At 40.6% G+C, this 536,764-nt stretch overlaps 4 protein-coding genes and 1 long non-coding RNA gene across 8 annotated transcripts in view; 3 read left to right on the plus strand and 2 right to left on the minus strand.

The window, feature by feature from the left end:
• The first annotated feature begins 45,526 nt into the window (after nucleotides 1-45,526).
• Nucleotides 45,527-46,075, plus strand: Ifnb1 (interferon beta 1). Its single transcript, XM_021161657.2, has one exon. It carries the CDS (start codon nucleotides 45,527-45,529, stop codon nucleotides 46,073-46,075), a length of 549 nt encoding a protein of 182 aa, XP_021017316.1.
• Nucleotides 46,076-123,667: 77,592 nt separating this feature from the next.
• Hacd4 (3-hydroxyacyl-CoA dehydratase 4) lies at nucleotides 123,668-154,635 on the plus strand. The gene is made up of 7 exons (XM_021161343.3): nucleotides 123,668-123,750; nucleotides 125,037-125,140; nucleotides 127,548-127,675; nucleotides 135,662-135,774; nucleotides 139,207-139,313; nucleotides 142,456-142,581; nucleotides 154,445-154,635. Exons 1-7 carry the CDS (start codon nucleotides 123,713-123,715, stop codon nucleotides 154,525-154,527), a joined length of 699 nt encoding a protein of 232 aa, XP_021017002.1. The 5' UTR covers nucleotides 123,668-123,712; the 3' UTR covers nucleotides 154,528-154,635.
• LOC147004260 (uncharacterized) lies at nucleotides 137,459-156,695 on the minus strand. Its single transcript, XR_015047357.1, has 3 exons — nucleotides 156,083-156,695; nucleotides 144,342-144,492; nucleotides 137,459-138,553 (listed from the first exon to the last, which is right to left on the minus strand). It is a non-coding gene; the product is annotated as an uncharacterized LOC147004260 (long non-coding RNA).
• Nucleotides 156,696-157,784: 1,089 nt separating this feature from the next.
• Nucleotides 157,785-472,286, minus strand: Focad (focadhesin). 3 transcript variants are annotated; one of them, XM_021160670.3, is made up of 44 exons: nucleotides 472,209-472,286; nucleotides 446,693-446,781; nucleotides 443,461-443,535; nucleotides 439,044-439,198; nucleotides 410,224-410,328; nucleotides 393,980-394,081; nucleotides 388,551-388,755; nucleotides 385,316-385,522; nucleotides 380,686-380,773; nucleotides 376,683-376,885; nucleotides 359,624-359,881; nucleotides 328,476-328,580; nucleotides 327,964-328,065; nucleotides 327,317-327,447; nucleotides 324,537-324,663; nucleotides 280,844-280,978; nucleotides 276,825-276,875; nucleotides 275,797-275,880; nucleotides 265,069-265,186; nucleotides 258,611-258,796; nucleotides 251,928-252,049; nucleotides 228,758-228,850; nucleotides 224,438-224,526; nucleotides 219,188-219,232; nucleotides 216,072-216,180; nucleotides 212,964-213,080; nucleotides 210,418-210,656; nucleotides 206,372-206,461; nucleotides 199,771-199,918; nucleotides 197,700-197,819; nucleotides 196,203-196,325; nucleotides 195,674-195,751; nucleotides 194,994-195,065; nucleotides 193,434-193,536; nucleotides 191,442-191,522; nucleotides 177,115-177,243; nucleotides 175,353-175,468; nucleotides 171,809-172,069; nucleotides 171,119-171,208; nucleotides 167,866-168,043; nucleotides 166,052-166,149; nucleotides 162,070-162,321; nucleotides 159,785-159,860; nucleotides 157,785-158,167 (listed from the first exon to the last, which is right to left on the minus strand). In XM_021160670.3, the coding sequence occupies exons 2-44, from the start codon at nucleotides 446,747-446,749 to the stop codon at nucleotides 158,094-158,096; spliced, it is 5,397 nt and encodes a 1,798-aa protein (XP_021016329.1). In that variant the 5' UTR covers nucleotides 446,750-446,781; nucleotides 472,209-472,286; the 3' UTR covers nucleotides 157,785-158,093. The 3 variants fall into 3 exon arrangements, with proteins under 3 accessions (XP_021016329.1, XP_029331752.1, XP_029331754.1); XM_029475892.2 differs by lacking the exon at nucleotides 472,209-472,286 and adding an exon at nucleotides 451,950-452,516; XM_029475894.2 differs by lacking the exons at nucleotides 439,044-439,198; nucleotides 443,461-443,535; nucleotides 446,693-446,781; nucleotides 472,209-472,286 and adding an exon at nucleotides 427,493-427,662.
• Nucleotides 472,287-526,432: 54,146 nt separating this feature from the next.
• The window catches only part of Mllt3 (MLLT3 super elongation complex subunit), a 279,485-nt gene continuing 269,153 nt past the window's right edge, over nucleotides 526,433-536,764 (plus strand). Inside the window, exons 1-2 of one of the 2 annotated variants that reach the window (XM_021159575.2) lie at nucleotides 526,433-526,704; nucleotides 528,082-528,262. In XM_021159575.2, the coding sequence (XP_021015234.1) occupies nucleotides 526,693-526,704; nucleotides 528,082-528,262 (193 nt within the window). In that variant the 5' untranslated portion in view covers nucleotides 526,433-526,692. Of the gene's footprint in view, nucleotides 526,705-526,966; nucleotides 527,151-528,081; nucleotides 528,263-536,764 lie in introns of those variants that run through there. The other variant, XM_029475724.2, reaches the window with a different exon arrangement.

Here is a 536,764-nt window from a genome sequence, read left to right on the forward strand (position 1 = left end):
ATATAATTAAAATAATTGTGTGTTCAAATAAATTTGCTTTATAAAACACTTTACATGTTAATTTTGTATCTCTTCAAATTTCTCCAGTGTTCCTAACAGTATTAAACACCATTACAATTGTACAAATGGACTGTGTCCAAGGATCATGCTGCATACACATGTACACTGCACAGCATTCAGACAAACCCTAAAGCTTTGCCTCTACTTTCTCTCCAGTATATGGTATCTTCTAAATATGTGCTATGAGGTAGAAAGCTAGAGAGTATTGCTCACATCATGTTGTGTCTCAGTCCTCTTTGACCCATTATTCCCTAGAGTAATCTTCCATCTGACTTCCCTGACCTCTGGTACCCACCATCTACTCTCAACTTTGATGAGTTTAACTGTTTTGGTTCCTAAATATGAGTGAGATTATGTACAGCAATACAAAAATAGGTCAACAAAAATGACAGCATGCCTAAGTAGCACAGACAAACAAGCCAAGCAAGAAGAATGAAGGTTTAACCACATTCATAGCCCCAAGAACCAATTCTTAGAATAAATCCTACCAGGGGAGTGATATGCCCTTAAAATTAATTATTTCAAACACTACTATTCACACTGAATTTCATGGGCTTTTCTCTCTTTCTGTTCCTCCTTGTTCTCTCTTTGTCCTCATTCTTCTAGTTCTTGTCCTAGTCCTCCTCCTCTTCCTCCTCCCCTTTATCATCACCATCTTTCTCCTTTTCCTCCTGCTTCTTAGACTCCATTTGCTCCTTCTTCTTGGTCCTCTAGTTCTGCATGGTACAGTGCCATCTTCTGGATCATGGGTAGCCTCTCTCAGGGGCCCCAGCCCTGAGGATAACTAAATCTCCCTCCCCCAGTTTCTATAGTTCCTCAGCTACCAGTGGAACTGCCTCCATTTTCCAAGCCGATATTTTGTCTGACTTGGTCATGTTCACTCAGTCACAGCCACTCTCAGATCACTTGTGTCATGTTGTGTCCATAAACTCAGCTTTACTGTAGTCATCTACTGTCTCTATCTCTTTCAAATTTTCTGCTCTCTCTTCTGCAATGATCATTGAGGTCATGTAATCAGCCTTCTATTTTCTGCTCAGTGAGCAGTTGTGGGTCTCTGTGTTTATTGGAGTAGACTGCAAAATCTTTCTGTGGTAAGGGCTGGCCAGTGGAATGACTTTCTATTAGATGTAAGCTATAGTTTGAAATCAGGTATTGTTACATTATGAATACAATAATACTAGTTTCTTTGATATCCACATGGTTCCATATACATTTTAAAAGTAATACTTCTGGGAGAAATATTGTTGTTTGGATTGCATTGAACCTGAAGATCATTAGAAAACACTTTCATAACATTATTTTATTTGATTATTATAGACTTGTCCACCATACTGTATTAGCTAATACTGTTGCTACTACTTTGTTGTTTAGATGACATATCAGTCCCTTTCTTAGCTTTTATTTTCAGTGATGTCATATTTTCGGTTTAGTGCCACAAACCAACATCAGGGTTTTCTTTCTTGGAAAGTAGAAAAAGAGAAATAAGACAACATTGGAGACTTCAGCCATCAAACCAACACCTCAGAAAAGAGTAAATGAAAAATTTAAAGACATTTCATGAAAGAGCAAATGGAAAATGACAGACATTGAAGGTTTGAAAGCTCTTGCTGTCTGTCACTATTACCTGAGCATCTTGGTCACTAGACACACTGGACATTAGATATTAATCATTTAATTGAATATTCAATAAGAACTGATGGGTGATAAATACTTCATATAGGAATCTGTGTCCTAGAATGAAACTGAAAGTGGGATTACAGATAAAATTATATTTATAATTACATATATAAAGTGTGCCATCTATAATGGTAGTATGGATGATATATAACTATGTACTTATGTTGACACACAGCTTTGTCTCTGATAGACTCCCTGTATCTCCCTGCTATCCCAAACCCCATCTTTCTGCCTTTCAGCCCTTGTTTCCCCCTCCCTGATACAGAAAGCCCCAGTGTGTGCTTTTTATTTGCTCCTCATTAACTGGCTCTGCTCACTGTACAACTGCTTTCTAGTACACCTTGATTCCTGACTGGATTTTTTTCCCCCTGAAAGTGCATAACCACCAGTTGAAACAAAATAACAAAGCAGTTTAAAGTTTGCTTTTTTAAAAAATCCTTTAATAAGCGATAGTTTATTCCTACTTTTGTAACTTAGAGAATGTTCTTGTAGTGACGAAATGATGTGCCCAACAGAAAAGGAAAAAGAAAAAGAAAAGGGGAAAGAAAAAAAGGAAAGGGGGAGGGGGAACCAAATATTCAATTCTGAGAAACAAATTAGAGAAGAAGAGAAACCCCTACTGGCCTGGCTTGCAAAGAACAAATAGAACCCAGCTCTGGTAAGTTCTTGAAAGAATTTTGTTTCCTGGCAGTTTCCTCCACACTAAAACAGGCTCTTTCCTAGAAGAAACTGCTTCAGTTTGGAAAACTCCATTCCCTTCAGTTCTCAGCTGAGAAAGGGAAAGTCCTCTCAGGTCCACCAGGTCATGTCTTCTGAGCAATGGACCAATAAATGTGAACAAAAAGACACTTGGTGTCTTTTCCATCTAGGCTTCTATAAGGAAAGTTCTCTGGAGATGGGAGAGTCTGTGTGCAGTCCCCTTAGTAGCAATTTACAACAAGGCTTACATTTTTCTGATCAGTAACCAACCTGTGTATTGGACCTTTATATCCTTTATCAGTAGGTAAAGCATGTGGCATGCATCCTAAAACTGAGGAAAGTGAACCAACCAACCCTGAGTCGGAATGCTGTAAAATAGCATCTGATCCCACAGCATCTCCTCCTGTGGATGCCAGGACAATGAGTCTGGAAAATGCACTGCTTTATGACGGTCTTTTGATCTGTGACTTCAAGAATTCAGGCAACCTCTTTCAAAATAGACCATGCCACATAGAGTAACACAAACCCATGTACCAGGCCATGGTCACTATTAACTGATGCAGAAGAACCTAGTTCTTATTCCTATTGGAGTCTGTGTTTTATAGGAGGCATAGCTCAGTATCTAGGGCCTCTTGACCTTTCAGCCCCTTTGAATCAGCAGGACTTTGAAGGAAGGAAGACAATGTGCATCTGTATGTAGAGTTGCAAGGAAAATCCTAGAGTTTAATCAGCTCCTACTATGAGCTACTAAGAGTAAGCTGTTAGTTGCAAATTCCTCTCTGATTTCAGGTCCTGTCTCTTGACTCTATGGTCAGGATGAAAGTTGTCACTGTTCACATGAATGTTCCTGTGTCTGAGTCCTCAGGGGAGCACAGGAAGAGGTAAAGGACTTTTAGGTTTTATAGGGACAGACACGTGTGGTCTGTGTATTTGGGGGAAATCTAATAATAATACCAAGGAGACCTTCAGATCTTAAAACTGAAGTGGACTCTGGGAGGGGAGATGGTAATTACTTGATAAACTTGCCTCTTGGTGTGACTGCTTAACATCTTCCAGATATGACCTCCAATATACTTTCCCTGGTAATCATTTTCATGTAATTTCCATAACTTTTACAATTACATAATGGAAAACATGCTATGAAGCAGCCCCATACTATCACCTTGCCCAGAAAATATGTATGGCCATATTGTGCTTCATAACTAGATTTAATGACTTGTTTTCATACAACAGATTTTGAGAACCAAGAGACAAGATGGAAGAACTGAGACAGGAGCATGGGATGTGGGGAGTAAGTCCTGAGCTATCATTCCTGCACACAAGACCTGGAGACCTGTTCAGCACAGGTGATGGGAGAACAAGAATCTGCCCTGGCAGCTGAGCACATGCAGTGGCCTTAACGAAATACTTGCAGGGAGCACATCTCTAGCAAAAAGAAACACAGTGAGCAAGCCTAGGAGATGTCATCATGGAAATAAGGAGAGCAGAGCTGCAAGAGAGGCTGAGGATGGAGGCCTGGGCTCATCTTGAAATGATTCTTCTTGATAAATATGACATGTCACATACATCATCACCATTTGCTTTAGTAAGATCTTGCTAAAAGTGACAGCCTTAATGTTAAGTAACACTAACAAATATTCATTTGTACTTTATCTGTTATTGTGGCTTACCATATTGATAATATACAGGAGACAATTTCCTGAACAGAACACCAGTGGCTCAGGCTCTAAGATCAATGATTGATAAATGGAACCTCATGAAACTAAAAGGCAAAGGGCACTGTCAATAGGACAAAAAGGCAGCTTACAGATTAGGAAAAGATCTTCACCAACCTTATACCTGACAGAGGGCTAATATCCAAAACTTATAAAGAACTCAAGACATTAAACACCAACAACTCAAATAACCCAATTAAAAATGGGGCACAGAGCTAAAAAGTGAATTCTCAACAGAGGAATCTCAAGTGGCTGAGAAACACTTAAGGAAATGTTCAAAGTCCTTAGTCATCAGGGAAATGCAAATCCAAAGAACTCTGAAATTCCATCTTACACCTGTCAGAATGCCTAAGACCAAAAACCCAAGTGGTAGCACATGCTGGTAAGGATGTGGAGCAAGGGGAACACTCCTCCATTGCTGGTGGGAGTGCAAACTTGTACAACCTTTTTGGAATTCAATTTGGTCTTTTTTTTTTCCCAGAAAACTGCAACTAGTTCTACCTCAAGACCCAGCTACACCACTCCTGGCACATACCCAAAAGATGTTCCAACATCCCACAAAGACACTTCCTCGACTATGCTCACAGCGGCTTTATTCATAATATCCAGAAACTAGAAACAACCTAGATGTCCCTCAACTGAAGAATGGATAAAAAAAATGTGGAACAACTATGCAATGAAATAGAGACATCAAGAATTTTGCAGGCAAATGGATGGATCTTGAGAATATCATCCTGAGTGAAGATACCCAGTCCCAAAAGGACATGCATGGTATGTATTTACGTATAAGTGGGTATTAGCCATAAAATACAGGATGCCCATACCATACTCTACAGACCCAAAGAGGTTGGACAGTAAGAAGGGCACAAGCAAGGGTGCTTGAGTCTCCTTGGAAGGGGGATGGAGTGATCATGGAAGGCAAATGGAGGGAGAGACCTGGGTGGGAGAGGGGATCTGGAAAGTGGCTCCTAGAGAAGAATGTGGATTAATGTCTCCAGGAGGTTCTTTTTCTCTCTTTAGATACATTTTCTGAAAGCAAAGACCAGGCATATTAGTACGAATCCACAAACATTTAAAGCATTGAATTTAAATAATGATTTAATTTCCAAAGTATAGTTAATATGTTGATATGCTAATTAATATTACTCTACAATAAGCTTCAATAAGTATTTGCTTTTCAATTTCAGTTCTGTTTTTAAACATTACTGTTAGGCTCCTCATGAATCATTACAGACTTTGTGTTGGTCTTTTGCATAATTTATTCATGACTAATTTCTAATCCTTGCTATATACATTTTCTTTTTTTTGATTTTTAATATTTTTATTACATATTTTCCTCAATTACATTTCCAATGCTATCCCAAAAGTCCCCCATAGCGCCCCCCACTTCCCTACCCACCCATTCCCATTCTTTTGGCCCTGGCATTCCCCTATATTGGGGCATATAAAGTTTGTAAGTCCAATGGGCCTCTCTTTCCATTGATGGCCGACTAGGCCATCTTTCGATACATATGCAGCTAGAGACAAGAGCTCCGGGGTTCTGGTTAGTACATCATGTTGTTCCAACAATAGGGTTGCAGATCCCTTTAGCTCCTTGGGTACTTTCTCTAGCTTCTCCATTGGGAGCCCTGTGATACATCCAATAGCTGACTGTGAACATCCACTCCTGTGTTTGCTAGGCCCCAGCATCGTCTCACAAGAGACAGCTATATTTGGGTCCTTTCGGCAAAATCTTGCTAGTGTATGCAATGGTGTCAGCGTTTAGAAGCTGATTATGGGATGGATCCCTGGATACGGCAGTCTCTAAATGGTCCATCCTTTCATCACAGCTACGAACTTTGTCTCTGTAACTCCTTCCCTGGGTGTTTTGTTCCCAATTCTAAGTAGGTGCACAGTGTCCACACTTTGGTCTTCATTCTTCTTGAGTTTCATGCGTTTAGCAAATTGTATCTTATATCTTGGGTATCCTAAGTTTTGGGCTAATATCCACTTATCAGTGAATACATATCGTGTGAGTTCTTTTGTGATTGTGTTATTTCACTCAAGATGATGCCTTCCAGGTCCATCCATTTGGCTAGGAATTTCATAAATTCATTCTTTTTAATAGCTGAGTAGTACTCCATTGTGTAAATGTACCATAATTTCTGTATCCATTCCTCTGTTGAGGGACATCTGGGTTCTTTCCAGCTTCTGGCTATTATAAATAGGGCTGCTATGAACATAGTGGAGCATGTGTCCTTTTTACCGGTTGGGACATCTTCTGGATATATGCCCAGGAGAGGTATTGCTGGGTCCTCCGGTAGTACTATGTCCAATTTTCTGAGGAACCGCCAGACTGATTTCCAGAGTGGTTGTACAAGCTTGCAATCCCACCAACAATGGAGGAGTGTTCCTCTTTCTCCACATCCTCGCCAGCATCTGCTGTCACCTGAATTTTTGATCTTAGCCATTCTGACTGGTGTGAGGTGGAATCTCAGGGTTGTTTTGATTTGCATTTCCCTGATGATTAAGGATGTTGAACATTTTTTCAGGTGTTTCTCTGCCATTCGGTATTCCTCAGGTGAGAATTCTTTGTTCAGTTCTGAGCCCCATTTTTTAATGGGGTTATTTGACTTTCTGGAGTCCACCTTCTTTAGTTCTTTATATATATTGGATATTAGTCCCTTATCTGATTTAGGATAGGTGAAGATCCTTTCCCAATCTGTTGGTGGTTTTTTTGTCTTATTGATGGTGTCTTTAGCCTTGCATAAGCTTTGTAGTTTCATGAGGTCCCACTTGTCAATTCTCGATCTTACAGCACAAGCCATTACTGTTCTATTCAGGAATTTTTCCCCTGTGCCCATATCTTCAAGACTTTTCCCCACTTTCTCCTCTATAAGTTTCAGTGTCTCTGGTTTTATGTGAAGTTCCTTGATCCACTTAGACTTGACCTTAGTACAAGGAGATAGGAATGGATCGATTCGCATTCTTCTACATGTTAACCACCAGTTGTGCCAGCACCATTTGTTGAAAATGCTGTCTTTCTTCCACTGGATGTTTTTAGCTCCCTTGTCAAAGATCAAGTGACCATAGGTGTGTGGGTTCATTTCTGGGTCTTCAATTCTATTCCATTGGTCTATTTGTCTGTCACTATACCAGTACCATGCAGTTTTCATCACAATTGCTCTGTAGTAGAGCTTTAGGTCCGGCATGTTGATTCCACCAGAGGTTCTTTTATCCTTGAGAAGAGTTTTTGCTATCCTAGGTTTTTTGTTATTCCAGATGAATTTGCAGATTGCGCTTTCTAATTCGTTGAAGAATTGATTTGGAATTTTGATGGGGATTGCATTGAATCTGTAGATTGCTTTTGGCAAGATAGCCATTTTTACAATGTTGATCCTGCCAATCCATGAGCATGGGAGATCTTTCCATCTTCTGAGATCTTCTATAATTTCTTTCTTCAGAGACTTGAAGTTTTTATTATACAGATCTTTCACTTCCTTAGTTAGAGTCACGCCAAGATATTTTATATTATTTGTGACTATTGAGAAGGGTGTTGTTTCCCTAATTTCTTTCTCAGCCTGTTTATTCTTTGTGTAGAGAAAGGCCATTGATTTGTTTGAGTTAATTTTATATCCAGCTACTTCACCGAAGATGTTTATCAGGCTTAGGAGTTCTCTGGTGGAATTTTTAGGGTCACTTATATATACAATCATATCATCTGCAAAAAGTGATATTTTGACTTCATCTTTTCCAATTTGTATCCCTTTGATCTCCTTTTGTTGTCGAATTGCTCTGGCTAGGACTTCCAGTACAATGTTGAATAGGTATGGAGAAAGTGGACAGCCTTGTCTAGTCCCTGATTTTAGAGGGATTGCTTCAAGCTTCTCACCATTTACTTTGATGTTGGCTACTGGTTTGCTGTAGATTGCTTTTATCATGTTTAGGTATGGGCCTTGAATTCCTGATCTTTCCAAGACTTTTATCATGAATGGGTGTTGGATCTTGTCAAATGCTTTTTCTGCATCTAACGAGATGACCATGTGGTTTTTGTCTTTGAGTTTGTTTATATACTGGATTACGTTGATGGATTTCCGTATATTGAACCATCCCTGCATCCCTGGGATGAAACCTACTTGGTCAGGATGGATGATTGTTTTGATGTGTTCTTGGATTCGGTTAGCAAGAACTTTATTGAGGATTTTTGCATCAATATTCATAAGGGATATTGGTCTGAAGTTTTCTATCTTTGTTGGGTCTTTTTGTGGTTTAGGTATCAGAGTAATTGTGGCTTCATAGAATGAGTTGGGTAGAGTACCTTCTGTTTCTATTTTGTGGAATAGTTTGTGAAGAACTGGGATTAGATCTTCTTTGAAGGTCTGATAGAACTCTGCACTAAACCCATCTGGTCCTGGGCTTTTTTTGGTTGGGAGACTATTAATGACTGCTTCTATTTCTTTGGGGGATATAGGGCTGTTTAGATCATTGACCTGATCTTGATTCAACTTTGGTACCTGGTATCTGTCTAGGAACTTCTCCATTTCATCCAGGTTCTCCAGTTTTGTTGAGTATAGCCTTTGGTAGAAGGATCTGATGGTGTTTTGGATGTCTTCAGGATCTGTTGTTATGTCTCCTTTTTCATTTCTGATTTTGTTAATTAGGATGCTTTCCCTGTGCCCTCTAGTGAGTCTGGCTAAGGGTTTATCTATCTTGTTGATTTTCTCAAAGAACCAGCTCCTTGATTGGTTGATTCTTTGAATAGTTTTTCTTGTTTCCACTTGGTTGATTTCACCCCTGAGTTTGATTATTTCCTGCCGTCTACTCCTCTTGGGTGAATTTGCTTCCTTTTGTTCTAGTGCTTTTAGGTGTGTTGTCAAGCTGCTAATGTGTGCTCTCTCTAGTTTCCTTTTGGAGGCACTCAGAGCTATGAGTTTTCCTCTTAGAAATGCTTTCATTGCGTCCCATAAGTTTGGGTATGTTGTGGCTTCATTTTCATTGAACTCTAAAAAGTCCTTAATTTCTTTCTTTATTCCTTCCTTGACCAAGGTATCATTGAGAAGAGTGTTGTTCAGTTTCCACGTGAAGGTTGGCTTTCTATTATTTATTTTGTTATTGAAGATCAGCCTTAGTCCATGGTGATCTGATAGGATGCATGGGACAATTTCAATATTTTTGTATCTCTTGAGGCCTGTTTTGTGACCAATTATGTGGTCAATTTTGGAGAAGGTACCATGAGGTGCTGAGAAGAAGGTATATCCTTTTGTTTTAGGATAGAATGTTCTGTAGATATCTGCCAGATCCATTTGATTCATAATTTCTCTTAGTTTCTCTGTGTCCCTGTTTAGTTTCTGTTTCCATGATCTGTCCATTGGTGAAAGTGGTGTGTTGAAGTCTCCCACTATTATTGTATGAGGTGCAATGTGTGCTTTGAGATTTACTAAAGTTTCTTTAATGAATGTGGCTGCCTTTGTATTTGGAGCATAGATATTCAGGATTGATAGTTCCTCTTGGAGGATTTTACCTTTGATGAGTATGAAGTGTCCCTCCCTGTCTTTTTTAATGACTTTGGGTTGGAAGTCAATCTTATCAGATATTAGAATGGCTACTCCAGCTTGTTTCTTCATACCATTTGCTTGGAAAATTGTTTTCCAGCCTTTCATTCTGAGGTAGTGTCTATCCTTTTCTCTGAGATGAGTTTCCTGTAAGCATCAAAATGTTGGGTCTTGTTTGTGTAGCCAGTTTGTTAGTCTATGTGTTTTTATCGGGGAGTTAAGTCCATTGATATTAAGAGATATTAAGGAAAAGTAATTGTTGTTTCCTGTTATTTTTGTTGTTAAAGTTGGCATTTTGTTCTTGTGGCTGTCTTCTTTTAGGTTTGTTGAGGGATTACCTTCTTGTTGTTTCTAGGGCGTGGTTCCTGTCCTTGTATTGGTTTTTTTTCTGTTATTATCCTTTGAAGGGCTGGATTCGTGGAGAGATAATGTGTGAATTTGGTTTTGTTGTGGAATACTTTGGTTTCTCCATCTATGTTAATTGAGAGTTTGGCTGGGTATAGTAGCCTGGGCTGGAATTTGTGTTCTTTTAGTGTCTGTATAACATCCGTCCAGGATCTTCTGGCTTTCATAGTCTCTGGTGAAAAATCTGGTGTAATTCTGATAGGCTTGCCTTTATATGTTACTTGGCCTTTTTCTCTTACTGCTTTTAGTATTCTATCTTTATTTAGAGCATTTGTTGTTCTGATTATTATGTGTCGGGAGGTATTTCTTTTCTGGTCCAGTCTATTTGGAGTTCTGTAGGCTTCTTGTATGTTCATGGGCATCTCTTTCTTTAGATTTGGGAAGTTTTCTTCTATAATTTTGTTGAAGATGTTTGCTGGTCCTTTGAGTTGAAAATCTTCATTCTCATCCACTCCTATTATCCGTAGGTTTGGTCTTCTCATTGTGTCCTGTATTTCTTGGATGTTTTGAGTTAGGATCTTTTTGCATTTTACATTTTCCTTGATTGTTGTGCCGATGTTCTCTATGGAATCTTCTGCACCTGAGATTCTCTCTTCCATCTCTTGTATTCTGTTGCTGATGCTGGTATCTATGGTTCCAGATTTCTTTCCTAGGGTTTCTATCTCCAGTGTTGCCTCATTTTGGGTTTTCTTTATTGTGTCTACTTCCCTTTTTAGGTCTAGTATGGTTTTGTTCATTTCCATCATCTGTTTGGATGTGTTTTCCTGTTTTTCTGTAAGGACTTCTCCCTGTTTGATTATGTTATCCTGTTTTTCTTTAAGGATTTGTAACTCTTTAGCAGTGTTCTCCTGCAATTCTTTAAGGGATTTTTGTGCTTCCTCTTTAATGTCTTCTACCTGTTTAGCAGTGTTCTCCTGTATTTCTTTAAGTGTGTTATTAAAGTCCTTCTTGAAGTCCTCTACCATCATCAGGAGATATGCTTTTAGATCCGTGTCTAGCTTTTCCGGTGTGTTGGGGTGCCCTGGACTGGGCGAAGTGGGGGTGCTGGGTTCTGATGATGGTGAGTGGTCTTGGTTTCTGTTAGTAAGATTATTACGTTTACCTTTCGCCATCTGGTAATCTCTGGGGTTAGTTGTTATCGTTGTCACTGTTTAAAGATTGGAGCAGAAGCTGTGTTCCACTCACCAGCAGTCTCAAAATCCTGCGGCGGGGGTCGTGGGTAGCTGGCGGGTGTCAGGCAACCCAGTGCTCCAGCAACCCTGGTGCTGATCCGGCCAGAAGTGACCTGTGGCCCTACTCAGGCCGGTTTCTGCTTCCCTAACTAATGCAATCTCAGGTCCTGCGCGAAATTGGATTGGAGCAGATGCTGTGCTCCACTCACCAGAAGTCTTAAGATCCTGTGGCGGGTGTTGTGGGTAGCTGGGGAGTGTCAGCCGACCCTGCGCCCCAGCTGCCCCGGTGCTTTTCTGACCGGAAGAGGCTTGTGGCCCTATGTAGGCCGGATTTCTCCGCTATATACATTTTCTAAAAACTAGTGGTGTTTTGACTGATGTCTGGGTCGTCCTCATTGTTCTTGCTGTTCTTGTTTTGTTTTGTTTTGTTTTGTTTTGTTTTGTTTTGCTTTGTTTTGACTTTACCTGTGTACCAAGAGCTGTGTGGTCCTTAGTTCTGAGTTTGTTTCTTCTTTTGATGATGGAATGTTTAGATCAGAGAACCAAGCCTCTCCCTAACCTTATTTCTTTCTGACTTGAAGTACATTCAGTACAAATTTTTCAACATTCAACCCTGTGTTCTACCAGGGTTTTCCATCTAGGACAGGAAAACGTAAATTGTTTGCTGTTAGTGTCCGCCATTCCTGGAATATTTGATTTTATTTCCCCCCCATGTCTACCCTCTGGTACATCTTGCCTGCTGATAATACGGTATTTTCCACATTATCTCATTTATTAGTGTGGTTAGTAAACGTGCTCTCTGTTCACTTACTGCTCATCACCGAAAGGGTCTAATAATTCCTATGGGTTCTCTAAGAAACCATGCTGATCAGTTTGTGAGGATCAAGTCAGAAAGGAAGGCTCCACCATGGACTGCATTAGTTTCTGCCTCCAGATTCCTGCTTCTCTGAGTTCCTGCCTTAGCTCCCCTCAACAGATTCAGGATACAGTAGCCAGAGAAAGCCTTTCCTCCCCAAGGTCGTTTGGGTCACAGTGTTTCACCATAGCAATGGTTACCTGAACTAAGACACCGTTTTTTAACACTGTGACTTTAGAACTGGTGTGCAGTGGAGAGCTTTAGTTAATCATTCAATAGTACTAACTGCACCTGGCTAATTTTAAGATAAATCAAGGAGTAAGATATATGGTCAAATGGATGAAAAAAATAAGAAAGAATCTTTCACACAGAATAAAGAACAAAACAGCATATTAAGCACAGAAATACTATTATACACGCTATATAACAGCAACCATTGATAAATAAGACTGTCAAGAGAAATAACTTAATAACCATATACATTCAGACTTAAAGTAATTGGTAACAGAAACCCAGACAGGCTATGCCAGCACATGCCTTATTCCCAGCGCCCTGGAGATTGAAGCAGGCAGACAGACTATAGAGTTCAAGGCCAATCAAGGCACATAGGATGATCTCGTGGCAGTCAACGTGCCTTCTACTGAGTTCTTCAGACCACCAGAACAGTGCTTATTGATGGAGCATTGCCGTCCGTTCTGCTTGTCCAAAAGAGAAATTCCGTAGACCTTTGGGACAAGTCCTGGAAAAGGTCAAACTTCCTCTGTCACAGGAGCAGCTGGGAGCCGCACTGCAGGGCTGCTGTCCCTCCCAGTTGAGCCCCTCCAGCTTTGCAGAATCCATTTCCCGCCAAAGCCACCGTAATTCCCCTGCCTCCACTCTCTGCTTGGCCTGCAGGTGTTTCTCTTCTCTTTGTGGTTTTAGTTTTCTGTCTCTGTGAAGAATGAAAAGCAAAAGTTCTAAAAAAAAAAAAACAAAAAAACAAAAAAAAAAAAAACTGCTCTACACAGTTTTGAATTTGTGTCTCGAGGAATATTTTGGGGGTGGAGTGAATGCCCAGTCAGAGTGACGTAAAGATCAGAAAGTGAAAGGAATCTCTGGGTTTGCATCCTTGAGCAGTGCATGGGAGCGCGCCCCCTGCTGACCGCGAGTCACCTGACTGAGCCTACCTCCTAGGAGCCAGAGCTTCTTGCTTGAGTGTCAGTCCTTAAGTCAAATCAGATACTGGTTGGTTACTCTTGAGAGCTTGCTGGCGGACACCATAGATCAAAGGAGTTGTAGCTGGGTTGGTGTTTTCCTGTTTCCCTTAGCGCATTCAGAATACTTTCCTGTACCAAAGATGCTAGCACATATGGGTGAAGATGTCCATTCGGGGCCCCGTTTCCCCCATTATTTGGCGATTTCATTTAGGTTGCCTTCGTATATGTAAATATTTTAGGAAGCTTCTACTGTATTGTTCCCATACTATCAAATGGTCCTTAATTTTAACTGTCTTCTCCCCATCTCCCGTCACTCATCCCCCTATTTACCCTTCCCCAACTTGATCCTTCCATTACACACACACACACACACACACACACACACACACCATTCATCCATAGCTCTCTATTCTATTCCCCTTTCCAGGGAGATCTATATGTTTCCCCAATCCTTTGCTGTATACCTATCCTTGCAGTTCTACTGGTTATAATAGCTTGGTTAATATTATTTTAACAGCTACTATATACAAGTATATATTTGTCTTTCTGGGCCTGAGTTACCTCACTTTAAATAACTTTTCTTTAGCCCCATGGATATACACACAATTTTTATGATTTTACTTTTAATGCTAAGTAAAATAATCCATTGTGTAAGAGTACCAGAAAATTGGCATATCTCGTTTTGCATTCTTTTAATCCCTTTAATGCTGACATCAGTGGATTGAAATTCTTAAATTTTAAATATTTTTTTAAAATAACCAATTTTAGAGATACCAGCTATTGTCATTCAGTTAATGGATTTAATAATTCTTTCTTTTAGCAGTGCGGGCTTCCTTTGTGGTTGGTGACAATCTTCCTAGTGAGGCTTTGTGGTATTTTCCTTTCTCCTTGTATCTCTCTTACTGATTTATCTTTCTTCCTAGTTAGCCCAAGGCTTACATAAAATATCTAACAGTTAGGATATGCTCCCTTCATGTAACAGGTGCTTAATTTCAATTGCCTTTAACGAGGCCCTGCTTTCGCATCAAGCCCTAAACTATGCTCTTGATATCATATTTTACTTCTGTTTATACTGTGTGTGTCAACTGACTAATGATTATAGCCGTAGTTGTTTTTACTAACTTCCCTTTTACCATTTTAACTAGAGTTCGAAGTGGTGACTTTACACTCTAACGTATGATATCAGAGTACCTTCACCTTGGATATGTATTTACTCTTGCCTTTATTGGTAAGTTTTAAATATTCATATGTTGCTACATCTCAGCTTGAAAGTCACCAGTTAGAAAAGGGTCCCTGTAGGCTGTTCCCATAGGAGAGTGCTCCATCAACATTTGCTTGTATGAAATATGGTTCATTATCTCTGTTATTTATGAAAGACATCTTAACCAGGTATTGTATTATTATCTTGCTTGTTTTCCCTTTGAACCCTTGAGTATGTCCTCCTATTCTTCCAGGGATATGTGGTTTTGTTGAGAACTATACTGGCAGCCTGTGGCTCTTGCCTTATGTGAGATAAGTGTTTACTCTCAGGGAGACAAATGCTTCAAGACTTTCTTGGTCTTGTTGACAGGTTAAGTATACTGTGTCCTAGAGACATGTTTCACCTAAGCATGAGAATATGACCCAAAGGATGCATAATTTCATGACTTTGCCATTGTTACAAACGTCACAGAGTATACTTACATAAACCTAGACACTGTAACCCACTATACACGGAGGATGCAGGAAGTGGCCTCTCACTCCTAGCTATAAAGCAGGGAAAAATACTCTAAAGAATGAAGGTGACTGTCATATAATGGTTGGTACTTAGGCTGATAAGCTTAAACATACTTCAAATAAAAAATTACACTAAATATATGTATGAGATGTCAAATAGTACACTGTGTAAGGTGTTTGCCACACATGAGACATTCAGTAACACCAGTTGCTCTGAGTCAGTGACACTGTGGGTGGCTGCCAAGGCCTGGGATGTCACTGTATGGTCCTGAAGACTTTCCAACACTGCAGATGTAAGCAACTTCAAATCTGTTTTGTAATACTCAGTGTATTACACTGAATGCAATACCTCATTCAGCACCTCAGTGTACTATAACATTTTTACTTTATAAACATTTTTAAAACTTTTTACATCTTTTTAATAACACTTAGCTTAAAAGAAACACAAAATACAAAAAAAATAATTCTCTATGTATTTCCCCTGGAAGCTCTTTTTTCCAGTTTCAATATTTACATTTTTTTTACTTTTTTTTTTTTAATTAAAAACTCAGACACATGGTCAGGATGGTCACACCTCCCCCCACCCCCCCCCACACACACACTCCAATCATGGCCCACTGGAAGTTCTCAGGCAACGATCCACACAGGTAGTCAACTCCGGTGATGTAGCACTTCCTCTAGAGTCCCCCTGAAGAAGCCCCTGGAGCTCCTCTCAGGGAATTGTCACTCGGTCCAGAAGTACATGGCGGTATTTGCTTGAGGTCTTCTCTTTTTCTTCACAGATTCACTTGAAGCAGATAGGGCTCCATGAGCAATCCTCTTCATCAGAGAAACCTTGTCAGCATTGAGGTCACGATTGCAAACATTTTTGGAATTGACACATGGGATTTGCCCATGGTGTGGGGTACGAGGTGATGTCATCACATACACGTTGTACTATGTTTAAATCAGCAAAACATGCCCTGAGACAGTTAGCATTTCCTGAGAGTGACAATAGTCAAAATGTTTTTCAAGTGTGAAGTATATTATCATTGTGGTGACTTTTTCAGGAAATTGGTGGATCTCTCTTTTCTTCTCCTGCCATTTGCTTTTCATATCTCTTCTTTAGCTGTGTGTTTACTGAATTATATGAATTTTTCACCTTCATTATACCCTATGACAGCACGGTTATGTATGTGGTCTGTTATTAACCAAAACGTTCTGGGCAGCACGCCTTTGGTCTTTGTATTCTGCTCTTATCTCTCAAAACTTCTAGTGTTCTCACCCATAATTTGCATATCCACATGTTTAATATGGAACTACAGCTTTCTGTCCTTCCTGTCCTTATTTTAATGCCTTTGTTTCCTCTAATTGGTTGATTTTTGAGTTTGAGTTTGTTAATTCTTTCTCCCTCATGGTTGAAACTGCAGTTGTTAGAAGATAAAGATCATCTCTTCTTGGTCTCCCCGTTTGATGGATTGCTTCCAAAATCACCATGTGGAATTGAGACCAAATCACATGGCTGTTTCTGACTCTGTAATATGGTCTGCAGTTGGAAGGCTTCTTTCCTGGTACTTGAAGTTGGGCACAGATCTTGATGTCTTTTTAAATGGATGGGACCAGAGTCCCCTGCCATTTATCAGTAAGGCTGGCTATGGGACAGGGGACTGCTTTAAGTTCCACAGAAAAGTCACTGATAGTGGGGCTATACACAGATATAGAGATGGGGATGCATCCCACTGGGTATCCAGAAGGAATCTTGCCAGAACTGGACACGTTCCTAGATAAGCAGTAGTGCTCCCAGATCACAGGTGAATATGGCTGAGACTGAGTACAGGGCCATTTCCAGATCTGCAGTTGACCTGAGGCCAGTGCTCAAACATTCACAGGCATAGAAGAGTATCCCCTTTTCTGGACAGACAGGACTACCCTACACTACAGCTGAGGGGGTAAGATCTATGGTTGGAATACACAGGTGTGTGGATGAGTTTCTCACTTTAGAGCCCACATGAGGAAGATAACTTTCAGTCTATGACTAAGAAGAGCTAGAATGAGGTCACTTGTCAATTCAGAGTCCACAGCTGGGACTGAGTTCAGCCAGCTAGTACCCAAAGCACAAATAGCGGTGTTTCCCTCTGCATTCCTTGGAAGATTTTGTTAATGGCAGGGCAATGCCAAATGGAGCTTTAGCCAAGTTCACAGTGGTATGGGGGCAATTTCAGGGTTTATAAATAAGTCTACAGAGGTATAGGGCTCTCTCAGGGACTTTAACTAAGCCCAGAGGGTTATGTGACTGTTTCAGGGGATATAAATGGAATCACACCTTAGAATCATTCAAAGCTTATTCATGTAACTCTCCCACTTGGCTCATTCTGACCACGTCCGAGATGACACTTAACGCATCTATGCTAAATCTTTAGTTTAAAGTGGAAGGACAGAGATAGGGGAAGCAATCTACATTCCAGAAATGATGGAGGAGGTGAAATTTCCAGTTACACTCGCTGTTTTCTCAAATCCTACTGCTAGGGTGTGGTTGGTTATATCTTCACAAATATGTCCATTCTCCTTTCCTTGTTTTAAATGCTTGGGATGATTTGCTACATTGAATTTACAGCTGTGAATGGAATGGCTACACAATTGTATAATATGAAGGAAAGAAAGATCATTTACTTAAAGATTTCCTAATCATATCATAGTCTTTGCACAGTAATTTTATTTCATTTAACCTTGATAAAATAATGTTATAACAATCAGGTCTTTGCTTTAGAGATTTGGATTAATTTCCCAAATGAATCACCTTGTCAAAAGTCTTACACTTCCATCCACTATCTGTAAGTGTCTACTCTTACCTGAACACCACTATGCAAGCTTCCTTTTTGAGTTAAACATACTTTCATTTATTTAAATCTTCCATAATCCATCAAGAACGTTGCTTTCTTTGGTCTACATTTTCCATTCACCTGCACATTGTGCAGGCAGTCTCTCTCTCTCTCTCTCTCTCTCTCTCTCTCTCTCTCTCTCTCTCTCTCTCACACACACACACACACACACACACACACACACACACACACACCTCATACCATAGTTAAGCAGGTTGGTGCTATTTTCTGTTGCTGGCCCTGTATCAAGACTTCAGAAATTCTGCCTTTACACTCTTTATTCTTGAAGGATATTATATAAATACCCCACTTACTCAAATTATATATGATATAAATAAATGTTACTATTTACTAAAAGAGAGTAGGGCTACTGATTTATTGTGGATAAATATAAGGAGTGGATTTTGTTAGCTTGCTTTGTTTGGTTTGCTTTGGTACTTAGGTTAAAGCAAGCATTGGGAAGATGGCTCAGTTAGTAGAATCCAGTCAGTGCATGTAGGAGGGCCTGAATTTGGCTCCTCTGTACCCACATGAAAGCCAGACAGAGCAGAGAATGCCTGAACTCACAGCCCTGGGTGACAAAGATGGATAGATTCCTATCTTTCAAATTGGTGATCTGCAGGTTCAGAGAGAGACTCTGTCTTAAAACAAAATTGAAAACAAACAAAAAAAAAGCTAGTGAGGACCTTCATGGGCACATAATATGTGTTCAAACAATAACAATCTTTGTGAGTGGGACTTGAAAACAAGTACTATAGCTTCATTTATTTCCTGATGGTACCAGGAAAGAGGGATGCCATTCTTTAAGGCTATTGATGAGTTGAAAATATGTGTCAGACTAGTACAAGCTAAACCTCTGCAGATCTCCACCTGCTCACTGGCGTTCAGGTGTCTAAAATACATGTTCCCCCAAAGCAAATTTGGATTAATTTCCAATATTCTGGAAAAATATTCTCAAAATTTTTCTTTTTGTCCTCCTCCACTTTTGTAGAATATAAATATTTCAAAGTCTCCTCTGCATCCCCCTGCTATGACAGGCCCCACACATTTTAATGACAAGTTTCTCAAGAACCTGACCATCAGCTGCAAGTTTGGATCCTCCAGGACCCTCTATGCTGTCAAGGTTTGACACCTCTGAGCATCAAATTTTCACTTCATAAAAGCTATTCAAACACATCCATGCTGTCACTCTTACCAGTGTCTATGTAATTATTTTCTTTGGTGGTAGGGGCTTTTACCAAAACTTTAAAATGACAAGATTGGCCTTTGGGGTAAAAAGATGAATACTGAACATGTAAAGTTTGGATTTATATTTGCATGCATTTGCATATGTAGGTAACTATCATGAGTTACTTTTCCTTTACTCATCTTGTTCTTTGTTCTTAGATGCACAGGACACCAAAATGCCCTTTTGCTGACTGCTAACTTTCTACATTCTGCCCCGTTGGAACTCATGGTAGATTAATGTCTTTTCAAAGCTAGTATTTCCCTTTCTTTCCAGTAGATGGCAGTATCACACCAGGCTTACATATCTATCTGGTTACTGGCCAGTCAAAGGAAGACTACAAAAGTGGAGAGTCTGGAGGACAGAGAAAGAATGTCATCTAAAATCGTTATTCTCCCACTGTCTTAGATTGATCCAATTTGACATTAGATTTACATCACCAAAGATAGCCCATCAGATGCCTGCAGGGATAGTTGAAAAGCTGCCTAAGCTTAGCACTCAGATCCAATAGGCCTCCGGGCCTTCTTGGGTAAAGCTTGAGACAGCTTAAAGGAATAGACAGTGTGATGCACAAATACAACTTTTACTAATTTTTCTATGCATTTTGCATTCATATAAGTCTGTCTTGAAGATGCCAGAGCTACCATGACCTTCCACAGAAACAGGGTCACCACTTTTCAATGTTTTAAATACAGAATGACACTATCCTCAGAAAGAGTTTACAAGCAGGATATGAATGTCAGGCTCATAAATTTTTAGTTATGTATTGGATCTTAAAATGAAAATGGCTTCAACTTGATTACCATCCCAATGACCATACAACTACATTTGGAGTAGGGTAGCTGATTCAGAGACTGCATTCACCGTGTTCTGAAGAACTGCTAATCCAGTCTCTGTGTCTTCTGAAACCCAGCATCAATTTGTAGCCACTAATTCCTTAAAGCTCTTCATCTCCGGCTATGTGAACATGAACTCTCTGTGTACAATCTCCCCCATGCTGTCTCTCAAGCACTGCGCTGACTACAAAGCAAACCACCTTGGTGAGAATAGGAAAATCGGGAAAAGCTCGTGGAAGACATTGACACACTGAAGGTGTCCTTTACTCAAAAGTCTCTGAGAACAATCAGAGAGTAATGATGGTACTGCATATGAAAAACCATGATGGTGAAGCACTAATCTGCATCAGTCAGAGCCAAACACAAATGGTAAAAATAATTGACACACATATTTTCACACCCCCTACTAAAGAGTTCTTTATTGGATTAAAGCACACATCTTATTCTGCATAGAGAGAAGCCTAAATTTAAGCAAGAATAAAACAAACATATAGACAACCACAGAGGAAGAAGGTACAAAAAAAGGAACATTGGAGATAAGGATATCAGTGAGATGCCAATAACTAAAATCAATACTAATATCAATGAGCATCCAGTGAAGTGCATTAAATTTGGGAAAGTGAACTGGACAAATAAAATCCATAATTAAATAATAATGGGAATAACTATAAGTTAGATAATTTAAAATATTAAGGACTGGGGAGATGGCTTAGTCAGTAAAGGGCTTGCCACAAAAGCGTGAAAACTTGAGTTTGACCCCCCCCCCCCCCCGGCACTCACATTACAACTAGGGTACAGCAGTGCATGCCAAATTCTCAGCACTGAGCAGCAAAGCAGGAAACTCCCCGAGGCTTCCTGCTGAGCTGGTAACTCAAGGTTCAGGAAGAGACTTATCAAAAAATAAGATGATTCCCAGCACCCACACAGAAGCTCACAACCATCTGGCAATACAGTTCTAGGGCTTTCAATACCTTCTCCTGGTCTCTGTGAGCACCAGGTCTCTGTGAGCACCAGACACACATGTGTTGCACATACACAAATACAGGCAACACACTCGTACACGCACAAAATAAATACTAAAACAAACAAACAAAAGAAAACTTCTAGTCATTATAGTTGTGTGGAAGTCCTCATAGGCTGTCTACTGTGTCTGTGTCTGCTTTTGTGCCACACAGGGTTTGTTAGCAAGCTTCTGCAGGACAACTTGAAATCAGGTACAGCAATAGCAGCAGCATTGCCCACCTTCCCCACCCTCCTTGACCCTCCCCAGCCTGATCTTCTGTGTTTTCATAGGATTTTAGTGTTGTTTTCAAGTTCTCTGAAGAAAGTTGTGATGTTGTATCCTAGCCAAGTGGTACTACAGAGCAATAGTAATAAACACTACATGGTAAAGTGTGGATACTTTATCCCTCCTTAGAATGGGGAACAAAATACCCATGGAAGGAGTTACAGAGACAAAGTCTGGAGCTGAGACAAAAGGATACACCATCCAGAGACTACCCCACCCGGGGATCCATTCCATAATCAGCCACCAAACCCAGACACTATTGCATATGCCAGCAAGATTTTGCTGAAAGGACCTTGAAATAGCTGTCTCTTGTGAGTCTATACCAATGCCTGGCAAATACAGAAGTGTATGCTCACAATCATCTATTGGATGGAACACAGGGCCCCCAATGGAAGAGCTAGAGAAATTACCCAAGATGCTGAAAGGGTCTGCAACCCTATAGGTGGAACAACAACATAAACTAACCAGTACCCCCAGAGCTCATGTCTCTAGCTGCATATGTAGCAGAAGATGGCCTAGTTAGCCATCACTGGGAAGAGAGGCCCCTTGGTTTTGCAAACTTTATATGCCCCAGTACAGGGGAATGCCAGGGCCAAGAAGTGGGAGTGGGTGGGTAGGGGAGCAGGGTGGGGGAAGGGTATAGGGGACTTTCGGGATAGCATTTGAAATGTAAAGGAAGAAAATATCTAATAAAAGATTGGAAAAAAAAACAAACAAAATGACATGGTATTGGTACAGAGACAGACAGATTGATCAGTGGAATTGAATTGAAAACACAGAAATAAAACCACAAATGTATGGACACTTGATCTTTTATAAAGAAGCCGAAAATATGCAATGGAAAAAAAGAAAGGATCTTCAACAAATGGAGCTGGTCTAACTGGCAATCAGTATGTCGAAAAATGAAAATAGAACCATACTTGTCACTTTGCATAAAGTTCAAGTCCAAGTGGATCAAGGACCTCAACGTAAAACCAGATACACTGAATCTAATAGAAGAGAAGATGGGAAAGAGCCTTGAACTCATTGGCATGAGTGGCAGGGGTAGTTTCCTAAACAGAACTTTAATGGCTCAGGCTCTGAGATCAAGAATTGATAAATGGGACCTCATGAAACTGAAAAGCTTCTGTAAGGCAAAGGACACAGTCAATAGGAAAAATTATCAACCTACAGATTGGGAAAAAATCTTGACCAACCCCACATGTAAACTCAAGAAGCTAACCTCCAAAATCCCAAACAATCCAATACAAAAAAATGGGATATAGAGCTAAACAGAGAATTCACAACAGAAGAATCTCAATTGGCCTAGAAGCACTTAAAGAAGTGTTCAAAGTCCTCAGTGATTAGGGAAATGCAAATCAAAATGATCCTGAGATTCCACCTTATACCAATCATAACGGCTAAGATAAAAAAAAAAAAAAAAAAAAAAAAAAAAAAAAAAAAAAAAAAACCTCAGATGACAGCAGATGCTGGTAAGGATGTGGAGAAAGGAACACTTTGCTGGTGGGATTACAAACTGGTACAACCACTCTAGAAGTCAACCTGGAGGTACCTCAGAAAATTGGAAATAGATCTACCTAAAAACACAGCTATACCACTCCTGGACATATACCCAAAAGATACTTCACCATACTGCAAGGGCATGTGCTCCACTATGTTCATAGGGGCCTTATTTGTGATAGCCAGAAGCTGGAAAGACCCCAGATGTCCCACAATGGAAGAATGGATACAGATAATGTGGCTCATTTACACAATGGAATACTATTCACCCATTAAAAGCGAGGACATCATGAGTTTTGCAGGCAAATGAATGGAACTAAAAAATATCATCCTGAGTGAGGTAACTCAGACCCAAAAGGACATGCATGGTATGTACTCACTGATAAGTGGATATTAGCCAAAATAGTACAGAATACCCAGGATACAATTCACAGAACTCAAGAAGGTTAACAAACAGAAGGGCATAAATGAGGATACTTCAATCCCACTTGGGAGAGAGAAGAAAGCAATCACAGGAGGCAGAGGGAAGGAGGGACCTGGGTGGGAGAGGGAAAGGGGAGGGGAAAGAGGAACATGATTAGGTATTGGGGGTGGGGAACAGGAGAGAAGCCCCGAGGGCCAGCAAAAAGAATGGAAATATGCAACCTTGGGGCATGGGAGCTGGCGGTGGACAGGAGGAACCCTCTAGAATATACCAGAGACCTCAGAGATGAGAGAATCTCAGGACTCAAAGGGAGGGACCTTAGATGAACTGCCCAACAATGAGGAAAGGGAACCTGTAGAGTCCACCTCCAGTAGAAAGACAGGACATCAAGTGGAGAGATGGGGTTGACATCCCACAGTCAAAAACACTGACCAAAAATTGTGCCTGTCTAAAAGAACTACAGTGACAAAAATGGAGAAGAAACTGAGGGAAAGGAGATCCAGTGACCGGCCCAACTTGGGATCCATCTCTAGGGGAGGCTCCAAGGCCTGACACTATTACTGATGCTATGGTGTGCTTACAGACAGGAGCCTAGGAGCATGGATGTCCTCTGAGAACCCCAACAAACAGCTGATTGAGACAGCCACATATACTTACACCCAGAAGTTGGGGGCCTCTATGGTTGAATTAGGGAGAGGCTGAAAGGAGCTGAGGAAGGTGATCACACAGGATGACCTGCAGTCTCAACTAACCCAGACCCCTGGGATCTCTCAGACACTGAGCCACCAACCAGGCAGTGTACACTAGATGGTGCAAGGCCCCAGACACATATACAGCAGAGGACTGCCTAGTCTGGCCTCAGTGAGAGAAGATGTGCCTAACCCTTGAGAGTCTTGAAGCCCCAGGGATTGGGGAGGCCTGGCATTGTGTGTGTGTGTGTGTGTGTGTGTGTGTGTGTGTGTGTGTGTGTGTGTAAAATCCTCTTGGAGACAGGAGGAGAAATGGGATGAGGAACTGTGGGAAGGCAGACCGGGAGGGGGTTAACAACTGGACTGTAAAAAATTAAGGTAATTTAAAAAGGAAAAGAAAAGAAAGGAAAAGGTCAAGTTATAGAAGAGAAATTTGTGTAAATTACATATCTCACAAGGAATCCAGAACGCTACAGAAGGAACTAATAGAACCCAGTAATAAGGAGAAAACCCAATTTTAAAGACAGACAAATAGCAGACTTGGGCCATAGTTCAGTCTGTACGTGAATGTCTCACACGCAAGAAGAGCTGAGTTATCTGATCCCCAGAACCCACATTTTACAAAGCCTGGTGTAGCCACCTGCACGTATACTCCCGGCTCTAGGAAGATGGAGACAGACACATCCCTGGGACTCACTGACCACACTGCCTGGCACACTCAGGATGTTCTAGGTCACTGAGAGGCCTTATCTGGAAGAGAGAGAGAGAGAGAGAAAGAGAGAGAAGAAAGGAATGTGCCTGACACAGGCAAGAAAGTTTAAATTGGATGTGATTAGCATCACTAGGGAGATTCTCATCAAAATCAGAATGAGCTACCACTTCAGACCCATGTTAAAACAAACAAACAAACAAATAGAATCAGATAAGGAGATAACACATATCAATGAAAATGTGGAGAGACAGGGACCCTGCTACATTTCTGGTGGGCTGCTGTGCTAATGACAGGGAGCTCAGATGCAAATCTCAGAACAATGGATTTTCTAGCATATTCATGTATGCAAAGACCCATAGGTCCAAAGCAGAGAGTAAAATGGAGAGACGCCCGCACATAACCTTCATGTTAGAACTGATGGAAGTTTAGGAGAGAAGGTGAAGTAAGCTGAAAGAAGGGTACACAAGCAGGAGCTAAGGCAATGAGTTGACAGATGGGTGTTTTATGAATAAAGCATATGGGTTGGACTGAAATGAAAATGTCTTCCTTTAGTTAGGAGTGGCAGATGGGAAGCCCGCTAGGTATTAAATGTTCCTGTTAGACATCTAAACTAGAGGACTACATTTAGTGTCTTAACACAGGGAAAGAAGAAAGGTTGGTGTGCAACCAGTTTCCTTAGCCATAAATTTTAAATGAGTATGTGATACTAGATCATAAACTTGTGGCTCATTGTTTTGTTTAGTTGATTTGCTCAGAATGGCACCTGGCTGCGAGTGAGTGTTCCTTGTGCGTTGGATCTTCTATGTTAATAACCATTAGAACATTCTAGGTTTATGAGCTGAGGCAAAGCCATCCCAAGACAACTGGTCAGGGACTTTGTTAGGCTAACTTCACTTCTTACAAGGAAGAGAACGAGAGAACCATTTGCTAGGTGCCCGCACCAAGCTTTTGGCCAAAATTTCCAAGTTACAGCTAGTGCCATTGCTCTTGGCACAGGGCTGCCTGGTTACAGAGGTTACACTTTATTCAGCACTTTCCTATTTCTCTTTGTGTTTAGGCAGAGTAAAGTTTTCGCCAGAAAAGCATAAGGCAGGCAGAAGGAAAAAAAAAATCCCCTGTTCTGAGAAGATAGCTGGACTCCTTTCAGCCTGGCTGGAGGGGACTCCTGGCCCCGATCTTCAAATCCAGTCTGACAACTAACGTGTTTAGTTTCCCTTTCGCCTGTTGTGTCATCCTCTTTGTTATTTTTGTGCTCGTGGTTCACAGTTCATTACGCAAGCCTTGGTGAGGAAATCACTAAGTTGAGTTCTAAGTTTAGCGATGCAGAGAGTGTTGCTTTGGCTGTTTCTCTGTAGAAGGCCAGAAACTGAGACAGGAAGCAAACAGAGAATGGACAATGGCGTGTGAACACTAGCAGGGGCTGGTGGGGGCTGTGTCTTCTTCAGCTTTGCTCACCCCCGGGAGGGAAGGTGGAAAAGAGAAAGGAGGAATGGCATTTGTACGAGATCATGTGGTTATGGTAGCTGAGAGGTCACAGGACAGGCTACCAGCAAGCTGAAGGCCTCGGGATACCAGGAGCATAGCTCAGTCCAAGTTTGGAAGCCTCCGAACCAGAAAGACTGGAATATAATTCTATCCCAAGACAAAGAACAAGAACTCTAGGAGGCCATTGGAGTCAAAAGGACTGACAGACCCTGCAGTTGTGCTCAGAGGCAGAAAAAGGCACTTGTCCAAACGCAGGGCACCCACTCTTTGCCCCGTTTGTTCTACCTGGACCCCTAAGTGATTGGTGCCTCTACTGGTCCTCCCGATTCAGTTTACTACCTCACCCATCATTTCCTTCTGAAAACACATCGCAGAATACCCAGAAATGACACCTTGCCATTTAATCATCCAGTCAGGTTGGCACTTGCAAGTCCCTAAACCCATCGCTAACAATGAACGAGAAAGCAGCTGTGCACAGAGCTGTCTGTTATGCCAAAGGAAAAGCAAATCCAGGCTCTGCGCCAACGGGAGTCTGTCAGGGACAGGATGGATGGTCCTGGGTGAGCAATCCGGTGTGTCTCAGTATCCTTAACCCACGATGAGAACATTCCAACTGTGGAAGAGTGCAGGCTGGAAGATCATCTGGTCATTTTTTGTATACAGAAGGACAAAAAGGTTCTTACCAGTTACACAGTTGTCGTCAACACCCTGAAATAAGAGACTAGAAAGGAAAAATTAAGCAAAGCTTGAGCGAGTCTCTGTGACGTGGGAACCTTTAAAGTTGGAGGTTCAAGCTGGGCATGATGGCACACCTTGAATTCCAGCACTCTGGAGGCAGAGGCAAGCATATCTCTGAGTATGAGGCCAACTTGGTTACCAGAGCTAATTGCAGGGTAGCCAGGACTCCACAAAGAAACCTAACCTCAACAAAACAAAACAGACAGCAGGTTTTATGATCTAGTGAGTGGACATAGTGACCTAGTGGCAGGAAACAAGTAGGTGTGTGTGTGGGGGGGGGTGTCAGCAAAGCACCTTGTGGAGAATCCTCTTGTGTCCTTCCTGTTCTCATTCCTTTCTTCCACGGGGTAGGGGTGAGGGGACCAGTACACCTCTCACATGAGCATCTTCTTACCTCCTAATTTAAGTGAGGAAAAGTGAAAACGTCTTTGATGGGCGTCGCATACCGAAAAGAAAATAACTTTCTTCTGTAGTTTTCCAAGTTGTGATAGTTTGGCATAACACATTTTGAACCTCAACAAGAGAAGACTTGGATGGAACCCACAGTGGCCTGTGAACAGCTGGATCTAGGGATGGCCAGGGGGGAAAGCCCAAAGCTAAGTCTGGTGATAGGCTTATGACAAGACATCCCTGCTTGGGGTGTGTGTGTGTGTGTGTGTGTGTGTGCGCGCGTGTGTGTGTAACAACAGAAAGTTTCTGGAGCCGTCAACATGTGGTTGGTGGCTGCATCAGCTGCCAGGTGGAGGATGGGTGAGGATAAAGCTAGATTGTCTCCCTCTACCAGATGTTGCTTGTGGCTACAGAAAAACCCCAAGCAGGGACAGGAGCACTTTCAGGCACCCCAGAAGGGATTCCCTGGTTTCAGTCTCTCTGAGTTGCTGAACAAAGTTTTCTAATATGAGTAGGGTTTGGGGTCAAGCCATCACTGTTGGGGGTGGGGGATGGGCCCTGATTTTCAGCCATGTACTTCTCACTCTTTGTCCTTCTTGTCTCCCATCCCCCAGTGATTTTTCTTCAGTTGCAGTCTGGAGCTGCCCGGTGATTGCTACCTTTTCCAAGCAAACAAATGAAACAAAAAAAAAACTCACATTTGTTTCTCCATGTTTTGAACAAGCAGTCAGTAAAGAAAAAAAAAACAGATTAATATTATAAGCCCACAGTACTCACCTCTAATTTGCTATGACTACAGATATTTGCAAACAACAACAAAGCCAATAGTCTCAGAGCATCCCAGAATCTGTGTCTGTGAGGGCCAGGCTGGGGTTACTAGCAGCCACACTTTTGATGGCATGAAGTGGGAGGCATCCCAGTTATCTGCAAAACTTAAAAAGATTATTCCTCTGTATTTCTACATGTGTATACTTTTCACATTACAATTTAAAATTAAAATGTTTTAAATATTCATTTGAAATAAAACCTACAACGAAATGAAAAATTATTTTCATTCAAAATTAGGGTAGGTAATGAAAACATGACTTTGCTCATATGCACAATACTGAAGAATAAAAAAGGTCAGCAGAAAATGTGTTGGAATAAACCCCAGGAAGTTGGCACAGATACATGACAATCAAGCCAACAGCAAAACATTACCAGGGGAGATGTTCAGAAGAAACCCATCGAGTGTCAGGATTACTCTTTACACTGAGTATAAGCTATTAAATATTCAACCAGTATGATAGACACTTTCTTTGTGGAGTACTCAGTAAATAAATCTTAATTGATAAGTTAGTAAGTAGTAAGTACTTCTTCGATAAATCAATGTGTATTTCTCAGGGAATAAAGCAGCTGCTGCTTTGCCTTGGCCTTGCTGCCACCTCTGTCAATGTCTGATTTTTCTCAGTGATGTTCTTCTGTCACCATATCCATAAACGTCCCTCAAACACTTTAGAATATAACCGTAGTCTCCCCATGCTCCAAGGAATGAGCCACAAGCATGAACATCCAGAAAGTATTAGTTGGACATACTGGAGCACACACACACACACACACACACACACACACACGAGGACACAAAGTTGGAAAGAGGCTTCCTGGGGACCTTGCAAAAGGCAAAGGGGGGAAGGTAATAATAATGATAATGATGATGATATATATTTTATATTGCACATGTGTGAAATTCTCAAAGAATAAATAAGTGGCTTAATCCTCATTGGTTATCAAGATGGGGGACAAAACTGTACCAACTTAAAGAACAACCTAGCGGTATTCACAGCTTCTGGTCATTTGACTTTGAAATAAATCCAGGTCCTCCATACAAGCAGTGCTGGTTTCAGCACAAACTCTCCTCACTCTAGAACACTTTGCTCAGCGAGCCAGAGGGCTTCTGAACCTTGGGAACCACAAAGGAAACACTGTTCTGAAGACAGCCATGTATAGAAGAAGCTTGAAGGGTAAATGCTGAATGGATGCAAAGCAGCTCTCTTCAGTGGGTAAGGAATGAAAGGGTAGGTTAAACTTCTGCCCAAATAGAAAGACGGAAGAGAGGATGAGAACTTGATAAGCACTAGTGTGTAGAAGCCGCCACAGATCAGCACTGGGGTAGGAAGATGAGACCGTAGCTGATAAATGATTGACACAGAGATGATGAAGAATTACAATCTCACCATGGCCCACACTTTTTTCTTCTTGGTTCTTAATAGTAACCATCAGCTTCTGGTTGGAGGAGGAGAAAAGAAACCATTCTGCAGAATTCCATTTTCCTCTTAAGACCTCCCCTAGGAGAAACTAGTTGCCAGGAGACTAACACAATGGGGCTTTACTACAGCCCTAACTGACTGGGTGTGAGAAGGGGGCAACTGCTTCCATTCTGACCTTCAAAATGGCAAAGGGGAAATGCCAGCTCCAGCTTGTCCTAGTTTTCCACATGGTAAGAAGAGAATGCCCATTCACAGTCAACTCGCCATCTGTCCCCAGTGGACTCTGACCGCCCATCCCCAGTGGACTCTGACCATCCATTCTATCTAATGGGATGGAGGTGAGGCAGTTCTTGTAAGTTCAATCTTTCAGCACAGCCTCCTAGTAAAGTTAGTAAGAAGATAGAAAGAGGTCCATTGGTTCTGTGACAGCACTTATTCAGGAAGAGGTCTACAGAGGGGAGATCCCTACTCTAAAAAAAACCCAGAGATCCTGCAGCATCCATACAAGCTAGTTATACAGCAGAAAGGGAGCAAGGGGAGCGAGGAATCAAAATCTCTCTTTTGTCCCATGGTTTGCTCTAGCGTAGAATACCCAGGGAAATAAGTAGGATGGCCAGTTAAAGAATGTCAGATGATTGACACACCCCTCTGTGGCCAACCAATACTGGTCCAGGCAGGCAAGAGTTGGGACAAAATGAGTTATTTTACTCTCAGTAATCATTATTGTTTAATTAGATCAGGAACACTTTATAAAATGGTGTAGTCACAAGTAACAGTCATGAAAAGATTATAGAACTCACTCCCTGCCCAACCTACCAACACATTTTTCCAGTTTTCAAGTCCTAGGTATAGCACAAAAACTTCAAGGCATACTAAAAAGCAAAACCAAACAAAAGAAAGGCAAAGAATTTGAAGAGACAGAAAGAAACACAAATGTCTGTAATGTTGAAATTACCAGACTAGAAATTTAAACAACAAAGATTCATCATCTGTGGATAAAATAGTGTTCAAGATTAAGACTATCACTAAGTGGATCAAAGACCTCCACATAAGACCAGAGACACTGAAATTAATAGAGGATAAAGTGGGGAGGAAAAGCCTCTAAGATGTGAGCACAGGGGAAAAATTCCTGAACAGAACAGCAATGGCTTGTGCTGTAAGATCAAGAATTGATAAATGGGACCTCATAAAATCGCAAAGCTTCTGCAAGGCAAAAGACACTGTCAATAAGACAAAAAGGTCACTAACAGATTGGGAAAGGATTTTTACCAATCCTAAATCTGATAGGGGACTAATATCTAAAATATACAAAGAGCTAAAGAAGCTGGACTCCAGAAATTCAAATAATCCTATTAAAAATGGGGTACAGAGCTAAACAAAGAGTTCTCAACTGAGGAATACTGAATGACTGAAAAGCACCTGAAAAAATGTTCAACATCCTTAATCATCAGGGAAATGCAAATCAAAACAACCTTGAGATTCCACCTCACACCAGTCAGAATGGCTAAGATCAAAAACTCAGGTGACAGCAGATGCTGGCGAGGATGTGGAGAAAGAGGAACACTCCTCCATTGCTGGTGGGATTGCAAGCTTGTACAACCACTCTGGAAGTCAGTCTGGAGGTTCCTTAGAAAATTGGACATAATACTACCGGAAGATCCAGCAATACTTCTCCTGGGCATATATCCAGAAGTTCCAATTGGTAATAAGAACACATGCTCCACTGTGTTCATAGCAGCCTTATTTATAATAGCCAGAAGCTGAAAAGAACCCAGATGTCCCTCAACAGAAGAATGGATACAGAAAATGTGGTACAATTACACAATGGAGCACTACTCAGCTATTAAAAACAATGAATTTAAGAAATTCTTGGACAAATGGATGTATCTGGAGGATATCATCCTTAGTGAGGTAACCCAATCACAAAAGAAGTCATTAGATATGCACTCACTGATAAGTGGATATTAGCCCAGAAACATAGAACACCCAAGATACAATTTGCAAAACACAAGAAAATCAAGAAGAAGAAAGACCAACTGGTGGATACATCACTCCTCCTTAGAATAGGGAACAAAATACCCATGAAAGGAGTTACAGAGACAAAGTATGGCGCTAAGTCGAAAGGATGGACTCTCCAGAGACTACCCCACCTGGGGATCCATCCCATAATCAGCCACCAAACCCAGACATTATTGCATATGCCAGCAAGATTTTGCTGAAGGGACCCTGGTATAGCTGTCTCACATGAGGCCTTGCCAGTGCCTGGCAAATACAGAAGTGGATGCTCACAGTCATCTATAAGATGGAACACAAGGCCCCTAATGGAGAAGCTAGAAAAAGCACCCAAGGAGCTGAAGGTGTCTGTAACCCTATAGGTGGAACAACAATATGAACTAACCAGTACCTCCAGAGCTCGTATCTCTAGCTGCATATGTATCAGAAGATGGCCTAGTCGGCCATCACTGGAAAGAGAGGCCCCTTGGTATTGCAAACTTTATATGCCCCAGTACAGGGGAATGCCAGGGCCAAGAAGTGGGAGTGAGTGGGTAGGGGAGCAGGGCGAGGGGGGTGGGGAGGGTATAGGGGACTTTTGGGATAGCATTTGAAATGTAAATGAAGAAAATATCCAATAAAAATGATTTATTTGTGCTTCCAAAAAAAGAAAAAAAAAGGAAAAAAAAAAGAAAAAGAAAAAGAAAATATCTAATTAAAAAAAAAAAAAGATTAAGACTATCAGAAACCCAAGGGGGTTAGGGAATAGAAATAAAAACGGTGTTTGGGGAATGAAGAGTGTCTTCCCTGAAGATGTTAGGAGAATAGACAAAGCTGAAGGAAGAATTTCTGAACAGAAAGACATAAAAACAAACTTTAGTACCAAAGGACAAAGAAAACAAGACCTGGTGTCGAAGAAGCAGGCCAGACTAGACAGCAATTTACAACCAGTATAAAAGGTAAGGCGTAAAAATGGGGATACCAGAGGAAAAGACAAAGAAGGAAGAGGAAGAAGGGGAGGAGAAGGAAAGAAGAAAGAAGAAACAGAATAATGCTGACATAATTTTCTCAAATTAGTGTCAGACATCAGATCAAATCGCAAGAAGTTTAGAGAGACTCTCAAGCAGTACCAACTAGAGAAGCGACCGTAGGCATCTGAGTTTCACATTACAGAACTCCACATCATTGAGATACACCATGCTTCTGCCGTGTTGCTGAATTTGGTGGGCTGGTATTTTTTGCATTTTTGCTCATTAAGTATGTTAGTCATTGATTTTTCATTTTTATTCATATCATAGTTAGCTTTTCAGTGGTCAACTTAATACAGCCCAGAATTACCTGGAAACAGAGAACCTCAATCAAGGCATTGCCTCCATCTGACTGAGCCAGGGCCATGTCTCTGGAGCATTTTCTTAATTCTTTATCTACATAGGAAGGCTGAGACCACTATAGGTGGTACTATAAAGAGGTAGCCCTGTGCAGTATAAGAAAGGTGGATTATTCCCTAGTAAACATCATCTCCTCTATGGTCTTGGCTTCAGTGCCTGCCTCCAGGTTCCCACCTTGAGTTCCAGCCTTGGCTTTCCTCAATAATGGTTGACAAACTATAAACCCAGTAAATCTTTTCCTTCCTCAAAATCACTTTTACCACAGCAATAGAGAAGTAAACTAGGATAGTGGTTTTGGCCTCATAAAGTACATTGAAAATGATCTATCGTCTTCAGTGTTTGGAAAGACTTGAGGAGCCCTGAGTTCACTCTTTAACTATCCATGGAATTTTCTAGCAAAGCACCTCCCTTCCCTGGAGATTTTGGATTGTGATTGGGGTCTCTTTTGTCAGGATTTATCTGTTCTATGTTTCTACTTGTTCACAACTTGCCCATCACGGGTCACGTGGTGGGTACAAACAGTGTGACCCTTTCATTTTTGGTTATTTGCCATATTCCATTTTTCACAGTGGTCTCTCATAGTCCTTTGTACTTCTCTTAGCAGTTAAAATATCTCCTCTTTTATTTCTGAATTCACTTCTTCGGGGCTTTTTTCTTCTTAGACACACAACACACAGGTTGTCCTTTTCAAAATACCACCAACTGAAGGTTGGATTGTTGTGGGTTTTTGTTTTTTTTCTCTCTCTTGTTTTTGTAGTTTCTGTTACATGTGTGACATGCTGGTCCTGGTCATCTTCTGTGCTCTAACTATGGGATTAACTGGCTCTCCAGGACCAGCTCCTTGGAGTTTGAAGTTAGGTTTATTGTTTGAGATGCCCCCCCTTTCTTGTCACATTTGTCACAATAAATTTCCCCTTTAGAACCAGCTTCGCCACACTCCATGGCCTTGGTGAGTTGTTTCCATCTGTGCCTCCAGGCACATTTTTTACTTTCCTTTTTTATTTCTTTTATGACTCATTGACTGTGCAGGAGTCTGCCCTTCGATTTCCAACCTTCTTTCCTGGTTCCCTCCTGCTACTAACTTTGAGTTTTATACCATTAGAAGTGATATTTAATATTGCAATTTCAGTCTCCCTAAAATGGGGAGGGAGAGACCAGGGAGGGAAAGTGGATGGGGGGCAGGGCAAAGGGAATTTGATCTGGTATTGGGTGAGGGAAAAGGACTGAAGCCCTGAGGGCCAGCAGAAAGAATGGAAACAGGCAGCCTAGGGAGACAGGAGGTGTGGGGGAAGGCGGCTCCAGAATACACCAGAGACCTGGGAGGTGAGAAACTCTCAGGACTCAAAAGGAGGGACCTTAGATGAAATGCCTGACAGTAGGGAGAGGGAACTTATAGAGCCCCCCTGAGCAGGAAGTCAGGGCATCAAGTGAGGGATGGGTTGCCATTCCACAGTCAAAATTCTGACCCAAAATTGTTCCTGTCTGAAAGAAATGCAGGAATGGAAATGGAGAGGATCCCGAGGAAAAGAAAGTCCAGCAACAGGCCCAAAGTGGGATCCAGCTCAAGGGGTGGTCCCAAGGCCTGACAATATTACTGAGGCTATGGAATGCTCACAAAAAGGGATATATCATGACCACACTTCAGAAGACCCAACAAGCAGCTGAGTCAGATGCAGATATTTGCACCCAACCAATGGACAGAAGCTGCTGACCCCTGTGGTTGAATTAGGGAAAGGCTGGAAGAAGCTGAGGAGGAGGGTGACCAGCAGTCTCAATTAACTTGAACCTCCGAGATGTCTCAGACACTGGACCACCAACCAGCCAGCATACACCAGCTGATATGAGGCCCCCAACACACATTCAGTAGAGGACGGCCGGGTCTGGGTTCAGTCAGAGATGATGCATGTAACCCTCAAGAGACTGGAGGCCCCTGGGAGTTTAGAGGGCTGGTTGGGTGAGGGATGGGGAGTGGGGACATTCTTGTGGAGACAGGGGAGTGGGGAGGAGGTATGGGATGTGGAACAGTCAGAGGGTGGGGGTGGGGGAATAAAATCTGGAGTGTAAACAAACAAAAAGACTGACTTTGTGGCCTAAAATATACTCTTCCCAGAAGATATGCTATGTTCTTTGTTTATTCTTCTATTGTGTAACAAGATCTTTTTAAAAAATAAATGTTAATTCAGATCATCCTAAGCTCGTGTCCATCATGTTTTTTATTATTTATCAGAATTATCTTGATGTATAATTATAATTTATAATTATTATAGCTATATTTATTTTCTTCCAAACTATTATTTTCCTTAACACATTGTCTAAAATATTGTAGACCTCTGTACTGTTACTGGTATATGTGCCATCTTCCCTTCAGACCTACTGCTAGAGTCTTTACATTTTCGGTGTACTTGTGTATGGTGAATATACATTTACAATGATCAAACACTTTTGATGAATCAGTCCCTTTAACATTGTATAATGATCTTCCATGCCTCTCAGTAGAGAACTGTATTTCCTGTTGCTCTCAGTGAATATGGTTTTTATGCACTCATTTTACAAACCTTTTCCACCATGCTGGGGTTTTGTTTTATTTTGTTTTGTTTTGTTTTGTTCTGTTTTTGACCATTTAGGTCATTTCCACTTAAAATGAATATTGGTAGATAAAGAGTTTTTCTTAGCTCTTTTCGTCCTCTTATCTCATTTTTTCCAGTGATTTACATTAATGCTACATTTTACCAGTTTGTCTTTACAGTTTATGTAGGTAATGCAGATTTTTCCTGTAGTAATCAGGAGAATTGCTGCCTTTGCTATTATTTATGTTATTACATTTTAAAGGTGTGTGTATGTATATGCATATATGTATGTGTGTATATATGTGTGTATGTATATATATCTACATATGTATCTATGTGTGTATGTATGTTTCTATGTATGTATGTATACATGCATGTAATCCAAGGCATGTCTATACCACAGCAGACAAATAGATGTCAGCGGAGCATTTCCAAGAGTTGGTTCTCTCCTCTCATCATGTGGGTCCTGGGGATCAAACCCGGGTCATCGGGCTTGATGGTAGGCACCTTTACCCAGTGAGTTATCTGGGTTTTATTTTTGTTTTTGTTTTTAGACCTGTTCAGTGCTACATTGCCCAGGATAATCTTGAACTCTTGAGCTCAAATTCTCCTCCTACATCTGCTTCTCAGATGCTGGGATTAGAGGCATAAACCACCACACCAAGTTTAAATTATAGGCACGGCAAGGTACTTTAACCTGTTAATAGCATAATTCAGTCATATGTAAAAATTTGGCACTTTTGCTCCATGCTGTATTTTATTTATAATGTTACTGGTTTTTGTTCTTTTTTTAATTAGGTATTTTCCTCATTTACATTTCCAATGCTCTCCCAAAAGTCCCCCATACCCACCCCCCCCACTCCCCTACCCACCCACTCCTCCTTTTTGGCCCTGGCATTCCCCTGTACTGGGGCATATAAAGTTTGCAAGTCCAATGGGCCTCTCTTTCCAGTGATGGCCAACTAGGCCATCTTTTGATACATATGCAGCTAGAGACAAGAGCTCCAGGGTACTGGTTAGTTCATATTGTTGTTCCACCTATAGGGTTGCAGTTCCCTTTAGTTCCTTGGGTGCTTTCTCTAGCTCCTCCATTGGGGGCCCTGTGATCCATTCAATAGCTGACTGTGAGCATCCACTTCTGTGTTTGCTAGGCCCCTGCATAGTCTCACAAGAGACAGCTATACCTGGGTCCTTTCAGCAAAATCTTGCTAGTGTATGCAATGGTGTTAGTGTTTGGAAGCTGATTATGGGATGGATCCCTGGATATGGCAATCACTAGATGGTCCATCCTTTTGTCACAGCTCCAAATTTTGTCTCTGTAACTCCTTCCATGGGTGTTTTGTTCCCAATTCTAAGAAGGGGCAAAGTGTCCACACTTTTCGCTCTTCTTGGGTTTCATGCGTTTAGCAAATTGTATTTTATATCTTGGGTATCCTAAGTTTCTGGGCTAATATCCACTTATCAGTGAGTACATATTGTGTGAGTTCCTTTGTAATTGGGTTACCTCACTCAGGATGATGCCCTCCAGGACCATCCATTTGCCTAGGAATTTCATAAATTCATTCTTTTTAATAGCTGAGTAGTACTCCATTGTGTAAATGTACCACATGTTCTGTATCCATTCCTCTATTGAGGGGCATCTGTGTTCTTTCCAGATTCTGGCTATTATAAATAAGGCTGCTATGAACATAGTGGAGCGTGACTCTTCAGGATATATGCCCAGGAGAGTTATTGCGGGATCCTCCGGTAGTACTATGTCCAATTTTCTGAGGAACCGCCAGACTGATTTCCAGAGTGGTTGTACAAGCTTGCAATCCCACCAACAATGGAGGAGTGTTCCTTTTTCTCCACATCCTTGCCAGCATCTGCTGTCACCTGAATTTTTGATCTTAGCCATTCTGACTGGTGTGAGGTGGAATCTCAGGGTTGTTTTGATTTGCATTTCCCTGATGATTAAGGATGTTGAACATTTTTTCAGGTGCTTCTCTGACATTCGTTATTCCTCAGGTGAGAATCCTTTGTTCAGTTCTAAGCCCCATTTTTTAATGGGGTTATTTGATTTTCTAGAGTCCACCTTCTTGAGTTCTTTATATATATTGGATATTAGTCTCCTATCCGATTTGGGATAGGTAAAGATCCTTTCCCAATCTGTTGGTGGTCTTTTTGTCTTATTGACGGTGTCTTTTGCCTTGCAGAAGCTTTGCAATTTTATGAGGTCCCATTTGTCGATTCTCAATCTTACAGCACAAGCCATTGCTGTTCTATTCAGGAATTTTTCCCCTCTACCCATATCTTCAAGGCTTTTCCCTACTTTCTCCTCTATAAGTTTCAGTGTCTCTGGTTTTATGTGGAGTTCCTTGATCCACTTAGATTTGACCTTAGTACAAGGAGATAGGAATGGATCAATTCGCAATCTTCTACATGATAACAGCCAGTTGTGCCAGCACCATTTGTTGAAAATGCTGTCTTTTTCCACTGGATGGTTTTAGCTCCCTTGTCAAAGATCAAGTGACCATAGGTGTGTGGGTTCATCTCTGGGTCTTCAATTCTGTTCCATTGGTCTACTTATCTGTCACTATACCAGTACCATGCAGTTTTTAATCACAATTGCTCTGTAGTACAGCTTTAGGTCAGGCATGGTGATTCCACCAGAGATTCTTTTATCCTTGAGAAGAGTTTTTGCTATCCTAGTTTTTTTTGTTATTCCAGATGAATCTGCCGATTGCCCTTTCTAATTCCTTGAAGAATTGAGTTGGAATTTTGATGGGGATTGTGTTGAATCTGTAGATTGCTTTTGGCAAGATAGCCATTTTTACTATATTGATCTTGCCAATCCATGAGCATGGGAGATCTTTCCATTTTCTGAGATCTTCTTTAATTTCTTTCTTCAGAGACATGAAGTTCGTATCATACAGATCTTTCACTTCCTTAGTTAGAGTCATGCCAAGGTATTTTATATTATTTGTGACTATTGAGAAGGGTGTTGTTTCCCTAATTTCTTTCTCAGTCTGTTTATCCTTTGTGTACAGAAAGGCCATTGACTTGTTTGAGTTAATTTTATATTCAGCTACTTCATTGAAGCTGTTTATCAGGCTTAGGGTTCTCTGGTGGAATTTTTAGGGTCACTTATAAATACTATCATATCATCTGCAAAAAGTGATATTTTGACTTCATCTTTTCCAATTTGTATCCCTTTGATCTCCTTTTTTTGTCGAATTGCTCTAGCTAGGAATTCAAGTACAATGTTGAATAGGTAGGGAGAGAGTGGACAGCCTTGTCTAGTTCCTGATTTTAGTGGGATTGCTTCCAGCTTCTCACCATTTACTTTGATGTTGGCTACTGGTTTGCTGTAGATTGCTTTTTTCATGTTTTGGTATGGGCCTTGAATTCCTGATCTTTCCAAGACTTTTATCATGAATGGGTGTTGGATTTTGTCAAATGCTTTCTCAGCATCTAACGAGATGATCATGTGGTTTTTGTCTTTGAGTTTGTTTATATACTGGATTACATTGATGGATTTCCGTATATTGAACCATCCCTGCATCCCTGGGATGAAACCTACTTGGTCAGGATGGATGATTGTTTTGATGTGTTCTTGCATTCGGTTAGCAAGAACTTTATTGAGGATTTTTGCATCAATATTCATAAGGGAAATTGGTCTGAAGTTCTCTATCTTTGTTAGGTCTTTTTGTGGTTTAGGTATCAGAGTAATTGTGGCCTCATAGAATGAGTTGGGTAGAGTACCTTCTGCTTCTATTTTGTGGAATAGTTTGTGAAGAACTGGAATTAGATCTTCTTTGAAGGTCTGATAGAACTCTGCACTAAACCCATCTGGTCCTGGGCTTTTTTTGGTTGGGAGACTATTAATGACTGCTTCTATTTCTTTGGGGGATATAGGGCTGTTTAGATCATTAACCTGATCTTGATTCAACTTTGGTACCTGGAATCTGTCTAGAAACTTCTCCATTTCATCCAGGTTCTCCAGTTTTGTTGAATATCCTTTTGTAGAAGGATCTGATGGTGTTTTGGATTTCTTCAGGATCTGTTGTTATGTCTCCCTTTTCATTTCTGATTTTGTTAATTAGAATGTTTTCACTGTGCCCTCTAGTGAGTCTGGCTAAGGGTTTATCTATCTTGCTGATTTTCTCAAAGAACCAGCTCCTCGTTTGGTTGATTCCTTGAATAGTTCTTCTTGTTTTCACTTGGTTGATTTCGCCCCTGAGTTTGATTATTTCCTGCAGTCTACTCCTCTTGGGTGAATTTGCTTCCTTTCGTTCTAGAGCTTTTAGGTGTGTTGTCAAGCTGCTAATGTGTGCTCTCTCTAGTTTCTTTTTGGAGGCACTCAGAGCTATGAGTTTTCCTCTTAGAAATGCTTTCATTGTGTCCCATAAGTTTGGGTATGTTGTGGCTTCATTTTCATTGTACTCTAAAAAGTATTTAATTTTTTTCTTTATTCCTTCCTGACCAAGGTATCATTGAGAAGAGTGTTGTTCAGTTTCCACGTGAATGTTGGCTTTCTATTATTTATTTTGTTATTGAAGATCAGTCCATGGTGATCTGATAGGATGCATGGGACAATTTCAATATTTTTGTATCTGTTGAGGCTTGTTTTGTGACCAAGTATGTGGTCAATTTTGGAGAAGGTTCCATGAGGTGCTGAGAAGAAGATATATCCTTTTGTTTTAGGATAAAATGTTCTGTAGATATCTGTTAAGTCCATTTGTTTCATAACTTCTGTTAGTTTCACTGTGTCCCTGTTTAGTTTCTGTTTCCATGATGTTACTGTTTTTATAAAGACTTTTACTTTTAACTTATGTCTATGAGGATTTTACCATCACGTATGCATGTGAACCATGTGCATGCAGTAGAGGCCAGAGAAAGGTGTCACATGCCCTGGAACTGGAGATAGAGACAATTGAGAGCTGCCATGTGGCTGCTAGGAACTGTATCTGAGCTCTCCAGCCCTTGATGTTATTTCTATATATGTTTTCATTAATAGATTTTATACCTGTAGTTTTATTTTAAACACTTTCAATTTTATTCTTTTATACAGTAGCTATAAGTGATGCATATACTCCCCTTAGGGTAACCTAAATTGGACGACATAATATCTCTTGTAGAGTTTTATCCTCTCCACCCACACTGTGGTCAAACCAATATAGCTACTCCATTTTGGACATTGAATCTCAACAATCTACTAAGTCAAACATTCTCTTTGTAACCTGCCTCTGATTTTTATAGTAACATTATATGAACTATTAAATACACTCAACTATTTACTGTGAGAACTTTTCAGAGATCAGGGCACAGTAAGTGGCCCCCCAAATGGAAAGTAATGTGCCACCTTTGCCACTGCCTTTCCTTCAGTGATGCCATCAGACTCAGCACTCCTCTCCAAGTGCCACGTAGTGAGGAATGTCTGAGGCTACTGTGTGTAGGAGAGACAGGCAACCCTCTGTGATGTTACAAGTCTCTTTCTTTCTAGTAGGAGTGACTTCTGAAACTCCTTACATTAGTCCTTGTGTCATGTATATCCAGGTTCCTTCAAGGTTGGAGAAAGAGAGAGAGAGAGAGAGAGAGAGAGAGAGAGAGAGAGAGAGAGAGAGAGAGAGAGAGAGAGAGAGAGAGAGAGAGAAGGAGAACCAGCTTTAGGCTTAAGGACTCACCAATGTCACTAGATGCATACAAATGCAACAGCAGACAGCTATGCTTTTGAAAAAAAACATTATTTTAAAAATGCATCAGAGGGTAGTTTTTTCTAAGATCAGGAAGTAGCTAAGAGTTAGCATGCAAAAGCCAAAAGGCTGAAAGAGAATGCAACCAATAGGAGGGGCAGAATAAACTCAAAAGCTAAGGCTCTTTGATTTTTTTTTTTTTTTTTTTTTGCTGTACGTTAACCTATTTAAGAAAAATATATGTTCAACAGTGAAAAGGTAGGAAGCCACACAATGGTCAAAAACAGCGAAAGTCTATCCATTCTGTTTATAAGCCAAACAAAGGACTGTACCAATGTCGGTGTGCCTCCTTGTGCTCATTTCCCTCCCTGTATGGTTATATGTGATATGGCTATATCACAAGAGGTTTTTTTTTTTTATGCCCTGCTTTTCAGGATAACTGGGTATTTAGTATGAACAATATCTGTACATATTTATGGGCTAGTCTGTGGTAATTATATGTTTCCACAACGTGTAATGATTACAACAAGGTAGTTAGAATTTCATCTGTGTTAGCATTCTGTTACTGCAACACATACTTGTTAGAGTGAACCTGTAATGAGGGAAGTTTTATTTCTGCTGCTCAGCCCATGACCGGTTGGTTCTGTTGCTTTGGGCTGTGATGCAACTAATCAAGGCCGGAGGGAGCACTTTGACAAGCTTCACCTCACAACCAGAATGAATACTGAGGAATGGATATTCAAACTCCCTTCCAACACTGACCAAATGACTTGTTACTGGGCCTTGTCTCCTGAAGACTCTACCAATGGGCCCTCCATGGAGACTGAATCTTTGAGAGAATATTTAACACCCACATGATAAAACAACCTCTTGGATGTATATAATGCCTTCATTTTGGGACTCTCTTCTAGCTCTTCATATAATATAGAATAAGATGTGACCTGTGGCACCCTTCTGCAACTATAAGACATTACATCCTTGCATACTAAGTCTATTGGTACAAAATGAAGAGGGAAATTTTTTTAATATTTTCACATTATAACATCTATGATATTTGATTCTATGTACTTGCCAAAAAATCGTATTCATACACCAACATACACACATATACCTTTCTCTTAATTTACCAAATAAGCAAGACTATATTCATTAGTATGTGCATTGTTACTTTCATTAAATATTGTGACATAGTCCCATATCAGCTAATAATCCATTTGGGTGTCACTATTCCATTTGTTTGTAATATGGTATTACTTAACTAGTTCCCAAAGATAAATATTTGCTTGGTTGGTTTTTTTTTTTTTTTTTAACCTAGATGAATACTGTAATGAGAATTTGTCACTGTTGTACAAATGTAGCACACACTTCTGCAAAGACAGCCATGGTATGACATGGTAAAGGGACAATTCTATTGCTTAAAATTATTAGAGATAAATTAGCAATTTCTACATTTTTTCCTAGTGAGCTTATTTGATCTTTTTCGTTTGTCTGTTTCTTTGAAACAGTCTCCAAATATAGCCTCTGCTGGTGTCTTAGTTTGGGTTTCTATTGCTGTGATGAAACACCATGACCAAAGCCAGTTGGGAAAGAAAGGATCTACTCAGCTTATACTTCCACATCCCAGTTCATCATCAAAGGAAGTAAGGGCAGGAACTCCAGTAAAGCAGATATTGAGCCAGGAGCTGATATAGAGGCCAAGGTGGAAGGTTGCTTAATAGCTTGCTTCCCATGGATTGTTCAGCCTACTTTCTTGTAAAACCCAGACAAATGTTAGCACCACCCACAATGGGCTGGGCCCTCCTCCTTCAATTATTAAGTAAGAAAACCCTACAGTTGGGTCTTAAGGCAGTGTTTTTTTCTTTCGTTTTTTTTTTTTCATTTTATTTTTTTATTAGATAGTTTCTTTATTTATATTTCAAATGTTATCCCCTTTCCTAGTTTCCCCTCCGAAAATCCCCTATCCTCTCTCCCCTCCTTCTGCTCTCCAACCCACCCACTCCTGCTTCCTGGCCCAGGCATTCCCCTATACTGGAGCATAGAACCTTCACAGGACCAAGGGCTTCTCCTCCCATTGATGACTGACTAGGCCATCCTCAGCTACATATGCAGCTAGAGCCACAAGTCCCTCTGTGTGTTTTCTTTGATTGATGGTTTAGTCCCAGGGAGCTCTGGGGTTACTGGTTAGTTCATATTGTTGTTCCTCTTAGGGGACTGCAAACTCCTTCAGCTCCTTGGGTACTTTCTATGGCAGTGTTTTCTAAAGTGAGGTTCCTGTCTCTCAGATAGCTTATGTCAAGTTGACATGAAACTATTCTGCACAGATGGCCTCAGGCTTGCTCTGTAGCCCAGACTGACTTTGCTCTTGCAATCTTCCTGCCTCAGTCTCTCAGGAACTGAGACTATAAGTCTGTGCCTTCATGGCCAGCTTATTTGGGCTTTCTTACTCAACTTAGCTTATACTAAGTTGTTGAAAATCTCATGAGCAAGAATCCCAGAAAACAAATCAGATGTTATGTTCATCTTTCTGATCCAGCCTCCAAAATCATCATTGGTTCTTAAATATAAAATCTGCCCAGACCTAAGAGGAGACACAGACACTCCCACACACCTTACAGTGGATGAACCTAAAGTCATGCAGAATAAGAATTCTGTTCCAGCTGGTTTTGAAAAACAAAATCTTTGTACTTCAAATGTTTGAATAAATTTATGACTCGAGTTGACAGCACCCTAGAGCTTTTATTACTCTGTTCCCTTTGCAGATATGGTTAATGAAAATGGTAACCTGTGGTTCAGCAGATTTCGGGATACTACATGATCAAAGAAGACAACAGACTTCTATACGTTGTCTTCTTACCTCCTATCTGACCACTGTGGCACTCACACCCCTCATTCCTGCCCCCACCAAATAAATGTACATTTAAAATTATAAAATAAAAATGCCTACTTCATTTTTGTTTAACTTACATATTTATAAACCCACCAACAGCAGACAGGTCTCATCTCATCTTTATCAATCCCTCAAGGTTTTCTTCCTGGCGTCTGGCTAGTTTTAATTTTTCTGTGGGGAACCTCCTGGAGAGGGCAGAGAATGATGTTTTCCATTCTTCATCACCAGCATGGTTCTGACACTGCCCTTTCCCTGACTTTCTTGGTGGCTTTGCTATACTGAAATGTATAATTTGTCCACAGTCACATTATCAGTATTTCCTACTATGCCTTGGGATTCATGTATTGATACAATAGAACACCCTTCTTCCAATGTCATTTTTCACATTCCTTTATTTGGTCATTTGACCTTCTAATCCACTGCATATGTTTTATGTATCTTATAATATTGAACAAATCTCACTTTGCCCCTAATCAATATGTAATAATGTTTATGTATTGTTGGATTTTAGCTGTGATATATGTTTCAAAAGATTCAAGGTTTTTCTCCAATGGAGATTTCTCCCAAAGAACTCATTTTTGTGACTGTGTATAATTTAACAAAACCTATTGTTGTGTTTTGTTTTTTAAAGTTTCTTTTTTACTTCATTTCTAGAGTTTCCCACTCTGGTTTTTACTATTCTAGATAATTATTTAATACGCTAAGCTCTTGCATGAGAGTATTGCAGCTGTGATCTGTGTTATATGTACAAGATCCTGGAATATTTTCATTATCCTGGAGACACTGTGTTACTAATAACTCTGTATTTGGTCCTGCCAGTACTTACTCTCTCTTGTGGCCCCTCATTGTCCTTGCTCCTTTAGAAGTGGCCCAAGTTGGTTTTTCTCACTTCTCAGAGCTCCCTCTTCTGTTGCTTTGGTGAAGTGCTGGGAAACTTGGCCGTTTCTCTCTCTGTTACCCACTCACAACCCTTCCTTCCCTGGTCTCTTGTTTTGACACTGCTCAAACTGGACCCCACTTTAAGCAGTTTCTCCAGGATGTGGGGTTCTCTCCCAAAGGGAGCTATGGCCCATTGATGTGACATTTCTCTTATAGTACACTATTGTAATCCCCCTGGGAGCTCACAGAGACCCTCTCCCACCAGCCCACTATTTCAAAGGGCAGCAGCTGTGCCATCCTGAATGAGCAGCTACTCTGCCTGGCTTTTCAGTGGACACTTTGGCTGTTTGAGAGTTCTTTTATCTTCAGGGCTGTCTGCTTTCTGTTCTTCTCTCCTGGATATTTCTCTTCCTTTGCTCCAGCAATTGGTGAAACTGTACAAGGTTTTATAAATCCTTAGTTTGTATATATTTTAACCCAGTACATAGCATATAAAATAGCCAGGAGCTTGAATAAAATGAATATTAGAAGCTGTTAGAATAAGAGAAAATGACAGAGGAAAACTGAAAGGGAGAACTGAAAGTGGGAAATTCCTCTGAGGCAGAAAGGACCATCCCTTATAAATAGCACAGACCATGAAGGAAGATCATTCTCACTGCAGCCTTTGACAGCCTTTGCCTCATCTTGCAGGTAGCAGCCAACACCAGCCCAGCTTCCATCATGAACAACAGGTGGATCCTCCACGCTGCGTTCCTGCTGTGCTTCTCCACCACAGCCCTCTCCATCAACTACGAGCAGCTCCAGCTCCAACAAAGGACGAACCTTCGGAAATGTCAGAAGCTCCTGGAGCAGCTGAATGGAAAGATCAACCTCACCTACAGGACGGACTTCAAGATCCCTATGGAGATGACGGAGAAGATGCAGAAGAGTCACTCTGCCTTTGCCATCCAAGAGATGCTCCAGAATGTCTTTCTTGTCTTCAGAAACAATTTCTCCAGCACTGGGTGGAATGAGACTCTTGTTGAACGTCTCCTGGATGAACTCCACCAGCAGACAGTGTTTCTGAAGAAAATACTAGAGGAAAAGCAAGAAGAAAGATTGACGTGGGAGACGTCCTCAACTGCTCTCCACTTGAAGAGCTATTACTGGAGGGTGCAAAGGTACCTTAAACTCATGAAGTACAACAGCTACGCCTGGATGGTGGTCCGAGCAGAGATCTTCAGGAACTTTTTCATCATCCGAAGACTTACCAGAAACTTCCAAAAATGAAGACCTGTCAGTTGATGCCTCAGAATGAGTGGTGGTTGCAGGCAACCCTTAAGCATCAGAGACGGACTCTGGGACTGGTAGTGAATCTACTGCATTTGAAAGGTCAAAGGAAAACATAGAGTTTTTATTAATTTATAATTTAAATTATTTTCTACTTTTTATTTAAACTTTTTAACCTCAGAAAATAAAATATTTATAATACAAAAAGTCAACATGGCAATTTAATTTCTACTGGTTTCTATAGCCATCTATGTTAATAATTGCTGGACACTTCTTATAAAGGGTTCTTTGTAAAGTACTCCTTTAAAAAAAGTAGTATAGTTTCTGGCTCCTGCCTTTGAGGAACTTAAAATCAAAGGAAGACACATGCAATACACAAGGTAAGAGATAACAGGAAATCTAAAGCATCTAGGGAAATGACTGTGGCATCAACTGCATGGGATTGATAAAGGAAGCAGCAAGCAGGTGGCTCAAAAGCCAGAACGTGGGGTACCTTCTGCTTCTCCTCTATTGCTGGGGCTCTGTGCTTATAAAGTTACAGCCTGCCTGGGCATTTACGGTGGCCAGAGGAATGTATCACCTCTTTTATTTACCCCAAAACCTTTGCCATCAGAGAAATGATTTGCTCCAGAAGGTTTAGTAAATGTGTATGTGCTTCTGAGCCTACAGATGAGGAGCCCCTAAGCACCCCGACCCTTACTAAATGCCTTTATCTTGCTCCTCATGATTCCCTGGGAAAGCTGAGGGTGTCTGTCCCTTCTTCACTTCACATCTGCATCATCTTGTTCTTCATCCACCTCTCATCCACTTTACATCTGCATCTCTTGTTCTTCATCCACCTCTCATCCACTTCACATCTGCATCATCTTGTTCTTCATCCACCTCTCAGAATTATCTGCTCTGGCCCCTCAACTTTGTTTACACAGAATCCTGGGTTTATCCTTCTGGCTTCCATCTTTTCTGCAACTCTCAGAGCCAAATCCGAGATAGATGATCAAATTAAACCTGGTCCCTAAGTGGGAAGCAAGAAAGTATATGCAAAAGGGGCATTCAGGAGAGACAGAAAACACCAATGTCTCCAACAACTGTCCTGAGAAAAATCAAAACTTTTAAGGAATTCTTCTGGTACCTTGCCAGCATGTGCCAACTGGCTAGATTTTTGTCCCTGTACCTAATCCTTAAGAGCTTGGGTTTTTATAACTTCTACTACCACATGTGACAGCTATGACTTAAGAGATTCTAATAAAATGGACACTGTTCAGAGCAGCTCTGGACACAATTGATTTAATCCCCTTCACATATACTTCTTGGGTGGAAATAATTCTGCTACTTCATGTTCCAGGGCAGGCAGGAAACTAAGTGTCAAAAAGATCTAGTAATCACTCTAAGTTCTTATTACTAATAAGTGGAGGGTTTCCAGAGGAAGTGCAATGTGAAAAACTTCATGGAGGTTAGTACTGGGTTGAGGCATTTTCTCTGAGAGCATTACAAAACTTTGAGTGCTTCGTCTAGAAGAGTGAGTCCTTAATAGAAGAATTCTGGCAGGGGACAAGCTACTACCGCGCTGACAGCATGGGGTGAAACCAAGAAGCGCCATCACAAGGAGCCTGCACCCTTGGGCCCAAAATAATGAAGTGTCCTGGAAAACACAGTTCTCGTCTTCTTCAACTTCTTACCTCAGCCCTCGCAGGAGCTCTTTTTCAGCAGCGCTCCCTTCTGCCTGGGAGTCAAGTACAAGTTCAGCCTATAGAAATGCATAGGCTAGCAGTGTCTAGAACAGCCAAGAGAACGATGCAGACAACTCAGCAATGGGTGTATTTTTCTGTCTTCTCTGGGCCATACAGATAAAGTGGGAGGAAGCTATTTCTGCATAATTTAAAATATGGACCTGGTTGAGCTTACAAGCTATCCAGAATGCCAAAAGTGCCCATTCACCAGTGAAGAATCCCCCAAAGAGCAAAATGCTTCCCAAAAGAACCCAAACACAGAGGGTGTCATCTATGTATGCTTAAGCAGGAAACTGGGCATGGAAGCTATAGTAAGGTAATATTAGCTTAGTTGGCATCAGAAACACTCATAAGGATAATAACAACAAACACTTAATAGAGAGGGTGGACCTAGAAGTTTTAAGTACAGCACCATAAAAGACAGAAAGGCATCTGTGTGGTGCTGTTTAAGAACCAGCACATTCGTGTCTTCGTGAATGGAACTTAAATTCCTCCTCAGTGCAGCTGTGTTACCAGGCAGCACCTAGGATTTGGCTTGCAGGTCAAGTGCTCCCGTGTGTGAATTAATGGATTTCTTGAAGGCGTGAGTCAGGTATAGTGGATGTTCAGAACCATTTTCTCATGTGCCTACCAATCTTCTCTTCTGCTTCCCATTATGTGACTTAAGTGGCTGCATGATTGGGAACCAAAAGAAACCTCTTTTATTTACAAATTGCTCAATCTTGGGTATTATGTTACAAAAGCATAAAATGATTTAAGATAGCATGTTTGGAGGTGCTAATTTGTTCCAAGAAGAGAGACAGAGGAAACAACCCTACACATCGCCTGGACATGTGGTGCTCCCTGAAGTCAGTCAGAAAGTAGCCACTTCCTGGTAGAGACAAACCAGACTCTTCAGAACAGATCAACCAAGAGAACGATGCAGATGCATGTCACTGAAAACTCACCATTGTATATGCTGATAACAGGTCACTCCCTGTCATCTCCTCTGAAGCACCAGTAAAGACAGCTATTCAAGCTGGGCATGGTAGCCAGGCAGAGTGACATTATGAGATCCCATCTCGGGAAAAAAAAACCAAAACTATTCAAAGTTCTTTTGTGTACAGAATACATATTAACCACAGAAAGAGCCCAGGTCCACATGTCCAATAGTATGGAAAAAGAGCATAGTGGATGACCATACCTTTGTAATGAACTAAACTTGTGAGAAAAAAAGACTAAGCAGTAACAGAGCATTGTCTCTCCCTTCTGCTCTCTCAGGCGTCCACGTGAAGCATGAAGACATTGTATCTACAGATGTGGATTAGCAAGGGCAGCTGTCTCAAGCTCACAAGTTGTATGGAGATCCTCAAAAGCTATAGGCTGTGTGTAAATATAGAAGTGTTGCCTAGACACATGGACAGTATAGGCATGTAGATGCGGTAAAGCATAAGCACATGTTGCTATTGCCTTTCTTTTAGTTAACAAAAATTGATATTTTAGATAATCAATTGGCATTAAGCACTTCCAGGTACTCAGATAACACCTGATTGTAGATTTACTCATAAAATTCTTCAAGAAAAGGAGGAGTGTGCCATGGACTGAGAGAAAATATTTGCCAATAACTTATCTGAAAAAAATGTTCATATACATACATATTTAAAATACTCTGAAAATTCAATATTTAGAAAATAGGTCAATAAAACAGTTAGTGTATTTACATGGTGGCTCCATCAAATAAGATGTATGAGAGTCAGATAAGTACATGGAAATAGTAAAGCCACACTTGGGGACTTGGAGTGGGTCAGGCTAGAAAGGAATGTGAAGTGGTCAATTCCACCATGAGGGCCTGCTCTTGTCACTTCTCTTCTGAGGACAGCCCAACTCAGCTTGGCTGCATCTGTCTTTTCTCTCCAATTGTGAGAAGTGCAGAGGTAGCAAGCAGTTGGGAATAGGTCAGAAATATGTCCTTGTCCATCATTTGAAAATTTAAACAAGAGGGTATGGGGCTTGACTAGGCTCAGTTAATTCAATCTAAACCCCAAGAGGCACACTGCAGACTTCTTATGATGGCCGAGGTTGAAAGAATAATCAAGTATTGACAAGAATATGTAGTAACTCTCATTCACTGTTCCCCAAATAAGAACTTTAGGCTGTTTTGGAAAACCATTTGGGAGTTTCTTAAAAGGTAAAAATATATGCCAAACATCTGATTCAGCAAGTCCTCTCCCAAATAAATGCTGTATCTATACGTTTTCTCTAAATCTGTTGCAACGCCCGATGACTTACAAAACGAGGTGCTCCCTGAATCCTTTCGTTCTCCATGTTGTTTTAAAAATGCTGGTTTAATTGGCTTAAATCCCCCAGAATTAATAGTTTTAAGCAGACACCAGTGCAGGCCTAGAAGTGCCATACAGCTTTACCCTAATTAATAGGATTGAGTTAATTACTTAACTCATTCATTGATTTGATGGAGAGTACTCCAGAAATGTGTTCCCACCAAAGCACACTCGCTGTTCAGCACACTCTGCTTCAGCTCAGAATCCTGCTGTTGTACAAATCCCTGTGCAAGTGCTCTAAGAATGCCCCCAAACACAGCCTAAATCATGTTCCATCATAGTTAGTTTAAAGCAAATACAGCTCACTCAAAAATAAAAAGACAAAAATACACTGTGCAAATAGATCTTCCAGCCACATATAGCTGATAAACGATTTGCACTCCCAAAACTCAGTGGTAAGAAAACAAATATGACCCACTAAAAAAATGAGCAAGATTTTGAACCACCACTTCACCAAAGAAGACACATGGTTACTACAACAAGAGGCTGTGAGGCTTGACCAGGCTCAGTTAATTCAATCTAACCCACAAGAGGCATTCTGCAAAGTTCTTATGATGGCCAAGGTTGAAAAAAGAATCAAGTATTGACAAGAATATGTAGTAACTCTCATTCACTGTTCCCCAAATAAGAACTGCAGGCTGCTTTGGAAAGCCATTTGGGAGTTTCTTAAAAGGGCAAAGATTAGATAGATAGATAGATAGATAGATAGATAGATAGATAGATAGATAGATAGATAGATGATAGAAAGAAAACATCTTATTCAACAACTCCTCTCCCAAATAAATTATTTATCTAACAGAGAATTGCTTATAAATATTCTAGGAGCTATATAATAATCTGAAACTAGCAATAAACCAATCACATCACAAATGAACGAATAAATAGATCCATATAACGAAATTCTATTTAGCAGGGACAAAAAACCATGAATCACCAGTAGATGCAGCCACATTAATGAGTCTCTAAATAATAATGTTGAATATAAAAGGGTAGTCCAACTAGACAGTTGACCACACTCCAGGGATGCCCCCACACCCAAGAGTGAGTTTTCAAAACAGGACACAAAGTTGGGCTGGGTAGGGCAGTAGGGTCAGAGAGTAGTTAGAGAAGTCAAGATGCTCAAAGTGATTTATATAGAATTTGAAAAGACACAATATTATTTTTTAAAAAAGAAATTAATCCGAAAGTAGTAAACTCTGTATCAATCTATTTCTAGAAATAAAAACTAATCTATATGGCATAAAATGGGTTGGTGGTTACCTGGGGATTTGGGGCAGTTGTATCGAGAAGAGAAGCCATGTGAGACACTGTAAGAGCCTTGGGACATGGATGGTCATCAGCTCGATTGTGGTAATGGTCTCGGGGAGTTCATGCTTGTCAAGACTTAACAAAGTATTCCTCTTAGATGCATATAGTTCATGTGTCAGTTTTACTTTTTACTAAATTCAAGTTCTGTGGTGCAAGTACAAAACACAACACATACACCACACATACACAGCACAGACACAACACACAACATAATACACATACAACACACCACATACACATACACCCTCCACACACCACACACAAACACTATACACCACACACTCTATAGACACTATAGACCCACCACAGACACAAATAGCATACACACATCCCACATGCACACCACACATATACAACACAAATACACACCACATAAACACATACCCACACCACTGAACCACATTGTGTTTATCTTGTCAAACATCATCTCTCTGTCTCAGTCTATCTGAGCTTCTCCTCTTAGTTAATGTGAATGCTGCTACTCTGAACATGAGCATATGAACATTAGTTCAAGTCCCATCTTTTACTTCTTTGCAATACATGTTCAGAAGGAAAACTGCTGGATCACATAAGCTCATCATGATGCAAATATTACAGTGATAAATACATTTCTTAAGGAATTTCTTTCTGCAATGGATTCTGCTGAAAGATGACTTAGGGGGGTATCAGATAGATCGTTTTATATAACTTTCCTGATACCCCTTCAGGCATCTTTGTACATGGGAAGCCAAGGGAGGCTCTGTGAGGCTCAGCAGGCTGCATAGTCTGGCAAAAAGCAGAGGCATCACTGTACCAGAGGTCACACTCTGCTATTGTTGACCTCCAAGTCAACTGATATTTCATTCATCTATAAAGTACTGTCATAGTTGCAGTGATGGAGTATGAAGCCCTACTGCCCCGTGACTCACACTGCAGTATTACAGCCTCTGGCTTTGTGCCAAGAGTTACACTGACCGCTAGGGGCTCATAGGACCCATCACTGAAGGGGCTGCTTCCACCTCCGTTTAGAAGAGCAGTCCCCCCCCCCCCTAGAGATAAGAGCTAGAAATTCCCACCTCCTTCTGCTCCCCCACCTCCCAACTCTGCTTCCACCCTGAAGGTTCTGGAGGTAACTGGTTGCACTGAGTCATCATGTCCCCTGGCTCGCTGCATTTCCTTCTTTCAACCAAGCCCGTTTTATCCTGCACAAGCATGAAACCTCTGCGTGCAGTTTCCTTTTCAAGTCTGACCCACGCTGCTTTCGTTATCTCATAGGAATGTTAAAGAATGAGAATGGGCTGCGCTGTTTGTTCCATAGAGAGACACAACACATTTCTCTTTCCCTTCGAGTTTTAATTAATGGATTAGCTCATTTTAAGTTTGTAGGAAAATCCAGATGTCAGACAACTTTCAAAGCAGAAAATAACCTACCAATCTTAATGCATGAATTGGAAACTATAATTTTTAAAGGCTCAAATGTTTAAAAAAGAAAAGCTAAATATACTTTGATGACAAAAGCCTAGAGTATGGTGTAATACAAACCTGAGAACTGATGGGCTCAGCCACTTGATAAGTGGATCATATTGGAGACATTATGTAAATTAGGAATAATACTACTGGAAGCTCTTTAGGGTTGCTGTGAGAAGCCAGGAGGCTGCCTGATTCAGTCTAGCACCGATCCAAAAGAAAATGTCCAATATTTAACTTCAAAGCAAATAACAATTATGGAATTTCTTAACATCAAACTAGACGTGCTTTCCAGAGCACCCTTCCTGAGATCAAGTCCCAAATAATCAGGTTGCTGATGAAGAATTGTTGTCATAATGGAATCTACATAAATGTTAATTTACCATAATGGCAGGTGGTGGGAATGTATTAATAGATTGAACATGTATGATAACACACATGGCTAATGCTTTCCTGGAATTCCAATTGCGATTACCTGGCTACTTTAAAAAGCAAGTCCAGTTATTTCAAGTGTGTGAAATGTCTAGGCAAAGGTGGATAACAGATGCACTCAGGTGTGGGGAGACATGAGCAGGAAGGAGAACCAGTCTTCGCTGATGTCCTGTGTTAGGTATCTGAACTGGGTTTTGCACTTTCCACATGCTACTAGACACCTGTTTCTGCCAAACAGCATCAGGGCCAGCAGTTCCTCCTATGAGAGTCTGGCAGATCCCTAACTCTGTGATTGGACATTTGTCCTGCTTGAGCCCCTGTTAGTATCTCATTCCCACAAACACTAATTGGCAATAAGCATGTGTTCCCAAAATAGGGCGTAATAGAATAGGCCGATATCATGCCAGGGTGCTGGAGGAAGGAACAACTAGCAAGGAGTGCCCACTGTTAACTCTTAGGATCAGGTTGCCACTTCCAGCTTGCAGCCTGTGCTTGGTTGGCCTCTAGGTGGCGCCCTTCCTTGACGAGCCTGATTAAAGAAAACCAGCTCAAAGAACAGAAGAGGGAAAGACGCATGCATGCAACATGCATGCAAATACTCTTTAGCTGTGTCTGAAGCAAATGAAATTTCATAATATGTTTACACTGAGTCTGAAAATAGTAAAGGGAGCTGTAAATCATCTAGAAACCCATGGACCCAGGCAATGACCCACCACCTTTCAGCATAATCCAGGTTTTGTGAGGATTACTCCATAGGCCTACCCTTTACAGTATATAGAGGCATTCTGACTCACACCTGGCTGGGCCCCTCCTTGCCTCTCCTCCATGGGCTGATGCTTGTGCGATAAGCAAAGACAAGGATTTATGAAACAACCTTTAGCCCTCCCCTATTGAATGTTTTAACCCGGGTTCAGTTGGAACACCTAAAGAAAGATGACTAAGGCCTTCACTTTAACTGGCCTCTTTTATTATTATTATTATTATTATTATTATTATTATTATTATTATTATTCAGATAATATGAAGTAGAAGCACATAGCTATATCATTCAACAAAAGTCAAGCAACATTTCCTCAGTGCACGCAGTACCCGATGCTGTGTCAGCCCTGAGTTCACACAGATAAGCAGACACAAGCACTCTACTCTAGAAGCTCGTTTCCACAAGGAAACAGATGTATCGGTCTAAAGTTGATAACTGGATAAATGCCATTCTAATGATGAGCGATTTCCTGCAGAAAACCCATGGAAAGGGACTCCCTCTATCTGATAGGATCTGGATAGACTGTATAAAGGTGAGATTTGAACTAGGACTTGAAATCATACTACTGACACTTTAAATGAAAAAACGGTGGCAAAGAGCACATGCCATGTAGTACAGTGCTACAAGAAAGCAGGGGCTGGGTAAGAGCAGGGAGACGTGGAGCTGGAACTTAAAGTCAGGATGCAGGCTGAAGGCTTAGCAAGCTGGGGTTTTAAGTAGCATGGTCATACCTTCATTGTGGACAGGAGCCTTGGGTGGATGGAAGGGGTAGATGGAAAGAGGGTGAGACTGGGAAAGAGAGAAGATGCTGAGAAACTGGGGCAAAGAAACTTGGTGGCCTGAAGCAAGACTGAGGGTGATGTGTATGCAGATGTGTATCACTGGATCCGATCTTTGTAAGTCTCTCAGCTTTCCTCTGAGCTTCCCTTTTTCACACACACAGCCCACTATCACCACTCTCAGATGGCCAATGTTTGAAGAGACTGGAAGTGCAGTTCTTCATCAAATCGGAAGCAGCAGTTGATGCTACTACTCAGTAATTTCCATGTTCCCAGAACTTTCAAGAATGCTAACCAGGGTGTCTCTGCAGCAGAGGCATTCCAGAACTGGCTGGACCTAAGAAGTCACTTGAGGAGCTTACCATAGATTGCTACCTTTCCCGTAACTGTGAACTTTAGGCCATCACAGAGCATTGCTTCCATTATATTTCAATTGTTTTCCAGGCAACAGTAGAAAGCCTTCTCAGTCCATGGCGGATGTCATCGAACTTTCAACATGTGTGAAGGACATGTGTTCTTTATGCACAATAGGGCCATGGCAGTTCTGCCTAATATCCCATCTCATACCTCTACACATTCAATGCTGGTAAAATTTCCTGGCGGTATATCTGACTTCTAGGCTGCTGTAACAAAGTCCCCCAAGTTGAGTAGTATAGAAAAGCAGAACCATCCAGCCCCTTGGTCCTAGGAGATAACTATCTGAGTGCAAGGTATTGGAAGGGGTCCTCTCTAGGGGCCTCTCTCCTAATTCCTGGAGGTTTGCTGACACTCTATCTCTGCAACAATCATGCTTGTCCCTGTGTGTATTCGTCCCCTAATCTCTCCCTTTATACAAGGGTAGTACTTCTCTTGGCCCACCCTCTTCCAACACAACTCACCCTAATTTACCTTCAACAACCCTATTTCCACAGGTCAAAGTGGTGAAGTACTGGGGACTCACATTTCAGCATGTGGGTGGTGAGAAGATAATCCAACCAGTAACACAGGGAGGAGACAGCTTTGGTCTTCTCCCTGGGCATCACTTTGTGAATCTACTATTCTGTTTGGTTTTGCCCAGAGAGTCTCCTCTGGTCACTTCAGTTTCCTCCATCTGCAGCAGCAGGAAGCTAGAGCACAGACTACATTGATGCTCCTTAAAATGATGCAATAAAACAATTTAGTTTCATTTATAAAAACAAACAACTCAAGTGCCACAGAGCTCTTCAAAAGATGCTAAAATCACCCCCTTTATCATGGTTGCTATAAAGTTTGTAAATAGCTTAAAATACAAGGCTGGGGACCAACTGTCTCTGTTGGGTATTGTGAATCTTGATACCAGTTGAGGAAAGACAGGCCACACCAGGGAGGGGCCCTGCAGGGTACAACATGATCTTCACTAAACTCTGACATAGCATTGAGTTTCATAGCTTAATATTGGTCCTAAACCACACCCTTAAAATAATAAAAGTAGTCTACATGAGGGATTCATTTTCTTTCTATTTCTATTTATCTAAATTTATTTTTTGTTTTTATGGCCTAATTGGATTTACTAAACCCAGAAAGCTCAAGCTTTCTGAGCCATATTCTGGTGGTTTCTCTGATTGAGATTTTTTTTCCTTTCTTCCAGATTGCTTCATTTTAAACCTTTAGTTTCACCCCCAGTTCCTGTTTTCTGGGAAGCGTATGTAAGGAGAGTGTGGTGGGCGGCCACATGCTTCATCTTCTACTTGTGAAGTATTTTCCTATGCCTGCTGTGTAGTAGGTGCTCAGCAAATGGTAGCACTCCATCCTCTCTTTGGGAAATTATTATGTATTTTTCTCTTTATGAAATACAGCGGTGTCTATCACAAAGAACCAAATCCCTCTGCCAAAGGAGAATTCTACAAAGTCCAGGTTAGAACAAACACTTACTCTACTATATGTAGTTTAGAACAGTGATATGATAATCCCATTGTTTAGGCAATAAAATACAGTTTTCATGGTTATCAAATATATATTTATGGAATGAGACAATGACCTAGGCTTCTGTCTTTGAACTCCATGTCCAATAAGCTCATCATTTCTCATCACACAATTCCACAGATGTTGTTGCCTAAATTCAGCCTCCTGATAGAAAATTCAATAGGTTTGTGCCCCACACTGGACTTCCAGGTTGACTGCACTCCCTATATAGCCAGATGAAAATGCACATGTATGTGAACATAAACATACACACACACACACAGAGAGAGAGAGAGAGAGAGAGAGAGAGAGAGAGAGAGAGAGAGAGAGAGAGAGAGAGAGAGAGAGAGAGAGAGAGAGAGAATGATTCAGATACAGGCCTTCCTCCAACTTTAGAAGTCTTATCACATGGACTGCTACCAACCCTTTACATTCTCATTTGCCTTCTTCATATTACTTCTAGGGTCATAATGTGGGGAAAGAAAAACACAGATAACTCTTAAACTAAGTACTTCAGGAATTCCAGAGCCAAAGGCCTTCCTTCTAAAGGCTTTGAGTAAGAATATTGGACAGTCAAACTGTGATAACTGCATTATCTTATTCACCAGTGACAACATCTTCACCAAGTCTGAAGCCTATCATGATGTGCCCTCCCCCCTCTCTCCTCTTATTCAATCTCCTCTCATTTGTTTATTAGATCAGTAGTAATAATCCAAAACAAAAGTAATAGCAGAAGGACCTATGCAGAGAACAGCTCACAGTTCTGATTGGTTAGCCTGAGTGAATTGGAAGAGGCTCCCTCTGTGTACCACCCTGATGGCACATGGCCTTTTTACTCAATGACCATTCACCTGGTTGTACATAAAATGGATTTTGCCTCTGGTGAGTGACCATTAGTGATCTCCCTCACTCTCAACTAAGCCAAAATAGCAGGACTATCTCTTACAAATGACCCAAGTCATTCACACAGGAATAAGGTTCTAAGGTGATATACGAGTTCTCAGGCAGGTGTACATAACCCGTTGGCCACATGGCTAACTACACCTCTGAGTGACAACATCCTGTGAATAACAGCTTCCTCAGACCATCATCCTCTGAATGTCAGTCACAGTGCACACTAGCGATCTGTGCACTAAAGTTTGGTATTTTCTTTAAGTGTTGGGTAAGGACGAAAAGCAAGATTCACATTTATGCCGACGTTTGCTTGCTCCACCCAGGTAAGTGTTTTGTAGCTCTAGTTGGTGTGTGGAGACTGTGTGCGAAATCCCCTCACATGGATGAGATGGAGACGGCAGAGAAATCATTCACTTTCTGGGCATCTACGTACCTATCAATCTACACACCCGTACTGGACAGTTTACAGAATTCAGGACATCAGAGACACATGGCCTGTCTGCAGGGAGCCTTGACACACACACACAGAGTGGAGGAGATCACAATGATAAATGTCCTTTTATGATAATGTCTCATCTATCTAGTTCCTAAACTGGCTGACCTCAAAGTGGTTACTAGTCTTTAAGTGGCCACAGGTCTAAGTGGTTCCCTGTCTAGGTGGCTCCCAGTCTAAGCACTACATGGGGAAGAGCTAGACATGGGGCTTGTTCATGCTGTCAATTTGTCAATTTACAATAGTAAAAGGAAATGCCAGATGGACCCAAGAGACACTGACCAGATTTTCTGAAAATCTATGCCTGTGTGCCTTGAAATATAAACTGGCTTTTTTGAATAAATGAGCTATATGACAGTAAGGGAAGATACCAGAGAAAAGGGCAAGAAAGGAGAGGTGGCATTTGGGGCTAATGTTGGCCACTAATTGTCCTCTTATTTATTTGTTTGCTTGTGTGTGTGTATATATCTTTATGTGTAATCTTGCACATGCATGTAGATGCCCACAAAAACCAGAAGAGAGAATTAGATCACACAGAGCTGGGGTTACAGACAATTCCTTGTAATCTATCTTATGTGGGTGCTGGGAACTGAACACAGATACTCTGAAGGAATATGAGGAAATAGCAGCTCTCTCTCTCTCTCTCTCTCTCTCTCTCTCTCTCTCTCTCTCTCTCTCTCTCTCTTCATTTTATCTCCCCAACCCCTCATGGGGGATGACCTTGCAAACTTCTCACCAAATAACACACACACACAAACAAACAACAACAACAAAAAACAAAGCATGCAAACATCTCATTGTGGAAACTGTAATATGTCACAGTGTGTCTGTCCTACAGTATATCTCCCTGTCCACACATCTTTGTTAAGGCCTATGTAACTGTTACCTGGCTAGCCTGCCATTATAAGGAAACTTTCTCATATATTTCTGCTGTTACTAAGAAACTCTCTCATGCCCAAATTGATTACATTTTCTGTTATGTTCTGTACCCTTGTAAACCAATCATGATACAAGTCAGTAAAACTCTTTTGTATAGTTAGTCACAATAAGCTTGGAACTGAACAAACCACCTAGTCATATTTCCTGCAACTGTGTATAAGCTTTTATGATATTAGTTTATATAAGCTGCCCATGGGTGGACCCCAACATAAGAGATGTAAGAAACTATTTACAATAAGTTCCCAAGACCTCCCTGGAAACTGACATCCTTCTTGGTAGAGAGACATGTACATGGGTAACTGACATCCTGGTTGGCAAATTAAGACATGTATGTTAGACAAGTCCTATCCAGGTTGACAAGTTAAGACATGAAAGCTAAACAACACAAATCCCCTGCCACAGTTGAATACCCCAACCAATGAGAACAGGATAAGTGTACAACACAGACATGTTCCCCTTATCCCTAAATCCTGATTGGTGGAATAACTTAGCACAGATGTTTGTAGATCTAAGGCTTAAAAAGCCTTGTAGGACCTTAACTTGGGGTCACGTTTCAGCTCCCGAGCCTGGAAGGTAGCTCTAATTGGTAATCTTGGGGTATAGCATTCAATGAACCATCCCTATTTGACTGAGATTGATGTATGTGTGATTTGCACAGTGATTGCCAGACCCCCAATCTTCACTCACAAATGTTCATTGTAACAATATTGGCAAGGATGTGGAGCAAGGGGAACACTTCTTCATTGCTGGTGGAAGTGCAACCCTATACAACTACTATGGAAATCAATTTGGTGGTTTCTCAAAAATCTTGGAATAGTACTACCTCAAGACCCAGGTATACCACTCCTGAGTACATATCCAAAAGACGCTCCAGCATCCCCTAAAGACACTTGCTCAACTATGTTCATAGCTGGAAACAACTTAAATGACCCCAAATGAAGAATGAGTAAGGAAAATGTGGCACATCTACACAAAGGAATACTATTCAGTTACTAAAAGCAAAGACATCATGAATTTTGCAGGCAAATGGATTGAACTTAAAAATATTATCCTATTAAAACCCCAAATGATATGTATGGTATGTACTCACTTATAAATAGATAATAACCATAAAATACAGGTACCATATTACACGCCACAGACCCAAAGAAGCTAAACAGGAAGGAAGGCCCAAGCAAGAAAGTTTGAATCTCATTTAGAAGGTAGAATAAAATAATCGTAAGAGGCAGAAGGAGGGAGGGAAAAGAGTGAATGGGGAGTTTAGGATCTGATGTGGGGAAGGACAGGAGAGATAGCTAGATGGACATGAAAATGAGTAGAAATTTGCAACTGACAGGGGTGACGAAGTGGGAGGCATCTCCAGGATGAAACAGAGATAGGGATGCGCCCATGAACCAATGGGGGTGACCTTAGCTGTAACTTACTACATTGAGGATAGGTAACCAGAAGAGGCCACCTCCTGTAGCCAGGCAGGAATCCCAGTGGAGTGATAGAGACATCAACCCATCCACAAAACTTTCGATGCAAAATTTACCCTGTTTCTAAGAAATGCAGGCACAGGTGATGGAGCAGAGACTAAGGGAACTGCCAATCAATAACCAGGCCAATTTGAGACCCATCCCATAGGCAAGCACCAATCCCTAAAACTATTAATGATACTCTGTTATGCTTGCAGTCAGAGCAAGTTGTTCTCTGAGAGGCTTCACCCAGCAGCTGACTCAGACAGATATAAACACTCACAGCCAAAGAGTGGATGAAGTTTGGGGGCTCATGTGGAACAATAAGAGGGAGGGTTGTGAGCCCTGAAGGGTTTAGGAACTAACTCCACAGGAAGACAACTAATCTCCCTCGGGAATCGCAGAGTCTGAACCACCAACCAGAGGATGTACACAGGCTGGACCTAGGTCTCCTGCTGATGGGTAGCAGATGTGCAGCTTGGTCTACAGGTGGCTCTGGAACCACTGAAATGGAGGCTATCCCAAAAGCTGTTGACTATATGTGGGATATTTTCTTCTAGCTGGGCTGCCTTGTCTGGCCTCAATGGAAGAAGAAGCACCTAGCTTCGCAGAGATTTGAAAAGCCAGGTCAGAGAATACCCAGGGGCCCCAATTGCTCAGAGGAGAAGGGGAGTGGGAGAAGGATTGTAGGAAGGGATGATTGGGAGGGGGGCAGTGAGCAGGGTGTAAAGTGAATAAGTTAAAAAATAGTAATTTTTTAAAAAGAAACAAATATTTGGATATAAAATAATATAGATTCCAGGTTGTATTGTTTGAGATACCCAAATATTTAGCAAATGGTATGTCTGTGGAAGGGAATAGTAGGTCAAAACTGTTTATTCCTTTTGATTTGTTCTTTTTATTATTCTTGATTTTAAACTGTTTATTCCTTTTGATTCTGTACTACAATTTTCTGCTAAAGAAATTATTGGACACACTTTGAAAAGATGATAGTGATGTCTATTGGTAAGAGTTTATGATGCTCACAATTGGGGAAAAAATATAAATCTCAACCCCATGGATCAATTGAATTTTGTTTTGGTTTCAAATGGGAAATTTTTATACCCATTAAAAACAGTGAGGCTGAGGAGATAGTGCTATCATTAAAGTGCTTGCAACTGAGGACCTAAATTCGGATCCCCCACACCCACATAAAACCTGCGTGTGGAAGTACTTGTCTATAAACACAGAGCCGAAGGGTTTTCACTGGCCAGTCTGCCTACCCAACCCATTAAACTCTAGGTTAAGTGAGAATTTACCTCAAAAAATAAGATAGATGAAAAGAAAAAATTTTTAAACAACAAAATAAAAATTAGAGCTGGAGGATGATAGTAAATATCTACCTCTGGCCTCCGAACAAGTGGCAAATGCATGGCCAACAACACACCTGCACTAATGCATACATTACACACATACACACATACTCTCACGTGCACATGTACATGCATACTCATACACACACATGCACACGCACACACACACACACACACACACACACACACACACACACACACACATGTTCTATCACTATTTCTCCCGTATTTACTTGGAAATTTCTCCTAGCCAAGCCACTAAGTGCCAATGATACACTTGCAAATAATATGTATACTGTAGATCTATTTAATAAGAAATCATCTATAGATATGCATTGATTAAAGCTTAGAATTGTTACACCCAAATGGAAAAATATGAAAGAAATAGTCTCAGAGATTTAGGAAGCAGTTTATTTCTCTTTCATATGTTTGCTGAGTGGTTAACACACTCAATAGCACATAATGACTTTTGTAAACATTTAATAATAGTAAAGCTATCTCAGTTCTAAGACTGAGACATATTGACTCTAATCTTAGTCCATGAGTCCTGGTTCCTGGTGTTCCATTTATTGCTCCATGTCCCTGAGAACATGAAAATAAGCTGTAGTTGATATAAACTCCAATTTAATTTCAGAGAATCACATAATGGTAGTATTTTATACCTCCATGAAATCTTAAAACATAATTATGCACTCATAAACCTTTATCATTATTGGGAAATGGACTACACTGGGATTTAGGAAGCTTCAGTACGTTTCCCTTTTAAGTGCTAACTTGTTTGGGCAAATTGCTTACCAAGACTCCTTAGGGACTCATGGGAGTTTAGCAAAGGCTTGGTTGTACATAAATTTAACATCTCTCATTCTAAGATTTAATAACTTATCTGGCTTCTTTTCCTCTTGGAGATTATAACTGAATGTAAGAGATTTTTCTACTGTTTTGTAAAGACCCAAAACAGAAGGGATGGCTTTAAGAAAAGTGGTAAAAGTATTTATTTGAATCTTCTCTCAAACATTAATATAGCACATGGTCTTGAACAAACTTCTTGATTTTTCTAGAGCTGATCTTCATCCCTTAAACATGGGATAATAAAATGGTCTACTTTTATAATCCCCCAAAGGAGCTACTACGCTTAAATCTCATAGCACAAAGGGACATTTGTCACAGGTGAGGCTCTGACAATCAGTGGTCCCAGCCTCAACTCCAACACTAAGCCCTGATAAGAGGTAATATATAAAAATGAGACTAAGGAAACTATAGTTTTGTTAAATATAAAGAGACATGTGGGTGATAAGTGACAAGTAGTGCAATGAAGGGTAAAGAAATGGTTCTACAACATCACATTCCCTGGGTACCAGCAATGGGCTTTTCAGTATACAAAACTCAAGAGTCATCTTTTCCTTCTCACTGGAAAGAACAACTTGCTTTAAAAAGGTTGACAGTAATCACAACGTGCTGCAATGGAAGGAGCTTTTCATTTCATAATAGTCATTAAGTAGTGAATTAATGTGTTTATTTTGGTAGACCATTTTCGTTCAAAAGTATTCCTCGATAAATTGCATGTAAACAAGCTAAATGCCCAGGCTCATTCAAAGATTGCCTGAGATTTGAGATAAACACAGATTTTTTTTAAATGGTACTTGAAAGTGCTCTTGTAATTTAACCTCCAAATTCTGAATTCAGATGGAAAGTGGGGGATTTACCAAATATGAGCCGGGGACTCGTGTTTTCATGTTCTTTCATTCTGGCAGGAACTCTTGTTTCAATTGAAAACATTCCCTCACCATTTCAGAAACCCAGAGGGCAATTATGAGTTAAGACCTGGAAAATAAAACTGAGAGGAAAGACTGGAACAGCATGTGGTTGTGATTTTCAGGGCCACAGAGAGGGGAAGTGGTTTTCCACTGCAAAGGCGTGCACTCCAGGGTGTGCAAGCACTCTTGCCACAGGGACCGTGAGGGCAGGCAGTCAAAGCACAAAGAGATGGCTCACCTTCTTCATTCATGAAGGAGCAGGTGCTCATGGGCCCTGCAGTTAGACCTGCCTGATTCAGGATCTTGAAATAATACTTTTCTGTTGACATTTGTGAATTCTCACACCCAATCTCAAAGATATGATCCTCTTAGATGCTGTTTTTCATAAAGACAGGCCTCAGTGGGTTGTAGGACTTCCCTAAGACCGTGGGAGTTCATTTAGAACTCTCTACTGCTGTTGTCTGTCTTAGAAGTTGTCTGGGGTTGGTCAGGGTCAGGGGGGATGGAGAGGGACAGGGTGGTAATTTTTGTTTGACAATGCCAGGTTGTAAAAGCAGTTCGAATCTGGAAATCTCTACAGCTTGCAGTTGCCGGTTCCTGACTTCCTTTTGAATCTTCTCTTACCATCCAGTGTGAAATCCTGCTTTATTTAAACAAAACAAACAAGACTCATATCTACATATTTCATGGGGAAGCATTTCAGCTCCCCAGAATCCTTCTTAATCCAGAAGACTAATCGCATTTCATCTAGAGTGAACCTTAACTTGTCTCTCCAGGTTACAGCAGGCCTCCAGCCTTGTGGCTTCTTCCCCTGGGGACATTTTCTCTGCCAGGTGTGTGGTCTGATCATATTTGTTAACTTTTTACTATTTAGTTTCTCACCTGTAAAAAGAGGTATTCCACAATAAGTTGGTATAAAGATAATGTGTATAAACACTATGTTTGTATGGCATTGTACGAGTGCAAAATGCAAAATGATTGTCACCTTCAATAACATATAGGTCTTCTTATTGGTTTCATTTACATTTTCCTCACCAGGACCAGGTTTTTCTTTTAGAGCATTTAAGCCACGTAACCACTATGTTTACAGTAGTGTATCTTTAGTATAGCACTAGTGTGTGATTTGCTCTCAATAAGTCTGCCTAGGACTGCCCATAGGTTAGTTACACCTGGTGACGCTACCCATCTCTCTCTATGGGTGTTCATGGTACACTTCCACATCTTCCCTAGTTAAATGAAGCATAAAGCATAGACTCCTAAAGAAAAAAATAAAAACAAAATCTTGATAGGCTGCATATTACTTCACCTGTAGGTTTCTATGATGTTCTTTTCACTGAGAGAAGAAAATCCTGGGGTGGGGACAGAGGGCCCATGACAGAGGTGGCCAGGCTTTCCCTTCCATAAAAACTAAAGGTGGTGATGATGCTGATAATGGTGGTGGTGCCAGTGAAGCTCACAAACATTGAGTATGTTCTTCCTTATACCAATCATTGATTAGAAATCACTATTAACAACCAACTATAATATTTCTGTCTTAACCTCAGAGATCAGGAAATTGGCACAGAGAGTAAACAACTTTACAAGGTCATGTGACTATAACTAATTCAAATCCAAGAAATCCGGCTCTAGGGCCTACATTCTAATCCAAACACATCCCCATTTCTCTACCCTTATCTGAGAACTTGGAACCTTTCTGACAAACAGAATGGATTCTGTCTAGAACAAGTGTTCATGACATTGAGCCACAGCCTACCTTTCTTCTGGGCACATCTTTCAGCTATAGAACTGATGGTCACTAGTGTTGCTCTGTATTCGTGCCTGAGGAAGGCATATTTCAAGCCAGGGTTTAGGATTTTAAGTATGTCATGGAACTAGAGGCATATGTGAGGTTTTGAAATTGAAGGCGACATGCTCATCTTTGGTTTTGGTGTTGCTTTTAAATCCTTAGCACTTAGGACAGTGTCCTGCAAGTGGTCAAACAGCAATACATAAAGGGAGGCATGTTTTACTGTTGGAGTTTTAGTGATTCATCCACTGTGTGGAATCACCACAGCCAGCAGAGGTGTTCCCTGTGACAGTGCTTGGTGACCATCATTGAACATTGAGAGTTGTGGGGCTCTGTCTTAAATGCTTTACAGAAATTGGAAAATATTAATGACTAAGACTGAGAGGAGCCAGGAACAGACTCTACCAAAGATACAATGTAAGCCCAGGGTACCCTCAGCTTTGTGTGCAGCAAAATGACAGCTGATCTTTCTGAGGAGACAGTTAGTTTACATTTATTTTAAAAGTATATGTTTATTTATTCTTTCTGTGTGCAAACATGTGTGTGTGTGCTTAGACACACATGTAAAAGTCAGAAGACTAAACATGAGCCCTTTCTCTCTTTCCACCATGTGGGGCCCAGGGAACAAACTCAAGTTATCAAACTTGGTGCAAGTGCCTATAACTAAGTCATCTGTCCCCAAAGACAGTTTATATCTCAATCATGTTAAAGAGAAAATGTGCATATCATTGTCTAAAGGCACTTGAGATTTTTGTTAATGATAGGAAAGTGTCGGGTAAAAAGCAGGAAAGACCTTGAGAAAGGAGGGTTGGGAAATGTCACTCTAAAACAAAGCTCCCAGAGAAATGTTGATTTGGAGACTATGGGACTTACACAGGTGATGCACATTCAAACTCTGTCTCTCAGGCAGGGTCAGTCCTGGGGGGGTGGGGGTGGGGAGGTCTATAGGACGTAGTGGAACTTGTTGGGGGAGGTAGGAGGGCTTATGGGGGTGTAGGTGTGGGAGGGGGTGGGGTATGGGAGGGTGGGGGTTGGGGGGTGGGAATGGTGAAGATTTACTTCTTTCCAGGAAGTCCTGCTCCACTGTCCTTAAGGACAAAGGACAACTGGGAGAGGGTCCTCTATGAGTTCTAAAGGACGGGGGCAACTTCAGATTCCTCCAGGTTTCAAAAGCTCTGCTGTTCCCAAAGGAAGGCACCTGCATGGCCAGCCCAGAGGGCTGTAACAAACCCCCTACATATTCAGCCTGTGTACCCCAGATTCCTTGGGAGAACCACAGCATCCAGCATCACCAGGCTTCTCATGGGACTTTACCTACAAGTGGAAACCAGATAGGAAGACACACTTATGGCTAGAATCCAGCAGCAGGGTCCTGGATCCTATTGCTTCCAAGGGCTCTCTAACTACTTACAAGGACGGAAGTCTAGCAAATGTGCCAGGGAGATTGTTCATGCAGAAATGGTTTCTAGTTAATGAGCAGCTCCTGAGAAGGTTAGGATGAAGGACCCCTGGGACCAAGATAAAATTCACTGTCCCTCAAACCAGTTTGATCTGACCAAGCACTTTTCATTTATTTTTGGTGGCTTGGGATATTCCCAACTTTGTGTATTAATAAGATGACTTTTTATCACTGTTAAATACTCATATAAATTACTTTATTATTGAAACACTATTATATTTAATGACTTTTATTCACATAAAATATTTTTAAAGTTCAACATGCTTTTTACATTTTATAACCAGCACCTCTTACATTCATTATTGTTTTAGCTTTGTTCAAGAGAATTCTTTCGGCTACTTGTTTGACAAACAATATTGACTGTCTTCGAGTCATCTTTCCATCCAGAAGGAAAATGAACCAGATTTACAGGACAAACAGCCTTATAGAGAAAACTGTGGTTGTGGTAGAATAACTAGCATTTTCTGTTCTCACGGAGTCTGAAAGTTGGGCAGGGGAAGCAGGAACTGGCTCCTTTCCAAACCCGCAGTTTGCCAATCTGATAATCTGAGTGACTTATGTTGTTCCCTAAGAGAAGGGAAACAGAGGAAGGCTGGAAACAAAGATGCTGGCAGAGACGGAGAGTCGAGGGGAGCTGCTGCCTTGATAAGTCAGCTTGCACTGTATCAGCAGGGTAGCCTGGGTGATTTATAAAGAAGTCTACGGTCAAGGCATCTGCAGGTTGAGCCTGTGATCAGGACCTGCTTCCAGGCTAATGGACGGCTGCCCTTTGTTGTGTTCCCCAAAGGCTGAAAGAGCAAACAAGCTTTATCCCTCCAAGAGGGCGCTATCATCCGGACCAAATCCTCGCCATGGGTGTTAGGATTCAAACTTGTGACACACAAATTTTCAGATCATATCTAGTAAAACAATGGGGCAGGAACTCCCAAGACACTCTGCTCCCTGCTCCGCTAAACTGAGATTTGGGACAGCCCAGGTGTCCAGGTGTCCAGATCCTTCCTCGATTTCCTATCACCACAGTCCTGGCTAAATCCCCCACCCAACCCATAAGTAACGGATCATCAATCTGCACCATGTTGTTTTGGTTTGCTTTTTGATTTTATCTTTAAGCCTTCAGGTAGCCTGGGACAATATTCTCCATATCATCACAATGTTTAGGTTTTTAAAAATTATTTTTGTTTTCTAGGTACAATAGAGGGCTAACTTAAGGTTTTTTTTTAATTGGGTATTTATTTCACTTACATTTCCAATGCTATCCCAAAAGTCCCCCATACCCACTCCCCCACCCACCCACTCCCACCTCTTGGCTCTGGCGTTCCCCTGTACTGAGACATATAAAGTCTGCATGACCAATGGGCCTCTCTTTCCAATGATGGCGGACCAGGCCATCTTCTGATACATATGAAGCTAGAGACACGAGCTCTGTGTGTGTGTGTGTGTGTGTGTGTGTGTGTGTGTGTGCTGGTTTTTCAACTTAAAGAAAACTAACTTAAGTTTTAAAAACAGGATGAAAAGATTCTGTTCACTAGGGAGAGTGACTGAGTGGGAACGAGATTCCAGGACCATTTGCCTTCACTAAGGAAGCCAGTTGTTTACAATTATAGTCATTCATTTCTACGGCAGAGGCTTGAGTTGCAAATGCAGAAATAGTTTTTAAAATGTTGCTGTTCATCTCCAAGACTAACTCTGAAATTGACTAAGTCATATATTTTCTGAATGTTTGACTAAGCCATACTTCACTGTAAGTTCATTCTTGAACCTAAGTTACTGATGACTAAATGCTAAATACTTTCTCCTATGTAGACTGTCATCCAATAGCACTTTCTGAAACATTTGAAAATATTTCTGCTGCCTGTTGTGTAGGACTGTCTTCCGAGCCCAGCAACTGCCATCTTGGTGAATTCAGCTGTGCCCACCTGCAAAAATGTTAGTATCCCAACTGGGCTCCTTGACAGTTTATGTCCCTTCACAGAAGGGTGAGGAGGGCCATGAAGCCCTCCAGAGTATTCAGATGCTCCCTACCACCTGTTGTGTGGCACACTGTCTTAATTGCGTGCTCCCTTGAGCAAGGGCTAGAGAGTGGGGAGAAGAGAGGAGGGAGGTTCCATCTACCCTGCTACAGGGAAGCCATCCGTCTTGCAGCATAGAGCTTTCCTGGTGCAGCACTCCTGAAAGAAACCTAAGCTCTGCAAGGAAGCTGGATAAGCATGTTATTGTTCTCCAGAATGAGCTTAGGTTGTCCTTGGGACCTCAGGAGGATGGGTGGACCTTATTTCGGTCTCCCCAAGGGAAAGGATTTTAACTGCATTGCCTAGGCACTATAGACAGCAACCACATGATGACTGAACACTCTAAATGTGCCTAGTGTGACAAGAATCGATTTTGAAATTAACTTCTAAGTAAGTTTGATTTCAATGTTACACATACCTAGTCACTGTCACATTGGACGACCCAATTCTACAATCCCAAGAATTCCTGAATAAGAGGAAACACATGAAAGAAGACAATTTCCTGAAACTACCTGGTTCATTTTTTATATGAACACAACCTCCATAAAAACAACATTTATCTAACTACTTAGCCTAGAGAGCAGACCTTTCAGTCAGACATTTGCCAGTTATTCCCTCTGTCCAATATTCTCTCAGGTGTTGCCCCATTTATTGCTATCTGGAAAATGAGGAATTTTAGTAATCTATTTTCCACTGACTTTTCCCAATAGGCATAAGCTCTAAAAACCCAAGCATTTTGAGTGTTTTATTTAATTATACATTTATGTACATGTCTGCATAAAGACCCATGCACACATGCAAATGAATAGCAACCCATAGTAAGTACAGCCCACATCCTTGCCATGTAACAAGTACTTGAAAATTTACTGACCTGGCTATCTCATAAAGAACAGTATAGCCAGGCTTGGTCACATGTGACTTAATTTCAGCACTCAGAAGGCAGAGACAGATGGGTCTCTGTGAGTTCAAGGACAGCCTGGTCTGCACAGTAACTTCTAGGCCAGCCAGAGCTACATAATGAGAACCTGCATAACTACTATTTTTCAAAGCCTACTTTTAATAATGGTTCTTACATGCTTTATCCTCCCTTCTAGCCCACCACCCAGCAGAGGTAGTAGAAAAGAAAGGTTATTAGGATACAGAGAAAGTGGACCTGATTAGAAATGGTTCTTTGGAGCAAATCCCATCTGCATTGTCAGGAAATCAGCAGTTCAGTTCATGGGAGGCAGCAGCTCCATCTACTCAAAAACTCTTTATGGTTATACCGGCTGTCCAGTTCAGTTGTTGGCATGGCAGAAGCAGTGGCACACCCTAGCAGGAACAGCTAGGCCTCACCTAAATTGGCATGGGCTAGCAGGAGGAATTAGGACCAATAGGGACACCAGGAGAAGTTCCGTGTTGTGCCTTTCTCAATGAAGCGAAGGTCATTGAAGACACCAGATCAAGAAGCATTGCAAAGCTAGCTCTATCAGCAAGCCCCGCTCACAGTCTGTTAAGTCCTATTTATACTCCTTCCAAACATCATGCGTTCTCCATGGGTCTTGCCTCACCATGTATCTTGCCTCAGCATGTGAATCTGTCTTAGCAAAACTGTATATCAGCTGATATCACTCTGCAAATTGGCCCAAGTCCTCAGAAGCACCAAGAAGCCGCCAGCATACCACCAGAAGGTTTTTTTTTGGGGGGGGGGGTGTGTTTCTCTCTATGGAGTCACAACAAATGGAGCTCAATAACACCTGTAAGGCAAACCAATACATGCATGTAGTTAGTGAAGAATCCTTAACCACACATCCCTTCACATGCTTGCCTTAGCAAAAGATCCCTGCACTTGTGCCCAATTCAGTAAAACACTCCTTCACATGTTTGCCCCAGCAAAACACCATGCGACACAACAGACTCTCTAAAGAACTCTTAAGTTTCACTTCAATCTGTCTCAAAAAACTTTTAAATGAATAAAAGGAATAGAAAGTAAATAGGGATGAGATAGATTGACCAGTTGGATTTGCCATATTTTGAGGTTCTTTCAGGCTGAGAAAAGCATTCTTCAACTCAACTTACAATACAATTTCATAAACATAGAATTTATTTCAGAATTTATTGAAAATAACAAAAGCAGCCTTTTGGTTGCACGTAAACTTATTAAACAATTATTCCCTTGGAATATGTATAGGCAATAGGCTACAACTGAACAAATTATATTCTGTGTCGAATGGCTTTGACTTTAATCATCAATTCTATCTCTCCGAGACAAGGATTTCTAACCATAGGCAAACATGAGACTCCTCTGTGGTACTTTCTAGAACTATGTATCTGTGCCCCTCAACTCCACTCTCCCTCATTTACAGTGGGAAGGTTCGGACATGCAGAGTTCTGTAAATGCAGAAATGAAAAGCACTGTCCTAAACACAACGCTTCTCCTTTCTAATGCTAAGCAAGAGTTGCAGCTCGCTGGAAGTTCTAGGCATTCTGACACCCTTCAGATACCCTTTACCATCAGCTGTCTTCTGCCCAACAGAGTGACCCAAATTTCCTGGGCTTGAGAGAACTTCTTGTCTTTTCTGTACTGGTGTGTTTTCCTTACACTTCCTTATTTCTGAGGCCTCCCATAGCTATACCCAGCTATTCCTTCTCTTTACCATTTATTAACTACACTTCTAAAATTCTTCCTCTAAGTCCATGGTTCTTGAAGTTCACACCATCCAGAAGCTTGTGGAATCAGTTTTCTTCATCTCACCCCTAGAGGTTCTGGTTCAGTTGGTTGAATGGAACCAATACTTATTCTCATAAACTACCCAGTGAAGTCAAGGTTGTTGAGACCCATGCTTCAAAAGCCACTGGTCTCGGGTGATATTCCCTTCACTGGATAGGTGATGTAAAAGTCACCTATCTGGGGATACTGGTAAAATAAAACTTGTGATTCAGTACACACTTCAAGTGGAGCCTGAAATTCACATCGCTAATTCGGGCTCAGATAAAGTCTGTTTCTCCGGCCTGGAGACCACCCTCTAAGTGTACAGTGTATAATGTTCCCTGCCCTGTGTAATTTTTCTCCCTGTGGTCACTTAGATGAATGGAGAATTAAATAAACAGGTTGTTCATCTTTCTCCTCTATTGACAATGAATCTCTGGATTCCATTGTGTCCTGAGAAAAATATATGCTGAGGTCCTAATCCTTACTACAAATATACCCATGACTGTGACCTTGTGTCACAGTCTGAAGACAGGCTTTACACACATATAATCTAATTACAAGGAATGCACATTAGATTAGAGTGGACCCTAACCCAACAATGGATCTTTTTAGACAAGGAGTATTTATGTGCATGTGGCCGCCCAGAGAATGGCATGTGAAGACAGATACAACATCAAGAAATGCAGTTGTGATAAGCTAGATAGAGTTAAGAAAGGATTGTCCTCTAAAGCCTTTGAAAGAACTCAGACCGGCTAACATCTTGGTTCAAGACTTCTGGCCTTTAGAACTGGGTGACAATGTACCTCTGTTGTTTGAAGCCAGCTGGTTCCATGGCACTTTTTTTTTTTTAATTTTTTTTTAAAGATTTTAAAGTTTATTTTATGTATATGAGTACACCATTGCTTCCTTCAGACACATTAGAAGAGGGTATCAGACCCCATTACAGATGTTTGTGAGCCACCATGTGGTTGCTGAGAATTGAATTCAAGACCTCTGGAAGAGCAGTCTTAACCATTGAGCCATCTCTCCAGCCCCCATGGCACTTTATTATAGCAGTTTGAGGCTAATAAAGTATAACATCAACTGCATACTGGCCATACCCACCTCAGGGCCAGTGGTGGCTTCAATCAGCTCATGACCCTTCCTCACAGTCTTCTTGACTTCCATACTTTTCAAGATCAGACAAGATTGGGCATGTTCAGGGTGGTATGGCCGTAGACCCATATTGTCACAATACCCTACTTGCTAATCTCCATACTGATATATATATATATTCAACATAACACAAGCTCGAGTCATCTGGGAAGAAGAACCTCAGTTAAGAAAAGGCCTTAGTCAGATGGCCCAAAGGCAAGTCTGTGGGTCTTTTCTTGAGCAGTGATTGATGTGGGAGGGTCCACTTACTGTGAGAAGATGCGTCTGTGTTGTATGACCAAGCAGGCTGAGCAAACTAAGAGGAACCAGTGAGTAAGAGGGGTTCCTCCATGGCCTCTGCTCATTTCCTGACTCCAGGTTCCTGCCTTGGCTTTTGGACAGTGACCAGAAATATAGAAGCCAGTTAAGCCTGTTCCTTCCCAAGTTGTTTTCAGTCATGGTGTTTTATCACAGCAATAGTAAACCTAACAAAAGCATGACTTTAATTTGAGAGGTGAGGAATATAGGGTTTTTTTTGTTTGTCTAGTTGGTTTGTTTGTTTGTTTTTAAGTCTTCTATTTAGTCATTTGCATCTGAAAGAAATTAGTTGGTTGATTGGAGTTGGCGGTGGTGTGTTTGTGTGTGTGTGCCCGCACGCGCGTGCATGCGAATGTTGGGTTTTCTCTTAGTTTTTGTGTTTCTTCCTGTCTTCTTTGCTAAACAAAGACATAAAATACCTATTTCACATGAAATATACATTTCACATGAAAGGTTATTATGGCTTCAGAGAGACCTCAAGGATCTTTCAAAGTCACTGGAATCCCTGTATTTTTATCAGTACATTTAATAGAGAATGCATACTCCATGTGATTTATCGGATTTAAGAATTAGAATATGTCTTAGTTAAGGTTTTACTGCCATGAACAGACACCATGACCAAGGCAGCTCTTATAAGGATGATATTTAATTGGGGCTGGCTTACAGGTTCAGAGGTTCAGTCCATTATCATCAAGGCAGGAACATGGCAGCATCCAGGCAGGCATGGTGCCAGAAGAGCTAAGAGCTCTATATCTTCATCTGAAGGCTGCTACCAGAATACTGGCTTCCAGGCAGCTAAGATGAGGGTCTTAAAGCCCATACCCACAGTGACACACCTAGTCCAACAGGACTACACCTCCTAATAGTGTCACTCCCTGGGCTGAGAATATACAAACCATTACAGAATATAATTTTAAAAATAGAAAGGTCAAAGCATCAATAATTTTTGTCTTTTGAAAAATATCACTTCAGAAGATTTCCTTGGGTCCAGCCTATAATGACTCAGGATATTCTTTTCTGAAATAAAAAGGCACCCATAGTAAAATTTAGATATCCAGTCTTGGATACTGGATAACAAGGAAGATATGGTACACACGCGCTCTGATTTATCCTGAGAGCTGATTAAAACCTAGGTGCATGTTCCTAAACACACTCGAATTAAAAATTGAAACCAGCAACTGATTACTGCAACAAAGAGAGAAGTGAGAAGGCATGAGTGTAGCTTAGCTTAGAAAGCCCAGCTCATGTAATCACCAGCTTTGCATAGCCAGGGGTCACCTGGTTGCAAAGTCCATCCATCATAGCTTAGTTTCCAAAATTCTAAAGCTAGGGAAATAAAAGCCAACCATTCATACTCAGTAAGAATCCTGTGAAAATAATTATCAAGCAAAATATGAAGAACATCAAACTTCCTACAAAAAAATACATTGAAAGCCAATTCAAAAAAAATGTCATTCCATTATTTGCCCTTAAATTTTCTTATGGAATAAAGAAGCAATCAGCCACCACATAATTATTTAATAAGCCAATTGCCATTTGGGGTGTGTGTGTGAGAGAGAGAGAGAGAGAGAGAGAGAGAGAGAGAGACAAAGACAGAGACAGAGACAGAGAGACAGAGAGTATATGTGTGAGAGAGACAGACAGGCAGACAGAGACAGAGAGAATCAAAGACAGAGACAGAGAGTCAGAGAAAGAATATGTATGAGAGAGTGAGACAGACAGATAGATAGACAGAGACATTGTGTGTGTGTGAGAGAGAGAGAGACATATAGAGAGTATATGTGTGTGTGTGTGTGTGTGAGAGAGACAGAAACAGACAGAGATAGAGAGAAAAAGAAAGAATGTGTGTGTGTGTGTGAGAGAGAGAGAGAGAGAGTATATGTGTGTGTGTGAGAGAGAGAGACATGACAGAAATAGACAGAGATAGAGAGACAAAGAAAGAATGTGTGTGTGTGAGAGAGAGACAGAGACAGATAGACAGACAGAGACAGTGTGTGTATGTGTGTGTGAGAGAGAGAGACAGATAGACAGACAGACTGACAGAGAAAATGTGTGTATGAGAGAGAGAGAGAGAGAGAGAGAGAGAGAGAGAGAGAGAATTTGGTAGCATGTCAATCCATTGGTTAACAGCAAAACTATTTTAGCTCTAAAATCAGTTTAATGAATAATTTATTGAATTTATATTGTAAGAGTATCCCAGGCACCATACTAATATATTAATTTGCACAAATATATGTATGTATACACATACAGTGATGGTGATTTTGTGCTATCTTGACTGAAGTGACCCTGGAATGATAGAAAAACATTATCTATTCTCTACTTCCATAGATGCTGAGCCCAGTCCCTTTTTATTGAAAGAAAAACACAGGTGAAATGGCTTTGATTGGAAATCACCCAATCAGCTGGGAACCCAGATGGACCAAAAACATAGAAGGGAAATTATTGCTCTCTCTTCTGCATCTAGAATGCCCTTTTTCTTTTCTGCCCATAGCTGTCAACATATCAGATTCTTTGAACTGCCACCTCTTGGTATTGGTCTAACACTGTCCTCACATTGACTCCAGTTTGGGTCTATCCCAGTTCTACCCCCTGCCCTCCAGTTTGAGGCCTACATCCTCAATCCTGGACTTTTTAAAAATCTCAGTCTGCAGCATTGAACTAAGCAAACATCAGCTTCCCTTGTTCTTGTGTTGGCAGACAGTCAATGGCGGTACTTCTGAACCCCCATACTGAAGTAAACAAATTCCCTCTCAAAGATCTCAAAATGTCTCTACACCAGTTAGTGATAGGACCTCTTTCTGCAAAATATAACACTGTGCAATTTCAATGCTTCATGAATATAATAGAGTTTGTGTACATAAACCAAAATGTCTGCAACACCCTCTAATGATGTTCTAAAGAATCTCATCAGGACATCAGTATGCATGTGATCTGCCATGACTCTATAGCCTATTAGTCTGCCTCTCTGAAAAACACACCAATGTCTTCCTGACTACAATGCTGTGTTTGCAACTAATACTTCAGAGCTAAGGAATCCAGGCTGTAGGGATAAGCTCCTGAGCCAAGGTTTCTTAGGTGCGATCACCAACTTGACCCATAGACTCATGTTACTGTTGAAAAGATGCTTGCCGAGGCCTGGGCATTGGTTCTTTGTGGCTGAAGACTTCAGTATCCCTTTGAAGACAGTACTCTCTGTTTCATCACTATAACATTTAACATAATCTCTGACATCTGTGAGAATTGCATCCAAACACCAGCACTACATACTTTCCCTATACACACAGGAAGAGCAGGTCCATCCAGCACTGTGGTACCTGCACAGAAGCCCACTTACAGGTAAACTTTGGGGTGCTAAATTTACACAGTCTTGAATCCAAGCCTTCATGTGTGTGTGTGTGTGTGTGTGTGTGTGTGTGTGTAACTTGAGCTTGCGAAGTGATGAAATCACCACACTAGGAATGTAGCTCTCATATCCTCTAATGCCTAAACTAGAACGTGTTGTTTTGGAGGGAAACTACCAATTTCTTGTCTGAATATTTCTTATTTTCAGGATTACTTCTGAACACATTTGTTCTTTGAGTGAAAAGGAGACTCAGTTGAGGAAAACTGAGGTGAGACACTAAGTATACCTCCCCCTCTTCTGTGTTCCCCAGTGTCCTGCCTTTAATCCCAATCAAAATAGAAAGTGTTCTGTCTCTAGGATGGATACTTATGTTCCGGATCATTCTTTCCCTGGTCTTTCAACATGCTCAATGTCCCGAGGGAAGAGAAAATCATTCCTTGACAGTAATACCCATCATTTTCCTAGATTTCAGGTTCCTTGCCAAACTCAAGGAGTCAATATGACAATATTCTCAAGGACAGCTGTTTCAAATAACATTAAACACCACAGTATGGGTGGCTCTCATTTGGCACCATGCAAAGTTGATGTGGCACTGCTGAGACTCCTGGTTTTGGAAGGCCCAAGGTGTAATGAAACAAGAGATGAATGAATGAATGATCGTGGTCCAGCCCACATTAATTGTGATGGTTTGTATAAGCCTGAGCCAGGGAGTGACACTATTAGGAGGTGTGGCCCTGTTTGAGTAGGTGTGTCACTGTGGATATGGGCTTTAAGACTCTAGTTCTAGCTGCCTGAAAGTAAGTACTCTGCTGGCAGCCTTCAGATCAAGATGTAGAACTCTCAGCTTCTCTGACACCATGCCTGCCTGGATGCTGCTATGATCCTGCCATGATGATAATGGACTGAACCTCTGAACCTGTAAGCCAGCCCTAATTAAATGATGTCCTCATAAGAGTTGCTGAGGGTGGCAGTAAAACCCTAAGACAGTGACGCAAATAAGAATGAGGAGCCAGAGTGCGAAGATGGCTTAGTGGGTGACATGTTTGTTAGGCAAGCACTGGGACCTGAGCTTGATCCCCAACACTTACACAAATGCCAACTTGTGATCCTAGCTCTTCTTAGGTAGAGACCAGGGATCCCCAGAGAGAGCTGACTGGCTAGCTAGACTAGCCAATGCTGATTTCAGGTGAGAGGCTCTGTAGCAGTATATAAAGTGGAGGGTAATCAAGAAACAAGAAAGACATGTGACATCAATCTCTGGCCTACACATGCATATCCACACACATGAACACACACACACACACACGGAAGAGGGTACAGAAACCAGAACACAAGTGAATATGAGCTGAGAAGGAGAAGGAGATAGGATGGAGGCTGAGAACAGCTGTGCAGAACAGCAGGTTTAAAGAAACAGGAAGTGGTTAACAACTGGCAGAAAAAGCCAAGAAGATGAAGTCTGGAAAGTATACCAAGCCTGCCGGCAACAGCTGGAGCAAGAGGCACAGCTGGAGCAAGAGGCACAGGCATGGGAGAGGGCCCGTTAGCTGTGTCTTAACATGCCTTGAGGTGATCGTTTCAATTGCTCTAATATGAAGATTTTCTCTCTGGCTGACAGCTGCCATGGAAAATGTAATAGTGACGGATGGCTATCAGAAAAGCTTCACGTATAATTAAATTAAGTTGGAGAAGAAAACATAGTTTCTGGAACACAGCCCGGAACTGAGGATTAGTGTGAAGACTAGCCAAAACCCTGTTTGTTTAACAAACACTACTTTCTAGGGTTTTGCAGCGATTTTTGAATCTCTCTCCCTCTCTCTCTCTCTCTCTCTCTCTCACTCTCTCTCTCTTTCTCTCCTGTCTCTCTTTCAATCTCTCTGTCTTTCTCTCTGTGTGTCTCTTTCTCTCTCTGCCTCTCTTCTTCTGTCTCTCTCTTTCAATCTCTCTGTCTCTGTCTCTCTATTGGTCTCTCTCTCTCTCCCTCTCTCTCTCTCTCTCAAAACACATCTGTGTGTGTAATGGATCTGCTCAATCATTTCAGCCTGAGTCCAAGCCTTAACCTTCCCTGCTTGCTGCAGTTTCTCATACTGGATCCCCAAACCCAATCATCTGGGTCCAATTTCCTCATCAGAGAGAGGGAAATAGTAGTGGTCCCATCACAGCTAGACTCAAATGAATGCATTCCCCATCCGGTGTTTGAAATAATGGCCAGCATTAGACAATCATCAGATAAACTTAGTAGTCAACAGCACTACTGTAATTATATAATTTATAGTATAATTCTCACCATTGTGATCTTCTATTAAGCACAGTTCTATTATAAATACAAGGTAAGTGTTTGTTTTGTCTTCTTTCTTAAATCTCATTTGACAAATGAGGTGAGTTGGCTTCCTTGAACTGTGAGCCCTGCGCTGGTTGAGTCAGAGTTAGGACACAGCCTCCAATCCCTCTCACACACAGCCTAGGCTCTGAGAAAGGCCAACAATTGTTCATGTTAAGGGAATCGTCACAACTGCAAAGCAACCTGGCTTTATTCTACGTCTAACAAGCGAAGTAATTTTTTATATTGTAGGCTCAGTTCCTTCTGTTTATCATAGTGGCCCTGGGTCACATGGTATATAAATGTTATATAAAGTAAATTGAATTGTACTGAGGCAAAAACTAATAAAAGAATAAATTAACAGGAAGAAATGTTGATGTGTAGCGAACCATCCAAATGTACATAACTCACGAGCAGCCTAAAGTTTTGTAAAGCCTCGAGTGAGTTGAGTCTGGAATGAAGGAACCGCTCATGACCACTGAGGCTTTCCATAAGAAGCACGACAAATGTGGCTTTATGTTTTCCCCTTGTAGACGAATCACCAGGCTTCCAGCCACCCTCAAGACGCAGCATTTAGCACCTGGGCTGGAGCAATATTGGCGCGTCATGCATGGCGTTTTGTTGAATTTCCTGGAAGTAAGTCAAAGAACTGAGCATAATCTAAACTCCTCTTGGAATATTGACAGGCCTGTGGCATCCACCACTGTGCAGAAACAGAAGTGGAAATGTTTGGAGAGTCAAACCTGTCATGAGTGTGGGAAACTATTCTAAATCAGTAAAGCAGAGAGCACTTCTAGTAAACATTGAGATGTAGCAAGGGAGAACAACGTAGGGAATAAATTTGTTCTTCCACCATATGAATACACTGGACTAAGCCAAGAGATGGGAGGTAGGAGAACAACAATCAAGGGGAAAGGGGGGCCAAAGAGAAAGAACTAACAGCTTGTTTATTGAGAAAGGCCAAGTCTCACTTCAATAAATCTGCTTTTATTGAGGCATAATGTCTGTGCAGCACATGGGGCAGATAATGGTAATCTGATATGTTTACATAACACACATAATCAAGAGACTGTAAGAATCTCTATTTCTGCAAGCATTAAGGTTTGGTTTAATTTTTAATTCCATGTATGTGTGGGTATGTGTACAGGAGTACAGGTATTATCCATGCTGGGCCGAGGAGGATGTTGGAGCCCCTGGGGCTTGTGGATTGCAAGCCATCCTGTGGAGGCTGAGAACGGAACTTGGGTCCTCTGCAGGAGCGGTATGCATTCTTAACCACTGAGCCATCTCTCAAGCCCCATTAGTCATTTTCACGTGTTGAAAATTCATATTTTTCTAGTCATCATTGTACTGGCTAGTTTTGTGTCAACTTGACACAGCTGGACTTATCACAGAGAAAGGAGTTTCAGTTGGGGAAGTGCCTCCATGAGATCCAGCTGTGCCGTATTTTCTCAATTAGTGATCAAGAGGGAAAGGCCCCTTGTGGGTGGGACCATCTCAGTCAGGGGAAGCAAGCCAGTAAAGAACATCCCTTTATGGCTTCTGCATCAGCTCCTGCTTTCTGATCTGCTTGCGTTCCAGTCCTGACTTTCTTGGTGATGAACAGCAGTATGGAAGTGTAAGCCGAATAAACCCTTTCCTCCCCAACTTGCTTCTTGGTCACGATGTTTGTGCAAGAATAGAAACCCTGACTAAGACAATCATTAAATATATTGTACATTGTTTTCACCTGTAGTTGTCCTGCCCTATGCTGTAGAAAAAGCAGCTGATCGAGCTACCTTATGATCCCAAGATTCCACTGCTGGGTATCCTTCTAAAAAATATGAAATCATTACACCAAAACGATTCTTATGTTTCCAGTTCTGTTGGGTTTTTGATGCCACTGATTGAATGTCCTTCTGTCTCCATTTTGCTTGCCCTCCCCAGGCTGTAGTAACTGTAATTTCATTTTGTTCTAAACTATTGACTTATTAATCTTCTGAAATGAATGAGAAAGTGGTAAATGTTGTACTGGTTTTTCTCTGTCTGGCTTATTTAGCTTAACATAGTGACCTCCAATTCTACACATGTTGCTACAAATGTCAAGTGATTCTCCTTTTATGTCTGCATAGTACTCCAGTGTGTGTGTGTGTGTCTGTGTGTACATGTGTGTGTATCACATTTTCTATATCCATGCATCTGTTTATTGGCATCTAGGTTGATTCCATGTCTTAGATATTGTGAATATTGTTGTAATAAAAATGGAAAACACAGGGGCAGGGGGCTGCTCTTCATAGCTCCTACAGGAGGTCCTAATTGAAGACTTCACAAGAGACTAAGAATTGCTGATGCAGACAATGCCAGCCAACTGGGAACTGCTGTTTAGAAGAGATGCTTTCTTGGGACCAATGGGGCACTGGTGGAGGGTATTAAAGGCGATTGCAGGGGCATAGCTTGCTGCAGCATTTCTCACCTGTTTCCAGCTCACCTTCAATCCCCCAAGGGCAGGTAGGGTTGGCAGCAAGTAGTGTAGGGTATAGGCGGCATGATAAGATGTTCCCTTTAGTGCAGGACACTCACAGTCACCTCTTCTCAGCACTTGGGCCTGTTATGAGTCTCTGCACAGAATGCTGTCCACAGCAGGAAAAAGCTTTTCTGGCCAAGGTTGAGCACATTCCAGACATTCTTTTCCCCCTATCTTTGGTTTTGTTCCAGGAGCCTTAGAACGGCTGGTAGGAATGTCCTGTTTAGAGAGGAACATCTGTTATCAGTATAGTTGAGGAGCTATGCATCTCTGCATTAACCTTTCATCATGAAGAGAAGATTTTGTTTGCTTTTCTTTAAGTCTAAGAATAGCATTTGTCTATGAGAATAAATGTAAGTATTTAGAAGGCATCTTGGTGCTGTGTCAACTTAGCTAAATGGTAAGTTTCCCTGATAGGCCTAGGATGTTGTCAGCCATGAGTTTTTAAGTGGGTTTGTAGGACTAGGCATGGATTTCTTCTTGTGCAATGGGCCTCAGAGCCAATCATGGAGTGTCAGTTGCCCCTGGAACAGTCATGCCACTATCGTATGAGTGACCACATCCTGTCTGGGAGGTTGATACTGTAGTTTGTAGGGTTCTCATTAAGGCAAGGACACTGATACCTGTTTACACCTCCTTAGTCTGTATTGCTCCTTCTGACCCTATGAAAGCTGACCAGCAGAAGAAAGCTTTCAGCTCAGTTTCCATTTTTCTCTGTATCTCGTATCCAAGGTGTGTGGTGTCTTCAGCAAGACTTCGTAACTGGTTCTGGGGAGCAGCCACAGGGAATGGCAAGAGCCTGCGTTGTTTGGTGGCAGCTTCTGGAGCCCTAGTCTGCAATCCACAAGGCAGCATCCCACACTGAGATCTTGGTTTAGTAACATGGTTGATACTCAGCCGTGCAGGCTCTCACATTTCTTAGTTATGAGGTTACTTGTTTGTTCTACTTTTTAAGCAAATGTTCTTGGTGCTCGAATTTCAAAGTTCCTTGTTCTAGATACTCATCTCATGGTAGAAGAGTACTTGAAAACATTCATCCATATTTTGTAATTTTCCTCTTAATTACATTAACTGTTTCCTTTGCTACACGGAGGCATCATAGGTTGACGTAACCCAGGTTGTCTGCTTTTTCTTCCTTGCTGTGCCTTTGGAGAAAGTCCCTACCTGGGCCAATGTCTTGAAGTGTGCCCCTGTGCTCTCTTACGCTCACGTCATAGTTGCAGAGTTTGCTTTAAGGATTTAATATCGTCTTGAGCTGGTTGTTGTATACAGGGAGGAGTTTTACTTTTATTCTTCTGTATCTGTGGATCAAATTTTGTCAGCAACATTGATTGACGAGACTGTCCTCTACTATATGTCCTTTCATAGGAACCTGTAGGCTATACAAACACGGATTTACTTCTGGGTTATCTATTATGTTCTATTGATCTGTGTTGTCTGTTTCTATATGTGCACCAGGCTCTTTACATTTGTATGGCTTTGTAGTATGCTTTTTATCCAGTATTGTGATGCCTCTATAGATTTTTCTTTTATTTTTTTATTACTGTTTTTTGTTCTTTGGGACTGTTTCTGTTATTCTGGGACTTTGTGGTATCAAATGAATTTTAGGATTATTTCTATTAAGAAAAATTACTGATATTTCATGGGAATTATATTGTCTCTATAAATCTCTTTGAGTGGTATAATCACCTTAATAACACCAATTCTTCTGATCCATTAGCATAGAATGTCTTTCCATCTTTTTGTGGCCTCTGTAATATCTCTTTCCTTGTTGTTCTATAAGTCTTTAAGTTTATAAGTGGAAGAATACTTCCACTTCCCTGTTTAAATCTAGGCCTCAAGATTCTGCTGTCAGTTGCTACTATAGATGCTTTCCAACTTCCTGTTCAGTAAGTCCACCATCAGCATAGAGAATATTCCATGGTGTGCTGTTATAGCTAGGTGAGGTTGTTCATAAGTTTACATAGGTCTCTGATTATTGGTTTTATTTTTTTATGTGTGACATCATAGCACCTGCAAACATATGTGACTTCCCTTCAGCCTCTCCAATGTGGACACCCTCTCTTACTTTTTTGGTTCCTAGTCATTCTTGCTGAGGCTTTCAGAACTGTATTAAACACATGTAGTAAAAATTGGATGTCCTTTCTCGTGAGGAAATCTTAAGGTCTTCAGCTGCAGGTTTTTCAAATATAGACTTGAATATTTTGAGGTTCCGGGACTGCTTTTTCACTATATACTTAATCTGTTGAGAATTTTACCATGAAGGAGTGTTGAACCCTATCCGATATTCTTTCATTAAAATGAATATATGATTTATGTATTATTATTATCATATATCATGTGGTTGATTAGTATATGTCAAGCCATCTTTGCATTCCTAGTGTAAATGCCACTTGATTGTGATATTCAAACTTGTAGATATGCTTTTAATCCTGTTTGCCAGCATTTTATTGTGAATTCTTGTATCTCTGTGCATCATCCTCATCAGGGTAGGGGTCTACAGTGGTGGACATTAAACAGGGCCCCACTCAGGCCAAATCATACTCCGCTGAGTTATTTTACAAGCTCTCTGCCCTGCTTTTGCCTCTGAAAAACATGACCATACTATGTATCCCAGGCTAGTCTTAACTATTATTGCATTAAAATATATGCCTCCCTTTATATCCAATAATATTTATTTTAAATATTTATATGGTTTCATGTTTGGTCCATATATATATGTGTGTGTGTGTGTGTGTGTGTGTATGTGTGTGTGTGTATATATGTGTGTGTGTGTGCATATATATATATGTATATATATATGTGTGTGTGTGTGACATCTTCTTGGTGAGTTGACCCTTTTATCAATATACAATGATTTTCTTTTACTCATTTTAGAGATTTCTACTTAAAGCTTTCTTTACCTGGTAAAACTACTGTTTGCATAATGTATCCTTTTCAATCCCTTACTTTTAGTCTATGTTTATCTTTATAAGCAAAATACACTTATTTGATAGCATGTACTTGAGTCATTTTATGTTTATCCACTCAGTGTGTACCATTAGATTAGTAAATTTAACTTGTTGCATGCAGATAGTTACTGAAAGTTGTGAACGTTTTGAACTTTTGATTTGTAAGTTTGACCTTTTCTATTACTGCCCCTTTCTCTCTCACACATTATTTATTGCTAAATTGATTTTCAGTGTGCATGGGCATGTTTGTACACATGTAGGTGTGGAGGTCAGATGACAATATGAAGTGTTGTTCCTCAGGAGCTGCTCACCTTGGTGTGTGTGTGTGTGTGTGTGTGTGTGTGTGTGTGTGTGTGAGACATGTGTATGTGGAAGCCAGAGGTCAATATCGGATGTCTTATTTATTACCAGCTACCTTATTTTACAAGAGCGGGTCTCTCACTGAACAGAGTTTGGTGGTTCAGCTAAATTGGCTGACTAGCAAATTCTCAGATTCCCTATCTCATCTCCACCTCCCCAGCACTGGGAACATAGTTGCTCACTGCCACATCTGGCCCTTAGTATGAGTGCCAGAAATTGAACTCATGTCCTCAGGCGTGCATGACAAGCAGTTTATTACCATGCTGTCTCCTCAACTCCTTGCTATCTATTTCTGTGCCTTGATAGTTTCTGTAATGCTGAGGTTTGATTCTCTTCTCTTTCTCTCTCATGTATCTGTTATTCTAGTGAGCTTTATATAGACTCATGAATTTTCACGATGGCCATCGTTTTGTTTCATGTAGAAAGCCTCACAAGTCTCATGAATAAGCACAGATGGTGCTGGGGATTTGCAGTACTGACAGAATGGTCTCAGTTCATGCTCTGAGGCCTTCATTCTTCCTTCATCCTGTGGGGGCAGTAGTGTTTGATTCTGGAGCTATGGGCCTGTCAGTTGCTTGTATTCACCTGTGATAACTACATAACTCAGGCATGTCCAAAGTGACAAACATGTACAGGGCCCTGAGCCCTGGCTATTTTGCTTCCAAGGCTGTGTGCTGTGGGGGTTCCTTCCCTAGGTTCCCCAGTGCATATAAAGGAAATATTTGGGCTATGACACTACTGTTTATATTTCTGGAGTTTCAGGCATTGTAAATACCTTCCCTACTGTGACAATTAATATTTATGGTCAACTTGGCAGTTTGGAGGAAACTTGTGTGGGTCCTGATGATCCTTGGGCCACAGCAGCTGGAATGGCAGGATGCTGAAGAGACTGTTTTCTTCCCAGCAAGGTGTGTACCAGCTAGGGTCTCTGGAGGTATCCAAGGGACTAAATAACAGCCTATAAGTTCTCAACCTGTGGATCACAACCCCTTTGGGAATGAAACAACCCCATTCACAGGGGTCACATATTAGATACCCTGCATATCAGATGTTTATATTACAATTTATAACAGTAGCAAAATTGCAGTTATGAAATGGCTACAAGATAATTTTATGGTGGGGGGGTCACCACAACATGAGGAACTGTATTAAAGGGTTACAACATTAGGGCAGTTGAGAACCACTGTGCTAAGCCAAGAGGATGTCTAAAGGGGGCTGCTCTAGTAGCTTATGTTCTTGCAGTTGCAGAGACCTAAGATGATTTCCTTCTTTGTATCACAATAATTAACCTTAGATCAACCTGCTCCCTAAACTGAAGTCATAGACTGCAAGGACCATGGGATTGTCTGCAGTTAGGCTACTGTCTGTGAGTAACTGGCCCCTCCCTGTTTATGCTTTCCTGTTCCTGTGTGTCCCTCAGCCCCTTTACCCGCATCCTGGGATCTGGAGTTGAGAGTGAGAGTTACTTTGTCCTTTTTCCTTGCTGTTTTTCCATTTTCAATTCAGGAAATGTCCTGTCATTTTCTTGCTGGTTTCCAGGCTTCCTTTTCTAGCTTTTCCTTGAAATACAGCATTTTATTATTTTTCTGTTTCTGTTTTGTGTCAGATCACACACTATTCAGTCATATTAGCTCTCCTCATTTTGATGATCTCTCAATGCTCTTGGTATAGCTAGCATAACAAAACTTATTTGTAATTATGGCTAAATTCTTAATGAAGATTAAATAGTATTTATGACCTAATTTTAAATGTCAGGAAAATAAGTTCTATATTCTATAATAATTTCAGTTAAAATACTTATGTTTTGAATGAATGTTAACTGCAGAACAATCACCCATATAACTGAGGAATTGGGACCTTACTATGATTGATTTGTGAAAATTGACAAGACACAGGACCCAACTGTTTTCTATCCCAGGACAAGAGACTGTGCATGCCTGATATTGCTCAAGAGACAGGGCTAGGGTGGGCCTATGGAACTTCAGCCACATAACCATAGCAGCTCTCTGCCTGATATTTCTCAAATTGTTGTGTAAGAAGTAAATTACTGTAGAGAGCAGCTGCCTGTCTGCATAGAGAAAACAGAAGTCGGGGTTAAGGATTTCTGAGGTGAGTGGAATTGTGGTATAAGGAACTGGAAGGGAAGAAACAGCAAAGATGCACGGTTTGACAAACAGTAAAATCCCCAGGCCAAAGTTTGTTGATGTCTGACTGACAGACAGCAGCTACTGTGTCTTAAAAGCCAAGTTCCAGAGCTTTTCCCACACAGAAAGGTGGTTACATTCTAACCAGTAACAGTCAGTCTTCACTAAGGGCTTTCCTGATTTATATCAGACTCAAGCAAACAAACGAATAACATCTGCCATGGCAAGATATGAGCCGTCTGCCAGCACAAAGTCAGTGCTCTGTAAGAGCTAACAATATCAGATTCTCAACAAGTGCTAGCAGTAACACCTCACAATAAACATAGAAAACTAGGACTACATAATGCATACAAGCAGAGAGAAAAGGTCAACAGAAGTAGCTATCAGAGGCCACAGCTGTCAGAATAATTAGACTTAAAGTAAATTCAATTATATTTGAAAGGGTTAAAGGAGGCTGAATGTGGTAGCGCCACACTTCTATAATCACAGCCCTTGAGAGGTGTAGGCAGTCAAGTCTGTGAATTTGAGACCACACTGGTCTATACAGTGAATTCCATGCCAGGGCTACATAGTAAGACTGTATCTCAAGAAAATAATGCAGTCATTAGTGAACATATATATGTATCTCATTGAGAAAACAGAAAAATTTATAACTAATATATATATACATAGTATATATACTATACTACGTTATATAGTATATAATATACTAAATTATGTACTTATAATATACAGTATATGTTATATGTAATATATAATTTTATGACTAGCATATGTATACTAGTTATAAGATTTTATAAGTATATATACTGGTCATAAGATTTTCTACTTCCTTTCTCTCTCTCTCTCTCTCTGTATATATATGTATATATATATATTTATTTACATATATGTATGAATATACACATACAAATACACATACATATATGGTCTTAGTAAAGAGATGGCTGCTACCTGTCCAGATTACTTTATCCAGCAAATTTGAATAAATTCTGTTGTACAAAGACCATTACAGAAAACCACAATTGGTCAAGATAGAGAGAACTGACCCTGGAGTGTCTGGCCCAACTGGTACATCTACAACACACATCCTGCACCTAAGATTCAAGGACCATTATGGAGTGGGTGAAGAAAAGGTGAGCGTCAGAGAACCAGGAAATATGCTGTGAGATTGTGCCTTTAGAAATGACAGGGAAGTTTCACCAATAACATCTCAAAAATATGACTGCCTAAACAGGATCTGAACAAGGAAAGGGGGAATCTTATGGGCTCCCACCCTTAGACAAAGAGTTAAAGGCAACTTAGGATGCCAAGATAAGGATTAAAAAGTCTACACTAGGGACAAGCCCCTAATTAATTTTCCAATGCCAAATGATCAGTCCTAAAATTATATACATATGAGTAATACTAAACAGATCAAGAGGGTTGTATTTGTAGACCTTGGTGTGTGTGTGTGTGTGTCTGTTTTTCACATATAACAACAATTTTAAACTATTTGTCATAATTGTTGGAATAAGAAAAATCTCTAATAAAAATAAACTAAAGGAATTCATAATCAACAAACCAGCACTACTGATGATAATTGAAGGAATTCTTCAAACTCAAGTGAAAAGTAAAACACATCCAACCAACCATTCTAGAACAGTAGTCAAGGGAAGAACTGGAAGAAAATGAGCACATATTATCAACAAAAATGACAACAAGGAACATATACATTTCAATAACTTTGAAAGTTAATGGTCTACGTTTCCCCAGTTAAAACATAGAGTATCAGATTTGATTATAGAATTTCTGGGCTACAAAGACTGCTTACGTAAGATCGTTTGTTGAACAACATGAGGACTTGAGTTTGGAAACCGGTGTCCATGTGAAATACTGGGGATAGCCACACACACACACACACACACACACACACACACACAAAACTCTCCACAACCACAAAGATTAATTAATTTGTTGTATCCAAGAAGCCTCACTATTAAAGGCAAAGGTAACCTCAGAGTGAAAGGATGAAAAAGGGATTTCAAACAAGTAGGTATTACTGTCCTACTGTTTGCCAGAATAAGCAGCAAACAAAGTAAGTTAGGAGAGGTAAAGAATCTTGCTTCATACTGAGTGAAGGCAAGTTCACCAAGTTAATATTCCAGTTTTAAACATATACCCTGGATGCCGGCACACCTGATTCCATAAAAGAAACACTTTTAGATGTAAAGACAAATTAAATCCAACATTGTACTAGGTTGAATGTTGTGAGTGCTGAGTCAGATCATATCCACCTCCAAGTAGATAAACAAGTTGGCCGGGGAGTGATTGTGATCAAATACATTTTATGAGATTCTCAAAGACTCACTAATATAATGAAAATGGAAAAGCATAGGAGTTATAGAATGTTAGAGATCAATGAACCTAACAAATATCTGCAGAAGATTTTATTCAACCACCGAAGAATACGCATGCAATCAGCAGCTCATGGAGTGTTCTATGAAAGAGATCACATCATAGGACACAAACAAGTTTTAATAAACACAAGTAAGAATAATTTCTTATATTCTGTCTACCACAGCAGAATAAAACTAGGAATCAATTAACAAGAAAAACTACAAAATCCCACAAAACTTTGGAGTTAAATGACACACCGTTTAATGATAAATGTGTCATTGAAAAGATTCAGAAGGAAATTGAAAATTCCTTAAAGTCAAGGAATATGAAAACACAACGTACAAAAGCTTATGGGACACAGCGGGCAATCCCAAGAAGAAACTTGACAACTATAGGTGCTATACCGAAAAATCAAAAACAACTAACAAACAAAAAAACTCAAAAACAAAAAACAAAAAAAAAAAACAAAGAAAGCCACAATTTTTCTTTAGGTGCTTCATGGCCATTTAAGATTCCTCAGTTGTGAATTATCTGTTTAGCTCTGTATCCCATTTTTTTAAATTGGATTATTTGGTTTTCTGGAGTCTAACCTCTTGAATTCTTTGTATATTTTGGATATTAGCCCTCTATAGGATGGACAATTAGTAAGATCTTTTCCCAATCTGTAGGTTGCCTTTTGTCCTATTGACAGTGTCCTTTGTCTTACAGAGCTTTTCAGTTTCAGGAGGTTCCATTTGTCAATTGTTGATCTCAGAGCATGAGCCATTGGTGTTCTGTTCAGGAAAATTTCCTCTGTACCAATCTGTCTGAGGCTCTTCCCCACTTTCTCTTCCATGAGAGTCAGTGTATCTGGTTTTATGTGGAGGTTCTTGATCCACTTGAACTTGAGCTTTGTACAAGGAGATAAAAAAAATGGATCAATTTACATTCTTCTACATGCAGACCACTAGATACACCAACACCATTTGTTGAAGATTATTTCTTTTTATCTCCGGTCCCCACAATATATGGAACAAAGGAGTGCCTTGTCTGGCCTCAGTGGGAGGGTATGTTCTTGGTCCTGTAGAAGCTTGATGCCCCAGAGAAGGGGAATGCTAGAGGCATAAGGTAGGAGTGGGTGGGTGGATGGGGAAGCAGCCTCTTAAAGGCAAAAGGGAGAGGGAATAAGGTTCACAGCTCATGGAGGGGGAACTGGGATAAGGGATAACATTTTTTGAAATGTAAATTAATTAAAGATTTTTTTTTTTAAAAAAGCTCTTAAATATTAACTTACATTAGGACTTTCAAATAGCAAGGAAGCCAAACTCCAGATTAGTAGATGAAAAAAAAGTAGAGGCACAGACAATTCACAAAATAGAAATGAAAAATAATATAAATAATCAATGAAAAATAAGTTGGCTTTTAGAAAAAAAGACAAGTTTGACAAACTCTTACACAAACTAAAGAGAGGATACAAATTAATAAAACTAGAGATGAAAGTAGAAACATAACAGATAGTAATAAAACTTTTTGTAAAGCCAACATTATGCTCATACAAAAACTGAATAAGACACAAATATTGGCCAATCTCCCTGATAAGTATGGATTCAAATTTTTTTAAATAAAATATTCAAGGATGTATCAAAAGGTCATTCATCATGAACAAGTTGGTTTCATTCCAGCGATGCAAGTATGGCTCAACAACAAAAGTCAACAGATGTAACACTTACATGGACTCAAAATACAAATAACATGATCATCTCAATATATACAAAAATACATGATAAATAAAAGTCAAAATCCCCTTATGATAAAGAGACTAGGAGTAGAAAGAATATATCTCCACACAAAGTATGTATATGATAAAATTATAACACATTACACTAAATGGGGAGATTTTCAAAGCATTTCAATTAGTATTAGGAATAAGACAAATGTCTGCTTAATTTTGCTCTTGCTCAATATAATATTTAGAGTTTTGACCAAAGCAGTAGTCAAGAGAAGAAACCAAGAAGGATACAGATAGGAAACTGAAAATACCCTTATATGTAGATGATAATGTACAGAAGTCTTTGAATTTCATGAAATTCCAGTTGTCAGTTTGCACTATTTTCTGAGTGACTGAATTCTTTTTTAGAATTTTTCACTATTTACGTCTCGAAGTGGGTGTTTTGTTTTGTTTGTTTTACGTTTGTTGTATGTTCTAATAGTTTCAGAATCCCAAGGATTATGATAAGTTAATGGGTTATTTGTTGTTGATTTACATATAGAACTAGAAATAAAGATCTAGTTTCATTATTCTATATGTGGATATCCAACTTTCCCAGAACCATCTGTGAAAAACACATGTGGTGGTTTGAATGTGCTTGGCCCATGGGAAGTGCCACTATTAGGAGGTGTGGCCTCATTAGAGGAAGTGTGTCACAGTGGAGCAAGGACTTTGAGGTCTCATGTATATTTTCAAGACTGGCCAATGTGACATTGTTTCCCTTCTGGCTGCCTACAGATGGCAGTCTCCCCTTCTGGTCTCTGTGGATCAAGATGTAGAACTCTCAGCTCCTTCTCTAGCACCATATCTGCCCACACATTGTTGCTCCCATGCTTTCCACCATGATAAAAATGGACTAAACCTCTGATACGGTAAGCCAGTCCTAATTAAATGTTTGCCTTTATAAGAGTTCCCTTGGTCATGGTATCTCTTCACAACAATAAAATCCTAAGACAACATACATCTTTTTTAATGTATATTTTTGGCATCTTTGTAAAAACAAACAAACAAACAAACAAAAAAAACCCCAAACAGGTGACTGTAGCTACATGGATTTAATTTTTCTTCCTCCACTTCCTCTTCCTTTTTTCCCTTTAATGTAGAGTTACTGTGTATCATGCATTGTGTTACCCCTGGCTGATGTGGAACTTACAATGCAGACAAGGCTGGCCTTGAACTCACTGTCTCTGCCTCCCAAGTACTAAGATTAAAGGCATGTACCACCAGGCCTGGCTTAATTGTTGATTCTCTCTTCTGTTTCTTGATGCATGTGTCTGTTTCAGTGTTGGTATTAATGCTGTTTTTATTACTGTGGCCCAATAGTATGGCTTGATGTCAGGTAGTATGAAACTTGCAGCTTTGCTCTTTTTGCTCAGAATTGTTTTGACTCTCCAGAATTTTTATAGCTCTGTATGAATTTGAGGGTTGCTTTTTCTCTTTCTGTGAAGAATATCATTGCATTGAACCAGTATATTGCTTTTAGGAAAATGTCATCACTGTAAATTTTAATGATCCGTGAGCATAAGAGTTCTTTCCTATTTGGGTGTCTACTTTAATTTCTTTCCTTTAAATTTTTGCTTTTTTTAAATTCCTTGCTTCAAATTCTTATTGCAGAAATCTTTTGCTTTTAAAATCAGGTTTACAACCACAATTTATAGGTTTATAATTCATAATTTATACTTATACTTTATAATATATAAATATAAATTTATAACTTATACTTTATAGGTTTAAAACCACTTTAAGTAGGTTTATAATTACTTATAGCTATAAGCTTTCTCCCCTCTTAGAACTCTTTGCATTGTATCCCATAGGCTCTGGTATGCTGTATATTCATTTTTATTTGATCCAAGAAGTTATAGAATTTCTTTCCTGATCTCTCTAATGACCCATTCACCATTCAATAATGTGTTCTTCACTCTTCGTGGATCCATGAGTATACTATAACCCCTGTTATATTGATTTCCTGCCTTATTCCTATGTGATTAAATAGAATACAAGAAATCATTTCAAATTCCTTATATTTTGCTAAGATTTGCTTTATGTCCTTCAGTATGATCTATTTTAGAGGTAGTTCTATGGGCTGGCTACTGAGAATAATATTTATTATACAATATTTGGCTAGAATGTTTTATAGCTGCCTCTGAAGTCCATTTACGCTGTAATGCCACTTCGCTTTGGTGGTTCTTGGTTGATGCTCTACTATTGGTGAGCATAAGTATTGCAGGCACCCACTATTGCTGTGTTGAGCTTGGTCTCTATCTTTTCATCCATTTGAATCATGAAACTGGGTGTGCCCATGTTTGGTGCCTATGTGTTTAGAACTGTAACACCCTCTTTATGGACATTACAATAATTAATCAACATATAATGACTTGGTATATCGCTTCTGATTTTGATTTAAAGTTGGTTTTGTCAGAAGTTATCATTGCCACACCAGCTTGATTTCTATCTCCACCAGCCTTGTATCTGTTGCATCTTTTCACACTAAGGATGTGCTATTTTTTTTTGTTATTTTTTTTCAGTGAAATACATGGATAGTGTGTTTTAATTCAAGCTGCTAGTTTTCATTGATGAATTGAAAATGGTCACAGTAATTATTGAAAGGTATGGGTACAGAAAATGCGGTACATTTACACAATGGAGTACTACTCAGCTATTAAAAACAACAACTTCATGAAACTCACAAGCAAATGGGTGGAACTAGAAAATATCAACCTGAATGAGGTAACCCAGTCACAAAAGAACATACATGGTATATACTCACTGATAAGTGGATATCAGCAAAAACACTCGGAATACCCATGATACAACTTACAGACCATACAAAGCTCAAGAAGAAGGAAAACCAAAGTGTTGATGCTTTAGTCCTTCTTAGAAGAGGGATCAAAATAATCATGGGGTGTAGAGTGTGGGAAGGACTTGGGAGGAAAAGAGGAGGCGAAGAGGAAAAAAAGGGGACTGGATCAGGTGTGGGAGGAGATGAGGGAGATGTACAGAGGATGAGGAAACTGAACAGTGGTGTATTAATGGGGGATGGGGAACAGGGGTAGCCAACAGAAAGTCCCAGATGGCTCCCAGGACCCAAAGGGAATGACATTAGCTGAAATACCCAACAAAAGGGAGAGAGGACCTATAGAGACCATATGAAGAGGTGAGGGATGGGGCCACTCACCCTTCTCAAAAAATTTAACCCAGAATTGCTCCTGTCTAAAGGAAATACAGGGACATCAAGTAGAGCAGAGACTGAAGGAAAAGCCATCCAGAGATTGCCCATCTGGGTATTCATCCCATCTGCAGACACCAAATCCAGTCACTATTGCTGACGTCAATAAGTGCTTGCTGACAGGAGCCTGATACATCTGTCTCCTGAGAGGCTCTGCCAGAGCCTGACAAATACAGATGTGGATGCTTGCAGGCAACCATTGGACTGATCACGGGACCCCAATGGAGGACTTAGGGGAAGGACTAAAGGAGCCGAAGGGGTTTGTAACCCCATAGGAAGAACAAATCAACTAGCCAGACCTCCCAGAGCTCTGGAGGACTAAACCACCAATCAAAGAACACACATGGAGAAACCTATCGCTCCAGCTGCATATGTAGCAGAGGATGGCCTTATCTGCCATCAACTAGAGGGGAGGCCCTTGGTCCTGTGAACACTTGATGCTCCAGCATAGAGGAATTCTAGAGCAGGGAGGCAGGAGTGGGTTGGTGGCTGGAGGAAGGGGTGGGATATGGGGTTTACAGAGGGAAAACGGGGAAGGGGGATAACATGAGGATTTTGTAGGTTCTTTTTCTCCTGATCTAGTGCAGTTTGTTTGTTCCTGGGGCTTCTTGGGTGAATGAATCTCTTCTGTGTGTAGAATCTGGATTAGCAGTTACTGGTTTTTAGATCTTGAAACATATTACTTCATGCTCTCTTTGCTTTTTCAGTTTCTGTTGAAAAAATATGCTTTTATTCGGACAGATCTGCTTTTAAGTGTGACTTTACCTTTAATTATTCTCTCCTTGTTCTGTATATTTAGTGTTTTAACTATGATGTACTGTGGGGAAGTTCTTTTCCGGCCATGCTTGTTTGGAGTTCTGCTTGCTTCTGTACCTATTTTCTTTGTCCTTAGCATAAAATTCTACTTTTATGCTCATAGCTCATGTTGTTTGATCTTTCATAGTGTCCATAGATAGCCTATGTTCTATTTGTACTTTCATGTTAGCTTATCTTCACCATTGTCTGAGTTTTAAATCACTTGTCTCCCCTGGGACCTGATGTCGTGTCCTCCTTTGATCTGTCTTATTGTTGAGCCCTTCCACTGTTTGACTTACTGAACTTCTCAGTTCCAATATTTCATGTCTTTCAGTATCTCTCTGTATTAAATTGCACTTTCATATCCTGTGCTAACTTCCTTATTTTATTAGCTGTTTGGTTGTGTTCTCTTTGAATTCGTTTAGGAGTCAATCTGTGTCCTCTTTGATTTCTTGTAAACAGTATTAAATTCTTTATCTGAGACTTCATCTAACTCATTCATGGTGGGAGCCATTAAGCTAAGATTACTAACGGTACTTTGCTTTTTTCCAATTTTATATTTGCAATTTCACATCTGAGATTAGATCAGTGCCTTAATTTTTTAATCACTCATTTTCTTTCAATGGCAATATTTACAGCCTTCAATTGGGACTAGGTTGTAGTAAGGTTGAGGTATCATTTTCTCCTCTGGATTGGAGTTACAGCTCAGTAGAGATAATGTGGTCAACCCTGGGATCCAGCTCCAGTACTATACTGAGAGCAAAATATTGTTTTCCAAACCAATGACTATAAAACATCAGGTTCAAAATGCAGTAATATTCCATTAAAAAGCAAGCTTCCTTCAGTTCTAGTAGTTTTAGGAAGGAAAGGAACATTGGTTGTAGTGTTAACTGAGATACTTAGCCCCTGAGAGTATAAATGGAAAGGAAAAAAGCATAGGAAGACTAGCAGATGGTCTTAGGATGGTAGAGAAAAATAAGGGGGAAAGTAAGTAGAAGAAGGAACAAATGGGGGCAATGAGGTAGATACAGCTAAAGGGAGAAGAAACAGAAAAAGTGAAGACATGCAATCAGACAAACTGAACGTTCTCAGCTCTAAGGAGGTTAACCAGATCAGTTGATATTCTTTGGGAAAATCTATTTTTCAAAATGAAGGAATCAGGAGAGAAAGAGGGAGAGAGAGAGAAAGAAAGAGAGAGAGAGAGAAATTTAAACTCAGTTACTTGCATTTTCTTTTAAAATTTCATTTAATTTTTATTATTAATTATTTTATTTATTTACATTCCAAATGTGTCCCTCCTTCCGTGTCCCTCCTTCCATTTTCAAGGCATGGTTTACGGTATGAGCCATCCACTCAGGTTTCCTCTAGGTAGTCTTTCCTGAGCCAGTTATGAGTGCTTGTCCACGCCTTTGTGAAGCCTTTCAGAGGAGCAGCGATGCTTGTGTGGGTCCTTCACAAGTCAGAATGTAAATGCCGCCTCTGCTACTGTGTGATCCTTGGTGAATGGGTATGCACACAGAATTGTGTCAGTGTTCCACTGCATGCTAATGCCTAGGATCAGAGATCAGATTTCTGCCATCTGGTTCTAGTTCAATGTCTCCCCTGCTCACTGGAGGTATTCTGCAGGCTGGATTTTAGCATATAGTCCCCCATATAGAACTATTAGCTCCAGGTTCCCAGAGAGGGTGTTTCAGAGAGGGGCTAGGATCACTCCACTGCTGACTTGGAGGGGACCTCTTAAATGGCTTCTTGCCAGCGCTGTGACTGAGTGTCTCTCCTCCCACTACCAGTGCCATTGCCATGGAATGTTTTGTCCCCTTCCTGTCTCTTTTTCTGCTCTTTAAATTGCCTGTTATTGAGATTCACTTTGGACCCCGGTCTAGCTGTCTCAGTCCTCACGAAGAAGAGCGAGCTGCACAATGAACACCAATCAGCTCCTCTAGGAGCCGCCCTGACTTTCTCTCCCATTCTACTGCGGTTTCTTACTGTAATTTGCTAGTAACACTAGAAGTGTTCCGCTGTTGCCTGTCTCTTACACTAATAGCAGTTAAGAGCAGTGGCTGCTCTTCCACAGGACTCAGGTTGAATGCACACACACATGACAGCCTACAACTATCTGTAACTCTGGTTCCAGGGGATTCTATGCCTTCCTCTGACCCCCACTGGCAGCAGGCACACATGTTAAAAGTGAAACATTCATACATATAAAGTTACAATAAAATTTTAAAAATGATAGCTATTATCTAACGTGATATATTTACCAGAGATTTAAGCAAAACCATGTATCCTGATTAGTTTTTGTTTTTGTTTTTGTTTTTTTTTGTTAACATATGCCACAAGCTAGTATTATCTGGGAAGAGGAGAAACCTCAATTGAGAAATGTCTTCATAAGATCACGTGTGGGCAAGTCTATAAGGAATGTTCTTGATTAGTGACTAGTGTGAAAGGACTCAGCCCAGTGTGGGCAGTGCTATTGGTCCTGATGGTTTAAGAAAACTAGCTTAGCAAGTCATGGAGGAGCAAGCCAGTAAGCAGCAGTTCTTTGTGGTCTCTGCTTCAGCTCCTGCTTCATGGCTCCTGACATGCCTGGCTTCTTGCCTGCCTGCCTTAGTGATGGACTGTGGCAGGGACTCATAAGCCAAATTAGAGCTGTTCTCCCTCAGTTACTTTTGGTCATGATTTTTTTTTTTAATCACAGCACTAGAAAAGCAAATGAAAACACCATACCTTCATATTATCCACTACTTTCTTCACGAATCAACTTTTCAAGAAATCAGGTCTTTTATATTTTTAATTTTTTTTTATCACATTTATTTCTACCCTGATCTTCATTATCTCATTTCGTTCTTTCCTTTTACTAATATAGCCATGCTTATATTATTTTATAGTTCTCTGTAGCACTACAAAAAAATGGTGCCTAAGACCTCATTTACCCCCCACAGAGTCATGCTATGTAGCCTAAGCTGGCCTTGTACTCATGATCTACAGCCACAGTGTTTCCCTAAGCGTTGAAATGAAAAGTAGTCATCATCAGTCCTCTTTTAATTTCTCTTCTTGTTGCTATGAAAAAAAAATATCTAATAACAGTAACTTGAGGGACAGAAGGTTTGTTGTGGCTTTCAGTTTGCAATTGCAGCTTGCTACAGTGGGAAAGCCATGGCGGCAGGCTCACGAGCTGCAGATCACATTGCATCTACAGTGAGAAACAGAAAAAGATGATGCAGGTACCAGCTTGCTCTCTCCTCTTCACCCAGCGCTGCCTCCTCCTCATCCATGGAATGGCATCACTCGAATTCAGGATGGTCTTCCTTCTTAAGTCAACGCTTCCAGAGACACCCTTATAAATTCATCCAGAAGTATATTTCCATGGAGATTCTAAATCTAGTCAAGTTGATAGTAAAAATTAGCCATTATACCAACAGTCTTACTAGATTTTTGATATAGTCCTCGGTTGTTATAAACGTCCCTGTTATTAATGTTTTGTTTATGATATAACTTTTATTATGTGGTATTACTATCCCTATTTGTTTTGAGAAATGTCTTAATTCCCTTACTTGGTCTGTTAATTGCTCAGGAGTAAGTGATTGTTAATTCCTGAGGTTTTTCTTGGTTTTGATTTCTAGGTTTATCGTACCATCGCTTGTTTGGTAGCCCACATGAACTGTCCTGATTGAGAGGAATGTGTATCCTGCAGCTGTTGAGGGAGAGATCTGTAGAGGATTGTTAGGTCTGCCTGTGGCATAATTAACTACTGTTTCTTTGTTATTTTTTCAGCCTGGAGAATCTGTCCACTGAAAGAAAGTTGTTTAAGTCACTACCTATTATATATTGGACTCTAACTCTGTCCTTGGGATTTGCTTCAGATATTCCAATGTTTTGATACTGAATACACACATATCTAGGCCTGTTACTGAATTGACACTTTCAACATTACATAGTATCATTACATGATATCATTACATAGTGTCACTGCATAATATTGTTACATAGTATCATTGCATAGTATCACTATATTAGTATCATTCATTACATAGTATTCCTCTTTGTCTCCTCTCATCATGCTTTGTAAAGTTTACTTTATCTTATATGACTGACTACTCCTGTCTTTGCATTTCATCCACATAAATACTGCAATCCACCCATTCACTTTACATATGTCCTCAGAGAGAAATATAAGTTTCATATAGGCAACATGCTTTATATTTATATTTTAACATGTTCTTTTAAAGAGTTGCTAGGTCTTTAAATTGAGGAATTCAATTTATACTTGAGATGATTGCCAGTAGGTAAGGTCCATAGCCATGTGATAACTTCTTTTCTAGTTTTCTTCCCTCCTCCTTTTACAGTGTTCATTGTGATTAATTAACTTTCCTAGTTCATTTTGATTCATTTTTCTTATTATTTTGGTTTGCCCCTGGTAAGTTTTGCTTTATAATTACCAAGAAGTTTAGAAAAACAACTATGCTTGTTATAAAATTTGCTTTGAAATGAAGGTAATATAAGATGACCTAAAGATAAAAAAGGATTGAAGAAAGACATACAGAAAGAAATTAAGAAAACACCCCAAAAGAAACTCTATAATAACAGTTCAACTATTCAGTTTTCTTAAGACTGGGTTGCATGTAGCCCAGTTAGACCTTGAACTCAACTTTATGTTCCTTGTCTATCACTTTTAAAACAAAAACTTTTGTTTCAAAAACAAAAATAAAAATTCAAAATAGACAAAATACCAGTAAAACAAAAGGCATATAAACAAAGCAAAATGAGACAAAAAAAAAGTCCACAGTAATACCATTGAGTTAATTTTGTGTTGGCCAACTCTTCCTGGGCATGATGCCTACCCTGGAGTGTGGGTGATATGCCCAATGAGACTCCATTGGAGAAAAAGTGCATTTTCCCTTTACCAGTGGGCAGCAGTTGTAGTTTCATATTTAAAAGCAAGATGTTATGTTCACTTTCCCCTCTCTATGCTGACACCCCACCCAGCTTGAATCTGCGCAGGTCTTGAACATGCTGCCACATTGTCTGTGAATTCATATGTGTATCAGTTCTGTTTTGTCTGTAAGACACTTTCCTTGGAGTCATCCATCACCTCTGGATCATACAGTCTTTTTACTTACCTCCTCTTCTACATAGATACCTCAGCTTTGAGGGATGGGCTATAATGAAGGCATCACACTAAGGACTGAGTGCCTCAAAGTCTCTCCTTCTCTGTATATTGTCCAGTTGTAGTTCTCTGCATTATTTCCCATCTACTGCAAACAAAATCTTCTCTGAGGAGGCTTGAGCAAGGCACTGATCTATGGGCATAGCAGTGCCAATAGGAACAATTTTGTTTATATGTTCCTTTAGCAGAATAACAGTAGTAGGTTTTTTGCTAGGTTCATTACCCACTTATCTCAGATTTTTGGTTACATTGGCAGTGCCAAATATGGGTTTCATTTTCATTGAATGGGCCTCATGTCCAATCAAAGAGTAGCTGCTTACTTCAGTAACATTTGTACCACTGTTGAAGGCACTAATATATCTCGAAGGCACGTTACTATTGTAGGTTGCAGAGTTCATAAATGGGTGATATTGACTACCTTTCTTCTCTGGTAGCATGAAGAGTATTTTCTTGCACAATGAATGCAAGTTAGTAGGGGTGAAGCTTCTATGTAGGCACCAGCTCAACTTCCCTGTGTTCAATGGCATACATCTTCACCAATAGGGCTTTACCATCAAGTTATGGAATGTAATCAACAGCCTTGGCAGTAGCCTGGGATGTTTGAGTTTTTTTCTATGGAACCCATTTGCCAATGAATCAACAAGATGTAGTCCATTTTACTTGGTGGCCTAAGATGTTTAGTTGGGGCACTATCTCCTCTATTATTTGGTGACTGCATTTAGATTCCTTTCATATATATATATATATATATATATATATATATATATATATATATGTGTGTGTGTGTGTGTGTGTGTGTATGTGTGTGTAAATATATGTATGTATATATATATGTATATATATATATATATATATATATATATTTATATTGCAGAAAGCTTCTACATTGTAGGGTTCCATATGGTTTTTCAATAGCCTTCTCCATTTCTTCCTTAACCCTTTTCTCCCATTCCCTTCCTTATTTAATCTTTCTAGTCTAGTTGCCTTATTGTCTCTCCACAAAAATATATCATATTTCCCTTTCCTTGGGTGACCCACTTCCCTATTTCCTTGCTTGATGTCTAACTTCTGTGATTATTTGGATTGAGGTACTACAAATATCAAGAACTTAAAAGTCATTATCCAAATATAAGAGAAAACATACAATTTTTTAAAAATCTAGATTATCTCCTAGGCTTAGTTACTCTTCAGTATCTGTGAGGAGACAGCATGACTAAGTCAACTATAAACCAAAGCATTTGACTGAGGATTTGCTTCCAGTTTCTGAGGGAAAGTCCATGATCATCATGACAGGAAGCATGGAGGTAGACAGGCAAGCATAGCACTGGAGCAGGAGCTGAGAGCTTGTGAGTGATCCACAGTAAGGAGGCTGAAAGAGGGCAAGATTTGGCCTGGCCTGGCCTGGCTTTTGAAACCTCAAAGACCATCCCCAGAGATACATGCCCTCCAACTAGGCCACACCTTCTAACCTTCCTAAACAGTCTTCCAACTTAAGACCAACAATTTAAATACCTGAGCCTATGGGACAGTGGAGGGGTAGGAGCGGGCTACTCTTATTCAAATCATCACACTCAAGATGATTTTTTTTCTAGCTTCACCAATTTACTTATGAATTTCATAATTTTAGTTTTCTTAACATCCAGATAATATTCCACTGAGTATGCCACATTTTTATTATCCATTCATCAATTGGTGGACATCTAGATTCTTTCTAATTTCTGAGTGAATAGAATAGAAGCAAGCATGGATGAGCAAGTATCTCTGAAGTAGGGGGTAAAGTCCTTTGGGTATATGCACCAGAGTGGATAAAAATCTTGGATCTTGATGCAGTTCTATTCCCTGCTTCCTTAGGAACAGACCCACTGATTTCCACACTGGCTTTAGAAGTTTGGACTCCCACCAGAAACAGATGAGGTTTCCCCTTCCCTCCACATCCTTGCCAGCATGAATTGTCATTTATTTTATTGATCTTTATCATGCTGAATTGTGTAAGATGAAATAGCAAAGTGGTTTTAATTTGCTTTGCTTTGATAGCTAAGGATGTTAGACATTTCCTTTTAAATGTTCTCAGCCATTTGTGTTTCATATTTTTGAGAATTCTGCTTAGTTGTGTAACCCATTTTTAAACCATGTTATTTGTTTTCTTAAAGTCCAGGGTTGTTTTTATTTTGAATACTAACCTTCTATCAGATGTATAATTGATAAGGTTTATTTCTCGTTATGTAGCCTGCCACTTTGTTGGAATGACAGTGCCAAGCAGAAGCTTTTCGGTTTTATGATGTTCCACTCATTAACTATTGGTCTTAGTGCCTGTGCTATTAGTATACTGTTTAGAAAGTCCGTTTTTATCACAATTAATTCAAGGCTGTTTTTCACTTTTTTGTATCTTACTAAGGTTTGTATATTATTATCTGGTTTTATGTTGAGGTCCTCATTCCACTTGGAGTTGAGTTTTATGCACGAAGATAGATATGGATTTATTTTTGATCTATATGAAGCTGTTCAGTTTGGCTCACACTATTTATTGAAAATGTTGTTTTTCCTCCACTGTGTACTTTTGCTTCTTTATAAAATCTGAGATGACCACAGGAAATTGGACTTTTGTCTTGATCTTCAATTTTATTCCATTAATGAATATGTATGTATACTCGTGTGTGTGTGTATGGGTATTCTTCAGGTTATTTCTTCAATAATTTAAAGATTTTTATCATGCAAGTCTTTCACTTGTATGATTTTTAGTTTATTTTGTTTTCTTCTTTTTTTCTTTTTTTAATTAATAATTTATTTTTAATTAGGTATTTATTTCATTTACATTTCCAATGCTATCCCAAAAGTCCCCCACATGCTCCCCCACTCACTCCCCCAACCACCCACTCCCACTTCTTGGCACTGGCTTTCCCCTGTACTGAGGCAGAAAAAGGTTGCACGACCAGTGGGACTCTCTTTCCACTGATGGCCAACTAGGCCATCTTCTGATACATATGCAGCTAGAGAAACAAGCTCCAGGGGGTACTGGTTAGTTCATATTGTTGTTCCACCTATAAGGTTGCAGATCCCTTTAGCCCCTTTGTTTACTTTCTCTAGGTCATCCATGGGGGCCCTGTGATCCATCCAATGGCTGACTGTGAGCATCCACTTCTGTGTTTGTTAGGCCCCGGCATAGTCTCACAAGAGACAGCTATATCTGGGTCCTTTCAGCAAAATCTTGCTAGTGTATGCAATGGTGTCAGCATTTGGGAGCTGATTATGGGATGGATCCTGGGATATGGCAGTCTCTAGATGGTCCATCCTTTCCTCTCAGCTCCAAACTTTGTCACTGTAACTCCTTCCATGGGTGTTTTGTTCCCAATTCTAAGAAGGGGCAAAGTGTCCACACTTTGGTCTTTGTTCTTCTTGAGTTTCATGTGTTTAGCAAATTGTATCTTATATCTTGGGTATTCTAAATTTCTGGGCTAATATCCACTTATCAGTGAGTATATATTGTGTGAGTTCTTTTGTGATTGGGCTACCTCACTCAGGATGATGCCCTCCAGGTCCATCCATTTGCCTAGGAATTTCATAAATTCATTTTTTTTTAATAGCTGAGTAGTACTCCATTGAGTAAATGTACCACATTTTCTGTATCCATTCCTCTGTTGAGGGGCATCTGGGTTCTTTCCAGCTTCTGGCTATTATAAATAAGGCTGCTATGAACATAGTGGAGCATGTGCCCTTCTTACCGGTTGGGACATCTTCTGGATATATGCCCAGGAGAGGTATTGCAGGATCCTCCAGTAGTACTATGTCCAATTTTCTGAGGAACTGCCAGACAGATTTCCAGAGTGGTTGTACAAGCTTGCAATCCCACCAACAACATCATTGCCATCATGTGCTATCACCTGAATTTTTGATCTTAGCCATTCTGACTGGTGTGACGTGGAATCTCAGGGTTGTTTTGATTTGCATTTCCCTGATGATTAAAGATGTTGAACATTTTTTCAGGCGCTTCTCAGCCATTCGGTATTCCTCGGGTGAGAATTCTTTGTTTAACTCTGAGCCCCATTTTTCAATGGGGTTATTTGATTTTCTGGAGTCCATAATCTTGAGTTTTTTATATATATTGGATATTAGTCCCCTATCTGATTTAGGATAGGTAAAGATCCTTTCCCAATCTGTTGGTGGCCTTTTTTTTTTTATTGATGGTGTCTTTTGCCTTGCAGAAGCTTTGCAATTTTATGAGGTCCCATTTGTCGATTCTCAATCTTACAGCACAAGCCATTGCTGTTCTATTCGGGAATTTTTCCCCTGTAACCATATCTTCGAGGCTTTTCCCTACTTTCTCCTCTATAAGTTTCAGTGTCTCTGGTTTTATGTGGAGTTCCTTAATCCACTTATATTTGACCTTAGTACAAGGAGATAGGAATGGATCAATTCACATTCTTCTACATGATAACCACTAGTTGTGCCAGAACCATTTGTTGAAAATGTTGTCTTTTCTCCACTGGACAGTTTTTGCTCCCTTGTCAAACAACAAGTGACCATAAGTGTGTGGGTTCATTTCTGGGTCTTCAATTCTATTCCATTGGTCTACTTGTCTGTCACTATACCAGTACCATGCAGTTTTTATCACAATTGCTCTGTAGTAAAGCTTTAGGTCAGGCATGGTGATTCCACTGGAGGTTTTTTTATCCTTGAGTAGAGTTTTTGCTATCCTAGGTTTTTTGTTATTCCAGATGAATTTGCAGATTGCACTTTCTAATTCGTTGAAGAATTGAGTTGGAATTTTGATGGGGATTGCATTGCTTCTGTAGATTGCTTTTGGCAAGATAGCCATTTTTACTATATTGATCCTGACAGTCCATGAGCATGGGAGATCTTTCAATCTTCTGAGATCTTCTTTGATTTCTTTCTTCAGAGACTTGAAGTTCTTATCATACAGATCTTTCACTTCCTTAGTTAGAGTCATGCCAAGGTATTTTATATTATTTGGGACTATTGAGAAGGGTGTTGTTTCCCTAATTTCTTTCTCAGTCTGTTTATCCTTTGTGTAAAGAAAGGCCATTGACTTGTTTGAGTTAATTTTATATCCAGCTACTTCACCGAAGCTGTTTATCAGGCTTAGGAGCTCTCTGGTGGAATTCTTAGGGTCACTTATATATACTATCATATCATCTGCAAAAAGTGATATTTTGACTTCTTCCTTTCCAATTTGTATCCCCTTGATCTCCTTTTGTTGTCGAATTGCTCTGGCTAGTACTTCAAGTACTATGTTGAATAGGGAGCGAGAAAGTGGGCATCCTTGTCTAGTTCCTGATTTTAGTGGGATTGCTTCCACTTTCTCACCATTTACTTTGATATTGGCTACAGGTATGCTATAGATTGCTTTTATCATTTGCTCGAATTCCTGATCTTTCCAAGACTTTTATCATGAATGGGTGTTGGATTTTCTCAAATGCTTTCTCCGCATCTCATGAGATGATCATGTGGTTTTTGTCTTTGAGTTTGTTTATATACTGAATTACATTGATGGATTTCCATATATTAAACCATCCCTGCATCTGTGGAATGGAACCTACTTGGTCAGGATGGATGATTGTTTTGATGTGTTCTTGGATTCGGTTAGCGAGAATTTTATTGAGTATTTTTGCATAGATATTCATAAGGGAAATTGGTCTGAAGTTCTCTATCTTTGTTGGGTCTTTCTGTGGTTTAGGTAACAGAGTAATTGTGGCTTCATAGAATGAATTGAGTAGAGTATCTTCTGTTTCTATGTTGTGGAATAGTTTGTGAAGAACTGCAATTAGATCTTCTTTGAAAGTCTGATAGAACTCTGCACTAAACTCATCTGGTCCTGGGCTTTTTTTTTTTTTTTTTTTTGGTTAGGAGACTATTAATGCCTGCTTCTATTTCTTTAGGGGATATAGGACTGTTTAGATTATTAATCTGATCCTGATTTAACTTTGTTACCTGGTATCTGTCTAGAAATTTGTGCATTTCATCCAGGTTCTCCAGTTTTGTTGAGTATAGTAGCCTTTTGTATAAGCATCTGATGGTGTTTTGTATTTCAGGAACTGTTGTTATGTCTCCTTTTCATTTCTGATTTTGTTAATTAGGATGTTTTCCCTGTGCCCTCTAGTGAGTCTGGCTAGGGGTTTATCTATCTTGTTGATTTTCTCAAAGAACCAGCTCCTCGTTTGGTTGATTCTTTGAATAGTTCTTCTTGTTTCCACTTGGTTGATTTCACCCCTGAGTTTGATTATTTCCTGCTGTCTACTCCTCTTGGGTGAATTTGCTTCCTTTTGTTCTAGAGCTTTTAGGTGTGTTGTCAAGCTGGTAGTGTGTGCTCTCTCTAGTTTCTTCTTGGAGGCACTCAGAGCTATGAGTTTTCCTCTTAGAAATGCTTTCATTGTGTCCCATAAGTTTGGGTAGGTTGTGGCTTCATTTTCTGTAAATTCCCAAAAGTCTTTAATTTCTTTCTTTATTCCTTCCTTCACCAAGGTATCATCGAGTAGAGTGTTGTTCAGTTTCCAGGTTGAATGTTGGCTTTCTATTATTTATGTTGTTGTTGAAGATCAGCCTTAGTCCATGATGATCTGATAGGATGCATGGGACAATTTCAATATTTTTGTATCTGTTGAGGTCTGTTTTGTGACCAATTATATGGTCAATTTTGGAGAAGATACCATGAGGTTCAGAGAAGAAGGTATATCCTTTTGTTTTAGATTAAAATGTTCTGTAGATATTTGTTAAATCCATTTGTTTCATAACTTCTGTTCTTTTCACTGTGTCCCTGTTTAGTTTCTGTTTCTATGACTGTCCATTGATGAAAGTGGTGTGTTGAAGTCTCCCACTATTATTGTGCGAGGTGCAATGTGTGCTTTGAGCTTTGCTAAAGTTTCTTTAATGAATGTGGCTGTCCTTGCATTTGGAGCATAGATATTCAGAATTGAGAGTTCCTCTTGGAGATTTTACCTTTGATAAGTATGAATTGCCCCTCCTTGTCTTTCTTGATAACTTTGGGTTGGAAGTCGATTTTATTTGATATTAGAATGGCTACTCCAGCTCGTTTCTTCAGACCATTTGCTTGGAAAATTGCTTTCCAGCCTTTCACTCTGAAGTAGTGTCTGCCTTTTTCCCTGAGATGGATTTCCTATAAGCAGCAAAATGTTGGGTCCTGTTTGTGTAGCCAGTCTGTTAGTCTATGTCTTTTTATTGGGGAATTGAGTCCATTGATATTAAGAGATATTAAGGAAAAGTAATTGTTGCTTCCTATTATTTTTGTTGTTAGAGTTGGCATTCTGTTTTTGTGGCTCTCTTCTTTTAGGTTGGTTGAAGGATTACTTTCTTGCTTTTTCTAGGGTGTAGTTTCTGTCTTTGTATTGTTTTTTTTTTTTTTTTCTGTTATTATCCTATGAAGGGCTGGATTCCTGGAAAGATATTGTGTGAATTTGATGTTGTCATGGAATACTTTGGTTTCTCCATCTATGATAATTGAAAGTTTGGCTGGGCATAGTAGCCTGGGCTGGCATTTGTGTTTTCTTAGTGTCTGTATAACATCTGTCCAGGATCTTCTGGCTTTCATAGTCCCTGGTGAAATTCTGGTGTAATTCTAATAGGCCTGCCTTTATATGTTACTGGACCTTTTTCCCTTACTGCTTTTAATATTCTATCTTTATTTAGTGCATTTGTTGTTCTCATTATTATGTGTTGGGAGGAATTTCTTTTCTGGTCCAGTCTATTTGGAGTTCTGTAGGCTTCTTGTATGTTCATAGGCATCTCTTTCTTTAGGTTTGGGAAGTTTTCTCTATAATTTTGTTGAAGATATTTGCCGGTCCTTTGAGTTGAAAATCTTCATTCTCATCTACTCCTATTATCCGTAGGTTTGTTCTTCTCATTGTGTCCTGGATTTCCTTTATGTTTTGAGTTAGGATCTTTTTGCATTTTGCATTTTCTTTGATTGTAGTGCCCATGTTCTCTATGGAATCTTCTGCACCTCAGATTCTCTCTTCCATCTCTTGTATTCTCTTGTTGATGCTCACATCTGTGGTTCCAGATTTCTTTCCTAGGGTTTCTATATCCAGCGTTGCCTTAGTTTGGGTTTTCTTTATTGTGTCTACTTCCCTTTTTAGGTCTTGTATGGTTTTGTTCAATTCTATCACCTGTTTGGTTGTGTTTTCCTGTTTTTCTTTAAGGACTTCTACCTGTTTGGTTGTGTTGTCCTGTTTTTCTTTAAGGACATGTACCTCTTTAGCAGTGTTCTCCTGTATTTCTTTAGGTGAGTTATTAAAGTCCTCCTTGATGTCCTCTACCATCATCATGAGATATGCTTTTAACTCCGGGTCTAGCTTTTCAGGTATATTGGGGTATCCAGGACTGTCTGAGGTTGGAGTGCTGGGTTCTGATGATGGTGAGTGGTCTTGGTTTCTGTTAGTAAGATTCTTACGTTTGTCTTTAGCCATCTGGTAATCTCTGGAGTTAGTTGTTATAGTTGTCTCTGGTTAGAGCTTGTTCCTTCCGTGATTCTGTTAGCCTCTATCAGCAGACCTGGGAGACTAGCTCTCTCCTGAGTTTCAGTGGTCAGAGTACTCTCTGCAGGCAAGCTCTCCTCTCCCAGGGAAGGTGTATAGATATCTGGCATCCAGACCTGCCTCCTGGCAGAAGATGAAGGCCCAAAACTGGGACTGACCCAGAAGCTGTGTAGCTTCTGTAGTTGGCACTCTCACCTACACAGACTAGTCTCTGAGTGATCTGGGAACCAAGATGGCTCCTCCAGGTGCTCTGGCAAAGCCCTCCACATTCTCACCTCTGCAGACTAGTCTCTGAGGGGTCAGTCCCCCAGGTGCTCCGGCCTATTTTGGTTTTTCAAGTCAGGATTCTCTTACGCTGTCTTGGAACTGACTCTATAGACCATGCAGTCCTCAAATTCAGAGATCTTCCTGCTTCCACCTCCCCAGTGCTGGGAATAAAGGCATGTACCACCACTGCCTGGCCACTAATTTATGCCATTTATATTACTTAACTTCAGCTCTTCTCTGTTTTTTTTGTTTGTTTGTCTTTGTTTTTTTGTTTTTGTTTTTTCTGCATGACCTATATATTGGTAAGAGTGTGGGGTTGAAGTCACATGCTACCACTGTATGAGGCTCAATATGTAATTTTAGCTGTTGTAGTGTTTCACAAACTTGGGTACCCTTGCATTTTGTACATACTTGTTTGGAACTGCAATATATCCTCTTGGCTATTTTTCCTTTAATGAATATCCTTCCCTATCACTGTGATTAGTTTTGGTTTGGAAACTATTTAGTCAAATATTAAAATAGTTATACCTGATTGCTTCTTGGGTTCAATTTTTTTTCTATCCTTTTATCCTGAGATTGCATCTACCCTTGATGGTGAGGTGTGTGTTTTGAATGCCCCAGAAATATAGTGCCCATATTCTAATCTAATTTATTAGAGTATATCTGTTTGTTGGGGAAACTGAGACCATTTATATTGAGAATTACCAATGAGCAGGGTTTATTGATCCCTGTTATTTTATTGTGGTATGGGTTTTCTTCCCCTCTTTTGATTTGCTGTTTTGGAATTTCTATTCCTGTGTCTCTCTGTGTGTGTTTTAACCACTTCACACTGATGTTTACCTTTTTGTTCTTTTCATAGAGCTAGATTGGCAGATAGAAATTGGTTAAGCTTGGTTTTATTGTGGAATGCTTTTCTTTCTTCATCTATATGATTGATAGTTTTGCTGGGTATAGAAGTCTTGTTTGGCATCTATGGTCTCTGAAAGTTTGTAGAACATCTGTCCAGACCCTTCTGTATTTTAGAGTCTCCATTGAGAAGTCAGATGTTACTCTAATGGGCCTGCCTTTATTCATGATATGTTCTTTTCCATTGCATCTTTTAAAATCCGTTCTTTGTTCTACACATGTAGTGCTTTGCTTATTATGTGTCATGGGAAATTCCTTTTCTAGTTTTGCCTCTTTGGTATTCTGTATCCTTCTTGAACCTTGATAAGCACTTTCTTCTTTAGATTGAAAAACAATTTCTTCTTTGTTGTTAAAAATATTTTGTCTCTTTGACCTAGGTTTTTAATCCTTCTTCTATATTTATTATCTGTAGGCTTTGTTTTTTCATAGTGTCTCAGATATTCTGAATATTTTTATGGATGTTTTTATATTTAACATTTTATTTGACTGAGCTGTTTCTACCTTATCAAGACCTGAAATTCTATGTCTTGTACTTTGTTAGTAAGACTTACCTATGAGGTTTTTATTTCACTTCCTAAATTCTTCATTTCCAGTTTTATTTCAGTTTTAGGTTTCCTTTTTTAGTGATTCTATTCTTATTTTCATATCTCAAAAACATTTCCATTATTTCATTCAATTCAGTGTTTTCACAGTTTTTGTTGAGTCATTTACTCATTTCTATTTGAAGACCTTAAAATATTCATAATTGCTTTTTTAAGTCCTTGTCTCATGCTTCAGCTAAATTATATTCTTCAGGATTACTGGCTTCAGGAGAAGTCATATGACCTTTCTTGTTTGTGGTTTTGAAGTAGGATATAAACAGCTAGAGTTAATGGTGTTTGAGGTGTTTCTTGACGTCAGTGTTTTATCTTTGTTGGGTGTGGGTTCTGTTCTTTAGTTGCTATAGCCTACTCAGAATCCTAGGAAAGTGTGGTGGCTGTTTTATCCTTTGCAGAGAGTTCTTCTGAAGGCTGACAGATGACACAAAACAATGGAAATGGGCTAGGAGGAGAAGCTTATAGGACAGATCTAGTTGACTGAGATACTCACCAAGAGATAGAGTCCCTATAGAGCAGAGGAAGAAGGGGAACAAAGGGCTCCTGTAGACAGTCTGCTACAAGACTAAGAGTAAGACTGGAAAAATTGGAGCAGGGGACTGGAAAGATAATACTTGTGTCCCAGCCTAGTATGGCCATTGGGTTCCTAGTAGAAAATGCTCCTTTGGGTAGGCATCTGACAAAAAGGAATGAAGTATGGATAGAAGGGAAGGGTGAGAGGGTAAAGTAAGAAGGAAAGACAAAGACCCTGGCTTCCCAACAAGAGATGGAGCTCCCAGGGAATAGAGCTGAAAATAATTTTCCTTCATCTAACTAACTAACTAACTTCCTCCAACTAATAGCTGGTTAGTCTTTTGTCAAGTTGGCACTAGAAAACCACAATTAAAAGCACTTTTTTTTTTTTTTGAGACAGGGTTTCTCTGTATAGCCCTGGCTGTCCTGAAACTCACTTTGTAGACCAGGCTGGCCTCAAATTCAGAAATCTGCCTGGCTCTGCCTCCCAAGTGCTGGGATTAAAGGCATGTGCCACCACCGCCTTGCTAAAAGCACTTTCATACAGGCAAAAGGGAGGGGGAGGGCAAATGTGGAATGGGGGTGTTGATAGAGGGGTAACTGGGAAGTGGGATATCATTTGAGGTGTAAATGAATGGAATTGTTAATTTAAAAAATGAAAGAAAAGAAAGTGCCTTAATCTGAGTGGCCTGTAGAAATGTCTGTGGGATGTTGTTATTATTATTGTTGATGTTGTTGTTGTTTACTACTTTATATTATACAATAATAAATAATAATAACAACAATAATAAAAATAATAAATGACTGATGTGGAAGGATCCATCCCACCAGAGGCTATACTACCCCCTGACAGGTGTTTCTAGGTTGTCTAAAAAAAGTCAAACAGAGCAAGCCAGAAAGCAACAACCCTTCATGGTCTCTGCTTTAGTTCTTGTCTCTAGGTCCCTCCCTGCATTGCTTGAGTTCCTGCCTTGACTTCCATCTCCTCATCCTCTGCACCCTGTGGTTGGATCAGGAATCACTGTTATCACTATTGTGCCTCCCCAGACTCCAAGTTCATCAGGATTATATGTGATGGTACCTGAAATTCCAGAGGAAGCAGTGACATTCATCATTCTGTGAATGCCCTACTGTATTGACAGAAGTGGAGCTGTCATCCAACCAGCTGCTCTGTGCTACAGGAGCTCTGTGCTACAGGTGCTCTATACTCATAGCTGCTCAAGGTGCCTGTTCTGATCTCAGAACTCACTGCTGTGATCAGCCTATTGCCAAAACTATGGCTTTGGCTTCTGGAAACATTGCCTCAGTCATGATTTCTTCAACCCCCCTGAAACAACCCCATAAAGCTTCCCGTAATGAGGAAAACTTCCAATGGCTTTTAATGCCCCCAACAGCAAATTTATAGCTTCCACCCATCTTGCAGCTGCCTTCAGTCCCCTCAAGTAGTCAAACTTTCACATCCTGTTGTTTGCCCTAGACAGCCTCAGTAAGTCTGTGCAGACAGCTATGACTAAGCATAGAGTTTAGTGGCTAAGAGGCTGTATGGGCACCAAACAGAGGAAGTCTTACCCATGTGGTTTTGTTGCCTACATGTAGCCTTTCTCACAGGTAGAGCAGGCTCTGCGGTAGACTGAGTGCTTGCCTTGTTGAATCCTCAATATCAGAAATAAATACAATGAAGGCGAATAATAACCAAATTGTGACAGCTAATTTTGATACATGCCCCTGGGCATACCTGGGAGGGATTTTCTTGATTAGGTTAGTTGTAATGACAGAAGCTGGCCTAACTGTGGGCAGCACTTTCTGATGATGTCAGCCAGATATAAGGAAGTCAGGATGAAAGAATTTCCTTTGGTGTGCATTTCTTAGCATCTCACCTGAGACTGTATGGACCCTGTTTGAAAGTTCATCTAACCTGTTGCTGCCGCTGCCACTGCCGCTGCTGCTACATTCTTAACTGACATTGGAACGCATCCTCAGTATTCCAATATAAATGAAGAACAGCTGTTCTCCCAGGATCCTCCAGGTCTTCAGCACCAGGTTGAAACTTCCAAGATACCAAGTCTTGTGGCCCCACAGCTATCTACTGTCAGTCTCAGCAGTGTAAAGACAGCCATTGTTAAACTATGGAGACTACATTGTATAAGTCAGTCTGACAAATATTTAACATGTGTTCACTTTATAGTTTATAAACTATAAACTAACACTTTATAGTTCTCTTCTGTCAGATAACCCTGACAAATAAATTACTAAATAAGCCAATACATTTGCTGAGTCTCAGGCAGACTTTGATACATGTCTGAGATCACAGAGAAGTGAATCCTAACTTGAACTCAAGCCTTGTGATGGGAAATTTATGGCCTCCTGTAATTTCTTTACAGTACTTCTGAACATAAAAAGATATATATATTCCTGAACTTGTGAAATTTTAGACTGATTGAGAATGGAGAAAATGATTTCTCACCTTTGCATTCATTCTGGTCTAAATGTCCAGCAAGGACCCTCAGCAGGAGGTCTTGTACCAAGCTTTGGATGAACAAGTCTGTAGAAAGTGTGCTCAAGTCAGAGTGAACATGTGATCCAATACGGGAATGGAGTCAGGAAACTGACAGCATTCCCAGAGCAGCTTTTATGGAGAGAGTAAGTCTGCACCATAGAGTGACTCATAAGATTCTATTAGAGATATTCATACAGAGCTGTCTGGTCTTTTTCACAAATGTCATCACACTGAGAAAACAGTCAAGTTAGGAATGTGATATGAAAGAGGGATCTGAGAGGTGACCCACCCCTTTTTCTTGGTTTCTGGAATCTGTTACTCAAAGGAGGAATATTGCTGAGTATATTTCTTTGGAGACCAGCATTATTAATCCTCACAAAGACATGCTATGGGGCTGGAGAGAAGGCCCAGCTGTTTAACACGAGGTTTACAACCAACCAAGCAACAACCAAACAAGCAACCAAGCAACAAATAAACAACAGCAGGTGCCATGAACTATGCTCATCTGTTTAAACACCCAGGAAAAGATAGTAGCTTTTCAATAAATTAATGTGTAAATGCTTAGAATATCTAATATTGTTTAATTTTCCTTATTCAATAATATATAAAGTTTAAGTTCTATTTCTTGCTTTACAACCATAATGCCTAACATTTTTGCAGGCTAATTAATTTTAAAATGATTTCCTGTAGAATATTCAACAAACACTGTCTTAAATATGAACTACCCAGTACTCCCCAGAGCTCGTGTCTCTAGCTGCATATGTATCAGAAGATGGCCTAGTCGGCCATCAGTGGAAAGAGAGGCCCATTGGTTGTGCAAACTTTATCTGCCTCAGTACAGGGGAACGCCAGGGCCAAGAATTTGGAGTGGGTGGGTAGGGGAGTGTGTTTGTGGAGCGTGTTGGGGACTTTTAGGATAGCATTGGAAATGTAAATGAAATAAATACCTAATAAAAATTATCAGAATATAACACAAATAATTTCATGCAATCAATAATAGTTATCTCTCTTTAACACTTTATATCTAGAGCAAAAAAGCTCTCAATTTCCTATTAAATTTTTATCTTAAAAACAATATTAAGTGCTTTTTCTATGTATGACTCCCCTCAGTAATTAATAAAATGGATTGATCGGGTTCTGCTAAACACAGGCAAGTCATAGAACAAGGATATACAGAAATATAATCTTATGTAATTTAAATTGTTTAGTTTAAATAAGACCTTTTTTATATATCTGTAATAAGGATAGCAGTTTGGAAACATAGCATGAATTTCTTCTTCTATTTGTTTGTGTGTGACATTTTTTATCACTGGCCAGTTCCATCTGGACCTCGGTCTGGACATTTTGTAGTGACATAGTAAAGCAAGGTACCTGCTCCCTGCTTAGCTTTTCGCTGGCTCAGCAGGACATCCCAAGGAGAGTCCCTTTGGCAAGAAGAAAAGAAAGAAATTTCCAAATTCTAAAGACTCCTTTAATGATAGCAAGACTTGGGGCACAGTAGGCTGACTTTTAAAATAAGCCATAGAGAAAAGAAACTAAGGAGGAAGCCATAAAGGAACCACACTTGCCTAGGGAATTAAAATAGAGCATCCTAGGAGGGGTGGGAGGAGAGAGCCCCAAACAGGAGGCACGGAAGTGGAGGGTGAATGTGAGCATACAGAATGGAAGATTGGAGCCACCGCCCGGTCATTTCTCCCTTAGGTGCCACAGGCCCAGGCTAAGCCCCACCCCTCCCACCCCTCCACCCCCGCTCCCGCTCCCAGGGGGCCTGTAGGGATGGTCAGGAGATCCTTGACTGCAAACCTTGAGAGGTTCCCCCTCCTCATACTGCAAGCCCAAAAGGACGCCTTTCAAAAAGTGTGTGCCCTAGGTCCCTTACCTCCATGCAGTATGGCCTCTGTACCAAAGATGCGGTACGGTAACAACGTTTCTAAACATCTTGGAAGAACTACAAGCCAGTAGTGTCAGCTTTCTCAGCCAGGCACAAGAAAGCCCGTGAATTCTTAGAGAAACCCTATTTCCTCTATTTAGGGTAGCACCCAGGTCCAGCAGGATGTGGGAAAGACAGGAAGGTGCCTATATGTATTTATCCCAACCCCAGCTTGCTCTAGAACCTTCTACATAGCCTCCCAGGTGGCTGAGTATATCAAAGATAGGAGACTACCAAAACCAAAGGCTGGGGAATTAAAAACAGCAACCTTTCCAAGCATGGGTGGAAGCCTGGTAACGGATGGGCCCAGTTTACACTCAACAGATACATCTGATGCATCTGCCTCAAACCGGAGGCTATCCAACCACTAAATGACAAGTTATAGACTGCTGTGTTCCAGTTTTCACATCCCTGAGAGAAGGGCAGCATGAAATCGGCTGAACTGGAAGACACTGGGTGCCTTTCGCTGGCAGATTTTGTTTGGTTTTCTGTTTCCTTTAATAAATGCAGTTGTTTCATGAACAAGAATAAATGCTCAGTCAAAACAAATAATGAAAAGATATTTGCTTTTAAAACTTAGTAGGCTAAATGCTTATAGCTTCATCAAAGTCCAATGTAATCAACACAAAAATTTAACTCCATGAGTTAAATTACAATTTGATGACTTTTGGAGACAAAGTCTCGCTAAATATCCAAAGCTGCCCTAAACGTATTGATCCTCCTGGCTCAGCCTCCTGGCTACTGGGTTTGCAGGTGTGTGCTACTGTTCTGTGTGTCAAACTACTGGCACAACGTAACCATAAAACTCCCCTTCTCCCATTCCCTCCTCTCTGTGATTTCTTTCTCAGGCAGCCATTGCTCTGACTTCTATTACTGCAACTGGTTTCCATTTCCTAGAATTTTAAACAAGTGGACTCATAAAGTATGAACTGTCTCTAGTCTATATCTTTACACTCAGCAAAATTATTTTGAGTTTCACCAGTATTACTGCTTGTACAAGCAGATCATTTCCTTTTTTATCAGTGAGTAATATTCCATGAGTGGCTTTGCCACTATCTCTTTACCCAATCAGCTATTGATTGAAATTTGGGTTGTTTCCAGTTGAGTTTTTTTTATTATTATTATTATTTCATTTAAAGACAGGATCATGTGTCACATGGGGGTAGTCTTGGTCACATGTCACATGGGGTAGTATTGAGCTCACTGTGTAGCAAAGAATTCCTCTGAGCCCTGGATTTACAAGCATGGACCTTAGAATTTCACTCAGGTTTTTACGTTGTATATCAAACTTCCAGCTATCTTTGACACCACTTGAATCAGGGAGTCTTTTTAAATTTTAGAATCCTTATAAGTGCATAGAGTCATTGTGGTTAATTTGCATTTTTCCAATAGCGACTCTCAGGTTATTTCTATGTTCTTTTATGCAGCTTTGATGGAGTCTGGGTTCAGAATTTTTGTTCACTTTTTATTGGGTTACTTTCTCATTATTACCTTTTGCAAGTTCTTTGTATTTTGGCAGAGAAGTCTTTTATCTATCATGTTTTATAAAGATTTCTCTCTCATCATACCAGTTTAAATATCTTTTAAAATGGCTAGTAGCTGAGAAATATCTGAGATGAAATCTAAGGTAGGTTAAAGAAGTATAAAATCTCCACCAAACACCAAGCCACAAGATCTTTCTTTCTTCTGTTCTCTTTTTAAAATATTACACACATGGGCTTCTTTTTTATACTTTACATCTCAATCCAAGCTTTCTATCTCTTCACAGTTCTTCCTTCTCACCTCACCTCTTCCCATCCCCTCCCTTTCTCCTCATAGAAGGGGGAGTCCTCCCATAGTTATCAACTGTCCTTGGCATATCAAGTTTCAATAGAACTATGTACATCTTCTCCTACTGAGCCTAGACAAAGCAGCTCAGTTGGGAGGAAGGGTACAAAAGTAGTCAACAGAACCAGAGACAGCCCCTGCTCCAGTTGTTAGGAGTCTCACATGAAGACTAAGCTGCACATCTGCTACATATATGTAGAGGCCTATATCTGTCCCATGCATGCTCCTTGATTGGTGGTTCAGTCTCTGTGAACCCCTGTGGGCCCAAGTTAGTTGATTCTGCAGCAATTCTTGTGGTATCCTTGACCTATCTGGCTCCTTCAATCCTTCCTCCCCCCCTTCTACAAGATTCCCTGAGTTCTACTTACTATTTGGCTGTCTGTACATCTGCTTCCATCTGCTGCTGATCAACACCTATCAGATAACAGTTATACTATGTTCCTGTCTTCCAGTATAGCAGAGTATCATTAATAGTGTCAGGATGGGTTCTTTCATGGCATGGGTCTCAAGTTGGGCCAGTCACTGGTTGGCCATTCCCTCAATTTCTACTCTCTCTTTATCCTTATGTGTGTTATAGGCAGGGTAAATTGTGGGTTGAAGGTTTTGTGGGTGGGTTGCTGTTCCCATCCCTCTAGTGGGAATCTTTCCTTGTTATAGAAGGTGACCCTTTCAGGTACCATATCCCCTATCGTGAGGAGTCTTGCTTAGGGTCTCACTCATATGTTCCTGGGAGTTTCCCTTATCCTAGGTTTCTAGTTCATCCCAGAGATACCACCCGATCCCAGTTCTCTCTCCCTCTGCCTCCCCACAGTTGATCCCTCCTCCTGAGCCCCTCTCCCACCCAGTTCCCTTCCTCCATCCACCCCTCCATGTCTGTTTTATTTTCCTTTCTCAATGAGATTCACTCATCTTCCCTTGGGCCCTCCTGATTACTTGGCTTCTTCGGGTCTGTGGACTATAGCATGTTTATCCTGTACTTTATGGCTAATATCCACTTAGAAGTGAGTACCTACATGTGGGTTTTACACAGTGTTAAAATTGGACTTTGTCATATACAAGAGACAGAGAATCAGTATTTGCAAACAAATCCTGAACCACTATAGGTAACAAGCTAACGTAGCATAGTAGCTAAAAATTCACTATCTACAAGCAGACCTAGCATTTAATCTCAGCTCCAGCACTCACTCACTGTATGACCCTGACTAAACCATTTACAGATCTGACTGTGTTTCTACATTTACACAGTTATGGTAAGAAGCATTCCCCTGACTTCAGGTACTGTTGAGCATTATAGGGAGGTGGAGGAAAGCACTGTAAAACAGATACAGCGAATGGTCAGTAACTGGATAAGGAGAACAGAATGAAGATAACATCCAAGGCACAGGATCAAAAAAGAGACCACTGCTAAACTGGCATGATGCACACTTGTAATCCCGACACTCAGGAGGCTGAGATAGGAACATCATAGTGAGTCTGAGGCTAGTCTATGGTATTCCAACCTGGGCTGCAACATAAGAGCTTGTCTCAAAAACCCAACGAAATGAAGCCAAACAAATGACTGAATGACCTGGATATATTTGGCTTGGAACAGGACATTACCCAGAGAAAGATGATACAAAGCAGGCTGTTAGCCTGGTGGTTTGAGTATGTTTGGCCCAGAGAGTGGCACTGTTAGGAGGTGTGGCCTTGTCAGAGTAAGTGTGGCCTTTTTGGAGGAAATGTGTCACTGTGGGCATGATCTTTAAGACCCTCGTCCTAGCTGCTTGGAAGCTAGTCTTCTCCTAATGATCTTTAGATGAAGGTGTAGAACTCTCAGCTCCTCCTGAACCATGCTTTCTTGGATGTTGCCATGCCTTTATGATAATAGAATGAACCTCTGAACCTGTAAGCTAGCCCCAATTAAATGTTGTCCTTATAAGAGTTGCCTTGGTCATGGTGTCTGTTCACAGCAGTAAAATCCTAAGTAAGACAGAAATTGGTGCCAGGAATGGGGTACTGCTGTGATAGGTCTGACCATGATTTGGTTGGAAGAATGTGGATTTGAGGACTTGGGAAGCAGTGGAATGCCTTAAGTGGGACTTAATGTGCTATTCTAGTAGGAATATAGAAGACTTTGTTGCTGTGAGTGATTTGAACTGTGGAAGCCTGGCTATAGAGGTTTTAGAAGAGAAGAATTTTATTGTGTGGCTGAGAGACTGTTCTTATAATATTTTAGTGAAGAATATGGCTGCTTTTTGCCTTGTCTAAAGAGTCAGCCTGAGGCTAAAGTGAAAAGAGTCAAATTAATTGCAGTGACAAAGGTCTCAAACAAGCCAGTTTAGATTCTGTGCTGTGGTTTAGTCTCATGAGGAGAATTTTGATGAAGTATGGCAAGCTTAAGAAGAGAAAATACAAAATATATGGTTCAAATATTAAAGAAGCACCAAGAAGTAAAATGGAGCTGAATCCTATGTTCTAGAAGAAACTGATTAAGGGAGAAGTGATCTCAAAGCAAGTTCAGGCATGGTGGTACACAAGCTATTTCTAATTAATGTCCCAGTAACACTAAAGGATGAAGAAAATAGAGGTGAACCACCAAAAGTGCTTTGGAAAGAGAGCTCAGGGTAGCTTTAATTAGTGCCTGTGAGAAGACATGATTGACACCAGTCTGAGGTCCTGCATCATCCAAGCAGCCAATGGAGGCATTCTGTGGTGTAGGACTGGGGGGTGGCAAAGGGGTGAACCCTAAGAATTCTAGGGAGGAGAAATAAACAAGAAAACTGGATATCATCATTGTAAGACAGGAATTGGTCTTTTTAGGGGGATTTCTGGTTGAGGGAAGAAATATGGATTACAGACTTATTGGCCCAGAGCCTCTGCTCTTGCTGCCCAAGCAAGTGAAAGAGAAAAAACATGTAGGAAAGATGGGTGGATGGAGAGAGGAACAGTGGCATGAGAAAGAGGAAGAGAGGGAGGGAGATAGATGTGGGTGGGGGGATAAGTACCCAAAGCTCCATCCTTAACCGCTAGATGTAGTTTCTCTGAGGGATCTGTGGTCCCAACATGCTTTGTCAATACCTCACATTTCTGTTTTAATCTGCAGCCAGTCTCATTATCATGGACTGTTCTTCAAGAATCCCATCTTATGTTCTTTAGGGTGTGTAATGCTGTAAACATTTCCCCTAGGGAAGCACAACTAAAGTGTTTCAATCATTTAAAAATTCCTTTCAAAGACAAGATGATGTGAATTCAGAGATAACTGAGCCAACAGACCACCCATTTCTTCTATCTGAACAGGTAAGTGAAAGTTCACAGCATACATTTCAGGATGGCCACCCTCAGGAAGTACTCATTGTGTTAAAATTCTGTGATGGGGAAATGCAGGCTTCCCTGGTTGATCTGTGTCCACACAACACTTTAATAGACACCTGCTGTGCCAGCCACTGTGCTAAATGCTGTGACCCTCTTTCATCTGTACATTTTCCTGTTTAATCTTCCCAACAGCTGTGGGCTCTTCACAAAAGGGAACCATGTTTACAAAGGTTTAAGCTTGCCAGGTTCTCACTGTTAGCACAAGACATACAGCCCTCTTGGAATCTATAATCTAGAGGAGGAAGGATCTGGGTAATGATAGCCTAAGGTGTTTGTCATCTTAGACATACATTAACTCAGTGTGACTCCCACAGGAAGCTCTGGGAAAGCCTTTAAAGAATGAATAGAACTCTTTAAGGTAAATGGTGGGCTGTGAGAAGGGATGGGGAGGTAGAAGAGAAATGTCAAGTTAAAGGGAGAAGATTCACAGAGGTGCAGGGACAGAGAGTGCTTGGTGGAGTCAGAGAATACAAAGGGTGATAGACAACAAAAGACACCCATGGGTCACAGGCTAAAGATAAGATTGGACTACCAAACCAAGTCCCTCTGAGACTTCTATTCAGTGGTTAAGAACACATACTGCCCCATGCAGAGGACCTGAGTTCAGGCCAGTCTACATCCAGGGGATTGGATGCCTTTGGCTTCTACAGACGCCTGTACTCACATGCACTCACCCATACATACATACGTACATACATATGTACATGCATATACATAAATATAATTTAAAATAAAATACACGTTTAAAAAGGAAGAAAAACTTTCTGTAGCCTTGCACAAATCTCTGACTGGGCATGGGGTGGAATAAAGGTAGCTCAATATCACTGCCTGGACCTCAGGAACACATGCACTGGGTTTGTCTTCCAAGGGAAGAGAGGAATTTCACTTCTCATCTAGACAGATTTATCATAATAATTCTTGTACCTATTTCCTTGGAAAATTCTTGTACCTATTTCTGCTGGATGGGAAAGATTTCATTGCCACTGTTGTTATTTTTGTTGGTTAATTGGCCTGTTTTTCATCTGGCACTAAAATGGAATCTTTGATGCCTCCGAGAGACGTAAGCCAAGTGATGGAGAGAAGGTTCAGGAGGTGGCTGTGGAGATGGTATAGACTGGGTTGTAGGGGGCCGGCTTCAGCTCACACTGCTGCTGGAGTGTGTGAACGAATGTAGGAAGTTAGCAGTCGCTCTAACTGATAAGACAGTATTGGGTAGGGATACTTTGCAATGACGCCAGAGTTTTAAACCTAAGTAGCTCTGAGAATGGTGACTTCGCTGTAGAAAAATGGGAAGGTGGTAAGCTCATTTGAAACAGTTTGAACCGGAAATAATGAAGCTCCCACAAAGCAATACCCAGAAACGGTCCCAAGCCCAGAGCTGGTATTCAGAAGCGAGTCAGAAAGGCTTCGAAGAGATGGAGCTGTGCACGGTGATTGTCTCTGCAGAAGAGCTGACCTAGGGCCTGCCTCTGAGGAAGCAGAGGGAGGAGGCTGTCCAGAGAGGCGGGGCATGGGAGTCATAGCCATATGCAGAGTTGGAGAAGTGAAGGGCGGGCAGGGGAAGGATGAAGAAGAGTTTGCTGATAAAGGACCTCTTCTCGGGCAGACCCCCGTCCTCCCAGCTCCAGTCCATCCAGAACCCCTGGCTTCTGCTGGGTTTGGGCACAGATGGCTTTGGAACTAGCTCCTTGTCTATGTGTTGTTTGCTCTTAAGCTCACAGATTCACATCCTATAATTGAAGCCCAAGGGACAGTAGAAAGGACTTGGAGACCCTGAGAGTAGTTTCGGGAGTGTTGGGAGTCCAAACTGTAAGGTACATGGAGCAAAAGGGTGATAGGAAATGAGACAGGGCCCTGGATGTTGATGGCAGATGACAAAGGTTTGAGGAGGGTGTTTAAAAGGTGGGTTCTAAACTCTGGGGTTAGAGATCTGAAAATGCACCCCCTTCCCTCCACCCCTCCAGATAGGGTCTTCCTCTGTACTCAGGGTGCCTGAAACTCACTGTGTTGCCCAGGCTGATGCTGAAGGTGGAATCAGCTCCCTACCTCGGCTTCTAGAGTGCTGGAGTTACGGGTGTGAACGACCACGTGACATGAATTTGTTCCTACACTGCCATGAAGGCCAGTGTACAGGAGACAATGGAGACAGTTGAGAGGACAGTGCAGCCTCTGCCAAGGGGCTTGAGAAGGGACGGAGGCTACAGAGGAGCTGGCCCCTGGCGGGGGGCGGGGAGACACGGAACAGTGGGACACTCTAAGAGGCAGACTCTGTGACAGCTATGAGGAAGGAAACCATGACCCAAGAAGAAAAATTGCTGACTGTAACTTCTAACCCTGCTGTTTATCAGCTGTGTGACCTGTGGTGAGTGACAATATTTCCTAAGGCCTCAACTTCCTTTTTGGTAAGATGGAAGCACTACCTTCCAACTCCAGCAACTATATGTAATTGTTCCACTTGAGGGGTTTGTGGGAGTTTTTTTCTTTTCTTTTTTTCTTTATTTTTCCCATTTCTTCTTTTTTCTATTTGGTGGTGGCGGTGGTTTTTTTTTTTGTTTTTTTTTTTTTTTTTTTTTTTTGGGAAAATACTTTGGGGAGCTGTTTTGTTCTCTTCACCTGGTAGAACAGAATAATTGGAATCTGATCTTCACGAACCCAGGAGGTGGGTCACTCTGTGTAGGAGATGGGATGCCATTGTCCCAAGAAACCAGGAAAAGGTGTGTGGGAGTGTTGGCCATGGGCAGCGACATCAACTTAAGTGAATAACATTAACTTAATGACATTAAACATTAAATAAATGACATTAACTTAAAAGATCAAAAGCATTTATGCACACCACCGTCACCCAGGTCTCTAAGTGTCAGGGATGGATTTCTGGAGGGCTCTGGCTCATGCTTGAACAGGTGTTGGGCCATTTGTCCTTAGCTTTCCTTCCTGAACCGTTCTCCTACCTTAGGGCTTCTAAGAAAGGCCCTGGCCACCCTGAGGATCGTGCACCCTTAGAGCTAGTTATATCCAGTTAAGAGGATAGGCAGGTGAACTTAGGGGTCTCCAGCCACAGATCAGTAGCCTGGGATCAGTTTGGAAAGCCTCAGGGCGGATGTGCTTGTTCATCCCGCATACTTTCTATGCCTGGCCAGCTCTCCTAGGGCAGCATGGCAGGAATTTGACTTTCATCTCCTGCCCATCTCCTGACCTCTGCTTTTTTTCAAAACTTGCTGAGTGTGTTGAGGCCCCGCCCTTCCCGAGCCCAGCCTGAGGCGTCCCGCCCCTAGTGCCTTCCCAGCCCACTCCTGCTGCTTCCCGGAGGTGCCAGAAGAGCAGACTGTGGCCCATGGGGCCCTCGGTGCTGCCAGCCTGGCTGCAGCCCAGGTAGGGCGAGGGGCTGCGGGGAGGGAGGGGCCAGGGAGCTGGGCAGAAGCCCACCCATCGGCTTTCACTCCCGCAAAGCTCCTGACTGTTTAACACTGCTCCTCTTGCCTGGTGTTAGTGGATTGCATTTTCTCCTCCATAGCTCAGGACAGAGGCTTTGCTGTTTGTTTCCTTCGGATTTTTAGTTCTGGAGATGAGGAAATGGAAGGGCGGGCTGCATGGCCACCTCTTCTCTTTGTGCACTCCCACAAGTTCTTCTCTTCCTTGTCCTTGCTGCGCCCTAGATTTTGGCGCAGGGTGATTTTGACAGCATCCTGTCGCAGCAGCATCTGTCACAGGACAGATTCCAGAGAAACTAGGGCCTGGGGTGAGTTCTTACCTGAAGCCTCATGATGCTGATTGTCTTGGAGTTTCCCCCTTTGAACTCCTATAGCAGTTTTGGTCATCTGTTGACTGCTCCATAGAGTTTGCTTATATATCTTGTTTCTCAGAAGTTTCCAACTAAGAGAAGTCATTGTTAACACTAACATGGCCACTCTACACATCCTTGTGCACATCAGGAAGCCCTTCACCTCCTTTTCCAGCTCCTCAAACCAAGAATCACCAATCTATCTTTCTTTCTTTCTTTCTTTTTTAAATTCAGTTTACACCCTGGCTATCCTCTCCCCAGGAACCCACACACACAGCTTTACACTCAGCTTGACTTCCTTTTTTTTTTTGCTGAGCAACTAAACTTCTTTCTATGTGCATTTGATGGAGAGAACTAGTTTCCCTTGTAAAATACAACAGGGGGCAGGGGCAGGAAGAACGAGAGTGCAACCCCAATCACAAAAGTCAGGTGTGTTCAATGACTGCGTCATAATCCAATTGTGACCACTCCCCTTTGATAACTGTAAGCCAGCTCTTTCAAGTTAATTTGGCAAGCTGAGCTACTGGAGTTCAAGCTGCCCAAATTAGTCCCTTTGCATCAGTGTTTCTTCCCTGTCCCCTTCAACTTTCAAAGCTTTTCTCACAGTGGCTGAAAGTGTTAGAGAAACAAGGTTAGAATGTTATCAGAGATGAGAATGAAGTGTGGAAAAGAACGACCTTTGGTTTTAAGCAATTTCAGTCAACATACTCTTGTTAGATAAATTCATTCTATCGGACTCTCATGGGTTTGGAGGGACAACCCAGTGAAAGACCCCAATACAGAATTCTGACCTGGAACAGTTTTCTTTTGCTTGCTCAATTTTACTGGTACATTACATTAAAAGATGTGTTTAATGGCATTTTTTCTGTATTTATAGGTATAGGAAGAATGTATATCTTTTCATCTATTACTTAATTCAGTTCTGTGGCCACTCATGGATACTGGCAAATATGACAGTCAGATTCTTCTCATTTGGGAAAGGTAAACACTCCTAAATGGTTTCAATTTTTAACTATTGTCCCTGGATTCATCTGGCCTCACTGATTTTCATTTTGAACTTCTGTGCATCCTGCATCTGGCACCATTCACGTCTCTGGAGTTTGTTTTTCCATAAGTATACTTGACTATTTCAGACTTAAACCTTCTTAGAACAGGGAGAAGGTGAGACCCGGCGAGAGGGGCCTGTCTTGCCCTAGAGCTGCCAGTTTGCTCTGAAAGCAAAGACCTATCTTTGGAATGTTCCATTTTGGTTCTGCACAAAACTCATAAATTAAACGCATTTTGAAAAGTCTGTAAGTTCCAGCCTGACATTCTGTGCAGAGCAATGAGAAATTAATGAAATTCCTCCACTGCTTCTCATCCCCAGATTTAGGGTAGCTGGAGATGGCCAGTAACTGAATGACAAACTTTATGCCCCCAAGACACTGTTTGATCCCTCAAGAAGTAATACGTACATGACACACACACCGATGACTAGTCACCGACAAGGAGTTGGTATTGATGACTTGAATCATAAGCTTCCTTCAGTTTCCTAAAAAGTCAAGAATTCATGCTTTAAACTATTCACTTCAGATTGTTAAAGAGTGAATCACCAAGTGATTGTCAAAACAACCTTCTCTGAGTCCCATCCCCACATGAGTAAGTGTCATTACAGTTTACAACTGTTTGGTGACTTGACAATTTGAGCAACTGCTGGTTTAGCTAAAACCAAACACGAGTGTGGCTGGAAAAAAAAACATGCTGAACTCATCAATTGAGTCCCCTGTATCACACTCATCTGATAGACAGTAACAAACTCTCCTGTGTCTCTCAGTCTTACTGAAAATGTATACGAGCTTGCCTTTGTTACTAATCTCAAAGCCAAAGCAGAAGGCTGGAATGTCAACCATGAGAGCTGAGAGTTTTCAACCAGAGGAAGACTGAAACACAAATGGTAGGAGGCCATCAGTTCTGTAACCTTCCTTGTTAGGATAGGCTGTGTGAGCAGACTGCAGCTCATTTACACCCCAGGCCCCAGGCAAGAATTCTGATGTAGCCCTAACCCTAGAGTGGGCAAAGTGGCTTTATCCATGTGTCTTGCCACCATAATTGTAGCAGCTACTGTGATTAGATAAACAGAACTGGTCTGTTCATTGGAAATGAAGCCTGAAACAATGGAATGGGAGACCGGTTCCATTCCCTAAGCCAGTGTCTCTCAACCTTCCTAATGCTGGGACCCTTTAATACAGTTCCTCACGTTGTGGTGACACCCCTCAACCCCACCATCATAAAATTATTTCATTGCTACTTCATAACTGTAATGTTCTAGTTATGAATCCTAATGTAAATATTTGATATGTTGGATATCTGATATATGACCCCTGTGGAAGGTTGTGTGACCCTGCATGGGGGTTCTAGCTCACAGGCTGAGAAGCTGCTCTAGGCAATGATTCAAGCTGATCAAGAGCAACAGAGCCTTGAACTTGTGTGACCCCACTATCTTCTTCTGTCAGGACTGTGTAATGGTAGGTACAGGCAGAGCGTAAGAGTATGCACTACTAGTGTGTCAGCAATTGTGTCTCAGAGGGGCATGTGATGGGGCATTTACTTTAAAAAAAAAACACCAAGATAAGAATCTCCAGTGCCTGGTCAGTTATAATCATACAAACACCTGGAATCCAGTAAAAACAGAAAAATCTCCCTTCGAAGACTCTGAATGGGGCAGGATTTTATTGAAGATCTTAAAGCAACAAGTTTGTCATCAGAGGACCAACTGTTCCCTTCTATTCCAGTTCCCTCTAAAGGGAATACCTCAGTCGTGTCTTCTCACAATGCCAACTCCAAAGTTCAGTGCTCAAAACAAAGCCAGAGTCACTAGTTCTGTCTGTGTACAGGACCCAAGCACGAGCAAATGTGGTGTGTGACGTCACAGCACCACAGTGTCATTGCCATAAAATTTCTATGAAGTCAGTTTTCTCATTGCCCTTTTCTCAATGAAAAAGCTGAACATGTCAGCTTTTAGTAACTTCACCTCCAAATGATCTACATGTCAAGGGGACATGACATTCTGATGGATTATGTTTGTGTCCGAATTGCTTAAGAATCTCATATATTGGAAATAAATACAATAACTCTGGCTGTGAAGACTTTCTAAGTTTCCATTCTTTTTGGAAGAGGACCAAATACAAAGAACTATACACACATTCTGTAAGTACCTCAGTACTTCTTGTGAGTATCACAGTACTTTCTAGGGATGTATCACATTGCTACGAGTTAGTAACTTATTTAAAATAATTTTTGTACATACAATAAATGCATCCCATCTGTATTTTGCTGTACCCTGCAAATGTGTGTTCAGATGCAGTTTTGACTCACAATGTCCATATTGGTTTGTCATTCACTAACACAGATTCCATGGCCGACACGTTTTACGCTATTGGGTTAGTTATGCGGGTTTGCCAATCCATTTCCCTTTTGGAGCTTCTGCACATTTACATTGGCATTGAGTCGAATCAGCTTTTCCCACGGTTTTTGCAGGTAAGTTTAACCATGCTGTTATTGTAGAGTCTCGTTAAGTGTTTATTTTGTCCTATTTATAGCCCCGAGTGATTTTACGGTAGAATTTGTTCACAGGATTCCCTTACCTAAGCCACAACAGTTAGAATGGCCCATTGGCAGTGTTTGAGAAGTGCCACTGGCTGGTGTGCGCACGGCCTGGAACCTCTTCTGGAGAGTCCATGGCCATTTACCCTCTACATGTGCCTTTCTGAGGCAGAGCAGAAGTGGAAAGGATCAGAGTTGATGCTTTTACTGTGATGCCTGGCTCTTCTATGGACCACTCCGAGGTTATGCTACCACAACCACCGGGCTTGATGGGAAAGAATAGGGGATTAAAAACAAAAAAGTGTTTTAACAGCAGGTTGACAGAATATTGAAAATTCACTTGTATATACTCCACATAGGTAATCATTGCTAGATTAAAACTAAAAAAAAAAAAAAAAAAAAAAATTAAATGGTATTTTCCATGAAGACAAAATAAGTTTTGAGTTCCTACATGGATATACATCTTAACAACTCCAGGATATGGAATTGCCATCTAGATGAGCATAATTTTAGGTATCCTCAAAAGAAATCTGAAAACAAATGGTTTCCTAAAATATCAGAATCTTAATGTATTTAAATACCTGGCAAAATGCTTGGTATATAAACACATAACTTAAAACTGGCAGGGTGTAGTGTTATAGATCCCTGGGTTAATTTGCTTGAAGTAACATGAAAATTTAAAGGATACAAATAACGGCTTAATCTTCATGTATCTAATAAGAGCCTAGTATTATAAATATTAACAGGATCTATAGGCGGGTACGGCACGAATGGGTTGGCAAGATGTCCGGGTAAGGGCATTTGCCATTGAGTATGATGACCTGAGTTTAATTTCTGGAACTCACATTGTAGAGGGAAAAAATTAACTTCTACAGTTGTCCTCTGACCTCCATACATGCATAGCAGCAGGAGAGTGTGAGGGCATGTGCATGTGTGTGGGTGCACACACGGACACGCAGATACACAGACACAAATGTTTTAAAAGGTATGGGGTAGATTTCATTTTACTTACTAAATAAAAATAGGGAAGCCTTGTTCATTAGAAAGAAGGCATTTTATATGTTGACATAACAAGCATTTAAAAATGGAGGTCATGATGTATAATAAAGTTATATTAAAATTAACCAGCTAAGAGCTCAGAGAATCTTTTTAAAACATGTTCCTTTACAAACTAACGAGGGAAACAGATCTGTCATAGAAGCAGTGAATAATTTAGAAACAAGCTTTACTGGTGTTTCTGGCTGAATGGGCCTGCTGTACTCTGAAAATGTCAAGATGTATACACCGGGATGCCGCTTTTGGAAAGCAGAACGAAGACTCAGAGTGCAGGAAAGCAGCATCCTATCATGAGGGTTGTTCACTAGGGGCTGAATTAAGTTCATATAAAATCTGAGTCACATTATCACTTTCACTCTTCCTTAAAGGGCTCTTTTTTTTTTTTTGACTGACTTGGTTATTACTAATTTCTTGGTAACAAAGCATTTTCAGAAGAAAGGGTTGTGTTTAGCTATTGCTAATGCACACTGTGAGATTAGAGAACCTTGTCTTGTCAGGGAAAAAACCTGAGAGCTCGAATTATCCCTAGAAAATGCACACATATTGTTTGCTTGAAAGAATTAGCTATTAAGGAAAATATCTAATTTAAGAATAAATATAAAAAAGAATATTTTCTATAGAATTATGGAAAATTGTCTCTTCAGGGTACTTGAAAATAAAAAGGATAAAACCTTTAAAAAAATTAGCTAGACTTGCCTAATATGCAAAATTACTCTAGAGCTCAAACATCTGAATTTTGGGGAGGTGTACAAATTCCAGAACATTCAAATGTGGTTTCTAATCACTACTAATTAAATCCTTGAATCACTGAAATCATTAAATCATTGTAACCAAAGACACAATTCCTGATTTGGTCACTTAAAAACAATAGTAAATACACATGCAGACATATTTATTTAAAAAGTGATTTTACTAAGTCCAGTGCTAATGGAGCATGATGCTCTGTAAGTCTGGCTCTGGGGAAGGACAAGCAAGGATCAGGGTACCAGGGTCGAGGACGAGCGTCCTGCGCTATGTATATCCCAGACGATGAGCACAGCTCTTCTGACATGCCTATCCATCTTCCTCTTTTACTTGAGGTTGTAACTGCCAACTTGAGGTTGGACTGGGATTGGAAAAGCTTATAAAGGCACCATGGTAAATTCTCATATTTTGTGCCTTTCCCTGTTCAAGTTCTGCAGACAATTAGAATCCCTTCATTAGGGGATGACCCCAAGGCCTCAGCTTTAAAATAATGTAACAAAACGCTAGGTTGTGAAATCATTTGTGGTGTTCTCATTTCCCCATTTTTAAACGAAGAAATGGTACTTAGAGCAGCTGAGTTATTTACACTGATTATGGCTGACTGCATGCAATATTTTTTTTTAAGAAATGCATTGTGTCCTCCTGCTTCAAAGAAGGCTAAGGCTATGTTTGCGGAGTTGTACTGTTCCTGTGCTATTACCTCCACAGCACAGCGAAGCCACAGCAGAATGCTTTCTTTTGAGAACAGAGTTTCCAAAATGTCAAGATAAATAACTCCACCCAGCATGAACCATGGATTAGGATTAGCTAGTTGAACAACTAATGTACCATCTGGCAAGTACTGGGGCCGAGGGAATGAGGGTAGATTTGGGTTTGTTCATTGTTCCGAGTTATTACATGTTTTACACTCACATATCTGACAATAAGCAATAAACTATAATTTTAAAAATTATATGCAAGTGTTCAAACAAAAAAGCAGAGAAAACACACAGTGTAAGACAGTAGTTATTTAACAGGCATCTATATTTTATTTTTAAATTACTTATGAGGAAAATCCAAAACTATTAACACAAAAAGCTGTTTATAGACTGCCGTTGCTTATAATAATCATTTATCATCTAAATTATATGCAGAAACATAACATAGAGCTTAACACTTAAATTATACATAGAAATATAGAGATTTGCTTTCTTAGTTTCAAGCGGGAAGCTTCAAAAGACACAAAAGAAGCATGCCAAAAATGACTATACAAATGAAAGCTAAGGGTTTTCCCTTTCCTTTTCCTTCCAATCAAATTTGTATATTTCATTACATCAGTTTTTTTTTTTAAAGAAGTCAATGGGGACTAGTTGATTTTGATAGACTTCATTAAAGAAAGCCAAAACCGAGCAACCTGACCACTGTAGAATGGGGACACAGCCTCCCCCGAGGGTTGATTTGAAGCTGTGTTGAGTCTTCAGTCTTGCAGAAGCCTCAGATGCTTTCCTTGATAAAACTTAAAGACAGGGGAAAACAAGCCCAGATAAGCCTTTGTCCCACAGCGCTTGACAGGTTCACCTCGTGGGTAACTCTCAGGGGAATATAGATCAGCTGACTACAGCTACAGGTGGTTCCGAGCCATATCCCTGCCCCTCCACCAACCACCATGAATACGGCAGCAGATGCCCCTCCAATCTTAAACATGCTTATGCAACTTAAAAAAAAATCTGTAAATCAAAACACTACAAATGATTTCCTCTAAATTATCATGCCTGCATAGGTTCCACTCATGGTAGTCAAGTGCCCAGAACACTGTTGTATTAACCAACGTCACCAGCTCTGGCTCCTGTTTGTGTTGAAGGCAAGGAAGGCATCTCAAAGGAGAGTGTCCAAGTCTCTTGTGAGAGGACAGTGGTTTCCAGACTGCTTTCTCCAGGCTGCGAAGCAGCTTACTTTGCTAAACTAAGTCATCTTTGAACTTTTCACAGAGTTTTCTCCCTGTATGCCTTGGGTTCAGAACGGGCTTTTATTACTAGAGATAAAGCTGCTGTGGTATTGAGCACATACAGCTCACTAGAAGGGGAAGTTAGGGTCTTCAGGTCTTGTCATTTTGATCTATGGAGATCTTCAGTGAACAGGTACAAAGCTATGATCTTTATAGTGTGACTTTACAAATGCAGGATGGCTTTTAAAAATCCACTGAGAGTCTTCATTATCTCAGCAGAAAAATGTCCCATGAACAATACTTCCTACAGATCTGGAATCAAACTCTGGAAGTATGACTCGGATTATTATGATCTAAACACTCAGATCTTCTCATTTTTGTTATGTTGGTAGCCACTCCAAAACTGACATCCAGACAATGGTCTGTTCCTTACAAAGTAGACATTAAAACAAGAACCTCCTGGATGTTCTGAGATAAATAATAGCCAGAGAGATTGCTCAGTGAGGAAAGTGCTGTTCCAACAAATCTGGCAAACTGAGTTCAATCCCCAGGGACCCAGGTGGAGAGAGAAAGCTAATTCCCAAGCATTGTCCTCTGACCCCCACACGTGCATTATGCATTCACACTACACACTCACACCATACACTCAAGCCTCACTCCATACCCCTTTGCGCCACAGTTAATTAACATTTACAGTAAAGCATCCACCTCTAGACCCAGTGCTGGGCAGGTGGAGAAAGGAGGAGCCCCGGATTGTACTGACCAGCTGGTCTCAATGAATCCATGAGATCTGGGTTCCACAAAAAGACCTGGCTTCAAGAACAAGGTAGACAGGAACAGAAAACGACCCTGGAGATCAACTTCTGGCTCCACACATATGTTCACACATATGTACATATATCTCTTCACATTCAAACATGCATACATGCACACACAAATGCATGTTTTGTGCTTTTTTAAATGTTAGTAATATGTAAAATAGTTATAATTTTGGTAAAAATAATAATTTTGAGATTGAAACTTATTGAGTTGAGAAATTCTTCCCACAGTCAGGATAGTTTTTACCCTTCCATTTTTTCCTGTTTTTTAAATTAAAACAAGGTTGTTTATAGTTTCATACATTTCTTAATGACTTTTGGGCATTTCATGCCTCCTCCCCATCCTGCTAGAAGGCTCTTCTTAACAATCCCCACCCCTACCTTCATGCATTCTTTTGTGTATGGACACTCAGTTTATTTAGAATTTCTTGCTGGAGCCATCCATGCACAGGCAAGAAACCCTTCACTTTTATAATGTACCTTGGCACTCAACAATATAACTTGTCAGTTTTTTAAATTAAATATATACGTGCTGGCTGCACATGTAGAAGTCAGAAGACAAGGCTGAGGAGTCAGTTTCCTTTTTACAAGTCTACAAGGATTTCAGGATTGCATGTTCCGGTCACCAGGGCTGCCTGGCAAATGCCATAACCTGCAGAGCCATCTCAGCAGCTATAGAAACTCCTTTAAAGAACGGGCCATTGCCTGGATGTTAGGTTCTGGAGGCCCCACCCCCACCCCCGACATGAATGCAGGACTTATAGTCATTGTCTAGATTTTGATTCCAAACATGAAGGAAGTCATTGTCACCGAGGAAAACACATGCTTTTGGGTAAAAGCAAATAAATAGTAACAGTGCCTTTTTAGTGTTATGCTGGAGATTAAATACAAAATTATAAATTTGAAATTGGCAGAAAGTAATAAGTATCAACTTTTATCAATTTACTATCTATAACAAAATTCCTCTATTTTGTCATTATTGAATATAGTTCAATACCTATCAGATAATGAATTAGGGTGGCATTTCATGTGGCAGGAAGCTCCCTATTTCTGTATACATGCTGGCACTTGAGGGCATGTCCGCTGCTGATTTTTATGCAACTAGGGACTCCATCACCAAGGATTCACAGAGCCTTCCCTGATGTCCTAATATATTTTCATCATATAGCCCCAACTTCACTGGTAGATTTTCCTCTGTCTTTACCATTTAAAGGGCAGAGGAAAATCTACCAGTGAGGCTGCATCTCCCAAATACTTAGACACTATCTCATCTTGCATTTGGTTAATGCCTAAAACTCAGAGAACTTATGCTTTGCAAAACAAACAAACAAACAAACAAACATTTTAAAAACCAACAAAACAAAAAAGAAAACCTCGGGAAATGCACACATATGGATGCACACAGTATAGATGTCTAAGCTCATGGTTGATCACTCTAAAACTTGAAGTTGATAGGATCTTTCTATGTAGAACATTGTAATCCCAGCCCAAACCATCTCACTTGGATGAAAGCTGGAAACCAGAGAATTTAAATGCTACGATCATAGCATGGGTGACTAGGAAGTACACGTTTCCTAGCCACCAGGTCTGCAAGCCATCCATGATGAGATGGTGCCTGAATATTTGTGAGATGCTCAAGTCTTACATCCAAAAGCTGCCGTTTGTCATGTCAGCCAGGATGGGTTACTCAGTTACTTAAATTGCAGTTTAGAAGAATTTATATACGCTAAATCAAGAAACTAGATCATTATATCTTAGAGAAGGATTGATGAAAGGAAAGAGCTCTATGGATAACTCCCATAGATTGACTAAGTTTGAATCATGTCTAATTCCCCTTAGCCATGCAGGGGCCCTCTTGACTCACCTCCGTAGTCATAAACACGCTGACATAGCTTATACATGTGGATTTCTGATCATGTGGACTGCTGTTGACAAATCTTGGGTTTTTTTTTTTTTTTAACACTAAAAGCCCACGAGTCTGTTGTGGATTATCCCAGGATTTTTTTCCTTAATCAGCTAAAAAAAAAAAAAAGAAAGAAAGACGGCTATACAAAATACCCATCAACCCCTTTATGTTTTCTTTTCCTTTGGCACTAATATACTCCATCAATCTCGAGTTCATTTTTTTTTTTTTTTGACCACTGAAAGCAAAGAGAAATGCCCTTTTAAGCACAAAAATGTAGACTGTATGGGCTATGTGAATATAACACAAGGCACTTTAAACTTTTCAGGGAAAGAGGACTGTGTTTTATTTAAGTTGGTAATTGGAGCTAAGCCCAAAATATATGAGTTTTCAGTGATCTTTAAATGCTTATAACTTGGCATATATAACATATATTCCAAGAATGTGTTAAATTCTTTCTATTTTCCACTGGCTTAGGAGGGTTAGGATTATATTACTGCCCTGAGGAAAAGAAAAAGTTACACTGGCTCCTCTATTGGCTAAAATAGAAATCTGGCCTGTCATTCAAAACCCTTAATAATCCAGCCCCAAACACGTTTTCATTTACTTTCCCTATTTTTCCTTCACCCCACCCACTCCAGCCTCTCTGTGGTTCTTGATCCTCCTCAAGGCAGTGTAGATCATCACACTGCTACTTCTGCGGAGGCTGCTCTTGCCTGGGATGGCTTTCCTCATATCTACTCTACTAGGTAATTCCCATCCATCAATCAGCAGCCAGGCGAAATGCTACTTGTCCTCATGAACCTCTCTTCATCCTTCTCTCTGGCAGCAAGTATCTCCTTAACTGTGCGTCCCTCTGCAGCACATACTGTAATTACATTCCCCACCACTAACTCTGAAGGCAGGGCCATTTTTATTGTACTATCTAATCCAGTGGTTGTGAACCTTCCTAATGCTGCAACCCTTTAACATAGTTCTTCATGTCGTGGTGACCCCTAACCATAAAATTATTTCTATAGCTACTTACTAAGTGTAATTCTGCTACTGATGTGAATCGTAATGTAAATATCTGTGTTTTCTTATGGTCTTCAGTGACCCCTGTGAATGGTTGTTTGACCCCCACAAAGGGCTCATGACCTACAAATTGAGAGTTGCTGATCTAATTCATAGTGGATATTCAAGTAGGAGTTTGCCAAAATGAATAGAAATGTGCATATGTCAAGAAGAGAGAAAATATCTTGACTTAGGTAAAATGCTTCCTTTGTTTAATTATATATAACTATAAAAGTACAGGAAAACAAACAAAATTAAAGTCATTCATAACACAGCCCTTTCAGAGACAGCCACTGTTAATATGTTAGAAAACGTATTTCCAGTTAAAGCATTCTTTTAAACAAAGCCCTGTTTTTTAAAATTAGAAAATTACTTAAATGGCCTAACAGATGACCACAATTCTTCATTTGTTTTTGTTTTAGCTCACAGAGAGAGTGATCATTCTCTTTGGGGTGATCACCAGTCAAGAGGAGGTCCAAGAGAAATGTGTAGTGTGTGTTTTATTCATCCTTTGGAATCTACTGGATATGGTAAAGTAAGTAAGCAAAATTGCTGGGCACGGTGGGATAGACCTTTAATCTCAGAAGTAAAGATAGGTGAATCTCTGTCAGTTCAAGGCCAGCCTGGCCTCCATAGCTAACTCCAGGCCTGCCAGTACTACATAGTGATACCCTGTCTCAATCATCAATCAATCTTATAATACAGGGAAAATTGCTTTAGTGAAATGAGTAATAACTGCTCGTACTGGTTACTGTGAACGAGACAGATAAACCTCACTGCATATTGTTTTATATGGAAATAGAAATGTACATGTAGGACTTTCCACAGTGGGCATATGGAGAAAAATGAGAACCAATCGTTGTATTTCAAGTGCAAATCTGAGCCCTCAGGCCCCCAGTACAAGGCTTTGCCATGACACTGACCTGAAATGACCTCATAGCTATATACTAATAGAAGGGACCTTATCATTCCTCTAGAATGCATTATTTTAATAATGGACTTTCGTTACTTGTCAGAAACCACAAAGTTGGTGTCATAGTTAGCTTCAGTTGTCAACCTGACCTGGAAAAAAAGGAACCTCATCTGAAGAATTGCCTCCATCCCATAGGCCTGTGGAGGCATTTTGTTATTGTTAATTGATGGAGGATGGTCCAGCCCACTATGGGCCTGGAGGCAAGTCAGCAAGCACCTTTGCTCCTCACTGCTTCAGAGCCTGCCCTGACTTCCTTCAGTCAGGGAATATGACTTGAGAGTCTTTCTTACCCCCAAACCATTGGTTTTGGTCAATGCTTTATTATAGCAACAGAGAAGCAAACTACAACAGTTGGTTTCTGTAACTTCAAGAATATTTTATATTAGGACCTCATTTCTCTGGGGAAAAATGTACCCTCATAGCCATTTCTAGTGGGATCTAATGGCTAACTTAGTCCTTTTGTGGCATCCCTAGGAACTGCTATTGCTTCAAATATCTGGATGGGAGCAGGCCCCAAAAGAGTCTCTATTTTGTGGCTGAGATTGGGTATTTTATTCTGATATTTTTATCCTATTGTTAATAATGTGACCAAGTTAAAATATAGCCTCAGCAATAGGTTGAGTCCTAAAGATTGTATGTGTACTTAGTAAGTTATTTAATGTTTCCAACATAGCACTTTATGTTAGGACTTTTGTAGCCTGTGCCTTCCTATTTATACATGGCATTGGGTCCTCCCTAGGAACCACAACCTTCCACTATATTGGAATATGGGGCCATCTCCCTCAGTATCCATTGTCAGATAAACTCAACAGAATAAAATGCCTTTCACATTAAAAGTAGCAGTAAACTATCATGGGATGATTTGGGGACATAAGAGGATACAACAAGATGAGACCAACTTCCACTATTTATTTGATACATGATCTTGGGCAAGCCATTTGCCTTCTCATAAATGACTACTTTATTGAGATATAAGTTACCTACCACAATTTAACCTTTTAATATAAAATATGTGAGTTTCCGTATACTCAAAGAGATGTACAACCACCACTATTATTCAGTTGAAGAATCACCCATTAGAAATCTATGCCCATATGCACATATCATTCCTGATTCCTTCCTTCCCCAGGCCCTGGCAACCATATTTATACTATATGGGTTTTCCCACTTTGTGTTTCATGTAAATGGAATCATTGAATAGGTGGTCTTTTGTTACCATCCTCTTTTCCCTTGGAATAATGTTCTCAATACAGTGTTGTAGCATGTAATGGTATTTCATGGCATTTTGTGGCTGAATAATATTCCATTGTATCAACAAAGCCCTGGATCATTCTCATAGTTGATGCACATTTGCATTATTCCCACATTTTGGCAATAAGAAATATGCCATGAGTACTCACATACAAGCTTTTGTTTCCCTTATAGCCAGTAGTAAAACCTCTGGGCTCTCATTTTGATACTGTTTTTATCTCTGCACAATCATCTCAATCTACTGTGAAATAGATTAAAGAAAATAATGAGCAGGGATCCTAGTCATCTGCTAAAGGTGCCTGTGAAAAGATTACAGCTAATATGAGAGCTAATGATGAGTCAGATACTGTCTTCCTAAGAACATGATAAGGACATCCCTGCTTGCTACTCTGTTCAACATTGTATTGGAATTCCTAGCCACAGCAATTAGGGAAAACTGTAAAAGGTTTCCAGATGGTAGAAAAGTGTTAGTGACCAACAAGTTTAGTAGAGTTGCACAACACAACCCCAGGTTAAGTAAATCTGCAGTCTTTGAAAGCCCTGTTAGAATGTCAGCTGGTTTTCTTGCAGTAATTGAAATGCTGATCTTAAATTTTACATAGAAACCTGAACTTAGATGAATCAAACTTTTATAAGAACACACTTCTTCTCACTCTTTCCAATTCAGGACTTTACTACAGAGCAGCAATTATTACATGTGTGACCCTACTCCATGGACCAGTAAGGAGACTGAGCTGTCAGTTAAAAGATAACCTCCTCTAGTTTGGGTTAAGTTTTGCAAAGAGAATCAATGGGGAAAATATCATCTTCTCTACAAAAGACAATAGGGCAACTGGATACTACATGCAAAAGATTAAGTTGTATTTGACAGTGTACCCTTAGATAGAACACCAAAGCCACAAGGAACAAAAGAAAACATAGATATTGATTTGTATTAGTGAGTTACTGTGATGGCTGATACGATGAACTTGATTGGATTCCAAGGGCATTAAGGAGGCACACCCTTGGGTTTTCCTCCAAAATTCGAGTTTAGCTGAGGAAGACTTTCCTTGAATGTGATTTGTATCATCTCATGGGCTGGGATCCTGAACTGAAGAAAGAAGAAAGAAAGAAAAAGAAGTTTGTGAGTCAATAGGCCATTTGGTTAATTCTGACATGTGTTTAGGTGTAGAAGCCATTGGTTTATTTATAAAAATAAAATCACATTGAATACTTTGCACTAGCAGGTTTAAAGTTACTTACCATACCCCAAACCTGCTTCTAAGACCAGTTTCGATTGTGTAACTGGGTAAAGCTGCAGAAACAGAGGGATGGTAGATATGACTTTGTGGGTCGTGTTTTAATAACATCATCTTTTAAAATATGTGCAAATAGGCCTGTCTTTTCAAGAAGGCTAACTGTTGCTGCATAAAATGAGCTTGGCTTTTAAATAAAATTGAAGTCATTAATCATGGAAGCTTATAGCTGTAATTTCTTGGGAGGAGGTAAGAGCTACATTCTTGCTCTCTTCAGCAGTATAATTATCTATGATCCACCCCATGAGATAAGGCAGAGAGACACGGGTTTCCCCCTGCAACAATACACCATTTTAACCCCTGTCCTTACTTAAATTATAGGAAATAAAGCATGTAATTCCCACTTCCAATGTCATTCCAGTGTTTAATTTGTAGTAACGTATTTTCTTCTCTTATTTCCCAGACAGCAGCAGCAAATGATGCTTATGAACTACCTGTCTCCTTCCAGGTACACTTACAGCATGCTGTCAGTCATAGGGACATCTTATGCTGTCTTGACATGGCTCAGTCAAACACTCTGGATGCCAATTTACCCTCTGTGTGTTCTTGCCGAAGGTAAGAGACCTGTTTTATTTCTGACTGACATAAGCTATTGAGCTATAATCATTCATTCACTAATTTCTTGATAGGGAAATTGCTATTTTTTAATGGTTCTTGGCTTATTGATGCTAACTTTCCCAGTCTATTTCCTTGCTTCAAAGAAGCAAACCATTAAGAAGCAAAGTTCAGTGGGGTGTAATAGGGTATACCTATAACACTGAGGGCAGACACCAGGTCAGCCTGGTCTACACAGAGTTCCAGGCCAGCCAAGGATACATAGAGGGACCCTGTCACGAAGATTGAGAGGGGAGAGGGGAAAAAGGAATGGGAGGAAAGGAAGAAGTAAGAGTAGGGGAGAGAGAGCATTAAAGTTCAAGGTGAAGGTAGTCCTACACAGAGTACAACATACCGGACTAGAAACAAGCGTCAGGGCCCAATTCCTTGCCGTCATCAACTATGAGTATGGGACAACTCATTTCACCCCTGAGTCTGTTTACATCCCCAAATTGGGTTTAACTACTGAGAACCTACATTTTAATTTTTTAGTACTTAGAAATTTGGTCATCTCTGGCTAGAGGGTCTCTTGCCGTCTCCAAAGCATCAGATCTCTGCCAGTGACCATTTGACTACCAGTCCGTGAGTATCCACTTTCAGAGGAAAGCTAAACTAAAATAGTTCCCCAGTACAGCACCACAGATTATTACTTTATAGGGTACATCTCAGTTGCAACTAGACATCTGTATGCTTCTTGATTGAATGTCCCTTATTAGACTAGTTCCATGTGCACACACAGGTGTCTACCTTTTGCTTCCTTCCTCATGTGCACCAGTATACATGGCCAGCAAACAGGAGATCAACTATTCCCTGTACTAATAAAGCAAAAATCAAGGAACTAAAGTAAGCACTTTTCAAAGTACTTGAAGCCAAGCAAAAAACAAACACTTCCCCTCAGTAGAGGATTTGCTAGGCTGTAGGGAGATTCTTCTGAAAGTCATGATTAATGCAAAAAGCATTTAAAGAAACTACAGGAAAATACAGACATTATAAAGAGTGCTGTTGCCAATACTTGTGAGTATATAAAGACTAGTATATAAAAGAACACCATATGTTTTCAATATTTATTAATGACTAGAAACAATAAGTCAGAATTTTAAATGTTCTATTGTTTTAAAATGAATTGTTAAAAATATAATATTTTCAGAAAATCTAGAGAATAATGTTTTATAAACCATCAAAACCCAGCCACCCATTCTTTAAGAATGAAATTCTTCATGCATGGAAGATTTGCTAAGAGCACTTACTTGTCCTGTCATATGGAAATTCTATAAGGAACACAGAAGGAATAGATGTTGGAAAGAGTATAATGTTTACATTAGGAGAGATACAGTTTTAAGACATGTACAGCAGAGAGTGCAGTCGATAATTGTGTACACTTCCAAAAGAGTAAAGCCAATTATCTTATTTTAAAAAAATACGAGATGTTGAATACTAGACTTTATCATTCAGCATTATATACATATATAAAAACACCACACTGTGATCCATAAATATATACATTGTGATTTTTCAATTAAAACTATATTAACAAAATAAAGAGTTAAATTTTTCTAAAGACTGTAAAGTGAACTCTTTCCCTAAAAGTGAGGGATGAATAAGTATATAAGAAACATTTCTGTTATTGGTATTCAGTATTCTAAGTGCTTCCCTGTTGAGGGAAGCCTGTTTTCATATGGATGCCCTACAATCTTCTCTCTTTCATTATATTGTAAATCACTCTCTCAACAACTGAATATCAGCAGAAAAAAAATCAAGGCACACACATGGCACAGTGTTAATGATGCTTAACTCCAGGTAGTGGAGAAGGGGAGTCTGGGACCTTTCCTTTGCCTGTGCTGGAACTTCCAAAGTATAAAACTCTGCAGGGAAGGAAAACTACTTTTAATAAAGTTAATAACTCTTATTTAAGTTTTTTGTTTTCCTTTTTTATATAATTTTACAGCTATATTTTTCACGTCTGATAAATTCAACAAATAAACACAGCTCCTATAAATATCCAGTGATTACTCCTATGTCAGATGTTCAAAACTTGGAGGCTGCCCTTGTTAATGGCATGCTTGGTGTCCACTGGCAGCCCTGCACCAATACCACTCATCCCATATCTATCTGCCTCAGCTTCTGACTTCATCACATTGCAACACATTTTATTTTGAAATAATTAAAGAATAACTTGTAAAACCCAGTGCATCAAGGAGCTGGAGAGATGGCTCAGCGGTTAAGAGCAGTGGCTGCTTTTCTAGGGGACCTGGGTTTGGTTCTTAGCACCTATATGGCATCTAACAGCTGTCTGTAACTTCAGTCTTGGATGATTCACCACCCTTTCCAGCTTCCACAGGGACTGCAGGCATGCAGTACACTTACATACATGCAGGCAAAATACTGATACACGTAAGACAAAAATCTACCTACCTTTTACTTCACTTTCCTGATGGCAGCAGCTTAGAGAACTATAGCATGCCACTTTACTGCATGGAATGCTATTAAAAACCTATACATGTGATATAATTTCATGGATCCTCTTATGTCCCTAAAACTAAACTAGCCTCCTCCCACAGAATATTTATGTCAGCATTTCCCACAGAGTTCCTCCAAATTTGTATTAAGTACTTCTAGGGCTGAGAAGACAGCAGCTATCCTAAGGCCAGTAATGGTGACAGAATGATGGTTGAGATCCATTTCATTATTGCAAAACTGCTCAGAGTCTTCACTATGTTAAACATGTGTCATGTAACTCCAAGAAGAAAATAATATGCAGCGCTTTCCATCCTGACTCTCTCCCTATTTGTGAGCGAGGAGACAGATGTATCTTTAACTCATCATTTTAAGAAGCGCCATATAGTCTTTCCATGTAAGCATGAAATGTGTGGACTCAACCAACGGCCCAGTGCACAATGGGCAATAATTAACAAGAATGCTAGAACAGTTTAAGACACATAATCATGCCACAGATTTCTGTGTCAAGCTGAACCTTTAACTAAAGGATTCAGCAATCACCACAAAACTGTTATTGTCAATTCGAAATCTCCCTTCTTAGAAACACATGCATATACCCCTCTGTAACCCAGAAAGGGAATCTTCATGATGCTTTTTCTTTAAACAGCATTCACCATCTATCAGTCACTGCCTTACTTTGAGTCATTTGGTACAAACTCCACCATGCTTCCGTTCGACCTATCCACCTGTTTCCCTTATGTGCTGAAGCTGTACCTCATGATGCTCTTCATAGGTAAGTAGATATTTGGTTTGGCATCCTTCATGTGTGTGTTGGTTTATCCTGTCATTGTCCTACACAGACTAGTAAATGGAGAAGAACTAACGAGGAAGCCCAGTACAGTCAAACTAGATTGTCTAGTGAAGGCCCCCAGTGCTTTCTGTGGGGCGTCACGAAACCAAGTATTACACAATTTCACTTCCAACAAAAACAATGCAACTAGCAGAAAATATACTTGCCAGATTCATGGAGTACAGACATTTGGACCACCAGGACACAACTATTATATAAAATGGGAAATAGAAGGATTAGCTATTTTTTCCCATTTTGTTTTCTGTTTGGCTTTACATGCTAGCACCCCTTAGCAGGCAAATAGGAAGTTGGTGATAAAGGCTCAGGAAAAACTTTAGAACAAAAACTTACAGTTGTAGGACGTGAAGTGATGGCTCATTACTGTTCTTAAAGAGAACCTGGACACCCACATAGCAGCTCACAACCATCCATAATTTCAGTTCCAGGGGATCCATACCCTCTCTTCTGGCAGTAGGCATGTCCATAGTACACATAGACACATGTAGGTAAAACACTTATGAACACATGAAATAGATCTTTTAAAAAGTTACACTTGAGCCACACTTTGTGACACACACCTTTAATCCCAGCACTTTGGAGGCAGAGGCAGGGAGATCTCTTCAGTGAGTTGCAGGACAGGCAGGGCCACATAGAGAGACATTGTCTCCAAAAGAAAAATAAACTACACACACACACACACATACACACACACACAGAGAGAGAGAGAGAGAGAGAGAGAGAGAGAGAGAGAGAGAGAGAGAGAGAGAGAGAGAGAGAGAGAGAGAGAGAGATTCGTGTGATATTTCAAGATGGATTTATAAGATGGATAAGTAGAGACATCCAGCACTTTGTTGCACAAAGGAAACACTAAGAAATAGGTACAGAGCTACATTTTGAGATGAGTACAACAAACTACTGGGCAAAACTAATGCACTGTGATATTAAAAGGCTTGGCATAGCAATAGATACAAAATATCCAAGTCCTGCCATGCCATCTACACCACTAGGTGTGGGAGAATCTCCTTCTGGCTAAGGGTGAATGAAGAGAGTCCTAACAAGCTGTGTTGGATTCAGGGGATTGGAGAACTTGACCTCTGAGACCAAGGTAGGGCTAGTAGAGTATAGACTCACAGCAGTGTGAGGATCAACCATTTCTTCCCACAGATCCAAGCATGGGTGCCTGCCACTTACTGGGTAAGACAAGACTTACCTGTGGTCTAATGCTTCTCTGACCACAGGGGTAGACTTGCAGCAGCTTTGAGCAATGCTAAGGCTTCAGTTAGTGCTCCTGCCTACAGGGTACATGGCCCAGGGAAGTCCACAAGGAAGCTTAATCAGGTGCTGGCTACACCCTGCTTTCACTTTCTCCCACAGAGAAATAAAAGGCCACTAAGAAGTCCAAGGGAAACTTAAAAATTTCTTCAAACCAATGGAAATACAGGATCCCAAACCTGTGGTATACACACACACACACACACACACACACACACACACACACACACAACAATACAAAGAACAATGAACAAAAATATTTTAAGAAGAAGTATTTTGAATAGACAACATAATCATGCATCTCAAGGACTAAGAAAAGCAAGAATAAACCAAATCCCAAGTAACTATATGAATACAAATAAAAATCAGACCAGAACTGAACCATAAAATAACAAGTGCCAAGGCTCAGTGAAGCAAAGCTAGTTACTTACCTGAAAAGACAAAAATGGATAAACCTTCCAGTTAGGACAACCTCCAAAAATAGAAGATCCAAAAAAAATTAAGTTTAAAATGTTAAAGGAGACATTACAATCCACAGCACAGAAATACAGACGATCAGTTGAAATTATTTTGAAAAACATCCTGTTAATAAATTGGAAAATAGAGTTAGTTAGGGAAGCAGAAACCGGCCTGAGTAGGGCCACAGGCCTCATCCGGCCGGACCAGCACCGGGGTAGCCAGAGCGCAGGGTCGGGTGACACCCGCCAGCTACCCACAACACCCGCCACAGGATCTTAAGACTTCTGGTGAGTGGAACACAGCTTCTGCTCCAAACCAATTGCGCCGCGAGACCTGAGACTGCATTAGTTAGGGAAGCAGAAACCGGCCTGAGTAGGGCCACAGGCCTCATCCGGCCGGACCAGCACACGCAGGGTCGGCTGACACCCGCCAGCTACCCACGACCCCCTCGACAGGATTTTGAGACTGCTGGTGAGTGGAACACAGCTTCTGCTCCAGTCCAATCACGCGGGACCTGAGACTGCTCTGGTTGGGGAGGCAGAAATCCGGCCTACGTAGGGCCACAAGCCTCTTCCGGTCAGAAAAGCACCGGGGTAGCTAGGGTGCAGGGTCAGCTGACACTCGCCAGCTACCCACAACACCCGCCACAGGATCTTAAGACTTCTGGTGAGTGGAACACAGCTTCTGCTCCAAACCAATTGCGCCGTGAGACCTGAGACTGCATTAGTTAGGGAAGCAGAAACTGGCCTGAGTAGGGCCACAGGCCTCATCCGGCCGGACCAGCACCGGGGTAGCTAGAGCACAGGGTCGGCTGACACCCACCAGCTACCCACGACCCCCGCCACAGGATTTTGAGACTGCTGGTGAGTGGAACACAGCTTCTTCTCCAATCTTTAAACAGTGACAACGACAACAACTAACCCCAGAGATTACCAGATGGCGAAAGGTAAACGTAATAATCTTACTAACAGAAACCAAGACCACTCACCATCATCAGAACCCAGCACTCCCACTTCGCCCAGTCCAGGGCACCCCAACACACCGGAAAAGCTAGACACGGATCTAAAAGCATATCTCCTGATGATGGTAGAGGACTTCAAGAAGGACTTTAATAACACACTTAAAGAAATACAGGAGAACACTGCTAAACAGGTAGAAGACATTAAAGATGAAGCACAAAAATCCCTTAAAGAATTGCAGGAGAACACTGCTAAAGAGTTACAAATCCTTAAAGAAAAACAAGATAACCTAATCAAACAGGTAGAAGTCCTTAATGAAAAACAGGAAAACACATCCAAACAGATGATGGAAATGAACAAAACCATACTAGACCTAAAAAGGGAAGTAGACACAATAAAGAAAACCCAAAATGAGGCAACACTGGAGATAGAAACCCTAGGAAAGAAATCTGGAACCATAGATACCAGCATCAGCAACAGAATACAAGAGATGGAAGAGAGAATCTCAGGTGCAGAAGATTCCATAGAGAACATCGGCACAACAATCAAGGAAAATGTAAAATGAAAAAAGATCCTAACTCAAAACATCCAAGAAATACAGGACACAATGAGAAGACCAAACCTACGGATAATAGGAGTGGAGGAAAATGAAGATTTTCAACTCAAAGGACCAGCAAACATCTTCAACAAAATTATAGAAGAAAACTTCCCAAATCTAAAGAAAGAGATGCCCATGAACATACAAGAAGCCTACAGAACTCCAAATAGACTGGACCAGAAAAGAAATACCTCCCGACACATAATAATCAGAGCAACAAATGCTCTAAATAAAGATAGAATACTAAAAGCAGTAAGAGAAAAAGGCCAAGTAACATATAAAGGCAAGCCTATCAGAATTACACCAGATTTTCCACCAGAGACTATGAAAGCCAGAAGATCCTGGACGGATGTTATACAGACACTAAAAGAACACAAATTCCAGCCCAGGCTACTATACCCATTCAAACTCTCAATTAACATAGATGGAGAAACCAAAGTATTCCACGACAAAACCAAATTCACACATTATCTCTCCACGAATCCAGCCCTTCAAAGGATAATAACAGAAAAAAACCAATACAAGGACAGGAACCACGCCCTAGAAACAACAAGAAGGTAATCCCTCCACAAACCTAAAAGAAGACAGCCACAAGAACAGAATGCCAACTTTAACAACAAAAATAACAGGAAACAACAATTACTTTTCCTTAATATCTCTTAATATCAATGGACTCAACTCCCCGATAAAAAGACATAGACTAACAAACTGGCTACACAAACAAGACCCAACATTTTGCTGCTTACAGGAAACTCATCTCAGAGAAAAAGATAGACACTACCTCAGAATGAAAGACTGGAAAACAATTTTCCAAGCAAATGGCATGAAGAAACAAGCTGGAGTAGCCATTCTAATATCTGATAAGATTGACTTCCAACCCAAAGTCATTAAAAAAGACAGGGAGGGACACTTCATACTCATCAAAGGTAAAATCCTCCAAGAGGAACTATCAATCCTGAATATCTATGCTCCAAATACAAAGGCAGCCACATTCATTAAAGAAACTTTAGTAAATCTCAAAGCACACATTGCACCTCATACAATAATAGTGGGAGACTTCAACACACCACTTTCACCAATGGACAGATCATGGAAACAGAAACTAAACAGGGACACAGAGAAACTAAGAGAAATTATGAATCAAATGGATCTGGCAGATATCTACAGAACATTCTATCCTAAAACAAAAGGATATATCTTCTTCTCAGCACCTCATGGTACCTTCTCCAAAATTGACCACATAATTGGTCACAAAACAGGCCTCAACAGATACAAAAATATTGAAATTGTCCCATGCATCCTATCAGATCACCATGGACTAAGGCTGATCTTCAATAACAAAATAAATAATAGAAAGCCAACCTTCACGTGGAAACTGAACAACACTCTTCTCAATGATACCTTGGTCAAGGAAGGAATAAAGAAAGAAATTAAGGACTTTTTAGAGTTCAATGAAAATGAAGCCACAACATACCCAAACTTATGGGACGCAATGAAAGCATTTCTAAGAGGAAAACTCATAGCTCTGAGTGCCTCCAAAAGGAAACTAGAGAGAGCACACATTAGCAACTTGACAACATACCTAAAAGCACTAGAACAAAAGGAAGCAAATTCACCCAAGAGGAGTAGACGGCAGGAAATAATCAAACTCAGGGGCGAAATCAACCAAGTGGAAACAAGAAGAACTATTCAAAGAATCAACCAATCAAGGAGCTGGTTCTTTGAGAAAATCAACAAGATAGATAAACCCTTAGCCATACTCACTAGAGGGCACAGGGAAAGCATCCTAATTAACAAAATCAGAAATGGAAAAGGAGACATAACAACAGATCCTGAAGACATCCAAAACACCATCAGATCCTTCTACCAAAGGCTATACTCAACAAAACTGGAGAACCTGGATGAAATGGACAAGTTTATAGACAGATACCAGGTACCAAAGTTGAACCAAGATCAGGTTAATGATCTAAACAGCCCTATATCGCCCAAAGAAATAGAAGCAGTCATTAATAGTCTCCCAACCAAAAAAAGCCCAGGACCAGATGGGTTTAGTGCAGAGTTCTATCAGACCTTCAAAGAAGATCTAATCCCAGTTCTTCACAAACTATTCCACAAAATAGAAACAGAAGGTACTCTACCCAACTCATTCTATGAAGCCACAATTACTCTGATACCTAAACCACAAAAAGACCCAACAAAGATAGAAAACTTCAGACCAATATCCCTTATGAATATTGATGCAAAAATACTCAATAATGTTCTTGCTAACCGAATCCAAGAACACAGTAAAACAATCATCCATCCTGACCAAGTAGGTTTCATCCCAGGGATGCAGGGATGGTTCAATATACGGAAATCCATCAACGTAATCCAGTATATAAACAAACTCAAAGACAAAAACCACATGGTCATCTCGTTAGATGCAGAAAAAGCATTTGACAAAATCCAACACCCATTCATGATAAAAGTCTTGGAAAGATCAGGAATTCAAGGCCCATACCTAAACATGATAAAAGCAATATACAGCAAACCAGTAGCCAACATCAAAGTAAATGGTGAGAAGCTTGAAGCAATCCCTCTAAAATCAGGGACTAGACAAGGCTGTCCACTTTCTCCATACCTATTCAACATAGTACTTGAAGTCCTAGCCAGAGCAATTCGACAACAAAAGGAGATCAAAGGGTTACAAATTGGAAAAGATGAAGTCAAAATATCACTTTTTGCAGATGATATGATAGTATATATAAGTGACCCTAAAAATTCTACCAGAGAACTCCTAAACCTGATAAACAGCTTCGGTGAAGTAGCTGGATATAAAATTAACTCAAACAAATCAATGGCCTTTCTCTACACAAAGAATAAACAGGCTGAGAAAGAAATTAGGGAAACAACACCCTTCTCAATAGTCACAAATAATATAAAGTATCTTGGCGTGACTCTAACTAAGGAAGTGAAAGATCTGTATAATAAGAACTTCAAGTCTCTGAAGAAAGAAATTATAGAAGATCTCAGAAGATGGAAAGATCTCCCATGCTCATGGATTGGCAGGATCAACATTGTAAAAATGGCTATCTTGCCAAAAGCAATCTACAGATTCAATGCAATCCCCATCAAAATTCCAAATCAATTCTTCAACGAATTAGAAAGTGCAATCTGCAAATTCATCTGGAATAACAAAAAACCTAGGATAGCAAAAACTCTTCTCAAGGATAAAAGAACCTCTGGTGGAATCACCATGCCGGACCTAAAGCTTTACTACAGAGCAATTGTGATAAAAACTGCATGGTACTGGTATAGTGACAGACAAATAGACCAATGGAATAGAATTGAAGACCCAGAAATGAACCCACACACCTAAGGTCACTTGATCTTCGACAAGGGAGCTAAAAACATCCAGTGGAAGAAAGACAGCATTTTCAACAAATGGTGCTGGCACAACTGGTTGTTAACATGTAGAAGAATGCGAATCGATCCATTCCTATCTCCTTGTACTAAGGTCAAGTCTAAGTGGATCAAGGAACTACACATAAAACCAGAGACACTGAAACTTATAGAGGAGAAAGTGGGGAAAAGCCTTGAAGATATGGGCACAGGGGAAAAATTCCTGAATAGAACAGTAATGGCTTGTGCTGTAAGATCGAGAATTGACAAGTGGGACCTCATGAAACTGCAAATCTTCTGCAAGGCTAAAGACACCATCAATAAGACAAAAAAACCACGAACAGATTGGGAAAGGATCTTCACCTATCCTAAATCAGGTAAGGGACTAATATCCAATATATATAAAGAACTCAAGAAGGTGGACTCCAGAAAGTCAAATAACCCCATTAAAAATGGGGCTCAGAACTGAACAAAGAATTCTCACCTGAGGAATACCAAATGGCAGAGAAGCACCTGAAAAAATGTTCAACATCCTTAATCATCAGGGAAATGCAAATCAAAACAATCCTGAGATTCCACCTCACACCAGTCAGAATGGCTAAGATCAAAAATTCAGGTGACAGCAGATGCTGGCGAGGATGTGGAGAAAGAGGAACACTCCTCCATTGTTGGTGGGATTGCAAGCTTGTACAACCACTCTGGAAATCAGTCTGGCGGTTCCTCAGAAAATTGGACATAGTACTACCGGAGGATCCAGCAATACCTCTCCTGGGCATATATCCAGAAGATGTCCCAACCGGTAAAAAGGACACATGCTCCACTATGTTCATAGCAGCCCTATTTATAATAGCCAGAAGCTGGAAAGAACCCAGATGTCCCTCAACAGAGGAATGGATACAGAAATTATGGTACATTTACACAATGGAGTACTACTCAGCTATTAAAAAGAATGAATTTATGAAATTCCTAGCCAAATGGATGGACCTGGAGGGCATTATCTTGAGTGAAGTAACACAATCACAAAAGAACTCACACAATATGTATTCACTGATAAGTGGATATTAGCCCAAAACTTAGGATACCCAAGATATAAGATTCAATTTGCTAAACGCATGAAACTCAAGAAGAATGAAGACCAAAGTGTGGACACTGTGCCCCTTCTTAGTATTGGGAACAAAACACCCAGGGAAGGAGTTACAGAGACAAAGTTCCTAGCTGTGATGAAAGGATGGACCATTTAGAGACTGCCGTATCCAGGGATCCATCCCATAAGCAGCTTCTAAACGCTGACACCATTGCATACACTAGAAAGATTTTGCTGAAAGGACCCAAATATAGCTGTCTCTTGTGAGACGATGCAGGGGCCTAGCAAACACAGGAGTGGATGTTCACAGTCAGCTATTGGATGTATCACAGGGCTCCCAATGGAGAAGCTAGAGAAAGTACCCAAGGAGCTAAAGGGATCTGCAACCCTATTGTTGGAACAACATGATGTACTAACCAGAACCCTGGAGCTCTTGTCTCTAGCTGCATATGTATCGAAAGATGGCCTAGCCGGCCATCAATGGAAAGAGAGGCCCATTGGACTTGCAAACTTTATATGCCCCAATATAGGGGAATGCCAGGGCTAAAAGAATGGGAATGGGTGGGTAGGGAAGTGGGAGGCGCTATGGGGGACTTTTGGGATAGCATTGGAAATGTAATTGAGGAAAATATGTAATAAAAATATTAAAAATTAAAAAAAATAAATTGGAAAATATAGAAATAGATATAAATGACCTACCAAAATTTAACCAACAGGATATGGAAATTCAGTAGAATATAGAAAAGCCTGAGTAGATTACTTGGGTGTAATAACTGGTAACCAATCTCCTGGTGCAGAAAAGCCAGGATGAGATGGGTTCACTGATGAATTTTACCAGGGTTTTAGAGTAACCAGGACTACTTCTTCTTGCATTAATAGGTAATCATTTGGGCTAGCATTACCATTATCAAAACTTTACAGGAAAGAAGGAACTATAAAACAACAGCCCCAGTCAACAAAGTACTAGTGTCCCAGAAATACCATGCGCTGTAAGAAGGTAGGCTTCTTTCCCAGGTGCAAGATGGTTCAACCTCCACAAATCAATAAACTACCACATGATATAAAGTGTCATGTGAGTGGGTGTAGAAAAATCATTTGATAAAGTTCAACATCCACTCATGATAAAATGGAAACACAAGTTAAGTGTAACAAGCCCACAACTAATACCATCCTGAACGTTGAGAAACAACGTCTTTCCTTTCTTATCAGGAACAAGACAAGATGTGCACTCTCCTCGCTCTCTTTCAGTGTCATCTTCACTTTAGTCAGAGCAATCAGACAGGAGAAGCAAAAGGTAGATGAGTAGGAAAGAAGGGAGTCTAAACAACTGAGTGTGTGGGGTTGGGGGCATGAATGAAGACTTCACCAGAACTACTAGGAGGGAGAGAGATTGAGTGAGGCAGGAGGACAGTGTCAACAAGAGAAGCATTTGATGTGGGCAGTACCTAAGCTGGATGTAACCTGCTCCACATTCTTCTCTCCTTTTCTTAGATGAAGAACTCCAAGTTCATTCAAGTCAACTCTTCTTACCACTTGATGCTGCTTGGGGCTGTCTACTCAGGGTCTACTTTCTGTTCACAACTCGTCCACACATAATGAATTTGCCAATGAATGAAATCTAAGTCACAATAACCACACAACATACCTAGGAACCAACTTAGGAAGTTCCGCTACAAAAAAGTACAGAACACTGATGAGAGAAATGTCAGATAATAGAAGATGGAAAGACTGCCTATTTTTATGGATTGGCAGAAGTCATTAACTGTCCTTAGTACTCAAAGTGCTCTAGGGGTTCGATGCAATCTTCATTAAAACACTGTTGTCATTTGAGGACTGAGATCATCAGTCAGTGGGTAAGTGGCATGCTGCACAAGCACGTGGACCCGAATTTGAATCTCCAGCACCCACCAAAAAACTGGGTATGGCCACACACCTATAACTTGGGGCTGTTGGAGGAAGAATTGCTAGGCCTTGTGGGATGTTAGTCCAGCTCTGGGTTCAGTGAGAGACCCGGTTCGTCTCAGTGCTATAAGGCAGAGAGTGATATAGTCAAGAGCTGAGTCTCCTTCTAGCAACTTACATGTACACACATGGTGTGTGTACCAGCAACCACATGTGCAAGTACCATAAACACATATGCTTTTAAGAAAATAATTTTAATAAAAATGAAATAGCAAATGACATGCTGCACAGAACAGCAACAACAAAAACCAACAAAATTAGTATGCAAGCCCAGAAGCTACCGAATCAAATAGAAAGAGCAAAGTTAGAGGCATAGACACCTGGTTTCTAGACATAAGGCAGAGCTCAGTAATAAGCAGGAAGATACTGCATAAAAGGCACATTTATTAGTGAAACAGAATAGAGAATCCAGAAATAAACATGCCAACAATAACAATACACATCAGAGAAACACACAGCACTAGGAGAAAAGGACACACAAGCACACACACACAGAGAAGACTGACACATGACCCCAACCCTTACCCTACACAGAAATCAACTCAAACTATCAAATGCCTTAACATAAGACCTGAAACTCTAAGTACCAGTGGAAGACTTCACACTATGGTACAAATGATAATTCTTGAATGAGGTACCAATATCTCAGAGAACAAAAGCAAGAATTAATGAGATGACATCAAATAGCCACAAACATCAAATGACAACAGGGTTCTGATGGAGATTGCATCGAATCCCTAGAATACTTTGAGCACTAAGGACAGTTAATGACTTCTCCCAACCCATGAAAATTGGCAGTCTTTCCTTAGTTTGTTCCTTCTCCACAGCAAATAACAGAGTAAAGGAAAAAAAACCTACAGAGTGGGAGAGAACAGTTGCCAAGTCTTCAGAAGGTATAGAGACCCCAGAAATTCAATATGAAATAAGTAGTACAATTAGAATGTGTTTGTGATATGAATATACTTACAAAGTACACACACAGACACACACAAAGGACTATGAAATAGATGTTCCATTTCACTAACCACCAGGGCAACAGATTCAGGGAGATTAAGTTCAGTCAGACTGTCTGGCTATCAACCAAACAACAACAAAAACAAATGTTAGTGAGGATGTGGAGAAAAAGAAACCACTGTTCTTAGGAATGCAAATTAGTGCAGCTACTCCTGCAACAGTGTGGAAGTTCCTCAAAAAAACCTAAAAATAGAACTACCATATGATCCAACTGCCCCAAAGAGAGGACAAAAGGAAGTGAAGTTAGCAGCGTATGGAAAAGAATGCACTCTTCACAATAGAAAGATGTGGGGCCCTGGAGGTTGTCAGCATGGATGGAAACAGAAAATATGCTGCAGGCTCACACAGTGGGTCATCTAGCCACAAAGACTGAATTCCTGTTATCCCAGAACAATGAAGAGAAACAGAGATCATAATAAGCAAGGGCAGCTATAATGTTCTTGCTTATGTGTGAAGATTTAAGAACTGACATGAAAGTTGATTAGTAATTATGTGGGGCTGGAAGCCAGCAGAAGGGACGTGAGATTTGATGAATGCATCTCACATGCACGTGTGGAAATATCACATTGAACCCACTACTAGGTACAGTAACACAGAAAACCTGAAATCAAAGAGTAAAGTTATTTAAAAGTAAACTAGGGTGGGCTAATAGAAAACTATATTTGAACAAGCTCGACCAATTAAATGTTTTCCAGGAGAGTGGGGGAAAGACTTTTATTATTTACATTTTCCTGCCTCTACCCTTCACAAATTATCAAGATAATAATCATATCTGAGAGATAACAGCTCTCAAGTATAAGGATACCACATACAAATAAAGGAGGGGGGGATAGCTTAGAGGTAGTGATGAAAGCTACCAATGTGGGGGGAGGGGAACCCTGCCTTAGAGTGAGTGAGTAGGAAGAGTTTGCTTGCACTGCCTTTCTGTATAAAATCTGGACAGTTCATGTGCTCTAATTGAGTCTTCCTTGTTAACTGTGGCTGCTCCTAGAACTCAAACAGCCCTCTGTCTGTGTCCTAAAACCATGAGTCTTTTCAGAGAAATGATTAACCAACCTTACTCCTTTTGCACTATAGGTATGTATTTCACCTACAGCCATCTTTATACAGAAAGAAAAGACATCCTCCGAGTTTTTTCTGTCAAACAGAAGAACGTGTAAGGTAGCCTGTCGCACAGGTGAGAAGATGGACTGGTGGTTTAAGCTGCAGCAAATACAACACTGGGTATCTGCTAGCGAAAAAGAACATAGAACTGGACAAAAAAAAAATCTACCGTGGCCCAATATTCCAAAGCTACTGTGCTTTAAGAACAAATCCCCCAACAGGTGCAGCAGACACTGCTTCACCAGGGCTGCTGGCTTTATACAAGTTACATTTATAATGAGCTTGAAAACTCTGAATGTTTTCCTGTAATGTTAATGAGAAATAGATTCACTGGAGTAAATTCAATTGACTTGAGAAACAGATTGATTAACTTCTGCACCCGCAACTAACAGATTTATACGAAGGGGATGAGGTAAAAAAGTCCCCTTTGATTCTAAGATAACAAATTCCCCTGCCCTTAGAACCATGAACATTACATATACCCAGAAAATTAAACATCTTCCTGTATCTTAGTTCAGGTTGCTGCTGCGTCATGAAGTGCATCCCTACCTTATAAAACTTGGCTGTCAAAACTACAGAAATGTATGTTTTAGGGTTTGGGAGACTTGGATGTACAAGAGCAAGATGATAGCCAACACAGTAAAATTAGTATAGGCATGAACTGTAGACTGGATCAGCCTCTCGATTAGGAACACTGCTAATTTGAGCTGTAGCTAGTAGAGACAGAAAGATGATTTGACAGAATGCACCCTTGAGCTCTTTTGAGAGGTGATCTTGCATCACAAATGATCAGAGGTGTGTCTCTTCAAATGCATAGGGGTTACTTATCAGCTCTGATTAAGATGATGAGTTCAGCATCTTCAAACTCTTCCACCATCTACTCACTAATTTCCAAGTAGCTTCTCCACTTTTCCACTTTGCATACAGCAGTGCCTCACTTTTTGTAACTACTGCTCACTTAGTCTGGTTTATTGCAACAAAATATTACTAAATTGAGTGATTCTAGAAATGAAAAAGCTTAACATCAGGATGCCAAGTGGCAAGTGACTTTTGAGTGTGAGATGCAGATGGATGCTTCCTGGCTGTGTGGCCATGCCATAGAGAAGGTGGCCCTTTGGTTACTATGACTGTAACATGATTTTAGACAATTGCATAGGTACCCATATCTGTGCCAAATGTACACCTTTCCAGTCCAGTCTATGCTTGGATACTTCCAAGATGCATACAGTAGCTTAAACCCTACACAGGTGCATGCCCAAATACTTTGTGTCTTGGCAACTTGTGTTTTCAAAAGCTGACAGGAGAAGACTTGTAACAAAACCCTCTTTTATGTAGTTATGAACATGGTCTAAAGAAGCAGCTTCCTGTTTGTGTAAAAAAAAAAAAAGTGAAACATCTAGACCGAATAATTTACCTCTTACTTACTTACAATTTACCTCTTACTGTGTGGGTCACACAGGTAATCAGGAGGGAGGTTTTTATTATTTCAGTGGCACAGCTTTGAGTTTAGTCTTTAGTGTTACCAGTGTACCAATAGCTAGACAACCCCATGACTTGTCCCTCCATGACTGCTCAAAACAAAGAACTCGGAAAGAGAGGGCTGAGGATTACCTTATTTCCTTCTTTTTGTAAACTTCTGTTTTCCTGTGAAGAGCAGGAGGAAACACCAGGTTTGAGAAGAAACTGGACTGAAAAGACATGAAAAATCTGAAATATGAAGTCTGTGCAGATTTGTCCATTCCTTGGGCAACAGCAAATGTTTGGTTGCTGATTCACAATGAGAAAATGTCTCCAGTGCCAACTTCCTCTTCACTAATCATTGTCTCCTGTTTCCAAGGTACTCTGGAATCCAGAGCACTTTAATGCATGCAGAAAAACCTGGTCTGTTACAGTACTCTCAGGCTTCCCTGTGCCAAAGGCCTGGTGTTTTTCTTAGCAGATGTGCACCTTAAAGTGGGAGCCAAGATGTCTGATGCAGTAGAAATAGACATTTTTGCTCCATTTTAAAGCCGAAAACAATGTTCCCCATGGTACTGTTGCAAGACTTCAAACAAGCTAAGCAAAATGAAACATCTAGTGTTTTAACAATCTGGTACCCAATAGTAAATGCTAGATGACTTTCAGTCTCTAGTTGGTAGGACATACACAACAGTGCATATGGGAAGGAGAAGAAAAGCTGGTATACATTGCTTCTACCTTCTTTTTTCTCTTGGCTTCAACTATCTCCTTGTAGTCCAGTCTGTGAAGGAATTATATATTTGGAAACTAGAACCAGTAGTGCTGCTGTAACTCAGTGCCCTTTGGGACAACAAGAAGATACATGCCACCTGTGAATGTCAGCAGTTCTGTGTTTGTGAAAGGCTAGGCACTTGTCTTTGTAAGGAAGACACAAAAGTCCCTGACTTTGGTGCCATGACTTTCCATCCTAATGATCCCCTGTATGTGTATTTAGATGATTGGTTGAAGACTGGGCCCCAGTTGAAGTCACAATGATCAACAAGCATCAAAAGTATAATGCTGCCTGAGTCTCTAGCCAATGCCAGAGCTGAAATCATGATACTATCTTTAGACCACTAATACTTTAAGCTTTTAGGTCACTAATATTCTGGTGAAGAGGTCTTCAGTCTTATAAAAAGACTGATCTTCTGAGGAGATATTTATCCCTTTTTGCTGGTCTAGCATCCTATCATCTTTCTCCCAGGGAAACCCAGTTCAAGTTTGCTTGGAGCTACCTCCTCTGTGTCCAGGACTCAGGTCAACACCCGACTTAGGCCTAACCATTGAGTATATCCCACCTGTCAGGGACCCAATACTTGTTAAAAGACCTACAGGTATTCCTAGAGTCTGCCCAGTATTGATTCTGCCATGCCTGTGGGGGAAAGAACTGTTCTTTACTCTTGGTAATGGTAGCTGGTGGTCATTTTGCTAAGTAGGAGGCATGCTCTCCAGAGAAAGAGACCACAGCATCAGGATTCATCAGACCAACCATTGAGTTTCTTGGTTTGTGAACTAATAGTCTCCTTTGTGGCCACTAATGTTGTGAATTGGATAACTTCCACTTGCATTCATGACACCGAAGCATGGGAATTCCACCTATCACTGATGAGTCTAACTTGAGTACCAGTCAGTGTCATGCCTAGTGATTGGAATGTGCCTAGCAGTTCTCTTAAGTGGGTGTTTTATCAACAAGAATAAAACTCAATGACACAGTTTCATGGAAAATAGATTAGCACATCCTTGTCACCTGTATAGTTTGCTTTCACTGGTAAAATCTTCCCATACACTTAAAAATAAAAGTCACATTGCACAAAACTCATAAGATTATTTTACTAGAACTTGAGGGAGAGAAAATATACTCTAGTTTTCACAAAGAAAAGATAACTTTTACAATGAACTCTGTCCATATAGAAGTCATGTTCTATTTCAGTTTTAAATGCCCAGGTACCCAAGGAATGCACCCTTCTCCTGGCCACGCACACAGTGAGATGTCAGTATGTAGTCATCTTCTCATGACCTCCATTGGTGAGGATAACTTTTCATAGATCCTCAGATAGCAGTCCTAAAAAGCTTGTTTCTCTGGTCTGTCTCCTCCCGTGGAGAATGTTGCTGGTTCCTGTGACTGTCACCACCCATACGCTCTGGTCCATACAGCTTTCTTCTTAAACTCTGGGAGAACTCTCAGGGACAGCAGGGTGGCTAGGAGGACAAGAACACAGGCAGACTGATGCACTTGACACAGCTATGCTTTGTCTGAAAATATCATTTTGATCAAAAAGGTGTCAAAGCAGTAAATGAGAAATTTTGCAGAACCATTGATGTTTGGCATGCTAGTGATAATTATTTTCTTAATGTCATTACTATTTACAGGAGATGCTGCCTCTGTAACAATTTACCTTAAACTTGTGTTCTTTTAGACATGAACTGGTTTATCTCCATTAAGTGTTTAATTAAAGAGAAGCCCTTACACCTATAAGAAGGCTGAGCTTTTATGATCAATGAAGCAAGTGTACTCACACTAAACTTTACCTGGACATGTATCTGTAATGTATGTGTTTCCCACTGTGTTATGGGTCACAAGGAACAATTAAAAGTAGAGACATTCTGATTAACCCTGTTTGGTAACTACTATATATTTCTTATCTTACTCTAGTATATTAATATATTCAGATGTTATGTAAAATAAAAGAATGTGAAGGACTATAGGGAACCCAGGTCATTCCAGTAAGCCAATGACTATGTAATCTAGTACAGGTGTGGTTCCTTAAACCAAGTGATGGTTTTCTTTATTGATATCAGTTGGTAGCTTTGTACCTGAAGACAGCATATGTTTGCAACCATGACTGGTCCAAACTCCCTGTGCATACAAACAGGGACTCCTATCAGCAAATTCCTAGGAATGAATAGGTCACAGGCTTGACTCAAAATGAAGCTCCATGCTGCACTGGAATCACACCGAGGCCCTGGCCTTCATCTACATGCTTCCCATTTGCCTGGGGTTCCTGCCTGTTTAGTAATAAAAAATAGTATATCCCCCTTACAGTAAAATATGGGTCATGTTATGGCTCTAGGCTGGATAAAGCATCACAGGGTAGGCCAATGGGAAGGGCACTTCTCAGTACAATGTCTTACGGTATGCAAAGGGCATCAGCAGGGGCTGCTGGCTCCAAAACCTCAAGTCCCAAGACACAGGTGACAAGTATGAGCCATCTCAGGCCATGAGGCCAATGGCCAGATCACACCTCATAGCTAAGTTTAGAACTCTACAAAACTTTCAGAAAAACTTTCCACATTTGGGGTTTGCTACAGTCATACCGTGCCAGAGCTTGGAGAAGTGTGGGACTGAAAGTGCTTGATAGCTCTGTCAATACCTAGTTCCCTTCTCGAAATACTGAGCAGCAGCGACTGTTACTAGAAGTTAGTGTAGGGGTTGTAACAGCATAAAAGGTGAAATGAGAACTCTCTGTGTATTTCCTAGTTGTTTCTCATTACAGACATTTTAGAAGAGTCCTCATGCACAGGATAAAGACAAACTTACGGATATCATCAGAACTTTCTCTGGAACTCTGGAGCTCTGTTGGCCGCATTTAAACTTTTCTGAATTTTGCAAAATTTAATTATTTTATGATTATAAGGATATTTAATCCCACTTATCTAAAAGTTAATTTTAATGGTGCTGGCCCTCCTTTTTACCCCATCTTTCTGACTTAAAATACCATAGTAAGGACATTTTCTTGAGACCATGTGCCCACAGTGCTCTTCCATTTCATCACAAATAGTTTTACCTCCTGTTGGGCACAAAGCATGAAGTAATACCTTTCAAAAGGTCCTTGGACTTTGCTGCAAAGGCTTCGTTAGGGATTTCCATGATGCTCAATAGCCAGTCAATGAACTAGGGTGAAAAAGAATAGTGTCGGTGAAGAAAATCCCACCATTAACATGAGAGCAGACAGTCTCTTGGGCCTGCATACATGGGAAGAAGTGCAAAGGTCTTGAAGCATTTCCTGTAGAGGCTGGAGAAGTAGAAATGGCAGGGAAAGTGGGAATGACATGAGGGTGGAGGCAGTGCAGAGATGAGACAGAGATGAAAGATACACCTCTGATCAACATGCCTCACAACCTAGCCCACTTTCCATACAGAGATATACTAAGATTTCATGTAGAAAGCTTACTGTAAACATGGGCCCAGAAGACTTCTGCTTATCATGAACATTATCTCTAGTCACTCTGATATGCTCAGACAGGTTAAGTGACCGGATCCGAGTCAACTTCCTTTGAATAATAGCAGAGTCAAGATTTGAATGGAGCTATTCCTGGTTGCCAAGTGATTTTCTTTGCATTATACCATCTTTAAATGTTTCCATATGGATTTAGGCCAAGAATCATAGGTTCATAAATTTTCCTTCCTGTTTTATAGCTTACTAGTAAATAGTCACTACAAATACACAATGAATTTAAGATGTCTATCCTGTATCCAAGGTGAACGGTGTCCCAGTGTGGAAATAACAGAAGAGACCACGTTTATTTTGGTTACAACTAGAACATAAAATACAAATCTTGGGGTAGCCTCCTAACACTTAACCTGACTTAACGGTGAAAGGCCTTCCAGCTGAGACACTCAGCGGGGTCAGGCAAAGCTAAGCCAGGTTTATGGTTCAGAAATGTTTTTAAATTACTAGTTTAAAGCTTTCAACATCATAAAAATACAGTTTTGATTAAACAGAATTCAGAAAAGAATCTTCCTTCCCATCAGCTGTATTAGAGACAGGACAGAGCCAGGGAAAGCCAAGTGAAGGAGCCGGTGCTTCCATGTGCTCTGCTCAGAGTCTGCACACATGAGGACTGACCCATGTGCTCTGCTGAGAGTCTGCACACATGAGGACTGACCCATGTGCTCTGCTGAGAGTCTGCACACATGAGGACTGACCCATGTGCTCTGCTGAGAGTCTGCACACATGAGGACTGACCCATGTGCTCTGCTGAGAGTCTGCACACATGAGGACTGACCCATGTGCTCTGCTGAGAGTCTGCACACATGAGGACTGACCCATGTGCTCTGCTCAGAGTCTGCACACATGAGGACTGACCCATGTGCTCTGCTGAGAGTCTGCATACATGAGGACTGACCCATGTGCTCTGCTGAGAGTCTGCACACATGAGGACTGACCCATGTGCTCTGCTGAGAGTCTGCACACATGAGGACTGACCCATGTGCTCTGCTGAGAGTCTGCACACATGAGGACTGACCCATGTGCTCTGCTCAGAGTCTGCACACATGAGGACTGACCCATGTGCTCTGCTCAGAGTCTGCACACATGAGGACTGACCCATGTGCTCTGCTGAGAGTCTGCACACATGAGGACTGACCCATGTGCTCTGCTGAGAGTCTGCACACATGAGGACTGACCCATGTGCTCTGCTCAGAGTCTGCACACATGAGGACTGACCCATGTGCTCTGCTCAGAGTCTGCACACATGAGGACCGGCCCTGAAAGTGCTGCCGTATGCTTTCCTGAGGTCGGGGCTGATGACACAGGGCTTTAACAAAACCCTGTTTGGGATCTACAACAGGCCAGCTATGGCCAGTACACATAGTGAGACAGAATAAAGCAAATGGAGCCTTTGCCATGTCACAGTTCTACAGCTACTCTAGAGCCACACTTCCCCTGGAATGTTCTCTGAGCCACCCCTGCAGATGAGCCCAGACCCCTCCCTCCCTTCTCACCTCGTATCCCACGCAGCATACCACCGAGAATCTTGAGTTTGTCTGCCTCTGTGTCCTGACTTCAAGGGTTGGAGGTAGAATGTATCCTTTCCACCCAGGATCAAGAGTGCACGTGCACTCAATAAACGGATGGAGATATAGCCTTTCTCTCTAGCTGCCCCCTCACCATTAACCAGTTGTTGCTGCTGTCAGTCGTCTAGACCTTGGGCTGGCCTCTGCCTCTATCAGATGGCATGTGAGTGTGAAATTTGGGGATGAGTATGAAAGCCTCTGGTGTGATCCAAGCTTTATCTAATTCCTACTTCCATCATATAGCCAGAACTGCTAGAGACAAAAGCCCGCCTGTTCTGCTTAGCGGGTGGCTGCCACCCCTCACCTTCTGGGTCTGTTCCTTCCATGGCTCTTTTTGTAGCAGCAGTAGCATGCTCCTGGGAAGCTGAGTGAGAACCTCTTGCAGAGTGACTCTATGCATGGGACTCCTGCCAAGCAAGGCTGCTGCTGGCCCACCAGGACCATTCTCTTGTTGCCATGGTAACCAACTGGCACTAAGGCCAAGGAGAAGGGGGGCCTCATGGTCTGCCCATGCCACCACTGCAGCTGCAAATATCAGCATCAAGAAGTCCAAAGCCTGTTATGAAAACAGAAGCAACATGAGAACATATGTTTTATTCAAAGTTACACAAGTTCACAAGCACAGCCTCTATCATGATGCAAGGCCGTCTTCCCTTTCTCCCACTACTACTGCTACCCCAGAACAGGAACTGCACTGACCAGAAAACTTGGTTTCCATGCCAACTGAAGAGCTTATCTGGGCTTTGGAAGGCTCCTGGTTTTTCTTTGTGTGAGGGAGGACCCAACAGTTTCAGATTATTTCTCCAACATTTCAAGAGAAATATAATTTATTCTTAATCATATCAACATCTGAATACTCCCCCATTTTGGTGTTTTTAAATAGATAAATAAACTAAGGAAGTTATTTATTATATGAACAAAATGTTTTTTAAAAAATATGAAACATTTTATTTTAAACAATAAAAAGTTTATCTTTAGACACTAAAAAACCAAACCAAACCAAAAAAAAACAAAAACAAAAACCCAAAACAACAACAAAAACTGTCCATAATCCAACCTTCAGGCTACATTAGACAATTGTAAAAAATTTAGACATAGTAATGGGGACACTTCCAAGATGCTGAATTACTGTGATTTCAATTATACTTTTTCCAGCTAATTTGCATGCTAAATGTTTTGAGATTTTTTTTTTGGGGGGGGGAGATAAGAAAGTAGAAAGCTAATAAAAGCTCAGGAAATCAGAAAGAAAGAGCAAAGACTCTTAAAAACTATGGTTTTGTTTGTTTGTTTATTTGTTTTTGTTTTTGAAGACAGGGTTTCTTTCTCTGTGTAGCCCTGGCTGTCCTAGAACTCACTCTGTAGACCAGGCTGGCCTTGAACTCAGAAATCTGCCTGCCTCTGCCTCCCAAGTGCTGGGATTAAAGGCATACTACTCAGCCATTAAGAACGAGGACATCCTGAGTTTGGCAGGCAAATGGATGGAACTAGAAAATATCATCCTGGGTGAGGTAATTCAGACCCAAAAGGATGTAAATGATACAGCCAAGTAAAGGAGAAGGATGCTTCCATGTGCTCTGCTGAGAGTACTCTCTAATACATGGACATTAGTCAAAACAAACAAACAAACAAACAAACAACCTACAGAATACCAAAGATAAAGTCCACAGAACTCAAAAAGGTCAACAAGCTGAAGTGCCCAAGTGAAGATGCTTCAGTCCCACTTGGGAGAGAGAAGAAAGCAATCACAAGTAGGGAGGGAGGGAAGGAGGGACTTGTGAGGTGGACTGGGGTGGGGGATGGGGGATGGGGGGCAGTTGGGGGAAGAGAGGAATCTGATCTGGTATTGGGTGAGGAAAAAGGGCTGAAGCCCCAAAGGCTAGCAGAAATAATGTGAACAGGCAAGCTCAGGAAATAGAAGGTTGGGGAGAACCCCCAGAATGCACCAGAGACCTGGGAGGTTGGAGACTCTCAGGACTCAAAGGGAGGGACCAAATGAAATGCCCAACAGTAGGGAGAGGGAACTTATAGAGTCCATCTCCAGCAGGAAGACAGCACATCAAGTCAGGAATGGGATTGTCATCCCACAGTTACATCTCTGACCCATAATTGTTCCTATCTGAAAGAATTACAGGGATGGAAATGGAGAGGCACCTGAGAAAAAGAAGGTCCAGTGACAGGCTCAAAGTGGAATCCAGCTCAAGGGGAGGTCCCAAGGCCTGACACTTATTACTGAGGCTATGGAACGCTCATGAAAAGGGACCTATCATGACTGACCTCTGAAAGACCCAACAAGCAGCCGAAAGAGTCAGATGCAGATATTTGCACCCAACCAATGGACAGAAGCAGCTGACCTCTTTTGTTGAATTAGGGAAAGCTGAAAGAAGCTGAGGAGAAGGGTGATCCTTTAGGGCCAGCAGTTTCAATTAATCTGGACCCCTGAGAGCTCTCAAACACTGGACCACCAAACAGACAGCATACACCTGGTATTGGGTGAGGTGACATGAGGCCCCCAACACACATAGAGCAGAGGACTGCCGGGTCTGTGTTCATTCAGTGATGATGCACCTAACCATCAAGAGACTAGTGGCTCCAGGGAGTTTAGAGGTCAGGTGGGGTGGGGGGTGGGGTGGGGACATCCACGTGGAGACAGGGGGGTGGGGAGGAGGTATGGGATGTGAAACAGTTCTTTCACTTCCTCAGTTAGAATCACACCAAGGTATTTTATATTATTTGTGACTATTTTGAAGGGTATTGTTTTCCTAATTTCTTTCTCAGCCTCTTTATCCTTTGTGTAGAGAAAGGCCACTGATTTGTTTGAGTTAATTTTATATTCAGCTACTGAAGTTGTTTATTAGGTTTATGAGTTCTCTGGTGGAATTTTGGGGTCATTTATATACACTATCATATCATCTGCAAAGAGTGACATTGTGACTTCTTCCTTTCCATTTTGTATTCCTTTGATCTCCTTTTGTTGTCTAATTGCTCTGGCCAGGACTTCAAGTACTATATTGAATAGATAGGGAGAAAGTGGGCAGCCTTGTCTAGTCCCTGATTTTAGTAGGATTGCTTCCAGTTTCTCTCCATTTACCTCGATGTTGGCTACTGGTTTGCTGTATATTGCTTTTATTCTGTTTAGGTATGGTCCTTGAATTTCTGATCTTTCCAAGACTCTTATCATGAAGGGGTGTTGGACTTTGTCGAATGGTTTCTCAGCATCTCATCTAATGAGATGTTGAAGGGTGGTTGCAGTGGGGATAAATGTAAAAAAAATGTCTTTTAAAAAAACATGTCTCAGTCTCTTAAGATCCTAACTGATGAATTTAAACTTTAATAACTTCGAAAAGACACACAACTCTTCATATATATGGTTCAGAATTCCAAAGAACATATCAGGTTATGCAAATTTTAACTCAACTGGGAAGAATGCCTACACAGAAAATTAAAAAAGAGTGAAATAGAGCTATGCTTCTATTATTATATTGTTTGTATTGGTTTTTACAATTATACAATACTAGAGACCTTTTCTTTGGGGTGTCATAGGGCACAATGCAGATCTGATGAAAACCTTCACATGTTGCATGTTGGCGCACATAGACATTCTGCATATAATTCATCAATCTCTTCATCCTAGGCATTTTTAGTCACATGAGCCAGAGAAGCAGAGACCTGAGCCTGGCACCCTACACACACTATGAAGATCCTGGGGTTCTCTCTCTAACTGGTATTCTTTGAGTCCTTTGTATCAAAGAACATGTTTTGCTAAAAATATTTCTCAAAGACAGTCTTGGCATCTCAAGAAACATGACAATAGTCATTGTTTCCTTATGCCATCAAAGAGTTTTTCCTAGTGTTTCTTAAAATTAAAGGGAGAAAAGTTGTAAGAATGTGTTTGATTTTGGATCTTGGATGACCCCAAAGGCTATGGCTTCCAAGCTTAGTCCCGAGGTCGGTGCTATAGGAAAGCAGTAGGCCATATAAGTGGTAGTGAGTAGTGGAGCTCTTTGGGATGTGGGGAGGGATTGTGCCCTAAAAAGAACTATGGGTCTTAGATCTGGCTCAGCAATACACCCCCTTCATGATGTATTACTTCAACACATGTCCAAAGTTCAACGGACCCTGGGCTAGAACCCCAAACCGTGAGCCAGCTGAATGTTTTCCCTTTGTAAGCTGAAGGCCTCCAGTGTTGGCTACAGCAGTGAAAAGCTGAGCAACTGAGTCTTCTTTTAGGAAAAAAAAATTAGAAGTTTTCCATTTTAAGTTAAGTTCACTGCTTCTCTAGATCATACCTCTTCAGGAGCCACATTCTGTATGGGTGCTGACTGGTAAGCAATGTTTCTCACGTAACCCATCAGTTCTAAGAGCCACTCCAGTCTCTTCAACACGCCTGAAACAAAAACGAGCATTTTCTTATCACAGATTAGCAATAATTATCACAACCGAAGCAGGACACATGCTCAGAGGCCCCTGGACAACTTTAAGATGCAGTTCTGGAAATGTCACTACTCAGGCTAAAATTTACACTCCTTACATCAGGAAACTATTTTAGCCTTTTTGTTTAAGTGAATCCTCCCTCAAGTCTCTGCCCAGTAGTGTCAGAACACAACTTGCCAGGAGAAATCTGGAACGTAACTAGGCAATAAGGCTGAATCGCAGGTAGTTGGCTGTTTTAGAGTCCGCCTCTGCTTTCCTATTCTCATTTCGCAGGGGTAATCAGAACCCTGTCCTGAAGACAGAAAAACAGAAACACCAACCAGCCACCACAGGGTAACTGGAGAACAAATGTCAGCATAGAGATGGTGAAATATCAGTTTTTAAAATATGTATTTTTATTTCATGTACATTGGTATTCTAATTGCACATGTGTCTGTGGGAGGGTGTCAGATCCCCTGGACCAGGACAGTTGTGAGCTGCCAAGTAAGGGCTGGGAATTGAACCTTGTTCCCCTGGAAAAACAGCTCAGCTTAACCACTGAGCCATCAGTCCAGACCTTTTTCTTCTTCTTCTTTTTTTTTTTAATGAGGGGTTCCAGCACAGGAAAAACTACTTAAGAACATCCTAAGAATTTAATAAGAGAAAAATGAGAAGCCCCTTTTCAAGTAGGCTCATCAGAATCAAAAGTAACATTAGACATCTCTAGATCTCTAGTTTACTCGGAGTATCTTTATCAAAAACTGGAAACAGCTACTAAATTTATTGTTCCCCCCAAACATATTTTTACTTCAGAATGAAAACTTAAGATTCTTGGGCTGGTGATCCAACCTAGCAGGTGATGCCTGGCACAAGGGCCTGACCACCTGAGTTTGATATGTGGAATCCATAGTAAAGAGAGACTCACATTCCCAAAGTTGTCCTCTAATTTCTACCTATACACCATAGCACATGTGTACCCACTCTCAGACACACAGACACAAACACACACAGATACACAGACACACACACACACACTGCAATATATAAAATTTATTTATTTAAATATAAGAAAATTACATATCTCATCACAAGTCCATTTTCTTTCTTCAGTGCTAGGCACTAAGGGGGATATAAGCAAACTGCTCAATTTCAGCATATCAGGTGACCTAATAAGCATATAGCTAAGAGCAAGTTCTGTCCTCAGGGGGCTACTACAGTTCAGTGTCTAAAACGCTCTGTAAGCAAAATATGCCAGGCCTGGCTGCACATGTTTAACTTAATCCTAACACTTGGGAGGGAAAGGTAGAGAGACCTCTTTGAGTTTAACATCAGCTTGGCCTACATACCTGTCTTCCCTCTCTCCCCCAAACAAACAAACACCTGAGAAGTCTTTTCACACAGATTATTTAATTTTGTTTGTTTCCCTTTTGATCCTCAATTAAGTGGCCACCCACAAACCACTTTCTCTCTATTATCAGGAGGATCAATTTCTATCTTATGTGTTTGGAAAACTAAAGCAAAATTGACAGAAGTAACCTAGTGTTATATCCATGAGGGTCTTGATCAGTAGTTTTCACCCTTCCTAGTGCTTCGGTACAGCCAGACCTGTGTCAGCAAACAAGCTAGCTTTGAAGTTGAGGTGACACATGAAGCTGAAGAGCTACAGCAGGGCAAATGTTTCTGTGCTCACCTGTGTTGGCATGGTTGACAATGCGTGCCTGGTATAAGCTGTGCAGGATCATCCAGGCTAGAGTCTCATTCTCGGGGTGCTGCATAGCAGCAGTGAGTAGATCAGTCAGGCTCATCAACGGGAGTCGTCCTTGAGAGACTAAATACAACTTGACAAAGGCGGCCTTTTCTATGTTGTCCTGGGGGTGGGGGAGCCAGTTGTGCAGTCATTAGTAAGTTAATGAAGTGTCAACAAAACCACAAGGCAAGGGCACTCAGAAGAGTGAGCCTGACACTTTCCCCCAAACCCTCGAGCTGTTCACTTCCTGTAGCACAGAGCCTAGCTGCCTATGTTACACTGAAATGTCCCGCAACAGAGGGCTTCAGTGCCACCTTTTATTCCCATGGAAACTAGGAGTGTGTTCGGAGGTTAGGAAGTAAGCATACAGAGTAATAGCATAAGATATACTAACTATGTTCCAAAGACCAGTTGAAGGGGTCCATTCACTCCATTTGTCTCCACTCAGACACTAGGCCATAAGTTATCTGCCTTGGCAGCAGACCCCCAAAGTCCAGGAACAAGACAATAAAATCCCCCACCCGAGGAACAGCCTGAAGATAGCCACATGAATAGGAGATATCTGATCTCAGGATAGGCCATCAGTGATGGGCAGCCCATTCGGTGGTTACTCATTCATGACACAAGAATGCAGTCCATCACGGGCATCCTGGCACCCACCAATGAGGTTTTAGATTACCTAATCCTAACATAGTAGCCAATCAAAACTGTACTAATGTCAGGGTTTTGGCCCCTACCAATCACATTAGAGATGACCTAATTCTTCTAGAGAGTTCCCTGGTTACCTATAAGAAGACCTGCGTGCCTTTGTCTGAGGTCATTGCAATTTTGATGCAGCGGTGACCCCAGCATGCGGGTTGCTTCTGCAGAATAAATGTTCTTTGTTCTTGTGTACTATTTGAGTCTGGGGGCTTCCTTCAGGGATTCCTGAACCCTGACACAGTGTAAACATATTCGTTTAGTGTGGCAGTTTTCAAAATGTGACACACAGAATTTTGGGGATCCCAAGGCCCTTTGAGAGGTTCTGTGAGGTCAAGACTACGTTCTAGATCCACGAAACTATGTTGGTATCCATTGCATTTTTAACACCACTTAATTTTTAAAAATCCATTTAAGAGGAGCTAGATAGAGATAGCTCAGGGGTTAAAAGCATTTAATCACTTCCAGAGGACACTGGTTCAATTCTCAGTACCCACATGGTGGTTTATGACCATTTATAACTCCAGTTGCAGGGAATATGTTTCTCTCTCTGTCCTCCATGGATGCCAGGCATGCATGTGCTTCACAGATATGCATGCAGAGAAACACCTATATGTATTAAATAAGTAAGTAAATAAATAAATAAGCCAGTTACACTTAATGTAAATAATAAAAATATATCTAACCAATGTTCTATGTTACAATCTGGGGAAAAAGCATACAGGATTCAGTGGTATACCCCAGTGTCATGGTTGTGTCAAGGACAAACACTGGGAAGATGGAATTGAGAACTAAAATAGTTCTACACATGGAATTTTTTTTTTCTTGAAAAACTGCTGACAAACTATGGCTATTTTAACTGCCTATTAAACAGACTATTTTATTAAAAACTTAAGGAATGATCCTATTATACCAGGAAAAGTATTCCATAGTATATGTTACCAAATATTAAATTTAAATCTAATAAAAATTACGATTTTTGGAAAAAAAATGTTTACTTTTCTGAGCTTGACAATTTCCCAAAGGGTGGGGGTCCTTCGTGAAAAGATTTCTGAGGAGCATAACAAAGATGATGTTTTAGTATTATATCATAAAACATATCAGAATTTGGAAGACCTTCAGAACTTGACTAACATTTTCCAAATAAAAGTATATGATATTAGAAAATCATATTATCTATCAAGGAGCTGACATTCAAAACGAATCAAGGGATTTTAATATCAGAGTAGTCAAACTACCTTGTCATGGTTCTGAAGTCCATATTGCAAATTATTTTGAAGAAACACAGTTGTTGACTTTTGGTGCATCAAGGATGAATATGGTGATAAGTAATTACTGACTCTTGCTTTGAGCTGGTACTATTCCAGGTACTCATTGTGGACTAAGTGATCTAACTGACAAGACAACCCTAAGGGATAGGTTCTATTGTCCCCATTTTACAGACAGGGAAACTAAGAGGTTGGACAACTTAACCGAGGTTACATTGCTCATAAGTGCTGATCTGGATCTCACACAAAAGCAGTGAGACTCCAGACTCTCTTCTCTTACCTCTTCCCTGAATCCCTGCTTCTGTTTAAAATAAGCTAATTTCCAAAATGCTGAGAGCCAAGCACTCTGTTCTCAACCTTAGAATGCACCAGAATTGCCTGATAGGAGAGACTATTAACATATAGATTGCTCGGCCCCATGGTTTCAAGCAGGACTTGAGAATTCCCCTTTCTATCAGCACCAGACAATGCTGAGACACTGGCCCAGTGACTCCATGTTGAGAACCACTGCTATGTGATACAAATATTCAAGGACCCAACTGAAAAAACAAACCTAACAATGACAAGCAGACGACCAGTCACTAGGGATGAGGGTTCATTGTACCAGCTATACAAAGGGTTATACTCAAATAAGTATGCCGATTGAGATGTGTTTATGCTAAAGAATTTGGTGCTTACAACTCCAGTTTCATAAAGCATTTTGTATTTATTCACCATGTGACTGGGTCTAGGGGCTACTTGTCAATTACCTTACCAACAGTTCTTGTTTCTCAAATGACCACCTTTTTGCATACAAAAATGACAGTATCCTGTATAAGAAACTAAAGGTGTGAACAGAACTATGTATGCGTCAACACACCAGCAAGTTCTTTGTCAGAATATTCCTATTTTTGTAGTTGTTACCTTGAAGACATTGTCTTTTTCTTATTTTTGCCCATAGGCAATGCAAAAAATGTTCCTGACATAGTGTAAGAAATTGTGTTAAAAAGTTTTTCATTCACCTATTCATCTACTGCAAGTATTAAACACTGGTCACACCACCAGGCCAACTACTAGACCTGACATCTGAAGGAGAAAGGAAGTGCCCTAAAATCATCCAGTAACAAGTTAGATGTAAAGCCAGATTATGCCAAAAAGGATACTGTAAACAACTCTTCATGTGTGATTTCCACTTTAGTAATGAAATATCTTTCAATAATGAAACAATGCATAGAAGTACACATTATTACCTTAGTAATCTGGGAAACCTGATTGACACCTTCGTCCGTCATCTCTGAGAGGCACTTTGCTATACTGATGTACAGCTCGAGATCATTTCTCTGGTAAAGACAGGTCAAAATACAATTTAAGACAAATGTATCAAGTCTATTAATGTTGTGATGAATTATTAGACTTGTTTATCTCCTATAACAGTTGCTGATGAGATTCTAATGCTAACCAAAACATGGTCCGTCTTTCATAATTTAAGAATTCTTCTCCGTTGTTCTCTGTGTTTGCTTTTTTCTCCCCATCAGAATTCCATTACTCTCATCCAGATTTTTAACTTGTTGTGAAACTCCAGTGTAGAAGTCTGCTGTGGCAGGGAAAGGGCCTCCATAAGGCCATGTTATATAAAGTATATATAAATAAGACAATGCCACCGAGGTACACTGGGGACAGATGTCTGTGATTGCTAAACTTCAGCAGGCTTTTGGTACAGCACTAGTTAACTTACCCCTAAGCTTGCTCAAAACTTTGGTTCTAAACACTGAACCTCAATTTCGGTCTCGGAAACAAATCCACTCCTAGTGAAGAATGTGTCATTTTTTGCTAGTCTTCCCACCCATATTCTTAAAACATCCCCAGCCTGCCTTTGCCAAAATGACTTTAAAGAAGCCCAAGCATAAACTGTTAGGAATGTAAATGTTTTTGTTCTTTACCAGAATCCTATTTGGCAGAAGGTCAAAAATTCTCCCAGTAGCATCGCAGAGCAGGCTCCAGAGGTGGTGGGAAGGACTGGGCAGTTTCATGGCCTGGCTCAGACCCCGTAGGGCACTTAGGCACATCTCAGGATGGCACGGTTGGGAAGCTGCTTTAAAAACTTCCACCATCAGGTTTTCAACAAAACCCTGGATCTGTTCATCAGAGACGTGCTTTGCCCACAGAGGCATGGATACCAGGAGGTATTTCTTGATATTCAGCTGGAAGGGAAACAGATAAGCCAGACATAAACAAGTCTGTCTGAGTTTGTGGTGGTCAAAGCCCCTAGGTCATCACTGAGTTGGAGCAAACAGATTAAAAGCTGTGGGTTTCTTCTTTCTCCTGCATCTTCCCATGGCTTCATAGTCCAAAGGGTCACGATTAACTATTAAGAGACACTAGTAATTATAGCTGTTCCGGTTACTTCTCATCCAGCGTGACACATGTGTACCTGTAGGATCCATCAATCTGTTCAACTGAAATTGTCGAATAGCTTAAACCTGTTCAGAGATGGGAACTAAATGCCACTTCTGAAAGGATGTCACGGTTGCCATTCTGATTTTTTCTTATTGTTTTGGCTGTTTTGTGTGTGGTATATGTATGTATGTATATACATATACATATATATATATATATATATATATGCTCACATATATGGGTGTGGGTGTGCAGGTGCACAGGTGTCAACTTCAGGTGTCTTTCTCAGTCATACTCCATCTTTGTTTTTGAGACAGCGTTCCTCACTGAACACAGAGTTTACCAATTGGATAGTCTGGGTGGCCAATGAGCTCCATGGGTTGTCTGTCTTCACTTCCTCAGCAAATACACACACACACACACACACCACACCCAAGCTTTATATGAATGCTGGAGATCCAAGCATAGGTCTTAATGTCTTCACAGGAAACGTTTTCCCCATTTCCTCATCTTCTCCAGTGCAGTCTTAAAACCATACTCTCTAGCAAGAGAAGCTATCAATCTATTCAACTACTCTGCTTCACGGATACCTTGGATCTTTTCAGGGATGGGAATAAAATGTACTTCTGAAGAATGTCATAGTTGGTATTCAGATGTTTTTCATTGTTTCTGTGGTGTGAACTTTATGTATGCATCTGTGCAGGTGCACGTGCAGGTGTGTGAACATAACATGCCGAGGTCAAAGATGGGAAGCCCATCTGCTAAAAAATCAACTAATCAAAGCATCTGATATTTTAATCATCTTTTGAGGGGAAACAGGGAAGTAGTAAGAGGAACTTGCGTGCTGGGCTGCTTCTGAGCAAAGAGTCAGGCACTGAGCCTGTGGGCCTGACCATGGCACACAGTGCATGAGGGTCAAGATGAGGCGCGACTAGTGTTAACTGTTACATGGCACTTCAAACATAATACAAGTTTGATACTAATGGACAAGTCTAAACGACGTAGGCTTGGGGAAAAAAAGATAATGAAATCTTTCCAGTGAGTTTTCTAAAGAGCTCATCTTCAAGAATATTCCAGCTTAAATAATTTTAAGATTTAACAACATACACCCATTACCAAACCAGATGTGAAGAGCCACATAGGTCTAAAGCAGAAATGGAAGGCCTACAGAACTGTAGAGAAAATTCTCAGGTCAACGGAATAGGCTGCTGGACACTTGACTCAACAGGAAGAAAGAGTTCATGGTACAAAGCTTGGGAGTCCGCCACATATTGGCTTCCCACATATTTCCCTATCAAACTGTGCTTAATTCCTACAGGTCTTAGGCTTATCAATCTATAAAGAAGAAGTAACAAAGCATACTTCCTAGATACAAAGCTTCATAATACAATTCAATGCCAAAGACTTTCTAAAATTTATGTACAGTTTAAATGTATAGGGGTAGTTTCACAAGGCCTGTAGGTGTTCAAGCCAGACCAACCCAGCATGGACAACAGGGAGGGGAAACAGGCACAAAGCCCCATTCCTAGCTTAGGAGCCACGATAACTGACAACTTCTAGGAAGAAAGTCAGCTTCATTATGCATGTGGCCCCTGGTACATCTATGTCACTCCAGAGGAAGGCCACATGCCCAAGAGTATCTGGGCAGCATAAATTGGTCTTGATGGATTTAAAGAAAAAGAGAAAATGGACACAAAGTTGGGTGGGTAGGGAAGGGGGTGGGTACGAAAGGACAGTGGGATGGAGTTAATATAGTCATAGCCCACTGTACACATTTCTCAAGGAAACCATGAAAGAGTGAGAGAGGAAAAGAAGGACAGGGTCTGAAGAGATGCCTCGGTGGGTGAAATGCTGGTGTGTACAAACGTTCAATCTACAGCACCCATGTGAAAAAGCATGGCAGTGTGCCTGCAATCCCAGCGCTTCCTGTAAACCCAGTGCTGGGGAAGCACAGGAAACGGAATCTCTGGGGCATGCCCACCAGACAGTTTAGCCAAATCACGAGCTCCAGGTTCAGTGAGAGACCCTGTCTCAAAAAATAGGAGTGCACCTAAGGAAGACAGGCATCAGTGGCCTTTGACCTTCACTCCCCATACTCTACATACCCCATGCACACCACACACACACAGGAATAATTATGGACAGCACTAAAAATAGGCCCAATGTCATGTTGTGTGATATGAATATCCATGGCAATGACTAGAAACATAAATGCACTAAAACTCACTGAAGTTTACCATTAAAGTAGCCACTTTTAGGATACATAAATTACAACCCAATAAGGCTAACTTTTAAAATGAGCTGCCAGAGACATTAGACATTAAGGCTGATGTCGTCAACATGAACCAAATGCTAGCGGGTACCAAGTACATAGCATGTGCTCAGCAAGTGACAGAAAGATGTAAGTTGCTGGAGTGGACAGGTGTGAGTAATGGTGTTAGTGAGAGGGAAAAAAATGCAGATTTCAATAACACACATCTTCCACTAAAGACCACCCAAGGAATAAAAAAGACCAGAGCCAAGAGATGGAAGACATAAGAGAATCTTGTACTCCTTTAAAAACCTAATGCCAACTCATGACTAGAACTGAACATTGATGACCATGAACTGATGATCAACTTAGATCTTTAGGAAATCATGCAGAGGGACTCAACGTTTCTGGAGCCTTCCTTACTACTCGGCCTTATGTGCCTCTGCCACCTGACTCTACGGCATTCTCAAGATTCGTTGTAGCTATGCCAGGAGAGGAGGGGAAGGGATACTTCTAAGAGGTATTCAGTACAAGTGATTTGTCTCTGTTAACACCCAGTGAAGTATCCACACTGTATGACCAAAACAACCCTTGTTACAGATGTGATGGCAGTGTCTGTGACCATCATTTACCCCTTTAGTAATAAGTAGCATTTAAAACATAAAAATGGGGTGGTAGCCATGTCCTCTCTGAGGCTGCTGGCCAGCTAGATCAAGTATAAGCAAGCTTTCATTTTTCTACTCCTGACTCATAGACCACACTCCAAGTGAGTGGGGCTGTCCATCGCAGAGAAGAGCAGTCCCTGACTACACTCAGCATCTGGAACTACTACATACACTCAGACCGTGGATCAGTGGCGGCATCACCCACAAGCCCAGCAGTGAGGCCGCGCTCTGCGACGACGGTGCCTGAGTGACAGCAATCTCAAGGCACAGTTGCTGTATCTCTTCACCTGAAAGAGAGAGGAAAGGAAAAAATAGTTTCTGTAATACGGTGCTCAGTTCCCTGGCTCACGTTCAGGATTCAGCTTCTAAATCAAGCCCTCTGCTTGGGGTCACTTATGCACATAACAAAATCCATCCAACCAAATGGAATTTTGAGACATTCAAGTGAGGAGGCAAAGAACATGCCCACTAGAATCGCAGTCCTAACTCCTGTACACTACCGGGAGAAAACTCTCTTGATGTTCTAAAGAAATCTGGCCACCCGAATACTACTTAGAAATAGGAGAAGACACTAGCTACAAATCACTTAGTGTCCCCCACCCCCACCCCATCCCATTGTGCAGCATATGTTCAGCACATAGGGAAACTTCTATCTGGTGTGTCAGTTACATTTTTACCAACTTGACACAAACTCAAGTTATATGACAAGAGGAAACCCCAACTGAGAAATGGCCTATCAAGTTAGCCTATAAGTAAGTCTGTCTTTTCTCTCTCTCTCTCTCTCTTTCTTTCTTTTCTTTTCTTTCTTTCATCCCTCCCTTCCTCCCTTCCTCCCTCCCTCCCTTCTCTCTCTCTCTCTCTCTCTCTCCCTTCCTTCCTTCCTTCCTTCCTTCCTTCCTTCCTTCCTTCCTTCCTTCCTCCCTTCCTTTCATCCCCTCCCTCACTTCCTCCCTCCCTTCCTTTCATTCATTTACATATTTTAACCATTTTTTTCTTTTTACTTTTGTGCATCAGCGTTTTGCCTGCATGTATGTCTGTGTATGGGTGTGATATCTTCTGAAACTGGAGTTAGACAGTTGTAGGCTGCCATGTAAGCACTGAGCCATCTCTCCAGCACTTAAGGGGTCATTTTCTTTTTTTTTTTTTTTCCCCAGCAATGGGATTATAGTCATGTGTCATTGTACTGCTGTGATGGTTTGTATATGCTCGGCCCAGGGAGTGGCACAATTAGAAGGTGTGGCTCTGTTGGAGTAGGTGAGTCACTATAGGTGTCAGCTATAAGACCTCATCCTAGCTGCCTGGAATCCAGTCTTCCACTAGCCTTCAGATGAAGATGTAGAACTCTCAGCTCCTCCTGTACCATGCCTGCCTGGATGCTGCCATGTTCCTGACTTGATAACAGACGGAACCTCTGAACCTGTAAGCCAGCTCCAATTAAATGTTGTCCTTATAAGACTTGCCTTGGTCATGGTGTCTGTTCTAGCAGTAAAACCCTAACTAAGGCAACTGCGCTTGCTTGCTTGCTCGCTTGCTTCCTCAATTGCTTTATTTATTTACCCATTTATCTAACTATTTTTGTCATAGGTACAGGGGATTTATCTAACTAAGGTGATCATGGTTGCATAGCAAACCTTTTACTGACGGATCCATCTTCTTGGTTCCTTAAGAGTTGTTTTTGAGAACTATACAGTCTCAAGAACGATACAAACATAGACTATAATGTCTATGTCTTTAGAACTCTTCCTCCTCATCCTCCCCTATAACGACTCAGTGAAACTCAGTTATTACATGCAAGATAATCATTCACAAGATACAGTAAATCTACCAGTCACTGTCAACTGACACAAAATCTGCTTTTTAAATTTTTAAAAAAATTTTATTCAGGCCAATTCCTAAGAACATAGCCTGAAAACCCCAAAAACTTGATGTTTACCAAAGTTTAGCCTCATAAGTGGAGAGAGTAGTGCGGCCAAGTTTGCAGGAGGGTACTGGTAGCTTTCCCCAACGGTTGCTATGGGTTTCATCACTACTTTGAGAAGGGATGGAGGCACAGCTTCAGGACCTACAACAGAAAAGAAAAGAATTAGCAAAGCACCGGTGTGGCTGCTACAACTGAAAGCAGAACTGTTTTTTACTTTTGCAGCCAAAGGCTCTAAGGCCAGATCTTTAGTTACAATCAACTTTCCAATGTTACAATTTGAATCCCACTCCATTTGCTACAAACCTTGTTCCCCTGTTCTCAGATATTATCTCCAATCTTCTCCTTTGTGTTAGACATACCACACACATCTTAACTATCTTCTACATTTCCATGTCTCTTTGCCTAGTTTTTTAAAAACAATGACCTAGTCTTCATTATTATCCCACTGCTCTTGGTATGGAATTTAATACGTTTGCAGCAGGATAGACAAGGGCTGCACACTCAGCACCTTAGAGGAGCCATGGAACACCTCTACCCACTATGGCTCTAAAGCATCACACCCATCACCTACCACTTGTTTCTGTTTTAGAAACAAATAAACAAAAATAGCAAAAACCTTCTTTTGCTTCTAAGCCACAGTGCCTGCTCTAGAGTTGAGCACCTAGGGAGAAATAGCTATTCCATATGTTAATCAGCTACCTCTCGCTTTAATATTGGTCCTCATGTTGGGAGGGAGGTATTTAAAGCTGATAACCTGAGATGCTAGAGTATTAACATGTAGATGTAAAAGGCAGGAGCAAGCATGACAATGGGCAGGTAAAAGTAATGCTACATAGAACCACAGAACAATGAAGAAATACAGAAAACATAGATACAGAAAAATGTAGACAACAAGAAGAAATGGCGGCAGAATCAGCAGCAAAAGGAAAACCACCATCAGCAGAAAGAGAAGCCAGGGGAAAACTAGAAACTACATCAGCAAAAAAGCCACAGGATCAGCATCTGGGAGGGGCTGCAGAGGTGAGAGAGCTGGTATGTGGGAAAAGCTGAAAACAGAGAAGCTCAAGAAATGGGAAAAACACCATAAGTGCAGGCAGAGTCAGTGATGGTCACACTGTCCCGGAAAGGAGAAGCTCAGAAAGGGGGAGAAGCAGAGCGAGACTAACAAAAGCCAATGAGTCAGTGGGAGAGAAAGAAAGCAGAAGAGTGTGTCAGCTAGACAAAACCCCCAGCTACATAAAGGAGAAGCTGAGGAGAAAGGAGAAGCAGGGAACCAGGAGGGGAAAACCTGATCTTGTGACCACTAGCAAGGGTGAAGGCAGAGCTATATCACAACACAGAAATAAGCTGAGGGGAAGGGAGAAGCAGGGAACCAGGAGGGGAAAACCTGACCTTGTGACCACTAGCAAGGGTGAAGGCAGAGCTATATCACAATACAGAAATAAGCTGAGGGGAAAGGAGAAACAGGGAACCAGGAGGGGAAAACCAACCTTGTGACCAGCAGCAAGGGTGAAGGCAGAGCTATATCACAATACAGAAAGAAGAAGCTGAGGGGAAAGGAGAAGCAGGGAACCAGGAGGGAAAAACCAACCTTGTGACCAGCAGCAAGGGTGAAGGCAGAGCTATATCACAATACAGAAAGAAGAAGCTGAGGGGAAAGGAGAAGCAGGGAACCAGGAGGGAAAAACCAACCTTGTGACCAGCAGCAAGGGTGAAGGCAGAGCTATATCACAATACAGAAAGAAGAAGCTGAGGGGAAAGGAGAAGCAGGGAACCAGGAGGGAAAAACCAACCTTGTGACCAGCAGCAAGGGTGAAGGCAGAGCTATATCACAATACAGAAAGAAGAAACTGAGGGGAAAGGAGAAGCAGGGAACCAGGAGGGAAAACCAACCTTGTGACCAGCAGCAAGGGTGAAGGCAGAGCTATATCACAATACAGAAAGAAGAAGCTGAGGGGAAAGGAGAAGCAGGGAACCAGGACGGGAAAACTACCCTGTGACCAGTAGCAAGGGTGAAGGCAGAGCTATATCACAATACAGAAAGAAGAAGCTGAGGGAAAAGGAGAAGCAGGGAACCAGGAGGGGAAAACCAACTTGTGACCACTAGCAAGGGTGAAAGCAGAGCTATATCAAAATACAAAAAGAAGAAGCTGAGGGGAAAGGAGAAGCAGGGAACCAGGAGGGGAAAAAACCAACCTTGTGACCAGTAGCAAGGGTGAAGGCAGAGCTATATCACAACACAAAAAGGAGAAGCTGAGGGGAAAGGAGAAGCAGGGAACCAGGAGGGAAAACCAACCTTGTGACCAATAGCAAGGGTGAAAGCTGAGCTATATCACAACACAGAAAGAAGAAGCTGAGGGGAAAGGAGAAGCAGGGAACCAGGAGGGGAAAACCAGGTAGCAAGGGTGAAAGGAGAGCTACAACACAATACAGAAAGGAGAAACTTGGGTTAGAGGTGGGTGGAGAAGAAGCAGGGAACCAGGAGGGAAAAGCTGACCTTGTGAAAGGGTTTAGCAAGGGTGGAGACAGAGGTACATCACACTATAGAAAGGAGAAGCTTGGGAGAAAGGAGAATTGAGAGTAGACGGGGAGAAAAGCAGAGGGACAGGAGAAAAAGAATACAAATCACAGATATAGAGGAGAAGAAATAAGTGGAGGTAGGGGTCAAAATGTTGAGTGTGCAGAGATGGGAAAGGGAGCTAGGCTCTGTTCCAACCTAAGACAGACACAGTTTCTGTACGTTTCCCAGCCTTCCCTTTTGAAACATTTAAAAAGGGGGACCTGTTGGGAGCCAACTCCTAGCAGAAAGCAGCTATCATCTCTGCAGCCATCTTGGGTTATTTATTTACAGGTTGCTACTTTTCCACCCTGATGAGAGACTTATTTTTCTAGCATATTTTTGCAAGAAGTCCACCACAGCTGAACACACCCTGATAACATCTTGTTTTTCTGAAACACATCTTGGACTTGTGCACTCCCCAGCTTGTGCTTATATACTCATAGTTGCCTTTCAATAAATGAGACTTGAGACTTGATCAGACAGACTGTCTTGTCTCCATTCTTTGTGTCTCTTGCCCCTCTGTTCCCACTCTCTCCCTTGAAGACCCTGTTGACTGACCCATGGATCGGGTCATTGAAAAGAAGAACTAAGCTCAGAGAGCAGCATAGTTCTGGAGTCTGAAACATCTAAGAGGGTGATGCCATCATCTGGTGAAGACCATTATGCTGCATTATAACAGGATGGAGGGCATCATATGACTAGACAGCAAGCTTGCCAAGGCAGCTCAGCTGTATAACAAAGTCACTCTTTCAGTATCTCAGTGATGACTCTCCAAAATAGTTAAAAATAAGCATTCAAATAAAAACTGCAGATGTATAGCAAGTTTCGTACTCTGCCAATTACAAGTGGGGCCAGGAAGATGGCTCAATAATAAAGGCACTTGTTGCTAAGCTTGATGACTTGAGCTCAGATTCCTGCAACCCACATAAAATCAAGATGGAATAGTATGTATCTATAATCCCAGCATACCTACTGCAAAATAGGAGGTGGAATTCCCAGCTCATCGGCCAGCGAGCCTGGAGTACACAAACTTCAGAATACCAGAGATACTCTGACCCCTAAGGTTATTCTCTGATTTCTACACAGGTGCTATGGCATACACAGCCCCTCACACAAACACAGCCATCATATGCACACATAGACAAATATAGGGAGAGAGAGAGGGAGAGAGAGAGGGAGAGAGAGAGAGAGAATATGAATGTGCACCATGTTTCTATTCTTGAAATAAATGCTTATGAAAATAAGATTTTGTGTTCTTTTTTTTTTTTTTTTTTCTTTTCCTTCTGAGACAGGGTTTCTCTGTGTAGCCCTGGCTGTCCTGGAACTCACTCTGTAGACCAGGCTGGCCTAGAACTCAAATATTTGCCTGCCTCTGCCTCCCAATTCCTGGGATTAAAGGTGTGCGCCACCACTACCCAGCTGTATAAACTCTTCTAAGTTCAGAGTTTCAAATACTAATTCTAAGTTGATAATACAAATCTCTACCTACCTTCAATACAGAATTTAATTCCATGTTTCTGACTCTCATTCCCACCAAAGCAGCAATGCTTTCTAAGCCTAGCTACCCACTAAACTACCTGGCATCCAGTAACTGACGCTTGATTTCTATCCCACCTAGAGATATAATACTGGGACTCTAGCAAGTCTTATGAGGGACATAACTATTGCTGTTTCTAGAAGATTTTCTGCAAAGAAAATCAAGACATTTTATAAACATGTGCACCCAAGTGTTTACTGTGTATTAGATACTGAAGACTTCCAGCAACAGACACAGAACTGAACAAGACAAAATAGCCAAATAGGCATGATGCTTATGGAACCTATTTTCTAATAAGAGGACCAAAAAAAATGTGAATCCAGGTGTGATGAAAACTGGCTGAGACAGGTCATCTTAAAACTGGTTAGCTTTGTACATAGTCCATTCTGGTAACACACTTGTGCTAAGAATCCTTAACAGTTCTGGAGATAAATTGAAGTCTGATTTCGTGCAACAAAAAGTAATTTTCTTTTTAAGTCATTACTGTATTTTTAATTATGAGTATCTATGTGTGGGTATGTGCCTATACATGAATGCAGGTGACGTTGAAGACAGAGGTGTTGGATCCTCTTGGAGCTTGAGTTATGGGTAGTGGAGCCACCTGATGTGGGTGCTGTAAATTAAACCTGGGTTCTCCCAAGAGTACCCAGAGCTCTTACTCAGAGCTCTTAACCACTGAGCAATCTCTTTAGCCTCTAATTTGCTTTGTAAAGGTCCTTTCGTCGGTACACATTGATAGTAATATCCTGGTAAACAGGCATACATTGTAAATCTGTACTGGAAGTCCTTAATTCACAAGCAGACGTCTATTCTGGAGTCTTAGTATTTTATGTCAAATACTTTTGAAATTACATAGCTTGTATCCCGAGTCTTCCAGTAGAATGCATTATGGAAAATTTGTAGTTTCCAAAAGACTTAAGGAACCTGGAGAAAGGATTCAACTTCTTCTGTCATACAAGGACCCTATGTGGCATATGAGCACTGTTTATGTTATATTGCTGAGATAATGAGCTCAACTCTGATGGGATGAACTTCACCACTGACTAAACTTTGTTCCAACACTGACTGTATGTGCATTTGTTTCAATTAACTATTGATTACACTGTATGTGCATGTTGCCCTGGCATCAAACACACTGTATGTGTATGTTACTCTGGACTGACTGAAGCATTGTATGTAAATGTTGCTCCAGCACCGACTACACTGTATGTGTATGATGTCCTGGCACAGACGGCCCTGTATGTGCATGTTATTCCAGTCTTCATTAAGTTGACCTGAGATGCTGGCAAGTGTCAGAGACAGCCTGTGAAATGGAGTACAGGGCTGCACTTCATGCCTCTGATACAGTGCAGTAAATCTTTCAGAGTTAAAAGGGCAGGGCATCAGCACTGAGAAGCATGATGAGAATCACACGAAAATTTCCTCTGAGTTTGGAAGGAACCCATCCTGACAGGCAACGGAATGCTAGAAACATTCTCGGTAACAGTGAGGAGTGGGAGGATATTTGGTAGTTACATGCATCTGGGGAGGAGAGTAAGAAAAAGGAACAGAAGAATACAAACAATGGGGATCACCAGGTCCTTTACTTCAGTGTTTTGTCCTTCAGATAAGTGCCTTTGGTAACATGACCACTGGAATGTCCTGAACAATGAACTTGAAACTCAGAGTGCCTATGGGTACTTGTCAAAAAGATCCAGATGTTTTAAACCCTGAATGTAAAGCTGCTTCTCAGCCCTCATCCAGCTGACAGCCCCAAAGTTATGAATGGCATACCCGAGCACAATGCATTACAATAGGACCCACTATCTTTTGTACATGGGCTGCACAGAGGACTGTGCAACAGCGTAATTACTACATGAAAAGTCTGGCTACAAACGGGCTAACATATGGGGTACATAATCTCCATCTCCACAGACATTTAACTTCTCCATCTTCACTGTTGCAGGAGACGAATTAACTCAGCTTAGAATAATACAGTCTTTGGTATAAATATATCCACATGATAGAGATCAAATATTTGAATGATATTACATGTTGAGTAGTCTGTTCTAAGGCATTCTTCCTGCTCATTGAAGAAAGTATAGTCTAATGAAAAAGGCAGATGTGAAACAAAAAATTATAAATAATCACGTAAGTAATGGCACATATATAAAACACACACACATACACAAAAGGTACAGGGAGTATGATACAGGACATAAATCTAATCAGAGGACGTCAATGACGATCCAATCTTCGCTCAGCAGATTAAAAAATGTCTAGATGAATGTAGAAAGGATGGATGAAGTCCATAGAGTATTCAGGCAGACAACATTATAGGATGGCTTGTTTGTAGAAAGTACCAAATACTTTGCCTCTGACCAGAAACGACAATCAATACAGTTGTTGAAAAGAATTGATTCTGAAACACCAGATACTAAAAGCTGGTAGAGTACTCTATCTTAGGAGAAAAAGCCTCAACATCATAGATACCAAAACCAAAAATACCCTAAGCCCTTGCACCAGGAAGGCCACCAAGCAGAGTGGCTGCCAGCAAAGGTCAGAACCTGATGAGAAAGGCAACCCGATAGGGTTTGGCCCACAGTGGGTGGGGGATTGATTTCACATAGGTGGACTGATCAAATGAGCACAGAGGCTGAGAATAATGAGCAGGTTTACCACAGTCCAGAACACAGTTAGTTGTAAATATGTGGAGAGAGGCGGGGAGTATAATGGTGTTGAAGAACTGCAAATATGAGTATGAATTTGTAACACAGACAGCTTAGACACAGGTAAAGCTAAAGATATACTTTGATGTAAAAATAGGCAAAATATAAAAGAGAGAAAGAGAAAAATTCCTAATTGAAATTTCAGAAAACAGTGATAATTATCCCAGGAGAAAGGCTCTGCCCCAGACCTTGGTTTCTAAATACCTTTCTCTGAAAAACAAAACAAAACAAAAAATTAGGTTACCTGGACCTATACCCCAGACTTATAACAATAACTTTGATGAGGTACATTAATAAACACCCAAACCAGTGATTGAAAACAGAAGGAACAGTAATATATATATATGTATATATATGTATGTATATGTATATATATATACACACACAGATGTACATGTGCGTGCACACACACACACACACACAGCCTCATAGTGTCTCCATACAAATATTTAATGATGATAAAGGAAAATGAGTGACCTCTTTAGGAGGAGCCTAGGTGCCATACTCTTAACTAAGCCCTATGTTTAACCCCACAGGGGAGGAGGAAGAACAGTTCATCTCACCTGATGAGTGCAGTGAGAATAGAAATCCTTTCTATGATTCTCCTGGTAAAGGTGGCTGTCCTGACTCTAACATGGGAAACACCAGACAAACCCAAACTGAAGGATGCTCTATGAAATAACCATCTCTAGTTGTAAAACATGACCAGGTAAAGAGAGACAGGGCTGAGGACCTGCCTGGATTTAGAGAAGGCTGGAGCGAAGTAACAACCAGCACACACTACACATTTCTCCCTTCCTATGAGAGGCCTATGGATTTTAGTGAAGCACTGAATTATGGTTTCTAGGTGAGAGGGATACTGAAGATCTTTCTTACAGTTAAAGAAAAGAGACAGTTTGTAACTTTCCTGTATTTTATTTATTTATTTATTTTGTAGAATAAAATGTAAACAAATACAAACATTAAATAAAAAATTCTGAACCAAAGAGATGGTTCAGTGTGTAAAAATACTTACCACACTAACCTGACAACTTTCATTTGATCCCAGGATCCACACATATGTATGTGCCTGCACTCTCACACACACATACACATACAACAGTAAAGTTACTTTGAAAACTACTCTAAATTTTAATTTTAAAATATAGTAAGTACATGCAAAAATGTTCATACCTTCTGACACTGAAATAACCATGACAACAAATCACATTCATTGCATCATATTATACCTGATTTTTAAAAATTTTTTGTTATCATTGGTTTTTATGTATGTTGCTCTGTTTTATAATAGGATATTACAACTAAAGATTTCTAGTTACCACTATAAAGCCTAATAACCCTTCAAAAACTCTACAATGAAGAGGCAATCATTTTTTCAATTTTATACAAGGAACTAAGACTAATAAGCTTAAGCGGCTTGCCTGAATTTACATATGCTGCAAGCAGCAAAACTGGGATAGAAACCTGAGTGCTCAGACGCCTGTATGATTTCCTTCAGGGTTCATAATCCTTTTGTAGCATTGAAGGGTCATGTCAGGGTCTGGAGAGACAGCTTAGTAAGAGGGCTCCAGAAGATGTTCCAACCGGTAAGAAGGACACATGCTCCACTATGTTCATAGCAGCCTTATTTATAATAGCCAGAAGCTGGAAAGAACCCAGATGCCCCTCAACAGAGGAATGGATACAGAAAATGTGGTACATTTACACAATGGAGTACTACTCAGCTATTAAAAGGAATGAATTTATGAAATTCCTAGGCAAATGGATGCACCCGGAGGGCATCATCCTGAGTGAGGTAACATATTCACAAAGGAACTCACACAATATGTACTCACTGATAAGTGGACATTAGCCCAAAAACTTAGGATACCCAAGATATAAGATACAATTTGTTAAACGCATGAAACTCAAGAAGAACGAAGACCAAAGTGTGGACACTGTGCCCCTTCTTGGAATTGGGAACAAAACACCCATGGAAAGAGTTACAAAGATAAAAGTTTGGAGCTATGAAGAAAGGATGGACCATCTAAAGACTGCCATATCCAGGGATCCATCCCATAATCAGCTTCCAAACGCTGACACCATTGCATACACTAGCAAGATTTTGCTGAAAGGACCCAGATATAGCTGTGTCTGGTGAGACAATGCCGGGGCCTAGCAAACACAGAAGTGGATGCTCACAGTCAGCTATTGGATGGATCACAGGGCCCCCAATGGAGGAGCTAGAGAAAGTACCCAAGGAGCTAAAGGGAACTGCAACCCCATAGGTGGATCATTATTATGAACTAACCAGTACCCCAGAGCTCTTGACTCTAGCTGCATTTGTATCAAAAGATGGCCTAGTAGGCCATCACTGGAAAGAGAGGCCCATTGGACTTGCCAACTTTATATGCCCCAGTACAGGGGAATGCCAGGGCCAAGGGGTGGGGGTGGGTGGGTGGGGGACTGGGGGGGGAGTGTATTTGGGACTTTTTGGATAGCATTGGAAATGTAATTGAGGAAATTACCTAATTTAAAAAAAAAAAAAAGAGGGCTTGCTCTTCTAGAGGACCTGAGTTTTGTTCCTAACACACACACACACACACACACACACACACACACACACACACACACACACTCAGCAGCTCAGAGCTGTCCTTAACTCCAGCTTCATGGCAATTCCACACACATAATAGGCAATGACACTGACATGGACGTACAAACAGACAAACAGACAGACAGATGCATATATACACACACAAACATAAACCTTTAAAGAGGCCATGCCATCCTTCTAATTACCAAATCTTCACAAGTTGCCCACTAATAAACTGCTGTGAATTTACCATAAGAAAAACTATAGTACAAGAGAGAAATCCACCTGGATAGAGATATTCACTAAACAGATACTTTAAAATGACCCATAGAGCAATGACTAATTTTGATATATCAACTTGATGAAGTATTAATTACACTTATTTATTGTGTATAGTCAAAAAAGCACAGGCATACAAAAAAAACAGGGAACAAATTTTGAGAGTCAGTTCTCTTCTTCCGTGTGGGTTCTGGGCATCACACTTAGGCTGCCAGCCTTTGTGTCAAGCTGCTTTGAACACTAAGCCATTGTGCCTGCCCCTCGATGAGATGTGCTACAATCATATATGAGTGATAATTATGGTGATAAATGTGAAATTGAGAAATATTAATTAAAAATACAAAGTATATGATTCTAGTTACTTTCTGTTGCTTTGTGAAAGACATCATGACCAAAAGCAATTTGAGGAAGAAATGGTTCCTATCAGTTTTTAGGTCCCAGTCTATCAGCCGTCATACCCAGAGCAGGACCTTAAGGTAGGAGCTTGAAGCAGAGTCCATGCAGGAATGCTACTTACCGGCTTCCTTTTTAATGGCTCACATTCATGGAGCTATCTTATACAGTCCAGGCCTATACCTAGGGATGGTACTGCCCATAGTGAGCTGGGACTTTATACATCAAGAAAATGTTGCAAAGACATGCACACAGGCCAATCTAAGAGGCAATTCTTTAATTTAGGGTCCCTTTTTACAGGTGTGTCAAGCTGGTAAGTAAGTTTAGCCATCACACATATACAAATATTTTAAAATGTAAAATTTGTACATGAATAAAAGTAATAAGTTGACAAATATTTTTAAATACTATCTAAAGAGAATTATAGATTGATGGGTGGGTTTCCCCTTTAAGGATAGTTTAATAATGATTGAAAGAAGACATTAAGAGTTAAGGATGTAACTCAGTTGGGAGAGTACTTGCACACTATGCTGTGTGCCCCGGGCTGGAGCCCAAGCATCCCGTAAGTCAGACATGGGGACACATGCCTAATGTGCCAGGGCTTGAGGTCAGAAGTTCAAGGTCATCCTTGGCTACACAGTAAGCTCAAGGCTTATCCTTAGGCACATATGATGGTATCTAAATTAATTGATTAACTAACAAATTAAATAAATAACAAACCTACAGGAAAGTTCTGAGATCTTGACAAAGAAAGTGCTGTACTGCTGTGCTTTTCCTATGTCCTCCATGCCTCCTGTCACAGAAGATAAATGACAACTGTGCTCATTTACAGGAACAGGGGTTAGGCTACCCTCCCTTTATAGCCTTGGCCAGTCTGGAGGTCACTATATATCCCAAGATGGCCGCCAAACCCCACCTGGCTCAGCCTCTCAAGCACAGGGATTACAGGTATGAGCCCTTCTGCTCAGCTGCTATCTTCTCCCTTATTTCATTTTTAAAGTCAGTGCTATCCACAGGTGTGCATTTGTAGTAATGTTTCTGAATTGTATGGGTAAAATATTAAAAATTTAAAATATTAAAAATGGCACTCTGAGTCAGGCGGTGGTGGTTCACGCCTTTAATCCCAGCACTGGGGAGGCAGAGGCAGGCAGATTTCTGAGTATGAGGCCAACCTGGTCTACAAAGTGAGTTCCAGGACAGCCAGGGCTACACAGAGAAACCCTGTCTCGAAAAACCAAACAAAAAACAAAACAAAAAAAGCACTCTGTTTCATAACCAATTCTATAATTTCATAATAAAACCAACCTTTTAATATCATTTAGAGTATATCCAGGAATTCAGGAATTCTGCTAGATACTGCCTAAACAAGCAAATCTCACTCTAGTCCAAAATGACTAAAATTCCAAAAATGATTAAGAATATGAATTCAGATCATTTGTGTATAAGCCCAAAGCTTATCTTCATAGATCACCAACCAATGTGATATCAGAGGAAGTGCCAGTCATTATACTACAGAGATTCATATACCTTGCTCAGGTAACACTTCATGCTATTAACTTCAAAGCCTAATATAAAAAGTATGAGCTTCGAAAGCTTTGGTCATACTCTCTAATGACAACAGAAACATTCCTGTTATATAGAAATACCTGCATCAAAAAGAATGTTCTCTTAAAGAAGTGGATAAAATACTGGTGAAGTCTGAAATGGTATGGGATTGAAAAAACATAAAAGATCAAAAAACTGAAGGAGGAGTAGACAAAGGGAAATTGTAAGTCTCAAGATTAGAGCTGGGCGTGCTGGCCCACGCCTGTGCTCTCAGCACTTGGGGGTGCAGGAGAAGGATCAGAGGCTTAAGGCTAGCTTTAGCACATATTGAGTTTATTACCCGCATAGTCAGCTCAAGACCAGCCTCTGCTACGGAGTGGCCTTGTGTTTTTTGTTGTTGTTGTTGTTTTTTTTTAAAAGCTAGGACAGGAGGAATTCAATTCTAAACAAAGACACTAAGGCTGGCACCGTCAAGAAATTCCCACAGTAATTCAGAATGATGCCTTAAGGAACCACGCATCAGATAGAAGGGCCATATCAGAGAAGACAGTGCCACCTGGGAGACAAAGATACAGTCACTTTCAAAACCAGGAACTCAATCCCTTAAAAACCAGAGGTGTTCTGCCGCCTCGGTATGGCTGAGGAGTGCAATGCAGGAATGGCCGCTCTAATATCATGTGTCTATTAAGGTGCGAATACAAAACATGTAAGCCCTAAGCCTCAGAAAGCAGTCTGACGATGTCATGGGCTGTGCAGGAAACCTCTGTCACTCTTATTCTGTCGTATGTGTGCCTGTACCAAGCATGGTTTTTACTCTCAAAAGCTATCTCTTCCTCAAAAGAGTTCACTGACGTTGTCATCCTTCCTATCAGCAGCCCCACTGGGCTCTGGTGAGTGACATCCAGACAGTTAAACTCAAAAGCTCCTTCAGAAGGGAGTTATTAAAATTCAAATGAGCTGGGCATATTGAAGAAGAAAGCGCTCGTTTGCATGCACACCTCTGCTCTTGGCCATCCCATTTAGTCCCACAGAGCAGGCGCTGGTTTTGTTTTTGTAAATGGGCTTTGGAGGCTGAGGTCAGCCTCCCACGGCCCCCGCTCCTCTAGGGTCATCATTAGTAGTGTGTGGGCTGAATAGATTTTCCTCTGAATCTAGTCAGCAAACCTGACAGGAAGGCAGCCCTCTCCCACAACCTGAAAATGCCAAAAATCCAACCGGCAAGATGGCCGTTTGCAACGCTCCAGCAGGCTGCTGTACAGCAGTTTCCAGCAAGGCTGCATACCACAGCATCTCAGTACCAACTGAGCTTCCAGCCTCCGAGCAGGTCCAGGGCTTCACAAATCACAAGCAAGCATGCCACAGTAAAGCCAGAACCCCTGAAAGATTCCGAGAAAATTATTTCTGCCAAGAAATGTGGATCTGGATCTGGGAGGGCAAAATGATATTTTATTTGCTAGAAAAGGAAAAGATAAAAACTTTTCTGAAGGCTTTGATTTGACCTCAGTTTTTACTTCGTTTCTCATGTTGATTTCTCACATTATAATGATTTTTAAATTTTATAAGCTAACAAGGAACAACTTAATAAAATTACAGCAAAAATATATGGTGCTAACATTATTCAGGCTGTAGAAGAATTCAACTTCCTCACAATGAAAATATCTCTACTCTATGTACTTTAAGTTCATATAATTCATAGCAATACAATCATTAAACTAATTTACCCATTATATGTGTTTATAGAGAACAATTATTATAATGATAAATCATACGCCAACTTTTATATGGGAAAATTAAAAACAAACAGTGCTAACTCACAACCCTAAAATAAGTATACACTGTAAACTCCAGAGACTAAAGGAGACAAGCTATAAAGACAGTTCCTGGTTTGAAGCCCCAGGGATGGCTGCTTCCAGGGGCACACCAAGCAACAATACTTTCTTTTTCAATGGAAAGATTTTATTTTGCCATGTAATGTATTTATCAAATTGCTCTTTCCAGATTTCTTGCAGTTTTTATTTTAATTTACTTTAAAGCATTTTTTTTTAAAAAATTAAAATAGCAATGGTCTTGCTATCACATAGACACTGATTTGCCCAGACAGGAAAGAATAGAAGAAGTGAACATCACCATAAGACAGTCACATTTGTGAAGCTGGCACTTGAGCCAGGACGCGCACAGTTCTAACAGCCGACACCTGTTCCTCACAACTCCGAAAACGTACGTCAGTAAAGGCACTGAGCCTCTAGCTTCTAACATGGATGGCCACAACCCAGGAGCACAGCAGGATAAATGTGTGTCAAGAAACACCACAGGCTAGAAACAGGAAGTAGAGCCCATGACTTCAGCAACACGGAATGATCAGACAAGGCCAAGGACAAGGGCTACTTCCCAGCCAGGCCTGGGATACAATGGGCACCTGGATGTGCCTTCTCTACTTACACCAGTGACTTACACTGCTAGTGAGACTGACAGAAAAAGCAGTGTGTGTGCTTGATGCACTCTACGGATGACTAAATGGAAGACAGAATTTGCACAGAGCCACCCACGATGAGACTACACAGTTTGCATATTTACCTACCAATTCCTTAACTAGCTTCCTTGTCATCTAGGAAGATGGCTTGGCAGAAGACAGCAAGCGCCCCTTCGGATTTGATTGTCTGATTTTACAGAGGCGTGCTTAAGGCACACAGCTTACAGAACATGAAGAAAGAACGATAAAATCCAAGAAATGTGCTCACTTGCCTTTTTTTCCTCCCGTGATGAAGAAACCAATGGCTGCTCTAATAAAACTGCCTTCGGGCAAATAGCTGTAGTCAGTAGGAACTGTGGAGGCAGAAAACGATCAAATTAGCTAGTGAACTTGGTAAGGCTAATGAAGGAGAGGTAATGATCTCATGCTGCTGTGTCAACCTGGCGACAAGGTGGGGATGTTTATGCCATTAATCTCTGCATAATACTCTGGCTGCAATGAAGTCTATTAGATTAAGGTAATCACCTAGGCTATGCAGGAAAATTTAAAATGGTGACAAACCTAGGAGAGACTGAAAAAAAGAACAAACAAAGGAAGGCTACTCCAGTGAAGTGGTAAAAAAAAAAAAAAATCCCTGCATACTGTCACACCAACAAGCTCCAATCCCGTGGCCTCTGCAGGGTAGGCAAGGGGCCTGTTGGGTATCTAAGCTTGGGTGCTATCCTAGAAGGTTCCTCACGGGATGCTGCATTAACTATACGAACCGAAGACATTCAAGACCCAGTGTTAATTAACAGCACGATGATCTCTTACCTAAGCTAGAGACCTTCCAGTGACCAACATGTACCAAGAACCGGATGTGGCTGCTGACCTGAACCAGTGAGTCAGTGACATTTCTCCTAGCTGAGTCCTGAGAGTGCCCTACATCCTTTTCCTTCCAGTGCCCCATAATTGTTTCATGAGACAGCTTTACTGCAATGAATGGCTCAACTGGAAAATTCCACCAGGAACAAGTAGCTGTGCTTTTCCAGATACACAATTATTTTGTTCGGAAGGACCTGGGAGTAAGATGACTCACACTAAGTGAGCTGATTGATCTGAGTACATGGACCAAGTGCTCTGTAATACAACTATAAGTCTACCACTCCCCCAGCCCCCCAAACCAAACCAAACCAAACCAAAACAACCAAAACTACCAAACTCTGGTACTACCTGCTGTTTTACCAGGATACTCTAAGAGCCCTGACTTTCAAAACTAACACTAGCAAGGGTTTCTTGTATCATTTTGGTGCCTTTAAATTCCTTTTCCTATAATAATATGACAACTTCCATCTATATAAAGTTTATTATATAGTGCAGGCTGTGGACCAGAATCCTCTTCCCAAAGCTGCAGAGTGACCAAGATAAGGACAACAAAGTTACAGAGGCCCACGTTCATGGTCACGCTAGTAGACGAGGTGCCGGGAGTATGTGAAGCTAAATTTAGTGAGGGATCTTTGTTTTCTAAGCCTCTGTGGGGCAGATACAAGATGTCCACTTACCAAGACCCAGGGACAGATATATTATGGTGGTTCTTACCCCAAGAAAATCTCCAAGTAAAAACATATATTAAGTACATGGGAATTGTAATGTTTTTATTGCTTTTATCGAAAGATACAAATAGAGAGGGCTTTGCTATTTGAAGAGCTAGGATTCCAAACCCCAAGAAGGTACACATCTTTGAATGTGCTCTTTACCTTTATAAAGCCATTGGGTAGAAAAATCCCAGTCAGAAGTAAAGAAGCAGGTTTTTATGAGAAAGGGGTCTCACTATGCAGCTCTATATAAAGAGATTTTTAAAATGAAACCTGGCACTATTACTTTTAGTAAAAACAGAATGTGTGTTCCAAACTTCAAGGACCCGAATCTTTGTTTATGGACTTGTCAGGATATAAACCCTAAATATAATGCATGCAATATTTCTTAGGTGCATATTGTTCATTTGTAAAGTACAGGAATTTGTCTGATGCCCACACTATCCTCAAGGAAGGCAGAGAGAAAGTGTGAACAAACATGGAGTTTGGAGGTCAATTAATCTACATTCAAAGCACCACTTTCTGCCACGTGACCTGGAGTAAGTCTGGAAAGTCTCTCCTTACTTCATTTTGCTCAGAAACAAAAATAAAGATCCCAACACCCATCATGTGGACAATCTCTTTAAAGTAGAGAACCCAGAATCAGCCATTCCTTCTCCCAGCTCTGGTCTATTAGGACTTTCACCTTACCGGAAGTTCTGCTTTGATTTGAAGACAAAGTAGACAGATGAAGATGTCCCAGCAGCCATATGGCATTTGACTGAAGGCCAATCACTCCTGAGACACTGATAACCTGTTGTTGAAACACAGCAGTACAGTCATGGGGCAAGGTCCAAGCTCTGTTTAATAAGAGGCCACTGTAAAGTCTCATGGACTGAGCAGGAGGTAGAGACCGGGTTGGGAACGAAGAGATCTAGAACAGGATGCTCATGTGCAGCTCCTATACGAGACCTGAATCTCAGAGCCAACTGATGTGCATTTGCTGAGCGAATCAGTCCATCAAGCAAACAACCAGTCACAGCAGAAAGTACTGGCAGCATTCTTAGGTTTTACTGAGCAAGCCTGGTATAAACAAACAAACAAACAAACAAAAAACTGGTAAAAAAAAAACCTCAAAAAGTGTCTGAGGATGTAGCTCAGTTGGTAGAACATTTGCCTGGTGTACACAAGGCCATGGGTTCAGCTCCAGCACTGCATAAACCAAATGTGGTGGCTCATGCCTGTCATCCCAGCCTGTTGGGAGGCAGAAGCAAGAGGATCAAGAGTTGAGAGTCATCCTCAACTACATAGTTTAGGGCTAGTCTGGAACACATGAGATCCTGACTCAAAAGAAAAGAAAATTCAAAAAGTAGGAAGGAAGGGAGAGTAACTTAAGAATAAAGTACCTCTAAAATCGGAAGGAATATCATACTGCGTTCTTTAAATAATTTCCATCATTTCTTACTATAATCCATGAGCACTTTAAAATAACAGTTTTCTAATTCTTCCAACTTTTAACAACTTAAATTTCAGCAAAATTCCTTTTTTTTTGAGCACATTCTTATTCATATATGTAAAATATTTTTTTCTCTGTTCAGAAATGCATGCTTTTACAACATGAATTTTATGTGCTAGGTATTATAATTAGCCGTGTTTTATAAGAATGAAAACAAGTTTACTAAATGGGAGAAAAGTAAGCTGGAAAGCACTGGGTATAACAAGAACGGCAAGCACAAAAGCCCAGGCTGGGCACGAGGCTCGGGAAGAGGTGCCACCACACACTCAGAGCGGCTGCGGCACTGCTCCACTTCTTTCAGCCTGTACTTCCAAAGTTGATTCAACAACCATGACATTTTAAATGATAAAGATAATAAAAAAGATGATCTCACCTCACAAGAACAACAATTATTTACTCATCTGAACTAGTGCCACCTGACCGTTGCTTCCCTGGTGTCTGGCCTGCCCTTTGGCCATCTTCCTTTTGTTCTTGTCCCAAAAAGCTGGATAACCCTTGCATGCCATGTTTAATTTTTAAAGGTGAATCAATAAGAATGTAACTTAAAAAAAAAAAAGTCCATTTTCTTTTATTCCAGGAACAGGGCATATTTGTCAATGAACACAGGCCCGTTTACTACTCTGAAACGCCCCATGAATTCAGCAGGAGTGTTAGACTTTCCTATTTGCCAGGAAAGACACACTACAACAAACAGTAGAAAAAGGTAACAGAGGATATGTGTGTCCCACCCAGGGACTGCAAGATCCTCTTCTTACCTCAGTTAAGGTTCGAATGACTTCATTAAGTCTTGCTTGAAAGTGGGTGTTCTGGATGGCTTCTGACTTCAGCTGAAAGAATAAGCAGAAATGACCCAGGGCATGAGCAGTCATCTAGGTATGAGATGATTTACCAGCTGTCAGAATATTTCAAGCCCCTAAGCTGATCCCCGCAAAGGCAGGGCCCAGGATTTATTTACATTGATTTCTTAGCACCTATTCACAGTGGTACACAGCAGTGCCTGGAAGTTGTACTGCATGAACAAAGGCCTGCAATTCAGAACTGTGATAAACTTACACACACGTATGTCCACTGGGATAATGTTTCAGAATAAAACATTCACAAAGATTTAAGCTGGAACATTATAGGTATGAACTGTAATTCCTGTGCATGAATTTTGAAATTTCTTATGCTTCAGTCACTCTCTTGGGCAGGAAACTATGGAAGGTACTTACCTTGGAAGGTTTGATTCCTATAAACTAAGAACAAGGGACAAGTCTCTCCAGAAAGAATTCTCAGCCAAGGGTACTTTTCCACAGACGGGTACTGAAGGCCCCCAAGTAACTATTACTATGAGCATAAACGTCTTTGCTCCTTCGGTAGTGCACTAACACCACTCTATTGCTGCTATGGTTACGCCCTCATCTAAATTCCCTCCCTTCAGAGGTCCTGGCTTTACCTGCATGACATCCACATCAGAGCCTACCAGTGCCACCAGGCCATGAAGGGCAGCCAGACAGAGCATGGTGGGGGCACCCTGCAAACCAAGAATCAAAAGAGTCAGAAGCAAAATACCTCTTGGGTTTGAAATTTATGTAAGTTAGTGTTACATAGTCAAGTAAATGACTAAGATTGAAATAAATACATAGGATCAATATGACTAATAATTAATAATTGGCACCCCCCCAAATAAAAACAAAGTAAAACATTAAGACCTTTATGTCTTAGAAATGAAAAGAAGCTATCTATTTTTACAGAATATCTAACATTGTTTTAAAAATTAAGGTATAATCAAGTAGCCAGCTTTTAAAAAATAAAATAACCTACAATGGTTGACATGTTAAACTACTTACAAAAGTATACATCTCTTTCACTTGAAATTACCTACATATGCTACATAATTTAGCAGTTCCTATAAAGAATCCAATAAATCAGTCCTTTTTTCCTTTATAAAAATTTATAATAGCATACAGAAGGTGACTTCTTACCTCTGTCAGGACAACTTTAATCCAGCTGGGGCGAAGTCTGTTGCCCAAGTCTTCAGCTTTTCCATGTCCACACACAGACAAACCATAAACTAAGTTTCCTAATGCCAGTGCAAAGCCTGAAGTCTGGTACAAATAAAAATAGGGGTGAGGAAAAGCAAGCCATAGATTAGGAGTCATATAGAACATATATAATGTATACAGCAAATCAAGCATTTCTAGGACTCCTATCCCTAAGTTTGATATAGATTTTGGAAACAGAGTCTGTCTGTAAGGAGTTGCCTTGGGAGAATAATTCTTACTGTCTATCAATGAATCTAAATTCTCAGGACAGGGCACGAGTGAAAAGCTGGAGGTTTACCAACCAAGGTCAAATCACCTCCTATGCAAGAAAATGTGCAGCATAGGATTCCTCCTGACTTTGTTATTGCAAAGCATATCCTGAACACATGATAGGCCCTCAAAATAGACGTGATGTCACTATGGTCAGTGGCTCCTGATGTAACTCACAAAGGCCAACACTAAGGCATGGAGAAGACTTTCTGAAGAGTCGGATGAGGGGAACTCTGTGGCAGGTATAATTACAATTCCTTTTCATTGTCTCAGGCACAGATAGCAGTTCACAGGCAACAAGAACATCCACAGTTTTACAACCACATTCAGAGCAATTGTCATCTTGAAAAAGAAAAACTCTGCTACTAACCCTCCCAACCCCTACCCGAGAGGCTACTTCCTGCCCTGTGATGCCACTCTAAGGAGAAACTCTAAATATCTCACACAAGCGCAAATGGGCAGCATTTTCTTGTGATTAGCTCATGTCGCTTAGCATAGATCACAGCGCATGTCAAAGGCTCCTTTTTACAAGGTGATTTATTATTTAAGAGTGATCATTTTAAGCATAATTTTTAAGAATTTAAACGTCCCTTTACATCATCATTTATGAATAGAGATTATCTGTCTTGAGTTTGCCAGAGTTTGACTTAATCAGAGCCCAGTAAGCATTCATAACTTTATAAAGTTTTGTCATTACTCTTATGTATGTCTTACAAATTTAAATTTCTGTGTCCCCTCAACACAGTTTCTTGCTTTACTTGAACTTCATTCTAGCCACATATTTTAGGATTTTATGAATGTAGAGTAATGATTTGAAAAAGACAAATCAAAAACAGTACAAAGCTGGACATGGTGGCACACACCTTCAATTCCAGCACTGGGAAGGTAGAGGCAAGCAGATCTCCAATGGGGCCAGCCTGGTCTACATATTCCAGTTCTAGCTCAGCCAGAGCTACACCCAATCTGGACACCTATGCCCAATCAACATGTTCTCAGCCAAATGTCCACAGAAGCTGAGACACAAAACAAGAGAAGAGCATCTGGTGGCCACTGGCTGCTGGTACCGGTCTAGACAGAACAGGGTCCACCCCAGTAAGTGAGTCAGACAGCAGCATGCAACAGCACCAAGAAGCTAAGGAGAGAGACCATTGAGGGATACATAACAACCTGCTGGTTGTTCTCCACCAACAGCTGAAGCTTGCTCATAATATCTTCAGCCTCTGCAGCTTCAATAATGCCAGCACTGAATGCTGATGTACACACACAGCTAAGTGTGTAGGCGAGGACCTGAGAAGAAAACAGAGCAGAAAAAAAAATGTTTGCTTACAGACAAAGGAAAAAAAAAATCAAAGACCACAGCTTAGTTGCTAAGCTCATCCAAAGTTCTCCCCAGAATAACTGAATTTAGATATAGATACCCCAAACTGGGTAACAGTTTGCTGTCTGACTTATATTGTGTTTCACAACAGGCTCTAGATGGGGATCATCTTAGATAGGATTTGGAGGTTCAAGTGCACATAGCGATGAGACAAAACCAGGATTCAAATGAAGGTCTGAAGCCATTAAACTGATGGTTCTCGGCCCTGTAGGTCATGGCCCCTTTGGAAATCCTGTATCTCCAAAAATATTTACATTACAATTCAAAACAGTAGCAAAATCACTCTTATGAGGTAGCAACAAAAATAATGTTATGGCTGGGGGTCACAACTCGAGGAACTGTATTAAAGGGCTGCAGCATTGGGAAGGCTGAAGACCACTCTTCTAAACCAGAGCTGATGTGCAGTGCCATGCCACAACACAGCATATTTCAACAGCACACAGAAATAGATCTTCACTGGCTATGAAGTGCCATGTACTCCACCCACACTCCCAGGAGAGGGCGGTAAAGATGTGCAACACAGTTATGTTTCCAATCCCCTGGAGGGCCCAAGAGCATGAATGAACAGGAACTGTGTGAAACTGAGAGGGGTTTTACAGCCATCATTGTAGGGTGTGCAAACTTAGCAAGTAAATGATGAACAAGCAAATAAAGAAAACCTGATAATGGGAGCAGGGTGTTCCAACCTGACCATCCGCAGGACCCGTGAGTTTGAGAAAGTTAGTTTCTGCGAACTGCAGAACCACAGCGTATAGTGCTCTTTCTGCTCTGTCCAGGATTCACCATCAAGCCCTGCCTCATAAAGATGCAGCTTTGATTAAGGATGAAGTTCAACTCCCAGCACTGGCTGATGTATAAAAATGCAAGCAGCTTACAAGGAAGCAGCCAGATATAAAACATCTGAGGCGGGACAAGACTACTTACTGGTGGACTTATTAAACAAAAGGCCACAGCAGACAAAAGCATCTGTTAAAGTAAAATAACCTTTTTGTTGATGAATCAAATAGTTCTTTCTTTGACATAAAGATACATTTTATATATGTATATATATATATATATATATATATATATATATATATACTGATACTTTTAAATCATGCAACACACTACATAAAAAATGGAAATGCAGTGCATACCTAGAACAAAACTTGAACCCTCTGTGCCACAAAGAAATTCCCCAATTCAACAAGTCCCATTGCTGAAAACAGAGGGGCTGATCAGGGAAACAGAGCAGCCATTATGTCCCCATCAATAGCTTGTGGGCAGGCTGGGAATCTGCTCTAATGAGAGGGAGAATCTGGCCTGGCCACAAGGTCATCCCTGCCCCTCCCAACCACGGGCATTGGCAGCTCAGCTTTACCTGGCCACAACAGAGAGGACATGACCCATAGCTAAAGCATCCCAGCTCAGCGTGGGTCACACATGTCAGCAGTGTCACACCAAACTCTATGGATGCATATTTTTCTGTCACACCAGAGAAAAAAACCTTTTCACCAAATGTGGTAAAGGGAATTTCCTCCATAATTTCCATATTAGTGTGCACTTATGTGTGAGTCCTTAAGTTTGAATCTGACTTGTTTTTAAAGTTACATTTCACTTGAGGATAATGCTGAAAAGCCTTGGTTTAACCTCCAGAAGATGTGTGCATTCTCTAATGGTCCTTATCCCATCTACCACGTGTAAGTCTGAGTATGATCTGGAGAACATAGTATTGTATGGCTTGTCATTCAGCCTCTCCCCTTACTGCGACACTAAGTGGGAACTTCACCTGGAGGGCCACTAAACCATGACATGAGAAAACAGCAGTGACATAGCAGCGAAAGTCAGCAGAGCAAGGCGAGACCGGGGCCCACTGCCTACCTCCTGAAATGTCCTGCTCTGGCTCCCGCTCTCATCTAGGTAGGTAGACAACTTCCGAAGAGATGCTGCCACATGGACCCGGGACTCCGTGTGGCTGCTGTGGCTCATGAGGGACAGGGCAAGTCCAACTCCCAGAATACAGCCGGTGCTTGGATGCCAAAAGAGACAGTGTCAGGGTGACATACAACGTGAATGTTCCACACTTGCACAGGAGCTGTGGTGCTCTGAAGCTGAAGTGAAACTGAGGGTTCCACTTCTGTCTGGCTCAAGGTGCTCTCTGACTCCTGACTTCTTTTCTCAAAAGGAAAAGTTTGTACCAAAACCTATATGCAGGGTTGGGACTGTTGTCCATTAGTAATGCACTTGACTGAGGCTTAACTTTCAATCTTCAGTAGAGGGAGAGAAAAGGGGAGAGAGAGAGAGAGAGAGAGAGAGAGAGAGAGAGAGAGAGAGAGAGAGAGAGAGAGAGAGAGAGAGAAAGAGAAAGAGAAAGAGAAAGAGAAAGAGAAAGAGAAAGAGAAAGAGAGAGAGAAAGAGAGAGAGAAAGAGAGAGGGGGAGAGGGAGAGGGAGAGGGAGAGGGAGAGGGAGAGGGAGAGGGAGAGGGAGAGGGAGAGGGAGAGGGAGAGGGAGAGGGAGAGGGAGAGGGAGAGGGAGAGGGAGAGGGAGAGGGAGAAGGAGAGGGAGAGGGAGAGGGAGAGGGAGAGGGAGAGGGAGAGGGAGAGGGAGAGGGAGAGGGAGAGGGAGAGGGAGAATGAATCCATGTCAGTACCCTGGCCCACCAGACAGTAACAACACATAAAGCTTGGAGTAAACTCTGGTGAGAAACAGCTCTATTCCTGCCATCACAGAAATGCCTAGATCCTCCCCTCTGGCCCATGCTTAAGGAGAGATGGGTCAAACTGCAAGGTGGGAGCTGAGGCGCTCTGGTTATAATAGGAGCAGTGCAGAGTGCTGTGGTACTGAGGGCTCTGTGTTTCCCAGTCAACTGCAACAAGTGGAATCTCTTTCTTAAGGAAACCGTGCATTCATCTGTGCACAATGACATTAATCCTTCTTTCCCCTCTGCTCTCTGAGTACCACTGGGTCAGAAGAGAAAATGGACAAATGACAGGCTTGTCAAAAGTTACCCCTTGTGACAATTCAATTGGAATCTGGGGCTTTGTGTCCCAATCCTCTGAAAGGACACATACCATTTAAAGAAAAGAATTGCTCTCATGAAAATTCAGGTTAGCATTCTAACATAGTGCACCTGTGGCCATTTTTCCTTTTTAAAGTTTTCTTCATTACTGTTGCCTTTTAACTGGAGGTAATGCCAAGCATTTCAGAAAACATTCCATTAGTGCTGGTTTGGCAACCCCACCCCCACCCCCGTCCCCATGACATACACAGCTGAAGCACGCATTCCAGGGCTTATTCTCCAACATCCATATAGAGAGTAATTTTTCTCTTAAATGGCACTTGGCTGGCATCAAGAATCTTCCTATGAACACTCAAGTAACATGCACCCAAAGAATCCTGTGTAAACAGTTTCCATACCTGATAGCAGAGACCCGGAAAGATGTATGGGAGTCAAGATGCACTCAAGAGTGCACAGAAAGCTTTCAGGAGAGCACAACCAGAAAGAGGGACTTCAGTCCCCAGCCTCTGGCTCGACCTGCCATGCCCAAGGTCCATCTCATGCCCTGCATCAAACTGTGATGACACCCATGAGGAGGCAACTTAGTTTTTTTCTAGTTTCTGTTGCAAAACAAACAGCATAAGGGAGTCCTGTGTGCAGAAGCCAACACACCAGCATCCTTCAGTCAGTACCACAGGCTGCTCTTACAGCTCCCAAGAGCCTAACAAGTTCAATAGATAATGCATTTCCCACCAGCTAAACCAACGCCTAGGGCTGCATGCTCTAGGGCTGCATGCTTGGAGACCAGTCAAATTTCTGGAGGAAGGTTACTTTTGATTGGAAGGATTTAAAGCTTTTGTTTTAATTAGGAATCTACAGGGTAAGTTTTAAAGCTATCTTTCCATATTGGCACATGTAAAACAGACAGAATTAGACAACGGTATAATTAGACACAGTCTGATTCATATTTTGACAAATTTGACTACTGTTCTTCCTTTGACTATGTAATTGCGACTCATCCTTCATATTTAAATGGTTCTTCCTTGGGACACCATCCCAAGCCCAGGAGGGAATCTCTTTAAACTCTCACATAGACCCTGGTATAAGGTATGTCCTACAACTTTAATTATAAATTATGAAGAGAAACTCGTTGGGGAATTACTTCTTCTCTGACCTCACAGTTCTTCGACAGTAGATTCTTTCTTCTCCTCCTTCTCCTCCTCCTCCTTCTCCTTCTTTCTCCTCCTTCTTTCTTCTTCTCCTCCTTCTTTCTTCTCCTCCTTCTTCTCCTCCTCCTCCTCCTCCTCCTCCTCCTCCTTCTTCTTCTTCTTCTTCTCTATAGTGTATCAGCTTCTGGTATTTGACTTGATGCATGGAGTCACTAGTCCAGTATTTGGTGTGTGCTGAAGAATTGGCTAAGTGAGTTTTATAAGTGTTGGGTAGACAGAGTATCTATAGAGACAATGAGGGGACTACACATACATGTGCATACTCATACACATGCACAATTCCTGATGTCTATGTTTAGTTGGCAAAAGTAAATATACTATATAAGATTCTATCAGAAAAACACAATTTCTATTTCTTGCCAAACTAAATGAAGATAGACAAATGTATTTGTATGGTCAGATTATTTCTTCCAACACTCAAATAAAAATTGGGCTTTACTGTACTTAATGAACAAGGAAGTTTGTAGATTCTGCTTGTCAAGCTATCCTAAAGTTCTGCAGCACTTCAAAAGTGACAAGTAACTTTCTACACTAGAGTTCTAAGGCACAGTTCCAATTCTATCCCAGGCTGCAGTGTTAGCTGACAGCTGCATCATATGAATATACAATCTAACTCTCTGTATGCACGTGTTAATAAAAATATATTGAATGATATCTGTAATAAGTCAGATACCCTTAGTGAATATCTTGAATGTTAACCTTTCTCTTCTGACTTAAATAATCATTGACCTTTCAAATGGTTTCTTTGTTCTTCCTCCCCCACTCCAATTTTTAGTCTGCACCTAGAAAACATCTCTAAGGATTTATTTCTTTTCATTTCAAATCTTTCATGTTTTAATGTCCCAAGTCTTAAAAACTACCCCAAATGATTAGTTCGCCACTTCCACCCATTTAACCCACTCTGGGATCTTCTGGATATGTCTGCCAGTTCTATACCACAAGTCACTTGGACAGACATAGTTTTCACATGATCTGTCCACTGAAAACAAAAGGGAGTTAAGGGTTGGTGCCTCCAACCACTAAAGTGAAAACAGCCGATGATGCTGGATAGTCAACAGTGTTTTGGAGTTGCTAGTATAAATACCCAATACAAATACTGAAAATGTTAAAGGAAGTTTTAATCATAATGTTCTACACATGGGCTGGAGATGGCTCGGTGGGTAAGAGTGAATGGTGTGAAAGCAAGAGGCTCGAATCCCAGCATGCATGAAAGAGCTGGCCATGGCCATGGTGCTTGTAACTTCAGCATGAGGAGATGGAGATTTGTGACAAGCTCTCCCAGCCAAAACAGTAGGCTTCAAGAACAGTGAGAGGCCCTATCCTAAAACACACAACAGAGAACAATAATGAACCCCCCCCCAATATCCTCCTGTGTGTGCACAGACTAGGTGCGTGCATGTGCACTCAGAAAGGAAAAAAGGAAGGAAGGAAGGAAGGAAGGAAGGAAGGAAGGAAGGAAGGAAGGAGGGAGGGAGGGAAGGAGGGAGGGAGGGAGGGAAGGAAGGAAGGAAGGAAGGAAGGAAGGAAGGAAGGAAGGAAGGAAGGAAGGAAGGAAGGAAGGAAGGAAGGAAGGAAGGAAGGAACCCTCTGCCTGCTGTTAGGCCATTACTTATTTGAATGTCTTATCACAGTGTATTAAAATATTATTAGCAGAAAAACCCACAAAAGAATACCCAAATCTTATGTTTACATTGTCATATCAACTGAGATATTATGATAATACTTTTCTAAGATAATCACAGACGAGTCTTGAATTCCCTACCTTATTGTCAGCAATCCTACAGATTAAGTACAAGCCATATGATAATTAGTTCTAATAACAGTTAACATTTGTTTAGCACTTTGCCCTTTGCGAAGCACAATTTAAATGTTATTGTATTTGTAACAGCTCAATAGTAATTAACCAAAGCTCAGGTCATTGATGGATAACAGGACCAGTTAGGGCTGTCAGGACTGCAATGGCAAGCAGATGACCACTAGGTGGCAGCAAAATGTTAGCAATAGGACCGGACACTCAGCGCAGGTATTCCTCTCAGGGTCTTAACCAGTAAGTCCAGGGAATCCTGCTGTATTTGCTCTGGAGAACTCTATCTTTTGAGGTGGCACACTCCTCGTGGATCTATGAACCACCTCACAACAGTGCCCTTGCTATCTCACTGGCAGATGGAGGTTTGCCCTTTATGCTATACACTGGGCAGTCTGGCCTGGGCCAAGTCAGAAAGGGAGAAATATCTTTTTTGTTTTTTTAATTACTGAGAACAATTGAATGTCAATGATGATGATGACAATAATAATGCTGCCATACTGCCAAGTATGAAGTGCTTTCTTCCCACTGAACTGTGTTCCTCACACTGTAGTACACAAGACAAAATAAAAATGGTTTTGAATTCAGATGTCCTAGGCCCATTTCTTAATTCTGCCACTGACAAGGCAAGAGCTCAGAGGCTAGCCTCTTTATCCACACACTGATGAAGAGTCCGGCTTAGAGCTCTCTCCTGGGTATGATTAGGACTTAAGTACACAAAATGCACACGTGAAAACACAGTTTCTGGACAAGTGCGACTTGAGAACGTCACCTAGGGCTGGCAACTCAGGTCACTGATGGATGGAGTGAGGGAATACTGGCCTCCACTAATAGTAGGAACGCTGAAGTTTGGATGGGACAGGGAAAGCCTGCTTGGAAGCTTGGACCTTTAACTAGGCTCTAATGCACAAGCAGCTCTCTTCCCAGTGAGAAGGCGTTTCACACGATCCTGTTCTACATTCCCTATCCAGGCCCACTCTTAAATACTGCTCTTTACTACAAAGATGGATATCGGAGGAAAAGAATGAGGAAGTAAGAATCTTATCAATCATGAAAATAAAATTGAAGGTTAGATACACTTAGACATGTGATGCCTTTAAGACATAAACACCTATACCATAGAGAGGGATGGAAACCGTATGTGAGCTGATCTCTACAGTCCCAGTCGGTGAGCACCTTGCAGCGTTTGAATGGCAAGCGTTTCTATATCTTTCTAACATCTGGAGCTATGGCTAGGGGGAGTATCTGGGGAGGATGGACAGGAAGAAAGGAAAGGTCTGATGTGGGATTACTACCGTTCGCTAACAAGGCCATGGCAATACAAATATTAGACTCAAAATCTCAATCATGATTTGAACAATAACTGCAAGCTCTATTCCTCTCGTTGGTCATTTTTTTACATTCAGAAGACTTCAGCCCCAAACTCCCTTCCTGTATTCAGTCTGTACTCTAAAGAAGTCACAGGATTCCTGAGGATCTCTTGAGGAGCTGCCAGGTCTCTATTCAGGCTTATTCTGCATATAAAGATCTCATCAGTCCACCTACTACAGAGACCAACTGCGTTTATGATGAAATCCTCCATAAGCTTCCCTTTGCATGGCTGGGTCACTACTTTATCTTTTCTTTGTTAGTTGGAGCCCAGCAAACTAGATGCTATCTATGGATAACAGAAAAGGATAAACTGCTAGTTCTAATCTGTTTTGTTTCCTAGAAACAATGGACCCCGGAGTATTCAAATCTGAGATTCCAAAACATAGAAGTCAAAAAAAAAGTGCAAGCTATTGTTGACAATATTCCACAAAACCTAACAAAACCATATAATTTAGCCATACAACTCTCAGATTAGAGATTAAATGTATATCAGCATGTTTAACAGTTTTTATATTATTATTCTTTTATGGTTATTTTCACTTTGTTATCTTTCAATATTAGAATGAAACCATAGAATTTAAGATGTTTCATTTAAAAAGAAAATCTTTACAAAGCATAAGAACCAGATGGGGGCTGGTGGAAGACCCATTAACTGTTAAAACGATTGTGAACCTCTGATATAATAAATGGCTGTTTCCATTTGATGCCTCAGACAATGGTTTTATAGGGACATTCAAATCATCAAAGGCTCTCTTTGCCCACTCCGATTCAAATCATTTCAGCCAATCTTGAAGCAAGGTTAAGTGAGGCATTCTGGTCAGCAGGTCCAAAGCAAGACTTGGTGAAAAGAGGATTGAGCTACAAAATGGCACACATTGCTCTGCACTTAATGAACGGTCCACTGATAGCAGGGTTTAGGAAGAAAACAGTTTTGGTGCCAGATCCTTTACAATTACAACTGAGCACTCTCTGCAACTGAGCGTAAGGTCAGATCCTACAAACAATTCAACACAGACTCCAAGGTTTGCTGCAAGCATCAGGCTAACTCCAAGCATCAGTTATGAATGTAACCAACATACTTGTATTCAAGACTGGGGTCAAAACAGCAGCTTTCCAGGGCATCCAAGGACTTCATCAGAAGAAGGTTCATCTGTTGTCCAGACATGTCACTAGATAAGGAGACAGGGACCACGGATCACTAGTAATCACTCAAGTTCAAGTTCATGTTCCAAGTTCATGGGATATCTGGAGTGTGAAGCTCAATGGTAGAGTGCTTGTCCAGTATGCCTAAGACTCTGGATTTGATCCTCAGTACCACAAGACAAATAAAATGCATACTGGTCCAGAGAGATGGCTTGTCTAACACATTCAGTGAACCTGATGATCTGTGTTTGATCCCCAGAACCAACATAATGAACAGAGACAAATGATTCTTACAAAGTATCCTCTACTCTCCACATGTTCACCAAGGCACGCATGTCACAAACATGTTAACATACACACAGATAGATGCATGTTAGTACAAAAGTCAAAGTTCTTTTCCTGTCACTATGTACTGGAAATGTCAGCATCCCTTTATATGTAAAAGAAATGTAGTAACAATATTGGTGACTCACACACGCTCGTCTTGTAGACAGGTAACTGTGAAAATTATTCAGTAATCAAGGTCTGAAGGATGTAACCAATTACAAACAGTAAGTCCTAAAGCTTCGTTTGATTGTTCTCTGTGTATTTAAATCTGAAATCACTGAAGAACACAATTTCAAATATTTCTAAGAATGTGAAAGAGATGCTTTTGGAATAAATAAAAAAACCTATTGATAAAGTTGTTACTCAATCCAAATTTCCCTCTTGAGAGGAATGCAGCTTGTGACTCCATGTCTCCGTGGTATGGGTTGCCAGTTAGCCTTATTCCTTTAATTTTATAGTTTTTAAGGGGGGAAAATTCCCTAGCCCCACATTTTTGTGCCTCTATATAAGAATTGGTTTTTTATAATTGTCTTAGTGAGAATTAAGACTGGATTGTAAAAGAAACCTTAGATGGAAGCTCTCTGGCTCTTTCCTCAGGCAAAGCTGTGGACTTCCTTACTCACACTCTATTACCCAGAGTTCCTCTTCCCTTCATCCTCAGATCATATTGGATGAAACGCAGCCCAAGGATATCAAGCAGCCAGAGAACACTTTATAGCTTCTATACCAAGATTACAGCTTGTAAACATGGATTCTACTGTGGCATGAGAGAAGCCCTGACGGACAGACAGACAGGCAGACAGGGAGACAGGCAGATGAGATACACACACACACACACACACACACACACACACACACACGGGGTATAAGAGGGGCATTAAATAAATAAATTCCTTTAGAATTATTCTTAGGAATAAAGCATAATTAAATATTCTCATATTGAGATCATATGTACATCCTCTACAGGTTAGGAGCTTTGTGTAATGAACCTTCCTGAATAACCCTAGCTAGGAACTCAAATTCAGGAAAATAGAAGTCAGATTAACTGTGATGAGTCTCTTCTAGGAGGGAGAACACTCTGAGAACAACGCAGTGCTGACATCTGTTCTCTTAAGGAGTACTTCACACACCCATCTCAAGCCAATAGCTCTCTTGGTATTTAGCTTTATCTTATATTATTTATATTACTTGTAAGTATTTTACCTGCATGTTTGTTTGTGCACCATGTGTGTGCCTAGTGTCAAGGAAGTGTCAAGGAAGGCAGAAAAGGGACCAGAATCCTCTGGGGCTGGATTTACAGATGCTGTGAGCTGCTATGAGGGTGCTGGGACTCAAACTCCAGCCCTCTGAAAGGGCAGCCAGTGCTCTTAACCACTGAGCTATAGCTCCAGCCCCTATGTTTGATTATATTTTTAAGATTCGTTTTACTTTAAATTTTCTGTCTGTGCTTGGCGCCTGTGTAGGAGTGTGTGCACATGATGCCCTTAGATGCTGGAAGAGTGTATTAGAGCCCCTGGAGCTACAGTCAGTTACACTGAGCCACTCAACAAGGTACTAGGTGCCAAAGTCAGGTTGTTTGGAAAAGCAGCAAGCACTCATAACCCCTGAGTCTGCTCTACAGCCCCTAACCTTTATTTTAGGGGGAGGGGAAAGCAACAACAACAGCAAAAAGACAAGTCTGAAAAACTACAACATCTGGAAATATTGTAATTACCAAGTAAAACAACTACTGGTAGAAAGAGCAAATAGTTCTGATTTACCTGCTCTAAAAGAAATGAGCAAGTAGCAACCAGGGATTATTATATGTTGGTGTCCATACTGTCAAGACACAGGCCCCAAGAAAGGAATAGTGCTATTAGGCAAAGTTAACATCTACAGGCCAGGCATGGTGGTACACACTTTTAATTCCAGTACTCAGGACTTTGAGGCCAGCCTGGTCTGCACATCAAGTTCTAGGACAGCCAAGGCTACATAGAGTGACTCTGTCTTAAAAAACAATGAAACAAACCAATCTAGCAGTGTTCTCAGTGACTCAGCCACAGATGAGCTTCCTGTGCCCTTGCCCAGGATTCCCTGCAGGTACAAATTCAAGTAAGAGAGACAGGGGTGGAAGGCAACCTGGGAAGGATGATTACATTAAACCCCAATGCAAACCTGATAGTCATAACGCCACTGCAGCACCTTATCCCAAGTTAATGAAGAAGTGAGCCCAGCTGGGATGGGATGAAGCGAGTCGCCTACAGCTGAACTGCCAAGGGCTCCGTTTTAGATGTAGAAACATACGGCTTGAAAGCAAACCGAGGAAGAGCCTGAACACAGATGGTGAGGAGAGCACCATTTGTTGCATAGCAGCAAAGGGGAAAATCACTTTGAAGCCTTAAGCTTTTACAAAACACTTTATGTTCTATCAGACACGGGAGGAATGGAGGCGTCGATTCCCATGCAAGGGGCATATTCTTTGTTCACATCTAGAGCTGGGCCTCCATGAATATTCTGGGCATGTCTCATTTTCATTTGCAGATACTATGCCAGTCATTCCACTTGTCTGACAGATGCTTTCAGAAGCTAAAGACGTCCTCTTGAAATATACCATTCCCAAGAGCAATAGTAATCTCCCCCAAAACACGATAGTGTTTGCTCAAGGTAAGCAAATTACAAACACAAACTTAAATTGAGCACTTTAGATGCTGTGTAACATCATTCATTTTATCCACAACACAGTGTTTTCTTTGGGACCACTAAATGCTACCACCTAGGAAGAGTAATACATCTAACATCATAGCTAGATGTTTCTCCCTATATTCTATTTCCCATGTAGGAGGAAGCGGCTGAAGTCCAAGTCACTACCATCAATATTCACAGTAAAGAAATATTCATGTCAGACTGCATTACGATTAACCTGGATGCATAAAATTCTAAGGTTTAATATAAAATACAGGGAAAAGACCAATTATTAACAAAGCTAAGATAGTTTAATTGATGTGTAGGAAAACTTGCCGATTTAATGGAATTTTCCACCTGGGTTTTTCATATTCCATTTGCACCATTCACCGATAATGCTTAGCAGTCCAAAAAATGAGCAATCAAACCGAATAAAGCACCCAGCATAATATGCACAGATTAGGACTCTTTAAAGATTACTAACTGTAGTCAGGGTACAGAACAAAAGCAGCATTTTACACTGAGTACATGCTGTTCTCGGGTGATTCAGTGACTCTCAGCACCTCTCTGCTACATGGGACTCCCCAGTTGTTTCTTCCCAGTTTATGGAGATGTCAATAAAGGAGCAACAATGAGAGGGGGAGGGGAAAGTTTCTCTTTACTTACAGTCCTCTAAGACTGGTGTTCATGCCTATTAATTATACATTTGTACTACTATCTCAGCCTGAGATGGTTTTCAAGTAACCAGTCACTTGAATACTAACCCTTAAAGAATACTAATATCCATGTAATACTTTAGGCAGTCAAATTCAGCCATATATGAGAATAAGCAATAAATTCAACCATTTCAAAAAGTTTAGCAAGCACATATTGCTCAGATGCAATGTTTAGGTGCCTGCACGTATGTGTGTGTATGTGTGTGTGTATCTATAGCTATATATTCCATCACCTAAACCACAAAGAGGAAACACAGCAATACTTCAATCAACTGTACCTGAGTTTCTCTTCACACAAGCGAGAGAGAAACATCCCCAACGCAAGGCCCATGTGGATTTGCACGGCCTGAGATTCATCAGCACTTGGTTTCCCAGGTAACCTGGCAGTCAGCATGTTCAGGATTTCCTCAACCTTCTCTTTGCATGAGATAATGAAAACTGGCACTAGGAGAGACAAAGCCGTGGCGGCAGCAGAGCGCGCAATAGCGCTTGCCGTGTTCTCACCAGAATAGGACTTCTAGAGCAAGCAAAGAAAGAAATCGGGTTAACCTCTTGCTTAAAACACAAAGGGTGCACATCTGTCACATGGGTGCTGGGCTGATACAAGCTTCTCCTACATCTGCACATAAAGGAGACTCTCACTGTGATTTTTTGCACACCCAGCTTTCAGTCAATGTGCCCATCTACTACAGAGTAACCAGTAACGTGCTCTGAAATTTCAAAGATGGAATTCTAAGTGCCCATGTTTCGAGGTTGTGGATTCTTTCACTATGTAAACTCAGTTTCAGTGTTTTTAAAAGCCTGCATGCAAATAACAGGAAAGACAAATGGAAAGCTGCCTGAACATAGACGTTCCACATTACAATTGTCCAGAAAGCTAGGACTCCTCCAGAAAAGAAAAGGGAAAGGGATGTGGATAAGAGTTAAGTTTACTACAGAGGAACAGGTGAAAGTTCAGCACAAGGATCTCTTGGCTCATCTCCCAAATGTTTTCTTGTGGGAACACAATCCAAAGATGGGTTATGTTCTACAGGGGGTTAATTCCTTTTATGTAAGAGGGAAGTTGTTGAAATTCTAAAATCTTCTGGTTACAAAGCAATAACCAGCTATTCAAAAGGAAACTGGGGGCTCTACATGTGCCTTCTGATATGCAATTATGGGAAGAAAAATGAATAACAGCCCTAATAAACAGACAGAGCAGCCGAACATGAACAGCATCTGCAAGAGTCCCACGTTAGAGCCCTCTGCCACACATGCCATACGTTTCGTAAATGTGTCTCAAGTAGGGAAGAAAGCCTCTCTATCAGCCGCACTGTTATCCATTTTGGATTTCCAGACATGCCATAAAAGCAGCCTTTATTCCCAGCACTGTAAGATGTGTGTGTTTTAATTCTGTGTGTTTGCTACTTAAGCTCTAGGGCTTTAAGGATACACATCAAGGATGCGGGACATCATACTGTACACTAATATGACGTTTTCAAATGGCAATGTTTCTTAAATGGACTCAGCTACGTATGACACGGGAAATAAAGGAAGTGACTTTTGAAATATGTCCTTAAAATATGTAATAATGTAAAGAGAATTAAAGAGGTAAGCAGTAATTCTGAACTGGCCAATAAAGAGTTTTTCTTACTGGTTCATAAAGACTAAGCAGAATGCCTAGGATTCTCATGTAGTGTCTGTTCTGGTGAGTGTCTGACCCACACAGTTACTCTATGTACTTCAAAACAATGTAAGCAAATTGTTCCTTTTCTGGAGGATTCTTTCTCTGAACAAAATATAACTTCCAGTTTAGTTTTCCTTTACCTATTTTTTTGTTGTTGTTGGTTTTTTTGTTTTTTTTTTTTTTTTGTTTTTTTGTCTAAATCTGTAGTTAAAATCTAGCATTGGACCCTAGGCCCCAGATCAATACCTACCTGGTCCACCCAAGAGCAGGGTGAAAAGAAACAAGAGTATTTACAGAGAAGACCATGGGCAATGGACTTGGGACTAAAACCATAATCTTCACAACAGTTGGGGATCTGTGCTACATTTTCCTTTAAACAACTGCAATCCCCAGCAGCCTGGCTGACTGACCTGTGATCTCTTTTATTTCCTAAGCAATGGATACTTATAGGACAAAACCAAAATAATAATACACCATTGCAGGAGTAAAGTAATTCCACAACCCCAAAGGGAGCATTAGACTGCAACAAGATGCGCATTTCACATGGCTTCAGTTATCATGAAACAGAGGAAGATGTGAGTGGCAATAATTTTTCATGTGACCAACAGGATTACTTGGTATTTACAAAGAATTTTACTGTTTTGAAAATACAATGCTTTCACATAACTTAATTTCACCTTCACAGTCTTTGAGTCAGAAAGGCACAGCAGAGGAATTTTACTTTTATTTCATAAACACAGAAAACCAGAATGACAATGGTGAACTGTCAAGTCCACAGTCACAAATCTAAGAGGTGGTATGAGGCATTCATTACAGAGGATGCTGTTATTCTTTTCATTTTATAAACAATGACAAAAAAAAAAAAGACCAAATGTATTCCAAGAGCCACTTATCCTACAAATGTAGCCCTTGACCCTGACTATACAACTGAAAAAAATTCTAGAGCTTTCATATTACTGGTATGTGGCAAACATCCTAAACCAACTCAATCAAACCTGTAGCCTACACACCAGTCTTTCTACTTTCTACACACACACACACACACACACACACACACACACACACCTTCAAACCTATAGTCAGAACTTTTCATGTGAGCAATAGATGTTAGGATAGTCAACCCTTGTCTTTCTGGTCATTTATAGTTCTTGCACTCACATGATAAAAGCAGGTGAAGAGTTGTCCGCTGGGGTGGTAATGGCTATCCACAATGACCAGGAGGGTATTAAGCACCATGGAAACCCACTCTTTCACTGGAAGGAAATTAGGTTGGATCTGTAAATGAGGAACAATGTGAAATGATAGCAGAAAAAAAATTAACAAATCTAAACTTTATTTTGGCATCTGAACTTTATTTTACAACCTTTTATTTGTTGTTAAATAATGAAATGCTATCCTCACGAAGTAAACTTTATCTGCTTGGAGCACATGAGGTGAATAGAGTTGACAAAGGTGTGTCCTTACCTGTTCCTAACAAGAGTACAACTACATTTTATTCAATGATTACCAGAAGTGGGGAGACAGAAGCTACAGCAGAATATACTCAGGTTTCCTCTACCCACTGAATTGTGATAAAAATAACATACATGAGAGAAGTGCAAAAAAGAAATTGAAAATTTCCAAACTTTATGACTTACCATTTCACAAAGTGGCCAATTAGCCTGTAATAGTTAGACCAATGTCTCTAGCATTTCTGTTCCCTATTACATATGACCATGCATCAGTTATCATGACCATTCACCTAACTAACAAATTATAAAAAACTCTATTCACTAAGGAAAAAAAAAAAAAGATTTGGTTATAAAAGTCAGCCGTAGCCATAGAGTGAGAAACATTCATCCTAAGATCTTTTGTTATTGGTCACACCTGTTCAACTTTAATCAAATAATGAGATCTGGACTTTGTATTGATAAAAGCCAAAGACAAGGTCAATAAAAATGAAAGCAAAGCTCCATTCTTGGCCTGTACAGTTTCTCAGTCTGATAAGACTGGAAGTAGGGGATAAAGCCTATGAGAACTACAACATCAACTCTGAGCTAGACCCCCAGTTATGGGGCAAATTAACTTCACAACTTAATTCAATTAATTCACCATAATTATCCCCCAAGAAAAGGGATCCTATAAAGTGCATGAACTTTTGGGGTTACAGATCTAGTTAGTAGGTAGCCTTTGATAACGTGCTCTTTGAATGAAATGAAGCATTTCTTTATCTTTGTCATTATTAAAACAAAATTCTGGGTTCAGTGTTAAATATTTGAACGTTAAGTAATTCACTTTTACCACTTATCCCCTTCTCTACATGCACATTTGTAGCTCTTGTCTCACAGTGCTGATTTTCCTGCTCATTGGTGACAGTGTCACTGGATGTAATATCCAGGTTATTTGTTTCCAACAACAAATTAGGCAAGACACAGAGTAACGGTGAAAGTATATAGATTTACTAAGTGAGAAGCAGAAAAATTAGAGCAGGCCTAAGCAAAGAGCTGACTGCTCAAGAGCCTAAGGTTCATTGAGGAGGTGTTGGGTTTAGGCAGAGGGAGGGGCTGCTCCTAGGGGCAGGGGTAAAGTAGATCCTAAGCCTGTTAATATAACTTTGGAAGACCTGCACTTAGCCCGGGATGCACTTAGCATCCCGACTTCAAGGATAGCTCCCCCTCATAGGCTTTGATCCTGTAGTGGTTTGAAGAGGCCATGCTTATCTTCCCTTCTACCAGGATGTGTCTCACCAAAATTACCCACAGGAGAGAAGGCACTGGCTGTTGCTCTACAGGCAGACACATTTTCCCCCGCAAGGGTAGTTGCCTTGGTTCACAGGGCTATTCCCAAATTACATACTTCGATAACACCCTTTGGATAATTCTCTCTTCTCCATTATTTGGGGATTAATTAAATGCTCAGATGAAGCTGTGCCCATAGCCTACCCATGGGGTGGGAATACGACCCTGTGGATCTAAATTGTAAATAGTGGATACAAGCAAGACAAAAACTGACCCAAGAGGGGATGTTCTGCTAAGATATTTCATGAGCACTCTGTCAGAGGTTCCCTTTTTCCTGACCAAACCTAGCCTTTAAACTTTGTCTTCAATTCTAAGAGTTTCCAAAGTCCATGCATTTTCAGTTCTTTCTTTCTTTCTTTTTTTTTTTTTTTTTTTTTTGAATGAATGAATGGGAAACACATTTCTTTCCATCCAAAAAAGTACCATGAAAGGAGAGAACAGAGCCAGGTATGGGAATAACAGCTATAAGATGAAACAGGACAGTGAGCTGGAGGCAGCCTGGGCCATATAAGGAGACCTTACTTTAAAACCCAAACAAACTCAATGAAGACAGAACAAAAGAGAGTACAAATGGCTCATGGAACACTCTTCTATGACAGAGGTAGTAATGCTAATGATGGTTATTGTTATTGAGAGCTTACCATTTAGCTGCTATTGTGAGATTATCTCTGTGTGTGTATGTGTGTGTGTGCACACGCGCGAGTGTGCGCTTGGGCTCACACACATATGAGTGCATTCATTCAATTGTTATAATACAATTATCTGGGAAATACTGCCATTCCATATTATAGAGGGGGAAACAGTTTCCAAACATGGAAATCACTACACATAGGCTGTGTAGCTAATAAGTCAAAGTAATGAAATTTAAATATAGAACTCTGTTATTCGGAAGCCTATGTTTTGTTATATTTCTTTAACCACTCGGGCCACATCATATCTGGCTAATGACAGCTAACAGACAAAAGAACTTAAAACAAGAACAAATCCACACCTTTTTATTTTGACAGCTATGAGTTATCTGAAAAACTACATTGGAAATGAATATTGGCCAGCCTGTAAGATGTTTAATTAAGAAATAAATGCCTGGCAAAAATGAATAGGTACTTTATCATTGACATCTACAATTAAAATGCAAAGTGTAAGTTTTTCAGTGTGTAAAACAGCTTATTTATCATTGTTTGACAGTATTGTTCACTTTCAGTAAGCATGGTTAACCTTCTAAGATTGTTTACTAGAGATGTAATCACAAAAAGACAGCCTTTGTTTCATAAAATTGTCACCTTCAAAGGGAAATGGCCACTTAACTACAGTGAGGAAAACATAGCATCAAGTCAGGAAGAGAGGAGGGCTCACAGTAAGGGCTCACCACAGAGCAGAGTCTGATGATGCAGTCACAGAATTTAACCTTGCAAACCTAGGTACAGGCCACCTAAATAACGACTAAAGGGATGTAACCAAAGCCCACATGCGCTAAGTCCTCCCAACTCACCTCTAGGATGCCATCGGAGTCTGAGCAAAGGCTGGCTTCATGCTTGGACACCACAACAGCCAGGCTGCTTAAGGCCAACAGGGCATTGCCTTTGACCACCGGACTCTCTCTATGTTAAAAGATTCCAAGAGAGGACTTAGAAGACCAAGAGAGAGGCTTTATCATGGGAGAGCAGACAAGGTAGAAAAGCACTTTTGCTCCAGCACAAACAAGAAGGAAGATGTGAGGATGGAGGGCTAGAAAGATGGTTCAGTGGTTAGAGCACTTGCTCTTTCACAGGACCTAGGTTCCCAGGACCCACATGGTGGCTGTGGTGTTCTGAATGAAAATGGACCCCTCAGATTCATAGGGACTGGTATCAAATTTTGGCATTTTTCAAATTTGGGAATACTGGTATGACCTTAATCTGAAAACTCAGAATGCTAGAAAACCTGAAAAGTTTTGAACAATGTTACTCAGCCTGTATTAGAAGCAAACGATTTAGTTTTGCTTTTGTTAAATGATTTTTATGGCCCAAGTCCTAGCTTGCTTCATGGTAGTTTATTATTAGTTAAAAAGTGCTTTGCAATCTGTAACCTCAGGGGGAGCCATTTCTTCAGACCTCAAGGAGTAAAATCCCCAAATGATTGGGTCACTTTGCTCCAAATCATTTTATTTCACCCATCTTGACACTCCTGAATCTGCACTGTGGGGGAAATGAAGAAAAATGTATTTAAGGCCACTGGCAATTAGATCTTTGGATGTAGGTAAAATTTTATCTGGCCACTAATCTCCAGATAGAACACAATTGCTCCGTTCTACACAAAGCATCCATGGCTCAAGTTCCACATTTCGCAAAGGCACCAGGTCCAGCTTGCTTGTCTCAAACCTGCTCCATGCCCGGAGCAGCAGCTTATGGTTGACAGGACACACTGCATACTTAGCAAGACATGTTCGAGGAGGAGCTGGCTGGTGAAGCGTCTACAACTGAGCAGCACAAACTCACCGCCTTGTTACTCAAATAACTATCCCCTACCAGTCAAACAGCTGGGACTAATTTGCATAATAACATGTCAGCATCAGTGCAGTCTTTATCTAAGCAACACCACTGACATTTTAATTAAATTGTCCTTTGGAACAAACTGATGTCATTAACCTAATTAAAAAGCCCAAGGAAGGATGAGCTTCAGGGATGCTTTCTGAGGGACAAAGTATCACATTACATATCAGCGAAGTGACCCAATCATTTGGGGATTTTTGTCTTCGGGTTCAAATCCATTTAATTAATAACAATGAAAACAAATTACCATCAGTCACCCGGGCTTATCCGTGTTCTGCTTCTTCCTTAGTTATAACCCTGACTCTCAAAAATGCCCTCTCAAATGAGCAAGTCAGTAGCTCTGTGACTGCGGTGTAACTTGCTGCATTTAACTTGTGAGTGGACAAAACAGGCCCTGGCCTCAGGCAGCCATGGCAGCCACACTCCAAGTACAAAAAGGTAAGCAGTCAAAAATGCAGGAGTAAGAGCTCTGTCTCAGTGAGGGAAGCCACTGGAAAGAAGCAAACAGAAAGTGGTCGCCATTTCCCCTGCTCTACCAAGGTCACTCAGCCTCTGGAGCCTACATAGATCTTGTTTATTTCCTACCACAGTTTACACTTCTAAGGTTTTGATTTAAAAAAAAAAAAAGGTAGTAATCCCATAAGAACTTGAATCGTTTTACTGCACACCCCTGAGAATGTAAACACATTGACCTTGGGTACCAGTCGAAACATGATGCCTTGCCAATCTATAGAGAAAAGGCATGTTGCAATAAGCTTTAAGAACAGGAAGTATAAAGGTGACTTCAGAAGCAAAATTACAGTTTGCCTGCTGCACATAAGCTTGCTGGTCTCTTAATCATCCAAGCTTTTTTGCTCCAGATGTCCTATTTTTACTGGACATAAGAACATCTCACAAGAACAAACTATGAAATAAAAATTTCCAAGACATCCCACCTTCCCCCGTGAAGCAGAGCACGTGCGTTCCTATGGTATACTTTCTGCACTGCAGTCTCTGTTTTGTCAAAATATATTTCCCCATGTCCATCCCAGCAGTGGAGACAGGAAGACCACCAGTTTTTACCAGTGGGAGAAGGAGTAATAATGAACATGGGCTCATATCAACAATTGTGTGGCTGTTTGTTTCCACTGTCCCTAATGCCAAATCTTTTTAGCTACACAATGTCCCAGGATATGACCAGGATACATTATATTGCACTTAAATACTTCTGTAGGATATGGGCTTCAGTACTTATAAAATCCCAGGGTAAGGATGTGCCTGTGTCACTTGGAGACTAAGAAAGTGAGCCTTGCAACACAGTAGCAGAAGGTGATGGTGGAAAGGAGATATGAAAGCAACGGACTGCATCTCTGCTGCCAGGAACAATTAGTCAGCTTGTTAGCAGAAGAGCCTGAAGAGGTTGCTCCAGCAAGTAAGTTCATTAGGGTGTAATTTCTTTAGTGAGCTTTGGCTTAAGGTAAATAAAAAGCCTGGAGGAAGGAACACTCAAGTAATTTTTGTTAAAACCACCACAGGGCCATGACTGGCATTGCTGTTTACTGAATCTGCATATTAGTGTTGTATATATAGATTTCATTTTTTGAAAGTTTGTCATAGAGCTGAGGAGGATTATCCAAGGTCAGAGTAATTGCTAATTAGAGACCAATTTTTAGATACACTGGAGCCCATGGCAACCAGGAAATGTAAGAGGAGGCCCCATGTTGCCTGCTGCATTGCAACTGAGATTTAATAATCTATTTGTAGAGCCACTGTAACTCACATTCTCAAGAATTCATTTTTCCTCCTCAAACTAAATTATAATCCTTTAACTTTAAGCCAAAACACATGTCATTTTATTAAGGGTTCAGGTTGAGCATTTCGATAAAAAGCTAAGTATTTGTACCAGTCTCTCTGTGTTTGCACAAAAAGGCATGTGGCAAGAATTAATATAGTTAACAGGGGTAACAGTGGTTTTCTATAAAAATAGCCAAGAAAACACATTATAGTTCTTAACATTATGAAATGCTGCAGAAGGAGAAAGTATGTGTGCCTGTCAGGAAGTTTATTACTGTACTGGGTAGGAGAATAAACGACTTACTTTGCAGCTGTCTTGGTGATCTCATCTGTCAGCATGTCTCTGACCCTGCAATAAAGATGGAAAATAGATATGAGCTTATGTGATACAATGGAGTACACCGACAGTCTTATTCATCAGTTTATAAGAACTTCCAGAAGGCCGGTCATATGGCTCAGCAGATGAAGGCACCTGATGACCTCTGCTTGATCCCCGGGAACCACATGGTGCAAGGAAAACGGTCACGTTCCTACAAGCTCCCCCCTTACTTCCACTTGCACACTGGGGCACATGCGCGCTCATAAGCCCTGACACACAAATAAAGAATCGATACAAGAAAGTTAATTTTAAAACTTCCAGCAATGCCTCTGGATCTTAAAAGTACATGTGCAAAGCTGGGTTGGGGAAAGGACATTGGTAATGGCTTCTTCAGCGTCAGCTTGCCCTTCTGTTGTGTAGGCTCTCTTAGTGGAGACAGGTAAGGAGGAGATGTAACCCAGAAGGATACACAGGTGGTGCTGTGTCAATGCCATCCCAGTGGAGTGGTGAATGCATAGGCATCCTTTGTTTGACATCCTTGAAGGATGTTACTTTCCTCTGAGCCTATGTTGAATATACCCAACATGACACTAATTGGAGGTAGAGCCTTCACAGATAGGCTTAGTGCCCACATAGGAACAGGCATGAGGAAGTTTCCCCATGCCTTCCCCAGTGTGAGGATGCACAGGATGTTAGGACTTGCCAGACATGCTGGTTCCCAAACTACTACTATGAGAAGTTGTTGAAGCCACCCAGCCCATGGCATCTCTGTTATGCCAGCCCCAAGAGATACTGCTCTCCCCTCTTTGCAGGAGAGTTCACCAAAATACCAATTTATAGTATACAAATTTTATATACAGAAATCACTGTGCATATATATAATATACAACTTCAAATTTTGGTTGTACAATTATACCAAAGCCAAAAAATGATAATTATACCTGGGGGTAGGAAGGCAGGTATGCTTAGATTGTAACATCTTTTCCAACAAAGAAATTCTGAGGTACAGTAGACAGTGCTGTGTCAGATTTACATTTTTAAAATTCTTTAAATAATCATTTTTATTATGTATGTGTACGTGTGTGTGTGTGTGTGTGTGAGAGAGAGAGAGAGAGAGAGAGAGAGAGAGAGAGAGAGAGAGAGAGAGAGAGAGAGAAAGAGAGGGGGGAAAGAAAAGAGGGAGATGTATGTGTATGAATGTTTAAGTGTGTGTATGTGTGCCACATGTGTACAGGTGCCCACAGAGGCCAGAATAGGGTACTGGATCCCATTGAAGTAGAAGTTTAAGTGTCTGTAAGCTGGGAAGCAAACTTGGGTCCTCTGTAAGAGCAGAAAGTGCTCTGAACCACTGAGACATCTCGAGGCTCAGTCCCTCAAGCTTTATTGTTCATATAAAATTTTATATTCATAAATATTTGCATATGACATATAATAAATTCTTAGTGAGTCAGCATTCCTGAGAATAAGTCATCCTTAAGAGCCAAGCTTTTCACATTCTTGCAAATTTCTCTTATAGACCACAACCATATTTTAAGAAGTACTTCCATGACAACTTTATCTACATATTGTCTACACTTGCTGTAATCTTCTACTGTCCAGTGTGTAATAGTAACAAACGGGAGGGCTGTCTATTAACAGGCATGCATAGTCACAACAGAGCCTGGTGGTTCACCATTCTGCTGTGCTACCAGTTTTCCCTTCTTGTATCACTTGCTCTTTAGCAAGTGAAGACATTTATGTGATATCGATGCTTTTAGGAGAAGAAAAGGCCTCCAGTTGCTCCTTACACGACTACTACTCTTATGCAGCTAAACTTCTTTAAAGTAGAATTCACTGTGCCTAATTCCAGTTCATCTCCTTCCACTTCAAGTCCATCCCTAGTCTGGCTCTTATCCCACAATTTCACCCAAACAGCTCCCTTCATGGTCACAGAAGACTTTCAAGAGTCTAGACTGAACACTCAGTTCTCAATCTTTATCTTCAGTATTTGACACAATGCTGGTCCTCTTCTTGTCTCTCTGTTCTTGACTCTAGAGAAGCAACACTACCTCAGGTCTCTCCTATTAAAGAGTGCTGCTTTTCTGCCTAGTTCACGGTTCTCTCTGAATCCTCTGTTCCTTTAAATGTTGCAGCAGCCCAGGGCTCAATCCTCGGAAATGCTCTCCCTTTACAAGTTTCCTCCACCATCATGGTTTTAGCTGTCGCAAATACAACCATGATTCCAAAACTGATCCTTATGTCTCCTTAGTACTCTACACTCACATCTACCTGGAATCTTTAGTTTCAGACCTGTCTGACAGCTGTTGTGGCGGCCATTTTTCCAGTAGCAGCTTCATTTGTTCAATCAGTGTTTTACCTCTGACATCCATCTTCTATTTAAACCAATAATTCAAACCTATGCAATTATAAATCTATGAACCTGCCTTCAAAACAGATTCAATCTATTCACTTCATTCTTCCCTTGCTATTACCTTAGCCCAAGACTCTACCACTGCTTGCCTAAATTAATGCAATAGAATCCACAAAGTATGTCTTCATCTTCATAAGACTTAAGAGTTCTCCGTCCAAACCAGGAAGCAGATGTCCATATTCAGATCCACCAATGTTAGCCCCTACAGAGACCTTGTGATCTCTAGAACTCTTGTGTTGCAACTTAATCCCTTCCTTGTTCCTTCTGTGCCATCCTAGCTTCACTTTCTAGCTACACTTCTTTAAACTCACTGTCTCTTTAGGGTTTTTTCTTGGCTGTTAGACTGGCTCATTCCATCAGTTCAGGTCTCAGGATTCATCCATAGACTCTAGACTGGCTCACTCCATCACTTCAGGTCTCATCTCTAGGCCATATTATTAAACAGGCTCTCTAGAACATTCTACAGGTGAAAGTAACTTTCAGCTCCTCCCACTCACCACCAGCCATTCACTTTCTACTATTTTGCTCTAATCAAAATTTGTCCTATTCCATTTGTTTGTTTGCTTATTTAATATATGCTTCAGTTCAATGGTTTATGGCTTGGGAAACAAGAAAAAAAATGGTGTTCTTCTATACTCAGAAGAATGCCTGACGCAGAGCAGACAATAAATGCATTTGAAATAATGCAGAAATGTCTTTATTTGGATTGGGACTGTGTGTGTATGTGTGTGTGTGTGTTTAAAGGCATTGAAAAGTCTTTATTTCCTTTGAAAATTCCATGTTACAATATGCAAATTATTATATATTCATGCCTTTTTAAATATATAAGAACTTTTACTGAGCAAAAGACAAATAATTCAATACCAGTAGCAGTACATAAGTATTTGCAAGAAAATGTTTTTTTAATTCCTTTAAATGATTGCTACTATTAGGAACTAGATAACAATACTAGGGTAGACAATTCTAGAAACATTCTAGCCAGAAGTTAATAATTATCAACAATTAACATTATAATTGTGGATATTATTTTAGAAATGTCCACTATTCTAGAAGTTACCCATGACAGTGGTTATTTTATTATATAAAAATAAAAACTGACATTTATTATATATGCTTTCTTAGACAGGCACACCAACTAGAAAAAAATCTATAAAAGCAACATAGGATTAGTTATTGGATCTTATCACTTAAATTAATGATACCATTTTTAGTTTCCAGAAATAGGCATGCATATTTAAATACTCTCAAGGGACTGTGTTCTAATAAAGTTGCTGAAGAGTTCATTTCAAAATGGCCTATCAGTTGCTTATCAGGTGTATAGAAAAGTCTCCAGGTCAATACTGTGCTAAAGAAACATCCAGGACCGTTTCTAACTGATACTCACATCTCTTCAACTTGTGAGTTTCATTAGAGACGCTGTCCATAGGTCTATATCTTTGAGAATGCAGTAAATATACCATTCTTGTCAAATTAGACACATTAAACTAGATCTCAAAACAGCAAAAAGGGAGACTGGAGAGATGGCTCGGTGGCTAAGAGCATTGGCTGCTTTTCCAAAATACCTGGGTTCAGTTCCCAGCACGCATATGGTAGCGTATGGTAGCACAGCCATCTGTAACTCCAATTCTACTGACCTGATGTTATCTTCTGGTCTCTGTGGACACTGCATGCACATGATGTACAGACAAACAGGCAAAACACTCATACACATTTAAAAAAAAAGGAAGTGAAACCAATATTCTTAATTTCTAATAATAAATCCATTGGTTTTTATCAAAAGTCTATGAAATGAAAACAACAGAATCAAATAACTAAAGATTTTATTTTCTACAACCAAGTACCTTTTAATTTTGAGTAAAGAAATGTGTGGATATAGACAAAGCTCTTGAGGTTTTTGGTCCCTTGTTTGACATATCAATTAATATGACAAACTAGTCTTCTCAAATTACATAACAATTTGTGTTGCTTTAAATGTGTTAGTACTTCTACATTTCTAGGTAATACAGTAGAAGCATCCTAGGGAGCATCCACCGAGGAAACCAAAGCCCTGAGGTAGAAAGGCTGACCCAATCATGAAAATGACTTAGTGAAGAGAGGAGAAGAGGAACAACTCTAGACTCTATCTGATGTGGAATGGCAATGAATTGCGTGGGAAAATAGAATTTTTATACAAAGTGACTAAAACAATCCCTTATAAGAAACAACATGGAGGGGACCAAACCATTCCCACATTGCATTAGGAAAAAATATACAGACATATTCAATTAGCCCTCTGTGTCTGTGAGCTCCACATCCAGAGAGTTAACCGACACAGATGAATGCATTTGGGCACAATTGTATTTGGGCTCAGTATGTATGTACATTCTCTAAACAATACAGTTCAGGTATATTCCAGAATTTACCCTGTCTAAGTTGCCAAAGTAATCTAGAGGTGATTTGTATGTGGAAGGATGTGCATAGCTTATATGGAAATACTACACTGTGTATATGAGACATGAGCTTCTGCAGTTTTTACACTCCAAAGAAGATACTGGTACCAGTCCTTCATAGACACTGAGAAATGGGAATCGCCCCCTCTAACACACACACACACACACACACACACTCTCTCTCTCTTTCTCACGCACGCACACACACACACGTGCACATGTATATATTTCTGAAAACAGTGTTCCTTATCATATCTAAGAAGGAGGTGAAAATAAACCTCTGGGGTTTCTGGAGTTCCCTCCAGCTCACACCAGGTAATGTAGCCAGCATGGGGGCAGTTAAGACATTTACTGCTCACGTTCCAGGACAACAGCACACCACAGAATGCCTCTTACCAGAGCCAGGCTGTGCTTCGTTTGTACTGCACCTCCTCAGGGCCTTCCTTGCCATGCTGCAGCTGCAGCTCCAGCTCTGCTATCCTTCCCTGTAAAGCACACAGGAGGAATCAGCATGTAGACCTGTAGGATGAAAAGTCCTGTGGCCACTGGCCACAAGTGTCCTGGTGCCTCAGTAGACCTTGAACGGACATGAGTGAGGAGAACACTCGTATCACTACTCAGAGAACTTCTGTGTTCACAAGAGGCGAGTCCTAAAGAGCTCGTGAGCTTGGCTGACTCAGTGCACTGCTCTTCTAGGATGTCATTTAAAGCAGATATGGTACTCATGGGTCCCATCTTAAAGTTTCCTACATGGCAATGGTCAGTGACTGACAATTTTAGTTATACAGAGATTGAGGTCTGAGCACCACTGTTATGACAGAAGAGCAGAAAATGAATTAGATGAGAATATAATACTTAAGATGTAGGTACTATGTAAAAAGAAGAAAAGTAAAAAAGGTAATCACCAGTATGACATTTCTACTTCTTATAGAAATAGAGTTCTCAACCATGGAATAAAAATAGAGTTAATATTCTTTCTTTAAGGCCAATACCTTCAAATATTAAACGACATAAGTTTATACCATATTACTATAATCAGGTTTTCTCCCTTTACTTCACTGTCAATGATATTATTTAATGTAATATTAAATTGTAGTTTAATATTAGTTTATGAATGAATTCTAACTTGGACATGATCTCAGATTTAATAAAGATTATAGGATAATACTCAACTATTTTTTTTCATGGTTTGGGGGCTGGAGAGATGGTTCAGGGTTTAAAAGCTCTGGTGTCCTTCCTACATACCAACTTCCAGAAAGTAATATAGGATGTAAACCTTTCAGTCTTTCTCCTAAGGGTAGCCAAGAAGACAGCTCCTCGAACTGATCAAGTTTAATGCTATCAAACCTGTCCAGCACCAGATGGAAGTACCCATAGCTATTGTAACAGAAGACACCCCCAGGATATGAATTCCTATATAAACAAGGATCTCAATGTTGCTCCAAATCATTTAGGATACTTTTTAAAGTTTCAAATGCATGAATCCAATCAAGAAACTCATCAGCTAAAGAACACAAGCATTTGTCAAGTACGAATGACAAATTTATAGCACACTGCTGAATTTCCAAGTCCTTTCTTAAGAGAACCTTTCAGCTTCCCATTTCAATTCTCAATGTAACTGAATATAAAATTCAAAGGAAAGAGATCTTAAGTGAAAGGAAACAAACATACACATCACTATGCCAGCTGGAGAGAATACTAGGTCTATATTAATAAAAATAAAAGACTTCATAAATGCATGTCCCTTTTCTAGACCAGGGCAGGACGGATGGCTCAGCAGGCAAAGGAACTTGCCTCCAATCCTGCACCCACAGTAGAAGGAGAAAATCTGTTCCAATAAGCTGTTTTCTTATTTCCACATATGTACTATGGCATGCCCACACCCACTAACAGATAGATGGACACACAGACAGACAGATACACACACAGATACACACTTACACACTAAATTAATAAATGTAATAAGTAAATAAAATATTAGACCAACTTGTGTTATTTGTTATTACAATTAATGATGGTATTAGTCAATCACATGAGGCTTTGGAATCAGAAGAATCCAAATTAAATTCTATTTCTCTCATTTATCAACTGGTGGCTTTGAAGTATTTGCTTCCCTTTCCTACCCTGATTGTCCACCTATAATATCATTATACATGGGCTTAATAATATACACTTCCCTGGATATCTGTTAACATTAATTGACATAGTATATATTAAGTGTTAGCTACATACATGTAAGTATTCAATAAATAGTAGCAGTTATGGGGAAAATGGAGGCTTTTGTAAAGTCTGAATTATATCACAACCGTCTTCAACTTCACCCTTCTTCCCCTAAAGTAACATAAATTCTCAGCTGATTACAGAAATTGCTCATTTTCCTTCTCCAGGTGTTTGCAGAATTTTGTTCCTTCCTCATTAATCACAGAGGATCCTGTAGTGAAAGGGCTAGTGGGCTTGTAGCTTTCAGGCAGGGGCATTTTATTTCCCTCTGTGTCCTGCAAGTTAGTTCAGCACCCTACCCTGCCAGGAGGATCTGCAAATGACTAAGGGAAGCACAGACACAGAGAAGTCTGTGCTCTGGTTTGTACTCTCATGCCTCTTGAATAGAAACTAATTGTCTGGTGGTGTAGAGTGAGGTTATAGAAGTATACAGACATGAGAAAGTCATCCCTTCACTCAGGGTCTATTCAAAACAAGGGGTGCCCATACTGGGAAGGATAAAATAACAAGGAACCAGGAAGCAGGAATTCCAGAGGAGCAGCTTTGCAGGAGCTGATTACATGGGGACTCTAAAGCAATGCTTATCAAAGTGTGGGCTGCAGACTACGCACTTTACAAGGACCTGCCTGCTGTTGATGTGGAGACTCCGCCCCCTTCTCAGTTCTAATGGGTCAGTAGCTGGTAGACACTGTCTACCAGTTCTAGGCTAAAATGACTGCACTACTGCACTGAGGTTTGAATTGGAAATGGGAACACAAATGTCCAGACATTCAATCAGCCTCACTTTCCAACCCATCCCCTGGCTCTTGTCTCTGTGCCCTTAGAAGGCAGCCATCACTCTTACCTATAACACTATGAGTCCTTGCATTCCATGAAGCCCTCTTCTGAAACATGCTACTTAAATAATCTCAGACCATGGACATACACACCATTATTAACAATGACTTTTCAGTCAGTACCCAGTGGGGAGAGGACTTAAGTACAACACATACTTAACTAATTTAAAGAACAAGGTAAAACGGGGTGGCCATAGGGAAATGGCAACATCTGAGGCAAGACAGAACAGTATGTGTGAAAGGCAAGAGATTAGGGATACATGCTGACTTTTAGAAATAAATGTGAAAATGCAGAAAAATAAATGTCTGAGAGAATTGTCAAGGGATGGGGCTAAAGATACAGGCAGGTTCTACATAGAGACAAGATGCTGAGCTCAGTGTGTGAGGCACTCAAGACCAGATATTCTGGGCAGTCAAGTTGGGTATGCAGGAGGCCAAAACGGGCAGAAGAGAATAGAGCTTAGAAGCAGGCTCTGGATGGGACTCAGAAACATAGGAATATCCACATTTAAATATAAGTGTAACTATATGCTATGCCTTATATTTCTTTTATTTAATGTGATATTTGTATCAATTCAGTGAGACTCTCATACATTGTATTTGGATCACAGTCACTCACTGTACCTCCCCCTCCCTCCCTATTCATATCTTTCATTTTGCTTCCAGTTTGCTTCTAATAATCCAGAGTCCAGTTTGCATTCCTGATATACTCATGAGGGTGGGGTCACTGGAGCCTGACCAACCTACCAGGAGCTATACTCTTAGAGAACACTTGCTCGCCTCTCCCCAGATGCCATCAACTCTCAGCAGCTCCTCAGCAAGGAGTAGGAGAACATGCTCCTCCCGCCTCCACGTTAGAATGCCACCTAGCTCCATTTTGTGTGGGGCTTACACAGACAGCCACAGCTGCTGTGAGTTCATGGCTGCACTGGTTCTCTCAGCAGACACAGGTTTACTCCGTTCCTTCCCAATCTCTCTCTCGTCCCACTCTCTCTTCCTTAGAGTGTGTAAGAGAGAAACAGATGTCCCGGGCCTTAAATTTCTTACAAGCAAAAGGAGCCACTGCATATTTGATAGTGTTATCCTTCCCAAGAGCTCTTACACTTGTTCAGTGTGATCCTCTGGGTAGAACAATCTCCATCTCTACTGCTTGCAAAAGATAATCTAGCCTGGCTTGTTGAACACTGTCATTCCTTCACATTAGAAGCTGGGGAAGGTCACAGACCTACACCTTAGAATTCAGCCACTCCTAACCAGCTGTGTGCAATTCTGCCTTAATGGCATGGGATCTTGGGGTGTTCCAAAGAGGGAGAGGCTAGAGAAGCCTAGGGAAGGGGGATATCATCTGTGCAGGTATGAGAAAACGAGGCATACCAGGAGGAAGACTTTCCAGGGAGGCTTCTTTGGGATAACCCCCATTCCTTTCAATAAGCCTCATCCATGCTTTCAAATAAGCCCAATAAACCCACTGTTTACCCAGAGGGACATTCATGCAGTTGAACTTTGTTTTTCACTGGGACCTTAGAAGCAGAGGGTAGTAGATATTCTGCAGTCAGTCCCAGAGAGAAAATTCTTCCAACGGTTAATACACATCGTTATAAAATCAGTGATGAGGGGGAAATGGTCTCCTACAAAGCAGACCCCCTTGTGGCATCCCTACCTGTAAAATGGCATGGTAAGCTCGAGTCATGTATGCAAGCCAGGCCTGTGGAAGAAAGATTGCACGGTGCCATTCTGAAAGCTGGACATGGACCTGTGGGAAAGATGAACAAAACCACATGAGACTGTACAGAATTCAGAGAAAAATGAAAACCTCAGTTCTTCTTTCCTTTTATTTAAGTGGTTTGTTTTCTAAAACAAACCAAATTAGTACAGGACTGGAACCACAAATAATATCTTTACTGTATTCCCAGTTGAAAAGAATGTGGAATCTTGTAAAGACAAAATAAAGTAAGCCTGGAATTTTCTAAATTAAAGCAAATGAAACCCTGCAATAATAGCAAGTTAAGATGTATTCATAATATAAATTCTCCTCTGAAAACCGAGGGGAAAGGCTATAAAACCTCCTGCCAAAGATGGGGAACTGTCTAACAAACTCCCCAATAATGTTAAATAAAAACAAATATTACTCATAGCCTGGATTCCAAATATTCATTTCTGAAGTAATAAGCATAAACTGCCAACAGAAATGCTGGGTAGACATCACAGTGAGACCTGCATGTAGATGAGTGTGATACCCAGCCATCATGTGCTCTGCTAGATAGCTGCCCTCTCATGTGTGTATGCTCACAGGAGAAAAACAATACATGCCAACAGTCAGGTCTCCGGAGGAGAGCCCAGACTAAGCACCTGGCTTGCACAGTCATTTCGGTTTCCACCTATTAGTACACAGCAATCTTACAACACATTTTCCCAGCGTCTGCTCCTGTTCAAGATGCCTCAAGAGAAACAGATACAGTGCTTCACAGTTCATGCATCCCTCAGCTCAACGAGCAACACTTTCATCCATGTCCCTAAGCTTTCACCCACCTCCCAATACAGGACAGAGAGAAGTGTGTATACAATCATGACAGAATTGTGCAAGAAATGGGCACAAACCGTTTGCAAGGTGTGACTGTGAAGGCTCTACGGGGTATGGGGCAGAAGAGAACAACAGGGTTAATTCTGCCAATCCCTTATGACGCCACTGCTGGATTTTCCAAACATTGGATGCTTGAACAGCATGAGATTATAAACACTTCTTCTGACTGAGTATTCATTCAGACTGCCAGGTGGGGTGCGAAGGGCCTTGTCACTGTGTCCATCACCTGAGGGAATGAGCCCTCCAGCCCTGGTTTTTCTTGTACTATCCAGGGGCTAAACAACAACCTCGGCTACATATCCAGCTGAGAAGGAGATCCTCAGTTTCCATCCCTATTCTTTTTCCAAAGACTTCATCCTTTCCTGTGAAAAATCCATGTTCCCTGTCTACAAAATATATTATCATTAGCTCCTATTTGGGGGCTCCAATAATGCAACTTGAATTTTACCACTTACTTAAAACTACAAACTATTTTCAGATTCCCCTGCCAGAACTCCATGGATATCTTTGTACTACTAAGAATTCTTGTCAGCCTCAACACACTGACAAAAAAGAACACTGAATCACTGGGAAAGACAATAGTTTCAACCCATTCTTAATATTGACTTTGAAAAGGGAAAGGATTCTAGACAAACGTATATGGAAAGGAGCACATGGAATGTTGAGCTTCAAAAAAGAAAGCTACTCCTGCCAGGGGGCACATCTGAAAGAGGTCATCAGGAGGAGCCCCAACCAATCCTCCTGTGGATCTGGCCACGCTCGGGGTGGATGCAGGGATGCAGGGAACACTGCCTTCCAGCCTTCCAGCCTTCCAGCCTAGCCTCCCCATGCTTTATGGAATTATCCCTCAATCTTAGGGTGCCCTGAAGAAGCTGAGTGGATAGCATTCAAAGCGCTCTCCTGAGTGTCCCCTCAGCAACAGCATGATGAAAGCCAGGCCCTTCTCACTTGCATCTCAGGTTAAAAGGTTTTCCATAATCATTATTAGGAAGCCATTTCATTTCAATACAAAGTTACATACATTGCCTATCTTTGAGGTTGATGTTGCTAGTCTGAAAAATAAACTCAATTGGCATTGATAAAGTATGAAAATTTTGTCTATTTTGCTAGACCAGTAATAAGTCATCAGGAAACTAAAGTCAATGAAATAATCCCAAATCACAAGTTGTAATTCTAGTTAACCCACAGCTAATAGAGCAGGGCCAGCAATCATTGTATTGCAGTGTTTTAATAAACATGAGAAACTCAAGTCTTTCCTGTAACTAACCTTACATACTCCTATAGTGACAGCTATGTGAGGGACTGCTCGGGTACATAGGTCCTTCCTACTTCAGGAAGAATAAGAGGGAAGTCTCCATGTGTATGACATAGTAAATTTGATGAAACATCACTCATACACTTAAAAAGAAGTCCAGACAAACAGGCAATGAGAAGCGTGCTAACTAATGAAATAGGGGCAAGGGCTGGGCAGGCTCCAAGGTTAAGCAGAGTGCTCAAGGTAGGTCTCGCTGAGAGGGTTAAGTCTGAGTGAAAATCAGCTGACAGTGAGGACACATGTGTTAAAGGGAATATGCAATGGTTCAGCTACTGGAAACATTTGGTGGTTTCTCATAATAGTAAACACAGCAAACCATATGACTGAGCAGTTCCACTTCTAAATAGACTCCACAATGATTTCAAACAAGAATTTGTAAATAAATGTCCATATCAGCATGTTCACAAATGCCAAAAAAAAAAAAAAAAAGGAACTGGATGGTCTCATTTACATTCTAAATGTAAAATGTAAATGACCACTGAGGTAAATAACCACTGAGGTGAAGACTGGAAAGCACAGAGCAGGAAAACCTTGCAGGGGTGTCTACAGCCACTCAGGTTAAACAAACAAACAAACAAACACCACAGTGGCTGTACACCATGGAGTAATGTGACCCTTTGACACTATGACATTGTGGAGCAATGGCTTCAAGCACCCAGCTATCCCATCTGCCACTCCACTTCTAATACCATGTTAAACATTTGAGTCAGAAAATCAAGAGGAAGATTTGTGTGGACACAGTGAGGAAAACAGCTGACACTCAGAGCGCCTTTTTGGTCACTGTGGTTGGTCCCTGGACATTTTAAGCTGTAACTTTAGTTAGATGGAGAAAGAAAAAAGAACAAAAGTTAGGAGATTGTGAAGGTGACAGGTTTGACCATGAAGCATGAGAAGGCACTTTTTAAGATGCTGGAATAATTCTCATCTTGATGGGTGCTGCCTACAAGATATGTGCACCTGCCAAAATGCATAGAGTATGTACAATAACAGGGAAATCAATATCAAGTTATAGCTCAATAAAAACATACATAGTTTGCATGAATTAACACATTGTAGATTATATCAGATATGACTAAAGATATGAATAATTTAATATGCATAATTTTATGTGTAATGTATCAGTTAAATTTCTTTTAATTAAAAAGAAATCAAAAGTAGAGCCAGAAATATGGCTCTGTGGTTAAGCACATGTGCTGTTCTTGAAAAGGGCCTGAGTTCAATTCCCAGCACCTAGGTTTGGCAGTTTACAAAAGCCTGTAACTCCAGTTCCTGGAGGATCCAATGCTTCTGGCCTCTGTGGGCACCAGTAACCGATGTGCACTAAACCACACACACACACACACACACACACACATGATTAAAAATAATAAATCTCTTAAGAACTCAAAGGTAGTTAGAAAACCACTGCTTTGAGTACACATTTCTCAGACTTTGCCCTTCTACTACCTCTTACACTCAGTTGGCTTGTTTATCATCATTTAAAACCCACTGATTGATCTTTCCTATGTCTGTCAATATCATGTATCAATAACCCTGTTATCGAGGTTTGAAACTTCAGACTTATCTTGGAAGTTTTCCTTGACTCGACAACCAAGCCAATTTCTGAAATGCCAGATTGTATGTGCCCACTTCCTTCCTCACTGGCCTAGTCCTAGTTCTCCCCACGTGACTATGACACACCTATCAGATCTTCAGTGATCTCACCTCTCTCCTCTGCTAACCCATCACAAATGGTGCCAACTACTCAGGACTTCTGTGCAAAAGCTTTAATGGTTCATAAAGAATATCCACCAGGGCTATACAGAAAAACCCTGTCTCAGAAAAAAAAAATATCATGAAAGCATTTTATAGTACTTAACATCTTCTCAGTATCAAAACATCCTCATTCACTTAAGAGATAATTGTGCTGCTCCAAGAACCTCAATGAATTTCTCCCTAATTCTTAGACCTCTGCATCATGTAATCTTCTTCTAGAGAACTGAACTACAAACCAGCTCCACATCTGCCCTGCTCTTCATGGAACCCATGGAGCCGTTCACCTCTCCACTTTCCGTGCCCCCTCTTCCTATCATTTCATCATAGTAAGCTGATTTCTTTCACCTCTACAGTTCTACAATACTATGGATGTCTGGAACTTCACACAACTCTGAGGCACAGATTACATCCTGCTTTTTTCTGAGACCCTTCATAGTGCCTGCAACACTGTTTATGCACACCCACTGAGTTAAAATTATTTAAATATACCACATCTCCTGAACACAGAGAAATGTTTGTCGTCTTAAAATTATAAAGTGAAATTTTAAAAGTAATCATAAAACTACTATGTTCAACTTTTTATTGTAACCCTGGGAATTAGACAGGGAGCCTCAAATGTCATTCATAGTTGGGCAAGCACTCTATTACTGAGCTATATCCTAAACCTTCATTTCACTTTTTATTCTGCAGTAAGTGCTCACTAACTTAACCTACACTGGTCTTGCACTGATGATTTTTTTGCCTCAACATTTTGAGCTGTTGGGATACAGGCCTGCACCACCAGCTTGGCATTCAACGTTAAATCATTCCAGAAACACAAAGCTTTAAAAAACAAACAAACAAAACTAGAGCCAGGCATAGTGGCATATACTTTTTAAAATCCCAATACTTGGGAAGAAAAGGCAGGTGAATCTCTGTGAGTTTGGGGTCAGTGTGGTCTATACAGGAGTTCCAGGACAGCCAGGAATAGAGAGAATTTGTTTCAAGAACAAATAAACAAATAAAAAAAAACATGTCTGAGTCAGCATAACTAAAGTAAACACATAATTATTATTTAAACCTTATAGGCACACGCCCAAAATATTCTAGTCTAGAAATATTCATTTTCACATTAGTATCTTCTAAGTGAAAAGGTTACATTTTGCAGGGAGTTTTATGAACGTTATAATCTGAAATTCCATAAGCATCTAGATTATTGCTTAGTGCACCTGAAATCCTAGCTCATGGGGATATCATGCTTAGAAACACGTTTTTTTAAAAATATAATAGAATGTTGGGAGAGAGAACAAAAAATACATTTCTCTCCATATGTTTTCCTAATGGAACCACATAACCCACTCTGCTTCTTGAACAGCATTGTGCAATTAAATATATAATACTCAGGTTACAGACTTTTAGTAACTACTCTAAATCAAATAAGAAAAACTTTTGATGAGGTTACTTGTTAAACTAGAGTAGGACAGGCAGAACAGTGTGCAAACCTGACAGATAAACAAGTATTTTCTATTAATGTTATGACCCCCAACTTGATAAAGCAAGACAATTTCCCTGTTCACAGTTACCATGAAAACCACCTGCACCTCAGCCATGGCCACCACCACCATCGCAGCCTCCACCACCGCCTCCACCTCCACCTCCACCTCCACCTCCATCTCCTCGACCACCATAACAACAAACACAACAAAGGAAAAGAATAAAGGAATTTGATTTCAGTTACTACATGGAATACAAAGGAGTATCAACCCCCACACTCATTCTTCCAGAAGAAACACTGTTTTCACTCGTGAGAGGTCCTAAAAGACACTCACTGCATGGCTGTTTATAAATTTGAATAAGAGGCATCAACTTTCTGTCATTAGTAATCCAGTTCCTAGGAAATAACTTTCGGCCTTCCCTATCCACTGATAAATAGTAAGAGAAGGGAGAACTTAAGAGGATGCCTTCTTAAAGTACAAAGCCCTCATCTTCTTGTAAGTAGCTTCCAGACATTCAATCCCCCCCCCCTTCTCCCCTCCATCATTGTCTCCTCACCCCATTTCCTATCAGGATAACATTAGCTTGAAAGCTGACAATTCAATTGCATCTCAAGTAACCATTTACTCTGTTATTTAATAGAAGGGGAAACCCAGTTACCATAACAACTCACATCCACATGGTAATTATGGAGTATCTAAAACACAGCAATCCATACTTTTCACAGTATTTGCTAGGGAGAATCTGTAAAAGGCACAGATATAATTTCTTCCCACTATTATTCTCAATTTTCACGTAGTTGTTTCATATGGCATAAATGTGAACAATACTCCTGTACTTTTAAAGAAATATTTCTAAGACAAAGGAGCAATGGAAAGAAAAGGTGAGGCTGCACTTCTTATATTTCAAACAAGTGGCTACATAATATCTAACTTGAAACAACTTGGAGGAAAGAATTAAAGCAAAATTAATTTTTAATAAATAAAAATTATATAATGATCAGAACAAGAAGAAAAGGAGGAGGAGGAGGAGGAGGAGGAGGAGGAGGAGGAGGAGGAGGAGGAGGAGGAGGAGAACAACCACCACCACCCCCAATGATTTTGCTCAGAAATCATTATCCAGCTTCCAGTATGGCTGAATAAGGTTTCTCTAAAACACAAATGGAAGAGCAGCTCATTACTCAATGCTAAGCATAAACATGGCTCGGTGGCACTGACATGATCAGGAACATCATTATCACCAAGAAGGGAGAAAGTAATGAAATTTGACTGCCATTCTCATGCCAGGATAAGCCAGTGTTGCCTAATTTAGATGAGAATATCATGTTAAAGTAGGAAATGCCAAAGATGATGGGGTTAACAGCAAATTCCAGAAAAGAAAACTGACGTTGCCCTCAGCTTCCTCCCAAAGGGCAGGAGGGATCTATCAGGGAAGAGAAAGGCAATAGAGAAGCCCAGAAGATAGGATATGACCACTGGTGGGATCCAATTCAAAATATCAAAGAGAGAGGGCACATGGATTTGCCCAAACCTAAGATACTAGTCATATGGGTTAATTCTGCATCAGATATTTGTCAGCAATCCTTTCAAATGTGTAATAGCATGGTGGAACATCAGGGGTTTTGTTTGCTTGTTTGTTTGTTTTGAAAAGCAGGGAAATAAGGGGGAATTTATGAGATGATTTTATATAAATAGTTCACCATGGCATCAAAAAGTCTTAGTTTAGCCAACACATGTTTTTTGAGACGCATTAATAAAGTTATTACATATAAAATATACGTCAAGTATAAAAATGCCCGTTCCAGTCTGGCACATAAGGGGCTTACAACCCACAATTCATCCTAAGAAACACAACTGAGAAGAACACATCCTAAGACACATGCTAAGAACACAACTTGATGCCCCTGCCCTCCCCCCATGTCTCTCTGAGACCTGTGAGGGATCACAGCACAGCAAAGTGCAGCTTGAAAGAAAGCAGGCAAACACGGAGAACCACAACTTACTTGAACAGTCACCCAGAGGCAGACACCTAATGCTAACAAGAACCTCAGTATGAAATCCCAGATTGGCCAGATTCAGGGAAGAGTTGTATAATCAGAGGATCAGAAGCTTAAGTCATTAGACCACCACATACTTCTGCATGTTCCACTTAGAGCTTTACCAAATTTTCATAATGAACACAAAATAAAAGTCACCCTCTATATCTGATATCTGGGAAGGGAAAGAAACCATTCTGGGGTACACCGTCAGAGGAAGCCTAAGTTAACACAGTAAGCTATTCTTTGAGATTTACTATGTAGCCTAACTACGTTTGAACCTGCAATTCTCCTGCTCCAGCATCCTATAGGTGGTTTACAAAAAAGAGGAAGACCAAAGTGTGAATATTTCGATCCTTCTTAGAAGGGGGAACAAAATACCCATGGAAGGAGTTACAGAGACAAAGTTCAGAGCTGAGACTGAAGGAAGGACCATCCAGACATTGTCCCACCTGGGGATCCATCCCATAAACATCCACCAAACCCAGACGCTATTGTGGATGCCAACAAGAGTTTGCTGACAGGAGCCTGATAAAGCTGTCTCCTGAGAGGTTCTGCCAGTACCTTACAAATACAGAAGTGGATGCTCACAGCCATCCATTGGACAGAGCACAGGGTCCCCAATGAAGGAGCTAAAGAAAGGACTCAAGGGGCTGAAGGGGTTTGCAGCCCCATAGGAGGAACAACAATGTGAACTAACCAGTATCTCCAGAGCTCCCTGGAACTAAACCACCAACCAAAGAAACATATGGTAGGATTCATGGCTCTCTAACTGCATATGTAGCAGAGGATGGCCTAGTTGGTCATCAATGGGAGCAGAGGCCCTTAGTCCTGTGAAGGCTCTATGCCCCAGTATAGGAGACTGCCAGGGCCAGGAAGCGGGAGTGGGTGGGTTGGTGAGCAGGGGTAATGGGGAGGGAATAGGGGATTTTCAGAGGGGAAACTAGGAAAAGGGATAACATTTGAAATGTAAATAAAGAAAGTATCTAATAAAAAGAAAGAAAAAAAGAAACAGATGGGAAAAAAAAAAGAATTAGAGAATCAAGTTGTTCTGTGACCTGTATATGCTCTGGAGCACATATGCCCCACATCATTATAAAAGAATAATTGGAACAGTAGTAGTTGAAATTGAAAACTAAAAGCTGGTCCTTTGAAAAGTTAAACGAATACAATAAACCTGTAGCAAACCAAACAAGAAAAAACAATGAAATAAAGAAAAGATACAACTCTAGACCCTACAAAAATTAGAAGAGTAATGAAGAACACCATGTACAAACTCAATGCCCCAAATTAACTACCTAGAAAACAGACCACTGCCTTGAAAAGCACAAAGTTCACATGAAAAATACATTATCTGAATGGTCTACACCTTTTAAGAAAAACAAAATTTTAAACAGCTAATAGCTGTTTAGAATAGAAGTATAAGTCTCAGATGTGCTCATAGCTAACTGCTACTAAACATTTAAGGACGCAATCATTCTGATTCTCTATGCTTCTTATAGAAGACAGAAGCAGACACTTCCTCATTCTATGAAGTCAGTGTTACCCAATTTGAAACCAGACGAAGACACTGACAAGAAATCCACAGAACAATATTTCCCATAAACATAAATACAAAACTCCTCAAAAGCATGAGCAAAATGAGTCTGACAATATTTAAAAAATTTATTCACTACAATTAGTGGTCTTTATCCTGTGCGAGTGGGTCGATATTCAAGAATGTATGGTGGGGAGATCACACATCAGATCAATATTGTGGAAAAGAGCGCTTGTGGAACTCAACTTCCAACTAGTTTAACCAAGTTTTAGTCCAAGCTTGACAAGGAAAATCTATACAACACCCCAAGCCAAAAGAATCCCATAGAATACACATGGCAAAAACCTGAAAGCTATTTTTAAAAGATCAGAACAAGGCAGATATGTCAATTCTCAGCAGTTCTTTACAACATCATACCAGAAGTCCCCACTGATGTAATATGATAGAAACAAAAAGTTTAACATATACTGGAAGGAAAGAAAAATTGCCTCTGCCACAGACAACATAGGCATTTACATATAAAATTCAAACAAATTGGCCAAAAGATCCAGGAACTAGTCACCTCAGCAAGGCTAGTTTATACAAGAATACACAGAACCCAACCGCTTTCCCTTATATCTACAATGAACAAATAAATATTAAAATGTGAGACTCGGTGACAGTAATATCACCTGAAATGGAATGTGTGGGTATAAATGTACAGAAATACTTACAAAATCAACATGAGAAAAACTATATACTATGAAAAACCAATGATTTAAATAAATTGGGAGATATGCTAAGCTTATAAATAGAAGATTCAACCCTAACCATGTACTCCAGTGAGGTTCTAATCAAATCCTAGAATGTTATTTCAGAAATACCATCCAAGTGATTCTAAACAACATATGGCAAAGAAAAAGGAAGAAAGAGGGGCTAGAGATGGTTCAACAATTAAGAGCACTTACTGCTCTCTCAGAGTTCTGTTCCTACATGGTAGCTCAGTGTGGCATGTACCCCCAGTTCCACAGGACATTGTGTCCTCTTCTGTCCTCTCCTGAACACATGTAGTACACATAGATTCATATAGGCATGCACATATACATGAAAATAATAAATGAATGGATGAGCGAGTGAATGAATGAACAAATGAATTTTAATACACAAAGAAGTCAATGAAACAAAGAGGAATATGAAGTAGGTGAGATTATGGGACTTTCTGCCTTACTATTCAGCTAGAGTTGAGGTAGAAAAGCAAAATCTTGTTGTCTTTACATAGTATCAATAAGCAGAAAATCAAACAGAATGAATCCTAGTTACAAAATGTAATGGTTAGTGAATGTAACAAAAGGCCTGCAAGATTTAAAATATGCAAACAAAATGTTAACCTAACTAAATGCAAAGATTACATTGTTCATGAGTGGAGAGACTCGGTGTTCCTTATTTCAGTTTCCTGCCAAGTGGCCTACGGAACTGATATATTTATAATCTACATCAGAGCCAGCATGTGATTTCTTAAAGCTGTGTTTATGTTTATATAGAAAAGCAAAGGGCCTAGATACCACTTCAATTCAAGGCTTATTGCTAGGTAACAATAATTAAGATATATGATTTGAGTAAAAGTACAGAAATCGTAACAAATAGAAAACACACATATCCAAGAAAGAGGAAGAGACTGAGTGAGAGAGGGAGGGTGGGAAGGGAAGAAAGGAAGGGGAAGGGAGAGAAGGGAAATGCATAGGAGGGTGATTTTTTTTTTTATTTTTATTACATATTTTCCTCAATTACATTTCCAATACTATCCCAAAAGTCCCCCATAGCGCCCCCCACTTCCCTACCCACCCATTCCCATTCTTTTGGCCCTGGCATTCCCCTATATTGGGGCATATAAAGTTTGCAAGTCCAATGGGCCTCTCTTTCCATTGATGGCCGACTAGGCCATCTTTCGATACATATGCAGCTAGAGACAAGAGCTCCAGGGTTCTGGTTAGTACATCATGTTGTTCCAACAATAGGGTTGCAGATCCCTTTAGCTCCTTGGGTACTTTCTCTAGCTTCTCCATTGGGAGCCCTGTGATACATCCAATAGCTGACTGTGAACATCCACTCCTGTGTTTGCTAGGCCCCCGGCATCGTCTCACAAGAGACAGCTATATTTGGGTCCTTTCAGCAAAATCTTGCTAGTGTATGCAATGGTGTCAGCGTTTAGAAGCTGCTTATGGGATGGATCCCTGGATACGGCAGTCTCTAAATGGTCCATCCTTTCATCACAGCTACGAACTTTGTCTCTGTAACTCCTTCCCTGGGTGTTTTGTTCCCAATTCTAAGAAGGTGCACAGTGTCCACACTTTGGTCTTCATTCTTCTTGAGTTTCATGCGTTTATCAAATTGTATCTTATATCTTGGGTATCCTAAGTTTTGGGCTAATATCCACTTATCAATGAATACATATTGTGTGAGTTCTTTTGTGATTGTGTTACTTCACTCAAGATGATGCCCTCCAGGTCCATCCATTTGGCTAGGAATTTCATAAATTCATTCTTTTTAATAGCTGAGTAGTACTCCATTGTGTAAATGTACCATAATTTCTGTATCCATTCCTCTGTTGAGGGACATCTGGGTTCTTTCCAGCTTCTGGCTATTATAAATAGGGCTGCTATGAACATAGTGGAGCATGTGTCCTTTTTACCGGTTGGGACATCTTCTGGATATATGCCCAGGAGAGGTATTGCTGGATCCTCCGGTAGTACTATGTCCAATTTTCTGAGGAACCGCCAGACTGATTTCCAGAGTGGTTGTACAAGCTTGCAATCCCACCAACAATGGAGGAGTGTTCCTCTTTCTCCACATCCTCGCCAGCATCTGCTGTCACCTGAATTTTTGATCTTAGCCATTCTGACTGGTGTGAGGTGGAATCTCAGGGTTGTTTTCAGTTGCATTTCCCTGATGATTAAGGATGTTGAACATTTTTTCAGGTGCTTCTCTGCCATTCGGTATTCCTCAGGTGAGAATTCTTTGTTCAGTTCTGAGCCCCATTTTTTAATGGGGTTATTTGACTTTCTGGAGTCCACCTTCTTGAGTTCTTTATATATATTGGATATTAGTCCCTTATCTGATTTAGGATAGGTGAAGATCCTTTCCCAATCTGTTGGTGGTTTTTTTGTCTTATTGATGGTGTCTTTAGCCTTGCAGAAGCTTTGTAGTTTCATGAGGTCCCACTTGTCAATTCTCGATCTTACAGCACAAGCCATTACTGTTCTATTCAGGACTTTTTCCCCTGTGCCCATATCTTCAAGGCTTTTCCCCACTTTCTCCTCTATAAGTTTCAGTGTCTCTGGTTTTATGTGAAGTTCCTTGATCCACTTATACTTGACCTTAGTACAAGGAGATAGGAATGGATCGATTCGCATTCTTCTACATGTTAACAACCAGTTGTGCCAGCACCATTTGTTGAAAATGCTGTCTTTCTTCCACTGGATGTTTTTAGCTCCCTTCTCGAAGATCAAGTGACCGTAGGTGTGTGGGTTCATTTCTGGGTCTTCAATTCTATTCCATTGGTCTATTTGTCTGTTACTATACCAGTACCATGCAGTTTTTATCACAATTGCTCTGTAGTAGAGCTTTAGGTCCGGCATGGTGATTCCACCAGAGGTTCTTTTATCCTTGAGAAGAGTTTTTGCTATCCTAGGTTTTTTGTTATTCCAGATCAATTTGCAGATTGCACTTTCTAATTCGTTGAAGAATTGAGTTGGCATTTTGATGGGGATTGCATTGAATCTGTAGATTGCTTTTGGCAAGATAGCCATTTTTACAATGTTGATCCTGCCAATCCATGAGCATGGGAGATCTTTCCATCTTCTGAGATCTTCTAGAATTTCTTTCTTCAGAGACTTGAAGTTTTTATTATACAGATCTTTCACTTCCTTAGTTAGAGTCACGCCAAGATATTTTATATTATTTGTGACTATTGAGAAGGGTGTTGTTTCCCTAATTTCTTTCTCAGCCTGTTTATTCTTTGTGTAGAGAAAGGCCATTGATTTGTTTGAGTTAATTTTATATCCAGCTACTTCACCGAAGCTGTTTATCAGGCTTAGGAGTTCTCTGGTGGAATTTTTAGGGTCACTTATATATACTATCATATCATCTGCAAAAAGTGATATTTTGACTTCATCTTTTCCAATTTGTATCCCTTTGATCTCCTTTTGTTGTCGAATTGCTCTGGCTAGGACTTCAAGTACAATGTTGAATAGGTATGGAGAAAGTGGACAGCCTTGTCTAGTCCCTGATTTTAGAGGGATTGCTTCAAGCTTCTCACCATTTACTTTGATGTTGGCTACTGGTTTGCTGTAGATTGCTTTTATCATGTTTAGGGATGGGCCTTGAATTCCTGATCTTTCCAAGACTTTTATCATGAATGGGTGTTGGATCTTGTCAAATGCTTTTTCCGCATCTAACGAGATGACCATGTGGTTTTTGTCTTTGAGTTTGTTTATATACTGGATTACGTTGATGGATTTCCGTATATTGAACCATCCCTGCATCCCTGGGATGAAACCTACTTGGTCAGGATGGATGATTGTTTTGATGTGTTCTTGGATTCGGTTAGCAAGAACTTTATTGAGGATTTTTGCATCAATATTCATAAGGGATATTGGTCTGAAGTTTTCTATCTTTGTTGGGTCTTTTTGTGGTTTAGGTATCAGAGTAATTGTGGCTTCATAGAATGAGTTGGGTAGAGTACCTTCTGTTTCTATTTTGTGGAATAGTTTGTGAAGAACTGGGATTAGATCTTCTTTGAAGGTCTGATAGAACTCTGCACTAAACCCATCTGGTCCTGGGCTTTTTTTAGTTGGGAGACTATTAATGACTGCTTCTATTTCTTTGGGGGATATAGGGCTGTTTAGATCATTAACCTGATCTTGATTCAACTTTGGTACCTGGTATCTGTCTAGGAACTTCTCCATTTCATCCAGGTTCTCCAGTTTTGTTGAGTATAGCCTTTGGTAGAAGGATCTGATGGTGTTTTGGATGTCTTCAGGATCTGTTGTTATGTCTCCTTTTTCATTTCTGATTTTGTTAATTAGGATGCTTTCCCTGTGCCCTCTAGTGAGTCTGGCTAAGGGTTTATCTATCTTGTTGATTTTCTCAAAGAACCAGCTCCTTGATTGGTTGATTCTTTGAATAGTTCTTCTTGTTTCCACTTGGTTGATTTCGCCCCTGAGTTTGATTATTTCCTGCCGTCTACTCCTCTTGGGTGAATTTGCTTCCTTTTGTTCTAGTGCTTTTAGGTGTGTTGTCAAGCTGCTAATGTGTGCTCTCTCTAGTTTCCTTTTGGAGGCACTTAGAGCTATGAGTTTTCCTCTTAGAAATGCTTTCATTGCGTCCCATAAGTTTGGGTATGTTGTGGCTTCATTTTCATTGAACTCTAAAAAGTTTTAATTTCTTTCTTTATTCCTTCCTTGACCAAGGTATCATTGAGAAGAGTGTTGTTCAGTTTCCACGCGAAGGTTGGCTTTCTATTATTTATTTTGTTATTGAAGATCAGCCTTAGTCCATGGTGATCTGATAGGATGCATGGGACAATTTCAATATTTTTATATCTGTTGAGGCCTGCTTTGTGACCAATTATGTGGTCAATTTTGGAGAAGGTACCATGAGGTGCTGAGAAGAAGGTATATCCTTTTGTTTTAGGATAGAATGTTCTGTAGATATCTGCCAGATCCATTTGATTCATAATTTCTCTTAGTTTCACTGTGTCCCTGTTTAGTTTCTGTTTCCATGATCTGTCCATTGGTGAAAGTGGTGTGTTGAAGTCTCCCACTATTATTGTATGAGGTGCAATGTGTGCTTTGAGCTTTACTAAAGTTTCTTTAATGAATGTGGCTGCCTTTGTATTTGGAGCATAGATATTCAGGATTGATAGTTCCTCTTGGAGGATTTTACCTTTGATGAGTATGAAGTGTCCCTCCCTGTCTTTTTTAATGACTTTGGGTTGGAAGTCAATCTTATCAGATATTAGAATGGCTACTCCAGCTTGTTTCTTCATGCCATTTGCTTGGAAAATTGTTTTCCAGCCTTTCATTCTGAGGTAGTGTCTATCCTTTTCTCTGAGATGAGTTTCCTGTAAGCAGCAAAGTGTTGGGTCTTGTTTGTGTAGCCAGTTTGTTAGTCTATGTCTTTTTATCGGGGAGTTGAGTCCATTGATATTAAGAGATATTAAGGAAAAGTAATTGTTGTTTCCTGTTATTTTTGTTGTTAAAGTTGGCATTTTGTTCTTGTGGCTGTCTTCTTTTAGGTTTGTTGAGGGATTACCTTCTTGTTGTTTCTAGGGCGTGGTTCCTGTCCTTGTATTGGTTTTTTTCTGTTATTATCCTTTGAAGGGCTGGATTCGTGGAGAGATAATGTGTGAATTTGGTTTTGTCGTGGAATACTTTGGTTTCTCCATCTATGTTAATTGAGAGTTTGGCTGGGTATAGTAGCCTGGGCTGGAATTTGTGTTCTTTTAGTGTCTGTATAACATCCGTCCAGGATCTTCTGGCTTTCATAGTCTCTGGTGAAAAATCTGGTGTAATTCTGATAGGCTTGCCTTTATATGTTACTTGGCCTTTTTCTCTTACTGCTTTTAGTATTCTATCTTTATTTAGAGCATTTGTTGTTCTGATTATTATGTGTCGGGAGGTATTTCTTTTCTGGTCCAGTCTATTTGGAGTTCTGTAGGCTTCTTGTATGTTCATGGGCATCTCTTTCTTTAGATTTGGGAAGTTTTCTTCTATAATTTTGTTGAAGATGTTCGCTGGTCCTTTGAGTTGAAAATCTTCATTCTCATCCACTCCTATTATCCGTAGGTTTGGTCTTCTCATTGTGTCCTGTATTTCTTGGATGTTTTGAGTTAGGATCTTTCTGCATTTTACATTTTCCTTGATTGTTGTGCCGATGTTCTCTATGGAATCTTCTGCACCTGAGATTCTCTCTTCCATCTCTTGTATTCTGTTGCTGATGCTCGTATCTATGGTTCCAGATTTCTTTCCTAGGGTTTCTATCTCCAGTGTTGCCTCATTTTGGGTTTTCTTTATTGTGTCTACTTCCCTTTTTAGGTCTAGTATGGTTTTGTTCATTTCCATCATCTGTTTGGATGTGTTTTCCTGTTTTTCTGTAAGGACTTCTACCTGTTTGATTACGTTATCGTGTTTTTCTTTAAGGATTTGTAACTCTTTAGCAGTGTTCTCCTGCAATTCTTTAAGGGATTTTTGTGCTTCCTCTTTATTGTCTTCTGCCTGTTTAGCAGTGTTCTCCTGCATTTCTTTAAGTGTGTTATTAAAGTCCTTCTTGAAGTCCTCTATCATCATCAGGAGATATGCTTTTAAATCAGTGTCTAGCTTTTCCGGTGTGTTGGGGTGCCCTGGACTGGGCGAAGTGGGGGTGCTGGGTTCTGATGATGGTGAGTGATCTTGGTTTCTGTTTTTAAGATTATTACGTTTACCTTTCGCCATCTGGTAATCTCTGGGGTTAGTTGTTATCGTTGTCACTGTTTAAAGATTGGAGCAGAAGCTGTGTTCCACTCACCAGCAGTCTCTAAATCCTGCGGCGGGGGTCGTGGGTAGCTGACGGTACCCCGGTGCTGGTCCAGCCGGAAGAGGCCTGTGGTCCTACTCAGGCCGTTTTTTTGCTTCCCTAACTAATGCAGTCTCTGGTCCCGCGTGCAATTGGATTGGAGCAGAAGCTGTGTTCCACTCTCCAGAAGTCTTAAGATCCTGTGGTGGGTGTTGTGGGTAGCTGGTGAGTGTCAGCCGACCCTGCGCCCCGGCTGCCCAGGTGCTTTTCTGACAGGAAGAGGGTTGTGGCCCTATGTAGGCCGGATTTCTCTCTCCCCAACCAGAGCAGTCTCAGGTCCCGCGTGATTGGACTGGAGCAGAAGCTGTGTTCCACTCACCAGCAGTCCCAAAATCCTGTGGCGGGGGTCGTGGGTAGCTGGTGGGTGTCAGGCAACCCTGCGCTCCCGCTACCCCAGCGCTGATCTGGCCGGATGAGGCCTGTGGCCCTACTCAGGCCAGTTTCTGCTTCCCTAACTAATGCAGTCTCAGGTCCCGTGCAATTGGATTGGAGCAGAAGCTGTGTTCCACTCACCAGCAGTCCCAAAATCCTGTGGAGGGGGTCGTGGGTAGCTGGCGGGTGTCAGGCAACCCTGTGCTCCCGCTACCCCGGAGCTGATCCGGCCGGATGAGGCCTGTGGTCCTACTCAGGCTGGTTTCTGCTTCCCTAACTAATGCAGTCTCAGGTCCGGAGCAATTGGATTGGAGCAGAAGCTGTGCTCCACTCACCAGAAGTCTTAGGATCCTGTGGAGGGTGTTGTGGGTAGCTGGCGAGTGTCAGCAGACCCTGCGCCCCAGCTGCCCTGGTGCTTTTCTGACTGGAAGAGGGTTGTGGCCCTATGTAGGCCGGATTTCTCTCTCCCCAACCAGAGCAGTCTCAGGTCCTGCGTGATTGGACTGGAGCAGAAGCTGTGTTCCACTCACCAGCAGTCCCAAAATCCTGCTGCGGGGGTCGTGGGTAGCTGGCGGGTGTCAGGCAACCCTGCGCTCCCGCTACCCCAGCGCTGATCTGGCCGGATGAGGCCTGTGGCCCTACTCAGGCCGGTTTCTGCTTCCCTAACTAATGCAGTCTCAGGTCCCGCGCAATTGGATTGGAGCAGAAGCTGCGTTCCACTCACCAGCAGTCCCAAAATCCTGCGGAGGGGGTCGTGGGTAGCTGGCGGGTGTCAGGCAACCCTGTGCTCCCGCTACCCCGGCGCTGATCTGGCTGGATGAGGCCTGTGGTCCTACTCAGGCCGGTTTCTGCTTCCCTCAGGGGGGTGATTTTTGACAAAGGTACTTAAGTAAAAGTATAAAACTTCTCGATGAAAACATAGCATATCTACAAGCTGACTAATAAGTACACTAGATGTGTTGCACCTACTCAGTAAAAACTGACCTGCAAAGACAGCAACACAGAACCAACCTGGGCTACCACAAAGACAAAGGTCAAACACTTTACCTTGTAGCCACACCAAATTAACCCTATACTTTGAATGTATATATAAAATGGGTGGGTTTTACAATATGTGAATTATGCTTTTACTTTTAAAAAATTAATGAATAAAAGTTAAATTAAGCAGAAGAGAAAAGGAAACCTCTTGTAATCTTGCTTCAGATTTTTTTTAATCATTTATTTATTTATTTATTTATTTATTTATTTATTTTTAACTCCAGATTTTATTTCCCTCCTGGTCCACCCTCCAATTGTTCCACATCCCATACCTCCTTCCTGCCCACCTCCACTCACCCCCACCCCTGTGTCCATGAGGATGTCCCCACACCCCACTCCCATTCCACCAGACCTCTAAACTCCCTAGGGCCTCCAGTCTCTTGAGGGCTAAGTGCATCTTCTCTGACTAAACCCAGACCCGGCAGTCCTCTGCTGTATATGTGTTGGGGGCCTCATATCAGCTGGTGTATGCTGCCTGGTTAGTGGTCCAGTGTCAGAGATCTCAGAGGTCCAGGTTAATTGAGACTGCTGGTCCTCCTACAGGGTTGCCCTCCTCCTTAGCTTCTTCCAGCTTTTCCCTAATTCAACCACAGGGGTCAACAGCTTTTGTCCACTGATTGGATGCAAATATCTGCATTTGACTCTTTCAGCTGCTTTCTGGGTCTTTCGGAGGACAGTCATGATAGGTCCCTTTTTGTGAGTGCTCCAATTGCTGGTTGGATTGCAAACTGGTACAACCACTCTGGAAATCAATCTGGAGATTACTCAGAAAATTGGAAATAAATCAACCTGAAGATCCAGCAATACCACTCTTGGGAATATACCCAAAAGATGTCCCACCATGCCACAGGGGCATGTGTTCCACAATGTTCATAGTATTCTTGTTTGTGATAGTCATAAGCTGGAAACAACCCAGATGTCCCACAAGAGAAGAATGGATACAGAAAAAGTGATTCATTTACACACTGGAATACTACTCAGTTATTAACAACGAGGACATTCTGCGTTTTGCAGGCAAATGGATTGAACTAGAAAATATCATCCTGAGTGAGGTAACTCAGACTCAAAAGACAGGCATGGTATGTACTCACTAAGAAGTGGATATTAGCCCCCCCCCACAAAAAAAAGTACAGAATACCCAAGATACAGTCCACAGAACTCAAAAAGATCAACAAGCTGAAGGGCCCAAGTGAGGACACCTCAGTCCTCAATCATAGGATGGAGGAGGGAGGGAGGGGCCTGAGAGGGAAAGTGGACAGGATATGGTGCATGGAGAGAGGGGAGCCTGATTAGGTACTGGGAGAGGGAAAAGGACTGAAGCCCTGAGGGTCAGCAGAAAGAATGGAAACAGGCAGCCTCAGGAGGTAAGATGTTGGGGGGACCCTCCAGAATATACTAGAGATCAGGGAGGTGAGAGACTCTCAGGAATTAAAAGGAGGGACCTTATACAAGATGCCCTACAGTGGAGAGAGGGAACTTATAGGACCCACCTCCAGCAGGAAGACAGGACATCAAATGAGGGATGGGGTTGCCATCCCACAGTCACAACTCTGACCCATAATTGCTCCTGTCTGAAAGAACTGCAGGGATGGAAACGGAGAGGAACCTGAGGGAAAGAAGGTCCAGTGATGGGTCCAAAGTGGGGTCCAGCTCAAAGGGAGGCCCCAAAGCCTGACACTATTGTTTCAGACTTTTAATAAAAGGCATAAAAAGAAAAATATGTCAACTTAGAATCTTCAAAATTAAAATTTTCATTTTTAAAATACAGCAATTTTTAAGGAAATGACAGTACTAGGTAAAAAAAACATTGTCGAAATCCATCTCTAACATACATTTTATATCCAGAATGTGTAAAGCCCTTCCATTAGAAAACGAAATCTCAGGGGAAAAAAATTGTGAAACTATCACATGCATCGTGGAAAACTAAGGATGACAAATGGAAAAGTGAAAAGATGCCAGACACCATTCATCAGTGCATAAATGAACAACATACCCATTACTGTTACTGGCAGGGAGGCAGGCAGAGAACTCTTAAATCACAGGGTCAGCTACAAGCAGACAGCCACTGGGATACAGCCTACAATCTATGTTTAATTACCAAATACCCCAACAACCTCACTCTTGGCTATTTCTCTACTTAAGGGAAATGACATCAGAAAAAAACAAAAAAACAAAAAACAAAAACAAAAACAAAAACAAAAAAACCTGATGTCAACACAAAAATATCTTTGTAATTCAGTGAGGAATCATCATAAAAATGTTTATATGACCACCAGAAACCAGACGCAAACTAAACTAAAGGTCCACCACCCACTAAATTGATAAACAAATGAAATTCTCAGGAAAAACTTCCAGAGATACAAAGAAGAGTTCGAAGAAACTTCTAGAAAATGCAAAACAGGCTCCAGGAAGAATCAAACCAAACCAAACAGCAGCAAGGACAACAAAGGCAGAAACAAGGGGAGAGCTAAGGTAGACATAACTGATGGACCTGGACTGGGACGTGCTCATCCTGAGCTGCAGTTTCATTCTGTTACTCACAGTCAACCACGGTCTGATAAGTAACTGAAAATCCCATAAAGAAATGGTTTGCAGGCTTGAATCTACGCACTGTCCTAAACAGTCTGACAGAACATTGCACTGTCCTGCTCTGGACGTGAGGCCTTCCTTCAGCCAGTGTATCTGTACTGTATGCACTACCTGCCCTTTAATCCTAGCTCACTCAGAAACCTCATTAACTATAATGGCTCTAAACCTTAAGAATGGTGGCACTGGTCAATCAGAAATGCCAAAGCAAGCCAAGAAGAGAGTAAGTAAAAGTTGTGGACTTAATAAAGAAATTTTTAAAAAATTCACTTGATATGGTTGCTAAGCTCTACGGTAAGAAACTGAAATTGAATTCCAGGGTTCAATTTCCAGACTCTTCCACTTAGCTGCTTTATGATCTTGAACAAATTAACAGGACCTACCTCAGACCGTGCATGTGGAGATTAAATGAATGAATATGCTGTGCTCCTCTGCTTATTATTCTGAGGTCATGTCCTAATAAAACATTACAAACTGAAAATGTCCTAACTTGAAAATACATGTAATTAACCTAGCTTGCCAGGCATCCTAGCTCAGCTACACAGTAATGCACTGCAAAACGCAGCAGCTCTTCCCAGTGGTTGGGTGGCTTGCTGAGCTGCAGTTTACTGCCCTTGTGCAGGATCAGAAAGGAACATTGTTCTGTATATTGCTAGCCCAAGAGAAATGTAAATTCAAAGTATTGTTTCTACTAAAGCCATATACCTTTTGGACCATCAAAAAGTCAACATACAGATGATGTCTGGGGTGTATGTTGTATGTACAGTAGTCATCATACAGTATACAAGCTGCTTATAAGTTGCTATTATTGCAACTGTTCTTAGTCAACTTTTCAAAACCGTCGTTATTTCTGGTTAAACAGTTTAAGAAATAATGGCTCAGGGATTAAATCACCAATGAAAGAGTATTCAGGGGCTGGATCATGGTTCCCGCTACGTGGGAGGGTAGGTGCTTGGTTCTATGGAGGCTTGATGCTCCAGAGAAGGGGGATGCTAGAGGGGTGAGTGAGTGGGAGAGTGGTTGGGTGGGGGAATACCCTCTTAGAGGCAAAGGGGAGAAGGAAGGGGGATAACATTTGAAATGTTAAATAAATAAAATGATTAATAAATTAGAAAAAGAAACCAATGGATTGTTTCATCTATGTGTGTAAGTGTGTATGTGTGTAAGTGTGTATGTGTGTTCCTGCTCACATGTGTATACATGTGTATGCATGGAGGCCAGAAGCATGTTGAATCCCAGAGAGCTAGAGTTAGACAGTCATGAGTTGCATAATGTGGGTGTTTGATCTCGAACTCCAGTTGACAAGACAGTTAACCTCCACAACAACACAGTTAAGCACTAGGTCATGGGAACTCAATCTGAACTAAAATCCCATTTGGCAAAATTCTCTCACAAATAATACTGTCCTTTTTTCCTCTCTGTGATATTTTCTAGGTCCTCTATACCACAAGCTACAAGTGCCTTAATCCAGACACTTCCTCTGCTCATACATATCCCATAACGTCTGATACATTAGCTAAATTTATCATAGCTTCTACTAGCCCACACCTTTAAAAAATTTTTCTGATAACTTTTCAAATCAACTTTTCATAAAGAGTTTAAACTTGGATTTGTCCTGAAAATACCTATACGCAGGGCTTAAAATGATAAAGGTAGCAAATCTCTTTCTTCTCCATGATAACCAAGGAGATGCCTGCAAATAGCAGGTACAGAATGAGCTGTTTTCCTCTGCTTTGCTTAAGCATTTTTACCCAGGAGAACCAATACTTCTCCCACAATTCCTTCTCTTAACTGAATGATAGACACTGTTATCAAAAGAGACTTCAAGTACTCTGCAGGAGCCAGCATGATGATGGCATGGGTGACGGTACTTGCTTGCTGCCAAGCCTGACAGCCTGAGTTTCACCCTAGAATCCACAAGGTAGAAAGAAAAAAAGTACCTCTTACAAGTTACCCTCTAAATTCTATGTGTGTCACAGGCATGCACATACATAAAAAGGTAATGGAAGGGGTCAGAGGGTGCTCAACACAGGAAAGTGTTAGTCTCTGAGTATCATGACCTGGGTTCCATCCCAGAAACCACATGGTGGAAGGGAAAGCCACTTTCTGCAAGTTATCCTCTGACACCCACATGCACATGTATAGATCCCCCGTTGCCGCCCGCCCCACCCCCGCCACCATACACACAGTTTTTAAGAGAAACAAAAGGAGTACTTTTTCTTTACATAGGTTGAAATTCAATCTAAACAATGTAAACAATCTAAACATTTCTGAAATAAGTAAACAAGTAAAATCTTTCGAGGCTACTCCCTCATAACACTGCAGGGCGGTGGGGAAGTGTCAACTCTCTGTTGTAGAAACACAGGACTAATCATCCTATTTGGCCAGCTATTTTGGAAGCATTAAAAGCAACCTATGCTAACTGTAGCAAAGTAAAAAACAAAACAAAACAAAACAAAAACCATTCAAAACAAACTCCAGTTCATACACATAAAGGGAAAGGGAGACTGAAACACAAAGAGCCAATGAGGCATAGGACAGCACCTACTTCATGAATGAGAGCCAGTGTTGTCTGCTTGAAGCTTCGCCCTCTACTGGCCATCAGCCGATTCAGTGGCTTGCCATCTTTGCTCTGATACATGGCAAGATCATAGCAAAACAGCATGCCACCTTTCAAAAGAAAGAAATTCAGGATGAGCATTTTCAATGAGAGAAAATTACAAATTATATTCCCAGTAATTCACACTCAGCCAATTTGGATGCAGAAATTATCAGTGAAAATATGAATTATTGAGCAAATTATTATTTTTTAATATTAGTGTCCAAAGAATGAAAAAAGTGGATACAAAATTAACATTTAAAATATGTTATTTACAAGTCGCTTATAATTAACATTTACCAGTATAAATATTTACAAAAAAAGGAAATTTATAATTTGAATTCATTTCACATTTTACAAAACATTGGTACTATCTATTAAACTTTATCCTAAGATAAGTTTCATTAAAAAAAGTATGTGCATAGTATAATGTCAGCTCTTGATAACTTAAGGCCCTTAGCCCATGCCCACACATGAAACAAGCTGAGATTCCACGTGCATCAGCAAGCTTTTGGTTGGGCCTCTTTTCCCCGCCTTTGTAACTGTGGTTAACTGAGTTCTCAATGAACTCCCAGCACCAGGTAGGCCCCAAGTCAATCAAAAGCCCAGGAAGCCAGTAAAGTAATTTATGGTAACCCCAGGTAACCTGTGGAAACTTGGTAATTCTGAGCCAACAAAAAGACATACTGAAGGACCGAGATGGCAAAACATACGGATGACTACATTTCCAACATGTATTCTTAGTAGTGACAGAGAAAAGTGCACACTTTATAAACATGGCTCAGTAAATTGTTTTTCACTGAGAAGACATGTCTTAGCAGAATGCAGATCAAGAAGCAAGTCATTGTGTGCCTCTCAGAAGCCTTGGGGCACATCTTCCTGTCACGCCTCCAACTCGGCTGGCACCACCACCTCTAGCTGCCACTTTGCCTATCATGGCTCTTTTTATGAATGGAGTTAGAACACGAATATGTCTTCACATCTCATTTCCTACACCCACCCTCGCTGTTTTGGGAATCATCTTGTTCTCACTGGCGATGGAGTCTCCTCACTCCCTCATCATATTCCTTTACATGAATATGCAAGAGTTGTGTATTCTTTTTACTGCAAACAGGCATCAGATAGCTCCTGAGTTAAACACTGGGCAAATAGTACTGCTGTGGACTTACGTCTCTGGCAGCACCAATCGGGGTTCAAGTTCTGTAAAAATAAAATCCCAAGTAATGTGGGCATTTGTTCAGAATCAATTTTAAAAATATCAGAGGAGCTTATATTCGCAACAGCTGTCCCAGTTACTGCACCGAAAGCCTTTGCTCAGTGTCCATGGGGAACGGTTCCAAAACCCCCATGGTTAGCAAAAACCATGAATATTCAAGTCCCTTATATAAAATGACATAGGATTTGCATATAATCTAATCACTTCCTCCTGCATTTCTTATGACCTCTATATTATTTATAAAGAATACAACGCAGACATCAGATGTGGCACAAACAGTTGCTATGGTGCAGTGTTTGGGAACTAATCACAAGAAAAGGTCTGCTTATGTTCAGAACTGTAAACTTTTAGAAATACTTTTGATCTGCAGTTGGTTGAATCCTCAGATGTGGAAACCCATGGGAACATAGCAGCAACTGTACTTGGTATTTTCCACCTTTTATCCACTCCAGTGGTATGAAATGTGATCTTTTTATAGGTTCAACCCAAGTTTTTCTTGATGATAAAGTCAATTTTCTTCTTACATGTTCACCGGACATTCTAATGCCTCTTTTAATCCTATCACACTGTGGGTTTAGTCATTTCCATCTGGTCTACTTCTCTTCTCTATCTCCTCCCTCCCAACAACCAAGAAGCCCGTCCTACTTTTCTGCCTCCATTCTGCATGTGATACAATCAGTTTAGCTACAGCTCTTTGCCCAAGCGTGGGTAGGAGGTTATTCCTGGAGCAAAGGCATCTTATCAGTGGCCACACCACTGAAGAAAGTGACACCCGTCCTCCCCCATACCCTTAACGGTCAACAGTTTGTTCAAGAGCAGGGTTGGGAAGGTCACAGACCCAAGGAGGAAACTAGTGCTAGTTTTGCTGAACAGTCATGTTGTCAAAGTGCCTCTAACTACGCATGCTGTACTCACTGATTGTGCTGAGCCCATCTTTCACTGGAGGGACTTCCTACTACAGCGAGCAATGGTTAGTGTAGAAAACAAGGGATGGCAGACTATCCTCTTCTCTAAGTGTCATCTCAGGCAGTTCCTAGTATTTCTATTAAATAATTCTCATTACTTTGCATTCTTTAGGTGTCCTTCATCAGATATGTACATGATAAACATCTGCAGTATACTTGTCTTTTTTAAAACTAGAGCTTTTAGATCTGGGAAGATACTTTCATCAGTAGTGTGCTTGCCACACAAATGTGAAGGCATGAGCTCATTATATAATACTGACATCAAAGCAAGCTGTGGTGACACATGTTTGGACCCACACACTGGGTAGGCAGAGACAGGTAGATCCCTGGGAGTTATTTTTGGTTGTGAGCCTAGCCTTTAACGGCTGAGCCATCTCTCCAGCCCAGGAGTTATTAAGTCAACCTGTGTGCTGGTCCAGAGAGATGCCCACACTCAGATAATAAGGTAGAGGACCGAAGAAAACACCCATAAGGTGTTACATATGGGCATACATATGCATCCCGACACATCTGTATACATGGACCACACAGCACAGACAAACATTAAATAAAAATAAATACATTAGAGCTTTTCATAATAGAGATCATGACTTTTCTCCAAATCTCTGCTATAAATCAGTGACACATTGACTATGTGTGCATGTTTCATACTGTATTCTTTTGGTCAGCCTGTGTATCACTGCACTAACACCAAATTCCCAGTGACTGTGAGTTTATAATAGTTTTTTACATCTGATAATGTATGTTCTCGTTGCTGCTGATGTTCTTGAAGACTGCCTTCATTTAATTTTGGGTTTTTCTATTTCCACACAGTTTTTGGAATAAGGATGTTAATTGTCAAAAACGTATTGGACTGATTATGATTTACTTAAATCTATATATTAATTTTAACTTAAATTTTTACGATATGTAGCCTTCTAGCCCATAAACATCATACATAAAAACATTTATTGTTTTTTCAATATTATTTCAGTAGCTGATAAAATACAGGTTATTGATTTGTTTTGATACTCAATATATATGATGCTACTATAGGTTTTAAATTTCATTTCCTATTCATTATAGTATATAAAATATACAACTGATTTTACATATTCATTTTTGTATAGGTATATATGCAGCAACCTGCAGAACGGAAATCAACTGTTAATCATAATTATTCATGGACTATTTTGCATGGTCTATGAATATAGTGATGTCATTTGCAAGTAATGAATGTTGTGTTTCTTTAACCCTTGCAGCTTGTATTTCTTTCCCTCAGCTGACTTCACTAGCCATGACTTCTGGGACAACACTGAGTAGGAGTGGTAATAACAGCATTCATCTTTTTTTCACCTATCAGAGAGCAACGCTGTCAGTATTTCAAGATTCACTATGAGTAAGTATTGGTGGTTGTTCCTTATCATAACAAAGGTTTCTATCTATATATAACGTTTAGTAAGTCTTTCTGGCATCATGAACTTGTGCTAAATTTTTCAGATTTTTTTCTTACACACCTAAATCTATTTAAAGACTGACCAAACAAACCAGCCTTTTAAATTAACATAGTGAATTAAATTGGCTTTGAAACATTAAGTTAACTTTGTCTTCCTTTTACATGTATTGCTTAAGTTAACCTCACTCCCTATCTTTCCACCTGTGCTCACTGGAAAAGGTTGGTGCATAAGTTTCCTGTCTTGTAATGGCATGGTCAAGTTACGTGGGTCCTGTGAAGAAGAATACTTGAAAAAGAATACTTGTTTTCCTGTGGTCTTGTGTGGAGAGCCGTGAGCAATCGCCATTACAAGATGGCACCGGCTTCCGCTGTGCCTAACTGGTAAACAAGCAATGTGCGCAGGTGCATGAGTGAATTCGTGAATTCGTGCCAAGTCACTGCCGATCCCGGGGCGTAGCAATGAGGCGATGGGCAAGCAACAAATCAGGTGCTGACACGCCACTCCAAGGTGTATATAAGCAGCACCATTTTCCGGGGTTCGGGGTCTTCCTCCTAATGAAGCAATAAAGCTTTGCTGCAGAAGAATCCGGTTGTCCGAGTGTGTTCTTGCTGGCGAGAAACAAGCTTGGGACAGTCTTGCTATAGTCTGTGTAAATTTAGTCAGGAAGCCACTTGTACCCAAGTTTTCTTTGTAGGATGACTAATACGTTAAAGAATGAATTTCAAGGGTAAATATCAAATTGTTCATATAATTATATTTCTCCTATCAGTTTCATATTTGAGGGACTTCTATAACTCACTTAAATTTTGAAGATTATTGGCTAAAAGTTCTTCGTAGCACTTCTCTTTGAGAGCAGTGTCCACTGTGCAGTAGCATCTCCTCTCTTCTTACTCAGACAGGCCTTCATGGTCTTCTGTCGCTAGTGATGTTGTTGAATCTTCACTTCATGAGTACCTTTATGTCTTTAGGCACAGAGTTTTACAACATTTACTTGACTTACTATTCTTTTCTAAGCTTTTTTTAAATGGAGTTTGGTTTCCTTTCCTTGTTTCTAATATGTTTCTAATATTGAAAGTGCTCATTTCTGTGCTGACTAGTTTCTTCTTCTTCTTTTTTTTTTTTTTAAACTTGATACAAGCGGGAATTATCTGAGAAGAGATACCTCTATTGAGAAAATACTTCCACCAGACTAGCCTGTAACAAAGTCTGTAAGACATTCTTCTAATACCGATGATCAATGTGGGAGAGCCCTGCGGACTGTAGGCAGTGCTACCCCTGCACTGGTGGTCTTGGGTCTAAATAGAAAGCACACTGGGTAAGCCACAGGAAGCGAGTCAGCATACAGCACCATAGCTGCTCTCTGCCTCAGTTCCAGCTCCTAGTTTCTTCTTGAGTTCCTGCCCTGATTTCTCTTGGTCATAAACTATAAACTATACAGTGAAACAAACCTTCCCTCCCCAAGTTTGCTTCTGCTCACAGTGTTTTATCACAGCAACAGAAAGCAAAGTAAGAGAATTTCCCGCTAAAAACCTCTGTGGTAGCTCAGTGGGAAAAAGCATGAGAGCTTGAATTTGGATTCTAGCACACACACACACACACACACACACACACACACACACACGCACACACACACACACACACGGCCATTTGTATACATGTAACTCTAATACTGTAGGGATGGAAACATAGGACTAGCTACTAGCACAGACCCAGGTTCAGTGAGAAAGTGTCTTAAAGGAATTAGGAAGAAAGTAATATATAAAGACATACTGTGTCCTCTGACCTCCACAAGCATACACGCAGGTGAATACATTCATACACATACAGACACACACACAGTGCATCTTCACACATATATACCACTTACTCTTATGTATGTACATACACACAAAAACAATCAGTCAACAGAAAAACATGGTAGCTACATCCTACAAGCTATTATATGGTCTGCCTTCACTATCGCATAATTACAATTAAAATTTAAAGTACCTTTATTGATGTATAATAATTGACTCCATTGTGTCACTTCTGCACATGTACATCATGTGCTTTGACCATATTCATGCCATCATCACCTCTTAGTCCCTACCTCCTCTTAGAAGCCCTCCTCTTCCTAAATAGTCTCCTCCACTTTCATGTCCTATTTTTAAAATCTAGATTGCAAACATTCAGTATATCCTTCTGAATCTAACTTTTATGGCTCAGTATGATGACAAATACTTTTACTGCAAATGACATTATTTTTCTTCCCTTAATGGAGGGATAAAAATCCATATTTTATAAACTATGATTTATTATTATTGTTGTTGTTAATTTATCTGTTAATGGACACAGGCTGATTTGTGAACAATGTCTTAATAAGTGTTAAAGTGCAAGTATCCTACTATATTATATGCTAACTTCAAATACTTATTGTAAAATCAAAAAGCAGTACATGGGATCATGTGGTACTTCTAGTTCTTCCTGCTGGGCAACATCTATCCTGACTTCCATAGTGGCTAAGCTAATATACAGCTTCAGCAATAGTGTATGAGTATCCCTTGTTCTCTGTTTTCTATGTCTTTATCTTCATCTCTTGTTTCTTTTCTTGTAATGGCTCTTCTGACTGGACCAAGCTGGAATCTCAATGGATTCATGATTTACATTTCCCTGATAACTAAGAATATTAAAATTGTTTCCATACGTTTGTTGGCCACTTCTCCAACAAGACCTAACCTCTGGCCTGAGCCAGCTGCCAATCAAATCCACAGCTAGAATAGAACATGTTCCAAGGGGTAAAATGGTCTAAAATAGTCTCCCCATTCTGGAATTTGAAGCTATCTATTTATCTTTGCTTCTGCATTTTTTGAATTCCTTTTCAATTCGGTTGTTTGTTGTAACTGTTCCAGCTGTGTGTAAATGTGAGCAGCAGTCAAGCAATTGTCCTACCATGTAACTTATTACAATTACACATGGAAGCACAAGTTGAGACATGACACTGTAAACCTGCACTTCACCATAGTGCAGTATTCTTACCTGCCAGGCCAGGTTTCAACCCTGGTTGCTTGTTTGTTTCATACGTCTTCAATATAAAGTTCGGGATTCCTGCTACTGTCTTCCCTTGGTCTGAGCGCACGCCTCCTTTCAATGCGGAGTGATATATCCCACGGGGCATATTCACCATCTCTTGTCTCACAAGAGATGTAAAGAATTCTTCCAATGCTGGAATAAAATAACAAGAGTTCAAAACCCAAATAAATGTGATAGTCCAGAAGAGGCGTGTTCCTTCCTAACCGGTGCACAGGCATCCAGCTCTGTCTCAGGTTGAACTTCACAAAGCAAACCACTGAGCACCATCTCTGCCTTCAATGTTCCCAAATGGGAACGAAGTACTACACTGCTCAGGTATCTTTCATTCTTCTTCATTTCTTACATATCATCTACTGGCAAGTTCTTGTGGCTCCACCTTCAGAGTCCTCCTTTTACAACCATTCTCATAAAGCCTTGCCTAGTTATTATCTTTGCCTTCCTCAAATATACTAATATAAAAGCTGTATCTTTAGTCACTTCTTCCTCATGATCACCCCTATAGTGTCCTCTAGCCAGAAGCTGAAGTCGTCCTCGCCCTTTATGTTCTTAATACCACCCAATAGCTTTCACTGTACAAACAAACAAACAAACAAAAACAAACAACACTGCCAAAAAACTATACAGCCTCTGACCTCAAATAAGGCATCATCATGACTCTCCCTATGGCCTTATTTCTGCCATGTTCCCTTCTTGCCAAGTGAAAGATATCTATCCAGATAGCCTAAATATCCCCTTCTATTCTTCAAAAATATACTCTTGATGTGTTCTACAGGAACACAGGACCTGCTGGCTATCGACATGAAGCACACTATTTCTAGCTTTTTCTTGTCCTTTGGATGTTTTCAGAGAGACCTTTTAGAACTAATCCCATTCTGTAGCAATGTTAGCACACATATTAGAAATGGAAAAACTCACTCCTTACCTCCTCTGTCTACAAAGGAACCTATGCTAATGAAGTTCACTTTGCTATATGGCATTGTACGAACTACAAGACAACATAAAAATGTAGGATCAGAAGACAACAGATGTCAAAAACCAATTACCATTGGGTTCATATTTGGGTGCCATTTCCACAAGAACCACTAGAGGCTGCCCAATACAGAAACAAAAACAAAGCATGAAGGCTAAACAAACCACAGTGGGAAAACAAACAGGAAATACATGGTCCTCCAGTAGGAACACAAAAACAAGGGTCCACCCAGCCACATCCGAACTAAACTAGGAATATTTTTACTTCAAGGTCTCCTTTAAATGACCATGATTTAAAGTAAGTGCTCACTGGCACAATAATTAAGTATCCTTCTCTCTTTCTGTATAATCCCCTGGATGCAACCAAACTTACCCATACAAAGTAAGGAGAGGGACTGGGGATATAGCTCAGTTGGTAAAGAACACTGCAGAGCATGAAGACATAAATTTGATCCCCAACACCTATGCAAAAAAGGCCAAGTGAGGCAGCACACACATGGCACTCCAGCACTGGTGAGTCGAAGGCAGAGGATGCCAGCAAATTGCTAGTCAGACAATCTACCTAAATGGCAAGGCACACATACAACCAAAAAGTTCTGCCTCACATACATACACATATATAGACATGCACATACATCATGCACACACACAATGTCCATCTCTGGCCTATACACATGCACAAACATTCATAGATATGCACATACAACATGCACACACACACACACAATGTCAATCAACCTCACAGATACATAGGCATGGACAAATAACACACATATAATGTCAACTCTGGTCTATACACATGCATGCACATATATAGACATGTACACATAACACATGCATATAATCAACTGTTAGTCTACACACATGCATACACATATGTACACATGAACATATAATAAATATACACAGAATATTAACCTCTGGTCTACTGACACACATAAACATAACACATACATAAACATGCACATACAACACACACACACACACACATAAACACTCATACACACACACTCACACACACACAATTCTGAGAACATCTGTTGGGAACAGTTTCTACTGACTCTTCCGCACTTACCCCTACCATTCTCAATGCTACCCTGTAGCCTCCAGAACTAAGCTGTAAGAAATGCATCAAAAGGCTGCTCATTGTGTCAACCAATGAAAGGCCCTGGCAGGAGATCAAAGAGTGAAAACACAGTACAGTCAGGGAACTTATTCCCTAAACACTGTCCAACAGGTTACTACAGGCTGCCTGCACCCTTATTTAGAAGGCTGTCTCCCCTTAGGCAGCTATAACTGTGACATGCATGTCTTTTACCTCCCCTACACGGCCAAGGGACCTTAGCTACACAATGATGATTCATTGTGTCTAATGAATTTCCATAAACTTTGCAAACACAATTATAAAGAGAAACTTTATTTAAATTTCTTCGATTATCCCATTGAGAATGAAGCCCTTTTTGCAATGACCATCATGACTATAACGTCTAACCAAATGGATGCTATGTAATCACAGACTGTGTACTCTAGTTCCTGAATGGTGTGGTGCAGGTATGACTGCTCCAAGCTCAGTCTGAGCACAGACTTTTTGAATGTGTGTGTCATGTAACTGTGAAGACAGGAGCGTTTGGTGAGAGAGGGTGATTTCATGCTTCTTCAGGAGGAACTGTGTTCTGACAAAGAGGGCAAGCACATAAGTCAAAAGGGAAGATACACTTGCAAGTGCACTGTTCCAGCAACAGAAAGCTGCCTACTTATCTAGCTCTGTGGTCAATAAAAGCCTCTTGAGTCCCTCCTGCAGATGTGAAGGGAGGATAAGATGCAAGCATCTGAATGGAGCCACTACAGAGAACATCATCTTCCCTAAGCAACTGAGCCAATCAATAAGCAGCATTCTCCCTGCTCTCTGCAGCCTTGGCCTTGGCCTCTTCCTTACATATGACCAGGTGAGAATTTAAAAAGAAACGAAAATCTATACACAACAAGGTGAGCATGTTAACACTGCAGTTATATCTAATGGAAAATCATCTAACAACTGAAAAAAAAAGTTACCATAGGAACTAAGATAAGGATCATAAACATACTATATGAAATGAAAAGAATAAAAATCTAAGTCTAAAAGTTGACAAACTCAGAGTATCTGGAGAAATCCAAACAGGACTTTAATACAAACAATTTTAAGCTAGAACTTTAAAAGGTCAACATTAGGGGATAAAGAGATGGCTTCATGGTTACTGCTTTTGTAGAAGACCAGAAATCAATACCCAGCACCCACAGCTGACAAGCACACAACTGTATAACTCACAACATACAATATACATACATACATACATAGCTCACAACTGTACGTAACTCCAGTCTCTGGAAATTTGATGCCTTCTTCTGTCTTCCACGGACACCAGGTACACACACACACGATGAACTTATAAACATTTAGGCAAATATACCAACACAGGTAAAATTAAAAAAAAATAGTTTAATAAGAGGAAGAAGAAAGAAGAAGAGGAGAAGGAAGAGGAAGAGGAAGAAAAAGAAGAGGAGAAGGAAGAGGGAGAGAAGGAGGAAGAAGAGGAGGAGGAAGAGGAAGAGGAGGAGAAAAAGAGCAAATAATTAACATGAGAAACAGGCCATGATTCCCCCTCTTTCAGAGCAATGACTTTACCACCATCTGTAACTAGTGACTACCATGCATCATGTACCCAGAATCCTCCTAGTCTCTGTTCCCATGGCTGCAACCTATGTCCTTGTCTGTTTGTCCATGCTCCATTAATCAGAGAAAGTGAGCACAGAACAACATTGTCTATGGTGATGGTTTGCCAGACACAGTTATACCTACAAAACCAATTGACTCCAATTATCAGATTGCCTCATAAAGAAAAAACAAAAACAAAAACACAGTGGAGTACTGTAGCCATCAAGTATAAACACTAGCACAGAGGTATGAACCCTCAAAATATCTCAGTAGCAACCTTTTCCTCTTCTGCAAGCAGTCACACCCTACCTCTGGCCAGAAGGCTACAGAAATCAGCAAAGGGCACAAAGTCACTGTAAAACCCCAAGTGAGCTATTGGCAGTGGCTCTTTCAGGATACTGGGAGATTTGTATACAAGGCATTTTCCTATGCCTGCTGGCTATTAACCCTGGAGAGACTCAGGGCTCCTGGGGAGCGATGAGATGAGATAGGAAGTATGGAGAAGAAAGGAACAGTAGAGGAGATCTGAGGCTTGCAGAGGAGGGAAAACATGAAAACATGGTAGCTTTGGCTATGCTCCACTGTTCAGTTTGCTCTAATAAAAGGAGGCAGGGACAGACAGGAGCTCTGTCTATAAATTAATGATACATGCTTAGCTAAATTTCCAGAGAATCTCTAATTGTCATGAAATAAAAAAATAATATTAATGTTACAGATTACTATCATCACATATAACAATGACTATGTTGAAAAGCTATAACAACATATTTTTATTAAGCCTCATTTTCAAAACTTAAGTGTTTCCATGTATATATGCTCAAGGCAGAAGTTGAACAAAAAAGCAAAATATTGGCTAGCACTGGAGGGCTTCCAGTCACAAAGGATCGTCTATGATAATTTTAAGGAATTTTTAATAACCAGAAGATGAATTTTAAATAATATAATATTTTAATCATAACCCATAATCCATATCTCAGCTATCACAATGGATCATCTATGGAAATTTTAAGGATTTTTTAATAACCAGGAGATAAATTTTAAATAATATAAAATTTTAATCGTAGCCCACAATCCATATCTCAGCTATAATCACCTACTGTTTCTTGGGTAAGACTTAAATAGAGTTAGTGAAAGTTTTACATTTGTGAATACCACACACACTTGCACAGCATGCCTATTAAAGGCTAACAGATTAATAAACTTTATATCAAAACAAATGACCATATAATTTGATCCTTAAAACTATTAAAAAAAAAAAAAAGGTCATCATGTAGCCCAGGATGGCCTGGATCTCACTACATATACCAGTTGAGCCTCAAATACACCATGCCTGACAAAAATCTATCCCTGGCCTGTAAATCATGACCATCTGCTTCTGCCTCATCAGCACACCACACCTGTGTGCATCAGTGCACACACATTCTTCTACTGCTTAAATTATCTAATTTACCTTTGTATATTGTACAAATAATGTAGCCATTTATTTATAGCTCTGGAACTTTAATACTGCGATTCGTATACTTTATAGAAAGAACAAATTGTTCTGGAGAGATGCCTCAGCAGGTAAGAGTTCTTGTTCTTGCAGAGGACCTAAGTTCTATTCCCTACACCCATGTGGCAGCTCAAAATTGTCTGTAATACTTCCCCAAGTACCAGCTATTCATGTGGCACACAGAGATACAGGCAAGCAAAACAGCCAAACACATACAATAATAAAATAAAATATTTAAACAAAAGAATAGACAGGGGCCTAGCATAACTGTCCTTTGAGAAGCTCACTGAACTCAGCAGTCAATGGGCAGAGATGCAGACACCCATACCAAACATTAGATGGAGCTCGGGTCGTCTTATGGAAGAGCTGGGAGAAACATTGAGAAACCTGAAAAGGACAGGGACTCCATAGGAAGACCAACAGAGTCAACTAACCTAAACCCTTTGAGGCTCCCAGAGATTTAACCACCAATCAAAGACCAGGTCTCAGCTGTACCTAGGCCCTCTGAATATATGTAGCAATGAGCAGGTTGGTCTTCATGCAGGTCCTCCAAACAACTGGAGCAGGGAGTGCCCCTGAGCCTGTTACCTGCCGGCTACCTGCCTGTCCTGTGAATCCCATCCCCCTATATGGACAGCCTTGTCTGGCCTTAGTGGGAGAGATTGAGCCTAGTCCTCTGTAGCAACATGATGTGCTGAGGAGGGCTGGAGGCAGGGTGGGGGGGTAGGGGTTGTGTTTAACACTCAGTGGGGGGCTTCTCCTCAAAAGGGGAAAGAGGAGGTACTAAGAGGAGAGGAAAAGCTTAGATATTGGGTTGCAAGGGAATAAATAAATTTAATTTTAAAACAAAATTAAATTCATAATGATAAAACTACAAGTAGATCTCTTAAAAGTTGACATTTTTCACTTAGCTTATAACAAAGAGACACTAAGTAAAGAAGTGGCCTGGAGTTCCACAGTAAATCTGTTTTATACAATAACCAGCTTTTAAAATGAAATCTAGTTTTCATTGAGAACAACTATGTTCAGTTAAATGTTACTGTCATCTAATGGTTTTATGATGGTTAAAACATCATATTACCTAAGACTGCCCCTCTAGAACACACAAGTACACTTAGCATTTCATCTAGAAAGTATCTATATGAGAGTAAACAACAGCATGTGCACACCAAACAAAAAAATTCTCTCAATTTTCCACACAGGCAAAACCACTGGAAAAGTCCAGCCCTGTGGTTGTCAAGTAGGAGTCACCTGGTAAAACCGAAGGGGCGGTAATGGTCAGCAGCCTGAGATAGCACGCTCCAGGAATGGAAAGGTCCACAGACTCCTCCTCATCCAGCTCACCAGGGACAGGCATCTCTGGCCTTATCTGAAATAAGTAAAGACATGTTAGAGAGAGTGAAAATAAGACATGTAAAATATAAATGTAAAATATAAATTATCGTAGACTTAATCAATCACTCTTCAATATCAAAAGACAATTGAAATGAAATTGTAAAGGCACCTTCATGAGACAGCAGGTATGGCGGTGCACAACTTTAATCCCAGCAGCTGGGAGACAGAGGCAGGTGAATCTCCGTGTGTTCAAGGCCAGTCTAGCCTACATAGTAAGTTCTAGGACAGCCATAGAGAGACCCTGCCTCAGCCACCACCCATCCCCACAACACACACACACACACACACACACACACACACGTCAAATACTAACGGAATGGTAAATTCATTTTATTGGATATGATCTTGGTTCCATTTAATGAACTGAGAGCAATACAATAGGAACATCACCATAAGTCAGCGTAAGTAATTATTATAGAAAATGAATAAAACACCACATCACATAGTAAAGTAAGATATCAACACTGACATATTCAATGAGTTCAACTATTGTGGTTTATGGTTAAATATTTTGCTTATAGGATTTTTACTTTTCTTTGTGGTTTTAGAGGCTGGAGAGATAGATGGCTCAGGAGTCAAGAGCAATTGTTTCCCTTCCAGAGGACCTGAGTCTGGATCCTAGCACCATGCTGGGCAGCTCACCACTGTTTATGACTCTAGCTCTGGACATTCCAACATATTCTCCTGGCCTCCATGGCTGCATGCACATCTAACACACACATACACACATGTATAGCCATACAAAATTTAAATTTTTAAAAACTGTTATTCCAACTATATCTCTAAGACAAAGTTTCAAATCTTCTAGTGACAAGATTGTGACATGACAAACGCTTTACTTGACATTCTTTGGACTTAGCAATAGTTGCTACGGAAAATAACACTAAAATCGGTAATCAGTAGCTTTGCTTTACTGTGTGTAATTTGCATTTTGAAGTCTTTTTTCAGTTGCTTTGTGATTACTTAGCTTTGTGTGAACCAAAATAAGAATGTAAGATTAGTATTAACATATTTTCTATAACATAATGGTAAGGCAATTAATTAAATTTTTAATACTTTCAATGACACACCATCATAATGTCCACACGGAGATAATTAAGCATTAGGGTAGGGAATCAAAATACAGAAAAGTGGTTGCTATAACCATAAAGCGCCAGAACCTAGTCGTTGCCATTTGCCTGTCTCCGGGAGTTATTTTTAGAAATAATTAACAATTCCTGCAGACTGCCTTCTTCATGGGTCCCCAAAGCACCATTTCATTAGCAACTGCACTGAGTCAGGAATCTTCAGAAGGATAAAAGAAAACAGACAGCAAATGCTTCTCTTATGTATAATAATCTGACTCCAATGAAGCCATTTAGCCATAAGGAGAGTTATCTCCACTACTTGAAGCAACTTAACCTCTTGAGTACTCAAGACAAGACATCATTTAGATTCAACACTGAGAACTTAGCTCTAAGAGGACTAAGCCAGCCACACTTCAGAAATAACAATTGGGCAGAGTGCAGACGGGGTATGAGAAAATTAGTTTATGATACTACATTATCAGAGATACCCTGGCACAAAAAGAACCTTTAGTTCTGACAAGCAGGGTTTCCCAAGTGTCTTTGGCTTGTAGTTGCAATTTTCGAAGTCTACTGTGATTGAGAACTGTCTTTGAAATTCTAACCAGTACTAAAGCCTCCTAATTCCTGAAAACTAGATATTTAAAAGAGCTAGCTTGCTGTCACTCCAGCGTGCTTCTTGGTTTTAAGTATCAAGAATATTTGAGAAACCAGTAAATTTTCATAAAGCCCAGGGGTTCCAATACTAGGTATATAACAAAAATAGACAAAAGTCTATGCTCGTACAAATATTTATATACAAATGTTCAAGAAGCATTATTCATTATAGCTCCCAAATATAAAGGCACTCAAATATTCATCAGCTTATGGATTAATAAGCAAACTGAAGTAAATCCATGCAATGAAACATAACTCAATCATTGAAAGCAATAAAATAAAACTTCAAGTCTGGCAGTGGTGGCACACGCCTTTAATCCCAGCACTTGGGAGGCAGAAGCAAGTGGATTTCTGAATTTGAGGCCAGCCTGGTCTACAGAATTCCAGAACAGCCAGGGATACACAGAGAAACCCTGTCTCGGAAAAAAAAATACATACATACATACATACATACATACATACATACATACAATAAAGGGGTAAGGCATGGCTTAGTGGGTTAATCCACTTGCTACTGAGCCCCATGACCTGAGTTTGATCTCTGAGACCCATAAAATGGAAAAGAAAACTGACTTGTCCTGTGATATCCACGCATGTGCCACCACACATGTGCCCTTCTCTTCCAGATGAACCCGATAAATAAATGTTGGAAAAAACGATCAAGCTGGGTGTGGTGGTACACGCCTTTAATCCCAGCACTTGGGAGGCAGAGGCAGGTGAATTTCTGATTCTAGGCCAACCTGGTCTATAGAGTGAGTTCCAGGACAGCCAGGGATACATAGAGAAACCCTGTCTCAAAAAAAAAAAAATTAAAAATGAATTTGATGAAATAATGAAAATAACACAGGAAAGCTAAAAAATTGATTGAAAAAAAGAATTGGCCCTCTGAAAGGATAAACAGCAAAGACTTCACCAAGCACACCAGAAGAGACAGCAAGAAGAACTAGGAGAAGCCCAGGGAAATAAATAGATCCCACTGAAACCCGGAGGATGTCTAGAAGAAGCTTTGAAAAAATTATTCTAATAAATTAAAGAATGTGGGAGAAATACATAAATTTCTACATACATATGTCAAAGACTAACTAAAGAAGATGACAAACCTAAGCAGGTCAACTATGAGCAATGAGACAGAAGCCTCAATAAAGAATCTCCCAACAGAAAGACAAGCTCTGTCACTATTAATGATACTCTGCTCTGCTTGCAGACACGAGCCTAGCCTAACTGTCTTCTGAGAGCCTTCATCCAGCAGCTGATGGAAATGGACGCACTGAACAATAGATGGAGTTCTGAGAGTCCTGTGGAAGAGTGGGGGAAAGGATTAAGGGAGCTGGAGGGGTCATGGACACCACAAGAAGACCTACAGAGTCAACTAAATTGGGCCCATGGGGGCTCATGGAGACTGAACCACCCACCAAAGAGCATGTGTGGCCTGGACCTAGGCCCCCAACACATTTGAAGCAGGTGTATAACTTGGTCTTCACGTAGGTCCCTTACAAATTGGAGCAAAGGCTGTCTGACACTGTTGCCTGCCTTTGGATCCCTTTCCCCTAGTTGGGCAGCCTTGTCTGGCTTCAGTAGGAAAGAATGCATCTAGTCCAGCTGGAACTTGATGTTCCAGAGTGAGTTGGTAACCATGGAGTGGGGTCTCTGAGGATAAGGGGAAGGAAAAATAGGGGAAGGGTGGGAGGAGAGGAAAGAGAAGGGCTACAATCAGGCTGTGCGGTGAATTAAAAAAAAAAATCTCCCAATGAAGGTAACTCCAGGACTAGATAGATTCATTGTCTTTTAGATAACACCAATACTTAAACTATTCCATAAAACAAAAAAGATTGCTTGCAAACTCATGCTATGAAACTAGTATTAAATTGATACCAAAATGAGATAAGGAAATAAGAAAAACAATAAAAAGCCAATTTCCTTGATAACCATAGATGTAAAACACTAGCAATCTAATTCAATACACCAAAGGGATTAAACATTATGATGAAACACCATAAGCAAGCTGGATTCATAGGAGTACAGGGTGGTTCAAAATATTCAGTTCACATAACAAAATTTAACACATAAAAATATAGCAAACAGGGGCTGGAGAGCGCCCATTGCTCCAGAAGACCCAGGTTTGATCCCCAAAATACATACAGTGTCTCACAGCCATCTGTAACCCCATGTACATGGAATCCACTCAACAAGTATGCATGTGGTGCACATATGTGCAGGCAAAACATTTATACATGTAAGCTAAGACAAATAAATCTTCTAAAGATTTTTTAAAATATAGCACGTAAAAAGTCTCAGGACACATATCGCATAATTACTACATGTAGAAAAGTTTTCACAAAATTCAACACTGCTTCATGATAAACTTCCACCCTGCAGAAATCAGAGACAGAATGACACCTCGAGACAGTAAAAGTTATAGACAGAAAGCTACAGTCAACTTTATACTGAATAAGGAAAAAGAAAAGCATTTTCTCTTGACTTGGGAGGAAGACAGGGGTCTCTATGATATCATTCCGTCTAGTACTTGAAACCATAGCCAAATCAATAAGACAAGAGAAAGAAGGAAAAGGAACACATATAGGAGAGGAAGAAATAAATTATTCACATTTATACACAATACTACGTTTTAAAGACTTAAAGATTCTACCAGAAAAACATCTTAAATCTGGCTTACTTTTAGAAAACTAGCAGTATAAAAAAGGTTGTAACAGTTTTCTAAACGCAAATATAACGAGGAGTAAACCAGGGAAATAATGTCACTCACAATACCGTAACCTTTCCTAAGCAAGCTACCTAGGAATAACCTAACCAAAGAAGAAAAGATATATCAAACATAGAAGAAAATAGAAAGATAGCCAATGTTTTATAGATCATTAAAATTATCATTTTTAAAATGGCCAAGTTACCAAAAGGAACAGAGATCCCCATCAAAACTATAATCATATTCTTCACAGAAAGAGAAAATAATAATCCTAAAATTCATATTCAAGGACAAGAAACCCAATAAGCCAAAGTAACCTTAAAGAGAGGAGAGGAATAGAGAGGAAATTACCATAAAGTATTCTATAGAACTATAAAAACAAAAACAGCTTAATACTGACACAAAAAAATGAAAAAAAAAACAGATGAATAAAAAATAAAATATACCCAGTTTCAATAGAATGGCTAAAAACATGTATTAGAGAAAAGACTCCTCAACATAGAGTGCAGAAAAAAAGGACCCTGCATATCCACAGAGAACACTGAAACCATGCCAATATTTCTGGCTCACTATTTAAAATAAAATAATTAACACAAAATTGATTAAAGACCTTAAGGTAAGAATCAAGAGGCTGAAGCTAGTCTAGGGGAAATACTTGAAGGCTAGGCACAGCCAACCGCCCTTTTCCCTTGGGAGGTAGAGGATCTCTTTTTGAAAGAGAGTCTCATATAGCTCAGGCTAGCCTCCAACTTGCTATGCAGCTGAGACTGAGCTTGAGTTCCTGAAGAATCAGGAATTTCTGCTGCTTCCCAACTCTGGGTTGCAGTTGTCGGGCTGGCAATGACTTTGCAAACCAATTGTTTTTTATTTGCATGGGTTTTCTGCCTGCGTGTATGAGTGTGCCTGTAGAGGTCAGAAGGACGTAGCTGATACTCCTTAACTGGAGTGATAGACTCCAGTTGTGGACTACATGTGGGTGCTGGGAATTGACCTAGGCCCTTCGTTAGAGCAGCCAGTGCTCTCATCTGCTGAGCCTTCTCTCCAGCACCATCAATGACCTTTGGAATAGGACTCCATTGGTCCTCAAAATGACAAATGGTGATCATATCATATGAATAGTGCTTCTTAGAACAAATGGCAGAGTGGACGGGAAGCATATGCACAAGCAAAAACCATTCACCTTCTAAGTATCCAATCGGGGATAATACTCAAATATATAAGGAATTAAAAAAATTTTAACATTCAAAAAAACAATCTAAACAAAAATGAGAAAATTAACAGACACTTTTCAAATAAACAAGTACACGTGGCCAATAGATAAATGTAAGTGAGTTCAGCATTGTCAGTCATCAGGCAGACAGAAAGTAAAGCTACTTTATGAGTCAAACTCCAATCACAGTAGCAAATATAAAATATTTAAAAATATACCAAATGCTGATAATGATGTAGATGGAAAGAGCCCATAATATACTGCTAGAAATATGTCAGTATGCAAGCTCCCCAATAAAAAAAAAAGTGGGACTAGCCTATAAGCTAGCAGTCCCCTTTCTGGGTATGTACCTGAAGGAACCTAAGGTGGTTTGCTATAGAGATACCTGCATACTCATATTACTGTGCCACTGTTCACAGTAGCCAAGTCATAGTATCAGCCCTGTTGCCCAGCAACAACTGACTGACTAAAAAGAAAGTGCCATGTATACCCTGTAGCATATTATCCTACCAATAAGAGCAGTAAAGTCATGTCACTCGCAGGAAAGAGGATGAAATTAAAGACTACCACCATGTTAAATGAAATTAACAAGACCATATGTTTTCTCTCACATGTGAATATTCCTTTAAAATAACAGACATTAAAGTATATATTAGGGATTTGAGAGAGGACTGCTTGGGGCAGTGAAAATAATCAAAGTTTTTTTAAAAAAAAGAGAATAAAGTATAGCGATACATAGAGATATATGCTACACATAAAGAAGCCCTGAAAAGACTATGTAAAAGAAGTTATTCATAAGAGACCACATTAGACATGATTCTGTTTATAGAAAGGTCCAGAAAAGACAAATTCACAGAGACTGAAAGATTAATGTTTGCTTAGGATTTGGAGAGGAAGAGAGTAAAAATGACCAACAACCCAACATGGGCTCTTTTAGGGAATGGTGTTCTCACAAAGTCTTTACACGTTCTAGACATGCTGAGCTGTCAACTTTAAATGGCTGAGTCCTATGGTTTGTGAATTATATCTCAAAAAAGTTGTTTAAAACGAAAGTAAAGAGGAAGGAGATGGGATGGCAGCAGAGGATAAAAGAAACCACTGCTGTCCCTCCATGTGAGGAGACTTACCTGCTGGGCAAAGGGTGCTAAAGAACCAAATGCATCCAGAATGGCTTAGCAGACAAGAGATAGAATCATTTTGCACAGTTTCCTGTCTCTCCCTCCTGCTCCATCAAGTGACATTACTCAAAATGAGTAACAGTATTCAGGCCACTGACATCTCTAAAAGCCACTACAGTAAGCTCCAAAGTTGAAGGATAAAGAAAACCCAACCATTCATCTTAAATAGTCTAATTTCACACTGATGTGAGTGCCAGCTAATGTAGGTGCTGGGAGTCGAACTTAGGTCCCCTGGAAGAGCAGTAAGAGCTCTTAACTGTTGAGCCATCTCGCCTGCCTCTGCTCAGGTCTTAAGGAATTATTTCCTTCTATTATCTAGCATCAATCTTTCCCCTTGGTTTAAATGTAACAACGTAATAGGCTCAGACTGAGAGCACTCACTTGTAAGAGTATCTGTTGAAGTTACAAAATTTGGGCAATCGTAACACATTAGCTGCTAAAACATCCGGGAAAGCTCAGAACTTCCTTAGACGACACATAGAAAACTAAAAGTCCTCACAAGTATAGAAAAGCTGTGTTGAAAAAACTCAAAGCCAAATTAAAAAAAAAAAATGACAATTACTTTTAAAATCTCCTTTAAATTGAATCTGAGTAAACAGCCTACAATATGCCTTGCTGTTCATTCCTAACCAGATAACCTTCCAAGTGCCTCTCCGGGTGTCTAACCTATGGAAATCTGAGAGTGTGTGCGCAAGCAGAGGAGCGTAATGTAGAACGTGTCAAGTATCTGCATACATTTAGTTAAAAAGAGAAACAGCCTCTGATGAATGCAATGACATTCACTTAAATCAAAGCCAAGTGGTTACACCACAGCTCTACCAACCCTGGATACATAATGACTTCTTCCTTATCACTTCTAAAATTAACCTCAGAAATCAACAAGACTATCTTAAAAATCTTATAAGATTAATTTTAAAGTGGCTTAATATTTTTAATAAGTCTAAGCCAGAAGAATAAAACCTATGTCTTCTATCTAAAAGTTTATCCACTCCTGGTTATTTTACCAGAAAAACATGTTGTCTTAGTTGATTTATGTGTGTGTGTGGGGGGGGGGGGAAGGGGTTGTTGTTGTTGTTGGGTTTTTTTGGAGGGGTGGGAATTCCAACTTAGAAGAACGCTAAAGAAATGAGGGTAAAATAGTAAACAGAATGAAAGAACAGAATACATACAAATAATGGAAAAAACAATTTTCTATTTTTTATCGTAAAAAAGTACCTCAAATTTTTGTTACCTAATTTTGATTTTCATTTTGAGATAAACAATGGTATTATTGCAAATTCAAAAAGCGCATAAAATCATTCAACACCTTCTGCCCATAGTACAGAGCCCAACACTCAGCAAGTATCCAGTGAGTAGTTATTCAGCAGTAGCAGATATATGAAAGTCTCAAGGAAGAAGAAGAGAAAGAGGAGGAGGAAGAAGAAGAGGAGCAGGAGGAGGAAGAGGAGGAAGAGGTGCAGGAGGAAGCAGTGGCAGCAAGGTTCAGCACTGGAGCTGTGAGGCTGCACAGGCGGATAGGAGCCTGGTGACAGAAGCTGGGGGCAGAGGGGGGAAGACTCCTACACCCCATCACCTCAACCTTGGCAAGGAAGAGTCATAGTGAGCTGCTGCTACTCTGAAGCACAGGACCTATCTGAGAAGGGGATTTTAACATTAAACCTAATTTCACTATTCAACCTGAAAAGCATGCGTAGAAAAGACTATGCCTCAATGGCTCTCCTTCATCATTCTGCAGTCTGATGGCTAAGGTTAAAACACATTTGAAGCATGGACTCTAAACATATCACTACTAGTTACATTAGGAGGCATAAAAAGCCAGTCTGAGGTATTCATGAATCAGAAGGTATAGAAGAGTTTAATTAAGAAAATAGCTAAAAGGGAACTTTGTATATCACCTAACGGAGTACAATCTCTAACAAACACAGTCAGATGGTGAATATAGCCCTAAAGGCATGAAAGATAAACAGACCGATATTTTAACAGGGTAAGTTGCAAGGAGTGTTTAAGAATTGCTTAATAAAAGCTATTACCAACAGTGTGCTATTTCTGGAGTAACAGGAAAAATCAGAGGTACTTGTTATGTTATGATTTAAATGAGCAATTGTCTACCAAAAACCTAATGAAAGGTGTCCCTGCAGGTGTTTTACATCTACTGGTGGGAGCTTTCACACCAAATTCCCAGAACAGTTTTCTTTTTATTTTCTTATTGTACCTGTATGGTTTTGCCTACATGTATGTCTGTGCGCCATACTATACAGTGCCCATGGAGGCCAGTAGAGGGTATCAGATCCTTTGGAACTAGAGTTAGAGAGAGTTTTGAGCCACTATATGGATGCTAGGAACTATGCATACATTGTCTGAGGAGCAGCAAGATCTCTCACTTAATCAGTGAGCCACCTCTCACGCCCCAGATACATGTCTTAAAGGCAGACATGGATGGTTATCCAGAGTTCAGTTTGAAGCCCCATTGGCTTTCATTATAAAGACCTCAAATAAGCCTTCCCACTTGTAACCACTGCAGGATAAGCTAGCCAGTCATGTCTCAGAAGCCCACAATGGTATACAAAATCCTGGCTGGCTTAAGATTTGGCTTCACGGGAGCTTATGATCAGCTTCTCTTACCTGGCAGCTCCAATTCAATCCAATAAACATTACGTTGGCCAAGTTCCTACTAGCTTCTGATCTCTGTAAAGACTTAACACAGAACAAAAGCCAAACATGTTTTTCTGCCTGAAGATGCCAAGGAATTCACATTTGATCTCCAGGGTGCTTTCTAGGGTAATATCATATGTAACTTCATATAATACAATATAATATAATATTACCTTAAAGGCATTCATTTGTCATCTGTATTATTTGGACTTAGTGGCAATGAAAGCAAAGTCAGATCTGAACTCCTAAACATGACGTAACAGCTTTAGCTGGTTAAATTAGCTAAGGACTAGCTTCTTCTTTATTTCTATGAAGACAGGGTCTTGCTATGTAGCCCTAGGCTAGCCTGAAACTTGCTATGTAGACCAGGCAGGGCTAGAAATCATATAGTCCTGCATACCTTTATATCCCAAGAGATCTGGGAGTAAAGAAATATATTTCTATGTCCATCAGATACTAGACTTTATGTTTAGTATGCCTAACATATATGAGGTTGGAGTTCCATCCCCAACACTGCAGTAACAACAACAACATTAATAAATTACTTATTTTAAAAGCTAAGATAATGCCATATTTTTGCTGAGCCATAAGAAGTAATAACACTTTCTTCATGCCATATAAATTATTTCCACCTTACTAAAAAGGAGATTTTTTCTCTTATAGCATTTATTGTTTATGAAATATAAAGATCTTTAGCACCACAGGAGACAGAAAATATTAATTTGTGGGACCATGCTTGGAACTGAACTTCAGGATGGTACTCGAACTTGACAGAAAGTGGTTCCAAGAGTTGCTCAGAACTTCCAGATAAGCCATGGCTCCAGTCATTGAAGTCAACTCTGCTTGCACCACACTGCCTTTCACCTGCTGCCAGGAGATTCAAAGCCACCAGGTATGAAGCATAAGACCACACAGTTTCACAGAGTAAAAAGAATAAGGGGCATGTTATAGTGCATGGGAGCTACATCTACAGGTACATATTACACTCATCAGGTGAAGAGCTCCTGTGACCAGAGATAAAGTCACATAATCCAGAAAAAACAGCAAGGCATAGCGGCAAAGCAGCAGACACACGCAGCACACACGCGCAGCAGACATGACATGCGCAGCAGACATGCTTACCTTCTCTGGCAGGTGAAGAACAGTGTGCTCTCCAGCACTGAAGTGACACAGAGACTTATATGCAGCACTTGCTACAGTGGGATTCTGGATGAGGCAAACAGAAAGCAACAGCTATCAAACAGCAGATCTAGAGGAAGCAAGAAAATCTTCTCTAACCAATGCCAGGATCCCACTAAGATTCAAGTGCTACTTAGTCCAAAAGAACATTTACCAGACACTTGGGAAAAGAAATTGTTTTTCATTTCAAAGAAATACTGTTTAAAAAAAAGTAGGAGAGGGGGAACACAAAACTAAAACGTCATGACAGAAGTAAGAGTGACTGAAAGTGCCCCCAATAATAACAAAAAATAAAACCGATCCAGTGGGCTCAAAAACACTCCTAATTTGAACCTAAGAGTTATCTAATTATTCAGGTGGTCTGCATTAATATGGCTTAGAAGGACTGTGAGGATTTGGAGTCTGACAAGTCCCTGTTTAACAAGACAAGTGACCTATGTGTAGTCCAAGCTCATGCACCCACTGGGCAAGTATGTCTTCAGCAGTCCCGGCATGCTGACGCACACTTGTAACCTGATCACAGGGGAGGCAGAGACAGGCAGTTCTCAGGTCTCACTTCATAGCCAGCCTGGCCTAGTAGGTATATCCATGCCAGTGAGGGACTTGTGTCAAGAAAGATATGATTGAAGAATGACATTGGAATTTGTCCATGGGCCTCCACATACACCAATAATACATGGACCCGCATAAACACACAGACTATCCTGTGTACAAGGCCTTCTTTTGGTACACATATGTGGAAGGACCAAAGCAGAAAAGGGAAAGAAGCATAAAAAAGCAGGGGATAATGTCAACAGCCTTTCACATCTGTCATTATTAATGAGAGTAGTGGAAAACCATTTTTAAATCTGAACTTACTAATCACCACTTTTTTAAAAATGAAAACTTCAGTTGAAAAGAGCTAATTGTTTATCCTCAGTGGTTTTCCCAGCCATTCCCCCAGTTTGTCACTGATAGTCCTATAAAAATACCTTGTTTTGAGTCTGAGTCCAGAGGAAGCTGAGGACTTGAACTTTAAAATTCTGGAAAATCAGGAAGCACAAAGGAGAAAAATTAAGAAAGGGTTTAACTTAAACTGAAGAATCTGAAATAACAAATGATAGAAACTAAGCTACTATTTAAGTCATTGCATCATTAACTGACCAAACCCATTTCTCAGAAAGGAAAGCTGCTCAAATTTACCATCTACACACATACATAACTAAAAATGCCAAGGTGGCACCATCTAGAAAGCTGACCATTGTGTCTGACCCTTTAAGTCCCACTACAAATGTCACTCATCCGTGGCACTAGTCTTAGTCCCATCCCACAAGTGCCCAGGTTATCTTCCTCTAACTGGATGCATGGCAGGTGCATGGCAGCATGTGGCGTGATTAATTCCCTTTAAGTCACACATGTTATATGGCCGTCACTGTGTCGTTTTCAGTTCAAAGACTACGAACACAATTCCTAGACTGGTTCCTTTTAATGACGATTATTCAGTGTATAATTAGTCAAACTCAGAACTGCTTGCCTGCTGGTGCTCAGGCTCTTCCTTGTGTGGGACTGGGTTAAGGTTAGTGCTTGACCTCTCTGACTCATGCTCCATTCGTCTTCCCTCCTTAACTTTACAAAACCCATGCCCCCGACATCAACGGGAAGCAGCGTTACACATCTTTGACGTCAGTCTGATGACACCAATGAAATCAGCATCCAGAATGCCCCCTAACAAGACTTGTTGTTTCCTCCACTTTGGAGGACAAGGATGTGGACAATGGAGTATGACAGGGAAGTGAGGGCACCCAGCAGGAGAATTCTGAGTTAGACGCCAACTTTCATGTAGTTACTTCCCTGGCATATATCAGACATTCAATAAAAGATTATTTCTTCAGTGGACATCACTCTTAAAACCTCGGTGCTTCAATTTTAGTAAGAATTTGAAAATAGTATCTATCATTATTTATCAATACCACTATGACCTAATATGGTTTGAATTTATGTATTCTGAATCAATGAATAAATATACCATAACTAATGGAAAGCAATTTAAAAAGCATAATCCACTTTAATCATGGACTCTGTGATGCACTGCTTATAGTTTAGTGGGGAAAATTATATATCCCTGTAGTATAAAATAAAAGACATGTTCACAGAAGCACACAAAGAAGTTTGAGAGCAGCAGCTGTCTGCTGGAGGAAAATTCTCCAAGGATAGAATGAGATAATGCAATTTTACAATTCATAAAGCATATTTTTAAAATTACGGATGAAAAGAAAGGAAGTCTAGTCAGAGGGAATAGTTTGGATAAAAGAAATAGAAAGGTTTGAAGACACATGGGAGACATCCTTTGTGTCACTGGATGGCCGGGTATGGTACTATAGAGAAGTGCCATGCTGTAAAAGGCAAATTTGGTTGTCTGGGGTTCACCGCAGACAAACTTAAAGCTCTCAAGTGACTAGGGAAAAAAGTGATGTGGCAAGAGCTTCCAAGGGATAAGCTTGGGAGAGCTGGCTCCCCACTCAAACACCATGAGGTGGTTTATGCAAGGGAGAGATGTCATCCCCCTAACGCATACCTGTAGAAGGTAGGAGAGCTGGTCCTACCCCTTGCAGGCTGTGGCATTAGGTGATCTAGCTCATCGAGCTGGGGCATTGCTAGGGAGCTCTCCCTAGTGGTGCAGGTCCAAGAGGGCTGGTGGGCTTACTAACTCAGCTATCATGCAAGCCCAGACCTAGGGCATTTGGTAGGCCCACCCCAACATCTACCCTATCTATGACTTGCTGGAGCATGTGAAAGGGCCAGTCCTACAGATCCATGACAGGACTCCATGACACAAGCAACAACAGGATATCCAAAAGATGTCCCAATGAGGATCTAGAATGGATGGTATAGCAGAAGCCAGAGGCCTTGAATCAGAGCAGTGTTCATTGCAGTGAATATCTACAATCAAAGAAGTGTGAACAAAACAGTACACTGTGTTACACACTGTGATACACCACAGCTGCCACAAAAAAAGATGGGGTTTGGTTTGATTTGTTTTTTTGTTTTATTTTATGCTTTTTTACTTTTTATTTTCTTTTGGGAGGCAGGTTACAAGGGCAGAGAGCAGATATGAAGAGGCAGGGAGAAGAGTGGGATTGGGTTACATGCTGTGAAATTCAGAAAGAGTCAATAAAAAGTTAAAGAGAAAAAAAGGAACAAAAAGAAATGTTTGGGGGAAACTGAATGTAACTTTGGCTTCAATCCAAGTAACTGCTAGGCAGTTACATGAAAGCAAAGTAAACACACACATAGGAAGAGGGAGAGAGCAGGGCAGACAGGTTAGAGAGGGGACAGGGAGAGGAGAGGAGGAAGGGGGAGAAGGAAAGAGAGGGAACGTGAGAAAAGCAGATGGGTGAAAAGGTAGAGAGGAAGAGGTAGAGAGGGAAAGGAAGACACAGACGGAGGCTGGGGGGAAGGAGAGCGGCAGAGGCTCGCCTCTGTGTCTACACTGCTGCTAACCAGCAGGGCACTCTTCCTGTTCAGACCACACTGACTTAGAAGAAAGAAATGGGTTAAATGGTCTCAATGCAGTCTGCCTGAATAACAGAAAAAAAAAAAAATGCTGATTACGTAAGGACAAACCAGTCGATGTAAAATCAGGAAGATAATCTAGGTCAAAGGCATTTCTCAGCCATGAATATACAAACATCAAAACCAACACATAAAAACCACTTCACAAAGTCATCCACACCAAAATTTCAATAATGTTAAGTACAAGCAATTCAAAGCTTTTCCAACCTTGAGGACAGAAAATGAATGAGCCTAACATGCAATTGCTGGGAATTTTAGACTTAACTCTTGATCAAACACTTTGTAGGCTCTGGACAAAGTAAGACTGAGCACCCAGGTATTATAGCCAGAAACATAGACAGCTGTTGTACTATGTGACCTAAGGGTCACAACTCAAAGTTTTCCCTTAAAGTATTAAGGAATAGGTATTTTCTTTTATAGTTATAAAAGAAAAGCCCACACATAAAAATAAACTTGCAACATCCTACACTGGTTCCACAGTTCATTCAGCAACTATGGACCCAGTATGCACTTTTGTAGGCAGAGTCCTAGATCTTCAACCTCAGCAATGATGGATGGGATTTTATTCATCGTGCAGTATTTTAAATGGTGGGAAGTGGGGCTAGAGGAATAAGTCAGCAGTTAAAAGTATTTACTGCCATTCTAGAGGACATGAATTAGAGTCCCAGAACCTATGCGTGGTGGCTCACATCAATCTGTAACTTCAGCTCCCAGCAATCCAACATCATTTTCTGGTTTCTGAAGATACACAAATACATGTGGCACACGTAGTGAATGCACACACATGTGGAACACATATACATATAAATAGAATAAGTCTTTAACATGACGAGAAGTATTTTCTGATACTTCTGTCTAATCTGAAACACACCTGATCTGAAACACACACAGGACTGGTACAGAATCTTGAAGTATGATAGTTTATTAGAGGCACTAAACAGGACATTCACCAATGAAAATACTCTATAGCTCTTTGAAAGGAGAAAAAGAGACCGAAGCTTATAAAAGTAAAGACATAAATGTAATTTTTATTGTTTGACTATTTCACTCTAAGAGGAGCTAGGAAGCAATGTCAAGCAACGCCAGAGGAACCTTTACTTGTAGAGCAAAGATTCCCAGGAGTGATTCAGGCTGTTATAATGATAAACATGACCTCGTAAAAATGCAAAAATACATCCTGCCTCTATAAGTTTTAGTGATTATGCTTTTTGACTTAAAACATTTAAACTAATGGTTTTAAACGGCTAATATTATGCACTATTGTTTTAGAAACAGTACTTTTAACATAAAATGTGCTTTTAAAATCTTGATAATTCTCGTAATAAAAACATAATCTCCTTTTATAAACTAACTGTAAAAATGAAGGATTAATTGGAAAAGTAGTCATCATATCATACACTTTCCTGAACAATCAGCTTCTTGGGTTCTAAACACATACCTCATATTCAACTGTATTGACTGTTAAGGAAGGAACCAAAGAGAACAGTTCACTCAGGGTCTTCAATATGAGTGGTCTCATGTCACAGCTCAGCTTTGGAGAGAGAGCATTCCAAGTGGAGCGGATACAGACAACCTATAAAACAAATGTAAAAAGTCAACAACCACGAAAACGCAAACACTTATGAAGTCATAAGTTAGGAGTATTACAAGCTAGGCATGGTGGTTCAGTCATGTAATTCCAGTTTCTTTGGAAGTCTAGGTGGTAGGATTCCAAATCAAGTCTATCATTGCTTCAAGACAAATTCCAAGGCCAGCATGGGCAATGTAACAATACCCTGTCTAAAAACATAAATAAAAAAGAAAGAAGAAAGAAGGGGAGGGAAGAGGCAACAGAGGAGAGGAGAGGAGAGGAGAGGGGAGGGGAGGGGAGGGGAGGGGAGGGGAGGGGAGGGGAGGGGAGGGGAGGGGAGGGGAGGGGAGGGGAGGGGAGGGGAGGGGAGGGGAGGGGAGGGGAGGGGAGGGGAGGGGAGGGGAGGGGAGGGGAGGGGAGGGGAGGGGAGGGGAGGGGAGGGGAGGGGAGGGGAGGGGAGGGGAGGGGAGGGGAGGGGAGGGGAGGGGAGGGGAGGGGAGGGGAGGGGAGGGGAGGGGAGGGGAGGGGAGGGGAGGGGAGGGGAGGAGAGGAGAGGAGAGGAGAGGAGAGGAGAGGAGAGGAGAGGAGAGGAGAGGAGAGGAGAGGAGAGGAGAGGAGAGGAGAGGAGAGGAGAGGAGAGGGAAGGTCACTAGGAAGAGTTCAGTGAGAGTACTCCTTAGCAGAGAAGAGGCATGGGCTCAATCCCCAGTACTGCAAAGAGTGGCAGAAAGTACTCCATACCAGTATAAGAAGAAAGAAATAAGGACATTCCCGGGAGGAAATACAGAGACAGTGTGGAGCAGAGACTGAAGGAATGACCATCCAGAGACTGCCACACCTGGGGATCCAGCCCATATACAGACACCAAACACAGACACTATTGTGGATACCAACAAGTGCTTGCTGACAGAAGCCTGATAAATCTGTCTCCTGAGAGGCTCTGCCAGAGCCTGACAAATACAGAGGCAGATACTCACAGGCAATCATTGGATTGAGCACCGGGCCCCCAATGAAGAATTTAGAGAAAGGAATGAAGGAGCTTAAAGGGTTTTCAACCCAATAGGAAGAAGAACAGTATTAACCAACCAGAGCTCCCAAGGTCTAAACCACCAACCAAAGAGTACACCTGGAGGAACCAATGGCTCCAGCAGCATATGTAGCAGAGAATGCCCTTGTTGGACATCAGTGGGAGGAGAGGCCATTGGTCCTGTGAAGGTTCTATGCCCCAGTATAGGGGACTGCCAGGGCAGGAAGGTGGGAGTAGGTAGGTGGGTGGGCACCCTCATAGAAGCAGGGGGAAGGGGAATATGATAGGGAGTTTCGGTGGGGGGAGGTGAGGGGAACAAGGAAAGGGGACAACAGTTGAAATATAAATAAATAAAATATCCAATAAAAAAGGGAAAAAAAACATCTAGAGACTGCCATATCCAGGGATCCATCCCATAATCAGCTTCCAAACGCTGACACCATTGCATACACTAGCAAGATTTTGCTGAAAGGACCCAGATATAGCGGTCTCTTGTGACACTATGCCAGGGCCTAGCAAACACAGAAGTGAATGCTCACAGTCAGCTATTGGATGGATCACAGGGCTCCCAATGGAGGAGCTAGAGAAAGTACCCAAGGAGTTAAAGGGATCTGCAACCCTATAGGGGGAACAACATGATGAACTAACCAGTACCACGGAGCTCTTGTCTCTAGCTGCATATGTATCGAAAGATGGCCTTTTCGGCCATCACTGGAAAGAGAGGCCCACTGGACTTGCAAACTTTATATGCCCCAATACAGGGGAATGCCAGGGCCAAAAGAATGGGAATGGGTGGGTAGGGAAGTGGGGGGTGTATGGGGGACTTTTGGGATAGCATTGGAAATGTAATTCAGGAAAATACGTAATAAAAAATATTAAAAATTAAAAAAGGGAAAAAAAAGAAAATAGTAAGTATGAAAAGTTGATATTTATTGACATTCAATGTTTATGCTAATCAAGACACTTATCCAAGTGCTCCATGCATTAACTCATATGTATGCATAATTCATAAGTATGCTTCATTACCAAACAATTCCTATTATGGTTTAAATATCAGGCATCTCACCAACCACACATCAAAGCTTGATGTGCAGCTCATAAAATTCTTGGAAAGTGAAGTCCCTGAGTGTGCTAACCACATCCATGAGTTAAGCCATTCAGAGGTTCAACTGAATAGGTTTCTAGGAGGTGGCAATGTCAGAGAAAGTGGGTCACCTAGGCTATGCTCGTGAAGGTGTATCTTGTCTTTGGTGGTTTCCCTCCCCTCCCCGACTCTTGTCTACCTCCCCCTCCTCCTAAACTTCCAAGGCTACCATGAGATGATCAGGCCTTCTCTGCCATGGTACACAGCCATAGAGCCCAAAGCTACAGAAACACAACAGTGAGGTTGGAGCATCTGCAGGTAGAGGCAAAACAATGCATCTCCCTTATGGTAACCTTCTTGGGTATTTGTTACAATAATGACAATATCACACATGTTCTCTCTCTCTCTCTCTCTCTCTCTCTCTCTCTCTCACACACACACACACACACACACACACACACACATATCCTCCCTGCATACGTCAATGTACCTATTTTTTTAACATGTACTTCCAGAAATATTCCCAAAAGAAGGTAAAAAAGTAATATATATCCCATCCAGAAAATTGGGAATGGGGATAATACATATGATTCAAAACCTTCTCAACTAATCTTGCCTTAGAAAAATGTTAAGGAGATAAGATAGTTTTTTCATAAATAATTTAAGTATTTCTAAAGTACTTTTGGATTAAGAGGCTGCTAAGTGTTAACTCTGGAGGCAAACACAAATGTTACATCACTTGTCCCAATTTCTTTAAACCAGTGTTCCTAGTCATTACAATATCTGACTTTACAGTTATTCAAATGTCTTCCTAATGGCAATTTGAGCTGTAACAGATGATTATTTCCACTAATAGATATTTTATTAAAATTTTAAGACACGACAAGAAAAGTGCCAACAAAGAACCAACTAAAATTTAACCAGGATTAATTTTGCTAAAATGCCCATCTCTTCTGTTGCACTGCAATTAATATATACAACTTATCTCTACCTACAAAAATAAATTATTTAGGAAAAGCTACATGAAGTCATAATTGTAGACATGTCAAAGACACATGAATAATATATGCTTAAAGGATACAGATTAAGAAATCCCCACCCCCATCCAAGGAAAAGAAATGGCTGGAAAAATAGTAGAAAAACTCGGATTTATGGGTTTTGCTCTAATTTCTTCTTTCAATGAAACACCAGAAAGGAAGGAAGGAAGGAAGGAAGGAAGGGAGGAAGGAAGGAAGGAAGGAAGGAAGAGAGTGAGAGAGAGAGAGAGAGAGAGAGAGAGAGAGAGAGAGAGAGGAGAGAGAGAGAGAAAGAAAGAAAGAAAGAAAGAAAGAAAGAAAGAAAGAAAGAAAGAAAGAAAGAAAGAAAGAAAGAGGAAGGAAAAGGAAAGGAAAGAAAAGGAAAGGAAAGGAAAGGAAAGGAAAGGAAAGGAAAGGAAAGGAAAGGAAAGGAAAGGAAAGGAAAGGAAAGGAAAGGAAAGGAAAGAAAAGAAAAGAAAAGAAAAGAAAAGAAAAGAAAAGAAAAGAAAAGAAGAGATGTCCTCAGTTTGGAATCTACTACATGATCGGAATCTGACAAATATATACCAGAAAAGGAATGCTATGGGCAAAACATGAGAACCAGCACACCTACAAAAATACAGTGGTGGCATTGCAAATTATCAGTTTCAAAATATTAATTAATACTAATTTTAAAAGATATAAATCCTCAACAGATACCCACAAAGCCACATACACATCTCTGAAGCAGTACACAAAACCAGAAGGAAACACCACATAAAACGCAGTTCAATCTGCTGAAAAATTTATCAAGACATATCAGGAAGGAAGTAAGACACGTGATTCCAAGTTATCTGGCACAACTAGAATTACATTGGACATAAAAGAGCTGAAAGAGGAATCTAAGAAGGAAAGAATGTCAGGGGGTAGGAATTCTGTCATTGAGTGTCAAGAGATGGTGAGGCTTGACAGCCACCTGGAGAAGAAATGGGCGGAAGTCATGCAGATGCACCACAAGATAGCAAGCCAACCATGAAAAACCATGTGCTGGCACAAAAAGTATGCATGCTGGGAAAGCAGGTGGGTTACAGAATTCCTAGAACAAAGGTTTTGGACCAAAGTTTAAGAAACAAATAAATCACAGAGACTTCAGAGTTGAGGAACACACAAAAGTGTTATTCCTCAACATTACTATGTGACTCAGCTAAAGTTCATGTGGTAATCTTATAGCCCAAGGCAAGGCAGCACCCGCACTCCCTCCTTCTCTCCTGTCTATTCCTAATCACTCCCTGAGAGAAAGGGGCTGCTCAGAACACTCCCAGATTGTCCCTGTTCACCCCTTACCTTAAATGCCTACCCAACCTAACGCCAATCTTGGTTATTTCAAGATCTGTTTTAAATCACACTTCCTCAATAAGGTTTTCTCTTAAAATTCAAGTCCTCTTTCTATTCCTCCTTTTCTCCTTTCAACTTCTAACACTCAGTTTAACATTTAATTATATACTTGCTTGCTATTTCTATGGATGGAAACTATCTTTTTAACTAGATATTAAGGTGTTAAAAGACAATGACCGCATAGCCTGGTTCTTGTCCTTCACTGACCTGACACCATTGTACTTAAGATATTGGTCTTCATCAAGTACTAAAGGCAACACAACACTGAGGGGCAGAAATAAAGGTCTACGGGTGAGAACAGACTTAAAAGAAATGGAGTGACCACTTGGAGTTGGATAAGCAAGTGGTGTAGCTCTCCCTGGGGAAGACTATTTCTCCTCCTCTCAGCATTCCTCAGATGCCAGGAGTTCTTTGTGTAGGGTTGACTTTGTGCGCCATCATGTTAGCAGATATCTTGGTGTTGTCCTAGTCATTTCATGTTTAGGCAGTCAAGTTAGTGAGATTATGTAGGTGTTTTCTATGACATTCCAGGAGACACAATCTCACAGCAAACTTCTTGTTCCTCCACTTAGACTCTCACTCATCACCCTCTTCTGCAGTGATGTCTGAGTGTTAGGTGTGGGAATTATATTCTATTTCTGTATTTAGGAATACATATGTATAAAAATATACATATACGTATATAACAATGATTAATGACAAAAAGAGATGCCATGAATTTGAAAGAGCAAGAATGGGTGTATGAGAAAGTGGAGTGAACAAAAGGAAGGGTAAGTGATATAATTATATAATAATCTCAAAATATAAAATAATTAAAAATTCTAAAATCTTTAAACAAGCAAACAAGCAAATCTAAGAATGCCAAACATGGATGATTAAAGCAATCATCTCTTTAATTCATTAAAAAAAGAACTCGGGATATGAGCTGGAAACTGAGATGCCTCAGACCTCACAATCTGGGTCAAAACCAAACAACACCAAGGGAAACCGGAAAGAAGGAACATTTGTCAGGATTATGAGCTGGGTGAACTGGTAAAAATGAGATATTCTAGATGTATCTGACTAGGATTCATAAGAAGATTAACAGAGAACCATCCTACGGACAAGAGGGTAGAGTGTGTTCACATGTGAGGCTGCTTAGACAATGGCTGTCACTCAAATAGTTCTATAAACCCATACACCATGAAAAGGTAGGCCTCACACTGCAACAACATGTTGATGAGCTAGCAGGATCAGCAAAAATCTAGACATCAATTATAGAAGCAAAAAGGGAGCCTGTCCTCTCTCAGTGTGGAGGAAGAATATTAATAGCTTTGGTGAAAAAAAATTAATTTTCTCTTCTATCTAAAAAGTTTTTAAAATGATGCCTAAAAGACTACTCTATTCATGAACTATGAGCAAATGTTCTAGAATCCTGACATAAAGCAGGGCCTTGCATGTAAGCAACGTATACCCACTATAAGAGTAGGAAAGCCTCTGGCAAAGCAGCTTTCCCTAGCCTTCTGACCTTCCCAAACCTAACCGTTCTTGATTGGATATGACAGACCTAGCCTCAAGACTACTTGGCATCAGCCTAATACCTCCATGCTATATGGTGCTACTTGAACCTTGCAGATATGATCCTCTCGGTTGGCTAACCTGTCAAGCTGTTTCAGATTAGTCCGGCTCTTGCTGGTTTATTCTGTCTCTGCTATTCATTAACCCATAACTAATCTGTCTCCAATATAAACTGACTTCTTTTTGCTCTGTGTTTTGTCTTGCTTTGCTCTTGAGACAGGAACTTCCTATGTAGCCTGGGTTGTCCTGAACTCGTGGCAATCCTCCTGTCTCGGCTTCAAAAATGCTGAAATTATAGTCCTGAGTCACAGTTACTACCCAAACTGACTTCTTTTAATTTATATAATATGTAGTTGGGTTTAGAGTGGGGAAAATGTAGGAAGAGGATACCAAATGGCAGAAATAAATAGGTATATACTTGCATATGGATATATACTTTTTATGAAGTTGTCAGTTTTGTGACCTAACAACTTCTTTTTAAATATTCATATGCAAATGGGAGATATGGACTTCATCCTACTGAAGATGAGGAGTAGGAACAGAGAATCCCACTTAAAGATCTTGAAAGACCTTCCCTGGTTTAGAGGGTAAATTAGAAACCCAGAGGCCAGGGAGTGTGGCATCAGAAATGGCAGAGAGCTGGGACACCTGAAGCACTCTGGAAGAAATCTCAAATGCATACCCCAAAAATTCTTCATATAAATATAAAAACAGGCCCACCTAAAACATGAGTTCACAATGAAAACTAAATTAACCAATGATAGAGCCTATCATGAGTGTGAACTGCCCAAAGCAGAGGGTCTCATTCTAAGATCTTAGAATAATAAAACAAATGAAAGTAAAACCATTAAAAGAAATAATGATGCTGTTTACAATCCAATGGAAGACTAGGACATAATAGAAAAGAAGTGGAAATTTTTAAAAATAATAATCTAAAGGTTTTGGAGTTTAAAAACCTTTAAACCTTGAAGAATAGAGGGCCAGCTAGATGGCTGTCAGGTGCCATTTGTCCCATGGAGCCTCAAAATATTAGTTGGAGCCCTTTAACCCAATTAAAGGAGCAAAACACATCCAGGCTCCACAAATTTTCCCTCTGACCTCCACATATGCACTATGACATGCACACACACACACACACACACACCCCAATAATAATTAATAATAATTATAATAATAATAATAATAATAATAATAATAAATGTTTTCATTACAACTGATGGTCACACACACACCTGTAATCACAGAACCTAGGAGATGGAAACAGGAGGACCATAAGCTTAAGGTTATCTGTTCAGTTTTGTGGGGCATCTGATGTCAGCCTAGGCTACATGGGACCTTTTCTTTGAAAGAAAAAATATTTAAAAAGATGTGGGTTGGTAATATATCTTAGAGGGTAAAGTGCCTGCTGTCAAACTCTGACAGACTTAATTTAACATCCAAGATCCCCATGATAGAAAAAGAGAATAAACAAGCAGACATTGTCTTCTAACCTCAAAACACATGCCAGAGCATGTGCACTGACTCATATACATGCATACACACATGCATGCAAACAAAATAAATAAAATGTAATAAAATATTTACAGTAATCATGGGCATCATTAACCCTACAGTCAGTTACCCTAACTCTAGCCCAGATAAATAAATGTTATAAAGGACAAAATCAGTGCTATACTGTGACAAAATCAGTGCTATACTGTGACAAAATCAGTGCTATACTGTGACAAAATCAGTGCTATACTGTGACAAAATCAGTGCTATACTGTGACAAAATCAGTGCTATACTGTGGGCATTAGTCAGCTCCCGTGTATCCAATGTCAAAGGAACTGCCCCCAGATTAGGGCAGCTGGGAAGTTTCCAGTTAGGAATCCTGTCCTCAGAATGGGATGTGGGGGCCTGGTCTCTTCCTCCTTCACCTATTCACTCCTGTCCAACAAGATGAAAAGACTGTCTCCACCACATCATCCCCAACAAGATGTTCCTTGTCATAGACACAAAAGCAAAACAAGTCAGTCATGAACTAAATACCCCATGAGTCTGAAGAAAAATAAAACTCTTTTCTTCTTAGTTGATTATCTATAGTATGCAATACTACAACAGAAAGCTGCATCCCCACTCCTAAAAGTGCTGAACAATATTTACAAAGAGAGTTTAACCTTAGAATGACCCTGGTTGGCTGCAGGGCTAAGAGAGTGAAAATTTCAGTCTAGGATATAAAGTATACTGTTTACACCAGAAAGAGGTGCTCAACAACAGGATGAGGGCTTGTGAAGACAACAGAGTAACCAACCTGAAAATGCTCTGAATGGTCAGCACTTGAACAAGAATAAGCACCATTATCGACAATAAGATTACAATGGTTGCAATATTCATTGATATAGCAATTGAAAAAATGAATATATGGATATAGAAGGAGAATAGCCCTTCCTTATACAAGAATCCTAACTGATCAATGTAGAAGCAATAAAAACAAAACTGCCACTAGACAAATGCCACAGGACTCACTGTCGAGTAGCACCTACTGATAGGTGCCAAATTTGGTGCACAAGCTTGAGAACAAGCAAGACAACTACACAGTATCAAAATATCTCTCCCAAGAGTCATTAATTATAAATGCAATACAGTAATTACAGTAGAGAAATGTGGCATAAATCCCCTTTAACATGGGAACATTGTCTATATTAACAGTAATCAAATATACAACACATTTCCCATGGCATGGCACACTAAGACAAGAACATTAGTTCTGAAATATTCCTGCCAAATAATGAGGAGTCATGACATATGCCTAAATTAGGGAACATTTTCCCAAATAACTGGCCAGGAATCTTTTAAAAATATCAAGATCACAGAAGCCAATGGGATAGAAGCACCAAGAAAGCTTAGAGGAGAGTTAGGAAACGTGAAAGCTAAATTCCAGGTGGCCTCCTGGGATGGGAAGGGAACCAGGAAGAGAACAGGAGCGGGGAAACCTAGCGGCAGCTGTATAACACAGACAGCTGGTTACTAGCAGGGCAGCAGGGCTGGTTTGGGTACCTATAATTAAGTGACATCAGTAAGCAGTTCAGATGACAGGAGGCTGGATTGGAATTGGACAAGAATTCAACATTTTGCATTAGTTCTAATGAGACCTTTTTAAAGGATATCATCTATATACCCACATACAATTGCCCCAGGTAAGTAATTCTCAGCACACTCACAGTTCCCTGAGCACCACAGTCAGTGTGACACCATCTTGTCACCCTTCCTCCAATCACTGTTTACTCTTACGTTTGACTTTCTCTGTAAGTGGAAGCCAAGAGCATGTGCTCTTTAATAGCTGGCTTCTTTTATTTAGGATGTGGTTTTCAAGGTCTATCATGTTGCATCATGTATTAGCACTTTTAGCTGAATATCGCTGGGTTCTACTTAGTATATTTTCCATATTATCTTTTAACTTCTCCAGAGCATTTTTGACAGTAAAGGTTATAAAAAGAACAGAAAAGAAGTACCAAAGAGACAATGGCTAAGAATATCCAGAGTCAATAAAAACATAAACCTCTAGCTTTCCTCTTAAGATAAAAGGATGCTGCTGCTGCTAAAACTATGATTGTTAAAGGATGGAAGCAAAGAGACCATCTTCAAAGCTAAACAGAAGAAAACTCATACTACCTGTCAAGGAGCAGCTTAGAACAACAACACTTTTCAAAGTTAACAAAATCATAAGTGGAAAGTGCCATTCAGAAGTGCTAAACCCACCATTCAATAGTAAGGGGGAAACAAAGAAAAGGTAAGTACATAAAATCAAGCCAGGCACCATACCTATGGATCGAAAGCAGAAAGCAAGGTAATACCTAAGTACAAATGGCTCAGTGTCTCATTGAGTTTTGTCTGAGAAGTGATTCATCCCATACTAAGTGCTTTCATTATGCATATTTTATTGCTAAGGAAAAATAATACTTTTCTTGTGTTTGTCTTCTACAATTGTAGCAACACTGAGAGTAAAGATTAAGGAGACTGTGAAGAGAGATGCAGAATGAACACAGGATTAGAGGAGGGGACCCAGGCTTTCCCATTTCATAGCTATGTGAATATGGCAAAGCCATTAATCTCTCTGTCTGTTTCCCCAGCTGCAAAATGGAAACAATACTAGTAACACCTGCTCTTTGGATAGTGTGAGGGTGACAGTAAAGGCTGAACTGAGACAACTGCATACAAATGTGCTTCATGGGATGAAAAAGATGGTTATTGCTGTTATATAACCAATGGGGGGAACCAGCAAACCCCAGGAGCATGGGAGCTTTTGCTCTTAATTCCTGTGCTAAAAAATTACTTTGTTCCTGCATGGAGAACAGAGCGTTATCTCCTAATCTTACTTTCAAAAGCTATTTCTAGAAATTCCTGAGAGCAGCCTACTCCTTTTGTCCTGATTCTTTACTCCAACAGAGAGAAAGCTTTATAAAAACCTTTAGACAATGAAAAATGCCTTGTGTGCCCTTTTCATAATGAAGGTAAAAGAAACTGCCTTTACAATTAAAGGACTCAAGCCATCATCACATAGTGAAGCCCTCTTAAGCCAATTCAGCACACACAATTCATAAAACAGGATGCTTCTGTTACCAAAGTACAATAAGCAGGGATAAGAGGAAGCCAAAGACACACAATCGATGGAACAGAAACAATGGGAGGAAAGCACTCTTTCTCACCCCAATAATATGGGCCTAAAGGTTATAAATATTTTTAAGATGGCTAACAGGAGTTTATTTATGCAATTTCAGAGCTTTACTGTGAGAGACTAGGTAATCAGGAAGGCAGGGTTGTAGGAAAAGAAACACAAATGAGGACAAAGGCAGAGTGGCTTCCTAAGTCTCTCACAGTCTAAGGGCCAGTCATTCCAATGACTTCTCTCTTACATCCGCTTAACCTTTGTTCTGTTCATGGCAAAGAACGCAGACGCACATTTCTAAATCCCACTGTGACAACTGATGAAAAGTTATTTGCTTCTTCCATATTCTATTAACAAGCCCCAACACCACTGTCCCATTTCCAAAGATACTCCGAGAAACAACTCAGCATTTTGAAGTGCACCTTTAAAGCATTCTGATACCTGAAGAGGTGGGAAAGTGTGCAGGTGACACAAGCAATTGCTGAGAGTGTTTCATGGAGCAGACCATCTACTAAGCAGTCAATGCAGGGGTTCCCAGCAAAGGGGCCAGGCAGATTTCTTTTGATTTATTTATTCACTCATATATTTTACTCCTCCTTTCTCTCTGTCCCTTCTCATCCACTCTTCCTCTGTTTCCCTTCAGAAAAGGGCAGGCCTCCTAATAAATATCAACCAAACATGGCACATCAATTTGCAATAAGATCAGGCAACTCCATTCATATTAAGGCTGAATAAGGCAACTCGATAGGAGGACAAGGGTCCTTGGAGCTGGCAAAAGCATCAGAAACAGTCTCCACTCCCTGTTAGGAATCCCACGAAAACACCAACTTACACAACTATAACACAGAACTCAGCCAGGCAGATTTTAATCAGGTTTCTTTTCTATTCCTCGGAGTGAGAAACTGCAGTTTTCCTGAAACACGTTCCTGTAAGGGACAAATGCTTCTAAGATACACTCAGCTGACTTCCCTGCAGGAGCAGCAAGAGGCATAGGGAGGTACCAAGCACAGTCACACTTCAGTGGTACTAGATTCTATTGGAACTCATTATCTTGGTACATACTCTTTTGATACAAAACCCATGGTAAAAATGTGTGTGTGTGTGTGTGTGTGCTATTGAGGGTCATGCCACAGTGCACATGGAGAGGTCAGAGGATAATTTTGGGGACCTGATTCTCTCCTTCTACCTTGCTGAGTGTGGGCCTCTCCGATTGCTGCTGCTCTCTAGACTCCAGGATAGCTGGCCCTCAAGCTTCCAGAAGATTCTCCTGTCACTGCTTCCCAGCTTACTTCAGGAATTCTCGGATTACACATGCAATTCAGCACTTCTTGCTTTTTGTGGGATACAGGGATAAAGCTGTAACCTGCAAAGCCACCTCCTTATACTGATTTTTAAGGCCATCTCTTCCTTTTTCTTAAATGAAGGTAAGACTCCAAGGTGACAAAGGAAAATGGAAATTCAATCAATATAGCTTAAGAACTACCTAACCACATCCCAAAAAGAAACCAAACACAACTACAGTAAGGTTGTCCAGAAGATAAAGAATTGAACGCAGTGAATTAAGTATTTACTAACAAAAGAACAAAATACCATCCACCTAGATTTGGCCATGATGGCAGGCACATGCCTATAAATCCCAATGCTCTAGGGACTGACATGGGAAGACTATGAGTTAAAGACCAATCTAAGCTATTTTTTAAGAACATATCCACACTCCCCTGAAAAACGCCAAGCAATTTAAATATCATTCACTTCAGTTTTAAAATAGACTACAATGAACACACACCCTGAGAAGTATGGTCTGAATTTTCATATTGAAAATTGATATGCTATGTGCTGCAAATATTTGATAAGTTAAGTAGTTACTTCTGAGCCTGCAAAGATACTGTAGGAAAAAATTACATATTGAAAAGATGATGCTCTAATACATCTTCGTCTAATGGAAGTGGTTCTTCCACCCCATCTATACACACACAGACCTAATGCCAGGAGTAGCTGACTTACACAGACAGTGCTATCTATAACTCCCTAATAACAAGGAAACAAGCAATGAACCTTCCAGGAGATACAATCTCATCCTTAGGAAGATTGATTTAAGAACAGAATCTATTACCTACTAGGACAAGAGGAGGGAAATTAACAGGTTTCTTTGGGAATTGAGTTTTTCATCAATTTGAAAAATCCAAAGACTCAAAATAAAAATGTTTCCACAAGTAAAGTTTTACAAATCTAAACGTTTTTTCGATCCAGCAGAGCATTTCTTCACAAATTTGTTTAGGAATAAATGAAAGACTGACTACCCATCTATCATATGACTTTCTCTGCAAGGGAAAGAAGGTTAATATTTCATAATTAAAAGGAAGAGAACTTGAACAATATCAACAACAAAGCAAAATAAAAAAAATTAAAAATGCACTCAACCAACAAACTACTCCATATGTACAAATCCCAGCACAGAAACTGAAACAATAAGAAAAACCAAGGCAACATGTCTTCTCCACAAGGTATATACTATGTTTGCATATTGACAGGGATACTACAGTAGACGGAAGTTGTTCATGATAAAAAGTAAGATCGTACGTTTTGGCCTTACATGGGAGCATGTTCACTAACGTAAGAGAGTCATCTACATAAACTCTACATTACGTATGTAGACGGATGTATCTTTGTACATTTGGGCAAGTTTTTTTAAATTGTCTCAACTTCTCAGTGAATTGTAAAGAAAATTCACTGACTATAAAGGAAGATAAGAGGCTATCTGAAATTTGAAGAGACAAATTTCTCTTCAAGGGAGTACAAAAGAACTCCCTAAAATGGGGGGGAGGGGTGGAGGAGAACATGATAATTTAGCAGAGGGCTGCCTGATCTGGCTTCAGTGGGATAAGATGCCCCTAACACTTGAGATACTTGAGGAAGCAGGGAATGGGGAGGTCTGGCATGGGAGGGGAGTCAGGGAACATCCTCTTAGAGACAGGAAGGAAGAGGAGGAATGGGATGAGGAACTGTGGGAGGGGGAACGTAGTGGGGGCAACAGTCAGATTGTACATATGTACACATGTACATACATACATACGTACATACATACATAAGGGGGAAAAAAGAGCCACACAATGACAAAGAATTACTGTTAAGGCTACTGGACTCTGACCCTACAGCATGAAACCAGCTCAAAACACTATATACACAAATGGGCATGCCTACAATCACAAAGAATCTTATTTATCAAAACAGACAGTGGGCTGGATTGGGCCAGGTAGCCACAGTTCACCAATCCCTGGAACTCCAACATCTGATTGTGATTTAGAGACAATTTCACAGCTGAATTCGATGGATGCTCTGAAAGTACCACATGCATGACTAGAGTCTCGACTGGGGAGGGACCTTGATACAGTGCAGTGTCTGATACATTGTATGGGGTGAAAGCCTATGTGTCCTGATTTATAATCAGCTATGGGTGATAGTAATTCCTAATAAGAAAGGAAGTGTATTTCTCAGACTTTAAGATCAACTTGGTATATATACACTGAGAGTTCTGAGCTAGCAAGGGCTACCTCATAACACCTGTTTCAAAAATGCAAAAGCTAAGGAATAAGAAGGGGAAGATGGAAGGGAGAAAGAGAGGGAAGGAAGTGGGGAGAGAGGGAGGGAGGGAGGGAGGGAAGGAGGGAGGGAGGGAAGGAAGGAAGGAAGGAAGGAAGGAAGGAAGGAAGGAAGGAAGGAAGGAAGGAAGGAAGGAAGGAAGGAAGGGAGGGAGGGAGGGAGGGAGGAAGGGAGGAAGGGAGGGAGGGAGGGAGGGAGTTAAACTATATTTTGAGTTAAAAAAAATACTAAACTGCATTAATAGATTTTTCTTAGAATTTCAAAACAGGTAGGAAATTACAGGTGAGGCAATAAGCTATAGACTTTATTTAAAGAATTACAATGGTAGGAAACTCTATGGTTTCTACCCCATAAAGAAGTCAATTTGACCACAAATTCTAAAATTCAAACTTTAATTACACTCTTCCACTTACAAGAGGCATGAAGATAATGTCAAAGCTTTTATTCTCATATTGGAATTTAAAGAAGAGAATGTTATTTCTAAGCCATTTCTTATAGTCAAACTAGATGTTTAACATGTTTAATATACAAATACAATTAAAAAGTACCACTAAAAGGCTTTAAAATCCCAAAGTTGTAACAGTTCTTTATATATTACTTAGCAGTAACAACTTTTAAAATTATTCACATAGAGTAAATACTCTACGAAAAAGCTGTCACTGAAGTTGGGTGAAATTAAACCCTATGGAGTAAAAGAAGTTAAGAATAGCTAATATTTTCTTAAGACTCAAAATTCTTTGTCTATTTTTCACCAGTTTGAGGAGTACAAATGGAACCAGGGCTGTGTACCAGATACTAAGCTGGAACCCTGGTGAGAGGGATGAGAGAAAACAGTGGTTAGAATATACTTCATACCTTCCTGATACAGGAACATGCATTACAGAACTCCAGGTGGAAAGTACCTGCATTAAGTCATGCATTGGATATGGAGTAAGAAAAAAGAAGCGAGCCAATGTCAGTTGTGTGTCCATGGAGGAGATAATGTGGAAGAGCACGTATATACTCAATATTCCCAAACCTTTGTAATTTCCAATACAAGAGTATTCAACTGTACAGGAAAAGTGGTTATCACAGCGTAAGAGAGCACAGTGAGGAATTATTTATGCTCATGCAATTTCTGAGAGTCTTGAAAACTTTTCACAAGTTGGCATCTAACATCATGAATTTGAGGGTTGTGATAGACTTATTTGCTAATGTATGGCAAATATTGCTAGTTTAATATAAAACTGCTAAAACAGTCTACTATGTTTATACTGTGAGATAAAATGTCATTGCAAGATCTACAATCATCCATTTTATAAAATATATAGAAAATGCCTAGAAGTTCTTAAGACACTATATATATATGTATATATACATGTACACATATACATGTGTATACACACACACAAATATATATATATATATATATATATATATATATATATATGAGAATATATTTTTTCTCTTTTCCTTTAAGAACTTGCATTTTCATTCTTCTTCCTCACAGTTTCATCCAGAGATACATTCCTGGGTGAAAGCCTGCTATGGATAACTTATCCAATGTCCTGACCATAAAATGTGTATATAAATGAAGTCTATTTATTTTTCATTTTCTAAGACCATAAGACTCAGGTGTTTTTTAAACTGAGCTGCACAATGGTCATACAATCAAGCCATAAATCTATTGCAATATTACAAAGTAATCATTAGACAGAAAGGGTATAAATTCAGAAGTAGCAATGATGTTAGTAAAGACGGTGATTTGATTTAAAACTACTTCTTTTGTATCACAGGTTACAACAGTGAAGATCCAGAAAGCACAGAAGAAGAATAGAGATTAGCATCCTCTTATAAGGTGGAGACATAAACTGTGAAAAAGACAATGGAGAGGGAGTCAAGAATAGAGTCATATAGATTCAGACTTGTGAGGAGGACACAGTGAAATTAAAGTTCTGACAAAACAGTCCGTTTAAACTAACCATGCTGCTATCCCTTAGGAAGGCATTCAACATTGGGCTGTAGAGATGGTTCAACTGTTAAGTGCATGTTCTGCTCTTGCAGAGGTTCTGGGTTCAGTTCCCAGATCCAGGGAACTGTACACGTTCTTGCTTCCATCGATGCCTGCGTACACATTGTATACTTACACTCATGCAGGCACACATTCATACAAATGAATGAATGGATGGATGAATGAATGAATAGTTTTGAGAAGTAAGCCATTTACTCTCACGGGCACAGCGGCTTGAAGATCTCTCCTTTAATCAACTATTCACTGCAAATCATAAATGCTGACACCGTCAACCAAGTCTTTTTTTTTTCTTTTTTTTTTAATTTTTAATATTTTTATTACATATTTTCCTCAATTACATTTCCAATGCTATCCCAAAAGTCCCCCATAGCGCCCCCCACTTCCCTACCCACCCATTCCCATTCTTTTGGCCCCGGCATGGTGATTCCACCAGAGGTTCTTTTATCCTTGAGAAGAGTTTTTGCTATCCTAGGTTTTTTGTTATTTTAGATGAATTTGCAGATTGCACTTTCTAATTCGTTGAAGAATTGATTTGGAATTTTGATGGGGATTGCATTGAATCTGTAGATTGCTTTTGGCAAGATAGCCATTTTTACAATGTTGATCCTGCCAATCCATGAGCATGGGAGATCTTTCCATCTTCTGAGATCTTCTAGAATTTCTTTCTTCAGAGACTTGAAGTTTTTATTATACAGATTTTTCACTTCCTTAGTTAGAGTCACGCCAAGATATTTTATATTATTTGTGACTATTGAGAAGGGTGTTGTTTCCCTAATTCCTTTCTCAGCCTGTTTATTCTTTGTGTAGAGAAAGGCCATTGATTTGTTTGAGTTAATTTTATATCCAGCTACTTCACCGAAGCTGTTTATCAGGCTTAGGAGTTCTCTGGTGGAATTTTTAGGGTCACTTATATATACTATCATATCATCTGCAAAGAGTGATATTTTGACTTCATCTTTTCCAATTTGTATCCCTTTGATCTCCTTTTGTTGTCGAATTGCTCTGGCTAGGACTTCAAGTACAATGTTGAATAGGTATGGAGAAAGTGGACAGCCTTGTCTAGTCCCTGATTTTAGAGGGATTGCTTCAAGCTTCTCACCATTTACTTTGATGTTGGCTACTGGTTTGCTGTAGATTGCTTTTATCATGTTTAGGTATGGGCCTTGAATTCCTGATCTTTCCAAGACTTTTATCATGAATGGGTGTTGGATCTTGTCAAATGCTTTTTCCGCATCTAACGAGATGACCATGTGGTTTTTGTCTTTGAGTTTGTTTATATACTGGATTACGTTGATGGATTTCCGTATATTGAACCATCCCTGCATCCCTGGGATGAAACCTACTTGGTCAGGATGGATGATTGTTTTGATGTGTTCTTGGATTCGATTAGCAAGAACTTTATTGAGGATTTTTGCATCAATATTCATAAGGGATATTGGTCTGAAGTTTTCTATCTTTGTTGGGTCTTTTTGTGGTTTAGGTATCAGAGTAATTGAGGCTTCATAGAATGAGTTGGGTAGAGTACCTTCTGTTTCTATTTTGTGGAATAGTTTGTGAAGAACTGGAATTAGATCTTCTTTGAAGGTCTGATAGAACTCTGCACTAAACCCATCTGGTCCTGGGCTTTTTTTAGTTGGGAGACTATTAATGACTGCTTCTATTTCTTTGGGGGATATAGGGCTGTTTAGATCATTAACCTGATCTTGATTCAACTTTGGTACCTGGTATCTGTCCAGGAACTTGTCCATTTCATCCAGGTTCTCCAGTTTTGTTGAGTATAGCCTTTGGTAGAAGGATCTGATGGTGTTTTGGATGTCTTCAGGATCTGTTGTTATGTCTCCTTTTTCATTTCTGATTTTGTTAATTAGGATGCTTTCCCTGTGCCCTCTAGTGAGTCTGGCTAAGGGTTTATCTATCTTGTTGATTTTCTCAAAGAACCAGCTCCTTGATTGGTTGATTCTTTGAATAGTTTTTCTTGTTTCCACTTGGTTGATTTCGCCCCTGAGTTTGATTATTTCCTGCCGTCTACTCCTCTTGGGTGAATTTGCTTCCTTTTGTTCTAGTGCTTTTAGGTGTGTTGTCAAGCTGCTAATGTGTGCTCTCTCTAGTTTCCTTTTGGAGGCACTCAGAGCTATGAGATTTCCTCTTAGAAATGCTTTCATTGCGTCCCATAAGTTTGGGTATGTTGTGGCTTCATTTTCATTGAACTCAAAAAGTCCTTAATTTCTTTCTTTATTCCTTCCTTGACCAAGGTATCATTGAGAAGAGTGTTGTTCAGTTTCCACGTGAAGGTTGGCTTTCTATTATTTATTTTGTTATTGAAGATCAGCCTTAGTCCATGGTGATCTGATAGGATGCATGGGACAATTTCAATATTTTTATATCTGTTGAGGCCTGTTTTGTGACCAATTATGTGGTCAATTTTGGAGAAGGTACCATGAGGTGCTGAGAAGAAGGTATATCCTTTTGTTTTAGGATAGAATGTTCTGTAGATATCTGCCAGATCCATTTGATTCATAATTTCTCTTAGTTTCTCTGTGTCCCTGTTTAGTTTCTGTTTCCATGATCTGTCCATTGGTGAAAGTGGTGTGTTGAAGTCTCCCACTATTATTGTATGAGGTGCAATGTGTGCTTTGAGATTTACTAAAGTTTCTTTAATGAATGTGGCTGCCTTTGTATTTGGAGCATAGATATTCAGGATTGATAGTTCCTCTTGGAGGATTTTACCTTTGATGAGTATGAAGTGTCCCTCCCTGTCTTTTTTAATGACTTTGGGTTGGAAGTCAATCTTATCAGATATTAGAATGGCTACTCCAGCTTGTTTCTTCATACCATTTGCTTGGAAAATTGTTTTCCAGCCTTTCATTCTGAGGTAGTGTCTATCTTTTTCTCTCAGATGAGTTTCCTGTAAGCAGCAAAATGTTGGGTCTTGTTTGTGTAGCCAGTTTGTTAGTCTATGTCTTTTTATCGGGGGGAGTTGAGTCCATTGATATTAAGAGATATTAAGGAAAAGTAATTGTTGTTTCCTGTTATTTTTGTTGTTAAAGTTGGCATTCTGTTCTTGTGGCTGTCTTCTTTTAGGTTTGTTGAGGGATTACCTTCTTGCTGTTTCTAGGGCGTGGTTCCTGTCCTTGTATTGGTTTTTTTCTATTATTATCCTTTGAAGGGCTGGGTTCGTGGAGAGATAATGTGTGAATTTGGTTTTGTTGTGGAATACTTTGGTTTCTCCATCTATGTTAATTGAGAGTTTGGCTGGGTATAGTAGCCTGGGCTGGAATTTGTGTTCTTTTAGTGTCTGTATAACATCCGTCCAGGATCTTCTGGCTTTCATAGTCTCTGGTGAAAAATCTGGTGTAATTCTGATAGGCTTGCCTTTATATGTTACTTGGCCTTTTTCTCTTACTGCTTTTAGTATTCTATCTTTATTTAGAGCATTTGTTGCTCTGATTATTATGTGTCGGGAGGTATTTCTTTTCTGGTCCAGTCTATTTGGAGTTCTGTAGGCTTCTTGTATGTTCATGGGCATCTCTTTCTTTATATTTGGGAAGTTTTCTTCTATAATTTTGTTGAAGATGTTTGCTGGTCCTTTGAGTTGAAAATCTTCATTCTCATCCACTCCTATTATCCGTAGGTTTGGTCTTCTCATTGTGTCCTGTATTTCTTAGATGTTTTGAGTTAGGATCTTTTTGCATTTTACATTTTCCTTGATTGTTGTGCCGATGTTCTCTATGGAATCTTCTGCACCTGAGATTCTCTCTTCCATCTCTTGTATTCTGTTGCTGATGCTGGTATCTATGGTTCCAGATTTCTTTCGTAGGGTTTCTATCTCCAGAGTTGCCTCATTTTGGGTTTTCTTTATTGTGTCTACTTCCCTTTTTAGGTCTAGTATGGTTTTGTTCATTTCCATCATCTGTTTGGATGTGTTTTCCTGTTTTTCATTAAGGACTTCTACCTGTTTGATTATGTTATCCTGTTTTTCTTTAAGGATTTGTAACTCTTTACCAGTGTTCTCCCGCAATTCTTTAAGGGATTTTTGTGCTTCCTCTTTACTGTCTTCTACCTATTTACCAGTGTTCCTTTGTATTTCTTTAAGTGTGTTATTAAAGTCCTTCTTGAAGTCCTCTACCATCATCATGAGATATGCTTTTAGATCCGTGTCTAGCTTTTCCGGTGTGTTGGGGTGCCCTGGACTGGGCTAATTGGGAGTGCTGGGTTCTGATGATGGTGAGTGGTCTTGTTTTCTGTTAGTAAGATTATTATGTTTACCTTTCGCCATCTGGTAATCTCTGGGGTTAGTTGTTGTCGTTGTCACTGTTTAAAGATTGGAGCAGAAGCTGTGTTCCACTCACCAGCAGTCTCAAAATCCTGTGGCGGGGGTCGTGGGTAGCTGGCAGTACCCCGGTGCTGGTCCAGCCGGAAGAGGCCTGTGGTCCTACTCAAGCCGGTTTTCTGCTTCCCTAACTAATGCAGTCTCGGGTCCTGCGCGCAATTGGATTGGAGCAGAAGCTGTGTTCCACTCTCCAGAAGTCTTAAGATCCTGTGGTGGGTGTTGTGGGTAGCTGGCGAGTGTCAGCCGACCCTGTGCCCTAGCTACCCAGGTGCTTTTCTGACTGGAAGAGGCTTGTGGCCCTATGTAGGCCGGATTTCTCCCTCCCCAACCAGAGCAGTCTCAGGTCCTGCGTGATTGGACTGGAGCAGAAGCTGTGTTCCACTCACCAGCAGTCTCAAAATCCTGTGGCGGGGGTCGTGGGTAGCTGGCGGGTGTCAGCTGACCCTGTGCTCTAGCTACCCCGGTGCTGATCCGGCCGGATGAGGCCTGTGGCCCTACTCAGGCCGGTTTCTGCTTCCCTAACTCCCAAGTCTTTTAAGAGCAAAACTATACCAAGCTGCTCTTAAGCAAATTCTGAAAGTTCAAATTTTAATTTCCATAAAAATTCCACACATCTAAGTGAGCCATTAATGCCATGTGAAATTATTCTCAACAACTTTCAATACAATTGAGTATTTCAGAAAGTACCAGAAAAACATCTGTGCTACAGCAGTGATGAAGGAGCCTTCTGAGAAAACATGCAGCAGCTGCTGGTAAGCAAGGGAGAGAATGAGAGTCTATCTGCCATGGAAAGGAGCATTAAGGAAAGGATGGGAAGGGAGGGGGGCCACAAGAGTGGAGGCCAGGAACAGGAAAGAAATGAAAACAGGCCTTGGCATTCAGTGGTAAAGGGAGACAGGAGAGCTCTCCATCACTTTCCTCATTTTACTTCCAGGAAAATTCCACTAGCTTCACTATTCCTCCATCCCAACTTTAAAATAAATTGCTTGTTTATTTTTAACTAATTATTGTGTATAGAAAAATGTTTCTTCCCCACCCCAACACTTTTTAAAATAATTGTCTACTGCCACCCTCCAAGAAAGGTGAGAGGGCAAGTCATTAATAAAGGTATTTCAAAAATTAAGAAATCACTTATCTAAATGTGTTCTATAAAAGTAACAATAATAGTAACAACTAAAATAACTATCTCACAATCTTAAGTTCATTAACTATATTATATCCATGTGCTCATTCAATTAGATGCCAAAACAGATGATAAAACAATATGGTGCCCCTGACAGACTGTGACTTGAAAACAACAGGTGGATTGTGAAGAAGGCTCAGTGGGTAAAGCACTTTCCACAGAAACATGAGGACCACAATTCCAATCTACAGCATCCACTTAAACACCAGGTGGGCCCAGCAGCCCAACCCAACCCAACTGTAATCCAGACACTCCAGAAGCAGGCACAGGATCTCAAAAAAAAACAGCATAGACAGACTAGCTGAAATGGCAAGGACTCAGTTCAAGTAAGAAACCCTGACAACAGATAGGATGAAAAGTGAAAGGAAAACACCCAGTGTCAACCTTTGAACTCCATACACATGTGCCTGCAGACTTATAAAACATTTAAAGCATACATGTACAAGAGTGATCATCACATACAGTCAGGAAAAGTCACAAAAGCATGTATAGCATCCTCATATTCACACTGTGTGTGATTTCATTGTATATATAACATTATAATTTTTTTTCTGAATCTCCTGAATAATTTGATTTTTCAACTTTATAGGTTGGAATGAGAAATGTCACCAATTGTCTCAAGCATCGCAAAGTTTGGCCCTCAGTTGGTGCCATTGTTTCTGAAGATTTAGGTGGTACAGCCTTGCTGGAGGAAATACATATAGCTTGGGGGGGGGGGCTTTTGACATTAAAAATTCCCATCACTTTAATTTTACTTGGTTTGCACTCAGCTTTCGGTTCCAGGTGCGAGTTCTCAGCTCCCTCCTCTAGCTGTCACCCCATGACAAACTCACTACTCTGGAATCATAAGCCCAAATAAACTCTTTCTTCTATACACTGCCCTGGTCACAGTATCTTATCACAGCAACGGAAAAGTAGCTAAGACAGAAGTTGGTACCAGGAGGCCACAGTCTTGATGTGTACAACCTGACCATATTCATTTTTGTAGAAACGTGGAAGATCTGGAGCACTGTACTACAAAGGCAGTTGAATGCTATCAGCAGACCATGATGGGTCATCTTTTAAGAATCTTGGAAGAGAGTAATGCTAAGAGCCATACAGACTATGGAGGCACTACACAAAAAAGGGAAACAACATTTCACAGGGAACAAAGAAAGATGAGTTAGAAAGATGGCCAGAGGCTACTTGTGTGGTATTTTGGCAAAGCCTTTGGATGCTATCTACCCATACCCTAAGAATTTGACTGAGTCTAAACTTAAAGGCAATGGTCTAAGTCCTTTGACAAAGGCTATTTTAAGGCAAAATAATATTGAATCTCTGGAGCAGTTTTTATAAATGACAATTATACAGGTTTACAATTTAAAGGGTGAGTAATGCAAAAAATATAGATAAATAGAGCAAAACAGAAACAGAGATAGATGATTCATACATACATACATACATACATACATACATACATACAAACATATGTACTATACAGTTTAAAAAGGAAAAAAAGCTGCACCCTTTAAGCAAATTGCAGCCAAGCCTGTTCTGGAAGAGATAAAAAGCTCAGTCCCATTAGGGGAGGCCTTTATCTGGAATAGGCACTCTCAGAGCAGCCTTCCAACTTGGGAAAGAAAAGGCCTAAGGCCTTGTGTGCACCTAGAAAACTGAATAAGCACTACTTTTATTCAGGTTATTATATGCTCGTGGGGTCAGGAAGCCAGGGTCCATCCTACACTAGAAGCTGAACTTGTCAGTGCCATTCACATGATACTAGCCTTGGAGGCATAAAGAGTACAAGAGTAAAGGGGTCATAGAATCTGATTCCATGGCTTCTGAGAGCCAAGCTATGTGTTCCTGGCAGCAGGATTCCTGGTTGAAGACCCTGGGAAGCCATTGCCTAAAGCAATGAAAGAGAAGCCAGGGCTGTATTAGAAATGCCAAGATGTTGGACATGCCAAAGCAATGAAATATCTGCCAAGGAGGGCTTCACAAAGGGAGTAGAACCAATTTAAGAAAAAGATGTATGCTGCAGGCAACAAAGCTGGAAGGGCAGAGCCATCTGGATCCTTTAGACAGTGGACATGCAGCCATAGGATTTGGTCTTTGCGCTGCTGAGTTTCAGTCTTGCCTTTGGTCCAGTCTTTCCTCAGTATTCCTGAATTACTCTTTTGGTGGTTGTAATGTATATTCTGGGTTATTCTATGTTAGATTCATATCATTTGCTTCTTTAGGGGGTTCAATTAAGAGATTGCCTTGAGTCTCAAAAGATACTTTGAACTTAGGACTTTTAAACTTTGTTGAGACCATGGCCATGGGCACTTTTGAAGTTGGACTGAATGAATTTTGCATTATGTTATGGACATTTGACTACAGAGGCCAGGAAGTAGACTGTGGTGGCTTGAGTTATAAAAGCTGCCCATAGTCTTGAACACTTTAACACTTGGTTGCTGGCTGATGGCAGCTGACAGCACTGCCACGGTGAACTGTAATAGTCAGGAATCATTAGCCTAAATCAGCTCCTCCTTGGCCATGGTGTTTTATCACAGCAAAAGAAAGGTAAGTAATGCATCAACCATGTATATAGAATGCTTAGTACATATAATAAGTTAACAGAAATATATACTCCTTCATGGCTTTGATTCTTTTTAAATAAAATAATTTATTTGGTTTCCTATATCTTACATAAGCTTTGGATGACATCTAAAACTACTGTAACTTTTTAATTATATCTGGCACAGTGGCCACTCTTTCATAAGAACTGACATTTAGGGTTTCTCCATCCACCTACTTAAATTTTATTTTACAGGGAAACATGAAGGTTTAAAATAGTTATTCATACTTCACAAAACAGTGTTAAATGTCTTCTACCATACTTGGGAAACAAAGTTCCAAGGTTATGTACCATTTTAACCGACAAACACGTTTATTGCTCCTCCTTCCCAAAAACTCCAGCCAGGAACTAACAGCTATTCCTATGACATCAGCTAAGTATCCACTTGCAGGTGACTCCATAATCCATAAGCACACACCAGAAAAATACTAGGAGACACACAGACACTCAGACACATACACATATGAACACACTATCTTAAGGTACGTAAATGGATAAAACATTGCCCTTTTCCTATAAGACAAAAAGAGGAATAGCATCCTGGAAGAGGATGTAACCTGTAACTCCTAGAAAACATTATGCTATGTAAAAGTCATCTTTAAACACCACATACGTGTGGTTCACTTACATAAGGTGTCCCAAACTGTTAAGTCTATAGTTATAAGAAGTAGGATACTAGTTATATAAGGCTGAAAGTGGGGTACAGACAGTGGTGGAACATTCCAGGGTGACTGCTAAAGAGTACGGAGAGTCCTCTGGGGATGAAGAAACTGTTCCAAACCTAGCTGTTATGGTTGAAGACCTCTATGGACATAAAAACAGCAATCACTTTGTAAATAAACAGAGTGAATGTGTCCTTCTTACCGGTTGGGACATCTTCTGGATATATGCCCAGGAGAGGTATTGCTGGATCCTCCGGTAGTACTATGTCCAATTTTTAGAGGAACTGTGAGACTGATTTCCAGAGTGGTTGTACAAGCTTGCAATCCCACCAACAATGGAGGAGTGTTCCTCTTTCTCCATATCCTCACCAGCATCTGCTGTCACCTGAATTTTTGATCTTAGCCATTCTGACTGGTGTGAGGTGGAATCTCAGGGTTGTTTTGATTTGCATTTCCCTGATGATTAAGGATGCTGAACATTTTTTCAGGTGCTTCTCAGCCATTCGGTATTCCTCAGGTGAGAATTCTTTGTTTAGTTCTGAGCCCCATTTTTTAATGGGGTTATTTGATTTTCTGGAGTCCACCTTCTTGAGTTCTCTATATATATTGGATATTAGTCCCCTATCTGATTTAGGATAGGTAAAGATCCTTTCCCAATCTGTTGGTGGCCTTTTTCTCTTATTGACGGTGTCTTTTGCCTTACAGAAGCTTTGCAATTTCTATTCACCATTCCTATTTTCAAGTTATACTTCAGAGATATCGCAAAAAAAAATAGCATGGCACAAGAACAGAAACATTAAGTAAAATTAAGAATTCAAATGCAGGCTCATAACACCATAGGCATCTGATGTTTACAAAGATGACAGCAAAACATATTGGAAAAAGTCAGCATCTTCAACAAATGGTGCTTGCCAAACTAAAAAAGGACATGTACAAGAATGAAACCAGACCTTTCTCTTATCATGAACAAAATTCATTCTAATAGATCAAGGACCTCAAACTAAAAGCTGATATCCTAAATCTGATAGAGAAGACAGTAAAGAATATACTTACAGGCACAGAAAGAGATTCCCTCTCGAAGACTACGGAAGCACAGTAATACTGATAAAGTGGTCCATAAAACATTAAAAATATATGTACAATAAAAAAAGCCATCAATTCTGTAAGGAGGCAGCCTAAAAAAGTGGGGTAGGGAGAATATTTACCAACTATTTATCTAACAGTGGGTTAATGTCTAAAATATATAACAAACTCAAAAAACTAAGAAAACAGCAATCCAATTTTAAAATGGGATATTAAACAGAGTTCTCGAAAGAAAAAATATAAATGGTCAAGAATTTTTTTTTTAATTTTTCAACATCCTTAGCCATAAGCAAAATATAAAGGAAAACTACTTCATGGGATTTCATCTTATTCCAGTAAGAAAAATTAAGATGAATAAAATAATTGAAAACAAATACATGAATCTGGGGAAAAGAAAAGAATCTTACTCATTCTTAGTAAGATTCAGTGTGGAGGTTCCTCAAAGATCTCAACTCAACTGTACCACTCCAGAGCATATACCAAAAGGAATCTGTAACCTACTATAGAAATACTTGCTCATTCATGTTTGTTATTTTCTCATTCACAATAGATAAAAAGTGGAAACAGCTTGGATGTCTATGAACTGATGAGTGAGTCAGGAAAACATGGTTCATATATACACTGTAATACTATTAAGCTGTAAAAACTATAAAATTAGGAAGCTTACAAGTACATGGCTATAGCTGGAATTAAAATTTGTGAGTTAGGTAACCCAGATTCAGAAGAGCAAAGAACATATGCGCTCTCTAATATGTTGCCCTAACTTTGAATCTTTCAATGCATGCGTTTAAAGTAGAGTGCCTGTAGATGTCAGGAAACTAAAGAGTGATCGTGGGATAGGGTGGAGAGGGTAGTCCAAGGGGAGAGGAAGAACACAAACCACATGATAGAAAGGGGGGAGCCTAAAAGGGGAGGGAAGATTAAATGGTGAGAAGTGTAACAGTGGGTAGAGGCTGGGATAAAAAAGAAATTCTAAACCGCTTTGTAAATGCAATTTAGAAACTCAATATATTACACAATTCCTAAAATACATAGAATACATATGTAAGAAAATTTTATGGCCTGGAGGGATAAGATGGCTCAGCAGGTAAGAGCACTTGTTGTTCAGTTCCCAGAATCCACATGGTGATGCAAAACATTCTCTAACTCCAGTTCCAGTTGATTTGGCAGTCTCATCTGCGCTCCATGTATAGCAGGCATGTACATTGTGCACATACATGCAGAAAGAACATGTATACACAAAAAATAAGATAAATCTAAACCAGTATTCAAATGCAGTTCCCCTATATGAAGGATGGAGAATAATGCCTCTTTCAGGAATGTAGGTCAAAAACAAAGGTTTAGTATCAGACATGGGTTATCATGTCTTTGTGAGTTGTTGCTCACCAGGTCACAAAGACCTTCAAAACATTACAGATCATTGACATTGCTCTTGGAATTTGATGACACTGTCATAGGATATCAAGAAATCAAGCTGGTAATGACCTAAAAGCTTTATACCTACTGGGACGATTTCATATTGCTGAGAGCTGCAGGCCAGCAAGGGCTACATAGTGAGAACCTCAAACACATACAATTAAAATACAAGTGTATGTGTTTGAAGGGTGGAAAGAGTTATGAATTTGGGGGAACAAACTAGTAGGGGAGATATAAGGGGAAAATGATAAGGAGTGAGTTTGAAGAACTTGTTATGCATGTATGAAATTCTCAAACAATAATCATTTTCTATTTTTCTTTTTCTAAAAATATATTTTTTATATATTCTGATTACAGTTTTCCCTCCTCCAACTCCTCTGAGATCCCCACCTCCCCTCCCATCCAAATCTATACACTTTGTGTTTCTCCTTAGAAAACACATGGGGATCTAAAAAATAATAGTAAGATAAAACAAAGCCAAACAAGTCAGAAAAGGACAAAACAAACAAACAGAATAAAAAGAACCAAAGAAAAAGGACAAGAAACACACAGACACACAAAGACACACACATACACACACTGGACACTTGTACACTGCACACTTGCACACTGGACACCATAACATATAATCACAGGTCCTATAAAAATAAATGAAATAATTCTTAATTTTAAAATATATGAATAAATGCCGTGACTAAACACTTTTAAAAACTGCAGTGTATTCAATATGGGCTGCCTTTACACCAAAACCGTAAAGGTGATAGCCAGGGGCATCACGGAGAAATTTAGGGTAATGACCCCACACTCACAAGTGCATGTGCATGGTCTCTACTGTCCCCAGTAAGACACTCCATCACAAGGTGACAGGCCATGAAGTGGATGCACAGAGGTCCTAGGAAAGGTTTCTGCATCAGTGCAGGAGAGAAAGCAGGGCAGGGAGACAGTGGAGGGATATTCTCTTCCTGAGATCTCAGCACTGCATCAGGGGATCAATGAGGAAGATTCTGATAAGAAAATGCTAAGGACTCTGGATGGTGACACTCTCTCCTCCATGCAGGGCACTCAGTTTACATCCCATGGGTGCTGCTATAGTATTTTCAGTGAGCCTGAGGAAAACTGAAAAGAAAATCATTTACTGGGGCTGGAGAGGGGGCTCTGTGGTTAAGAACACACACTGCTCACACAGAGGCTCTAAGTTCAGTTCCCAGCACCCATGTCAAGAGGCTCACACTTGTCTGCCAGCTCTAGCTCCAGGGAAAATCCAAAGCCTCGGACCTCTGTGGACATCTGCAATCACCCACGTGCACATTCATGTGCCTTCCCCATTCACAAACAACCAACCATTAAACAGAAAGAAATCTGGGTGTTGGCAACTCTTTCTGTAGCGGGTACATTTCCAGCCCATTATTCCATGTGAGCACTACTAACAATTTCTCAGCGATGCTATTTTAACAGGAAAACATTCAATATACAAGTGGATGGGTGTGCCTGTGCTGCAATAACACTTCATTTGTAAGCAATAACAAACGGAGATTACACTCTTTTTGAGTTTTTCTACCTCCGGTTATTTCTAAGACCAGGCATTCAGCTTGTTGGATGTGTCAGCATTCGGCTTTGAAGTCCACCATCAATTTCCTACATTAATCATCACAGTGACAACCTGAAGAGCCCGGGTAGCTAGCAAGCTGGCTGCTACCTGGGTCATCCCACAGTACAGCCTCCACATTCACTGACATCAGGTGAAAGGCAGTGGCTGAAAAAGCTCATTTTCCCTTTGAGTTCTTTTATGCTTCCTCTCTGTTACAGGATTTTACCTGCTAAAACGTTTTTGGAAACTGAAGCTACTAAGGCCAGTGAAATTGAGCAGAAAGCACCAGGATGTTGGATGCTGCATTTACCTAGGTTGGCTCCGTCATTACACTTTAAGAAAGGGAGATGATGGAGATTTGGACCGTTCCTTTGACTCTATTCATCGTAACTTCAAGGGCAGGGAAAGAAGCAAAAGCAGACATCAACTTCACACAGGAAAGAAGGACAAAAACGTCTGTACTAACTTGACTTTCAGCCCTCATAAATATTGCCACAGAGGAGGAGAACAGTGCCTGGGATAAAAACACACATTATCGTAATGATTCCAACAATCTCCTTCAAGCCTGGCATCACTGAGGAACACACTGAGGAGGCTAAGTCCAGAGAAGCTCTGAGGTCTCCTCCAAGTGATACACTCCCACACTACAAGAACATAACTACAAACTTCTGCTGTTGCAAACAACAAGAAACAGGTAAGCTCTCCTGGCATGTTCTCATGCAGCTGAACCTCACTGCAGTCTAGGCAAATCATCAACAATGCCCACGGTCAGCATCGGCAGAGGAGACTCAAGTCCTAGGACTACATAACAGAAAGTATTAGGAATCCAGGTACAGGGGTCAGGCATGTTTTCCAAAAGACACTTAACAAGCATCAAGATGCTTCTGAAAAGCTGATAGACCATGCAGAATAATGGACAGGGAAATGCAGCAATCCCAAGTCATGCAGGCAGCAAGCAGGACAGAGGAAAGAAATTGCTGGGCTTGTAATTACACACCGTTGGACCAGCAACTCCTAGCTTATAGAAATATTGGAATATGTGTTAAAGTTTAACTCTATAGATGAAAACAGCAGCACTGCATACAGAGGGGGGGGGGGAAACAGCAACAAAATACCCAATCACAAACTGGTGAATGAACAATATATATATATATATACTTTGTAGCAAAGCACATATGCCTGTTAAAATACGTATATAGATACAAAGACATGAACAGTAAGCATTATAAAATTATAAATAGTACATCCTTTGAGTTACTTCTAAATAATGGCATTATGGTTTACTTTTCATTTCTAAGATTATTAATTTGTATTTTCTGATTATTTTTTAGACTTATTTATTTATTTTATGTACACACTGTAGCTGTCTTCAGACACACCAGAAGAGGGCATCAGATCCCATTTCAGATGTTTGTGAGCCACCATGTGGTTGTTGAGAATTGAACTTAGAATCTCTGTAAGAGCAGTCACTACTCTTAACTGCTGAGCCATCTCTCCAGCCCGTATTTTCTGATTTTTAAATAACAACCATGTACTATACAGCAAAAGAACATTTACAACTCAACATGCATATTCTACAGAGAAAATCACTGAAATAGTGAGCTAATATGGGATGAGGACTTTCATGGGCAATCCAGGCTGCCTTATAAATAAGTAGATGCTAGAGTTTCCTACTAAGCTAGGCCCTCTATTAAACCCATAGTCAGATATACAGAAGAGAATACACACTGAACCAGCTCACAGTTCTCAGACATGGTAACAAACATTTACTATCAATTATGATGATCACATAATGGGGTGCCATGGGGTACACTGGGAGAGACACAAAACTAAAAAGCCAGAAATTTTCACAAAGAACAACCAGGAATCCTTCAACAACCCTGTAATGGTTGATCTTCACTGTCAGCTCGACTGGATTGTAATGACTGGGGAGACACATTTGCTGTGTCTATGAGGACGAATCCGGAGAAGTTTAAGTAAGAACACCCACCCTGGGAGCTGACTGAGAACAAGGAAACGGAATAAATACCAGCTTTCCTCTTCCTCTGCCTTCTGCTCTGCCAGGATGAGCAGTCCCTGTCACACACTCCCATTGCCTCCAAGGCCAGAGTACCTTCAACCCCATGATGGACAGCACCTTTATGAACCATGACCCAGAACAATCCTGCCTGTCTCAAGTCTCATTAACAGTAAAAACGGTGATGGCCTTCTTAGACTAGTACAAATGTCCTGAATTTCCAAAGTAATCTGCATTGCTGCTTTCTAGGATCTTTTACCACTACAAATACATAAGCTCCTGAAACAGCCACTGGTTTAAGGTCTTGAACTTAGAGTAGAAGTTTCCTGGGGGGTAAAACCATGTTTGTCCTTGAGCCCTTATATCTGTAAAGTCTAGTAGCTCTTCATGCATGGTAGGCATACAAAGTTAATTCAGTAAATGAACTTGTAAATAAATGTAAATTTAAGGCTCTTGTTGACTAGATAATTATTTCAATTGTTCTACTTTGTAGCTCTTATGAATTGTGTAGTTGTAAACATTTTCTGTCTACATGCAAATGCTTCTGTTTGAACACATTTTCACTTATCTTGAGTATATTCCCAGAAATAGGATTTCGGGGTCACATAATGAGTAACTCAATGATTAAATTTTGAAATTATTAGGGACTGAGAGATGGCTTAGCAGTTAAGAGAACTTGCTGGGCTTGCAGAGAACCTGAGTAAAATTCCAGAACCCACATGGTGACTCACGGTCATCTGCAACTCCAGTTCCAGGCCAGCTGATTCACTTCTGGACTTTGAGGTCCCCAGGCACATACATGGTGCACACATGAAGACAAAACACTCATACACATAAAATAAATAACTCAAAAAACTATAAATAAATTAAAAGAAGTGTAGTTGGATGTCATGGAAAACAAGCCCTCTTGCCTATCTTTCAGTTAGTACAGTACCTTAGAATCAACTGCTCATAATACTGTTATAAACCAGGTAGATACCAACTCCAGCAAATCCCGAGTTTACTAAAACTGTATGTGGCTAAATACTGTCTCTCAAGCTCTCAACCATTCTTCAATGTTTTTTATTTATAAACTGGCAGCTACAATATATTAATAATTAATTTGGTCTCATATATATATATATATATATATATATATATATATGGAGATAGATACACACAAAAATACGCACACACACATACACACACACCTTTATAAAGTTCTTGCACATGCATCGGAAAAGAAAATACTAGACAAAATTTGAACATATGAAACAACTTCCATTACTAAAATTCAAAGTATCTTCTCATGTTCAACAATCTGTAAAGCTCTGGGTAATTCAAATGTACTTTAAGAACATAACACTCCAAATATCAGTATAAAATACTGCATATAATATATTCTGCCAGTAAGCACCTGAAAATATGTCATAACTGTAAGTCATTGGGAAGATATGAATCAAGACCACAATGAGGTTTCACTTCATATTTAGTAGAATTCATCAAATAAAAAAGACACAGTAATAAATGTTAAGAATGAAGAGATAAGTTGGGCATGGTAATCTCTCAGCTCTACAGAGATAGGTGGATTTCTGAGTTCAAGGCTAGCATGGACTACAAAGGGAATTCCAGGATCACCACAACTACACAGAGAAACCCTGTCTAGAAAACAAAAGAAAAGAAGTAAAATGGAGACAATCTCATTCATTCCTTGCAATAATGTAAAATGGCAGTCAGGGGAGATGGCTCAGCAGGTAAAGGTCTTGCCACTCAAATGTAAGGACTGGAGTTTGGATTCTTAGCATCTTAAGCAAATGCTGGGTAAACATGGTTGCTCACCTATAATCCCAGCCTTTGAGAGGCAGAGTCAACAGATCCCTGGAAAAAGCGAGCTAGCATTTGATTAGTAAAGTCTCTCAACCTCCAGGTTCCGTTGAGGAACCCTTTGTTGATATTGAAGGTATATATAGAAAAGATGGGGGCAAAGACTTAACATCAACTTACATATACACACATGTGCACACATACACACAATATACACATACATGCAAAGAAAAGAGTAGGCTGGGTATGATAGTACACAGGTTTGGTACCAGCACTCAGAGGCTAGGGAGACAGAGTTTTGAGAGTTCAAGGCCAGCCTGATATACATAGAGCTTTCCGGGCTAGCCAGGACCACAGAAAGATCCTGTCTTAGTAAATTAAAACTGGCAAACAAAATAGAATGAATGAGGAAATGAGTGAACATTCTTTCATTAAATATGAATTATTAAAATAAATATATCTTTTAAAAATAGGGGTTAGAGAGACAGCTCAGTGGCTAAGAAGGCTTGCTGCATAACCATGAAGACCCTAGTTTAGATCCTAGCACAAATATAACAAAACTGGGTAAAAACCTGTAGCACCATCAATGTAAGGGGCAGAGACAGAACTTAGCTAGGCTGGAGGACAGCAATCCTCCAGAGGAGATCCAGGACAGCAAGGATTACTCAAACTCTGTCTAGAAAACAAAGCAAAAGGAGTTAAAGAGAGGAAGTCTCACACATTCCTTGTAATAATGTAAAATAGCAGTAAGGGGAGACAGCCTAGGGATGAACAGCAGGTTCAAAGAGAGGTCCCACCTGAAGGGAAGGAGGAAAAGGATGGAGGAGAAGACCCAATACCCTACTCAAGATGTACAATGTTCTACTCAGGCCTCAATGCATAGGTGCACACTCTTTCACATATACATGTATATACACCACACACACACACACACACACACACACACACACACACACATGCAAAGCAAAGCAAAGCAAAGCAAAGCAGTACACACACTTTGAAAGACAGTTTTGTAATTCCTCAAGAAGCTATCATTCATCCCAAAAAGAAAATTCCTAGGAATATCCTTAGAAAAGGAAAAGATAAAATATCTCTATAAAAACCTACAAAGAGATGGAATAAGTATCAGTTGGTAGAGTGATGACCTAGTAAAGAAGGTCCTAAGTTCAATCCGCAGCACCACCAACACCAGGCCGCTAGCACACAGGCCTATAGTCCAGGCATTCTTCCAAAGATGGACGTACAAGGCTCAGGAGTTTAAGTTTTATCTTAGCCTCAGTCACTTCCTGGCTACTCTGACACACAAGAGACACTGTCTCAAAAAACAAAAAGAAAAAACAAACACTTTATACACTGATACCCAGAGCAGCACTAACACAAGTACTCTCACCAACTAAGCCATACCCCTGGGCGCCTATGTATCTTTTAAAAGCTATTACTCAGTCTCAGTCTATCACAGGAATGATGAAAACATTCTAGAAGTTCGAAGATGGATGTATATCTTGCTGAATATACTTTTAAGAACTGAATTCTATACTTTGAAAGTAAAGTTCATGGTGGTTAATTATGTATCAATAAAGGCTTTTTATTTTAGTACATACTTGTCAGGAAAATAGTTTTCACAAAGTTCAAAAACAAGAAGAAGTGAACAAATTATTTGTGTATAGGTACACCTACAGATAACATGAAGAGACAATAAAAATTCACAAATCAAGCTCAACAGTGCTTCAGAGAGGCACTAAGAATTTATATCTGGGATTAGCAGAGCTAATGAAATGAATGAATGAGATATAAATCTCTACATGCTCACACATACCCTATAGGTTTACTTGTATACACACATGCTCTGGAGTGGCTGTATACATACATAATCTGGAGTGGCCATATTCTAAAAAGGAGAGGTGGCATCATGACTAACCTTTATTTTGGGACAACACCTCCAAAACATCCTCTGGATATCTGATGCTCCCTGTACCTTAAGTTCTGCTCCCTTGGAAGTTTTGGTTGTCCTGCCAGTGGATACAACAGTCTATGAAATGTAAACTTAGATTCCCCAGGCTACATTAAGGTTCTGATGCCCTTAAGCAAACAGGCTCAGAAAGGTATAACACTGTTATGAGAAGTTATTGGTCCAGATTACTATGGGGAAATTGGATAGCTTCTCCACTCTGGAGGTAAGAAAGATTATGTCTGAAATGCAAGAGATTCTTTAAGATGTCTCTTTGTGCTACCATGTCCTGTTTGACTAAAGTCAACAGGAGTCTAAAACAAGCCAATCCAGGCACAAAGACAAAGGACCCAGACTTCCAGGAATGAAGATGGATCACTCCTCCAGACAAAGAGCCAAGCCCAGCCGAGGAGCTTATAGGGGATGGAGATAATACAGAATGGGTAGCCAAGGACGGGAGCTGGAGCTAAATATCAGCTAAGGTCATGTGGCCAGTTGCAAAAAGAAAAGGGCTGTAATTATCATGCATGTTTGTCATATTAACATTTGTGCAAATTGTTGTTAACTTTCCTCAATTTTTTTATCATTTGAAATAATATCAATGGTTATCATATTTAAGTCATGAGACAGTAAAAGAATGTCCCTCAAGGAACACTACTACCTTTTCTAAAATATATTATGTGTTTATGGTTATACATGGAATATATATGGTTAGGCATAATTATGACCTGGCTACTGTTTTCATTTAGAAATTAAGCACAACATAAAGAGATATGATTATGTGCCAAATAGTCAAAGATAGGTTGTAATAGCTAGTCTTGGTTGTCAACTTGACTGCATCTGGAATTAGCAACCCAAGATCTGGGTGAGGAATTTTTAGTTAATTGGATCACTTGAGATCCTAAGACCTAAGCTAAATCTAGACCACACTTTCTAGTTGTAGCCTGTGGAAAGGACATGGAAGAGGAGATTTTGTTCTTCGCCTGCTTTCCCTTATTCTCAACGGCAGGTTTATATATCCATCACTGGTGTTAGTGTCTAATTCCTCGGAATGCCAACATATATTAAAGACCAGCTGGCATCTCAGCCAGTCTTAAGACTTTCCATCAGGAGACAGACATTATTGGACTAGCTGAACAACAGTCTGTAAGTCAGTCTAATAAATCCTGTTCACACACACATACACACACACACACACACACACACACACACACACGTTCATCGGTTCTACTCCTCTGGAGGCCCCTGACTAATATACTCGATTAAACATATGTTCCTCTGATATAAGTAGAGGCAAAAAATGCACCAATCCAGAGAAATATGAATAATATTTAATTTCTCCTTTAATATAAAGGCAAAACAAGTACAGTTTTTCTTCATATTATATGGGCCATTTAGAAACCATTCTTGGTAATACTGGGAAACTGCAATACTAAACACACAAGACACTGGGGAACTAACATAGACACACTTCATCTCTGGAAGTTTTTAATCAGTAACCTCCATTTTTCAAACCCCTTTAGAGAATCTACCTGACACACAAGATATCATTGCCATTCATTTTCCTGCAGAGTCCGTAACTTAGCTTGAGTACCTGACACACAAGTCAAGGAGAAGGAAATTTACTCCAGTTCAGAGTACAAATACAACACAAATGGAGCAGGTCAATGACATTGTTACATCTGACTGTACCTCTATCATTAGAAATCAAAACCATATGACCCCGTCAACTGTTTAAGTGACTAAATTCCTCAAATGGCAATTTACATAAGTAGAGGCCCAGTGCCATAGCCCTGAAACAAGAGGGGCAGTGCGCAGGGAACACCTTACTCACTGCTTAATTCAGACCTTAGGCATAATGCATTCCATTATGCTACTTTGAGATTCTTAGGGCAAAAAAATCATGAGGCAAAAATGCAAAGCTCTCTCTCTATTACTGAAGTAGCCTAAATCATAATAACCCATGCACATGCAAAATGAAAATATAAGACTACATTTAGAAGGATACCCAATGAAGAAAGAAGCAGTTTTCTGCTGGTTAAGGAAAGTCTCTCAAACGTAAAATCCTTTAAAGAAACTGCACACACTGTACCCTGTCCAGACTTCTTTCAGGTTGACATGTGAGGAGGACTCAGAACATTCCCGTATGAAGACTTACCAATGCCTTGCCCTCTTAATTCCACATACTCCTTAAAGCAATTTAACTTCCCTCCAGCAATTACAATGAATATGATTTTAATCACAGAATCAAGGTTAATTCCAATCAGGGGTCACTAGTGTTTGTAGCAATGAGTCTCTTGGTGGTATTTTAAACTAGGCAGATAAAAGGTAAAATACTCCTGTTCTTTTAGACATTTATATAGCACAGAAATGAGTTTAAGCACATCTGAGATGACATTTTTATGAAAAGCATGATTTTATGTCATTTGAGACCAGATAAAAAGCTTTTGAAATAGCCTTGCTAATTTCTTGGAAGGAACCAAAATAATGCTTTCAATCGGATCTCAAAATGCAAAGCCTTTCAAACCATTAACATCATTTACTGTGCTGCCCTCCTTCACTGATGGCCTTTCTAGTCCCTATGTCCTCATTTACCCCCGAAAGGGAAACCTGCTCCTTGGATAAGCTTAAACCAATATATTTTATTCACTGCAACGGCAGAGGGGTACAATTAGCATCAGTTCAGTCACATCACTATTCCCAGCTCAGTGGCATTGATTCAGATGAGCACAATTTGCAGCCACTGAGTCCAACGGCTCTGATGCTAGCTGGCATCATTAAAACCCTCCCAGTGTCCAGCCCGTTTGATCTTTTAAAGAATGCTTTCCGTGTATGACTGAGAGCCGGAAACTGCCAGCTGGACACTGTGCACAGCCTTCGCGCTCACTCACAGACTACTCACGGCAGCTAATACTCCTTATACCCAGGATTCTGATTCAAGACAGAAAATTCTTCAGAAAAGAATCCATAAACATGAAATATACTCTAAAATGTATTAAAAGAGCTTCATGGAGCAAGGGAGATCCTGAAAGTTATCATTTCTAAGGATAAAGTATTGCAGAGATCCTAACAAATATTAGAAAATGGCAGAGGACTGGAAACTGCAGAGGGGAAGACAAATCAGGAAGTGGCAAAAAAAATCAAAACCTCAGTTTTTAAATTTCATACTGAAGGTTCTGATATAGAACTCAACATCCCATAATCTCTCAATGTTTCCTTTCTAAAATGTAAAAACAACCAATTAAAATGTAGTGGGAAACTAAGTTGGTGTATTTAAACACACACACACACACACACACACACATTATTTTTATTTCCACACATGGCTTGTAAGTACTGAATCGTAGCCATTGTATAAGTATAACACATCCAGTTAAAATTTTATTTCAAGAATAAGAAACTATATTTTAAAACCTGCTTGAAGAAAAGCAGAGTACATGTTATAATATCCACATATGTTTAATAAAAGGCAAGTTCCTGCTGTCCTTTTAAAGTTAAAAATACAACCAAACTACAACTTCAACTGCAAAGAGTCATTGTGTAGAATATAAAAAGCACAGCATGGAAATAGATTCAACAAATGTACAAAAAGAGTTTTCATGCCCAGAAAGAACTGAAGGCATCAAAAAATAGGCCCCACACTACAAATAACAGAGGGCAGTTCACAAAGACCAGCAAATCCACTCACTAATGCATAGCAAATTAAACTTAATCAACTCCTCTGCAAGGTTATGCAGCCAATCCACCTTTAAAAGTCTCCACAAACAAAACCAAGAAACAACAAAGAGGTCCAGAGCGCAGTAAATACCAAATCCACAGTAGGCGACAGAAGCCTTACTGTACACAGCTGAGAAAACCTGCCATGCAACAATGGATCACATTTCCATACTAAATTATATTTATCACGCTAAAAATGCTTAGACAAAATGCAAGATTTCTATTGGGCATTTTTATATCACACTAACTCTCTAAAACGTTCCAGACCTGCTGCGTCCCATTGAAAATTGTTCCTACCCCATGGGGTTGTAAAGGAGACCTTAGACAAAGGGTTAGGATGATGGGAGAGGGCAAGGACAACTACCCTCCACCATGATTTCAGAAAATAAATAAATAAAAGAGGATAGAATAGCCAAAACATACCGCTGGCGGAGGGTATCTCAGGGGAAATCACCGCTGTGACAAATGGCCTGAAATGAACTCTTCCAGCGGTCAAGAAGCCCCAGGAAAGGCCCCTCCCGTCCTTAACTACTGCTCAGTTGTACAATGCTCTGCTTTGAAAATGTAACACCCTGATGGTACTGGGCAAGATGAAAGAGCTTTTCTCAGTGATTCTGAAACGCCTATTAATTTTTGCCACAACAGACTCACAGCTGACTGAGAAAACACTGGGCTGGCGTGCCTCCTATCCCCATCTTAAGACCTTAAGAGAGAAAGTGTTCAAAGAGAATGAGACCTCTTTCTGAGTGCAGTGCACCGACTTTATTTCTGCACACACTATTTGTTTGTTTGTTTGTTTTAATCTAACCCTGGGCGACTTGTTCACACTGGAAGTTATGTTCACCCTAAAAACTTTAAGTTGACTATGTAAAATTCCAGGCATCTTGGGACTCACTCATTTGCACTTCTGTGCATTCTATGACTGAAAGAGAAAACTTCAAACTGTTCCTTCAAACTTTATCACATTTGCTAAGGCAACAGTACAGTAGGAAGAGAATAAATCAGACTGAACAATCAGATGTCCACATAGTCGAGCAATTCATAGAAATTTAGTAAATTAGAATTTCTAAGGTGTTCAGTAAATAAGATTGTTCCTTCACCATAAAATGAAATACTATAATCTATAAATTAAAAAAGGACATGATGACATTACTAGTCATCAAAGAGATATTAGCCAAGAAAAATATTATCCTAAAAGAAAAATGTGAAGTCAAAAATCAATATATTAACTGTCTTAAAGAAGAAATGAATTATCAGCTTATCTGGTCAGCTGAGATTTCCAGGAGCTTTGCTGAGGTTTTTTTGTTTGTTTATTTGTTTATTTAGCCAAGTAGAACCACAAGCCACATAATGTAAATATAGTCATTGCTCTGACCACTCAGCATTTGACCAGACTCCATCCTTTTAGAAACCTGCCCTAGGGAGACACATAAATGAGTAAGCAGCAGTAGTTTTTAAGACGACCCCGACTCCACTGAGGACTAACAAAGTTCATCATTTCGACTTTCAAAGCCAAAGACTTCCTCAGCTAGCAAGCTTACAGGGGAGAGGGACAACGTCGACACCGCACTGCTGTACTTCTTACACAGACTCAAGGTTTGGAAAGCTCTAGAAATCAATTTTAAATGTTTTTCTAGCTGATGTATTTTCTCAAAGCCAGGGTTATTCAGTTTGTGTTCTTATCTTTATTGATTTCTCCACTGTTTCAGGCTATCTTTCTGTACACATAATGATATTTGATAGTCAAAGACATGAAGAGGAATAGATGGACAAATCATGACCACATGCTTCTGGGAAACAGATTCATAACTATGTTGAATATGTCCATTCTTGAACCTGGTGATTACACCAGTATTTCACACATGTTACCAATTAGAAAACAGAATACACGGCCTCAGGGAATGAATGTTGACTTCTGAGGGTAGCACACCAACCAAAAAGAAAAAACTAGCCCCAAGATAGTAAATATTGAATATGACCTAGAAGAGATGGTGAACTGAATAAATGTCATGACTTTAGCATACATCACAGGACAGAACAGCAGCCAATTCACAGCGAAAATGCACAAACATAAAGTGTGAAAAGCCTTACACAGCACAGAAAGAAAGAAAGCTACCATCAAGGTAGAGGTTTTTCTTACTTATCTAGAAGAACATAAAGCTATCAAGTACTAGATGTCAATAAAGGACATGATTATTACCAAAACTAACAATAATAGAGTTTCAACAAATGAAACCCCTCAGGACATTTGCAGTATTATGAAGAAAACATGGCATGTAGTATATTCATCGATAAAAGTTTATACTCTAGACAAGAAATATATAGAAAATAAAGAATAACAAAATAAAAGATTTTGACACACAACTAAGAAACTAAGTTAACTGATTGATGGCTTTATTCTATGATTTCTTACTTCTCATCTTGCTGCCAAACATGATTTAGGGCCACTAACTGCTAGTGCTAGACGTTGTTTCTTTCTTAATTTCTGGTGGTTTGTTTCTTTGTGCTTGGGTTTTTCTGTTTGAAGACAGGGTTTCTCTCCGTAGCCCTGGCTCCCCTGAAATGTGCTCTAGAGACCAAGCAGCACAAACTCTACTACGAGCTCTGCCTCCTGCACTGGGATTAGAGATGTATGGCATCACAGCAAGTTTCAGTCAGAAGAGGGTTTTTCAAAGAAGAGTTTTTGATTTAAAAGTAGATGTGATATACACAATGGTAAGAGGAAGGAGACCAGATGAGAATGAATAACTCCTTTATCCTAGGAGAGAAGTAAGAGAGGAGCTTTATTTAGTGGAACACCTAGACAAGATGCCTCAATGCCGTTAGGACCATGTTCTCAGCCTGTGGGTCTCCACCCCTTGCCGAGTTGAATACCATATTTCTACATCATGATACATAACTGTAGCAAAATAACAGTTATGAAGTAGCAGTGAAATAATTTTATAGTTGGGACTCACCACAATATGAGGAACTAAAGGGTCATTGCATTGGAAATAATGAGAACCACTGCTCTAGGAAGAACACTGAGAAGCAAGGAAAGACGGTTTTCTAGTGAGCTCAAACTTATATTTGTAAGTAAGGGTTTGGGTCAGTGAACGGATTTAAGGCTAAGTATTCAGAAATCCCAAATGGTGCCATTAAGTATGCAATGAGGGAAATGAAGCTTTCGTAATGAGGGAGAAGATAGCACTGAAAAAAGAAATCACTCATATGTTATGTGAATGTCAGGGAAAAGAACAAAGAACTACTCAAAACTTCCTTGAGAGACTCTACCTAACTAGGTACCACCTAATCAGGGGCAAGTCCAACATCTGACAATACAAATATGGACAACATTAGGCAACGGTCTTTCTCAATGCATCTCCGTTTGTCTCCATCTGTAGCATAAGTATGACTAAGTGATTTGACCAAAGCACATACTCCAGTAGCTCTTAGTCCTTATGGAATACATTTTCACCTCTGCTGAAAAACAAAGATGTTCCCTATGACAGACAATGTTGTCTCTACCTTCTGTACTAACTATGACTAGTAATGATGTCTTAGATAAATGGGTTAAGAAAACCGCTTGACAAACTCAGTGCAGCCCCTAAAAGATAAGTATTAATATTCCTGAGTCTTCCACTAACAGCAGAGGATGGGTCAGGGTGAGAAAAAATGAAATTAGAGGAACAAAAAGACTAAATTACTATTTTGTTAGAAAAAAAGTTAACTGGGATAAAAATTTAAAGGAAGTACTTCAAAGGGGCAAAAAAAGAAAGGTCCTTTTGGGAGGTGGATGTATATGACACACTGTTTTCTCAGCTGTTGTTAAAAAATGTTTAACGATAGGATCTTGCTATTTATTGAGAAAAAGATATAATTAGTAAAGTAGTACATTGCAGTGCCAGATGACAAACTGAAGCTACAGAAAGTAGAAGTCAGTAAGCTCAGTGAGCTGTCATCTGCTGTATCAGTCCTGAGAAGGTCTAACACCTTTCCAACTGCAGGCCAGCAGATCTGTCTGACAGAATCATCCTGAGAACACTTCCTTTGCTGAACAGGGGCTACATTCACTGTCTGGAGAAGGGAGTGCTCACACAGCACAAACTACTCTCAAACCAAGATTCTGAGTAAATGTCTCTGAGGTCTATTCTCCTGCCAATTCCTGGACTGTAACCCTTGAAGACAGGCATAGTGTTTAACATAAGGGTAGTAACATACAAACACTGGGTGTTGTTATTGTTTATCATATAGCAAGTTTCATCAACATCATCATCATCGTCATCGTCATCATCATCAACAACAACAAAGACCATAATTAGCTACAACCCCAAGAGAGTTCTCATTCCCTTAGATCCTGCAGTGTACACACATACTTTGTCAAAAAACACTGGCTAGACGAACAGATGAACTTCGATGTGATTCTCCTATTTGTTCAAAACAGTAAAGATTCTCTTTGTCTGGGAACATCTAGATTTCAGGCAATGACTTGCAAGTCTGTTCTGCTCCTCACCCATCTGGCAGTCACCAGGAAGGCACACGCTTCCTTTGCCAGCCTTCAGGTCACTCATGATTTACTCTGAGGACACAAGGACCACTGACCTATGGCTTCTTCTTTGTCTTGACTGATTCTAAAATTCTTTAATCAAAAAATTAAGAAGTAAACGTATTCGACAGCTCCATACATAACCTCTCAACATAACAAAAACAAGTAAGACCAAAAATAGGGTCTCTGTAGAGTGTTAAGCTGATAAACCAAAATCTCTCAGAAAATAACTTACGCAGTCCTGTTCTACTCTCCCCTCGCCCCCAATAAAAACAAATCTTAGAATTAATACTGAAATGTTCACTTACTCAAATTTGATCTTACATCCTTGTAAAACAGCTGAAGAGTTAAAATGAACCATTCAGAAGTGCCTACCTCAGCCTGGCAGAGTGCATGAAGACCTTGTAACACCAAGGCGGCTGGAGTAGCTTGATCAGGCTTGGTGCATTCATTCAACACCTGAGAAATGGCTGCGAGCATGTCTGCACCATGCTGATAGGGCCTACAACAAATGACAGGCTCAAGTCAAAATTAGAGCCAGAGTCATTAATACTCCCAAATTTTGGACGATAATAAAGGCATTAATTCTTTTTTAACCCCATTAACTTCTAAAGATTCACCCTTAAATACTAAAAACACATGTTCTTGAAGATTTTTATGATTATTATCTACTGATACTACTACTACTAATTTAATGCTTATTTTTATAAGCAGTTAAAAAAAGAAGACACTTTACAAATCCATGCATATACACGTGTCCATGTGCACATGCACACGCATGTCTATGGGTACCACTTCTTCTGCAGGTTTACTTGCCTCTGACACATGGAGGTCAATCATTCTCTGCCTGATTTTTTTCAAACAAGGTCTGTCACTGGACCTAGGGCTTACTTTTTCAACTAGACTCGGTAGCCAGAAAATTCCAGGGATCCAACTCTCTCCATTCTACCACTGGGTTAAAGACAGGAATCAACATCCTCAGCTTTCGTGTGGGCATGGGGGATGCAAACTCGGGTTCTGATGCTTGCTCAGCAACACTACCCATGGAACTATCTACACAGCCCTGAAGAAGGTACTTTTCAATGAGTTTTCCTCTCTACGTCATAAATTCTGTTGTCAGAATTGGCAAATTTTCATTATTTATTTACTTTACATCTGGACTGCAGCCCTGCTCCCTCCTCTCTTCCCAGTCCAACCCTCACATTCCCTCTCCCCATTCTACCCTCTCTTTCTCCTCAGAGAAAGGAACACCCCCACCCCATGGATACCAACCCACCATAGCATATCAAGTCAGAGCAGGACTAGGCAGAGCCTCTCCATCTGAGGCCAGACAAGGCAGCCCAGCTAGGGCAAAGGGATCCCAAGACAAGCAACAAAGTCAGAGACGGCCCCTGCTCCAATGGTTAGGGGCCCACATGAAAACCAAGCTGCACATCTGGCCTAGGTCCAGCTCCCAAATGTTCTTTGGTGGCTGGTTCAGTTTCTATGAACCGCCATGGGGCCAAGTTAGTTGACTCTGTGGGTCTTCTTATGGTGTCCTTGACCCCTCCCGCTCCCTTAAACATTCCCCAATTTTTAACAATGCTAAATTAATGGAAAATCTTTATAGAAAGACAAACCTATCTCTGTCTGGTGGTGGTTCTGGAATCAGATAGTGAGTATGAAAGCAAACATTGGAAATCAGATAATTCATGGCCGTGACACTAAAAATCACCATGATGATAAACATACTAATACAAGAGATGATGGGCTGTATGTCTATCCCACACCAGGCTACTTTCATGCATGTCCTACACCCTTCTTCTCCTACCTCTTCCACATACATTGTGCCACCCCTAGAATATTAGGTTTAAACCTAACAACTGCTCACATCTACTTTCTGAAAACCTCCAGGACATAAGGTCTTTCTCTAACTAACAATCAATAAATGAAACTGCCTGACAAGATTCTTCTGTCTCATTATCCTACTAAAGAAAATGATTTTCCAAAGCTGGGGGGGGAGGGGGGAACTGATATATTTGAGAACAGAAAAGAAAAGAACATGAGTAAGTTCTCAAGACTGATCTAGTCTGATCCAGTCTTTCCTGTACCTCAACCTTCCCTGGAAAATAAGAATGTCGGCTAAAAACTTGTCTTTGTAATTTGTTCCATGCCAAGATTTTAATAACATCCAGACACACCAGTCTTGAGTTACATAAGTGTGGTTTTTTTTGTACTATATAGTCTGTGCTTGCTGTATTGTACATAGTCACAGAAAAGAGACAGAAATGCTAAGCTTTATATTCTTACACATTCTGACTCAAGATCTTACTGGACACAGGCATGATGCATGTCATGAGCAACGGTGTCTACCTCCTGCAAACCAGCAGGACACATCATTTACTCTGGGATCCTGGACAGAGTACAGTATGTTCACAGGAATCCTACATTCTTACAGTCTAGCATGCATGTAAAGCTGCTGAGCTAGAAATTATATCAAATGCACCCAATCTACTTCCCCTACTCAGCTTTACTTCCCCCCATCCAAGGGGGTGGGGAAAGGAGGAGAAACTTAAGCAAAGGTAGCTCTGCGTGTGCTATTTCAGGTTTAGTTCTTCAATTTATCCCTAATCTCTGTCATCATGTTTTCATAAAAGACTAGAGGACAAAAGGAAATTCAACATCATTTTCTTCCTTGATATATCATACTGTATGTAATACCATACAAGTCACAATTAGGCCTTTCCTACTCTAAGTGCTTAGGAAAATCTGGCCTAAGTAATATACTGTGGCACACATCTATAATCTCAGCAGTCAAAAGGCTGAAACAGGAAGATCATGAGTTCAAGTCCAGTCTGTGTGACCCAGTGAGATCACAAATCAAAAGCAAAACAAAGAACGGTTTATGACTACAGCCTACTGCTTAGTTGTCAGACATTTATATACAGAAGAAGAGGAAATGTCATATCATGACATTATAGTAACATGTATCATGCTACCATGATACTAAATTAGTACCCAGAAGAGGATATCAATATCCTACAAGACCCAATTTAAAAGGGAAAAACATTCTTGCTTTTGAAAAATAAAGCATCCGTTTGAATTACAAAAAGAAAAAAGAAGAATTAAGTGAAAAGTACCCTCTCGAGGCATGCATCCTAAAGGGGTCATCTTACCTCTGTTTACATATATCTCTGATGGACGCAGCTTTTGCAATCAGTTTTTCCCACTGGAGCTCCTTGCCCACAGAGAGGGAGGGCGCGTCAGACACGGCCATGAAACGCTGCAGTTCAGGGTACACACGATCCTAATAAAATCATTTCACACACACACAAAAATAGGTAATTTGCTAACTCGAGCTGAATAATCATTATCCTTTATGCAACATTTTCACCTCCAAATCTTTCATTTGCATCTGGAAATTATAACGTATCTCTGCTAATCAGCAGAGAATAATGCTGTTGTGATTATAGAGGCTTTCCTTGCAGACCTATGCATTGTTCATCCCAGAAAAACAAGTGGCCAGATCTCACCCTTTCTACAAAGCCTCTAATCACAACCTTATTTCTATTACTTTCCCATACAAACGGAGAGATAAATGTCAGAAGTAGTGCAATAAGATTATTCTATGTTCTCAATTTCTGAGACAAACACTAGCGCCTGTATTTACAGATCAAATACACCACAATAAATCAAAATTTGTCAAGGTAGTCATTGCTGATACCCACTGCTATTACCAAATCTGAGCAGCACTGCCACACAACCATTATTCTCCAGAGAAAAGAGCACATTTAATATGCAACAAGTGGATAGCTAAACTTACCTGCTTTTCCCACAGAGATGTCAACAGGCGCAACGTGACAGCTCTTAGTCGTGGTGTGGTCCCAAGCAGCTGAATTACCCGCAGGATCTGCCCTACACATACCTAGAAAAACATTAAACTGTCTTCATGAAGGAAGGCAACTTCAAGGTTTCAAAGGGTATTTGAAAGTCCTTGTTATAAGGAAAACCTGGCGTGCAAGCTTACTTACTTTGGACCATCTTGTGAGAACAAGAGAGATAGCTTGGGGAGGAACTAAGCAGCCATTTGGGAAGCAAAGGGCCTAACCTCAGAAAACAGCAAATGTGAAAACAGCGATTTTGAGATTTAAATGAATCCCTAAATTTATCTATAAACCTTAGCTACTATAAAACAAAAATAAAAGGGAAGAAATAATCTTGGTAAGATTAGGTCCTAAAATTTTATAATATGAAGTAGAAAGCAATACCAACCATTTAGGTTTCTACCCTCCCCAGCCAAAAAAAAAAAAAATTTCAGTCGATTGATATACTAACCTTGTGAACACCAAGTGTAGGCAAAGTATACAATATGTGATTGTATGATACTGGGTCTAAGGGTCTTCCCAACTTGAACATCAAAACTGGAATCAGATTTGGTACCTAAGACAAATTTAAAGGATATGTACATTAGGCCATGGTCTGAACTCTATGACTATGGATGAATTAGGTTTAGAAATGTCGGCTATTTGTTATTAATAGCAATTTCATACTAACACTAATATTCCACCTCTATTATAATGAACTTCAAACATGAGTTAAAGCATGTTTAAAAAACTATGACACCAAATAATAAGAAAGTTAATATATAGGCTACCCATAAGAAATTTATAGTTCAAACAGACAGTTAGCACTTAAGCTACACAAACAGTAAACAATTCCACATTAGATATATCCAATTAGGTTATTCTCATATGAAATAATTGAAATCAGGGTTCTACAAAGGAATTGAGCAACTTACCATGTCTCTATACACCCCTGTTTCTCTCTCTATGCATTATACAATAAAATGAAGAAAATCAATTTATTCATTGGTCTCAAGAATAAATGTTAAGGTAATATTTCCCACAATGATTCCATTCATTGAAATCCCAGCTAAAATTACTTGGTTGGGGTACTAATCTTAAAAGCAAAGGACGCTGAAAGCTAAAACTGTCTCAAATATCTGTACAACTCTATATATACACTGAAAGATATTGAACTATACAGTTTAAATAAGTGAACTGAATTTTATGATACTATAGCTTAAGAGGATACTTTAAAATTCAATTCGAGAACTGGGCATACATAGTTGTCTCCTAGAGATTGAAGTTAAGTCCCTATTGCTAAGGACACAGGACTCAAAGGATGTCGTAACTGATCTAAAAGCCTCTTCCCTGTGAACTAGCTTTCATAGCACCAAAAGGAGCTATGCAGGCTGCCAAAGGCAGGAAGCCGTCAATACTCCTATCTGGGGACTCTACAAATCATAACAATAGCCAGCATGGCCGGAGATCTCTGAAGGTGTAATAGTGGTACTCATGGCTTAGTGGTAACCAAAAGCTGCGAGGAGGGAAATCATGCCAGGTACTAGAAACTGACACCCCTACCCAGAGCTAGTCGAATAATGGGTCTTTGAGCACAAGCTACTATCACCTCTTGACTAGACTGACAAAATTCCCAACTGTATTCTAAATATATATCGTTCTTCCCAAAGGAAAATGGAGCCCTCATCCTTTCTCAAACAAGCTTCTCTTTGAAGTAGACAGAGACCAGGGCAAAAAGACACAACTGGTGACATGTGGAGAAGAGGTGATTGCGGTGTGCCCAGCCACACTGGATGTATCCAGACCACAACTCTGGTACCTACACCTCAGGAACATGGAGGGCGGGTGGGCAGAACTATTCTAAGAGCCAGAGAACTGGGAAATCTGCTGTAAGAGAGTGTCTTCTGGAAATGACAGAGAAGCTTCACTTAGGATCCTCCACAGTAAGGCTGCCTACACTTGCCTGAAGGACAATGTCAATATACATGTTAATGTGGAAAGGGGGACTCTCATGGGGATCTATCCTGAGAGAAGGAAATATAAGCAACTAACAGCTAATGAGAGAGAAAGTTCATTTTTCCTGGAGATGAGCCCCAACACTGTTTATCCAATAATCAGTCCTAAAATCAAATACATACTAACAACACTAAACGGACTTAGCAGGTTGTACTCATATATTTATACACATATCTATGTAGTAATAAAGAAAAACAATAAAGAAAATAAGGCACAAGTTTGAAAGCAGAGGCATGATGAAGTTGAAGGAAGGACAAAGGAGAGAAAAGATGCAATTACATTCTAGTTGTTAAAAAATTAACTTGCTTAGCTCTGAGCCCCATTTTTAATGGAGTTATTTGATTTTCTAGAGTCCACCTTCTTGAGTTCTTTATATATGTATATTGGATATTAGTCCCCTATCTGATTTAGGATAGGTAAAGATCCTTTCCCAATCTGTTGGTGGCCTTTTTGTCTTATTGACGGTGTCTTTTGCCTTACAGAAGCTTTGCAATTTTATGAGGTCCCATGTGTTGATTCTTGATCTTACAGCACAAGCCATTGCTGTTCTATTCAGGATTTTTTCCCCTGTGCCCATATCTCCAAGGCTTTTCCCCACTTTCTCCTCTATAAGTTTCACTGTCTCTGGTTTTATGTGGAGTTCCTCGATCCACTTAGACTTGAGCTTTGTACAGAGAGATAAGAATGAATCAATTCGTAATAATAATAATAATAATAATAATAAAGTTGCAAAAGGAAAAACACAAAATAAACAAAAGAGCAGGGTGCAATGTCATCCGTATCACAACCCCAGCACTGAGGATGCTGAGGAGGAGGACCACAGGTTTGCGTGCTAAGGAGGACTAGAGGTTTGGGGGCAACCAGGGTTATACAGTGACATAAAACCTGCCTGGACAAAAAAAAAAAAAAAAAAAAAAGCATGCTTTCTCAAAAGGACATGAAAAAAACTCTACTTAAAATAATGTGTGATTCTTTATATAATCCAAGCCTTTGCCTGATAGACCTAAATGAAATCAAAAACTAATCTTTCACACTCCACATTTCAAAGGCTTATACCCGGTATCTCCTTGTTTCTTCTATCTTAGAAACCCATTTTTTCTAAGCTTCTTAGAAGGCATTGACTTTAATTTCAGGAAGGAAAAATGTCCTCTTAACCCTACCACCAAAACGTGTGACAGCTAAAAAATTAATTTGCTAATGATCTTTGCCATACTGTATCACAGCAGCATATGGGCTTTGCTGGCTATAACCTCATAGTACATAGCCAGAATTCTTAAGGGTTTTCGCAGGTGATAGGGCTTCGCTGGAACAGAAACTCCATTGCTCACAGCTTGGACAAATGAAGGAAGACAATTTTTTGAACTGGCTTCTTATTTCCCACTTTAATTAAAAACAAAAGGTTATCTTAGATTGCCTTCAACGGGTCTCAATCAATTATCTCCTGTGTAACAGTTTCTACCAAGACACTCTGACAGATCCTTAGTTCTGGGAATGGCAATCAGTGCATTTAGTGGCATTTTATAAAACAGTGTATTTAATCATGTGGCTTTTAAACAAATGTTTTAATTATATTGCCAGTAGAGAAATAAAATGCGGTATTTTTGCCCTAAAAGTAGAGTTGCTTTAAGAGCTGTGGACCTCAAGAAACATCAGCCTTTTCTCTATCTGGTTCAAAAAAATATCAGAAATGTTTAAACTAAATTATCTTTGACTCTGTATCATCTATATCATTCTTAAGATATAATAGTCGACACTGTTGGTCTTCCCCCAGTACATACAAAGCAGAGAACTGCCTTGTCTGGCTTCAGTGGGAGTGAATATGCCTAATCCTATAGAGACTTGATACCCCAGGAAAAGGAGATACCCTGCCAGGGCACCCTCTCAGAGGCAAAGGGGAGGGAGGATAAGGAGAATTCTGTAAGGGGGGGGGCAACATTTGGGATGTAAAAACCAAAGTTGAAGAAATGAAAATATATAATTTGGGTGAAAAGACATAATATCCCATATTGGGTAGCCACTTAGGTTGGAGGGGGGAGGGGTGGTAAAAAGACATAGTAGCCATGTAGGTAGAAAGAATAAAGTAGAGATACACTGCACTAGAAAAGCCCAAATTAAGCACATCTATGCAAAATATTTTTCCCTGGAAGTATGGACCTCTGGTTTCCTACTGACACGTGGACATGTTATTTCTTTACCTAATGTCAGCGCCAGCTCTCATGCCTCCTGCTCTTCTACCTTCTGTTCTTCACAGAGAGAAACAACACAACATTTGGATTTACCTCTGAGTTGGAGTCTGCTGATCAATGAGCTCTGTCTACTACCTTGCTATCTGGCTTCATAAAACACAATGCTCTCTCTTTTCAGATTCAGAGTTCAAGTCTTTGATGAACAAACTTATTTAAAACATGGGATTCTGACAAAAATCCCATGACTACCAGCATATTCCTCAGCAGAACATTCATAAGCAAGAAGGAAGTAAATGCATATTCAAACTGCACTGTTACATGCATTTTATGTAACTATGTGCAATTAAATGCAATATTAAAAAGGGGGAATGTAAACCAAGAATACTGTAAGTAGCAAAACTACCAAAACACTTCAAATATCAGGAGAAAGAAAGGCATTCTCAGATATATAAAAGCTTAAATGAGATCAACACTAAACCTGTTTAAAAGGAAATGTTAAAAGAGACCTGTTGTAAATGAAAAGCAAGTACACTGGGCAGCAACACAGAACATAGGAAACTATAAAGCTTGCTGGAAAGGTAAACACATAGACAGCCAAAATCCTACAATATGGTAATGAGATATTTATCGTATAAAACACAAACAATTTCTTTTGCATTCCCTTAGTTGGAGATGGAGAGCGGGGTGCCACCATGCATGTGTAAAGGTCAGAGCTTAAACTGAAGGAGTCAGTGCTCTCACTCTACTCTGTGGGTTCTGAGGATCAAGCTCAGACCATCAGGCTTGGTGGCAAGCACCTTTAGCTACTGTGCCATTTTGCTGCCCCATATAAAAGTTTTAATTCTATTAAATGAGTTAAAAAGCAAAAACATAAATACTGTAGCTAAGAAATACATAGACACAGTAACATAAAAAGAAAAATAAAAAAGGGCAGGGTTTATATATTGATTGGCATTTATGTACACAAGTTATCAGCTGAAAAAGACTGATGCACCTAAATGATATTTTATATGACACCCATAGTAACTGTAGAGGAAATAACCATTAAAAAACACAAAAGAAAACAAAGAAGCAATGCAAGAATAAACACAAGCAAACAAACAAAAGGTAGCAAAAGAAGTGAAGCAAAGAGCTACCAGACAGACAGGAAGCAGTTAATAACTGCAAGTTCTGTCACACTACTAATTTCACTTAAGGTTAAGGGATTCAGCTCCACCCAGAAGACAACACAGCTATGGACAGCTAGATCCAGCTATGTAGATGCTGCAGAACACTTATTTGACACTCACTTGAGAGCTAAAGGCACAGGGCCAAAGGCAAAGAGATACCCTACATGAGTGGTAATCAAGAAATAGTTGGATCGCTTCTCGGCCTTTTGGCTAAGATCAAGTGAAGAAATAGTTGGAATAACCAAACCCATCAAGCAACAAAAAAAATTAGATTTTTAGATCATAAAAAAGTGAAAAAATAATAAAACTAACATGTGACCTAGTAAACTCACTTCTTAGCATTTGTCTATAACAACTGAAACGAGGGCTACAAGAAGATGTTTACAGACTCATAATCACTGCAGCATTATCTACAACCACCATTCACAATTATTCACAACAGAAACAACAGAGATGTGAACCACGGCCGTGTATGGATGGGTAGAAGAACACAGTGCTGTCTGTCCTACTCTGCTTTAAAAGAGAAGGAAAGCCTATCACATGGAACAACTCAGCTGAACTTTGAGGAACTATGCTAAGAGAAGCAAGCCAGGCACAAAGAACACTTATACAAAGAACAGAAAGAAGCCAGACTCTTCCAGCAAAAAGGAATAGCGGTTTTTAGTAGATACAGCAAGGAAATTTGATACAGGGCTGCTCTGTGGAGATAGAGCATCAGTAATCAGCAGTGAGAATACTCCTGAGATCTACTGTATAGCAACTTATAGTTTGCAATGTTACACAATATTATATATTATGTATCTACTGTATAAGAACATTCATATAGTTAGTAGTAGTATACTTAGAAATCAGTTGACATCGATTTCACGCTGTTAATTTTTATCACCCAGAAAAAGAGAATCATGGATTTGTTTGTTAAGAGTAAGAAAGGCTGGGCATCATGGTCCTGCATTTATATCCAGGACGCAGAGGCCCAGGCAGACGGATCTCTGTCAGTTTGAAGCCAGTCTGCGATATAGAGTAAGTTCCATAACAGCCATGGATACATCATTCCATGTCTCAGGAAAAAAAAAATGTCAGAAAGATTTGCAGGCTTTGTCAAGTTCATTTAACTATTTTATTTTCCATATGATAACACTGAAGCCCAGAGGCATCTTCGTTTATTTGTAGACACAGAATTATGAGCATTCATGCCTCAATGTACTCTTCCATTCTTTCTTGGCACAGTGACAAGAAACAAAGATTTTAGACTGTCTATTACAGGAATATGAAGTTATCATACAGACGTTCTACCATTAAAGAAAAAAGGCAAGTGAAACACAAGCCAGCATTTCCCTGGAACCAAGAACATTAAAACGGGGGTATAATAATTTTACTCCAAATTCCAGGAAAAATATACATGATGGCAAACCTTCAACAGGCCACACACACACAATCTCTGTCATCAAATATGAGACTATACAATGCTTACAACTAGCCCTCATTTTTAAGACATAAGGAGCACACTTATTACTAAATGAAAATATACAAATAAACACATAAGGAGAAAGATTACCAGTGAAAAGGAATGAAATCATCCAACAGAAGAGAGAAGCAGACACAACACAGCATCTGTTTCTTTTCAACTTTCTAAACTTGTGTCACCAACACTAGGCCAAAGCCCCACAGAGGTGCACTGATGATTCATATGTTACTTGAATCCTTGTGCTGAACCGCCCCGGGCCAGTGAGGCTAAGTCTCTGAGGATCAAAGGGTATCCCAAAGACCTACATGGGGAACCAGGGAACTCCTAGTACTTTAGTTCAGGAGTGGTGCAAACAAAGCAGTACTCATTTCTAGCATGAAAGCAAAAGAAACAAGAGGTGATGTTTACAGTTAACCTAAGCAAACACAAGTACAGCAAGGGAAACCTCCTGGTGCTGTCTTAGCATCTGTGCTCACGTGAGCCACATGTGAGAGAGCTACAACTCTTCCTCCCAGGTCTTTGCCTTCCCTACAGAAGTAACATGGACATGGGCATTCCCTCGTGCCCTTGCTTTCAAGTGCATTCACTCAATCACAGTCCATGCCATCATTTCTCCAAGGTCAGATGGTGAGGAGAGCGTTCTGCGCCTTGCCCCACCTGCACTCCACAGTAAGCCCACAGCTTTCTTACACAGGCTTAGACATCTTTGAATTTAACAAATGCTGGTCCAGTTTTGCCTAAAACTTGGTCCTGTGAAAAATGGACCTAATTCTATGTATGCAAATTTCTTTGCCACTTCTCAAAGACTATCAAATAATAATATGTACAAGATTATAAATAAAAAGATAAAACAAATTTTATATCACAAGAAAGGGAATGTGCTTGAATGGTGTCTATAAGCATAGGCATAAATGAATCCAAGAATTTTTAATACTTAAACGGCCTTTGAAAAAATCCTTTATTTGAGGGGTTGGAGAGATGGCTCAGTGGTTAAAACAACACTTGTTCATGCAGAGGCCCTGGGATCAGTTCCCAATGCCCACATGGCAGCTCACACTATCTGCAACTCCAGATCCAGGCTAACATCCTTGGCTACCAGGCCATGTACATGATGCATATACAAATATGCTGACAAAACATCCATACACATGAACTAAAAACTTAGTTGGATGTGTTAGTAGCATACATGTGTACTCTCAGCTACTGGAAAAATTGAGGCAATAAAATCTCTCAAATTCAGGAGCTATAAACCTGGGAGACACACACACAATCACACAATCACTCATTCATTCTACCAAAAAAGGACATGATATACAATTAGGCTTTTTAAGTTTAATTAATTCGTTCTTCCTCAATTACTTGACATTTCTAATTATAGCATCTGCTTATTGCTTAAGTAATTCATTGGAAAGTGGCCTACTGATAGGTAGTGAAAAGCTGATTATTTCCTCCACATATAAAGAATGTATAAGCACCAAAAGTAAGGTAAATGTGGTATAATTTTACTTTTCTGAGATTCAATTATAGTTACATCACAACACCATCATTAAGCAAATCGTCTGAAGCAGTGGTCCTCAACCTTCCTAATGCTGCAACCCTTTAATACAGTTCCTCATGTTGTGGTTACCCACAATCATGAAATTATTTTGTTGCTACTTCATAACAACAATTTTACTTGTTATAAATTGTAATTTGAATATCAAATATATGCAGACTATCTGAGATTCAGAATACCTGATATGAAACCCCTGTGAAAGGGTCATTCCAGCATGCCATCACCCTACTCCACACAACCCTTCCACCCTGACATGGGTAGTGACGCAGAATCTCTTGTGTACTATATGGTGACATCACTTGTAAATTAAAAAATCCTATGGCCTATAGGAAAGGGTATAATTGAAGGTGTGACATCCCATAGGCAGAAAGAATTCCAGAATAGAGCCAATCATGGCACTGGCCCAGGGAACATGGGGTAACCAACTAAATGGAAGAACTTAAATTAGAATAAATTGAATAACACATTATATTCTGTTCAGGAAATAGCCAAAGCTTATGGCCTAGGTATCTATAAAAGTACTTTAGAGTCAGAGTCAGGACGCTGGAGCTGGTAGGAAAAACTCGATTTAACATAAGGACCCACGTGTTTAGAATCAAGGGTCTAACTAAACTTGTCTACTAGACCATATACATGGTGCATATACAAAAATGCAGACAAAATACCCATACACATAAACTAAAATCTGTGCTGGTTAGCCATTGGGAGTCATAAAGTACACGGGAATAAAAAGAGAGACCAATAAACAGGCCAGACAATCATCTTTCTATGGGCTACAGCTCACTAGCCTTATTCTAATCCAGCTTGAGTGCCTGATCTGCAGTGACTTTTCCAAGAATGAGTTATGTAACACAATCCATCACCTACACACACTGTAGCATATTTGAAGTGACAAACTGAAGCTCAAATAGAGGTGAGGACTGTGTCAAAGCAATCTACCTCCAAGACCACGGTGGCTGCCACTGAGCCCTACAAGGCCAGCAATGTCATCTATTCACCTTGTCATCCTCAGTCCTACGTACAGACTGTACTTGTAACATATATAAATGATCCCAAAACTCTTCTCGAGCTGCCTGAATTCCCATCAGCAAAGTGGATCCTGTATTAATGCTGCAATCATTTTCTCTATAAATGGGCATTAAAAGCCTACCATATGCAAAGTCAAGTACTTAACAGTATGATAATCAAATTAATGTGGAACCAGAAAATTGTACCTGTCAGATAAAGGGTACAGTAATGTCAAAAGCAGACAAGCTCAGATTTGAACATATAAATTTCCCAATATATCAGAAAATAAAGTCAACAATGCAGCAGCTCCAAGAATCACTGCACACTACTGTAAGGTGAATTCAGATAGTGGATCAGTGGAGGGATTTGAGAGGTGCTGGCTATCCCCCAAAACAAATGTGACTTCCTGGGAAGTCTTCCTACCTTCTGGCTCCTGACTATCTATCTATTAGCATCAAAGGACCTACGGACACACACACACACACACACACAAATATGACAAGAAGTTTAAGCCATCAGAAAAATTGGCTGACCACATTGTGAAAATGTAACTACTGAAGAAGAAAAAGGAATATAATAAACTTTAACTCTGCCAGTTGCTAACATTTTGATAACTGAATTCCCAAAGCCATTTATTTCCATCCATGAATAAATACATCTTTTCTATTTCTACCAACTGAGCCCCTCCTCAATGGAGATCTGATTGGTAGAACTGAAGTTAAAGGCCAATAATCTCTAGGTAATGTATAGCATGAATATTTCTCCTCTCAATTACAGAAAATCAGGTACTGCTACTTGTGTATCACTGGGAAAGTGTTTCCTGTCAGAAATGGAACCAAGGGTGTAAAACTGAACCATGGGGGTATAACTATGCACACACAACTAAGTGAACAACTACATACTAAAGCCAGAGGAACTCGATATTTTTTATTTTAGTACAAAGAGAGAGAGAGAGAGAGAGAGAGAGAGAGAGAGAGAGAGAGAGAGAGAGAGAGAGATTGCTCAAGGAAACCATAAGAGTCAAGTCAACTTCCTAGGGTATAGAAATGCAGCAGAGACTAACGGTGTAACCTAACCTTACGCTAGGACTGTAAGGTGCTACTCCATACCTCAGCAGTGAAAAAAATAAGAATGGGTCAGCAGTTTGCTAATGGTTCAGTCTGACTCCAATCCTTTCTTTCCTACTTCAATGATAACGACATCAAAATGGAACTTTTGCACACCATACTGTGACTCTATAATGTCTTACCTACTACTAAGGTCCACAGGAATGATGGTAAACAAATAACCTGATGAAAATGTTACACTAACCAAAATTCATACAAAGACTCAAGTAACAGTTAACTTTTCTAAAGACGAGAAAAACCACCTGGAACCCTGGGTGTGTGGGGTGCTGATATAAATCTCTGGAAGCAAAGAGCAACAATGAAGACTGAGTGTACAGCCTGAAGTGTACACTGCAAAGCACTGCTAAGGAATGACAGGAAACAGATCTGGTATGCTCTTCTCTTGCATCATCTTCTGCTTCAGGGCAAACCATCAGACTAGAGACAAAATGAGCATTAGGAAGATGATGCTGGCATCTATGACAGGCATATGATGGGGGTGGTTGATAAATTAATCAATGGGAGGTTTAGAAAAGCCAGTTAGCAACCAGGGAAGGGTAAACCAACAGAAAAAGTAAATCCACATGATTTTAGAAATTAAACCTAATGAATTATTTTAAAGAATTTAGAAAAATGTAAGGCACATGAGCATGCTCCTGAGACAGGTAAGAACTGACTGAGCATTGACAATGAAAGCTTTCCTGGAGTATGTTAAGTTCTGCTGTGTGGCAAAATGCCTCTGTCAGTCAACTTAATGAGGAGGGGGGTATTTTGGTTCATAACTTCAGAGATTTAGTTCATAGCCACTTGGCCCTGTCACTACAGACGTACAAGGAACAGTACATGATGGCAGGAATATGTCATCAAGGAAGTCTGTTCACCTCATAGCCACCAGAAAACAAAGCCTGAAGGGATAGGGAGACTGCCAATAGCCTACTTAAACCTGCTAACTGCTCCTCTTCTGAGTTTCAACACTTCCAGTAGTGTCATAGGGGCAATCAGGCCTTGAACAAGTTGGGGAATTTGGGAGCCACTCTAGATAGAAACTATCACAATAAGAACTGATATGAATTAAGAACAGCACCCAGCAAAAAGAATAAAGCTAAGCACCTGGCCAGGAAGACGCAGATTAGACTGGCAAACTGAATTCAATCCCAGGAGCTCACATAAAGGTGAAAGGAAAGAACCTATTTCGAAAATTGGTCCCTGTCCTCTAAAAGCACACTGTGGTACATGCACCCATGTGTGTACAAATGAACAAACACACACACATTACCAGCCACTGATTTAATATTCCAAGAAAGAAATGGTATAATTTCTTAATATACAGACTCCTACCCCAGTACAAAAAGGGAAAACACATAAATCTGAAACATAAAAACAAAAAAAGGATAGTGACAAGGATGCAGGAAAATGGCCTGGTTAGTAAAGTGCTTGTCATGCAAGAAGAAGGACAAAGAACTCAGTTCAAGCCCCACCCACCATGGAAAAAATGTCAGATGGCACAGAAATACAATATCAGTGCAGGATCTGAAGGAGACCTAACGCTTATAAAAAGGCCATTCTAGCCAAATGAGTGGGCTCTGGGTTCAGTGAGAGACTTTGCTTCAATAATGGGAAGTGACACCCAAGGCTGCCCTCTGCCCTCCACATGCCCATGTGCACCTCCCCACCTATAGATATATGCACATAAAAAGTTAATAGGAACTATGAGAACGTACAATCTCATTATGGCTTATAACTGCAAATTATAAGATGACTGATTGTATTGTATATTAAAGTTTTGATGTACATTCAAATTATGCAATATAAGGATATAGTAAAATAGACACATAATTCTGGGAGAGCCTGTGAGTGCCTGTAACCCTGCCGCAAAGGTAGACAAGCAGATACCTGTCCAGCTAGCCTCGCCTACTTGGTAAGTTTCAGGTCTGTGAGAGACTCTGCCTCAGGTAGGTACATACATACATACATACATACATAAGTAGGTAGGTAGGTAGATAGGTAGGTTGGTTGGTAGATAGACACATACATACATGATACATAGATGACAGACAGACAGACAGATAGATAGATAGATAGATAGATAGACAGATGTAATGATGTGCCTACAAAATAATATCTGACGTTTTCTGCACACATGTTCACACACAAATACTCTCACACACACATACATCATTAACACATATACAAAGCCCATCTCTTGTCTAGGAAATGCTTCAAAAATAACATCTCAAACTTAGAGACTGGAGAATAGCATGGATTTCAGACCTCTCATAAGTAAGTACAGAACACTAAGTTTCTAGACTGTTTGCGCTTCTCTAAGTATGTTTGAAATCTTTCATGATCAAATGTTTTGTAAAAGCATTCTAGTCCAGGGCTCCCTAAGGAAAGTAGCTGCCTAATAGTCATGAGCCCTATAACCCATGGAGAAGTGCCTCAGAGTGCCATGCACTTATAACCCAAACACTGAGAAGAAATACAGGCAGAACCTGTGGCTCACAGTTCAGGCAGTCTGGCTGAACAGTCAAGCTCCAGTCCATTGAGAAACAGGGTTACGCTGACCTCCACACACTTGCACATGACACATTGTGTGTACATGCACACACACAAATGCATAAAATGAGTTTCTGATCTAGTATTCTCTATATATGACTGAGTATTTTTAAAGATATGAGAAATCTAAATGTAGGAGACAAAATTTCTCAAAAAGTAATACATACAACTCCATGTATTGTTTCTATGTCAGAGTATATCAAATATGTGAGACAAAATTAAAACTATCATATTAAAATATGATAGTTTTGTCATATTGCTTCTCTGTCTTCATCTTGGATTTCCAAGGTTTATCATGTTCTCTGTCCTGCATTACCTTGTATAGACTCTGTACTAGCTGGTTTTGTATGTCAACTTGACACAAGCTGGAGTTGTCACAGAGAAAAAAGCCAACCTTGAAGAAATGCCTCCATGAGATCCAGTTGTAAGGCATTTTCTCAATTAGTGTTCAAGGTGGAATGGTGGTGGTAGGGGGCGCCATCCCTGGGCTAGTAGTCCTGGATTCTATAAGAATGAAAGTTGAACAAGCCAAGGGAAGCAATCCAGTAGGCAGAATCGCTCCATGGCCTGTACATCAGGTCCTGCCTCCAGGTTCCTGCCCTGTGTAAATCCAGTCCTGACTTCTTTTGGTGATGAACAGCAATGTGAAAGTATAAGCTGAATAAACCCCTTCCTCCCCAACTTGCTTCTTGGTCATGATGTTTTGTGCAGGAATAGAAACTCCGACTAAGACATGTTCCTTCTTATAACCTGGGAGTTCAACCCATAACATTTACAGACATGGAAAATAGAGTTTAGGGAGTCCAGTTTTGATCTTTTTGGGAAGAAATCACTCTAATTACTGTATGTTATTCTAACTTTAGCCCTACGTTGATTTTGGTCTACTCTAGGACCTAGCTACTTGTTCACAACAGCTGAAAATGATGTGTATCATAGACAGGAGCTGTGTTCTTTTTCTTGTATTTGCTCAGAACTATAATATATCAAGTCCTCATAATTAGGAGCTGAAATGTACTCAAGATGAATTTAAAAAGGAAAAAGTCTTAGAAAATGTAGATCTGCCACACACAGACACACACAGACAGACAGACAGACAGACAGACAGACACACACAAACCAAAAACAAAAACAAAAACAAAGAAACCCCCCCCAAAACAAAAAAACACTTACCAGAATTCCAACCTGTTCTCTGTTACTTTCTGAACACCATACCTTGGCCATTATTATCCTGCCAGTGATGGTGCTACATGCCTATAATCCCAACACCGTTCAATATGAGGAAGAGCTTGATGTTCAGTCCACCATGGTTGTCACTTTACTTAGATCAGCAATCACCTAAGAGTCCCAGGTGTGAGCAAATCTGTTCAGCACCTCCTGGCATGATGTCCTCAGAAGACCCTCCCCCAGCAAGGGTGACACTTTCCAGGGGCAGCCAACATGGCTGCTTACCTTGATTCCTGGTGGTGAACATATCATATAACCCATTGCTCCCATTCCTTTCATTTTTTTGTTAACATCAGAACCAGGTTTCTTTGACTTTCCAACTTGAACAGAAAATGCTAGCTATGCAGGAATGCCCCAGGCCTTCAGAATCAGGCTGAGACTGCTGAAGTATCCTGTTTTGTGAACTGTGCAGATATAGGATTCTCTGCCTCTCCAGTGATTAAGCAACATCCTGGCTTATGCGCCTACTGTGAAAGCTAACCTAAATTATTTCTTTTATATAATAAATATTCATTATATTTTTTTTTTGTTCCCTTCAGAAAACCCTGACAACTACAGTTTCCAAGTTTAAGGATACCCTGGACTACATAAGAGAATCCTGCCTCAAAAGAAAAGAAAATACTTTTTTTTCAAAACACACACACACATTGGTTCTTGATCATTAAGTTTCTAGTCTCCTAGAAACTAAGAGCCTACTCCTAGACAGGGGAAATCAATATTAGAAGAGTATTTCTAAACACATATTCTACATTTACGTTGAAGAAGAGCACACGCTGGGGATTTTCAGTGGCTCTATATTGTTTGACCCAGTGGTCATCATGATATGTAACTTGTTGCTTGACACTTTCTTCCAAATGGAAACCTTCCTCTGAGAAGGAGGAGATGGCTCATAAGACACTGAGAGTAAACACATGTCACTTGTCTGGGAGAGTCACAGGGTGAATCTAAGTTACCCAGTAATCACATGACTATCAGCTGCCTACAGGCTGCATGACATCTCTGAGGTTGCAGCTTTTATGACGCATTGCCAATGTTAGAGTGGGCTGTTCAGAGATGCAGCTGATTTTGAGTCATCCAAGATTTCCAAGTAAGCCCTCACGTACACTTCTGTAACTAAGCCCAGTAGAAGTTCAGTGACTCACCACTTTGGATTTGGGTGCACTTCGGCCTGTCACGGGTTCCCTTTCTGGGGTGAGATGTATGTGTTGCGTCTCTCCAGGAAAAGTCTGACACACAACATGAGTAAACACTAAAAGCATAGTCAACTTAATTGAGATGTCTTGTAAGAGTAAAATATAAAACATCTGGAAGGGCTTATGGATACCAATCCACAAAATATTTCAGCAATTTGGGCTTTTTGGGTTTTTTTTGTTTTTTAGTTTTTTTCGAGACAGGGTTTCTCTGTGGAGCCCTGGCTGTCCTGGAACTCACTTTATAGACCAGGCTGGCCTCAAACCTCGAACTCAGAAATCCACCTGCCTCTGCCTCCCAAGTGCTGGGATTAAAGGCACGCACCACGACCGCCCAGTGAGCAATTTATTTTTTACTAAATTTTGAATATTTCAGATGTACTAGGTTATATAAAACATACTGTTCAATGCTGTTTTATCCTTTCCCCACCTTCTAAACTATGCAATCATAAAGATTTTGATGTGAGATGTATGTGTGGGTGTAAGTCAGAAATCAGTGTTGGAGATATACCTTGATCACTCTTCATCTTATTCTTCAGACAGGGTTTCTGACTGAACCTGAGGCTCACCAAGTTGTCCAGACTAACTGGCCAGCAAGCCCAGGGGTCGTCCTTGCATCTGCCCCCATTAGCACACTGGTAACAGGTGCTCATTGCCACATTTGGAGTTTACTGTGTGCTAGGGATATAAGTTCCTGTCCTCGGGGCTTTGTGACAAGCATTTTTACACGCTCCACAGTCCCACTGTTGAAAAACACCATTCTTAATCTCCTCGCTTAATCTAAAAGTACTTTAAAACAGGCACACAAAGTTGAACATAGCTCAGTGTAGGTAAAGGAGCCTTCTGCCAAGCCTGATGACCTGAATTCAATTCCTGGGATCGTCATGATAGAAGGACCAGCTTTCACAAGCTGTTTGACCTTCATACTCATGTTTCACATACATACGTACACACACACATACACAAGTATGTGAGTAAATAAATTGATGAAAAAAATCAGACACACGAACGTACATAACAGTGAGTATCTCCCTTTTGAAGGACTTGGGGAATAAAGGATGATGCTAGCTCCAGACAGACAAGGAAAAATCTCTGTTAACTAGAGCCAGGCACTGCACCTATAACACAGAACAAATAGCTGTACAATGTATAAAAAGAAAAATAACAATGTAACTTTTGCTGACCATGAGTTATGTCATTTAATTCACATGCTAAATTTAATGAGGCAAGTTCTTTTATAATTCTCATTTTAGAGAACATTATACCATTGCTATACTACTGTAGAATCTCTACTACATTTTGGATATTATAAGAATTAAGAAACTAACTTTACTGTTTATATAAAGGCATGGACATCATCTTTACATGCAACCAAATCAAAAGCCAAAGCCTTCATATCCTATAAAAATACTACCCAAACTGACTAAGATAACCACTCCAATAACACAAAGTTCTTGTTGAATGGCAAATCAGCTGGAATTCATCACAAAGAAAACAAAAACAAAAACAAAGCAAAACAAACAAAAAGAGCACTTAGCACTTGCATGGCCCATCGCAGTAATTCCTGTGTCTATCCTCACACCACTCCCAAGAGGTCACCAAAGGTTGCTACCGATTCCAAGAACTTATATTCAGTACTTAAACCAGGATCGATCAGCAGACTCTCACTCTTAACTTGTGGCCTGCTTTGTTTTGTTTAATTCTGGGGGGGGGGAGGGGGGAGACAGGACAAATGGCTAAATAGGCCACCTTAAAAATATTTCCTAGTTTCTAGATTGTTAGAGTCTTCAGAGACAATGGCATTGAGCTGAATAATGTGTGACAATAGTATGATTTCAAAAATATCTAAGCCAAGAGGAGTGTTCTAGCACTTTAAAAGGGGGAAAGGAAAATGAAATATTACAACTTAATTCTTCAGATACAACAATATAAGTAGCAGACCAAAGCAAAGTCATTTTATTGAGCTCCTTTGTGAAAATATATTTATATAGGGCTCAAACCTTACCCACCTTGAAAAATAAAGCAATATTCAGTACCCAATAAATGGTCAATTTAATTTTTAATGAGTAGATGACATGGTAAGAAAGGTTCAGTACTTATAAATGCTAAATGTCTGGGAATGTCTTCATTGGCTTTTTTTGAGCATTTTCAAAGAGCAGACACAAGGATTCATTAGCTCTTAGCACATATGAACCTGCTCCAGAGGCAGCCAAGAGAGTTGCTTAGCAACAGTGCATTTTGCATCTCTCATCATCCCCAAAGATGCTGCTGCTGCAGCAGCTAGGTCAAGCCTCTCATTAGCAACCTGACAAAGAGTTTCTATCTCCCGTTCTATAAAATTATTTTTATTTCCAGGTGAAGCTCAAATATCTATGTATTATTTCAGATGACAATATATTTCCTTTCCTCAACTCCATTTTCTTCCCTGCCCCCACTTCAACTGATATGCTTTAATGAACCCATCAAAATACCTGTAACAAAAGCAGGCACTGAGAAATCCAATAGAATTTATATCCCTATTCACACCACTCTAACTGGTCCATAGCTTTTGGGCAATAAAGTAAGAAAGCTTTAAAGGAAAGGAGGAGGGGAAAGGCATTGAGATCAGATAATAAGAAATGGAGAAAATGTCAGCTACTTGACTTCAAAATTAACAAAACACAAAATTTATTCAAATTATTTGCAATGCTATCCCTAACAACTTTATTGTTCCCATAAAAGCTAACCTGCATCATCTAGTAAAAAGGCAGAAATTTTTAGAGTGGTGATAAACTATGAATAAACAGACAAATAATACTGAATATTAGCCAAAGGAAAGAAGCTGCAGTCCCTACTCTAATGACTATCTTATGAACACCTCAGATCAATAACTGTTTATTCACTTCTGAAAAATATTTCATAACAGATTTACCAATCAACACAGTTTCCAAGCAGAACTGAGACCTGAATTTACATAATTTCTCCTATATATAATCAAAGACTCTGACAAAGAAAGCAAATAGAATAAGCAGGGAGTCATTGCACTTCATCGTATCTTAAAGTACATAACCCAGCCAGCCTGGTGTCTACGCCTGTGCTTGCATGTACCCCCTACAGAAAAGAATATAGAAAATGCATGGCATGTTACAGAAGACGGAGTGTGGCCCTAATGGACACTGACTAAAAATGGTCTAATGAGAAACACTGAAAAGCAACTGTTATCACACTACATCAAATTAGGAAAGTTTGTTAGGCAATCTGAACGGAATAACGTGATTGGCCTCCTGTGCTCCCCCACTCCCACCGTTTTTTTTCTATATACAGACAGCAGAGAATGAATCTTCAGGGGGGATTTCCCAGAAGGGTGTCATTTACCACTAAAATATTTCATTCCAGCAGTTGAAAGACCATAAAAGGGTGAATGTCCTCCAGAGTCTCTAATAACGGCAATAGATCTTGTGTTACTACTCACAAGTGACCGCTCAGTCAGGCGACTTAATTTTTTCCCCGGCAGCATGGTTGGTTTCACACACAGTGTAATAACAGTTTTTGCACAACAAGACAATTCATCCGATGAGAAGGACTGCATTAAGCCTTTCATGAACAGCATGTGCCACCACAGCTTTACCCAGAGTTTGATTTAAGACAACATAACATATGCATGTGTGGTTCTCCATTTTTTTACAGTTTCAAAAATGATTCTTGAACTTTCTTCAGGAACTTTTCAGACCACTGCCTGTGCCCTCTCCTACTTCAAAAAACAACCAGGAACTCATCGACTATTCAATGAGTGCTACAAAGATGCACTGAGAACCAGGCAACAGAAATGCACACAGGACTCCTTCTTTCTGCATGAGTGACATTCTAATGTCTCAAAAGGGAGAGAGTAAGAAAGGGGACATAGAGAACATACCTGACCATTGAATCCACCTTCACTCATCATGGTATGACACCAGTGTACCACTATTGTAACAGTACATAGCGGAGATGCTTTAACCAAAGTAAGTTTGGAGACCCTCAATTGTAAATTTCAACAAAGCACAAAATATAAACAGAGAAATCAAAGGAAAAGTGTGAAGCAGCCATCTGGTAGTGGCTGCTGCAGTAAATGTGCCAGCATCATTCAAGGCCCAGAGAAGCCGAAACCTAAGACTATCCACATGCTCACTCTCATGCTGCTGAGATTACTAAGGTTAAGCCCATATCCCCAGCAAGAGTGTAGTGACAGCTGGCAGAATTCTCCAGAGTTCCCCTAACTTTACAACCTCTAATTGATGCTGATAGGTCTGGTCATCATCTCTCCACCACCCTGCGCCAGCCCCTCAGAAACCTCTGATATCTGCATCTGGACGGGCTCTTTTGGGAAACAGGGTCAGCACATTGTCAGTACGGTGAAGGTGTCTGTACATCTCACAGCCCAAGAGGGATCCTCCTACTGTTCCATGGCCAGCAGCCAAACTTGCAGAATGAAAGTCTCATTAGACTTGGCACAGGGAAACGGTGTCTGCCTTATCCATTCAGCAACCCTTAGGAATAGTGCTGCTGTGAACAGAGCCCTGTATATTCCCCTAGAAAGCTTCATCCCACTGGATTTTTTAGTAACACCCACCTGAGTTGCCCAAATTTTATTATAAGAAATACTAACACGTGTTTTGCATTGACAAAGTCTGTGCATGGAAGCTGATCATCACAAGTGCTAGCCAGCCAGCCATCTCACACACACACACACACACACACACACACACACACACACACACTTTGTTTTTATAGCTTTGCATCAAACATATTCCTCTTCAGTGTCACTTCCTCTTGACTTCTTATGGATTGCCTAATCACAGTGGTGGCAGGCAGGTACCCAGAGACTATCATAAAGCCCCAGCCATCACTCTCTTTTAAGTTTTGAAGGGCATCATTACTAACCACTCTATCACTCATGTCCCTCAAAAGTGAGTGAGGTACTTTAATGTGGACTAGAAGGAGAGTTCAGAGGAGAACAGGAGCAGGTTCAAGTCCCATTCACTAAAGTTGAGACAAAGAGCATGAGACGCGTAAGACTCACGGCCTCCCGGTCGCTCTCTTGAGAACCATCATCCTGGCCCATCCTCTCATTTTCTAGCATCTGCACTTGAGTGACTGAGGAAAGGGCCGAGATGTCCGGCAGTTGTTGGACACCTTGGTTTGTTCCTATCATACTATGGGGTCTACGTGTTTGCTCTCTTCCTTATATAAACCAGGGTGTCCACCAAAACTGTTAACTTTTAAAATCCTATCATAAACACTTCATCTACCCCAAGTCTGATTTGCCCTGGTGGTTTAGAAAACTTCCCTCATCTTGCCCAACTGCAAGGCTTCAGGAGCTCATTTTTCTCAACAGCTATATCCACTCCAGGAACAACTTCCCTCATCCCATGTATCCAGGTTAATTCAGAATGGCTAGATGTCTATCTTGCCACCCCACTGTGACCTGATACCTAGCAGTGCCTTGGCATATGTTCTGCATTCTGTCTAAATGTTTCCTCATTCCCCTGCTTTAGAGAAACATACGGGCACTCTCCTCTGTGTTGCAAAAATGCTTATTTACTGCCACAGTGCAGAGTACTGTCTTGTATGGACAGTCATTTTTAGTGACTCTATCAATGCACTGAGCCTTATCATCCCTGAGTGCAAGACAATATCCTTCCATCTCAATGCTATCAGCACCTACCATACAGGAGGGCTGCAATAAACATATGTTGTGTGATTAAACGTGTGACCTGAAAAGGCTTAATAAATAACATGGGGCCTAATAAAAACACGACACGCACAGTATCTCAAGCTGAAGGATAACTCCATGATAATTGCACTTAGCACAGATAAAGATGCACCACTACCATGAAAGATTAAATACAATTTGCCACTAAGTACACATAAATAGTAAAATGCCACCAGCATAATTGTCATTAATAATAATCCAGAGTATGAGAAATAATGAAGATAGACAAGATTGAATTTGAAAAGTACTAAAGAAATAAAAGTCGATTGCTTTCATTATTACTGTACAAAACTAATTACCCAAGTGTTACCAACCACCAGGACCTGTTGATGGATCTTAATGAATACATAATTTGATCATTTTAAATTAGCACACTCTTCATATTAATGTAAGTGAGCAAATTTAAACAATCTAAAAACCAGTAATGTCAATACCTGCTAATATTTTAAGTCAGCCTATATCAAATTACATGAACTCTAAAATAATAAAATTCATCTAATCTGATGCCAGTGTAATCTAACCTAACCTAAATCTAACGACCGTGAACTCCACGATGTTCCATCCATTTGCCTGGATAAACATGGCAATTTCAGGAAATACTTTATTGGTTTGGGGAAAATTATTTGTAGCTAGCAATTGCTACTGGTTAACTATCAATCAAGAAATAAAGCACAGGAACCTTCTAAAGGTGCTGAGAAGCAAAAACTTTAAGACATGGCTTTCCTTGAGAAATCCTTTCATGAATACTAAATTTAAACTGTTTCTACTAAAAACTGCATTTCAACATAATTTACATTTAAGACAACTATATAGGTCACTTCAAAACATTAATTTGTCATTACTAATCTCATCAAGCTTGGCAACATGATATGCCAATGATAGCAATACCATAAATTCAAGTAAACATTTTACATGCTTATTTTCTTTGTAGAGACAGGAAAATATATAAATTGTCTTAAATTCAGAAGCAACTCATTCATACAAAAGAGTTATTAATCAAGATAGCAGAACTCATGGTCTCCCAAAGTCCAGTCAATGCAGGCCTGCCAAAGGAACCATCTCTCGTCCTTCTTTGCCAGTTCTCTGGATCACTTGCTTTAGAACTATGCATCTCCACCCACTGCAACAGACTGACTTCAGAACGCCCAAATGTTATATTATATAAACTTTTCTGAAAAAAACTCACTTAAGAGCCTATACTACCTATGATAAAATGCTCAAAACTCACACTGATGGGCTAGAAGCCTAGTGGGCTCAATAGACATGGGCAAAAATGAGACTTCGAGTGAAGGACCTAACACTCCCACCTACCTTTGAGAATTCTGGAGCTAAACTCCTCTATCAAATCAAGACCTGTAATCCCACTGACAGCTATAGGACATAATATCTAACTGGGATTCTGTGCTGGGGGCTTTGTCTCCCCCAGAAAGAAAATGAAATGGGAAGCACTGAGGAGGAGTGACCCTGGGGAAAGCAGAGCTGACACAGCACTCAAGAACCACCAGAAATGCGTTTATTCTGCTGTTTATTCGGTGAAGTTGCTCAAATATAATCCTGTGTCGTAGACAAATATTTTCCAGTCCATATGGGATGACAAGAGGCAATGTATTTCTAATTCATTTTAAGGAACTTGTATTTATCCAACAAGAGTTATTCAGGAACCACCTATTCCCAGCAGTCTTGGGTGGCCCCTCATGGGACTTACTTGTACAGTTCTGGGGTCACACAACATCTTCTCTACACTGGAGCACAACAGGGTCTTCTGCAAGTGCTCTTATTCACCGTGACCACATCTCCAACTGCCTTAGCATTCCACATCGCGACTAAAACAGATGTTGCGAAGCTGCTCTCATGAATGTATTCTGAAGAGAGATGCCTTCATGGACCTCAAGATCCCAAACTACCAGTGGACAACCTCACCCCTTTTCAACAAGTCAACCACAAAAACATGCCATTTTCTCAAGATTTCCCAAACATTACTTTCCAAACAAGTAAAATACAAAATAAGTTATTTAGTAAAATATTTTCCTAAATATAAAAACTCGCCAATCATGAACATTCTGAGAAACTATACATAAAATAGCTTTTGGCCATTTAGCAATAAACTCCAGTTGACACCTTGCCTTTGGTTTGATGAGATTGTTTGATCTCTTCCTTTTGAGTTTTAAGCAGAGGCCCAGCCTACAAACGGTGCCTCATAGCCAGAGGAAAGAAGGTAGGCTTCCTTGTTCTGAATGTAGCACTAGGCTGTTCTTCATCAAATTCCATGCCTAGTCTTCTATGTCAGTAATACTGAAACACCAAGATTTTGTTTTAGTATATTATTCACAAGCTGGTAGGATTATTGTGGGTTACAAAAATCAGAACCAACCATTCCTTAAATGGAAGCTTTAGAAAATCGCTAATCTGTAGATATATTGCCATTAACTCAATGTAGTATTACAGCTGATGCAAGAACCTAATACAAAAGACACTCCCTGGATATAAACCCTAAGCTTCATGAACACTGCCAAAAAAAACAGACTAATGGTTTAAAGCATCTTATTCTACGGATGCCTTCACAGAGCATTTAAAGAAGAAATAAACATTTTGCCACAATATATTTGCTATATCCTGACCATTGTATCTTGGCCTGTGCTCACTTTTGTCTAAATGTCTCATGCAGACAAGCTCATCCCAATTTTTCTCAAGGCCTAATTGATGAACAGGAAACAGTTCAGCATTTCTTATCTCTGAAGGTCTTTAGTCAAAGTACTGTACATTCAGGCTTCTTTCACTGGTGTGAAGAACACAGGCAGCCGACTGACTTCAGGGGGTAGCATTTCACAGAACTCACTGACAATAGAACAGAGTGGAGAGTGGTCAGAGACTCTTTGTGTACGCCCTTTTACAGAATACATCTTCTCCCTTTCTCACAGCAGTAACTCACAGACCATTAAATCTCACACATTTCCTATTCATTTTCTGGGTTAAAACATAGCTTATGACCCTGAGTACAACTATCAAGGATTCTGCCCTGAAAGTCAACTTTTACTATTTGATAATATATGACTTTGAAAAGATCAGAAAGGCCATGAACCTCACCACTTAAGTGATTTCAAATGGCTCAAGCATGTATACAGTTTCACAAATGGAAGGGGGGTGGGCTCTGAAAACATCACACCATTGTCAAAGATTACAACAGCTCTCATTAACAAGACCTAACAACCAAAACCTGAAAAGGATAAAAGGACCTCAGAGACAGAAAATGCAAGTGACAATGACAACGAAAATACACAAACATGACCTTCATCACCTTGAAACAAGAAGGTGAGAAAGTGGCTCAGACATGGAGCTCTAGGGACTACCGCTTGGTAGATGACTGCTTGGTGCAATGAGAGGAAGGTTGAAGGAAGAAGCCGGTGACTTCCTCAGGTCAACTGTGTGAGTCTTCTGCTGCCTGAAGCCATGTGTAGAATCTAAAACAACAACCTTATAGATGCTACCAGAGGCCTGAGGAGGAAGAGGCATAGATCTATGGGGGCTAAACTCAATAACAACAAAAACCATTCTGGAAGGCTTTGCACAGCAGGGAGACTGCAGGTAATAATACTGTGCATTTCTAAAACATAGAATACTAGAATAAATAAAAGCCAGAATAAACACTGAAATATTACAAGAAACCCCATTAACTTGCATAGTGTTTCTTTTATATATTGGTTAATTTTTTTAATTTAAAAGATGTTCCTCTTTATATTCAATTTAATATATCAGTAAAAATGCAATGGATACTCCTTATACACAGTATTTGAGTTATCCACCTGAAAATTAGACATCAAAATCTTCAATCTACCCAAAGCTGGTGACCTTGATGACTAATGTTTACTCAAGACACTAAGTTCTTTTCGTGTAACTGACACATAGTAATTATACATATTTATGGAGTGCATCTGATCCAGAGTCACAGCTGGCAAAGAACCAAACAGAAAATCCACAAACACAGGAAAGTCATGCAGAGTAAGGAAAAGGCACGCTTCTCACAGTGAGAAACATGACACGATCTGGAATATGAACTGTGTTGGGAGAAAGTACTGAACTAGTGCTGCCTCCTATGAAGAATGCACTCAAGGTCGACAGAGCAGAAAAGGGAGACTCAATAATGGGTTTACAGAGACAGAGGCAGCCAGCATCTGCTCTGAAAGTTAGCATCTTAGGGAAGCTATACTAGACATAGACTAGTGTTGTTGAATTGTCCACAATCACCTTACAGAGGTGGGCAACACTGGCTAACTGTTCACAATTTGCTTTGCTAATATCCTGAAAAGGGTCCTCAATTGAACTTTAGAAAGTCTTCCTGTAGGCCTGATTCACATTGTCCCTTAATGCACTCTGCAGCATCTATGCTGAACATTTCCTGCTACTCACTTCCCACGTAGCATGGCCAGATCCTAAGCAAACCTGAGGCAGAGAAGACAATGGTCAAACGAGCATTGTTTCACACAAGCCAGGGATCATGTGTTTCCAGTGTCATTTAAGCATCTCTTACAGAACTGTAATGAAATACATCAAAATAAGAAAAGTAGGAACTATTACTTAAAACTAACTGATAAGGACATGCTAGATAGAGTGTAATACTCCTATGACCAAAGCACTCTGGGAGGCTAAGGGAAGAAGAATATGATGCTGAGACCATTTAGAATGAGTTAAAGCCAACCTGGGCTACATAGGAACACTTTGCCTAAAAAAAAAAAAAGAGGTTACTTTTGCTTACTATATGCAGAAATATAACATGAAGTCTTCTCTGTAAAAAGTAAATCTATGGGGTTAAATCTTTCAAGATGTTCATGGAAACTCATCAGATGTTCATTCTTGTATGTTATTGCCTTCCAAAAAATGTAAGTCATACACTTTTTGTTGTTGTTGTTTAGGGTAATGTTTTTCCCATTCCTCTGTTTTATATGTATGGATGTTTTGCCTTCACATATGTATGTGCATGCAGTGCAGACCTGGTGCCAAGAAAGATGAGAAGAAGGTATCAGATCTCTTGGAACTAAAGTTACAAATGGTTGTGAGCCACTATGTGGGTTCTGAAAATTGAACCCAGGTCTTCTATAAAAGTAAAAAGTACTCTTAACAACTGAGCCACCTTTCCAGCCCCGAGTAGTAGTGAATTTTATTGAGCACTGCCTGACCTGAGTTTATATCTTCTGTAAATTGAGTATAGGATAAGAAAACTAAAAGAATTACTAACTATGGCTGGTATTTTCTACAAGTTATTTTGTGGCATTGTATGTTTGTTTGTTTGTTTGTTTGTTTGACATCACAGTATATATCCAGGTAACTTTTAAGTAGTATTCCCAAGGCGAAAACTCCTTCATACCACTTAGCTTCAGTTTTCCAAGACCCTACTTGCCTTAAAACTACAAGAAAAGGCAAGCCTCATCAGGAGGGAAGTGGGAGAAGCCCTAAGCAACAGTTCTGAGTGAATGTGACCTGTTGACCCAGGCATGGCCATGTCAAGGACCTTAGCCTCAGACCAGTGGGGAAATGATGGCAAAGCCTTCTCCCTGGGGTGAGGCGTGGAGGGATGGTGTCATGATTTGTATATTCTGGGACCACGGAGTGGCACCATTTGTAGGTGTGGCCTTGTTGGAAAAGGTGTGACCTGGTTGGAGTAGGTGTGTCACTGTGGGTGTGGGCTTAAGACCCTCACCCTAGTTGCTTTGAAGTCAGTATTCCACTAGCAGCCTTTGGATGAAGACGTAGAACTCTCAGCTCTGCCTGCACCATGACAGCCTGGATGCTGCCATGCTCCCAACTTGATGATAATGGACTGAACCTCTGAACCTGTAAGCCAGCCCCAATTAAATGTTGTTTTTTATAAGACTTGCCTTGGTCATGGTGTCTGTTCACAGCAGTAAAACCCTAACCAAGACAGATGGCAAAGCCTTCCTCTGATCTGTGTGTAGTTATTGACAGTGCAGAAAATGTCCCCCAGAGTTTTCTTGCTACACCTTCACTTTCCCCAGATAGTCACAGCCCAAAAAATGTTCCCTTATAGAGACTGCTCCTACCAAGATTAACTAAAACTACTTCCTTGTTCAGTGGGATATAATAACCCTGCCTCCTTAGTCAGCTATATATAGCAATAACCCTGCCTCCTTGGTATCTGTAGGCTATAACCCCACCTCTCTGTTCAACTGTATACAATACACATGCCGAGCTTTCTGAGATGCTGAAGCTTCTCCATCTGAGATACCAGACAACCTTATCTTAGCTTTTTTCTGTGTCTCTTTTCTTAAGGTTTCTCCCTGGAGCCATGCAAGGTCATGATAATACAAAGTCAGATTGAGAGACTAAGGAGTAGAACACACACTGGAGAACTACCAGTAGATACTAATAATTTATAGTATTTTTATGAATACTACCAGAAATAATCTCTATTGTCACCACTTACAATAGTAAGAAGAATGTCAGCTTATACTTCAAATATAGCTTACTTCTTTCAAATGTATAAAATATTGTCTCTCCTAAAATCTTACATCATAGTCATAGACTAAATCAAGATGTCATTGCAGCTCACCACATTTTAGGTGGTTGAATCCTCCTTGGTAATCCCCAAAAGCAGGGGCAGAAGGCAGCCTTGAAAAGGCTATACCTCCCAGGTCTACTTAGTCTCATAAGAGTTTAAAGTCTTCCTTTAGTATTAACTCTTCTATGAACTTCAGCCAACTGTCCTCCTACAGGGACAAACTCCCATGAAATACAAATATAAATATGTGTCACATAGTTTTATAACCAGAAAAAATAGAAATGACTTCACCCAGAGTGGATTTCAATGCAAATGAATACACTCATAGCATCTACTCATTACTGTAAAATTTGCTTTGTCAAAATATTTAGTTTTCCTTTCCTTTTGGCTGCCTAAACTGTAGCTAAAGACTATTAAAATAACAGGACTGATCACATTGTAATGAAAACAGAAAGAAAAAAACCTCACTGTTTCCTATTTCTAGGGTACTACCTCTGCCTGCTCCAAGAAGCTTACCTGCAAGCTCTTAGGATGGCACTGTGCGTGGCCGGGCATCCATTTGAGTAACAACACTTAAGCATTTGACTCTACCATGCTTTATTAGCATAGGAATTTTTCTGATTTGCATCAAAACTATCCAACAAATGATCAATGGATGTACAGCATGACTTAAATACATAGCACTGTTTAATGAAGTTTTAATGAATAAGTAAATGAACCCAGGTGGTCATTCTAATGATTGCCATTCCACAGAACACACACACATACAAATAATGCTTATACAGAATAAAACATCAGGTGCTAAAGGCTGCCAGACAGAACATGGAGGAATCTGAGCTGAGAAAAGCATCCAACTTCTAGGGACTAGGAGGAGACGATATCTCAGCACACTGATCTCTTCTCAGAAGTTGAGTAATTCCCTAGATACATAAGTTTGGCTCAACAGTTTTGTCTTCTTAGCAGACTTCCATGACTATTAAAAAGAAATTATCCTTCCTTTACTAAATCACGTGGTAAGGATTGGATACTAGAGGTATTCTCCGAACTCCTGTTACACTTTAGCTCTGAGAATCAAGCTGGAACTGACCTACAAGCATCTTCACTACTGGCTAGTCTCCATGGTACCAGAAGGCAGAGTGCCATCTGCTAGGAAAGAACTGTCAACAGTAGTTCCACTTAGCTGTAGGGCCTGTGTGTCACAGGATATATCCTCCAGATAAGTAAGACATGCCTACCAGTACTATGGTGGCAGGACTGTCGTAGGAGCAACCAAACACTTTCTGGTTGGAACCGAAGTCTGTTTGTGTCTGGTACTATAAATGCAGTCAAAAAGTCATTGGCTTGGATGGACGTGAGTCTTCCTAACCTAAAGTGCAAGCTATTGCTGCTATTTATCTAAACAGACATGCTAAACATTCTGTTTATACGCACAGATTAGCACTGCTGTCAGCTTTCACCAGAAAAATTCCTTTTGCAGTGAGCTGCAGTTAGTGAAAAGACTCATAAATAGTCAACATGCTGAAAATAAATGACTGTTAAATGCTCAGCCTTAAATCATCCCTCTAAGGCTCGGGGAACACTGAGGAAGAGGGGGCTGAGAGAATATAAGAGCAGGAGACAGGATATAATGTTGTTGGAATTCTTTCTTCCAGGCAAACCTATGGCCCTCTTGAATTCTCAATGGCTGTGATTAACTGCATAAGACTGGAATTGTCAGTGTTGTGTCATTGAGGGGGGGAAGGGCTCACGAGGCCTTCTCCCTCCCCAAGGCAATGTAGGCCATGCCAGTGGCTGGCAGGAGTTTGTAAAGTACGAACCTCTCCCTCAGAATCTATAGACAGTTAATGAGAGAGTAATTTTCTTCAGTAGTAAGGTAATCATGAGCCTTGCTCACTCATGTAAGTAACCTTAACTTTAATTAAGTTCATTGTTACACACACATGCACACACATGTATACACATATGCATGCACACAATATGCATGTCACAATAAAATGCCATAATGAAACCTGTTCTGTGCATAATTAATACACACTAATAAAAATGTAAAAGTAAATAATTCATCTGTTAAAAGAAAACATAAAAAATAATAATTCATCTGTTAAAAGCTTGGCTCCTCTTGATAAAACCAATCATTGAGATGCATCTGGCCCACTTCGCTTCCTATTCTGACCTATCTATGGATACACAAATTGATAGCATTATTGGAAGGTAGTAGCAAAGCTGGAAGTGGAATCTAGTTTGAGGCTCTCTATGACTGGTAGAATACCTTTATAGAGTATTCCTTACCCCAGCTGTTCTTGTTTCTCTTTGCTTTCTGGTTTCGATGACCTAGGCAATTTTACCCATCATGCTTTTCCATGTTGTTTCTACCTAGCCACAGAACTAAATACAACAGAACCAAGCAATGATGGACTGAGATCATCTCTCCTCTCTTATGCTCTTTTCAAGTATTTGCCAAAGTGACACTAAGTCTGACTAAAATATCCTTAACCTCACTAGAGTCATAAATCCTGAAAGTTCACCCCACTTCCATTCTGCCTAGAATGGCAACTAAAAATGTCTCATTATGTTATCGTTATATTTGGTATACTATGGACACATGAACAAAGGATCTAAGCATCTTCTGTTCTTCTATTCCTTTTGGACGGTAAAGATGAGGTAATAATTCTCTGTAAGTCTTCTACATAACTCACAATGGGAAATAAAAAAAAATAACTGCACCTTGAATATACTACTCAGGTCAAGATTGACCTAAATCCTAGTCTAATAAAAAAAAAAACAAAACTGTTCATAGCAACTTAAGATGAGTTACTCTTTCTGGTAGTCAAGAACTACCCTAAAACCAAAGGAACTCACTGAGTGAATAAAAGAAAACAGACAGGTGTGTGTGTGTGTGTGTGTGTGTGTGTGTGTGTGTGTGCATGTGCGAGTATACATTATGTCAGAAGTATATATAGATCAAGACAGACCATAGTATTATTTCAAGATGCTGCCTGAGCTTCAACTACTCTAAGAGTGTCCTACATGGTCTAAACAATGATGAAAACACTGGCTAAGAGTGAGGGTCTGTAAAAAATATCAGAGAACTGGACTAGAAGACAAGTATTACTTGATGAATACAATGGACTTGATAAGCTGAGAGAATGAGAAACTCCCAGGGCGGAACCTCCCACCATCAACATTTCTCACCAACAACACCGACAAAAGTTTCTTACTAGGAACACATGAGTTTGTATTGAGAGGTGAAATTTTTCTTCACAATGTATGAAAGAAAAACCTAAACACTGACACATTTAACAGAATATAAAATAATGCCATGTCTGCCGGGTTAGGAAAGCCTTCCTTCATGGAAAACATTCTAGAGACTAAGCAGTAAGAAAATAAAAGAAGACTGTGTTAAACTTATTTCTATTTTTAGAGGAAGGAGGGAAGTCTTATTTATGTCCGACTGCTTATTACACTCAAGCTCCATGCAGACAGGAAGACAACTGTTTATCCTCACAGCCTTGTCTGCAGATCAGGACCACACAGGGGAAGGACACAATGTTTTTGTTTATTAAATGACTGAGGATCAAACTGTAAGGAATCTGTCATGAATTGATTAAGCAGGGTCACATTAGATCAATATTAGAACTAAAAAGAAATGTACCGTGGAACCCGTTGTGAAGTGGAACAAAAATATGATGAATTCAGGGTTCCTCGAAAATTATAGTTTTAATTAAAGGAAAACATTTGCATTGTTAAGGGAACATCAACTCAGAGTAAGAAGAAAGGAACCACACTGGGTAGAGAGACATTTTTAAAGCCATAATTTAAAACTTCATAAATAAACTAAAAATTATCCATAATAATAAATACTGAGCATTTCTCCCATTACTTTTCCATATTCTCTGTCTTTACCTGAGAGGAATCTGCTTGAGCTAACTGTGTGGTGACCCTAAGTATCTGCTGAAGATTCTGCCCTCCATCTTCAACAAGCAGGTGAGTCAGCAGTAAGAAAACGTGTGGGGGGATCACTGTGGTGGCAGAGAGCAAGGACTCCACTGTAGCCAGCCAGTCACTAGCTGCAGACTCTTCTCCAATGACGTCAAGAATCCTCCAGGCTGTGAAGATCGAGCCATACATGCTGCTTACAGGAAAAGCAAGCCTGCAGGAGATCTGAGAAACAGACACAAGAAGGCATTTCAAAAAGGAGATGAGTATGTGTCAGAAAAAAATTCCTATTACTTACATTCACCCATTTTATAATGCATTATCAAAATCACCCCCCCACACACAACAAAAAATAGATACTTTGAGGTCCTGCCAAATGGCTCTCCACCCAAATGTGAAGCAATAGGATCAGACAAAGAGGAAAACAGTTGTTCCATAGAACCTAGGAACACTTATCACACAAATTTTTCTCTATTTACTAATTACCTCCTATTAAGACAGAGGGGAAATAGATCAATATACAAGATCCAGAGGCAACAGAGTTTAGGAAAATCTATTCCCACTTTAAAAAGCTTCAAAGTGACCAACAATGAGAAGAAAATAGACACCCCATTTAATTTGCCCAGCTCCAAGCCCTTGTAAGTGGCAGCTCGAGGCAGATGGCAGACTTGGACACAGGACAATTCACATTTGTAACAGACAGTGTGTGGATGGGAACAGAGTTGCTTCAGCTTGAGCCGGGTAATTCATTAGTAATTGTGAATAACTCCAGCAACAAATTTAGCCCCAACTCTAAGTCAAACAAGACCAAGAGATGGTGCTGCATTTCAGCTAATCAGGGAAAAGGCTCCTCGCTTAAGTGTGGCAGTGTAGTCAGGTTCAGGAAGTGCACAAAACTGAGCAGAGACACTGGAGGGGAAATAACTCAGGAAGCCACGGGCATTGCAGAAGCATTTGACACTGTCTGCCAATAGAGCCATTCACATTTCACAGAGGAGGATGGCAGACATTAAACTCTCTTAACTTCCTATTATCATACGATGGTTTAAGTATAAAAATATTCATTGAAAGGATGAGAAAGCCAAATGTTATAATACCTGCTTTTTTTTTAAGTTTACAATTTAGTAGATGTCAATAATTCATAAAATTCTGAAACCATCACCAGGGTCTACTTTTATGATATTTTCATTACTCCAAGGGGAAAAACCACAATTGTCTACTTCTATTCCCTGTGCCTGGAAACTACCCACTGGCATTGTATTTCTACTCTATTTTATATGATAGAAAGCATATAATTTTGGATATTTTATGACAGGTTTTATATAATAGACACCACTCGTTTTGTGGCTTCCTATCACTTAGCATGTTTTCAAGGATTGTTCATGTCATAGCTTGTGTCTAATAGCACTGCATCGTACATATATAGCTCCTCTTGTCAACCCATTCATGATAGATGAGTGACTGAGCCATGCCCATTCTGGGAGGCAATTATAAACAACGCTATCAGCATTTCTACCAACAATATGTACGACAATTTAAATAAATACACAATTCTTTTGAACATATGATAAAGAGTGGCTGTCAGATTTAAACATTAAATAGTACTCTAAAAACAAATGTGGAAGTTCTAGCCGTATTAATAACTAATATGAACAGAGTCACCAAGTGAAAATATAAGAGATATAAATAGTTTACATAGAATGCTATTTGCTTTTCCAAACGAGGCTGAGGAGAAAAGGATATGTTATATTGCCTTATAGGGTAGTATATTGTATTGTATTGTTGTAGAATACAATACAACTGGTAACCACTAAGCAAATCACGCTCTTTACAAGAGTAAGAACAGCACTACTAGGACTCCCATGGATAAAAAGGACTCTCAGCATATTCTACTTTATACTTTCTAAACCATGTGAATGTGTTACTACTTTAAAAATCTTACAAAATTTAGGCTTCAATAATCTAAATATATATTCCTTTATCTTATTAAAAAAAAAAAACCTGTTGACAAGAAGATAAAATTCATTAACGACTATGGCCATAATCTTTATACTAATGAAAACCAACAATGGACTTGAGACATAAAAAACTTGGTCTTCAGAAAACCCAAGTCAGCCATGAAATCTCATTGCAACCACTCTAAACATCACTTTACTCATTTATCCAATTTAAATAAAGACTAACTTCTTTCCAAGATAGGAAGAAGCTATGAAACAATCTAATATCTAACAAGCCAGTGAGATGCCTAAAGTTGCAAATATAGGAAAGCATTATCCCTGTCTTGGGGAAAGAAAATATAGTGGTTAAGAGTAGAAAAGATTAATAACTGGAAATGAACATGAACCATGAACAGCGTCCAAAGCAAGAACATGCTCCAACATAAGTAAGCAAGGAAGGGAAGGTGACCCCATGCTACTTGAGGCATTACCTCCTTCTTGCTCTGGTTTGCTGGCTTGCTGACAGGTAGAACAGCAGTAGGGAAGCAAAATGCTAAATAATATATCACAGTAAGATCCCCTTGCCCTGTTGAATGACAGCTGCTACTGGCATACTGTCAAGAGAAGGGTGTCATCAAGGATTTCCCTACCCGGAGAGGAAAAGCAGATGACAGGGTGAGTATGTTCTGCCTTTCAGAGAAAGAAGTAGAAAGTAAAAAGGACTGGTAACATGTGTATTATAGCACAGCAGAAAATAATAAAGAACCCTGAAATAAATCTAGAAATGAAATGAGGAGGGCATATGTAATACCACCATTGGCACAGTGGGGCAGTAGGTTCAAGACCAGACTTTTCTCAAAACAAAACAAAGTAAAGGGCTGGGCAAAGTGGTGTGCACTTCTAATCCCAACAGAGGAAAACAGTTCAAGGACAGCCTGGTTTTCATGGAGATGTACAGATTATCTACACTAGTGAGTTCCACCTCAAAAACAGATAATACAAAGGAAAAAATACAAGAAGTCAAAAGATTAATAAGTAAAACATACATCTGGGGGGGGCTCGAGAGATAGCCCCACAGATGGCCCTGGCTGATCTTCCAAAGGATCCAGGTCTTGAAACTGTCCATAAAACCAATTCCAGGGGTCTGATACCATCCTAGAGCTTCCGTAGACACAAATGTGATATACATACATACATACATACATACATACATACATACAGTCAAAACACCAATGCAAATAAAATTTTAAATTTTAAATATGTATTAGAAAGCTATTAAATAAATTTTATCAATTTTTATAAAAGAATTTGGAATAACTAGTTTTAAACTTTAAATTTTAATTTTATATTATTTTAATTATAATTTATTATTATTGTTAAATATATTACTATATATTCAATTTAGAGTTTAAATCTAATTTTAAAATATAAAATTGTTCCAGTGCTTTAAGTCTGAATTGTAAGTCAGACATCTGACAGTCTTTGTCCAGCTAAAGAAGTCTGTGACTACAGATGAATACAAATCAACAGTAATGAATAACATTTATCTGTAACATTTATCTACAACGCTAACTACAATAGACTTTAACAAGCAAAAGGATGGTGACATGGAAATCCAACACTCAGGAGACAGAGGCAGGGGGAGTCTCTATGACTTTGAGGTTAGCCTGGTCTATACACCAGATTTGCAGAGAGAAACTGTCTCAAAACCCAAAAACAAAAACAAAAAGTGTCTTTCTTTCCACCCTGTGTTCCCATGAGCAATGGAGATGAGAGCCGAGAAGTGTGGGAATACTTGGTTGTTGAATAACTCATGTCATCCTCAATATAAGATCAAGCTCCAGCTGCATATGTAGCACAGGCTGGCCTAGTCGGTCATCAATGAGAGGAGAGGCCCTTGGTCCTGGGAAGGCTGTAAGCCCCAGTGTGGGGGAATGCCATGTCCAGGAAGCAGGAGTGAGTGGATTGGGGATCAGGGGGAGGGGATAGGGGATTTTCTGAGGGAAAATTAGGAAAGGGGATAACATTTGAAATGTAAATAAAGAAAATATCTAATTAAAAAAAAAAGATCAGGACCATCCTTAATTTTCAACCAAAAGCTCTTAGGAAACCAGGTCATTTCAACTTAACTTCTAATTCACTATAGTCTTTTCTATAAGCCCATCCTAACACTACTATCATCTCCTCCTAAATTCCACGCAAAGATAAACTAATGGAGAGATGGAAGAGGGGAAGAAGGGAGGGAGGGAGTGAGGGAGGGAGGGAGGGAGGGAGGGAGGGAGGGAGGGAGGGAGGGAGGGAGGGAGGGGTAGATAGTAGTTATACATTATTGGATCTAGCGTTACAGAAGTAATATCTGAAACTAAAATCTATCCTTCACAGCACATGTGACTGGAACACACCCATGGCCTTTCTCACCTCAGACTCCTGACTTGGACATGAGTGTTTTAAGAACACACTGGGAACCGGGATACAGGTCAATGGTTGACCTACTAAGCATATGACAGGTAGGAGTTTCATCCTAAGCAATACACAGAGGAGAGAGAAGAAAGACAGGTAGGGGAGTGGATGGGGAGAGGCTTGCAGATAAATACCTCTTCATGATCGCCAGGATAACTAAAATCGGAAGACAAACAGTAACAGCAGTGAGCAAGATGAAGAGAAGCTGGAATCCTCGCAAACTGTGATGTAAATTCTTCAGCTATACAGCATTAGAATAAGACCCCTCTTTCAGCAAAATCTTGCTGGCATATGCAATAGTGTCTGCATTTGGTGGCTGATTATGGGAAGGACTGGGGGCGGGGGGAGGGGGGGACAGTCTCTGGATAGTCCATCCTTTTGTCTTAGCTCCAAACTTTGTCTCTGTAACTCCTTCCATGGGTATTTTATTCCCTATTCTAGGGAGGAATGAAGTATCCACACATTGGTCTTCCTTCTTCTTGATTTTCTTGTGTTTTGGAAATTGTATCTTGGGTATTCTATGTTTCTGGGCTAATATCCACTTATCAGTGAGTGCTTATCAAGTGACTTCTTTTGTGATTGGGTTACCTCACTCAGGATGATATCCTGTGAGGCTTTGCCAGTGCCTGGCAAATACAGAAGTGGATGCTCACAGTCATCTATAGGATAGAACACAGGGCCCCCAGTGGAGAAGCTAGAGAAAGTACCCAAAGAGCTGAAGGGGTCTGCAACCCTATAGGTAGAACAACAATATGAACTAATCAGTACCCCCAGAGCTCTCTAGCTTCATATGTAGCAGAAGATGGCCTAGTTGGCCATCATTGGGAAGAGAGGCCCCTTGGTCTTGCAAACTTTATATGCGCCAAGGCCAAGAAGTGGGAGTGAGTGGGTAGGGGACCAGGGCGGTGAGAGGGTAGAGGGGACTTTTGGGATAGCATTTTAAATGTAAATGAAGAATATATCTAATAAAAAAAATTTAAAAAAAAAAAGAATAAGACCCCTCAATTCTACAAATCTACCTGGGAAAAATAAAAGCAAAATACCACATAAAAAAATCGCATGTCAATGTTCATCACAACATATTCACAGTAACAGAACATGAAAATAGCCCAAAGTTCACCCCTAGAGGAAGAGAAACAAAGCGTTGTTCAGACATGCTACTAGGATGCTTTTAATCATAACACTTGGGGGGCAGTGGCACGCCTCTGAGAACTTAAAGCCAGTTTGGTCTACAGAGTGAGTTCCAGGATAGTCAGGGCTACACAAAGCAACTCTGTCGGGGCATGGGGGTAGTACAAAGGGCTACTCTTCCTAGGATCTCATCTCTGTTCAAGTTCCAAAGTAGACACCAAAGACAATTTCCCCCCCCCAGAGAGCACATTAGTGGTGGCCTAGGCTGCCACTTAGGAGGAAATTTCAGGTTATGTGAGGTGTAGCTTTTGAGATAATACTAACAGATGTTCTAAGGTTTGTAGTGGTAACTTTGAACAAACTGGAAGAGCCTGAATTGTACATCTGACCTGTATACAATACATATGTGAACTGCATTCCAATATACCATTAAAGGTTAGGTAAATGCACTCATACACATAAACTCAATCTAAAGGGGGAGGTGGTCCCAAAGCACAACCTTTGGCAAGGTATTCCCTTCTCTGTGCCTAAGTTAGCTCTTAGATAAACTATGCCATGGGTGTGGTATGACAGTACAGTTAATAGAGAATATGAAATGGAGTCTGCAACCCTATGACAGCAAGATGCTTTGCTACTCATTTTACCTTGGCTCAGAGAGATCACCCACCATTCAAAAGCCATGCAGCTGAAAACAGAAGAAAGAAAGGAAGAGAGGAAGAAAGGAAGAAAGAAAGAAAGGAAAAAAGAAAGAAAGAGGCAGTAATGACTGACAATGACGAGACCCTATTTTAGAGTCACTGTAAAAAACAGGAGTTTCTCATACTGCACATGCTCCGTAGGTCTTAACTTAGCTCTTAATAAGATAATGGCAACTCACTGAAAATTTCATGACTACTTAAATTAAGAAACAAATATCCGAGAAAAAAAGCACCGGGGTAGCTAGGACGCAGGGTCGGCTGACACTCGCCAGCTACCCACAACACCCGCCACAGGATCTTAAGACTTCTAGTGAGTGGAACACAGCTTCTGCTCCAATCCAATTACACGAGGGACCTGAGACTGCATTAGTTAGGGAAGCAGAAACCGGCCAGAATAGGGCCACAGGCCTCATCCGGCCAGATCAGCACCTGGGTAGCTAGAGCACAGGGTCGGCTGACACCCGCCAGCTACCCACGACCCCCGCCACAGGATTTTGAGACTGCTGGTGAGTGGAACACAGCTTCTGCTCCAGTCCAATCACGCGGGACCTGAGAAAGCTTTGGTTGGGGAGGGAGAAATTCGGCCTACATAGGGCCACAAGACTCTTCTGGTCAGAAAAGCACCAGGGTAGCTAGGGCACAGGGTCTGCTGACACTCGCCAGCTACCCACAACACCCGCCACAGGATCTTAAGACTTCTGGAGAGTGGAACACAGCTTCTGCTCCAATCCAATTGCGCGCGGGACCTGAGACTGCATTAGTTAGGGAAGCAGAAACAGGCCTGAGTAGGGCCACAGGCCTCATCCGGCCAGATCAGCACCAGGGGAGCTAGAGCGCAGGGTCTGCTGACACCCGCCAGCTACCCACGACCCCCGCCACAGGATTTTGAGACTGCTGGTGAGTGGAACACAGCTTCTTCTCCAATCTTTAAACAGTGACAACGACAACAACTAACCCCAGAGATTACCAGATGGCGAAAGGTAAACGTAATAATCTTACTAACAGAAACCAAGACCACTCACCATCATCAGAACCCAGCACTCCCACTTCGCCCAGTCCAGGGCACCCCAACACACCGGAAAAGCCAGACACGGATCTAAAAGCATATCTCCTGATGATGGTAGAGGACTTCAAGAAGGACTTTAATAACACACTTAAAGAAATACAAAGGAACACTGGTAAACAGGTAGAAGACAATAAAGAGGAAGCACAAAAATCCCTTAAAGAATTGCAGGAGAACACTGCTAAAGAGTTACAAATCCTTAAAGAAAAACAGGATAACATAATCAAACAGGTAGAAGTCCTTAATGAAAAACAGGAAAACACATCCAAACAGATGAGGGAAATGAACAAAACCATACTAGACCTAAAAAGGGAAGTAGACACAATAAAGAAAACCCAAAATGAGGCAACACTGGAGATAGAAACCCTAGGAAAGAAATCTGGAACCATAGATACCACCATCAGCAACAGAATACAAGAGATGGAAGAGAGAATCTCAGGTGCAGAAGATTCCATAGAGAACATCGGCACAACAATCAAGGAAAATGTAAAATGAAAAAAGATCCTAACTCAAAACATCCAAGAAATACAGGACACAATGAGAATACCAAACCTACGGATAATGGGAGTGGATGAGAATGAAGATTTTCAACTCAAAGGACCAGCAAACATCTTCAACAAAATTATAGAAGAAAACTTCCCAAATCTAAAGAAAGAGATGCCCATGAACATACAAGAAGCCTACAGAACTCCAAAAAGACTGGACCAGAAAAGAAATACCTCCCGACACATAATAATCAGAGCAACAAATGCTCTAAATAAAGATAGAATACTAAAAGCAGTAAGAGAAAAAGGCCAAGTAACATATAAAGGCAAGCCTATCAGAATTACACCAGATTTTTCACCAGAGACTATGAAAGCCAGAAGATCCTGGACGGATGTTATACAGACACTAAAAGAACACAAATTCCAGCCCAGGCTACTATACCCAGCCAAACTCTCAATTAACATAGATGGAGAAACCAAAGTATTCCACAACAAAACCAAATTCACACATTATCTCTCCACGAATCCAGCCCTTCAAAGGATAATAACAGAAAAAAAACAATACAAGGACAGGAACCACGCCCTAGAAACAACAAGAAAGTAATCCCTCAACAAACCTAAAAGAAGACAGCCACAAGAACAGAATGCCAACTTTAACAACAAAAATAACAGGAAACAACAATTACTTTTCCTTAATATCTCTTAATATCAATGGACTCAACTCCCCGATAAAAAGACATAGACTAACAAACTGGCTACACAAACAAGACCCAACATTTTGCTGCTTACAGGAAACTCATCTCAGAGAAAAAGATAGACACTACCTCAGAATGAAAGGCTGGAAAACAATTTTCCAAGCAAATGGTATGAAGAAACAAGCTGGAGTAGCCATTCTAATATCTGATAAGATTGACTTCCAACCCAAAGTCATTAAAAAAGACAGGGAGGGACACTTCATACTCATCAAAGGTAAAATCCTCCAAGAGGAACTATCAATCCTGAATATCTATGCTCCAAATACAAAGGCAGCCACATTCATTAAAGAAACTTTAGTAAATCTCAAAGCACACATTGCACCTCATACAATAATAGTGGGAGACTTCAACACACCACTTTCACCAATGGACAGATCATGGAAACAGAAACTAAACAGGGACACAGAGAAACTAAGAGAAATTATGAATCAAATGGATCTGGCAGATATCTACAGAACATTCTATCCTAAAACAAAAGGATATACCTTCTTCTCAGCACCTCATGGTACCTTCTCCAAAATTGACCACATAATTGGTCACAAAACAGGCCTCAACAGATAGAAAAATATTGAAATTGTCCCATGCATCCTATCAGATCACCATGGACTAAGGCTGATCTTCAATAACAAAATAAATAATAGAAAGCCAACCTTCACGTGGAAACTGAACAACACTCTTCTCAATGATACCTTGGTCAAGGAAGGAATAAAGAAAGAAATTAAGGACTTTTTAGAGTTCAATGAAAATGAAGCCACAACATACCCAAACTTATGGGACGCAATGAAAGCATTTCTAAGAGGAAAACTCATAGCTCTGAGTGCCTCCAAAAGGAAACTAGAGAGAGCACACATTAGCAGCTTGACAACATACCTAAAAGCACTAGAACAAAAGGAAGCAAATTCACCCAAGAGGAGTAGACAGCAGGAAATAATCAAACTCAGGGGCTAAATCAACCAAGTGGAAACAAGAAAAACTATTCAAAGAATCAACCAATCAAGGAGCTGGTTCTTTGAGAAAATCAACAAGATAGATAAACCCTTAGCCAGACTCACTAGAGGGCACAGGGAAAGCATCCTAATTAACAAAATCAGAAATGAAAAAGGAGACATAACAACAGATCCTGAAGACATCCAAAACACCATCAGATCCTTCTACCAAAGGCTATACTCAACAAAACTGGAGAACCTGGATGAAATGGAGAAGTTCCTAGACAGATAACAGGTACCAAAGTTGAATCAAGATCAGGTTAATGATCTAAACAGCCCTATATCCCCCAAAGAAATAGAAGCAGTCATTAATAGTCTCCCAACTAAAAAAAGCCCAGGACCAGATGGGTTTAGTGCAGAGTTCTATCAGACCTTCAAAGAAGATCTAATCCCAGTTCTTCACAAACTATTCCACAAAATAGAAACAGAAGGTACTCTACCCAACTCATTCTATGAAGCCACAATTACTCTGATACCTAAACCACAAAAAGACCCAACAAAGATAGAAAACTTCAGATCAATATCCCTTATGAATATTGATGCAAAAATCCTCAATAAAGTTCTTGCTAACCGAATCCAAGAACACATCAAAACAATCATCCATCCTGACTAAGTAGGTTTCATCCCAGGGATGCAGGGATGCTTCAATATACGGAAATCCATCAACGTAATCCAGTATATAAACAAACTCAAAGACAAAAACCACATGGTCATCTCGTTAGATGCGGAAAAAGCATTTGACAAGATCCAACACCCATTCATGATAAAAGTCTTGGAAAGATCAGGAATTCAAGGCCCATACCTAAACATGATAAAAGCAATCTACAGCAAACCAGTAGCCAACATCAAAGTAAATGGTGAGAAGCTTGAAGCAATCCCTCTAAAATCAGGGACTAGACAAGTCTGTCCACTTTCTCCATACCTATTCAACATTGTACTTGAAGTCCTAGCCAGAGCAATTCGACAACAAAAGGAGATCAAAGGGATACAAATTGGAAAAGATGAAGTCAAAATATCACTCTTTGCAGATGATATGACAGTATATATAAGTGACCATAAAAATTCCACCAGAGAACTCCTAAGCCTGATAAACAGCTTCGGTGAAGTAGCTGGATATAAAATTAACTCAAACAAATCAATGGCCTTTCTCTACACAAAGAATAAACAGGCTGAGAAAGAAATTAGGGAAACAACACCCTTCTCAATAGTCACAAATAATATTAAATATCTTGGCGTGACTCTAACTAAGGAAGTGAAAGATCTGTATAATAAAAACTTCAAGTCTCTGAAGAAAGAAATTCTAGAAGATCTCAGAAGATGGAAAGATCTCCCATGCTCATGGATTGGCAGGATCAACATTGTAAAAATGGCTATCTTGCCAAAAGCAATCTACAGATTCAATGCAATCCCCATCAAACTTCCAACTCAATTCTTCAACGAATTAGAAAGTGCAATCTGCAAATTCATCTGGAATAACAAAAAACCTAGGATAGCAAAAACTCTTCTCAAGGATAAAAGAACCTCTGGTGGAATCACCATGCCGGACCTAAAGCTCTACTACAGAGCAATTGTGATAAAAAACTGCATGGTACTGGTATAGTGACAGACAAATAGACCAATGGAATAGAATTGAAGACCCAGAAATGAACCCACACACCTACGGTCACTTGATCTTCGACAAGGGAGCTAAAAACATCCAGTGGAAGAAAGACAGCATTTTCAACAAATGGTGCTGGCACAACTGGTTGTTAACATGTAGAAGAATGCGAATCGATCCATTCCTATCTCCTTGTACTAAGGTCAAGTCTAAGTGGATCAAGGAACTTCACATAAAACCAGAGACACTGAAACTTATAGAGGAGAAAGTGGGGAAAAGCCTTGAAGATATGGGCACAGGGGAAAAATTCCTGAATAGAACAGTAATGGCTTGTGCTGTAAGATCGAGAATTGACAAGTGGGACCTCATGAAACTACAAAGCTTCTGCAAGGCTAAAGACACCATCAATAAGACAAAAAAACCACCAACAGATTGGGAAAGGATCTTCACCTATCCTAAATCAGATAAGGGACTAATATCCAATATATATAAAGAACTCAAGAAGGTGGACTCCAGAAAGTCAAATAACCCCATTAAAAAATGGGGCTCAGAACTGAACAAAGAATTCTCACCCGAGGAATACCGAATGGCAGAGAAGCACCTGAAAAAATGTTCAACATCCTTAATCATCAGGGAAATGCAAATCAAAACAACCCTGAGATTCCACCTCACACCAGTCAGAATGGCTAAGATCAAAAATTCAGGTGACAGCAGATGCTGGCGAGGATGTGGAGAAAGAGGAACACTCCTCCATTGTTGGTGGGATTGCAAGCTTGTACAACCACTCTGGAAATCAGTCTGGCGGTTCCTCAGAAAATTGGACATAGTACTACCGGAGGATCCAGCAATACCTCTCCTGGGCATATATCCAGAAGATGTCCCAACCGGTAAAAAGGACACATGCTCCACTATGTTCATAGCAGCCCTATTTATAATAGCCAGAAGCTGGAAAGAACCCAGATGTCCCTCAACAGAGGAATGGATACAGAAATTATGGTACATTTACACAATGGAGTACTACTCAGCTATTAAAAAGAATGAATTTATGAAATTCCTAGCCAAATGGATGGACCTGGAGGGCATCATCTTGAGTGAAGTAACACAATCACAAAAGAACTCACACAATATGTATTCACTGATAAGTGGATATTAGCCCAAAACTTAGGATACCCAAGATATAAGATACAATTTGCTAAACGCATGAAACTCAAGAAGAATGAAGACCAAAGTGTGGACACTGTGCCCCTTCTTAGAATTGGGAACAAAACACCCAGGGAAGGAGTTACAGAGACAAAGTTCGTAGCTGTGATGAAAGGATGGACCATTTAGAGACTGCTGTATCCAGGGATCCATCCCATAAGCAGCTTCTAAACCCTGACACCATTGCATACACTAGCAAGATTTTGCTGAAAGGACCCAAATATAGCTGTCTCTTGTGAGACGATGCCAGGGCCTAGCAAACACAGGAGTGGATGTTCACAGTCAGCTATTGGATGTATCACAGGGCTCCCAATGGAGAAGCTAGAGAAAGTACCCAAGGAGCTAAAGGGATCTGCAACCCTATTGTTGGAACAACATGATGTACTAACCAGAACCCCGGAGCTCTTGTCTCTAGCTGCATATGTATCGAAAGATGGCCTAGCCGGCCATCAGTGGAAAGAGAGGCCCATTGGACTTGCAAACTTTATATGCCCCAATATAGGGGAATGCCAGGGCCAAAAGAATGGGAATGGGTGGGTAGGGAAGTGGGGGGCACTATGGGGGACTTTTGGGATAGCATTGGAAATGTAATTGAGGAAAATATGTAATAAAAATATTAAAAATTAAAAAAAAAGAAACAAATATCCTATATAGTCTCTGCTCCCTACAATTCCAAATAAAGGCTATCTGTTACTACTCTATCAACAGGGCCCAGAAATACTATACTTACACACACACACACACACACACAAGCTTGCAGTAGACCCTAGGTGAGTCAAGCTATCCGAATCTTCCCACCGACTACAACAGTTTTATAGAAATGAGTTTGTCCTCTGAATGAGCACAGCAGTTCAGCCCCAAGTCTCCATTCACTGTATCTCATCAATCCACTTCATTCCCCATCCCCCAAACCTTCCCCCAAATCTGTCTTACTGTCAGGTACTCAGTGCAATCCACATCCATCCTCTGTGGGACCTGTGATAACACAGCAGTACCTGGTCAGCATTCCCTCTTTGCCCTTTTAGTGCAGTGAAGGTCACTGTCAACAGAGGGCACAAGATCCAAACTGCCTCTTTATCTGAGAGGAGTAAGAGTTCCCCATAATTACTCTCTGAGCATTCTTTAAGGAATAACTAATACCTTTACTAGTCAACAATTACTTGTAGTGGTTTGTTTTATTCAAGTTTCTCTCCTTAGTGGCTCTAATTCATGCACACCAATGTTTCTTTTATTCTCTATGTACTGGCTAGTTTTCTGTCAACTTGACACAGCTGGAGTTATCAAAGAGAAAGGAGCTTCGCCTGAGGAAATACCTCCATGAGATCCAACTGTAAGGCATTTTCTCAATTAGTGATCAAGGGGGAAAGGCCCCTTGTGGGTGGGACCATCCCTGGGTTGGTAGTCTTGGATTCTATAAGAGAGCAGGCTGAGCAAGCCAGGGGAGGCAAGCAAGTAAAGAACATCCCTCCATGGCCTCTGTATCATCTCCTGTTCCTTGCCCTGCTTGAGTTCCAGTGCTGACTTCCTCTGGTGATGAACAGCAATATGGAAGTGTACCAAATAAACCCTTTCCTCCCCAACTTGCTTCTTGGTCATGATGTTTGTGCAGTATTAGAAATCCTGACTAAGACACTGTATTATCTTGGGAGAATTTTTAAACACCTTAGAATTTATGACTACTGGCTCATAGTTCCTTAGCCTGAGATTACAAGAGATGGTTTAAAATATCACACTTAATAGCCAAATAGAAAAAGCATCTTGTTTCTCAAACACTATAAAAAAATACTTACTAGACTTTAAAGAGATGAATATCATGTTTACAATCATACATTTTTACATCTTAAGGATAAAAAGATATTAAAGCATGTTTTATTTCATGGTTCTCGGGCTTCAGGAATGGAGGAGCTCAGCGTGGCAGGGTATGTAACGTACAAACGGTACTTCTGAACAGCTCTAGTTATAATCAAACACTGAGTCCGAATCACCTAGAGAAATCACTAAACACAGCAAACCTGTGCCTTTCATAGAAAGCTTTCTGCAATAAATCTGTAGGAAAATGGGCTAGTCTTGGGAGACGTGCACATTTTCTATGAATGAAACGTGTGAAATACTGAATATCCACCATGCACTAAACAATGGATCAGGTAGTTTGGATGAGAAGATAAGTTCATATGCTATATAAGTATAAGAGAAAACACTCAGTCTAGCACTGGCTAAGATATTTTCAACTAAAGCCTTTTCCTTTTCCTACAGTCAGCTGAGAAATGTAAAGCAGAAACACTTAGCATAGAAACCACTACTGCAATTTAATGCTAACAATTTCCATTGCTGCCCTTTCCTAAAGGCCTGGTGAAAGAATCAGAATCCTCCCCCTCTCCGCCCCCCACCCAGGGAGCTCCCCATAGCGTTGAAGTTACAAACATGGAACCTCCCACATTATCACACAGTATTTTGTGCACTGAGTAAATAAAAGCTGGAAACACACAGCACAGTGAATACTGACTTGGGGGCTTGAGAACATTTGGCTGTATTTGGAGGAACGGGCAGTTCATACAGAGCACACAAAAGAGCATCGCGTGTGAAAGCAAAGATCTGGGAATAGGCTTGGTGAGTGTGAGGCAATCTGAATTAATAGTTGTGTTTGGCCCATACTGGTGCTGGAGGAAGAGAATCCCACAGTAAATGTGGCTGGAGTTTTTTTAAAAGATAATAGAGGTTCACTCTTAGCCCCAGTAAGGCAGTGTAGCATCATGAAAAGGATATTTATAGCATTGCTAGTATCCCTTCCACCTCCCTCCTGGGCAACAGCTGTTAGAGAGAAAGTGCAGCTACCATCTCTGATGAATAAGACACACACACCTGAGCAAACAGTAAGCCGAGTCCTGAGGTATTAGAGTTACGGTGAGCCTCAGTAAATAACACTTGTGACTTAAAGGTATACAATTGACAATACATCCTGCTGAAACCTTAGCACTGGCCCCAAGCCCTGGTCCCACCCAGGACCATTATGCTATATGATGAACTAGGAGGTAAGGTATAGAAAACAGAAAAAGTTATGAGATTCTTGCCAGCCTTTTTAGAACTCAGATAGAATTTCCTTCTCTTACTGTTAAGTCAGATATATATTTCAAGAATCACAATTGTATTGTAGAGATCTAGATTGAGGAAGCTATAATACAAAATTACTTTGTTCCCATACATTCTTAGGTAAACAATAATGATGACTAGACCCTAACCCTAACAATGCATGACTAAAGGGACCTCTCTTTGTGTGTTCCAGCTTGTGTTTGCAGGGACACCTCCACAGAGACTTTGCACATTGTTCACTTTATCTTACTTAACCCTCATCCCCAACACCGAGGAGAGGAGCTAAGAAGGAACACATTTCACCAAAGGCACTATGGAACAAGAGAAGAGGCCTAGGACCCAGCCATCTTATGCTCCTGTCACAGAAAATGGAAGCCAGAGAGCCAATAACAGGGCTGGGTGGGTAAAGACACTTGCTGTCAACCCTGACAATCTGGGTTCAATCTCTGGGATCCATCCACAGTGTAGAGGGAAAGAACTGAATCCTAAAAGTTGTCATCTGACTGCCACAGATGTTCAATGGTGTGTGTACATGTGCATACATGCACACATGCACACAAACACATACACACATACAATTTTAAAATAAAAAAGGAAAAAGGTGAGGCTGAGAACACAGAATAGGTGAAGAGGACAACAACCCCTGCTGCAGTACCAAAAGGCTCAGAGTCAACAGCTGCTCGGAGTCTTCATTCATGGCCATACAGCCTTGCAAGGCAATAAAAAAGCATGGGACAGACTTGTCTTCCATGTGAGGCAGGAAAACATCATCATACATAAAGACAACAAGAGCCACCAGCCAGGGAACCTAACATTACCTGCCAAATAAATCTTATACTAAGCCCGAACTACCAGGATTTGAGGACGATACCCTGTCGGGGAAGATGTGGAACATACACTAATGGTTTCTGAGAATGAAAGACTCCATGTTCAAGTATATTAAAGAAACCCTAGAGAGGGCAAGACCACGTGCTGCTCTTGCAGGGGACTGGACCCACATCGGGTGTCTCCCAACCACCTGCAAATTCCAACTCCAGGGGATCTGAAACTCTCTTCTAGCCTGTGTGGAAAGCTTCCTATATGTGCATAAAATAAATGAGTGAATGAATGAATGAATGAATGAATGAATGAATGAATGAAATAGAGACAGATAGGAAGGAAGGAAGGAAGGAAGGAAGGAAGGAAGGAAGGAAGAGAGGGAGGGAGGGAGGGAGGGAGGGAGGGAGGAAGGAAGGAAGGAAGGAAGGAAGGAAGGAAGGAAGGAAGGAAGGGGAAAGAAACAACTAGATTAAACAGATTTCATTAGATAGATAGATAGATAGATAGATAGATAGATAGATAGATAGATAGATTAAGCAGATTTCATTTCCATTTCTTAGTACTACTCAGTGACATTAGCAGCTAATATACACTGCAATCTCAGGCAGGAAGAGAGATCCTAGCACTTCTAAAACTTATTGAGCAAAGGACGACCTAACCTTGTTTCATAGTCCAGAGCAGCATAACATCTCCCACACTACTGCCCGACAAATCTGAAAAGTACAGTGAACTTACACTGAAGCAGAAATTTCATCACAATGTGACAGAAAATGCATGGATGGGGAAAAGAAATAGAGGAACTCATTACCGTGTGGCCATCGTCTCTGCGACGCTCTTTCTGTAGCACTTCCACAAGACTGAGAGCTAACTGCTGCCTGGAGGGGCCTTCCTCACCCATGGCCAGACAGTCTTCCAGGGCAGTGGAAGATAGTATCTGCAGAAGAGGCACCAGGAGCAGCAGGGATGCCTTCGGGATTTTCTGACCCTCAGTAACCGAGAGGAGCTTCAAAGCTAATCATCAAAATAAAAGTTCACAATTTCTTTTAAATTAACACCAAACAGAATATTTTCCCCATGAAATAGAGTTTTTTTCTTGCACTTTTACAACCAGCTCAAATACAACTTGGATAACAAGTCAGGGTAAAAGTTAATATCAGTAAAATAAAAGCTAGTTGCATGTTTTTTTTTTAAAGCTGTTCATAGTCATAACAGAAAAATAAAGATACTTGTAAAGAAAAAACATATCATGCATTCATATGTGATTTATATATAAATCAACTCTAGTTTTTGGTCACTGTGGATTTTTTAATATAATTAATAACTTCTCAGGTCCTACTACCAACCAACCAAGAGACCATAAGTACCTGACCAGCAAATAATGAGGGCAGCACACATGTGCCTTCAACAAATAAACCAAAAATCACATTAGCAGATGCTTAAGTTAACAGCAAGATGAAGGATCCCATGGTGGGATCACAGATTGGTCCTCAATTTAAATGAAAGATATAATTGAATACTATCCATATGAGGGACTAATAACATATGCTGGCCCTAGACCTGTCAACTAGATGGTTAAAAACTGGATCACTTAGAGACTGCCGTATCCAGGGATCCATCCCATAATCAGCTTCTAAACGCTGACACCATTGCATACACTAGCAAGATTTTGCTGAAAGGACCCAAATATAGCTGTCTCTTGTGAGACGATGCCGGGGCCTAGCAAACACAGGAGTGGATGTTCACAGTCAGCTATTGGATGTATCACAGGGCTCCCAATGGAGAAGCTAGAGAAAGTACCCAAGGAGCTAAAGGGATCTGCAACCCTATTGTTGGAACAACATGATGTACTAACCAGAACCCCGGAGCTCTTGTCTCTAGCTGCATATGTATCAAAAGATGGCCTAGTCGGCCATCAATGGAAAGAGAGGCCCATTGGACTTGCAAACTTTACATGCCCCAATATAGGGGAATGCCAGGGCCAAAAGAATGGGAATGGGTGGATAGGGAAGTGGGGGGCGCTATGGGGGACTTTTGGGATAGCATTGGAAATGTAATTGAGGAAAATATGTAATAAAAATATTAAAAATCAAAAAAAAAAAAAAAAAGAAAAGCATATCTAAAAAAAAAAAAAAAAACTGGATCACTGAAGTCCCAAAGCCACACACCCATGAAACCCTTCATGGGAACTCAGAATCAGATACAGAGGCACAGATACAGATGTGCAGTGAGTTAGCCATACACAGGCTCTCCTGGAGACTAAGAATGGATGGAGTTAGGATACAAGTACACTTTTCGTTCTTACTATATTTTTCAAGGTTGCTAAATAAACACTGATTTAAAGATATTACTCATAGGCATCAGGATCAAATTGTCAAAGTAATCAAGCAATTTCCCCACTAAACCAAAAAAAAAAATCTCTGGGCATTAAATTAAACAATGTGGTATTGTCAATATTTTGTTTTAAATTGGTTGGAAGTCAAACCTTAACTTGAGCTGAAATACAAACACATGTTACTATGAGATATTTTCCCAAAATATTGGCCTTAATCCATAGTTGTCTACAAGTCATTTAAAAATATATTACCTTTTGGCAAAAAAATAGGAAGCACATAACACAGAGACTCAATATTGTTATAAGTTATCCAGATATTCTCATAAGTTATTACTTATAATCAAGGCTAGTGTTATTAAGTATACAATATATTATATTAATGGTTGCATTTTGAACTTGAAATGAATGACATTCTCTTGATTATCTATTAACTTTGAAAACTAGTTTCCCAATATACTAAACAGCTTCAAATGACAGACTGTCTCAATAATTTTCAGTGTGGTTTATTCCCTTAACCAAGATAACCTCAAAACAGGCATTGGTTTACAAGAGAAATAAAAGTCTGTGAGCGAACAGCTGTTCAAAGCATTTGCTTGTTCCTGTGTCATTTTTCTATTGTGCATGAGCCAAAACACGTTGGCAACTTCAAAATTAGAAATGCAGTTTCTCAAGAGCTTTGGAAATTTTTATGTCAATAAAACGATTATAATCCATTTATATGAAAAGGCAAATCTCCAAGGACAAAAGACATTAAGGTCAATGAATTGGGTCAGTGGATAAAGTCCTTGTCCTGCAAATCCTGGTGATCTGAACTCCAGCACTGGAACAGTAAAGGTGGAAGGAAGAATGCGCTGTCATCTGACCTCTCCATGCATGTGATGGCACACACATACAATAATAATGATAAACAGCTTTACGGTGTTGTTGTTTTTATACATATGGGTGTTTTTGCTTGCATTTACGACTGTGAACCACATGCATTCAGTGCTCTCAAAGGTCAGAAGAGGGCACAGGATCGCCTGGACCAGAACTACAGATGGTTATTAGGCTGCCAGGTTAAGTAATGGGAATCAAGTCCAGGTCCTCTGGAAGAGCAGCCAGTGCTCTTAATACCAGCCCAAATAGATTTTTCCCCAAAACAGAGTAATATTTCTCTAGGGTTACAACTGGAAATGATGATTAATAGCATTAGATATAAGAAATTTAGGGACAGAGATTTATATTTTAGATGATAAATCTCATGATATTCAAATTATGCCATAATGAAACTTTGTAAAAGCAACAGAAGGAGCAGCCTGGAGCACACTGCTTCCAGGAGATGCCATGTGCACTGTTGGGGAAAAAAAATAATAATAAAAAAAAAAAGTCATCCAAAGAGGACCATGGAGGAGCAGACCATGAACACAGGGCAAAAGCAATCTGTAAGACCGGGTCTCCTCCACGTACTGAGACCAGTCCCAAGCAATTTGCCCTCAAGATACTGACAAATCAGTGTGCCAGAGAAAGCACAACAGAAATTTACCTAAGGCACTTTAATTTTCCCATCCTTTATTAACATGCACTTGATTTTAGTTGAAACAAAGTTAGATAACATCAAGAAAAACAGTAAAATGTAAATAAAAACATGTCTTATTTGCCCACCAGGGGTAGAAACTTGACTCATGTAGTCTTCATTGTGCTAGCGCATTGTGCTTCCCTCTGAGTGCCTTCACTCTCTTTTAAGTCAGTATGAGACAATGAAGGAACATCATCATTCATCTTCTAACCCAAGTTAGCAAAGAACATTAATTACAACGTGATCATATAAATAAGCCTGGGTTTTCTGCCGTGGGTGTATATGTGAGGGATGTGAGGTGAGGGGATATCTGGGGGGGGGGGGGGGGTTTGTGTAGGTCAGAGGCCAACTCATGGGATCAATTTTCTCCTTCCACCAAGTGCATTCTGGGTATTGAACTCAACCTGTAGGTATGACAACAAGTGTCTTTACCCACTGAGCCATCTCTTTGGAACAAAATAGAATGTTAAAACAAATACAACCTGCAAAACACTTAAGTTCTTACAAGGATCTTATATTATTCTCATTTTGGCATATAATTATGAATAAGGAAAATGCCCACATATACATTTTTAAACAGCATTGCACTATCACTTCTATTACAACTGAAAGTGCATGAAAGATACTGTGCAAATGATAGGATATGGAGATATGCACAGGCTAGCACTAGAGTAAGAAATAAGCCCTTCTTGGTAGCAATTAGGAAGAAGCCAGATCAGAAACTCAAACCACGTAGAGGAGCAGGTCCCACTGCTCTAGAACACCGGGCAAGCATGCTAAGTGGAGGAGCAGGACCCACTGCTCTAGTCTCTAGAGCACCAGGCAAGCATGCTAAGTGGAGGAACAGGACCCCCTGCTCTAGTCTCTAGAGCATCAGGCAAGCATGTGTTTACGCTGCCCTCTGCAGAGTCTATTTGGACGTACCTAGGTTTAATAGTGGCTTCTGTTGACTTGCTGGCATCTGTAGAAGTAGTAAAGCAATTCCAATAGTGACCAACTCGACAGGAAAATCCTAGAAATAGAAAAGAACAAAAAGTGTGTTAAAGAGAATCCAGGAACCATGGCTTCGCAACATGAATCCGAGAAAAATATATTTCAATAAACAATTGTAAACACTCAACAGAATGCCTAAGCCAGTCAGTACCACTGAAGAATTAGCAAATACCCCAGAGCAGGTTAAGTATGAAATCAGTGGCTGAAAAGCAGCAGAGTTACACCGAAACAATTCAAAGAACTGTATTTTGGTTCACTCCTACCTATTTTGGTTGGATGGCTGGTTTTGGTTTTGTAAAAGAAGAAAACTTTCTACCAAAAAATATTTAGAGGAATGAATCTTTGTGAGTCGCTGCAACAGCCTGAAATGCTGGATTTACGAACATTTCATTAGGAAAAAGTAGCTATTTTTTCTATTTACCTAACATTAGATATAATTCATCTACATAAGTAACAAAATAAATGACATGAACTATAGTTTAATAAACTGTATTATGAAAAAGAAGCACTGGTTTGAAGGAGGCAGGGATGGTAATTTCTTGAGCATATTTAACTGTAACACAGAAATAAGCATACAATACGAAATCATCAAGTCCAGCAATGTGTAAGGAAAGTGAAGAAGACAGGTACAGTACGTCCTAATCAAGATAACACAAGATCAAAACAAAAAAGATAAGGCCACTTCAGTCCATTCAGAAATGTTACAGAAAAGCCTGCAGAGTCAAATCATGAGGATAAAGACCGACAGAAGGGGGGGGGGTTGCTGGGGGTGTACATGTGACAGGGCCATCTGTAAGGAAAGAGATGAGGAAAACCCTCGCAATGGACCAGCTGAGGGGATACTCCACGAGACCCTTTCAATCCTGGCATAAGTCAATAACACCCTCCATCTCACCTTTACCAAGGCAAGAAGGAAACTGAGCTATAAAATCTTCTGAATCCCCACATTAGGAGCTTTAAAAACAAAACATCAAAAGAAAAGGGGTACTTAAACTTTGTAAGTAAAACGTGCCAATTTGCATCATTGTATCTTTTGTAGCTATCTACGTTTCCTGCTTTGGAGTATAGTTAAGAACAAGGTAACAGGCAAAGTGAACTCATCAGAGGATGAGTTTTATGGCTTTGAAACCAATATACTCACTAGGTACATCATCACCTCAGGCTCTGCCATATTTCCCTGAATTTCTACATGTCCATATATAAAACAGGAAGGTAGCAAAATTATTTACATTCCAAAATTGGAAACCTCCAAGAGGTTCATTGCAAAAGCATGACACAGAGTACTAACGACTTGGCTGAATGCCTCTCCCATACCAGCTATCATTGAAAAGGAAAAAAAAAATAACTTTCTCAATGGTAATCTATTTCATGGGTGGGCGCCAAACCCTGGCAGTAGTACTAATGCTAGTAGTGCTTGCAGACAGGAAACTAGCATGGCTATGCTCTGAGAGGCTTTACCAGCAGCTGATGGAGACAGATGCAGATAATTACAGCCAACCACTGGACTGAAGTCGGGGACCCTTATGGAAGAGTTAGGGTAAGTTTTGAAGAAACTGAAGGGGGTGGCAACGCCATAGGAAGACCAACAGCATCAACTAACCCAGAACATTGGGAGCTCCCAGAGACGAAGCCACCAGCCAAAAAGCATACAAGGGCTGGTCAGTGGCCTTGGCACTTATGTAGCAGAGGACTGACTGCTTTGTCTGACCTCAATGCAAAAGGATGTGCCTAATCCTGTAGAGACTTGATGCCCCAGAGATGGGGGTGACAGGCGTGGGGGGCGGGAGTAGAGGTGCCGGGGGAGAACCCTCTCAGAGCCAAAGGGAAGGGGGAATAAGGTGAAGAACTCTGAAAGGGAGTATTGAGAGGCAACATTTGGAATATAAATAAATAAAATAAGTAATTAAAAAATAAAAGTAAATAATCATAAATGAAAGCTAACTTCTCTGGCCTGTGTGAGACCAACTGTAAAGAACAGGGGGTAACAGAAAAAGGAGCGAAAGATTTGGGATATCAAAAATATAGAGTGAGTAGTGCAGGATTAAAAGGGATAAATCTTAGGTTACTTTACAAATTTCTGCTTTTGTTTGTTTGACTGATAGACACCAGAACATATTTTTTTAATATATTCTTTGAGAAGTTCATATATGTAGTCAATGAAATATGATTATATCTGTCCTCACTTTACCCCCTCTACTTCCCCACGTTCCCAAATATCAACTCCCCAGCTTTGCACCCTGTCCTCTTCTTTTTTTTTTATTTTTTTTTAATTTTTAATATTTTTATTACATATTTTCCTCAGTTACATTTCCAATGCTATCCCAAAAGTCCCCCATAGCGCCCCCCCACTTCCCTACCCACCCATTCCCATTCTTTTGGCCCTGGCATTCCCCTATATTGGGGCATATAAAGTTTGCAAGTCAAATGGGACTCTCTTTCCAGTGATGGCCGACTCCCTGTCCTCTTCTTAATCCACAAATTCCTATTAGTGCTGCGCATGTGTGCATGAGTGTAGGGCCGTCCACTGGACCAGGGGCCACACCATTGTGCTGGCATTTCTCATGCCCCTTCCACTAACTACAGCTCCTCCTGTCATAGCATACACATGTTCTGCACAAAATCTACCTGAACATTTAACCACATGGCCCCACAACACAACTCTTTGCTTTCTGTCCCCAAACTGCAAGCCCCACAAAGTTTCACAAAGTCGCAAGAGGGTCATCTGGACAGGTGGCTACTCCTTGCCCTGGACCCTTCTTAGTCTGAAACATTCCACAAGGTTTCTGGGAGGAGTCTAAAGAATGGAGCCACTGGTTGCTTATAGCAATTCCACATATTGCTGTTTCTCCCAGGGCAACCTCTTCCCAGGCTGGGATCACATTTGTAAATGAACTCCATTCTTATACCTTTTTTACTTTCGTGAGAACACAGGCTCCTCTTGGCCTGTAAAGAAAGAGTCTAACACAGAGCCTGGCTGGAGAAAGGAGGGGGAGCAAATACCATAACTAGCTACAGGTGCCACAAGATTCTTAATGATGGAAAATATCTGGGCTCACAGTTTGGTCCGTAATTCAAATGAAAGAAACAATTGAATGCTATGCATACGACGGGGACTAATAACATAGGCTGGCCCAGATATGTTACTGTTAACAGGAAAGGCCTTCTTCTCAAGAATGTTATAGTCTTAGTCATGGAAACCCCTTTCACAATAACATAAAAGCAGGTGCAATAAAGTTTACCTCCCGCAGAAGACACAAAGGGGAAGACAACTGATCACAGAGTCCCGAGAACCACAGCTATGTCAGGCCCTGTCCTGGAGAGTGGACTCCACCAGCTATGCTCACAGACCTTTCTTCCTAGGAACTCTTGAGCTGACTCATACAGAACAGGAAGGATACATGAGTCATCCATGACCATGTAAAGCTACCATGTTTAGTCTGGTCTACACCTGGAAAAATTACCCAGTACCTTCTAAATTGATATTATTGCTCAATTTTTTTTGATAGGAGTAAATCTATTTTCCTTGAAATGAAAAAGCCTAAAAGAGACATGCTTTTGAATCTACGGGTGAATGGCTTAACCAAAGCCAAGTCTACCACACCATACAGTTGGGAGAAACAAGCCTATAAAGTGTGAGGACATTCCTCCCACAGAAAGGCTGCAAGTGAACAAGGAGAAGAGAAAGAGTATGCTACTATTGAAACTGAATACCAGCAGATGAACCCAGTCTCAAAATACATGAGAAACCTAGTTTATTCTCCTTCAACTCCACATACATTGGGCACTGAAGGTTCCCAAATTAATTTTCAAAATGGTTAACCTCAGGAACACTAACATTAGAAACAAGAAACTTGATAACTATATATGTGTGTGTGTGTGTGTGTGTGTGTGTGTGCTACATACACATACAGCTGTTGGATTTGGGGTTTGTTTGTTTGTTTACATAGGATCTCACTAGGTTGCTCTGGATGCCCTGTAATCGCTGTGTAGATAGACCAGGCTAACCGCCAACTCACAGAGATCTACCTGCCTCTGCCTCTTGTGAACTAGGATTAAAGGTGTTCACCACCACACCCAGCTTCTGTTTCTGTTTTTGAGGGTTGATCCCACTGTGTTGGCCATATAGGTCTAGAACTCAGCCTGGCTCCAAAACGTACAGCAATCCCCATCCTCAGCTCTATGTGGTAGAACTGCAAGTATGAGTCATGACTTGGTTCCCATAACCTTGTAAATAAGGTCCAACGAGCACATTTGTCTTACTCTGTTACAATTGCTTATTTGCATTAATTCTTACATCTTGAGATCATAGAATGTGTAGATTCTAGAATATAACACTTGTTCAATATTTATATTCCATATTAATGGATGAAAACAAGGTAGACTTTTAAGTGATGACAGAGATTATTTAATAACTCATTTTTTAATAAATATCTGTAATAGTATAATCTAATAACATGAGATCCAATCACCTCTGACATACAATAAACTACATAAACAAAACCACCCAGTTCCTCAAAGACTTTCTAAAGTGATAATGAGCACATTAACACAGTGTCATTACCTCCCCAAGAACTTCAACACTGCGCTCTAAAAGGTGAATTAAAGATGAGCACTCCCCAGTTATCTTTAAGCTGACTTCACAGATGCACAGCAGCTGAAGAGTCAGCTGGGTAAGCTGACTTTTCCAGAAGCCAGGATGCCGCAGAAGGCTTAGATATACTTCCTCGAGGAACAGCATCATCTCTGTTGTCTGCATCAGATCTTTCATCTGTTGAAGGAAGTCATACTGGTTAAGACTATAGAATAACTTTGAGCTATACAAAAGGTTTTCAACGGAACCAAAGTGTGAAGGAGACATAGTTAAATGACTGAGTGTTCAGCTCCTCAAGGGCGCCATCTGCATTTGTCACTAGCCAAAGTACAATTTTTACTGCCTCAGCTGCTCTTGTCTCACACAAACTCCACAGCCAGATGCTCTGCCACTAAGTGATGCTCCCAAAACAAACTCTTTGTACTTTTTGGCTTCTTTGAAAGAAGATGTCTTAACACAAATATGTACAGTGCCTCCATGTTGAGGACATTGCCTCAAGGTTGATTTTGAATTCTACAATTCAACACAGACACCTTGTCATATGGCCAGCTTTTCTCACCATGCACTAAGTTCTCCCTCAACAAGCCTTACCTGATGCATTATTTAGCACACTAAAGAATGTCATAAATGGCCAAGTTTAAATGGTAGGTGTCTTATCAAGAGATTAATGCATTAGACAGAAGGACTGGGGTGTCCTTGAAAATCCTAATTCAATTTACACCCTGCAGCTCTGTTCAAAATTCTGGAGTTAAGGGTGTGGTCCTGCTCATAGCAATCATGGCATTTCCCAGGGATTATAACAGTGACCCATCTGCTCAAGCCAGGATGCCTGTGTGTGATAAGTTTATCAAGAGAAAAGCCTGCCTGTTCCACCACTGCCTACCACTTACTACAAAAGGAGAATCAATACAATTTTTACACAATTAGAGTTCCTAGAGAACCAGAAAGATTCCAAAAGACAAAGGGAAAAGAAAGACCATCAAAAAATAAACTCTAGCTGCATATGTATCAAAAGATGGCCTAGTAGGCCATCACTGGAAAGAGAGGCCCATAGGACATACAAACTTTATGTGTCCCAGTTCAGGGGAACGCCAGGGCCAAAAAGTGGGAATGGGTGGGTAGGGAAGTGGCGGGGGGGAGGGTATGGGGGACTTTTGGGATAGCATTGGAAATGTAATTGAGGAAAATACGTAATAAAAAATTTTCAAAAATAAATAAATAAATACAGTATCACGAGTCAAATAGCTAAATTATATGGTGATTTATTTCCTTGAGTATATTTCCTCTGCATACTGGAAACTTTCCATTAAAAAAATCAATTCAGATGATTAGCTATAAAAGTTCTCTGGTCTTTAACATTATCAAAATTCTTAAGAAGAAATTCAAAGTGGTGTTCTATCTCTATGTAAAAATAGATCATGCAACATGGATAATGTATGATGTGACAAGAATCATTTACAATAAAAACAAGTTGCACACACAAAATTGAGAAGCAACTGGTTGAGGAGGAAGCAATCCTGAGTCTCACTGACCACCCTCTCACCCTAAATCACATCGGGGGTTGGGGGGGGTTCTCCATCTCACAACATAGTAGTGACTTCAGTGTGCTCCCCTCCTAGTGCCCAGGACAGACAGGGCCATATCCATAGCACTACATTCAGCTCTGAGGACACTTCTGAGTTGTACAGAGTAGCTGTGATTATACTAGAACAAGGAACAATGAAAGTTCTGGAAGTCATTTCATGGGAAGAAAGTGGTTTTTCGTTGTTGTTTGTTTGTTTGTTTGTTTGTTTTTAATGATGCCCACCCAATAAACAGAAAGGAGGGAGACAAGCAAAAAAAGATAAGAAGAAAGAGAGAAAAACCCACACAAGACCAGACCCAGATAGGAGGTCTAAAGCTTGTGTCTTATCATAGGAAGAAGGAAGACTAATGCATAATAGCTTAATATGTCAATAGAAGTACTTGAAACCAGTATTACTTCTCAGGAGTATATTCATGAGTTGGGGTGTTCGCTGTTTAAGGGAGTAGATTACGCAGTCTCTAGGACTCCTCCTTCTCATTCTTTCTCTTAATAAAACAGATTTGCTGCATGACTAAGTCTGATGTTTCCCTTTTTCTCTCACCTAGCTTACTATAAAGACAGGGGGTCCCAAAACCACTCCATGGTGAGCTTCTACAAGCATCTAAGCCTCTCACGAAAAAAGCAAACATTTACCAAACCACACAGAACAAGGCAATAAAGGCATGGTTGGAAAACTGCCCCAGCTGAAGACCTTCTGCCTATATTTGCTTTATTACCCATGCAAAACAAAAGCTTTAGAAAAGCCACTGGAGAATTCATTTTAATTAACTTTTCTCTGCCTTGATTACAGGAAAGCACATTTATGAGGCACAGAGGAAAGAGTCACTCCAGTCACTCCTTGCTAATACAGACTTAAAACAGGTCATCTGTGACCCAAAGTGATCACTTTGAAATATATCCTCAGATTCCTTCCATCAGCCAAGCAGCATGGCGCTCAGATCCCCACAAATGGCCTGACCTTGATCTTGGAATGGGATAGCCTGACAAATGAACCACCACACTAGAATCACAGCACACCGGCAACTGTGTGCCTTTTAATCTGCAGCCATAATGATAATAACTAAAATTTCTCTCTCCCCCTCAACTCCCTTGGCACTTTACTCATAGCTCTGGATCCCGTGGTCCATCATCAACAGGGAATTATGAGAAGTGGCGGATTAGCTCATTTCTTACACTGTTTGTGGCTTTCCAAACAGCAAGTGCAAGGGCTGCCAGTGGTTCCTACAGGATTGGTGGAACTCAAGTAGCACTTAGCAGGCTGAGTTGTGCATCCACACAGGCACACTTTTTGTTCAGTTTGCCAGAGGTGTTTTAGTTTATTCTGTTCTGTTTTTCTTCAATTCTTAGTACCCAGCACAAAGAGATCAAAGATTCTCTTCTCTAATGATTCTTAAAAGAGTTTTCATTGCTACTAACCTCAAAGTAGACAGTATTGATTTATACTTCAGTGAACACTGTACATACCATTAAATCTGGACTTTTTTTAGTGCCACCATTTCTAAATAGTTTGCCCAGTTTCTCCAATCGATCACCTAGGATCAAGAACTACCAAGTATAAACTAACAATTAACAACACTTACTGGGCATTAAGGGAGGAAGATGAACAGTGAGGGGACTTACCTGCAAGCATGGAACCATGTTACAGCACAGCTGAAGGATACACTGCTCCAGTACTGACAGCTGTGCTTCCTCACAAACACCTCTGGGCTGAAGTAAGACTTTGAGCAGCGACATTCGAAGCTTGGCATATTCTTGTAACTGAGATGGTTCACAGTAGAGATACCACAGAAATGGCGCCATTATTTGGACACATGAAGCTTCTGACCTGCATATCATGTAATGTGTCAGTCAGTCACTGAGTTGAATATGCTAATGTCATTGGAAGAAACAGACCTTACCTCAAGGGAATAAAAGAACAGATTGACTCTGAAGCAAAATGATATAACAGTGACCAAGAAATACACATTTAGATCTTCCAAATAAACAGCTCCAAGCTCCAACAAGGAAACATTTTCACAGTTTATATAATATCAAGAAAATTAAAGCTGAAGTCATTTTTAAAATGCACTGGTACAAATATCAGAAAGGCAGTTAGCAGGACAAGGGGATCTCTCCTATAGACCTCAGATGCTGTGATGAGACTTTTAGCTTTGGAGATGGTGGAAGCTGGAGATCTGCGAAGTTAGTAAATTCCAAAAGGTTTTTATCTGTCACTGGAGGTTAGAGCCAAAACAAAAGTGAACAAGAAATGTAGAGCTCACAATAAACTGTAATTAGACTCTGAACCCATAACATTCCAACCTCTGCACAGCTCTATAGCCCTGTCTTTGCAGACATAGCTTCTTTCCAGGAATTCTCCTTCCACTATCAAGCAGTGAGTGGCACATACTGACCTACAGCCTGTGGCACATCGTAAACAGCCACAGATAGCAGCAAGTAGCTTTGGAATATGCTCTGACCTAATGGGATCTTGGCTAAACAGCCCTAATCCAGTGAAGGGGTTGACTCAGGACCAGGAGGCACTAAACCAGATTCCCAGGACTATAATGCATGTCTCTCATGTTAGAATAGTGGTAACACTCCCAAACCAGCTTATGGTGAGTAAAACCCAAACAATCATCCTATTATGGTGACAGACTACATTTATAGTATTCCATGATTTCCTTTCCCATAATTTTAATCACCATCAGTTGACAAACTGAAAATACTTAATGGAAAGTTTCAGAAATAAATAACTGATAGGTTTTAAGTTGTGCCCATGCTGAGTAGTATAAGAAAGTGGAAAACGACTTTTAAATGGCAAAATGGTATAGAATCTTAGTAGGGCATGCTTCTTCTTTTCTTTTCCTTTTCCTTTTTCCTTTCCTTTCTCCTTTCCTTTCTCCTTTCCTTTCTCCTTTCCTTTCTCCTTTCCTTTCTCCTTTCCTTTCTCCTTTCCTTTCTCCTTTCCTTTCTCCTTTCCTTTCTCCTTTCCTTTCTCCTTTCCTTTCTCCTTTCCTTTCTCCTTTCCTTTCTCCTTTCCTTTCTCCTTTCCTTTCTCCTTTCCTTTCTCCTTTCCTTTCTCCTTTCCTTTCTCCTTTCCTTTCTCCTTTCCTTTCTCCTTTCCTTTCTCCTTTCCTTTCTCCTTTCCTTTCTCCTTTCCTTTCTCCTTTCCTTTCTCCTTTCCTTTCTCCTTTCCTTTCTCCTTTCCTTTCTCCTTTCCTTTCTCCTTTCCTTTCTCCTTTCCTTTCTCCTTTCCTTTCTCCTTTCCTTTCTCCTTTCCTTTCTCCTTTCCTTTCTCCTTTCCTTTCTCCTTTCCTTTCTCCTTTCCTTTCTCCTTTCCTTTCTCCTTTCCTTTCTCCTTTCCTTTCTCCTTTCCTTTCTCCTTTCCTTTCCTTTCCTTTCCTTTCCTTTCCTTTCCTTTCCTTTCCTTTCCTTTCCTTTCCTGAGTAGTATAAAAAATGGACTCGATTCCTTCAGGACACAGACCACGCATGCTATACATGATCCTCTAGGGCAGCAGTTCTCAACCCCTTTGGGGGTCAAATGACCCTTTCACAAGGGTCACATATCAGATCATACACTATAATTCATAATAATAGCAAAATTACAGTTAAGAAATAGCAATGAGCTGGGCAGTGGTGGTGCATGCCTTTAATCCCAGCACTTGGGAGGCAGAGACAGGCGAATTTCTGCATTCAAGGCCAGCCTGGTCTACAGAGTGAGTTCCAGGACAGCGAGGGCTAAACAGAGAAACCTTTTCTCAAAAAACAAAAGAAAGAAAGAAAGAAAGAAAGAAAGAAAGAAAGAAAGAAAGAAAGAAAGAAAGAAAGAAAGAAAGAAAGAAAGAAAGAAAGAAAGAAAGAAAGGAAGGAAGGAAGAAAGAAAGGAAGAAAGGAAGAAAGAAAGAAAGAAAGAAAGAAAGAAAGAAACAAAGAAACAAACAAAGAAACAAACAAAGAAAGAAACAAACAAAGAAAGAAACAAACAAAGAAAGAAACAAACAAAGAAAGAAACAAAGAAAGAAACAATGAAATAATTTTATGGTTGGAGTACCACAACTTGAGAAACCGTAGTTAAGGGTCACAGCATTAGGAAGGTTGAGAACTGCTCCAGGCCATCCTGAATCTATTGGCAGTCATCTTGGTGTCAGGCCAACTGTATTATAATACTGTCTGTGCACAACACACTTAACACTTATTTTACTAACTGATGACACCAATGAAGGAAAATAGTGACTCTGGAAGTCCGTAAGTGCCATTGAGAAGCCATAAAGACCTTCCTTTCATGAACAAGTGGTATCCCTCAACTTAGGAAGGAAAAAAATGCTCAAGTCACTAAGATTGATGGCAAATGCTTGTTGTTAACCTTTCTCTTTTTATGCAAACAGCATCTTTATATTACACATACTTCATTTTTTTCTGTAAGTTGAGGCATCTACTGGATGACTTTAGTGACCCCCACCATGAATAAGTAGGGCTACTTTATTTTTACCTTGTTAACCTGCAGTATATATAAGTAATTCCACTTTATGGTTCGAATTTATTTGATCCTTACCAGATCCTTATAAAGACGACAGACAGACAGACAGACAGACAGACAGACAGATGATAGATAGATAGATAGACAGACAGACAGACAGACAGATGTGTGTGTGTCCACAGAAATTGAGAGATCAATGAAATAGATCTTCAAAGAAATAGATCAATGAAACCTCTTCAAAGAAACTTCCAAGTCAAGGGAGTAAGATCATGTATTGACATATCTTTAGTATCTAACTAGATTTATTATATTCCAGTAACTCCTAATCCAAGGATGCCAGCATGTCAGAATGACTGTCAAATGTAAAATATCATTAACAACTTAAACAGACTGTGCTACGACAAAATAGTGACTCAAATCCTAACACTCCATGGTTCAGCCTCTGCCTGTCTTGCCAGCCTCACTCTCCATTTAATCACGACACTCATTTCAGGTCTTCAGCCATCCCACTGGGCCCCCACTTGGAGATTCTTCTTTTTCTATGACCCTCCAGCTCTCCCCTTTGCAATGACTTACAGGGGTCCTTTCCCTTTCCTGACAGGCAGTCTGTGGTTGGATCACCATTATGTGCTTCCATCGCACAACTGTTTATTATTATGACATGTGCAGCATTTATATCCCTTGCCAAACTGTAATCCAAATGAGGACACAGATCATAGCCTTCCATTTACTGCCCTATCACCAAGACTGTGTGTACCAAGCACATCTTCTAAGAAATGTGCAATCAGTTAACATGGCTACATAAAGTTACAAATATTGAAAAGTAGCATGCATCAACAAAATATAACCTTATTCTTCTTTCATTTTAATTCTATGTTTTCATTTACTATTTATAAAAAATAATTAACTACGATATAAGCATTTTTAAATATAAGTGAAATTATATTGTTTTGCTTCCTTAATGATAAATTACAATTTAAAAATTACCCTAGCTTAATGTTTTTTCTGATTTCATACTCACACAGTCCCAGAGTTCTGTGATGACTCATTGCTATCTCAGGAAGAAAATAAAAACAAAAGGCCTAAACGCCAAGGTGAAAAAAAATATTTAAGATGTGAGACAAAGAACTTCCAGCTGCACAGATGTCTTCTATATTTGTGCTTCCCACTAAAGAAGACATGGTAAACAATAGCTAAGATGGAGACAAACAATAAGGCTGCAACATTCAGTTGGCCTGGAATAGGCCATGTTCTCTCTGGATCCTTGTTCTCAAACCCATGTGCTAGGTTAAGAACCTTAAGGTTCTCAACCGCAATTCCACAACGATGTTAATGTATAGAATTCTCAGTGAAGATAAAATCACAACACAGGCTTTCAATGAATCAAAGTAAAACTTGCTACAAATACTGCCCCAAAGACCTACCATAAAGATATATTGACAGTTCAGTATATGTCTGACTTAAGTATCTAGTTTAATCAATAATTCCTACCATGGAAAGAACAGACTGTCTTTACATTTTGCCTCTATCACACAAGTGTGAAGAACTGCTCCCGTTCTTAGTAAATGACCAACCTACCTGTATTACCTTCTAAACAACTTAAAAGTTACTGCTCCTAAGTTAGCTCTGACAGTACAACCAGAATTTTCAATTCCATCTTGCAAAGCACAACCCCATAATCCATATATTACCCTTTTCAGGGCCAGCATGAGAGCACATACATTTAATCCCAGCACTCAGGAGTCAGAGTCAAGGAGAACTGAGTTCAAGGCCAGCCTGATCTACACAATGATGTTCAAGCTAGCCAAGGCTATTTGGTACCACAGTATCTCAAATAGAGTGGGGAGGTTAGAAAGAAATCTAGAACAATGTTATAATGACTCAAAGAAATTTCATGAAGTCAATATACTTATAAATTCATTTGGGGTTTTGTTTGTTCTGGCAGAGTTGAAGAAAAGTTTATCTAGTAACCAGTAATATCATACCAGTGAAAAACCATTTAAGGTAAAGACAATTTTGGACCACCTTCTTGCAAGGGGCTGCAGTCTGAATATCTCTATGGTAAGATAATCTTCAACCCATTCCTGTGCTTTGTTCTCAAAACTTTGACGTTTTTTAAGGCACCTATAAATGTCTGAGCATTATGAAGATGACGGTGGAACAGGATCCTCCAGAAGGTTTTAAAGTGGATAGCAGGGAATAAAACCAAGAATAAGTTTAATAATGTTACAAATCAAACTGCAAGTTGTTGTGGGGACACAAAAGAGAGACACCTCAGCACCTGCAACAAGCAAGGATGAGATCAAAATGTAGAGGAAAATGTAAAACAGTAGGCTTAGTCAGAGAAGGGGAAAAAATTCAACAGAGGTAGGCTATTATTCTTTACTGATGGTTCAACAACCAATAAGCCTGGCAGATCATGTTCTCTTACTGCTAAAAAGAAAAGAGAACGTACAACCAGCTCTAGAACATTTCTTCTCCTTAAGAACTTCATAGTCACAGCAGCTAATACAAGCACAACATACGGCTCCAGCTCTAAAATTAGCACACCCCATTCTGTGTCCTTCATTTATTTTATTTTACGTTACCTTTCAGGGCATTGCTGGAAAAAAGCTGTCAGCTGCTGCAGGAGTAGTGGCCAGCAATCAGGCCTGTGCTCAAGCACGGTGATCAAAGGCTGAGGAGGATTTCTGAGAAACACAGGAAATCATATTGTTAGCTGTCATTTCAGGAGCACGCATTCTCTCTATCCAAATATAGCACCAAGAAGCCAACACCAGCTACAGACATTTCCCAGGATCTATAATGTCATAAAACTATCACTTCCTGAACTGGGGAGGTGGTTCATGAGAACTGACTTTCCCTGCATTTTATCTAATTATTCTCCTGAAAAGAAAATAGATCCAGAGTCTCAGAGATCTAAATTAGAAAATGGGTCCTGCAGTTTAATAGCTCAGACTTCAGCCCATTTCATAACTCCAGTAGCTCTCTCCAAACTACCCTTTGATGTCCTCATTCCTCCTCCTACTGCCCTTTCCCATGCAAATAAGTTGTCCTTCCCTCTCACATTAGGCTAGCTCATAAGCAAACTGTATCTTCTGCTCTTGGTTACTTTTACCTTGTTTATTTTTATTTCTTGTATGTCTGTGCATCACGAGCATCCAGTGCCTAGAAGCCCGAAAATGGCACGGAATCCCCTGGCTCTGGAATTATAGATGGTTAGCCTCAATGTGAGTGCTAGGAACTGAGTCACCAGTCCTCTGTAAGAGCCACCAGTGCTCCTAGCACTGAGGCATCTCCCCGGTTCATCCTCATTTTTTCTAGATTCTCAGTACATGCACGGTTCTGTGTCTTCCAGCATATTTAGTATAAAGGAAAAGACAATATTCCTCCCATCACAAATAAGAAAGCTTCCAAACTGAAAATGCTTTCAAACCACTGTTGTACAAGAATTTATAGTACTTGGCCTATTTCCATTAAGATATCTAAAAAGGCTTTATTAAACAGAAAATCTGAAATCTGGAGGATTCTCAGAGAATAGAGCTTTAGGAAGAATAAAAAAGCATAACAGATTCTTTTCAAGAGTTCAAAATCCTAATTATAGTTGTAAATGTACCAAGGGGTTTTGTTTTTTGTTTTTATTTTATATTTATTTATGCATTTGGGGGAGAAAGGCACCATTGAGTGAATGTGAAAATCACAGGACAGCTCTTGGGAGTCAGGTCCCCTTCCACCACGTGGGTTCAAGGGATTGAACTCAAGTCATCAGGCTTGGTAGCAAGTGGATACAGATGAATATTTCTTGGGACTTATTTGTGCAATGCCAGGGATCAGGCCGAGGGTCTCCCATGCTGGGCAAGCGAGCTCTTTACTACTGAGTCACACCTGCAGGATGCAAGCAACTTCCTAGGAACAACCCTCCTGATTCCTCTTAAATGTTTGTTTGCTTGCTTATCTGTCTGTTTATTGTACCACAGAGCATGTGTGGAAACCGCGAGAGAACTTTTGAGAGTCGACTCTTGCCTTACTCTCTTGCTCGGGCTGCAGAGTGTCCTGCTGGCTGCAGAGTATCCTGCTAACTCTGCAGTCAAGCACCTTCCAGGCAAGTCTGTCTCTAATTCCCATCTCCACATAGCAGTGTGAATACTGATGCTCTCCCACATCTGACTTTTTATGTGGGTTCCAGGAATGAACTCAGGCCATCGGGCTTGTAAGAGCTTTTACCCACTCAGCTGTCATCTCAGCAGCCTTGTAAAGGTCTAACCCAGCCTGAACTCAGAATCATAATCCTCCTGCCTCTACATATACTCTACCAGCATGTACCATGGCTCTTCCTGGTTCTTAAAGCATGGTGGGTTTTCACGCATGTCAGCATCATTACCTAGAAAGTGAGAAACACAGATCCCCGTAGCCCGTGCACATCTACTAAAGCCCTGGCATGAAGTATAGGTCAGAGTGTAGCTCACACCCAGTGCCGGAGCCTCAGTTACCTTGCGATTGCTAGGTATAGTGTTCATGCATAAGCAACTTTTAAAAACTTTCTAGGTGATTCTAATATGTTCCACACTCTGACAGCTGCTACAAAGGGAAAAAATAAAAACCTCTGAAGAAGGAAGTCAAGGGTAGGAATTATTCTGTTTATACTCTTTTACAAAGAACAAATTTTAGTAGATCTTATCTCATAGGCCAGCAGCTTGCTCATTAACACACAGGCTATTTCTGACTGCCAGATTACCGTCATTGCTAAGAAGTAGTTCCACCCAACATTTTACACTAAGCCTCAAAACTCACATCAAAATCATGTATATCAATCCCAAACTCTTTGGCAAGTAAAGCTATCCAGAATCACCTTCCATCCTGGCTGTCGGAGATACGGAGTCCAAACACTCCCAAGTCCTAAATGCCACTCAGCACATCACAGCAGGATAAGGTCTTGAACACTAACAGCGGTTACTGTTCTGATAAGCATGCTGGCGTAAGGAGTTTTGTACAGGACCAGTCACTAACCCTCCAGCTAAGGGTGGCGTTCATGACTACTTAAGAAGATAATCTGAAAAATTAACAACAAAGCTTTTATGCAAAAGCTCTGAAATGATTTCCAATTCCTCTCTTAGAAGTCAACTCTTGCAGAGATGGCTAAGTGCTTCAGAGTACCAGCTGTTCTTCAAGTGGGCCTGGGTTCAATCCCCAGCAACCCATGGCAGCTCACGACTGTCCATAACTCCAGTTCCAGGCCATCTGGCACCCACTCATGCCAAACATACAGGCAAAATACCATTGCACATAAAATAAACTCTAAAAAAGAAAAAGAAAAGAAAGAGAAACCAGCTCCTTGCCCAACCTGGCCTCTCCTCTTCCTGTTCCCCCCAAAACCCCACTGCCTCTTATTAACCCTCTCATCTTCATTCCTCTTCCTGTCTCTCCTACCCCAACAAGATAACAATGACAAGTCTCCCCTTGACAACACATTCAAATTAAACCAGGTCAACAGAAATAAAACACAGTCATCTTAAAGTAGTAGAAATAACACACATGCAACCAGCTCTCATCTGACACAGCTCTGTTACACTCAGAATAGAAGGAACTATTTACTTTGTTGCAGGGAATGAAAGGGTCTATTTCACCAGCAACTAGATTCAGCCAATTCCAGTAAGCATCTCAAAGTTAATCCCTAAAGATTAGATTGAGTAGAATATATGAGAATAAAGGTCCAAATTAATTACTGATTTAGACCTCAATAATTAATTTCTCCAGAAAATTGAATACATTCTAAGTGACAATACTGTAAAAAATAATGTATGATACTGATTACAAGAGGCTGATAACCTTGAAAGAAGTGGCATAAAAAATGCAAACATTGACTCTTGTTGATTAGGTTTTGATTATGAATATAATACTTTTTCAAACAACACAAATGACCTAAAATCAATTATAGTTGCCAAAGTTTTGTTTTTAAGCATAATAAACCAAAAAGCTAAATTCTCCCTTGTGAATCATCAAATTGATATGTGAATACACATAAAAAATAATACACAAAGGCTTATACTCACATAATAGAATGGATATATATTAATTAAACAAACTGCACCACTTCCATGCATGAGACTAACTGCCTCTTAGCACTACTGGCATGTTATATAGACAGTCTTCACAGCGGGGGCAAAGCTTGATCAACAGCAACCTAGCCTCCTCCACCAGGAGTTCTTAAACTTCCTCCAAGTACTGACAATCAAAACTGTCCTCTGACTCTACCTAATGTCCTTGTTGGGGTGAAACTGCCTCTGGTTGAAAATCACTACCTGAAGTCCACAGCAAGTGCAGGGCGAAGCACAAAGCTGACCGGGCTTTAACTTAAACAGAGCTGAAAGTAATCAATCATGACCAAAAATTTACATTTCTTATGGAAATACGCTTAACAAAAATTAGCATTGGATGCACAAGAAAACTGAAAAGGTTTAAAGTGGGGGGAAAACGTAAAATTATTCCTTTACAAAATAAATCTTATTCTAAAATAAACATCATTAGAGAATACAGATGCTAATTTGAGTATGACAGAAAATGAAGTTATTATCCTATCAAAAATATTATAATTAGAGCATGAAAAACGTCATAAGGCTGAGTATAGTTCACTCTTGATATATTCAAGATTTGATTATTAAATTTATGGATTACTCAAAATTTTTCTTTCTTCCTCTCACTTGTTGTTTGTTAGCCATTCAACTTCTTTCTTTAACATGTATTCAAATGAGAAAGTTCCAGGCATTTGAAAGGATAAACAATTTTTTTCATATTTTTTATTGGGTATTTATTTCAATTACATTTCCAATGCTATCCCAAAAGTCCCCCACACGCTCCCCCACCCACTCCCCTACCCACCCACTCCCACTTCTTGGCCCTGGCGATCCCCTGTACTGAGGCATATAAAGTTTGCACGACCAATGGGCCTCTCTTTCCACTGATGGCCGACTAGGCCATCTTCTGATTCATATGTAGCTACAGACAGGAGCTCCAGGGGGGCTATTGGTTAGTTCATATTGTTGTTCCATCTATAGGATTGCAGATCCCTTCAGCTCCTTGAATACTTTCCCTAGCTCCTCCACTGAGGGCCCTGTGCTCCATCCAATAGCTGACTGTGAGCATTCACTTCTGTTTTCCAGGCCCTGGCATAGTCTCACAATAGACAGCCATATCTGGGTCTTTTTAGCAAAATCTTGCTAGGGTATGCAATGGTGTCAGCATTTGGAAGCTGATTATGGGATGGATACCGGGATATGGCAGTTTCTAGATGGTCCATCTTTTCGTCTCAGCTCCAAACTTTGTCTCTGTAACTCCTTCCATGGGTGTTTTGTTCCCAATTCTAAGAAGGGGCAAAGTGTCCACACTTTGGTCTTCGTTCTTCTTGAGTTTCATGCGTTTAGCAGATTATATCTTATATCTTGGGTATTCTAAATTTCTGGGTTAATATCCACTTATCAGTGAGTACATATTGTGCAAGTTCTTTTGTGATTGGGTTATCTCACTCAGGATGATGCCCTCCAGGTCCATCCATTTGCCTAGGAATTTCATAAATTCATTCTTTTTAATAGCTTTTTAATAGTACTGAGTAGTACTCCAGTGTGTAAATGTACCACATTTTCTGTATCCATTCCTCTGTTGAGGGGCATCTGGGTTCTTTCCAGTTTCTGGCTATTATAAATAAGGCTGCTATGAACATAGTAGAGCATGTGTCCTTCTTACCGGTTGGAACATCTTCTGGATATATGCCCAGGAGAGGTATTGCAGGATCGATCCTCTGGTAGTACTATGTCCAGTTTTCTGAGATGGATACAGAATTTAAACTCCAAAAATTTAATTGGGAAGTACCAGAGTGAGGGGAGGGAGAGAGAGGGAGAGAGACAGAGAAGGGGAGAGGGAGGGAGGGAGACAGCAGGCGGGCAAACTAGAAGCACACTTGTGTACTTCCTGACTATGGCTGCCTTCAGATCCCTTCCTGCTCCATGAGATCTCTACCATGATGATCTGGAACTGGAACTCTAGACCAAAATAAACCCGCTTTCCTTAAATAAATCCATTCATTAATTCAATCATTCTCAAATCTGCTACTCAAGCTACAATAGTTAATTTACCCCATCCTTTGTTTAAAATGTATGGCTGACCCTCCAGCCAACCAGGTCATTTGTAACTAATGGTGGTAGCCACAAAGTAGGACATCTTGAAAATACAGCCAAGTCTGGATGCCACCATCCCTGTCATCACTGTAGTAGATTTTATACAAGCCATGAAGCATGCTTGGACTCTTTTTTTTTTTAAATAGTCATGTCCTTATATCAAATAAAACTGAAACTAGAGAGAAAGGATGTGACAGTGGGAGCAAGGAACACAGAACTAAACACACACACACACACAAAATTCGATTCTCAGGTAGCCAAGACTGGCTTCCAAGTCACTATATAACCTGCCTCTACCTCCCCAGTCCTGGGATTATAGGTGGGCACCACAATACCCCATTCACACAGATCAAACCCAATGCCTACACATACTAAGCAAGAACTCTAGCAACTGAAAAATACATCTGTCTCCAAATTCTCATTCTCCAGCAAAGCATGAGTTCTCTGGCAAGAGAATTAGTCTCTCTTGACCAATGTTCCTTCATCTTTAAAATAAGCTCAGGCTAGATAGCTAATAGCTAATAGCTAATGTTCATGTGCATAACCCACATGAACATTAAATCCCAGGCAGAGGATGCACAGGATGCAATCGAGCCCTGCAAAGGAAACAAACCACAAAGATGGCGCCCCCATCCATAATTATATGCTAAGCTTGAATGGCTCTAAGGGCAATGTCTGTGAAAGGAAGGCCTCACCTATTTTTATCTCAAAGAGAAAAACCATCCTGTATTGTCTGCTTCCTAGGAAAGTAAAGTGCTGTGTCCAGAAGGATGATTAAACTGGAATTATCTAGCTCCTGAGATAGCCTATAGATCTGCTTTCTCCTTAAAGGAGAATAACATCATTTCTAAAGAGCAAAATCAATACAAATCAGACAAGCGGGTCACCCTCCATTGGCCTCCAGCGCCTGTAAATCTCTTAGTGTGCTTTGGTTTTCTTTTGGCATGCCACATGAACCAGTATGTTGAACATTCTTTGGCACTTTCCTACTTTGTGACATGCAAGCATTTTTACTGATATTCTTAATAAAGTATATAACATAATATCTAACAAATAGAAGAGTTCCATTAACACTAGCCAGAGTGAATTATGTCAGCCTAAAATTTGGGTCTCTGCCTTAATATTTTTTCTTCCTCATTGTGGGTCAAATGCACTTCTATAATGAATATAATTACACACACACACCAAACATGTCCCTATGTATTTATGTAGTCATAAAGGAAAGAATATAGAAGATCATGAAAAATCAATTTTGTTCCAGAGTCAATACTGTTCAGAGTGTGGGGGATGGGAACGACAGAGAAGCCTACAGACTTAGATGCAAATATTTCTTTGCCCCCCACCTTTCACTAGTATCACTGACAGTGGAGAGCACTGCACGCATCTGAAATTAGGGAGCAGAGGGGAAGGAGAATGATGTATGCACGGTTCCACCAGGCGATCACCGAGGCAATGATAAAATAAGGTATGCAACGGTAGTCACCTTTACAAGAATAAGTGCATCGATCTTAATAGAAATGAGCGAATAAAAAAAATTAGCTGTGTGGCAGTTAAATCAGGAAGCAAAAGTTATCTGTAACCTTTAGGTCACCTCAACCTTTAGCTTCATCTCTGAGCATCAGAAAGCTATGATTTGATTTACATGGTGAATTCAGTGACTGGCACTGAGCGCCTTTCTCTGTGTGAAAAACAATGCCTGCAAGTCACCGTGCATTTCCATGTGTGCAGCTGTGACCCTGGAGCTTTCAGAGCAATGCACAGCACTTACTCCATCAAATATGCATTTTAAAAGCATCTCTCTACCTGCTCGGAATTTTGATTGGAAAGTGCTGGCGAGAAGCTGGGTATTTTTTTTAATCTCTGCAGATAGGTTAAAAGATGCATAATAAGAAAATGTTGTGAGGATTACAACATGGATATTACTGCAAAAGCAAAAAGTGATTCAAAAGGAGAAATTAGTAATTATCAAGCATGTGTAACATAACTTAAAAACACATGTATTTATTTGCTTTCCATAGGAGGGCCTCGGGGAAGCACCAGAGTGAATGTGCACTAGTCTGGACACTTTTGACTGATTATATATTCCCTTAGGTCTGTCAGGCAGGTAAGGAATATATAAGGTTTTTATTAAATACGCTCCTTACTAAGGTTCTGTCCTCACATGCATCCTTCCCTAGGCTCACTATTTGAGGATGAGACTTTTAATGCACAGTTATCTTTTAAGAAGAAGAAGGTGGTGCCTTGGGGTTGGGGCAGGGTGGTATAGGTGCTTCAGGATCTAAGACCTTTATTTTATTCCATTATTTGCCATGATCGTGCACAATAAATAATCTAAAAAGGAAAATGGAATGATTTTTGTGACCTGTTTTTTAAATTACCATGGCAGTTTTTATATCAGTATCTATATTTAGAAAATTTTGTACAACATTCTCTAGGGGACAACTGCTGGCTGAAGATGAATAATATGTATAAACTTATTCTTTAGGTGTGACTGTCAGTCCCAGCAGCAAATCCCACATGATTAGAATCATTAATAAAAATCATCAGCAAACACATTCATAGTACAAAGAGAGAAAAGAAGAATGAAGTCAGAAGCAAAAAACGCACACAGACAGAAAGAATCCGACTGCGAAGACTGCAGAGAGCCCTGTGGGGCATAGCTGCCTGAGCTCACCCAAGCACTGCCTGGCTTGGCCTTTTGTTTGGTTTTGGTTTTGTTTTCCTTAGTTCCAATGGGCTTGTTCAGAGGCAGCAGTGAGTGTGACTCTCTACTTCTCATCTTCCTCCACCTGGCCTTTACATAGAGACTGCCATAAGCCCTTTGAACTTAAAAAAGTCTAAAACTAGGTTCACACATTCCTAAGTCAAAGTCCAAAAACTAGAAGGGCCTCTTAAAAATCATGATGGTAAGTAAGCATCAATACATTAAGGCAGACTGTATATCTAGGGTAACTGCTACATTCAGCTTAGCTAATCAGAAGAACTATAAAAACCATTCCTTCCCCCCCCCCCCCCAAAAGGTTACCTAAGCTGTGTTCTCACCTGAAATAATGGTTCCTTGAGTATCCTCACCAGTGATAAAGACCAAGGTGGGCTTATTTTTAATGATTTTTAAAAGTAGTTGCCTTCAGAATAAACATAAAAGCAAAAACACTAAAAATTCACTTCTTAAAAAACAATAAACACGAGATAACATGTGGTATGTGCATGCACTAGATAAAGGGGAGAAGGTACTGGCACATGCTACAACATGGGTAAAATCCTGAAAAGATTATGCCAAAAAGCCTCACATACAAGGCCTCACATGTATGTTTCTGGCACATGGAATTTCTAGAATGTGCAAACTCAATAGTATTCTCTAGCGGTGGGTAGGAATAAGTGGCTGTCTTAGTTAGGGTTTTACTGCTGTGAACAGACACCATGACCAAGGCAAGTCCTATATAAAACAACATTTAATTGGGGCTAGCTTACAGGTTCAGAGGTTCAGTCCATTATCATCAAGGTAGGAACATGGCAGCATCCAGGCTGTCATGGCCAGGCAGAGCTGAGAGTTCTACATCTTCATCCAAAGGCTGCTAGAGGAAGACTGACTTCCAGGCAACTGGGGTGAGAATCTTAAGCCCACACCCACCGTGACACACCTACTCCAACCAGGTCACACCTATTCCAACAAGGCCACACTTCTAAATGGTGCCACTCCCTGGTCCAAGAATATACAAACCATCACAGTGGCCTTGTATATGAGGCTTCCTTTAGAGGTGATACAATGTTCTGAAACTAAGTAGTAGTGGAAGTTATATAATTTAATGAACTTTAATAAGACCCACTGGCTCAAACACCTTAAAAGAATTTTATGGCATATAAATTATGTCTCAATAAAAAAGGAGCACTAGAAAATACTGTAAACTTCAGCTAGGTACGATGACACATGCTTCTAGGCCCAGCACTCTGCAGCCTGAAACAAAAGGTCACAGCCCCAACCAGGCTGGGCCACAAAGCAATCTCAAAATAATCACAATGGAATTTACACATCACAACACACATACACACACACACACAAAACAAAACACTGGGTAGTGTACACTTTTAGTCCTAGCACTTGGGAGGCAGAGGCAGACAAACCTCTGAATTCAAGGCCAACTTGATCTATGTGAGGAGTCCCAGGTCAGGCAGCGTTAAATGGTAAGACCATCTCAAATAAAAATAAACAAACCAACAAAATCGCAATAAATATCAACAACTACACGTTATTTTATGTTAGCCTTTTCATTTTAGAAACACCTGTGTATCACATAAAGTACATTAATACAGTAAATGTATTAAGTTGTATTTCCCTGAAGAAAATTCCAAGTTAAGAGGTCCTTTATTCCTCCAGATAATTAGTCATTTCCACCCCTAAGGCCATTTCTGGCTCCCCTTTGCCACCAAGTACTGGTATATGCAAACCCTCGCAGTGAACAGTGAGGGTAATATGAAGCTGGGTTCTGGGTGGTCTCTGTGTCCTCCCCACATATTTCTCCTTAGTTATGACAGGAAGTTGACATTTGTGATGAATCAGAGCAGAGAGTGACTAGGTGATCAAAGCTAACACAGTGAACAACAATGTGGTGGCTATGATGGTGCCAGAGGTGTGTTCCTCAGACACATATGGCACTGTTTATGCTATTCAAAATGTCAATGCTATAAAAGACTCAGAGCAGGAGAGACGGGGTTCCGGGTCCTAAAAGAAATGACAACTAAAGATAACTTGCAACCCTAAACAATATCCTATAGATTAAAAAAGGAAAAGGAAAAATAGAAAAAATGAATGCCCACTATTTCTTTAACTGAAACTCAGAAGTCTTTGCAATGGCCACCTCTCCTAAGCCTTTGCAGGCCTCTCCTCCCTTGAACACCAAACAGCCTCTGCGTCCTTGAGCCCCTCCCCAGAGTTCTCACATGGCAGTGTCAGCAGTGGAGAAACTGAGCTAGTCAAGTCACTAGTGCCTTGTCTTTCTTCAAAACAGATAGTAAGAGAAAATGCAAAAGGGTTATGGCTTAGAAAACAGTTACCAAATTAAAAATAGGACTGTATTTTGATAACCACAACTGCAAGCCAGTCTCTGTTAGTATATTAGTATTTTCTGGATCTCGCTTGCTCGCTCTCTCTCTCTCTCTCACTCGATTGCTTTTTTGTTTATTTGTTTGGTTTGGTTTTGTTTTTTCTGTATCTGATTTACCCAAGGGGATAAACCTGACTTCAGTAAGTCAGAGAAACATGAGTTACAAAGTATCTTGGCCTTTAGGATCCTTAAATCCTTCTTCTCTAGCCATAAAAACTACAAATAGAGGATTAGATCCACACACAGGGCACTGAGTTTCAATCCCCTCGGATCTAGCCATCCTGTGCTACTGACCTCAGCGCCTACTTCAGAGTCCACCATCTGCCAAGTCATTAAATATTCCACCACTCCAGAAAGTACAGCTTCCCACGAATAGGAATCTGAACATTTGATATTTGTACATGTCAGCCACTGTCTGGCACATCAGAATAAAGCACAAATTCTGGAACAAGCAGTCACTGCTCATGAATTCACAGCTATTTCCTCACTTTCGCTGAGAGAGGAGAGACCGTAAAAAGATTGCCATAATATGAATATGCAGAGAAAAATTTAAAAGCACAGCACAGGATGAAAGTTCATGAGAATGGTGTATTAGAAAGCAAATGAGAAAACTATCCTCTAATAGTTGGCAAATTACAGTCACACTTGCAGCCAACAATCCAGACCCAACAAAGGAAGAAGAAAGTCTAAACTAAAAGATGCCTTAATAGCAATGAGATGAGTAATATGTTAATTAATTTAAAATTTGCTTACAAGGAGAAAGGCATTTCTAAAGTTCTGTAAAACAGGGGAAACAGTTAAGTTCCTAGAGCAGGTCATAATCTTTGCTGTCCACAGACTGTATCCTGTGAGCAGACATGTTGTGTCTGCCAACCTTATACTTTCAAAACTTGGGAGTGGCTGCCAGCATTTAATCAGGAGGATTCACACAGAAACCTTCCACTTATTAAAAGATCTGAAGGTCTGGCAAGGCTGACACCCACCGCCGTCTCATTGTAACAAGGCTAGTCGTTCCCCACAAGACCTTCTCACGGGAGTTACATGGGAAACTGAAAAGAAACAGGGCCTCAGGCTGACCCATGGTCATTCTAGGTTTTGTTCAGTTACAGGTGTACTGAGAGGTTCCTTAGAGGGCACTAAGGCACAGCTGCAGTGGGGACTGAACTGTCTGGCATTTTATACTTGGTGAAAGCCCCTGAGCTAACCGCAAAAACCAAATTCCTACCTTTTCCCCCCACTTACTCCATTCTCGAGCATAGCAACAGTCGCAGTCCTATAAAATACAGCCATCCAATCTTGATCAAGCCAGGAAGTTCAAGAAGGATGCTCTAGAAGGAGCAAGCTCAAATTCATCAGCAATGAAGCTAATGCAGCTTTCTCTCTAAGCACAATCAGTAATCAACTGCACTCAAATCCCAACACAAGGGTGTGCTTCAGGCCCAGGTTGCAAAACTGCATATGGAAATCTCTGAGGATGAACTGCACTGTGTATGCATAGGAAGCCCTGACAAGCTGTGCGGGTTTCTAAGAGGGTATTTGGGACTCTTCCTTTCCTGTTCCCACAGCCACCCACCCACCATCTGAAGGCACTAGCATGTGACAAAGCCATGGAATGTAGTCACTGAATGAATCCATGACCCTCTACATTCTCTCTCTTTGCATCTGCTTGCTCTCTTTGACTTGGTTTTTCTTTGGAATCTTCCTGTGGTTCTGCTCCTAGCTTCTCCATTGTAGATGGCCGACATGGCAAGACAAACTTGGATCCTTGAGGCTGAGGAATATGCATGTTACAATGAAGAAAGAAGGTGGACCTAAACCGCTCAACACACCCTCTCTATGGTAAACCTTCTGGGGTCCTTGCAGCCCATATATGGTGACATCTAGTTCTTGGGGCTACAGAAAGATCTTGTCAGTGGGAGGCACAGAATGACCTGCATCCATATCAGGAAACAACTGGATGAACATGTCGACTCCCAGTCACAGAAGACTATGGGATGAATAAGACTCTCTGGCAAGCAACACTAAGAAGCAATGGCTCTAAGCTGCTCTCAAGTTTTCTTTATTCTTACAGACTTTAAGAACCACTGAACTCTGGGCCCACCAGAAGGAGGACCTTCCCTGGGGCCCCTGGTCCTCACATATTCTCTTTCACACCTGCATGTCATAAGCCATTCCAGACACAGTTAAAACAACCATGTATTCTATGTTACTATGATTCAAATTAATCAGCCATTTGAACAAAAAGGCAAACATTTTTAAAACACAACTCTATACTGGCAAAGTCCTTAATATTATGAAAAAAAAACATTATATTCACACACAAAAAGCCAGCTATATGCCATGCTATGATTTTAAATTAATCCCATGCCTTTCAGTGGCGTTCTAAGTCTCTCACAATCCTTTTCTGCTTTACACCACGCTCTCACCAGCTGCTGCTGCAAGGCGGGTTGATGCTGGCTAACCAACACACAGATAGCATGAAGGGCTCTAAAACAGCATGACAATTTTATGCTTGACTCAGGTAATCATAGCTCTCTTGAGGGAAATCTGCACTCAGACTTACCTTCCCCCTGCTCCTGCCATCCACCATCCCCTCTGGGGGAACTTCAGACTCTAATACACTCGATTACACTCTACAGATTTATAATGCCAAACAGCCATTCACATAAGGGCTCTCTGTAAACATTACCAGATTTATGCCAACTGGGGTGATTGATTTGAACCTCTTAGTGTGTCACCTTATTTCAAGGCAAACCTTACATATCCATTTCTCCTTAATTCCTTAACTGGGGCTCCCTAGTCACACCTCATACCTTTCCCCTTGTGAAAATAAGACCACGGTTAGAAGAACCAGTAATAAAACAAAATGAATTCTAGAAGGGACAGCGGGTAAGATGAGACAGATGGGTGAAGTCAATCACACGCGGTAAGGATAATCAGCATGAAAATGAGAATAACCATAATGTTTCAGATTAATAGACTAGTTCATGTTACCGACGTCTAAACATATACTTCTTAAACATTAATGACTCCATGAGTTACCTACAAATATCTTCCAACGAGCAGGCTCTGACTTAAGTAGCCTGCAGTGCAGCCCACACAGATGCCTTGTACCAAGTTCCCAGGTGCTACTCATGCTCCTTGGTGAGGGTGGGAGGGAGCAGCAGCAGCAGCATCACCAGGGTGCTTGTCAGATCTCTGGCATCCACCTTAGACTTGCGCAGAGATCCAGGTCAACTAGTGTGCATCACCAGACAGCAGCCTACTGCCTCGTGTGCTCCCTGAGAACCGGATCCACCTGCGAGCATTTAAAAGGAGTGAGGCTCCTCGCAGAGACTCTAGTCCAGTGAGGTATTTGGATGGTGTCACATTTATTTCTTTTAAAGCATACCCAGGTGGTTCTGATGAGCAGGCAATACGGAGAACCAAAGATTTAAAATACCCTCCTGGGTAGGAGAGAAATATAAACTGACTGCTAATGGGATGAGGAATTTCTTTGGGGGAGGAAGAAATGTTCTAAATTTAACTATGGTGAAAATTGCATAACTGTGGATGGAAAACCACTGAACTGTACAGCTTGAATGTGTCTCTCACGTGATCTGTGAATTATCCCTCAATAAAACTGTCATGCAGGATGACTAAAACCCTTAGTAGCTTCTCTATAGAAACATGAATAAATAATGGAACCACGATGAAATGGAATTATATTCTATCCTGAAAATTTAGACCAAAATTTTGAATTTCGTTTAAGCAGGAGAAGTGTCTCTCCAGAAATACTAATGTCTGCTCAGTGAGTCTTCAGATCGATTCTGCTGGAGGTGAGATAGGAAAAGGAGACTGTGAGCTGACACCTTGCATTACAAACCTTGCATTAGTATTGTGCTGAAAGGAAGATGCAAAAGGAAAGAGAAGAAAAGAGGAAAGGGAGGAGAGAGAGAGATTGGAGGAAGGAACATTTGTCCATTTGGAAAACTTGCCCCATATACTACAAGGTCCTACAGTATTTTCACTGAAGCTGCATGTGGTAGTTCATGCCTTTAATCTCAGCACTTGGGAGGCAGAGGAAGATAGATTTGTGTGAGTTGGAGGCCAGCCAGTGCTACAAAAATATATATATATAAATAAATAAAATAATATATAGATCACATTCTTCTAATTTTTCTATATATTTGAAATTATTGAAAAACATGCTAAGAAAAATACGTGAAATACAATCTGACCTTGTTTTTAAAAATAGCCTACAAAGTCCTAGATAATCCACTCACAAAAGTGAGACAGACCACAGGCAACATTAACATTACAGGAACAGACACTGCTCACTGAAGCATAGGGACTAGCAGGCAGCACTGTTCCAGAATCACCCGAAGGGCTTGGGGCCAAGGTCGACTCTAAACTACAGGTGTTGTGAGCTCAAATCACCACAGCCCAGGTAAACACTCCCACCCTAACCTTGAAGCCAACCCCTATCTATGGTCCTATACCTCATTTTTTCAAATTAAAAAAAAAAAAAAAAAGTATAGGCTATCCAACTTGGAAGGCACATGAACTAGTGAAACACATCTTCTGGGTGCTTTGCTGAGAGCCCTTCTGGGCAGAAATGGCTTTGTGGTGCTGAGTGACATCATCATGGCAAACTGATAAGCACATCCTTCTTACTAGAAAAGCCCTCACAAAAGCCAGTGCATGCTGTGGTTACCTCTGTGCATTTTCTCTTTAAAGTAACTCTACCTTATCACGTTCTACAGACAACAAGGAGAAAACACTAGACCTTGACCCTGCAAACAAGTGTCTCCTATTACTTTCCATGGTGAGGAAGCTGGCCTTCCTGCCCCATACAAACTCCTGTGCTTAGAACAAATATTTGCTCAATGAGCTCTTCAGGTTTCTGAGTTCTGAGAGAAAACAGTAGCATGGTATTGTTGTTGAGACAGGTCTCTTGTATTCAGAAGTGTTGAGCCTTCCTTCCGCTTCCACTTACCAAGTGCGGAAACTGTCACCTGGTGACAGTTATTATAAAGCAAAAAAAAAAGAAAAACCACTTCAATTTTGAGTAACAGATTTCAGTTCCAAAGAAGCAACCTGGAAACCACACTGGTGATGTTCAGTGAGTTGTCAACCCCACCATTCCTCTAGGTCTTTAAAACAGTCACATCCTGAGGAATTAAGGCCCATGGCTTTGTGTATATCCTTCTGGTTTAAGAACCAAATCTTTAAGGAAGTATATCTTGTTCCTAATTTAGCAAATGGTGTAAAAATTCCTTTAAATAGAAAAGGAGAGGACAGGACAGCAGGATAGCTTAGTAGCAAAGTCTCTGATGCCAAGCCTGAAGACCTGACTGTAATATGTGAACCCACATAGCTGAAGGAAAGAATGACTCCCAGAAGTTATTCTCCAGCTTCTATACATGCACACACACTCATGCACACTCATGTACACACAATCATGCGCATTCCCACAGGTGTACACTCAAACGTATGCACACTCACACACATGCACTCACACACTCAATGTAATTGTTAACTGAAATCAAGCAACACAAACCAACAGTAGAGAAGATTTACCTGATAGAATATATATGCTGAATGTCCTTTTCCCCGCTTCGTCCTTCTCTCAATGCTTGCATCTGTAATAATTTCATAAGGGCTTTTATCAAACCAGACATATTCCTGTAAAAAAAAAATAATAACATGTTAAATGTTCCACACTTAAAATGAATATGCTAAGCAGGTGCTGAATCCTGTTTTCCTTCTTGTGATGTGAGATACTGCAGTAAGAACCTCACACACACTAGTCAAGCACTCTAATGAGCTACACCTCCCTCCAAGCCCACCATTCCTGAACCACTGAACGCCTGCCACCCACACTGAACAGTGGGCACCTACAGATGCTCAGCTCTCTTTTTAGCATAGCCAAGACCCATGTATGAAAAAGGGAAGCATGGCCAAAGAATCAAACCAGTTATCAATCACCTCCCTATACACATGTGGGGAAAATCAATCATAGAAAAAAGGAAACATTAGCCCACATAATTCGAGTCAGTGACCACATCAGTTACCCAGAATAAATGATCAAGTCATTTATAAATATTAGCAGACCATGAAGAATAACCAGACATATGAAATGGATCAACCACTCAAAAGAGCAGGCCAGGGGACCAATTAAAGCAAAACAAAAGCCACTAAATCAAAAGACAATTACTAAAAAGAGGAATTACACTTTAAAGTTTTTCCTTATTCTGTAAGAAATAAAATAAATATATCAAAAATAAAAATAAGTACTCTTTTAAAATAAGTCTCCCTTACAAACTAGAAAGAAATCTTAGAAATAAAAATGGTTTACTAATTTTTAAGCAACTTAAAAATCATGTTTGCTAACATTTATTGAACATCTACTATAGGCTAAGCATTCACCTAAGTGCGTAACATATCATTGGTCATACCATATGGAACAGAGGAATATCCCATCAGCACTAACGTTAGGATCAGGAAAGCTTGCCAGGATTTGAGGCATTTACATGAGCTGAAAGTAATTGTACATTTTTAAGGTATTTAAATGTTTCCCTCTGACAAAGGATTTGACTATAAATTAGACAGCAAGAGTCAACTGCAGTGGCCAGGACTTGGTTACTGGTCACCCAGGTAGTGTTGTTAGTCCAATTCAAGATGTACCCAGCACACACATAACATTTATACAAAGCACATACATAACATCTGTACAATTCACACACATAACATCTGTAACTCCAGTTCCAGAGACACAATGCCTTTTCCTAGCCTCTGTGAGCATCAGAAATGCATGTGGTGTACAGATATTGTGACTGCAAAAACACCCATACTCATGAAAATATTTGTTCAAGTACTCAGAAGGAGCTGGATGTAGGTGGCACACAGCTTTAATCCTAGCACTCAGGAGGCAGAGGCAGGAGCATCTCTATGAGGTCAAGCCCAGCTAGTCTATAAAGAGAGTTCCGGGGCAGCAAGGTCTATACAGAGAAACCCTGTCTCAGAAAAAAATAAATCAGAAAGAACATAAAATAAGACTACATGTTAAAATCATTATTTTGATATTTGGGGTTACATAAAGTTCATTATTAAAATTAGTATCATCGGTTTCTTTTTACTTTATTTTATATCTATTTATCAAAAAGAAATGTAAATTTATTTGATTTTTATTTCTGTGTGCATGCCTGCAGGGGCTAAAGGTGTTAGATTTCCCCCTGGAGCTGGGGTTACAGGTAAGTAACCTGATTTGAGTGCTGAGATTCAAAGCTGGGTCCTATGGAAGAACAGCCAGTGCTCCTAACCACCATGCCATCTCTGCACTCCCAACTATGAGAAAATCTGAGCACCATTTGTAACTCAGATGCATTGCTCATGTTATATTCCCACTTCACAACACTGTTGCTGACAGTCCTAAGGTTTAGTTCCTAAGTAGATTCTTCTGGGACAGTAAACATTTCCCTTCCAGCTGAAGAATTTTCCACAGTGTTTTCAATAGTAATTTTCCCCTTTCATATGAATCCTCTTACATGCCCACCCAAGTACAGAGTCACTGATGAACCTTTGTGACATAGATCATATGTATATGTGAATCCCCATGCTAAATGAAAGACTGCAAATAAAGATGCTCTCTCCTAGCACTCAGTGGACCTGAGTCTCGATTCCGAGATCCCACATAAAGGGTGGACACAGCAGAGCATGTCAGTAACGCAGGGCTCAGAATGGTGTAGAGCATAGGTAGGCTCAGTGAAAGACTCTTAACTCAAAAGAATAAAGTGAAAAACAATAAAGTGGAGAGCAATAGGGTAAGAAGGGATCATCATTGGCCCTGGCTTCACAGGCAAACCCACTCACATTCATATTTGCTTGCTCTTGCACACTCACTCTCACACACACACACACCCACACACATACATACACATACACACATACGCACACATACACACACAATATACACATACGCACACATACATACACACACATACATATACACATACTCACACATACATATATACACACATATACATGCATACACAGAGAGAGAGAGATTATGTCTTCTATGTATGTTCTTGGATGGCTGTCAAAGATTAGCCTTGCTCACATACCCCTTAATGATTGTGACAGTTTCATAGTACTTTACCTTGTGCAACAAAATGAACAGTTAATTTCATTGTATTGTGACTCAATACAATTAAGCAGAGAAATTTTTATAGTTTATAGTGTACATAGTATATTATAATTTATAAGAGAAAGCTGCAGGAAATACTTCATGCTAACACAGACAGTGTGATACACAACTGGGGGTGAGGGTGGATGGAGGAACCAGGGACAGGGTCACAGACCCACACCAAGAGCCTTTCATTACAATGCAAAATGGACTGGATATATGCTTCAGCTGACAGCCTTCTTTGATGGTGACAGAACAGGTGATGATGACAGATCTAGGGAGCCCACAGGCCATTCACAGGGTCTGCTCACAGCACGCAAATACAAGGGTGTCCTGCTTTTCTTTACACAGCAGTGGGAGGTACAGGATGAGCTCCAAAAGTACATGTAATGCCAAGGCTGCTGACCAAGGCCTGATCCTTCTCTTGGTGAGATGAGCATCAGCAAGGGTACAGACCACAAACCTAGAGCAGCCCACCCCAGACAGGCCAAGATAAAAGCTGAAATGCACGTTGTCTCAGGAGAGTTAATGGGCACCTCCTGGAGGCCGCTTCTGTCCATAGGATCATTAGTATTCTTCCAACAATCTTCTCAACTGCTACTCTAAATATCCAGACCTCTCTTACTTAGAAGGGAGCTATCTCAATATTCACAACCTTGAAATGAACTGCTCCTTTACAATTCTTAATCCTTTAAGTTAGAATTAGGGGGCTGGGCCACAAAGAGTTGTTCCTCCCATGCAACACTGTCCTTTGCAAAGATCCAGAGGTTTTCAGCATGGAAACTGAAGCTGGTCTATCATCAGCTGAAGAACCTATAATAGTTGAGACTTGTCCAGCCTCAGCAGCTGAGTGACTCAAAGTTATTCAATCTCCTCAGAGCCTCCCTAGAATCTGACTCTTCCAAATACACAAACTCATGAAAGATAATGAGCCAGGCCTCAGGATAGCACTCTGCCTCATTCTGCATGGTGGAATTTAGGAGTAGCACCTCTGTGATGAGCACATGCCTAGCATGTCTGAGATCCTGGCTTCGGGTCAAGCACAGAATAGATAACTCATGATGATTGTACACGATTAAAAGTACACTAAAAAAATGAGTTAACATGGTTTTTTAAAATTCTGACTGATTTTATAATATGCAAGTTATATATTTTAATATAAACAAACACAAGAAAGAATTTAGTAAATAAGAAATGTGGGATCAACATAACAGAAGAACTTAACTATAATTATTCAGAAGTGACTATAAATATTGAAATAATAGATAAGAGGAAAAGAAGAAACAAAAATCAATATATAACTAAAATTAGTTTCAAAAAAAGCTAGTGAGAAGGATTCTAAAGGAAAAAGAAAAAGTTGCCATGACAGACTAAATATTTATAACCTAGATGATAGACAGGATGAATATCCCCCCCAAAAAGGAAAACATAATATAGACATGCAAATCCACTGAATAAGATTCATAACACCCAGGTGAGTGCATGAGGACACACTCTCTCTCCCTGAGCACATACTGCTTCAGCCTTTGTGGAAAGCCATTTTATACTATCTGTTAAACCTTTAAATGAAGAAATCCTCCTACAGTTAGAGCTTGCATTTACTCAAAAGGAAGACACTGCGCCGTGCTGGCTATCTGGGAAAGGAAGGAAGGAAGGAAGGAAGGAAGGAAGGAAGGAAGGAAGGAAGGAAGGAAGGAAGGAAGAAAGAAAGAAAGAAAGAAAGAAAGAAAGAAAGAAAGAAAGGCAGCGAGAGAGAGAAAGAGAGAGAGGGAAAGTGGGAGTGAGGAGAAAAGGAAGGAAGAAAAGAGAAAAGAAAGGAAGGAAAGAGAAAGAAAGAAAAAGAAGAAAGAAAATAAATGAGAAAGAAAGAAAAGGAAGGAAAGAGAAAGAAAGAAAGAAAGAAAGAAAGAAAGAAAGAAAGAAAGAAAGAAAGAAAGAAAAGAGAAAGAAAAGAAAAGGAAGAACGGAAGGAAGGAAGGAAGGAAGGAAGGAAGGAAGGAAGAAAGAAAGAAAGAAAGAAAGAAAGAAAGAAAGAAAGAAAGAAAGAAAGAAAGAAAGAAAGAGAAAGAAAGAAAGAAAGGAAGGAAGGAAGGAAGGAAGGAAGGAAGGAAGGAAGAAAGGAAGAAAGGAAGAAAGGAAGAAAGGAAGAAAGGAAGAAGAAAGGAGAAGAGAAGAGAAGAGAAGAGAAGAGAAGAGAAGAGAAGAGAAGAGAGAAGAGAAACAAAGAAAGAAAAGGAGGGAGGGAGGGAGGGAAGAAAAGAAAGAAGGAAAGAGAGAAAGAAAGAAAGAAAGAAAGAAAGAAAGAAAGAAAGAAAGAAAGGAGAAGAGAAGAGAAGAGAAGAGAAGAGAAGAGAAGAGAAGAGAAGAGAAGAGAAGAGAAGAGAAGAGAAGAGAAGAGAGAAGAGAAACAAAGAAAGAAAAGAAAGGAGGGAGGGAGGGAGGAAAACTCTATGTTTGCCAATGGGGAAATGATTAAACTATGACACATCTAACATTACAGGATATCCTAAATTTGTTAATCCTGATACAAGCAAGTTTGTGAACAGCAGTATGGAAAGATGTCCATCACGTTATAAGATAGGAAAAACAAGCTTTAGAATTATTTTAAACACTTGGAAGGGCTGTGCACAGAAACTTTTTTTTTCACATTAAAAGTAGGATTCCAATTTCACTGGCATTAGTTTGTTCAAATTCCATTCATCTAGATCTGATTTCAGACCCCAGCTCCCTTTACATCCCAGAGAAAATTAAGAACAGGCCTCAGAAGAATCTCTCAAACAACCTAACTGGGCTAAGGATTTCTAATCCTATGGCTTCCTACTGCTCATCAGGAGCCTCTAAAAAACAGAAAATGATGAAAATCATGTCACTAGTTGCTGCTGAGACTCTACTGCCTCAGTCCACCCTGACGTACAAAGATGCAGCTTTTCTGTTTTCTTCTGCCTTTTCTTTTGGATGTTGGCCAGAGCCTACATACGCTCTCTGCTACTCTGAACTACTTCACTTTCTCTGAAGCTCCCCTCCTACCTTATGGCAGCTTGTCCACCACATGGACTGACCTCCATGTGGGCTTAACTCAAACACCATGGCTTTCTCTTTCCTCTATCCTCCTCCTGCTGCTGCTGAGCTGCTGAGGCTTGCAGCTTCCTGGCCTAGAGGGTTTTTTTGGTTTTGTTTTTGTTTTTTATCTATTTATTTTATGTATAAGAGTACACTGTAGCTGTACAAATGGTTGTGAGCCACCATGTACTTTCTGGGAATTGAACTCAGGACCTTAGGAAGAGTGGTAGGTGCTCTTAATCACTGAGTAATCTCTCCAGCCTGAATTTTCTTTTCAAACTCTAATAAAATTGTCCTTTCTTTTGAGTCCATTTTTAAATGCTTTTATTAATGAGACTAAGCCCTAAAGAGGTGACCTCAACTTCCCCAGGAATATGTGGCAGTCATTAAGGGACTGCTCAAAATGTCTTATAGCAGGTTTGGTAGCTTCTATGGAAATACTACAGAAGATCCTCTGAGGACACAGCAGGTGACTATGGTCCAGGACCAAGCATCTGTAGGGGCCTCATATTGTGATTCTAACCACTCCGACAGCTATCAAAAGGGCCTCATGTCAGATCCAGGGCTCATTACCCTCTAGACCAGTCTTCCAGATCAAAGGGAACGTGAGGAGCAGCCCAGTGGATAGAGGATGGAGCCCAAGCAGGGATTCTCAGGGACTCTGATTTGGACACTGTGCTGTGTCCTTAGCTCTAGTCCTGCTTCCCTGCTTGGGGCTTGTAAGGTTAAGAACTCTTGCCTTGGCTTCTCGCTCAGGCTCTGTCCAGGCACTAGTCAAGAACTTCTTTCTCTCCCACATCTGGCTGTTAAAAGCAGTGCAACCACTAGAGCATTTTTAAGGTCCCCAGGATGGGACCACTGGAGGTGAGTCCTAACTACCACACCCAATGACCCCCACCCAACAGAAAACTGTTTTTTTTTAATTATTTATTTTATATATATATGAGTACACTGTAGCTGTCTTCAGACACACCAGAAGAGGGCATCAGATCCCATTACAGATGGTTGTGAGCCACCATGTGGTTGCTAGGAATTGAACTCAGGACCTCTGCAAGAGCAGTCCGTGCTCTTAACCACTGAGCCATCTCTCCAGCTTTCAACCCAATTTCCTAAAGGGCAATTAGAGTTTCCTCTGCAGAGGGAGTGAACAAGTGAGACAGAAATGAGACACAGTTTAGGAATGTTATGCCTTAGGCTATGAGCCAAAATGTCCTTGGTCCTATCCTGGGTGGAAGGAGAAAAGCCAGGAGTATCTGTAACTCTAATCCCCAGTCTGGACCCTGAGTAATCTTGTGGCTATCTATTCAGAGGTGAGAATGTTACAGTAACATTGAAGGCGCATTAAGGAAAGTTGTTGCCTCCTACCCAAGATTGGAATCCACTCCTTCCAATAGAGAGATACCATTGGCTCCTCCCCTAAGTGTTAATCCAGATGGGCAGGTTAATCACCAGGCCAAAAAGACTAACCCTGAGGGAGGGAGACTCACCAAAGGGCAGGCTAAAGAGATAGAAGGAATAATCATCCCCTTAATGAGGTAATATGCTTTTCTCCTAGTACAGACTGTCTACTAAGTTCTGCAGGGATCCTCTGAGTCTGCTTGCCTTTCAGAGTTCTTATGGCTGATCTCCTTGCCAGCCTAACTCAAACAATGTCACCTTATCTCTCCTCCACGCCTCCTCCAGTAGGCTGCCAAGATCTACAGCTTACCTGTCCAGGCATTTTTTTTCCTTTAACCTCTAATAAAATTGACTCCAGGTTTTCCTTTGAATAACAGAAAAAAAAAAAAATCACCACTTACTACTTTCACAGTTTAAAAGTGCTCATCCTTCTTGAAAATTAAAAAAAAAAAAAAAACATATGTACACAGCTTGATTAGTTGTTTTAAAAAACTGGGTGGAAGGGTAGCAGTATAAGATGAGGCCCCTCAATACAGTCTGCCTGCATGTGCAAAGCTTTAAATGCAGTTCAAAATAGTTGGAGAGACAGGTTATAATCTCACTTGATAAAGGATTCTGAAGTCAAATAGATTAAGCTTGATTATCTCCTAAATAGACACTATTAGCAGAACCACAAAGACAAAGTATCTTTTATTAAGAATTGGCCTTGAGCCTAGGTGTAGCACAAACACAAAAGCATTGCCGACAGCCACTTACAGAGCCACCTTCAGGTAGTCCACCTGATTCTCTGAGCTCTAACTTTTCCTCTGTTTATCTCTTGCTTGGATACTGGCCAAAGCCTAATCATGCTTTCTCTGAAACTCTGGGCTTCCTCACTATCTCTCTGACCGTCATACCTAACAGTACAGCCATGAATTTCTCTCCATTTCCCACTGCCCAGAGCATGCTTGGGTTTTCAGTTCATCTGTCCTGTTGTTTCCTCTCAAACTCTAATAAAATAGTCCCTGAGCTATAAATAAATAAATGTTAACTTAGAGAAAGTTAAAGAGTATTTCAGGAATTGGAATTAGCTTTTAGACAAGTAGGCTGCTTGAGTTTGAGGTACACAGGTACACAGAACAGTTAATTAACAACTCAAAGCAAAGATTTTAATCAAGGCAAAAAAGATTTGATTAGATATTATGCCTAGTGTATTCATAGTAGAACATGTTCAAGATGCATCATTAAAAGGAGGGGGGCATATCCACCTGCCTACTATCTCTTCTCAGCATATGATGGCCCCATATTCAACGTGTACAAATCTGCAGTCACACTCTTCCTACACACCTGGTTTTCTAATGTTCCCTACAGTCTGGAGCAGAGGTTCTTACCCTTGATGTGGTAATGCCCTGGGAGTGGCACTATTTGGAGACTTTGTTGGAGGAAGTGTGTCACTGTAGGCATGGCTTAAAGACCTTCCTCCTAACCACATGGGAGCCAGTTTTCTCCTAGCAGCCTTCAGATGAAGATGAAGATGTAGAAATCTCAGCTCTTCCTGTACTGTGCTTACCTGGATGCTGCCATGCTGCTGCCTTGATGACAATGGAATAAATCCCAGTTAAATGTTGTTCTTACAAGAGTTGTCATGGTCATGGTATCTGTTCACAGCAGTAAAATCCTAAGACACTTTCTAATTCTGTGGCCCTTTAATATAGTTTAATGCTGATTCACAACCATAAAATTATTTTCATTGCTATGTCATAGCTAGAGTTTTGCTACTATTATTAATTGTAATATAGATATCTGATATATAACCCCTGTGAAAGGGTTGTTTTGACCCCCAAAGGGGTCACAAGTCACAGGTTGAGAACCACTGGTGTAGAGGGAAAGCAAAGAGAAAACAGGGAGCAACCTTTGACACATATTCCTTCCAGGCATCTTCATACTTAGTCTACCTTAAACACTGTACCTCAAAACCATACAAATCTATTTCTTCCATCTCTTGTAGAAGCAGCTATTACCTCTCCCTTGAACAATAGCCACAGCCACCTAGAAAATCCTCCTGTGCCTTTCCTAGCCTTTAACCCAAAGCCAATACTTAACAACTTTATCTTCATGCTGAAGCCAAAATTGTCACTTCAGAAGCCCCAATACCTACGAGATGAAACATTTACATAGGTTCCCACTGCACCCAAGATAAAGATCCAAATTTTCTGAATCACCTACCATTACCTGGACCGTCAGGCCCCATCTCCTCCCCCCAGCCTCATCTCAAATGGCTCTCCCTTTGCTTTGAGCTTTCTTTCCTGATCCCATAAGAGGAATCTGTCATACTCTATTTCCTGTAAACCGAAAGTTCCACCCTCTCCCATTTGCCTACATAACATGCATTAGTCCTTAGTCTGATGTCAGTGTTGCTCCCTTGGGAAAGCTTCCTCTGACCATCATGACCATGTCAAGTCAAGCCCTCATATTATCGCCTAGCAGCACAGTACCATCTACCTGACCATAGATCAACACATGTAGCTTATATTACTGTGGATTCATATGAGAAACTATGTGGTGACAATCTTTCCTCCTGGGCTAAATAAATACAAGTGCAACAATTATGTCTGCTCTGCACACTGTGACATCACAACAACAAACACAAGAACAGAGATGACAATTCCATCCCTCACTTAGGACATATGTAGCAATGATGCTATTTTTGGTGTTCAGGGGAGATATGAAGGTAAATTTAGTTCTCCACTACAGGATTTAGCACATTTACTCTGAAACTAGAGCAGAAACCCAGACCCACAATGGGTAGTAAATTCCTTAATTCCATTACTCAGAAAGAAGAGGCAGGAAGATCTCTGGAAGTTTGAAGGTAGCCTAGTGTACATAGCAATTTCCAGGTCTACATAGAGAGACCCTATATGAAAAAAAAAAAAAAAAACTAGATCATATGATCTCTTTAACATTCCAAATTCATTATTAAGGTAGTTGATTTCAATTAACAACAATGGTATTACTAGCTATATTTAAAGAAAGCCATCCTTTCAAAGACTGCACAGGTAGAAAATGAAATAATTATAAACATAGGAGAAATATAATCAATGCAATACGCATTGAGACAATTCTGTGGAGCATGGCAGTATTTATTTTTGTTGCCAGAGTTTTTGTTTTCGTTTAGTGAACCTTAATCTATAGACTTGCAACATTAAACTATTTAGATTCCAGACAGAATAAGAAAGGAATAAATATTCAGATGGCCTATAAAAACTGAACTGTGTTGAAAACTATCAACTATGTAGCCAAGCCACCCACATCGCAGGTTTCTGCAAGAGCTCTAGTGACACTAGACAGCTCCTGCAAAGTAACAAGCAGGGTTGCAATAAGCACCTTCTTGAGCTGCTATGTTCTTTCCATCCCTCCCTTCTGAACAAATTTATTATGTATGAAAATCACTGAACAATTGAATTTGTTAGACTTTGTTTAACACTTCTCACAAGATGCTTCAAAAGAGTGAATCCAAAACACTCCTTAGAAATAGAGGGACACTGCCAGAGGAGAGATGTCCACCCCGCCCAGGAGAGCTTCACCAGAGCATCCACGGGAGCTATCTTCCTTCCCAGATCCCACCAAGACTAGTCTGCACAGGTCAGAGTGTGGACTACAGAAGCTAACAGCTTCGGGGTCAGGTGGGAGCCACAGAGCTTATAAGGCAGGCCCTGTTTCGGGGTCCAGATATCCGGGCACCTTCTTTGCCAGAGGAGAGGTGTCTGCCTGGCCCAGGAGGCTGTTGCCGGAGCATCTGCCGGAGACATCTTGGTTCCCAGATCCTGCCAAGACTATTCTGCACAGGCTCTAGACATCTGGGCACCGTCCCTGTCAGAGGACAGGTGTCCACCCTGCCCGGGAGGGCTTTACTGGAGAATCCGCAGGAGCCATCTTTCTTCCCAGATCTCGCCAAGACTAGTCTGCACAGGTGAGAGTGTAGACTACAGAAGCTAACAGCTTCTGGGACAGGCCCTGTTTCAGGCCTTCATCTTCTTCAAGGAGGCAAATCCTATCAGCAGATATCTGTGCACCTTCTCTGCAAGAAGAGAGCTGACCCACAGAGAGTGCTCTAACCACTGAAAATCAGGAGACAGCTAGTCTCCCAGGTCTTCTGGTAAAGGCTGACAGAATCACGAAAGGAACAAGCTCTAACCAGAGACAACTATAACAACTGACTCCAGAGGTTACCAGATGGCGAAAGGCAGACTTAAGAATCTTATTAACAGAAACCAAGACCACTCACCGTCATCAGAACCCAGCACTCCCACCTCAGCCAGTCCTGGGTACCCCAACACACCCAAAAAGCTAGATCCGGATTTAAAGGCATATCTCATGATGATGGTAGAAGACATCAAAAAGGACTTTAATAACTCACTTAAAGAAATACAGGAGCCAGCACTCGGGAGGCAGAGGCAGGCAGATTTCTGAGTTCGAGGCCAGCCTGGTCTACAAAGTGAGTGCCAGGACAGCCAGGGCTACACAGAGAAACCCTGTCTCAAAAAACAAAAAAAACAAAAAAACAAAAAAAAACAAAAAAAAAACAAAAAAACAACAACAAAAAAAAGAAATACAGGAGAACACTGCTAAAGAGTTACAAGACCCTAAAGAAAAAGAGGAAAACACATTCAAACAGGTGATGGAAATGAACAAAACCATACTAGACCTAAAAAAGGAAGTGGACACAATAAAGAAAACCCAAAGGGAAGCAACAGTGGAGATAGAAACCGTAGGAAAGAAATCTGGAACAACAGATACGAGCATCAGCAACAGAATACAAGAGATGGAAGAGAGAAATTCAGATGCAGAAGATTCGATAGAGAACATCCGACAACAATCAAAGAAATGCAAAATGCAAAAAGATGCTAACTCAAAACATTCAGGAAATCCAGGACACAATGAGAAGACCAAACCTACGGATAATAGGAGTAGATGAGAATGAAGATTTTCAACTTAAAGGGCCAGCAATTATCATCAACAAAATTATAGAAGAAAACTTCCCAAACCTAAAGAAAAAGATGCCTATGAACATACAAGAAGCCTACAGAACTCTAAATAGACTGGACCAGAAAAGAAATTCCTCCTGACACATAATAATCAGAACAACAAACGCACTAAATAAAGATAGAATATTAAAAGCAGTAAGGGAGAAAGGTCAAGTAACATATAAAGGCAGGTCTATCAGAATTACACCAGACTTTTCACCAGAGACTATGAAAGCCAGAAGAGCCTGGACAGATGTTATACAGACGCTAAGAAAACACAAATGCCAGCCCAGGCTACTATACCCAGCCAAACTTTCAATTACCATAGATGGAGAAACCAAAGTATTCCACAACAAAACCAAATTCAAACATTATCTTTCCATGAATCCTGCCCTTCAAAGGATAATAACATAAAAAAAAACAAGGACGGAAACCACGTCCTAGAAAAAGCAAGAAAGTAATCCTTCAAAAAACCTAAAAAAAAAGGAAAGCCACAAGAACAGAATGCCAACTTTAACAACAAAAATAATAGGAAGCAACAATTACTTTTTCTTAATATCTCTTAATATCAATGGACTCAATTCCGAAATGAAAAAACATAGACTAACAGACTGGCTACACAAACAGGACCCAATATTCTGCTACTTACAGGAAACCCATCTCGGGAAAAAAAACAGACACTACCTCAGAATGAAAGGCTGGAAAACAATTTTCCAAACAAATGGTCTGAAAAAACAAGCTGGAGTAGCCATTCTAATATCTAATAAAATCGACTTCCAACCCAAAGTCATCAAAAAAGACAAGGAGGGACACTTCATACTCATCAAAGGTAAAATCTTCCAAGAGGAACTCTCACTTCTGAATATCTATGCTCCAAATACAAGGTCAGCCACATTCATTAAACACACTTTAGTAAAGCTCAAAGCACACATTGCACCTCACACAATAATAGTGGGAGACTTCAACACACCACTTTCATCAATGGACAGATCATGGAAACAGAAACTAAACAGGGACACAGTGAAACTAACGGAAGTTATGAAACAAATGGATCTAACAGATACCTACAGAACATTTTATCCTAAAACAAAAGCATATACCTTCTTCTCAGCACCTCATGGTACCTTCTCCAAAACTGACCATATGATTGGTCACAAAACAGGCCTCAACAGATACAAAAATATTGAAATTGTCCCATGCATACTATCAGATCACCATGGAATAAGGCTGATCTTCAATAAAAACATAAATAATAGAAAGCCAACATTAACATGGAAACTGAACAATACTCTTCTCAATGATACCCCAGTCAAAGAAGGAATAAAGAAAGAAATTTAGGACTTTTTAGAGTTTAATGAAAATGAAGCCACAACATACCCAAACTTATGGGACACAATGAAAGCATTTCTAAGAGGAAAACTCATAGCTCTGAGTGCCTCCGAAAAGAAACTAGAGAGAGCACACACTAGCAGCTTGACAACACACCTAAAAGCTCTAGAACAAAAGGAAGCAAATTCACCCAAGAGGAGTAGACAGCAGGAAATAATCAAACTCAGGGACGAAAACAACCAAGTGGAAACAAGAAGAACTATTCAAAGAATCAACCAAATGAGGAGATGGTTCTTTGAGAAAATCAACAAGATAGATAAACCCTTAGCCAGACTCACTAAAGCTCATAGAGACAGCATCCTAATTAACAAAATCAGAAATGAAAAGGGAGAGATAACAGATCCTAAAGAAATCCAAAACACCATCAGATCCTTCTACAAAAGGCTATATTCAACAAAACTGGAAAACCTGGATGAAATGGACAAGTTTCTAGAAAGATACCAGGTACCAAAGTTAAATCAGGATCAGGTTAATGACCTAAACAGTCCTATATCCCCTAAAGAAATAGAAGCAGTCATTAATAGTCTCCCAACCAAAAAAAGCCCAGGACCAGATGGGTTTAGTGCAGAGTTCTATCAGACCTTCAAAGATCTAATCCCACTTCTTCACAAACTATTCCACAAAATAGAAACAGAAGGTACCCTACCCAAGTGATTCTATGAAGCCACAGTTACTCTGATACCTAAACCACAAAAAGACCCAACAAAGATAGAGAACTTCAGACCAATTTCCCTTATGAATATCAATGCAAAAATCCTTAATAAAGTTGTCGCTAACCGAATCCAAGAACACATCAAACCAATCATCCATCCTGACCAAGTAGGTTTCATCCCAGGGATGCAGGGATGGTTCAATATACGGAAATCCATCAACGTAATCCAGTATATAAACAAACTCCAAGACAAAAACAACATGATCATCTCGTTAGATGTGGAGAAAGCATTTGACAAAATCCAACACCCATTCATGATAAAAGTCTTGGAAAGATCAGGAATTCGAGGCCCATACCTAAACATGATAAAAGCAATCTACAGCAAACCAGTAGCCAACATCAAAGTAAATGGTGAGAAGCTGGAAGCAATCCCACTAAAATCAGGGACTAGACAAGGCTGCCTACCTATTAAACATTATACTTGAAGTCCTAGCCAGAACAATTCGACAACAAAAGGAGATCAAGGGGATAAAAATTGGAAAGGAAGAAGTCAAAATATCACTTTTTGCAGATGATATGATAGTATATATAAGTGACCCTAAAAATTCCACCAGAGAACTCCTAAGCCTGATAAACAGCTTCAATGAAGTAGCTGGATGTAAAATTAACTCAAACAAGTCAATGGCCTTTCTGTACAAAAAGGATAAACAGGCTGAGAAAGAAATTAGGGAAGCAACACCCTTCTCAATAGTCACAAGTAATATAAAATATCTTGGTGTGACTCTAACTAAGGAAGTGAAAGATCTGTATGATAAGAACTTCAAGTCTCTGATGAAAGAAATTGAAGAAGATCTCAGAACATGGAAAGATCTCCCATGCTCATGGATTGGCAGGATCAATACATAAAAATGGCTATCTTGCCAAAAGCAATCTACAGATTCAATGCAATCCCCATCAAACTTCCAACTCAATTCTTCAACGAATTTGAAAGGGCAATCTGCAAATTCATCTGGAATAACAAAAAACCTAGGATAGCAAAAACTCTTCTCAAGGATAAAAGAACCTCTGGTGGACTCACCATGCCTGACCTAAATCTGTACTACAGAGCAATTGTGATAAAAACTGCATGGTACTGGTATAGCGACAGACAAGTAGACCAATGGAATAGAATTGAAGATCCAGAAATGAACCCACACACCTATGGTCATTTGATCTTTGATAAGGGAGCCAAAACCATCCAGTGGAAAAAAAGACAGCATTTTCAACAAATGGTGCTGGCACAACTGGCAGTTATCATGTAGAAGAATGCAAATTGATCCATTCCTATCTCCTTGTACTAAGGTCAAATCTAAATGGATTAAGGAACTCCACATAAAACCAGAGATACTGAAACTTATAGAGGAGAAAGTAGGGAAAAGCCTCGAAGATATGGGTACAAGGGAAAAATTCCTGAATAGAACAGCAATGGCTTGTGCTGTAATATCGAGAATCAACAAATGGGACCACATAAAATTGGAAAGCTTCTGTAAGGCAAAAGACACCGTCATTAAGACAAAAAGGCCACCAACAGATTGGGAAAGGATCTTTACCTATCCTAAATCAGATAGGAGACTAATATCCAATATATATATATAAAGAACTCAAGAAGGTGGACTCCAGAAAATCAAATAACCCCATTAAAAAATGGGGCTCAGAGCTAAACAAAGAATTTTCACCTAAGGAATAACGAATGGCTGAGAAGCACCTGAAAAATGTTCAACATCCTTAATCATCAGGGAAATGGAAATCTAAACAACCCTGAGATTCCATCTCACACCAGTCAGAATGGCTAGGATCAAAAATTCAGGTGACAGCAGATGCTGGCGAGGATGTGGAGAAAGAGGAACACTCCTCCATTGTTGGTGGGATTGCAAGCTTGTACAACCACTCTGGAAATCAGTCTGGCGGTTCCTTAGAAAATTGGACATAGAACTACCGGAGGATCCAGCAATACCTCTCCTGGGCATATATCCAGAAGATGTTCCAACTGGTAAGAAGGACACATGCTCCACTATGTTCATAGCAGCCTTATTTATAATAGCCAGAAGCTGGAAAGAACCCAGATGCCCCTCAACAGAGGAATGGATACAGAAAATGTGGTACATTTACACACTGGAGTACTACTCAGTACTATTAAAAAGCTATTAAAAAGAATGAATTTATGAAATTCCTAGGCAAATGGATGGACCTGGAGGGCATCATCCTGAGTGAGGTAACTCAATCACAAAAGAACTCACATGATATGCACTCACTGATAAGTGGATATTAACCCAGAAACTTAGAATACCCAAGATATAAGATACAATTTGCGAAACACATGAAGCTGGGGAAGATCGAAGACCAAGGTGTGGATACTTTGCCCCTTCTTGGAATTGGGAGCAAGGCACCCATGGAAGGAGCTACAGAGACAGAGTTTGGAGCTGAGACGAAAGGATGGACCATCTAAGGCTGCCATACCCGGGGATCCATCCCATAATCAGCCTCCAAACGCTGACACCATTGCATACACAAGCAAGATTTTGCTGAAAGGACCCAGATATACCTTTCTCTTGTAAGAGTATGCTGGGGCCTAGCAAACACAGAAGTGGATGCTCACAGACAGCTCTTGGATGGATCACAGGGCCCCCAATGGAGGAGCTGGAGGAAGTACCCTGGGAGCTGGGTGGGGGTGGGGGGTGGGGATCTGCAACCCTATAGATGGAACAACAATATGAACTAACCAGTACCCCCCCCCCCCCAGGAGCTCGTGTCTCTAGCTGCATATGTATCAGAAGATGGCCTAGTCAGCCATCAGTGGAAATGGAGGCCCATTGGTTGTGCAAACTTTAAATGCCTCAGTACAGGGGAATGCCAGGGCCGGGGGGGGGGGGGGGGGGAGTGGTTGTGGGAGGGTGTGGGGTACTTTTGGGATAGTATTGGAAATGTAAATGAAATAAATACCCAATAATAAAACAAATAGAAAAATAAAGAAGTAGAGGGACAATAATGAAACCTCAAATAATGGGAGTTTTAAGTGTATTTAAAGCCATAATTATAGCCATGATAATCCATAAAAATTTTTGTAGAAGAAAATCTAACTGGGCATACCAAGGAATGCTTAAATTATTTTCTTTGAAGATTTACCTTTATCATTTTGAAATCTGTGTAGGAATGAGTGTGTGCATGTGGCTATGCACATTTGAGTGCCGGTCCCCAGCAGTACTGGAGTGACAGGTCATTGTAAGCCTCCTGAGGTGAGTGAAAGGAACTGAAGGCAGATCCTCAGAAGAGCGGCAAGCGTCCTTAACCATTCATTGAGCCCAACCTCTTTGGAATCTAGTAAATAGAAAAGCACGGGTATATGTCCCGCTTTACCACTACAAACTGTACTTTTAAGTAACCAGAGTAAACATTAGAAAAGTTCTCCTTATAGCAGTATTTCAAGAAATATGTGAAGGAAAACTAATACACATTAGTGTTATTCTGAAGCTTCTAGCGTAAAGACATCCTAACTGCATGATAACAGCTACTAGCATCACAAAAATGTAAACCAACAGGGATCATGTATCTCCTAAACAAGGACACTATTCTGCACATGAAAAAGCTCCCCTTGCCCAGGGCTTTTCTGAAAATTAAATGAGTAACCTGAGGTGAGGTTATGAAGCAAACCGCTGGATTCATAAGCATTATTTAGTTAAGGTTACTCTCCTTTATTTTGATCTTATTTTGCTTTGTTTTCTATTGTTCTGATTTTGAAGGATTATTACGTGTTTTCAGTGTGTGTGCACACACAAATGTGTTCATGTGAGTACTGGTGTCTGTGCGTGTACATATGTGTACACACATGTCAGGGTACATGCATGTATGCACACAAGTAGATTTAAGACCAACCTCAAGAACTACTCTTAGGGCTAGCCATCCAAGTCCATTGATCCCATGCAGAAAGCTTTTTAGAATAACATCAGGATTTCTTTCCTGTTTAGGGAGTTAACACCCCTTCTCTACCAATTCAATTACTGCACAAGGGACCTGGGCATATGCATTCTCATACAATGAAGACATTGCTGGTAGAAATTTAAACTGTGACCTCCAAAAAGGTGAGTTTGAGTCCTAATCCCCTACACATCTGTCTATGAGACAACCTGAAAAAGAGTTCCCTTGCTAAGTTTATTAAAGCTCACAAGAACTTACCCTGACTAGACCTTAAACCCAATAACCAGCATCCTTGTAAAAGAAAGAACCGGAACATGTAAGACCCAAAGTCACAGTAACAGTGCTATGAGAGTACTCGGAACTCTCAGGGGCAGAACTAGAGTTATGCAGCCACAGATGAGGGATGGAATTTGTCTGTTACAGAAGACAGAACAGATTCAATGTCTCTGCCCCCCCCCCCGAAGCCTTCATTGACTGTGTTATTTTGTGAATAAATGTATCTCTGTTGAGACAGATCATCAAGTTTATAGGCATTTACGGCACCCCAGGAAACAAACACACACTTATCCTACACAGCCTAGAGATCCACCTTTATATCCTGTCCTCAGAACTCCTGACATTCTGACCTCAACAAGGCCATCTCTTACACATATAAGAGAGGACAGTCCAGGAATGGATGACAGCCTGTGACTTAAGCAGCTGAAAGTCAGTCTGAAGTAAGAAACAAAAATGAAACACACAACCTGAAATTTAATTTGTGTCTAATGCCCATGTGCATTTCTATTGTTGAGTCACCCTGCAGGCAGCAGCCCCCTCACCAAAAACCAGAAAGAAAGACAGGAAGGAAGATAGCAAGGAAGGAGGGAGGGAAGGAGGGAGGGAGGGAGGGAGGGAGGGAGGGAGGGAGGGAGGGAGGGAGGGAGGGAGGGAGGGAGGGTAGATCAAGGGTTCTAGCCCGGGTTCAATACCCACCATCACATAAACAAAGCATGGTGGTGCTCATCTGTAAGGTCAGCATTCTTGAGGTAGAAACAGAGAATCAGGGTAATCCTCAGCTATATAGTGAGTGGGCTTGAGGCCAGTCTGAACTACAGGAAACTATTAGGTTGGAGCTTTAAAGAGAAAAGTGGAAGAAAAGAAGAAAAAGGAGAAGGGGAGGGGAGGGGAAGAAAGGAGAGGGGAAGGAGATAGGTGAGAGGAGGGAGGGAAGGAGGAAGAAGAAGAGAAACAGACAGCAAAGAGAGTATGCTTATGCCCAAGCTAATTCAAGTGGATTCTGTAACTCAAGGCCCACAGGGCTCTAACATGTTCAAACACGCTCAGAAACCTGGTGTGATTGTCCCTCAATCATAATTATTGTTTTCTTAATTTTTTAAGGCCAAGTTACACAATATTACTCAAGAACTCTGAGAGTAACCAGAGACATTGCGAAAAGAACCTCAATTTTCACTAGGCATGAGACCCAAGACTCAGATCTTCTAATTAAAGAGTGTAGATCAATAATGATGCTGAGGATTCCAAAAACTCATATATTATAAACAAGTAGAAAATTGGCCAAGCTATACAAACTATGGTAATTCAAACCATTTCATGCAAATTGTTCTACGCCAGGCAGACAGACGTGATCACAACTGTGCATATGAATTGAGGGGTATTGGCTTTCCTTTATTTGGAGTGTTCTTGATTACAACACTAAACACTGCACACATATGTTCAGCTTCCTTTTAAAAAAAAAATACACATAGTGTTTGGCTCTAGCTTTCAAAACATGGCAAATACGAAGTACTAGCAAGTACCCTTATTTGACCAGGGATTGAATAAAAAGAGATTGGGGAAAAATGAAGAACAAGAACATCCCAAAATGGATACAAATGGTACAAACTGGGCCAAGCTAGCTAGCCAAGCACCTTTCTAACTTAAAAAGATTTGAGGATCCTGAAAAGGATTCTTGCTCTGCCTAAAGCATTCTCAGAAACTCACCAGCAAATTGAAGAGAAAGAAACAATAGATCCTTGACTAAAGCATGGTCTAAATGCATGGAAAAGTAGAAGAAAAAGAGATAGTATCACACGAAGGAAGGGAGAGGGAGTTAAAACCAGTCCTGAGAAATTCCTATTTAAATGTCTGAGGGAACAAATGTTCCTTTAAAAACAAAAACAAAAAAACTAAGATGTAAAACTACTGAGAACTTTCTTAAGAAAGTCCTGCCTGCTCATTTATCTTCCAAGTACCAGAAAATGGTCAAATTTCCTCTGATGCAGCTTTCCATTATAAAAGTAACATGTTCTGCAGCCACTCTTCTTAAATCACCCAGAAACACTTTTGCATAAATACATCTCTTAAAATGACAAACAAAACCTCAGCCACATCACAGGACTTTAAAAAGAAATAGGGCAGAGTGTCCCAGATGGCAAAAGGGAGGAATCGCGTTGGTTATGAGCTCTAAGGGAGATCTTAGGACTTAAAAAGGAGAGAGAACATCTGCAAACCAGCTAAGAGGCCTAAAGGAAAATCTTAAAACACAAGATCCGGGGAAGCAGACCTGTTTGGCTAACTCTGTCCCTGACTGGTAAGAGGAAGATGAACTCTGCTGGTGAGGTGGATGCACCTACAACCATCTCTAAGTCCTAAGACTCCAGATAAAAGGCTGCATCCTGCAAACACTTGGAGGAGCCCTCATACAAACATCCCTCCTAGCTCCCTGTTCTACCAGATGAAATAAGGAAAGGTAAGCTGAATGGTACTAACGCCCAGGACAGAACGCCCCAAGAAGTGTCTCCTCGGCTGCTGGCTGTCCCTACATGATAACAAAGCAATTAAGGCTCTCTCATCAATAAAAGGGAAGACCCCAAGAGGTAGAATTTTCTCAATTATCCTCAATCCTAACTCCAAATAATCCTCAGAATCATTTTTAGACATTAGACTCACTATGGAATTTTTAATCTTTTATGGAAGATTTCCTTTAAAAGCAGACTTTCAGTATTTCAGAAAATATTCTATAATTTCCCATCTTCAATACAGCCTTGTAAAATACATTAACAGTAGGCCCCTTCCCCATTTGAAAACACAAAAGGCACACAAATCAAATAGCTAGCCTAGTTTATCTAGAGTATAACCTTCCTTCCCACTAGGCACACTTTAAAAAGAAGGGGGATGGGGAAACAGCACAGCTGAAATTACAGGCTGTCTTGACACCTCAATATCGAAAACTGAATACCTGGTTCCAAAGGAGAGTCAGATTTTATTCATAATCCCGTTACTAAGCAACAGTAACAAAGGCTGCATAAGCTTTCCGGAAGCTAAAAGAAAAACAAAAAAAATCTAAGGAATGAAAAGTGGGAACTCCTAACACTGGAAATCCTTAAACTCATATAAAGATGAAATGAAACACAATCTAAACTCAAAACAAGCAATTCTTCAAAGGACAAGAAAAGTATACACTACTATGTATCATTCACTTTAATTCCAGGTTGCATTCATCTCAAAACTCACATTCGGGGCGATAATCATTTCTTTACTGTGTGTCCTTTATGATCTCTCGTTCCTTCACCCTCCCTAGGGAAGCAATTTTTTTTTTTTCAAATTTCCTTACTGATTAAAAGAACATTTCAGAGGGCTTAAATCCATTTCTTTGTTTACAGAAGCTATAAAAACTAGTTTACAATTGTTTCCTGTTGCCCTGGCTTTGAAGCAAGAACACTCTGGGACATCAAACTATTCCTTTGAAGAGCACAGTCTCTCAAGCAGAGCCAGACACTTTCCCAGCCACTCCCTTAAGTTCCGACGACCAGGACCCTGCAGAAGGCAAATCTCTCAAAATTAGACTATACAATGGAACAGACTCTGAGCCAGCATCTTGCTCACTGTGGGCTGAGCTTCAGGTAAGAGGGGTTTCCTTATACATTCCAAAGCCATTTAATAGACTGGCCCTACAAGGGCCAGAGAGCTGGTAGCAGCTGGAGGGATGCTTACCCACATTTCCTTTCTTTGAACCATTCAGCCTCTGGCTGCAGGACTGAAGCATCTCCAAAAGCCACATTCTCTACAGGTCTACTCCACACAGGCTTCTCCCTGCTGGCACTCTCTCCCCACCCTACCTCCATCTCAGATCCTAGCGATATTAGTTAAAAGATAGGGAAAGATACGTTTTAGAAATTATTTCCTAAATCAAAGATGATCGGTCCTGCTGTGGCTCTGCTCCTAAAGTGTCTCCAGAGTCCCATCAACCTCTAAAAGAAGAGAAAAACCTGAGGCAAGAAGAGACTTAAGCAGTGCAAACTGAAAATCCACTGTCTTTGGGCAAAGTCGTTCCAGCTTCTAGATCTCAAAAGACAGACACAGTTTTCTGTCTCTGAAGTCTCCCCAGGCAGCACTGGAAGAGGAAGTTGGCTGCAGCCCCTGTTTTTAATTAGCCTGTTTCTTACATTTCATTCTCATTTTGCTTTTTATAAAAAACATAGGCAGCAAAAAGTTTGGTTTTTGTAATTGCTGCAAACCTCAAAGCTCTGCTACTTGAAATAAAGCAAATGAAGAAAAGTCTGGTTTCTGACATGCAAACAGTTATTACCTCTACTGGTGACATTAAAGCAAGCTTAAATCTTACGTAACACACTTTATGATCAGAGGCTAAAATGAAATTTGAAGCCAGGCTTGTAGTACCAGCACTGAGCAGGCTGAGATGGGAGGATCTCCTGGGCCCAGAACTGACAGATCAGCAAAGGCAATGCAGCAAGCCCCAGCCTCAGAACGCAACAAAGAACAGTACACTGGACTCCGTCAGCAAAACGCTTGCATGAAGCATGAAGACCTGACCTTGCTCCCCAGAGCACATGCTTAAAAATAAAAACAAAACAAACAAGCAAACATCCAGGCATAGTGGCACATGCTTACAATCCAAGAGGAGCTAGAAACAAGCAAATCCCCAGGGCTCAATGGTGAGCTAGCCTATTCTTCTTAGGGTCTTTCAGGTCAAGAACTCACTGCCTCAAAGAAATAAATAAAACTGTGATGGATTTCAGACCAAACTTCAACAACTCTGAAGCTACCTGTCTGCTGCCCATCTCCTACCATTAGGTACTCTGGGCACTCAAACACTTCCACCATGACGGGCCCTGTGCACTCAAGCTGTAGCCAACACAACCTTCCACACTTAAGTTGTTCTTGTGAAGTATTTGGTCAGAGGAAAGAAAAAACAAATACTATACTCTTAGGCAATCTGTCCAAATCCTTAAATCTTAAAATGCCAAGAGTTTGCACTAAAATAAACTGGATGGTGGGCAATAAAGATGTATTTGTGTAAATTCAAAACAGAAATGATAGACCTCACCTTAGAAAAACTACCCGAAGCTGTCCCTTCCTTCCATGTGCATTTGTGAACATGTATATACACACTGACTCACACTGAGAGTCACAAAGCAAACTGGTTAGCTTTGGGATCTACTTCAACCACACCTCACCGTGGCTAACAGTTTAGATGACATAAACTTCTCAGATAAGAAAAAAATGCCAACATTCTTTTATTGTTAATATTTCAATATTTGTTCACTGTCTAATTAAGGTGTTGTTTCTTTTATATCTCTGGTCAACTTTCCAGAGAATTCTAAACACCAGTAATGACCCATGTATAAAATTATTAACTGGATGAGGGGCAACTAACACTAATAACCATTAGAAAAAGCCAAAAGCCACATGGAAACATACTGCTACAGAAGCTTCCTTAAGTGTGTGTGTGTGTGTGTGTGTGTGTGTGTGTGTGTGTGTGTGTGTGTGTGTGAAAGAGAGAGAGAGAGAGAGAGAGAGGGAGAGGGAGAGAAGAGAGAGAGAGAGAGAGAGAGAGAGAAGAGTTTAAATGAAATTACCTTATAAGAGGATGGGGTAACATGGACACGGCGCAGTGCCCAACTAGATACCAAAAATTAGCAAATAAACTCATAGTCAGATGGGCATCTCTGTTGGAGTTGGCCAGTAGGGTTCCACACCCGCCACAAAACAATACAGATTAGTGCTATTGCTGTGGTTACCCTCCAGAACTTGAGTCATAGAACAAGAATGGGGAAGCTAAGTGTGCACTGACCTAAAAACTTCATCCCGCTGCCTACCTTTCACGAGGCAGGAAGGTGCTATAAACACTACCAGTTTGGGGTGGGGGAAGGAACCATATTGTGGTCAGCTTTGAATCTGGAGAGCTACAATGATCACCTTCCGGAAAAGATATGACCAACGGCACAATAGTGACATGAATGTTACTGGAATGACCAAACACATTCGGGCCGGATTTAAGGCCTGCTCTATAAGATACAACCTATACACAGCACCATCACCGAGCTAAGAAATAGGTGGCCTATACCTACTAGGTCACAGAAACTACTACTACTACTGTTCTGTTAAATGGTCAGAATATTAAATCGATTCCTAACAACTGCATTTCGATTCTCATTAGAGGACCTTTTTACTGTACAAGTTAGCTATGAACACAGAGGGTCATAGTTGGTCACCATGAAGAGAATAAGAGACTGGAGTGTCCAGCCCTATATGAGACATGTGTATGACACCCCATCCTCCCAAGGCGCAGGATCATAAAGGAAAAAGTAAGAGGAAGAGTTAAAGGCAGTAGATGACTACAATGAAACAGTGTGTGCAAACACAACAGCACAGTTGCACACATGAGCTCACACCGAGTGTGAAAGTAGCCTCACAAAATACTAGCATGGAGGAATGGAAGGAAAAATTCAGCATAGGGAAATGGCGGTGGGGGGGGGGGACATTTGGGATGTAAATAAATAACTAAATCCTAGCATGGCGGCAGGAGGGATAGTCCCATCCCAACTGGGGAGCTAGTGGACACTTAATCATTGCTGAGAGAGGGGAGTCAAGTTTTCTTGGAGGGTGTGAGCTCTGGCAGGTTGACCTTACTCTAGAGGATATCCTTACAGCCAAGAGTATTTGGGTAGCACAAATTAGACTCAGTGGGTTTAAAGAGAAAATGAGGATACAAAGTCATGTAAGTAAGAAGGTAAGGATAGATGTGAGAGGCACTAGAGTGAATATGGGCACTGGAGTGAATATGATCAAAATATATTATATAAAATTCTCAAAGAATAAATTTATTTCCTAAATATTATCTTAAAGGATAGTCACTGAAGTACTGCCTGTATACTGAATAAGACTGGAAATGGAAAAATGGTAAATTATGAGTCTTCCATACACTAGATATTATGTAGCTAGAAGAAAACCATAAAATTCTATGTATTTATGGATTTTTATATTTATGGAACAAGTTCTCATATAGTTGACCAAAAAAAAAAAAATGTAGCATCAGGAATACTTTATGGGAGCTAGAAACTGGCTCAGTACTGGCTACTCTTCCAGAGGACCCAGGTTTGACTCCCAGAACCCACAAGCTTGCATCTCTCTGTAACTCAAGTCTCAGAGAATCCAATGTCCTCCTCTGACCTCCACAGTTACCAGGCATGCACACAAAACTCAGATATATGTGAGTATGTGTCTATATGTGTGTCTGTGTGTATATACATATATACACATATATGGCCTCTGGAAAAGGGGAAATAAAAGTGCATATAAATTTTCAGTTATAAAGGAATATGTATCTTTTAACAGTTAACAGCTCTGAATAAATTATATATATGTTATAATGTGATAGGTAGGTAAATAGATAGACAGACAGACACACACACACAAATAACCTGTAAAAATGCTAAGACCCAGTACCAGTCTGCGTCTACAGAGATAAACAAAGTGCAAGGAGAGCAGAAATGTTGCCTCCTAAGCCCATATAAATGCTATATCTACTCTAAAACACATTTGCAGTTTTAAGAAATAATACTGTTACTGGCAATTATAAACCAATGGCAGGCTTACTCACTATTACCAATGCTTATATTTTATGGTTTATAATAGTGATTGAGGGTTTATACTAATGTGTGATTAATATCCCATGTCAGCATAATTTCATAAGCTAATACTCTAGAACTAAAGGTGAATATCCAAACCCAGCCTAAGTGCTCTTTTCTTTGTTTAGATCTTATTTTATGTGCATGAGCGTTTTGTCTGTATGTATGTATATGCACCACATCTGTGTGCCTACAGATGGTTGTGGGCCACCATATGGGTGCTTGGAAATCAAACCCAGGTCTTCTGTAAGAAGAACAAGTATTCATAATCAATGAGCCATCTCTCCAGCCCTACGGACTATTTAAATACACAAAGACACTGTTCTGGCCCTCTCAGTTGCTGATACCCTAATGTAAGAAATATAACTCCAGCCTCTGTGTGCATGTGTCTAAACACATCTGGCACAATGTGCAACGGACAACTGTAGGAGGTGGTTCTCTCCTCCCACCACCAGTCCTCATGCTTACCTTCACCCACTGAGTCCATCAGCCCAAGCAATAAAACACACAAGTAGATCCTACACTTACAGCTTTAGAGCATTTCAACGCTATGGGGGATGGGCACCATTATTGGTACCTGATAAATGAAAGAAGCAAGAAAAAAATCTTCATGGCTTACTTAAAGCCAACTAATAACTAAGGAAGACATGAAATTTTTTGTCAAAAATCCTCTCAGAGGGATTTTTTTAATGGATCCTAAAACCACTTTTTAATAAGCAGTTCTAAAATTACGAATACTCTCTATCTCTCTTGGTGTGTGTGTGTGTCAGTGTCTGTGTCTGTGTGTTTGTCTGTGTGTGTGTGTCTGTGTGTGTGTGTCTGTGTGTGTGTGTCTGTGTGTGTGTGTGTCTGTGTGTGTGTGTGTCTGTGTGTGTGTGTGTCTGTGTGTGTGTGTGTCTGTGTCTGTGTGTCTGTGTGTGTCTGTGTGTCTGTGTGTGTCTGTGTGTCTGTGTGTGTCTGTGTGTCTGTGTGTGTCTGTGTCTGTGTGTCTGTGTGTGTGTCTTTGTATAGAAATAGACAAAATGAAGCTGGAGAGATGGCTCAGCAGTAACAGCACTGGCTGCTCTTCCAGAGGTCCTGAGTTCAACTCCCAGCACCCACATGATGGCTCACAACCATCTGTAATGGGATCCAATGCCCTCTTCTAGTGTGTCTGAAGACAGTGACAGTGTACTCACATACATAAAATAAACAAATCTTTTTAAAAAAAAAAGAAAAAAGAAATAGACCAAAATGAATAAAATTTAGTGACGACAAAATCCTTAAATTTTTCAGAACCATTTGGTCATTGACTAAATTCAAAGCTTCTGTCAGATAGGAAAACACAGGCCAGACTAGTATGAAAGACAGAACAAGCTGCGAAGCAGAAAAGACACAAGTATTTAGACTGATTCTTGAAGGAGAATGAAAGTGACAGCAGAAGAGGAGAAGGAGCACTCACCTCAGGTCGAGGTGAGAAACTGCATTCTATCCAAGTAGAAGGCTCATGGGAATAAACACAGAGTATATGGAAGGCTAGCGCTGGTTTGAGAAGACTTACACAACATGTTACAGGGTTTAAGGTTATGGATACAGAGATATTAAAGAAAGCCAAAAGTCAAATAATAAACAAAGAGGTGACCAGAGAAAAGAGAAAAAGTTTATTTTTAAAAATAAAAAATAAAAAAAAAATTAAAAAGTTAAAAGAATAGAGGCAATGAAGACTGACAGATCCAAAGCAGAAGGGTCTGTACACACTGAAGTCACAGCTACTCTGGAGACATAAAAGAGATTAAGCACTCTGCTTCGTGCCATGGCAATTGACGTAAGAAGAAAGAATACATAAGGATGAGCAAGGAAGCCTGGGAAGCACCAGGACCACAGGCACCACAGGCGCCACAGGAGCCACAGCCACAGCTGCAGCAGCATCCAGATCATTTTGGGAAGTTGGTATGAAGCATTACTACTTAAAAATGAAGCAGAGCTTCTGGTCAGATGACTGCCTCACCTGGATAAACTATAGACCTTGGTCAGGAGCAGTCTCGGGTAATTGTTCCCCCCAAAAGACTCGAGTTGCCCCATCACTGATTGGTGCGACTGAGTTAATATGAAGTTCTGGAGAACAGAAGGATCCCTTGTCATCATGAAGGCCAAATTCTCCAGAAGAGCAGAGGAGAAGACAAGTATGTCGGGGTGCCTATATCTGAGTGGTCTGAAGCCACACAGGGAGGCTCATTAAACAACATACTTTCCCAGGAAACAATTTCTCCAAGCAAAGAGCAGCAACTCCTTTTCAGAGAGTTGGTAGTTTGATACATTTACTTTGAATTCTTCTGTTTTCTTTTGTTGGTAGAGCTAGTGCAAGAACGCAGAGCCTCGCCTGCCCTACAAAAGCACTGTACCACAGAGCCTTACATGTCCTAGACTTACGTCTAGGCACTGCATCACAGAGCCTCACCCAACTCTCATCTTTTAGGGAGGACCTTACAGGTGCTCCTGCTTCAAGCACGATCCTGTTGGACTCTCTTAACAAGGAGCTGACCTATATCGTCCCCACCATTCTAGTACCCTCTGTCTGTGAATGGACAAAATATGGCTATACAAAACAAGTTCAAAGAACTTGCTCCCCGGAAATACTTAGAAGACAGGTTCCTATGTTATCCAAAATTTAATTTCTAACAGTGGTGCCAAGGGCTGACTTCAGACAGCCAAAACAAGGTAAGAACCATGCCACTGTGTGAGTAGAAATGCTTATGCCAGGTCTCCTTCTTAAAATTGGTCAGTTCATTATTGCAGCACTAATGTGTGATCCTTAGCAGACATCAGTTAGCTGTGTTTCTAAAAGCTTTAACCAAACATGGCAGCACGTGTACCTGGCAGAAGGAGTCAGGTTGAGTATCCCATTGAGAACATAGCTGAACTCTGCGTGACCCTGGGCGACAAGTGCCACCAGTCCCTCGCTGCAGGCTGTTCGCACAACCACATGGTCACTGCAGCACTTCTCCCACAGCAAGTTCAAGGCAGCCGTCTGAAAGCAAACCAGTGATTAAAAGACACTTAGGGTGAGGAGAAACACGCACGCAAGCACAACCATTCATCAACACGGAATTCACTCACAGTGGGCTAGCTTCTGTACCAAGAAGGATGCTGTTGTCACTTTGTTCCTACAGGGAACTAAAATCTGGCTTCCAGGAAAGGGGATAGATTTGTTTGCATGTAGTGTCTCTCTCCCTGGTGACTGCTTGCACAATAAGGCTGGTTGTAGGCAGAAGTACAAGCCAAATTCAAGCATCAGAACATAGTAAGGACTTGGCTCTATCACCTGCTGAGCTGCAAAATTTGACTGGACCCCAACAGTATCCATTGGTCTATCAGTTCACCAAGCTGAACTCCAAATACTGTCTGTGCCTGAAGCTTCTATGGCAATGATATTTTCAAAGGGTTCCCACTCTTCTACTACCATCCTCTGTGACCTACGTGCACCTACATGTACCTACATACTCAGCTCCATCCACACTTGTGCTGAAACCTCTCAACTCAAATGTGGGCCATGACAGCCGGAGCCATGCAGGACAGAGGACCAGCAACTGCCCATCAAAATGACTGGCAACATATCTGTGAAGCACTGTTTTGACAAGAAAAATGCCGTGACTTTTCCCTCGCTCTAAGAATCTACATCCGTTGACAGTAACATACCAGATGGGAACACAAGTCAACAGAAATTCTGATTTTGAAAACAGAACGGTTCAGTTTTTTAACTTTCTCAGAACTCATAGACCCCTTGTGTCGGAAAGATCCACTAATAAATAATAAATCCATATGTAAAGTTATTTTTGGTTAAATCTGTTGAGGTTTACCTCCTTTCATGTTTATTAATTAAAAGAAATAGTCATGGTAACATAAGAATATACTCTCAGGAAGGATGAGGTAAGAATACAAGAGTCCTTGGCTATAGAGCAAATTCAAGATCAGCCTAAACTACAAATAACCATGTTACTTAAAATAATAATAATAATAATAATAATAATAATAATAATAATAATAATAAGCTGGAGAGATGATGCGGTGTCTTAGAGCATGTACTACTTGTTTCTCCAGAGGACTCAAGTTCAATTCCCAGAATGCACCATTAGGTGACTATCACTAGCTTGACCAGAACATGTACATACTTACACAGAATTTAAAGTTATAATGAAATCAATTATGATAAGTTCATAAAGAAGCTATGGTTTCCTTTTGATACAGTTTAATAGAGTGATATGGTTCAGGGCTGTGGAGATGGCTCAGTGGGCAAAAAAACTTGTAGCACAAGCATGGCAGGCTGTAACCTCAGCATAGCAGGAGAAAGGCACACTGGGGCTAGCCAGCCTCTAATCAAACTGAAACCAAAGCTCCCGGCTCACTGAGAGATCCTGCCTCAAGGGAGTAAGGCTGAGAGTGACAGAACATAGGACAGGACACCTGACTTCCTCCTATAACCTTCACACTCACATGCAAGGTGGGCACACCAGCACACACACTTGTACAGACAACACACATATTCCCCACACCACACACATGCATACTACACACACATTTGTGCATACTACACATATACACCACACACACACACATAGATATGCACACCACACCACATCATACACAACACACACACACAAACCACACCAACCACAGCATATACAAACACTACATAACACATACAACACACACCAACCACCTCACACATACCACACCACACACAAATATCATATACCACACATACCACATATATATCATATACAAACACACACACACACTAAATCACACAACAACCATGCACACACATACCACACTACACTGCATACCACATAATACACCACATACATGCACACATACTACACATACCATACACCACATGCACATACATACCACACCCCATGCACACATACCACACTACATTGCATACCATATCACACACCAAATACACGTGCACCAAATACAAACACACCACACCACACACACATCACACCAGATCACACACTATGCACTTACACACCACATCATATTATACCATACACACACACACACACACACATCATATACACCACACCTCACACAAACACCACCAACACTGCCACTGCCACACACTAACACACCAAATTAAAAAGAAGAAAGAACTAACTACAATTCAAGGAAAGCTCAGGGTCTCCAGCTCCCACTGAAATGAACAACACTGTGCTTCACTCCTCTGTAGCTGCTAAAAACCTCTGCAGTCCTAAGACCCACTATTAAAGAACAACAGAGTTAAAAGTCAGTAATAGAGAAAGGAAATCTTTATATTGTTTCCCCTTTTATTTAGAAGAAAATTTCTTTTCCCAATAGCCCAGGGTCCTAAATACCATCATTTCCACTACCAAGCCAGAAAAATAAGATAAATGGATGAATAACCTCGCCTGAGATGATCCTGTCCTGGTAGAGGTAGGCATTCATTTATTAGCGGGAGAGGAAACATTTAGTTAAAAGGATTTAGCATTCAATAAATCCCAGCAATGTAAGTAAAATCACTAGGTCTTTTCAGAGTACATAATGTGATTACAGGCAGGATTGGGATGGGGCTTCTCAGGAAACCTGATTTACATGACTACTACAAACACTAAATAAATGCCAGTTAGTGAAACAGACCACTACACTTACATCCACATATCAACAGGCACTGAAAAGATATATGAAGGGCTGGTGAGATGGCTCAGAGGTTAAGAGCACTGACTGAGTTCAAATCCCAGCAACCACATGGTGACTCACAACCATCCATAATGAGATCTGACGCCCTCTTCTGGTGTGTCTGAAGACAGCTACAGTATACTTACACATAACAATAAATAAATCTTTTTTAAAAAAAGAAGATATACGATATAGCATGGCCAATCAGAAAGAATGTGAGGTGCTCAGTCAACAAAGGTGCTTGCTGTCTAACCTGGCAAATCGAGTTCAAATCCTAGGATCTACACGGTGAAAGAAGAAAACAGACTGTCACAATCTGTCCTCTGACACACCAAAGCACACTGAGGCACATCTGCATGCCCAAATGCACACATACATACTCACGTGTAACAAAGAGAAAGTAAGGAAAGGAAATCAATTTGTTTTTGTCAGGGGAGAGAAATTTATTTCTGCAGTTTACACACAGGCACCCGCGCTTAGCAACTTCCCATCTAACAAGTCAAAATATACAATGCCAACTGGCCAAAGCCCAGCTGGTTCATCTTAGCTCCCAGGCAGCGCTTTAAATCTGGGTACTGACTTGCTCTGTGAGGGGATGGGAAGCCTTCTTCAGACTCCAACTGTCAACACAGGGTCTTTCCCACTGAGAATTCACACTCAGGACTGAAATGAAGTGTGAAAACACTCTTAACACCCAAACAGGGCCCACTACTGTGTCTACTGTCTCCAGTGCTAAAAGCATTCCCTCAGGGGGTTCTGTCACCTCCCCAGTGTGCCCTCCTCATGCCCTCCCTTGGTTTTGTTTTCCACTGATAGTGAATGGATACCCTCCTTCACTCTTTATATGTCTCCTCCTGGAGTTAGACACAATGCCCAAGCTTAAAAGAATGATTTAGAATAAAAACATGGCACACCAAACGAACAGGAAGGAAGAAGATAAGGAGGAGGAAGTGGGAGATGGAAGAGGTGGGGAGAAGGAAGGCAAAGGCAGAGGGGGGAAGGAAAACGAAGAGGAAAAAAGACAAGATCTGTAGGCAAAACTACTCACAGTTCAAGATCTGAACTGAACTACAAGTGAAACCAGAGGTGAGTGGCCCTGCAGGCAAGCACAAGCATCTACATAAAACAAGCAAGCAAATTATCTTAGTCTGCCCCCCTACTGCTGTGACAAGGACCACAACCATAAAGAACCAGGTGAGAATAGGGTGTATTTCAGCTTAAGGTCCTTCATCAAGAGAAAGGAGAGTATAAACTCAGGGTATGAACTGAAGCAGACTCCATGAAGCAGCAGTGATTTCTGGTTTACTCTCCTAGCTTGCTCAACCTACTTTCTGATACAACCCAGGACCACCTGCCCAGGGGTGGCTCCTCCCACAGTAAGCTGAGCTCTCCCACATCAGCTTTTAAGCAAGAAAATGTCCCACAGGGTTGCCCACAGGCAAATCTAAAGGTGCATTTTCTCAATTGAGGCTGCCTACTCTCAAGATGATCTGGCTTGTATCTATTTGACCAAAAGCCAGCCAGGGGCAGGTGTACACACACACAACAAACAACATCAAAACAACAACAACAACAAGGTTAAACACAGACCTGGTTTGTGGATTGGTGTATCTTTTCTGAAACACCATGTTCTTTTAAGACAGCAGCAATAAGATGACCTACAGCCTAAAAGAACAACAACAAAAAATTAATGAAGATATCCACTTAGAAGTTCTTTCCAAAGAGTGCACTGAAAAGGAATCAACATCATATTCATTTTCGTGTATAAGCAAGCCAAGTTGTCAACTAGTAAGATGAAAGTCCCTTTGTTGTGTGCGATGTAGAAAGCACTGAACGAGGCACTCAACATGTGTAACCCAAATCCTCAGAGCAATCTCCAAAGTAGGTCATTTATCCCAGTTCAGCAATAAACAAACCATACTTTACAGATGCTAACATCATCAACCTTCAGCTCAAATTCCTGTCACCTAATTTTAAAGATAATTTGGAATTACATAATCCATTAAAACATGAGACAGTCTTTAAAACCTTTGTATCTAAATCCAATCTGTCATGTTTCATGGTGTCCTTTGTGAAAAATGAAGAAAAATTCACCCTCATTTTTATGGATACAGCCTGTACAGACCTGAAAAATATCTCTTACTTCCTCTACACTGTTCTCCCTCCTCTAGACCCTACTATTTTCATTTTTTCTAATGTTCATTTGCATGTGCGGAGGTATGTGTGAGTGTGTGTGTATGTGTATGTGTGAGTGTGTGTAGGTGTATGTGTGAGTGTGTGTGTAGGTATATGTGTGAGTGTGTGTGAGTGTGTGTGAGTGTGTGTGAGTGTGTGTAAGTGTGTATGTGTGAGTGTGTAAGTGTGTGTGTATGTATCTGTGAGTGTGTATGTATGTGTGTGTATGTGTGTGTGTGTGTAGATGTATGTGTGAGTATGTGTGTTTATGTGTATGTGTGTAGGTGTATGTGTGAGTATGTGTGTTTATGTGTATGTGTGTGTGTATGTGTGTGTGTGTGAGAGTATGTGTGTGTGCATGTACACAGGTATGTGCCGCTACCCACATGTAGAGGAGAGAAGACGCCTTAGGGAAGTCACTTCTCTCTTTCCACAATATGGGTCCAGAGATTCAAACTCAGGTCATCCTCAGGCTAAATGCAAACTGTCTTTACCCACTGAGCCATTTCATAGCCCTATAGTAATTTATTTATCCCGTTCTCATAGGTTTTGGGTCTTAAGCTTTCAGTCTCTCAAATCTCTTAAAAATTTCCCACATTCTGCTTTAGTCAAAGAGCCCAAAATGAAAATCAAGCTCTAAGAGAGTTGATTACACAAATACATAAATGTCACCTCCTCTGCCTCAGTGTCAGGCCCTATTCTTCAGGCCTAACCAGCACTGCTGACTGACAGGAAATTGGCTGGCAACAATGGTAACTATTCTGCACGCAGCTACGGAAATTTCCACTACTACAACTGTAGATCCTGCACTTGGGACCACTTACAATAGTGCTGAAAATAGCTGTCAGTTTTGGGAAATCTCTAGAAGAGCTCAAAGAACTACACTGCACCCGCTCCCCTCCTGCACATGTGCATGTGTTCAAATGTTCAAATGATTTAAGACCTCTATATTGAATTTTGAGAAATAAATCACTCACATACATAAAGGCAAACTGTAGTTCAATTTGCTGTCTCTTATCTCCTAGCCAAAGGATAAGAAAACTGAGGAGCCATGAGAACCCTAAGTTTGTATTTCACTAACTATACTGTATGTGTCATTGAATATCTGGCCATCAGCTGAAAGGATGCAACATAACTCATCAGCAAAAAATAAAAATGGCTGCCAATCAATCTATGATAAACAGTGCTGCCTGTAATTCGAATTTTTGATTTTAGATTGATCATAGAACTCTTCTAGAGTCACTTAAAAAATAATGGACAAGATCACAAGTGTACATGCACTACCCACTGTAGCTCAGCTGCTGTCAGCAGCTGCTCGATCATCTAATCACCAAAATGCAAAAGGACTGAGTGCCAGTCAATGGGATATGGTCCTGTCTCAAAGCAGTGGTTTAGAAAGAACAGTTGGTATATGACTCATAAGGACAGGGCACACTCATAAGAACCTAAGAACCAAGACATATAAATACAACAGAGACATATATAAAAAAAAAAAAAAAAAAGCTACTGTCCTCATTTAGAAAAAGGACTAAAAGAAAATAAACTTCATGTTACACATCTCCTCACTCAGAAGATTCAATTTCTCTAATCTGCTGTTTCATTCATCTTTTAAAACATCAGAGGTACTAGCCTAAGCAGCCTACATGGTTCTGAGACACCTACACAGCTGACATATTATGCTACCTTGCTACTTCATTCCATAGCCAGATTGAAATATACAATAGCCAATACATATACACATTTTTCTTAAATTAACTGTCAGCATTTCCTTTGTATTATGTTAATGAAGGTTATGTAGGTACAGAAGAATGGAGACTGTGAACAGCATATTCCTCATCTTCTTCAGGGGAAGGGCCTGTGTTGCACAGAGCAGGATATGACTTCAACTCAGTCAGGTAGAAGGGAATCTTGCATAAGGAGTGTTCTACTCCTCATGGAAGGGTTCCCCACTTCCCAGCTAAGTCAATTCCCACAGCAGGCATCTCCGAGGGCAACTGCTGAAGCATCCATGAGGCTTTCCAGGTTAAGTCTTCAGACTGGCTTTCACTGGCTGTTTAGCTTTACTCATAGGAAGAGATGTTAAGCTCTTATGGTACCAAGGTTTATTAGAATGTGTCTACTTAGCTAGCAGACAGAAACCACCACTGCTTTAACACTTGTCTTAATTATTGAAAAGCTCTGTAAATTAAATTATCCCGATTTCCCATCTCAGCAGGTACATATTACATTAATCCAGAATGCTTTAATTATTGAATATCATTATTCTGAAATCTAGTACTCTTAATAGCTGTAGAGAGGTAGAATATATCATTTTAAACATTAATCTTTCATACTCTGTAGAGATATAAGAAACCATCTATCTCTGTTCCCAATTATTAAAAATAGGCAAAAAGAATGACCACATTCAAAAATCTACTAATCAAGATTATTTCTAGGGGAAAAATATATAAAAACAACAAGAAGCTGAAATTGAACAAGTTTAAATATTAGTTTCTCTAATTGAAATATACTTACTAGTCATATAATGTTGCTTACTAAAATAATCCATGAGTAGAAGAAAATATTTCATGTGAAAATACAAAGTTCAATTTATGGTCCATCAAAAGTGTCCTTTTGTTACCATGAAGGAAAAATAAATAAAAATTACCTGTGACTGGATAAGAGAATTCGGAAAATCAAACCTTTTCTTGATATCATCTGACATTTTTGCTTCTCTCACAGGTTTATGCACAGTTTCTGTAATCAAAACAAGAGATTTATTAACCATCTAATTGCCTTGGAGTTCAAACCAATTATTCCTCAGAGTATAAAAGTAATTTTAAAAGCCAACAATGGAAATAAAGCAGGAACCCCTGCAGATACTTCTTAGCATAATCTTTTCTGTTAACCACTTCAATGCTCAGAAAATATCATAGGTAAACAAACTAAAAAAGTCCAACAACTCCGTGTTTTCCTACACATTAATCCTGAAACAGATGAATTCATATAACAGAACCATTAAAAAACAAATTATTTTAATTCCAAAGCTCAGCCACCTACTTAAAATAAAAGTTAATCCTTTCGTGAATTAAAACGTACAAGAGAGGGCTCAAAAAAGGCTCAGTGGTTAAGAGCATATTCTTCCAATGCAAAAAAACCTGAGGTTCAACTGCCAGCACCCACAGGACAGCTCACAACATCTGGGGCACCTGCACTGCATGCACAGGGTACACATACACTCGGGCATTCCTGCATACATATAAGATAAAATATAAATAAGTCTTTTTTAAAAAGTCTTTTTTAAGGGAGAGTCAAACTGTGGCAAGATTGTTTAAGCTTACACCTCCTTTTGATACCAGCTTTGATCTCAGCAAGAATCCAACTGCAGCTGAACTACAGGAAGTTCAGCTGTGCCCTCAAATCCTGCACATCCAAACAAACTACTTGTCTGTTAAAAGAACAAATGAGGAATCGAGGAATCAGCACCAGTGGTTTTTTTTTACACCAAACTCTCAATCCTACTGTTCTCAAAAAGAGGAGGGGGACAGAGAAGAGGACACAGAATAGGAGGATCTCCTTAGGGGTCCACTGTACCCAACTCCCATGCAGACTTATCTCTGAGTTTGAGGCCAACCTGGTCTACAGATCAAGTTCCAGGCCAGCCAGAAACCCTATCTCAAAGGAAAAAAAAAAAAAAAGAGGAGGAGGAAGACACAGCTCAGAAATGACTCAAACACATTCCTTGTTTCTTGTTTCTTGTCATATGACTCATGAGAGGTTTCAGAACTCTGCCAGCAAGAAGCCCATCAAAACTACACAGTTAAATCCCTTAGTCTTAGATACTTCACTACAGTAACGCATCCTAGTTACTTCATGAAAAATAAACACACACACACACAGAGAAACACTGTATTGAAGTTGCAGCATCTTTCACTACTTTCTTCACTTCTTCAAAGTTAAATTCCCTGAGAGTAATTTATGGCTCTTCGATTCAACATCTATGTCCAACTTTACTCCCTTGAATCTGACAATTCACAGCACCGACGCAATTTGCTCTAAGATTGCAACTTTCTTGAATGTACTTTTAATTCCACAACATATCATAACAGAATACCTAAAGTGAATCCTTAAGAAACCCAGGAAAGGGAGGTGTGGGGATGTGACTGGGTTTGGTCTGAGAAGACATACACTCACATCTTAGGATTCATTCACTTGTTTAGCACATATGTAAGTGCTACCATATCTAAGCAGTGCCTAGGCTACAAAATAAATAAAACAGACCAAGGTGACTACTGTCATGGAACTTACCATCTTCACAAATAATAATAATCTTTTCTCATAGAAAATGTAGGCTGGGCATAGTGGTGTATTCCTTTAATCCCGGCACTTGGGAGTAGAGGTAGGCAGATCCCTGTGAGACCAACCTGGTCTATATCAGGAGTTCCATGCCAGACAGCTGAAGGCAGAGGCAGAAGGATCTTTGGTAGTTCAAGGTCAACCTGATCTATATAGTGAGTTCCAAGCCAGCCATTTCCAAGGCTGCTAGAGTTACACGGTGAAATCTTGTCTCAAAGGAAAATTGACTCCAATAAGTCGTCCTCAGACCTACACTCACACCACACACACACACACACACACATTTTTATTTTTAATTTTTAAACAAGGCATGTGAATCTAAACCAGGAAAGGATTTAACCAGAAATATAAATAGTGACATACATTTATTAAAGAACTGAAGAGGACCAAAAGCAAGAAATCTAACATTGCTTAACCCAGAGTTTATGAGACACGTGTATCTATCATGCAATCAAGGAAGTAGCTCCTCCCCGGCAGTCTTTCCCAGACACACACGAGAAACGCTTCTCTACAGAGGGCACCCCTTTCCCCCGTACTTTGTGACACCCAGCCCCTCAGCCTGTTCTTGTCCCTCAATGGGAACTCATAGCTAGCATTAAGTCCAGGTCTTCCAACAATTCCAAACTGGCCCCTATGAGTTCCAAAGGCAGCAGAGCTCAGCTGTCCAAACAAGCCTGCTCTTCCTCTCAGAAGAGCTACTAACCATGCAGTGCACTTTCCTCTCAGTCTCCCTCACCACCACTCTCTGAACTCAGTCACAGTGCACTGGGTTTCTAGCCCCGCATTACTATTCCCCTTTACCCTAAGAGACTCGCTCCTTCCCTCTGGGCTTTCTCCAGTGCCCGGTCAGTCTTGGAGCTCTCCGAGCTGGAGTGTGCTCCCTGCACCTCTGTCTGATTGGCTCTCCTCAAACAGTTTCTACTACTACATCTTGGCCTGTGGAGAACTCTAAGGTTTTCAGCTGCCTCACAGATGACGTGTAAAAGCCTATGCCTAGCTTCTGAGCTGTCTATCAACAGTTAGCCATTCACCTTCATTTCCTCAGCTGTGATCCCGACCCAGGTGAAGGAGTTTTCCAAATAGTCCCAGGAGCTCACAATCTGCTCACTCCCGAGTGACTTGATTTGAGTCAGTCACCCACATGGACTACCCTCTATATGCCCTCACTACTTAAGACTAAGTCCCTTTCACAACACATCTGGGAAGCCTTTCCCAGCTGGCTACAACTAACACTAATTGTCTTTCTTCTTTATTGCCTTTGGTCTGACTCGCACCATCCCAGGTTCATTTACCAGAAATCATTTTCAGTAAGGGACCAGACATTAATTACTTAGATATGCCATTGTCAGACAAAAGCAACTGTAGACAATATTTAAGAAACTAATTTAAAAAGAAAAAAGAAAAGAAAGAGAAACTCTCAAAGGCTGGAGGGATGGCTCAGTCATTAGGAGGATCCATGCATACTGCTTTTACAAAGAACCTGAATTCAGTTCCCAGCATCCAAGCTGGGTGACTCAACACTGCCTGTCACTCCACCTCCTGGGGATAGTACATCTTTTTCTGGTCTCTGCAGTACCCACACATCCCCATACACAGACAGACACATACACACAGTTAAAACTAAAATCAATCTTAAAAAGGAAAGAACTAGTTTGGCTACATTGTAGTATCATCTTATTTTAAAAGGCAGGTGTTAAGTGAGCCCCAGTTTGCTAACTACTAGTATACATAACATGTTTCAATTAACTCACCAATTTTCTTGACAGGCTGCTGAAATTACTCTCCAAATTTGGCTCTGTGCCAAGTGAATTATCTACCTCTTATTGTTTATAAAATGAAAACGAATTCTTTAGCAAAGAAAGCAAAGGGTTTTTACATCTATAAAGAAAATTTTCATGTTTTGTTTTATATATGGACTGCAAAAGGAAGTAACATGCAATAGTCTCAAAGACAGACAAAGGATATTTTACATTACTCTTTTTAATAAGAAGTAATATAAAAACAAACCTTGGGCAAAAGTATAGCTCAAAGTATTCATAATTCAGAAAGGGTTTCAGCTAATGGGCTCCAAGTGTAGTTTCCTGATAATCTAATATTACTCAGCAGAAGACAGACTCGTGTCCAGAGAACCAGATGGCAATCGGCATAACAACTGCCTTCTCAGATATCAGCACAAACACAACTGAAGTAGAAAACATGCGCTATGCACTCAGATGCAGGGGCAGAAGATGAGTTAGGCCATTGGGTCCAAGTCAAGCCATCCAAAAGCAATGACTGTCATTAGCAAGTGGGTCTGTAAGTAGAATGGAGTCTTAGTCAAAATTACCAAAATACAGATGGCAAATACCTCAGCCTTGAAATTTTTCAGTGTGGTTCTATATAGAGAGTAAATACATTTTTAAATTTATGGTAACTTTGTCTTTCCTAGAAAAATGCCCATTAGGCATTCTGAAAAGCACCATCCAAGTTGCACTATGGTTCAATATCAAACTTGATCAGCCATGCTAAGGCTACAAATTGCAAGCATCTTTCATTTGCTGAACACTTCAAGGTTAACCACAACCACTTGGCTTTGCAAGATACAAAAGTGTATTCTCTTAGGGAATTTCAAAAGAAGAATGCATTGTGGTTGCTCCAGCATGTGTCCTTTATATTTAATATTCACTTCCTTTGGGCATTTGATACATTAAAGAAAGTAGTTATATACTGCTTCCTATCATGACATTCTTACTAAAAGGAAGTCAGTCATAATATGATCCATAAATCACATACTACAAAGAGTGTCTGATTTTAAAAGATTTATCTCCAATCTGTCATGCTTTTTTTTTTTTTGACCATCTAAATCTAACTCAAAAAGAGAATTTTTAATGAGGTCTTTTAACTCTCCATGAATCAAAGAATTTATTTAATATAAGCAATTATCATATTATCTGCTAAGGTATTCTGCCCCGTACATATATTTCTAGGAAAATAAATCAATCAGCTGCACTCTTGAATAAAAGAGAAGCACACAGATGAAACACTGAGCCTTCAAGCTTCCCTCTCGGATTCTCCAGGATTGGAAAATAGACACCATATATCACACAAAAACACTTCTGTCAAACTTCAAATAAAAGGTACAATCTCAAGATAAATGAGAAAAGGCTATCAATTATATTCAAAAAGTGCTATGGAAACCCAGAAGAGAGAGTAGTTAATTATATTGGAAACTGGGAGAATGGAGGAGTTGTTGGGTCAGAGACTCATAAAGACAGACAAGACCAAGTGTTCTTGACTACGAAACCCTAGGCAGGAAAAATTCAATCTTGGTAGAAATTGAGCTAAACAGAGTACCTTATTAAAGCTATTTTCCACAAGCAATGTGGTCAACAAATTGATAAATTAACTTATCACATTAACCAGACTTTGTTTCACAGTATCTCAACATCTAGTTCTTCTTTTCTAAATAACATTTTATCAGCTACTGCAATTATCAGTTAGGACCCTTACTTAGTTTCTTCTAACACAAGTTTAGCTAGCAAACACCTGCACCTGGAGGTATTAAACACATAAAAGATATTCCTCCTCACCTTTACGAAGTTGTTCCAGCATCCTGATGGAGGCCTGAAATTGAACACAATACCAAATCCTATATATAAGCACTGTGATTCCATCTGATGACTGAGAGATATTGTACAGATAAGGGGCAGGTAGAGTATACAATGTGGACCCACTTTAGGATTTATGTACCAGGCAGGACAGCCTAGGCTGGCTGATTTCAGCATGCTGTGCAGAATGGGGTACAGTTTTAAACTTAAATTTATTTCTGGAGTTTTCTATTTAGTATTTTCAGACCACAGCTAACCAAGAGCTGAAAGCACAGCAAGCAAAACCACAGATTCTAAGAGGGAACTGCTGTATTGGGGCAATCAGTTTCTCTTTTACTGTGTTTGTTTGGATGAAGAGCTAGTGAACACTATCAATACATTTTAACTGGCCTTGTGTGTGGTAGAGCACCTGCCCAATGTGCATCTATCCCTCCGTTCCAACCTCATTGCTAAAATAGAATCAAGACTCTCCCAGGTGACTGGCTGTCCTTTGAAACTGGAGTGGAGTGGCTGGGAAATCTGTACTTCTCAAAGATTTGCCCTGCTCACCAATATTTGTATCTTCCTGAGACTTCTGCCTAGACCCAAGTATTTCTATTAATCCTCCCTAAGGGCTGCCAGCAGACCTTGCTCCAGTCCCAGTACTAAATTCTGACATCTATTAGAAGCTTGAGTTTAGCCTTAGCTCTTCCTTCAAAGCTTTAAACTCTAACTGCCATGTACCTTTCCAAGTTAACAGGACAAGACATTTTAAAACCTAAGTATGATTCCTACAGGGAGAAAGCGCATGAAGACGTCAATGGAATGTTTCTACCTTTAAGAGAAAGCTCAACAAAACAGTAACCTTCAGTCACTGTGCCTCTTAAAGAGAATCTAAAAGCATATGAGCTAACAAAAGTAAAATACACATATATGGAGACCAGGTCTATATTTGGAGACAAGGTCTTTTACAGCACAGACTAGCCTTGAACTTGCTATGAAGGCAAGGCTGACCTTGACCTTCTGATCCCTTACCTCCACCTCCCAAGTGCACCATCATAACCAGTTGTATGTGGTATCAGAGATCAAGCCTGGGGTTTCATGAATGCTACTAACTGAGCTTTATCTCCAGTCCTAGAAAATACTTTGTTAGTAATTTCAAACTCAAGATAAAGCAGAGGACCAACTAGTGTCACGGAGCCCTTTGCTCAATTCAGTAATTAGAAAAGACAGGAACTGTGTTTGCTATGGGGGAAAACAAAGCAAAAAAACGAAAAGAAAAAGAAAAAAAAACCACCAGCCATTTCAGCCCCTATCCTTTTGTACAGCTGGACTGTAATAGTTTCATTATTCCCTAGTGTGGGTCTGGTAGGTTAGAGTCTGAGTAACGTGCCTCTTCCCACTGGAGCCTGCTTGTTCCACACAACCCCACGAAAGCTTTGAGATCAATCCGGGTCAAGTTATCCACATGAGGGCAATAACCTGGGATACCGTTGGAAGAACAGCATTGAAGGAGTAGGCATGTGGTGCACTCCTATAACCCAGTTCTTGGGAAGAAAGAGGCTAGAAAATGAAGAGTTCAAGGCCAGCCTCCACTACATAGTGAGTTTGAGGCCAACCTAAGCTAAATTCTATCAAAGAAAGGAAGGGATGTAGTAAGTCCCAGTGACTCCAGAAGCTGAAGCAGGAGGACTGAGTTCAGTGCTGCCCACCTTGGGAATATGATAAAAACCTGCCACCCTACTGCTTCTACCACCACCACTCCCTCCCAGAAAAGGTTAAAATAAACTGCCAAAGAGAAGCCCACCATGGCAAAGTTCAGGTGAGAAGAGACATGTTATGAACTTCTAATGAGCATTCATTCCAGTGAACCATCAGTAGCAACTCGGTCTTAAATAACATTACCTATGCGTCAAGGACTGAGTAAACCGGTGATATGAGTTCACTGATGACTCCTTAGTTGCAATGCCCTAAATGTATCAAACTGAAATCAAAGCTATGTTTACAGGTTAGTTCCTTCTAAGTTATCCCTACAGATTTTCAAATCAAAATCTAAAAGAAGATCAAAGTCAGGAAATTGGAACTCTTTGCCACCTGGGAGAACAAGTCAACTGAAATAAGAAACAAAACCAACTGAATGATACCCGACCTGTTACAGTACTTTCTCCAGCCGAGAATTTTAAAGTACCATATGTGCATACTTACATGCTTAATGTTTAAGAGGATACAAATGAAAAGTGGTTGTTTCTTAAAGATCTAAGGTATTATTTATCAAAGGAATAAACTTTTTATAGTAGCCAATCTAAGTCCTCAAAGATAGCCTTTTTTTCCCAAATGGTAAATGGTTTGCTTTAACGAAGAATGATTATTACTCAGTATCATCTATTGGATGGAACACAGGGCCCCCAATGGAGGAGCTAGAGAAAGCACCCAAGGAGCTGAAGGGGTCTGCAACCCTATAGGAGGAACAACATGATGTACTAACCAGAACCCCCTGAGTTCGTGTCTTTAGCTGCATGTGTAGCAGAAGATGGCCTAATCGGCCATCATTGGGAGGAGAGGCCCCTTGGTCTTGCAAAGATTATATACCCCAATACAAAGAAATGCCAAGGCCAGGAAGTGGGAGTGGGTGGGTTGAGGAGCAGGGCGGGGGGGGGGGGGGGAGGGGGAGGTATAAGGGACTTTCGGGATAGCATTTGAATTGTAAATGAAGAAAATAGCTAATAAAAAATTGTTTAAATAAAAAAAACATTTTTAAACACTTTTATGCTCACACAAAAGAATCGTTACAACTTGGGAGGTTAAGGCAGGAGGCTTCTGAGTTCAAGGCCAGCCTGAGATCCAGTCTCAAAACCAACATAGTAATAATAGGAAGCTTTGGTCCTGTGGAGGCTTGATGACCCAGCATAGGGGAATGCTAGGGCGCAGAGGCGGGAGGTGGGGGGTGGGGGGAGCACCCTCATAGAGGCAGGGGGTGGGGGGTAGAGGGATTGTGGAGGGGAAACTGGGAAGGGGATAACATTTGAAATGTAAATAAATAAAAAAACCAATTTTTAAAAAACTGTTGCTCTTACAGAAGAATGAAAAGGACAGTAACCTTCCTGAGATAGTGTCATGTAATAAGAGGCAAGTCCAATCCAACTAGTCTGGATTCAATATGCACATTAAAATGCCTAGAAACTACATTTGGGTAAAGCTTGGGGGCGGGGTGGGGGGGTGATCATTTGCATTTTCTAATTTTTTTCCACAAAAAACAAAAACACATTTTGTGGGGGGGAGGGGGCAGTGTTTGTTTGCTGAGAGAGAGTTTCTCTGTTTCCAAGTCTAGCCTGGAAATTCTGAACTCAAGAGATTCTCCTGTCTCAGCATCCAGAGTAGAAACCATCGGCCTGTACCAGTGCATCCAGAGTCCCTTTTCTTACTTTAACCAAGTTACAAAGACAAAAATCTTCATTCCGATCTTAACATATTCTTTAGAAATAAGGAATACAGCTGGGCATAGTGAAGCACACTTTTAATCTGACCACCCAGGAGACAAAGAAAGGCAGGTCTCTGGGAGTTCAAGGCCAGCCTGGTCTACACAGTGAGTTCTAAGACAGAAAAAGCTACACGGTGAGACCTTTTTTTTGAAGGGGAGGCGGATGAATACGGACATGGTGGGACACACCTGTAACCCCTTAGTTACACTAAGCACTTAGGAGGCAGAGGTGGGAAGATCAGGAGCCCAAGGTCTTCCTCGGCTACACTGTGAGTTCTAGGGCAGCATGGGTTATAGTCTCAAAGACAAGCAAACAAAAAAAAAAGTCAAACCTGATGTCACACCCAGGGGATCACAGCACTCAGAAGGCAGAGGCAGGTGAATCTCTCTGAGTTTTCGGGTGTCCTGGTGCACTTAGTGAGTTCCAGGCTAGACAGACAACACAACACATTGAGACCCTATCTCAGAGAAGAGAGATGGGTGAATAAGAAATGAATGAGAAAGAGTAATGTTCTGATACCTAAATCACTTCAAGTATTGAAATCTACCGTTAAAGGATTCGTAAAGTGTGAGCATCAAAAACAGAAAAATTAATGATGGGAGATTTTGCTCGCTGTTTCTACTTATGCTTACGCAAAGAAATATCGAAAATGGGCCAGTCTAATTTTACCAAATAGATTTAATTGACTTTAAGGCCATTTTAAAACTTACTCATTTTCAAAGAGAAAGACAACCAGCATAATTTTTCAGTTTCTTTTTCAGTTTCATTTTTCTTATTTCTCACATCAAAATAAGGCTTTACTCTTGGAAAGAATCCTGTAGACCAATTACAAGCTTAATGGCAGTATTTGTTGATTGCTACAAAGTGACCAATCAACTTCATTTGTTATTTCTCATAAAATTAAATTACTAAATTCATGCAGAATAGAAAAGTTAGAGCTTAGTGGTTTTAACTGGCATCCTTAGCTGACTAAAAGCAGACCAAATCAAAAGCAGAATTTTATAGTAAATTTATCTATTGTTAACATTATCAATGTATCCCAAAATGGACCCAGAGAATATCTCACAAGTGCAATACAAAGTAACAATAATCACAAAGGTTAGAAATCATAGAACTACCCTGCAAGGCTGAAAAACTGGCTTAGGGTATGAACACCTGTTTGTCCCAGCACCTATATCAGGCAGCTAACAACCATCTATAACTCCAGCTCAAAACTGTTCAGTAGGTCCCCACTGCACTTTAAAATAAAACTCAACTCCTTACCACAACCCAAAGGCCTAATGTGATCCAGTCTTCAGCCTTACTGGGTTTCAGCTCACTCCTTCAACCCCTCAAACACTTTTCCATCTGAGACTAAACCTCTTATTCCCAAGCGTTTTTGCCCATGTTGTCCAATCAGCTGATTCATCTTCTCCCTTCCATCTCCCTGAGACCCCCTACCCTGCTATAGCACCCCAACCTCAAGAAAGTCCCGGGTGTATTTTTGATCATGTGAGTTTAAAGTTAACTATGGTTTGAATGGGAATCTTGGGCTCTTTTTAACTACAGGACTTGGTGTGTGTATGTGATTTGTTTGTTGGTGGTGTTGTTGTTGCTGCTGCTGCTGTTATTGGATTTGTTTGCGGTTTTATGTTTTTCTTGAGCCAAATTCTCACAATGTAGCCTTGGCTGGAGTGACACTCAGTATGTAGACCAGCTTGACCAATACCTCAGAGACCCACCTGTCTCTGCTACTCCTGTACTGAGGTTAAAGGCGCGCTCCACCATCCCCAACCCATTTTCTTTCATAAGAGAATTCTCATTGAAAAAGGTGAGAGTAACTATTCACCTACATGCTGACTCAGACACAACCACACTGAGATTGCTTCACTTCCACTAATGAATGCTGGCTGGCAGGTAACCACACCATGTGAAGTTCAAAGCACAGCTCAAATGAACAGGAAGTACACAGGTTTGGGTACATAAACCCAGGGTTTGGATAACAGTGGAATGTTCAGAAACAAACAAATGTCCAAAAGCACAATGATGTAGTGGAAGCTACTGTACAGTCTTTCTCAGTTCCTGAAGCTACCTCGGGGCTTAACCTACAACTTGACATTGTATTCTAAGCAAAAAGAATACGTATCCATGGTATAGAGGAGACAAACTAGAGAGGTAGGCTCTGTCTCTAACATCCCTCCCAGCTTCTCAAGACATGCAGGACCTGAACTGTGAAGGGGCCATTTCCCTCTGGGAAAGCAGCTGCATGTGCTCAGCCCCTGGATGCCAATTAGAAAGTGGATCAAGCAGGCAGAGTTCTCCCCAAAGCTACGGAATAATTATCCTGCACTTCTGAGTCTCGGGAGTTTCTGTGTCTTATTCATCACTGCAGAGCTATTCATATCAGCAGCTAATAAATGTCTGTTGAATGCCGTGTTTAATACAGTATCTAATATAAAATAAGGTCAAAAATGTCAGAATCGGGAACAGCTAGTTATAACACAAAGTGAAAAATAAGAGCACAAAATGAAAGCACAAAGTGAAAAATATGAGAATTTACATCTTTTAATATTTACTTTTTCTCTTGTGTGTATATGCATAAACGTGTACATAAGTGTGTAAGGAGGCCAAAAAAAAAAAAAAAAGGCATCAGGTGTCCTCCTCCATCACTCTCCACCTGTTTCTCTGAGGCAGGTTCTCCTTGAACCCAAGGCTCAAGTCTTAGCTTAGCCTAGGAGCTGGCAAAGCCCAGCTACCCTGCTCAGTGTTGAGACTGTAGATGTTTGTGTGGAATGCTCATGACAGTGCAGCAAGCATGCTTAGCCAGGGAACCCCCTCTCAGGTTCTGACAATTTACCCCTTTCTCACTAATTAAGACTCAAAATCAAATTGATAAGAAAGAGAGTAAAACAATAAATTTTTGAATAAGTTTATTTCCGTATTATGTAGTATGCTGAATTCAGCTGCCAACACATTTAAGGTTGGGAAATAATTAGTTTATTTACACCTTACTCGAAGCTTTCCTTTTAATTAAGCAAGTAATTTTCATATAGGTTGTACAGGGTGAACTTTAGTCAAATCCAAAGAGCAAATGAGCAAAATTCTGAGATTTTATTAAATACATTGTTTTTTCATTTGAGTGAACTCTTCAAAAATTCAAAACACATGCAAAAGCTTGCAAGCTTCCTCCACTGTTCTCAGCTGAACCTGATGGAGATGGGAAATGAGTGTGTTATGTGAATGCATCATAAGTTTTCCATGAATGCTACAGTTGACAGCTATCGTTTATCACAGCCAAGCTCTTAATCTGCTACATCCCAGAGCAGTGCTCGATGTATTTCCCACTGGGGTAAAAGGTATTTTAAACATATAATTACCCAAAGCAGTAACACTTACTAATCTTTTCTAAAAAGCTAGCATTTTTCCTGGTCAGATTTGTTGGTAGGATTCCTTGATAACCTGATAAGTGACTAACCTTCTGTACCATTCTGATAGGTAATCCTAAGTAAATAGCTCTGCATTAACAGAGATAACCAGCAGCATCAAGAATTAGAAGATGATCCTGGTAGGAAATGCTCAAATCCAACTTTAAAAGGCAGGCTGTTGAATGCCTTTGGGTGAAGTTAAGGTTCTCTCGTGGTTTAGGGTTTTGCTTGGTGTTTTCAGTTGTCCTATCTGTCTGGCACTGGTGTAAACCTAGTCTCCAGCATGCTAAGCAGGTATACTAGGGTGAACCTAGGGTCTCCAGCATGCTAAGTATGTATTCCACAACTCACATCATCAACCCTCACATTCCTAAGAGTGGGCCTGCTCTATAAAATGGTCCTGTGTAGCTTCCAGAGGGATGCATCTGTGTGGTAAGGGATGAAAAGACCACCACCAACAACAACAACCAACAACAACAACCACCACCACCACCACCACCACCACCACCCGGTCTTTCCCCTAGCCATCAGATTAGCTGAACTAGGCTTGGTGATCAATGGAGTGACAGAGAGCAGATAGATTGCCTTCATATCTTCAGATTCTTCTGATTTGGGAAAAGTGGAAATGCTATTGTTAGTTTCTTGAAGCAGAGTCTCACCATTTAGCCCTGGCTGGCTTGGAAGTAGGCAGGCTGGCCTTTAAGGCTGGCTGCCTCTGCCTCCCAAATGATGGGATTAAAGGTTGAGCCACTAGCCTTAAACAGAAGTTGTAAAATAATTCTTACCTTCTTATAAGAATTTAACTTCACAAATGTTTAAGCCAAAACACACTATTTTAACATACGTAGACTTAAAGGAACTTTTTAACCTGCTAGAAGTAAAAGATTCATGTACCCGACCCCCAGAGCCCTCCTTGCTACTTAACTCTGTGGATTGTAGCTTGGTTATCATTACTTAACAGCTAACATCCACTTATTTATAAGTGAGTACATATCATGTTTATCTTTATGGGTCTGGAATGCCTCACTCAGGATTTCTTTCTAGTTCCATCCATTTGCCTGTAAATTTTATGATGTTACTTTTTTAACAGCTGAGTAATACTTCATTGTGTAAATGTTCCACATTTTCTTCATAAATTCTTCAGCTGAGGGATATCTGGGTTGTTTCCAGCTTATGGTTATTATGAATAATAGAGTTTGCAGATAGTGGGGGTGGTTAGGGATGACAACAGGAGGGATCAGTTGTGGGAGGGATGGAGAGAAAGAGCACAGGATTGACGACTAGAATTGGAAGGCATTGAGGGGTGATGTAGAAACCTAGTAGAAACTTCCTGGAATCCATGAGGGTGACCCTAGTGAGGACTCCTAGTAATGGAGGAGAGTGATCCTAGGGAGGACTCCTAGTAGTAAAGGATAAAGAGCCTGGACTGGCCACCTTCTGTAACCAGGCAAGGTTTCCAGCAGAGGGACTGGGGCACCAATCCAGCCACAAAACCTTCAACCTACAACCTGTCCTGCCTGTAAGAATGTACTGGGTGGGGCAATAGTGGCTCAGACCCTCTCTCAAACAAGGTGGAAAAGGACACCCAAGGTTGTTCTCTGACACACATACAAATCATATATATGCACAATATATATATATATATATATATATATATATATATATATGAAAGAACATATATACATATATGAAAGAAATGCTTACAACAGACAATAAGACATCCTCTTACAATAAGAGGATGATGAGGAATTACATTCTATTACATTTGTCATTATATTTGCTATGTTAATGTTTTCTTACAGTAGGCATACATTACTTTCTTTAATTAAAATGGGGTTATTAATTATATCCAAATAAAAGCTTAAGATAAATTATTTTACTCTCAATAAAAATAAGTGATCTACTTACTCACTGGAAGCCATGGTCTTCTATCATCTACTTAACAGGCAGTTTCATCATAGCACCAAGGCTAAAAAAAAAGTCTCATTTGATCCAATTATACCAGTTATTAAGTACTATTTAATGGGAAAGTCACACCTTTGAGTTATTAGAAGCTGTAACAGTCCTGCAGAATTCCAAACAAGTAATCTAATGGAATTACATTTGGTTCTAAACTGTTTGTCAGGAGATTAATCATCTGCCTCTGAAAAAAAAACTAAGTGTTCCTTCAGTGTGTTCAACATCTTCTATTTGTTTTAATCAGCAGAGGGTACAAAGTTGGCAAACTTCAGGAAAAGATGGCATTTGTATTAATTTTCCAATACATATACAACATAATATCTATATAGCCATAGTCGCCCCCCACCCCCACTTTGGTAGGTAAGAATTAGGAAAGTCTTCACATATTTTAGCATCTGTCAAAGAATAAAGGTCTTTAGAGGGTTGGAGAGGTCCCTCAGTGGTTAGAGTGTATACTACAGGACCCAAGTTCAGTTCCCAGCACCCACATCAGGCAGCTCACAACTATGTGTAACTCCAGCTCTAAGAGGACCTAACTCCTACAGACTCAGTGGGCACCCACATACCATGCACACACGCATGCACACACACACACACACTTACACACACAAACAAAAATCTTTTTAAAGAAAAGGAAGGTCCTTCTAATATGGTAACAGTTGGACAGACACTTGAAAGAAGTAATGAGATTCTCTAAGAGAAGAAACAGAGGGCAATGGCCTGGAAGCAGAAGGATGCTTAGCAAATGCAGCAAGCTCTAAGACACCAGTGTTGTTAGAGCAAGATGAGGTGGTTGGGAAGTGAAAGTGAAGAAAGAAGAAGGACCCAGGTCACATTAGGGCTTATGAGGATTCTGCGGGGAGACTTGTACATGCCTGTAACCATATCACATGACTGCAGTGTTTTGGACAGAGACAACATGTTTAGCAGATATTTTTTTAAAGGTTATCATTGCTTCTATGATGTATAGGCCATTAAAAAATAAAATAAAATAAAATAAAAAACAGAAATGACGCCTCTGCTATGAGGGCACTGCAATAGCACTAAGGAGCTGGGCTAATCGCTCATCAGCAGAGTAGCTGCCTAACAATGCATGAAGTCCAGAGTTCAAGCCCTAGCAATTTATAAAAACTGGAAATGGTAGTTCATTTTACCTGGCAGAGGTAAAAGGATTACAAGTTTAAGACCAGCATTAGCTTCATACCAAGCTTCGTGCACACACACATGCACCTAGAAAAAGAAGAAAACGGGCAAACATATGATGGGGCATGGTAGGTAAATCCTAAAGCTAGCACAAAATTGACAAAATAATTTGATGAAACTAAATGTATTTACTGCAGTCCTTATTCATGCTGCATTTGAAATTTTCCACAGTAAGATGTTTTAAAGAAAAAAAAAAATGGGCCTGGCATGGTGGTACACAGACCTCCATTGCTTGTGGGAGTGCAAACTTGTACAGCCACTATGGAAGTCAATATGGTGGTTCTTCACAAAAGGGGGAATTAATATTCCTCAAGACCAGGATATACCATTTTCGGGCATATACCCAAAGGACACTTCATTCTACCACAAGGGCATTTGCAGTTTTACTCATAATAGTCAATAACTGGAAACAATGTAGAAGTTCCTCAGCCAAAGAATCAATTTTTAATAATGTGGTAAACTTATACACTTGAAACTCAGCTGTTTAAAAAGTAACAAAATAAATCAGGAGATTTGCAGGCAAATGGATCCATCTAGGAAAAAAATGCATTATGAGTGAGGTAACCCAGACCCAGAAAGACAAATATGGTATGTATTCATTTATATATGTATATTAGCTGTTAGGTAAATGATAATTGGGCTAAAATCCACAGACCCAGAGAAGTTAGATAAAGAGGGGGACTCCAGAGGGATGCACAGATCTCCCTGGGAAGGAGAAATAGGATAGATTTTGCAGGTGGACTGGGAGGGTTAGTGGAGACAGGAGAGGAAGGGAACAGACGGGGTAAGGGATAGAGGAAGAATACTGGGAAAGACAGCTGAATTTGAGGAGGATTTGGGAGGTGATGTAGAAAGCTAGTTCAGTGGAAACTTCCTGGCACCTATAAGGGTGATCCTAGTGAAGACTTCTAGAATAGAAGATACAGAGTTTGAACTGGCCATCCCTGTAGGCTTACAGTGGTGGGACTGAGTTGCATTCAGTGGAGTTGTTGGCTGAGGGGGTCCTGTGGAGATCCCTAAACAATCAAAGTTGATTACTAAGACAACACTGACAGCAGGGGCTCCATTGCCAAGGACAGCATCCACTTAGCCCACAGAATGAAAAGGTCAAACTGGTGCCTGCATGGAGCTTTCAACACTAGGCTCTAGTTTCTTTGGAGCTTCAAGGTACTCAAGAGGCACAGAAAGAAGAACCTGGACACCAACCCAGATACAAATCCTTTGATCTATAATCTGTCCAGCCCGAAAGTTGTTCTGGAGAAATGGTGGCACAGAACTTGGGGAAATGGCTGACCGATGTCTGATTTAACTTGAGGTCTATTCAACGAGAGGCGGCCCATACCTGACACTGCCTGGATGACCAGGAAACAGAGTCTGGATATTCTAGAAGCCTAAGGTAGAACCAAAGACATCTGGAGAGAGAGAGAGAGAGAGAGAGAGAGAGAGAGAGAGAGAGAGAGAGAGAGAGAGAGAGAGAGAGAGAGAAGGAAGTCGGGAGGAGGAAGAACAGGAGGAAGAGAGAAAAGGAGGAAAAGGAGGAGGAGGGAAGAAGAGGAAGAAGAGGAAGAGGAAGAAGAAGAGGAAGAAGAAGAGGAAGAAGAGGAAGAGGAAGAAGAAGAGGAAGAAGAGGAAGAAGAAGAGGAAGAAGATGAAGAGGAAGAAGAAGAGGAAGAAGAGGAAGAAGAGGAAGAAGAGGAAGAGGAAGAGAAGAAGAAGAAGAAGAAGAAGAAGAAGAAGAAGAAGAAGAAGAAGAAGAAGAAGAAGAAAGAAAGAAAGAAAGAAAGAAAGAAAGAAAGAAAGAAAGAAAGAAAGAAAGAAAGAAAGAAAGAAAGAAAGAAAGAAAGAATTGATTCCTAAGGATAATTTACTATAGGTGTAAATCAGTCCACTCATCATCAGAGGGACTTCCTCCAGCAGCAACAGATGGAGGTAAATACAGAAATTCACAGCCAGACAGAGTCTATCTTGGAGTCCATTAGACCCCTTGCCCCAGAGCTGGGTGAAGCCCATGGAAGAAGCAGAAAGTTGTCCTCTGATGTGTACATTCATATGGTGATACGCATGTGCACCCTACCACAGACACACACATGCACACATACACACAAATGCAAATAAATAAAAGTGGACTTTAAAAGACTAAAATGTGTAAAATAAGCAACTAAAAATGGTAAGATTTCAATACCTGTTGTTTAAAAAAGTATAATCATGTATCACCCATCATATGAATGAAAATTGTGTTAATGGCATCTAACAAAAGCAAAATGAGGCACTAAGAAAATTATAAATTTTATTCAGAATCATTCATTTTAAATTATATGCTTATTATCATAGTGTCATGGTCCAAATTGATTTATATGATGATTATGCCATACATTAAAATTTTAAATACCTTTATTTTGAATAGCAAAGCATCTCTCATCTGATATTTTCAATTCATACCTTTTGGCAGACAGATTCATGAGTTTAAAAAAGACTTGAAATTTTTCTACATTATACTGTAGCCCTTCATATCAGCCTCTTGGGTTTTGCTTTTGCATTGTTGTTGTTGTTGTTTGTTTTTTCGTTGTTGTTGTTGTTGTTTTGGCTGGCTGATAGGTTGGTTGACTGATAGGTTGGTTGGCTGAGATTGAGTCTGAGTAGCTCAAGCTAACCTGGATCTCTCAAATAGCCTAGGATGATTTTGAACTTCTGATCCTTGTGCCTCTCCCTCCTGAGCTCTGAGACACTCCATATCTATTAAGTCACTCTGGGGAATCTAACCTAAGCTTCACACATGCCAGGCAAGAACTCTATCAAGTGAGCCACAGCCTGCCTGCTCATCAGCTCTGCTTTTCTGTCCTGACTTGGTTTGCTTTCTGTACTGCTGCAGAATCGAAGTGTTCTCCTACTGCGCCACAGACCTAGCCTTCAGCTTTGCCATAAACATGATTGATGTAGGACATGAGGTGAAGCTCCTGCTCTATGCCAAGAACAAGTATCCAATGCACTGAAAGACCATAATGTTTTTCCTACAAAAGATAAAGAGCCTTGGTGTAGAATCCCACCTAGCAGACCTTTAAAAAATAAAAATAAAAATAATAATAAGCCAAAAATGTCCTCACTTGACAATTCAGTTAGTTCAAGGGCTTTTCCATAAAACATGAAAAGTAAACCTGGGCTTTCCAAAAGGTTCAATACCAACATCTACATATATCTGATACAAAAATCCCTAGATGTTCGCCTTGTGCCAAGCACAGTAGGAGGCACTGTGAGGCAGAAGCTCCTGCCCTGCTAGATTATAGTCACAGGAGGGAAGACAAGAAGCAGGAAAACAGTAAGTCACAAGAATCTGTGAAACGACTGCTACGCTTAATGTAACCAAGGACAAGAGAAGAGATGACACTAGGAAAGGGTTACAGCTTTATAAAGGATGGGCAAGAAAAGTCTCACTGACAGAGCTGACACTTATTCCAAGGCTTAAAGGAGGTGATGGAACAAGTCACAGTCTCAGAAGAAAATGCCAGGCAAGGAAAAAAGGCAGACAAAAAACATGGTAAGAATATGCTCATATGAATAACAAGCTCATTTGAAAATAATTGACTGAGGGAGAATTACAGTAAGGTGGCCAAAAATGGGTCAGATCATAGCATTGCCTTTTAGCACTGCTACAAAGACAGACTCTCCTTTTGGGGAGGAAGGGTTGAGGGGGATGTCAAAAAAAAAATTAGAGAATTTCAGGCAAAAGAAAGATATCCAACTCGCCCTTAAAAAAAAATTATCTTGGCTGTTGTGCTGAGAATATTATAGGCAAAAGGGACAAAAGACATTAACTAGTAGGTTAACGAGGCATCACCTATAATCCCAGCACTTGGGAGGCTAAAGTAGAAAGATGGCCATGAGTTCTAGGCCAGCCTAGGGTATGTAGAAAGAATTTGTATCAAAACACAAGAAAGGTGAAAGCTATGGTTGGCTGGGAGTATAGTTCAGTCATAGAATACTTGCATAACATTAGAGATGTCCTAGAAAAAAGAGGGAATAGAAGGAGAGGGGAAAGGAAGAGAAGGGAAGAGAGTGGGCCATGGTCTTAGATGTCATTCATTCTAGCTATATACCTTTACAAAGTGACTACTACTTGAGCCATTTCAAAAATAAACTAATTCTCCATCTCTATACACTAAATTTGAAGACTGTTGGGATAAACTCCGTGTGTGTGTGTGTGTGTGTGTGTGTGTGTGTGTGTGTGTGTGTGTGTGATAGGATAAAGTTTGTCCAGAGTAAGTTTCCTCAAAACCAGAAATCACTGGAACTTCAAACACAGTTCAGGGAAGCTCTGCCACCTAAAAGCTAAATTGTGCATGCTCACACAGTGTGGGAAATATGTACCTTCTCATATGTGTATACACATATGCAAATGTGTATGCAGGTGTGTGTGCATGCATGTACACATATGTGAAGGTCAGAGGTCCATGCTGGGCATCATCCTTGATCATTCTTTGCCTTATTTTTTTAAGCAGGACCTCACTCCAGAACTCATCAACTTGGCCCAAGATCACCCCAGCTTTTATGTGGGCGCTGGAGATCCGAACTGGTGTCTTCAGGCTTGTGCAGCAAGCACTTCATAGGCTGAGCCAGCCTTTCAAACACTTTAAAGATGTCCTCCTCCCACTAACCACTCTTCCCTTCTTCACAACAGTTTGATTCCAATACCAATCAATAAATGGTCTTGCATCCTTGATTCTTCATAAGAAGGTCCCCTATCTCCACAACCTGGTGGAAACTAAGCAAGCATTCCATTTTGGGTGGCTCAAATAAAAGAGGGATGAACTTCAAGATCCAGGAAAAGTGCTTCTACATCACTTATTGTCTTATGCCTGTTCCTCTGAGAGAATAACATGCAAGTATCCCTCATGTTCTCTAACCACTACCACCAGGCAGACTTCAGACTTCAGAAACCAGGATCACATACCGACCTCTTCTCCAACTCTCCTCCCTAATTAGTTATCAGCTGTATCAATGTTCAGGTAGGTGAGGCACACAACACACCATTCTCATTATTCCATATCAGCCAAGCCCTACATCCCATCAGTACCCTAAAAGCTTAAATTATATTTATAATGAGGTTATATCTTAATAATCTATTGTAAACTGAAAATACCTTATGTTTTAGAAAAAACCTTTAATCCAGAGATGGAGATGGCTCAGTGGCCAAGAGCACTAGCGGCTCGGCCAGAGGACCTGGGTTTAATTTCCAGCTCCCACATGGTAGCTTACAATTGTCTATAACTCCAGTTCCAGAAAATCAAGTGCTTTCTTCTAGCCTCCTTGGGCACTGCACATTTGTTGTGAAAGTCATACAAGCAGACGAAACATCCATACACATAAAATTTAAAATATAATAATAAAGTTTTTTAAAATCCATTTTAAAAGTCTCTAATCCAGGTTAAAGAGATGGCTCTGTGGTTAAGCCATCTGCTCTTCCAGAGGACCTGAGTTTGGTTCCCAGCACCCATATTAGGTCACTCACGTGTGCCCCATGGCACACTCATCTGTATCTACACACAAACATGCAAGCACACCCATAGAAGACATAAGTTCCACTTGGTTCAATGCTTCAAAACTCAAAATAATATAAAGCCTTTCCTCTATTTCCATTAACAGCTTATACTAGAAACTGAAGCTTTAGTTATGTAACCAACATGTTCAATGACTGTTAAACAGTAAAATTTAAAGCAAATCTTAAAAGCAAATGGGCCAAAAAGAAAAGTTTTTCTTTTCCTGTTTTTAGAGACTGGGTCTCTCTGATTATTAGGAAGTAATCTTCCTGGAACTCACTAACTACACTGGTCTTGAACTCACAAAGATCTACCTGCTTCTGCCTCCCAAGTGCTAGGATTCAAGAGAGAAAGCAGAATACACCAGGATATAAAGCTATAGTTATAACACTCACATTTATAACATTTATTCAACATGTTTATGGGCCAAATTAGCAAGTAACTGCTCATCTGACGAACAGAGACTGGAAGATACACTGTGGAACACTAAAAAGAAAATATTCAGTTTATATGCTTGGATGGAATGGTTCATTGGTCTCTAGGCAAGCAAAAAGATAAGTCATTTTAAAGATACATAAATATACTAATTCCAGCATTCAGAAGACAAAGGTAGGTGGATTTCTGTGAGTTTAAGGTTAGCCAGGTTACAGTGTGACTGTATCTCAAAAAAAGTAAATAAATAAATAGCAGAATATGCAGTTTGAATCCTCACCTTACTTTGTTCTAAATAAATGCTTTCTCATCATAAACAATGAGGAATTGTGCAGCTTTCTTAACATTTATTTATATAAAGGAGGGTGGGCCTCACTATGCTTGTGGGCTTGCACCAAAATGCTGGGCTCAAGCACTCCTCTTTGGCTCAACTCCCTGAGTACCCAGGACTACATGTACACATCACATCACCCAGAGCTGTACAGACTTTAAAGTCAGAGGTATGACAATATTAAGACAGTCCTTGACTAAAATGGTCTGACTGGTGTTTCTTTTCAGCTTCACCGTAGTGAGAGAGTAATATACATACATTCAGTAGACAGTATACCTCAAAATATGATGTTAATCTTTCCTTCACCAAGCAACATATGAAATCTAAGATGAGAGGCTAGGCTCTTTGGGAAGCAGCAGCAAGCAGCAGCTTCCAGTCAGCTAGATCACAAGGATAAACAGTCCATAGTGTAGAATAGACTGTTGCTAAACCATGCTGAGCAAGAAACTAGGTATACTAAATGGATTATGTGTGTGTGTGTGCACAGATGCGCATGTATGTGTGTGGGCATGCATTCATGTGTGCTTGTGGACATGTGTAGGTAGAGGCCAAAGAGAACCTCGGCTATTGCCCCTCAGATATTCTATATGCTTTGTTGGAGACAGGGTTTTTCAGTGACCTGGAATTGGCCATACAGGCTAGGCAGGCTGGCAGGCCACCCAGACTCAGTGATTTACTTGTCTTCACCTTCTCTTAATTAGTATTATGACCACAGGCCACCACCCCCAAATTCCTTTTAAACACAGGTTCTGCAGATCAAAAGGAGATCCTCCAGACAGCAACAACACGCATCTACCAACATTAAGTGAATTTTTTTACTCTTACTTTTTTACACACACACACACACACACACACACACATTGGCATATTTGCAGGTAAATATGGGGGTATGGGTATATGTACATTGTATGGGCACCCAAAGTTAACACCAACTGATTTCCTCAATTGCCCTCCATTTTATTTAATAAGGAAAAGTTTCTCACTGAACCCATAGCTGGTCAATTCCAGCTAGTATAGATATGTATCTTGCCCCAGGGATCTTCTGTCTAAGCTCTTGAATGCTGCAATTAAAGGCACCCATTTACTTACCATTTACATGGGTACTAAGAAATCCAGTTATCATAGAAAGCACTTTACCCACTGAACCAGGCAGGTTCTCATTATGTAGGCCTAGCTGGCCTGAAGCTCACTTTGTAGACCAGGATGATGTCAAACTCATAGAAAGTCACCTGTCTGCCACACAATTACACATGGTGCTCATTCTTCTTAAATGCATTTTTGACGTACAATATTACTGACTTACAGTAAGATTTTCGGGCTATAACCTCTTAATAAGTTAAGGGGTCTGTATGATCAGAATACTCAGATGCCCAGAGAGACAACTCAGCAGCTAAGGGAATGTAATACTTTTCTAGTGTATTCAAGTTTGGCTCCCAGCACTCACATCAGGTAGCTCCCAACTGCCTATAACTCTAAGATCCAAGGAATCTGATGCCTCTGGCTTTCACAGGCATCTGGGCTCATGTAAATTCACATGATAATAATAATAATAATAATAATAATAATAATAATAATGCATTTTAAGTGCACAAGGTATTGATTTCAGTCCCAGCAAGATATAAACCAGAAAGGGTGGCACCTGCCCTAATTTCAGCCTTGGGTAGACTGAGGCAAGAAAATCATTAGTTCAAGGCCATTCTCATCTATCCAGATAAACAAGCAATAAAACAAATACATGCATACTCTGACTCTGGCTGAATGAATGAGAATATAAGTTAGCAAAGTGATAAAAAAATTACAGACGTCATTGCATTACTCTCAACATTGTGTGACTTGAAACAGATTAAAAATCTTTTTTTACACACTTTAATATTTTGTAATCTAGTGTGTGAAATGAATGGGATCTACATTTTTAAAAGGTTGAAATATTTTTTATAGAGGAAACTGACAAACAACACTTGTCCAATTAGCTTAGCAATTCTTATTTACCATGATGGAAATGGTACACATAAACTCTGCCCAATTAATTGCTATTTATAAGTCACAGATTTAAACTATACTTCTAAGGCTAAGCTGTATTTTATCATCTAAGATAGCTCAAGATACTATACTAATAGTGGTTGTAATTGATTTACACCTCTAATTAATATTAATTCAACTAACAGTTTATGGACAATGTCAAATATCATGAGGCTCGGAATATCAGAATAATTACCTTTGAAATCATTTTATACTAGAAAAGGGTGATCTGTACTATGTGTAAATACCAATAATCAATTACCATAAGAAAAATCTATCACATCTATACAGGTATTTTTTACCTTGAAGTAACAATTTATTTACTTTTGGATTATTAGGCCTCAATTAGAGCCATCAAGCAACTAAAACCCACCAAATAGTAACATGATATTAAAACCCACCAAATAGTAACATGATAATTTTAAATTATTTCAATTAAAAAAGAAACAAAAAAACTAAGCAAGATATGGAAAACAAAGAAATGTGAACTGTTAATAAGATTAATTTGGTAAGTAAATAATTCGGTTGTTTTGGCTATCACTTATCACCAAAGCAAGTCAAAAGCTTTGAAAATTGCATTCTTGTCCAGTTATCTCTATGGAGTATTTTTATATATAACGAAAAACTTCATGATTATTACACTTCAAAATTTAGATGAGTCATGGTACTTTCTTTGCAGAAACTGGATGTCAATCAAAATTGTAACCATGCACTCACTCGCTTGCTAGTCAAGTGTTTGTGAACAGAAACACTTGTCACTGAAGCATAAAATACACAATCATAAATGACATCATGTGTTTTTTACTTAGTTGTTTCCCAACTGCTAACACCGTTCAGTAAATCTGCTGTATGCCCATCTCCTCCTTGAACATTCCAAAATTACAGAATACTTGTAATTACTTTTCCATAGGAAGCCCATCCGTCTGTGGTCTTCAGTGGCACAGTTCCTAGGATCACCCCTCAGGGCCAATGGGTTTTAGGGTTTATTAGAAGGAGAGGGGAAAACAAACAAACAAACAAACAAAAAACCTTGGAATAAGGTCCAAGAGAGCTTCATCTTTTGCATCTAAATCCTAAAAATGAACCACAAAAAAAAAAAAAAATCCATCTCAAATCTTGTCAACTCAGACACTAGCACTGGCATATTAAATGCAAGCAAAGGCAGGTACTATCCACCAAGGAGCTCATTTTAAAAGTTTGCAATGAATGAGTCAATGACGGTATGATTTCACTGGATCCAAAACTACAAACAAGGGGTCAAGGCACCTTGCCTGAAACAAACTGGGATTAAGTCCTACACAACCGCAGGCGCCTGCAACCGCTGAACATTCAGAAGCCCCACAGGAAAACTCTTCAGAGCCAGAGACCTGAGTCAGAAAACAGGCTCTGCTCACCCAAGAGCCTTTGCATTAAAGTGGACAAAAACTGCGTCTGAGTCCCAGGGAACTCAGACAGTCACCCCAGGCCAGACAAGAGGACACCAGAATCTCTGGCGCTGCCCCGAACCAGAGACCGGGTTAAGGAGGGGTGACAACCGCAACCTGAGGCAGGTAAGCTAGACTGATCGTGCCAGCCTCTCCGGCTGCCAAGCCCCTCCACTGCCAGCGGGTCCTGGAGCCGTACACCAGGGAACCGCTCGAGGCCAGATCCTCCGGGAGCCGGACGGGACGCTTCGCCGGGCCAGCAATAGGGGCAGCAGGTCAAATGCCCTGCCCGCCTCACGCGACGCCACGGCCTTGCGGCCACATGCTCCGCCGCGGGCCTGCACCCCAGCCCAAGTGGTCCAGCTTCGGTCGCCCTCGCCCTCGCCCTCGCCCTCGTGACCGCGGCTGCAGCCGGACCCGATGCGGCAACTGCCCACCCGGCTGCCTCCGGTGGACGGTCAGCCACGCCGCATGGCTTACCTCACTTCTGCCACAGGCGCAGCCTGCTCCCGTGCCTGACGTGTCCCACGCACCGCCTCCACCGCTCGGAGGCGGGGCCTATCGGAGACAGCCAATACGAAACCTACTTCAAGAACCAGTCCCGCCTCCTCTGCTGGGATGCCCGCCCCCTCGCGCGCATGCGTGACAAGGCCTTGGCGGCTCACTGCAGTTAGATGGTGAAGTGAAGCTAGCTGAGTCCCAACCCTAGCCCCAGCCAGACATCGCAGTGGTGCAGGCTGATCTTCAGGCTCTGGGATCTGAAAGCAAAGGATCCTGTCTGGAGATGCCACTGCACAGAGCCAGGGAGTCCTGTTGGCAGCTTTAGGAGATGCAGGACAGCTTCTTGATATTTGGAGATTTTGTAAATCCTCATGGCTGGAGTCGGGAGGAGGGGCAGAGGGAGCGGGGGCGGAGTACTCATGATAGCTAGGGTTCAGAGCCAGCTTGCTTCCTGGAGCTGCTGCTCAGTGACTTCATTTCTTCCTTCTGTGCCCCTGCTTCTACTTGTATAGTTGTCAAGGCCCAGGAATTTCTGCTACGGGGGAATTTGATCTAAAGAGAGCTGGTTCTTAGAACTTTACCACGACTATTATTGTTATATAACATTTATTATAGCCAAGCATTTTCTTTAGGAAATAGGAAGGAATGGTCCCACAGGGGAAGTCTGTGACACCTGGCACAACGCAGCAGAAACGAAAACAACTGCGTTTATAAATAAATAAATAAATAAATAAAGACGTTAAAAGGAATAGAAATCTATTACCTGACTGTTTCTGAAACCCCATGCACTTTTAGAAGCATTAGGGAGCTTTAAAAGAAGCCTGGGTACATCTCTACAGATTCTAATTCCGTGGTAGGAATTTAGCAAGCAGTTTTGTAAGTTAAATTTGCCAGGCCATTATAATATGCTAACAGGAAATTCTTGGTTTCCTATACTTCACCTCAGAACAGTAATTACATTCCACACACCATCTCTAGATCTTCCAATAACTTATAATGCATTCATTCTGTAAGAATTTATCTAAATTAATTTTGAACATGTTCCTGTATTCAATCGCTTATATCCTTGGGGACATGGGAGTTCTGTGAGATTTATAATTACCTTTTTGGTTTTATTAGTTTGATGATATTCCCATAAGTTTTCCAACTACACAAGTACAAATTTTAGGAACATTTTAAATTTGTTTCCCTTGTCTATTCCTGTATTTGGTTTTTTGAGACAGGCTCTCATTTTGTAGCTCTGGCTGTCCTGGAATTCTCTTTGTAGACAAGACTGGCCTCAAAATCACAGAGATCTGCCTGCCTCTGCCTCTGCCTCCCAAGCGCTGGGACTAAAGGTATGGGCTACACCCCTGGCTTATTCCTGTGTTTCTTGAGGCTCACTTGGTCCTAATCAAACATGTTGCTATGTCTGGTATACTGTTTTAAGTATATCAACTTATTTAATTCACAAACCAAGTTGAATAGTAAAGTTATTACATTTTTTTTTTCAAATAAGGAAACTAAGCACAAAATATGAAGCAATTTGACCAAGGCTATTTACCTAGCTGATACATTTGAAACCAGCCATCCTGTTCTCAATAAAGTGTCTGTCTCCAAAACTGGTAGTTTAGGATCTTGTGGGGAAATACTTACTCTGAAAGATCTTAGCCCATTTTTTTACTCCTATGAGGAAGTATCTTACTGAGTGAATATATTACAGATAATAAAAAATGTCTCTCTCATTCGATGGGCTAGAAAGTCCCAAGCCAGGAATGAGCAGATTTGTCATCTGGTGGGGGGCTTGCTCTACAGACAATACCTTCTCAGTGCCCTCCTATAGCAGAAGGGGTAAAGACTCCCAACACTGTTTTTGTTTCTTTATTTTTTCTCCCTGATGATTCTGAAAGGTCAAACTGTGGGCTTCATGCAGTCTAAGTATGTGCTCTGTACTCACTAGGACCCTCTCCCCTGCAAACCTTCCTACCCCATATCCTGCTCTTCCCCTTTCCTTGACACAGCGTCTCACTCCATTGCCCAGGCTCACATCCAAAGTACTATGTACTTGAAGTTAACTTTCACTCATCATTCTCTTGCCTCAACCTCCCAGGTGATGGGGTCACATTGTACCTGTATCAAACTATTCTGATAACGATACTAACCACATCCTTGAGGTTTAGTCATTATGACCTAATCACCTCCAAGGGCATCGTGCCCTCCTCCCTAGCATACTGGGGATAATCCAAGGTTTTGCATGTGCTAGGCAATTGCTCTACCACTGAACTATAACCCCGGCTCTTAAATGCTATTGCATTAGAAATTAGCTTTCGGCATAGGCATTGCAAGATGAGCTGGGCAGTGGTGGTGCATGCCTTTAATCCCAGAAGCAGGTGGATCTCTGTGAGTTCAAGGCCACCCTGGTCTACAGAGGGAGTTCTAGGACAACCAGGGACACACAGAAAAACCCTTTCTCAAAAACAAAGAAAAATGGGAATCGCAAGATCAAAGGTGTAATCCAGAAGTGTGTGAAGCCAATTTAGCCTGGAGATCATCTCAGCAGCCAGCACAAGGACAAGATCAAAGGTCAACACCTTAAAACCAGGAAGAGTTCTATAAGCTGCCAGACAAAACTTTCACTAACATGGGTCTGAAATATATATAAGTCATGTAGTGGGCTACTGTCTTAGGATTTCCATTTCTGTGAAGAGACACCATAACCAAGGTAACTCTTATAAAGGAAAACATTTAACAGATTCAGAGATTCAGTCTATTAACATTGTAGAAAGAGCATGGCCTCCAGGCAGGCATGACACTGGAGGAACTGAGAGTCCTACATCTTGTTCCAAAGGCAAACAGGAGAAGATTGTCTCCAACGCGGCTAGGAGGAGCATCTCAAAGCCCACCTCCACAGTAATACAGTTCTTCCAATGAGGCCACACCTATTCCAACAAGGCCACACCTCCTAATAGTGGACACTCCCTGAGCCAAGCATATCCAAACCACCACAGCTAAAAACTGTATTGGGGTTTGTAAATATACTCAGTTTCAAAAACTATTATTCAGAGACTGTGCTCTCCACCCCAGCACCACACCCTCTTCCTCACCAACCAGCATAAGCACACAGAATCTCCCTGAGGTGCTTAGACTCCACTCAAACTTCAATACTCTTATCTGACCCTCAGGGGTTGGAGATAAGGTGGAAGGGTTGGATGCTGCAGAGAGTGGAGTTTACATTTACTCCGGAAATGATCTAGATTTCATGTCACCTTTACTAGAAATTGCCATTAAATCATCAAAATATGTTTCAAACCTATATGTTATTGTATGTATATAGTGTACATGCAAATGAATGTCTTGCTTTCTAAGTTTTGTATACATTTATTTATTCATTGTGTGAATGTGGGGATCGAAGAATATCCTGTGGGAGTTGGTTCTCTTCTTCCACCATATGGTCCCCAAGATTCAACATCAGGCGTAGTGCCAAGAGCCTTTACCTGATGAGCCGTCTACCCAGCCTGTCTTACTTTTTAAATAGTAAAGACAATATCTGCCATCGCTAAGAAGTGGGCAAGCAGACAGTATTTCTCTGTTAAATGCCTTGTATTCTTTCCCCTGAAGTAGTTAGGCAGTTAGTTCTCTATTGTACAAGACCTTTTAGATAAGTAGTTTTTGAAGCCGGCATAGAAGGGCCTATTGACTCTAACAACAACAAAAATAAAATAAAATAAAATAAAATAAAATAAAATAAAATAAAATAAAATAAAAAGAAAGAAAGAAAGAAAGAAAGGGATAAGAAAAATGTGTCCACTCCCAAATCATTAGCAGAACTGAAAAGAATATGCTAACAAAAAAAGACACTGTAATCTGAATCCCGACTATAAAGAGAGGTCGGTCATGTCACCCGCAGCATCAAGGGAGACACAGAGCTTAAACTTGCACCCAAGCATGCTGGGCTGACTGAGCACGCCCACACATTCATCAGCAGGCTCAGCACTAGGAGGAGAAATTCACTACTGAGTCATAGGGAGCCACTGTCCACACATAACAGAAAGCAAACTCATTATATTTAATTAGATGTATGTGGTTCCAATTGTCCCCGTTCCATTCAAAATAAAAGCCAAAGTCTGTACACAGGCCAATTAGACCAGGTATGGTTTACTTGCCCTGGCCCTGGTACCTCTATCTTGATCACACACATCACTACCTTGACCTTTCCTTCTGCCCCCTCCAGCTCTCTGGACCCTAATCATCCTGCTTCCTCAGTCCTACAGGAGCTTGGCAATTCCCCCAGCTCTCTTCATGATTCATTCTGTTGGATCATTCAGGTCTTTGCCAAGATGGTACCTTCTGGATAAGGCCTCCTTCTCAGTCAGGGTCCCAGCAAGAAACAGATGGCATAATCAAATTAGGAAAATTGGAAGAGCTTAATAAGAGACAATAACAGGGCTCTAGGCAGGATCTTTAAAGATCACAAGGGAGACTCAGTAATATAGGCAGTCCCAAATCACCCCTACACACAGGTAGTATGGTAGGAAAAAAATCTGCATATGTAAGACTACCCAGAAGAAAGACACTTGATCAAGAAACACATCAGACTCTGGTGATATAACAAGAAGTGGCTAAAGGAATTAAGTCTCCCTTGTCCCTCTTTCCTGGTCTGATGAAATGTATACAGGTAAATTCCTCAGGCAGAATGGAGAGAAAAAAGAAGGTATTACCTCAACACCTGTAACAGCTATCTTTTGCTGTATAACAGAACTTACAAAGTGATAACCAAGTTTTCATTCTCAGGATCCTTTGGGCTACCCAGCAGGTTCTTACTATCCAGGTTGGCTTTGCTGGTTCCTTCCTGGTCTAATAGTACTATCTTATGGTCTAGAATTTCCACTTTACTAGATATTACCAAAGAAATGAAATGAGAGTAATTTTCCTCAAGTCTTTTTTTTTTAATCCTTCTTGATATAATGCTTTTAATATTTATACATGTTAGGTGCTGGGCGTGGTGGTATATTCCTTTGATTCTATCATATGGGAGACTGGTCTACAGAGTGAGTCCCAAGTCCAAGTCAGCCAGGACTTCTTTGTAAGACACCGTGCCTCAAAATAAATAAATAGATAGATAGATAGATAGATAGATAGATAGATAGATAGATAGATAGATAGATTCCAGGAATCTACACACCACCGGGGCGGGGGTGGGGTGGCTAGTGCTAGAGGTATAACTCGGTGGTAGAGCCCTTGCCTAGCAAGTATGAGATCCTAGATTTGCTCCACAGCACTACAAAACAAAAACACACAGGACTACACCTCGAGTACACACATGGTTCTTATCATTCATCCGTCGGTGGATATCAGGTTATTTCCATACCTTCTTATACTCATGAATAAGGAGTATAGATATCAATACAAGATAATAATTTCATTTTCCTTGGAGATTATAACTAAAATTTCCTTCCTGAGAGTGGCAGAAACATCTACCCCACCCCTCCTGCAAAGGTCCTAACCACAAACCACAGTATGATTCCAAAGTTCACCTAAGGGAACCAATGAGATCATTAGACTTACTTACAGAGCAATGGGTGAGCAGCCAGGAACATAGGGAACCTTAAAGTAGCCACAGTGGAAGACCTACACCCAGCGGGGATGGTGGCTTCCCCATGGCTTCCTAGATAGAAGCCATCCCCTCTTTCTTCCCCACCTATAGCCCTTTCCCCCAAAGCGCATACAATTGGGACAGATCAACTTACAAGTGCTTGGGAAGGGTGGCTGGATACTCATGTGGGAGTCTCATGACCCTTGCTGCCTCCTCCTTATACGAGGGAAGGTAAATGGTGGTCTTTTGAGAGCAGGTCCAGTAGAACTCTAAAAGATGGTAGCAGTTTGGCTCAGAGAATGGTCCTGTACAGGGAGACTATGCTGAAGTGGAATTGCAGCTTATAAGACAGTACTAGTTGCTATGTTTAGGTGATCTTCAATAAAGGCTTTATTAGCTGAGATAACTGGGGATTGGGCCTCAGACACATGAGACAAGCTTCTTGGCTGAGCTATAGCACCAGCCCTTCTTTGATGTTGTATTTTGAGACAAGAACATAGTTACCCATACTATCATTGAACTCATTCTGTACCCCCAGGTTGGCCTTAAACTTATGCTCTCCCTGCCTCCACCTAGCAAGTAGCTGGAATTACTCTTCTCCTCCAGCAGCCATGCCTGCTGGGTTCACTTTTCATTAAGGTTTGTTTGTTTTTCTATTAATTTGCTTGAGTTCCACATGTGTCCTTAATGTGAACCTCTTTTGGATGTATTGCATTGCAAGTAATCTTTCCATTCCATAGATTGTCTCTTTATTTGGTGGATGATCTCCTTTGTTGTACAGGTTTTTAGTTTGATCTAATCCCATTTATCTATTGTTAGCTGATTTGGTGTCATATCTTAAAAGAATTCTCATCACCACCAATTTCATTTTTTCCCTATATTTTCTCCTATTTTCAACAGATTCATGTCTTAAATGAAAGTTGTCAGTCTACTTCAATTGATTTTCTTCCAATAGGATCTAATTTCATTCTTCTGTATGTACATATCAAACTAAAAAAAAAATCTATTAAAAAAACTGCCTTTAGCCATTCTGTGCTCCTGTCATTCTTATTGAAGATCAGTTAACCACAGAGTATGAATTTATTTCTGAGCTACCTGTTTAGTTCCATTGGTCTATTTTATACAAATGCATTTTTTTTTCTTGCTTTCCTGGTGCTGGAGATGGAACCCAGGGTTTCAAACATGCCAGGCAGTTCTTTACCATTGGGCATGACTCCTCATCTGACACTGCTCTGATCATCTTAGCTTTGTAACTCATTAATGTCATAAGGTACAATGTTGGTCTTGCTTTGCATTTGGGACCATTGATGGATCAATACACATTTTAAAATGTTAGTTGCTATTTCTGTAAGTAATATCCTTGGGATTTTTTTACAGGGGTTATATTAAATGTGTAGATTATCTTGGGTAATGTGTCTATTTTGGTGATATTCCTCCAATCTGTGAAGCTGCATTGTCCTTGCATTTAGATGTATCTACTTTCATAAATGCATTTTAATATATGGAAATGTCTTTTCCATTTACATTGAGATTCGAAGAAATCCTGTTGGAACTATAGTCGAGCATAAAAACATATCATCTGCAAGTTTTTGTGGAAATGGAAATCCTGCTTCTTTTTAAAACCCTGATGGCACAGAGAGTGTATTAAGCAGCTTGACATTATGTGTGACAGAAACAGCATTAGCTGTTAAAATGACTTTATCATAGTCTGAGATGTTCTTAAAAGCCATATTTGCCTTGTGATTTCACATTGAGAAACATAATCAAATCCTAAGCAAAGGTTAATTTCCAAAAACATTCCTGTCCAATAATAGTGATTGGGAGAGGTTTTTCTGCTGAGCAGAGTGGCAGAGGCCCTTACTCTAGCACAAGGGAAATAGAAGGAGGTAGATCTCTGTGCGTTCTAGGCCAGTCTACAGAATGAGTTTCAGACCAGCAGGGACTACATAATGAGAGCCTGTCTCATAGCAAAACCAAACAGATAAAAGCACCATCCATATAACCGAGCTAAACACTGTCTAAAAACCATCTGCAAACACTAACACTTCACAATCTGTATACACTTGCCTTCTTTGCCTTCTCTGTTCCACGAGCTTTTCGTATTATCAGTTATAGTGCATCTCAGCAAACTGCTCAGGTTGTACCAATTTAGTACTTTTCAAGACTGCATTCAGTAGAGGCACTATTGACAAAGGAGAGACTGTCACTCTCCATCAGGGACTTAGCTACCAGTAGGTTGCCCATATCCCAGTGGATGGCACCATGCCCACATGCATATGGGCAGCATTAATTGGACTCATGGGGATTACTAATAAGAGCAACAAAAAAGGAGGGCATTAAGTTGGAGCTGGGGCAGTACAGGGAATTCAAAAGAAGTAGTGGTTTTAGATATGATCAAAATGACATTGTATATATGTAATGAAACTTTTAAGGATAATTTAAAGTAAGAATATTTTAAATGTACATTGACTCATAATTACTCTACACAATTTACAGAGTCAAAATCTTGAATATTTTAAACTCAACATTGACTCCTCGTTTTGGTTTGTTTTTGTTTTTTATGCTTTAAAATTACATTTATTTATAGATGGACACTCATGTGCCATGGCACACGTATGGAAGACAGAGGAGCACTTGTGGTAGTTGGTTCTCTCCTTATACCCTGTGGATCCCAGGAACTGAACTCAGGTAGGTTATCAGGCTTGGCAGCAAACACCTTTGCCCATGACCTGTTGCATCAACCCCAGTGTTGCTCTCCTTAATAACACTGATATTCATCAATTCATCAAGAGCTCAGGAAAACCAATGAAGACCATTTACTTTGTTTTGCACTGTTTTGTTTGTTGATTTTGTTTTTAATATTTTAATTTTATTTTGCATGTCTGTGCATGTGAACAGGATTGCACACAGAGACCAGAGGAGGGGTTATGAGCCCTTAAAGCTGGACTTACAGGCCTTCCTGAACTACCTGACTTGTGTACTGGGGACTAAATTCAGGTCCTCTTCAAAAGTGGTGCGTGCTCTTATCCATGGAGGCATTTCTCCAGCCCTCGTTTTCTTGTGTTGTTGTTGTTGCTTTGTTTTGGTTTTGTCTTTTAATTGACCGTGCCTGTTACTCCTGGTGGTTCAACTCTTCAAGTAAATTCTCACAGAGGGGCTAGTGGTCTGGAGCTCTCCATCAGCAAACATCTTTCCTTTCGTGGATAACAAAGGATTCACTCAGGAATGTTTTTTGGTTTCAGATCTTCATTTTTAGAATTTTTCTGTGAAGAAATCCTGCTGCAATGAGATGGTCCAACATAAATGTTATTTTTCTAACATTTTCCCTTCTGCAGATTGGGAACACTGTGTGACAGGTAATCTTTTGTACATTTGTAAGGTCACTGCCCAATAAGCACATAGCACACTTTGGTATTTAATATAGTAAAACAATTACCTCCCCATACTGTCTTAAAAGCAGGTTCACTTTCCTCTACTGTTCCTGGGAAATGAACTCAAAGCCTCAGATTTCTTCTTCTTTCCTTGATTTGACAGAATGTAAGGAACTGGATATTTTTTTCTTAAATATAAAAGCCTTTCTTAGCCCATTCCCTCAGAGGATGATGTCTTGGGTCCAGACTGTAGTTTGCCTGCCTTTAACTTAAGCCAGTCATATTCTTTCATGTTTCCCTTGGCCAGATACTTTCCCAGACATCTTCGCAATAAGACATGGGCGTGGTTAAAGTGCTAGCCTATGAAACTGACAGGAACAGATTACTTTTACATAACCAGGTCTTCCAAAGAAGCAAATTTGTTCTTGATTCCGACTTGCTTTTCTAGACAATGTGTACAAAGGAAGGAATTGACCTTGCTGCGTCCCTGGATATGGTTGTGTGGTCACCTCCACCTCAGATCTTCATGGGATCTTTACCTCAGACACTTATGTGAAATAAACGTGGGTGGGGAGAGCTGAAGGAACCAGTTCAGTCATAGTTTCCAAATTTTATTAATCTTATCTGAAAGATACAATTAGAAAAAAAAAAAAAAAGCAAAGTCTACCTTTCTTGGTCAGACTCAGAAAGGTGGGCAGACCCCTGAGAACCTCATGATCACTCACTGGGCTCTAGGGACTTCTTCCTAGGGGTGGGAATTCTGGGACGGAAAAGTACGGTATCTCTAAAGGGACAATTACTCCGCCTCTCTGTTTAACATGGGCTAAGGTGAAACCACCACTTAGGAGTGGTCCCTCCTTCTGAGGGTGGTTCCTCAGTCAGGCTGCTGACCCGGTCTAAGTGGAATCTTACATTTCTACCCGGGCAGGACGTTCTATTCTTTGGATCAGAAAGAGTTTTGTTCCTTCAGTGGGCCTTTAATGTGCAACTCTAACTTAAGGAAACTTGAACCAAATCAGGCAAGGAGGAGGACTGTAAGGAATTAGGAAGTCCTGAGTGTTTCCAGGCTTAGGCTGGCTTCTCTAGCACCAGCGGGGGAGTATTTATTACTCAAGACCAAGGAGCCCTCAGACTCTCGTCTCCATGGTTAGATCTGCCCTTTCCCAACACTAAGTGAGGTCTGATTGAATTTTACAGCCTCCGGTTGGGTAGGTCTCACTTGAGTCAACCTTGTCAAGCTCAGCTGTGGTCCTTAAAGGAACCCAGGCCTACGAAGAAAGAAACGTCAGAATTAAATATCTGAGAGCAAAAAAATAAAAGCTCTCCCCTCTCCCTCCCATCCTCTACTCTCTCAGAGGACTCCCATTAGCTGCGTGTAACTGCAAGGCAGAAGGCAAGGGCTACCTTCTAATGTAGTTCCGAGAGCAGACCAGCTAAGTGAGACAAACCCCTCTGTGCGGGGTGGGGAAGGGATGGGCAGCGAAGTCTGAGTGGGAGGATCACTCCCCGTGCTAGGAATTTCATTCTACTCCAGAGCACCACTACTCTCTAACCATTTTGTTTGTTTGTTTGTTCATATGTGGAAGGTGACCTCCGCAGAGTCAGCCTTTCCATGACTCCGGACAGCTCCAATTACCACTAAAGTCATTCCTGTTTCCCTGCAATCCCAGCGGTTTTGAGATGTGTCCAACCTTTAGAGCCTATTTCAATTCCTTTCTTTCCCCCAATGCCTTAGTATTTTTTTTGTTTGTTTTGTTTTTTTTTCATAAAGATTTTGCTTTATAACGTCACGTTGAAATAGAAAAACTAAAACAGCCGTTTTGTGCCTGTTATCTGGGATTCTGTACAATAAAGACAGCAGCAGCCCTCAGGGACTTGCTTATCAGCATGGGTGTTTTTTTTGTTTTGTTTTTTGTTTTTTTTGTATAGGGTAATAATTCTAACAGATAAAGCAACTTTGCTTATGCCAATAAACAGTAAATGTTTCTGCTTCATTTATTCTGCTAAGTATACTAAGAGGGGATGTTTCATTTTGCTTTTCTCTCTATCCAGTTGTGAAAATGAAACCATTATAAACCAGATAATCTGAGGACACTAGCCTCCCCCAGGATTAAATGCTATGCATTTTTAGCATTGACTCTCAAGTAGAGGAGAGCAAAGACAATGCTGTGATAAAAATTCAAATAGTTTTCATTCTGACTTTCTAAATTTTTAAATTTTTGCTGTATACTGGCGATGAACCTTGCACTCTTGATCTGCCTTGAACTCCCAAGTACTAGGATTACAGATGTGTGTCACGTGCTGACTCAGACAACACAAAGCATGTAAATGTGCATGTGTGCACTGTGTATGCACATATGTGTGTGTGAGTGTGAGTATGCACATGTGTGTGTGTGCACACTGTACATGCACATTTGTGTGTGTGTGTGTGTATGGATTGGAATGTGTGTGAGGATGTGAGTGTGAGTATGTGTGTCTGTGTGTATACATGTACTACACACAGACTACAGGGCAACTTTGGGATCCAGTTCTCTCTCCACCATGTAGATGCTAGGAAGAAAACTGGCTACCAGAAACTTTACTGTGTAGGCCATGCTTTAGTTATTACTTCTTGTTTGTCATCTTCTTTCTTTTCTATGAGTTTTATGGGTTAAAAAATATCCCTACCTAAGAGCTTCCTGGTCTAAAATTCTCTTCACTCCTTTGCATGTGTTGGAAGCAAATATTTTCTTGGTGTGACACAAAGAAACACATAAACAAAGTGAAAGTAACTTGGCAGTGCAGACTTGTTTTGCCAAAACGAATGGTGCTCCACGACCAAACCCAGGCTAGCAAGCACAGCAGATGTTGTACCCACTTTTATTCTGAATTGGCGTCTCTCTTTCCCCACAGACAGAGGTCCAACCTCAGCTGCTGAGGTTGGTGAGTTTTAAAAGATCAGTGCACAGGAAATGAAGGAAAAGGAGAAGAGGTCAGCCGGGGCAAATCCCAGAAATACTGCAGGCCTTTGCTTAAACAGAAGTTTCATCAGATGGCGGAGATTAAAAGATTTTCATAAATGTTTTCTATGCATGAGGGAGGGTTGCTTATGCAGTACGAGCCCTTGGCTGACTAGCTAGCTACCTTCGATAGAAAAATAAATTATTTTGTTTTCTTAGTTTAACTTTTTTTTCTAGCTTTCTAAGAAAGTTAGTCAAGTGTCATTGCTCCTATCAGTGATTCTGTAGGCTGTATTTATAGTTCAAGGTCTACACAGTGAGACCCTATCTCAAAGAACAAAGGGAGAAAAAAAAAGGGAAAGAAGGAAACAAACACAATTTGAAGAAGAAAGAGTTAGGAGTAAATAATACTTAGAGTTGTAAATCCATATTCTAAGCTACTCTCCACTGTTGTCATGGAGGAATCTGGTTTATTCCTGCATTCATGGAACTCAATTATTTATGCATACCTTTTGTTTGCTCATTGAAAATAGTAGGCTTTGCTCAGCAGCATATTCTGATATTTTATTTTGACATATTTAGCACAATAATCTTTTCAACCAGGTGTGGTAACTCACGTCTTTAATCCCAGCACTGGAAAAAGTGTTAATAGTTTAAGGCCAGCAAGGTCTATAGGGAGAGGCTGTCTCACCAAACAGTCACTTTTCCCATTTTGTTGGTCACATGTCAAAATGTCCTCCCCTTAGTGATTTACTTCATGATTTTAATAAAAATTAATGCCTATTGACTATTGATATTCATTTGTATTCTTTTTCTAGTGAAAAGATTTTTTTAAAAACCTCCAAACAAACTGTATTTGGCAAAGGATATGACAGACCGTTCTTAGTATAAAATTTTTTAGGAAAAGAACTAAAAAGTAGAAGTCTAAAAAGGGGCTTCAGAAAATGTTGTGATATCTTGAGCTTCTTCCCTCCAAACAGAGCTGGATATGAAACCCAGAGCTTTGTGCATGATAAGATTCAATGGCTCCACCACTGAGCAACACCGCCAACTTGTTATGACATACAATGAGTCTCAAGTTTAAGATTACATATTTTTACATATTACGTATATATATATATATATATATATGTAAATATATGCATACGTATATATGTGTGTTTGTGTGTGTGTATATATATATACATATACATATATATATATGGCCATACATATGTATGTATATATGAATCAGGATAAACCCAGGACAGGGTTTCTCTATGTAGCCATCCTGAAAACCTTTTTGTACACTGGGCTGGCCTCACACTCAGAGATCCTCCTGCCTCTGCCTCCCAGGTATTATAATTTAAGGCCTATAGCATCACCACCTGGCTCATCATCACTTCTTTTCATAATACATAAAATGCATATAATTAGCAGCATTCTGATACCATTTTTTCAGGCATCGACTAGAATGTGAGTTCTTTGAAAACAGGAGACACATCTTAGAACAGTTTGCTACACTCAGGTGTAGCTGGGAATAGATGCCAGTTCCTTTGGAAGCCTATGAAAGCACTCTACCTTTGAGCAACATTCCAGCCCCAGTACAGCATTTAAAAGAGTAATAAATGCTTTTAAGTAATTGAGGACAGATGGCAAATAAGAGGACTGTGTACTTACAGGTCAAGTTTGTGTGTGTGTGTGTGTGTATACATATGATAGCCTATGACAGGGACAGGTGTTATAGAAAACTGGTAGTATATTTCATTCAGAAAAGGAGTATTTCATTGTCATTTGAGCAGGGTCTCCCTCTGTAGCTCAGGGTGCTGGGATTAGAAGCATGAGCCACCAGGCCTGTGAGTTGGCTCCGAAGAAAAAGCATAGCAAACACAAGGTTCTGGATTTCATCTCTAGCACTGCTGGGAAGGGGAAGGTCAAGGTATCACAAGCTCCAGATATTTTAATAGGAATACATACTGTGTGCCTAGATTGGGCAGATCTACCACTACACTACCATCTTCTCCATATAAGAGACCCCTTAGAACCTGAGGTTTCTCCAGGCCAGGTGCTTCTGCTCCACTTTCCTTCTTCCTCCTCCTCCTCCTCAGTTGTCCTCTCTCTCTAGTCTCCCAAAACCTTCAGCTCCACCTTCCTCTCTTTCTCTGCCCAATCACCAGCTCTAGCCTTTTTTTTATAAATGAAGGTGGGAAGCAGGTTTACAGGAAATCACCTGAGTGCTGACTCAGTCCTTGTTGGCAGCCCCTCACTGGGGAACAGAATTAACATGAAATTGAGAGAACTCACTCTGACTACTAACCTTCCCACATGCACCTTGACAATCTCGTGCCTCCTACCACAATCAATAAACAACATAAAAGGAGACAAACTGTACTGTGCTATACCTTTAATCTCAGCACTTATGAGACAAAGGCACATAGACCTCAGTGAGTTCCAGGCCAACCAGGGCTGCAAACTAAAACCTCATCTCAAAAACAACACAAAATAATTGTGAGCCACTTTGCCTGGCAAGGATCCCTTTATTTTTGTTTTATTTTATTTTACTTTATTTACTGTGGGTGTAGGTGTGGGTGCTTATGCCACAATATGCATCTGAACAGAGGATAACTTGTGGAGGTCAGAGGGAAACTTCAGGGTATCAGTTCTCTCTTTCCCCTATTTGAGCCCAAGGGATTGAACTCAAGCTTGACTTCAAATTCTTGGTGAGCCATCTTGATGACCCAAAAAGGAGCATGTTAAAATATGTTTTAACTTCTAAGAACAGTCATTGTCCTGTCCTTAATACTGTTAAAAGTAAACAACCCTTCATTGTGTAGTTGGGATTTATTGTTGATGACCATTGATCCTTATTGAGAACAGGACATTGCTACTCTGAATTGAGTTTACATCTATAGCCCCATTCCTTGGAGGCTGAAGCAGGAAGACTATCACAAGGTCAAGGTCATCTTCAGCTACATAGTGAATTGGAGGTCAGCTTTGGCTACAAGAAACCCTGTCTCAAAATAGATAAATAGGTAGGTAGGTAGGTAGGTAGGTAGGTAGACAGACAGACAGACAGACAGACAGACAGATAGATATAGGGACAATTATCTTTTTTAAGATAACTTTAACTCCAAATAAACAGTCATATTTAGAATCCTGACTACATATCAGTGTAGGAATTTGGGGTACACATTTCATCCTATCCCAATCACCTATAAGTTAAGGCTGCAGTTATAACACCCTAGTCCACTTGTAATGTACCTTTTCTGCTTCTCGGGGGTTTAGTTGGATGCGTTTTAGATATTCTTTCAAGGGACAGAATAATATAAGTGCTGAGATTAAAGCTCTATATCCAATCACTATTAACCAAGGAATTTGGTCAAAGGACAGCACCTCTGTGAAGAGCAAACAGTCACAAAATAGAAGCTCTTTTGTAGGAGCTGGGAAGAGAAAATGATGCTGAACAAGGTGGTCTAGGAACGGCTCTTCTCCCAGCTCTGGGTAAAGGCTAGGCAGCATGAAGAAGTCAGTGGTTCTCCTCAGACCTGCTCTCCTAACAGATGCTGAGGCTTGTCTTTCTGCTTCTAGAAAGTACCAGTCCTTCATGAAGGACATCAGAACAGCTGCCCAACAGGGCCATTCATTAGCTCAGGTTGCCTCGAGTAACAACCATCTGCCCTGGGTTGGTTTAAAATGTTGTACAACTCAATTGAGATGGAGTGGGGGAGAGATGACCCAACAGCTAAGAGAGCTTGCTGCTCTTTCATGAAAACAGGAGTTGAGATTCTGACACCCACTTTGTGTGTGCCTGTAACTCTAGCTCTGGGGGATCTGATACCCACTTCTGGATTCCACGGGCATACACATGTTCAGAGGCATACACACATAATAAAAATTTTTTAAAAATACTTTTAAAACTAAAATTTAGCTGGGCATAGTCATTAAAGACATGACTTTAATCCTAGCACTTGGGAGTCAGAAACAGCCGGATTTTTATGATCCAGACAGGTCTACATAGCAGTTTAGGCCAGCAGAGCTACACCATGAGACCCTGTCTCAAGAACCAGGTAGATAGCTTAGTGGTTAAGACTCTTACTGTGTGCTCTTCCAGAAGACCCAGATTTGATTTCTAGCACCCACATGGCTGCTCACAAGTGTCTGTAACTTTTGTCACCAGGGATTCTGATGCCATCTTCTGACATCCATGGGCACAAGCCATGTAAGTGGTGCACAAACATACATTCAGGCAAAATACTCATACACAAAACTTTTTTTTAAATGTTTTTAAATTATATTAAAAATTAATTTTACTCAGTGTTTTTAAATTAATAATTTAAAAGGTTTGTGTTGCATTATGTATGCAGCCAAAATTCATGTAGAGAGAAACCAGGCATTCAGGAACTAGGCTATCCGTAAGTAATCCATCAATGTCTTTTAAGTGCATGGGGTAAAGCCAATCACACCTTCATTTTTCAAACATAGAATTTGCAGGAGAATTCAAACCACTGCATTATAATCAAGCTGTGCCATCGGCTTTAGAGTCAAGGCCTACTGTTTCAATCCAAGAAGAAACAGTGTGGTGCCCACAAAGAGAGTCTTACTGGGAAATATATTAGTTTCATGTGAACCTCAGCCCCGAAAGGGATTAACTTGAGGACCTCTACATTTCTGGAATCTTTACTTCTCACTTGCCGGTATCCTTAGTAACCAGAAGCCCACAAGTCAAACACTATTTTGCCCTAGTCTGAAAACATGGCTGATTTAATTCGCACATGTTAATCTTCACTGTCTTTATAGTCCTTATAAATGTAGCTGCGTGTCATAGCTTTGTGATTACTTGAGGATTACCCCAGACTGAACGTCCAAATCACTGATTCTGTCACCTGCTTCATAATTCCTACATACGGGGTGGGGAAATCACACTTTCTTATTTTTTTTTAAATCAAACTAGGCCAGGGCTGGTCTGTCACTGTCTGAAGGATGGAAGCACTAGGCAATTCGCTCTTTGTCTCCCCTGAGACTTTGTAGGAAAGCCCTGCCTCCTCATCTGTAGAGAAAGCCTCAGGATGTTGTTTGACCAATCAAAGTGTGCCACAACCAAACAGACTTTCAGGAGGTGAACCAAGGGACCCTTGCAAGATGCAAAACTGGGTTTCTTGTTTGTTTGTTTGTTTGTTTGTTTGTTTGTTTGTTATGTTCACAAAGCTCTCAAAAGCCTGAAAATTAGTGTCTTTCTTAGTTTCCCAGGAGACCAGTTCAGAAGTTGATTCCTAGCCTCTGTTCTCCCAGAAACATAGAAGCTGTTGCTTTGAATGTGTAAGACTCTTTGCTGATAAAGCTAAAGAAGGGAAAAGAGGTAGAACAGTAAGAAGTCTCTATTGTGCTCTCTGTAGCTGAGTTCACAGTTGGTTGCTGTCAGGAGATGGTTTTTAGAATATTTTTTTCTTTAAACAATTGGAGAGGTAGCTAAATGTTCGAGAGTGCGTGCTGCTCTTTCAGAGGAGCTATGTGGAGCTACGTTTGGTTCTCAGCACCCACAGATGCCTCACAACGATCTGTAACTTTACTTCTGGGAGATCTAAGACCTTCTGCTGACATCTAGTAGCACCAAGCATGCACAGGGTACACATACTATACTAGTGGGCTCACATATGCATAAGGCTAAAAATATATAAAAATAAAAGACATAGTGGCACATACCTTTAATCCCAGAACTCAGGAGGCAGAGGCAAGTGGATCTTTGTGAATCAGCCCAGCCTAGTCTACAAAGCAAGTTCAAGGACAACCAGAGCGAGAAAGAGGGGGGAAGAGGATGGGGAGAGGGGAGGGGGGGGGAAAGAGAGGGAGAGGGAGACACCTTGTCCCACAAAACAAAAACATATGTTGGGTTAAGTCTTCAGACTGGGAACTGAGGAGCAGCCGCTGTGTAGCCTGCTTCAACTCTGACCTCACTGTCAACCATCTGGTCACCACTGTGTTGTCTGCAGCTGTCACTTGCTGCTTGCTGCCTTTTACTGTCTGCTCTGCATCCCTTTCCATAGTTCTCTTATCTCACGTAGAAATCCAGACTGAAAACACTCAACAGCTTTGGTGAGCCACTGTAACCCCAGGATCCAGATGTTTCTTAGTGATAGATCATAGGCAGTGGATTTCTTATAATCAGCTCTGACGTTATGAACAAACGACATAGAAAAGAGGCAAGTGAGCAATCCCCCTCAAACATAAACCACCAGATTAACAAAGTCCCAGCGTTGACCTAATATTAACATAATGGATGGTAATAACACAGGCAACGCAGTATTACTCCTTGAACCCAATTCTCCTCACCATAGTCTTGTGTTTTAGATACTGGTCTTGTGTCACCAGGGACCCACAAATAAAAACGGCTTTCTTGGAACTGGAGGTGTTGGTCAGTTGGTAGAGTGCTTACCTAGCAGTCACAAAGCCCTGGGTTTGATCCCTGGCACTGCATAGACTGGGTATGAAAGTACCTGCCTGCAATCCCAGAAGCGCTCAGAGAGAAGACCAAGCAAAGGGCTCATCTAGAGTTCTGGAGTGCCTAAGCTCTGCACCCAAGACAACACAGAAGGAGTGGGAGATTCTCCACAGGAGAGCCTTATAAACTTTGAGCCATGAGGCTCAAAAAAGGTTTTTCTTTGTTTCACTCTTTGGGGTTTTAGAAGAAATTTTATTGTAGATTGAGAGATGATAGATAGGGAGAGAGAGAAAGAGAAAGAGGGAGACACATACACACACACAGAGAGAGAGGGAGAGAGAGAGAGAGAGAGAGAGAGAGAGCCATGCCCTTTAAATTAGCCACAGAGGTAAACCCCATGGCTGACCAGTACTTACCTGGCAGCTAAAACAGCAAAGAAGCCCAGAGCAAGTGACAACTCAGAGTATACTTAGGTTCTGACCTGCACCTCCAGAAGGCTTCAGACAGACAAAAGAGAAGAAAACCAAAAGCTTACAACTTTCTGAGTCAGGACTCAGAAGAGCAGGCTAACCCCACATTTTTTAAATAAGACACAATAAAATAAAGGGAACAGAATCTTATAATCTAAAATGGGTGAGGTCCCGTAATTAAGGTAAATGATTAGGACTAGGGGTGTGGCTCAGTTGGAGGGGCCAGACATTGGTGAATCCCTGAGTCTGATTGTTGGTACTGAAGAGAAGAGCATGCAAATCAAGGCTGTGAAATCAGATATTTCTGAGGAAATCCATTTTGAATTTTTAAAAAATTTTTCCGACTATAATTAATAGATTATGATTATATTATTTTTCCCTTTCCCTTCCTTCCTCCAAGCCCTCCCATATATCTCACCTTACTGTCAAATTTATAACTTCCTTTTTCATTATTTGTTCTTACATATGTGTGTGAGTATACATACATACATACATACATACATACATACATATTCCTATCTTGTATCTAGTCATATTCACCCCAATCCTCCTTTTACTTCCTTTCTAGAGACACCCCCACCATCGGTGTTTGTTTTGCTTGATATGTAAAAACCCTCTTTCAGTTACAAAGAATACCATTTGCCTACGGTATGCATACCAAATATTTTTTCCAGTTTGCCTTTGGCTCTCATCTCCCAGTGTTGGTGATGAAGCCCAGGACAAGTCTTCTACCATGGACCTAAATACCTGCCATCCCTTCTTTTGGGAAAAGGGACTTGGAATAAGGTCTCATACAGCACAGGCTGGCTTCATGCTTTCTTTGTAGCACCAGTGATGGCCTAGAACTCCCAAGCCTCTAGGATTTTAAATGTGAGCCACCATGCTTAGTTACAGTTTCTGTCTTCCCATCTATTTATTTTTGTTTTATGTGTATGGGCATTTTGCCTACACATATGTCTATGTACTACATGTGTGTAGTATCTTCAGAGTCCAGAAGAGGGTGCTAGAACCCCTATGGGAATGGAGTTACAAATGGTTGTTAGCCACCAAGAGGGTGCTAGGAATTGAACCCAGATACTCTGGAAGAGCAATCAGTGCTCTTGACCTCTGAGCCATCTCTCCAGCCCCTACCATTTCTTTTCTTTTTTTTTTAACATGTAAATATTTAAGCTAAATGGAATTGTTTACTGTTAGAAGGCACAGATCCACACTTAGTTTTTCTTTTTCTCCCCCACCAGGAATCTGATCAGCATTTTAATAAAATTAATCTTATCTCCAATTTTAAATGCTTCTTTTATGTTTGTCTTGAGATGGCCTCACTTTCTAGCCCAGGCTGGCCTTGAACGAACAGAAATCTTCCTGCCTCAGCCTCCCTCATGCTGGGATTAAAGGATTTCACCACTACACCCAGCTCTATCTTTTTTTAAAGACATGATCTCATAGTGTAGCCCAGGTTGGCATCAGATTCCTGAGCCTCTAGCTGCAGCCTAGGCATTAGGACAGCAGTTATGCTTCCTGCACTTGGCACTTTATGATTGTTACACTTAGCATTCCTCCTCGTTTCTAGGTGAGATTGATGCCTCCCCCAGCACAGTGTTGAGTAAGAAAGACGGTAGATATTTTTACACCTCTCCTCATTTGTTTTGTTTTGTTTTTCAAGACAGAGTTTCTCTGTGTATCCCTAGCTGTCCTGGAATTCTCTCTGTAGATCAGGCTGGTCTTGAACTCAAAGATCTGCCTGCTTCTGCCTCCCACATGCTGAGATTAAAGGCATCTGGCCCCACCGCTGGGACACCTTTCCTGATATTAATGGGATGTCTCTAACAGCTCCCATCACAGTGTGATATTGGCTTTGGAGTTGAAGTAGATATATTTTATATACGAGACTGCTGTTTGTATGCCGCGTTAAATTAAATCACTTAATTCATTAAGAACCTCCTAGAAAGAGGTGACACCTTATATGCTGCAATTTGTTAGTAATCAAACGTAATGTTCATATCACAGCTATAGAATATATGTGCAAAATTATACAAGAACAGCACATATTTTTTGTGCTTACCTTAATTGTTCATGGACTGTGAAATGATTTACCATGTGTTAATTGGGTCTTCATCATAATCATCAATTAGGAATGTTAGCTATAAAAAGACTCAGCTATGCTTTATTCGGTGGCACACACCTGTAATCTGGGTGGTAGATCCTGGGCTACCCAGAGAGTTAGTTAGACTGTCTTTTTTAAAAAGGCTCAGCAGCAAAGAACAAAAATCTGTAAATTGTCACTTTCTAGCATGTTATTCTAATTATTATGCAATGTCTAGCTCTTTGTTTACTGGAGATGAAATTTAAATAACAGCAAGATGCTCCTATTTGAATATTTGAATACAGGTCAAAAATGGAAGAATTAATGTTTCTAAAACACTCATGTTCAGTGTATACTATGACAAAAAGACAATTTAAGTCACTACTCTAACTGTAGTCACAGCAAGTTGAAGTCTCACTAGATTCCTGTGACGAGAGGATGGATCTAAAGAAGGAATGAGAGGTGGCCTGCAGCAATGGATTTGAGAATCAACTTCAAGCAGTTGATAATTAAAACCACAAATACCGGAGAGATGACTCAATGTTTAAAAAGCATACATTTGCTCTTGCAGAGAGACCTGAGTTCATGTTTAGCAGGCAGGGTCCTAACCATATGTAACTGGTTTCCTCTAGGACATACAGTCATGTGCACAGACATTCACTCTTGTTAGTTTTTGTTCTGTCCTGTTTTGTTTTGCTTTTGTCAACTTGAAGAGCTGGAATCATCTGGGAAGAGGAACTCCCTTCTTCAGATTGGTCTGTGGTCATTTCATTGGATGATGGTTGATGTGGGAGGTCTCTGCCCACTGTGGGACATGTCATCCCTGGACAGGTGGACCTGGGGTATATAAGAAGCAAACTGAGAAAAGCAGAGGGAGCAAGTCTATAAGCAGCATTCATCTGTGGCTTCTGCTTCAATTCCTGCTTCCAGGTTCCTGCCCTGCTTGCGTTCCTTGGTTGGCTTCTCTCTATGATATACTGACTGAGACCACAGTCTATCACAAAAAACCACCCCCTCCTCAAGTTAATCTTAGACATATTGTTTTATCACAACAGTAGAAAGCAAACCAAAACACATGCATGCAACCATATCTTTAAAAAATGAAATAGATCTTAAGAAGTTTCCATAAAAAAGTAAGCCACAGAATAAAATGGTTATGAAGACTTAGAAGAAGAGAAAGAAGCCAAAGATAAAAGCCTACTCAAAACAAATAAGGATAGATAGGAGAAGAAAGGTTTGAGATTTTAAATGAAAACAAACAAACAAATAAAAATGTTAGCTATGGTACTGGACATCAACAATCCTTAATTCCAGCCATTGGGATGCAAAGGCAGGAAGATCAGAAATGCAAAGCCACACAGTGAGTCCTTCCCTCTTCTCAACAAAACCAAAGTAAAACAGAATGTGAGACTGAAACAGGAGAGGAGAGAACTTGAGATGTTTTTCAATTGCATCAAAGAGTAAAGCACATGAAAAGAAACAGCAAGGCAGCCACAGCAGATCTCTCAGAGTGATAGTGATCTTCAGTGCCTGCCTCCTGCCCCACCTTCCAGAGGTCCCCACTTTCATACTACTTGCTTCCCTGTTCACAGGCACAAGCATATAACTCAACTTGTGTTAGACACAGTCTCAATGTCTATGGGCATATCCCAGCAAAGCCCATTGTTCTATTAGGGCTCCAAGGAATCCAGATGTGACAGCTGTTCTTGGGTAAACATGACCACATCTGAAATGAACTACAATCAAGAAATGGAGTTCACACCTGTGAGAGATTTTTTTTTTTTTTTTTGGCTTGGTTGGAGGTGGGTGAATCCACTTCTAGTCCAGACCTTTGACATAGAACAACACTCACCTTTGATACAGTTCTTGAGGAGAGAAGACACACTTTAAATCTGGGCCAAACATTCTGCTGGAAGCCTATATAAGAATATGGAAGAAGGAAGCTTCTGCTCTTTGCCTGCTTGCTGTCACCTTGCTGACAAGTCCATTCCTTCCTTGGTATTGGAGCCCATTTCTTTAGAATTACATCAACTGCTGAAGACTTGTTAAGGCATTCAGTTTTGTGGACTGAGCAACTTCTAGATTCTTAGTCTTTCTGTTTGTAGCCTGCTATTGTTGGGTTAGTTGTACTGTAGCCTGTAAGTGATTCTAATAAATCTTTCTATATACATACATACACAACATATACATATATAAACATATATACATGCACATATATCATATATATGTGTACATATGTATATATAAAGAGATTTATTCTATTAGTTCTGCTACTCTAGAGAGCCCCAACTAATGCACCAGAAAAGCATCCCCTATACTTCCAGATAATTGAAATATCAGAATAAAATCAGAAGACAGATCTATGCAGGCATAAGAGATCAGCAACAAAGAGCAGAGTTTGAGAAAGGACAGAGATGAGTGTGGGTTAGAAGAGTGTGGCTTTGTTTCAGCTCATGGATCCCAGCCTCAGCCAGGCAACAGCCCAGCCTCTTTTACCCATCATTCATTTCTCTTCTGAGCTCCAGTGTCCTTGCAATAATTCCTGCCTCTCCTTTCTCTCCACACCACATTTTAGTAACAAAAGAATTAAGATTAATAGGTAGAAGTCAGATTGTAATTGACTTTGAAATGAATGACATAAAATATCTCTGATTAACCATAACAAGAAATGGACAGGAACGGTATAAATAAAACTACAATTTTTACTGAAGATCATAAAAGAAGTCCTGAATGAATGAGGATCCTACCAAGATCCTGGATAACAATGACTTTATAAAAGAGCCAGTTCTTCTCAAATTAATTTATATGTTTAATGCAACTCCAATCAAAAGCCAAATGGGATATCTCTTGAAGCTTGACATAGTGATTCTAGAGTTGATTAGTTAGAAAAAAAATAAAGAAGACAAGAAATACTTTTTTTTTTTTCCCATACAGGGTTTCACTCTGTAGCACAGGCTGCCTTCAAACTCATGGCAACCTTTTGTTCTCAGCTTCCCAAGTGCAGGGATTACAGGAGTGAGAAGCCACCACCAGCTGGCCTGGTGTTTCAAGGATGGCCTTGAACTTCTGTTCTCCTGCCTCCACCTCTCAAGTGCTGGGATCATAGGCCAGTGTCATCCTGCATATTTCATGTTACACAAGCGCTTTACTGAGCTATATCCCCAATCCAGGAAACACCTTATAAAGGATTGATGGGGGCTGGAGAAATAGCTTAACAGTTAAGTGCATTTCCAGCTCTTCAGAAGACAAGGGTCTGGTTTCCTGCAATCATTTCTGGCCACTTACAACTGTCATTAACTCCAGCTCCCAGGGATTCCACACCCACTATGTGACACCACTGATTCCTACACAGACATGGTGTATACATACAGAGATAAACACATATTAACATAAAATACATAAGTAGAAATAAAATGGAAAAGATACTGTGGAAGAAAGGATGAATACCCAGCTCAAAAGCTGCAGAGTGATGTCTCTGAGCACAGCAGATTGGTTCACAGGTTTCTCCCCTTTTCATAAGTGACTGAAATGTAGCCTTGTTACTTGCAGCCAAGAAGGTAGATACAAGGGTTTGTTCTACCCTGATTAAAAGACCCAGATGTGCCAGATACCAGCATGGATGGAAGACAGAGACCATCATTCAGGAGTTCTTGCCTTCCACCATGTGGAGAAGGGTCTCTCTTAACATTTCTGCTGTCTGCTGTGTACTCTAGGCTAGTTGGTCCATGAACTACCAGGTGACCAAGTGCAATTTTCCTGTCCCCACAATTTCCCCCTACCCCAGTCTTGCCATGACAGTGCTGAGATTACAGTTATGCATGGATGCCTCTGGTTTTTAACACAGGCTCTGAGTACTGAGCTCCAGTCAGGGGCATTTTGAAGCTAGTGCCTTTATTTGCTGAGCCATCTTCCCAGCCTTAAAATTAATTCCTCGTGTTAAAGTTGAAGAGCGCTCAATGTAAGATAAATATTAAAGCATGTATCTGAAACAAAATCAATGTTTGCCAAGGTGCTGGTTGAGAAACTGGAAGAATATTTACCTGCTCCTAAGCTGAAGGAAGAATTGTTTAAGAGCAAAATCAATGGACTAAATCACGAAGGAATCAAACCAAAGATTTAACTACATGAAAAATTCAAGTCACTCCAACAGAAACTCAAAAAATTGAAAGGTAAATTACAAGTATAAAATTGAAAGTATAAAAATCTTTCAAGTTATCTGACAAAACGTGTGTAGCAGTTTAATCAATAATGTGTGCAGCATCTTAAATCAATAAAGACAACATAGAAGCTTGAAAGGAAAAAGGTGTAACAATAAACTACAGACATATCTTCAAAGCAAAAATACAAATGAGCAATAAATGTGGAAAGCAACTTGTTTTCCTTTGGGTTTTCCTTGGGGTGGGCCTTTTTAAGACACCCAGGCTGGCTTCAAACACTGTCACTGAAGATGGCCTTGAATTTATGAGTCATCTGCTCCACCCAAGGGCTGGTATTTCGAGCAGGCACTACCATGCCCAATTAACAGTTTGTGATTTTATATCCACCTGTCTGTGTCTATCTATCTATCCATCCATCCATCCATTCATTGTCTCACTAAGTTGCCTTGGCAAGCTTAGAACTTGCTATGTGGGCCAGGCTGGTCTCAGACTTATAAAGATCTGTCTCTCTTATGCTGGGATTTTGCTTTAATGTTAGTACAAAGTATGAATGCATATTTAACTCTACTAAAAAATAAATATATTAAAATTTATTTTTTTAAAAATTTAAGGATGGTGGGGCTAGAAAGAAGACTCAGTGGTTAAAAGTACTTGTTGTTCTTGCAGAGGACCTCAGCACCAACGTAGCTGATCACAACTCTCCATAGCTCCAGTTTCAAGAGATCTGGCACCCTCTTTGCCTTCTTTGGGTACCAGACATGTACATGTTGCATATACATGACACATATACATACATCCAGACAAACTCTGTGTAGCCATAACTGTTCTGAAACTCCCTCTGGAGACCAGGTTAACCTAGAATTCACAGAGATCCACCTGCCTCTGCCTCCCAAGAATTGGGATTACAAGTGTGCACCACCTAAATTGAGAACCTAAATTCTTTTTTTTTTTCCAGAAAGCAATTGGTAGGATTTTAAATTTTTGTATTTTTATCTATGCTTGTGTATAGATAATGAATGTACCTGTGTACATGTGTGTTCACATGGAGGCTAGAGGTCAATGACGGGTGTCATATTCAATTGCTGTCCACCTTATTTATTTATTTATTTATTTATTTATTTATTTTTGAGACAAGGTGTCTCAATGAACTTAGAGTTCTCAATGGTTGGCTAGGTTGGCACGTCAGCAAACCTCAGGGGTCCTCCTGCTTCTACCTGCCCACTGCTGGGATTGTAGGTATGTACCACCATCCCTAGGTTGTGGACATGTGTGCTGGAGATCTGAACCTAACTCTTCATGCTTACACAGCAAGCACTTTACTGTCTAACATCCATACCCTTTAACCTAAAGTCCCTAACCTAACCCACTATAATAGGTAAGTGTATGGATGTAGACTTGTTCTCAAAAGAAGTAAAAACATAAAGCCGATAGGGAGAGGAGGAGAAAGGCAGGTAGTGCCATGGCCCTGGGTCTAGTCTTAAAGATTTCTGGAATATCTCCTAGAATCTCTGAGCTGGCTCAAGACTCTTCTGTCATTTCCACAAGATGATTAATCAATCTGGTTTGAAGTGAATAACTGTCATGGTCTGGTTTCTATTTCTAGGATAAGTCATTTGGACCAAAAAGCAACTGGGGGGGGGTGGCAGGAAGGGCTTCTTTTCATCTTAGGACTCTACAGTCTCACACCATCACTGAGAGGAGTCAGGTCAGGAACTTGGAGGCAGGACTGAAGCAGCGACCAATGAGAAACAACTGCTTATAGACTGCTGTCATGGCTTTCTTAGTCTGCTTTTGTATACCTGACCAGGGGTGGCATGGTGGGCTGGGTCTTCCTGCATCAATTGCTAATCAAGAAAATGACTTACAGGCTTGCCTACAGGTCAATCTGCTGGAAACATTTTTTCAAATGAGGCTCCCCATTCCAGATATCTCTACCTTGTGTCAAGGTCACACACACATGCACACACACACAAGATACACTATAGTTCTGGTAAGAGGTACTGTTTGTTAAAGCCACTGTAGTCATTCTAATATAGGCTTAAGGTATTTGGAATTAAAAATGGATCAAACAATATAAGGTTGACACATCCTTCTTGGATGGGAGGTGCTGGTGAGATTTTTGTTTTATTATTCACATATGTTTGTGTATCTGTCATGTGAGCTCAAGTGCCCAAGAGGGCCAGAAGAGGGTGTTCTGTACTCTGGAGCTGGAGTTACAGTGTGGTTGGTGGGAACCAAACTCTTGTCCTCTGTAAGAGCTGGAATCTCTTATCTCTGAGCCATCTCTCCAGCCCAGGGATTTCTTTTTTTTTCTCTCTCTCTCTCTTTTTCAAGTCACATTGAAAGTTTATTGGCTGATGGACAACTGCCACACATTCTTCTCTTCACACGGGATAAATGAGGGAAAGCAGGCTGACAGCAAATGAGATCTTGGGTTTCTATGAAGAGGAAATTTTCTGAGGCTGGAGAGCTGGCTCAACCTTCAGTTAAGAGCACGGACTGCTATGCGGATGAGTTGGTCTTACACCCAATCTTCTGACCACCACCTCTCCAGTACTGAGATTACAGGTGCTTTTTGCTGTTCCGAGCTGGGATGCTATTTTTAGGAAATATAACCTGTTACAAAGGACATGTTGCCTTCCCCTCACTTCCAACCAAATCTGGGCTCTCTTCATGAGGATAGACATGGCTAATAGAGACTGAGGAGGGAAATTGAGTTTCTTTCACATAACATATACTTATCATACAACAAGTTTTTGCTTCTCTTGAGGAGAGTTGCCAGGTTTGTTTAACTTGTTAACTATTGCTTCCTGAAACCCCAAGAGGAAAAGTTAAGCAGGCAGGAAATAAGTATTAGGCTAGGGATGCAGCTCAATTGGTGCAGTGCATGCCTAGTTTGCAGGAAGCCCAGGGTTCCACACCAGTAATACAGAAATTGGAATGTACCATACTCATTCTACTGATTCGAGGGATTGACGTACCTGGAGAACAAGGGAACAAGGTAAAGGACAGACAGACACATGTGCAGAGACGCTGGGATCAGCTCAGCCGTGTCTAATGGAGAAGCACACCCAGTAACAGCAACAGGGAAACCCAGAAAGTTCATTTTATACATCTGAAAGGAGGGTGCAAGTTCCTTGTATAGAGATTAGCTAATCTTGGTCAGCATCTCCATCGGGGAGCAGTCCTAGGCTGTAAACATTCTGAAGGAGGAAGCTACAGTTAGCATTTTCTGAACACACTGTGCTTGGACCAGAGGAAGGCTTTGCATCCTTCTGAGCCTCACCCTGGGACAGTTTTGCTATTTCCACGGGGATGGGGCACTGGCTTCCTTGACATGCCTGTGCTCGAGTCAACAACACATATCATTCCTTCCTTCCTCTGCTCTGCATAGAAGTAGCATCACACTCTTGTAATCCCAGCTCTTGCAAGGTAGAGGTAGGAGATTCAGAAGCTAATAGCTTTGTACAAGGAGATAGGAATGGATCAATTCACATTCTTCTACATGATAACCGCCAGTTGTGCCAGCACCATTTGTTGTAAATGCTGTCTTTTTTTCCACTGGATCATTTTAGCTCCCTTGTCAAAGATCAAGTGACCATAGATGTGTGGGTTCATTTCTGGGTCTTCAATTCTATTCCATTGATCAGCTCAAGTCTAAGTGGATCAAAGAACTCCACATAAAACCCAGAGACACTGAAATTTATAGAGGAGAAAGTGGGGAAAAGCCTCGAAGATATGGGCACAGGGGAAAAATTCCTAAACAGAACAGCAATGGCCTGTGCTGTAAAATCAAGAATTGACAAATGGGACCTCATAAAATTGCAAAGCTTCTGTAAGGCAAAAAACACTGTCAATAAGACAGAAAGACCACCAACAGATTGGGAAAGAATTTTTACCAATCCTAAATCGGATAGGGGACTAATATCCAATATATACAAAGAACTCAAGAAGGTGGACTCCAGAAATTCAAATAACCACATTTAAAAAATGGGGTATACCCCCGGAGCTTGTGTCTCTCTAGCTGCATATGTATCAGAAGATGGCTTAGTCGGCCATCAGTGGAAAGAGAGGCCCATTGTTCTTGCAAACTTTATATGTCTCAATACAGGGGAACGCTGGGGCCAAGAAGTGGGAGGGGGTAGGTAAGTGGGGGAGGGAGGGTTTGGGGGACCTTTGGGGTAGCATTGGAAATGTAAATGAAGAAAATACCTAATAAAAAATGGGGTACAGAGCTAAACAAAGAATTCTCAACTGAGGAATATCGAAGGGCTGAAAAGCACCTGAAAAAATGTTCAACATCCTTAATCATCAGGGAAATGCAAATCCAAACAACCCTGAGATTCCACCTCACACCAGTCAGAATGGCTAAGATCAAAAATTCAGGTGACAGCAGATGCTGGCGAGGATGTGGAGAAAGAAGAACACTCCTCCATTGTTGGTGGGATTGCAAGCTGGTACAACCACTCTGGAAATCAGTCTGGCGGTTCCTCAGAAAACTGGACATAGTACTACCCATAGATTCAGCAATACCTCTCCTGGGCATATACCCAGAAGATGTTCCAACTGGTAATAAGGACACATGTTCCACTATGTTCATAGCAGCCCTATTTATAATAGCCAGAAGCTGGAAAGAACCCAGATGTCCCCTCAACAGAGGAATGGATACAGAAAATGTGGTACATTTACACAATGGAGTACTACTCAGCTATTAAAAACAATGAATGTATGAAATTCTTGGGCAAATGGATGTATCTGGAGGATATCATCCTGAGTGAGGTAACCCAATCACAAAAGAAGTCACTTGATATGCACTCACTGATAAGTGGATATTAGCCCAGAAACCTAGAATACCCAAGATACAACTTCCAAAACACAAGAAAATCAAGAAGGAAGACCAACTCATGGATACTTCATTCCTCCCTAGAATAGGGAATAAAATATCCATGGAAGGAGTTGTAGAGACAAATTTTGGAGCTAAGACAAAAGGATGGACCATCCAGAGACTGTCCCACCAGGGGGTCCATCCCATAATCAGCCACTAAACACAGACACTATTGCATACACCAGCACGATTTTGCTGAAAGGACCCTGATATAGCTGTCTCCTGTGAGTCTTTGCCAGTGTCTGGCAAATACAGAAGTGGATGCTCACAGTCATCTATAGGATGGAACACAGGGCCCCCAATATAGGAGCTAGAGAAAGTACCCAAGAGCTGAAGGGGTCTGCAACCCTATAGGTGGAACAACAATATTAACTAATCAGACCCCCAGAACTCATGTCTCTAGCTGCATATGTAGCAGAAGATGGCCTAGTCAGCCATCATTGGTAGGAGAGACCCCTTGGTCTAGCAAACTTTATATGCCCCAGTACAGGGGAAAGCCAGGGCCAAGAAGTGGGAGTGAGTGAGTAGGGGAGCAGGGCAGGGGGAGGGTATAGGGGACTTTTGGGATAGCATTTGAAATGTAAATGAAGAAAATGTCTAATAAAAAATTTTTAAAAAGGAAGTTAATAGCTATGTGATTGCTACATAGTGGGTCTAAGGCCAGCTTGGAATATGAAAACCTGTGTCAAAAAATAAAATGAAAATAAAAGCAACCAACAAAAAAAAGATCGAAAAATGTTATCAATAAAAGAGTATTAAACCAAAAAAAAAAAAACCCATATAGAATATCAGCTTTAGAAAAAGAAACTCAGCCAGCTATGTAGGTAAAAGTCTGCAATCCCAGAATTTCAGAATTTGGTAGGTGGAGGGAGGAAAACCAGAATTTAAGCATGATCTTTGGCTACACAGTAAGTACTGCAAGAGAATCTGGCTTAAGAACATGAATAAGAATACCACTCCCAAACACACACACACACACACACACACACACACACACACACGGGGCGGGGGGGGGGGGGGAGAAACAAAAGAATATGTATGTTCATATGTACACATGTAAATATGTTTGTATGATGTAATTATTAGGAAAGAGTGTAAAGGCTTTGTGGTCTGGGGATGAGCTGAGTTGGTACAGAACTTAGCCGCCAGCATGAGTTCATTCTGTAGGGTACAATTATGTACCTAGGTTTGATCCCTAGTGCTATATAAGGCAGGCATGGAGACATATGCCTATAATCCCAGCACTCAGGAGAAAGGGGAAAGACGATCAGGCCTTCAAGGTCAGCTTCAACTGCATAGTGACTTTGAGGCCAGCCTAGAGTATATGAGTCCCTATCTTCCCCAAATTAAATATAGATAGATAGATAGATAGATAGATAGATAGATAGATAGATAGATAGATAGATAGATAGATTGAAAACTTAAATCAATAACTTGCAAAGGCCCTAATAAACATACATGGTAAAAGATTCTGTGAAATCTCATTTTACCTTCTAATCAGAGTATTACATTCAATCCTAGAAATCTCTGTAAAAAGACTTGAGGCATGGTGGCATATACTTTTAATCCAAGTGCTCTGGGGGGCAGAGGCAGGTGGATCTCTGTTGCAGTAAATCTCCAACCCAAATATGCTCGGGCAATGAAAACACAACTCAACTAATATGAATACATGCTGTGTGCCTAGATTGGGCAGATCTACCACTACACTACCATCTTCCACGTCTATGAGACCCCTTATAACTTGTAATTTCTCCGCTTTTCTTCTTCCTTCTCCTCTGAGTCCTCTCTTTCTTCCATTTTCTCCTTCTCTCTCCCAATCTTCTGCTCCATCTCCCTTTATCTGCCCAACCATCAGTTCTCCTTTATTTTATGAATTAAGATGGGAAGAAGGTTTACAGGAAATCACCTGAGTGCTGACTCATTCCTTGTTCGAAACCCCTCACATGAGAACAGAATTAACATCAAATACAATTAGTGCCAGGGCTATCCAAAACAGATCTCTGTGAGTTCTATGCCAGCTAGGGCTACATAGTGACACTCTGAGCAAACCTTGCTGCTTTCTCCACCCTCCCTCCAGTAAAAAAAAAAAAGAGATCTGTGTATGGAAGAATGCAACCCTGTTTAGATGTGGGAAAGGGGAGTCTGATACAGCATCCTTAGTGAGGCTATCTCACAAGCCTCACAAGGCTGACTTGCCTTTCCATGTTGTGCTCAGTGTCTACCCATTGTCTCCCATTTGCATTTGCTGGGGGCAGTTTGGGAACTGCATCCCCTAATCCCTTCTTGAATCAGTATGGAGGCAAGTGCACACTTTTATCTGGTGAGCTCAGTCAGTCTCTTCCTTGTCCTTGCGTACCTCATTGGCTGCCTGGTTTACAGTCTTTTACTAATGTACTTTCTTGGATTTATATAAGACTTTTGTTATTTGTTTTCTAATCCCTTTGGAAGAGATGCTTATAGTTTTTGTTCCTAGGGGTCCATTAAGCAACTAGTTTACTGCTGACTATGTCTCTGAATGGCACATTCCTTAAGACTGTGTGTGACATACATTCTTATACTATGATCTTTTTTAAGTATGCAAATCTTGCTGTTCCTGTGTTCTGTTTCTGAGGCTTTGATTCAGCACAGAAAAATCCTACCTGAGCATGACGCCCAGGCTCCTTCATGAGTAGGCCTCTTATCTCTTCACCAGATACAAAGGTGATGGAGAGCACAAAATGGGTTCATCCACTCGAGAAGCTGAGGGGTGATTTGGCAGTTAGGCTCTAGCTTTGAGTCACATCTGTTCTAGGTAAAAGAGGCTTTAGGGTATTTTCTCATGAACTCCAAGACAAGCCACCCATCTTCCTTATCCTTTCTATCCCTTAGCAGATGCTTTATGCTGTTTTGTTTTGTTTTGTTTTTGACTTCTGTTTTGCTTTGTTGCAGTATCTTAGTCCGTAGCCCAGGCTGGTCTTGACCTTACTACGTTGTTCAGGCTGGCTTTGCAGGAACGAGCGCTGTCCTAGTTAGGGTCTCTATTGCTGTGGTGAAACACCACGACCAAAGAAACCAGGGGAGGACAAGGTTTATTTGGTTTATGCTTCCAAATCATTGTTTGCCATATAAGGACATCAGGACAGGAACTCAAGCAAGGCAGGAGCTTCAAATAGACTGGGAACTTGGAGGGAGGAACTGATGAAAAACAAAGACCACGCAGGGGAGCTGCTTATTGGCTTCTGTATCATGGCTTGCTCAGCCTGCTGTCTTATTCAACCCAGGGCCAACAGCCCAGGGATGGTACCACCCACAATAGGTTGGGCTCTCCTTCAATCTCTAATTAAGAAAATGACCTACAGTTGGATCTCATGGAGGCATTCTATCAATTGAAGTTCCCTCCTGTCAGATAATTCTAGTTTCTGTCAAGTTGTTGATAAAAATATCCAGCACAGCCACTCTGCCCTGTAACGAACAAGGTCTAGGTGAGAAAGAAGCAGACGATAAAAAGTCTTTCTACTGAGAGATGGCTCAGTGCTTGCCAGCATCAGACAGCCCACATCTGCCAATGTCACCCTCTCATGAAGAGGGTGCCATTTTGTCTGAGGAGTTCTAATTCCCCTCTCTTTCCTCTGTCTGACCCGATGCAAAGTGCAATAATCTTGTTTGCCTTCAGCTACCTACAAATAACTGACACAAACTTATCCTAGAACTTTTTAGAGTGTTTTTTGGAAGGTCAACTGGCTTGAAGGGAATTTCCTGCAACACTTCTAGATTTTAAGGCTGCTTTCCTTTTCAGCTTTTGCAAAAAAAAAAAAAAATCCAATTTAAAAATTATTACTGTTGATAGTGGTTATGTGTGTGTGTGTGTGATGGTTTGTATATGATTGGCCCAAGGAGTGGCACTATTTGGAGGTGTGGCCTTGTTTGTAGGTGTGTCTTTGTTGCAGTGTGTCACTGTGGCTTTAAGACCCTCATGCTAACTGCCTAGAAGTCAGTCTTCTCCTAGCAGCCTACAGATGAAGATGTAGAACTTTCAGCTCCACCTGCACCATGCCTGCCTGGATGCTGCCATGCTCCCACCTTGATGATAATGGACTGAACCGCTGAACCTGTAAGCCAGCCCTAATTAAATGTTGTCCTTATAAGAGTTACCTTGGTCATGGTGTCTGTTCAACAGCAGTAAAATCCTAACTAAGACAGTGTGTGTGTCTATGTGTGTGTGTGTGTGTGTGTGTGTGTGTGTGTGTGTGTGTACAAGTAGGAGTTGCTGGAGGAAGTGTGTCACTTTGAGTCCTTCACCCTACTTTTAGTTTGCTCTCTCACCTATGGTTGAGATGTGAGCTCTCAGCCTTCTCTGCCCTTGCCATCCTACCTCTTGTTGGCTACCAAGCTTCCATGTCATGGTGGAGCCTTACCCCTCTGGAAGAGTAAGCCCAAATAAACTACACCTTCTCTAAGTTGCTTCTGGTCTGTTGTTTTATCACAGCAATGGAAAAGGAATTAGCACAAAGAACTTCAAGATTTCTTTTAATTAGTCCCTGTCCATCCATGGTCTTTGTTGTCTATACATTACTACAACAGAGATGAGGGTTGGTGTAGGTCACTTACCTAAGTGGTGGCTTAGCATGTTTGTGGCTTTTTGTTCCATCTCCAGCATCCAAACAAAACAAAACAGAAAGCAAATGAAACATTAGACTCACTGATATTGACCCTAGATGTCTTAGAGGCTCGATTGCTGTGAAGAGGCACCAAAACAACAGCAACCCTTATAAAAGAAAACATTTCATTGGGGCTGGCTTACAGTTTCAGAGGTTCAGTCCTCCATCCTCACAGTGTGGTGCTGGAGAAGGAGCAACTGCAATGCTGATTAAATGTTTAGATTAAGAAGAGGTTGGAGTGTTGTAGGGCCTAAGCCCCAACTACAATTTATCTTCTCTTTAGCCCCACTCCCCCTTCATAGCCATTTATTGCCTCTCTAATGAACTCTCTATGTATGTGTGACTCTTCAGGAAATCCTTAGGAATGTCCAAGCTCCTACCACCCAAACAGCTGAGAATGTGGTCGAATAGCAATGGAGGCCTACAACTAAGATTTCTTGTTTTCTGGAATTTATCTCCTTGGTGTTTCTACCAGTGCATTTGAAAGGTGTCTTAGTTTGTGATTTTCTTTGTTCTGTCACTTTTAAAACGTTGAGGTCCGTGCCCCAGCTCTCAGGAAAAAGGAAAGAGATGGAGAGCTGGCCCTGCCCCTACTCCAAGAGAGCACCACTTAGCACCATGCTCATGAGCAAGTTCAGTAGAAAGAAAAACAGGCTTGGATTAGTTTACTGTCTATTTGCATAATGCCCTTTAGGCTAATACAGGCCTTAATAGCTTGAGACTGGTTTTGCCTTTTTTTTTTTTGGAGACAGGGTCTATGTAGCCTTTGATATTTTAGAACTTACCATAAAGACTCAAACTCCCAGAGATCTGCCTGCCTCTTCCTCTTAAGTGCTTGCATTAAAGGTGTGTACCACTACACCTAGCTGGTTGGGATTGACCCTAAAATCTACAGCAGTAGTCTTCATCAGGATGAATCCAGGATAAACATTATGCAAATGTTTTCTTGAATCCCATAAGAGACCCACAAATTCCAATATCATTTTTATTAGGTATTTATTTCATTTACATTTACAATGCTATCCCAAAAGTCCCCCACATGCTCCCCCACCCACTCCCCCATCCACCCACTCCCACTTCTTGGCCCTGGCGTTCCCCTGTACTGAGGCATATAAAGTTTGCATGACCAATGGGCTTCTCTTTCCACTGATGGCCAACTAGGCCATCTTCTGATACATATGCAGCTAGAGACACAAGCTCTGGGGGGTACTGGGTAGTTCATATTGTTGTTCCACCTATAGGGTTGCAGATCCCTTTAGCTCCTTGGGTACTTTCTCTAGCTCCTCCATTGGGGGCCCTGTGATCCATCCAATAGCTGACTGTGGGCATCCACTTCTGTGTTTGCTAGGCCCCGGCATAGTCTCACAAGAGACAGCTATATCTGCAAAATCTTGCCTAGTATATGCAATGGTGTCAGCGTTTGGAAGCTGATTATGAGATGGAGCCCCCTTCTCTTCTCCATTGACTGCTTTTGTTCTTCTGCACCTCACCCATCCCCCAGCCTTCATGCCAATTGGCCCTTGCTCCTCTCCACTTTCCCTACTTCCTTGGGTTCTCTGTTATGTAGATGGATTTAATGTCATAGCTAAATTGTTGTCTTGGGCAAATAGTCTTTTAGTGCTGGGACTGAAAATAAGGCTCACTCCACCCTCTCGTAGGTTACTACTACTCTAGCGCTATGATCCCAAATAGCTCTCTTAATAGTTTTGTTTGTTTGTTTGTTTGTTTGTTTGGATGGTTGTTTTTTGTTTGTTTAAGGCTGGTTCTGGTTATAAAGCCTTGGCTGACCTTGAATTTGTTCTCCAGGCCAGGCTGTTCTCTGCCAACCTCTGCCTCCTAAGTGCTGGGACTAAAGGCCTGTGACTCTTTATTTAATATTATCTTAGCTCTTCTCTTTGACCTTAAAATATAGCAATACAACACTTAAAATACTGGGAGTTTGAAATGGGACAATCTTGTTTGAGATGAGTTACAACTGCATACACAGTTAACTTCTGAGATGGTGCAGGAAGAGAAAACTGAATGAATCCTTAAAAGTTTGTATCCTGCTGAGCTGGTCAGCCAGAGCACCATTCACCTCTATGTGTCTGTTCAGGGTTTGTCAATCCATTGACCCCTCTTCTGCTCCTAGATTACATATTAGTTCTTGCCATCCTATGGTTTGGACTGAGGTCCAATCAGCCCAAGTGATCCTCTTAGCTGACTTAGCAAGACTCCATTGTAATAGTCCCTGTGTCTTTTGTGATGATCCTGAGTATTCTTCCAAAAAGAATTTTTGAAAATATCACTAAAGGCTAAATAAAGAAGAAGGAGTAGGGGGAGGGGAAAGAGGAAGAAGAGGAGGAAGAGGAGGAGAAGGGAAGGGAAGAGGGAGAGATGGATGGACGAAAGGAAGGAAGGAAGGAAGGGAGGGAGGGAGGAAGGAAGGGAGCGAGGGAGGGAGGGAGGGAGGAAGGAAGGAAGGAAGGAAGGAAGGAAGGAAGGAAGGAAGAGAGAGAGAGAGAACGAAAGAGAGAAAGAGAGAAAGAAAGAAAGAAAGAAAGAAAGAAAGAAAGAAAGAAAGAAAGAAAGGAAGGAAGGAAGGAAGGAAGGAAGGAAGGGAAGGAAGCAGGAAGAAAGAGGAAAGGGAAGGACATGATTGGTCCTAGGTATGGTGAAGAAGAAAGTTCATCATAGATATGTGGGGGAGCATAAGTAGAGGCTGACACATCTCTGAGTGTCCAGAGTGGATATGATCCTGAACCGTGAAGGGAGAGGGGGAGAGGAATGAAGAGAGAGAGAACCAAGTATAGCAGCTAGGAGGCCAAAGGTACAAAAGGAGCAAAAGGGAAGTGGGTAACCGAAGTGTATGGATTATATAGGGAAAAATCTTTGGGGGTGGGTAAGTAGCTGAGCCCCTAGGCTGTAAAGTTCGGGGTAGAGGGCAGGTAGTGACTGAGGGATGCTGGGAGAACTTAAGAGGCCAGGTTCTCTTTGATATGCTATATAGGCGCTTCAGCTGCTCCTCCTGGGTTTGAAACTTAACAAAAGTCATGCAAGTAGTGGCCTGAGCCTTTAATCCCTGCATTCAGGAAGTAGAGGCAATCTGCTCTCTCAGAATTCGGGCTAGCCTCTTCTCATACCAGGCTACCCCGGTCTACATAGTGAAGCCCTGCCAAAACAAACAAAACACACAAAATGTTTCCTTAAACCCGAATTGTTTTTGTGCCTGTTTGGCCAGTCAGAGGTTCCCCTCATCTGTCTCTTGTCGATGACATGATTCTAGGAACAAGATGTTCTTTGTTTTAATTACTGTTCCATTGCTGTGAAGAGATACCATGACAAAGACATCTCTTATAAATGAAAGCATTTAATTGGGGACTTGCCTACAGTTTCAGACAGTCCATTATCATTATAGAGGAAACCAGACAGGCATGGTGCAAGGGCAGTAGCTGAGAGCTTTATATTCTGATCTACAGGCATCAGGAAGATAGAGAGACTGGGCCTGGTATAGGCTTTTGAAATCTCAAAGCCCACCCCAATGCCACACCTCCTAACCTTCTCAAACAGTTCCACTCCCTCATAATTAAGCATTCATATATCTTTTTTCATCGTGCCTAAAGGACTCATAGCTTCAGCCAAATGACCAAGTTAAATGGCTGAGTGAATCTGAAGCAGGCAAGCATAGGAGACTGTTTACTATCCTGAGACCGTGCATATAGCCTGCTTCTTTCACCTATATGTGCTGTGCACACACAAATGTACACAACAACCTCAGAACTCCCTCAGCTCTTCACCTGTGCCAGGCTACAGGTATTTTTGTCTTTCAAAAATAGTTTGGGATTCCCTACTCATAGTAATAATCAAATTTAGACAGCATGCTCCTGACATATCAGATATGAAATATAGAAGGGCTAATCTGAACTTGGTGTGGGGTATATTGCACTGAAGTAAAGTTTGTTCCTCTAGTAAACTTCTTTTTAAAGACTTATTTTCGCTTAAAAAGTACATGTGTGTATGTGTGTCTGCATGTGGGTCTGTGAATGTGGGTGCAGATGCCTGTGGAGGTCAGAAGCATCAGGGTCCCTCTTGAACTGAAATTAACAGCTGGTTGTGGGTACTGGGAACTAAACTTGGGACTTCTGCAAAAGTATTATGCACTCTTAACTACAGAGCCATTTCTCTAGTAAAGTTTTAGAGATACTTGTTTATTGATTTATGCCTGCCTATGCATAATTAATTGCCCACCTATGCATTCATATTAGTAAAATCAGATGTATTATGATAAGGAACATGAGCAGTAGGGCAAATTAATGTAAAATCTAACATATTAATCAAAATAGAGAACTGATCAAGTATAGCCCCTGTAGTGGCTATTCCTGGTTGTCAACTTGACTATATTTGGAATGAACTACAATCCAGAATTGGAAGGCTCACCAGTGACCCTTATCTGGAGGCTTGGAGATAGAAGTTTCTGATCTGGATCTTGGTATGGAGCTCTTGAGGCATAATGGCTATGGATTCCAGAAGATTAAATCTCCGAGTTCAAGGTCATCTGGGTTTAAAGGTGTGATGGAACACACCTTTAATCTTGGCTACACCTTTCATCTGGGATTAAAGGTGTGGTGGAACACACCTTTAATCTGGGCTACACCTTCTGCTGGAGACAATATAAGGACATTGGAAGAACAGAGTCTTGCTCTTGCTCCTTTGCCTGTTTGCTGTGTGACACTGAGTAACTGCTAGATCCTTGGACTTCCATTCACAGCTACTACTGAACCATTGCTGGGAATTGGGCTGCAGACTGTAAGTCATCAATACATTCCTTTACTATATAGAGACTATCCATAAGTTCTGTGACTCTATAGAACCCTGACTAATACAGCCCCTTAGTAGCCAAACTCTTCTTCCTCCCGAACTCCATAAAAGGAACTCAAAGTACTCTATTGAGTATTCTCACACATGTGGGCTGCTGTTGTCAGTCTTGACAGCATATTCCTCTTTAATCTGCACCATTGATTTGTTCTAAGCTACTTTGCTTATTCTAGAAATCCTGGGTGAACCCTTATCTTCAATCCTTTGGCTAAGAAGCCAAGAACCTGTAAACACTCAGCCCAGACTTGACTCCAAACCCATGAAACATAGTTGAAGGCAACTGAAGTACCTAGCTTTATAGGGTGCTGTATGCAAAGGAAACAAAAGTACCTAGCCCAGTACACAAGGCTTCACCTGACGTGTTCGTTTGAGTTAGCTTCAAGTGCTTAGATGTTGTGACTGTTTTTTCCCTCAGAAGTAGGGGACTCACATTTTTATATAAAATGTCTCCAAATTCACATCCCTTTGTTTTTGTTTTCTTTGTGGTCCTGGTTGACCCTAGGACCTCACGCTTGCTGGACCACATCCTCAGCCCTTGTCCATGTTCTTCTCAGTCAATAATCTCCTCAATGTCTTCAAGTCAGGTAGGATAAGTATGTTGACACTTTCCACGTGACTAAACGTTCACATTTAGTGGAGATTAAAGCCAGAGCCTTGTACAAGCTTGCATTCTACCACTGAACATACCCTGGCTCCTGGATACCATCTCATGTCCTCTGCCTTAGGTGTGGAATTTGATTCATGAGCATAGTGTGCACAGAGTATAATCAGCCGCCCCATGTTCCTGCTGCCCGGACTCCCCCACCATAGTCTCAAATGATGAAGCCAAAAGAAACCGTTCCTTGCTCAAGCAGCTGCCACCATGTATTTTCTCGGGCCAGTTAGAAAAGTAAGTAGGAGACTGGAGAGGCAGCTCAGCGGCTCCTCCAGAGGACCTAGATTTGACTCTCATCATCCACATGACAGCTCACAACCACCTGTAACTCCCATTCCAACGGCTCCAGGGCCCTCCTCTCCTGGCCTCTTCAGCACCAAGAATGCTAGGGGGCACATCCATAGAGTCAAACACTTATACACATAAAATAATAAAAATTGATTTTTGAAAATTTTTAAGTTTTTTAAATAAAAGTAAAAAGGAATTAATACATTCGCCTCCTTGTCCTTTTCTTCTCGCCACCGTACTTTCTTTTTGAGGCAAGGTCTTACTGTGTAACCTGGATTGTCCTCAAAATCACAGTCCTCATCTCTGCCTCCCTGGTGTGGAGATTATTTGTGAAAAGTTTTCCCCCTCCCTCCTGGAAATGACTTTTCAGTGACTAGTAAATGAAGGCTGTCATGACTCAGAAAGGCCAGACTTTGCTCTTTTTTTTCTTTCTTTTTATAATACACGTGATATGAGTATGTGTAACACCTGTGTGTGGGGATTGCAGGGGCCTGAAGAAGTATCAGTTGTCCCATGGCCTGGAGCTGGAGGTAGACTTCTTAGCCTCCTGATCTGCAGCTGGGAACTGAACTCTGGTTCTCTGAGAGAGCAGTTGCCTCTTCAACCCTAGCTTCATTTCTTAAGAGAGAATTAAGACTTTAGAAAATTATGCGTATCCACGGAAGGAAAGCAAATAAACATCGAAACTGGCATGTGGTTTTCGAAGATACTACTTTTGGGCTGGGCCGATGGCTCTGTGGGTAAAAGCACTTCCTGTGTAGTAGTGAGAATGTGTGTGGCTTAGTGTTTGTCAACCTGATGCAGCCTGGGGCATCTGGAGAGGGGCCCCATCACATTAGCCAGGACGAACGGCTGTGGGGGCATTTTCTCCATCAATGATTGATGTGGGAGGGCCCAGCCCAGTGTGGGTGGTGCCCCCATTGTGCAGGCTGAATAAGCAGCGTTCCTCCATGGTCACTTCTTCACTTCCTGTCTGGACTTCATGGCCTGACTTCACTCAAGGACAGACTGTGACATGAAAGCATAAGCCCAAATATTTTCCTCCCCAGTCGCTTTTGGTCTCTCTCTTTCTCTCTCTTGGTGTATTCTTACACCAATAGAGTGCAAACTAAGACAGATCTGAGTTAAAATCCTAGAACTCTGATTTAAACAATGGGCATGTGTGTAACACTAGCATTGAGAGTGGTATGGGGAAGGGTGGGGCAAAGGTAGGTGGTTCCTAGGGTCGTGCTACCAGGTAGCCTAGCTGAAGTTCAAGTACAGGACTCTGTTTCAGGGTGTTAAGGTGGGAACCAATAAAGGAAGAAGTCATTTTTTAAAAAATCAGAGTTTGGGCTGGGAATATAGTTCAGTAGTACAGTGCTTGCTTTCAAAAAAAAAAAGGAGAAAAGAAAAGAAAATACAACTTTAATCTATGACTGCATGGTACTTTCTTATCTTTATTTATTAATACCCCCAACTTAATTGAAAATTATTCTGCATTCTAGGAGTACAGTTGGTGGAAGTAGAGAGCTTCCATTGCTCTGTGGATTTGCTATCTAGCACACACACACACACACACACACACACACACACACACACACACAGAGCAAAAAACAAGCCCTGAAAACATTTTTCTATTTTTATAATAAAATAAGATGTCTAAAATTTGTTATTTTAGGAATGTCTGCTCCTAAACCCTGCCAGTTGGAGACAACCTCTCATGTCAAAGAGCTTCCTTTTTGAAGCATGGTTGGCTCAGAATTGCTGCTGCTCAGTGGATTTGCCAAATGCTTCTTATACCAAAACGTTAAATCATTTTATATTTGACATTGAGGAGTAGGTTAGCGGAGTTATATTTGAATCAATGCTTTTATCAGGAAACAAACCTGCTAAGATTGATTTACTATCATTTCTTGCATTTTCACATGTTTATATATGTGAGCTCAATGAACTCTTGACTCCAAGTACAATTCAGTAAGGAAGTTGCCACAGTTACCTTTAGATCGTATCTGCCAAGGTTTCTACTCATGAAACACAAAGCAGCTTTTGACATGACCAATATGGTAAAATTCTCTCTCTCTCTCTCTCTCTCTCTCTCTCTCTCTCTCTCTCTCTCTCACACACACACACACACACACACACACACACACACACACAGACACAGGCACATACACCAAACAAATTAAAAAAAGAAAAAAGAAAGAAAAAGAAGAGGCTGTAGCAGAGCAGAGACATGGAGTGGTTAATGAGTACTGCCAGAGCAATCTAGGGCTAAGAATGTTCTGAGTCAGGGGCTACAGTGATGAATCAGAGGATAAAGGCACTGGCTGCTCTCCTGGAGGACCTGGGTTCAGTTCCCAGCATCCACAGGATAGATCACAATCATTGTAGATCACAATCCATTTCCAGTATTAACCTAATTTATGCACTCCTCCAGTCTGCCGGGAAGCTCATCTCCTATCTGATACTAGAGCCGGTCAAACTGACAATCACCATCCATCATCACAATCACTATTCCGGGCTCCAGGGATGGACGGGGAAAAGTATTTCCAAGTTCTCAAACAAATTATTAGATCTATTTTACTTTGGTTTATATTAATGTTTGGCATGCATGTATATGCACCACCTGCATGCATGCCATGTCTATTGGATCCCCTAGGACTGGAGTTACACACAGTGTGAGCCTCCCTGTGGTGCTGGGAGCCTCCCTGTGGTGCTGGGAACAGAATCCAGGTCTTCTGCAAGAGTAATGAGTCCTCTTAACCACAGAGCCATCTCTCCAGTCCTGAGCTTTTTGTATGTTTGTTTGTTTTTATGTTGTTTAAATTCTAGTTCCTATCCCCTTTTTCTTCTCTTTTTTCTTTATTTACCCCCTTTTCCTTTGTAATGAGTTATTTTTAATAAAAGGTTAGCGAGATAATTGTATTTATCATTAAGGGCCAAGACACAAAGTCTGCTAAGGCTCTATACAAATGTGGGTGAGTTATAAGATGAGGTGGGGGAGGGGAGGAGATAAGATAATGCATAGTATTATTCTGAGTGATCATTTCTTCATTCTAACACCCAAAATGAGGAGTGATAACCATCTTGCCACGCAGTATGACTGGGACAGAATATAAACAAGTTTCAGTTTATCAGTTGCTATGGGACTGGGAAAACAAGTGTTTTTGCTCAGCCATTGTTAGGAGACTCCGTGCACACAGGATGGATGCTGAAGGTACTCAGTGCTGTTGCTGGCTTGCTTCCCTGTCCTTAACGCCTAGATCCTCTGCTTCTCTTGATCATCAGGGATAAGCTTGTCTGTCCAATACAGGTAGACAGTATGGGCCAGTGGATGGGTAATTTCAAGGTCTCTTTGGCTTCATTCCCTAGGATTTGAATTTCTACTGGAGCTTTTACATTTTAATTTTCTCAGAAGGCATCTTCTCCCTTCGTGACAGCATGTATTCTGTTATCATGGGCACTCAAACTCTGTTCTCCGTCAGCATTGCCCAGTATTGACTAACATTTGTGTGTCATGGCAAGGCCACCATGTTGGAAAGGACAACGTTTATTTCTCCTCCTTTCAGCCAACACTGACTTACCCAAATTGTCTTTCTGGGCTGGGAGTGCAGCTGAGTGGGAGAACATGCCCACTGCAGGCAAGATCTGGCCCTTGGTAGACTAGGCTGACCTTAAACTCACAGAGATCCTCTGCCTCCAAGTCCTGGGATTAAAGGAGTACATCTTTTAGTCACAGCCACACATCCCTCTCACCAATTACACTTCCACTGACTTCTATTTAAAGTCACAAACTTCAGTTCTGTGTGCTCTACACACCCATCACAGGTACGCAATAAATTTGTTAACTTAATCTGTAGTGTTAGGGAGACCGAGAAGACACTTTTCTGGTTTGTAATGCTTAACTGTAATTGATCAATAGCTTTACAAACAGGTGAGTAGAAGGAAAGATATTTTTGTTATGATTATGGCAATGTTCTTTAAAATAACTAGGATTGGAGGAACCTCAGCTTTTCCACACTTTCTCCCTAAACAAAACAACACAAGACAACACTTTTGAGTGTCTAGCTAAAAAAATTTGTACTAAGTTGTTGAGCCAGGGAAGACAAAGCTATCTAGAATATTTTGCATCATGGCCTGAAAGGGGTTTGTGTCTTTCCCTTGCTATGTGTACATGACTGCTGCCCTCAAGGCTCAACTTTGGTTTAGTTCCAAGTCAGACCATAAAGTAGCTTCCCTAATCAAATGGTTTTTTAAACATAATGGGGGGGATTAAGGTCTAATTGGAGGAAAACTTAAGAGGTCTGAAAATCTCAAAGACACTTTCTGGTGCCTTTTGTTTATAGGTTAGCCACAGCTGAAGCAAAACCCACAATATCAGAACTAATTCCTTTCCAGATGGTATGGACTAGCTACATACAATCATAGCTTCTGAACTAAGGCCACTAAATAAAACTCAAAAGCAGTCTCTAAACATTCTCCTTGGGCTCAAAGAATTTCCCCTTAACATTCTAATTATACTCAGATTTCTCATACATTTTGCATTGTGGTATGGCTTTATTTTATTTGCTCTTTGTTAAGCTCCCCTTCCCAATTCTCATTCAGTGGCCTTCACTACACTCTGGCAGGCCTTTGTGCTTTCTTTCTTTCTTTTTTTAAAGATTTATTTACTTGTTTTATGTATGTGATTACACTGTAGCTGTACAGATGGTTGTGAGCCATCATGTGGTTATTGGGATTTGAACTCAGGACTTTCAGAAGAGCAGTCAATGCTCTTAACCCCTGAGCCATCTCTCCAGCCCGCCCTTGTGCTTTCTGACACATTTCTTCTTTCTCTCTCCACATTTCTCCCTCTGGTCCCTGGTTAGCAAAAAGTGCACACAAGGAATCTGGGGCTAAAATGAGAGCTCACAGAGCTGTCTGTTAATGCCCTGTGGTCAGTCTGCTATGCTCGCCAGTCGTTGGATAGTGCATTCACAGTGCTTTATCATGTGAACCTATTCCTGATTATGAGAACTACCAGCTGACAGGTGTCAGAGGTAGGTGACCTTTAAAGAAAATATTAACTGAGAACAAAAGCATTAGATGACTTCTAAATGAGCCAAGGCCACTCACCCAGCTGCCCTTGAACAATACAAAAGAAAAGTCAGTGTGTTACACATCAGGTCAGTGAGGGAAGGCTGGAAGAAAATCTGTTAGACAATGCTGATATTGGCAGTCCTTGAATGCTATTACACACACACACACACACACACCACTCCTTATTTTGAGAAATGCTTAATGGGGCACAATTAAGTGGTCTGTAGAATTGAATGACCTTTAAATTGCTGTAATCTCAGGAGGAGAACCTTTCATACACAGCATCTACTTTTGAAAGAGCATTCAAGGAAAATATTGTCACTCATTCAGCCGCACAGGCTAAACCCATGTCATAAGTCCTGATCCCTTTTGGTGCCCTTTGCTACCAGAGAAAAGCTGAGATCACCAAAGATGCTGACCTCAAACATGTCAATCAAAAGCCATCACATTATTGCAATTCAAATAGAAATTTAATGATAGGCAAAAAGGAGAAAACATAAAGTAAATAAAGACTCAATATGAGAAAGAAAGAAAGAAAGAAAGAAAGAAAGAAAGAAAGAAAGAAAGAAAGAAAGAAAGGGGGATAAGGAGAAGGAAAGGAAAAAGAAGTTTGGGATGTAGAACTATTGGTAAAGCACTGGCCCAGCATGTGCTAGGCCTGGACTCCTTCCCAAGTTCTGCATAACACAGGTGTCATAGTGCAAGCTCTTTGGAGCCAGAGGTGGGAGAATCCTAAATTCAAAGTCAGCCAGACCAAGCTGGTGCACACTTTTAACCTCAGCACTCTGGAAACAGAGGTAGCAGACATCTGACAGTTCAAAGCCAGCCTGGACTACATAGTGAGTTCCAAGCCAGCCTGGACCACACAGGAGACCCTGTCTCAAAAAAAAAAAAATTAGTTTTATCTCCTGAAATGTAGATTGGAATAAAAGACAAATATAGAAAATGAAATACAATGACCACCTTCATTCTTCATATGTCCCTCTTTTAAATCTTGATTTACAAGTAGATCCTTGTTTCTTTGTCCTTTCTACCTGTTTGTTTTAACTGGCTGTGCTAGAGTAAGTGGTAGATATCATGACAGACAACTTTGTCAAACCCACTTGCATACATAATTCTTAGGCCACAGGAGATTCTAACACATGTAATTATAACACCATTAGTACATCCAGAAATGAATCCTTAGTAAAAGTGCATCCTCTCTCTCCTATCCAGCCGCTGCTGACTTTCTCCGGCTTCTTTAGGCTGCTTTGTATTTTTGTTTGATTCCACTTTGGAATCCAGGCAAGTATTAAACATTCATTTTATGTGGCTGCCATGATTTTTTAAGTCAAATTTAATACAAAACATTTTTACTGCTCCTTTCCCTTTACAGCACTGCTATTTTAAGGAGAGATTAAGACTCTTGTGTTGGTAAATGCCCTCATTTGCTCTCGATTTGGCTAAATTCGTCCTTGTGGTTAGGTTCAAGATGAACTCTCTTGGGCAGGAGTACCATACAGGTGATACTGTTTGCCTTTCATTGCATTACATCAGGAAGCACTCTCTGCTCAAAATGTCAAAAGACATGAAACACAGGACAAAAGATTGAAACAATAAATATTAGAGGCCCAATAGTCTAGAAACAAATACAGTTCTCTTGTTATTCATTAGTAATTTTTATCTGGTTATAACTTGAAATTTCCCTCAAATTGCTACTGTATACAGAGGACATCATTAACTTTCTCCTCTCTGATTCCACAGGGCTTGTCTAACATAGATTCAGCACACTGATAATGAATATTCCTTCTTTCCCATCCAACAGTATCTACTGTTTCCAAATCAATAGTTCCTTGTGAAGGAGGCCTATATGTAGAATGGCACACTGCTTAATACAGTTTAGAATTTTTTATTTGAAAATTTTTCTTTTTTAGATTGAATATTTTAAAAAGTTTATGTATACTGAGCATCTGTGTGTGGGTGCATGCATGTGAATGTGGATGCTCTCAAAGGCCGGAGGCATCAGAGCTTCCTGGATCTGAGGTTACAGGTGGGTCTGAGCCACCTGGGATGGGTGCTGGGGAACAGAACTTGGTCTTCAAGACCAGAACATACTCTTACCCACGGAGCTGTTTTACCAGCCCTGCCAAAAGTTTTTCTTAACATATGTGATAAGAAAGTAAAAACTGGGACTGGCTGGGAAGTGGTGACACACACCTTTAATCCCAGCACTTCGGAGGCAGGCAGATCTTTGTGAGTTCAAGGGATATCCTGATCTACAGAGCACGTTCCAGGACAGCCAGGAGTATGCAAAGGACTGCTGTCTCGAACCCCATCCCACCACAAAACAAAACACAACACAACAAATTGGGACTGTTAAGGAAGAGGGAGAGACCAGCAAGTAGGTGGGAAGAAAGGCAGCAGGGACTGTGGGTGAGGTGAATTAAAACTATGATGAATATGTTAAAAAAATTTCCATTATGAAATCCATTATTTTATATGATAACTAAAAATCCCCTCCCCCTTTTTTCTTTTTTAAGAGAGCATCTTTCATGTAGCCGGGGCTTGTCTTAAACTTGGTATTTAGCTGAAGGTGACCTTGAGCTGGGTTCTTCTTTCTTACCTTTGTAGTGCTAGGATCACAGGTGTGTAACACCATGCCTGGCTCTGTGCACTGCTAGAGATGGAATCCATAAACACTGTGTCGACAGAGGTATATACCAAACTTTTAGAAAATTTAGGGTCAAGCATGATGACACACATCTTTAATCCCACTACTAGGGAGGCAGAGGCATGTGGATCTCTCATTGAGTTTGAGGCCAGTCTGATCTATGGAGAGAGTTCTGGGTCAACAAGAACTATATGATAGATCATTCCCAAAAGTAAATTACAAAATATAGGAAAAGTTCCGGAAGAGAAAGGCGAGATTAATAAATATTCTTTCTGTGACAAAAACTAAAAATGGAGACTAACAAATAAATGTAATCATACATATTTCATATAGTAAAATAAAAAAAAAACATTCACATTAACTTTTCCATTGTGGATTATCTACCAAGTGGGTAGTGTAGCCATGGGTTTTTCAGGGCTGATGGCAAATCGCTTAACCCAACCAAAATACATGATCCTACTAGAAGGAGTAATCTCTCTCTTAGAGGTTTTACGTTATTTTCAAGCCAGTGTCACACCATTTAGTTTATAGAGTGTCTTCCCCATTTCCTTTCTCTTCTTTCCTCCCTTGCTTTTTTCCTCCCTCCTTCTCTTCTTCCTTCCCTCTTTCCCTTCCTCCCTCCTTCCTTCCCTCCATCCTTCCCTCCTTCCTCCCTCCTTCCTTCCCTCCATCCTTCCTTCCTTTTTTCCTTCTTTCCTTCTTTCCTTTTCCCCTTTCTGTTCTTTAATTTGTTATTCAGCATCTGCATTAAATTTTAGGCCTGATTATTTTTTAATTTTTTTCCAATAAGGCAAACTCTAGTTTATATTTCAAATAAAATGACTACTTTGACTCTCAGTACACTATCTATGAATAGTAGAGGTGAGCTTGTATGTGAAGATAAGCAAAATTCCCACTAAAAAAATCACACAGACGAATCCTAAAGAAGGATAGAAAGGGCTGGAGAGATGGCACAGCAGGACCTCACCTAAGTGAGGTCCCCAGAAGCCATGTCAGCTCACAATTAACTGTAACTCGAGTTTCAGGAGATCTTCTTATGGCTACCACAGACACCAGACATACAGGTGGTACACAGACATGCATGCAGTCACACACCCATACACACAACAATAAAATAAAAGCAAATGTCAGGAGGCTGGGGGAGATGGCATAGTTAGTAAAATATTTGCTACGTTAGCTTGAGGTTCTCCATTTAGATCATAAGTGCCTACATAAAGACTAGATATGGTGTGCTTCTCTGTAAAATCTATTCCTCACTGGTGGGGGCGGGGTAGAGACAACTGCATCCCTGGAGATTATTGGCTGGCCAAGCTAGCAGAATTGATACGCTCTAGGATTATGGACAGGCCATTTCTGACAAAACAAGACAGAGAAAGACATATCATACTGACCTGTGGCCTCTACACCTGCATGGATATCCATATAGATACATGAATACACACATATATGGAATGAATAATAAAGTGGCTTACACCTTTCATCCCTGAATTTGGGAGTTAGCAGGCAGACGATCAAGAGCTGAAGTTGAGTTTGTGATTCCTGAGACTGTCCCCAAAATATCAATACCACACACACACACACACACACACACACACCCAGAGTGATGGAAAACTGCCTGTGAAAACTGTCTGTGAAGAGAAGAAGAAAGAATCAAGATATTATAAAACATCCTAGCTTTGAGATAATTTCCCCCTGCAAGTTGTTTCACTGTGATGTGTACCTTACTTACCTGCAGCTATTTCACCAAGGTTCCGGTGGGGCTAGGGAGACATGTTCATTCACACTCTATCAATGGAGCTCAATATTTACAGGGTTTCTTATTGCTCATCCGACATAACATCCTCGATTAATTCTCAGGCCTTGAGGTGCTATTTATTAAATTAGGGATACAGCCTACCAAATTAATAAATTATTACTTCAGAGACACTCATGTTCTGAATGTATAAATGTGTTGCTTAAATGACTCTTAGGGAATAATTTACACACGAAGAGGCTCTGGGTTAAACCAGCCTGGTGCACTGATTATATCTGGAACTAGCCTTTACAGTAGGTGGTTGAGTGGATATCAAAGTATATCCAGTTAGTCCCAAACACACTGTCCTAGAACCATAAGTTAGATATAATATTAAGCATGTAAGGTTCCAAAGAAATGCTTCCAAAAGAAACATTGCTTTTCAGCTTCTGTTCTTGAAAAGATTTAGCTTTCTTTTATTGTGGGATTTGTTTTTCCCTAAAAGAACTTGAAGGAAGTGAGCATAGAAATACTAAAGTTCAAGGCCACAGAAATAAGGAATTTGCTGCTGTATCCTCCCTTTTCAGTTATTAAAAGGTGGAACTGAGGGTGGCAGTCACAGCTTCTAATCTCCTGCCATTGCTTTTTCTTGTCCTTTGGCTGTTTGTGTCAGCTTACTACGCTCCTTGCTTATGTCTGACACATACAAGTATCCCAACCTTAGGTATAATGAAATTCAAAGAAAGAAGAAATGATTTTGGTGAAGTTTCTCCTCTGTGTCACAGAGCTGTGGTTTGTATGACAGCAGGAACCAACATTCATTCTTATTTTATTAATTAATTATTTTAAAGATAAGGTCTCATTCACACTAGGCTAACTTCAAATTCTCTGTGTAGCCTTGGATTTCTAAATTCTCCTGCTTCTACCTCCCACTAAGTATAGGAATTATTAGTGTGTCCATCATGACTAGTTAACTCGAGTACAGAGAGGCAAACCTGCGGCTTCTGGTATGGGGTAAGCCTTCTACAGGCTGAATTACACTGTGACTCTTATCAGTCTTACAGTCTTGTGCTTGACGTATGGTCCAGTTTTGGTAAACAGATGTATGGATGTATTTCATCAAACAAACAAACAAACAAACAAACACCCAGCAGGCTATGGAGGGGGAAGCCTTAGTTATACTGAATGTGCAGCTGCCAAAATGTCTACTGTCTGTTCTAGTAGCTAGTAGTTTTTTCATGGGCCTTCCCCTTCCCTGACAAACCCATATAGCCAAGGATGGACAGTGGCTAATTTTTGATGATTCGATTCCTTGAGTGTGTGTGTACCAACAACCTGACATAGTGAATGGGTAAAATTTACTTTAGGGTGTTTTATAACACCCTAATTCCATCTGAAAAAGCTATCTTTTCCTTTTTTTCTGACAGAAACACTTGAACTGCTCTGAAGCTCCAAAAAACTAGCAAACTGCTGAGATGAGAAGGTTGGAGCCAAACCAGTGGTGACCCTATGGTCCTATGAGGAGTTAGGCTCAGACACACAGGTCCTTTTCCAATCTCCATCACTGTTCTTATTTAACTTGATGTTAATCACTTTTGTGTTCATTAGAGTAACCCAATTTCATACTGTACTATACATCACAGTATGAATTTCAGTGGGATAATTTCTATTTGAATAAGGAAATGCTTTTATCATTGATGACTTTAATTATTCCTGTTTTTTGCTACCTAGCATTGATGCCTGTCTTAACATTTTCCTCCAGTACACTTTCGTTGTTGAGACAATGCCCCCATGCTGTCCAGGCTTCCTATGTAGCTGTGATTACCTTTGAAACCTAGAGGCTCCTGCTTCAGCCTCCCAAGTGTGATCCACCACTCCGTTTGTTTTGAGTGCATTTTCTACACTAACATTGTTATTATTTCAGAATAAACGGACAGGAAATGCATTTGCTCTCATAGTTTTGTTGTTAACAGCGAACTTATTATAACAGCTACAAATGGAAAGGCTGGTGTAAATTCCTTTGTTCAAAGTTGAACCTGGAGTATTCCGGGTTGTGCTTTCTTTTTCTTTTTCCTGGTAGAGAAGTCTTTTTGTTGTAAGGAGGGTCACGTAAGGACGCTGGTGGAAGGGCTCTGTGCGCCATCTACTGGCGTATTTTAAGTCTCCGCATCTGCAGACGGGGAAATTACTTTATATTGGGTAGGAGGGTTTAACGAATTTGAGAAAGGAAGGATGTTGGGGGAAAACTCGGTCAGATTCTATGATTTATTTGTGATTGCTGGAATAAATGAGAATCCAGCAAATATTACACGCATGCATGCACACACACACACACACTCACAAGCAAGCACATGGTCGAGGGGGTGGGGCAGGGAATCCCTCTTAATATACAAGTTCCAGTTCCTGGAGAGAAAACCAAGAGACCAACTCTGGAATCAATGCAAACTCTGAATGGCCACCTTTCAGTTACTAAAAACATCCACATAATCTTCAGTTTTCAACTTCTTCATTCCAACATAGTTCTCTGCAATTTCATTATTTGATAAACAGTGTAAGAATGCACAGTAGATAGTCAGTCCTTGCTTATATCCCACACACAGCAGTTCTGTTTAACTTAGCGCTTACACAAACACACATGCATACAAGATGACATACTCTTACAGACTTGGTTGAGAAATATGTCCTTGGACTTCTGTTCAAGTCTCCCCACTTCTGTGCTGAATCCTGGAGGATGGGTGTATCCGTTTTAGGAGAATCATACTACTCGAGTTGGATACGTTCTGCTTTGAACTTGGCTGGACCTGGTCCTGTCTAATCCCCATCATCTACTTTGTGAGCAGCGGGAAAAACTGAACGTGGTCATGGAGAACCTGGGACACTCCAGGCAACCTCCTTCCCGTTATTCTCAAGTCTTCAATGCAAGGGCCGAGTTGTGCTTTCATGGTCTCCCGGCGAGAGGAAAAGAAGAAAGCAATAAAGTTGAATCAGAAAGAGGAAGAGAGACAAAAAACACAGGGAGAAAAGAAGTTGGCAATCTGGAGAAAAAAAGATGGTGAACAAAAGATAGTCTGGAAAACAGCCACCACCCCAAACCAGTTCAAAAAAGGAGTTAAGAGCCAGAGAGGTACAAGAACTTTAACGAAACAAAGTCACACCCATCTTTCATTTTCGTATATCGTCTAGATCTTATCCGTTTCCTTTTTAAAGGTTGTCTGTGTTTCTAGAGGAAGCTAGTAACTCTTTTTTTTTTTCTTCTTCTTCTTCTTCTTCTTCATTTTTTTCTTCACGTATGGCTTGATATTCTACCCGTGGCCACTGAGACAAACTACAATCGGAGCTGGAGCATTTGTAGAAGAGCGACTCTAGAACACTTCTGCGAGGGGTTGTCACCCGGGAGCCTAAATGGATTAATACCCAGAGATGGATTATGTTGGCTGTCACCAATATGCCTAAAGATTATAATCCAATTTATGCACATTATAGTCAGTATTAACTTTATCTATTTTAAGGTTCCCAGTAGCCTGGCGTGCCCTTAGAGAGAGGGCAGACCCTGATGCAACCCAGCAGGTTGTCAGCGAGGGGGAAGCCTCATGAAGCAAACAACTGGGAAGCGGGTTCCCTGAGGCTCTGCGCCGGGCACTCCCAGGTGTCCCGCCTCCACCTGGGCACGGTTCTCAGCCCGGGAACACCGAGGCGGGAGGCGTTTCCTAGGAAGGGAATGGCATTCTTGTTTCGCGTTCATTTCTTTTTCTTTTCTTTTTCTTTTTTTTAAGTTTTCAGTGGCGGCGGTGGGAGGGCGGGGTAGGCTGGTGGCAAGGAGTAGATAGGGAAAGGGATTTAAGATTGCTGGGGGCTGTTCAGTCCCAGAGATTGCTATCAGGAGGCTTCCCCCCCCCCCCTTCTTTTTTCTTTGGTCGCGTGGATTTCCCTTGCTCTCTGTTTAAATAAGTTTGTTTGGGTGTGCGTTCTTGCGATTTCAGCACAAACCCACAAAAATCCATGGTGGAAAGTAAAAACAAGCCCGCTCCCCATTCCCAAACGTGCTCACTACCGCCAAAGACTTGATTTAACAACCCCTTCTCCTGCGGCTGGGGGGCTCCAGGCAGTGGCCACATTCCAGCAGTTTTAATCCGTTTTTTATTGTAGGGAGAACGGAGTTTGCACAGGGGCCGGGATGGCTCCCCAGCTGGCCGCTCTCCCAGTGCCAGGCCCCCTCCCTCCATTTCCTCCCCCCTCCCCCATCAGGAACCTGTTACTTTAAGCGAGGCGTTCCAGTGTGGCGCTGCGGGCCGCCGGGGTTTCGGGGAGGCGGCCGCTGATTGGCTCTTTCGAGCTCCCCCTGGCTCGGTCGCTCGGCCTCCCCGCGCGCTCCGCCCCGCCCGCACGCCCTCCCTCCGCCCCTAGAGGCTCGAAGCCCGGGTGTCAGGCGCCACGGCGCATGCTCCGGACTCATCCTCTGGCCCCGGAGCTGCTGCTGCTGCTGCTGCTGCTGCTTTTGCTTTTGGGGCTGAGTTTAATAAGCGAGCGAGAGAGCGAGCACGGGGTGGGGTGGGGGCCAAGGCAGAGCATGTCCGCCATCTACCCTCAGCTCCCGGGCGCGCTCTCATTCATAGCAGCCTCTTCATGAATTACAGCTGAAGGGGGCGGGGGAGGGGGGGTACCACACAACACCCCGGCAAACCTCCGGGCCCCCAGGCATGGCTAGCTCGGTAAGTACATGCAAAAATAATAATAAAAGCCCCCCTCCCTCTCCTCCTCCGCCCCGCGCCGCCGCAGCCCAGACAGCGCCAGCGCTCCGCGGTTCCAATTAGAGAAAGGTTGGTTTTGCTCGCGGGGAGCTGCCGCCTCTCCCTCCTCCCCACCCCCCCGGCGCGCGCGCACACACTCGCACACTCGCCGCCACCGCCACCGCCACCCCCCCCCCCCCCCCCGCGCCTCCCGCCCGCCTCGCCTCTTTGCAATCGCAAGAAGCGCACTCACACTCCCTCTGGCTCACACACGCGCACACACACACTCACACCCGGTGGAAGGAGGCGAATAATAACTCAGCCATATTTCAGCCGCCGCCGCCGCCGGGAGCTGCGGGCACGGTCCGGGGACGCGGCGAGCAGCCTCTGCGGCCGCACCTCCGCCGAGCGCCGCGGCCGCCACGATGGTGCGTTCTCCGCGGCGCGCGCGTGAGCCCGAGTGTGCGGGCTGACAGCGGCGGGGCTGCTCGCAACTTTGCCCCAGCGGCCGGTGTGCGCGACCGGGGCTCGGCGGCGGTCCGCCAGTAGCCCTGCCTTTCTGCGTTTCGTGGCTTTCGCTGGGGGGGCGGGGGGGGGAGGCTGGAGGGAGTTTGCGACCACTTTGGCTCTTGAAAGTGTGCAGCGTTGGCTCTGTTGGGCTGGCCTTGCCGGTCGTGGGGGGCTCTTTGCCGAGGGGTGCGGGGTGCTTTGAGTTGTGGATGCCTTGGCGTGTTTTCGTGCGGGCGTGAGTGAGTGTATGTGTGACGACGTTTCATTCTTGTGCACGAACCCCGTGGTAAGAAAGAACACGGGAGTTTGTGCCCATTAGCAGAGGCTGCCTGTAGTTTCCATTCCGCCTGGCACCGCGCTCCACACGCACGCACACATACACGTACACAAAGACTTCCTCGGCGTGTGCCTGTCGCCGCGGTACTTTCGGGGAGGGGGCTCGCTAGAAACCCCGGTCCCCTATCTCAGCCACCTCCCCTCCCACGCCGGGAAAGCGCCCCAGCATCCCCTCTTGATTGTCTCCTAATTTGTTACCGACGCGTTTGTTGTCGTGCTTGCTGTGGTGGTCGTGTTCTCCCCTTTCCCCGACCCTCTTCGCGACTAGGGGTAACATTCCGTTACAATCCCGGCCGCTGTGCAGCGGCGCCGGGGGCCCCTGCGGCCCGGCCCGGTGTATCTGGGGGTGTGGGGTGTGCGCGCCCACGCGCGTGAAACGTGGATGGAGAGGGCACTGCCGTTTCCTTTTATGTGCGTTTCAAGGAGGAGGGAAAAAAATGTCAGGCGCAATGTTGAGCAGCGAACGGTCGCCTTCCTGTTGTTCACGGCTGTCTCTCCTCCCCCTGCTCGCAGTGTGCCGTGCAGGTGAAGCTGGAGCTGGGGCACCGCGCCCAGGTGAGGAAGAAACCCACAGTGGAGGGCTTCACCCACGACTGGATGGTGTTCGTGCGCGGCCCGGAGCACAGTAACATTCAGCACTTTGTGGAGAAAGTCGTCTTCCACTTGCACGAAAGCTTCCCTAGGCCAAAAAGAGGTAGGGCTCGAATACAAAAGAGACTTGATAAAAAATGTCTTTGCTCCGGAGGAAACAATCGCGGGGCCCCGGCGCTCCCCGGGCCGTTCCCCGCCCCCCGCGCCGCGCTTGCCGGGCTAGCCTGGGACCCGGGGGCGCGGCGCCGTGCTTGCCAGGTCTCTGCTGCCCGCGCGCGGGCGCGCGCGCGCGTGAGTGTTCGACTTGGGCTCAGGGAAAGTCAGCACAGAGAAAGGACTGTCAGGTGTCGCGTGTTTATTCCTTCCAGCCCTCTTGGGTTGCAGTAGGTCCTTTGGGGACCATGTAATTAGTTACTGGGTTTGGAGGTTTGAAGAGCAAAGCTGGAGGGAATAAACAGTTTGCACCTTTCCACTCCCCCCCCCCCCTTCCTGGAGAAATCGAGCTTTACCTGTGTTACTAGCCAAGAATGCATTGGAGGTAGTTATTGTTCCGTTTAGAGAAGTCTGTTCTCTAGGCAATTCTGGCCTCTGTGTTTGAGATACCAGGTTGCTGTAGAGTGTCCCTTTGGGAGTTAGCCTCTACCTCACAGCCTGGATTTTACTAGTGGGGTGGCTTATCCCCTCAGTTCCCCCCCCCCCCCCGTGGGGGCATTTTACTGTTCCAGTAGATTTTGAACTACCTTCTGAACTGTCTTCTCATTGGGACCCACAAAGGGAGGGAGTTTCCGTTAAGGTTGAAAGCTAAGTTTCAGGCAAAGATGCTGTTTTGCCTATTTCTTTAGTTCTTTCTACACCTGGATCCTCAGCCATAAAGTCTGGCTTGCATACTCTTGCTGAGCTTCTCTGGTCCCAAGCACCTTCAATTAAACAGAGCGGGACAGTGTGGGGGCGGGGGGATATCATTTAAAAAAGACGTTTGAAGAGGTTCTGAAAAATACTGGTTTTTATTTCCCCCTGCCTCTGGGAAGCTACTGTCTGGTTGTTTTAGTTGGATTACTGGAGGTAACAGTACAAATACAATAAGGTGCTTTGTTTGTGAGCAGCTTTATTTATCTAAGTCGACACAATGGTTAGTAGTTATCTTCCATTTGATCCGTAATCTTTATTGGCATCTAGAACTCCTGCAGTTTCTTAGAGTAACATCATAATAAATCCATTCTGCTTAGAGTGATGGGGGAAATTATTGAACATTCAGGGCTGGATAAAGAAAGGAGGAAGGATGTGTGCCTTTAAGGTGGCAGAGTTGGGGTTTATTTTTATTTTTAATGCCTGTATGGTGGGAAGTAGGATTTTATTTTATTTTATTTTATTGTGCCTTTAGTAGTTAGGTTTAGAGTTCCTTTTCAAAACTTGAACAGTTGAAATTCTGATGGGCTTTGTTGAATGGTTAATAAATACATCCAGCTTCTAGTAGAGGGTAGGGATTTGCATGGTCTATGGGAGGTAATACTTAGCATTTGTTAGCACTTTAGATGAACATATAGACTGATACTCTATTTTGTATTTCTCCTAAGCCATGGTAAGAATTTCATTCCTGTCTGCAGGTGACTGGGGACAGTGCATGATGGAGTCCTCTCTTCTCATGACTCTGTAGAGCCACTGCAGAGCAGTTTAAACAAAAGAAAGCACCTCCTGGGCTCCTTGGTCCTTCCTCTGTTACAGCCACTTGGCTGCCATTCATTCAGGCAAAATAGACATTACAAAGGAATATTCATTGTGTCAGGGAAATCAACTCAGTTGTTAGAAAATGTTTCTCTTAAGGTAACTTTGTTTAAGCACCTTGATAATCATCCAACCCCTCTTCTGTATTTACCACCATTTCTCTGCTTCCCTGGTTCTGTGTGTGGTGATGCTGCCCTGTGTATCCTAAAGTTACTGACTTCCTGTCCAGCCTGAGGGAAGGAGAGGGGTCTCTGTTCACAGCACACACCTGCAAGGTGGGTTGAACCCTTAATAATAGCAGTGTCGTCTCACATCTCTCTGAGCAGGGATGTCTGTTGATTGGACTTTACAACTGCAGTTCTCAACTGGGGAGTTTCTTCTTTATGCAAACTATAAGCCATTGTTTTAAAATGTTTATTTTTGGATTTTTATTTGTGTTGTGTGGTTCCCATGATGTGACAAGTCCTGGGAAAATCGCCAACTTATATCGCCCAGGAGAGACCTTGTCATACTGTAATTACACATGATTCAGATTGCGAGAGGTTTCACTGCTTGTTGGGAATAGCAGCTGTAAAACTCAGGCAACACCAAGCATGCCGCTTAATCCCGGGATCTGGGTTTTGACTTATCAAATCTCTGAAAATGATAAGAACAACTGTAAAATCAGATTGCCAGGAATTTCCAAGGCTTCTTCTAGCACCTTTTAAGGTGCTACATCTTGCTATATGATTGATATAATTGATAGGATAAAGTTTAACTAATTGGAGATGGGAGGAACTGCAAAAGTGAATTTGAGAAAGATTTGAGTACAGTATGTTTGGAGGGATGCTTCTACTGTGAATTATTAGTGAAAAGCTAACTTTTGTGCATTATACACAGTCACTAATAAGCCAAGGAACCCTAGGTCTCCATATGAATTGCTCAGCCATGAAGATACATAAGTCCTTAGCGTTGTAATCCTTGGTTTAGAAAAGCAAATTGATTTTCAGGTTGATTTCCTTTACTTCACAATAATATTATGAGAACTTGTAGAGGAAGAAAATTATAGTATTTTCAACTTGTTGCCAAATGAGAATTATATATACCATTTCAGAATTGAGCTAATTGGATTTGAATTAATGAGGTTTTACTCTGTCACAAAGACGTGTGGGAGACCTTTAATTTAAAACTCCTGGCACACAGTCCTAGAAAAGGAGATTTTGATGGAATAGTGAGGCCTAGAATCTCCATTAGCTAATGAAGAATAGGCAGGTCAGAGCGGATGCATTTTCAGACTATCTGTTTGCAGGAGAAGAGCATATCTTATGTGTTATTACCAAAGATTTATGATGGCCTGATATGACTGGAATGAATAGTCATATTCAAAACATTCCATTTAAAATATTAATGTTTTCATTTTCCGTCGGATCTAAATTTCGGTGAACTTTCCTTCCAATTATAGCCGTCTTTACTATTGCAATCTGTTCTATTGACATTTATGATGTGAAAGCTCTTGCTTATTATTTTATGAAAGCTAATTTGGCCCCTGGTATGAATTGATAGCTTTTTATTTGTCGCCTCTAGTCCTTCGAGTGGGCAGATAAAACATAATCAGTGCACTCTTCCAGCTCTCCTTTGGTTTAGGCATGTGAGATTAGCTTTGTTACATAGCTCTGATTTGTATCTTTCAAAGTAATTTGGATAACTTTCTTTATCAAGGTACCTAATATGAGAAGATTGCTTAGTTTGAGGACTTTGTGTATATCTTGTATATTTTGGCTTTGGAGACACTTAATAAATGCACAAATGAAAAGAAAAAGGATGGATGAATCTCAGCTGCATGCAGTTGTAGGGAGAGGTGCCCTAACCAGGGAACTGCCTTAGACCTTATCAGGGCAAAGCAACAGAAACAACTTCCTGAGCCACTTGGCAGGTGAATTGCTGGAGGAATCTCTCTGTTGGTGAAAATGTCAGTTGGGCACTGGAAGTTGGAAGACATCTGGTTACAGTCTATTAAGATTTTAAATGTTTATGTCATTGAACTCAGCAGATTAACTAGGGATTTTCTAGTAGCTTTGGCTTCCCTAGTATACAAACATCAAATATTTCTCGTGACTGTTCTTTTAATAGCAAAAATTAGGAAGGAAGCCACGTTAGGGACTTCGAATGGGTGTGTTTAAGTGGGGATAACCTGTAAAAAGTGACAGATCTGTATATAAATGGAGGGACATCTTGAAGATCTATAACTGGTAGGGCAAGTTGTTAAGGATGTGTGATCCCATTAAGGAAACACCTCTTCAGATCGCACAGTGTATATGTGTGTGCATAGATTGTGTGCACTGGACATCAGTCTTGCCACTAGTTGCCTTGAGCAGGTGCTTTTTGTGGTAGTGGTGATGGGATTTTATTTGGAAACAAAAACTCAAACCATATATTTAAAAGATCACGATGACCACGCCTTAGTCTGTAAGAGTGAAGTTGAAGGAATACAAATCCAACATTTCCTTTTAAACAGATGAGGATATCATTGTAAGAGTGATCTTTAACCATGGAGAGGTTCTGTTCTTCATGGTGAAGGGGAATTAGGGTCAGGAAGTGCATATTGTCTCCCAAAGCCGGGTTAGGAGACATCTTTGGTCACCATGTTTTTGATTTTGTTTTTGTTTTTATTTTGCATTATGAGAATAGTTGTAGAAGCACAACTTATAAATCCAAGGTTAAATATGTCATTATTCTCAAACGCATGAAACTTCAGGCTCAACACCAGACTTCAAAGGGCCTTTCTATGTAAAAACAGTCAACCTGTGACCTGTCAGCATATATTGTTTTAATGAAAAATATTTTTAAACAGCAAAAATTAATGAGAAGTAGTGTATGTCTTTAATGTCTGGTGCCATCAGTATGACATGTGGTTGCTGTATCCACAGTTATACCCAGTTAGTTGTATTGTCACACAGCCCCAGACAGACAGTGTACCACTGAGAATGAGACAAACATGGAGCCTTTGTACAAAGAGCTGTAGTGTCACTATTCTGAGAAATAGACCTGAGGAACAGTGAAGTCTGCAGACTACACCCTGGAAATGGCTCATAAAATCTAGGTATTCTGCCTACACAGTCTGACATGGATAAAGTACCTATCATGTGCAAAGTAAGTACTCTGTACCCATCGCTGTTGTTGCCAGGGCTACTACTACTCATGTTGCAGAAAAAGAAATGGTAGGAGTTTCAAGGATTTTCCTGCTCAGATGTCAAGGGACCAACAGTTATGTCACTGTGTTTTCACAGGAGGACACTCTAAACTGAAGCTCCATTGGATGTGATTTACAGCTGATTTTACAGTCTGTCTGATGATATACTATTTGTGTTACACAGAAGTTTGCACAGTAATTATTTTAGGTGACCCCTGTAGAACTGCCTCTTTACTAAGAATGGTGAGCCACCAATTGATTTTATAGTTTTACCTTAAAGATGTCATGGCTGTCTATTTTTCTCTGTCCCCATCTCTCTCTCTCCTTTTCCCCCTCCCTTCTCTTTCCCCCTTAACTTCTCTCCATATTTCCCTCTTTCCTCTCCACTCCCCTTTCTCATCTCTTGGTGATTTCAGTCATCCAAAGAGGCATATGCAGAAGATAGGAAATTATTAAGCTGGAATCACGGTTCAAGGTTAAGAGTTCTGGTGTCCTTTCCAGAGGACCCTGGTTCAGTTCCCAGCACCATGTGGGTGGTTTCCAACTGCCTATAAATAACTCCAGCTCCGTGGATTCGGTGCCTTTTATGTCCTCTGCAAGCAAACTTGCACAGACATGGTATAGAGCCACACAGATCTACGCATGCATGTGTAAATAAATCTTTTTAAAAAGTAGGACATGAATCTGTTTAAAAAAGGAGGACAATGATGCCTTTATGAAGTGTTCATATCATTTTAAATGTAAATGAAAATCATGTTTTTACTAAAGTATAGATATATGTGCATTTGTAGAAAAACCTAATAAATACACAGAAGTTAAGTGAAATTTTCATAGATAACTAGTTAATATCTTGGTAGACATCTATCTATTCATATGTACATTTTTAACCATTAATATCTTTTAATTATTCTATTTTGATTAATGTATACTATATAACAAGATAATAATATAATAATTTTGTATGTATTGTATAGTCCCAGCCCTCTTTTTCCTTTCAATCAGGCTCTTAGACATGTGCAGTGATCGTGGCTGACGACAAAGTTATGAGTGTTCCTGTGCAAGAGAATTGCTAATAAATGGTGGTCAGTGTTTACTTCTGAAGCATTGAGTGATTGTTCGCCTATACAGTGGAGAAGTATTCAGTAATAACTACTGTTATAGGCATGACCTAGGATTTAATTAAGTGGTAGTGACCACAGTAGATCCTGTTTTAAACAAAAAAGTACTGTGGCTACTTTTATATAAAATCATGTACCTTTTATGGATTGATTTAAGATGTTCTCCTGGGGTGGGGCTGGAGAGATGGCTCTGTGGTTAAGAGAACTTGCTGCTCAACTGGAGCAACCTGCGTTCAGTTCCCAGCACCCATTGGCAGCTCACCGCTACATACCGCTCCAGTTCCAGGGTATTAGACACCTTGTTTCTGTGTGCATTAGGCATGGACATGGTGCACAGTCATACATGTAGTCAAAATAGTCACACACATAAAATATATATTTAAGATTTTTACTTTGTGACAAAGTCATTAGGAGAGTTGTTGTTGCATAGTGGCTAGCAGCCATGTCCTGACAGGGTCTCACTATGTATGTAGACCAGGTTGTCTTAGAACTTTTTATATAGACCAGGCTGCCCTTAAACTCACAGACCTCTTGCCTCTGCCTCTCACATGCAGGAGTTAAGGCATTTATTTATTTGTATATGTGTGTATGTGTATGTGTCGACATATGATGTGTTTGCAGAGTACCTACAAGAGATGGTTTGTTCCTTTCACTTTGTGGGTCTCTCTCACGCACACACGGCAGGCAGCCTTGGCAGCAAGCGCCTTTATCTACTGACTCATCTTGCTGGCCTTCAGGGTTAGCTTTATTAGAGAGCGAAGCTTGCTGTTACTTCTGATTCTCAGGTCAATTTACTCAGAGTAGTAATTGGTATTGATTATAAAGATGATTATTAATCCTTATTGGTTGTAAAGATGATTAGTTGAACTTAGTTATTATGTTTGAAGGTTGACATCATCAGAGCCAAATAGTTTTCTTTTTTATTTGAAGATATTAATTTTGTTAAAGCTGTTTGTTTTGTTGTTTGTTGGCTTTTTTCCTTTGCAGTAGAATCCATAAGTTATGTCATCATCTCTACCAGGCCAAGTGTTTGATGCATACATGTTACTCTTAAAAAATGCAAAATGTATTTTAACAATTTCCTTAAATGTTGATAATCTTTCAGTGTGGCACAGCAGTTAAGAGCATGTGACACTCTTGCAGAGGCCTGACTGTCTCTATCCCCATGTTGGGTGGTACCTCTGCAGACACCTGCACTCACAGGCAGGAATCGCCCTACCCTCAATTTAAAAACGTTTATTATAAAAACACTAGAGAACAGGATGTTTGTCCTGTTTCTGGGATAGAGTCAGTTGAGGGATACCTTTTAAATTTTGCAGCTAGGTTTTGTGTCCACTTCTGTTTCCCTCTAAAGGTACCAGGAGGAGAGGACTATCTGATTCTTTCAGGTGTCTATGCATTTTGATGAACATCTAAGACACTTTGAACAGTAAAATGCTAGGCCCCCAAGTCCTCCTCATAACATCTATACTATCCACTATATGCATTTATAAATAGTGAGAGTTTTCTTAGTGTGGAAGAACATTCTATTTAACAATAACAACAACAACAAAACAAAACAAAAAGAAAACCCTTTCCCTCTTCCGTTTTCTCTTCCAATTCCTGTACTTTTGGAATTAAGGCAACTCAGTAAGAAATGGAGAGTTTGGGCTGTTGGGATTTGCTTGCTGTCAGAGATATGTCATTTAGTGTGTGCGTGGCTTCAAATTGTCACAATATGCTTCTTGTATGACTTTTTCTACAAGTTCTAGGTGAGTTGATTGCAGAAGCTGCTGTGCACATGTGGTGTGGCACAGCCCATGTCATATGTCACATGCTCTTTTGTGCTGCACTTTCCTACTCTTATCTGAGTATCTGTCTGGCTTCCCTTCCACTGCATCAGAGTTAGGCATGGGGCAGTGCTGGGCTTCTGCATCACTAGATCCTGGTCATGCCTTTATCACACGCTTTCTAGATACTGCAAGTTTTGGATATTTTTTGTAACAAAGGTAGATAATACAAATAAGGAGAGGTTTTTTGACACCTGACCTTGGCTTCTACCTCCCTAAGCTGTAAATTGCTTCTCATTTCTAAAACATACATTTTCTGTAGCTCAAGAACGGAATGTATGGATAATACTTTCCCTTGCAACATTGTATATATTGAACTACATCTTTTCTAGACTAGGTCATCCCTTGCAACATTGTATATATTGAACTACTTTTTTTCTAGACTATGTTTATCTTTGTTAATAGGTAAAAATTTTCTTCCTTAAAATAGGCTCTTACTGTGTAACCCCGGCTGACCAAAAATCACTATCTAGACCAGGTTGACCTCAAACTCACAGATACCTGTCTGCTTTTCTGCTTTTGCTGGGATTAAAGGTATCCACCAACACATGCAGATGCTTTTTCTTTATCATCATCATCATCATCATGCAGATGCCTTTTCTTTATCATCATCGTCATCACCACCACCACCACCACCATCATCATCATCATAATTATCATCATCAAATAACATTGTATCTGAATCTGTGTGTGATATATGTGTGTGTGTGTAAGAGTGGGCATGCATGTGCTTTGGTGTGTGTGTATAGGTTAGAGGACAACTTTTG

The sequence above is a fragment of the Mus caroli genome, unplaced genomic scaffold (assembly GCF_978045245.1).
Source record: "Mus caroli unplaced genomic scaffold, Mus_caroli_1 scaffold_6, whole genome shotgun sequence".
Classification (NCBI taxonomy): domain Eukaryota; kingdom Metazoa; phylum Chordata; class Mammalia; order Rodentia; family Muridae; genus Mus; species Mus caroli.

What these genes read in the sequence shown, in the direction of transcription:
- Ifnb1 (XM_021161657.2), top strand. Translation starts at nt 45,527, where the DNA reads ATGAACAACAGGTGGATCCTCCACGCTGCGTTCCTGCTGTGCTTCTCC.
- Hacd4 (XM_021161343.3), top strand. Translation starts at nt 123,713, where the DNA reads ATGGGGCCCTCGGTGCTGCCAGCCTGGCTGCAGCCCAG. An exon ending in CCAGCCTGGCTGCAGCCCAG is followed by an intron (nt 123,751 to 125,036) that starts GTAGGGCGAGGG and finishes CTGTATTTATAG; the next exon opens with GTATAGGAAGAATGTATATC. An exon ending in AATCTACTGGATATGGTAAA is followed by an intron (nt 135,775 to 139,206) that starts GTAAGTAAGCAA and finishes GTCTCCTTCCAG; the next exon opens with GTACACTTACAGCATGCTGT.
- Focad (XM_029475892.2), bottom strand. Translation starts at nt 451,971, where the DNA reads ATGCTGGAACAACTTCGTAAAG. An exon ending in TTCTGCCAAATAGGATTCTG is followed by an intron (nt 171,209 to 171,808) that starts GTAAAGAACAAA and finishes TGTCTTTACCAG; the next exon opens with AGAAATGATCTCGAGCTGTA. An exon ending in AGGTTTCCCAGATTACTAAG is followed by an intron (nt 168,044 to 171,118) that starts GTAATAATGTGT and finishes CCCCACCCCCAG; the next exon opens with GACAACATAGAAAAGGCCGC.